Below are 576716 nucleotides of genomic sequence, written 5' to 3' on the forward strand. Positions count from 1 at the left end.
CTATGAACTTGAGAACCTATTCCTTTCACTTGATAAAAGGACCAGTTAAGAAAAAGGGCTTACAGATTGAACTTCAGTTAAAAATTATTTGTGCTTTCTTCTTTATCTTAACAATAAAAGGCAGGATTTCCTACATTTTATATACTGTTATTCACATATCTGGAACACTTATAAATTTTGTTAGATTTCAAGTCCGTTTGGGATCTAGTCCTTTCTATCATCTTGTTTTAATCTTTGAAGGATGATTCATTTTGGTTGCTGCATTTTTTTATTTTATAGAACTTTTAATCATGCCACAATGTTTTTAGAGAAGATCCATGGATTTGCACTGCCTGAGACACAGAGTCCTGGTCTTCACATTAAAGGCCTTCTTAATCTCACTCCAGCCTGCCTCTCAGCCTCATATCTTTGTTGTCTAGAAGACCCAGATTACCTATTAGCTACCAAGTACAGGCTGTGTGTTCTTCTTACTTAAAGACTGTTGGGTCTACTCTCCAAGGGTGCCGTCCTCACAGAGCTTGCCCAAGGCAGGAGCTCTGGGCTAGAGGTACCCATTTCTCCTGCTCCTGGAATCCTCTCAGAATCCTCAGCTACTAGGATGTCTGCCCTCAGAGTCCCTTGGCTGCTAGAACCTGTGTCTCGCAGAATCGCCTGCTCCTAGCACACTCTGCAACAATAATCTTCTACTCCCAGCATCCTCTGCTGTTAATATTGGCCTATCTCGGATTCCCTTGTGAGATGTGTATATGACTCTTGTAGGCAGTGAGAGGGATGAAGATGAAGACTGCCTTATTCCATTTTATACCTCTGGCTTTGAACATAGAAGCCTGGCACACTGTAGAGAGTCAACAAATCTTGGTAGAAAAAAATTAATTAATGGATTCTCTGTTGCATCTAAGAAATGAGGAGGCTAAGCTGTCCTCTAGATTGTGGGTATTTCTTTGTTCTGTTTTAAATTTATAAGCTTACTTAACCGGTTGTAAAATAAAGAGTACTATAAATCTTTTAAGAGTAAATCTTTTTAGTTTAGCATGCTTGGTAAGCACATGTTTTTAATCCCCTTCCCTTTCCAAAGGTCCATAGAACTGCCGTTCTCTCACACACAAAAAACGAGCAGAAAATCTGCATTAGCTTTGCAAAGGAGGGAAGAGCACTGTTCTGGTGACAACAACCTGGAGGAATTCCTGCTAAACAGGCTGCAGATGCCAGGGCCTAAATGGAACTCTCTCAGCTACAGACAGGCCTGGCCACACCCACCTGAGCAGTGCAGGGTGTGTGTGGGAGGGGATGGGATGCCATCCTCAGAGAACAGGTGAACTGTCTATGCAAATAGTATTGGCAGGATAGAAGAAGAGTTGAGACAAGAGAGAGAGAGAGAGAGACAGAGAAAGAGAGGGAGAGAGAGAGAGAGGAGAGAGAGAGAGACTTTAAAAGGAGTATCGTGTATATATATATATATAAATACATATATGTATATATATACATATACATACATAATATGTATATATATACATATATATATTAAAAGCTGTCTGAAAAAAATTAAAAGTCAATCTGAAAAACACAGGCTGGATACTGAGGGATTTAAAAATACTTACCACTAAGAATCTTCTACTTTAAAAAGATAGGCAACAATGGTGTGTTGATTAGCTTTCCAGTGCTGTGACAAAATGCCTGCAGAATCAGCAGCTTAAAATGAAGAAAGTTGGTTTATGGTCATAGTTCCAAAAGTTCCATCCTGTTGCCTTTTGGCCCATATAAAGCACCGCCCATCCTGGGAGATGGAGAGCAGATGAAGCAGGTTCTTTGTTGTCTTCGTGGTCAGGAAGCAGAGGGAAAAGGGATATCTTAATGTGCCTTCAATGACAAGTTGCTTCCATCAGACCCTACTAGAGGTCCAAAGGTTCTGTTGCATCTACTAACACCACCAACCAGAGTCCATGTCTGTAGCACTAGTTCTTTAAGACATTTAAGACCATGTTTCTTCAAGGTAGCCTTGGAGAAAGCATTCTGATTTTTCAGAGGCATTACTGAAACACAATGAATCTCTACTTATTGTGGATTCTCTTTATAAACTTCCCTAATCACTATATTTATTTATGGCAGTTAAAGCAAGACATCCACTGTGTTCTTGGTCGTGAGTGAACACACACAGAGCAGCAAAAACCACAAAATCACTCAGTGTGCAGGTTCCCAGCTGGTGTTGAAGAAGGACACACTTAGGGACAGTGAATGAGCATCCTTTACCACCATTTACTTAGTGTCATTATGACATCTGCATTTGCATGCTTTTAAGGACACCCCACTCCCTGTGTGTGAATATGTGCTCTTGTGTATACATGTAATTGTGCAGGTAGTCACAGATGTGATATGCTTGTGGATGTCAGAGAACAATTTCAAGTATGGATCCTCTCATTTGAAGCAGCTACTATTTGATGTCTGCTGCTGTGAACGACTCCCTGCCCCCCCACACACACACCCGGAACCCAGTCGTGACCAGAAGGAGCCTCCAGGGCAGCAATTCAGAACCCTTGGAGGTTGCATATCAGATATTCTGCATATCAGATATTTACACCATGATTCATAGCCCCATAGCGGCTCATGGGAACGTCACCATAAGACAGATGATTGCATATTTACTGATCAATTATCCGTAGAAAATGTTAAAGATCACAACTTCTGAAGCACAAGTAAATTACAAGATTGGAATGTACTATAAAATAACTTAGCAGGTCTGGAGCTAGGGATGAAAATAACACAGACTGGTTACAGTGGCTCTGATGAGGGTCTGGCTGTTCATCATACTGTTCCCTCAACCTTTTATATGCTTGAGAGTCCCCATAGCAGAAAGGCTTTATGGTAAAAGGGGAAATCACAGAGAGGGGAGAAAGGGGAGAGGGGGGACAGAGGGGATAATATAGCAGAAACTCAAGCTTGGGTTTTCTACAGGCATTAAAAAAACATTCAGTGCGTTATATAAAGGAATATAATTATTTAGAAGTTGGATGAATTAAATTTCATGCTAAGTATAAATTATCCAGTGCCATGAAAAGCCAGTATATACAAATCCACAAAAGCAGAAGACAGGGAGTGAGTGTGGGCTTTATAAATTGTAAGGTAATATAGAAACTTAGATGTTGTTTTTAGAAAGTGGAAGGAGAAAGGCAAGAGCTATCTAAATAAAAGGCTACGCTCTGCCATTCAACTGAAACAGAATTCAACTTCTAACCTTCATGCTTGTTTAAACTCCTGGTAAAGCTGCCTCAGACCCTGGGACAGCCTCACTTTGAGAGTGTGTAGCAGGTCAGATTCAAGGGCAAATGCCCTCCTTTAACCAGACTAGTCTCTCCTACAGTGCCTCGACTAGTCCTCTAGCTGTCTGCCACTCCTGATAGTTTTGCCAATCTGGAGCCTCTCTTAGATACCACATTTCAAGCACTTCCAAGGACCAGGACACTCTACAGGTTCCCCAGTGTGATGGACATGCCTGGGAGGAGGGAGGATAATAATTCTAAAGGCTTCTGCCTCTGTCTCTGGTCATACAGACTGTAGAAACAAAGTCTCCCTTCCTGCAAGGTTCCCCCAGGAACCTCATGCTTGGAGAAGGAACAGGCTGATGCCTGGTGTGGGCCAGAGGGAGAAGTTACCACACTATCACCCTCTTGTCAGGCGTCCTTGGCGGGAAGGCCAGTGCCAAGGCAGGGATGGGCTAATAGTGGGCAAGATACCTGGATCAGGACTATTGAATTAAGCACATGACTCGCCTTATGTTTCAATTAACCAATTAATTAATTAGTTTTTATGCGCGTCATGGTGAGCATGTGGAGATCAGAGGGCGATATTCAGGAGCCAGTTCTCACCTTCCACCTGGTGAAAGCACGATCTCTTACATTTCTGCTTCTACATAGCTTACTCCAGAGAATTGGCCACAAGTTTCTGGCCAATTCTCCTGACTCTTCCTTCTGTCTTCCGGGAAGAATTCCGGGGTTTCTGGAATAATAAAATACCAAAAATCTGGCATTTTACATGGGTTCCTGGTATGTAACTCAGGTCCTCCACTTACATGGGAAGCACTTTTACTCACCAACCATATCCCCAGATCATGCCTTGTATTTAAATAACTCTGTTCCTATGTCAAGACCCAAAGTCAGATAGGGAAAGTAGATGGTACCTCTCAATATCCCTGCTACTATGGTAGGTGTGATGAATGCATCTCTCTCTCTCTCTCTCTCTCTCTCTCTCTCTCTCTCTCTCTCTCTCTCTCTCTCTTTCTCTCTCTATCGATTTTTACTATTAATTTTGCTCTCTCGATTGCCTTATGGAAGGTGGATGCTAAGACTGGCTTGTTAGGGCTTCTGAGGTACAGACTCCAACACTAACTGTAATAAAATCAAGATCATAGGCAGAAGATTGGCTTCAAGGTACAGAGTTAGAAGGAGGGATGGCTTCAGGGTCCAGAGCTGAGGGACAGCAGGCTTCGGGGTCCAGCACTGCAGCTGCTGCACATCGCAGCTTCAGTCTTGTGTTTCATATCCGGGGTTTTGCAAAAGATTTCACAAGAGGAAAAAAATGTTCTTCCTACGGGGAACACAGAACAAGCTGAGCTTCTGAGACACATTTTATGATGTGGGCATGGAAGAGCCCAATGTATATATCTCCCTGCAGCTTCTGGTGGGTCCTGCCTGACTTCTAGCTCATTCCAGGTGAGTCATTCACTCTTAGCTACTGCTGTCCTCTCTTCTAAGGGAAAGAATGACAGTAACCAAAACAAACACTCATGTGGCGCCCAAATCAATATGACTACTGGTTCCTTTGAAAAAGAGTGTGATTGCTTGTTAACTTGGCTGGAACTTGCATATTACTAGGGTCTGGGAGTGATTCCCCCCAAAGTTCCTCTGTCAGAAACTCAACTACTCAAGGAAGCAGTGTTGAGAGGTGAGCCTTGCAAAAAGTTCTTTGTCACAGTAGTAGTGCCATGAGTAGATCCACCCGCCTCTCTCTCCCTCCCTTCCTCCATCCTTTTGAGTTTTCAAACAAGGCAATCTCAAGTTTTGCATGTTCTACACGGTTTCATTTCCATTGTTGTATGTTTGCTTATTTCACTGAGCCAAGTCTCACTCCGTAGTTCAGGCTGTCCCCCTGGCTATTGCAGGGTCACAAACGCGCGCCACCATAATAACCTGCCAATTCCCTTTACTTTCTACCATGACTTGGAGCAGCCTACAGCCTTTCTCATAAGTAACCACCAGATACTAGCCCTCCCAATCCACATAATGTGGTAATAAAACCCTTTGTATTTTTTAGATTGTGGGTCTTGGGTATTATATGATAGCAACAGAAAAGAGTAAGGCTCTTACTGCAGTAATCCCAGCGGTTATATGCATATTTGTATGTGTAAAACAATCAAAACATTCAAAAGGAATGAGCTTTAGACACGATGGTATGGGGTGGGTTTTTATAGGTCTTGAGGCTCTGTACACATACCCAGAAAGTGTCAACTTGTGGCTTGTCATGTAGCACTAGGGATACTGAGCGAAGACCAGCCAAGACTGGCTTTCTCTGGTCAGCCTTCCAGTGGCTAATGTTTGTAGATCTTGTTCTCACTTCTTAGTTATTCCAAACATTTTTTTCCAACTAATAAACACCTAGAAATAAAACAAATGAGAGCCTGTCTTTTCACACAGCACATGAGCAAGAATGAATACACAGCTTCACTTGGCTCTGAGTGGCACAGAGGAGGCCACTGCCATTTACTAAGGGAAAATCACTCTGAGTGACAACCCACCAAGTGCTTTCACTATGCGTCTATGACCTTAATTTGGAAAAGAGGCATCGGGGGATGGTTCCTGAGGGTCATCTCCTTGACCTCAGATATCTGGACATGAAGCAAAAGGTTCAAACAAAAGGCTATGGAAGAAAAACATGCCTTAATTCATCTTTTACACCTCTGTCTAGTTCTGATCAATACGTGCTCATTGTTTCAAACAAAAACCTTATATTTTCTCCACTGGGGATTCCAAAAGGGTGCTTTTTCAAATCAATGTTCCAAGAACTTCTTTTGAAAGCATCACTCCCTATTTACCCTCTCAATACTGAACTATATATATTTTTTCAAGTACTCTCCTTTCTAGGTGAATTCAAAAAGAAAATCCTTTTACTTCATGTCCAGACCAAAGACTTGACCCTCAAGACTCATCTCTTGTGGAGGAATGCCTATTTTTCAATACTTTTAAAAATCAGTTTCCAGAAGGAAATCCAACATTGTTAAGAAAATAGTATGTCAGGGGCTGGAGAGATGACTCAGCACTGGCTGTACTTCCAGAGGCCTGGGGTTGGAGTCCCAGCACCCACTTGGTAGCTTGTAACTAACTATCTGTAACTAATCTGAGACTAATCTCAGAGGACCTGACTTCCTCTGGCACACATGGCCCACATATACATGCACACATAACACTCATAAAAAGAAGTAAATACATTTCTAATAAAATAATAAAACAAGATAAAATAGCACTTGTGAGGCCAGGGCTGGATAATCAGAAGTTTCAGAAAAGTTCCAGCAAGACTATCATTAAGCAGGAGGAAGAGGAAGAAGAAAAGAGAAAAGATGATAGAAGACCCTAGCAGACATCTGGAGATGAAAGCAAATACAGCCTATTTACTATACGTAATATATGACTTACTGAAAGACATAGTTCAGTATTGGGTAAATATAGAAAATAATGGTTTAAAAGAAGTTTTTAATTCTTAGTTGTATTAAGAGAAAGGGTAAAATAATTTATTTAAAAGATTTACACAAACTTATCCAAAAATGTGATGATGTCCTCATAAATATGATAAGCATAAATATTAAGGAGAATGTTTACAGGTTTTTTCTCTCATACTGAGTCTTAAAAATCCTTGAGATTGGGATGGTATACTGGCTGGTTTTGTGTGTCAACTTGTCACAAGCTGGAGTTATCACAAAGAAAGAAGCCTCCCTTGGGGAAATGCCTCCATGAGATCCAGCTGTAAGGCATTTTCTCAATTAGTGATCAAGCGGGGAGGGTGTAGCCATTGTGGGTAGCGCAAGCCCTGGGCTGGTCTTGAGTTCTATAATAAAACAAACGGAGCAAGCCAGAGGAAGCAAGCCAGTAAGCAGCAATTCTCCATAGCTTCTATATCCATTCCTTCCTCCAAGTTCCTGCCCTGTATGAGTTCCTATCCTGACTTCCTTTGGTGATGAACAGCAATGTGGAAGTGTAAGCTGAATAAACCCTTTCCTCCCCAACTTGCTTCTTGGTCATGATGTTTTGTGCAGGAATAGAAACCTTGACTAAAACAAACTGGTATCAGCATAGTAGGGTATTCCAGTGACAACCTGACCATGTTTTGAACAAGACTATGAAAGAACTTTGGAACTTTGGGCTAAAAGAGTCATTGGGTGTTAAGAACTCTGTAGGATATTTTGAAATGTTGAGAACAGTACAAGTGATGGAGGCCTGGCTTGTGAAATTTCAGAGGGAAGATTAAAGATCCTTACAGGGCCATTGTTGTTTTGATTGTGAAGATCCTGTGGTTTTGATTAGCTGAGGCTGAAGAATCAGCTGTGATTAACAAGATATCAGAACTACTAAAGCAAAACCTTTGCATTACTGGGACTATTGATGCTGGTTAGCTGGAACTAAGAAATTAGTGGTGATTAAAGAGACCAGAATCATTGAGGCGAAATCTTCTAAAAAGTATTTTCTGAGAGCACAAAGAGGTTGTGTTCTGTGTTCCAGAGATAGCCAAGGTTGTATCTTGTGCTACAATGGACTTGGTACTGTGTAAGAGTCACCCAGATGGTACTGGTTTTGAAGGCATGATGGAGTCATGAAGAGCAGCTAAGGCTCAGCATTGTGAGAAGCCATGGAAGGCCACTGGTGAAGGTGCAGCCTCAGTTGCAATTGATGGCCCAGGACTGAAGGGGTCATGCAAAGGAGTTGAGGCTTGGCACCATGAAGAGAGCCTATGAGAGGCTATTGATGAAACCTAGTTACAATGGAAGACAGAAGATATTGGAGATACCAGTGCCATGAGATGACCACCAAGAACAGCAGCAGCAGTGGAATACAGGCAACTAGAGATCTGTAGCTTGTGTAGAACACAAGGTGTGTTCTACAAGGGACAGAGTTGGAGAAGTGACCCAAGCCCTTGGAGGAGCCCAGAAGATCATGAGTAGATCCCAAACACTAGACAGTAAGAATTTGATTTTGATTTTGATTTTGACTGTGACTGTGCTCTGATAATTTTCCCTCTTGAAGTAAGAAAGTATTTTAGTGAAGCCCACAGTTAATAGTCTTTGAATTGTAAAAAGACTTTGAACTTCAAAAAATAATGGATATTTTAGAGGGATTATAATTTTAATATGTAAGAATTTGTAAAGACTGTGGGACTTTCAAAGTTATTTAGATCTTGAGGATGAATAAGAAAGTAAGGATGAAGACATAATAGTAATGTGTTTGTGTGTCAAGTTGACAAGGAGTCAGTTATACTGGTTGGTTTTGTGTGTCAACTTGACACAAGCTGGAATTATCACAAAGAAAGGAAACTCCCTTGAGAAAATACCTTCTTGAGATCTAGCTGTAAGGCATTTTCTCAATTGGTGATCAACGGTGGAGGGCCTAGCCATTGTGAGTGGTGCTACCCCTGGGCTGGTAGTCTTGAGTTCTATAATAAAGCAAGCTGAGCAAGCCAGAGGAAGCAAGCCAGTAAGCAGCAATCCTTCATGGCTTCTGTACTCACTCCTGCTTCCAAGTCCCTGCCCTGTGTGAGATCTTGTCCTGACTTCCTTTGGTGATGAACAGCAATGTGGAAGTGTAAGCTGAATAAACCCTTTCCTCCCCAACTTGCTTCTTGGTCATGATGTTTTGTGCAGGAATAGAAACCCTGACTAAGACAGATGGTAAGATAGCTCAGTCAGTAAAGTGTCATTGTATAATCATGAGGTGCCTGACTTGACTCCTGCACCACATAAAAATCTGGGTGTGGTGATGTGAGGGTGTTCTTATCAAGCTAATCATTAAGAAGGCAGAGATGGGAGGATACCTGGGGCTTGCTCAAACACACATGGAAACACACACATACACACACTTTAAAATTTTTTAAGTAAATTTTTAATTTCAACATATCTGAGTTTGGGTGTTAAATAGTCAAAGACCTATGAAATAATCAAGCAAATCATTGGGCATGGCAATGCTTCGGGTATTGACATTTGTATGGACTGCAGGTCAAAACGTTTTGTATTTCCCACCCTTGTTTGCACGGCACTGGCCATTCTCAGTGTTCGGCAGCACACAGGTGCAGTAGGTACCACACTGGACGGCAGGAATTTGTGAGGGTTGTAGGGTTGGGCAGCAATGAATAAAAGTGTCAGGAAGATCCTGGTGAGTGGATTGGAGACAGAGCCTGCCAAGATATGGAGGAAGAACTTCCAAGAAAAAGAAAAAAGTCTAAAAGTGCCAACAGTCCTGAAAGTGAAACAGAGACGTACGTATGACCTTCAAAGGAGTGACCTTGGGGAGGAGTCCTTACTCAAGGAATGTATGTGGGACCCAAAGTTCCTGAAATATGTGTTGTTGCCCCTTTCTTGTGCTCATTAGCACAAAACAAGATCCATCTCCTTTATGAAAAAGAAGGGGCAGGAGCCAAGCTCTCCAAGTGTGTGCTCAGAATGTGGGTCCTTCTGGCTTCGCAATGGCAACACTCAAGACAAAGTGCAGAACAGGGTGAATTTCTGTCTGCTGTGTGACAGCAGAGGGTGCTGCATCCTCTCCCCAACCCCTTCTACCAGGGTTCACGGTGGCCCTGTGCATTTAGCCTATCTCGATGTTATTTTCTGCTCACAGTTTTCTGGACAGCTGACACCCTTGACAGTGATAGGAGAAGAGGGTTCCCAAATGGTGCCATGCAGTCCACCCAGAGCCAAGCAAATGCACGAGAGCCTGCCTTATCTCTCCTGTTTCTCAGGGGAAGTGAGACGGGCGTGAGAGCCACTGAACAATGTCAACTGGGGACAGAGAGTCTGACAGGACCAGATGGCAGCTAGTTAGATGGCATCTTAAGTGGGTCCTATGCTCCGTGGCTTAAGAAGGACCTGAAATGCATGAAAGGAGATTGGGGGACAAATGGCCTGAACTTAATACATATGGAAGACCCCTTGTATCCACACTGCGCATGGTGTAGAAACTGCCTACTGTGCGTGAGTATTGCTGAAATGAATGGATAAATAGATGGGTAGAGAGAGAAAACAAAAACAGACTTGTTGGCTGGGATGATTAACTGAGATTATTTTTATGTCTTGGATCAAATAGCCCTTAATCAATTTGCTTTAATTAGAAGTTGTGAGACAGAGGGCAGGCACTGGCTGTCATGACTGATGAGTTGAGTCTAATCCTCAAGACCCACAGAGTGCAAGGAGAGAACCAGCTCCTGAGGGTTGTCCTCTAATGGGCACCAGTATGTCATAGTACATGTGCATGGCTACACACAAATAAATAAGAGCTGTGAAACAGTTTATACTGTTTAAAGTTTCACCCTATCTAGACCTTAAGCTCACATATTGTCTGGGTTTTCCCAAACAGGGACAGATTGAATCTAGATATGATATGCTTGGGGCCCTGAGTCACCCAGTCCTCTGAGCTAAACCTCTGTAAGAACACTGCTCAGCCTTTAAAGAGAAAGAAATCCTTTCATTTACAGCCATGGGATGAACCTGGGGACACCAGTTGAGTGAAGTCATCCTGGCATGGTAAAATAAATCGTGCATGCGCTCATGGCTACGTGGGATCTAAACATGGCAGACTCATTGAAACAGAGTGAATGGTGGAAGCAGGACTACGAGATTTGGGGAGATGTCTCTGAGAGGAGAGAGAAGACTGAGCTCAAGAGATTCATTGCACACAATATAGACAATGGTGCATCGTACCTAAGATTACTGAGTGTGGGCCCACAGTACTCTCTCCACAGAAACCAACACAGGCTGTGAGAGGAAATAAGCCATTGTACATGTGCAAGTGTTTCAGAATATCATGGATATAAAATGTGTCAATTAAAACATTCTATGAGAATGAGAGGGTGCCTTCTTCACCGGCTGCCCCAGAAATGCACCTCAGAACATACTCTCAAAAAAGCATGCACTGAATAAAGATCCCAGGACAGCTTAAACTGCAAGGCAGGAAAATCCTTGCAGAGAAGAGACGCTGCCTGCTTCAGGTTTAAAAGGGAGACCTTGAAGATCGTTCCAGACTCACCTAGAAACTGTAGGCAGAGAAAGAAGCTACTTTACCATCAGATGGTTCTAGGTTTTTCTATTTAGGTGTGTGTGTGTGTGTGTGTGTGTGTGTGTGTGTGTGTGTGTGTGTGTGTTCAAAACTGCCTATCCTCAGAGATTTAGATGATCCACCTACTTGGTCTTTTGTTTGTCTGGTTTTTGTTTTTAATGTTTTTCAAGACAAAGTTTATCTGTGTAGCCCTATAGCTGTCCTGGAACTTATTCTATAGATTAGGCTGGCCTTGAACTTAAAAAAAAACAAAAACAAAAAAAACAACAAAACAAAAAGCAAAAAAACAAAACCTACCTGCCTCTGCCTCTGCCTCTGCCTCTGCCTCTGCCTCTGCCTCTGCCTCTGCCTCTGCCTCTGCCTCTGCCTCTGCCTCTGCCTCTGCCTCTGCCTCTGCCTCTCCTCTGCCTCTGCCTCTGCCTCTGCCTCTGCCTCCTGAGGACTAAGGGTTAAGGTATGTGCTGCCACTCCCATACCTTATATCTGCCTTGGGATTTGTCAGTTCAGTCCTGTCCTTCCTGTAACACTAATATTGAGTACTAGGGTCGCCCAAACTCACAGCTGATGGCTATAGAGAGAGAGCTGAGGTTGAGCTCATCTCTGTCCTAAAGATGGGTCTCTTGACATTCTTTAGTCACACCGTATCCTCTGGCCATCCATATTCCACATCTATAATGTCCTCAGAGAGAAAGCAGAACCAGTTGCATCTTTTCCTTCAGGTAGAAAGTTTTTGGTGTGTCCAGTGATGATTTCTCTACCCATCAGCCCTGACTGACGAATGGAGCTGCTTCCAGAAGCCATTGTTCTGCCCCAGCTTGAGGGAGCACAGCTGGTAGGATAAAGTGAACATCTCCATTTGGGAGGACCTTGAACCCCATCTCCACCTCTGTAACAGCAGTGCATCTCTGTGAATGGAACTAACACCTGTAGTCAGTGCTTGCTGACTGGTCCCACTCTGTCATTTGGACCACAAAACCAGATGTTGCTTGCATATAGGATGGCCTTAACAACTTATATGCAAATTTGATCACCTTTGCCAGGGAAAAGAAGGAGCCATACAATAGTATGCCAAAGTCAAACCTCACCAGACCACCAGGATTTAATGCCATTTGGAATCTTTGAAGGATAAGGCGCCTTCATTAAAGGCTAGAGAGTAGTTATGTCTTCAGTGATATGTTAATACGCATGCTCAGGAGATGGCCCCTGCAAGCAGTATTAGAATCCTCCAATCCGATCCCTCATTCTCTTCTGCTGGTGTTTGTTTTTGTTTTGTTTTATTTTTTTTCCTCTGTCTGGGGCTCAGAATGACACCGGAAGAACTTGTAGCTTCCTGTCTTTTCTGATTGGGTCCCTTACCACTGTCTTTGCAAATGGCATTTCCATTAACATTTCTATTTCTGGCCATTAGGGGCACCTAAAGATTTCCCACCAAGATTGACAGCCACTATTTTAAGAAAGCGCTTTTAAAAAGCCAGTGCTTTTGCTAAGTTTAAATCTGACTTTCTCAAGGGATGCTTAAAAGAAATACACAGTTTAAAAAAAAAAAAAAAAAGAACCTTTGCAAGTTCAAAATAACATTCCAGAAGTAGTCACTAGGAAAACATTCAAGGGAAGAGAAAAAAAAATGTTTCATTTGTAGCAGACCTGGCTTCATCCAAATGTTCTATTTGTTTTTTACTGCAGAAAAGTCAAATAGCCATAAGAGTCGGTGATAATCGAAAGAAAAATGTGTGAATGCTTCTCATAGCTAGAATATTTATGGCAGAGGGAGGAGCCACGGCTGTCTGGAACCATTACTCAATAAGCCAGGTAGAGACAGGTTGAGAGCTGGTGGACCAAGCACAGAGCTTTGAGGGTCTCCTGAACCTTGCGGAAGGAGCATTGGTCTCACTCTTAAACTATGTCAACTGGAACTTTCCATCAAGTTGATGACACAGCTGTAAGTCACAGATGGCATATCCTTCCTTCCTGGAATGCCTGATACAGGAAGACAAACCCTGGTGACAGTTTCAATACAGCCTTGGAGTCAAAGTGCCCTGCTTAATCAAGGCAAGAGCCAGGACCTATGCAGGTGTGACAAGAAAACAGTATATTTGTTAGAATCAGGGTCTTATTGTTGTTCAACTAAAACACACTGAGAATAGTTAAATAATGATAAACAGAGCCCAGAGGGCAGCAGCGGGGTGCCAATGTGGTGAAACCATGGTTGCTTTAGGGATCCCAGCTCTTAGCTTTCTCATTTCCAATATGTGGTTCCTATTTGCAAGATCATCTCACCATCCCAGACAGTTACTATTAGTTAGCTTTTCAGTCTGAGTTCCCTGATCTCTCAGCATCTGTGGGATTAGAGCCAGGAACTCCCACAGATGACTCCAAAATCCACAGATGCTCCTGTCCATCAAATAAAATGGCACAGGCATTTATAGAGTCTATGTGCATCCTCCCATATACTTTACATGATCTCCATATTACTGCTAATACCTAAAAAAATACATAAACGCCACACAAATCATTATACTTTATTGCTTATAGGACAATAAGGGGCAAGATCTAGACATACTCAGTACAGAGGCAAATCTTTTTAGGTTTGCCTTTGTTTTAGTTTGTTTTGATTCTTTGCTTATCTGTCTGTTAGTGTCTCACTTTTTAACCTTAGATAACCTAGGAATTCCTCTGTCTATCAGGCTGGCCTCTAACTTAAAACAGTTGCTGTGCTCCCATTCTCTGAGTACCAAGACGCCACCATGCTCAACCACAAGCAATATCTTTTTCCAAATGTTATTGCTGCATGGTTGCTTGAATTTCTGCATGCAGAACCCACAGGCATGAAGTATCCAACATAGGGGAATAAGATGGTTCCCTGCTTTTTAGGAAGGATTCACAGAAGTCAACACAACCCATCAAGTATGTATTACTGTACAGAGCTAGGGAACAGAGCAATTCTTAGTTAAGCAAAAGGCGTGGGGTGTCTATTTTAAGAAAATGCCAACAGCCTGTCATGCTGATAGTGACAAGAGGGAACCTTGTTGCATCTTCCAAAGCTGCCAGTTTCCCAGAATTCCCTATCTTAGATATAAGAGCCTTTATGAAAGTTTGCTTACCAATAGACATATGAAAGAACCTACATTTAGAAAAGAATGTGTTTTCCATAAACAAAAATAAACTACAAGTTTTTATCCTTACAGTGATAGGTAAGCTTGTTTTCCTCAGCCGGGAGGAAGAAATGAAAGTTTAAGCTGTATGTCAAATAATGGTACAATGGTACCATATAATGTTTAATGTACAGTGATACAATAATGGTGGAGTGTCTTAAATTCATCTTTGAAGGGAAATGAGTGTCTTATAGAGTAAAATCTCACCTGCCCCCAACCCCATGCTTTTAGCTCTCACACTCAGACATCCCAAAGGTCTCTGTAATTGTGTACAGGATAGAATTTAAGGCACACATCCCTACCTGGAAGGGTGGGTGCTAAGGGGAATATGGAAGTGGTAAAATTTGTTTATAGCTGCATCTCCATGACAAAGCATGGACCCATGATGCCCTCAATTTTGGGACGAGTTCCATTGTGGTGATACCCACCCCAGCACAGACAACCATGCAAGGCAGCTCTGCCCAAGGGACCTTTGCCATGTGTCTATGTAGTAAGCACTCCCACATAAAAAGCAAGTGCTAATATCAGAACCAAGCTGTGTTCAGAATGGGAGAGGAAAGACTCACTGTCTCTCAGCCTTGAGCTTGCCTGTCTCCTTTGACATTTAGATGAGCCTCATTATTTGTGGAAATGGTGTGTTCCTCGGGCAAAAATAACTTTTTTATAAAAAGAACTTCTCCCTGCTCTCCTGAAGAACGAACATAAGATTTCTCAGAAAGTGGAAACCTTTACTACAGCCTGAGTGGCTCTCTCTGTATGTAGCCACGCCATAGTTAAGTCTAATCGAGGTAACTTTAGGTCCCAGCACATGCTGACGGAGACTTAATGATGAGGTAATGAGAACAGAAGTCAAGCGGAGGAACCAGGTTTTCTATTTGAAGCTTCAAGCCATGGGAAAATCTCACTGGAGGGTCATAAACAAGCAAAGAGAAACAATTGAAGGAGAATATAGAACACTCCCCCCTCCCCATTTTAAATTAAACACAAAGGATGCTGTGCTTTAAATAATACATTGAGACATGTCTGTGGACTTTATTATTTAACTTCAGCTTTGAGTGAGCATCCACTGAAGAAACAAGAAGGAGAACAAAGAAAGAAAGGGAAAGACGGGAATAGGAGGAGGGCCCAGGGGGACAAGGGAAGCATCTGGAAGAAATAAGCACCTTTTTGTGAGTACTGCTCGAAACATCTCACATGGTAACTCTTTCAGTCTGAGGACCTGTGTAGACTGTGTTATTGCCTTCTCTGAAGAAGTGAATGACAGAGGGGTTAAAATCCATCCACACTCAATAGCCTAACACCAAGATGAGAGGAGACTCCAACCAAAGCAGGCTCAGAAGCCTGTACCTATGGTGACAAATGTGATTAAGGGGTTGTAAAGGTGGGCAGAACCACCTCAATCACATCAATGCCCACTGGCCACATCCCTGCTCTATACTGTCTGCCTACTCCTTGGGTCTATGGACACATGATAGGCCATCTACAATGCCCAGCATATGAGTCCCTATAACCTAGATCTCAAAACTGTGAGTTCTGGGATCTTAGATCCTGCCTCTCTTCAGTGTGATGCCTTCATTGGTGGGGTCTCCAAGAACCCAGCCCTAGTCTTCACTCTGTTCCTGACACACTAGAAGGGCACTGGAGCCTACTTCTTCCTTCTGGTTTTTATTCCAGCTTGGAAGTTTCAAGAGAAATGTCTCTGAGTTTTCAAGTTAGCATAAAATGTTTCTACAGTCCCATGAGACAACATGGAAAAAAATCTAATGTGTAGGGTTTGCTACTGGGGGGATCTGCATGGTGAAGTTGGACGCTGATGCTGATGGATTCAGAGACTTTTTGTTTTGTTCTGTTTTACCTTATTGGTTTTAGATAAGTGGAGATGTCATGATGTAGCCCGAACTTCCCTTGAACACTTGATTCTTCCTACTCAGCATTCTAAATGTTGGGGTTAGAGGTTTGCACCACCATGGCCAGCTGAATTCAGACACTTTATTCTCATTCCTATTGAAAACCAGATGTTTCAGCTAAGCCAGGAGAATTTAGCCTTATCAGTGGTGCCTTTTTCAAAGAGGAAAAGCTGCATATGGAAGCATCTTATATTAGTGCACAGTAATGCTATGATTTATGCATCATCCTTGGCAGGACCATGTGATGAAGGAAATGTGTGTGTTATGGACACTGTATCTCATGTTGGTTTCCATCTACCGGTGTTCTCATCCATAGTTCAGAGGAGGCTATAGCCCAGAAACTCCTGGACTCCAGGTCATCCTGTTGGAGCGTGTGGTGGATATAGCATTGTGACTCTCAAAGCGTCCAGCTGCTGTGAGTCCTGGGAGTCCCATTGCACTAGGTTATACTCAACCCAGAATTGACATCCTCTCCCCAGAAGCATGGATCTCCAACTGCTTGTCTTAGAGAAGAGAGAATAAGGGAGTCCGGCCTCATTGCTTAGAACAAAGTGACTCCAAAAGATCTTCTCTGCTCTGTGTCTCCTGGGACTCAGGTCCAGGACTAGAATGAGGTCAGTGATATATTCTTCAAATGTAAAATGTAAGGGAGCACCTAAAAATCTCAGGAAACACGATGGTTAATATTTTAATGGAATATTTGAAACTTTTCATGCAAAAAACGTATGATAAATGATAAAATATTAAGATATTGTATAAAGAGATAAGAATGAGGTCAGGATTAGCAAGAAGTGAATAAGTTGAATAAATAGTATACTGAATTTTTTCTTTACATTATTTAAATTTTAATTTTTTTCTAACATGGATTCTTTTTGCATTAGCTTACACACCCTTATGTCAAATTAAAATATGTATCTTGATAGCTGAGTGTTTTGGAAACTCACAAAAGTTGTCCCAAGGCAAACTGATAGAACCCAATAAAGCTATTGGGGGTTCCTCAACTCAGGCTCCTGACTTAGTCACTCCTGAGGGAATTGTTCCTCAGCCATTCCCAGTAAGCCTTTCACACCTCAACCCAAGGTTATCTTTATCAGGGACAGCAGCCAAAAATAGGGAGACAGCGTGGCAGTTTAAAAGACTTACATGATAAACAAGCTGAGTTTGAAGCTCGGTCCCGCAATTTACTAAAAGTGTGAGTCTGGGCAACATTCCTAGCTTCAGGATCTTGGTTTGCCTTTTCTGTGAGATTACAGCAGGGTCTCCTCTCTCTGGGCTACTGTGAGGGGTAAAACAGCCTAGTGGACAGCAAATAGCAGGCGTTCAGGTATTAGTCTCAGTCCCACTCCTGTTTCAGACTCCCTGTTGTTGACACCTGCCAGCAGTCTGATAGAGAAACAATTTTCTTGGCCAGACTTGAAGCCTCATGGAGTAGAGAGAAGCTGTTCTTCCTGTTTCCTTCAGTCTTTTGCCCGAGCAGTGTGGTCATCACCTTTCAGATATATCAACGCTCTTTACCATTTGACTGATGCGGAGCCCACTTGCCACTTCTTGGTAATACCAGAATGTGTGAGGTCTTCTCTGTTAGCTGTTTCTAAACATCCATGATTAGGCACAATCAGGGAGTGGGAGCCTGCTTTGCTTCTCCTTTCAGCCGAGAAGGAAGTCCTGAGGGGCAGTTATCAGGAGCCAGGCGTCACCTGTCAGCCTAGGACTTAGGAATCCACAGCTCATTCAGACACAGTATCTCAATATCAGCATTGTGAGCCTCATCTCTGCCACCCAAGGGACTCCAACTGTTTGTGTCTCGTTGACAGAGGGATCATCATCAGGATCTGGCATCTCATTTTCTCAGAGTCCAGAGATTCAAAAATAGTAGGAAACTAAGATCAGTATTATAGAATGTGGGGAAACCAGGAAGAAGAACAGAGGTATAAACCCTCCATGCTGCTTCCGATAGGACAGAGAGTAAATGCATACATGAGGGTTAACCGAGCTATAGTCCTAGTAATCATGGGATGTACCCATCTTCCCTCTTAGCACCTGTCAAAGCCATTTAGAGATACTAGGATGTCAACAACAACAACCTTCTTCCTCCTCCCCCAGTCTCCCCCTCCCCTAGTCTCTGTCTGTCATATCCAGAAGCAATTTCCTTGCTATGTCCTTTCAAGATGGATGCTTGCATCTGAGTTATATTTTCCATTCATTCTCTTCTATGGTATTTTCTGGCCAGCAGGTGCTTTAACAATTGGTCTGGATGACTAGTTGTAACAAAAAAAAAATCCAGGTACTATGACAAAAGATCGAAAACCAAACCAAAACAAAACAAACCTATTTCCCAAGCAGCAGATTTTTTAAGGCAGAAACAGACACGCCCAGAGCAGAGTCACACACTGGCATCTCCATGCAGCCCAGCTCCACATTCACCGGACTGGTGTCCTGCAAGGTTTAAATAGAGGTGCTTGGATATCCTACCATTTACACTGAGACCACGATGTGTTTCCTCATTCTCTGGCTGTTCTCTACAGCAATGATAGACAAACAGAAGCTTACTACCACAGCTACTTCTCCCTCTGAGTTAGCTATCCCTGGATAAGACATGCTAAAGATTGAGGTAAATCTGTCCATATTTTCCTCATTTCTCTAGCTACCTCCTTAAACATGGATTAAGTTTTTCTTCAGGCCAAAACATACATGGAAAGGGTGGAGACATGGTGGTTATTCTATTTATTCCAGACAAACAACTCAAAAGGAGTTGTTTCTTCTCCCCATTTTTCACATATTCAAACTGAAGCTCAAGGTACAGAACTACAAAGAGGGAGAGGCTGCGAGCTAGAGCCTAAGCCTGGATCTGCATGTATACTGCATGTGTGGAGTTGCTAGATTTTAAGAGTGGCTGCTCAGAGCCTCCATGAGCACAGCTAGAGCTGTGGAGTAAGGTGTGACCTGTGTGCTTGCAACCAATTTCCATACATGTAATTGTGATTTTTCTGCAGCAAGGCAGGCGAGTTGTGTGCAGATAATCCAAAAATAGTTCCTAATTTTTCTTGGGATAAATATAAAATCTTGGCAACAGGCACCCCTTTCAAAGTGTGTTTGGATTAACAGCTGCGCAAAAAGGCATTTCTGTTCTGAAGATTTGCCAGCTAATGGGCAGAGGGGAACTACGAATTGGTGCCAGCCCCTTCCTCTCCAGGGGACGATGTCAATCCACAGAGCTGCCATTGAGAAGACACAAAGTACAATGACACGCCAGGACTGCCTTGCATCTTCATCACCCCTGAGCGTGAAACCCATTCAACCATGCCCGCACCTCCCCCAGGAGGAAACAAAGATGGAGTTAAAATGGTCTAGCCAAAGCACACAGAAAACTAGTAGAGAACAAGGTAGAAATCTAAGCCTTTCAATCTCATCTCTTTCCAACATCCACCTTCTCTCCGAGGGCAGACCTGAGCCTGGGTAAAGAGATGCTGACATGCAGTTCAAAGTCTGGCAGGTACCAAAAGTATTCTCACCCCAGCAGCTCAGCTCCTGTAGTTCCTTCCCTTCTGCAAACTAAGCAGGAGCCGAGAGACAGTGGTGAGAGACGTGGATAGAGGAAACAGACCCTGTGACTTTGAACAGGTCATTACACACCTGTTGCCTTGTTCTCAACTGTAACTTGAGAACTCAGGGTGCTTCTCACAGAAGGATCTGGCACACATGAGAGCTTCTGATAGTGCCAACAGATGATCTCATGAATGGGTCTTGCCTGCTCCAACCTCTTAGGTCAATCTAACACTCTTAAGGAAATCATTAAATGTATCTATTTGGTGACTTCCTGAGTGGATCTTCATATTAACCAGCTCGTTTGCAAAGATAGGTTTAATTTTAACTCATCCATACTTAGAAGTTTTAGCCCATGATCAACTAGGCCCTGGTTGACTATTGCTTTGGACCTTTGGTGAGGCCACTGGTCACAGCAGGTTAACTATTCGCCACTTGACCAGGAAGTGAAAGAGCAGGAAAGGAAGTTGTCTGGATCCATTATTCCCCTTTGAAGGCATTCTTCTCTGTGATCTAAGGAGTCCTCTATAAGACTCTATCTTTTCAAAAGTTCTTCCATTTCCTAAAGTCACCACCCTAGGGTTCTTGAACATGTTGACCTTTGGGAGACACTAAACAGTCTCATCATAGTGGTCTCTAAAATGTTTGTTCCAAACGTGCAGTGGGTGGGATTAATATATTAATACAGACAGATGAACAGGGTCCACCCTCCTTGTTCCTATGACTCAGTCATATTCTTCTTTCTCATAATCACAGTGGAATACAGAAGCCATGACATCACTGAGCAGAAATGTAGAGAAGGAGAGAAACAGGGAGTGACACTTTCCTAGAGCACAGACTTGAGTAGAAAGTAGACCAAAGATGCCCAAGAACAAAGAGGAAAGCCCTCCTGGCTGTAAGAGCCTAACCAGGGAGTAGCCATGTTTTTATGTTAACAAAGACCTGGGACTTCCTGTTACCATGGTTTTGAACTTCCCTTTTAGGATCTTAGGTGAAATTTGAAAATAGTCAGGGAGGGTTTAGTAATCTTATTTTGTAGGCAAGGAGAATGGGGCTCAAGGAAGGAAAGGAACTTTTCCAAGCTCAAACCATTTGCTTAAGAGCAGAGATTCTGCTTCATTACCTTTTGACTTCTCAGTGCCCAAGTGACATATGCCTCTGTAAGCATCTCTTGAGGGAAGGATTCCCTCTGTATGCTGCTGCCCATGTGCTTGTATTGGAATAAGCCAGTGTTGCTAATCACCTTATCACACACAGCATGGCCTCAGAAAACCTCTGTGATCACAAACTGAGCCAAGAGTAGGTCTGAGACACAAATATTTATGTAGCCATCCTAAAGGCAGTGTTTTGCTACAAATGTTCTCACATAACTCCAACTCATCAATTACTTTAAAGGTCAATTGTTTGCCCAATTTTAAACATAATCAAGAGGCCTGCCTGAATTATAATTCTTTTGAGAAAACTGAAGCAGTACCACCCAGTGGCCCTTTTGATTTAGTGAGATAATTTTTATGTAATTAGGAAGGAACAGAATGAACAATCAAATCAACTGTGGCTGTGTCCCGAGGAATTAAAGATGCTAGTTTTGTGGTTCTACTTGTGAAGAGACCAAGGTTCATACTTTTATAGCTCGCTAAGATGGTGTAACTGGGACACAGGCAATACTTTTGGGGAGCAGGGTGCTTTGTTCCTTATGTAATGAGCTCCATGGGCTTGTCTTCTCTGAAAGCTTGGCCCCCAGTCTCTCATCTGCACTGGATTCTTCTCTCTGCTCCATTCTCTTGTTCATTCTCTGTACAGAAAGAAACTCAAGGGGGGGGGAATTCTAAAGATATGTCCATGGGGGTTCCATCCTTTTGCACCATGGAACTGAACTTACTAGCCCTGGAGCACAGAACCTTTCATACCAACCAACCATAAAAGTTGGCACATAAGAAGTAATTTCAGTCCCAGACTCCACACTGTTCTATGAAGACTTAGAAAAGTTCCTGATTGGCATTCTTGCCCATGATTCTGCCATCTGCCATGAGTTCCTCACCAGAGCAGCTGACATGGCTCTTGGGTCTCTAGAACTCTGAGCTATATAAGCCATCCTTATATAATGCCAAGCCGCCTGGGAATTTTTCATTATAGTAATGAAAAACAGACCATTGCAGAACACACCTCATCTCTCAATACTGGACAAGTATTTATCTATAAGAATGATCATGGGAGAGGCAGCAGCAAGGCCAAAATACTCGACAATCTTCAAAAGGAACCTGATCTATTAGTGGAAGGGAATGGCCCATTATTGGCCCAATAGCAGTTATTGGAACAATTGTGGGCAACCTGATCTCTCTGAAACATACTCAAGACAATTAAGGAAGACTCCACATTTATAAGATATGTCCAATAAAGGCAGGAATGGCTTCAGAAAATGTTTACTAGCAATTTTAAAATGGCAGTTACCTTTTAAAATGAAATGAATGTTGTACAGAGCAAATGGATTTCAAATAAAATGGAATAATTTAATTATGGTACAAGACGTCTTCCCATAACTGGGAGTATAAGAGACAAACATGATAAAGTATTAAGAAGATGAGAAATACAGAAAGAACGACCCAGATGTCGGTGTTGTATGTAACAAGAATTCCTGAGAGGTCAGAGTATTAAAAAAAAAAAAAAAAACAATAGCCAAGTGGCCAAAAGACTGAAAAAAAGTTATCATGAACTGGAAAAAGGTAGGAGACTTTAGTTTGAAACTGTTCACTAAGTATTATATAGTATAAGCTGAAACATACCAATATCTCTCTCTCTCTCTCTCTCTCTCTCTCTCTCTCTCTCTCTCATACCCCACACACATATGCATATACATACATATATATATACATATATACATACATACATATATATACATACATATATACATACATATATATATACATATATATATATATGTCAACTTTTAGGGGAAAGTTTCCCATGAGCATGAAGCTATTTTAAAGATTTAACAAAAAGATTCCAAGTCTACACCTGTCTAAGTTACTGTCCTATTGCTGTGAACAGACACCATGACCAAGGCAACTCTTATCAAAGAAAACTTTCTTACAGTTTTGGAGGGTTAGTTACTTATCATCATGGGTTGTTGGGGTGGGGGCAGAGCATGGCAGCACTCAAGCAGGCATGGCACTGCTGCAGCAGCTCGGTGTTTTACATCCTGGTCTGCAAGCAGCAGACAACAAGAATAATGCTGGATGTGGCATGGGCTTTTATTTTTTTTTTTTTAATGTATCTTTTCTTTTTTTTCTCTTTTTTTTTATTCGATATATTTTTTATTTACATTTCAAATGATTTCCCCTTTTCTAGCCCCCCACTCCCTGAAAGTCCCGCAAGCCCCCTTCTCTCCCCCTGTCCTCCCACCCACCCCTTCCCACTTCCCCGTTCTGGTTTTGCCAAATACTGCTTCACTGAGTCTTTCCAGAACAAGGGGCCACTCTTCCTTTCTTCTTGTACCTCATTTAATGTGTGGATTATGTTTTGGGTATTCCAGTTTTCTAGGTTAATATCCACTTATTAGTGAGTGCATACCATGATTCACCTTTTGAGTCAGGGTTAACTCACTTAGTATGATGTTCTCTAGCTCCATCCATTTGCCTAAGAATTTCATGAATTCATTGTTTCTAATGGCTGAATAGTACTCCATTGTGTATATATACCACATTTTTTGCATCCACTCTTCTGTTGAGGAATACCTGGGTTCTTTCCAGCATCTGGCAATTATAAATAGGGCTGCTATGAACATAGTAGAGCATATATCCTTATTACATGGTGGGGAATCCTCTGGGTATATGCCCAGGAGTGGTATAGCAGGATCTTCTGGAAGTGAGGTGCCCAGTTTTCTGAGGAACCACCAGACTGATTGCCAGAGTGGTTGTACCAATTTGCAACCCCACCAGCAGTGGAGGAGTGTTCCTCTTTCTCCACACCCTCTCCAACACCTGCTGTCTCCTGAATTTTTGACCTTGGCCATTCTGACTGGTATAAGGTGAAATCTCAGGGTTGTTTTGATTTGCATTTCCCTAACGACTAATGAAGTTGAGCATTTTTTAAGATGCTTCTCCGCCATCCGAAGTTCTTCAGGTGAGAATTCTTTGTTTAACTCTGTACCCCATTTTTTAATAGGGTTGTTCGGTTTTCTGGAGTCTAACTTCTTGAGTTCTTTATATATATTGGATATTAGCCCTCTATCTGATGTAGGATTGGTGAAGATCTTTTCCCAATTTGTTGGTTGCCGATTTGTCCTCTTGATGGTGTCCTTTGCCTTACAGAAACTTTGTAACTTTATGAGGTCCCATTTGTCAATTCTTGATCTTAGAGCATACTCTATTGGTGTTCTGTTCAGAAACTTTCTCCCTGTACCGATGTCCTCAAGGGTCTTCCCCAGTTTCTTTTCTATTAGCTTCAGAGTGTCTGGCTTTATGTGGAGGTCCTTGATCCATTTGGATTTGAGCTTAGTACAAGGAGACAAGGATGGATCAATTCGCATTCTTCTGCATGCTGACCTCCAGTTGAACCAGCACCATTTGTTGAAAAGGCTATCTTTTTTCCATTGGATGTTTTCAGCCTCTTTGTCGAGGATCAAGTGGCCATAGGTGTGTGGGTTCATTTCTGGATCTTCAATCCTGTTCCATTGATCCTCCTGCCTGTCACTGTACCAATACCATGCAGTTTTTAACACTATTGCTCTGTAGTATTGCTTGAGGTCAGGGATACTGATTCCCCCAAAATTTCTTTTGTTGCTGAGAATAGTTTTAGCTATCCTGGGTTTTTTGTTATTCCAGATGAATTTGATAATTGCCCTTTCTAATTCTGTGAAGAATTGTGTTGGGATTTTTTTTTAAATCAATCTTACATTTTTCTTTTTTTCTTTTTTTTTATTCGATATAATTTATTTACATTTCAAATGATTTCCCTTTTCTAGCCCCCCCACTCCTCGAAAGTCCCGTAAGCCCCCTTCTCTTCCCCTGTCCTCCCACCCACCCCTTCCCACTTCCCGGTTCTGGTTTTGCCAAATACTGTTTCACTGAGTCTTTCCAGAACCAGGGGCCACTCCTCCTTTCTTCTTGTACCTCATTTAATGTGTGGATTATGTTTTGGGTATTCCAGTTTTCTAGGTTAATATCCACTTATTAGTGAGTGCATACCATGATTCACCTTTTGAGTCTGGGTTACCTCACTTAGTATGATATTCTCTAGCTCCATCCATTTGCCTAAGAATTTCATGAATTCATTGTTTCTAATGGCTGAATAGTACTCCATTGTGTAGATATACCACATTTTTTGCATCCACTCTTCTGTTGAGGGATACCTGGGTTCTTTCCAGCATCTGGCAATTATAAATAGGGCTGCTATGAACATAGTAGAACATGTATCCTTATTACATGGTGAGGAGTCTTCTGGGTATATGCCCAGGAGTGGTATAGCAGGATCTTCTGGAAGTGAGGTGCCCAGTTTTCGGAGGAACCGCCAGACTGATTTCCAGAGTGGTTGTACCAATTTGCAACCCCACCAGCAGTGGAGGAGTGTTCCTCTTTCTCCACACCCTCTCTAACACCTGCTGTCTCCTGAATTTTTAATCTTAGCCATTCTGACTGGTGTAAGATGAAATCTTAGGGTTGTTTTGATTTGCATTTCCCTAATGACTAATGAAGTTGAGCATTTTTTAAGAATTGTGTTGGGATTTTGATGGGTATTGTTTTGAATCTATATATTGCTTTTGGCAAAATGGCCATTTTAACTATATTGATTCTACCGATCCATGAGCATGGGAGGTTTTCCCATTTTTTGAGGTCTTCTTCCATTTCCTTCTTCAGAGTCTTGAAGTTCTTGTCATACAGATCTTTCACATGTTTGGTAAGATTCGCCCCAAGATACTTTATACTGTTTGTGGCTATTGTGAAGGGGGTCATTTCCCTAATTTCTTTCTCAGCCTGCTTATCCTTTGAGTATAGGAAGGCCACTGATTTGCTTGAGTTGATTTTATAACCTGGCATGGGCTTTTAAAACCTCAAAGTCCACCCCAGTGGCACACTCCCTCAAATAAGGCCATACCTCCTAATCTGTCTAATCCTTTTTAAATAGTTCACTGTCTGGGACTAAGCATGCAAATATAAGGACATGTAGGGAGCATTCTCATTTAAACTGCCCCAACATCTAACTTCTCTGCAACACTGAAAATCCAAGAATCAAATCTGCAATTCTTGGATGAACATGGCACAATGACACAGGGCCACATTGCATGCTTGAGGAGATTAAGTTCTCTTCCTGTTCACCTGCAAAGCAGACCATGGAGAGAGAGAAAAACAAGACACATAAATCTAGATGGGTCAATCTAGAAACAGAGTACAAGAATGAAGAAGGCCCATGCTATTCTGCAGTGATGAGGAATATAAGCAATATTCAGGCATATCTTGAAAGCCTGAATCATTGGAAGCCTGGATTGGTGACTCAGTAGGTAAGAAATGATTTGCCTAAAAACAATATTCTTGACTCTTCTAACAAAAACTTTGACCAAACTATAGAGATGGTTCAACAGTTAAGAGCATACACTGCTCCTACAGAAGTCTGAAGATCAATTCTCAGAATCCATGTCAGATAGCTTATAACTATCGGTAACTCCAGCTCCTGGGAATCCAATGACTCTGACCTCAGAGGACACGCATACATGCATGCATACATACATACATACATACATGTAATCAAAATGTTAAATATAATCGTAAACTTAAAAGATATCATGAGCCCCTAAAGTCCCCCTGCTTCCTACACCTAACACCCAGATGCAGCCCTTCTCTCTGTTTCTGCTGGATGATAGAGAAATGCACAACTGTAAGCTCTATTTCCAGTCAGACACCTTAAACTCCACACACACAGGCTAATTTTGATGATCCCACCTTCTATGACAGGCATCCACCGTTCTGCTTCACACAGCCACATGACATGTTCTCTGTTACAATAAAATTTACATGGTCAAAGTCTCTGAAATATGTGTCACTTCTGCATTTGTGCTTTTCTCAGCTAAAACCTGAACACACCTGCCATCCATTTCTACCTGAGTTTCTTCCCACAAGCCCCAAGTTCCAGCAAGCCATTCCTTTCTCCTTTAAAGTTGTCTAGCCTAGTCTACAAGAATTTTTTCTTTTTTAAAAAGATTTTACACACTTTGTTCATTTTCAATTATGTGTATATTTGTGCATCTGTTTGCAGATGTGTGTTATTACAGGTGTATGTAGTGGTCAGACAAAAAAAAAATGTCAGAACTTCCAAAGCTGTAGTGTCAGGTGGTTGTGAGCTACTCAACCTCAGTGCTGGGTACCAAACTCAACTCCTCTACCAAAGCAGTACATGCACTTATCCACTGAGCCATCTCTGAAGTTCCAGAAACCTCTAAATGCCCAGGTAATGTCTACTGTGCACTGTTATTTGATAAACACGTCTTAGCTCCAATGATTTACCTCATATCGCTGTTGATTGTAATATTGACCATCATTTAACATCCTACCAAAAAAAAAAAAAAAAAACTCTCTGCCAGTTCCATGGTGATATTCCACCAAGTTGAAAAGGTGTTACGTTTCCAGTAACAGTAGAAAAACTGAAAAAATGTTCATATTAGGCTTCATAAAATATGGCATATACTTCACCTATTCGTATCAATATGTCCAAAACCATCTCCATATGGAAACATTTCCTTATTGGCTTCATAGGCTTGGCACTGCATGGACTGTACCTGCTGATGAGGCTTACAAGCCCTCTGTACTCAAGTGTTCTCCAGTGCAATTTCCCATTAGGCTGTGTCTTTTGTAGTGCATCAGTTTTCTCCATTTTTCATGTATGAGGCACTGAATGTTTAATGTGTAAGGCAATGAGTGGAAATGTGCTTGTGATGGAGCCTTACTCAGCTCTAAATTTGGGTACACGGGAATACAAGGAATAAGAAAATTAATTAGATCAGAGACATCTGGATTCCATGACTCTTTTACACTGGTTTATAACACAGAAAGGAAAAAGGAAAGATTTTCAAAGTGGCAGATAAGCAGGGCTGTTCTGACACTGTGACTATGTGTGCGCTGCTGGTCATCTCTGAGGGAAACAGATGAAGGACCAGAGAGCACTGTTCACACCAATCGCCCAAACTACTTTCTTCTCCATTAATTGACTGACTCAGCAGGTCCTTATCATGGGTTGATTTAATTTAATTTTATTTTACTGTTTCTAAATCTGAAGTACAAAATGTCTAAATCTACTATGTGCCTTTCTTCATGGAAATTCTATCATCAGAGATGAGATGCCAAGCTGGGAGCAAAATAGGCTTTTACCCAATGGTAGTGTGCTGGCTGGTTTGTGTGTCAACTTGACACAGGCTGGAGTTATCAGAGAGAAAAGAGTTTCAGATGGGGAAGTGCCTCCATGAGATCCAACTGTGAGGCATTTTCTCAATTAGTGATCAAGGGGGAGGGCCCCTTGTGGATGGTACCATCTCTGGGATGGTAGTCTTGGGGTCTATAAGAGAGCAGGCTGAACAAGCCAGGGGAAGCAAGCCAATAAGGAACATCTCTCCATGGCCTCGGCATCAGCTCCTGCTTCCTAACCTGCTTGAGTTCTAGCCCTGACTTCCTTTTGTGATGAAAAGCAATGTGGAAGTGTAAGCTCAATAAACCCTTTCCTCCCCTACTTGCTTCTTGGTCATGATGTTTATGCAGGAATAGAAACCCTGACTAAGACAGGTAGCTTCAGTGGTCTCTTTTCAGCAGGATTCAGGAATTCTTAGAGTCTCAAAACAGCAGGAGCAAGGCTTTGAAAACTCTAAGGATACCCATGATCACACAGCCTTCACATAAAGATGAAAATTAAGCAACACACACACACACACTGTTGTGAACAGGTCAAGTCTCCTCACTAAGGAAGTCCATCCCCCTTTGACTGAACACTTGGCTTAGAACACTGAATGATAGGAAATTCTCTGAGGCTGCCTCAGAGGCTCACCCTTTCTTTCTTTCAATCAACAAACTTCAAAAGAAACTTGCAATGTGCCCTGAATCAGGCTGGTTAGATAATAGGTCACCTGCAAAGCGTCATAAACCCATGGGTACTCTCCCTGACACTGAGACTTAAGTGCTTTGCATTGTTCCCCCTGGTTTCAGACTTTGATTCTCACAGTCACTCGGGGTAATAGCAAGAATATATCTTGTGTCTTTTTATTTTTAAAGCTGGCAAGAATCCACACATCACTTCCACAATATTTACTATTAAGGGATGTGGCAATTAGTGTTGCTAATCGGACAGTATCTAAAGCACGGTGAGATCAGGTGCAGGGCATGCTTGGGCATGGAGGCGGGGACAGTGTGGATGCTGTTAATTGAGGTAGAAAGACTTGGACACTGTTACTGGTGAATTACACAGCTAAAAGCTTGCTCTGTGAGAGCTGGACACCAGACTGTCTTCATTCATTGTCCTTTTCTTCTGAACAGATATGTGACCATTCGAACTCCTACTGCCTTTACTTCCCATGATACATTGCAACTCTCAATGAAAGCTGGAATTAACCCATTCTCCTAAGTCACTTTGGTCTGAGAGTTTCATCACAGTGACACAAAAAGAAAAAAAAAAAACAATGGAGTTTAGATTCGTGCAATAAAGTAACATTGTACTTGTCTCAGATCTTCCCATTACTTCAAAAGAGCAGACCAGTGTGACTGTCTGTTGGCCAGCCTTCCTCTTCCACTCTTCTTGTGGAAGCTGAAGTGTATTTCTGGTGGTACTGCGATCAAGACTCATCCAAGGCTCAGCAGAACCATCTGCAGCACAGGCAAGGTCTGAAAACCATCCATCCTTCTGAGGGGCCCTGCAGACAGACACACAGGTTGCTGTGCATGGGCAGAGCAACCTGTCCAGTCAACACACTTCCCAGTGTCTTCATCCTCAGTCCTCAGAGAACTCAAAACTGAAGGCTGGAAGGCAAGCTACCACTGGATCTGGTGTCTGCTCAGGGTTGGTGTCCTCATAGACTGCACCCATCTGTCACCACCACCTAGAAGAAGGGTGAGGCTCATTAGGTTGTGTTTATCCTTCGTTACAGGGGACTAGATCAAGACTGAGAGATTAGGAAAGGGCTAAGAATATGGGTGACCTGAGCAGACTCCAGGTCAATGATGGACCTTCTCAAAAGGAGTGGAGAAATGATTGACATTAAAAAAAAGCATCCCATAATCAACCTTTGGCCTCCACAACTACCTACAGAGGTGGGCACATCTGCACACACACACACACACACACACACACACACACACACACACACACAGCAGAAATGTAAAAGGTCTCCCAAATTCAGGCCATTTGACTTTAAAATAAACCCTCATCACACGATTAAGTGTATAGAGAGACAAGGAGAAAATGAGTTGGGTAGAATTTTAAAGTAAATCCTCCATGGTGATTCAGCATCACCATCTAACCCTTCACTCTAAACACAAAAGTCCATGAGCCATGTCAGAGTGCCAGCCAAACTGAACATTCAATGGTTTAACAGTAGTTGATAGTGCAAAGGGTTGGTTGGGGATATCTATGGTGCCAGCACTCAGGAGATGGAGGCAGGAGAATCACGAGTCTGAGACTTATCTCAAAAAGCCAAGGACTGGGTTTATAACTCAGAATGCTTGATTAGCATACCAAGGCTTTAGGTTGAAAAAAGAGAAAAATTGGTTCAAAATCAAATTTTGTGTACACAAGGGCCCGATTTAACCCTCTGATTTTGTCTGTGGCTAGATCCTGGCCAAAGAGCTCCAGATGGAACAGATGGAGCATGGGGGATCAGCCACTGGGTATGCTGTGATGGGAATTTGGCCTCCTGCCAGGCTAGCCTTTCCTCTGTCGTCCTTAGTGACCCAAGCCCACTTGGGCTAGATAAGTTATTTAAATGTTGTACATTATGAGTTAACAGACACAACATATTGAAAGTTTTACAATCAAATATTTATGCTGCTAGAAAACATTGTACATTATCTTTAAACAGCCACGTCATTTATTTATTTTCTTTCTCTGATCTTTCTGTTTTGTATCAGAATTGGAGAATTTCTATTTACCCAGAAGTAAATATTATGATGAAAACATTGAGCTGCTCAAAAGTAGACCTAGGAAAATGCAGATGTAGTTTTTGTTAGTATCAATTGTACAACAGACTCTGCATACTAATAAATTAAGAGATTTTTTTTAAATACTTAGAGTATGGAGATGAAGTTCTTCACAGCTACTCTCCTGCCTGGTTGAGCAGTCCAGCCCTTCCTTCTATTTATCTTCTGTAATCAAGAGAAACTCTTCTGGGCAAAAATATGTCATCTGAAGATGGTACCAGTCAAAAGAGCACACTAAACATCAAACCTTGGTCTGCAAGTAAGAGGTCACTGTCAATGGCCTGAATACTCTGTTTGGTAGCCAATGGTCACCAAGCCCTTGGAGTCAGACTCTGTGCCAGACATTCCTGCCTACCATAAACTTCTCCTCAACTCTGTCCCACGTGTCACTGCTTTATTGCCTCTCCAGATTGAATCACCACACTTCAGGATAACTTCAAAAGAACCAAGTCACTGAGTTAGGAATCTCCTTGGCTATCAAGTATACTTCTCAAAACTATTTCCAATGACCTTTGAAAATATGGAGAAGGATTCAGAAGGCTCCATCTTTACTGTGAGCCTCTGTTCCCAATCTCTGACTTAAGGTACTGCTATGGCTTGGATGTTATTGGATCATGTACTGTAATGTGCTAGAAGCTTTGTCCTAAGTAGGGTCATAGCAGAGCTCCTGGGACACTTTGGAATGGGAGTCTAATGGGAGGGGCTGAGATAACTGGGAATGCTTCTCTCCAATCTTACTTTACATCATGATTGGTGATGACCATTTGTTCCCACACATGTTCCTGTCATTGCCACCTGCATGAGATCTTCCCCAAGGTTGGGCCAGTCTGGCCATCAGTCTCTGAATGCTCAGAGTCATGAACTAAGTAAACGTCTTTGTTATATATAGTTAACCAAGCATGGATACTCTTTTGAAGCAATGAAAAGTAGACAAATATAGGATATAAGAACAACTTTCTGCTTCTTAGTTTAAATTGATTATTTTCTGCCCTCTGACTTAGACTCCCTTCTTCTACCCACATCTTATTGTACAGGCACCAGTAGTACTGCTCAAAAGACTCTATGTTCAGTCTCTCCCCTTAGACTTTGTTTCAACTAGATCTCCTGCCTTCACTTAGCAGAAGCTTCAATAAATCTGGGGAGGAAGGTAGTAGTCAAGTTTAGGGTGACACCCATGTCAACATCTACTCTACATTCTTAATAGCCCAAGCAACCTCCTAGCCTCCATTAATGTCAACTCTTTCTCTATAATAATATAATATCTAGACCATAGGATTAGTATGAAGAATATACAGGTAACTTATATTACTATTGTTATGATCAACGCTCTGTCTTCCTTGAGCTTCTTCCTGCTTTGATTTCTTCTTTCTAATGGTAAAAATTAGCTCATAATTGGTTTCTCATGGCTACAATGAGACTTGAAGACAGGAGGAAGAAGATGTAGAGGTGAAGGGGGAAAGAATAATAGATTAGGGCAATATGAATTAGAAAATCCATATCATGGATTAAATTATTCTCTGTGATAAAATGCATGCTCAGTAAAGGAGATAGAACTTGTCCTACAGAAAGGACAAAACACAAATTAATGGAAAGATTGGGAAGTACTGATGGGTCTAGATACCCAGGTCCATCCCTCTGTAAGTTCCTAGGAAATTCAGTCTATCCTCACAGCTCTCTATTTCCTCACCTGTAAATGAGGTGATCCAAACTAGATTCAATCAATCAATACCTTGCAAATGTTTCTAGGCAGTTGCCATGTGCAAGACCCAATTCTGGGCACACAAGTTACGAAGGCACAGGCCAGACACATAAGTATCCTGCTCACATTCTAGAAACAGGACTAGAAAAACAAAGACCTAAGAAGATAGCTGAAAAAGACAGATCCAGCTAGTCCTGGGGCTTGAAGGAAGTCAGAGACAGGGTCTGGCAGGAGGAAGCAGCCTTCCTAAGATAGGGATGTCAGAGAAGACTCAGGGGAATGAAGTTCAGGCAGGTGAAGAGTTGGGGGATTAATGAGACTGTGTCCTGCATGCTACTAGGGTATGCATGTGACTGCAAGAGAGCAGGCAAGCTGAGAGCAAGGCTGGTAGTATAGGCAGGTGCCACATAGCAGAGACTTTAAGGCCAGAAAGGAGCAAAAGACACCTGCAAAACTGGAGGCAATTTATATAAAAGGGATAATTGCAAAGATGCAGGTGGGATGAGGACCCCACAGTGCCATGTTGAATATTCCCAGGGTCTAGATTGGCAGGACATCCTGACCATGCTGAGAACAGCAAGAAGAGGAGGGACTAGCTCTCAGGAAAGGGCTGCGGTTGGACTGGGAACCTCACTCTGTACCTCCCTCCAATTCCTGCCAGAGCATCCCATTAATTGGGCACATCCAGAAAGCAAAGGGCAAATGAGCCTGCTAATGAGGTCATCATATTTGGCCACTCTTCCCCAGTAGCTGCTAAGGAGAAGAGCTGAATGGAAGAAGAAACAGGAAGAACCAGAAGCTACAAGAAAAGCTGCCAGAAGGTGGTCTGATGAGCCATAGCAGGAGCTAGGTTTGATCCTAGGGGCATTGTGGGAGAGTATTAAGCAAGCTCTGAGCCAACACTGAAGAGGTCACTGGTGGCTGCATGGAGAATGGACTTTAGAGAGATAAGGGGAGACACCAGGAGATTATGTAGGCTGGGATTATTAGCATCCAGATGAGAAGAACATGCCAAGATCCACTTTCTAATATGGTGGCCAAAGGGAAAGAGAAATAAATAGATTAGGATATGCATCGTAAAACATTTTTTTCTGCCATTGCCCTGAGCAAAAAAGAAAAAATGAAAGAAAGAAGGAAAGAAAGAAAGAGAGAGAAAGAAAGAAAGAAAGAAAGAAAGAAAGAAAGAAAGAAAGAAAGAAAGAAAGAAAGGGAAAAGTAAGAACATATGCATGCCATCCACACACTTGGGCGGAAAGCCTCTATGCCAAGGCCAACTCATGTTGATTTTACAGTACAGAACGCATTAAGATAAATTTATCAGCTCTATGCTGTTTTTATTTATAAGACAGAGACAGAAAATAAAAGAATTTTCCAAGCTTGGCATGTAGAAAAATGATTTGTCCGGTTGACCCAATAAATAACAAAGAGTAAAGTCTTCTAGTTTTATGACTGCTCTATCATAAAGAACACGCCGTGCTTATTATCTGCCTAAAGGGGGTTCGCTCCGTGTGATGTTCGAATGAGTTATCATCTTAATAAACAAACAGCATTGTTCGTTTCTTAATTCCATAGTCATGAATATCTCTCTCTCTCTCTCTCTCTCTCTCTCTCTCTCTCTCTCTCTCTCTCTCTCTCTCTCCCACCACTACTGCTCTGTCAGACATAAGAATGTCCCCAGATGTGGTGTCATTTCCAGCTTGAGAGCTATGGAGCTATTTTTGAATGCCATTAGCGCCAAGATCTACACCTTCATGGCTCGTGTCCGCAAATTAACCCAAATCGTTCATCTACTTCTGAGAAGTTCCAGTGGCCCAAGAGCAAACCTTCACAGACCATTACATTCATATTCTTACATAAGGTGAACCAGATGCAGACTATAGTCAAAAGCAAAGAAAGTTCTAGAATGCTTATTTGATCCCTTACACATAAAAGACTTGAAATTTGAGGGTTGAAGAAGTTGCCTGTTTTCAAGAACCAGTCAGCAGTATCTTTAAAGATAAAGGAAAACTGTCATTCAAATGTACCTGAGCCCAGAATCCAGCACCATCACTTAGCACCAGATGACATTCCTCCTACTCTGTAATTTCCCTAAACAGGGTTATCCCTTGAAATTCTGAGGGCTTTGGATGAATAGTTTTTTTATAGGACTCATAGCTATATAAAGCTTTGAGTCACTGAAACAGCATGTTAAATGTAGGGAATTATGGAGTTGCCCCGGTCTGGTTGCCTTGAGAGGCATGTGTCATAGGTTTTTCAGGTTAGAGTCTGTGGCTCCTGGAGCATTGAGTACCTTTCGATTCCTGAGAAACCAAGACACTCTCTCAGGCAGTGAAGCTTCAAGCTGATTTGTGTTCCTTTGCATTCCCCAGAAGTCAAGGAAGCATATAGAAATGCATCGGGACAATTGGTTTTAAACACTAATCTTGTGTACTTTGTATAGTTTTGCAAATGTCATTGCATCCTGACAAGTACCATTGTATGATCCTGGCAATAGCCATTATATTCTGTTTCTGATAAGGGTATTAAAAAGTCCAATTACTTGCAATAAACTTGTCTCAGCTTCAGTCTTTCAGAGACCTGCAGAACCTAGCCTGCTGTACATTTCTCACTGACCATGATAAGTGCCTGCACACACAGTTGGTGCGATTATTTGAGCCCACCAAATAAACAACGCCCCAGCACCAGGAAGCCCTCTGCGACCATGGAGGCCAGACAGCCAAGACTCTAGTCTTGTCTACATATCTGGCAAACCCACTCCAGGAGCAGCAGTTCATGGAGAGCAGGCCATCCAAAGAAACAGAGCAGAGAGCAGGGCCTATCCTACCCACCTAGCCTCACAGACCACCTCGAGTCTCCTCAGATGCCAGATTGCACATAGAAAGCCTAAAAGATGCCTGCCCTCCAAGCTCCTGAGATGACCTTGAGATTTAGTATTAGTATACACAGCTTAATGGTCTTATTTTAAGGTCATTTTTTTCCTCTAAGCCTCAGCTTCCCCATCCATAAGAGAATAAAAATATTGCCTACTTCCCAAATTGTGAATATTAAGTGAGATACTTCAACCATTCAAATATCTAGCACAGAGGATCATTCAGTGTCAGTTAATGGTTAGATACTTGTGAATGCATGAGCACATGTTCATAAATGCATGGACTTGGGTCCCATTCAAGAACTGGGTTTTGGCAGCACTGGGATGAAACCAAGGGCACTGCATGCTAGGCAATCATTCTACCGTTGAGATACACTCCAAACCTCAGAAAACTGATGACACACTAGCTTTTAATCCCTGTCTCTGTCTCCCTGGAAGTATTGCTTCATGTCTGTCTTCAAGCCTGCTCATCAACAAGACCAAATTCTGGAGAGAGAGAGAGAGAGAGAGAGAGAGAGAGAGAGAGAGAGAGAGAGAGAGAGAGAGAGAGAGAGAGAGAGGACTCCCCTCAGAGTTTTAAATTTTAGATTTATAGACTTTTAACCTAGAAAAATATCTCAGAGGTATTTTTCTTTCCAAATAGGACAAAACTCAACCCTTCCTGAGGGGTCAGTTCCTCGAATGTGACTGTAGCTGCTCCAGATATTGCAATTAAAATAAGGGCATTTGATTAAAATTAAAGGAGGAGGAGGAAGCTGCTGCTGCTTCTGCTGCTGCTGCTTCTCCTGCTGCTGCTGCTTCTGCTGCTGCTGCTGCTTCTTCTGCTGCTGCTGCTTCTCCTGCTGCTTCTGCTCCTGTTGTTGCTGCTGCCGTTACTGCTGCTGCTGCTTCTGCTCCTGCTGCTGCTTCTGCTGCTGCTGCTGCTGCTGCTACTGCTGCTGCTGCTTCTGCTTCTGCTGCTTCTGCTTCTGCTGCTGCTGCTGCTTCTGCTGCTGCTTCTGCTGCTGCTTCTGCTGCTGCTGCTGCTGCTGCTGCTGCTGCTGCTGCTGCTGCTGCTGCTGCTTTGGGCAGCTTCCCTGGCCATACCCCATCCCATACACCTGCAGGAAGATAGTCACATACACATACACAGCAGTCACAGATAGAGTTCTTTGCAAGAATTTGTATCTGTGTTAATAGAACACTTTAAAATGCAGCAAGTGCTTTGGTGCACCAGAGCAGCCTGCAGATGAGTGAGTTGGTTCTAGCAGTAGGGACTCACTGAAACCATCATCTATACTCTCATCAGCACCCTGGCTTCCGTTTGCCATATGCTAGTCACTGTCCAGGGTGCTTTTTGTGTATGTATCTTTACAATTCCCTCCAGTACAGAGGAAATGGAGATACACTGAACAGAGAAGTTAAGTAATTTATCCCACCATCACACAGGCAATAGACGATACAGTCAAAGAACTATGTGTGCGCCTTTGATTCCAAAACCCACATTTGTTCTGACTACCCTCCACGATAGTATAGATGAGGGATCATAATACCACCAGAGTGGCTGGGTGTCTCAACCATCCTTCCAAACCCAGCCCATCTTCCATTGTGTAAATTGTACTGCATCTCCTCTGACCATTTTAAACAATGTTCTTGTCAAACACATCAGGATTTCCTAGACTCCTGTCTTGAAAGTCTCATATATATACACTTACTGTTCTTCAGTTTTACATGATAATGTAACAAAATCTCTCTATTTTTTCCATTGAATGGGTCAGTACCAAGGTCAGTTCATAATAAAGAGCTTTCCAGAAGCCCCCCCTTCCCCAGCCAACAGGAATTGGCAATGAACTTTAAGAAAAGGCTACACGAGCCAGGAAACAACTTAGAGCTGTTTAATTTTCCTGACATGAACGCTGGCCACCCAGGGGGATAAAGGAAACACCTGTCCCCCGTGGGCAGCAGTTCTGCAGAGCTCGTGGACCTCCAGAACGCTGCTGAGATGTTTCTTTCACCAGCCACGTTAGAGACAGACCAACCTGGGGAAAGGTTTCACAGAAGACCACGGACCCCAGCCTGGGTCTCAGCTCTGCCCTGACCAGGAAGGTGCCACTAGAGTCAGCAACCCTGCCCCCAACATAAGCTCTTCCTCAGTATTCTCTCACAGGTTTTTATCAAGAACCATAAAGGAAGCAACAACACTTGGGAGCATTTGAAAGTGGAAAAAAAAATAACAACAGCAAAAACACATAAAAATGACTTTGGGGGAAAATATAAAACCAGCAATTACAAGACAGGAGAACCCTTGGAAAGTGAGGCATGGTGGAGCAGCCTGAACACCAAGGTTCAGGGTCAGGGTCAGGGGCCCGTGAATTCCCGTAACGCAGGACACTGTCCAAGCCAGCTTCATAAAAAGTCATGCCGTTGATTTTAGGCTCAATGGGAACATCTCTTGGCTGTTTGCTGAATTTAGTCACTTTAAAATTTTCCTTTGACTGGACATGGGGTTCCTGAGACCAGCTTCCTGAGGGTATCTTGGTAAACAAGCCTCCCACCACGAATTTCCTTGTTATTGTAACTGGTTTTAACTGCACTCGGGTTTAGTTTGGTTTTTGTTGTTTGGGGGGGAGGGTTTCCCCCTTCAGACAGTTCACTTAAAATGTACTAAGTTTTTAATGATCAGATATAGGTCTGAGAGAATGTGTTTGAACTCCCTTGAGGTGGGATTTTCCCCATACAATTGCATTAGGGCAGCAGGAGGCCTGTGACTGGACATGGGAAAGGGAGGCGGAGCTAAGAGTCGCAGAGACAGAGAGTGTCTCAAGGAGAAAGGAGAAAGGAAGATGGAGGCAGACATGAACCAGCGTGGCTTTAACCAACCACAGTTAGTTATGATATCATAAGGTTAGAATAATCAGAATAAAGCTTTTTATCATTTTCAATTGGTTTTGAAATTATTGTATTGACTTCTTGTAAATTGGGAATGTATTGATACATAAGTCTTATTGGTTAATTATAAGCTTCTAGAATTTTGTTTCTACCGGGTAAGTGGGAGCTGTGGTGGCTGACCTTGGGGTGGATGGCTGTTTCATGGACGCGAGAGGAACTTGGCAGTTCCTGCCCTGCTGGAGAGTTGGCAGGTAGAGACAGAGCTGGTGGGACCGAAGCGGGGCTGACAGTTGTCAGCACATGTATGTGTGGGATTGTGCCAGTCCATGTTTTAATATTTCCCGCAACAGGTGGCATCATGTTGGTCCTGAGGCAGATCCCCTTCCCAGACAGTGTCAACTCAGACAGAAAGCACACATCCTTGGAGCAGAGTCCTGATATGAGGAAGTGGGCTGGCAGCCCTTGGCTAACTGCTACATCGGTGCCTTGACCTGAGAGCCTCCAACCCCAGCTTGTGCAGGGCCTGTGTGGGGTACTTAGCCATGCCTTAGCCATAGTAAGCATCCTGGGTTAATGAGGTAATGCTCATATGATGTGTAAGGTCACCGGATGCAGGGAAGACTCGTGGTCCTCCATTTTGTTATTCGGGGAGTGGGGGAGATGGCAGGCTAGTGAAACTCAAGAATCAGAAAACATGATGTCACCAGTTACATGAAGAAGAAGAAGAGGAGGAAGAGGAAAAGGAGGAGGAGGAAGAGGAGGAGGAGGAGGAGGAAGAAGAAGAGAAGAGAAGAGAAGAGAAGAGAAGAGAAGAGAAGAGAAGAGAAAAGAAAAGAAAAGAAAAGAAAAGAAAAGAAAAGAAAAGAAAAGAAGGAAATAAAAAGAAAAGTTTTAGCAGAATCCCAGGTCTTTATGAACTAGAAATGGTTTCATCTTAAAGAAGTGCAAATTGCTGTTGCAGGCCCCAGATATTTCAGACCAACAAAACCATCTGTCTTCTGCATCTACAAACCATTTTACTTCCTGCCTTTGGTGTAGGCCATCAGGTCTTTAATTAATCAATCAGAAGGTTAGAGAGGGAGTGTTTACAAAATATGATGTGGCCATATGAATAGCAACACCTTAGTCCGGTCTACACTCAATTCTGCTGGCACAGAAACCAGTATTTGAATAATATGAAGACATTTACACAGAGCATAATAATATTATCCCAACACATCAAGTGGTGGGTGGGTGGGGTGAGGTGAGGGCTTTGTGATGGAATAATGACAGAAGGAGGTTCAGGTGTGGGCAGTAAGCTAGTTTCTGACAGTGAAAGGGCAGGAAACACAGGGAAGGACAGAAGGAGCTCACAGGGAATGATGGACAGAGTAAGGTAAGGTTGGCTTTAAACTTGGGTTTTCAAAGAGCTTTGAGGCAATCCAAGTAGAGAAACACTTGAATATGTTGGCCTAATGCAAGACTTTTTGAGATTCTTCTACTCCATTTTATTCTGGAAATCTTTACATGACATCAATTATATCAGAAAATAAAATAGGGCTATAAATCAACATTTACTAAAAATAAATTTTATAAGGACATTTTAAAAACCTTTGATATATATATATATATATATATATATATATATATATATATATATATATATATATAATTTAACATTAAGGGTGAAAGTAAATTTTATACTGCTGAAATAAAATGTTTGTTTATTTTTACATACAGAATTAAACTTTATCTGAATATTTCAATATTTGATACTGCAGGACATTAGTCTTCAGTGTTTTTCAAAATGTATCAATTTTGTTTTTATAGTTATTAATAAAGTGCCACATAGTTTAAAAAAAGTTTATAGCAATTTCAGAAGACTTTTGAAATACAGTCAGAATTCACTGAATTTCTTTTAATGGCACTCAAGTGAGCAGCCCAAACATAATTTTAAAATCAAACAACCCTAATGAATTTAGTCTAAAGATCTACTAATTTAATACATGCTGAGGGATGATGGTAGAGAATTACATTAAGTCTTTGTCTTCTGTATCCAAACTATAAGAGCAGAAACCTGCATAGTAAAAATTACTGCAGTTCAAACACATAGAAATCTGAGTGTGAGCAGAGACATCTCAGACAATATTCTCTGGAGCCCTGTGATAGGGACACATGTGTAGTACAACGGTCACATGCATATTCAGTACCAAGGCTGTGAAGAAGTGGTGTGACTTAACATGGGCACCCTCTGCCTGAAACACCCCCGATTGATGACCAGTTTTGTTTGAGTAAATTTTCAGTTGTTAAATGCCCAGGTCTTAGTTACTGTTCTATTGCTGTGAAGAGACATCAGGAACAAAGCAAGTCTTATAAACAACCAGACCACCCAGAGCTTCCAGGGACTAAGTCACCAACCAAGGCGTATAATGGCTCCAGCTGCAAATGTAGCAGAGGATGGTCTTGCAAGACATCAATGGGAGGAGAGGTCCTTAGTCCTATAAAGGTTTGATAGATGCCCCAGTGTAGGGGAATTGAGGGAGAGGAGGTGTGAGTGGGTGGGTAGGTGGAAGAACACCCTCATTGAAGCAGAGGAAATGGGGATGGGATAGGGGGTTTCTGGGAGAAGGGAAAACTGGGTAAGGATATAGCACTTGAAATATAAATAAATTAAAATAAATAAATAAATACATAAATAAATATGGCAATAAAAAGAAAACATTTAATGGAAGGCTTGCTACAGGTTTAGGGGTATCCATGATAATCATGGCAGGAAGCAAACAATCAGAGAGCTTTGCATCCTTATCCAAAGGCAGGAGCCAGAGAAAGCCTGGTATGGGCTTTTGAAACCTCAAAGCCCACCTCCAGTGACACCCTTCCTCCAATAAGGCCTCACCTATTCTATTAAGACCACACCTCCTAATCCTTCACAAACAATTCCACCAACCTCAGATCAAGCTTTTAAATATATGAGCCTACAGGGGCCATTTTCATTTAAACTACCACAGTCTATATGACTTTTATTGTTGCCAAGTGTTTTAGAACTCCACATTCAATGACACCATCCCATGAGGAGTTATAACATAGTTCAATAAGTTGTGGTCCAGAGTGAAAGAGAAAAACTTCAGGTGTAAATGGAGACATGGAATGGGTTTTACAAGGAAGAGAAAAATTATCAATGTCCTAATGATATGCCTAAGAGAATCTAGAAAGGCAAACTCCCAAGCTGTCCTTGGATAACTAACCATGTTCAGCCACTGTACTGGGTATTTTCCTCTGTCACCTTGACTGAATTAGGAGGAATATGCACACATGGGTATATCTTGGATAGTATCTCTAGAAAAGGTAAAGAAAAGCCACTGTAAATGTGGGTGGCATCATCCCATGAGCTGGGGACCTGAAAGAAGAAAGCAAGTTAAATATCTGCATTCATCTCCCTCTGCTTCCCAACTGAGAGTGTGCCATGACTGTTCTCCTCACACTCACTCAAGCTACCCATCATGGCTTCCATGCCATGGTGGCCTGAATCCATTCAAACTGTGAGACAAAATAAACCTGTCCTCATAGGTCACTCTGTCACACTCTAAAAAAGAGCTAATCTTGGTTTTGACCAAGCTCCCCTACCACCACCACCAAAGTCACACGAGAGTAATAGAGGTGTAATCACTGTTCTGGGCGCCTCCGTCTTCCATATGCTGTGAGACAAAGGATGCTTGGCAGTAGGGGCGTCATCCTAGACATACCTTGGCCCCAAAGGACATTCTCACTGTAGCGCTTCAGTACGGAGTAGCTTAAACAAAACCTCCAAGCTCTGTAACCTAAACACAGAGGGGGCTGGAACCATGGGGTAAGATTGATTCAAAAGCTGCCAGAAGACTCTCTGCTGGTGTGTGGTCTCAACTTCTTAAAGTACTAGAAAGGACACAGAAAGACAAAGTGGAGGGGGTTGGGTCAGGGCCCAAGGCCTTTCAAGCCTAGGTAACATCCCACCCAATGGCTTCAACTTGGCCTCAAGTTGTATGTCCTTCATGGAGGGAGGCAGGGTGAGGAGTGTGTCTGGCAGGCAGGGAAAGAAAGGTTTGTGACAGATTCTCTCAACTGAAACCTTTTATTTTAACATTTGTTTAAATCGAAGTCTCTGTTTAAATTAGACAAAGGTCCTTTTATATTCAATTTCACGAAAGAGGGCAGGTTCTATTAGCTGTGCCTGTCATGACTTCCACCTGAGACATCAAGACATTAACTAGCGCTGTGGAGTAATGACCCCAATCAGGTTTGTTAGGAGCCTATGAGAGACCAATTGTAGTCTGAGCTCATCGAGAGCCCAGCCCCTATCGGCTCCATCTTTATATTCCCTCTGCTGCTGGAACACATTTGGTGCCGAATAAATATTTCTGGAATTGAAATAAGCTAGTGACTGAGATTGCATTCCTTCAGGAAGTGACATATTTCCCCTGCCTGACCAGAGTTTGAGTGGTTTTTTTAGAGGTGAGAAGTTAACTTACAGCCCGAGGCAGCTAACAGTGCCATGAAATTCCTGCTCAGCCAGAAGTCAGCCCGAAGATGAGCAACGGGCTCAAAATGAGCAGTGAACACGTCTTCATGTCCTCTTGCCTGGAACTGAATGTAACAGAGAGACTGGAGCCCACCTCCTCCTCCCACTCCCACCCCCCACACCCGCACCCCTACACACACACCCACACACACCCCACACCCCCACGCCCCCCCCACAGGCCCCAGGGGTGCTGAGAGGAGCAAATGGCTGAGAAGGTCCTAGTTTGGGAAGAGGAGACAGTTAGCAGGCAGTCGTAGTTGGCCACTTCTGCTCCACTGTCGGAAGACGTCAGTGAAGGGACCGTGTCTTCCATGCAGCAGTTGGTGGGGATCATAGTAGGGGCATCATTCTGCTGAGGCAGGTGCTCTTTTGCTAAACATCATTTACTTTTTAAACAATCTAACTTCCCACAGCCCAACCAATCACATATTAGGACACACTTCATAGCTATTTACTGCTAACTGTTCTCAAAACCCAGTGTGCCTTCCACCCTGGATTTCCGATTCTCTGAGCCATTGTAGAGCAGGGCATGTGGACCTGTATTTCCTCCCAAGTGACCACAGAGCCTAGGGCTGGAAAAGCAACCAGGTTTTCCCCATCTGTTTGTATGCTACCCCTTACCTCTAAGTTCTTGTTTGTTTGCTTGTTTGTTTGTTTGTTTGTTTCTTACTGTCCTCCCACTGAAGTCACTTGAGTTTGAAAATCTGCCAGGTGCTTGCCTTGGTGACACAGGCAGATCCTGGAATGCATTCTCAGAGTGTGTGAAAGAAGAGGAAATGGTCAGATCTGTGGAACAAAGAAGAGAGATTGTAGGAGGCAGGAGACATCCAAACCAAGGTCTCTTCAAGATCTCTGTGAAGACTGAGTCAGCCGGGTTTCCAGCTACCATGCTAAGAAGGAGCCACTTGTCTATAACCCAATATCTGACCTCATGTTGCACCGAGGGAAGGAGGTCTTTCAGGGATCGGAATTCAAGCTCACTTCCCTGAGCCATGCTCTGGGCTCCAGCCTAGGAACACAACCATTCCCACGTTACCTTTGTGCTGAGGAGCACAGCTATGGAGGACAGAGGTCTAAGGTGAGCTGGCAATGATCCAAGTCCCCTTATACAATAATACCTTCCCTTAACCGCGTGCTGGCCTAGTGAGAATGCCAAACGGCACTAGTATGAATAGGGTAGGGGTTTTGGTAACAATGGAGTTTATTTTGTTTGTTTTGGTAAACAGGAATGATGGTCTTTACCTGTAGCACCACAGACCATGAATGCATTGCCCAGAAGCCTCTGGGGCAAGGAAGCATCAATAAAGGACAGAAAGAATTTTTGTTGTTGTTGCTCTTGTTGTTGTTGTTGTTGTTGCTGCTGCTGCTGTTGCTGCTGCTGCTTAGGATTTTTCTTTCTTTGTTTTTTTCATTTTTAGGCAGGAAAATGCCTTTGTCTGGAACTCCCTCTCTAGCTGAGGATGACAGAGAATTCCTGATCTTCCTACCTTAATCTCCCCTGTGCTGGGGTTATAGGCAATCACCCTCACTCTCAGTTTAGCAATAGAGATTGTTAGCTCTACCTTGTAGTAATATGATGTATTCTTCTCACCCCTATATAAGAACTTACAATTTTCTGAGAGCATCCTTGTATGGGGGCTCCATTAGTCCATGGTAGATTGAGCCATCTTTACATGCCAGATTACTATAATTTGTGACACAGTTTTTTTTTTTAAAAAAAATTGACTAGCGGCAAAGTAAAATAAATTGAAACAAAATGCCATAGCAAAAGGAAGGATACTGGAGACTCACTGTGGAGGAGTCAGACTGTAGAAAGAGCCATTGCTACATTGCTAAGCTACACTCCGACAGCAGCTGTCTGAGATTCCATTCTCCTGGGGGAACAGCCTGTCCAAATTCCACCAAAAAAAGTCATAAAAATATTTGAGCACAGAGGGCAAAGGATGAGCTTCTATAATGCACATATTTATATCCATAGATATCCCAAAGCCATAAGGGCTAGAAATCCCGGAGGGCAAAAGTCAGCTGCTCTACACTCCGATGGGAAAAATTGAGGAGAGCTGTGGTTGTCAGGATTTCCCAACTTATCCATGGGGCTGCTGGGAGTGGGGCAAGACCAAGACACAGAGAGATGGGAGAAAGAGGAAGGAAAAAAGCAAGGAAAAGAAAACAAGAAAAGGGGGTGTGGTGCTCTACACTTTTAATCCCAGGCACTCCAGAGGCTGAAGCAAGACTGTGGTCAACCTAAACAGGCCCTACTCCCAAGAATAGTTAAACAGCACAAGTCTAAGACAGTGGGTTTAAATAATGCAAATATTTAAATAAAGAGGAAGAAGGGTGAGGAGGAGGAGGAAGAAGAGAGTGAGGAGAAAGAGGAGAAAGAAGAGAAGAAGGAGGAGGAGGAGGAAAAAGAGGAGAGAACGAGGACAACTCAGAGGTGGATGGGTATGGGGGGCAAGGAAAGTGGAGAGAGGAGATCTGAATTGGGCTAGGGGAGGGAGCATGAATATGATCCAAATTGATTATATGAACTTCTTGAAGAATTAGTTAAAATATTATTTAAAGGATTAATGGATAAACTCCTTTTGAAATGAAAACTAAAAGAATCCCAGGGCAGGGAGACCTCATCTCCCTAAACAACAATAAAAAAAGGCAAGCCAAAGAGGGACTATGGTCCTGTCCACGGGCACACCCTCCAACACCCTCCCTCCCTCTGGGTCAGGAAGACCCTTGGTTGGCTCCTGCAGCTGATTTTATCACAACTCCCACTGAACAAAGAACTCGCCCACTAAGTTGCAGTGGGCGTCTTCTCAGCCTTGCTGTCCACAGTGTAAAAAGCCCTTTGGGTCTTTCCTTCCATTCTTTCTCTTTCATGTTGCATGGGATAGTTTTCTCCTTGAGATAAATTTGGTGATATCCCTTACCCTATCACCTCTTCTCTGGAGCAACCCCTGCCGCGTGCATCTCAAACCTGCTTACAGCTCTTCTAGACACTCGGGCCTGTCCCCTCCCAGACCTTCCTGGTTTGTTTCTTTTCATTGACGAATTGAATTGTGGGATTTAACTATTAGAAAGAGAAGCTGGGAAGGAAGACCGTCTCTATATAACACATAATACAAAACATTCTAAGTTCAGACCTCTGCGATTATGTTACATTACATAGCAAATGAGAATTAAGATTCACAATCAGCTAGCCTGACAAGAGTTTTTCCTTAAAGTAAGGTTAACTCAAAGATGCAGAAGGTAGGGAGGGAGGTGCTAGACTGATAAGATGTAATAAGAACTTGACCCACAATTTCTGTTTTGGAAGATGGAAGAGCAGGCTGGAAGCCAAGGAGCATGGGTGGCCTCTAGTAGCTGGAAAGGGAAAGGAAATGGATTCTCTTCATGAGCTTCCAGAAGGGAACACAGTTCTGCCAACACCTTGATTTTTTTTTTAACCCAGCGAGACCAGTTTCTGACTCCCAGCCTTCAAACCTGCACGGTACTGAATCTGGACGGATGTGAGCCATTAGAGCAGTTGAGATCTGTTCCCGCAGGAACAGCCCAGTTCAGCACTGCTGGTGGAATGTCCAAGCACTGCCAGGCTACCCCAGGAGGCAGCCTGTCACAGGCCTGTGCTGCCCAACCCTATTCACAAGAGGAAGTTGAGCTCCACCTCCTCCCTGGGGAAAAGGAAGGCCTGGGCACCCTAGAATGTCTTCCTGCAACAGGTGACAGAGGCAGAAGACCCCCATCAGGACAGAGATTAGCCCCAACAGATTTTATTACTTTAGCCTCCACCGGTCATTGGCTGATCCCTTTAAGAATTCACAGCTTTGAGACAAAAGCAGAGATGTAAAGAATTGTACTTGGAAGCTCGCGTACATATAAAGTTGCAAATAGTGGCAAATTGTGTGTTGTAGGTATGCAGTTCAATTTTTAAAAAATATCTAAATCTTCATCTTAGATGGAATATTTGTTGTACTTAATGAGGAATGTGGGATCCTGTCACCCCAGGCGCCCCAGAGATGTGCATCATCAGCGCCGTTTCCCACTATGAAAGGGACAAGAAAATCCTCTATACCTTTCCAGTCTGGCTTGCCCAAAGCCGCGGAGTCCTACCCTGTTGAGTGCTCAATAGTATACTCGACTTTTGGACCATACCCCCTCCGGGCTCAGTCCCCAGACACAGATTTTTGTGTCCCCCAAAGAGAGCATCCAACCACAGCAAAAGACTTTCTGCCACTTCCTCAGACACTCCTGGCCGCGATAGTTGCTCCAGGCATCGGTCTTCTGAAGCACCGCTGCTCAGATACAGAGGGAAAGTCGGTGCTCCCGGGAGTTGCAAGCCGAATCGGCTTCTTGGCCCAGGCTCCAGTGCGTTCTGAGGATGTGCCTTCCGAGCCCTGCAGTAGGCTGGGGACACCAAGAACGTGCACACCTAGGACCAGCGGATATGCTCCTACCGTCGCTGGGCGCCACCTGCAGCCTTCGGGCATCCGATTGAGGGATGTCAGTGCAGAGACTCCCGCCCGCCTGGGCAAACAGCCTTGGCTTAGTATTCTGCAAAGAGTTAAGAGCCGGCTGTTAAGGCTCCTGGGGCCGCGCCTGGTCCCCAGGCCCCGCTCGCCGCTTCTGATTGGCTGATCTCCTGTCAGTAGTAAAGAGGATCAGATAGCAAACTTGGGACCTTCATAAAGGCGTGGTGGCGATACTCCGCGACCGCTGGCAGCCTATGACATCAGTCAGGAACGCCTAGGATGCGGCTGTTCCTGGCCACCCTCAGAGGAGGAGGGTCCTGCCTGCTGGGAGTTAATTAGCCTCGCGAGCGACGAGGGGGGGAGGCGCCAGTTTTCTGGGGACACTGGCGGCCACTGTGCGTCCTCCTGCCCAAGGGAGCTCCCCAAGAGTTGGATGAATTCTGGGTTGTTAGCTGCTGTCCTCTGGGCTCCCGGGAGCCTGTTTCTGGTGGAAAGCGGGGCGTCTGGCCAGCGACCAGCGGCTTGCTGAGACTCACCATGACACTCCTGGGGTCTGAGCACTCTTTGCTGATTAGAAGGAAGTTCCGATCAGGTAGAGTAAGGCGTTCAGTACTCCTTAAACTTTTCATCTCTACCACTCAACTGCTTTACAATGAATGCCTCGGGCCTGAGGTGGCGGCCTTCGCTCTGTTGCCCCAAAATGAACACTGTGTTTGACTGAATGCCTTCAAATGTCTTCCCTTTGACCTGTGTTAAGTTTGGGTTTTGTTTACGAATAATCCGATGTCTTTATTTTACTATATTCTCCTCTATCTGTTGGTAAATAAGAATTTGTGAGGGGACTATCCAAAAGGAACTGTGTTGAAATGGGCAAATCCAGGACCTGAAGCTAAAGACTGCGGGCGCGTTATCAATTACAACTGCTGAGACGATGCGCCTAGTACTGTGAGAAGTCTAGGGGTCACTTACATGTAGCTAAGCCAAACAAATGTATTTCCCAAAAAAGTCACTTGGAGGAAGTAAAAATAGCGAATTTGGAGCACACCAAGAATTTTTAAATGACATCACCATGGGGTAAAAAAAACAGTGCCACAAATATTTTTTCCCAAACCATCTGATATTTATAAATGGACAATTTTCCCTAAAATTGTTGTGTTAGTGGCATACAGAGAAACGTCTGGAGGGACACTCAGGAGAGGTGAGTATAGGGAGGGGGGCCTACAAATGCAGGAGTGTGTGCTCCTCATGGCTGACCTGGCAGAGTTACCTAGCTTTGCACTTTCTTGCTTTTGTAATGGTAACAGACCATTCAATGGTGGCAGGACACCTTCTAAGAAGGAATGTTTTGGTGGGAGCTCTAGTGTGAGCCTGTATAACAGGTGCTGGCTGGATGCTGGCACCACTCGATCGCCATCACTTCTCTTGGCCCTTCTGAAGGAGTTGCACCATTGTTTGTTCTGAAATGAGTGGCTCACAAATTGTACACAGTGGGTGAAGGGGCCAGCAGGAGCCTCTGTAACCGCCTTAGTCGTTCCTGATCCTTAGGTGCGGCTAGGACACTCTGGGGATTTTTCAAAGGATTGTTTAGTGAGGAAAGTTGAAAACTTAAGACCTTAAGTGGCCAGGAGCCACAGTGCCTCTGGAGGTCTGGGGTGGATCTCCCAGCCACCAGCCACTAGGGTCAGCCATGCACACTTGTCCTTTCCATGTTGAGGTGAGTGGTTAGTTTGTTCATCAGAGACCTCACATGCTTGGTAATTCGCTCAAAACCACAAGGCAATACTGCCACCTTTCTGAGGGAGCAAGGATGTCATTTTTGTTTTCTTGTGAAGCTGAGTTTATTTCAACTGCTCCCCCTGAAGTTTGATGGCATAGAGAGGGGGATAGAGAGAGGCTGCTGGATTGTTTCTAAAAGGATTTGGTGATGTTCTCGGTAGTGGGCTTGCAAAACAGACTTATCATTGAGGAATTCCTCAGCTGAAGTATAGTGGGGAAGGAAGACTGTTTGCACCATTATGAACTGCTAACTCAATGGATTGTGTAGGCCTGAGGTCTCCACCTGAACCCTGCAAATCTTTATCCTGGAGCTTTGAAGAGATCTTTTTTTCCAGGCATTTGTGTCATGAAGAAGATAGTTTGTGGACGTGTGATCCAGAAGCAGGAAGTTTAATTTAATCTTTGATTTAAAACGTGGCTGGGGGTGAGGGGACTGGAATCTCTGACGGACAAAGCCAGTTGAGCATCTCAGGTGCTGTAGTTGATGATCTCACACAAGAGAAAGAAAAAGATAATTGTAAAATTATAAATCAATTGATGGTTACTGGTTACTCTTCCTGGACGGAGTGACCACGGTGGACATGTGGCCCCAAGGCCTGCCTGGCCTTGTATTAACTGCCTCTGTCTGGGGGGTTTGCTTCACTTTGTGTCTAACAGTGAATGAGGAGGGTTTCTTGTTCACCTTGATATCTCTCTCTCTCTCTCTCTCTCTCTCTCTCTCTCTCTCTCCTTTCCTCCCTCCCTCTGGCCCTCTCAGTCACCCCCTCTTCTTTCTTGAGGGATTCCAGCTGCCCACACTAAAACTTTCTATATGGCAGTGAATATTGACTTCAATAGTAGATCCTGGTTTTATAATTTTTAAAATTAATGTTTCAAAACTAACTGTTTTAAGATTATAGCAATGGGCTTGCTGAGACAGGGCATGTCTACAGTTCGCAGACAGACCCTCTCATTCTGAAACTGGCCTGGAGAGCATCCATGTTTTACCAACTCCCCACTAACTCTGTCCGAGTAGCCTTGTGATTGACTGACCTGCCTTGGAAGTTTGGGACTCTGAATGTTTACATCTGGGAACATGTTTGGTGATGCAAATTAATCTTACCTGGCAGAAGCAGAATGTGAGAGTCTCTGTCAGGCTAAGTGAGTTTTCAGCCGTCACCTCTTCAGTTTTGGCTCTATAACCTTTAACCTAGGCCAGGATCACAATTCTCTGCATCTTAAGTGCCTCACACCTGAAGAATGCTGGTGACTTTACGGTGCTTATAAGAGATAAATCTGATAACACAGGCAGCTCAGTTAGGACATGGATAATGCTGGGGAGCCCTGGCCCAACAGTGCTCAGGACGAGCGCTCTTTGGCAACGGCATCCTCGGTCGGCTCTTGCTTCCTTCTGGACTTTGGTTTCTTGGCTTGAAGATGTCCAGGTGGAACGGTGTGGTTTCTTAGGCCACCCTGGTACTGTCCATGGCTCCTGGAAGGTGTACATGGGAACAAGTGAAATGACCAGGCTGTGTGGCCGTGGTTGGCAAGTAAATGACAGCTTGCTTAGACACGATACAGTTGTTATTTTTAAATTGACCATGTATTCATTTTCTCATTGTTAATTCTATTCTTGCCATCTTTGTTACTTTATGACGTTTTTTTTTTATTAATATCAATCTCTGTGTCAACAAGACACAAGGGCTCACACAGGAACACAAGCAGATAAAAAAAATGGAGAGTTTCCTTTGTGGGTTTTGTTTCAAAAGAAACAACGCCTTTCCTTATTTGTTGTTGTTGCTGTTGTTTCTCCCTTGTCTCCCTGTTACCCATCTCAATCAGCCCAAACCAAAGCTAACTCTGGTACCTGGCATTGCCTGCCCTTGCCCTCCCCCACAAATATAGAATTGTCAGATTTAGCAAACAGGAATACACCCTGTTCAGTTTTAATTTTGAACAAACAATGATAAGCTTTCAGTATTTATCAATATTTAGGACGGAGTTTTCTCTGAAACATACACTTTGCTATGCCTATCGTATTTTCCTTGGCAATCACCTACAGTCCCAGGACTGTTTTTCCAACACTCCGCTGTCCTGTCCAATATCCCATGAGCCTCTTGAGATTTTGGGTCTCCCAAAATACAGAATACATATCTTAGCTAAGTCTCAACACTAAGTAGGGACAGCATGAGAAGGAACCCTGGTGCCCACGAGCAGGCCCAGGATACCCAGGATTCAGAGGGAAGGGAGCCGGCAGGTTTACCTCTGCCTTCCTGGCAATGAGGAGATGCTGATATGGCACAGCTATAGCTAAAAGAAGCCAGGAACAATGCAAGCAGGCAGTGATGCCCAGGGTCCGGCTTCCCATGCCTGTGAGTAGTTTCTTGTCCTCCAGTGGGAAGCCCAGGTCCTCTTTGAGGGATTTTGGACCCTTCCTGATCCTCTTTCCTGCAGACAATGTAGCTGGTTTACTAAGTCCCTAATTAATCTAGACCTTTAACCAGACTGGATTGTCTATCTTACAAGCTGAGGCCTTTAGATGGGGGTGGGGGGGGGTCCCTGATTTACCATCATAGACACTATCGGAGGAAATGTCCACTATAAGAAAAGAAATATCCTGGTGCTGCCTGAGCCACTAGATAGTCTTAAAGCTTGGGACAACAAATTCATCATAAAACAAGGCCTTTTCTATGATATATAGCTTCCATAGATATCAATTTAATTTGGCTTCTTCAGATCTTGTTTTTGTCCTGTGCAAAACGGAAGATTTTAACTGATTCATCTCTGAAGTTATTTTTAGCCTGAAGACTTTACCTTTTTCCATAACTGAATGGCTTTAACTATTTTTGTGAAATTTTAAACACTACAAGTGCTAAAATTTAAGCACTAAAGCATTGTCATAAGAGACTGTAATTAATTGGACTTTAAACAATTAATATATTCAACTTTTAAATAGGTATCTTAATTCATCTTTTAATTAATTAATTAGTTAATTTTGAGATCAGGTCACTCTTAGGCCAGGCTAGCCTATAACCTACTATGTAGCACAGGATGGATCATCTGCCTGCCTCAGCCTCCTGGTGCTGTGATTAGAGACATGAGCCTCCACGTCCAGTATATTTTAAATCGTTTGTAAAGGGCAAAGATACTTTCAGGGTCAGACTAAGGTCATGTCCCCCAAGTCTGATAGCAGTGGATTTATTCATAGTACATGGGCTTCTCTCTCCTTATCTGAATTAGATACAAAAGCCCAGCCCTTCTGCCTTTCCTGTTTTTATCCCCTATCCACTCCAAACCTTTGCACAGACTAAACATTTTACTTTTTATTTACTCATATGTTATTATTCTATGTGTACAAGAAAAATTCTTATCTGCTTTTGGCTTACTGCTTTTTACTCTCTACCAACTAGGTCAGAGCTTGGCATAGAAAGGGAACCCACCAAATGTGTGTTAAAAGCTGGGTGTCACTCAGAATACAGTATGTGCTCGGCAGACTCGGTTTGATCCTTGGGACTTCAGAAATAAATACGTGTCCTATTCCCCAGCTAAGATTATTCAAAAATCAATGAAAGTAAAGGGTATCTGTTGTTTTTTGTGTTTTGTTTTTGGGTTTTTTTTTTTTAGATATGTGGGTATGTGTTGAAATTAACTTAAAAGGGGATGTAGAGAGGGGTGAGTACAACATTGAGAACTTCGGCTAGCTCTTAACCTTCACACTCAAGCAATAACTATGTCCCAAAGGAAGAGTAGTGTGTAGGAATTCAAAGTGCAAAGGGGTACGAAGTGTGTGAGGCTAGGACGGACATGCTCTAACGTCAGAAAGCAGGGTCTGCTCTGGAGCTTAGAGGTGGCTACGTGCATGCTTGCTATCGTCAGACTGATTAAGTGAAATCACTTATGGGCAGATTATAGAGGTGTGGCTGTATACTACACAACAGGGATAGTGGTTGTGATTGAGTTGTAATCTCTGATCCTCTAAAACAAAAAGGTGGGGGATGACTGGAGCTGGTGCCTGTGTAAGAGTGCTTGCCTAGCATGCAGAGGGAGGACTCCAAGTTCAGTCCCCAGCACTCTGAGGGGTGTGTAAGGGAGTGGAAGTGGGCATGTTTTTCTAAGGCCAGAGCAAATGGTGTTCATTTTTTCTGCTACATTAGATGACAGAAAAGAAGATTTTATATCACACTGTATTGAGTGTACTCATTTTATCTGCTACATTATATCACAGAAAAGACTTTATATCACATTGTATTGAGTGTGTTTCAGTGGTCTCGAATACAAAGTAGATTAATTTGAAGAAAACATAAATACAGGGCAGAAGCCAAGTGTTATGTCCCAGGGTTAAAAATGACATGTTTAGAGAGTTTAACCTGAGTTGGAGCAGGTACAATTTCCCCACAACAAGCTCCCAAACAGATGGTGAGCAGGCGCCTGGCATCTCTGTCCAGGTGCAGATGGAGCAGCAGCAGGTGCCTTCTGCAGGCATCTGCAGAATTCCTCCTCCCTCTGTCCTGGAGGCAGAGCCACGTGGGTGCTACTATATCTTCTCTGACAGCGTGACCTTGGGAAAGCCAGCTTTGCTCTCTGGGCCTCCATTTGCATGTTGGCAAAATGACTCATGGTCTTTGCAGCTGCAGGGCTCCGTGGGGGAAGGATCTCTGACAGTTCCTAAGAACTCACTTTACGGGGAGAAATCTTACTCTCCCATGTGGGAATGGCTTGCTTGGCATGTGAGTTCCACAAGAGAGAAACCCGAAGTAGTTAAAAGATTCTGATGGACATAAATAGGATTAGCAACAATAACAACAGGCATTAGCCAAATGGCTTTGCAACCTTATACTCTAAGCTCTTAGATTTTTCTACTTTATTAAGCAGGTAGTGGTTATCTTTTTTCCAGAATTGCTAATAAATCAAGTTTTACTTAACCAGATGTGGATCACTATTCTTAGACAAAACAGAGAGTTTGCCAAATTTTGTTCAAACAAGACGTATCCTTTATCCCAGAAATCTGCAATAAATAAGGTTCGTTGCTGTCCTGCCTGTAATTTTTTTTTCCAGAATGCCCCTGAATGCTTTCTGGAGTCTTTGAAGGGAGAACATTATCTTTCTTTTCTCCTGTAGATGAGAGAGGATACATTCTTTCACTCTCCTCCTGGAGGACTCGAGAGCAGTAGTTTCACTCTGATTTACATTAAGCCATGTTACCTCCCTACAATAGGTCGTAGATTCAAAGTAAATGAAAACCTCATTATATCTTAAAACATATTTACTGGGTGATCTTCCATATAGGAACTTGGTGATGCTTAGTGTGTGGAGCAAGGGTAAATGGATCCGCAGCTCTCCAATGCTCTATCTTAACCAGCACTGTCTGGATGAACACGGGGATAAGGCTTCCAGCCTCAGTCTACAGCTCCCTCCAGGGACCCCTGTCTATTGGCACAAAGACATCCACTGTTTCTTCAAGAATGGACTTCCTGGCCCATCTCCATTGCACAGATGATCTGACAGGATGAAAGTAGGCTGAAAACTCTTCTGTTCACTGTTTCTAGAAACACACTTCCTTTAGGGAGCCAGTAAGCCTTGGCATCTACATGGCTTTGGGCAAGGTTTTAGGTACAAGGTAATGTTCCAAAAGTTTCAGTGAAGCTCAGAAAAACAAAAGCAAAAGCAAAACAAAGCCAAACAAGACAAAAACAGTTAAACACAGAAAGTGCTATTCATCATGAACTGGACAGCAACCTCCTTGAAAGGCCTTCCAGAGATTTGTCAAGGTTATACTCTGAGCATCAGTTTAAGCCTTTCTGTTGTTCAGCGTGCTTTTGTAGATATTTCTGGCTATCCCACAGAACAGTAATTCTGCTTTAAGTCTCCATAGTCCAGAAGGTAGGTATGTGGCAATTTACTAATCACTGGTCTTGGAAAACTCAGTTTTGGTTTTATGTATGCATAACTCTACTCTAAAAATCATTGTACATAACCATATGAAACCCTTGAAGAACAAAACTGGTTCTTTTCCTTACCTTGGTTAGCTGAATAAGTCATTTGGTAAATAGCTGAGTGTGGAAATAATGGACTTGAAGTTTTTCATTCATGATGGTGGCTGGCATTTTCATGACTAGATCAACCCTGGCCTGCATCCATGGGTGATAAATAGCTTACCTGCATGAGAAGGGAATTGTTGTGCATTCTTTTCCAAGAGCACCTGATAGTCACTTAGACTTTTGTATCTTTTTCAGTAAAGAAAGAATAGGAAAATGAAGAAGAGCTTATTTGGAAAGTCCTGCATTGTCTACTATTTAGGAAGCACTTAATAACAAACATAACTGATAATTTATCAAAGAGGGCTAGGAGTTTCAGAACCTATTATCTATTAGCTTATCTATGACGTCATCGGAGATATAGAAAAGCTTCATGGGGCGGAGTTATAGATGAAGAGGGTAAGACTCAAGATATCAAATGACTTGGAAGCCAGCTATAAATTCATGTGTCCCACTGAATTGAGGTCATGTTGTCTTCCTCTTTTGATTCTCATCTGTACACAAACATACATATACACACAGAGACACACCTGAACCAGGAGACTTTCTGATTACAACTCGAAATATGGTCCCAGTTACTGTTATCACCAGCAAATAGTTACCAATAAGGCTACTTGTCATAGTATTAAGTTATTCATGTTATACCTATCAGGATATTCATACAATTTGATCAGAAAATATGATACTGTCTCAGAAGAAATATCAAGAAAACTTTGAAAGCTAATAAATAATGAGAAGAGTCCTAGTCTAAGACATTACATTTAGACATGTAAAAGCCATGAGTAAAAGAGAAAAAAATTATCAGGATCTTTACTATCTTTTAATATCAGGATATTATACTATCTTACACACACCTGCATACACATATGCACTTCATATATACATATACATATATATATTTATATATATATACATATATATATTTATATAGATAGATATAGATATAGATGTACTCATGTGTTAATAATTCTTCATAGTCACAGAAAAATACGTAATGAAAGTTTGTTGGGAAAATTAATATCCATGAACTTTAAAATAAATTCCAATAAATGAAGTCTGTAAGATATTATAGAGGAGACAGCAGAGAGCAACTTTATAATTTTGGCCTGGGACAGCTTTCCCATGTTTGCTTCTCCAGCCAAAGTAGGAATAAAAATGGACACATTAGCCGCTTAAAAATGAAAAACTTTAGGATGGGCAGTGGTGACGCACACCCTTAATCCCAGCACTTGGGAGGCAGAGGCATGCAGATTTCTGAGTTCTCGGCCAGCCTGGTCTACAGAGTGAGTTCCAGGACAGCCAGGGCTACGCAGAGAAACCCTGTCTCAGGGAGGGGTGGGGACAAAAAAAAATAACTACTTAAAAAAAAATTCACCCAAAGAAACTTAAGTTAAATAGTAATTTGGAAAAAAAAAATAGTTCTGGAGAACATTCTCAAGACAAATTATTACAAATATTTCTATTAAAAATAAGATTTAAAGCAAATAACACAGAGAAAGAATTGAGGGAAAATAGTCAACAAATACTTGAAAGACACCAACATTGTACCCACTCTGTGGCCCAGGGGCATGTGGCCTGGGAAAGCTAAGGATGTGGTCTCAGGTAAAACCACAAACAGACTCAAAAGAGTATAAAGGATTTGTTTTTTGGAAGTTGGTTTTAGCCTTGGGTTTTTGGGTTTTTTGTTTTTTGTTTTTTTTTTTTCTTAACTGTAAGTCAATTGCACAGAGCTTTGGGGGAAACTAAAGTGTGAATGGCAACATCAAGGCCAAAAGATTGTCTACTCCCCAACCCCCAGTGCAAGCTTAAAGCCAGGATGCTACATTTCTCATAGATAAAATGAGTTAAAATTTTAAAACTTGGGAACATTAAGTGCTATATAAATGCGAAAATATGGGTATGTATAAACTACTGGTTACTATTTACAGCCATAAAAACCTATGTATAGCTCTAAAAATAATTGGCATAATTTTGTGTGAGTCTCACAAGACAGACTTTTGTATCAACCTCACAAGCAGCCATTAAACTTCAGGGTGTCTAATATAAATCATATGCATATGTACAGGTACTTGGGATTTTTTTGTTGTTATTTTGGATAGAGTATTTTGTATAACCCAGGTTGACCCATGTCTTGAAATCCTCCTGCCTTAGTCTCCTAAGAGGTGGCACACCTATTTAGATATTTCATTGCATCATAGTTTGTAAGTCAGATATGGAAATTTGTATTTATAATCCCAGCACTCAGGAAGATCAATACTTCAATTCTAGCCTGGGCTATGTAGGGAGACCCTGTCTTAAACAAACAAACAAACAACAGGGTTTCTATTGTTCAGCTTTAGAAAGATGCTATCTACATAATCATTCACCTACAGAGACATGTTTAATTAAATTATGTTAAATTCATACTACAATCCAAAACAGAAATTATTTTTTTAAAAAACACTTGAACTGATGCAGAAAGATACCCAAGATTCACACTTTTTTGGAAAAATATTTAGATTTAATTATTTTATTTTATATGTGTGAGTGTTTTGTCTGCTCCTGTGTATATCCAGCAGGTACTTGCCTGGTGCCCGTGGAGGTCAGAATAGGGCACCAGACCCTCTGCAGGTGGAGTTGTAGATGCTTGGGAGGCACTATGTGGTTCTGAGAATCAAACCAGGTCCTCTGCAAGAACACAAAGTGCTCCTAGCCTCTGGGCCATCTCTATAGCCCAAGAGTCTGAATTTTTAAAATAGATTATGGCAGGATCAGGCAGCACACTTTTATTTACATTTTTAAATTATGAATTAAAAAGACATAAAGGGGAAGTGATGTGTGTCACATGATTTAGAAGGACACCTGGACTTGTCCTAGATCCAGTTTGTGCAGCTTTAGAGCATTCTAGGCCTGGTGTGGGTTCTGACAATTTCACTCCTGGCTCATGGTATTCACAAAGGCTCCTTCTCAGGCACTGCTAAGAGCCCGAGCCTCTTACTCTATAACTGAAAATACTCTTATGGCTAAAAATAGAGCCAGAGAGAAGACCTCTCTCCAGAAGAAATCATGTTTTAGGCTTGGGCAGCTAACACCTTCTCTTTCTATGAAGCATTAGCCTGCTATTCCTCTACCAATACTAAGACTTGTCAATCGAGACATTTGTTATCTTCTTACCAACTCTGTGAACCCAAGGCTGGCTCTGCAGTTAAGGAGAGCAGTGTTCAGTAGTGTGAAGGCGAGTCTAAGGCCATGCAGTAGAAAGAAAGAAAGCTGTCTCCCAGCTTCCCACAAGGCTGGCTGAGAAGCAGCACACAGGAGAAGCAGAGGCAGAGGCAGGTGGTCCCTGGCATCCAACCTGGCCTCAGCTTAAAGCCTTCCACCATGTACCAACCATCTGCGCTGGGTTCATGGCTAAGGAGCATTAGAAGCTGAGGTGGAGATCCAAAGAATGTAACTGAGCAATGGCTGAGGAAGAACAAGAATGGGCTGATGTGATAGTGGCAGAGGGGTGCTTGGCTGAGTAGGAGAGCCCGTCTTTGCCAATGGTTCTGCTGATCTGTGCGCATTAGAACCTATCACTACAGAATATTCTAATTAGAAATGATCTGAAGTCATTTGTTTTCTTCAAAGCCTGGTGTTTAAACAGTCACCTTTTCTTCTCTTAAGATATCATTAAATATAATAATATCTATTAAGTTGTAATATTTTTCTATATTAGAATTTGAATATTCCTATATATGTACACACATATATATGTATATAGCATACACATCATATATGTGTAAGATATAACAAAATAATCTTTAACATGAGAGGATTAAAGATTTATATCTATATGTCCTGCAAAAAAAATTGTGGGAAAATTTTGAGCAGTCCAACAAAAGAGAATTACCCAAATAGACTGAAAATTATATATAGTGTCCAGCAACTTGTACTTTAAACACATGTTTTCAAAGAATAATGACTTATAAAAACTCTTATAGTACAAGTAGAAGATTTCAAAATTGCACACAGAACACAACCCTGATTCTGGTTGGGTGCCCACTTCACTCTCCACCTTCCTTTTAAAAAGGGGTCTCTTGTGGAAACTGGGCTTGCTTGGCCTTTTACATGGTTCTAGAGATCGGAGTTCAGATCTTCATGTGTGTGCTTTGCCGTCCAAGTCATCTCCTTAGCCTTGAGAATCTGGGGTTTTAGGAAAACTAAAATCTGTGTCAAGGGACCACAGCCAGGTGGAAACGAGGGCTCTCCTCTTCCTTTAAGGAGAATGTCTTTGCCCTTACAAACCACACCTCGTTCCAGTTTCTAATTCCCTCTTATTCCCAATTTGCTCTTGAGTGTTATCTATGTTAGTCTCGCTCCTGTTTGTTTATCCCATTTGTCTATTTATTTATCAGGATTAAAAAGATCCAATTGCCCTATTACCTGTACCATCAGTATGATGATTTCGTCTCCCTAGGGATGGAAAATGAAAGTCAGAAAGGTGTCTGTGATCTGGCCAAATTCACACAAGCAAATCATGGTGGGGCTGCTCTTGAACTCTTATCTCCTGGTACCAAATCATGCGACTTCTCTATGAACGAAAAGATATGAGACATAAATCAGAGTCCCTTTGCTAGAGGACCTCCCTCAGCAATAGCTTTCAAGGAAAGCGGGTCAACCGGGAGGCCCCCCGCTACCCCACCCTTCCTGCTGTCCTCTCTGGAGCGTGTGCATGCTGTCTGCTGAATTCACTCATGGCTCAGCGCCACAGCATACATAAACAAGTGGGGAAAGCCTCTGCGGAGGAATCTTGGTGCCCAAATGGAGCAATTTGTCTTCTGAAATTATTGTTTGAAATTGTTTATGTCACTTGCCGAGTTTCTGGTCTGTACTTCAGAACCTGTTGGCAATGGACAAAAAAAAAAAAAAAAAAAAAAAAAAAAAAAAAAAAACTGCTCCGCAGCTGAGCAGATCTCCTGGGCAGAGATTCCTAGAGCCTACACAGCCCCCATGAAATTCACAGAAGCCCAATGGAGCACCCTGAGGATTATGGGGTCCTCAATGTTTGCTGGATCCTGCTGCAAACCTTTAACCTTATTAATCCTCATACCATCCTATAAGGAGGAACTGACGGTATTCTCCCTGATTCTTAGGTGAAACCGAAGCACCTAGGGCTTGTAAATAGAAAAGCTTGGGTTTGCGCATGCGTGTCCTTGGCTTCAGAACTCAGTCTTCTCACTTCCCAGCGACGCTTCCCATAGGTGTGGGTGTGGCTCCCCATACCAGCCAGAGTGGGCAGGAACCAGAATCCCAACCACTGGACTTTCTTCTCTGTACTGAAGGCCCACGCTGCAAATCTCGCCACCTCCACGACAGACGTGCATGCCTCTGAGTCTCTGTCGAGGCTCTCCTCCTCCCTCTAATGCCTTGACATATTTTAACATGAAAGCCGTAAGCTCACAGACCTGGCAGCTTTGTGAGTGAGAGAGAATTCCTTTTGAGGCATGAATTAGTCTTCTTCAAATGTTTTGACAAACCGAGAGTGTGGTGCTTAGGGGGAAAGAACAGCTTCACAGTGTTTGTGTGAACAGACATCTCTTTGAAACAGCTTGAGCCTTTGCGTGAGGCAAGGTCATTGAACTAACGGCTTGAGGATCGAAGGCCACACTCTGTTGGTATTCTGTTTGTGTCCATCCTCCAAATGCCTGAGCTAGAAGCGGGCCTAAGTCATGTTTCCTAATCTCCCGAAAAGAGGCAGAGAGTCAGGGCACCCCTGAGGCTCGGGAAAGGACAGAGTGCGCCTGGCCTTACCCTTTCTATGAACACGTGCCTGCCCATGCCAGCCACTAAGCCCAGCCCCACCCCCTGGGTTCCCGTGTGCAACAAGCAGGCAACCCAAAGTCTTGGAGGAACTGTAACTGGAGTCTAGTGCCGGAGGCAACAAGCAGCCTGGGCTCAGGCTAAACACAAAGACAAACCCTTTCTCTCAGGCTTGTGGTAGCCATGTCTGGGATTGAAACGGCTAATCTATAACCTATCCATTCCAGTTTCCTGGCTTTGTATAGGCAACCCTGCTTTCACTGCTCTGAGCAGTAGATCTTTATGTCTCAAATAGGAACATGGGAGACTCTCGGGTGACACAAGGGCTTTTTGTTAGTGTTAGATAAACACCAGATAGAGGGTGGATTTTGATGGGGGATCCTCCCATAAGATGAGCAATGGGGAGTGTTAGGTATGACATGTGTCTGTGTCACTCTAAAAGCACCAGCACTACTCTCCATCTACTCAGGGATTCAACCAACCAGCAGCCATCAGCCTTCCAAACGTGCCCTGGAAGGCAGCAGCAATGCCAAAGGCAGGAGAATGGGAGGGTGCATCTAGCCCACCCCATAGCTCACCCCAGGTCAACAGCACAAAGGAGACGGCCAAGGACTCTGTTAGACATGGTTATGACTGTCCTTGAGAGGATAGTGTCTTCAGTTGGCTGCCTCTTTGTCATTTTTCTGTCATGTCAAAGGTTTGTGACTTTCCAGTGTACCATATAGAGTGTGGCATTGTCAGTTGTAACTTGAGCATCTTTTTGTGTCTTGCTTCACCCAGGCTCCTAAGCATGCCAATGCCCAGGGACTCAGGTCGGTTATGCAGTTTGGCTACCTTTTAAAATGCTGGATCCACATACTGAAGAGTCTTTGAAAAAAATAGGATGAAATTTAGAAATTGATGAGAGCCTTGCATGATACTGCATGTCCCTATCCCAGAACTCAGGATAGTCTGAGGCAGAGGGAATCACAAGTTTAAGTCCTGCATGGGTCACAGAGTTAGACACCATCTCAAAAGAGACAGATTAGATCAAATAAAAGTATCTCTCAAAGTAGCCCTTGGTGATATGAATGGCTTCTGCCACTGGTGTCTCTCTTTATTACTAACACTAGGGATCTTAGTGAGGGATCTTAGTGAAAAAAATAAATAAAATCAAACAATAGAAATTTTTGAAAAGCCGTTTAGCAGCAGACTACTAGCCAGTCTGTGCTGGGGTGTCCTGTTGAAACTCCAGGAGGGTGCCAGGACTTGAGCAAAGATACGCTGGAACTGGAGGCTGGACACTGCCACTAGAAGTGCTTGTCCACTCTGAGCCCTTTCCCACCCAGTGCTGACCAACTCCAGCATCGCTCAGTTCACGTGTCAGAAGCCGCCATCAGTTCACACAGTCAGAAGCAGCCATCAGACTTCTGGGTACATTTCCAAACTTCCCAGGTAAACCCAGTCTGGCTGGGTGGCTAGCCAGCCTTGCCACAAACTATGACCAAGAAGAAAGGTCACCAAGGGTATCCATCAGAACTACACAGGAAATGCTTCCTGCCCCTACTGCCCCTAGCATACCCCACTACACACACACACACACACACACACACACACACACACAAGTCTTACATACGTAGAGCTTTAATCACAGTTGAATACTTCAGTTTGAATATATTTGGGCAAGCAGCAGGTAATTAGCAAACACTGAATGAATGAATGAATGAATGAATGAATGAACAAGGATTGGAGAGATAAGACAGCAATTAAGAGCATTTACTACATTTCCCAGCAAGTGTGTTTGGGCAACTCACAACCACCTCTAACTCCAGTTTCTGGACAACCTGTCAGCTCTAGCCTCTGAGGACACTGCATTCATTTGTACATACCCCCACACAAAGACACACTTAAAAACAGAACAGTAAATCTTTTAAAAGTCTCTCAGAGAGGACATGTTAGTTTGATTTCTTTTTGTCTGTCTGTCTGTCTGTCTCTGTCTCTCTTTCTGCTTCACACCTGTCCTCTCCATCCTTCTTTCCCTAATTTGCCAGTAAGTCAAAATAAGTGCTTTTTTCTCTTTTTACTGCATACCCACTCTCTTTTTCCATTCCCAAATGGATTTCCATGATTTATCTATGGATCGTGACAGTCTCCAAATGAGCCTTGAGTCTCGATCATGTCTGCATCGTATTAGTCATCCAAAAAATACCAGAGTTACCCTATTACTCTGCAGGAATAGTTGTAAGTGTTTGAGAAGAACATCTCAGGTCCTCGCCAGTCTCACGTCTCGCCACTGCCCATGGGGACCCTTTCCCTAAGCGATGCCAACTAAGAGATAAGATTTATTTTTGTGAGTCTCAGTGGAAAATGATAGTACCAGGCCTTTGTTCAAAAACAATTAAGAATTTTTAGATGATGATGGTGTGGCAATAAACTAAGTCAGGGGCCTTCTAAAAATGGAACCCCATGACAGCATAGATCACATGCTCAGGAAGCTAGCCCTGGCCAGGATGCACCATGCTAATCCGAAATTCAGATTTTATACACGTTATTCTATTGGTCAAGAATTCTCTGTTTGGGGCCACTGGCATGATTATTCAGTGGCCAAGAGCACTTGCTGCTATTCCAGAGTACCAGTGTTCAGACTCTGTTCCCATGTTGTATAGCTTACCACCACCTGTGACTCCAGTTCCAGGGGACCTGGCACCATCTTGTGGTCTCCTTAGCCACTATACACATGTCACACACTTAAATAGACACATAAGTAAAAACGTAAAAGTAAATAATTTCCTCTGCCACACAACATTTTTACTCTCAAAGTATTTAAGGACTTTCTGTCCTTGGTAGAGACCCATCTTTAATCACTCTGGACCTAGCACTGTCCTCACCTAACTGTGTGTTTCCTCATCCTCAGTATCTGGAGGGAACAGCAAGGAACACAGAAGTTTTAAAGATTCTTTGAGGTTGAGGGAGCTGAGATCAGGAATGAGGGATCCCTAGTTTGGCCTGTTCTCTGCAGGGTCCCTGAGACCTGGCCTTCATGATTGGCCCTTTAGAAGCCACAGGAGAGCCCTGCAATCAGATCACACAGGCTTGACTTGGCTTTTGCCTGTAACACTAAGAACAGTTATAAGAAATAAGATAATCTCGAGGTGGAAAATGCTGGAGATTAAGGAAAATCTCAGCGCTCCAGATTTAGAGGCTTATAAAGATAGCCGCTCATCAAAAGCCAAGCCAAGTGCCATGAAGCTCACAAGCTCTCCTCTCTCCTTCCACAGGGAAAACCCTCACTGGGGAGATGAAGCATCCTAGCTGAGGTCATGTGATGGATATACCGTGGGAGGGAGGGATGGTGACCACTGATATGTTGAAGCAAACAGAACTTGTGGACTTCTAACCACTGCTATTATATATTTTGCTTATTTTCATAGAAGAAATTAAATGCATATGTACCTTACTTTTGGCAATATTTTTGTTGATTCTTTGAGAGTTCTATGCAATGTGTTTTGATCATGTTCACCCCCTCCACCCCTCCCACCCCTCCACTCCACCCACCCCACTTTATCATTTCTTCCCATGCAATCTTGAGATTTATTATTATTATTATTATTTCTTTTCCCATAAAGTTCCTTCTGTTTCTTCTTCCTCTTCCTCTTCCCCTCCTCCTCTCCTTCTCTGTGTATTCTTATTTGCAATCATATTAATATTATTACTATTACTGTTATTATTCTTTTTTCTCACCAAGTTTCCTGTGTATTTATCAAGCTAGTCCGGGGAGCAAGGCCTGCTCTGGTGTGTAGTCAGCTTATAAGAGGGCTCACATAATGAAAGAAAGTGGTGCGACTCGTTTTTAAATCTACAGCCTTGAAAACATACAACCCCCTGATTCTTCCATTATCATAACCTGCTCTTTTCCTATTCATGTAAGATTTCAATTAAAAATCGCAAATGTTTACAATTAGATATAGTAACACATGCTTACATAATCCCAGACTGAAGAGGAAAGATGTGTTTGAAGATAGCCTGGACTACATTTCAGGCTCCAGGCTAGACTGGGTTAGATAGTAAGATTATGTCTAAAAAGGAGAGAAAACAAGAAATCAAAAGGCTTGGTGACTACAAGGTCATAGGTAGGGAGGCTGGATCCCAGAGAGGCTTATTTCTTTTATTAATATTGTGAAGGGTTACTGGTTATTTGTGGGAGACTGAAAAGTAAGAATGGGAAGTGGCTTTGTGGGTATGGAATTCCTACACAACCTCTACTGGTCAGTCACCCAATGTTTCATGATTTTTATTTTCCTTCGTTCATGAGATAATATATCACATGAGAGAGAATTGTAAATTATATCATAACCTTGGTGAACTTTCAACATAAGTTAATCTGTAAGTCATAAAACGTGGGCATTTTGTCAGACCAAGTATTTGGATGTTTCCCTGGAGATGATGAGCATTTTCAGAGGCCATGGAGGCTGTAATAGGTAAAGTTGTGTGTGCCTTCCAATCAAAGATAAGGAGAATTCATAATGCACACATGGAGGGCAATCATATGGGGGGGATGAAAATAACATGTACACATGACATGTTGTTTTACTATGTAAACGGTGCTATAACACCAGTTTACTATGACAAGGGTGCTGAGGAAGTAACGTATCCATGGCAACATGGGAAGGGTTGGGCAAAAGTGATGCTCTTAGCAATTGTAATTTGGGGAAAAGAAACAGATTCTAGGATTCTTAGTGATAATTGCAATGATGAAACTTTGTAGGGTCATGAAGCACAGTAGAAAAATGGACAATAAGTATTAGGGAACACAGAGGCACCTGGTGTCATAGTGGAAACAGAGATATCTTGTTTCCTTGTCTGGGGACAAGCGTAAAGGTGACTATTTGCTCTTCCATACTACATGGAGAAAGGCAACTGCCTCCATCTTGAATGACAGCAGACAGGTTTCCTGGCTTCTGTTAGACCTCCCAGCTCTGTCCTCACAGCCAAAATTGAGCCACGGGTTGCTAATAACCCCATGCTTATATAAGTTATTCTCGCAATGCTTGCCGCTTCCAATTTTATCTAAACAGTTGAACAAACAGCCAGTCATTCTGAAAAGCTCACAGCGGAGTCTTGCTGTAAAAACAAAAAGTCCATTCTCCTTTCTTCCTTTTGTCAAAATCAAGCAAAATTATGGAGACGAATCTCCAATAAAGGAGTTCTGTGAATAAACAGATCAGAGTTGCAGCTCAGACACACAGAGAGAGTAAAGTTGCCTCTCCTCTTTCAGAACAAAGAGAAATCTAAGGGTGGACTATTAGGACAGAAATCTGGGTGGGTCATTTTGGATGAAAGTTCATTGGCACATCTGTGCCCGGGGGATCTGGCAAGCATCAACTGGCCACCAAGGTGGCAGCTGTCAAGTCTTATTGTGGTAGCTGATGCGCGGCTACATCATAGCCAAGCAACAGTCACCTGAGTGACTTCAACACTTCCTATCTTTCCAAAGGTCCCTCAGCTCCATTTCAGTGGTCTGGGACAGAAATGACCAATTCTGTATAATGCAATTTGCAAGCCCTGCCCCAATCCTTCCCAGGCCCTCCCTCCCTCTCTCCCCTTTTCCCTCCTTCCCTCCCTCCTTCCTCCCTTTCTCCCTTCCTCTTCTCTCTTTCCTTATTTAAAAACCTAAGCATGATGGTAAAACACCTATTTTCTTGGCTACTCTAAAGGCTGAGGCAGGACTGATCGAACCTTATACATTAGGACCAGTTAGGCCATGGATGACTCCAATCTTTCTTTAAGAATGCTATCTAATCCCTGTTGGGATGGTCCTGATGGGAGTGAAAGTGTGACCTCACAAGCCACTCTAACAATAGCCTTGGTCTGTCTCACAATTCCCCACCTGGGGTAGGACTTGGTGTGCTCTTCATTTGATACATTTTATTTTCTTTTAAGGACGCACAAACCTATAACCATCACTGTAACACACACACACACACCACATTCTTGCAATTAAAAAGTTAAAACTTTTCTTTAGCCCATGTTTCCTCCCCCCCTTCTGTCTACCTTCCCTGTTCTTCCTTTCCCTTTGCTCCCTCTTCCCTAAAGGCTTGGGATGTCCACAGCTGGTTTGGTCATATTCAGATTAGAGCACACCGAAGTTCGTCTACCTATGGCATGTAAATAGTTGAGGCTTCCTTCTGTCGATTCAGTTACAGGAATGAGAAAAGCTACTCGCTATTGTTTAATCTTCTGAGATCTAGCTCCTGCAAGAAACAGTCACCAAAGGACTTTGGACTTCTAACGTACAGCCATGTAATTGCAATGGGAAATGAAGGTTCCGTCTATAGAAGGAGATACACTCTTGCACATAGTATACATTTAAATCAGATATAAATTCAGTTTGCATCAAACAAAACTAAACATTAAAGTGAGAATATGAAGAAAGAAAAAACATTGAGGTTATAGGCATTTGAATACGATATACTTGATATATAAAATGAAATTAATGTTTAAAAATAGAGCCTTTTTATAACACTATACTAAAATTCCAGACTCATTGAAAGTCAAATAAAGAGAACAAAACCATGAAAGTGTAAGGTTAAGGAGATGGCTAAGTCAGTAATGTGGTTGGCACACTTTGGAGTTTGCATCCTCAGCGGCCAGGCACACGCCCCCATCCTCAGTGTTGTGCCCTTGCCATCCTAGAGTTGGGGAGGCTGAGACTGGTGGATCACTGGAGCTCAGCAGCCAGCCAGTCCAAATGAACTGGTGATCTCAGGGTCAGTGAGAGATCTCATCTCAAAAAAATAAATCAGGGAGTAACAGAGGAACATAACCAAACTTGACATTTGCCCATGTGCATACAAACAAACATGCACACATATACTACCCACATATATACATGTGTATACAGTCACTATACACACAATGTCCATACACACAAAGATAAATATGAACGTGAACACATAAGTATTGTATAGCCACCAGAAATGGACATCTGAGTCTATATCAAATGTAGAAATCATGAAGAATTTCTTCATTTTAAAGTTTTATTGTATTTCTTATTTATGTATTTCTTAAGTATTTCTTATTTATGTATAAATTCCTTGCATGGGTGGTGCCCACAGAGGCTAGAAGGCAGCTTTGGATCCCCTGCAGCTTGAGTTACAGGAAGTTGTGATTCACCCCACGAGGATGCTATGCACTGAACTCAGGTCCTCTACAAGAGCAGCTGCTGCTTTGAGTTGCCAGGCCATCTCTCCAGTCCTTCATCAAAGAGTTCCTAAAGGACTGCATATATAAGTGTTAAGTGCCCTAGATCATCACAAATAAAATTGAAAGACAAACTGGAAACCAAGGAAAATTTACAACATAGCTGACTATGCTTAGACTGCTTTAAATATAAATAGCTTCCCAAATCTATACCAAAAGATATCCCCCAAAGAATATTTTGCAAAGAATGTTACTGGGCCATTTGCCAAACATGGAAAAATTATTAATGATTAAGAGACATATGAAAATATATTTAACTCATTATAGGCACTGCAGTAAAATACCATTACTGTGTATCAAGTTAGCAAAGCCCTATTTTTCTTTAACAGTGTCCTCTGTGGCTACAGAATGATTTATCTTTGCTTATTGGAGAAAGAAAGTAGATCTATAATAAAAGAGGCAAGAGTTGGAGTCCAGGGACATTAAAGGTCCTTTAGAGGTCACTAAAGACATATGCATCGGCACAAGAAGTGGCACCTTTGTAGGTTAAAAAACAAGACCCTAAATACTTTGAAAACACATCTTAGGTGGAGCTGTAGCTCAGGGATAGATCACTTGCCACAAAAGCTGGAAGCCCTTTGTCCCATCTTCAGGACCATCCAAATCTCGCAGTTTCATTTTTGTACGCAATATTTGCTCTTATTTATATATTTATACACTTATGTATGCATATATTCATAGGGTCAGGCAAGCACCCTACCACTGAGCTACACCCCTGCAAGTGTTTCTATTTCTATATCTGCTTGTTCCTCAAAGCGTATTCTCATTTAACCCCAGGTTTACTAAGGAATATTCTACAGGAAGGGCTCAAGGGACACTTCCCAGTTTTGTCGGGGTCACAGGTAAGCTGGGGAAATACTGGTGGGTTCTCACCTCCCCTCGTCCTTCAGTAGAATTGCAACTGGAGTCCAATGCGGCACGGAGCTGTTTGAGGTCATAGCAAGAACAGCTTCCAGAGATGCCCTTGCCGGACTCCAGAACGAACCATCACCCTCAAGAGCATCACGTTTATTGAGACATAGCTTCCTCTTCCTGTCAGCCAGGTACCAGACTCAAGCCTATTGTTTGGCTTTTGGTAACAATCTTTCTTTGTTGATAGCAAGTGGAAAGTTTTCCGTTCCTTCCCTGTTCCCTAGCAATGTGACATTTTCAAACAGTAGCACAAAACTCTTTAAATAGCCAGGATCCATTTCCACTCTACCGTGACTCAGTAACAGCTACAGGATTCTTCTCAAAGTTTCCTAAAAATGTCATCTTTGGGCTAGACTCAAGAAGAACATTTCAGCCATGGAAGCACATTTTCCACTCTGTCAGGAATGAGGGAGAGCATGGGCCTGGAACATAAAGTGTTTTTCAGTCCTCAGAAAAGCAACACTTCTCACCAAAGCCATAGCAACCACTCTGTGCAATGCTGCGCAGCCTGATCACTCAGGAGCCTTGCGTTCTTATCAGCAACTGGCGGTGGGCGGGGCATCACCTGTGTTCCTCAAAACAGCTATCTGGCTGTCTGTAGGCTCCACAGAGAATGACATCCTCTATGATTGTTGCCATGGGGACACTGTAGGCAGTGATTCTGAGCCAAGTGTTCTCTTGCTGAGTTGCCAACCAGGCAGGTAGCATGAAACTTGCCAAATGTTCTATGGGCGCCTGATTCTATATTTAAAACGAGTTATTCCCCACCCCACCCCCGACATGAGGCGCGGGGCTGGAGAGATCGTTGCTCTTACAGAAAACAGGAGGGCAGCGGTGGAGTTCAGCTCCCAGCATCCATGTGGTGGTTCATAACTGTTTTAACTCCAGGGGCTCTGATGCCCTCTATGGCCTCTGAGGGTGGGGTATACATACAAACATGCAGGCTCTCAAGCATAAACATAGAATAAAGTGAATCTTAAACACACACACATACAAAGGATTGTGTGGTCAAGGTTCATGTTTTCACATCCAAATAGTTCTGCTTGAGACTTCTACCCATAAGGCCAAATTTAAATGTCCGAAGGCTCACTGGGGAATTGGATCTTTCTGAACTTTCACAGCCGCAGCTGAGCCGCTGATAACCTCCGGGGCTCAGGAGCTGTGATGTGGGGTGAGAACGATCATTCCCACGTGGTGATTGATTGAGAAGGTAATTTATATCCAACTTCTTTCTCCGAAACGGAGGTTTCCCTATTCTTGGCGATAACTAGTCCCTTTAACTTCCTTCCTAGAAATCGTCATCGTCAGAAAGACAGGGAGAAAGAGATATGGATGAGAACAGTGAGGCTCTGAGCTCCTTCTGTCTCTTCACTCACCTTCTGCCTCCCCAGCCTGATATGTGAGCTGAGTTACCCGTACCTTGTGCCTTTCATTTCTGCTTCTTAGAATGGTGTGCCCCATCCTGGGCACAACCACCTCTGGCCAGAGCCCCGTCTAAGAAGCAGGCTTCTTTTGAAAGACCCCTGGCTACTATCCCCATTGTGACCCAAAGTTTCTGTTCCTAACTAGAAACAATCAGGGAGGTTTTTTTCTTCTGTAGCCACTTTTTGAGACAAGATCTCACTATATCGACCAGGCTGGCCTCAAAATCTTGATTCTCCTGCCTCAGACCTGTGTGTGCCAGTTTATAAAAATGTGCAACCATACATATCAGTGAAGCCATGTTATTAACATAAGGTATTTGATAACTTGGTAGAGTTTCAGGAAAAGGTTAACAGATTGGTCCCACTACTGCTTCTTTTAATCACACCACTCTAAAGATGAGAATGTTAAAACCCAAAGACGCAGTTACTCTGCCTCAGCTAGCTGAGTTCAGGTAGACGTGATGATCTTCCAGCCCACCAGAGCAGCCAGCCCAGCAGCGTTTGGCACATAGAAGAGGGGCGTGATCGGAAAAATGTCACAATGTCCATTGCTCTCCATAGTCCTCTCTGACTAAAACCCTCAAGAGGCTGCACAATGGCACCTGGCACTTCTTCCTCCTGGGAAGAGGCAAGTGTCATCTGTCAGGTCATTTCAGGCATGTTGACTCTGGTCTCTCATTCCTGCCCCAGCTATATGCGAGAGTCCAGTCCTACTCTCCTGATGTATCGGACCTGCATGTGTGTGTACATCACTTCACTGTCATTCAGCAGGAAGCTGCTCCTCTGACCCAACAGGATGTACACCTCTTCTCTGATGAAAAACCATTAAGGAAAAATGGCTCCCCTGCTTTGGGGACATGGGAGCTTGCAGTGCTAGGACTTGCCATTCTGTCCTGAAGATAATTTGGAAACATTCTGACAAAACACTTCTCACCAAAAAATAAATAAATAAATAAATAAGTTTAAGGAAATAATATAAAATCATTCCTACCAGACATAAAATATATGCCAGCAGTCTGGATAATCTATTAATAACTATTATAACAATAAAACAAGGTTGACAGCGAGATGTAGAGAGCCCCTGGATTCTGAATAAAAAACCAATTCAAGCCCTACATGTGACTCCCAAGCCTAATGATGGTGCAGAAGTAGATGACACTTTGCTTTGGTTCTAGAAGCTGGGAAAGACTGGCTCCCACGTAGAAGAACCACAGCTCTTGCCTAGCAAATACCAGATCTTGGATCAAACTCCAGCAAGCAACCAAGCAAGTGTATACAGTACACACTTGTGCCTATGTGCATGCATGCATGCATGCATGCATGAGCACACACACACACACACCACCACCACCACTACCACCACTACCACCACCACCCCCACAACCACCATCATCATCAATCATCAATCACCACCAGATAAAGCTCTCAGATAAAGCGCCAGGATGACATGGGCAAAAGGCCAAGAATTCCCCTCTTCCCTTAGCTACTTAAAACCAGTACAGCTGAGCTGATAGTTCTACAAACACCTGCTGTTTTCAGAAGTGGAGGAAAGGATGAGCCTCTGCTGAGGGTATTTTTAGCTACAGTGGATCATGCAGGGCTTGCCAGGATCTTGAGGGTCACCAGTGGCCACAGCAAGCTGAAGGGAAAACTCAGAGAACAAAAGGTCTCCCAGGAATAGGGCTAAGCAATTTCTGTGCCCAGAGGGACAGGCAATGTCACCAGCCAGCACAGGCTTGGGTGGCACAGTTTCTGCTTGAAGCCTCAGAATTCTGCAAAGTGACACAGGCCACGTGACACAGACACTGGACGAGATGTAATCTTGCTGATGTGTGACCTCTAGACTCCCAGTTTTGCTAAACCTGGAGTAGAAGTCACACAGGGGCAGATAGATTGCCCTGGCAAGGTCATCCAGGGTATGGCCCTGGACTGGAGACAAGAGGCAGTGAGTTGCCAACTCTTCACCCTTAGAGGCTGCAAGGACCACAGAGACTCAATAAGGAGAGAGAAGAGGGAGGGGGGAGAGAAAGAGAGGGAGAGAGAGAGAGAGAGAGAGAGAGAGAGAGAGAGAGAGAGAGAAGAAGAAGAAGAAGAAGAAGAAGAAGAAGAAGAAGAAGAAGAAGAAGAAGAGGAAGAAGGGAAGGAAGGAAGGAAGGAAGGAAGGAAGGAAGGAAGGAAGGAAGGAAGGAAGGAAGGAATTTAAAAAGTAGGAGGAAGGAAGGAAGGAAGGAAGGAAGGAAGGAAGGAAGGAAGGAAGGAAGGAAAGGGGAGAGAGAGAGAGAGAGAGAGAGAGAGAGAAGGAGAAAGACCAACAAGGACCAGGCACACTGTAGGAGAAAGAAAATCAGAACCACCTTTAGAGAGATCTAATCACCTGAAAGATTTCGAATTTTGCATTTTCCATGACCAAATCACCCTAGAAATACCAAAGTATTTCTAACTTCATCCATAGAAATACTTTAAAGTGCTAGAAAAACACAGTCAGTACATAAGGCCCTAGCTTTTACCCCCTCAGCCAGCACCACCAAAAAACAATGGAAAAGGTTGCAGGCAGAAGCATAACCCCAAAGAGGGCTTGCTCTCACATAAACAGTGGGAGTTTTCTTTTTTTTTGTTTTGTTTTTGGTTTTTTGGTTTTTTTCCGAGACAGGATTTCTCTGTATATAGCCACTACTGCCTGGCATTGTGTGAGTTTTCTTTAGAAAATTCATTCAGAAATCTAGAAACACAGATAGTGCATAAAAGCTCAACAACTGAAATTCTTCTTCCTTTGCTAATATTATTGTGTAAATTATTAATTTTATTTCTGATGTTTTTTTTAATCCAACCAAACTTTTTCATACCTTTGTAAAAACGAAAGGCCTGGATAAAAACCACTACTTTGTGTGCTAACCTAAAAATCAATTTAACAAAACAGGAGAAACAATAACAAAATATCAAAGCTTGGGAATGAACTAAATATCCTGCAATGGCTAGTCAACAACTTATATGATAGCCAGAAAGCAAAAGAAGTAAGAAAAACATGTCGTCACTATTGTAGTAGTGTACTTTAAAAGGTTTAAAACAATATGGAGAATATTGTGATATCTTACAAGTAAAAAGCAGAAAATGGCCGGGCGGTGGTGGCGCACGCCTATAATCCCAGCACTTGGGAGGCAGAGGAAGGCAGATTTCTGAGTTCAAGGCCAGCCTGGTCTACCGAGTGAGTTCCAGGACAGCCAGGGCTACACAGAGAAACCCTGTCTTGGAAAAAAAAAAAAAAGCAGAAAATGCAGGAGAACTCATGATGCTCCCTACACTGATCACATATAAGCTTAAAGCCTCACAAGCCAGGTATTAACACCACATCTCTAAGCTGACAGTGATGTCTCAGTCTTTGGGACTGCTATAATAAAGCACCACGAATGTTAAACAAACCATAGAAAAAAGTTTGTTCCCACATTCCTGGAGTCTAAAGGGTCCAGGATCTGGAACATCTCTTTTTGTTTGTTTTCATAATTTATTAACTTTACATGCTCACTGCCCCACCCCACCCCCATCATCCTCTCCCAGAATCCTTATCCTCTGATTCTGGATATCCCACACACATACACATACGCTGGCACTTCAAGTCTCTTCGAGACCAGGCGCTTCCTCTCCCACTGAGGCCAGACAAGGCAGTCTAGCTAGAAAAACATCCCACAAGCAGGCCACAGCTTTTAGGATAGCTGCTGCTGCTCCAGTTGTTCAGGACCCACATGAAGACCAAGCTGCGCATCTGTCACATATATGCAGGGAAGCCTGGGTCCAGCCTGTGTATAGAACATGGGTTTTTTTTTTTTTTTTTTAGTATTTTTGGGTTTTTTTTTGTTTTTTGTTTTTTTCTGTTTTTTTTTTTTTTTTTTTTTTTTTTTGGTTTTTTGAGACAGGGTTTCTCTGTGTAGCCCTGGCTGTCCTGGAACTCACTTTGTAGACCAGGCTGGCCTCAAACTTAGAAATCCGCCTGCCTCTGCCTCCCAAGTGCGCATCTCATTCTCAGGATCTGGCAGCTACAGGGAGTTATGCAAACAGAGTGAGTTCTGGGAGCTCAACTCTGGTCCTCTGGAAAAGCAGCAGGTGCTCTTGGACATCTTGGAAGAGCAATCTCTCCAGCCCAAGTTAATTTTTATGACTAAACCTTGCTTTGAGCTTTATTCAAATCTCTGAATCTCATATATTTTAATTGTAATAACATAAAATGTATCACCTTTATCATTTGCAATGAACGACAGAGTAGCATTAAGTACAGTCACAGTGCTGTGTAGCCACCACCACCACCTGCCTCTTTACAAACTAAATCTGTGAGTTTGTTAAAAAATAATTCCGCAGGTCCTGACTCCAGTCTGTATACGTCAACCATTCACAAAGTGGAATCATAAACTGTTTGACCTGCAGGCATGGGCTCATTTCAGTTAGGATAATGTCCTGATGGTTTATCTATGTGTCAGAATTCCCTTGCTTTGTAGGTATTGACATACCATGCGATTAGCGTATCCACAGAGATATGCAGTAGACATGTTGCCTCCACTCTCTGGATATTGTGACTAGTTCTGCTATGTACACGGATGTAAAAGAATCTGCTTAAATCCTTGCTTTGAATTCTTTGAGTAAATGACCCAAATTAGCCTTTCTGAACCATATGTTCACTCTGTATTTGAGGCTTTGATGTTTTCTGCAGCAGCTGCCTGATTTCACAGTCACACTATCAGTGTCTGAGAGTCCCGCCTTCCCCTTGCCACCACTTGCTCTGTTTTATCGACAATAGCCACTCTGGTGGTTGTGAGGCAAGTGACCTATCATTTTTCTGTCCTCTTGATGAGAGTCCTCTTGTCTGGCTCTGGAAAAGTACTCTTCCATCTGTTCTTCCATATGATTCTTTCCTTTGGTAAACGCTGTGCCTTCCATTTGTGTTAGACTGTCATGGGCACAGGCAAGCCTAGCATACAGAGAAAAGACACAGTCAGTGGGACTCATTAGGATGCCTGGAGGATTATAAGGGGTGACCGGAAGAGCCACTAGAGAGGTGCACACAGGCAATGAAAGATTCATGACACTGTAGGGTGTTGACAATAATCTAGGGCCCAGCTGTGACTCCCAAGATACCCAACGTGATCCTCACAATTGTAAGAATGGTTCCAGCCCCTATGCCCAACCCCTTATCTGATGCACACAGGAGCTTAGCCCATAGTAGAGGGTTATGACCTCTACTGACCTTCTCTAGTACCTCAACCAACTTCCCTGTTAGCTCTGGACAGACCCATCTTTACAGTGGAGGATCCTGAGCCCAAGACTTTCTTTTGTTCCTTTGTTCTTCCTCCTCCTCCTCCTCCTCCTCCTCCTCCTCCTCCTCCTCCTCCTCGTTTGTATGCCATAGGTTAGTTCCTATGAGTTAAGATTCCTTTGTTTTTCCAATGTCGACACAGATTTTTCTCTCAATTCTGTTATTTACAGGAATAAGTATTAGGTACGTGCTTAGCTCACCACCTGAAAACGGAAATTATTTAGTGCTGTTGCCATTTAGAAGGAAGATGTGGTACAAGACATAAATCATCTCACACTAGAGTTTAACTCCTGGACGCTGCTCGTGGCCGGTATTAAAGCTTTCACTAATGAGGAAGGCACTACAAATCAGTGAACATGGAAAAGTGTTCAGTACGCACCAGTTGAATGGTTTGCTCACCACACAATTAAATGTTTTGTGATAAATTAGAGTTACAGCCTCAGTGAGCCTTCCCAGCTCCACGTGGTAGATCACCATAAGGCAAGGTAAGGCTGTATCTGTGGCTTTAGGGTTTCAGAGGAGACAGACTGGTGGACATAGTATCAGTGTAGAGACTGTGAGTGGGTGAGTGGAGAAACCATCAGACACAGGGAGGAGCCCTATAGCACACTGAACAAAACAATCCTATGTAAATTGAGCCTTATGATAACTCTATAATATTGTGTGGACACTACCAGTAGACAGCAAGACAGCAGGCTAGTCATCACAGGAGAAGGGGTGAGTTAGGTCTCTCTCTCTCTCTCTCTCTCTCTCTCTCTCTCACACACACACACACACACACACACACACACACACACACAGAGAGAGAGAGAGAGAGAGAGAGAGAGAACTCTGTAGTTTCAGAGCACTTGCAGAACTTTCAAAATCAGACTCTTAGAGGAAGAATATTTCAAAATAAGGACAATACTAAGAGAAAGCAAAAGAAAAGGGTTGGGGATAAAAACAATCTTCTATTCAGGGAAATTGAGTTTATCTCTCCAACTAGTGTGTCCAAGTCACGAGACTAACAACCACCTGTCTTATTCACTGTGCGCTATCAGTAACCAATACCTGCTATGCCGTAGGCAAATACTGTGGTAATTGGTCAGTGCTTTCAGTCTTCATGAATGGTTAAAGAAAAAAACAAAACAAAACAAAACAAACAAAAACAAAACAAAAAAAACCTGCAAATTATTTTGCAAGTGGAAATGAATTATGTCAACTGTTACAATGTCAACTTTTACTCTGGGCCTTCTTTGAAAGCATCTTTTCTTTGTTTACAATACACTTTTATCACTATTTTCTTTTATTCTCTCTTTCCTTGGATAATCTATCCCAATTACTTTAGGAATTCAACTAAAAGGTTTGTGTTGCAGCCTATTCCAAGATGATAACCAAAGTCAGTGTCCTAACCTTCACCTCTGAACTTTCTCAAGCCCTGTAAATGGCAATAAGGTACCTTGTTTATGATTTATGGGGACCTCCAAAACTCAGATTGTTAAAATTAAGCCCATCACATTTTTCAAATTACTTTGTCAACTCTATGATAACTCTAATGCACATTCTCAGAATTCTTAATTTTTCAGATTTCTGCATTAGTGCTCTTCTGATTCTAGTCGGTTATCTTCAATGAACTCAATCCCAGTCAGAACAGCTTAATGTTTAGGGAACTGAAACAGCCTTCAAACAAGCTCTTAAACAAAGAGCACTTGATGCTCTTTTTTGTTAGGTTAAAGCCCATGACATTAAAAGACAAAACAATTGAACCCGGAACCCTACAAGAGCAGGAAGTGCTCTTATTTCCAGTTGCTGGAATGAAAAGAATGTGGAGGTTAATTTGGAAAATAATCTATTCATTAAAAATGCATTTACTGTTAGACTTAATTGTGGTGTGTGTGTGTGTGTGTGTGTGTGTGTGTGTGTGTGTGTGGTGTGTACCATATGCTTGTAGAAGTCAGAGGAGGGCATCATATCTCTAGGAACTGAAGTTAGAGATGGTTGTAGGCCACCATATTGTTCTGGGAGCCAAACCCAGGGACCCTGCAAGAACAGTGAGTGCTCATAACTACAAAGTTCTTACAGAAACATTTTTTAAAAAAAAAGTCACCATTAAAATTCTGTAGGCCTAGAGGTGCTTATCAGTATGCAGAATGGGTAAAGTTTTGATAATCAATGTGATTTATTTTAAAACTGTTATTCAGAATTTTTGTTTATATCACTTTTTAAGCTGTAGTTTTCAGGAAATTTGTCCACTATTTTGAATTGCTAAAATTCTTAGCACAAATCTTTAATGATAGTCTCTTATTATCTTTCTAATGTTTATGATGTATAGTTATATTCTATTTTTTATTCCTAACAATATCATTTTACCCTACTCCCCTTTCCTTCACCAGTCTAGACAGAAGTTGGCTGATTTCATTAGCCCATTCTTGGGATCTGCTTTTAGCTTTGCTAGGTTTCCCTACGATGCATCAGTTTTCTCTTTGTTCCATTGCTGGGAAGAGAGGCCATGTCCAAGGAAACTCTTCTGTAAGAAGAGCCCTTAATTACTCCAGAGGAATGATTAGACCATTGTCACCCTGGCAGGGAGACAGACAGGGTGCTGAAGAGCAGATGGGAACTGTACTCCCTCATCCACAGGGCACATGCAGGTGACACTGGGGTAGGATGAGAGGGAGAGAGACGGAGACAGAGAGACCAGGTGTGGTGTGGACTTTTGAAAACCTCAGAACCCACTCTCAGTGACTCACCTCCTCTAACAAAGCAACGCCTCCTAGTCCTTCCCAAACAAATATCTGAGCCTGTGGGGCCATGTTCATTCAAACCATCGCACCCCTTTACTCTCTAATATTACTGTATTATTTGGGGCAGCCTTCTTGTTCTACCTTCTTAAGGTAGAACCGTGGGTCACTGACCTCCAGCCCTCTTCTCTTCCCACATGGGCATAGCAAGCTGAGTTTGCCCCTGACCATAATGCTTGTTGTTTTTCTTTTTTGTTTGTTTATTTTTGTTTTTGTTTTTTTATTCGATATGTTTTTATTTACATTTCAAATGATTTCCCCTTTTCTGGCCCCCCACTCCCCAAAAGTTCCATAAGCCCCCTTCCCTCCCCCTGTTCTCCCACCCACCCCTTCCCACTTCCCTGTTCTGGTTTTGCCCTATACACTGAGTCTTTCCAGAACCAGGGGCCACTCCTCCGTTCTTCTTGTACCTCATTTGATGTGTGGATTATGTTTTGGGTATTTCAGTTTTCTAGGTTAATATCCATGCCATGATTGATCTTTTGAGACTGGGTTACCTCACTTAGTATAATGTTCTCCAGCTCCATCCATTTGCCTAAGAATTTCATGAATTCATTGTTTCTAATGGCTGAATAGTACCCCATTGTGTATATATACCACATTTTTTTTTTTGCATCAATTCTTCTGTTGAGGCATACCTGGGTTCTTTCCAGCTTCTGGCAATTATAAATAGGACTGCTATGAACATAGTGGCGCATGTATCTTTATTACATGCTGGGGAAATCCTCTGGGTATATGCCCAGGAGTGGTATAGCAGGATCTTCTGGAAGTGAGGTGCCCAGTTTTCTGAGGAACCGCCAGACTGATTTCCAGAGTGGTTGTACCAATTTGCAACCCCACCAGCAGTGGAGGAGTGTTCCTCTTTCTCCACATCCTCACCAATACCTGCTGTCTCCTGAATTTTTAATCTTAGCAATTCTGACTGGTGTAAGGTGAAATCTCAGGGTTGTTTTGATTTGCATTTCCCTAATGACTAATGAACTGATTGTCATTCAGATCAAAATACTTTTAATTTGACCCTGTTGTTTTGAGCCTTGGAGAGTTAGCATAGCATGAGAATGTGGCAGCGGGGGAAGCACATCTCAGGTTCAATATTTCATCCAAGGTCACACCCCCAGGCCCTAGCTTCCTTACTAGGCTCTACTTTCTAACAGACCTGACCTTGGCCCTGAGGACCTTTGTGGGAAACTCAAGACCCAAAGGAGAGTAGAGGTATTATGCTACAACTGCTCTGCATAGCATTCATGTGCTTTGGAAACCCCACCAGGCAGAGCTCTCTCTCTCTCACTCTCTCTCTCTCTCTCTCTCTCTCTCTCTCTCTCTCTCTCTTTCTCATTTTTTAAATGAATAAGAAAGGGGTAAATCTGAAATGTTGATCTAGATCACCAGCACTTCTAATATTCTTACTCCTGAATATCTAGGTTTCTTTCCAGCATTAATTTACATAATCAATTCTTGAAGTGGCACCAGCTAGCAGCTGATGACATCATCTTCCTTTCTGAAATCGCTTGTTCCGCCTCCCCTCCTGCAGGATGCTTTTTGCTCAGGCTGAGAGCTTCTGGGCTTTGTTTTGAACTTCCACTGTCCTGGGGTTCTAATGAGAAGCCTGTGGCTATTCAAGTTGACATAGGCTCCCTAGATGAGCTGCCTCCCCTTTCTTCTGCTGCTCTTCCTTCAGCACTCCTAATTCCTCAGACTCATGTGTTAGGACTCGCCCCTGAGACTCCCCTCTCTTAATCCCAGCTCTTTCCCTCCTTCACTTGGTGTGCCTCCACAGAGTTTCCTGAGCCCTTGTGTCTTTGCTCATCTTTCTTTTCATGTGGTAGATTGCTGTTCACCTCAGACATGCTTTCATTCATCTCAACCATCGCTTCTTTACCTTTACTGAACATCGTTGAAAATCACCCCTTTAAAAGCCGTGTCTGGAATCCCAACACTAGGATCATCCCCAGATCACCATCTGGGTTTATTTTATTTTGCCTTCTCCACTTAGCATTGGTTAAAATGACTTGTTTCTTTGTGTATAAAGTAATCTTAAATGGTTCCCCAGACAGTAGACAAGCCATAGACTATATAAACCCAAAGTCTGTCACAATCCTCTGGAAATGCAGATTTTTCTGCATTTATTGTAGCAGACAAGAATCCACAGAGAGGCAAGAAGCTTACTCTTGCCCATGTGTGGAAAGTCTGTTCCATTAAAGCCATAGGAATCAGTGGGAAACTGGGGGGATAGGAGAATGCTCATGAGCTAGGGCCCCCACCCCCACCCTCACATTTACTGTTCTCTTGCTTGATTTCCCCTTCTCACCTTGGCCATCAACAGCACTTGAACTGAAGTCAAGTTATTTCTCCAAGTTCCGGACCCCTGTGCAATATGCTTAATTTTTGCTGTTTTCTGTGTGTGTGTGTGTGTGTGTGTGTGTGTGTGTGTGTATGTGTGTATGTGTGTGCATGTGTGCACATGTGTGTACATGTCTGTGTGACATAATTATACATGCATTATGATGTATTTGTATGCACAAGTGTATGTGTTTGGTATGAGTATACAAGCATGCATGATGTATGTGTGTGTATGTATATGTGTGTGCAGCATGTGTGTACATGTGTGTGTGGTATGTGTGTGCATGCATGTGTGACGATGTGTGTATATGGTGTGTGGGATGTGGGTGAGGTATGTATGTGCATGCATGTATGATGATGTGTATATATATTGTGTGTGTGTGTGTGTGTATAGTATGTGTGTGCATGCATGTGTGGTATATTGGTGTGTGTATTGTGCTTTTCTTAATTATCGAGTAATTTTTAATTACCGTTTTAATTGTTTGCAAGTTTTCTATTATTGCCTTAATGTCTGAATGTTCGAGCCCCCCCCCAAAAAAAACCCCTTCCTCTCTGCAGGGTGTATATCAGGTATTTGTCACAGTGATGAAAACTTATTCCTAACAGCTTAAGCCAAGGACCATAATGGAAAACCAGAATCTTCCTGAGAAAATAGAATATTCATGAGGGGAACTCTGAATTTCCAAAGAATATGTTTGGGGAACAGAGTGGAGAAAATTGTAAATATTCTACTCACAATTTAACAGTCCCATACTATTCAGTTTTAACAGTTACAAGTTTATGTTTTATGCATAATCTTTGTGTTATGAATATCTAATGCATGTACATAATATAATGTTTGGATAAGTCGTGGTGTTTTTTTTTTCCGTAAGAGAAGCATAATTACAATAACCTTTAAATTTCCATAAGAATTCCAGATTCTCCTAGTATTAGCATCTAATGGTGGCGTTGCTGGCAGGCACTCTGCTAAGCTGTATGCATACATTCATTTTATCAGGGTTTATAGCAACTCAGACAGGTAGGTGTGACTCCTATAAAAAAGCGGAATCTGAAGAGCCAGGAGATTAAGCATTGTGCCCAAGTGCACATCCATTAAGGGGTAGAGGTATAAGGTCTGAGTCCTAAGGGGTCTTCACAGCTGATGTTTTCTTTGCTTTGTCTCCCTGTTTACATCATGGGCTTCCACCCAAATAGCATAGAGAACATGAAGTGCAGTAGTGAGAGGGAAATATGGTCCTGGTGAAATAACAAAGGAGCCCTGGCATTCTAGCTTCTGTAACTTTGCAGCTCCAACAGCATCCTGCTCCTCTCATGCCTCTCTTTGACTGCCACAGATATGAAAGTGTTCTTCACAATAACCTTCAAAGTTGTTTTGGACATTAAACCAGAAGGACTAGGAAGATATGATGAAAGCACGTGATCATATTCCTTCTAGCCCAACTCACAAGCTTGTGCTTCCTTTTCCAAGTCTTACAGTTACGGCTTCAACAGAGAAGGACCCAGGAGCAGCTGGCTAACCAAGGCTTAATACCACGTGAGTACTCGAAGCTCTTCCTCATTTTGGTCAGCACTGTGATAAACAGGAGATAGTAAATGCCTAGAGACCAATTAGTCCAAGCCCGGTGTATCTCTCACCCAAGATCCCTTAGAATCTGTATTTGCAGAACTCTATACAGTGAATGTTTTGTCCAAATATCTTTATCTAGACAGGTTATTCGTAAGATTCCATTATGGTAGAATTACTCTCAGGATAAAGTCAGCTTCTGGTGGGCATCCTTGGCTCTTCTACTTTTGAAACTGGTTCTTCTAGAAGCACCAAATGTGTTCTCTCTCTCATCTCTCTCTCTCTCTCTCTGTCTCTCTCTCTCATCTCTCTCTCTGTCTCTATCTCTCTCTCCATCTTTCTCTCCCTGACTCTCTCTATGTCTCTCTCTGTCTCTCTGTCTCTCTCTCCATCTCTCTCTGTGTGTCTCTCTCTGTCTCTCTCTCCATTTTTCTCTGTGTCTCTCTCTGTTTCTCTCTCCGTCTCTCTCTGTCTCTCTCTCCATCTATCTCTGTCTCTCTCTGTGTGTCTCTCTCTGTCTCTCTCTCCATCTCTCTCTGTGTCTCTCTGTCTCTCTCTCCATCTCTATCTGTGTCTCTCTCTCTCCGTCTCTCTCTCTCCTCTCTCTCTGTCTCTCTCCATCTCTCTCTGTCTCTCTGTGTGTGTATGTGTGTGTGTTCATCTTTTTGACTTGGGTTCAGCTATTTAAGTCCACAGTTAATTGAATATTGTCAACTATTTCCTTTCTAGAAGATTCAGTTGTAATACTGTTCTAGCATAAGCAGTATATTAAACTACTTCCCAAAAAAGTGAGTCAAAAAGGGATTATCGTTGTTTTAGGAGACAATTTGAAATTTCTAAAAACTAATACTAAACCTTGGTTATCTAGGAAAATATAGAAAATTGTATCCTGGACCATTAAATCAAAATTCAAAGTCTTCTAGGTCCTGTTAATTCTACAAATAAAATTAAAAATCAATATTCATAATGATACCTGCAGAAATTTGGATTGTTGCACAATACTGTTCCACCATGCTTCAGGATTGTCATTCAGATTTTATTGTTGACAGACAGTGATTACCACAGATAAATACTAAAGCCTGGAACTGAGAATCTTTAAGCCTTTTGCATCTGCAATTGAAAAGTAGCCTTCTTAAAAGCTAAGCCTGCAAATGGTAAACAGCAGGGATCTTTGAAGCAAAGCTTTTTAGGGTTTTTCCTGAGCACAGAAGGGACAGATGGCCCTGTAATCTCAATACCCTTTCTGCAACACTGTTCTGGTGGTGAAGAAGTCAGCAAATTTAAGCCTGGTATTTTAGCCTGGTTGGCCCCGCTGAAGTGAGAAAGATAGAAGGATCTGAGACTGGTCATGTGAGAGAAGTCCAAACCCTCAAAGATCGCAGCCTGCATCCTCAACCCTGTCCTCATCCCCCTAATTTGCAAAGACAGATGAAGCACACACACACCTGAACATTTTAGTGCATCTGAGGTCACCACTGACTTAAAAGAAAACTCACTGCACATGCCTGAATGCAAAGCCTGGACTGCACAGCTGGCATTTGGATAAAAATACTTTGGGGGTGTGTGGAATTAAATCATGGAATAAGTGAACAATTATTACAGGCAAAGACAGAGATGGCCCCTGGGATAAGGTTTAAGCCACACCTCTCGTGTCAGGTGTATAAGTCGAACATCTCTTCATGAGGAGGAACAGAAGGGAGAGGTGATGTTTTCTTCTCAGAAGTTTTGGGCTGAAATATTGTAGATATCAACAGAATGCTTTTAAAATGTTTATGGGGAATTTAATATGTTTACTAGTCCATTGTGGCATCGAGACAATTTCAGGGTGGTGGGGAAGTCCTGCAAAGAATGAAATACTTCCTCTGAAACTCAGTCAAAGGATAAAGGGTTGATAGTTTGTAGCCACCTCCTCCCAACCAGGGTTTCTAAGGACAGAGCTCCTGATGTAGGAAAGTGTGCAGGTGTCTCACACACACTGAAGACCCCCTGTGGATGAACCTGTTCTTCTTAGCTGTTCTCAGAAAGCTAGAGAAAGGCCAGATCTCTTCCCCTGCTGGAGGGCTCAGACTCCGAATTGTACTCTAAGCTGCCATGCAGTGCACCAAGGGCCCACACCTAAAGGCAAATGACAGCAGGAAGAGAAGAGCCAAGAGGGCTGGAGTCTCCAAAACTCGGTCTCATCAACACATTTTGTTATTAACTGTGTACAGAGTCCAGAGCCAGGCACACAATAGTGAGCAAGATGGTCCTTTGGAGAGACACAGGATGCTAAGGCAAAGGTGGCAGGAACTGATTCAGTGGGGTCCCGCCATCTGCCACAAGTAGAATTTATTCAGCTGTTTTAGTTTTTTTGTTTGTTTGCTTGTTTTTAAGAAAGAAAAAGGGAAGGGGGAGAAGATAGAAAGGCAATAGTCCCCAAAGCAGCTAATAGTCCCCAAAGATCTGCTAATACTGTGATTTTTTTCCCTAAGGTTTTCAATTTTAAGAAAACCATATACATATGTACTGACCAAGACAGTGTGCATGGTCTGCACCCCACTCTCTGGGCCTCTCCTCATCTCTCTCAGAAGCCTCTAGAACTCTTCACTAGAACAGTTTTGTTCAGCAGAGGTTTGAAGCACTCACAGTGGTCAAATTCTTATTTCTAGTTAACATTCATAAAGATGGAGCTGAAGGCCTAAAAGAGATGCCCCAGGGCAGAACCAGTGTGTCCCAGGCCCCTCTTATTTTAACTCGCAAGAATTTAAGTGTATATAAAATGAGAATATTTGTAAAACCTCACCTTTCCCATGATGCAAAATAACTATAATTCTCTCTGAAAGCTTTACACCTTACTATAAATTGTCTACACACAAAACCAATGGCCAAGTTAGTGGGTTGTTCTAAAATGTCACACACATGGCTAAGGGGAGCACCTGCCACAGTATGGCAGAACGTATTCTGGGATTTTGTTTTTGTTTGTTTGGTTGGTTGGTTGTTTGGTTGGGATCTTTGTTGTTGTTTGATTTTTTTGTTGTTGATGTTGTTTTGATTTTTTGTTTGTTTGGTTTGGTTTTGGTTTTCACATTTGGTTGTCTCCAGAGTCCGACCACTATAGAAATGCCCAACCCTTTCTTAATATGGCAGAGTAGAGGTCAGAACCTGTGATGTCCAGTGCCCACACATACCAGACCTCTTTCTACCTGTGGTATTCAGGTCCCCCACGAACCCTTTTCCTCACGTTTATAAGAGAAATCACTTTACATTTGTAAGAACTTAAATCATTGTGGCCAAAAATATTCAAGTAGAAAGCTGAGGTATAGCTCATGATGGAGCAGCCATGTCTCATGCAAAAAAGACCATGACCTCCAGCCCACGTACTATGAAGACCCTCTGGGAAAGGGAAAGATGATTGGTGGTCCCCGTGAGCTGTGTTACTATGACCAACTAGGAATGACAAACTCTGCTACCTAGCCACTTTTTCCTCAAAGTGATGATTAAATTCTAAGCTTTCTCCTCTCTGACCCCAATGAGCTGAGATGTTCCTTCCAATTGGCTAGCCCACCTAGTTCCCCTCTTCCTTTTTCATGGTCATGCATTGGGCAACAGGCTTTGAGGTCACTGCTAAGTAACAAACAGTCCACACCAGTAGCAACAACATGGTTTTGGTTTTTCCAATCCCTCTAGCATCCACTTTGTCCCTGTTTGTATGAGTTAAGGTTTCTCGCTCTTCTGGTGCCTTGAATGTAATTAAACACACCAACCTTTGAATAAAAGTGAAAATAGATGTCTTCTTAAGCCGCTTAGAACCTTAGAACAACTTAGATAATGAGAAAGGTGTTCTTTGGCTCCAAGTGGGAGGCTGAGCCACACCCTAAGTTAGCTTCCACAGGGAGCTGTGAAGCTAATACTTCCAAACAGCCACGAACTCTAAAGCTTTGTTATATAGACTTATCTCTGAGACCCACATATGATTCTCATAATGGAACTGCCTGATTCTCCACGGAAGCTTGGGTTTGGAAGGATGTCTTCACTGGCCTGCAGGCTCAAGAGCAGGGTCTCTGTTTCCTTGGAAGCATCATAGGAGAGTGGTACTCATCGTTTTCACATCCATTTCCTCCCTATACTTCTCACCCTGAGCATCACTCGCCAATGGCAGATGCTCTTTTATTTTTAAACATTTTATCATTCCTTTGATAGTTTTGTTTGTAATCACTTTTCCTCCTCCAACTCTTCCCAGAAACACCCCAGCTTCCCTACCCAACCAACTTCCTGTTGTTTCATTTAAACCCATAAAGTCCAATCTGTGATGCTCAAACACTCTTGGGTGGGCAGTCTTCCAATGAAGCATTGTCAACTGACCAGGGGGCTACAATCTTAGAGAAAACTGTCTCTCCCTCCCCCAGCAGCTGACAGTTGTCAATCACTCCAGTGCTGGAGTTGGAATTTCATGCCCTGTTCCCATCTCTATGCTAGGATTTGGAGCTTTGTTTGCTCCAGTCTTTGATTCAATGGCTTCAACGCTCCATCTCATTCTGACCCCTTCCAAAGTCCTCAGATAAAAGATTCTCAGCCTCCAGAGTTAGATACATTAAAATGTCCATAGATCTAAGAGCATCTATTAGCAGTAAGGCTGTGTGTAAGGTATAGACATGGGAATGAGACACAGTTTCTGTGTCGATGAAAATAGTCCTCATTTAACTGTTTCTATGAATATTTTGGGGAAAGTGTAGAGCTCAGGATATATGTGAGTACCTGGGGATTTGAAGGAGGAACCTGAATGTTCCCTCCTTCTCTGTTACTAAGGAGCATCTACTGGGGACACACTCCGTGAGTACAGAACACAGCTGTCTTCCTGGGATGGAAGAGAAGAGGAAAGGAACTGGCACAGGTTATAGAGGACCTGGGGACCAGAGAGGTCATTCTGTGTCCACAGTTTCAGATAAAGCCACCTCTGCCTTGAGTGGGGTTTCTGGGCAGCTTGAGTCCAATGATCTGATCAATGTAAATGAATTTCAAGATACAAGGAGCTGTCTATGAATGGTGCTGCCTTTATTTGTTTTGCAGACTAATCCAAGCTACATCAGCCACATACTTACTGCAAAGCCTTGGTAAACCCCTGAACTCTGTGGCACTCCTGAGTAGGCAGAAGAATGACGGCCATCCCCGCACCCACTCCCATGCAGCCTCACCATAGTTCTGAGACATTCACTGGATAGAGTCTCTCTGCCTTTTCTCAGTGCATCAGCTGACTTGGCTTCTCCCCCACACCACCTACCACACACTATTGGCTGCCTGAGCAGAACACGGCACAGGGGAATTAATCTGTCTGCCTCTTCCTTTCTCCCTAACATCTCTCTGCCCCCCACCCCAGAACTAGGGAAAGGTACCCTGAACTCTCATGCCAAGTGGGATCAATTCTGACTTCTCTTTTGTCTTTTATCTCTCCTTCAATTTTCCAGTTGCCTGTTTTTTAAAAAGTAGAAAACCAGTCTACTTGGAGACTGGCTTTGAATTTAGCTTTATATCCAGTAGCGGAGAAATTCCAAAGTATTGCATGTTGAGTCAGGCTCTATACATGTCTACGCTAGATCTTAAATGTCCCCAGCTATACTGAGCAAATGCATTGTTTTCAAACACTTAAGACTAAAATTTGGGAACAGAATGAGCAATTTATTATCAAGTGTCCCTCAAGAGAGATATAGAGATGACAGATAGTTGATAAAAAATAATTTCCAAGTTATTATCATCTACATGTAGCCTGTATCCTGGTTGCTCAGAGGAACATACTCAAAGTCTGCTCTGCCTTTCAAAGCAAAGCAGAGTGAGTAAACACTGTGAAGTCCATTTTATAAATGGGAAGCCAAAGGTGCAGAAAACCTACCGGATTAGTCCAAGGTTATACCAACAAGGAGAAGTCTCAATTAAACGGTTTCTAAATTCTCTCAGGTGCCCAGGATACCTTTAATTACACAGTATTGTGAGTCTCATGTCTGAAATCACTCTGAATCCTCCCCACAGAGAACTCTGCCGTAGAGGGCTGGAGATTGGCTCAGCAGCTAAGAGGTATTGGGCACAACCATCTGGAACTCCAGTTCCAGGGGATCTAATACCCTTTTCTGGCCTCTACAAGCACCAGGCATACACATGGTACACAGGCATTCATGTAGGCCAAACATCCATACACATAAAATTTAAAAACCCTAGTAAATATTATTAATTCGTATCTCTAATTTCAAGTAATAAATGAGCAAATGCGTTTCCACAGGAGCTAGCATTTTTTAAACTACATTGCTTTGACTCCAGGCAGCAATGACCAGAGAGGTGGTGTTATTCACCTGAGCACCCATTCTACAGGCAGACTCTGCCTGTTTATTTATTTATTTATTTATTACAGTACTGAAAATCAGCCCCTGACAATCTCTTTAGAGCTCGCTGTTTCCATGAGACCTTCCATAGGAGGTTGAACTGGCCTTACAAGCCCCACTGATGTTCTTAAACCTGGGTGTCAACATCACCTGGAGGTTTATTCAAAGCCATATTTCTCTACTTCACCCCCAAAATTTTAGAGGCAGTGGTTCAAGGGTAGAAGGGCTGGAACATCTCCCAAGTGATACACCGAATTGCCAGTCTTGGGGCCTGCATGTAGAACTGAGGTGCAACCCAAATGTAGCCCTTGGCACCTGCCTGATTTTTGGTTAGTGGAGTTAATATAAAGTACTGGGAGTTCTCCTTGGGCCTGGGCCTGACAGATTCCTTAGAGGAGAGTCAGCACCATGCCTGCTGGGTTGTCAATCAACACCAGAGTCCCGCCCTGTGCAAAACAGCCCTCCTCGGCCTTAAATGAGTTCTCAGAATCCCTGGCCTCTTTTCTTCACTGCATCTCTTTGGAGGCTTGAAGTCCGAGTGGAACAGAAAGACTGCAGGAGGCCTGTTCTTATCTAGGCGAATGTTTATCCACACAGCTGACCCAAATTAGCTGGAGCTGTAGGGACAGAAATAGGAATAGCCTGCGACTGAATGCTGAGGCGAGAACGTGAATTCCCCTGCGAGGAGCGATTAATCTTCCTCCAGGGGGAACAAGTCAGATGTGTGGCTGACTGGATTTATAGTCAAATTCTAATTTGAAATCACATGGACTTATTTTTTTAATTTAGAAATACAAATTCCTTTTCCATCTTAAATGTCAGTGTCCTTTAAATACGAAATTTTGCCATTCGATACTCCCTGGGCTGGCAGCAGAAGTGGTCCTTTGTGTATTTAAAAAAAAAAAAAATCAACTGAGGGAGGCATTATGATTTTTGGAGGCCTGCAGGGGAAATGGCTAGAGCCCACATTCTCTGGAGTCACAAAGAAGACAAACCTCAACCCCAGGGCCGCTGCAGGGGAGCTTTCCTTAGTGTGACCTCAAGCTAGCGCCCCATAACACACCCAACCCCCATGGCAAACTCAGAGGAGAGCATTTATTGATGGGGGCAGCATGTAGACCTCTTTGTATTCTTCCCAAGACCTCAAACATAGCTTTCTGTCCTATGGTAGAAGGCTCAGGAAAAGTTCCCTGTTCCAAACATCAGAGAACCCGACCAGGTCAATCACTCCACAGGAGAGGTAGCAACACTGTCATGAATTGCAGCTTTATAAAACCAGCCCAGAAAATGGCAGTGTTTCTCGAAATGGCAAGCTCTACAAGTGAGACCTGATGAATCTCAAGGATGCAGAGTCAGGAAATTTGTCTCAGGTCTCACACCCAATGAGAACCAACTGAGCAGACAAGCAAGAACGCACAGTGACTACAGGCACTTTCTTCACAAGTCTGACAACATGAGTCTAATGCCCAGAACTCGCACAATGGTGAATGGTTGCCTTCTGGCTTCCACACTTGCACCTCAGGATGCATGCATCCACGGTCATGGCACACATACATAGGCACACACAATCGTAACAACATGAATTTTAAAAAACAAATACATTTTGTTTAGAATGTGGACGATATCTGACGGCTGCCATGCTGTGCCCTTTAGGGAACCCATCCAGGAAAATCACGTTATTCTTCCTCACCATTCAGTAAAGATAATTTCAGAATCAGTTCCTTTACTGCTGATTAAAGTAATTTAGCCATACCTAACGTGATGCTTAATTGCATCAACATTAGGTGAGAGGACAGAGGTAAAGACCTATGGAGGCAGAACTCACACATTACAGGGGCCTAAGTAGACCCCGTGACATAGTAACCTGGAAAGGGGGAGCCTCTCAAGATATACCCCGCATACATTTTTCAGGGATCAAATGTGAGGAAAGGAAAGCCTCCTTCACAAGAGTACCCAGGTTCCTGACGAGGAAAATACATGGACCATAATAGTGATACACATTTGTTTCTCAGAACCACTTGGCTGGGAACAGGTGAGGAAAGGGGAGGATACCTCCAGTAAAGCATGGCTGCCAAGCCCACTTTACAACTGAAACTGACAGTCAACGTCCAGGTCAGGGTGAAATGTGATGGTCAAGCTAAATATCCATTCCTTTTCCTCTGAGTAAAAGCCTCTGGCTCCAGCCAAAATGAGAAGAAATAATGTCATTGACATTGGATAGAAAGCAGTCACCTGGGACAATTTGGGCCTGGCTTTGTGCCAGCATTGTTAATGTTGGAGTGAGGCAGGGAAATTGATAGAGCATGCCTCGTTAACATCCCAAACAGCATCCTACATAGAACATACTGTAATCAGGCACCACCACCATGGTACCTACCAGGTCATGGCAGCTTGACCTCTACCAGCTTACAGGGAAGCTATGCTTCGTTTCATGCAGTCTTTGGGGCTGAACGTGCAATTATGTGTACAGACACACATACACACTTGCATGTATGCACACACACACACACACACACACACACACACACTTGACCAGGCCAGAAAACTAATTCAAGATTTTGAAGACAGCTTCCTTGCCTGTGGTGTAAGAGTGGACACCTGCTAGAGTATTTGTAGAATATTTATGTTTTATAAACATATCCAGACTTAAAATTAATGTCAAAAGAAAAGAAACAATGCAATTCTGTTCTGCCTCTTTACTTGCAATGAAACTTGATTGTCTATGGCTTCCAACTGAGATAGTTCCCAGGAAGCCAGCATAAAATGCAGACCTATGTGGAAGAATGTTCTGCACTTTTGCTACACTGGCTTTATGGGGACATGCTCCAAGGAGAGATGGGAGAACACAGAGGGAAGAGAGGACATGCTACATGGAACAGGCTATAAGCTCTTTGCTGCTCTATGCTGCTGGACATGGCTGCCTGGGAGGCCCATGTCCACAGACAGAGAATAGTTGGGACACCACTCCTGGAAAAAGATTAGGGAATCAGAGGACATAGGATCCAACTATGTGCCCCTGGGTAACTCAATCCATTCTTGTGCATCTCAGTTTCTGTGCTTCATTTAGATTAGAGTTCACGGTCTCCATGGAACCTTCCAGTCCTCAGATCTGAATCTCTGCTTCTCACTCAACACCTTCCTTTGACTAGCTAACTGGTCAACTACATCCTATATCCAAAGTACAGTCTCTTCCTCCAGAATGTCCCCACACACCGCAGGCTACAACCACCCACCAAGCTTTTAGAACTAAGGGCACAGCAAAGTCAATGAGGATGTGAGCTGTCTCACTTACTGTCTCCTGTAAACTTGTGGTAGAGAATCCCCCACCTGGGTTCCTCAGAACTTGGCATGGCCTGTCTACACCACTTCTCCTCCTGTTGCAATGCCTGCCTCCACTGCTCCTCCTGGATTAGGCTTGAGTTCCACTTTCCTATGTCTCTTGTGGCTTCTGGGCAGCTGGCGACCCCAGTCCTTTCTTCTTTGTTGCTTGTGGCCGGATGGAGGCCATCACTCCCAGACTGTGCATAGCTCAGCAAGCACACGGCAACCCTGCGATAGCGACCATGCCTCCGGCCAGCCCCTGCTCACCTCTTTATCTTTCTGTTGCAGCACTGAAAAGTCCAACTGAATTCCATGACCCGAGAAAAAAATTGGATAGTGCCAAGGTAAATTTTGCAAACGGCCTTTTCTGAATGTGTGTGATAGGTTGTTGATATGAACGCCAAAACTTAGGCTTAAGTGTGTACAGCAAGCTCCAAATGGCCACATCCCTGTCCTCACACCAATACAAACTCTCACGCGCATGAACCAAAGATACCTGTGAAAATGACATCTAACACATAAGCTTTAGGACTGATAGTTGTCAGCTTTAAAAAAAAAAAAAAAAAACAAAAACAACAACAACAAAAAAAAACTTTTTAACCATTTGATGTTGGAGAACAATCACCAAAGATTTACTGTTGACGTTAGTTTTCCAGTTCTGTCTTCCAGCTCCATGCTGTCAGAAATAAGACTCGGACTCAAATATATTTACAAATATACCTTGGCCATATAGCTAGACTCTTCTCTGACTAGAACTATAGATGACCCATTTATTTTAACCTACATTCTGTCAGATGGCTGGTGACCTGAGCTCAGGTACCAGGTGTCTACCTCCTTACATCTTCCTGTTACATCTTCCTGGGGAAATCTCCCTGTGTCTGGCTCCACCCCAGAATACTTTCTCTCCAGGAATATCCTACCATCTATTTCCTGCCTAAGCCATAGGCCACAGGCTTTTTAATTGACAGGTGATGCACCCATACAATACACAAGATATTCTCTCAACAATATACTAGAGGTCAAGACATCCTTAAGAAGAGAAGGAAAGGCAGTCTTCTCACTGATTTATCTTTCAGTATAGTCGTTCTTATATGTGTGCTCAGTAGGAAGCTGAGGCTGGGGATGGAGTTTATTTGAAGCAACACAAAGAATGATGTTCATTGGTTTTTCTCATTTAGGCCACAGGTTGTTTTATTTATTTATTTATTTTTACTTAAAGGGAAGGTTGGCACACTCATTAGGCACCTTTATAAAAGATAGGTTTCTATATCTGATATTCTCAGTGATATAAATATGACGTAGCAGCCGTCTGCACCTCCAGAGATGTGGGATAGACACACTGGTGTCTTTTCTTGCCTGTTGGTTGCAGCCATGTAGCCCAGCTGTGGAGAGATGGGAAGAGAGGGATTTTGCAGTTCTTCCGAGTTGCTTGTGAGTGGCTGTGGGGCCTAGCACTGCAGAATAATGAAAAACAGACGGACTGGTCAGCACGGGGAGACCGTGAATAGGGAGAGAGAAGGACCTGGGCATGGTAACCCGAGGTCTCTCATGCCTTATACAGCTCCTCCGTGACAATGCATTGTGGCAAACCATCCCTCCCCAAGTGCCTTCCAAAGCCTGAATTTACGGGTTTCACACTTTGCCACATCAGAGGCAACAGGCAAGAGATGTGTGGAGTCAGATTGAAGAGCATGTTTATAATATTTCATCTCTGACCTTGGTTGCTTTGAAGACTATTCTAAAAGGCAATAAGATCAATTACAGTAAAACATCTCCAACCTAGAGCACCTTTGTATTCACAGCCATTGTCCTGGGCTCTGGCTTTTTAACCCTCTATAGTTCTTTCAGATACTAAGAGTCTGTGTTTCTTTGCAAAAACCATAGGAGAAAGGGTACTTTCCATTTGTCATTCAAGGAGTCCAGTTTTCTTTTTGAGAGAAATTGAGAATTTTTGAAAGTTAAAATTAGGTGATTCTCTGTGTATTTGTTCTACAGACTGAAGATTCCCTGAGGCGCAAGGGCAGAAACAGGTCCGACCGTGCCAGCCTGGTTAATATGCACATTCTCCAAGGTAAGGCTGCACAAATCATAAACGAGGAGATACCTGCCTAGTAGAAGGTCATTTCTGTAGTTTCATCTCAGTATTTGCTCAGGCTCTTAAAAACACCTCTCTCAAGGGCTGGAGAGGTGGCTCAGTGGTTAAGAGCACTGACTGCTCTTCCAAAGGTTCTCAGTTCAATTCCCAGCAACCACATGGTGGCTCACATCCATCTGTAATGGGAACTGATGTCTTCTGGTGTGTCTGAAGAGAGCAATGGTGTACTCATATACATAAAATAAATACATAAATAAATCTTAAAAAAACAACAACTCTCCCAAGCTGGGCAGTGGAGGCAGACACCTTTAATTCTAGCACTTGTGACATGGAGTCAGATGGATCTCTGATTTTTGAGCCACCCTAGTCTACAGAGTGAGTTCCAGGATAGCCTGGGCTACACAGAGAAATCCTGTCCCAGAAACACAAAAAGCAGAACAAATAAAAACCACCACCACCAACAACAAAAAAAGCCCCTCCAAAAATTAATTAATGAAATAAAATAAAAATCTATCAAAAATACACACACCGCACACTGCACAGCTCACACAAGCACACATTTGTGCACGCATACACCCCAGCTTTTCATTAGGCCATTTTGAGCAGTCAGTCAATCAGTCATCCTGTCATTCTCAAGCACACTGAAAACTTAGAAAGACACACATTTGTTTCAGATTTGGGCTCCAGACACATCTGTGCCATTCCTACCAGACAGGAATGCCATTCTTACCCACAAGGCAACGGTTCTCAACCTCCCTAAGGCGGTGTGACCTTTTTACACAGTTCCTCATGTTGTGGTGACCCCAACCATACATTATTTTTGTTGCTACTTTATAACTGTAATTTTGCTACTGTTATGAATCGTGATGTAAATATTGATTACATGCAGGCTATCTGACACCCCACAGATTGAGAACTACTGCTCTGAGGTCAGGTGATTCTATAATTTTATTTATCACATACAGATTGTCCTTTGTAGACATCTCATTGTTCCTGTAGTCATTAAATAGCAATTTGATTCCGCCCTGTGAATGGCTTCATGTTCTAGTGTGCAGCAAATAAGGTTCACAGAAAAACCAATGCTGCGCCATGCAGTTCTACCCTTGGTGCTTTACCATGTTTGGGAAGGGGAAACAAAGCAAATGCCTAGTTGTCACCATCGTCTGACACCTGAGGGAAAGAGATGCCATTCCTGCAGTAGGTATCCTCAGATCACTGGGGCCCAGCTTCAGAGACATTCAGCTCTACTCTGACATTTTCTGTGAAATATTTGCTCAGTGACAAAGTGCTGTGCTGGTGGTGTCTGACTGACTTTGGGAATGCAGAGATGAATAAGACATGGGTTTCTCTCCTTAGAGAACTCCCCAGGGTAACAGAAGAGGTGGGCACAAAAGTCAGCATTGAGAGAACCCAGCAGGAGAGAGAAAATGCTTGGTATTGGGAAAGTGCAGGGGAGGCCAGAGAAGGGAGGCATCTGACTCAGAATATCCTGGGGAAGGGGGAGCGAGGACCTTGAATAGGACGTGTGGTCAAAGTTCAAGAAGAAGGAAGAGCATTTTTTTTCTTTTTCTTTTTTTTTAAGATAATTATAGCAGTTTATTTTTTTTATTCGATATATTTTTTATTTACATTTCAAATGATTTCCCCTTTTCTAGCCCCCCACTCCCCGAAAGTCCCATAAGCCCCCTTTTCTCCCTCTGTCCTCCCACCCACCCCTTCCCACTTCCCCGTTCTGGTTTTGCCCTATACTTCTTCACTGAGTCTTTCTAGAACAAGGGGCCACTCCTCCTTTCTTCTTGTACCTCATTTGATGTATGGATTATGTTTGGGGTATTCCAGTTTTCTAGGTTAATATCCACTAAGGTGGAGGTGAAGCACACACCCAGCAACAGAATGCTCTCCCCAGAATGCAGATTTCCTTTCAAGACTGCGTTCCAGCTTTACAAGGTAGAAAAGGTCCTGAAATGGGGTAGAAGTTGTGAGTCTTTCCCCATCGGTCAGCATCATCTCTGACTCTATTGGCTTACTGACCTTTTTCCAACCATGGGAGTAAGTGAAATGCTATGAGACAAAACTCAGATGGCACAGAACCCAGAAGAAAGGCTGTGAAGAATTCTAAGGGCTATCAGGCACACGGGACAAAATTCTTACCTTCTTCACAATGACATCTGTGAAGACCCTGGGAACCGGTACTGTGTCAGCACAAAATGACAGCTATACAAATAGCCCAAGAAATGCCATTTCAAATGAGATACAGACCTCTCAATGGTCAAGTTAGCAAATAAAAATTAAATTTTACAGGCGACCAGAATGCATGAGATGCAGGCATTTGCACTCTGCTGCTGGTGGGGTGCTGCTGCTACAGGCTACAGGGCAGTTTGGCAGAGTGTATCAAACTCCTTGACTATATATATATATATATATATATATATATATATATATATATATATATATATATCTTGAGCTTGAAAAGGTTGGTATACAGTGGTGTTTAACAGAGAGTTATTTGGAGGGTATACTTCAAAGCTGGTAAAATGTTCAGCAATAGGTGGTCCCCCCAAAGGAAATTGGGGATCCTCTGCTGAGTGTAACATCACATAGCAACCAGAGCAAGGGCTTGGAGGAATAATGACTTTAATAAGAAAAAGCTTAGAGGATGTTTAGTCAAAACAGCAGGAAAGAAAACAGTATTTATAGACAAATTCTGGGAAGTCAAACTAAACATGTAAATATGTGCATTTGTGGTCCAGTTCTGGGAAGAAAAAGTATAGATCTAATAATAAAAACAAATAACTCAGAAAGACTGACGCCTGGCGGGGAGTTTCCAGCTCATTTTGTTTTCTCATGCCTGTCCTTGGCACTTATGATTCTGGGGTGCACAGAGGTACTGTAGTCAAGGAGGCCGAGGAGGGTGGGGTGCAGCTCAGCAGTGCACTGTTTGCCTGACTTTAAAGGACTGTAAAGGAGTTGTTTCTCTCATCAATCACTAGCACTTCCTTCTGTAGCTTGTCTCCTCCATGGAGCCTTCTAGTCTCCCAAACAGAAATTAGAAATTAGTTTCCAGGAGTCCCAGAGTTAACAAAGACCCACTAAGATGCAAATGACCTCTTTCTCTGTTTCTCTGTGTCTCTGTCTGACTCTGTCTCTGTCTTTCCTCCCTCCCTCCCACTCCACCCCCCCCCCAAGTTTTGCATTCACGTGGGAACAGGAAATTAGAAACTTATTGCAAAGGTGGGCACAGTATGCGCCAAGGGCAGAAGGGATCAGGGGTTGATTCTTGGGATTAGAAAGAAGAAAAGTCCAGAAACAAAGTAGATCTAACTTCAACTTCAAAGGCTTTTTTTTTCTTTTACAACAGATCTAAACATTTGCCTCTTAGTATCATGATATTGTCACATCTAAAACTCCTAGGTTAGACTTCCACACACTAACTATTACCAGGAGATCTTATTTACTGCTAGCCCACTCTGTGCCAGTCCCTCTCAAAAGCCAGGAACCCAAGGTCAAGCAAGCCACAGAGACCCATGTACTGCTTGCTTACAAAATTGCCAAATTGTTGTGTGTGTGTGTTTTTTTAAACAAATCCTCTCAAGGCAAGTTTCTCCAGTTTTCCTGTGCGTCTTCATTTGCCTTTATTTGGAAGTGTCTGCTCTCTGGTGCTAATCCCTGTGAAGTGATGATGCTCGTCTTGAAAAATTATCAAAATGGTAGAGCATGGTGTGACATAGTGTTTTGTAACCAGCAGCCAAAAAACCAAACCAAACAAAATGACATCGAGTTCTAAAACGGACCCTGTCTGTGTCAACCTTGCAGCTTCCACGGCAGAAAGCTCCACCCCAACTGCTCAGATGAAGCTGAAAAGAGCCCGCCTCGCAGATGATCTCAACGAGAAGATTGCTCTCCGCCCAGGGCCCTTGGAACTGGTGGAGAAGAACATTCTGCCTATGGATTCTTCAGTGAAAGAGGCTATAAAAGGTAGTTTGGGTCGGGGGAGGGGAGGCATGCCGTCCCACACTTGTGAACCCCAGAGCAGCCACAGCTCTGGCAATCTGGGAACCTTGTTCTGAGCACCCCACTGGAAGACTCATGACATGGGTTGCTCCCCAAGCATATACCCTGCACCCAGAGGTCTGCTGTCTTTAGCTTCCTATGTTAAATAGGCAGGGGTGGGGGGATGAGAGGAAACGAGTCAGCAATGATGGCTCACACCCATACTCCCTTGAGAGGCAGAGACAGGAGGATTACTATGATTTCAAGGCCATCCTGGGATCCATAGGCCAATCTGGGCTTCAAGTAAGATCTACAAACCAAATTAATTAATGAATGAACAGTGTAAAGACCTGGTTCAAAAGAAATAGCTGTTTGGCTGGCTGCTGTGTGCTGTGGTAGAGATGGAGATGACAATGTCCAGGCTTTCTCAAGCAAAGCTCACATTAAGATCCCTATGAAACCAATAGTAGTTAGGTGTTGTCCAAGGCCAAACGCTCATAGACAAGATGATACACTGACGGATTAGTTCCCTCAAAAACTACCTTAGTACATTCCTTAGATGGTTTGGCCATTTGACCTCAGGTGAGGTTGCCAGTGACCTCAGTCACTGGCAAAGAGAAGAGCAGCCTGCAAGCATGTAAGAAATACTCTTACATGAAGTTGGGCCTGGGTAAGCAGAGGAGAGTAGAGAGAAGAGATAGATGGACATTCCCAAATCAATTAGACCCACAGCCAGCTCCTGGGGACACTTAAAAGATATTATTTACCAATAGATATTTAAGTGTTTCAATATGTCTTCAGAAGCATGTACCAGGACATGTTATGCTAACTATATTTATTGTGACCCTTGAGCGGGCCTACAGTTTGGTCTTGCCCATCCATCCAGAGACAGTGTGGATGCTGCCTTGGGGATGTGTAACTATGGAAATATGAGCTCCGGGAGAGTCACTGGCAACTCTTCCAATGCCCACTTATATATCTTCCAGTGGCTGACTGTCCTCTTCACACTCTGCCTCCACACTGAATGTTTCTGAACGTGACCTACAGTTCTCAGGAGTGCATGTTCTCCATCACTGCTCCGATACTTCATCAGACAGGAAAGGGGTGGGAGAATGCCACTCAGCATCTCTCATCCTTTCTAGAACATTCTATTCAGTGACTATAAAACTGCCACTTATTTCTCTATTAGAGGCCAAAGATTTTTAGTCTGCACTCTTGCCTCGTACTGACGTTGCACCTTCCCCTGCGATTATGAGTTGCCACCTGGTAGCCTTCTCTCTGTTCTTCCTGGTGCCTGTGTCTGTCTGTGATGTCTTCGTACTTATACAGAAGGGAGGGGGTGGGGGGTTCGGAGGAGAACTGGGGAAGGAGGATAACATTAAAAGTGTGGATGGAGAGAATTATCTAAGAAAAAGAAAAAGAAAACAAACAAACAAAAACAACCCCATATCTATCAGTGTGGCAGACATTTTACCAGTCCATTGCCCTGAGCATCCTGATGTTACACTTGGTGCTTTCAAGTTTCTCTGTCATCTTTTTATCTTTTTTTTTCTTCATAGTTTCTAAACTTGTTTCCATTGAAAACATTTCCCAGATCAAGAATATAGACTTTTTACATCATCGACTACACATATCAAGTCCCTCGTTTTCATATTTAAAATCTAAATACCTCTGCAAAGATCCCAGGGCTGGAAGAGGCGCTTGTCATTTAGCTTTGTCCAGAATTTTGTGATGTATTTTACAAATTGCTCTGGCATTCAGCTTCTCAGAATTCTTTACATTGTCTGCTTTGTCTATTGTATCCTGGATTCTTACAGAAGTGTGCTAGAGATAAAACTTAAGGACAGTTTTTTATATGCTTACTTTTACTCCTGTCGAAATTTGCTTGGGAATGCAACACCTTTCTAGGTTACTTAACAGTGAATTCATATGTTTATGAATATGTCGGCATATGGATTCTGCCGACTCAAAAAGACAAAGTTCCTTTCCATTTATCCAAACCTTCTATTTCCCATAACAAAGAGAAAAGTCAGGTCCTTTAGATCACTATGATATTGGAACATATATTTTGCATATTTCTTTCTTAGCATCTTTGAAGATTTTCTTAATAGTTCCAATACGTTTCTCAGTTCACCTTGTTTAAGTAGAAATGTCTATGTCTATAAATGAAGCATGTTTCCTGCTCCATTTTTGTGCACTGACTGGTAGTTGAAAAACCTATGTATTATACAATCAATGGCATCTTAAAAGTATCCATATGAACTACCATTTCAATAGTTCTTGTACTTCATATAACAATACCAATATATATTCAGATTTGTAGATTATATCAATTTGATAAAAAATTTTACAGATGATAAACAAAAATAAATAAAATAAAATTTTACTACATATATATATATCTAGCAGGGTGGTTCTTTTGTACATGGGCCAGAGAAACGCATATCTTGTGTACAAAATTATGTATATGGCATATAAAAACCTATAAAATTCATATATGCACCACAAATAATGACATTTGAGACAAATGAATAATCATGTGTCTCTTGCTTAGCAGAATCCTGTTATTACAGAGAGGTTGACAGGCCTTCGTGGAGCCAGAGGTAGTGAACATGAGGCCAGATCGGGCTGTACAAGACCCTGTTTGATAAATGTCACAACACATCATGCCATCTGCAGTACGTTTATGTGCATTACCTCGGCTTGATGCACACAAGTTTTCATTCTGTTTCTCTGTTAGCTGTAAGTTTCTAGTCACCCACCTTTCTATATGGCAGACACTTTGGGTATAGGTAAGGGCATGTTCTTCCCTAAGGGTGGTTTGAAGAGGATACAGAGTAAATTGCTTGCAAAGGGTGGGAAGTGACAGTGCCCAGTGACATACCCAGACAGTTTCTGCCTGTGACAAAGTCACTTGGTATTGCTTTCTTTCTGAATCACCCGAACACTCCCGGAAGCCACCTCTGGTGATTCTGTTTTTAGGAATTACTGGGGTCTTATGCATTTGCACCAATATTGATATGACTTGGTATGCCATGGCATGTGTTTACTGTTCTAACAGTCTAGGAAGAGGATTCCTTTTGGAATCATGGCAGGCTCCTTACTCTCCTGGCCCTAGCTTCCTCCACCATCCCCCACCATCCTCCAAGCAGGATGGCTCCTTTTCTTAAAGGGCCAACAGTAAACTATAGACCCAGTCTGTCACAACTGCTCCACTCACCCTTGTAGTGGGGGGTGTAACCATGGCAACAAGTAAACAATCGGGCATGGCTGCATTCCAATAAAACGTTCTTTAGAAGTGTAGTGTAGCAGTGCTTTGTCACCCTCTGGATCTAGCAAGTGAAATCTAAAAATGAAACCTCCCTTACACTATGCTCACTGTGAAACCAGTATGCGGGCTGAGAAAGGTCCCCTGGCTCAGCTACACCTGTTTCCCAGCAGAAACTCCACACTATGGAAAGGGGAACATAGCCTTTGAAAAATAACTATCCTGTTGCAGCTTTCGTGAATAGTGTTGCTCTCTACTGTTTTTGTTCCAACACACTGGCCAGATTTAAACAACTTCAGAACCGCGAAGATGTTCCTTGAGGTACAGTGAGGTCATGTGCAAATAGACTGACTGGTCCTAAACTGAAAATATGTTCACTACACCTGCAGACCCCTGCCTAGTGAATCCCACCCTCACAACACTGGGACAGTGTGACTGGCTACAGTTGCCACCAGCAGACCAAGAGAACTGAAGAGGGTACAGCTGGCCCAGGAAAAGACGAAAATTCAAACTTCTTGATCACGTTCCTACTGAAAGCCTGCAACTTTTGCATTATCGTGAAGTCAAATTGTCATCAGTCATGGGTGATTTATCCATACTTATGTCACAAAATAGTTGATAATTAGCTTTGAAATTTTCTGAGTGATGGAAAGTGTCAAGTGTGGTCCCAGGGTCAGCTTCATGAGCTCCCTCTTCCTGTCTTCAAAGCCTGGTCTCTGTCTTGAGAGTTGTTCTTTGGTGACTTTCTATGGTGATGCTCAGAGTTATGCGTGTATTCAAATCTATATCTTTTATTGGTTGTGTGATTTACACCATGCTGGAAATTCTCCTCCTGCACTTCAAAGTTCACAGGTCTCCAGCAGTATGTGGTGTTGGCTGCTGTGGTTCTGTCTCTGAACCTGGACTCTGTTTTTTCAAGTTAATTAACTGTTAATTACTATATTTAGGGTATTGTCTCTTCCTCTCTTCTTTACATTTGCTAGAAGTCAGTCTGGTTCTTTTCTTATAAAGGGTTTATATGACTCTACTCTTCAGATCTGTTGGTTCCATATCTTTACTTGAATTCAATTTGCCTCGAGTCCAGCTTGCTGAGAAGCTGTGAGGAGAGCTGGAGACATGCTTCACTCTTTGCTTTCTAGAGTTCTTGTTTGGTTCTTTTCCTCTTTTTCTTTCTTTCTTTCTTCCTTTCTTTCTTCCTTTCTTTCTTTTCTTTTCTTCCTTTCTTTCTTTTCTTTCTTTCTTTCTTTCTTTCTTTCTTTCTTTCTTTCTTTCTTTCTTTCTTCTTTCTTTCTTTCTTTCTTTCTTTCTTTCTTTCTTTCTTTCTTTCTTTCTTTCTTTCTTTCTTTCTTTCTTTGTGTCTGCCTGCCTTCCCTCCCTCCCTCCCTCCCTCCACCCCCCCTTTCTTCCTTCCTTTCTTTCTTTTTCTGCTGGAGGTCGAATCCAGGGCCTCACAAATGCTAAGACAAGTGCTCTGATCCTAAGATGCACCTGTGGTGGCCACAAACCAGAGCTCTGGGATGTGTCAGCTTGGCTTTGAGCCTGAGCTCTGTGACCCTGGGCCACGCAACTGTAGATGCTGTCCCTTTGTCTCACAGAGACTCAACTGCCTAATCTGTAAATCTTTCCGTTGCCATAATCACTGTGTCTTAAAGTTATTTATTGCAGGTAGACACAAACAAATGTAAAGAATGAGGTAGGGGCTAGGGTGATGGCTCTGTTGGGAAAATTCCTGGCTGCACAAACATGAAAACCAGCGCCCATGTAGAAAGCCAGGTACAGAGGCGCTTGCCTGTAGTCCTAGCGCTGGAGAAGGGGAGACGAGAGAATCCCTAAGGCTCACTAGCCAGTGGGTCCAGCCAAACTAGCAAGCTCCAGTTTCAGTGACCAACCCTAACTCAAACTATAAGGTGCAGGGAAATTGACAAAGAATCGCTACTGATTGCTCCTCTGAAATCCTCACATACTCCATACATGTACACAACAGTCACACACACACACACACACACACACACACTACAAAAAAAAACTAGCTAGATGCTGAAGACTCACTAGCCAGTCATCAGGAGTCCCAGCTGAGCCCTGAAGGAAGGGAGGCAGGGACAGTAATGGAAGAAAAATTGGTTAAATTCTAGAAGCAGCTTACAGTGTATCTTCCAACTAAAGGATACTCTCAAACCTCAGTTCTTCCCAATCAAGGATACTGATAGAAGCATTTTTTAAATTCCCTAGCTAGATAAAACATAATTTTTTGTTTATTTTTGTTTATCTATTTACTATAGATTATCTATCTATCTATCTATCTATCTATCATCTATCTATCTTAGTTTTTTTTTTTCAAGACAGGGTTTCTCTGTGTAGCCATAAATAACCCTGTGTAGCTCTCCTAGAACTTGCTCTATAGATCAGGCTGGCCTTGAACTCAGAGATCCAACTGCCTCTGTCTCCCAAGTGCTGGGATTAAAGGGGTGCATGTCCCACCACTGTCCAGGTGAGAAAACATAATTTTTGAGAGATAAGAAAAATAAGGTGGTTTGGGTTCTGGCCAAAACTGAATGTGTGTGTGTGTGTGTGTATTCAGGATTAGGTTGTGTTTGCACACTGGACCATATCTTTGGTGTGAAGTGTGCTTGTGAGACACAGAAGGTCAGAACTCCATTGGAGGACTGACAGGCTTGTTTGATAAGAGCTGCTGAGCTGGAAATAAGTCCTGCAGTTGAGTGTACAAAAAGAGAGTCTGATACGAGCGGCACTGCATACTAATTGATTACCCTGCAACACATGGGTTTCTCTCGTGGGCAAAGTGAATGATGTCCCTGCTCGTCAGGGCAGGAATACGAGTGGAGGAGTGAGGGGGAAAATGACAAATTCTTCTTTTAACTGCTAAGTGCGAGGGGCCCATCAATAATGCAAAAGCAGACACTCAGTGTCACCATCCTGTAGCTCTTAGTTTAGAAGAAAGCACGAACTCACAAATCTTCAACACATACATAAGATTGTCTTTCCACACAGACATTTCTTCCTAATAGCTCTTGACTCTCTTCTAGTGTGCCAGATCCCACTCAAAACTCTCCATCCGTGATCAGAACTTGCAAGTGTGTTTCGTATCATAGTCAAAGCCGCTAAGTGCGGTAGCAGTTCAGGGCGTGGCAAGGATGCATAGAAAGAGAGAGAAAGTCAGGACTGTTGCATGGTAGGGAATCTGTGCAGAATAAACAAGGAATAGCTGAAGAAGGCGGCTACAAACACATTTGTTTTAGTCTAAGAAAATCCCAGAAGTGAATATTACCGAACAATAGAGCACTTGTCCCCCCATCCCTGTGCCCCCTTCTGGGCTTATGGCTCTCGCAAGCAAATGGCCATACACTAGGAAACTTTACAAGACTGCCTGGAGTCCAGCTGTAGAAACAGCAGCTGGGGCCCTCTCAGCAGCAGAGATGACCCAGCCCCTTCTCTGGGCTATTACTCCTGGGGACTACATCCCCTCCCTGATGAGGCGGGGATGAGCTTTGTGTGGTGTTTTCTATCAACCCCAAAGCCTCTGTGTATTTCCTCTTCTTCATGCACGCGCCTTTCCAGATGTGTTTATACATTGTGGTTCTCTCTCCAGCTGTGTTTCTATGTCCCTGCCAGACTTGAGAGGCCTACTGTGTCATTGTCTCCCTCCCTCGAGGCTTAACCAAAACCTAAGATGGAAGGATCTTTTTAACACAAGGAAGGGCATTTTGACAGTGAGCCTTCCCATCTGGGCTTCTCTCATCATTCCCAGGTCACCCTCTAATAGCTGAACCACCTACCTACCACACCAACCCTTTTCCTACCACGGACTTTTCTTTCTTATAGGATGCCAACTACCAATCCCACCTCTGACTTGTGAGTTTCTTCTCTGAATATAGTTTTAGAGACTCTAGCTGGTCTCATTCTCATCTCTCTGGAATGGTATACTGTGCAGGAAGACAGAGCTCAGGCTCTTGAGACTGCCACCCAGAGAGCATCTGATTGCCTATCATCCTTTTGTGCAAAACCAGGTCTGGACATGGGTTATAACCACCATGATGTTCATGGGAATGATAACTTCTCTGCAGAATGCAGATTGGCCTTGTTAGGTTTGTGAGTGGTTCATTAGTACTCAGATGACCCTCAGTACTGAGAGCCCTGGGTTCTTCTCACTTGTTAGTAGTTTCTACTTACATGATCATTAAATAGTTTCTTCATAGGGTGCCAGCATCCCTTGGCTCCAGAGGAAGCGGGGTTTGTTCATATATTTCTCTCCCAGCTTGAGTCCGACCAGTCCCAGCTACAGCTCTCAAAGAGTAGGAGGTCCCTAAACTCCAGCTACAACTGAAAGGTTTCTAACATTGTCTTTGGACTGGACCAGGTTTTCCATCTAAGTCAGCACTTCAGTTTCCATTCAACCAGTGTTTTAGAATATGTAGCTTTGTTGTCAAAGATAAATTCATTTTATCACTCTAACCTTTAAATATAGAAACCAATCTGTGACCCGCCAGGGCCATCCATTCCCAGCTGTCATGTTTCTGAAGGGCCTCTTTATTCAACATATCTTGGTCTGTGACCCTCAGGCTTAATTCAAAATCAACCTCTCTAGCTCCCTCGGAACCCAGTCCATGTTCAGAGACCAAGGAGTTTTGACACTGATCATGCATTTTAAAGCCAGATATACAATAACAATGGCCCTCTGCCAGATGGTAGGGCTGTTTGCCTTGGCATGCCTTACTTTCTCACGGACAAAATTCTACCATTCCACAATGAGAAATCACTTCCAAAGTACAAATGATCCTTAGGGGAAAGAAATACACCATGGCATGTATGTCAAATGCTTTTCAGAGGAAAAACTCTGGGAAAAGTAGGGTAGGATTTTAAAATTGGGGAGCTGGCAGATTGGGGGAGAAAGAGTGGGTGCTGAGGGAAGAAAGTAGCCCTTTGACTCTGCAGGGCTTCCTGCTGACTAGAACACCATCAGGGCCGCAGAATCCATCTTGGCACTGCTGAGAGGTGGGCGGTTGGAGTTGAGGATATCTTGCAAGATCCCTGTGGGGTAACAGGAGGTATTGACAAGTGACACAGGGACAGTGAGTGCTGCCCCATAAAGGAAGGAGACAAGAGAAGCATGTCATGTTCACACTGGGTAATATTCTTTGTCTCTAGTATTTGACCTCTAAAAGTGATGTATAATACATGTACATAGAAGTTAGCCCTTCTCCTCATTTATGAAGATCCAGTCATGAGACACAAGGGGAGTTTCTGAGGTATAGATCTGAGGAAAGGTACCAGCTCACATCCATTTTATAACGAAGAGCGCTGATGTCCTTTGAGAAAAGTTGAGTTCTCACTTTGGCTAAAGGATCCACCAGGCCATAGACGATGGTGTGTTGTTGGGTCTCATCAAGTCTCCTTGACAATGGGCAGGATTAAACCACCTCTGCATCTATGTGAATGACCTGTGGCACTCTCCCTTGGGAAACATTTTTTGCTTTATTCTCATTGTGGAGGATGTTAGGGATGGTCAGTCTGTCCTTAAATAAAAACAGCTCCCCTGCCCTTCAGGATGCTAACTCACAGGTAGAAAAACCAGGAGGTGCCCTCTCCCATTGTGCCCCACCCTTCCTTCACAGCCCTGGGTGCAGGTTCTAGGGAGAGAGTAACCAGGACTCCAATTATCTCATTTAATCTTGAAATGTTAAACGTGCGTACACAGGAAAGTACAGCTGACTCATTCATCTAATCGCTTCCAGGGAATGGGGGAGTCGAGGTCCCAAGGGGCCGGTGCCAAGAGCCAGTCCTGTGGGCATAGCCGGAGGATGATGTCAGGGCTTCTCAGAGCAGGTCCTTGTCATCACACTGCCTGATGTGTCTGGAGGGACAATAGCCAGCACTCGGCTCTCCAGCAGCTCCCAGCCAGCCTCTTGTCGTGGGAGATTGGAGCAGAGGCCCAGGGTCACAATGCAGTGTAATCGATGTGAATGTTCCACAGGGACACAGATAAGGTGACCAGAAGGTGACCTGTGTCCCTCTCTGCAGCAGCCTGGCTTGAACCAGCAAAGAGGGTGGCCTGTTCAGAACAGTTTCTTCTTGCCCTAGGAAAGCTGATTCCTTATTTTCCCAGAGCCTTTCTCCACAGATGAGTTCCCCTCATCATGGAGTTGCACTGATCTTTAAGAGGCTGACCACAGAATAAACTGCTTCCTGGGTGGCCGTTTTGTTTGATAATGGTAAACTTGAGAATGGCAGATGCTCCTAACAAAAACAGTATCAGCCACCATAACAGCTAGGCATGACTGAACAGTTCACATCAGGTCGTGACTCAGTGCTCTGGGGATATTATTTCCTGAAACCAAGAGAGGTAGGACCATTCATTATTACCATTTTATAGATGGGGAAATCAAAGCTCTCTGACATGATAGAACCAAGAAAAGGAAGTGTTTCCAGCTCTAGAACCCATGAGGGCCTTGAACATCTTGTGAAAGTAAGGTGGTGGCGGCAGCAGTGACTCTGAGGGATTCTTCTATAAGCCTGAACTGAACAGCTGTGTTGCTGTGTGGTGGCTCCCTGTCCCTTCCCTCCTCTTCTGCCCAGAGAGTGGCAAATCCAAACCACTTGCAATCCTGAAGGTGACTGAACTGGAGTGGCCCATATGATGGCACAGTCCTTAGTAGTCCTCAGATGTACCCGTTGGCAGAATCTGATCTGGCCATATTGTGTTTTCTGGGTACCAGACACCCATCACATTTGGGGCTGTGGCACTCGCCCCGCTTCTCTGTGTGGGTGTGAACAACTTCCGTGTGCTCTGCTGCATATACTTGTGGCTTCCTCATTTCACTGGCTTAAGCAGGGAAACTCTTAACTGATTTGGTAGAAGGTTTGATGGTGTAGTCTCCTAGGCTATGATTCTGTAAGATGTGATGCCTAGAATAACTCTCTCCCCTGGCTAGTAGAGTTTCTTCTTTCCCTCCCTACACCAATTCTGTTTATCAGTCCCTCTCGCGTCTCTTCCTCTCTCTACCACTCTCCAAGCCCCTGCACCCTCCTGCTGTCCTGCCCATAGCTGACAGTCATTTCAGGTTCCACCCAAGCCCTCCTCCACTCCGAGAGTTCTTAGACAATTTCGTATCACCAGATTCTCTGTCTAACCGCGGTGGACACTCTCCAGGCCACATCTCCTTGACAGATTCTCTGGTTATCCCAGGGAGATACAGAGACAACCTCTCTCCTAGCTTTCAGCCTCTTTACCATATCTTATCTCATCACCTCTACCCCTCTTGAAGTGTGAAGGATGCAAGTGGATGAACAGATGAGGACCCTGCTCCTTTCAGACTTTGGGGGGAAAATAGAACCGATTACAGAAGTTGTTCCTCCATATCCACAGAGGCTTAAAGCCAGGACCCCACACAGACGACACGCTCAGGGTACTCCAGTCCCTCCTGTGAAACGTGGGACTGCACATAATGCATGCTCCTTCTCCCTTCATGGCAATCACCTATCTACTAACTGCCATGCCCAATTCCACGCAAACACTATGTAACACAGTGGTACGTACTGCAAGGGGGTAGTAGCACAAACAAAGTGCTGTAGATGCTCAGACTAGATACAGCTTGTCAGTCCTAATCAATGCCGAGAATGTGGAACCCATAGAGAGCAAGCTGATGCCGCCTTATTCTAGTGACTCGGCTTGAGGTCACCACTTGCCTGTAGGCAGTGCGTCAGCTCAATGGTGGCATCCTCAGAGCATGTGTACAGAGGCAGAACCTTTGCTGCTCTAGTGCTCTCTCCACCCTCCAACTGAGGCAGGCTGATGATTCGATGATTCTCCTTTAAACAATGGGTGGCTCCACCCAAGGGCTTTATGGCTAACAGGGAGGATTGGTGTAGCCACCTGCTTCTATAAAGTGACTCAGGGAGTCTAAAGCCTGGGAATCCACTCCCGACTCAGTCACTAAACAGTTGCAGAAAACAGAACTTTCTAAATCATCACCAGACAAACAGATTTGAGAAAATACTTGGCTCCCCATGCCTGTTTGAGGGCTCACAAATCTGCTTTATTCTAGTTGGCTCTATTAGAGAAATCTGTGCTCCCTCTCCCTCTGTCTCTCTCCCTCCCTCCCTCTCTCCCTCTCCCTCTCTCTCTCCTTTTCCCTCTCCCTCTTCCTTTGTCCTCCTCTTCCTTCTCCTTCTCTTCTCCCTCCTCCTCTTCTATTCCATCATTGTGAGATAAAAAAAAAAAAAACCATTTCCATCCACATGTTACAATGTGGGACAATTTCACAATTCAGCCCATTTTTTCTCTATGTACATTTGGGATGTCATTCTGGTTGTGTTATGGACACATCATTGTCACATGATACATTAGACCACATAAAGAAGACCCAATCCCCTCCTGGTGAAAGGAACGGGAAGAGGCATGAGACGATGAACATCTCCGGGTGTTCTGGTGGGCAGAGAAGACGGTGCTCCTCAGGGGCTGGTAAGATCACATGCGGGTCTGCAGCACTGGCTCAGGGTGTGAGCCAGCAGATCTCAATGGCGTGCTATGCTCTCCCAGATGGGCAGCAGCAGACACCCATCTCCTCTTGCTTATCTGGTCCTCAGGGGCACATGCCAAAATTTTAACAGGAATAAAAACTAAATATATGCGTAACTTGTGACCAAAACTCCAATGATGTTTTTAAATGGGCAGAGTTGACAATATATTCATAAGTTCTCAGAAGCAACTAGGAGTAACTTCTTTAGGAGGTTTCAGGTATTGATTCCCCTGAGAAAGGAAAGTGTATAGAGTCAGTCTTGATGTAGGAACATGACACACAGAGACTGCAGAGCTTAGATTGTTCTGGAAACGGTGTATGAACTAACTCCAGATTCTTGAAGGAGGGAGGGACGTGTTTGGGAGAAGAGTCTAAGGGAGAGAAGAGAAACTATGGGTTTCAGTGAAGAGATTAGTACATAGTCTTTCTAACTGGAGGAAAACAATTTTCTGACACAAGGATGAAAAATACCTAATGTTTACTTATTTGGGCTTTTAGGTCAATAAATGATTCTCTGCACCTTCTTAATCTTCCCTATTTTTATTTTATTTTTGAGACGATTTAATTACATTTCTCTCTTCCTTTCCCTTCTTCCAAATCCTTCCCCAGTCTCCTTCAAATCCATGACCTCTTTTTTCACCAATTGTGTTCAAATGTGTATATACACTTAGAACCTGTTCAGTCTGTGTTAGTCTGTATATGTGTTTCTAGGGACAATCATTTGGCACTGGACATTTCTGTTTTGTGCTCAAATTGAGTAAGAATAGGTTGTTGTTATTGTTCAGTGGTAGAACAATTTCCTAGCATGCACAAAGGCCCTGCCTAGGTTTAATCTCTACTTACACATGTGTATACACACACACACACAAACACACACACACACACACACACAACTATTCCTTAAAAAATAATTTTGTGGTCGGGCGGTGGTGGCACATGCCTGTAATCCCAGCACTCTGGGAGGCAGAGGCAGAGGCAGGCGGATTTCTGAGTTCGAGGCTAGCCTGGCCTACAGAGTGAGTTCCAGGACAGCCAGGGCTATACAGAGAAACCCTGTCTTGAAAAAAACAAAATCAAAAAAATATAATAATTCTCTCTCTCTCTGTGTGTGTGTGTGTGTGTGTGTAATATCATTTTCAGTGTTGGGAATTGAATCCATGACTTTGTACATACTAGGCAAGCACACTATCACTGAGCTATACCCCAACTCTTGACTAGTAGTTTTATGCAGTCCAATCTATTTAAAGCTTCTCTTTTTGCACTTTTCTTTCTGTATCCATAGAATTAAATCTAAGAGAGACCACTGACTTTTATTGTGAGATAGAATGTGTGCATTAGGAATTTTTATTATACATGGATTTTTACCATGAACTTCCTCTTTGATAGTTGTAACAGCAATAGTGACTTCTACACATGACCCGTAGAGCAGATGTCCTGGCATCTAAGCCAGTTAGTAGGCTTCCCATTGGGCTAATCACTGGAGTTTCCACTTGCTGTGTCCTTGCCTGGCCTCTTTCCTGATTTGACACTCGGATGTCCACATGAGAGTCTGTGACACATGCCAGCAGTGGTGGCGATGACAAGTCCCAAACCACAATTGTTCCATTTCTCCCAGCTCCTCACAACCTTTGCCATCGCAACGGTGAGAGCTCCTGTCTCTTATCTGTACCGAGTAAGAGTCAAAAGTTCTTGTGAGTGTGATTGCAGAACGGGGGCTGGAAAGGCTCCCGATAATACTGAAATTCCTTTGAAAGGGCTGTGCTTAGAATGGGGTCAGGAGAGCTCTGTGGCTTTGGCACATTGTGTACTGTCTAGGACAATAAACTGGACAGGGAATGGGTGATGTTAAATGTGAGGTCGGGATAATAATGCTATAGCCCCATCTGGTCTGAGGGCCTCTATTTGCAGCACAATGTCTCTGTTGCCCTAAAAGACCCTCCAGGAGAAGGAGGAATCATCTGAGGGATGGTGGGAGCTTGCAAAGACACAAGATATTAGACATGAAAATATAATCCATGTATAAGAGTCATATAAGAGTCAGGTTGAAGTTTCTGGGATACTTTTGGCTTTTCTGAGATACAATTTTTGGCTTTTCTAATTAGCGACGCTTTGGTAGAGTGGCCACTTGGATTTGAACTCCAATGACATTAGCTAAATCCGACATCTAGGGATTTAAACTTAGTAGCTGGCCTCCCTTCTCTTTATTAGCAAAGTCTGCTAAACATTTTGTGCCATGTGCCTTGATTTGTCTTTGAAGATGAAGCAACTGGCAAGCTGTCATTTTGATTCTCTCTCGTGCTGAAAACCCTGAAGGAGAGGGGCAGTCATTCTGCATTGTCTTCCCGTGGCCTCGCAGCACGTCCATTCCTTTTGCTTTTCCTTATTTTCAAAAGGACATAGATTCCATAGAAAGTGCTGAGAAATGACTCAGCCTGGAAACAAAGTTTAGCGCATGGTGATAAGCTTGGAAGTTCTTGTGTAGAAAAATCTAACCGTTTAGAATATATTCTCCCTCTTCCCTGAACTTGTGCTGCACTGGGAGAGCAAAATGTGTGCTCCAGCATAGGGTGATACTTCACAGTGTTTCTGTGATGCTTCAAGTCACCAATTCCATCTTGGTTCTTTCTCGCTCAGGTACTGAGGTGAGCTACTCCAAAGCAGCAGATGCATTTGCCTTTGAGGATGACAGCAGCAGGGATGGGCTTTCCCCAGATCAGGCTCGGAACGAGGACCCCCAGGGCTCTGCAGGATCGACCCCAGACATCAAATCTACTGAGGCCCCTCTGGCTGGTCCTCTGGACACAATCCAGGTAAAACAGACCGGCTTGCCTCACACTCTTAGACTTCATATCGTCATTGCTGTAGCTGGTGAGGCTTACAGCCTCCTCACTCTGTCTGCTGCTGGTTTTATCATGAGACAGAGCCTCACTATCTAGGATAGCCTGGTCTCAAGCTCAGGACACCCCTGGGTTAAGCTGAGCAATAGCATTATAGTGTCTGCCACTACAAACAGCTTACCTGATGTTAGGATTATAGTGTCTGCCACCACAAACAGCTTACCTGATGGTGGATTTTCTTGGCGTCTCTTCTCAACCTATCCAATGCAGGCACTTGTATCTTAGGAACACTGAAAACCCTCACAATGTTAGCTTTCGAGTTACCTTGTGAGCAAGTACATATGCCTCTGTTTCAGGCACAAGGTAAATTGACTCAGTGAGATCCCACAACTAGCCAACACTCCTCTCCTGGCAGGACTGATCTCCAACTCATCAGAGGGCCTGGGGTTGGGGTGGGGGTGGGAGAAGGAGGTGCTCTCAGTAAAGCAGGAGGCAACAGTTGCTTCCACCCTTAGCAGGTGTCTACCATGTCAGCCTGAAGCTAGCACACAGCCACAACTCCAACTAAGTCCTCACTCCTTCTAAACAAACCCACAAGTATGTGAAAGCGAGGAATTGATACTAAAACTATGAAACAAACTTATAAAAAATAATGATGAGTTTAATAAACCACAACTCCTATCCTGACGCTCATGCGCTGTTCTGGTGCTCACACTCTCCTGGTGCTCACTGCCCTGATGCTCATACACTGTTCTGGTGCTCACACTGTCCTGGTCCTCACACTGTCCTGGTGCTCACACTGTCCTGATGCTCACACTGTCCTGATGCTCATACACTGTTCTGGTGCTCACACTGTCCTGGTCCTCACACTGTCCTGGTGCTCACACTGTCCTGATGCTCACACTGTCCTGATGCTCATACACTGTTCTGGTGCTCACACTGTCCTGGTCCTCACACTGTCCTGGTGCTCACACTGTCCTGATGCTCACACTGTCCTGATGCTCATACACTGTTCTGGTGCTCACACTGTCCTGGTCCTCACACTGTCCTGGTGCTCACACTGTCCTGATGCTCATACACTGTTCTAGTGCTCACACTGTCCTGGTCCTCACACTGTCCTGGTGCTCACACTGTCCTGATGCTCACACTGTCCTGATGCTCATACACTGTCCTGGTGCACACACTGTCCTGGTGCTCACACTGTCCTGGTGCTCACACTGTCCTGGTACTCACACTGTCCTGATGCTCACACTGTCCTGGTGCTCACACTGTCCTGATGCTCACACTCTCCTGGAGCTCACACTCTCCTGGTGCTCACACTCTCCTGGTGCTCACACTGTCCTGGTGCTCACACTGTCATGGTACTCACACTGAGCTGATGTTCACACTGAGCTAATGCTTACACTGTCCTGATGCTCACACTTTCCTGATGCTCATACTGTCTTGGTGCTCACACTGTCCTGGTGCACAAACTGTTCTGATGCTCACAATGTCCCAATGCTCACACTGTCCTGATGCTCATACACTGTTCTGGTGCACACACTGTCCCAATGCTCACACTGTCCTGATGCTCATATACTGTCCTGGTGCTCACACTGTCCTAGTGCTCACTCTGTCCTGGTGCTCACACTATCCTAGTGCTCACACGGTCCTGATGCTCATACTGTCCTGATGCTCATACTGCCCTGATGCTCACACTGTCCTGGGGCTCACACTGTCCTGATGTTCACACTGTCCTGGTGCTCACACTGTCCTGGGGCTCACACTGTCCTGGAGCTCACACTCTCCTGGTGCTCACACTCTCCTGGTGCTCACACTGTCCTGGTGCTCACACTGTCATGGTACTCACACTGAGCTGATGTTCACACTGAGCTAATGCTTACACTGTCCTGATGCTCACACTTTCCTGATGCTCATACTGTCTTGGTGCTCACACTGTCCTGGTGCACAAACTGTTCTGATGCTCACAATGTCCCAATGCTCACACTGTCCTGATGCTCATACACTGTTCTGGTGCACACACTGTCCCAATGCTCACACTGTCCTGATGCTCATACACTGTCCTGGTGCTCACACTGTCCTAGTGCTCACTCTGTCCTGGTGCTCACACTATCCTAGTGCTCACAGGGTCCTGATGCTCATACTGTCCTGATGCTCATACTGCCCTGATGCTCACACTGTCCTGGGGCTCACACTGTCCTGATGTTCACACTGTCCTGGTGCTCACACTGTCCTGGGGCTCACACTGTCCTGATGCTCACACTGTCCTGGTGCTCACACTGCCCTGGGGCTCACACTGTCCTGGTGCTCACACTGTCCTTGTGCTCACACTGTCCTGGTGCTCACACTGTCCTTGTGCTCACACTGTCCTGATGCTCACACTGTCCTGGTACTCACACTGTCCTGGTACTCACACTGTCCTGGTACTCACAGTGTCCTGGTACTCACACTGTCCTGGTACTCACACTATCCTGGTGCTCACACTGTCCTGGTACTCACACTATCCTGGTGTTCACACTGTCCTGGTGCTCACCCTGTCCCGGTACTGACACTGTCCTGGTACTCACACTGTCCTGGTACTCACACTGTCCTGGTGCTCACCCTGTCCTGGTGCTCACCCTGTCCTGGTGCTCACACTGTCCTGATGCTCACACTGTTCTGATGCTCACATTTGGCCCCTGCCTACATTATATACTTCACATTTTCTCCCCTGAGATTCCTGGGCCTGCTGAGTAAGTACCACTGAAGCTGAGGACCACGAAATGAGTCCATTTAAACTCCATGAGTCTAAATGACTGGGTGAATTCCAGGATAAGAGGGAATGTCACTCTCTCCCAAATCCACGTGATGGCAACATAGGACCCCTAAGAGATGTCGGTAGGAGGGGAGAACGCAGAGTTGGGAAGGAGGAATCGTGACCCAGAAGTGCTTTCCACCCTGGTTTTACAACACTCTTCTCTAGAAAGAAGCTCTAGGCCACTCCCTTCTCTTTCAGAGACTTCAGTCTTCCTGTCCACCAGAAGACTGTTCCACAGACCCTGGAATAAAATAACTACTTTGGCTATCCTTTATCCAAACTGTTGGGGACCAGAAGTGTTTAGATTTAGAATATATTCTCATCTATTCATGATAATATGTCCTGAGGATAGGATCCACATCAAAACACAGAATTCACTTGTGTCTTATATATGCATACACACCCATAGCCTAAATATAATTTTATATAGTGATATATATATATATATATATATATATATATATATATATATATATATATATATATATATATATATTTGTCCATGAAGCTAAGTTCTGTGCTATGGCCTTTATGGCCTTTTCTTCTCATGGCTTCTTGTCAGCCTCAATAGGTTTCAATTTTTAAAGCAATTCAGATGTTGGAATATTGGATTATGAATGTTCAATTTGTATTTGAAATTATTTTCCTACTGGAAATTCCATCCAGATGAGGGGAAGTTGCAGTGATGTTTATTCGGGGCTGAGTTTCCTGAAACCATGATGGTTACTGGTCACTGTCATCCCTATCTCTACCCCATCACAGCACACTTAAGACTGCCAAGAAGGAGATGTGAAGTGGGAGGAGGAGGGAGGGTGAGAGCAGGCGTTCCTCCATGCTCTCCTCCTGCAGGAGTCCCTCATCAAAGCATCTCCCTTCCCCTGTACGCCCTGTGCTGAGCTTTGCACTCAGACATCTTTGATAACATCAAAAGGGCTATCAGACCACTTGCACATATTCTTCTGACAGCAAACTCCTTGGCTTCTGATTTAAGAATGGTTCTGAGGAAAAGACAAGTTCTTTTCTGCTTAACTGTAGAAGAGGGGGAAGAAGGGGCCAACTGCTGAAAATGCAGGGGCTGCTTTATGTCTTTTCTCTCAGCAACTGTGTCCGAAAGGCTAGAACACTGAGGCTCTGAGAGACAAGCAGCCCACAGGTTTGTGACAGATGCTGGGGTTCAGGGGAGAACCGAGAAGCTCAGTTCTGGCCCCTCAGGAGGGGTGTTAGCACCCCTGCTGTTTTGTTGAGTTAGAGTACAGGAATGTAAGAAAGGAAAAGAAGAGAATTATTCTTTTCATGGATCCCTAAGCAGACAGAAGCATACCTCTCATAAAGCCGTATGTGACCCTACACATGCAAATACATGGATCTAATACACATGTGTAAAACACACATATACATATCTTATTTCATTCCTGTATTCTGGCAGTTCTTATGCTTTTATATCTACTTTCTATATGTGTACATTGACATAAAGATGCATATTAACATGTATACACCGGGACACATGTACATAAGATGTACTCATACACACATAGATGTTTATATATCTATATCCTAATATGCATATATACCAGTGTGAACATGCATAAACACATATAGCCAACACATACATACACACATACATGTACATGTGTGAATATGCATGTATACACATATAATCAGCATATATGTACACATACATGTGTGCACATGCCTAGGAAGGTACTCATACTTATTACTGCAAATAAGTATGATCTACAAATATTTGTAGATCACTATGTATATTTATAGATCACTATATTCACAAAGACATGTACATGCATATATTCACAAACATGTGTGCATATGCATGCACAAATATATGGCCAACAAAGAGGCATGAATGTTTACAAATACACATGTATACACTCACACATATTACTACACTCTGACACTCATATTCATAATTCTATCCATATACACACATGCACACATTTAGACACTCCTACTCCAATGAGAAACATGTAGTTCTCCTTTTACACATACATTTGCACACCTCCATAGGCATTATTCCTGCTTATGCAGACATGCCCTTCCCCCATTTTGCTTGTTCTCCTATTTTCTCAGAACTTCTGCAACCACTCTCCTTTCTTTCTCAATCTCATTATTATGTAGAGCTCCCCTTTAGGGTGACCAGATGTCCCAATTTGCCCAGATCAAACCAGGAGTACATTCCATCTTCTAGAATTGGTATTGACATTTTCCCTTTATCTCTCAGAGGTATCCTTGAAGTGGGGGACATACTAGGATGTCCTCCTATAGGGAGCACCTGATATTCCCAGGACAGGAAGCTGGGGCAAACGCAGAAGGGCATCAGCTGAGTGATGCAGCAGCCCTGTTCTTGTGCCTTGGTAACACTACAATTTGGATTTCAGGATCTCGTTCCTGGCTCAGAAAGTGACAAGAATGATGCAGCCTCCCAGCCAAACAACCAGTCAGACTCTGGGAAGCAGGTTCTCGGCCCTCTCAGCACCCCGATTCCTGTGCATACTGCTGTAAAGGTATGGACTAGTCTAGCTCCCAACCTCTACCGAGGGCAGGCTCCCTAAAGCCTAGCTTTGCAAGGCAGTTCTGTGGACATGGGGAGACTTATATGGAACCAGATGCAGGTTCAGACAACTAGAAAAGTCACAAAGTGGCATATGCCATTGATGCATGTACGCACAGTCCTGGGGGAGCCTGTCTGTACTGGGAATAGAGCTCAGTCAGTATCTCAGTGGCTTGGAGTTTATGAGCCAGACAAGGTGGTATATTCTTGCGATCCTAGTACTCAGAAGGGAAAATCTCAGTGAGTTCATGGTTAGCCTGGGCTACTCAATAGAAAATAAAACATGAAGATTTCTTAGGTTCACCCTGAAGAAAGATACAGCTGACTGCAATGCACATGAGATTTGTAAGGATTGTAAAACACATCCAGAGCAGTAAGAACATCACCTCATCTTCTATAGTCTAGCTGGACTTTCAGACCATTGTGAACCATCACAGTGTCTTGTGCAAGTATGAAAGATGTGCAGAGGTTTGGACAGATATCCCTCTAGAACTATTGGAGTTTTCAAGAAGCACACGAAAATAGTCTTAATGTGGGTAGTCCTTAGGGAGGTGCAAAGTTAAAACCCAATGAGATAACCTTTCCTGTGCACCAGACTAGCATCCATCAAAACCAGGGCAACAACAAATGTCTACAAAGATGTAAGAAAGCTGGAATCCCCACCCACGGCAGGCCTGAATGTGCTGCTGTGGAAAGGTTTGTTATTTCCTCAGTGACTTAAGTATAGATTTACCACATGGTCCAGCCACTGCTATACACCTAGAAGAACTAAAAATTCTTCATGGAATCTTCACAGAAACACTATTTGCCATATTTGCAAGGTTGAACCAACCCAAATGCACACCAACTGATGGGTGAATGAAGTGATGGTGGAGCCAGGCCACTGAATATTATTCAGTCATGAAAAAGGGATGCCATATTGACACCTGCCATAAAAATGATGCTATATTGACATTGCCCCAAGATGAACTAACCTTGAAAACATCATGTCAAGCACGAGAGGACAGACACAGAATGTGCTCAATGTGGTTTCATGTATATAGATGTCCAAAACACATTCAACGGGGTTTCGTGGATACAAATGTCCAAGATAAATGTCCTAATTTAACAAGATTGGGAGTTGTAAAGAGGGGAGAGTGTGGAGCGATTGCTTAGTGGCAAGGCATGCATTTGGGAGCAGTGGGGTTTTATGGGACTGGACAGAAGATGATGTTCACACAAAAGTGTGAGTGTATAAAAATGTTCCTCGCAATTTACATCAAAAATAAAAGGGGCTCCCCTGCCTAGCAAGGGAATGAAGGTTAGGTTCTAATGTCCCTCCCTCCCTCAATAGTGATGCGACCACTGTCCTGTACCCCCAACATTCAAACTTCCCCAGATGGAACCAGCTTTGAAAGTAAGGCTGTTGTAGGTGGCAGCAAGCTGAAGGGAAAGGAGGCAGGAGGTTGCATAGGTGGTTAGGAGACCTGGATGCTGTGATGGAGAGCTATCTCCTGCAGTTTAGTAAAGGTGTGTGTGTGTGTGTGTGTGTGTGTGTGTGTGTGTGAGCAGATTTGAATCAGTGCTGCATTCAGAAGTCTTGGAGTTTCTAGCCATACGGTACTACTCCCCCTTCCTCTTTCCGGTTGATGAGTCCTGCAGCCTGGGATTTGAACGCCACAGTGGATCTATCCCTGGTCCGCCCTTAGGAAAATGCATGTGTGCATCTTCTGTGTCCTGTGAGTGTAAAGAGAAAAAATTGCAAATAGGGAACAAGCATCTCCTATGCTCACAGAAAGAGTGAGACGGCACAGGTGTGTTATGTCAATAACATTAGTTACACACTATCTTCTGGAATGTTCCCAGTGCCTGTGCTAAGACAATATAGAGGAACAAAAGCATCTTCAGCACCGTTGAGCCAGCAGCAGGCTTTACCCATCAAAGCAAGCCTTGACTGGATGAGGCCTGAGCAGCAGCTAAGTTGGGAGGTCACCAGACCCTGCAGAGACTCGCCCAAAAGTATGATTAATTAACCAGAAAGCCAATTGATTAACAGTACAGTGAAATAAAGCCACCACACTCACAGAAATATCCCCAATCATTATTCATTAGTCTCAGAGAGGAAGACTCAGAAAACAAAGGTGCCCGCAGCTTACAAGGTGCCTGAGTCAGGAAAGAAGGAATGTTGCAGACTCCCTGGAGGTCACACTCAAATGTGCTTCTTGTAATTGACTTCTGGAGGCTGCTCCAGAGACTGTGCCTGCCAGCTATTCAGGAGCTCCCTCTTCTGTACAATGATGGTACTACACTTTCCTTACAACTTGCGGCCCATGCTCTTCCTTTGAACCACCTTCCATAAAATCTGTTTTGACTACTCCATGACAATAGACTTATTGCTTCTTAATACATGAGGGTCCTTTGATTCCCAGAGAAGGTTATGCATAGAATTATCCCTCAAAAAGACCCTTTTTACTAGAAAACACTCCCTGTGTGTGTGTGTGTGTGTGTGTGTGTGTGTAAGTATACCACAACACATGCATGTATGCCACAGCATATGTGTGGGGCTGGAAGACAACTAGTGGAACTCAAATCTTTACTCAAGGCTTGGCAGCTAGTGCTTTTATTTCTTAAGCCTGCTCCTACGATGACCTTTTTATGTTCTTTATAATGAACATTAAGATACAAACTAATATTTTCTTCATCTTATATGTGATGAAGCTTATATATAGTAAACTTATATTAATATTCAAACATTTCTCGTAAGTCCCAAGGTTGTACCCTTACTCCCTCTGCACCATACTGTGTGCAGTTGATAGTGTCTGGTGTGTGACTCCTGGAAAAGGTGTGGTGGGTGGGTAGCCCTCCTCATAGTAAAGGATTAGTATTTCAGAAGGTGTGGCTTCCTGCCAGATATGGGTGTTGAAAGTGAAGGAAGGCAAGTCTACAGGTGTATTTCAGCTTGAGAACCACATTCTGGGTCTGCAGACATGATGTTAATTTCATCTAAGCTCACATCATTAGCAAGTCAACTTTCCATGTGTTTAACTTGAAGTGCTTCCATACACTCTCAGGAGTGACCCCTGCACACACCAGAATGCTAAGCTATCTATAGCTTTACATAGGCTATTGAAATGTACATTTTCACTGAACTCCTACTCCATGAATGCTCCAAGAGCCCTGTAAGGTGTAAGGTGCCCATGTGGCATGAGCATGGTGATTTGTCAAATCTGTTCACCTGATACATGAACACTATTGAGAACTATGCACCATGCCTTACTGCATTCCCAGAATTTGAGGAAAAACCTTCTTTAAAAAAAAAAAAGATTTATTTATTATATATGTAAATACACACCAGAAGAGGGCATCAGATCTCACTATGAATGGTTGTGAGCCACCATGTGGTTGCTGGGATTTGAACTCAGGACCTTTGGAAGAGCAGTCAGTGCTCTTAACCGCTAAGCCACCTCTCTAGCCCCCGAGAAAAAACCTTCTAACCATCACTTACAACATAGGCCATGTTTCTGTTCTCTTTGCAGTCCAAGTCTTTGGGTGATAGTAAGAACCGTCACAAAAAACCCAAAGACCCCAAACCAAAGGTGAAGAAGCTCAAATACCATCAGTACATCCCCCCAGACCAGAAGGCAGAGAAGTCCCCCCCACCCATGGACTCTGCCTACGCCCGGCTGCTCCAGCAACAGCAGCTATTCCTGCAGCTACAGATTCTCAGCCAGCAGCAGCAACAGCAGCAGCAGCAACAACAACAGCAGCAGCAGCAGCAGCAGCAGCGGTTCAGCTACCCTGGGATGCACCAAACACACGTGAAGTGAGTACCTCCAGCTGAGGTAGGGGCTTCCGGACAGAGGTAGAGGATGCCGTCTCTGTCTAAGGCCTGTGGTATCAGATGCTTGGGACCAGTACATCCTGTATTACATCATGTCCTTCTCTGACATGTTTGGCCTATGACTCCTTTTCAAAAGCATGCATACATTGTCAGGACCATAGGGCTAGGAGGAAGCAAATAAATCAAGGTTCTTTAGTGGAAAGGGAAACTCTTAGTGCTTCCAAATTAAACTGTGGAATGTCCAAGAATGCAGAATTGATTTTTCTGGCAGTTTGAGGTCACTACTAAAGAGCTATGTTACTTTTGAGACTGGCCCCTGAGCCCAGGCTGTGCGCCTGTATTGCCAGGTCCTATTCATATTCTTCATGGTCAACATCCTCACCCACATAGTTAACCCAAGGATTGTTTCACCTGACTTCGCCCCACCCCCCAATTATATCTAAAGCTGAGCATGGTTGAGATCCATACACCATGCTCAGACCTCTCGGGAACATTGCCTCAGCTAGGTCATGTGTGGACCTGCATGCTTCCCTGTGCCCTAGACTCCAGCATGCCTGTCAGTGTCCTGGGAATGAAGCTGGGAATTTTCTGCATGTGCTGTCTACATGATCGGTTCCCCTCTCCCAGCCTCTTCTACTGATTTGTTACCTCACTCACTGACCACAGAGGTGATTCCTTTGTGACTTGTCCCAAGCTCCACCCACACAGGTCTGACTGTCTTATACTGTAAGCTCCTTTTGTTTTTCAGAGAACCAAATGAACAGATGACCAGAAATACGAATTCTTCCTCAACACCATTGAGCAATACTCCTCTATCCCCTGTCAAAAATAGCATTTCTGGACAAACTGGTGTCTCCTCTCTCAAGCCAGGCCCGCTTCCACCAAACCTGGATGATCTCAAGGTATACAATTTGACCTGATTTTTTTCTTGAGTAAAATGTAGAAGTGGGAGACGGCATGGGAAAGACCAATGGGTGTTAGAGAATTTGTGGTGCAATAACTAAACTCAAACCTTCCGGTCCTGCCTCAGCCTCCCCAGGCTGTTAGAGCGATCTGCTCTTTTCTGCTGCACCTGAGATTTCTCATTAGCAGAAATGAGTTACAAAGAAGAAACAGTCAGAATAGAGCTTAGCACAGAGGAGAGGTGTGCAACTTATAAAGCTTCCAGAATGTTCTAAAGGAATGGTCAATTTTAAGATGAATCTTTGGCTATCTCTGGTGAAACGGGGAAACAGAGCCCCCGCAGGGATTGCTCTTCATGTTGTTCAGAACAGTTGCTATTGCTGACATGGCTACAGTTCTTCCTAACGTTTTTACATTTTAAAATCACCTTTCCATTAGGAAGTGCAGAGTATGCTGGTGGAAGCTGAGTGGTTTGAGTTCTTTTATCCAATTGTATCTTGCTCCTCACTGAATAAGAAACCATGGTAGCCACCCTCTGTCCACAATACAATTTAAAACAATTTCCTCTTACATTCCCAAATCTGAGGACTTCTGCCCTGATAGCACAGCTTATTAGATGGAACACGCATGCTAGAGATTGACTACAGATCACAGAGCACATGGACCTATAGTTCCTCAAATGACACTAGGTTTCTAGTTGAACCTGGTATGTTCCAAAGCACTCCTCAAGATCGACATGTTCCCCTTCTGTCCGGTATCCATATGGAGACAGAGCAGGAGAGACACAGTCTCTGCAGCATATGAACCTTATCCACACGCTCATCAGATTGCCAGGGATGACACTTGTTTGTCTGGTTCCCACACTACCTACTGCTCTCCTAAGTCATATTGTAATCCTGCATCCGCAATAATCTTCATAGATCTCACTGAGCCAGTCCTTGCCATTTCTCCATCACCAGTCTTCATTATTACCCTCACTTCCACCCCCAGTCCTTAATTTTATTTTTGTGGGCTAGAGAATAGTAGTGATTCCAAATGGAGACTATCCCAATGGCCGCCAAGAGCCAATAAGACAATTCTGATATCAAAGGTTCCTCTATTTCTTTTACAGTTCCCGCTAGGCTTGTGTTTTTTTCTGACACCTACACACCTATGTGAAGATGCTAGATTTATAAAAAATACCCTTTGGAGCCATGAGGTCAGCCCCTCTGTCCCCCAAGTCATAAATCCACAGAGCTAAAAGATGTCATCTTATCTTGAAAGCATTACACTAAATGAGCCAGCAGCAATGGCTCAGATAACTGATGAATTTGTCTTAACTCCCTTGAATAGGCACAGAGCCAGAATGCAAGTTATCAGGACCCAGAAGGACCATAGGAAGGACTACTTCCATGGCTGGAAAGCCCCAGAGAAAACACAATCTAGAACTTCTAGTGCCATTAAGCAGAGGAGAGTTCCCAAAAGTGGTTCCCTCTGTGTGCCCAAGACCAGAATCATTGATTGGTGGCAATCACATAATTAGGACAGGTCAAGAACATGGTGGTCTTAGTGACAGTAGCTAGAAGTTTTGTTTTTTTTTTTAATACTTCTTGTATTTAAATGTATATTTAAATACAATGTATATTCCTATCTGGTTAGGTCAATCTTATCATCCAAGTTTTTAAAAATTAAAAATTAAAAGCCAGAGTCTTGAAGAGATTCAATGGCAAGCAAGTTAGTCAATTTATAAATGATGAATGGGCTTTAGTTGAAGTGACTGATAGCAAAGGCTTTGCCATTGCTGTGAAAGATTAGAAGGGAAAAATGAAGGCTGAAGGGAGGAAACTTGACCGGATGAGACCACTCACTTGGTGTGTGAGAAGACATGTCCCTGAGTCCTGGGAAAGTTATACCAAGGGCAGAATCGCAGGGTTGAAGAAGGATCAGAGACGGGCTCATGCAGGATGGGAATGCTGACTACCAACCAAGACCAAACCTAGCCCATTTCTAGGAGAGGAAACACATTAACCTCACTCAGGTCAGCTGTGTGCTGCAGGGCATGGGGTCAGGAACCAGAATCCCTGGCAAAGCGAGCAAAGCTGACACTAGCAAAGTGAATGAGATCGTGGGAGAGAAACACCAATGAGTGGGAAGAAGTGGGAGGAGGCAGGACAGGGACTAAAGGTACACTGGCCTCTGTGGAAGGATGGAATGGGGATTTAGGAAGGTGGGAAGGTGATACAGTATAGCTGGTGGTTCTCCGGTAAATGTTTCACAGTGTAAAAGTCAAGAGCACCGAGAGGAGTTGGGTTTCTCCTTACAGAGTTACCAGGACTGGGGAGATAGCCCTGTGGAGAAAGTGCTTGCCACAGAACCATGGGGACCAGAGTTTGATCCCCAGGACCACCAGCACCCCAGCAGTGAGGCAGACACAGGGATCTCTGGTGCCCTCTGGCCAGCAAGTCTAACTCAGTTGTGTGATCTCCAGGAAAATGACAGACCCTGTCTTAGAAAGGGGGAAGACAGACAGACACACAAGAAAAAAAACCCTGAGGTTGCTTCTGGCGTGGCGCGCGCGCGCGCGCGCACGCGCGCACACACACACACACACACACAGAGAGAGAGAGAGAGACGGACAGACAGACAGACAGACCGACAGAGAGAAGTTTTTCATAAAGAACATTGATTTTAAAATCTAATTTCTAAATAAATTGAATGTGAGGGAGAGTGGGGGAAAGAACCAAGAATTTCAAAAACTTGGAAAAGTATTTGATGAAAATTAAGAAACTGTCCATTCTAAGGTGAGGTAGATAGTGCTATTGTTAATGTGTTTAAGAGCTCCTTTATTTTGAAGGCAGATACAAAGCTGTTTACTAATTAAATCATATAATTGGCCTCAAAACAATTTAAGAGAAGTAGAAAAGGAAGAAAGATCAGCATCAGTTGACAATTACTGAGGTTGTTTGATGATATATGAGTTCCTTGTGCTTTTCTATCTCCTTTTGAGTATGTTAGAATTCTTCCATAATAATTGATCTTAAAGCTACCAATAATTAGACCACCATTGAGTGCAGAGGAGACAGATGCACAAGCCTTCATCTCAAGCAAGCCCACATGGCCAAATGATCTGACATTTTAAGGGAACTGAACTCAACAAGTATTCATTTTATTTTAGACTGTGATCTGCATTATTTAATAATGTAGCCTAAATTATTCGGTGCAAGAACAGATTCTAAAAATAAGTGTAGAACTCATTAATTTTAAGTAACTCAAAATTAAAACAATAATGAGTTGCTATCTTGCACTTTTTCAAACCAGGAAATTTGAAAGGAAAAAAAAAATTGTCCAGCAAGACTCTGAGGAGAAGCAGCACACTGGCCGCCAGTGAGAGTGGCTGCGGAGCTTTCTCAGAGCTCCTCGTGGTTGGAAAGTGACATTTTAAAGTTGAAATGCGATCACATATAGCAATGTAAATGGCATTTTAATAGACAAGAGGCAGAGAAAACATGACGTTATGTTTCTCCCAGCCTGAAATGCATGTGAACACATCTTGCTTGACAACAACTACTTTTAAAAAATTATGCTGCCCATAAATGTCTGACATGCTTTCCTTAGCACACCATGAATATTTTCCATAACTTTTAATATTCAATGAAAGTTATATTCTTAATAACAGCAAATCACCCTATCGCCTAGCTAGCATTCCACTCCTGGACATGGAACTTGCTGCCAAATGTTTTGCTATTCAGAATAGGATATCAGTGGACTGTACGTACATCTACTATCTTCTCTGATCATTTCTCTCAGATAACTATGCACCCATTAAATTTCTGGTTTAAAATACACTAATTTTTTTAAGCCAGGTGTGGTGGTGCTTACCTTTAGTCCTAGCACACAGGAGGCAGAAGCAGGAAGATCTAAATGAGTTGAAAGTAAGCCTGGTCTAAATTGAGTACCAGGGCAGCCAGAGCTACACAGAGAAACACTGTCTCAAATAAAACAAACACCCCCCCCCAAAAAAAACACCAAAAATCCTTACCACATTAATATTCTTTAATGATCTTGAAGGATATGGCCAGATTTCTCTCTCCTGAACAATCTGCTGTAGAGTCATATGTTAAAGCGGCTCCACTGCAAAGTGAACTTGCCCACAGGTGTCCCAGTGCACATTAAGAGGCAGCCCCCAGCTCGGTGATGCAGGAGAAGAGAGAGTACACATCTCATCAGCTTGCAGACATTGTTGGGCTGCTGTTTGCAGAGACCTTAAACAGGAGGACAGTTAAGTCCCCCAGTTCACTTATTGTAAGTTTATCTCACTGACGCTTTGCTCGCACTCAAACCCTCCAACTCATTTACCTGTTATTGGGTGAATCAAAACATACCTTTTATTTTAATTGCATTACTCCTTACAATACTAATGGCCATGCACATGTATTATGAGACTTTTAAAAACTGTGTTTTGTTAATAAAGAGCTGGGTCAGATGCAGTGCCTATTTTTTCTCAGCTTTTTGTTGTTGTTAAGTGTTGCTTGCTTTCATTTGTTTTATATGTATGAGTGTTTCACCCTCGTGTGTACATGTGTTCCATGTGGTGGTTTTGGACTGCCATGTGGGTGCTGGGAATCAAATCTGGGTCCTCTGCAAAAGCAACGTGTGCTCTAACATGTAGAGCCACTCTTCCATCCCCCTCCCCTTATAACGATAGGCACACTTGATGTGTTCTCATTTTGGCAACTTATTCTTTCTCCTGCCGTGGATCTCCTTCCAGGGGTTGCTATTAGAATTTGCGTTTTTGTTTGCTTTTTGATTTTGGTTTAAATTTTGGTTATGGATATTTTTATGATTAATTCATTTGCTTTTTATGTTCAAAAGCTCTGTCCCAACAGAAAGTTTTCCCTATGTATTCTTCTGTTTTATAGAATCATTGGATCTTAGGCATTTAATATGCTTCCTGCCTTAATCTAGGAGTGATATGTCTACATGGACAATTTAGTAAATTCAATAAAGAATACACTAGCAAGCATTCTAGCATATGTTCACTTGATAATTTTATAAGCAAACATAAGTTTAAATGTATTCACACATTATTTAATTTATTTAAAATAGTATCTTAAATGTTCTTTCAGTTAACAATAAACTATACACAATTATTCTTCACACAAGGTCAAAAAACTTTCATAGCTTTAATTTTAGTGGAACTTTGGTACCTCATCATTTGTAATAATTTTTATTTAACCAGTTCTCATGCTTGTATATATTTCATAGTTTACAACTTGTGGACATTATAAAAATGTGGCACTTAATTAACTACATGTGTATCAATATAATAATAATGGCCTTATATTGCAAACCATTTTTCAGGCACTATGCCCTTGCAAAAATGTATAAGTCAGGGACAATAACCCACTTCAAAGAGAGCCTGGAGGAGAAAGAAGCTAAGACCAGGAATGGTCTGGTTTTACCAACAAGTATTTTCTTCAATATGCCATTTCTACCCACCCTGTCATGAAAATTAATGGACCAAACATATACCTACCATACCATGGTAGGTATGTCTTTAATCCCAACACTGAGGAGGTGGGACCAGAGGACTGAGAGTCAGAGGCCAGCCAGACAAAATGAAAACAAAACTCAAACCCCAGAGGCTGAGGAATTGGAGGGTAACTCAAGAGTAGACAAGTAGTCTACCATGTGCAAGCCCTGGGTTCCATCTCCTGAACAGATACATATTTGCATATACATGTGCATAATCTTCCCCATGTCTCTCTTCCTCATATAAAGTCTTATTCTCAAAGTCTGGTATCAGATCAGTGGCATACATGTCTCTCTCTGGGACTGGTATAAATGGAAGATCCTGGTCCCCATCCCAGACCTACTGAACTCCAGAAAGGTCCGCAATCTGTGTTTTCTATCAAGCCCTTCAGTGAGCAGGTATATGTTTAGATCTGGGGATGAGCCCGAGGTAGAAGAAGCCAGAACGCCTGGTAATTGTTTTGGATTACTGTTAGACTTGTGTATCTAAACCGAGGAAGACACCATTCTCCCGCAGACATCAAGCAGGCTGAGATGGGTTTGGAGAGCTGTGGGTTAGGTGACTTGACCATTAGGTTAAGAAAAGCATTCCCTTGACTATGGCCATGGAAAAAGACGTGGGTGGTCTTCACTACAGTGGCTCCAAGTGTGTTTATTTTTTATATACAGAGTTGTGAAATGATGTGTGTTGCCTACACATCATATGTGAACTGATTTTTGATTCCTGGACTAGTGATAGCAGTTGGTTTTTCTGTTGGGCAGCAGGGATGGCCTCTGGGAATGGCTGACGCTCTGTGCAGTCCTCGAAGCTCAGCTGGCTTGTTCCACAAGTTAGGTGTTTTCCAACTCATAATATTTTCACATTGTGATGGACTTATAAGGTGAAAACATTTCTTTTTAAGAGTTGTTAAAATTGTATAAAATTGGTTTAAATCAGAGGCAGGAGAGTAATTACAAAGAAATATTAAAAGAGAAGTAGATGTTATATGTTCCATGTGTGTGTCTCAAAGTTCCCTTAATAACAAATATGAATACACTGTCACAGGACACTGCACTGACAGACCCCATGTTCCTTTAGGTGTCAGAGTTAAGACAACAGCTTCGAATCCGGGGCTTGCCAGTGTCAGGCACCAAGACGGCACTGGTGGACAGGCTTCGACCCTTCCAGGATTGTGCTGGCAACCCTGTGCCCAACTTTGGGGACATCACAACTGTCACCTTTCCTGTCACGCCCAACACCTTGCCCAGTTATCAGTCCTCCCCGTCAGGCTTCTACCACTTTGGCAGCACAAGTTCCAGCCCACCCATCTCCCCCGCCTCATCTGACTTGTCCGCTGCAGGGTCCCTGCCAGACACCTTCACAGATGCGTCACCCGGCTTCGGCCTGCATGCATCTCCAGTGCCTGCCTGCACGGATGAGAGTCTACTGAGCAGCCTGAATGGCGGCTCGGGCCCCTCCGAGCCTGACGGGCTAGACTCTGAGAAGGACAAGATGCTGGTGGAGAAGCAGAAGGTGATCAACCAGCTCACCTGGAAGCTGCGACAAGAGCAGCGGCAGGTGGAAGAGCTGAGGCTGCAACTGCAGAAGCAGAAGAGCGGCTGCAGCGACCAGAAGCCACTGCCCTTCTCGGCCACCGTCATCAAGCAGGAAGATGTCTCTAGCTGTCCCTTCGCAGCCCAGCAGGCATCTGGGAAGGGACAGGGCCACAGCTCTGACAGTCCCCCTCCGGTCTGTGAGACTGCTCAGCTGCTGCCTCACTGTGTGGAGTCCTCAGGTCAAACCCATGTACTCTCGTCCACGTTTCTCAGCCCCCAGTGCTCCCCTCAGCACTCGCCCCTAGGGGCCCTGAAGAGCCCGCAACACATCAGCCTGCCTCCATCACCCAACAACCATTACTTTCTGGCTTCCTCCTCTGGGGCTCAGAGAGAGAACCATGGGCTCTCGTCACCCAGCAACAGCCAAGGGTGCACACAGGTAAGTTCCTATGGCCTCACCCAGCAGTGTCTCTTTCAGGAGTCGGAGTTAATTCCCACCACTAAAGAGCTGGGTAGGGTTTCTGAGAAGCTAGGTAGCACCTCACTGACTCTACTGACCCTGAGCCTTCACTAACGGCCTTTGCATCACAGGTTGGCAAACTTACTCTAAAAAAGGCTTGGAAGGCAAATATCTGGAAATCATAGCTTCTGTGCCAAACTCCTCAGCTTTACCCTTGTAGAATAGACAGCAAGCAATGCATAACTTTCCAATATAATCCCTATCAGGCCCCCAAGCAATGTTCTGCTATTGTTTGGCCAACTAATTGATATCAACTCTTGTCATATAGGTCAAATCATTCTATCAAGAGAGCCAAAAGGAAGTTAGACATGGTAGTACAGGCCTGGAATTTCAGCATTCTGGAAGCTGAGGCAGGGGATTGCTATGAGTTCTAGGCTACTTAAGCTGTATCCTAACATCACATTTAGGGTGGGGGTGGGGAGACAGACTGTGTGTGGGAAAGTGCTTATCATTCTCTCACAGTCTTCTCAAATGTTTATTATACCTATTTGTGCCATACTCTAGCCACTCTATACTCTTGGGGGAGCACAGGTGACAGGTGTCGAGGAAATAGATGGTCTGTCTTGTGGTGACAGTAGAGAGGAGCTGGATTGTGTGAGAGAGCTGAAAGTTTACAGTCTCCACTAAAGGGCTTAGGAATGTTGAAGTGAAACCTTGAGAGAGGTAAAGGGGGAAGCACTGTTAGTGTTTGGGATGGAGGCATGCGGGATGCATCAGTGAAAGGTCCCAGGGTCAGAACATGTAGAGTACAGAAGGAGCTGAGTGAAAGGCCGTGAGTAGCTGGGACAGAGTAAGAGAAGAGCTTCAGAAGATGGGTGAGAATAACAGGTCCGAGACTACACCCAACCCCAACGTGACCAGCAAGGACTCCCCTTTTTTTCACAAAACCAATGGGTTATAGAAAGTGTATAGACGACTATTTGAAGAAGAAAGCCACATTGTCAAAGGCTTTAAAATACAACCAACACTGAAGACATGCCAAGTACCAAGTATTAAGAGTCATGAATGGGAACTATCTTGTACATAGTCACAGAAACCCTATGGCTCCAGTTTAATGTTCTTATTTGCCATGGAGAAAAATGAGACCCAGAAGACTGAACACACTGCCTGGAACCCCAGGATTAGTTGACTTTAGAGTTCCTAATAAAATGTTTCTACCCTAGGGGGTGTGTGAAGCCTGACTAGAGGTAATGAGAACACACTTTCACAAACCTACCTGAACAACACATTCACACCAGTGGTACCCACTCCTGTGAGGACATACTAGGAGGAATGGGGGACTAAAATAGCCATCAATGTCATTCATAAACATGTTCTGCATTCATAGTGTCCTAGGCAACAAAGTAAAAATAGCTCTGGGGACATGGCTTGGGCCATGATTTTACATTTTAAGGTTATCAGTGCTGTTTGGGAGGAAGAAGATGATGCAATAATTTGTTATTTACAAAGACTATAGGACAGTAGCCATTTCATAAAGAACAAATAACATGGCTGATAGACATCATGAAATCATGAAGTGCAGAATACATGGGTAGGAGAGAGACTGGTGGGACAGAGCTTACAGAGTCCTAGAAGGCTTTGTGAACAGCTCACACTTCACAAGTAGTATGAAAAAGGAGAAGGCTATGTCAAGACTTTGATAGACTTGTCTTTTGTTCATGAAGCTGAGGAGTCTTGGGAATCTAAATAAAAAACAGACATTCTAGGTGAGCAAAGATAAGTAGGCAGACTATAGAAGGCATGGTTACAGGAGGAGAATTTGGGTTCTTAGAGCAAGCTAATGCCTGCAGTCATTCTTAGAATGAGCTAATGCCTGCAGTCATAGAAGCCCTTGAGCACTTACACAGGTGAGATGCAGAGTCTATGCTGTGGATATGTGAGAGCTAGTGGACGTTTGTAAGCCATAGGTGATATGTGCAAAGCAACATTTTAGGTACGGCCATTGGCTAATTCACGAAGAATTCAGGAAGCTTTGTAAATATCAGAAACCTGGGGGACAAAAACAGAGACTACACGTGTCAGCTAAAGCCACATTCAAGTATGCTGCTGGCTGTTTAATTTGTCATGTGTTCCTTTCTACAGAACTCAGGGGCACACGAAGGCCATCCTCCTAGCTTTTCTCCCCCATCTTCCAACCTCCACCAGTCTTTCTCTGGCACCCAAGCAGACAGCAGTCACAGTGCTGGGCTCAACCCTTGTCCCAAAAGCCCAGTTATTCATCCAAAGGTCAGTACCGGAGAAGTTGACAATAAACCAGTTTCTGTGAGGGTATAGATCAAAAAGGGGGCTGGGGAGAGAATAGTGTTGGAGACAGAGGTGCGTACATGGTAGATTCATGTAAAGAAACGAGAATCTGGGGTCCAGAGCTAAAGCTCCATAGAGAATATAAGAAATGGTGCTCATAAACTGGTGAAAGGATTAGAGTCAGGATGTGGGAAGTTCCTAAAGCAAAGAGAGTGAGAAGCAAAATGTAGACAAGGTGAAACTGAGTCACATGCCTGAAGTCAGCAAAGGGATAGAAGCTCTCATAGGCTAGGCACCCAAGAGACCACCCTCACAGTAACTGTTGGGAAATGAGCTAGTTTGGAATGAATTAGCCCAAGGAATGAACTAATCTGAAAATGCCTACATTGAAGAACTTCTTTGTATGGGATTGAGCTCTTGCCCCTTCTTCATCATCTAGTAGGAAAGGATTCATCTGCTAGGAGTGGAGGCACATGCCTTCAATCCCAGCACCCAGAAGGCAGAGGCTGGTAGGTCTCTGGGAGGCTTTAAGGCCAGTCTGGTCTACATAGTGAGTTAAGGATAGCTAGGGTTACACAGCGAGACACTATTTCAAATAAAATAAAACAAAATAAAATAAAATAAAAGTTAGAGAGAGAGAGAGAGAGAGAGAGAGAGAGAGAGAGAGAACAGAAGAGGATGCACCTTAGAAAAGAAAATACATCTGTGAGTTCCATGCTAAGATTCCACGAACAATAAATCCACAGTGGCATGAATGGGCGTTAACCTATTAGTGTTGTTTGTTATCTTCTCTTCTTGGGGTCACATTATTAGTCCTTGGCATTTGTCTTAAAGTAGCATGTGGTTTCTAGAACACAAGCGTTGTCCCTTAGGGCCCATGGATTGAATGTTGTTCTCTGAATTGTATCACTTGCAGGTGACTGGTTTACAATCTTCTGACAAGGTGGGGCCAACGTTTTCAATTCCATCCCCAACTTTTTCTAAGTCAAATTCAACAGTTTCAGAGATAACCCAGCCCCCATCCTATGAAGATGCAGTGAAGCAGGTAACCACATGGCTTGTTCTATTTAGATCAATAAATGGACTCAGTGCAAAGAACTCCATAGTGTTGAACACTGTATGCTTTGTAGATTCTGATATTGAATGGGCTGGGTGCCTTCTGAATAGAGTTAACTAAGTGGATCCACATAAGTGTTGCATGCACGTACAAATAATTCCACGTTAGGATGGCTCTGGTAATGACTCTTCTACTTTATGGTATTCATTATAAAATGGTGTACATTCAGTACAATTTGCTTTTTTAACTCAGGCTTTATTGTAAGCTCACAGAGATGGGACAGTGTTGTGGGTGTTGGCCAGGCACAGTGCGCCACAACTCCTAATTGATGGACCAATCACAAGAGAAGCAGGTGTTCCACAGTACGTGGTGTTGCTGAGCTAGGATGGGCTGTAGGCTATGTGTGCATCTGGCCGTAACTCCATGGAAAGCCGAGGAACTCTTGGAGCAGCTGAGCAATATGGAGAGAACAGGCAAAGCAGACATTCACAAGGCCTGGCCTTAATGCCAACATTGTCACCTGCCACTGTCAGTAAGGTTGACTATACACTCAACTTCTCTTCAAGAAAATAAAGATATTTACTCTGTAAGGATTTTGGATAGTCTAGGACTTACCTCATTGTTTAGTCACAAGAGGTGCTCAACTATGAGAATAGTTCTCAATACTATATGTTTTCAACTCCTTAGCTTTAAAACTCAATGATCTTGGCACAATGTTGATGGCTGTTCAATCTGAGTAATAGGTTCAAGGAGGTTCATTGACTCCAACACTTACATTTGTGCTTGAAAAACTTCAGATTTAAAAAGTAAGAAACAGAAAAACATGAGTGCTTTTATATAGTCAGTCCTCTGTGTCTGCATCCTACCAGCTATGGCTTGCACACATTAGAGAAGTAAGTCCTGAAAGTTCCCACAAGTAAGCCTTCAACTTGATGCATGACCAAAGTGTTGTGGAACCCATCCAGATAAAAGGACCCTCTGTCTTGTCTTGAATCTGCTTCTGATCATTTCACAGATTATCTGTCTTTCCAGCCTGTATATTAAAGCATCAAGAGTCAAATCTCACATACTATGTTAGGCATGTGACTGTTCCATCTGTATTGAGCATACATCCCTTCTTCTTGTCTCTGGTCCCCAAGCCATACAAGACAGTAACTATTTCCATAGAATTTACATTGTAGTAGGTAGCAAGCTCCAGAGATGACGTGCAAGGCTTGGAGACAGATATAGGTTTTATGTGATTACTAAATCATTTTATAGAATAGTCAAGTACCTGAAGATTTTGGAACCCAAGGGTGAGGACTCCTGGACATAAGCCCCTAGGAACACTGAAAGATGAGTAGCTCAAGCAGTTTGAGCTTATATATGACATCAAAGAACTTTAGCTATGTGCCCAACTCAGAAAAGAGCATATGCCAAGTGCTGCCTCCTATGTGGTCTCCTGAAATCAAAACCAAGGCAGTAAGGTCTCCTTTTCTATAAAAAGATATCATGCCAAGTAGTCTTTCTCATTTCTGAAAAGCACAGGAGATGTATGACTATGCTTGACAGTTGAGATGAGTAGAGGCGAGGGCAGACTCACAGATTTTGCAAGAGGAACCAAGAATATTGAAACCCACTTCCTGGGCCACATCCATAGCAACCAAACAGAGGTAGACGCAAATTGCTTCTAAAGTGAGAAAGGATTCTATGGTGTCTATTAAGATGCCTGGTCCTGGGATGGACACTTCCCAGACAACTGACCTGAATCATGAGCCAAGGATCACTGTTCTGTCTTTCTCATTCTCTTTGATGTGTTGGATTATCTAGCTCAGAGGATTAGCTGTGTACAATTTAATCAAGCACAGTTTGGGTCAACACAGACCAAATTCCTTTAGCCAGTTTAACTAATACCATAGCAATGTTATCCACTTCAGCTGGAAGTAGAAACATCCCAAGTGTCCAACAAGTAAATGAAAATCCAAATGTGGTAGATTCACACACTTGAACACCATTTGGTTCAAAACCAAGAAGAGTCGAATTCATAGAGACAGGAAGGAGAATAGTGTTGGCAAAAGGGCATTGAAGGGTATTGTTTAATGGGTGTAGAGTTTGAGTTTCTGGTATTAAAAGAGCTCAGCGGACACATAGTGTTGATGACTGTGTTAACAAGTGAAGGTATACTTTAAAAGAGTAAACTTACAAGGTTGTATGTTATACTCAATTTTGCTCTGTTGTGTTGAATCTGTAAGCAAGCCTAATTCTGTTTCTAGGGCTTTAAGCAAAAGTGTTTTGACTCTTTAAGCAAGCAGTGTTGTTTCTAGTGTCTCCACACAGACCGAACCATTACCTTCTAACCTCTCTTCTCTCTTTTTGGCTAATTTGCAATAGCAAATGACTCGGAGTCAGCAGATGGATGAACTCCTGGATGTCCTCATTGAGAGTGGAGGTAAGAGACTTCCTGGCCCATTGTCTGTCAGGTCCCTCCACACCTGTGCATGCTCTAAGACAAGGCCTTTTATGACCAAGGTTAGGGGCACAGAGTCAGGTAAACCAGGTGGTCTGCTAGTAGTGTCACTCCCACTGGGCTTCAGGTGTTTTGTGTTAGCAGAAAATAAAAGCACAGTGGATGCTTCCTCCTCACCTTCATCCTGAGGATGCTTTGCACCTTTCAACCCATCCCTGTCTCCACCAGTGTGTTCTGTTGCTATATCATTTTTCTGCTGTTCTAATCCCACAAAAAGACAAGGAAACATACAAGAAGATAGTGAAAGTATTGTGCCACTACTCAATCTCAATCAGCCATCTCCTGCTGGAGATGTTTAAATGGTCCTCCACTTAGCAATAAGAGCAACCAGTGTGTTCTTTAACCCAACCATTTATTCATTTAAGAAAGACTATGGAATGTGTGCCTAGTAACGTGAATCAGAGAGAGCATGTGTGAAGGTCAAGTGAGAACCCCGAGGCTGAACCCTTGATTAACCACATTTGAAGTTTAACAGGTGGCAGGAAAGGACTCATAGATGGAATGCCAGACATCATTTCTCAGTTAAGATCAGTTCTCCACAAGATAATTCCTCATTTCTCTGAAATGTAGTCTGTTCATCAAGACAGACAGTGACCAAGAGAACTGGTGTTTCTCACTTTAACATGAAGGAGGATGAAAGGGATTTGGGTGCAGATGCAGGTTTGTATTTAAATTTTGTGATGGAAGATGACTGTTCATACCTGATGCTCCTCCTCTTTGCTGAGGAATGTAGCAAGAATGCAGAATAGTGAGGGCACAGAAGGGACTGTGGGGGAGTTTAGGAAAGAATAACCACGAGTTAGTCATGAATGAGTTGAGTTTTCTAGAGAAGCTCAAGTTTGTAAGGTAGAATTAAATGCAATTAGAACAATTACATGCAATTGGGGCAGGCTAAAATAAAGTAGATGGGAGCTTATCAGGGTAGAGAGTGTTGCTAATCTAGAAGGGAAGGGGAAAAGGTAGAAATAACTGCGACAGCAGATCAGAGAATATGATCCAGAGACAGAAAGAAGCGATGTGGGAGGTACTGCGATGCAACGGCCAACCAACAGCCAGTGGGTGAGATGCCTAAGAATACCTTAGAAATAATTGCCCTGGAAATACTCCATACATGAGCTAGAGAGGGGAAAGGGGAAGGACAGAGAGTGGGGCATCCTGCTTAAAATAGAGAGCTCTTGGAAGGATGTGCTATGCAAAGACAGGGCTCACAGTATACCACAGTGTGGGGATGCTGCCATCACTGAAGGAGAAGGAAAGGACAGGGAATTGAGAAGCCAGCATGAGGAGTGTGTGACTCCTAAGGATGTTATGGTCTTCAAGATGTAAGAAACACTGACCTGGCCAAATGGCTATGAGCTGGGGGATTGTTTCGAGCAGTAGCAGAAGTGTGATCAGCAGGCCTAGAGTAGGGGGACAGGCTGTCCTAAAAACCAACAAGGAGTGGTGAGAAGGGAGAATCAATAGGAAAATAGTTGTGGGATGATGTTCATCCTTCATTGGCTGCTCAGCAGAGAGTATGCCAGAGATACGGGGTCCTCCAATGACAGCTAGAGGTAGGGCAGAGAGCAAAGAAGACAGCTGAGAAGAGTTTGAAAATAACAAGGTAGATGTTCCAAGGCCTGGTGTGTTTTGGGAAACCTTAGGAAAGAGGAGAGACAGAGCAGGTCGGGGCAAGCCTTCGGTTAAGTGCTGGGCAGGGAAGCATGACCATCTCTGCTTTCCTTAGAGCAGCTCATCTATTCCAAAGACTCATCATATTCATGTTCGGTCAGTTTGAGGTGACTTCACAATTCACACTGTGCTTTGCCAACAGAAATGCCAGCTGATGCCAGGGAAGATCATGCGTGTCTTCAAAAAATTCCAAAGATACCTGGGTCCTCCTGCAGCCCGACCGCCATCCTCCCCAAGCCCTCGGCTTCCTTCGAGCAGGCGTCTTCAGGAGGCCAGATCGCCTTTGATCACTACGCCACTGACAGTGATGAACACCTGGAAGTCTTATTGAATTCTCACAGCCCCATAGGAAAGGTGAGCGATGTTACCCTCCTCAAAATCGGAAGTGAGGAGCCTCCTTTTGACGGGATCATGGATGGTTTCCCAGGGAAGGCTGCAGAAGATCTCTTCAGTGCTCAGGAGCTCTTGCCTGGGCCCCTCTCCCCGATGCATGCGCAGTTGTCACCTCCTTCCGTGGACAGCAGTGGTCTGCAGCTGAGCTTCACAGAATCTCCTTGGGAAACAATGGAGTGGCTGGACCTGACGCCGCCTAGTTCCACGCCAGGTTTCAGCAACCTCACCTCCAGTGGGCCCAGCATTTTCAACATCGATTTTCTGGATGTCACGGATCTCAATTTGAATTCCCCCATGGATCTCCACTTACAGCAGTGGTAAACACCCTACATACAAGTGCCATGAGAGCTCAGTAGGGGTTCCGTGGGGAAAAGCACGCGACCAGAAATGTGTGATCTGAAGATGAATGGGGGAAAATTGGGGAGAAGAAATACCAAATGGCAATGGAGGTTTACTGTGACAACCAACCAGAACCAGCAGGAGCCAGCAATTAAAATATGCCTAATGTAATATCTACCAGCATTCAGTAACTGTTAATAACTTCAGTGATGCATTCGAAAATGTGCTTTGTCAGGATAAGAATGCCAAAAATGTTTTTTGCTGCCTTAGCTCATACCAGTATATGTCCCCCCCCCCCCACCATGGTTTGTCTCATGCATTACTGGGATATAAGTTCACACTACAGTCGGTCTCAGGAATTTTTGGGACATAGACATCATTTTCTTTTGCTATGAATTTACTAAACCTTCTGTGGAAGGAGAACAGAGCCTCCGCAGGGAGTGCAAGGAAGTCCGTCTCCCAAATGTTCCGGAAGCCATCCTGTGCTTGAGGCAGCCTCCCGTGTGTCTGTCTTCTGTCTTTCAGAAGATCAGGGCCTGTTTCAGCCAATAGAGTCCTTAAGACAGAATAATCAGAATGGTCAGAGGGACAGACCAATCAATTCCCAGGAAAACAAGAGCAACCCAGTGTCCCTCAACCCCCAAATGGTCCCATTGGACTGGTGGTCACTGGCAACAACTAACTAGCTTTGTCCAGAGAATCTACCCAGAACATGGTGCTTTTTAGCCAGTAGCCCAGTTTTCTCTGCCACCTCTGTGTGCATCAGCGATGCAGAGCGTGTGAGAACTTGAGTCACAGAAACTTCATGCCATGGGTTTTGAGAACCTCCTGAGGCTCTAGTTCCAAAGACTAGAGATAGATGATCAGAAAGGCAACTGGATGCCCAGGGACCCATACTGGGACAAGTTAGAATTAGAAAACAGTGCCATTTAACATTCCGGGAAAGAAATAACCATGGATTGCTGTCACAGGAATACCACACAGGGCCAACTTCTTTTTCTTCTTCATTTTTCTTTTCTCATTGTGGACAGAGGGAAGTCACCTCAGTTTATCTTCCTCTCAGAACTTTTCTTTCAAGATACCAATCCTTTATGACTCCCCCCGCCCCCACCCCTCTCTCTCTCTTGGAAAGAAGAGGTTTCAGTTCTAACAAGCTACCATACTCCTCTTAAAGCCATTTTTTAAGAACATTAAAAGTCCAAACTTGCTTGCTAAACTTATTCTTCACATGCACATTGGCTACAAATAGAATTTACAAGAATTTCCTTTGGAAGAAACTGGGGACGTGGCCCATTGGTCACAAAGTTGTTTTTTTTTTTTTTTTTTATTTTTTTAATTTTGGGGTTTTTTGTTTTGGGGGTTTTTTTGTTTTATTAATTCTTCTTTGATTTATGGACAATCTTTGGGTTGTGTTGCTCTGGAGAAATTGGAAATCATTACTGAATGAAGCTAAATCAGGGCGCCATGTATAGTAGAGAATGTTTCAGTCAGTTTTCCAAATGAGAGCACAATTGCACATTGTAAACAACAGGAGAGTGAAGGACCATGGTCATGAGGTGTTCTCCTCCTTGCCCTGTGTTTGGTCAGGGCACTGGAGACTGAGGAAGACAACACAGATTGCCCGAGTCTCTCAAAGGCTCACTGTGGCGCCAATTCAAGTATTACAATGTTGCATGCTGTAGAAAGTAGCTGTTGCTGTTGTTTTGTTTTGTTTTGTTTTAATTTAAGTCACCAAGGCACTGTTTTATTCTTTTGTAAAAAAAAAAAAGTTCACTGTGCACTTATAGTGAAAATAATCAACAATGTTGTGAATTTTTGAGAAGTTGTCTTTTTTGATAAACCAAAGATTTAGAAATCATTCCATTGTCAACTTATATATAAAAAAAATGTTTGAACACTGAGTGTTTGGTGACTGCTACTCTGGAAGCCACCAGCAGATCTTATTGTAGAGAAGGAAACACAGATGTGCACACACATGTAGTTCTATACATGTGTGCATGGAGCATGTGTATACGCACATACACATATGTATACAAATGCGTGTGTGCGCGCGCACATATCTGAAAGGTGGCATTCAGAGGGCCTCCGACGCTCAGTCCGCTGTGAATGCTGCGTGGCCTTTCTCACCGAGTTGCTGACTGATCAGTCAGACTACACGTTGCCTCTCTGTATACGACTAAGGACTCCAACCCAATGCTCACAGCCACCTGCTGCAAGTGAACAAACTCCCCGTGGCAATGAATATGGATTTGAGAGGACAGAGCCTGGCAGTGAATGTGACAGGACAGAGTGGCTTCACCATCAGTGGCTGCCCAGTCTAATGCCTTCTCTTACAGAAGAGTCTAAAGGGAGCGTGAACTTTGTTCTGACATTCCTTGATCTGCATTGTGCTTGAAAGGGTCTGCGAGATAAACTTCTCGTTGTGTTTGTATGCAATCAGAACCACAGACCCAGAAGTAAAGCTTAGCATGAAGCTGATGTTGGGGGAGGAACCTTATGGCCACATTCCAAACATTGGTTTGACAGCCCCCTCTCAATGCTGATGTTTGATTTGAGTCTGGATGAAGCTTCCTGCTCTGTACATTGTTTTAGGCTTCAGCTGAACCATGTATGTTACCCCTTTCTTGCTTCTTTGGAAAACAAATCCACACAGTGTCCTGCCTCTGAGACCCTCATCTGAGCGCTAATAATTTTCCCTTTGGGAATCCCTGTCCATGAGACTGGTTAGACAGCTCTGTTTTGTTAGCTAGACTGTAGGGGACTTTTTAAGATAGTATTTAAACTGATATACACACACTTCACACTAGACGAAAGGGAAGATGGCTCTGGTTTGCTAGAGCAAGCCAATACAGCTAGAATGGGTCCCTGGATACTTGGCCTCAGCCTGCTCCTACAATCTCCCCAGGCCATGTGTATGCACCCTTGTCTTCACAGCACAGGTAGCAGATTGGAGATAGCTGTGAGAAGATTGATGAAGACAGATCGATACATTCCTTCAACTGTCTACTATTGCAGTTTTTGAGTTCTTTTAGTCAGTCATGTCCTCTCACGGTGACAATGTGAGCTAAGAGGTGTGCAGAAAAGGCCATGCTTGGGTTTAGCAGTGTTCCTAGAGCCTCAAGTGGCTACATAGTGAAGAGGTCTGTAATATCCCAGTGGTAAGGTCAGTCTTGGCAGCCATGCCTACTGTAGCTACAGGATAACAGGTCCTTCTTGATCTAAAGGAATCCAAATTTTCCCAATGAAAGTTCTTCCAGGAAACTAGGGTTCAGTAATTATGCCTGTGTACTAACAGTCTTATCAAGACAATGGGGTTAGGGAGGAAAGTGAAGGAGAAAGGAGAAGAATGAGGAAAAGGAGGGGAGGTAAGAGAGGGAATAAGATGATGGGAGGGGGAGAAGGAGGGGACAGAGGAAGGAAAGAAGGAAGGAATGGATGGAGGAAAAGAGGGAGGGAAGAAAGGGGTGAGAGAAGGAGAAAGGGCAAGGAGGCAGGGAAGCAAAGGAAGAAGAAAAGAAAACTGTGGCCCAACTTCTTGACCCATGAACCTCTTGGTTCAGCTATGACGTCATAGCATAAAAAGTGAAACACAAGTGTGGAAGACAGCAGCCATTTTGAGCAATGGAGTGATTCCCTCTGTAAACAGGAACATCAGCACATCCTCTGTCTGGAGAGTCCGACTATATAGACCTGAAGCCCTGTGCCTTTCACAAACATTAACTGGGGACAAAGAAAATGAATAAACTCTACCCCCAAGCTTTAAAAACTTTTCTCAAAAGTTATTTTATGTTCAACCCTCTTTCCTAGAGCTAGTAAGGCTGAAAGCTCCCACGTGACCTGTACTATCCAGGGGGTAGCCAGTTGGAGCACACAGACCTTTAGGGGTTGATTCAGCATGGATGCTGACCTTTGAGGGATCATGGCTCCTCTAAGCCAAGAATGCTGAGACCCTGAGACTCTAACACTCTCCTGCCCTTTGCACTCAGATCCTCTTAGCAGTGGTGAAGGGCTCTTGGCTTTTTTTGAGAAGCCGGGGTTTTCGGTTTTTCTTTTTGTTTCTTTTTGTGAAAAGCTATCAGCACACAAGCTTGTCTCTTCTCCCAGGGTCACGGGACAGATCTACCTTTCATTCATTATTTAACATCTTTGGGGCTGTTTTACCAGATAGAGAAGCCCTTTGGAAATAAAGTTGTAAAGGAAACTTTTTTCATGATCCCACATCACCACAGTAAGGGTGAAAGGGACAGAAGTGAAGTGGGGGGGGGGTGAATATCCATGGTGAGCGTCCCTTCCTCAAGAGAAAAGTTTCAAAGAGACTAAAGGCTACTTATCCTTGACACTTCTCCCGTGCTCCTTGCTACATTTCCCACAGGAAGAAACTGCTGGGGCACAATTTGCTGTCAGATATAAAGAAACTTAGAGTCCAAAATAGTCTAATGCAAACCTGCAGGGAGGTTCAAAGGCAGATACTTCTGAGACTTCCCTAGACAGAGACATCAACAGACAGAAAAGTCAGGGTCCTAGAACAAGATGGTCCCATAGTGCTGAGAGCATGGTCAGGTGTGTCCAGAGGTACTTGCTAGGAGGGACAATCTGTAAGGAAATGGTTTCAAGACAGGAAAAAATTTGGGGAGACCTTGGTGGCTGCCTGCCAGGAAGATTGTTCTAGGATCCACTAGATCCAATGATTTCCCTTCTCATCATAAGGAACCAATGTTACTTCCACAAGCAACCCCTTGCACAGCTCTGGTGCTCATAGAATGGGTCCCATGATGGGCGTCAGGAGGCCATGCCTCCTCTGGATGGTTTAGATAGCCTCATGTGCAAAGGAACATAGCAGGGGCTCTGGAAACACTCTTTAAATGTTTTCCAAAGGAGCAAGACCCACACTGTTCCCAGGGCTCTGTTCCAATGACCTTGTCAAAAGGACCAAGGGTAAAGGGTTTCTGGGAGACCAACTCTCACTGGAACACAAAGCAGTGTCCTGAAAAGAACAGGGAAGCAAGCGTGGTTCTTTCAGCCTCTGTGTGGTAGTGTTTTCCATATTGATCTCCTTTGCTCGGTATAATTTGAGAGAAATGTGGCTCACTGGGAGAGCAAAGAAGCAATGGCTAAAACACCAAATGGTTTGGCATGTGTCCTTTTTTAAAAGAAGAAATGCATATATTTTTAAATAAAATGTTTATTTTAACGACATGTAAACATTTTTTTTCTTTGACCAGATAATATGCCTGGGTGTGATGTTCTTTAGGTGTGATATTCTTTATGCATGTTACTTCCTAGTCTCCTCTCAGCAGCTGGTGGGTACCACAGTGATTCCCATCTCACAGGTGTGCAGATGCCTGTGCACACCGCTGGTCACACTAAAACGATGAACACTTTGCAATGTACACACACAAACTGTATTAATATCCCTATTGAAATACACACATGCACATACAGGTGTGCATCCTCTCTAAGCTTCTGTATTCATCAGTTTCGGCAACAGTGCCAACTAAAGAACGCATGGAGTAAGTTGGGTATCAGGACAGCCTATTAGATGTAGACAGCATCCCTAAGATGTAGATTTTTATATCTGCTTTTCTCATGGATATTTCCATCTGTCATTTTTTATTGGAGAATGTGTGATCTCATGGAAGCACTATGATGATAATGGGTGGCCTTTAGACCAGACAGAGGTTCCCAGACCTTGTTCAGATGAGAACTACCTTTTCTCTGTGTGGTAGATTTGCCTTTCATGTTGTTCTTCCCCTACATTGGGGCTATTATACAACTCATGTATAATTACAAGGTCATGGTTAACATCAGCAAAATGTAACAATTCCAGCACAAGTGAACTCACTCCTAAGAGTCTCAGCAGAAATTTCACTGTTGGTCATCAGTGTCTGAGCTTCTCATGAGTCTCTTAACTAGTCTTGAGAAGCAGATACAGGTTCATTCTCATGTCCTAGATCCCCAAAGCTAAAAAGTTGGGTCATTTGAATCTCATGGATTAAGGGGGGAGGGAGGAATTTTAAAAAACTTTTTATTGATTCTTTGTGAATTTCACATTCATATACCTCAATCCCATTCATCGCTCTGACCCTCTACATCCACCCCTGCCACTGCATCTTCCCCCACCCCAAACAAAGCAAAAACACCTCAATGTAGAGGCTGAGATGTGTCTAAACAGAGCCTTTTGTCTAAACAGCTTTACTTGCAAATATTCATTACAATGATTCGTTGGTCTGGTTCAAGGCCTCTGGCTTCTGCTACTCTATCAACACTTAATTCTCACTGGCATTCCTTTTAGATAACTTATTGTTGCCCTGTGTCATGGAGATCCTGAAGCTTTGGTTCTGTGGGACCAGCCCCTTCCTGTGCTCCAGCAGTTCACAGATTGGGTAGATGTTGGGGTGGGTCAACTCAAAGCCCTGGATCTTGGCCTGGGTAGTAGTTGGATTGTTTAATCTACTAGCTCCCCTACACCTGCATCACCAGGGACAGCTTGTCTTCTAATGTATTGCATCTACAGGGTCGAATCCATGATTTCCACTTCTTTGGGGTTCTTTAGCTCAGAAGCCATGTGTTGTATATCCAAGACTCTGCTCCTGCTCAATGTGGCGCTTTCTCACAGCAACCCACTCCTGTTAAGTTAAACCACTCTTCTTTCTGTCCCTATCAAACGTACACATGGGAATAAAAAAGATATACTCTTTTCCCACACAGATTTCAAGGACATTATCTCCCCTAGATCTCACTGTTCCTATTTGATGAAGTGAAGAGTCTATAAGAAAAGCATAGGTATTTATATATGCATATATGATAAGTGACTCTTTTTGTATGTGCATAGATATATGTACAAGTCTGGGCATTCATATACAAATGAAGATTTATTTTTAAATGTTAGATTAATGTAAACAAGTACATAAAAGCACACAATTGTACATATTCATCGGGTAGTAAATGATGTTCAAAGTATGCAGACACCATGCAGAACTATGGGCATTTGGAACAGAGAAGAGAAACTTTGTATCCACTGTATGATACTTGAATGGCTAGACACCAACCCCCTCTGCATGCTGGATTATGAGACAGATATGGCACAGCCCTTATTCTTTAACGATTTAAGGATTTAGACAGGAGTTCCTCTAAGGATTAAGACCTTGTTCTTGGGTGCATAGTTTCTTACAACCATCAGATCCATCAGAAGCAACCTGCACCACGATTGGGCAAGTCCATGAGAGGAGCCATTCTCGAATTTCCACAAAGGATGCAAAATTGCCCTACTAAGAAACTTATGTCAAGTTCCTACTAGGCAAGATTGTCAAAATGACTAACTTCAATTAATATTTTCATACCAAGGATGTTTGTGTGTTTGTGTGTGTGTGTGTGTGTGTGTGTGTGTGTGTGTGTGTGTGTGTGAGAGAGAGAGAGAGAGAGAGAGAGAGAGAGAGAGAGAGAGAGAGAGAAAGAGAAGAGAGGAGAGAGGAACGTTGATTATCATTAATGTGAATGCACACTTATATGCATAAACTGTTAGATCTCAATTACTAACATTTTGTTAATAGTTATTATTCTGTTTTTGTGAGTGATAATGGTTTATGACTTGGGTGTCTTCCCCAAATGTTGGACCAGAGTGTGGTCAAGGTCAGCAGCAGGCATGCTGTGCCCTACTAACAGGATGGTTTTCATTTTAGTTCAGTGTCTGGAAACTCTTTAAATAGCAGAGAGATCTGTTCCTTAACATTTTGAGAGGGCAGGATTGAAAGTATCTGAAGCTTCTCTAGATCAGTGTTCCTCAGAAACCATCTTGAGGCTCCCTGCTTCAAGGAGCATTGTTCTTTGACAGTCTGCCTGTTTCTTTGGGTTCCTTGCTCTCTTCATGCGCCCTATTTTTAAAACACCTGTAACCAGCCATATTCCTAGTGAATAGCAAGCTTATTTTAAAACCATGAAATATGACAATGCACTCTTATAATTTTCAAATTATTTTGTATCTGTGATTAAATCATCCCTTTTCTCCTTTCTAAAACTGACTCAATTTTCTCTCTCTCTCTCTCTCTCTCTCTCTCTCTCTCTCTCTCTCTCTCTCTCTTTCAGATGTATTCACTTTCTCCCATCTATAGAAAAGAGAAGTAACGATCCCCGAAATCAGTTAAATAATTAATGCTGTGATCTGTATCAAATTTCCCCTGTGATCTGTATTAGACCAGTTTTATGGGTGCCCATGCCGGACAAAAAGGTGAGAAACCGCTGCTGGGGCTGTGCCTCATCATCTTCTGCATTACTGCTGCTGCCATACCCAGAATTCTACATCATCTGGAGTTTCCTGGTTCAATAGCAATAGCACAGTTGGCTGCACACATGTCCACACTGTCCTGGGGGAGTCGGGTGACATTCTCTTTGACTCATGGGATCTTACCTATGTCTCTCCAAAGCTTGGAAGAACTGCAAAACTGGCACTGGAGTTTTCTCAGAGGAATGAAAAGCTGTTTGTTCTTCCGATAGAAAGTGTTGAGGGCCATCTTGCCTGGAGAAAAGATATCAGAGCTTATAATGGTAGTGACCCCACAGAAAAGGTACCTTCTTCCATTATTAATGAGAAAAACAGGAACCTTGTCATTCTGTTTGGGTATGTTAGATCCAACAAAAAAGGGATGAAAAGGGCATCCTGTAATGGCCTGCTTGATTCATGTGTGGCCATGATAAAAATTCTCTATCCTCTGTCTTCCACCATCGTTCAGATCTTTGGTGAGATTCTCAGAATGATTCCTTCTCTTCAGCTGACAGTGGAAGACAAGCTTGCCATCCCAGATGACTGGAAAGATGGCTAAAGTGTCATGATCCTTCCAACCATCCCTGAAGAGAAAGCCAAACAGCTTTTCCTAAAGTTGTCATTACCAAAGTACTCCTGATTAGCAAAACTATCTCTGGTATCCTTTGTTGGGGCTGCAGGTGCTTTCTCAGCCCTGGACCCAAAGACGCCAACTGTAAATCATGTTACCTTGTAGCAATTCAATATACACACAGAGAGAGATGAGGTGATATAAGCTCTGATATCCTTTCTCCAGGCATAGTGGCCCTCAACACTGTCTATCGAAAGAACAAACAGCTTTTCATTCCTTGGTCAGCAATCTCCTAGCTCATTAAACGGAAATGACACCAAAACTTTCTCGTGAGTCTTCAGTCTGTGCCTTCAGCGGCATTTTATACCTTCAAATCTCTCAGCAGTCTGCTGGCTTGCTCTCTCTGATATATATTATGTGTTTGAGATTCAGACCTTGTTGGGTCCCTGCATGCCTATAATCAACAAGATAGCAAATAAAGAAGTTTGCTTCACTCAACTGTAGAATGACCCTCACTTTTGTAGTTGTCCTAACTGATCTACTTTTCTGTTACCTGTCTTGGCGAGCAATGAGACTTGAAATTGAACTCTCTCTGAAGCATCTAAGTATATAACCCAGGAACCTAGAGGATTGCATATATTCTCTAATAATCTGTTGTCTTTTTTTAAAAAGCATTTAAAAATATGATATATGAAGTGTGGACAAAAAAAGGAGTTATTTAAGTGTTTTATTACAAAATAATGTGACAACTTTCTATTGAATGGGAACATCAAGGAGGTTTCCTTTGCCAAGGAAAGAGATGGACCCAACAGTGTGAACAAGACAGCACAGGCACCTCACCACATTCACACCTCAATCTTCTAAGGATGTGTGCCCATGAGCACGGCACATGAAGAAAGGAGAGGCGAGAGAGAATGTTTTGTTACTGAGCTGCCTCACAGTGGTTACCATTTTCTGAGGTTTCGTGGGAGATCAACAAATAAAACTCTTTGTTGAAACTTGACAAGAGAGACACAGCTTCTTGTGTGTTCTTAGGGCAATGGTAGACTTGAACAAACACAAGTAGGGAAAAAAATGTATGTAGTCTCTGTATGTTTAACGGGAAGCCATATAGGACATTTCCACCCATTTCCCTAAAGCCACATCAGTCTCCTAGGAACCCTGCCCATAATTAGGCTGTGGCAAAGCTACAGATCCAAGGATGGTGGAAAACCTGGAGTTGAGAAGCTGGCCATGGTACCACATACCTTTAGTTCTGGTATATAGAAGGTAGAGGCAGGCAGGTTACTGGGAGTTCAAGGCCAGCACTGTCTACATAGCAAGTTCCAGACCAGCCTACATTACATTGTGAGATCCTGACATACACACACAAAAACTAAACAACAAAAAGAAAAATGAGTTGGTAATGCAACTTGCCACACCCTGGGGTGGGAGGGCATATGCCAAATTATTCCAAAGCTACCTTGAAGGGACCAGGGAGATGGCCCAGTAGGTCAGAGTACCCGTTGTTTTTGCAGAGTATCCAGGTTTGATTCCTAGCACTAATATATGGAAGTGCATGCAAATATGGTTTTTGTACTGTGGTGAAAATAATCAGCAGAGTTAACAGACAGGCCACAGAAAAGGAGAAAAATCATTACAAGCTACACTTCAAACGAGAGACTAATATCCAGACTTACAAAGAGTTGAAGAAATGAAATACCAAGAAAATAAAACCTCCAATCAATGTTTAAGAAATAACCATTTTAAAAAGCATTCACTATCCCTATCCATCATGGAAATGTAAATTAAAACTCCTCTGAGATACTTACTTCACCTCAGTCAGAGTGGCTATTGTGAAAAAATCTGACGAAAAATGTTGAGGGTTTGGAGAGACAAGAACTTGTATTCACTTTGTTAGGAATGAAAATTAATACCACCATTGTGGAAATCAGTGTGAAGATTTCTCAAAAAAATTAAAAATAGAACTACAATATGATCCAGATATTTTACTCCTATGGTATGCACGGAGAACTCCATACCATACTACATGTTTATGCCAGCTTTATTAACTATAGAAAAAGAACTGGAACCAAACTTATTTCCCATCAAGAGATGAATGGAAAATGAAAAGCTATATATACTTATATGAATATGATGTGAATATATGAAGTTAAAACTTGCAGGAAAATGGGTGGACTTAGATGTATATATGTGAATATGTAAACAAATATTCACACGAATAACACTATGAACAAAGGGAAGAAGAAAGGCTAAGTTAGTATAAGGTGTTGAGGAAGGACTAAAGAAAAGTGGTAGACATAAGTTATGAAAGAGGGTATAAAGCGAGTTGTTTTCCGAGATCTAACTCTGCCATGGAGATTTTTGGTTTTGGTAGTGGGTGAATGCAAAGAGCATATTTATTACTAAAAATTTACTAGGAAGCCCTGTAGCTTCTGTTCTGAATGTCTAGTCTCATTGTACAGAAGTGTTGTATACACTTTGGGGCTGCTTAACTTTGGTGTGTGATGCTTTTGTTTATTTGCAACTTCATTATTTTGATAATAAACTTTGTTATTTTGATAATAAATTGTATTATGTTGATAATAAAGTTTATGAAATTAAAACGAAATCAACCTCCAAATACTTTGGGATCTAAGATCTTTCTTTAGTGGTTTGATATTTATGCCCATAGTTATAAAGGTGATTAGACTCTCAGGAAACTACATAAATTCTTCCATTGTACATTGCATAGGAGATCCAAGTCGCTTGCTGAACTGGTGGTTAAGAATGTATGTTGTTGAGCTTTGGAACTACAAATTTCCATCTGAAGAGTGATGGAGGGTATGGAAGAGAGTCCTAGTAAGATGACTGGCAGTAATCGGAGCTTGTGACCTCTTCTTCGGTCTGACTTTCTAGACAAGGATTACTAAGTGGTGGTTTCTGTAGTGATGGACATGTTTCATTTTGCACTGCCTAATACTGTGGCTATAAGCTACGTGTGGAATATTACAGTCCCTTTCCAGTGATTGTTGTGATAAAATACCATGAGCAAGGGCAACTTAGAGTAGAAAGGGGTTTACTTTGCATTACAGTTCTAGTGGAATTGCATCCACCATAGTGGGCAAGACGTGAGAATCACAGCAGGCAGAGCAGGAAGCTGCTGAACATGCTACACACTCATCCTGTCGCAGGAAATACACAAACACACACTCAGACACAACACACACAGAGGCAGAGGCAGGGACACACAGAGAGAAACATAGACACAGAGAGAGACAGAGACAGACAGAAAGTGGGAGAGGAAGGGGGAGGGGAAGAGAGAGGGGAGGGGGAAGGGATGAGGGAGGAAGAACAAGAGAGAAGACATGGCTATGAATGTTCCAAGTCCACGTCGTTCAGCAAGATTCCACTTCCTAAACTCACCACCTTCCCGAACAGCTTCACTAACCAGGGAATCAAAATGTCCAAATACAAAAGCCTATGAGATACATATGTCATTAGAAACTGTATGTTGTTCTTGGAAATTTGAAATATAGTATACAGCAGCTGAGGGGCTATTCTTAAATTTTATTTAATTTGATACCAAAGCCATTCTAACTTAATGATTGGCTATGAACTTGCTTATTATATCCCTAGGGAAATTTATTTCACATAAATACAATTTTGAAGAAAGTTAAGATGCATGTGATTTTGTTGGCCAGAGCAATCCTGTGGCCAAGCCAAAGGTTGACAGGTACAGGGAGGTGCTGTCCTCCCCTAGATCAAAGTCAAGAACACAAGGAACAGAGTATTCCTTTCCCTGTCCCTTTTTGTTTTCCTTCCTCTTTTCTCCTGCAAATGAACATTTAAGCATATTTCTTCTAGATGCAAAAATTACATTTCAGGGCATTCCATGCCTTGGCTGTGGTGCTTTCTGCTTGTTGGTAATCCCAGCAGCTTCGTATTCAGCCCTTTAGGAACTGGGGAGATGGAACATTTGCGGCCCCTCATGGGATTGGCCTCCCACCACTGCACAGGACTTATGTTCAGGGCCTTTGTGGCTGCCAGATAGTGTGATGGAGGTACTTCCTGCCCTGCTGGCAGCCAGCTTCAGTATTCCTGCTGTCAAGCATGGACCTAAAAGAAACAAGGCACAGGCTACTTTCCCAGACATATCCTCCAGAGACTCAGTGGTGAGGCAATACTAACCCCAAGCTTCGGATGTAACACAACCAAGGCGTTCCTCTTACCCCAGCTAGATGGCTGTCACTCTGCTTCAAACACGCACGACTAATTCATGGTGATATGGGGCAGAGGAGGAGGGAGGATATTCTGTGTATATTTCCTTTCCACAGAAAATCACCTGACTAATCATGACCTCAATAAATCACAATCTCTCCTGGAAGGATAGGTAGCATTTGATTTGTTTATTTTGTGGTAGTGATAGAATCTCTATGAATACCATCTACTTCCCTATTCTCTTTCTTGGTTTCATCTCCGGCATCACCATCTTCAACATCCTAGCAGCATGTGGGTTCTTTAGACAGCAAGATGCCACACTCTTCATGAGCCACATGAAAGCACAAATCTTGTCTTCTTAAATTCCAAACTCTCTTCTTTAAAAACTCCATTTTGTTACATGTGATTCTGACGTCTGCTTTGAAGGATCAATTACATGCACAGACTTGACATTATTTTCTCTCTCTCTTTTTTTCCTGTGTCATTATCCTTTCTCTAGGACAGAATGCAGAAGAAGCCACACACATTCACGGACCACTGTACTGAATAACACAATTGTGAATATGATAAAGTAAAATGTCGTTTAAAGTTATATAGTGTCCTGAATGGCTCACTGTGACTGACTTACACAAAGCCATGCTTATTAGGGTATTATTGGTGGCTTTTCATGTTGCTGTGAAGAAATACTCTGACCAAATTAAGATAATAGAGTTAATTTGAGCTCACGGTTTGTAGGAGCAGTCCACCATGGCAGGGCAGTCATAGCAGTAGAACCTAAAGGCAGCTGGTCACACTGCATCTGCTATCAAGGAGGAAGAGAGAGATGAACAATAATCCTCAGCCCACTCTCTCTTATAGACAGCCCAGAGAACGGTGCTGCTCACATTTAAGGTGGCTCTTCCTACCTCTGTCAACCTAAACACTCCCTTACAAATATGCCCATAGGCTTTCTTCTCCGGTGAATCCAGATCCTGTCAAATTGATAATCGCTATTAACCACATGGTCATTTTTTTTTTTTTACTGCAGGCAAATGGATGGAACTAGGAAATATCATCCTGAGTGAGGTAAATCAGACCCAAAAGGATATGCATGGTATGTACTCACTAATAAGTGGATATTGGCAAAAAAAAAAAAAAAAAAGAGTACAGACTACCCAAGATATAGTCCACAGAACTCACAAAGGTCAACAAGATGAAGTGCCCAAGTGAGGATGCCTCAGACCCACTAGGGAGGGAGAAGAAAGCAACCACAAGGTGGGAGAGAGGGAGGGAACTTGGAGGAAAGGGGGTTTGGGAGGAGAGGGGAACATTATCTGGTATTGGATCGGGGGAAAGGACTGAAGCCCGGAGGGCCAGCAGAAAGAATGGAAACAGGCAACCTCAGGAGGCTGGAGATTGGAGGGACCCTCCAGAATACCAGAGACCTGGGAAGTGAGAGACTCTCAGGACTCAAAGGGAGCGACCTTAGGTGAAATGCCCTATATTGGGAAGAGGGAACTTGTAGAGCTAACATCTAGGAGAAAGACAGGGCATCAAGTGAGGGATGGAGTTGCCATCCCACAGTCAAAACTCTGTTCCTGTATGAAAGAACTATTGGGGTGGAAATGAAGAGGAGCCTGAGGAAAAGAAGCTCCAGTGACAGACCCAAAGTGGAATCCAGCTCAAGTAGATGTCCCAAGACCTGACACTATTACTGAGGCTATGGAGCACTCACAAAAAGGGACCTAACATGACTGATCTCTGAAAGACCCAACAAGCAGCTGAAAGAGTCAGATGCAGATATTTGCACCCAACCAATGGACAGAAGCTGCTGACACCTGTGGTTGAACTAGGAGAAAGCTGGAAGAAACTGAAGAGGCAGGCAACCCTGTAGGAGGACCAGCAGTCTCAATTGACCTGGACCCCCAGGATCTCTCAGACACTGGACCACCAACCAGGCAGCATACATCAGCTGACATGAGGCCCCAACACATATACATCAGAAGACTGCTGGGTCTGGGTTCAGTCAGAGAAGATGCACCTAACCCTTAGGAGACTGGAGGCCCCAGGGAGTTTAGAGGTCTGGTGGGGTGAGGGGATGGGGGCGGGGGTGGGTGGGTGGAGGGTGGGGACATCCTCCTGGAGACAGGGGGTAGGGAGGAGGTATGGGATGTGGGACAGTTGGAGGGTGGACCAGGAGGGGAATAAAATCTGCAGTTTAAAATAAATAAATTAATAAATAAATAAAGATTAAAAATTTCAAAATAGAAGTACTTTATTTATATTAACTTGACATTGACATTATAGGCATATACAGTCAGTTACAAGCACAGGATACCTTCACTGCTAATTGGCCAGAACTCTTGACCTAATATGCAGAGGCTGATTTCACAATTAATTAAAGATTTCATGTTCATTCAGCCAAAACATGCCTCAAACCATCATTTGTTCCGCTGGCCAGTGAGATACTTAGATCCATATTTAGGACATCTTTCTGCTGTAATCAACATACTGCAGAGTATCTTGGGTCATAGATGCTCTTTCTTTTTTTTTTAATTTTCATAACAGGAATGATGCTGGATTTTCTCATTATGCTAACTTCCATTGTATCTGTCACCGTGGACTACATGGTAGTCTGTATGTAGTTGGATTTGGAAAACAGCACTTTTTCATTTCCATCTTCCAAAGAGCGGTGCTTTCTATTCGAGATGGGGAGACAGGAGATGAGAGAGGCCCAAATTTTAGGAACAATTTTCCTAAAATTGTTTATTAGGTATGTTGAATTCTAATGGGAAGACTCACGTTTGTTTGATCCAAAATCTCTACTGCCCAACAACCCTGACTTGATATATAATGATGACAGATAATTGAGATCACATGTGATTTTCTTTCTTTTTATTTATTACATTATTTATTCTTTGTGTGTGTGTGTGTGTGTGTGTGTGTGTGTGTGTGTGTAAGACAACATGACAACATGCAGGAGTTAATCTTCTCCTACCATGCATGTTCTAGACAGTGAACACAGGTCATCAAGCTTCTTTACCTGTTGAGCTGTTTGCTGTCTCTCTCCCTGCCACCTTCTAAGTCTAATGAGCCACGATTCCTTTCAACCAACTGGTAGATTCCAGTGAGCTGCCAAGCTGATACCCATTCAGGTCCGGTGGCGGAGAGGAGATGAACATAGTTATGGGAATAGAATCTAAGTCATACAAGAAAGCTGTCTCAGGTTGTGCTAGTAGATAAGATGTTGCTGATTCAATCCTATGTAAGCTTTTGGTTACCTACTGGATTTGAAAAAGATTAAGGATGGCATTTTGGGATGCATGCTATGCCTAGTTTGAAACCCTTTTGCCCCAAGCTTAACCCTGTGATTGAACACCAATAAGGTGACCTTATACAATTTAATGAACACATCCTCTAGCATGTCTTCCTATGAATTCGACAACTGAAACATCTCACATTCACTTTAGATACCATAGGAGCCAGACGTTTACTCTGATTGTTGTTGTGTCGTTGGTTTCGTCATTCAAGAACGGAAATATTTCTTTTACTAGAAGGCTAAAGCCTAAACGCCTTGGCCATACAGTCTTCTCCCACCTCTGCACAAAAACTGTCCTTACAAACTTTGGACAGAGGAAAGGTGGGAGCGACAAACTACAAGTCCCAGCATGCACGGCGCATTCCGCACAGGCGCACGGGGACCACCCAGCCAGCTGGCTAGCCAGCCTGCGGAGACTCCCCGGTTTGCTCACCGGGCTGGGGCTAGGGGCTGCAACTGGGGCTGATAGCCTGGAGCCTAGGGCGGCCCCGGGCGTGGCACAGAGAAGGATGTGGCGGGCGGACTAGGCGGAGGTGCTCTCAGGAGGCTGGGCGCGGGCCAGGCGGCTCCCCAGGCTCCGCAGTGCCGCCGCCGTCGCCCGGGAGGCTGGGCGCGGGAGCCATGTAACCCTGCGGCGGGCTCCGGGCAGCTCCGTCCTTCCCCAGCTCCCGGGCTAGCGCGGCAGCGGGGCCACGATGAAGAAGCAGTTTAACCGCATGCGCCAGTTGGCCAACCAGACGGTGGGCAGGTAGGTCACCCGCTGGCCGCTCCGGGCCGGCACGCCCGCGGGGCTGCATCTGCCAGGCTCAGGTGATGGAGCTGCCCGGCCTGGAGCTTGTGCGTCCCTCCTGGGTCCTCGCGAGCCTGCTGGCACGACCTTTCCTCTCCCGATCCCTGCTCGCTTCCCGCCTGTCAGTCTAGGCTTGGGTTTCCCAGCCCAGAGAGTGACGCATCCTTCACCTGCGTCCCCAGCTGCCCCTTCACCTCGCCCTCTCTGCCTTTCCACGGGACTCCCTTTCCTTCTGGTAGCGATTCTTCCTGGAAACAGGTGTTTGCTCTGCTGGAGCTGCTGGCTGCTGAGTCGCTGGCAGCCTCTGGAGATCCCTTCCTCCCTGCGCCCAGTTCAGAGCTGCTTAGGGTCTTGAGGTAGTGTTGGGCCTGGTCAACACCTTCCTTCCCCACTCGTGTTTGTTTTCAGGGGCTGTGACTGTATGAGACGCTGGATCACTTTCCTGGCTGTTTTTTTTTTTTTTTTTTTTTTTTTTTTTTCCTCAGCGTTTGGGGGTGAGGAAAGAATGGTGAGGAGAGGGAAGGTGCTGGCGGCTGGCGCTGCGCTGCTGGTAGGCTTGGTCCCAAGACTGATTTCAATGGAGGGAGGGAGGCTGCGAAAGTGAGGTTCAACTCCCTTAGAAGATGAGAGGAGGATCTGAGAGAGGAGGATCAGAGGCTCTCAGCCAGGTAGGGGATGGAGACAGGCTCTCCTCCCTCCCAGTCCAGAACAGCTTGGCCCCAGGAATCTCCAGGACCCAGACTGCTCTCATCTTGGTGAACATGGACTAGATCTGGGCCAGTGTCTCCAGGAGCAGATCTGTGGGATGCCAAGATCTATTAAGGTTATGTAAGGATTCTTAGTGGGTCCCGTCCAAAGCTAGACATTCTTGAAACACAGGCTTGTTAGATAGAAGGGATTTTTTTCCCCATGGAATCTGTGTGCCTGGGGCAGGATTTCTGTGTGGTTGTCAAGGGAATTCAGGTGTGCAGTTTAAAGGAATCAGAAAACGAAGAGCCTAGCCTTGGGTGCAGTTCAAGTGCAAGCACCACGCGTAGAGTGCTCTCTGCCAGGTTTGTTGAGAAACCAAATACCTTTCTTGGGTGGGAAGTGGAGCTTGAACTGGCACCGGGTAGCGTGGGGGTGGGGACTTCCCTGGAGAATAGAGGACATGACGACAGAAGAAGCATACTGCCCTAGTTACAGTGGGCATTCGAGGGCAGGGGATGTGGTGGCTTCTCATGCTTTCAGGAACTCCAGATGGTTTCCAAGTAACCTAAGCGTTTCCAAGCGTCTAAACTAGACTTGGATTCCTTTTCCCGTCCTAAACACATGTGCTTTAGCATGGGGGGGGGGGATTTATGAATAGCAGAGTCAGATTAGCCCAGATTTTTGGCACGGTATTACCACAAATATAGCCTCACGTGGACTGTCTTTGGTATGTTGGATGCTGAGATAGTGTTTTCCTGGGACTGGGGGTGTAGCTGTTGGTTGTCAAGCTGACCATTCTTCACTGTTTTGGCTTCTGGATCACTCACTCTCTGGGATCTGTCATACATGAAGGCGTCAGACATCCCAGGGGTCAGTAGGCCCCTCACTCTGACCACAGGTTGCTGTTTCTCATGGGTGTTCTCAGTCCACTTTGTATCCCAGTGTTCTCTTGGAGTGTTAGGTTGGTGATAGGATCTAAAGATCTCAGGGAAGGCCTTCCTCTCACTTCATGACCCTCTGACTCCTATCTTCCTTCAGGACTTGTTTTTAAGTTGTGAGATTTTTGAGGCATGGACATAGGAACTATATTTTTTACCTTTTTTTTTTTTTGGTAAAATGTAGTCTTACGTATTCAAAGAACATTCTTAGAAGTACAAATACGGGGGCTGCGCTCTGCTTATATGCTGGCGCTGCTGAACTCTTAGGTGGATGGCCAACCTGTACAAAGTGAGGCCTGACTTGTGTCTGTTTTGATGAAGTTCAGAGTGAACTCTTAAAGCACATATTAGTTCACGATACTCTACTGCTTCAACACTCCCAATGCCATGCTTCTGCTTAGTATTCCCAGCATTCCAGTGATCTGCACGGCCACATCCCCTGGACGTCCCCTTTGTCTCAACATGCTCATTCTCCCTGTCCCTGAGATCCTTGTGCTTCAGACACATCAAGCCCTGCTCCACTTCAGGGCTTTGTTCTTGCTGACCACCAGTTTTTTACTTCCTGGTTGAGGATGTGGTCTTCCCAAACTGCTTTCTCATCAATCAGGACTTGGCTCATGGGCTCAGGTAAGCCCCCCCACCTCCCCTCACTCTTACCCATCATCCTTTTTGTTTTTATCCACTACTCACCACTGTTTGAAAGCTTGTACCTTTTTAATTTTTGTCCATCTGTCTCCAATAGAATGTATTGATCGCCCTTGCATGCCAAGGGCGTACAGCAGTGCCTTGTGTTTGGTTGGTGCTCCGTCAATGTTTATTGCCAAGATTGAAATGGTTTACTTCTGGCCAGTGATGGGAATGAAAGGAGGTGACTTGGGGTTCCTACTGAGAATGTTGACTCAGCCCCGTGTATCGGGAAAGGGGCCATGATTTGCTTCTTAGTATCTTCATTCACTAGCAGCTCATAGTGTTGGAAGTCTGGATGGTAGGTGTGATATCATAAATGCTTTGTAGAGTGGCCTTAGCAGGCCCTCAGGTCTTAGCCCTATGGTTTTGGAAGTAGTGAGCGAGCTCCCTCTTTGTGGTAGAGGGGAGAGATTGAGAGCTACTCTTCTCCATGGCTCCCCACCTCAGCTCACTTTCTGTAACTCACAGATTTGGGGATTATTCAAAACTTCTGGGGATTGGCTTAGTTTCCTTGAACAGTGCAAGGATTGTCCTCCTTGCCTTGAGTTGGGCATATCTAAATAGAGCTCAGCAACTTAGCATAGCAACTACAGGGAGAGCTGATTAAATGCTCTGTTGGTGAGGTGTTAGTCTAGCATGTATGAAGCTCTGGGTTCAATCCTCAGCACCACATGGTGATATATACCTGTTATCCACCTGGAGGTAGAAGCAGGAAGACAACATAGTGAGTTCAAAGCCAACCCAGGCTACACTAGGTCCTGCTTTGGTCATCTTCTCCAGACAGAGCACATGTTTCTATCTTGATTTTCCCATATCTGTTCCTTCAATTCTGACCCTACTGTTGAAAGCCCCCCCTGGCCAGCCTGTGCCTACTGGTTAGGAACACTAATTATCAAGTGGGACACCTTTGCATAGGTGCTTAATGATCTTGAGATTAGCTCTCTGCACATTTTTATTTTTTATTTTTATTTTATTGGCAAAACGAGAATAATGAAGGTTTCCCTGTGGAGATATTGAAATTGTAATGATGGTGGAGTTACCCCAGAAAAATAGCGAACAGTAGCTTTAGGGTCTTTGGGCCTGCATTCTAACTCGTTTTGGATGTCATGCTGTGCTCAGTCATTCAGTAAGATGATTGGCTGTCTGCTCTGGGCCACGCACTACTCCGCTCTGGGAATATTACAGTGCCAGGCAAACTGAAGTTCTGTTCACTGGAGCCTGAATTCTAAGAGCGTGCTGTGCTTTTTAATGGTTCATTTGGAGTGTGATCTTTAACTTGTCGATCATCTTCCTAGCTTGATTTTAAGCTCCTTTGGAAGCAGAGACAGTGTGGCAGGCAGAGGAGAGGGTTCCTCAGCAACTGGATCAAAGGTTGCATTGATGTATGCACTGTAAGTAGAGGACTCAAGGGGACTAGTTCAGAGATTGAGGGAGAGCATCTGATGCTGCTTTTTTGATTTTTGTAATGGCAGTGGGACCTAGAGGAGCGAGGGGCAGTTGCTGCTGGGCTGTGAACTCAAGGAGGGCTTAGCTTATGCCTCATGCACAGCACCATTTGCTTTTTGTTGTTAAATCTTCAACAGGGTCTAGTGTCTTCTGGGGTGCTCCCCATCCTGAGAGACTGTTCTTCTCGGAAGTGATACCTGGTTTGTCTTGGGTGAAACACAAGAAACCTGTGGGTCTCTTGGGGAAACTTTAGCACCCCAGAGACCCACAGGGCGAAAGAGAAGATGTAAGAAGCGAGGTCAGCCCCTGTTGAGGACTTGTTTTTTCAGTCTGTTGGTGGGGAGCACAGCCAGCTCCCACCTTAGAGGGCTGGGGTGAGGTTGAAGGGAGCCTTGCCTGGTGAAGGGCTCACCAGCTGGACCATGAGGTTCTGATCATTTTTCATTAAAGTTCACCCAGTCTTTGGAGAACATTAGTCTCCAAATGGTTCCAATGGTAACTGCCCAACAGCTCTGCTTGGGGTCTGCCCTTGTAGGAAGGTGGGTGAAGTTCAAGAGGAGACAAGTAGCAGTGGGCTTGCAGGTAGGAACAAGGCTGTTTGGGTTGCACTGGATTGCGTGGGCTTAGAGGTGCTAAGTTGGGAGATTGGAAGAACACATTTTGTCTCCAGAGCTCTGTTTTCCATTCCTCGACTGCTAGCGTGCAAGATAGAGCTGAGAGGGCTTGGTTTCTCCTGCAGCCTTGCCAAGCCTCACTGCCGCAGCGCAGCCTGCACAGTTGAACTGCAGGCAATCCAGGCATTGGCCGGTGGTCCCCAGCTGGGTGTGAGGCTGCACAGGCTCCAGGAGCTCTGGCATGGCCAGCATTTCTGCTCTGGATGAAGCCACTGAGGACCCTTTGCCTGATGCCACTGCTTGTCCTTCAGCAGGTCTCTGAAGGCCATCAGCCAATCAATAGGACCAGAGGGGAAAGTCAGAACAAGTCTAGATTAGTCATCCCTGCTTTTGCGGAAGCTGGCTGTGATTTGGACTTCTCTGACCAGTGCAGGCTTCTGCAGCCTCTTTCTATGAGTGTGGCAGGGCGGGCTCTCCACACCAGCGACTCCTCTCAGGTTCTTCAATAGAGCAAGCCCTGGGAGCCCAGGCAGGACCTCCTGCTGAGTTGTGGCTTTGGGCTAGCAGACCACACCGGTTCACTCATGACAGACAACTGGCAGAGGGAGAGAGAAGGGCCTTTGCCTTTGGTTCTCCATGCTCCTTACCCTACAGGCCTGACCCCTCTACCCTCAGATGGCCTGGTCTCTGAAGGCTGCCCGAGTTTCTTGGAGAATTCTCTCAGCCCAGACCTGCAAGTCATTGTGAGGGAGCCTTTTTTGTTTCCTTGAGTAGTAATTAATCATCTCCCCTCCTATTTTTTCTTCACCAGAGGAATTCATCAACGCTGATTGGTAATTTTTTAATAATGGGTGATAAGAAGCATTGTTTTTGTGTGTGGCTGTTTTAAAAAGTAAATTAGTAGCCATGTGACTAAAACAGTAATTTGTCATTATTTGTTTTAGAGGGATCTGTAATCATCCTTTTTATTAGTAGTCAAGAGCAGATTATTTCAAATGCTATTTCCGCAGTGATGGTAAATAATGAGGTTATGCTTTGGTTCACTGCTGAGGCTCTATGAGCTCAGAGAGCAGGTTCAAGGGAGACAGAGATGATCTGTCACCCCTTGATTCAGGGACCTCTGACCCTGCTGAGTTGGGGAGGCTGTGGTGTCTAGCAAATTGTAACTCTCCTTTCTGTCCAGGAAGCAGATGTAACTTTCATTTTTCTAACTTTAGAGATAATTTTTAGAGTAAATGTTTATTTTCCCACAGAATTCAATTTATTTTTAACCATTATTTTTAATTGCATAAGTAATATCTATCAGAGAAATGATAACCTTATGGATGATCAGAAAAAGGGAAATGTTTAGTGATTTTCTACCGAGAGCCACAGTTAATACTTAGATGCAGTCAGTTAGCAGGGATGTTCCAGTCTCTTACTGAGGTAATGAAGGTTTTGGTTGTATGAGCTTCCTAGAGTGTCGTGGAACAAGCTAAGACTACTCTGCAGCCATCAGTGACACCATTGTATTTGCAGTCCATCGCTGACCTAGACATTTTCATGGGCATGTGAGAATAGTGACTGTATTATGTGTACTCCTGTAACCTTCTTAATTGCCTCCATCTTATATCTTGATAATGAATATGCATACCAGTAAATATACATGTGCACACAATCAATAACATAATGCCTAGAGTATGTAATGGTCCACTGGAGCTGTTTTCCTTGTACCTTTGGTTTTTAGCTAGTTTGAAACTCTTTTTTTTTTTTTCCTGGACATTTATTGCTCTTTCTAAATTGCCTGCATTTGTGTTTTTCCTTCATTTTTGAGATCCATGTTTATAACTTTGCTTGATTATTTTTTAGGTAATTTCTAATATCTAAATATATCCATGCTTAGTTACTCATTTCACTATGGGTTCCTCATTTCTTTTTGGTTTAGTTGTTGTTGTTATTGTTTTGCCGTGAGGAAATCTGGTATGTGTGGTTCAGGATTTGTTAACTTACAGTTTATGCATATGTTCAGAACCATTCCTCAGACCTGGATTATAGAAACATTCAAACTCCTTTAGCAGTATCTGGGATGCCTTGATCATATCAGCCAGTCTGGAATCCATCAGCCAGCCATGATGTATGTTAGAAGCTGTGTTTCATTTTTCTGATCCCTTTTGTTTTTAAGTTATTTACCCTGTTAATTGACAGCGTTATCCATACGTACTCTATTTGGAGTACCATAATCAGGTACTAAAAGTTTCCTTATGTGCCTGAGGATTTCTTCTTGCTTCCTTGGCCTGCCTTATTAGTTCCAGTAGGAAGCTGAGGTGGGTTTGGCTGTGAGCAATGACAGCTTAATTCTCATCCTAATGCCACAGTGTTGTGGGGACAGTGAAGCCAGGCTGGACCCCGCACCCCAGGTTCTGTTAGGGCTCTTCAATGGCCCAGACACCAGAACTCTGAGCCTTTGCCTGGGGTACCTTCCTGTCCAACCTAGATGTCTGCCTTGTGGAAGAGAGGTGTTGATTGCCTTTCAGCATTTTCTGACCTATAGGTATCAGGATAGAGACTGTGCTGGCTTTGTAGCCATGGGTGTCATGAGAATACTTCTCCATAGAGCAGCATCTGCTTATTTAAGCCTAGCTGTAATCCTTTCCTGCAGTCAGTTACTGTTTAGGTCCTCCTTGATCACAATTTCCTTGTTACATGTTTTGGACTTGTTGCTATAGCGTGGGGGATTAGAATAATTTGTTTGACTTTTCTTACTCTTATTTGGCCACTGCTTATCAGTGACTTAAAATGTGGGTTACAGGATTCTCCAGCAGATCATTGTATCTTTTACAAATAATAATTTTGTATCTTTTTCTATCCTGATGTGTACATTACATTGTCAGGCACTCAAAGAAAAGCGCTATATTATGGTAATACATAGGTGCCTATGATATTGACTTTAATATAAATGCATGATGGTTGGTGTGAGAAGTTTTTATAAACATACATTTATTTGTGTATGTGTGCACATGTGCATGTAGAAGTCAGAACACGACTTGTGGGAATCAGTTCTCCCCTCTAGCATGTAGTATGTGGATTCTAGCATCAAACTCTGGTGGTCAGGCTTGGTGGCAAGGGCTATAACCAACTGAGCCATCTCACCAGCCCTTGGGAAAGTTAAAAAATAAACTCATATTACATTACTTTACTTTAATTTTTCTCTTTGTGATTTTCTCTTATATTGAAGTTAAATTTAACTTGTTATTATCAAATCAGTAAGAGACTCCCATCCTTTGTGTATGTGTGTACATTTGCGTGTGTGTGTGTGTGTGTGTGTGTGTGTGTGTGTGTGCACAGATCTTAAGCAGAGTCTCCGATATTGAACCCTCCTTTCCTACATTTCCTACATTCCTGACTGCGGGCTGTTGAGTATTTCTATATAGTTAGATTGAATTTATTGTTTGTATGATTTAACAACCTTGCTAAATCTCTCCCATTTTTACATTGTAAAAATGAAGCGTCCAGCCTCTCTTTGTAAGGAGCAGTAAAACCAGGACTTGGTCATTCTTTGAAGCTTCTGAGCAGTTTTCCAAGGACAGTCTTCCGATACGGTAATTATTTGACAGATTTCCTCTTTTTTTAGTGGCCATGGCCCTGGTCATGTTTTCCGATCACTTTGAACAACATATTTTTTAAAAGATTCATTTTATTATGATTTTGATGGTCAAAACAAGCTTAATAGACTCCAAATATGAATTGGACTTCCAATGGCATCTCATGTGAATTGCGCTCTTTCCCCTTAACAAGCTTTGCCCTAATGTGAATTCTCCTGCGATTTCCTTGGGGTTGTTTTGTCCTGCTCTGAGCATGCAAGCTTTCATGTTGTATGTGAGGATAGGTCAGACTCTGCTACAGGAACTCTCAAATGACATAATGTCACGGTCCTTCATTATGGGCTCATGACAAATGAGCTGGTATGGAGAGGCGAGCTATCAAGGCCAGTGCTTCTCTGTGCAGGGTCTGGGGATCTCCTGTGACCCCCTCCTCCATTCTATCTCCAGTACTGCTGAAGGTGAAGAGAGAAGAGCAAAATGGCATTGATTGGCATTCTGGCTCTTGGATCTTTTTCACTTAGAATTCACAAAGGTTGCTCTGCTAACACGTCACTGGCTGGAATTAGTCACAGAGTTGCCCTGGATGTGGCTGGACCAGGCGCCCTCCTCTCAGCTGAATCATCAGGGACTTCATACCTTCTGCACATATCTCTCCCTGTCTTGCCCTGTCTCCTTGGTACATATTTGAGAAGGCTGCAGAATATCACACACATGCCTTTCTTTTAGAGTCTTCTTGCCCTCCAGCCAAGCTGGTCAGCCCAACCCCAGGGGCCAATGTCAGGAAAACAATCTTTCTCTTGCCTCATGTGTAGTTACAGACATTTACGACCATGCCCATCTTCAAAATTAGCTTTAACAAATATATTTTTAAATTCCCTTCCTACAATGGGAGGCTAAAGATGAAGGGAACAGAAAGTCTCTTCCTGCCACAGTGACATGACCCGCTATGGGATTATTGCTAGGGTTAAATAAGATAGTAAATATAATATCCTCAGGCTAATTCCTGATTATGATAAGTACTTCATAAATCGTAGTTATTACAAGATCCTTTGCTGTGCTGAGAGTCTCTCTGACACAGACAATGATACATGTCTTTTTTACCTGTGTTCCTTGAGAACTTGAAACTTACAACTTGAAATTGATGGGCATTTGTCTTGCTCTGGCTCTAATCAAGTCCCGTGTCTCTGTGTTTAGCCAAGAACATGATTTGTGGTATCAGTAAGGACAGTTATCTCCCATTTCATACCTGTGCTAATAGTCAAACTGTGTCAGATCTCAGCAGCTCCCAGCACCGGCCTGGAGTGAAGACAGCCCTTTCCACCCCACGCCATACTGGATTATTCCATTCCACACTTGTCTCTGAGGTGGAAAAACAGGGCACAAAACTGTGGTGAGTCACACTCTGGTTTCCAGTGTTTCTTTTGGAAGTGACATGAGCCATTTTTGCCATTTCATTGCCAAAGCAAGTCACTTGGCTACACCTCATTCCATGTACAGCCTTGAAAGCCAGTCTTGCTGCAGGCCTGGAAGGAGAGGCAAGCCTGCAGCCTGCAGGAGCTGCTGCAGGAGCTTGGCTGAGATGCTTTGTGAGGACTGTTTTCATTGTGGCTTCCATATGAATCAAGGCCTGTGTATAGACCCACTTTGCAGATGGGGAAATGGAGGTGAGAAAGAGGGGGGGCAGACTTGACACCTCCTTAATAGAACAAACCTGGACTGAGGCTTCTTGCTCTCTCCCTGGCACCATTTCTTTGTAGCCACAATGTCCCAAGTCCCTATAGGAGGTGGTTTTAGAATTGCTAATTAACTACTCCTGACTTAAATAAAAATAAAGCTGTCTCATTCCCTTTAAGATAATGGAGTATCTTGCATGTAGCCTTAACCACAAAGAGCATAAATGAAATTTTTGTCAATAGAATATTCTTCCCTGCGTTCTTTCTGCAGCTTCAGCAGAAAGAAAAAAAAAATTGCCCTTTGAAGGTTCTTTGCCTTCTTTGGGAAGGCAGTCTTTGCAATAGCCTTGCGGCTGCTTCTTCCTCAACTCAGGAACCAAGCAGCAATATAACAACTGTACAAAAGGACCGAGTCAAGTAGGCCAGCCTCTGGCCTCACAGAGGTCCTCGCTGTCCCCTCTAACCCCAGTCATCAGTGTGTGTGTGCCCACTGTTGATGTAAGCGCCATCTGTTAAGAGTACCCCAGATTTGCACATTTACTTGACAGACCTCCATTCTGCGATTGCCCCACTTTCTACACCAGGGCTGGGCAGTGCAGCCTAATGGCTGCTGCTTACGGCGGTGCAGCCTGTGAGGGAAGACGGGGGACACCCAGGCTCCCCAGCTGTGCTTTAGTGACTACAGTAGGGAAACAGAATGTCTGACATTAACGGAGTCAGGAAGTTAGTTCTGCGTTGACATAGTTGCAGCTCCTTTTCTATTTTCCTAAAGTTGGGAAGATGTGAGGATGCAGGGGAGCCTGCAGGATAAGGACACAGGATCTAGAAGTGCATGCAAGGTGACGGGCCAACAATAAAACTAATTATATAGGAACAACTGGAAGGGAGTCAGTCCTGAGAGGCAGAAGCCTGCAGGATGAGGGGTGATTTCTGCTGCTTGTACATTTACATCAGGGTTCTTTCAAATAAACACCCATTTCATTAAAAAAAAACAAACAGGACTCCACAGGAGCAACTGTAGTCATTGTTGCTTATAATAATATTGTATTTTGGGGGGCATTTTGGATCTGAATACATGTTTGCAGTTCTTTTGAGCCCTGGTTTCAAGCATGGGAGACTGTTCATCTTTAGTGCTCTGAATGGAATGGCAGACCTCATTTTGTAGACTCTTTCGACCTGGACTTTTAGATAATTAATCATGGTTTTAGGGTTTGTTGATAAATTTTATTTTTTTTTCTTTTCTCTTTTTAAAAAAAATCTATCTAAAGAACTTGTCATATTTATGTACAATATTAGGGGCTGTGCATGTACCTAGCACATGTGTGGAGGTCAGGCTAACTTGTAAATGCCCCTTCTCTCTATCATGTGGGTCCTAGGGATGGAGCACAGGTATTCAGGTGTGGCAGCTAGTGCCTTTACCTCCCTGAGCCATCTTGTTGACCTGTTTCTCTTTATAAAAAAAAAAGCGCCACATAATTATGCATGTTTATGAGAGTCACTCATACAGAGAATATAATGTTTAAATCAGGACAGTTAGCATTTTCACAAGTACCCATACCTTTTAATCTGATAGAAAAGTGATACATAATTTCAGGTTTGATACATGTTATAGTTTGATACATGTGGTCTGGATAAGGAGACCAACCTCGCCCAAGGTTGATCATGATCATGACTTTATGTTGAGGCACCTCAGAACTCTGTTGCTTTGTTGGAGAAGTACACATCCCTTTATTATCTGTCTGTAACATTGTGGAAAATGTCAGAGGAATTAGCTGTTGTGCACCATTACTGCCAGGACTTTTAGTTTTTAATTGTGTGTGCAAGTGTGTGTGTGCGTGTGCGTCTGCGCACGCATGTGTGTGTGCGTCTGCGCACGCATGTGTGTGTGTGTGTGTGTGTGTGTGTGCACGCGCACGCGCGTGCATATGTGCACATTTTGAAGCCTCTTCTACACCCAGGACCAGGGCCTCCCCTTGGGTAGCCAGGCTTCTCTGGTTGCAGCAGCAGACTGTTTGGGGATGGGTAGGAGGACTGCTCTCCAAATCAAAGGAAAAGTTGAACACTGCTTCATGCAAATAGCTGCTGAGAGGGACAGTAGAGCCTGAGGGGCTTTCCATTGCGTGCTGGCTGTCACTGGGCCACTCAGAAACTGCACAGATCAGAGTCTAGTTGGTTAAGCTTGGGTCACCTCATTGGAAGGAATGATGCCATACAACAAGGCCGGATGACTACTGAGTTCTACAGTCGGTGGCATTGGACCCCACCCTCCCTGACCAGCTTGCCAGGATTTCTTGGCTCTTGAGGAAGTTATTTTTCACTTTTATATTTCTGGCTAATTTCTGTGAATATACCCCTGAGGTAAGTTTTCTTCCATTTGAGGTAAGATCTTTTGTGTAGCCCAGGCTAGACTTGAATCGCAGATGTTCTTGCTTCTGCCTGTGGGGTGCTGGGAATGCACAGGTATGCCAGCTCACCTAGCTGCTTTGCACCTTTTCATTTTTGTGTCTTGATTATAGTCCATGTCTATACCCTGGATAATGGCAGCGACCCCTGATCTAAACTTACATTGAGGTGATTCTTCCTGACTTTACACTGTACTCTTGAATACAGATATGGAGGAATATAACTTTTCTTCTGTATTAAGTTTCCTTGGGAGTTTTCCTAGGACTGTAGAAAATTCTGTGTACCACTCATTTATCTTAGAAATTGTCCTGGTTAGTTTTGTTCTTTCTTTCCGTGATACGAGCTAGGGTCATTTGGAAAGTGAGCACTTCGAATGAGCAACTTCTCCCCATCAGATTGTCCTATAGGCAAATCTCAGGGATGCTTTTCTGACTCAAGATTGATGTGGGAGGGCTCAGCCCACTGTGAGCAGGGCCCTCTGGGCTCCTGTGGGAAAGCAGGCTGAGCAAGCTATAGAGAGTTAGCCAGCAAGCAGCATCCCCCCAGGACCTCTGCTTCAAGTCTCGATGGAGGGTGACCTGAGAGCTGTCAGCTGAAATGAATTCTTTCCTCTTCAGTTTGCTTTTGGCCCTGATGTTTTATCACAGCAATAAAAAGCAAACCAAGATAGAGGCAGACAACCTATACTTTGACTTAAGATTCCAGTAGGTTTTACAGTCCTGAAGGCCTGGGTGTGTGGATCTCTGGGAATGAACACTTTTGTTTATAGTAACAAACAAAAAAACAAAGACTTTACTTTCTTCTGCAGAAATTTATTTTAATTGATTGAAAACCACATTATTCATTGGGAACCCTGTGAAGTCTCAGCCCACTACATACTTGTATAATGTATAAAGGAATGCTGTTTCGGATGACAGGACAGCCAGAGGTGGGCCACGTGTTCAGGTGCATCATGATCAGGGGCTTAGGTTGCCTTCCTGTTTTGTTTGTCTTCATTGGGCGTGTGAGCATATTCCATGGTAAAGACCCAGTTGTGTGCTGTGAAGAAGAGCGTCCTGAAGTTTGCAGTGAAGGGGATGACACTGGAAGTCAGCCTTCCTGTTCATGAGCCCTGAGCACTGTGCTTCCTCCAGGGACCAGAAGCTGTGCATGCTTGTGCAGATTTGGGCTTGGGTCATGATAATGTCACTCATCATGTTTTGCCAGACTCAGAAACACAAACATCCTGCTTTCTCTCATATGAAGAATCTGTGTTTACATAGCTATATGATATATACATATATATCTGAGCCACAGAAGTAAATACATAGGGTATTGGAGAGGGGAGGAAGATGTCACGATGAATGGGGGAGGGGATGCCAAGAGAGGGTAGTAGAATAAACATGACCTGAAGTCACTGGAGAGACTTGGATGGGGGATGGGAGGGAGAGCACTGGGTAAATATAAACAAAAGATGATAATATAAATGTAGGAAAAGGCCTTAACGTTTGCTCAGTAAACTTTAATGAAAACTAAGGTTGCTTGAAAAACAAAGGTGATTTACTTCCATATTCATGATTCACAGAGACTGAAAGGAACATTCCAGAAGGTCTTGCTCAAGAGATAAGAGTCCTTTCATCTAGTCTAAGCCATTTTACATATTTACGCTTGACCTTTAACTTGTGCAAGAGGGTGGGAACATGAGAGACTGATGAGGCTCAAGTCGAGTCCCTGATCTACTTCTAACAGCCAGAGACCTTCTGACTGTCAGGGACTGTCAGATCCATCAGGACCTTTTCGGAATCTGGAGAGAAGTGGTGTCCTCTGAGTCAAGAGACTGTGAGAGTGGAGTCACAGCTCAGTAGAAAGGAAGAGAAGGAGCAGAGGTGGTGTCTCAGTCAGTTAAGCGCCTGCTCTGTGAGCATAGGACCTGAGTTTGGCTACTGGAAACCCATTTAAAAACAACAACCAAGCAAGCAAGCAACCAACCAGAACAAGCAAAACACAAGGTGATAGTGTGCTCTTGTATGGAAGCACTGAATGGGGTGGGATGGAGCCAGTCTGGCTGACAGGATGAGCTCCAGGCTCAGCGAGAGACTCCATCTCTAAACACAACTGTGGAGAAGTCAAGAAACTGACTTTGAGTATCCATAGGCACATACACAATGTGTGCCTGCACTCCCACACTAGCAAGTATATGCCACTCACGTATACATATCACACACACACACACACACACACACACACACACACACACACACACACACACAAAGCAAAGAGAAACCATTGAAGTTGATGGCACATGCTTGTTATCCCAGCAGCCGGGCAGTGGTGGCGTACCCCTTTAATCCTAGCTCTTGGAAGGCAGAGGCAGGCGGATTTCTGAGTTCAAGGCCATCCTGATCTAAAGAGTGAGTTCCAGGACAGCCAGGGCTACACAGAGAAACCCTGTTTCAAAAACTAAAAAAAAAAAAAAAAGGTAGAGGCAGGAGGATGACAGTGAGCTTTAGGATAGTCTGGATCATACATAGTGAGCTCTAGGTTAGCAAGCACGGAGCAATGAGCCCAATCTTAAAAAGCAAAGAGACAACCAAAACAAATAACAGCAAAGAAATGGAAAAGGAGGAGAGATTGTCCTGGTGCAGAGCCAATACTTTGGCTTGGTTTAACCCAGTGATTTTTGGGCTGTATCCTCGAGAAAATGAGCTAAGTATTCTTATGGTAGATCCAACTGTGACCAAGCATTGCCTCTTTTACTCAAAGCAGTTCCATCTGTTTCAGAATACTGGTCCCCACAGATGGCTCTGCATCAGTCCATGTCTTCTGTGAATCGTTGTGCCCACAGCACAGTGTCCACAGTATAGAATTGGGAAGGACAGTGGGTCGCATTTATCCTCAGAGTTCAGCCCTCCCTGTCTCCCCATGGCTGCTCTTTATGCATCACAGAACTCTGTTCACTCTCCCATGTGACCTGCCTCAACCCATTTTGATTTCTAGTTGGTGTGACTTCCTCACTAGGCTGGAAACCGTGAGTGCTTGCATAGATAGGGTCTTGGCGTCATCCACAATGCTCTGGGAGTCCCTTTCAGGAATGAGGTGATGAAAAGCCTCAAAGGTAGATAATTTTTTGTTTTTTTAGATTTATTTATTTTACTTTGTGTCTATGGGTGTTTTGAGTATATGTATGAAAGTTAGCTGTGTTCATGCCTTTTGGATCCTCTGGAATTGAGGTTACAGATGATTGTGAGCTACCATTTAGGTGCTAGGGATGCTGCTGGGTCCTCTGCAAGAGCAATGAGTGCTGTTACCCTCTGAACCTTCTCTACAGTTCCTCAAAGGATGACTCTGTGTGTGTGTGTGTGTATGTGTGTATATATATATATACATACATACATATACATATGCGCGCGCGCGCGCGTGTGTGTGTGTGTGTGTGTGTGTGTGTGTGTGTGTGTGTAAAATGATTGTCGGGGCAGAGTCTTACTCTATAGACTTGTCAGGCTGGATGATTTGGGGCTTGTTTACTGACTAGCCTGGCTTTACCTCATGGAAATCCTTCTGCTTCTGCCTGACTAGGGGATAAAAACAAACCAGAGAATGCATTTCTTAATTGAAGTTTCCCATGCTAAATATGTAGCTAACCATGCCTTCATGGGAACCTGTACTGAGAATTCTGGAATTTTGGTTTCTTAAAAACACACACACACACACACAGAAATATTATAAGATAAATAAATCTTTTTTAAAAAAGAAATATTATAAGAATATGCTTTTGTTTTAACCCCAGATGTGGGATATGGGGCTGCTTCAGGTTGTCCACAGTAGCTGACCATGATTTGCCTCATGCTCTAGCAGGGGTGAGGTTTTGCTAGTTGCAGATAGTTTCTGACTTGTGTGACATGGAATTCTGGGGACTTTTCAGAGGATATATAAATGCAAGGGCCCCAGAGGCAGGTGGGGGATATTGTTGGTTTGCTGTTGGTTGGTTAGTTGGTGTTGTTGGTTGATGTTGGTTGCGGTTTGTTAAGTAGTCATGTTCAAAGAAGAAGCAACAACAATAAAAAAAAAATTAGATCTCCTGCTGGCAAAGATCAAACTTACCCCAAAGAACTTGATATACCTTGTCAGTAGGAAGTGGTCTAATGATAACATTGCCCCTTTCTCTATTCAGGGATCTTGTTCCCTTCCTCCCTATCCTTTTTCTCTTCTATCTAGTGTTAGGGATTGAAAGGGTGGGAAAAGGATGGGGAAAGGTGGAAGAGAAAGGAACCCACAAAGCAGCGAAAGGCAGCTACTTGAGCCAAAATGTTCTATGCTGGAGGACAGTCCGACATGACTCCAGAACTGTTCGAGATAATTTGACTTTAAATCGTGGTTCTCAAGCATTGATTAATCCTATGCAATGATGTAGCCCAATCACAGGGACCCAGGGACAGAGGAAGGCATACCTGTTCATGGAGTAAAGATGCCATTAACAGTGTTATCTGTAACCTACTGCCACGGCTTGTGTTCCTGGAAAGAAGACATGCAGAAGACATGAGAATAACATGCAGAATGCTCGTTAAGAAACACTCTTAGCATCTCTCTGCATGCATGGAAGGGCACTAAAGGACTAGGTATGCTCGTGCATTTTGTATGATGACCTCATCTGGTCCCATGAACTTCCAGAACAGGAATAAGTTCAAAGCCATCCTGTGTGGATGAGAGAGATCATGGCGAGCCTTTGCAGCTTGGCACCGATCAGCTTTGCCTTGAGTAGGGCACACTAACAGGTAATATATGCTCTGCCTGTTTCATGTAGGTCTGGTGATGGGTCCCGAGGATACCCGAGACAGGTAAAAACGGGTCTTGTCCTCAGGGAGCTTGTGTTTAGAGCCACAAACACACTGCAGATATTTGAGGTTGATTTTTATGTTTCGAGTATGCCTCATGATAGCCTGAACTATTAGATTGTTTGGGTGAATTAAACAATCACTCCTTCTTTTTATGGAAACAGGAGGCCATTGAAGGGGGGTCTTTGAAGAGAGCATGGCATCTTGACAGGTAAAGATGAGGAAGTATAAATGAAAATGTAGTTGGGGTATGGTAACAGTGCACACACATACACACACACACACACACACACACACACACACCCCTATGATATATAGCTGGATGTGTGTGGAATTTATTCCTTAACTTGTTAGGTAAATGGAGACATCTGTAGGTGTCATGTTATCAGAACCAGATCTAAATGCACTAATAGCCAGTTATCTCAGAAAGGCTGACAGACTGGAGAGCAAGATGCAGGGCATTGTATGTTGTGTCTGACCTGATTTCTATAAAAAGCACATTGGAGCAAATGGCTTTCTAAACATGAGCGATTAGCATGTTTATAAATGCATGGTTCATCTCTGGGAGAATAGGAAGACTGATCACAGAGTCTTAGGATTACTGGAAACAGGAAAGGGAGTCTTCATTTTTGACTGCATGCATGGGCTATTTTGACTCTTTTAGAAAAAGAAAACAAACAAGCAAACGAACAACAACCACAGAAATGGTAGTATTCTGTATGGCCTTTTGCCGTTTTGAAATACCTTGTTTTTCTTAACTAAAGCAGTGGTTCTAGAAAGGTCCTTTCTTACCCAGAGTGCTGTGCTTTTTCAGTACATTCATCAGACAGTGGAAGGTTGTGTGCAGGCAGATCAAGACCTTGGTGACCAGGTCTCTGGTTTCCTGCACTTCTTACCTGGCTGCAATAGGCAGGTCTCCTGGGAGCCACCCTGTACTATTCCGTCCATGCTGTGGCGCTTGTGATATTGCTGTGTATGCCCCGGGGCTGTGTGTACCATTGCTCTTGGTTCAGCACACACAAATGTGAGGGCATCTGAAAACTCAGCTCCTATTACCAAGACTCATGGGTGAGCATTCTAGTTCACTTGCTATTGCTATGATAAAAAAAAAACCTGCCCGAAACTGACTTGAGGAGGAAAGGACTTATTTAGCTTACAAGTTACAGTCTATCATTGAGGGAAGTCAAGACAGGAGCTCAAGTAGGAACTTGGGAGGCAGGAATTGAAGCAGGCACCATGGAAAAACACTGCTTACTGGCTCACTCAGCTGCCTGTCTCATTTTGGCCAATCTCATCTGCTCTGCCCATAGTGGGCTGGACTGTCCCATCAGTCAGCAGTTAGGAAAATGCTCCACAGACATGCCTAGTGGCCAATCTGATGGAGGTAGTTCCTCAACTGACATCTCTTCTTCCCTTCCAGGTGTGAATAGGGTTGTGTCGGGTTGACAAAAATCACGAATGTAGCCTCAGAGTGACACAGGAAGGCCCACTGAGCTGCAGCTCCCTCCTTGAGGCTCACTGTATGTTGACCTCACGCATCAATACTTGTAAGAGATGCTGCTTTCTTCTCTTTCCTGGTATCATAATCTGAATATGAGCCTCTTCCATGGAGAACCTGTTGCCAGCTGAGGAGCTTTGGAGAAGGGGTTGGATTTTGAGGGCCATGACTTCCTCATTAGATTTTGATGTATGTCTAACATGGTGGTATTGTGGGGACATAGCGAGTTCCTAACACAAAGGTACACTTGAGAAAGTGGTGGGGAGGCTAGAGGAAGGGGGTCATTGGGAGCGGTGGCCTTGGGGCGTTGTCCTGCCCTGCGATTCTATTGCTGCTTCCTGGTGACTGTGGCTTGAACAGCTCTATTGTGCCGTATCCTCCCCCCCATGACCGACAGAAGTCTGAAATGTGATGTGAACCTTGCGTTCTATGTATCCTCTGTTTAATGACAACCATGGGGAAAGTTACCACCAGGGTCCTGGTGCTGTAAAGTCGTCATCCCCTTTACATTTGGCAGGGTTTCTTCATCATTTGCCTTCTTGACGAGGCTGAAGTGCATGTGTCCCTCTAGATGGGGTCTTGTAGGGTCCCCTAACCCTTCCTTGGTCAGAGGGCAGCATGCCAAAGCACCTCTTCCCTTTTGTCTTTGCACACACCTGGCAATCCTCCCCTGAGGATCTGTCTCAGTTTTCTTTCTTCCTTTTAAACTCTAGTTCTGTCTTTTCTTTGGTTTGTTCTCTCTCCCCCTTTTCTTTTTAATTTCAAAATACTTGCTCTACATTTTAATCTGGAAGATTTTCTAAAATCATTAACTGTTAGGGTCAGGTTGCTATGAGGAAACCACCTGGATTTTCCACACCTGTCCTATTACTTTAGAAGCCCTATGTCAATATCCAGAGAAGCTCTTGGCTTTCTAGAGAAGCAAGCGCAGAAAGTCTGATGTTGGCTATTCTTCTGACCTTTAAAATATCCCTGTCTTACCTTTCCTGATTCTTTCTGACTCCCAAGATTCTGCAGACTATAATAGAGGAGGGGTGTGGAGGAGGTTCCCATAGTGTCATTCTGTGAGTGGTTATGGTGTACAGAGCTATACATAGGTGCCTTTTGCATTTCTTTGCAAACACACTTTCTTTATATTCATTCACTAAGGGAAATACACAGCCCCCACCCACACCCCCAGCTCCCAGGCAGTGAATGCTTATTGTGTTGAGTACCGGCAGAGAGAAATACAGAAATAGTTTAAGTGGTGGGGAGACTAGAGGAACTCGGAATAGTGGACAAGACATTGTGGTGTACAAAGAGGTAATGACTAAAGGGTCCGGAGGGTTTGAGGCAGAGCCTGCAGTGATCATTGGGACCCCGTGGTAGGTATGCAGTCACATGCTGCAGAGTGACCTTCCTGTAAGTAATAGACTTGGATGTATGATAATCCCCCATTTTAACCCAATGGTATCATAGCCTTTCAGCCACCTGGGTTTTTGTAAGCACATCCTATGGGTTTGTACAAGCACAAAAAAATTACTTAAGGATGATTTTTCCAGAGTGTGTTCCCATCTCTAAGTGTCACAGGACTGGGTGAACTGTAATGCAAGTAGAGCCCCTGTAGTTCCAGTGTAGGGGAGGTGGGGCAGTCAAGGAACGGTTTGAAACAATGGCTCCAAATCAAAGCACATGAATGACAGACTAGTACCCAGTTAGATCCAGATCCTGCCCAGGTCCTAAACTGGCCATTGCTAAATGAAGCTAATATTACAGAAAACTTCTGCTGTTGCTTCTGCTTCTCCTCTTCCTCTTCTCTCTTATTGGGAGACTTCATGGAAGACAATTAATGTAAAAGTGAACCCTTAAGACCAGCCCAGTTAGATAAGGAGCCGAGCAGGAAGTCCGTAGGAAGGGAACAACAGTGAGAGAGGTGGAATGGAGTTTTGTGGGGCAGAGGGAATATGTGGAGGAGGTGGGTACTGGAAGCTGATAGACAGCCCCACACTGGAGAGGCTAGTCATGGGCTGACATGGGGCCTCTTAGGCTGTGCGAGAAACTGAGGGCAGTTGAAAAGGGCACGGGATTATAGACGTGATTGGTTTAGAATGTAGTGTAGCTGAGACGGGAGGCCTGGGAGGAAGGAAGGCAACTTGGGACATTGTTGAGTAGAAGGCTGATGTCACTGAGTCTCTGAATTCGTAGCATATTTGGGCTCCAGGAATAGTTTTCTTTATTCCTTCTTTGTCCCTCTTTTAGTCCTCGTAAATCTGTGCGCTTTAACAGTGAAGATGGTTTTTCTCAATTAGGAATATCTGCAAGTAGCCACATGGTTCTCTGATAATAAGGCTTTAGGTTTTTCTTAGGCTGCAGCTGATTTGAATAGGGCGTGGCGAGGGATTGTATAAGGATGAGAATCCCGCATGTCCATCTCAGCCATCCTGAGAGTACACAATGAACAGTCTTTGGACATGATAAAGAGATATAAAAAGTAGGAAAAAAACCTCTGGACTATCCTTATTTTCAGACACAATTGTTTACATTGAAAGTCCAGTTGTGTGTGCTACAAACAATTAGAATTAACTAAGTGTTCATCATGTTTGCACAGTTGACAGAGTGGCTATAATCGTATGAAACATACTAGATAAAACCAGTGACCAATATAGGGATAATGGGAGGCATTACAGAATGGCGGGTTCCATTCGCAAGACTGGCATGCTAGTCTCATCGTCTGAGAACACATCGTCTGAGAACAGAGTTTTGAGATACAGGCTTGGATGGAGCTGGAGGAGAAGCCAAGGGATCACAGAATGTAGTCTTTGACGCTCCCTTCAGTTTCCCAAGAGTTCGGACCACAGAGAGATGGAACTGAAAGTACTGTAAGTGGCCTGGGTCCAGGTGACATTTAGAAAGTCTCCAACAATAAGTGGAGTTGGTCGGCATGTGCCGTGAAACAAAATTTTGTGAGATGTAGCAAAAACTTGGAACTTTGTAGCACTACTTGTGTTTATATAAAATGGCTAATCTTTGTTTTCATCTTAGGAAATACAAAAATTACAGAGTAAGTTGAAATCAAGAAGAAGAAAACAAATCCTAGATAGGAGCGGAAATCTGTGGGATAGAACCCAGAAAAAAGTGGGAAGGGAAAACCAGAACGAGGAGCCGATGTTCTGAGAAGGTCAAGGCATGCGATCTGGCCAGACCAACTACAGGACGAGAGAAGACACAAACTACCATATCAGTCAAAGAGGGCTGTCACTGCACTCAGCAAAACACTCAAGGATCTTTAAAGTTACCATAAACCATTCTGTACATAAACTAGTCATTGCTAGGTAAAATATCAGAGTTTGTGGAAACTCACAAATTACCAGAAGTCACCGTAGAGGCTAGGAAACCGGGAATGGTCTTGTTTCCATGAAGAAATGGAGAGAGAAAGAACCCTAGATCAAGATAGATTCCCTGGTAAAGTCGGCCAAGCATTTAAAGAAATAGCACCCATTCTACTAGACTTTCAGGAAGCTGGACGTTTCCCATGCCTTGGCGAGGCCTGCATTGACTCTGCTGATAAGGCAAGACAAAGGCAGTATAAGAAAAGTGTAGGAGGCAGCAGTAAGGGTGTGGACACAGCCATTCCTAAAAACAACCAGTCATGTAAGGCAATATATCAAAGAATAATACCATAACCAAGGAAAGTTTACTCCAGGAATGTGGGCCTGGTCTGAAATTCACAAGAGAATCAATGTAATTTTCGGTTCTCCTTAAAAGGGGGAACAGAATACCCATGGGAGGAGATACAGAGACAAAGTGTGGAGCAGAGACTGAAGGAAAGGCCACCCAGAGGCTGCCCCACCTGGGGATCCATCCCATATATAGTTACCAAACCCAGACACTATTGTAGATGCCAACAAGTGCTTGCTGACAGGAGCCTGATATGGCTGTCTCCTGAGAGACTCTGCCTGTACCTGACAAATACAGAAGTGGATGATTGCAGACAACCATTGGACTGAGCACAGGGTCCCCAATGGAAGAACTGGAGAAAGGACCCAAGGAGCTGAAGGGGTTTGCAGCCCCATAGGAGGAACAACAGTATGAACCAACCAGTACCCCCAGAGCTCCCAGGGATTAAACCACCAACCAAAGAGTACACATGGAGGGACCCATGGCTCCAGCTGCAGAGACAGAAGAGCATGGCCTTGTTGGCCTTCCTTGAGAGGAGAAGTCCTTGGTCCTGGGAACGCTTGATGCCCAAGTGTAGGGGAATGCCAGGACAGGAAAGCAGTGGGTGGGTTGGTGAGCAGGGGCTTGGGGGGATGGGATAGGGTGTTTTCGGAGGGGAAACCAGGAAAGGGGATAACCTGTGAAGTGTAAATAAAGAAAATATCTAATTAAAAAAAACAACAAACAAAAAACTAGTGCTGGGGTGCTCAGTACCAAGACTTCTGTGAAGATCTATGGATGGGTAGGATTGGATCATACTATTTAATAAACCATAGCTCTTAATTATATGGAGAAAGAAACCCACATAGAATGTAAGCCATTTGCAAAACTCAGGGTGGAGCCATTTAATAGACGTAGGCTTGGGTAGTGAAGGCTGAAGTTAGGCAGTTATGTGCACAGCAGAGTGCAGGAGAGGACCCATTGCCCAGTGCAGTGATGGTTGCCCTGAGGTGGTTTATCTACTGTCCTCCATTTCTCTGGGCAAGTATCTGACGCCACATACAAAGGTAATGTTTACTCTTGCTTCCTAGAGTTTTGAAAGCCTATTTTGTATTCATAGCATACTTTCTCTGGTCATTCATCTGTTGTCACGGGTAGCGCTGAGGAAAGCATAGAGGTGCCCGTATCTCTGTGTTCTGCTGACTTAGATTCTTTTGAGTATATACCCAGAAGCTGTAGAGCTGGACCATATGGCAATTCTATTTCTAGTTGTTTTAACCTTTATGCTGATTTTCACAGTGGCTGCCTACTTAACATTCCCCTCAGCAGTGTGTAAGGTATGCCCCACCTCCACCCCTCCCCGAATTCTTTATCATCCAGCTCAAATGGGCCCTGATTGCTGCCTCTATATATTCCTTTTTTCAATAGAATGCACTTTCAGTCTCCTAAACAAGAGTTTTTTTTTTCTTTTCTACATTCTAAAGACTTCTTTGTCATCAACCTTTCTGCTATAGACACCTTGTACTGCCCGAGGAAACTGAAGCTTTGATGGATGTGATGCTTAATTTGAGATGTCAACTTGACTGGACCAGGAAATACCCAGGTAGCTTGTAAGCATCATGTTTCTGCATCCCTGAGGATGTTTCTGGAAGGGATTAGCATTTGAGTTTGTGAACTAAGTAAGGAAGACATGCCTTGATTTAGTGTGGTTGGATATCATGCAGTTTTCTGAGGACCTGGATGGAGAAGGCACAGGAAGTGTATGTAAATTCTCTTTTCTTGAATGGGGCCCATCTTTTTCCTCCTACCTTCAGACCCCAGACCCCAGCTTTTTCTTCCCTTTGTACCCCATGACTTTCATTAGTGACTTGCTGCCCTAGAGTCCCCAGAACTTCATAAGTGAAAGTCACACACTAGGTTTTTGGTTGTAAGGATTGTAGACTTGGGCTTGCCTGGTGTCATTGGCTCTCCATTGGCCCTTGGGGAAACTTAGCCCCTGTCTTAATTTCTTTTCTGTTGATGTGATAAAATAATCTGGCAAAACCAACATAAAGTAAGGAAGATTTACTTTAGCTTACATTCCAATGTTGTATCCATCATAGTGGGGCAGTCAAGACAGCAGGAACATTACATCTACAGTCAGAGGAAGAGAGCAGTGGCTGCAAACATGCTAGAATTCAGTCCAATTTCTTCACCCTCATAAGGTCCAGAATCTCCTTCCTGGGGAATAGTACCACCCATGGTGGGCGGTTCTTCCCACTTGAATTCAAACCATCAGGACAGACTCCCCTGGACATGCTTAGAGGCTTGTCTCCCAGGTGATTTTAGATTTTTGTAAAGTTGACACTTAACACTATCACAGCCTCCTAAGTTCTATGCGATGATACAATAAGTCCCCTCCTACCACCCTTCCCTCACTATTGATGCTGTCCTTCCACATACCCTAGCACTCATGAGTTGCTTGCCTTTCAGGCGTGCAGCCACCCTTCCACTGTTCTGACGAGAGGAGGCCTCTTCGTCCTCTCTCTGTCCTCCCGTCTGCTCTTCTTGAGCCTTATACAAGTATCCCCCTCTCTCGCCTTCACATCTAGCTTGTCTTTCAAATAATTTGACCCACCAACCTTTGAAACTGTTTGGTCTTCCGTAGGGTACCAGTATGAGCTCTCAATCTGCTGCAGCTTGCATCTCATTTCCTCCCTTTTGTCGCCACACTTTGGAAGACTTACCTGGGTCCGCTGTTTCCATGTCTTCGCTCCGCAGTCACTGTCTACCTTGTCCTGTCTGGCTCCTGTCCCTATAGCTGTGTCTGTACCACTTTCCCCAAGTTCAGTGAAGTAGAAAAGGTACCAGATGGCAAACTGTTGAGTGCTGCACCTACCTTCACATCATTCCTTGTTCACCATCCCACAGCACCGGGCGTGGTGGATCGGGTGATACTATAGTCTTCTCGGCGTCTTCCTGTCTACCCCATAGCTCTGCTGCTCACAGGAAAGGATGGGCCTCCTGGGTTATTCTGTAATTCTGCAGTCTCTCCCTGTGCACCTCCCTTCATGACCTTGACGTTAGTGATGGCTCTTTGCAGGTGACTCACACACTTGCTACCTATCAGCCCCTTCAGAGCTGCAGATGGGCTGTGCAAACCAGAGAGAAGAGTGTGAATTTCCAGCCAAGGAGCAAATCTGGTTTTGCTGGCATTTTCTGCTGTGTGATGAACTAACAGCAGAAAGGGAAGGGAGGATGCAGGGAGCCTGTAAGGATGCTACCGGGCTTTAAGAAGCCACTGGAGCTTAGCCAGTGCCCGTCTCAGGCACATGTTCAAAGGCATCTCACACTTACCACAACCAGGATGTGGTTCACAGTCTTCTGCCCAGATGTCTTCATCCTAGTGTTTGCCATCACCAGACATCTGATTGGATGACTCACAGTCCTTGATGCCATTTCCCCCCCATACATTTGACCATGATGCAGACTGGCTCTGTTCCTTTCTGATTCTAGCACAATAGCCAGCCCATGTTGTCTTCAAAATGTAAACCTGAGGGCATGCCCAATGAATTCCAATTGTTTCTATTGCCAATTCCTCTTCCTCCTCCTCTTCGTCCTCCTCCCCGCTCCACCTCTTCTCAAAATAGCCCAGGGTGGCCTCAAACTAGCTATGTAACTTAGAGCTTTTGCCCCGTCTATTTCTACCTTCCTAGTGCTAAGGTTATAGACACTCAGCACTGTAACCATTTTCTGCAGTACTGCAGATGGAGCCCAGAGTTTCCAACATGATAGGCAGGTACTCTACCAAGTGATCTACATCGCCAACTCCAAAATATCTTAATAAGGAGTCCCTTGTTGTATGTGAGGGTGCATTCCAAGATACCAGTGCCTGCCTTATGCCACTAATTGTGCTGAACCCCACATATGTTTTATGTATACATATATACTATGATAATGCTTAATTTACAAATTAATGGATTAGCAACAATAGCTAGTTGTTATTGTTAAATAGAACAATTATAGTGGTTTAAGGTAATAAACCTGTGATTGTGATCACAAATGATCTCACTGTATTTTCACCGTTTGCTAACAACAGCACTTTACAGCTTACCCTATGTGCACCCAAATCAGCAGCCTTTCTGTTGTTGTAACTTTGGATTCCTATTAAGCAAGAGAAGGGTTGCTTTTTGGGTTACAGAGATTCCAAATGTATACTCAGCTACAGATAAATCATTTGTACTTGTGTGCATGCATATGGAGATGTATATATGTGTTTATAGGATTGTGTATACATGGTCATGCACACACATACACATTAAATGTGTGCATGTGAGCATGGAGGACAGAAGTGCGACATCAGATAGATTGTCGGTCACTGGATGTAGACTTTAACTTCTTGGCTTAGGCTGGCTCCTGCTTGGTGCAGTGGAGGGGTCTGGCAATTGCAGAGTAGGCGCAGGGTTGCAGACTGGGCTGTTGTTGCAGTATTGGGGCTGAAGGGTCACTTTCAAGGGCCTCAGACTTTTGAGATCATTGTTGATTGGATGAGGCCTGGCCACATTCTGAATGGTAACCTGCTTTACCCAAATCTACTGATTTATATATTTATCACTTCTAAGCACCCCTCATCCCCCCAAAAACTGCAAAGCAGCATTTAGACTAGCAGTAACCCCGAAGTGGATTCTGGAACTTGTCAAAGTGACATACCAGATGACCCATCACAGCTGCCATGCTTCCTGTAGCTCAGCACCCATCTGGCACATGGCACATGGAAGGTACTCGGAATATACTGGAAGTGGGATTAAGAGAATCATCTCTGGTTTCTTGCTAGAGTTAGCAATCTGGGTAATGATTTTCAGTGTTCTTTGGAGTGGTTGTTTGTGTTTATCCCAAAAAGTCCTGTAAATAGATAACTTTCATGATTCAAGAAACATCTTTAATATTCAATATCTTATGCTTTTTATGCACTTATGGTCTAGGGAGACAGACTCACAGTTTGCACCGTACAAAAGCCCCTTCACCTCCTGGCTTGACTGATTTGCCCTTCTCTGGTCATCCTCTCTAACTTTTTCTTTTGTTGGCATTTTCTGTGGTGTAGCACTAGAGCCAACGTTATTCTCAGTGCGACTGGAACCGTGGCTTTTCATAAGGAGATAATTGAATTTTCATTCCCCGGTGCTCTTGAGTTTCCCTGGCCATTTTGGCTACAGCATCTCACTGTGTTAATTTTCTACTTCTGAAATCAAACTTTTCATCCTGGCCCTGTCTCCAGAGTGTTCTATTTCTGTCCTCGGTGCCAGACATCAAGGCAAGAATGCTGGGAGCCCGCCTTGGCTTTTCCACCTCCGCTCTTCCCTTCCCCTCGTGATTTCGGGGTGCTCCTGGGCCTTGCTTCAGGCCTTCAGATAATCGCTCTCGTCCTTTCATTCCTTCCAACACACAGTCCAGAGCTCACACCACCATACTGGACTAATGATCGGTACTCCTGGCGTGTCCATCCCAATTGTGGCCAAGAGTCCCGGATGGTTCTGCGTGTGTCCTCGCCAGCTCTTTCTTCTCTTTGGCTTCCGCACATTGGATCTCAGGCAGGGCCTTTGTGAATACCAGGTTCACATCCAGAGTGACTTTCCTTCTTACTTTAGCTTCGGTACAGAGGGGTAACTTTCCTTTATAAGGAGCACAATTACTTTGTATCTTTTTAACACAACTGTTTTCTTATTTAACTTCTTCTTCCTTTTTCCTAATAGAAAGTGGGGATCTGTTTGCTTTTGTCTTTTACCTGTGGGTGACTTTTACATATTCCAGTGTTTTCCACAGCTTCTCTATCCATAATGAAATGTTAGCACGGAGTCCAGGCCTTCTAGTCACCGCTTCTCTGTTAATTCCGAGTCATCTGAGTTTATCATAGTTATATGTTCTTATGGTTCTATTGCTTTCATAGATGCAATGTAACTGTGCTGTTATTTATAGTTCTGTGTTGCTGCTATCATGGAATTTTAAAAAATATATATTATCAGTAACCTTGGGGAAATTTCTTATCAGTTCTCATAGTTATATCTCTGTTAAATTTTAAAAATAATATGTGGATCCATATGGCACCATTGATATTTGGCCATTTTTATTGCTACAAAACTTCCAATTTGAGATAGTTCTACCTAATAGATGTCAGCAAATACATTGATACTTTTTCCTCTTCCCTTAAACCGTTTATTTTTCCATACTCTGGATTTGCTAGAATGTCCAGATCACGTTAAAAAGCCCTGGCAGTAAGCACCCTGTGTTTTAGTGTTAGTTGTACTATTCATGTTAGGGTTTTGGTTCTTGTAGGAATAATTTATAAAGCTTAAGAAATTCACCTAAATTCACAATGAATTTTTTTTCATATTTAGACTAGATATTTAATCGTATCAATGGCTTCTCTGTGTCATGTAGATTTCTTCTCTTTTTATATTTTAATATAAATGAGTTGAAATGAGTAGATTGTTCTCATGTTGAATCATCAAGTCATCATGAGTATAAATGCAGTTGACCCGTATTTATTTAAAGTTTTACAGTTGGATTTGTTTATTTTGAGCTTCCATTTATTTTTTATTTCACATTTACATCTGGAATGCGACTTCATTTCCTTATATGCATAATGAGATAGCCTTTTACTACAGCTTTAGATTCTTACCATCATTTTGCAGCTTAGGAATCAACTTTACAAAATTTAGTTTCATTAACTAAATTAGGGCAGCTTTCATTTCTATTTTTATGGAGAGGGGAGACAAGTTATCTATAGTCATTATTATCTCTTCTGTATCAATGCAGGACTTGGCTGGAGCCTGCTGGGCTGTTTAGGTCAGATCCCCGTCCATCCAGCTCTCCTGTGTTCCTGTCTGGCTGTACTGATACCTCAACAAGCTCCCATCTTTCTATTCCCGTTCCAGCGTGCTTCCTCTTGATCTTCATCCATTCCTCTGCATTTCTAAGCACACATTCCTCTACTTTCCTGAGCTTGTTCCTCACAGTCCATGGTGTGACTAGAACAGGCCTGCCAACCTATTCCGGTTTTTGGTTTCCGGTGCCATCTTTTGTCAGCTGTACTTCTTAGACCCCTAGCCCAGCTTACGTTGCATGGTTATTACTTCCTCACAGCTATGAGTGCATGCTCCTTCCCGACCTGAGATTGAGGACGCGTCTGTAGAGCCGAGCTCCGCTGACACATACTAGCTGACCCCAGCTCAGACCATAATGAACCACACATATCTCCACCTCATGGCGTCTACACTGCTTCTTTACTTACCCCAGAATGTTCTTCTGCATCATACCTCCTGTTTCCTATTTCTTATTTTTACTTCCTTTACTGTGCTAGCCCTGTGGTCTCCTACTTTCCCCATGTAGCTCCCTTTGACTAGCAGGTGTGTCCTTGTCTCACTGTACACAGGACCCAGCCCCATGCTCTGCTTAGTCGGATGCCACGTGTTACCCCTTAGCTGTACACAAATACTAAGTTTATTTACTTTTTTACTTCACTGTAGCGTGACATTTTCAGAGGCAGAGATTTTGGCTCTCTTTGCTCACTGATGGTTTTGGGTGCCAAATTTGAGTGCATTGCCAGAACTCAATAAATATTAGTATAAATCAATAAAATCAAACATGCAGGACTTCCACTAAGAACCTGTCTTGTTATAAAAATCGTATACTTTCCCATGTAATAGTAATGAACTTGCCAATTAGGAAACCAGGAAAACAACAACAGTCGCTACCACTCAACAAAACCCTCCCATGTACTGTAACTTTAAGAAATAAAAGAAACAAAAACTAGGCATGAGTGTAATGAAGGAGAGAAGGACCTCTGTGACGAAGACTTTTAGATACTGAGGAATGTAATGGAAGAGGTAGAAAGACCTCATGATCATTGGCTGGCAGAATTAATGTGAGAATGGCTGTTGCCAAAGTGATTTACAGATTTCATAAAATGTTATCAAGCCTATTATGACATCCTCACAGAAACAGAATATGTAAATATATATGGACAGAGCAATCCTGCTCATAGAGAGTGCAGTGTTGGCACTATTACCATACCCATTTAAACTGGTATTACAGAGCCATAGTACCCAAAACAGCATGGTACGGGCTCAGCAGTAACAGAACATAGGAGGCTCAAGAAGTAACGCATACGGTACAGCCACCTAGTTTTTGACAAAGTTGTCAGCTATTCACTGGAGAAAATAGTACTGAGAGATCAAATCTGCATATCCACATGTCAAACATTGATTCTAGTGACCTGCAAAGGGACAACAGCCAAAAGCAAAGCTACAGGCGCAGCAGGGATTTTCTAATCAGGAGTCCAGTAGCTTGGGAAGTAGTAGGAAGGATTTGCATGAAGTTTGAAAGCTTTTACACTACCAAGGAAATATTGAACAGATTGAAGAGATAACTTAAAATGTCAGACACCCGAAGACTGACTAATCCATCGGGTAAATGGACAAATGAGCTGGATAGACACTTTTCAGAAAAAAAAAATGTGTAACAACTGACCGATATATGAAAAGTACAATCAAGATTCTCGGCTGTGAAGAAAATATCAATCAAAAATGTTAAGATTCTGTCTCCATCAGAATGTCTTTAAGAAAACAATTGACAATAATGCTTGTATGGAGGTGGGGAGACAGGAGCGTTTATTGCTGGTGTGGATGTGTACTGCTTTGCTGCCCTGAAAATCAGAATGGAGATTTCTGAAGAAACTAAAAGAACTACCATGTAATTCAAGCATTGCTCCTGGGTATATAGCTGAAGGATTCTAAGTCAGTATAGTAAGTAAGTAAGTAAGAGATACTTGAACATACATATTTATCAAGTTACAGACAGATGGATAGATTAAAGAGAATGTAGCATGTGTATACAATGGAGTTTTATTCAGCTATGAAGAAGAAGGAAATTAGGCCATTTGCAGGAAAATAAATGTGGAAGAAGCCAGTTTCAGAAAAACAAATAATCACATTTTCTTTCATATACAGAATCTAGATTTAAGTACACGTGCATATATGCATATATTGTATAAATACAGAAATGGGACTATGAGGAGGGAGGAAGAAGAGACCTCATATTACAACAGGGACAGGGACAAGAGAGAAAAAATGGGGTGGGAAGCCATTTTCATTATATACATGTGTGTGTGTCTCTCTCTATATATATCTATATATATATATATATATATATATAGAGAGAGAGAGAGAGAGAGAAAGAGAGAGAGAGAGAGAAAGAGAACAAAAAGGAATTTTTAATGGAAGAAGAGGCCAGCAAGAGGTGGGGAGAGGGTAGTGCTCATGAATATGAGCAAGGCACAGTGACACGTGCTTTAAATTGTCATAATAAAATCTAGGACATTTTACAGAAATGAAAATGAAAGTATTTTGGGAAGACCAGTTGGGAGAGGATGATGGGTAAATATTGGAATATATTGTATACATGTCTGGAAATTTAACAATGGAAGCCATTATTTTGTGCAATTATTTATTTTTATTTTTTTTAATTTTTTTATTTGATATAATTTATTTACATTTCAAATGATTTCCCCTTTTCTAGCCCCCCCCCTCCCCAAAAGTCCTGTAAGCCCCCTTCTCTCCCCCTGTCCTCCCACCCACTCCTTCCCACTTCCCCGTTCTGGTTTTGCCGAATACTGTTTCACTGAGTCTTTCCAGAACCAGGGGCCGCTCCTCCTTTCTTCTTGTACCTCATTTGATGTGTGGATTATGTTTTGGGTATTCCAGTTTTCTAGGTTAATAACCACTTATTAGTGAGTGGATACCATGATTCACCTTTTGAGTCTGGGTTACCTCACTTAGTATGATGTTCTCTAGCTCCATCCATTTGCCTAAGAATTTCATGAATTCATTGTTTCTAATGGCTGAATAGTACTCCATTGTGTAGATATACCACATTTTTTGCATCCACTCTTCTGTTGAGGGATACCTGGGTTCTTTCCAGCATCTGGCAATTATAAATAGGGCTGCTATGAACATAGTAGAGCATGTATCCTTATTACATGGTGGGGAATCCTCTGGGTATATGCCCAGGAGTGGTATAGCAGGATCTTCTGGAAGTGAGGTGCCCAGTTTTCGGAGGAACCGCCAAACTGATTTCCAGAGTGGTTGTACCAATTTGCAACCCCACCAGCAGTGGAGGAGTGTTCCTCTTTCTCCACACCCTCTCCAACACCTGCTGTCTCCTGAATTTTTAATCTTAGCCATTCTGACTGGTGTAAGATGAAATCTTAGGGTTGTTTTGATTTGCATTTCCCTAATGACTAATGAAGTTGAGCATTTTTTAAGATGCTTCTCCACCATCCGAAGTTCTTCAGGTGAGAATTCTTTGTTTAACTCTGTACCCCATTTTTTAATAGGGTTGTTCGGTTTTCTGGAGTCTAACTTCTTGAGTTCTTTATATATATTGGATATTAGCCCTCTATCTGATGTAGGATTGGTGAAGATCTTTTCCCAATTTGTTGGTTGCCGATCTGTCCTCTGTCCCTGACCTCAAGCAATACTACAGAGCAATAGTGTTAAAAACTGCATGGTATTGGTACAGTGACAGGCAGGAGGATCAATGGAACAGGACTGAAGATCCAGAAATGAACCCACACACCTATGGCCACTTGATCCTCGACAAAGAGGCTGAAAACATCCAATGGAAAAAAGATAGCCTTTTCAACAAATGGTGCTGGTTCAACTGGAGGTCAGCATGCAGAAGAATGTGAATTGATCCATCCTTGTCTCCTTGGACTAAGCTCAAATCCAAATGGATCAAGGACCTCCACATAAAGCCAGACACTCTGAAGCTAATAGAAAAGAAACTGGGGAAGACCCTTGAGGACATCGGTACAGGGAGAAAGTTTCTGAACAGAACACCAATAGCGTATGCTCTAAGAGCAAGAATTGACAAATGGGACCTCATAAGGTTACAGAGTTTCTGTGCAATTATTTTAATTAAAAAAACAACAACAACAACAACAACAACAAAAACTAGTGCACACTTACTTGTCTTGCAATTTAGGCTCCTCACCACTATGTGGCAGTGTGGCGTTCCAGCTCTTTGTGTGGTGGAGGGCTGGGCTCCTTCTTTCCAACCTTGTTCATCCAATCCTTTCCTGCTAGAAAGAAGTGTGCATCTCTTCCTCTGATTGCTAAATTCCCTCAGGCCAGGGAATCTGTTTTCTCTCTTTTAGTGTTCTATGGAGAAAACTATTAATGGTGGCCTTTGGGGGCCAAGTCGAGAGGGTTACATGCCAGTGTTCCTTGTTTCTCCCATAGCTCTTGAGATTCTCTCTCCAGCAACATTTCTTACTTTAAGAGGGTAGATGTATCAGATTTCCACATCCCTACTTTCCACGTAGATTTAAATCCTGACTCAGGACTCAGGTTTTGGGTCATCACTGGGTGTGTCTCCAGGGCCACGTTATACTTTCCTTTACACCGTTCATGTGATGACTCAGGAAGGGCTGGTGGGATTAGCCTCTAGCCTTCGCGGCAAGGGACCTTGGGTGAGTCATTTTATCCTTGGAAGCTTAAGTCCCCTACTTTACAAGGAGAGGGTGAGGTCAGGAGCCACCCAAGACTCTTTTCTCTAGCACTGAAGACAAAATTCTGTGAAATATGTTATTATTGTTTTTCTTTTGATAGGGATCTATTCCAGACAGCTCTCATCTGGTGTTTTGCTTAATTTACACACAATGATTAATTTACACACAAGCTTAGCCTGTATCCCTTGGCAACACTTAGCAACTGCCTGCTAGAAAGTAGTCAGTTGAATGGTTTAAAGAGACATTATCCTAAATTGGGTGTGGCGATGCATGCCTGTTATTCTAACACTCTGGAGGTAAATAATGAAGATCAGGAATTCAAGGTTAGCCTCAGCTTGGGTTTGAGGCTAGCCTGGGCTATATGAGACTCTATTACAAAACAAAAACAAAAGATAACAAAAAAAGCAGAGAAAGAGAAAGAGAGACGCAGACAGACAGACAGACAGACACTTGCAGAAACACAGACACAAACACAAACACATATAAGGAAGCGGAGCTGTACAGATGACAGCTTCGTATGGAGTATATATCTCCTTCTGAATTCTTATTTTTCTGTATAAATATATTTCATATTTAGAGAAAAAGGTCAGCTGTTGAGTTGTGGCTTCTAACAGAAAAAGTGAAATATGTGTTGTTGTTGTTTTTTAAACTTGGAACCAGCCATTCGTGACTCTGACTGTGGACAACTGGACAGCTCTCCACATTCCCAACGCGCTTCAGTTTTAAATACGTAGAGGTTACATACAGTACTCCTTCCTTGCCCAGCCCTTGGATTTTCCAGGGCTGCACGATTTTTTTTAATGAGATATAATAAATGACTGGAAGGTTAGCTTCTTGAGGAAGTGTGTATTGAGTACTCAGTGCATTCCAGAACATGGTCTAACTTCATGCCTTTCCTATAGTCACGTGGTGCTACTTGCCTGTGATCTCAGTAGTTAGGATACTGGTCAGAAGGACTGTGTGTTTAAGGTCTGCTTTGTGTGTTCTGGGGCACATACTGAGACTCCAGCTCACAAATGAATCAAAGAAAACTCACATACATGGAACCTGAATTCATGTGTGTGCTTAACATGAGGTTAGCAGCGGTGCCTAAGGTGGTGCTTCTTTTTCAGAAAATGTCTTGCAGCCACACTGATGGTCAGTAGCCACAGTCTTTAGACCCTGGGCAGCATGAACTTGTTTCAACTTCATTTCACTTGTTTGCTGTCAAAGAGAGATGGTGAAGGCTCCTGGAATTGGCTCAGTGTAGCTCATGTGATCAGTGTGGGAAACGCTCTAAGTTTAACCCCAAAGTCACCAAAATAAATGTCAGCAAAGATAAACAAAACATGGTTGGTGCCAGCTAAAAGGAAAGGAGAGGATCTAATTCCATCGGGGAGAGAACAGGATCCACTGGAATGGGAACCTGCTTAATCTTGTGGGAGGCAGCTGGTCCTTTCCAAGGGAGATAAGGAGTCTGCGGTGGGTAGGCAGGGATTTAGGAAAGTGGAAACTCAGGGAGGGCTGATTGGTGATGAGGTCAGGAGCCTCTGCAGCTGGCAGTGGGAGAAGTTAGGTGCCTCCAACCTGGACAGGCAGAGCCTGCGTCCTGAGAGTGATTTCTCACGATGCTCCTGAGTTATAGGGGATGCACAGCCATCAGAGGGACAGAGAGGCTTCATAGCTACAAGCCTATTTTAGTGGCCCGGGTCCATGTCAGTTGGGCCTAGAGAGACAGTTCACTCTTTAGTAGCCTTAACCTTTCTCAGGTAGCACTGTTGGGGGCGGCGGGGGGGGGTGAGACAGTCACCTCCCCAGGCTAAATTGTGTTGCATCCAGTGAATAACTAGGAGGAGATTTGGCTTTGGTTCCTAGACTCCAAGAGATTGAGGTGATCCAGAGATCTCAGAGGAGTGTAACTAGAGCCCTGTCAAGGACAGAAGCTCTGCCACTCCTGTGCGAAGTCCAAGTATTAGAAGTCTCAATTGCCCATAGCTGGCATCTTGAATAAACAGACTCTAAGGCATGAAAGTCACAGGTTTTCCTTGCTCAGCTCTAAGCCAGGCAGTGTGAGGCAGTGTGAGGCTGTGTGAGGCTGTGTGAGGCAGTGTGAGGCAGTGTGAGGCAGTGTGAGGCTGTGTGAGGCTGTGTGAGGCAGTGTGAGGCAGTGTGAGGCAGTGTGAGGCAGTGTGAGGCTGTGTGAGGCTGTGTGAGGCTGTGTGAGGCGGTGTGAGGCAGTGTGAGGCTGTGTGAGGCAGTGTGAGGCAGTGTGAGGCTGTGTGAGGCTGTGTGAGGCGGTGTGAGGCGGTGTGAGGCGGTGTGAGGCGGTGTGAGGCGGTGTGAGGCTGTGTGAGGCGGTGTGAGGCTGTGTGAGGCTGTGTGAGGCTGTGTGAGGCAGTGTGAGGCTGTGTGAGGCAGTGTGAGGCTGTGTGAGGCGGTGTGAGGCGGTGTGAGGCGGTGTGAGGCGGTGTGAGGCAGTGTGAGGCTGTGTGAGGCTGTGTGAGGCAGTGTGAGGCAGTGTGAGGCGGTGTGAGGCGGTGTGAGGCAGTGTGAGGCTGTGTGAGGCAGTGTGAGGCTGTGTGAGGCGGTGTGAGGCTGTGTGAGGCAGTGTGAGGCTGTGTGAGGCTGTGTGAGGCAGTGTGAGGCTGTGTGAGGCAGTGTGAGGCTGTGTGAGGCTGTGTGAGGCAGTGTGAGGCAGTGTGAGGCAGTGTGAGGCTGTGTGAGGCTGTGTGAGGCAGTGTGAGGCTGTGTGAGGCAGTGTGAGGCTGGCCCTCCCCCACGACATGCAGTTTCTTTCTTCCTCAGCACCCTGCCTCCCTGGCTTGAGCTCAGCGTCACACGAAGCTGTGTGGTTTCGTGTTGCAGGCCCAGGCTATAGCCCAGCCGTGACAAGCTTCCCTCCCAGACACAGCAGCTGCAAGGGACACAGGCTAGGGAAGCAAGCAATGCAGAAAAGATGGGGGTGTGTGTGTGCCCTGGAGCGTGCTCCCAGCTGTGCAGGGCCTCCATCCTGTGAGCTGCTTTCTCAGCTAGGACTGTTTGCTGTGGCACTATTTATCCATTATTATCCTGGAACCAGCACCTGCCAGTCTAAACTCTTATTAGGCTTCCCACCTTGGCCTGGCTGTGCCCTTTATGATTGGTTTTGTGTTTTCTACATTAGGAATGTTTCCCTAGACCAGCGCTGTCAATCCAGGTGCCTTGAACTATTTCTGTGACACCTGTTGGTTCCCTTGGGTCACTTGGTCCTGCTTGTCCTCTGAATCAGCATATCTATCAGCCCCCCCCCCCAGCTATCAGGAGCTACTCCTCTGCCCCTGACCACCCCCCCTCTTCCTGCTCCTCTTGCTTCTACCACTCACCTTGATCTCTTCCCGAAGCTCTTCCATGTGCCCAACTCAGTGACTTCTTACTTCACATTTACCCTGAACCAAGTGAGGGAGAAGGGTATCTTTTCCAAATATCAATATCAGTGAAACCTTTTTTTATTTTTACTTAGAAATTACATAGTAAGCTAACAACTAATAATGGAAATAATGGAATGGCTTTAATATCCTGTGACAAGTTAATGTGGATACTATGCGGTCTTCCTTAAAATGCTGTATGGCACTTGTTTGTGGTGCTGTAAACTGAAAGCTATGGTGCCCATGAGATGAGATAGAGCGAGGGGATGGTGCAGGGACTCACTGACATGGGTGAAGGGCATCTGCTTCATCATGGGGCATGGGACAGGTGTGAAGAACTGCTCATCTATTTTGAAAAGACACTATTAGCATTCATGATAAAGTCTTTCCGTTTCTATGATAAGCTCTGCTTCTGATCTTTCCTTTCCCGTGAACTTAGCAAAACTTGGACGCACAGCAACCTGGCTGCCTCATTAGCAGCTTCTGGGCCTTTCCCTTGTTGGTCTGGCTGCCTTGAGCAAAAGGACTATTGCTCTGACAGCCCTAATGGACTGACCTTGGATAAGCAAGCACCTGCTTTCTTGAACACTCTTAAAGATGCCCTGGGACATCTATGCTGAGGTCATTGTTGATCACCTCGGCCCTGATGGCACAGCCACTCCAAGGACCAGTTTGCCTGGGTGAACAGTGGATGCCTGCAAGGGTTCCTAACCAGCTTGTTCAGAGGGGGAACATTTCCCTGGGGACCGACCAGAGAGACTGCTGGGAGCAGAGCTTAGAGACAGGGCTGTGATTGGCTCAACTACATTGCTGTGATTGGTCTAGAATAAGCAGCTGTGATTGGCTCGTACACCCCCCTTCAGTTTGTTGGAGGCTGCTCAGGCTCACACAGTCAGCTGGGAGACCCCCCCCCCCCCCCACTACTGCTCCTGCTGGTATTATAGCATTGGGTTCAATACAAGGTTTCCCTCCAGTGCTCCTTTCCTGCCCACTGTCAGTAGAGCAGGCTGAGCTGGTAACATGAAGAATGGAGAAGCAGAGACCGCACAGAGTAACAGCAGCAGTGACCAGAGGCAGCAGAAAATAGCCACGTGGCTGGGCAGGCTGGCAAGGCCACAGTGATAACGAGGCAGCCTTGGCAGCTGGAGCAGTGGTGGTGAGCTCAGCAGCAAATCTGGCGGTGGAGGACATCGCTGGCCTGCGTGCTTCTGGCTGCAGCAGCAGGTGCCGGATGCCTGGCTCTTGGGCCTCGAGGGGGACTCTAAACATTTTTGATGGAGGTTGAGGTGGGTACCCCAAGTAGTTGTGGATAGTAGCCATGTTGTAGGAAGGGATAGGCTGCCAGGTTTATGACAGCTGCACTGTTAAAAGAGTGACCAAAGCAGAGAGAAGAGGGGAGTGGCTGACAGAGAATGAGGGACAGACAGACCGACTGGAGGAGGATATAGGGCTAAAAGGCAGCAGACAAGGTCACTGTAAGAGTTCACCTTCTGGACCAAGAGCTGCAACACTGGGTAATGCCAAAGTCTTAGTAAGGGTCCCTCTGCCTGGAGTCCATGAGAACTGTAACACAAGAATGGGTCTGCCACCTGCCCGCTGCTGCCACCTGCTGCTGTCAAGCCCTGAGAGAACTGGAAGCTGCCAGAGACCAGTGTGTGGAGAGTCTCTCCTTGCCAATGAAAATCTTTCTGTGGTTAAAGAACCCAGCCTTCGGATGGGTGACAGGACCATGACAGAAGGATTACTTGAAGCAAAGCAATGCCATATTGTAACAGTCAATTTTGTGATCAAGATAGCTGCAAGGTAGCTAATGGGTGGGCACTGTATACAGTGTGGACACACTGGAGAAAGGGTGAATAATGTTCTTTCTGTAGAGACATTTCATCACACTACCCGGAATGACCCAGAGTTTCAAATTTATGAACTGTTTATTTTCCACTTATTTATTTATTGAATTATTTATTTATTTTGGATGGTAGTTGATTGCAGGTAACTGAAACTTTGAAAGTGAATTCACAGATTGGGGTTTGTGACTGTTACATACCTGAACATACCTGTTACAAGGGCTGTTTAACATTAGGGAACCAGCCAAATGAAACTGTACTCCACATTAGGGGGCAGATCCACTGATGTAGTCAGGGAGTAGGTGTTCACTGTGTCTTCTTCACTAGGCTGCCCTGGGCACTGGAGATGGTTTCTTTCTTCCTCTGTGTAGTTTATTTTTTAATAAAAGTGATTTTTCTCAAAAGAGTTACTGTGTTTGGATATTAGAGAATAATGCAAAGAAATCAATGGAAAACATTAATTAATGTAGGGAAGCTGCAAACAGATATTTTTAAGTTTTCTTTTACAATGTATCTTTTCATTTGTAATCATATAAATATATGAGACTTTTAATTTATAGTTGTATTTAGCCCACTAAGTAAAGTTTATTTTAATCGTTTGAAGCTTAATTGACTTTAATTATTTCAAAGTTGTGGTTGCTAAGGAGACTAAGAGGCAAGCTAGTTAAGAGGATGAAATGGTCTGAAAAGCAAAAACATTTTTTTTCTTCATTCCAGAGCATCTTATATAAGGGAGGGAGGGAGAGAGAGAGAGAGAGAGAGAGAGAGAGAGAGAGAGAGAGAGAGAACACATTCCTAGAAAAACTTGGCTTCAGGATTTCATCTTCTAACAAAGCTTAATTTAGAAAGGGCACATCTAACCTGGAGAAAAAGCTTTGCAGCTACTATATAAACATCAAGATGGTGTCAGTATGAGTTTTAATTAGAAACCTAAAATTCAGTGGGGTAGAGGCTTGCCAGCAATGGCGAGACCAAGAAAAGTGTGTGCATGTGTGCATGTGTGCATGCATGTACATGCGATTGTGTATAGGATATTTTTGGTCATCATGTTAGTCAGCTTTCCATGTCCACAACAGAACACCCAAGATAATCATCTTGTAAAGATGAAGGGCCTATCTTGATGTGTTGTCTTGGAGACCGCCCTCAAGCCTGATTGGCAGCGCTGCTTTGGGGCTGTAACAGTGAGTGTGTCATTACAGGGCACGTGTGGCAGGACAAACTGTGCACCTCGCGGCTGAGGATGAGGGCCAAAGAAGTCCTGACTTCACAGTTCTCTTGAAGCCATGCCTCTGACGACCTCCCCCGGAACCTCTTAGAGCTTCTGGCTTCTCTCAGTTCTGCCAAACTGGAACCAGTACCCTGAAACTGCTTCTGTAGTCCAGAGATCCCATTGTCCTAAGCTCTTGGCGGCCTCACAGCCTGTGTCCCACAAAGTCCAGCCACTGGTCCTCAGAAGGCCAATTAAAGGAGGTGAGTGAAGAGAGAGAAGTAGAGAAAGGAGCTTAATCCAGTATGGTCATGTTGGGAGGAGGGACAAAGAGATAGGTGAGTCTCTTCACCAGTCCATCTTCAGGGTCCTGACACAAGGGTAAGGATGAAATGGGAGGCAAAAGATACACCAGTCTATGAAGCCCAGCTGAGCTGTGTGGTCCTACCACCTTCTGAGATCCTATAGTGTAGTCTGAGCAGTTATAGATCTCTTCTGGAACAGGGTACTTCCTCTAGCGGGTGCCTTTGCCTTCTGGTATTAGATCATGGGGAAATTCCCATTTCTTTGGCATCCATTATTTGAATGATGTGATAGTCAGATTTGAGGATATATGTGTCCCTTTAGAAAAAAAAAATTTCATTTCCGTCAGGCCATGCCTAGCTATTATTTTTTAATTTTTTTGTCTAAAATATATAAAAGCATGCTTGGCATTTCTGGGGACTTCACACTTCTAAAGCATCTACTTAATGTCAATTTAATGCAACTTGTTCTTTTCTCTTGTTAATCAGCTTTTGGCTTAATTGGCTTCTGAGATTCAGCCAAAGATTCAAGGTGAAGGGGGTATCCCTCCCTTCTGCAGTGCTCTGAGGAGATGCCCTAGTTTCTAATCTATCTGCAGGTGACTAAAGGGCTTCACTGGGAACCCAGAACCTTCCTTCATTCACAGGAAGGATGGGCCCTTACCCGTGTCCCTTCTGCGTAACTTTAATTTTTTTTCAAGACCTATTTTTTTTTATTTATTCGATATATTTTTTTTTTACAATTCAAATGATTTCCCCTTTTCTGGTTCCCCACTCCCCGAAAGTCCCATAAGCCCTCTTCCCTCCCCCTGTTCCCCCATCCACCCCTTCCCACTTCCCTGTTCTGGTATTCCCCTATACTGCTGCACTGAGTCTTTCCAGAACCAGGGGCCACTCCTCCATTCTTCTTAGACATCATTTAATATGTGGATTATGTCTTGGGTATTCCAAGTTTCTAGGCTAATATCCACTTATCAGTGAGTGCATACCATGATTGATCTTTTGAGACTGGGTTGCCTCACTTAGTATGATGTTCTCCAGCTCCATCCATTTGTCTAAGAATTTCATGAATTCGTTGTTTCTAATGGCTGAATAGTACTCCATTGTGTAAATATACCACATTTTTTTGTATCCATTCCTCCGTTGAGGGACACCTGGGTTCTTTCCAGCTTCTGGCTATTAGAAATAGGGCTGCTATGAACATAGTGGAGCATGTGTCCTTATTGCATGCTGGGGAATCCTCTGGGTATATGCCCAGGAGTGGTATAGCAAGGTCCTCCAGAAGTGTCATGCCCAGATTTCTGAGGAGCCGCCAGACTGATTTCTAAAACGCAATCCCCATCAAAATCCCAACTCAGTTCTTCATAGAATTAGAAAGAGCAATTCTCAAATTCATCTGGAATAACAAAAAACCCAAGATAGCTAAAACTATTCTCAACAGTAAAAGAACTTCTGGGGGAATCAGTACCCCAGACCTCAAACATTACTACAGAGCAATAGTGATAAAAACTGCATGATACTGGTACAATGTCAGGCAAGCGGATCAATGGAATAGGATTGAAGACCCAGAAATGAACCCACAAGCCTATGGTCCCTTTATCTTCGACAAAGGAGCTGAAAACATCCAGTGGAAAAAAGATAGCCTTTTCAACAAATGGTGCTGGTTCAATTGGAGGTCAGCGTGCAGAAGAATGCGAATTGATCCATTCTTATCTCCTTGTACTAAGCTCAACTCCAAGTGGATCAAGGACCTCCACATAAAACCTGAAACACTGAAACTAATAGAAAAGAAACTGGGGAAGACCCTTGAGGACATGGGCACAGGGGAAAAGTTCCTGAACAGAACACCAATAGCTTATGCTGTAAGATCAAGAATTGACAAATGGGACCTCATAAAACTACAAAGTTTCTGTAAGGCAAAGGACACTGTCAAAAGGACAAAACGTCAACCAACAGATTGGGAAAGGATCTTCACCAACCCTAAATCCGACAGAGCACTAATATCTAATATATACAAAGAACTCAAGAAGGTAGACCCCAGAGAACCAAATAACCCTATTAAAAAGTGGGGTACGGAGCTATACAAAGAATTTTCACATGAAGAACTTCAGATGGCTGAGAAGCACCTTAAGAAATGTTCAACATCATTAATCATTAGGGAAATGCAAATCAAAACAACTCTGAGCTTTTACCTCACACCAGTCAGAATGGCTAAGGTTAAAAACTCAGGAGACAGCAGGTATTGGCGGGGATGTGGAGAAAGAGGAACACTCCTCCACTGCTGGTGGGATTGCAAGATGGTACAAACCTATTTTTAATGATGGTTCTTAAATGCTTTAATCTCCCTTTTAGCCCACCACCCACCAGAGGTAGGGAAAGAAAGGATACAGGGGAAGTGGACCCGTTTAGAAAGGATTTTTGGAGCAACTCCTGTATGTGTTGTCTGGAAATCGGCAGTTCAGTTCACAGGTCAGCAGCTGCAGCTCGATCCACTTGCAAACACTTCACGGACACACCAGCAATCTATCAGTAGAGTCAGGATAGCAAACAGGAATCAGCAGTGGTGGCACTACCTAGCAGAGACAACCAGGCCTCAGCCTCCACTCGAGTCAGCAGGAGGGACCAGGAGGAACGCCAGAAGTTCTTGGCTGTGCCTCTCTTAGGGAAGTGAAGATCAGCAAAGACCCGAGACCCACAGTGTTGCACAGCTAGATCTGTAAGCAAGCCAAGCTCAGCCACTGTCGCCATCCATCAAGTCCTATTTATACCTTCCAAATGCAAGAAACTGCAGCACACCACCAGCAGTTTTTTTTTTTTTTTTTTTTTTTTTTTTTTTTTTTTTTGGTGTGTTTCTCTTGATGGAGTCCTGACAAATGCAGCTCAACTACACAATGTAAGGCAGACAAATACAAGTATGCTGTTAGCAAAGAATCCTTCATCACGTGTCCTTTCACGTGCTTGCTTTAGCAGAACATCATCTCTCCTGTGTCTGCTTCAGCTAAACATTCCTTCAGGAGTCTGCCTTAGTCTATCACCTGTGTCCACTTCAGGAAAACACTCCTTCATGTGTTTGCCCCACACCATCCAAACAACTTTCCAAAGAACCTTTACCTTTCCATGTCACCTTTGGATCACCTGTCCTCTTTTTCTAGTAAAATTAGAGAGGGGATCCTCTTTAGGATTGAAATTACCAAATGCAATGGGATTTGTTGAGGTCCATTACAAAAAAGCTACTTCGTCCTGGAAAGGAAAGATGTAAGAAAGAAAAGAGAAGAAAAAAAGGAGGAGGGAGAGGAGGAGGAGGAAGAGGAGGAGGAAATCTAATTTCTATCTCTGATTATGGTTAGAGGCAGTATTCTAAGCTACTGTAGTGTCCTCCTTAGAGTTAATCCAGCTGGGCCTGTCAATCATGCTACCAGGAGTCCATCCCAAAGACTCAGTTCACTTGAAGGGAGGACTAATTATCCCCTTTTGGACACAATGTCCCTATCCTTCCAAAAGCTTCTCCCATGGGGCTGCTCTTGCTCTTCTACAAGTCAGACCACAGACGGAATTCGTCCTTTTAGATCAGAGAAGCTTAAGTTTTCTTTTTCCCGTCTCTTTTTCAGACACTTGCAGAAAGTTCGGGCGTGCTCTGCCTGGCCCTCTGCTTTCTTACTCAGTCTCTGGAACCCTGCTCCCCTTCTTCCCACCACTGCAGAAGCCGTGGCTTCCCCTCCTCCTTGTCTTCATCTGGGCAGCTGCTAAGATGTACAGCCTGCTTGCTCTAGTGTTTTCTCTCAGTCTCTAATAACATCGCCCATGAGCTATCTTCTGAATTTGTTTTTAATTTCTTTTATCAGTGATTAGGAGCCCAAAAGAGAAACCTGAGTTTCCCCAGGAAGCATGGTGGGTGAATGAGTAGGTTATGTTATTGTATGTATTCAGCACAGCTATTTAACTAGCCGCTTACAAAACTCAGTTTGATCCTCTCATGCATAGTATTTAAGTATAATAGCTAAAATGTTCACCATTATTAAAAGTCGTGTGTTTATAGAATTTCCTGGGGAATGCTACATGGTATAAAGGTGGAATATATATTAGTGTCTCTGGATAGATGCTTATAGCTATCCTAAACCCACTTTATAAGATGTCTCAAAGAAAACACATCTGCTTTATCTTCTATCTCTGACTGCCTTGGGGATCCCTCCCCATAGCCTTGGGGGAGACACGGGCTTAATTTCATCCTACAACTCTCAGGACACCTTCTGTCATTGACGGAAGCCAGGGCAGGAACTGGAGATGGGAACAGAATGAGAAGCCTTGGAACACTGCTACCTAATTGTCTTGCTCCTCTTGGCTTGCTCAGCCTGCTTCCCGATACACCCCAGCCTCACCTACCTGGTGATCGAGGGGCGGCACCACTCACAATGACCCGCCCACATCAATTATAAGCAACAACATGCCTCGGGATAGTTTATGGAGGCATTTTCTCAGCTGAGGTTTCTTCTTTCTAGATATGTCTAGGTTCAAGTCAAGTTGACAAAAACCAACCAGCGCGGCTTGGACTGACCCCCTCATTTTGTTCATCTGTTTGTCTCTGAGTAGTCTGACCATATTTACAATCATTCTTCCAATTTCTTTGTCTGGGAGTTCTTCCAGATCATTTTCAATAGTGGCTATTACTGTGGGATTTGTAATTTTTGGAGGCAGCATGTTATTTTGGTTTTTCCTATTGTTTTTATTTCTGTATTGGGATTTGTGCATCTGGAGTTTGTTAGTTGGTTGAGTTTTTCTTTTCTTTTTGTTTAAATTACCTGCTTTCAGCTGGAGTGGGCTAATTGTTTGCAGGGTTAATTACAAGAGGGCATAATTATTTACAGGATTAGGATGTCGATGCCTCTGTCTGGCATGTGAGGGTACAGCCCCTATTCAAGGTCTTCTGTTTATCATCTACACACTGGCTCCTACAGTGGCTTGGTTAAGGAACAAATATCCTCTGGCAATATAGATTGGTCCTGGGTCTCAAGGTCAGAAAGAACTGGAGCATCCAGGGCCAGTTTATACTGCCAGAGGAAATTTGTCACGTGTTTCTCAGAGCTCTTCTGAGTGAGTCCTGAATGGAGGAAGTAGTAGGTTTCCCAACCGCATGCAGTAGCTGATCAGTCCCTTATGGGGAGACTGGGAATTGGTGAGTCCCCAGCAAGGGGCTGGGAGGAAGCTGTTGTCCCTGACCAGTAGCTAGCGGGGATTGGGGTAACCCCACCTGAGGGTGCCGGGAAGGGAGTGTGGGTAGCCTTTCTGGGCCTCACTACTATGTGAAATGAGCTTGAGGGACATCAGGCTGGGATCTGATGAGTTTCTAGAGGGAGCAAGGCCAGGAAGTGATCCCTGGCAAGCTGCTGTTGGGTTTCCTCCGAGGTTGCGGGATCCTTGATGAGGAGCGGGTAGAGCGTGTAAGAGCCAGAGGCAGTGATGAGCGCTAGGAAGCGGACAGCTGCACATGTGAGCTTGTGACATTTGCAGAAGGCCTGTGCAAGTTCAAGCCAGACAAAACCCCAGCATGGAGAGGGGAGGTGGGCCTTCCCTCTCTAGCTTAGGATATATTGACAGTGGAGACCTGCTAGGGGAAGGAGAGTTAGCCTCCGTGAAGAGCTTAGCCCCAGTTAGTCAACACTCCAGCAGAGAGCCACATAGCCAACAATGTATGGACAGCACCAATTGGATTCAATGGGGGAGGGGATAAAAAAGACGCAAAGTCAGTGTGTAGAGAAAAGGGGGGTAGATTCTGGAGGAGTAGTGGGAGGGATGAATATTACCAAGTCACATTGCATAAAATTCTCAGAGAACAATTAAAATGACAATAAAAAGAAAATACATCTAAAAATTAAGAAAAACTTTTAAATATGTCACCTCCCCACCCCCCACAGTGTTCAACTTTAAAGCTACGCTTGCTTCTACAACTTACTATTGGGGTTTAAATGTATACTGCATCAGAGTTCAGGTTGGAAATGCAATCCACAAAGTCGCATACTACTGCTATTTGGTGATGGAGTTCATCAGGATCTGAGGAGCGGATTGGGGTGGGGACCCCCAGGACAGAACTTGTAGCTATATAAGACCCAAGTGACGAAACTTGCATTCTCACCGTTGATAAGATAGGAAGCCACCGAAGCTAGCAGGTCCTGGCTAGCTTCTGTGTTCTTGTCCTGTGTTCTTGGACTTCACAGGACTTAAGCTGTGAATAAAAACAGCAACAGCAACAAGAACAAAACCCTTGCTTCTAATTTATCTAGTGTGTAGTGTTCTAGTACAGCTGCAGGAAATAGCCTAAGATGGTTTCCTTACTCTATGCTCCTAAACCCTGCTGGACTACGCTCACTGAGAATTTTACTCCGTGGAGTGACAACAGAAAGTAGAGCCTGTTGGATGGTTCCTTCTAGCCTGGCATTTCTCAACCTGTAGGTTGTAACCCCTTTGGGGTTTGACCACCCCTTTCATAGAGGTCTCCTAAGACCATTGGCAAACACAGATATTTGCATTATGACTTATAACAGTAGCAAAATTACAGTTATGAAGTAGCAATGAAAATTATTTTATGGCTGAGGGTCACCACAACATGAGGAATTATAACGGTCACAGCATTAGGAAGGTTGAGAACCACTGTTCTAGACTGATTGTATAATCTTGGGGTACATTCTTTCTCCCGGGGGCTTACCTTTATAAAGGCATGCCCTTTCTATCTCAAATCTAAGAGCTTGCAGGCTTTTTGCCAGGTGTGTCACCAGTGTCTGCTGCTCTTGCAAGCGGAACACCCTTGAGCTGCATTGCTTTCCTTTGGTGACCCCTGGGGTGCTCTTACACTCCTGTGAGCCTCATTAGCAAAAGGAAACACGGGCTGTTTACTGTGCCCCCCCCCTTCAGTCACTACAAATAAGGCATTGCTCCCAAAGTAAAATGCGGTTATTTCTCCACAGGTTTTTATTTGCCTGGGTGAGGCCTGGGCTTAAATAACATGCATGATTTCCACATCTGAATTTGCTGGCAGTCATCTTCACATTTTTCTTCAGAGTCTTCCAATATGGATGAGTAGGAACCTGCAAAATATTAGTAGGGGATTTTTGCCATTGGCTAACCCTATATTTTGAGTGGTTTTATTGTTTTATATTTTCAGTTGTGTGTTTTTTTTTTCCAAGTTCCTCTTGGTCCCTCTCCTTTTTCAAAATAATTCTTCTTTAAGCAGGTTGTATTGATTTCCAGTATGGTGAAGAGAATAAACCAGAAACAGAACAGACATGGCCCCAGTTTGCTGATGTCAGTTGTTTTAGGATACAGAGACCACAATGAAAATGGTGAACAGATTAAAAATAAAACAAAACAGAAAACCAGCTACTATTCGTGTGCAGATCTTTAATTTTTCATTATGAAATCCTTGACACATCAGTTCTCCCTATATTCCCCAGACATGACTGCCTGTCCATTAGTGAAACTCCGTTGTGTTCTCTTGCCTCTTGTAGATTAATGGTTCTTAACCTGTGGACCCCTTTTGGGGGATGGGGAACATGTGTTAGATAATCCCTTCACAGGAGTCATCTACGACCCTGGGAGAACACAGATATTTATGTTATGATTCTTAAGAGTAGCAAAATTACAGTTGTGAAATAGCAATGAAAATGATTTTATGGTTAGAGATCACCACAACATAAAGAGTCGCGAGGGTGAAGGGTCGCAGCATTAGGAAAGTTGAGATCCAGTGCTGTAGATGGATTCATAGAACCTAGTTTCTCAATCATGTATGACTTAGCTGTTTCTTACGGAAGACTCTTGTCATCTGGTTCAGTGGTAAGCATATGTTGTTTGTGTGATCCTACTGTTCTAGTTGGATCTGTTTTGAGGACCAGTCTTTTCATGCAGAGTTGTTCAGACACCACTCACTGCCTCAGCCTTGGGGAACACATCTGGTTAACCTAAGCTGACAGCTTATTATGGCCAGAGGGTCTCGGGCTCTGTTTTTAGCGTTGTAATAATGTCTCGGCCATGTCTTGGCTTCATTCTGACCTCAGGTTTTGTTTTGCTTTTAACATTAACTGTGTGTGTATGGGGGAGGGGTGATGCTGGTGGTGCACATGAGTCCAGTGTTCACGGAGGCCAGAAGAGCAGAAGAGGGTCTCCGATTGCAGTTCCAGGCAGTTATAAGCTGCTTAATGTGGCTGACGTGGATGCTGAGAGCCAAACTTAGGTCCTCTGCAAGAGCAGCAAGTTCCCTTTTGTGGGGAGGAAAACAAAAGAGCAAACAAAGTCTCAGGAAAGGTGTAGAGAATTCATCGTCCCCAGAGTTGGATACGGGAACTGGTATATGTTAAAATGTGATGGTATAGCACATCATCACAGTCCTTCCAAGTAGAACATGTCATTCCTCAAGCCACAGGCTTCTGATTATATTGGTCAGTATAAACAGAAGATAGATACATTCTCCCAACCCCAAATATCTGGTATTTGTGTGAAACAGTCTCACTGTGTAGCCCAGGCTAGCCCAGAATTCACCATATAGACCAAGCTATCCTCAAACTTGTAGACATCCTTTTGCCTCCACCTCTCCTGAGAGCTCGGGATATAGGTATGTACCCACCATGCTACATGGCATCAGTTCTCCCACTGTGCTTAGGAGTAGAGAGCGTTCACTCCATCCTTACAGTCCTCATATTTCAGCAACTGTTTGTTAAATTAGCTGTGCATCATCAGTGGACACCGCGGCTGGGATGGGGCATCTGATTACCCACTTCCTTCTGCCATTGCTGTGGTTTAAAGGCAGTTCCGTCCAAGCTTTCCTTGCCTTTCAGTCTCCCAGCCTCATCCCACCTCCAGTGCTTTCTCCTGTCTCCTGTGGTCTGCTTGGATTCACCTCTCAGGTAACCATTTGGATTTTAGCACATTGAACCGTCTCCTCAAGCTTCACCACTAGTCTGGCCAGACGTATGGCAGCTCCCACAGCCCTGGTTGTCTGCTGATTTTGCTCTTTTCATTACAGGAACCTTTTTCTATGTCTTTGAACCTGGCTACAATGACTTCTTGCCATGATGAACTTGAGTTGTCAACTTGACACATTGTAGAGCCCTCTAGGAGGAACACTTTGATTGAGGAATTACCCAAACTGTTCTGGCTTGTAGGCATGTCTGGGAGATTGCCTTGACTATTAGTTGATGTAAGAGGACCGAGTCCACTGTGGTAGGCACCCTCCTTAGGCAGCAGGTCCTAGACTGTATAAGAAAGCCATTCAAATGTGAACGGGGGAGCAAGCCAGCAAGTAGCAGTCCTCTAAGTTTTCTGCCTTGAGTTTCTATGACTTGCAAGTATAAACCAGATTAAAACCTTTCCTCCCAAAGTTGCTTCTGGTCAGAATGTTTAATTGAAGCAACAGAAAGTAGGAACTAGAGCTCTCACTTAAGATCCTCATTTGGTAAATATATATATATACTTCCATAGAGTTCTGGTTGGTTTATTAGTCTTGACTGAACTCAAATTCAAAATTCTGTCTCCCCTCACTGGATAGGAGCTGACTTTTCAATGTAGATGAGCTGTTTGGAGCCTGGTTGTACCTGAGTAATTCAGGAGTCAGTCAGAAACTTGGACAGAGTTTATATGTAGGTCTGAGGGCACTGTGTTGTATGTAGCTTGCACTTTCATTCTTCGTTCTTACCTGTCAACTGTTAGGGTGTATGATGGTTTGTATATTCTTGGTCCAGGGCGTGTTATCATTAGGAGGTGTGGCCTTGTTGGAGTAGGTGTGTCACTGTGCGTGTGGGCCTTAAGACCCTCATCCTAGCTGCCTGGGAGGCAGTCTTCTCCTAGAGGCCTTCAGATGAAGATGTAGAACTCTCAGCTCCTCCTGAACCATGCCTGCTTGCTTGGAAGCCGGATCCTTGATGAATGATATTTTCCTTTATAAGAGTTGCTTTGGTCATAGTGTCTGTTCACGGCAGTAAAGCCATAACTAACACAGGGTGACCTGGGCCCTGTTTTCTATTTTTGTATGGTATGGACTCAGCATCTGTGAAGTCCTAGCTTCCCTTTCCTGATGTGGAGTGTGCCTGTTTTTGGACACAAAGCTAGAAAACAAGTGATACATTTTTGCTGCCTCTCTGTGTTGTGTGTGCCTGGGTTCTTATCTGCTTTGGCTTGTCATTCATTGCAGGCAGTGTCATGTTGTGTGCTTATGTGTACAGTATTGTGTGTGCATGTGTATCTAGACCTCATAGTTATCTGTGGATGACACCAGGCCACTGTCAGAAGGAGAGCTGTTTGCCTTTATCAAGAACCATACAAAGCTGCACTGATGGCCACCTCTTGTGAATGGGGCTCAGGTTCCATACTGTCTTTGTAGTCTGGGTCCACGCTGCCCAGTGCTGAGAGTCTCTGTGTGGTTTTGAGTCTTAGGAGCTTTGCAGAAAACTTAGGGTTGGGTGGTTCCTGCCTTGAGCTGGGATGTCCTACTCTTAAGGGCATAATCAACTTGGGACATCTAGTGTCTTCTATCATCTGTCTCTGCTAGAGCTGGGGCTCATGATGATCAGAACTTTGTCTTAAATTCATTACCTTCAGACCTCTAAGACCTTTGCTCACATTAGGCTCTTAGTAGTAGCTAGATTGGTTATTACTTTCTGTAATGAATGAGCTGTAGGATATTATCAGTACACAGCAAACCTATGGTTAAGTATCCTCTATTTCTGACACATATATATATTATTCAAATTATGTATCTTTATGTCTATGTGAGTGTAGATGTCCGTAAAGGCCAGAAGAAGGTGGTGGTACCCTGGAGCTGGTGTTACAGGTAATTGTGAACCATTCAGTGTGGTTTCAAGAGACTGAATTCCAACCCTCTGCAAGAGGAATACATACAGTGAACCACTAACTCTAGCACCTACTTCTGATATTTTTATTTCTAGTATAATTTTATTAATAGCTGCCATTATCATGTAGTTAGATCCCCCCTTACATCCCAGAAAACACACACACACACACACACATGTGCACGCACACATACATCATATGTTTGTACACATATTGATGTGACTGAATTAGAAGTTCAGCAGGTTCCTCTGTGCAGGCTTTGAAATTTACCTTTCATACTAAGTTCAGAGGTGTTGAGGGAGGCTGGTAATGAGTTTGAGATAGGGCAACCCAAGGTTTTAAATGTAGGCTTAAGAAAACATACCTAAAAGCAGGCTGGTGCAAACCTTTGTCCTTGCTTTTAAATTCTGCTTTTCATTTTTTCATAATTGTGGCACATTGAAGGGTTGTTCTTTGGGATCCAGTCAGCTGGTAAACGAATGGGTGAGTTTGTGGACACTTGGCCTTACGTCGTAGGTTGCACACTTAGATCTATCTGGATGGGGGTCAGAACCCGGTGAAAGATTATACCTCTTTCTTTGATTGGGTGTTTTAGAATGAGAGACATTCACGTAATCGTATTTTGAAGAGAAGCACATAAAATGTGTTATTTTTTCCAAACTCTAATCTTCCAGGCTTTCTCTTGAAGAGGCAGTTACAGTGGTCACTCAGCTGTGTACAGACCCACGCTCACGCTCACCCACCCACCCACCCTCTTTTTGAAAACCGTGAAAATGTGCTGTGCGTACTTACACTTCTGCCCATAGACACATATATTTATTAGCACAAGTAGATGTATTATTTTTATGACTGAATGTCGCTTCATCATATTACAGTGGGTTTAGCTGGCCCCCTAAGAGCACTTAATGGTGGAAATGTAATATTTCATAGCGTAAACCTCTGTCAAGGAATTACTAATGAAAGCTGGCCTCACGGCGTTGCTAGTTATCTTGAGTTTTTGAAACATTCTCGAAGGCGCTGGGGCCTGTCTCAGAGCTGTTCACAGAGGCGAGTGTGTTAGAGGTGAGGACAGGGTGACTGCAAAGGGTGTCACCTGGGAGCTTATTGGCTATGTGCTCAGTGCCCCTGTGTAGCCAATCGACTTTCATTTCAAATTCATTATAAAGCAGGTGTCCCACTGTACAGCAAGCTTGGACGAAGTCTCTGCACAGAGAAACTTTGATGGTACTGGAGTGGAGCTGAGAGGTCTCAGCAAGGCATTTAACCCTGGAAGTGGCTGGCACACCACCTTACCGCCTCTGACCCTTGTCAGTTTTGTGCTTCTTACCTGTTCTCAGCCCAGCATAATCTAACTTGGTTGGTGAACTTCTTAGAATAGTAACTGAGGAGATCGTCTCAGGCTGATGGGACAGGCTGTGTTTGCATGGCCAGTTCTGTCCCCAGGGAATAGAGCTCTGCGGTCTGGAGGGGCAGGCTGCCCCACAAGCCACTGCTGTGTCTTGGTAGTGCTTGGGAAGCCTGAGAAGGATGCAGTCCTCCCTGTTGTTCTGCATTGTGCTCTTTTCTGCCCTGTCCCTCCCTGCACTTTCCATGAAGTTACTATTGACTTAAAACAAAACAAAACAAAAAAACAGAGCAAACAGCTTTAACAGTAAAGTCTAGTTTATTTGTATTTTTCTAACAATTTCAGCTTAATCCGGAGCTTTGTGACGGGGCCGGCATTACTCCTAAGGTCTTTATTGTCTCTGCAAATGAGCAGAGCAGGCTTGTGGCATTCAGCTCATCTTTCATAAGAGCAGTGGTCCTTTTAGTGTGCACTCAGATAGTGTATAGGTTTTCAGGAAAGTGTATACATCACTGTGTCAGAAACGTTTAAATTCTGCGGCTGCAAATAACACCAGAGTGACGGAGGAAGCAGAAGAATGTAGGTTAGAACGTGCTCACGACCAAAGACAAGCGCCAGCCTGCTTCTGTACCTCGCTGGTTTCAGTGCACATGAAAGGGAGCCTGCGCTGTGATGGAGCACACCAGAGGGGACTATGTGTTATTACGGTATTGGTGCTGAGGTCACAGGAGAGAGTGGACGCGCCGCCTTTCACATCTCCATCCTGGTGGGCTCCTTTCCTGCCTCTGTGAGGGTAGATTTCCAGTTTTAAGGTGGCTCATTATTCCTGCACGGAAATGCTGCTTCGACCACATTGTCAGTGTCCATGCATGCATTTCTCACTGTTTGTCAAATTTGTTTGCCTGGTATGGAGCAGGGCTAGCTTTCAATCAATCCCTGGGAATCTATTTGTCCTATAAATCTTGCTGGCATCTGTGACTTTGTTAATGTCTGAGGATGCTTCTGGAAGTTGGTTGTCAGTTTGATGGTTGTGCAGAACCGGGCACTAGTTAGCTGTCATATTTTCTTACTGGGCAGTAATACATTTTTACCAAAACAAGTATTGGCTAGCTTCCAGCTTTTAGGTTCTTGACCTTAAAAGCATTCAGATCTAAGTGCAGATACCCATCACCACATCTCTGTTCTGTAGCCATTGCATCCCAACTAGAGTTTATTTATATGTCAGAGATCTTCTCTGCTTGTGGATAGACTTTTGCTAGTATGTTTGAGACCTTTCTAACCTCTGTTTAAAAGCAGCTAACCCAGTACGGTGGTGTGTACTGTGTTATCCCAGCGTATGAAGGCTGAAAAAGGATGGTTTGTGAGTTGAAGGCCAGCTGGGGCTACATAGCCAGTCTTTTTTTTTTTTTTTCTGTTTTTTTTTTACATTAATATTTTTTTATTTATTTATATTTATTTACATTGCAAATGATTTCCCCTTTTCTGGGTCCCCACTCCCCGCAAGTCCCATAAGCCCTCTTCCGTCCCCCTACATAGCCAGTCTTAAGAACACAGACACAGGGCAGTGAGATGGCTCAGCTGCTGAAGTGCTTGCTGTTGAAGGCCGACAACCTGCTTTCACTTCCTGGAGCTCACATGCAGGTGGAAAGAAAGAGTCACTTTGCAAAGCTGTCCTCTGGCCTCTCTCTGTGCATGCAGTGGCTGAGCACATACATGCTCCACACATGCAGTCCACACAACGATAATGCTTACGATTTTAATCAAGCAAACAAATCCCAAACAGAAGCCTCCAGGTGAGGCTGCCCTTTAGCCTGTTGTGCCATTACCTCTGTGTTGCTCATTGTCTGCCCTTGGCCAATGGGCACCAGCCTGCACGTCTGCCCCGATGCTTTCAGTGACTTTACAAATGCCGGCGACCTTGGCTGGTCTTGTTCACTGGAGCCTGATTTTCTGTTTCACTGGAACTGGATCTTCTTGCTGCTGTTATTCAAGTGACCACGCCTTTTCTTCTCTCTGGCCTTTTGGATATTCGGCTGCAGTGTTTCCATCACGGATGTGTCTGACCCCAATGCATCCTGCTTGAATGGCAGAGACACAGTCTGACAGACACTGATAATGAAATGAGGCTTTGCAGGGTTCGTGAATTACTGACTCTGAAATAAAGATTCCTTTTGGATGTGCCTTGTGGCGACATGACTTGTAAAGAGATGAAACATCTGTTTCTTACAGTCTTTCACTGACTATGATGACTTAGAAAAGGGATGTTACCTAAGATCTCAACTACATTTCTATTGGTGTAATGAAACATTGTAACCCCCCCCCCCCAATAAAAAAAGCAAGATGGGGAAGAAAGGGCTTATTTGACTTACTCTTTATCACTGTTCATTACTGAACGAAGTCAGGACAAGAACCTAGAGGCAGGAGCTGATGCAGAGGCCACGAAGGAATGCTGTTTACTGGCTTGATATCCATGGCTTGCTCAGCCTGCTTTCTTCTAGAACCCAGGGCCACCAGCCCAAGGACAGCCCCACCCACAGTGATCTGGGCCCTCTCACATCAATCACTAATTAAGAAAATGTCCTACAGCCCAGTGTATACCATTCAGAATTCTTTCAAGCATTTTTCCCATGTCCTAGCATTGTGTTAGCATCAAAAGGCTCTCAACATGTGAGACTCCTGGCCAAGGCTTACGAGGGAGAGGGCAAGGAAAAACATGGACACTTGCAGGAGAAGACTGAACCTGCTGCAGGGCTGGAACCCTGATACCTTGGAGGTGCCAGCTGTGAATGAGACAGAGGTAGACTGGAGCTAACAGGGCAGGAGAAGGTGTCATGTCAGGCAGTCCTTCTGTCAATGACCTTCATCCTATCTGTGGTCAGAGGTTCTCCATTACCCAGATCCACTGTGGATACACACCCTGAGAGTGGGTAGCCAGGCTCCTTGCTAGCAGAATGGCCTTTGTGGCCAACTGCAAACCTCCCTTGCACACCTGTTTACCATGCTCACTCCCTGCCACCTCTGTGATTCCTGCCTCTGCTACCTGAGCATCCTACAGCCTGCTGTTCTTTTAACCACTCCATCTTCTTACCGTGTTTGCCTTCTAACCTGCCTCCTGCTCCCATGTTCTGTTTTTCTGGGCTCTGGCCAGCTTATCCCATCCCACTAACTGATATCTTCAGAGCAGCCTGCTTGGTCTCACTGCACCTCCTAGCAACCTGTAATGACAGGTGTTGGGGGAGAGGAGGAAGAGGGAAAAGAATGGGAGGAGTGATTTGGGACTTGGTACCTGAGGGCCCCTGTGATGGTGAGCAGTCTAGTAAAAGCCTTTCCCTAGTGGTTGCAGTACAGAAAGGAGGACTGTGGACAGGAGAGTTCACAGGCATGGTGTACCTGGAGGAGCAGCAGTGTTGGCCACTTAGGAGCAGACCCTGGAAGAAAGCAAGCCTGTGTGTACAGTGTTGGGTATTGAAGGGGCAAATTGTCATGCGGAGTAGAGCTCTGGAGGCCTGTGTGTCATGCTTGGCAGGAGGGAGACTGAGTTGGTGGAACCTTCTGTTGGATGCTGCAGGAGGATGCTTGCTGAGCGCGTCTTCTCGGAACTCAGACGTCCTAGTCTTCTTAAATAAGTGGAGGCCCACAGGAAGCAGCAGGCCCAGCTTCCCAGCTCCCTCCGTGTCATGACACTCCAGCACAATGCCTTTTAAAAGGTGCCCACAAGCCATATTACCCCTGTCACCAGTGTCCTTCATAAAGTGTCCACAAGCCACATTACCCCTGTCACCATCCACATGCTAAAATCGTTTCTCATCATACAGCAAACCCTGTGCTTTATGCAGTGGTTAGGCACCATTGCATATATGCAGACGCATGGCAGCTGCTGCTGGCCCAGTCTGCAAGCAAAGCCTAAGAGAGACTGAGTGGGATAGACAATGGCAGAGGAGTGGGGTACTATCCTGGGAGTTTCCCAGCTGGAGGTCAAGGGTCAGTGTTAGAAGGCAACAATGATTAAACAAATGTGCCAACATAAAAGGTGAATGGCTGCCAATGTACTGCCATTGTCCACTTCACTGTGCCCAAATGATGGTGTCGAAGGCCACTTCAATCTTTTGTTGGGGACAGTGTATCACACTGTCTAGGTTGGCTTAGAACTCATGGCAGGCAGTCTTCCTGTGTCATGTTCTAAGGGCTGGGATTATGGGCATGTGCCCATGACACTATATCATTAGCCTGGTGAGGACTGCTTCCTGCCGATCTCATTTGCCCTGGGGATCAGGGAAGGCTGCTTCTTCTGAGATGGATTTCAAGATGCTTATAACTCCAGGTACTGCTGGCTTTATAACAGACTCTCTGCTTCTGTTCTGGTCCTGTGTCCTTCAGCCTTGTGGCCACAGTGCTTCATCCTCGGGCTCTAGCTTGATGAGAGAGAGCAACCCAACCTCCCTCTGCTTTGACTAGCTGTGCTGACAGAAGCATGACTACTGGGTGGCCAATCAGAGAGGTTTAAGTCTTAACTTTTATTGTGCATAAGGAGACTGTAGAAGCCTGGCTGTGTACAAGTAGCGCCTACTTTCAGTAGTTTCATCCCCTGAGAACCCCACTTAGATGCCAGCAACTGAAGATGGAGAAGTGTCAGAGCCATCAAGTTTCTGACACAGTCTGAATAATGCCACCATTTTGGAAGCACTTGGGGTGACATGAATGTTTTAGGGTAACCCATGATTTTGTTAGAGCCATGCTTCTTTAAGTATGCCCAATGGCCTCTGATTTACTAAGATGGACTCCTACAGAATCAATCCTTGGTAGGCCACTGGGTCCCTACTGGGCTGAAGAATTAGTTTGCATCTTCCTAGTGAAGAGGTCTATAACGCTAACCTTCAGAATTCAAACCATTCTACAATCCATGTCTTTCCCTGAGGATTAATTATCCTATTCATTGTAGAAACACTGGGAAAACCTTGATGAATCAAAAGCAAACATACCACTCTGTCCAGAATGTTCTTAAGGTTTCTTTTCCCTGTGCATATGTGTGCATGTGTATTTAATTACTTTTTAAAAAACCAAGTTTGAGTAGTTTCTATGGGAAGGCTTTGTAACTTTTTCATTTGGCAATATTGACACAGACTCAGCAAGATAAATACGTAGAATGTCAGTGGCCATATGACTTATAATGATGCTGAACTATGGGAAGTACTTAGCTGTCTGCTGTGGCTGGGCTAAGTGGTCCCCGAAGGATCCTGGTTCAGGTTTGGTTACCAGCCTCAGGCTCTGCTGGTGTGGTGGAGTAGCAAGAGATGTTTGGTCATTGCAACAGGACAGTGCTGTTGGGACTACAGTGGTCCCTTCGTCTCTATCTTCTTCTTAGCAACCATGTTCCTCTACCACTTGATGGTACCATGATGTTCTTGTGTGACAAGTGCCTTGTCACATGCCTAAAAGCCATAGATAGGGCTGACTTAACAAGAACTTGGATTTCTAAACTCAACCCAAAGGAGTCATGTTTTTCTTTTTGAGTCACTTTATCTGAGATGTTCTAACAGTGGAAAGCTGCATGCTGAGATACAGTAGACTCTGCTAATCTGGCTGGGAAAGCAAGGTAGATATACATGGAACACATTATGGAGAGAAGGCCAGGTTGCAGACTGAACCTGAGTACAGAGAAGAAATGCACTTGCATGGCCTGCATGCTTATGTGTGTATATATAGATGTGCACACAGCCCCAACAGGATGGAGAGACCACGAGGGTTATTCCAGGGGACAGTTTGCTGCCAGCTCAGCACTGCCTGCCACATTCCTCCTGCATCAGTGAGCCCCCCAGAAACTTTGCAAAGATCAAGTGCCTTCTCCAAGTCTGCCATTTGTCCATGATCACTTTGTCTTTTCTTCCTCCACTGTGGCAGTTTAAGAACTTTGTCCCAGAACTTTCTCTTTCTTCCTTGTGACTTTTGAATGGGGAGTCCTGCCTGGGAAGGCCTTCCTCACCATTTCTGTACACACTAGCTGTGTTTTTCTAGCCTTTTTTCTTCCTGTGATGTCTTACTATCTTGCAACTAATTACTAAACCCATTTTGATGTTTGTTTTTCTGTGTGGTCTCAGTGATGGAAGGCATCTAAGTAGATACTACCTACTTTCTTCAGCACCATCTATGCAGCAACCAGCAGGTCGAGGTTTAAGCATTCTAAAGCCACACACAGAAGATTGGCCTAGCTTTGGGAGGGGGTGTCTGTCTGTTTATAGTAGACACAGGAAGTGATCTATTGAAAAACATTTGAGAAACACTTGTGTGATGAAGTATCTGGAGGTAACCTGGCACCAATTGAAAGCCACTATTGTCCCACAGAAGCAAAAACAACAAAATGTGGACATATGCCTTGGCCAGGGTGTGTGCCTTAAAAATGCCCTATTTGTTGTAGAGCTCAGGGAAGGTTTTAGACTGAACAGATAAAACAAGGCACAAACCCCAAGATATCTTAAGAAAGGTGAGCTCCTTTCAGAGACTGGACTAGGCACTAGGCATGCTTGACAACAGCCAATAGTCCCTGCAAGGTAGAAGCCTCATGGGACCAAGGCTGAGGTGTCATATGACTTATCTACCTGGTTTTTGGTGTCCTTGTCACCTTTTCTGGCAGATTCCTCTGCACTTGGCTCATGGGAACCACTGGTCTCACAGGCCCACCTTCCAGCAACTGTCTTCTCTTATTTAAAATCCCAAGCCAACTGCCCAGGGTTTGGAGTTACCCCACTGTGTGCTGGTGGCTGTACCTGGAGGTGGAGGCAGATGGAACTAAGTCAGCTTAGCAGGTAAACACCCTTTCCTCTGCTTCCGTACAGTAAGTCCTGGAGTGAATTTCTTTTTTAAGCAGCAGGATGACTCTAAATGTGTACTGAAAGCTGGACCTGGGCCATTGTGAAGTAGATGAGTTTATTTTTGCGTACTCCTCCTTCACTATGTTCTATGCTAGAAGGTTCCTCTTAGAAGGCACTTTAGAGAGTCAATAGCATGCCTAACTTTTTCAAAGTCATTGCCATAAGCAAGGATACTTGAACCCTTTAACTTAACCCCTTTGCACCTGAGAATTATTTACTCAACACTGGATTCATGGCTGCCTAACTTATGTAAACAAATGAAGCACTTACTGTTAATAAATCACAAATAAACTTATCTTCAATCAGTTCTTCAGTACATTTATAATTCTCCCATTTACCAAAGAACTCAAACCTGCGTATAATGAGATGGATGTGCATGTTTGTCTAAAGCAGTGCTATTCAGCAATATACCAATCTGATATCTCCGTGCAGAGGAATGTTGGTCAGAAGATAACAAAATTTCTGTAATGAATCTATTATGATCTATAACTGAAGAAACATTGTATATACAGTAAATTCATAATGTACATTGGGCTCCAATCAGAGTCAAGGGATTTCAGGGTGTGTTCCTTAGTGTGTCATGCTGTGATTCACAGATTTGCACAGTGTGAAATGTTCATGCTCTGTGTTCAGAACCAAGGATGTAATGAAGCCATGTGCTATGACCCTGGCAAATGCTGCCAGAAATCCAGTTTGGATCCATTGGATGTTTGATTTTTGAATTGATTTTTGATTACTCATTGCACACTCAAAAACCTTTCTTTAGAGGAACTTCAATGCTATGTTACCCACATATAGGGCTCTGACAGCCAGTTGAAGAAGCTTAGATATAGAAGTCATGGATGTAGCCAGTCAGGCCAGGAGGCTAGTAATGACTTCTCCAGCCTTGGTCAAGTGCAGTGAGCTTGCTAAAGCCCCGTTTCCCTCTCAGTTGTCTTCCAGGTTTAATAGCCTCAGCCTTAGGAGTGTTTGTTACTGGGAAACATATGGCCCACAATAATGTTTCCTGGGAACTTCCTAGTCCTGTTCTTACCCTGTTCTGAGATTAACTTTCTGGAGTTTTCATTCCCCAAGCAATGCATTCTTTCCCCATACCCCAAACAAAGTCTCCCCTGCCTTTCTTGCTACATTTTATTAAAACAAATTTGTCTTGCTTCTTTGAACTCCAGTGCCATATATTTTGAATCCCGTATTCTAAAGCAGAGCTTGCTTCTCCAGTTCCCATCCTGGGTGTCCCCAGGCAAGCTTGGTCATCTGAGTATCTGATCAGGTCTGGCTGTGTGATAAACTTCTGAATGATAGAGTCTTAGGTGGCTGAAGATAAGAGTGTTGAATTGTGGTATTTTGGGGCACCAAGAAACAGACACCTCTCACTAGGATGCAGGAGCTTAATCACACATGAGGAAAGGAAGATGTCATCTTTGCTGTCTTCGGCATCAGTTAGATCCTACATAGACTCCTTGGGCCCATTAACTTCATTGGAAAGATTTGATATCTTACAAATCAAGCTGAATCAGAATACTCATGGATACAATTGGCCTTCCTTATTCATAGCCTCAGCATTCATATATCCAACTCATCACGGATCAGAATATTTGGTCAGAACAAGATATCAGCCCTGAGCATGTGCAGACTTTATCTTCTCCTTTTCCTGATTCCCACCACTCCATTAAAACTGAGGTCTTGTGCATGCTAGGCAATCATCCTACCACTGAACCTCATTATCAACCCAGACTTTTCTTTGTGGGCATTATTCCATGGACCGTGCAGTGTAGTGACATCCACCTAGTGTTTAGATTGTATTAGACAGTGCATGCAGTCTAGACAAGATGGAGTCTACTGGATCATGTACATGGCTCACTTAGAAATTTATCTTCGGGGTTCTCACATCCTGGAATTGGTATCTATGGAGGTCCTGAAGCTCATCCCATATGGGTATTTATTAGGGGTGATTATATTTCAATTAGAAAAGAATGATGTCATTCTTTGTTATTCTTTGAAAAAGCCAGTTATAGGCCATGAATCGGATGCCGCAGCCTGTGATGTTCCTACCAGCCAGCGTTATATCTCAACTGGTGTGCACAATGCCTGATCCATAGGCATGTGTGAGTCCTGAGGTCCAGGTACCAGCAGCACTGGCGATGGCTCAAAGAGGATCTAGTGAGTTCTCACTATAGCACCTATACATAGTCTCTGTAGTCATGGGCGTCTGCTGTTCAGTATATCCTCTCTGAGTGGTTTTGTTTGTTGGTTTTCTTCTTCTAGATTCATATTCTTAGAGATAAAAAAAAGAGACTTTTTAGCACAGCCTTTTGGGTAAGAACATTGTGTGATGACTGGAAGCTAGCAGGCGCTTTAAGGAAATGACTCGTGACCATGTTTCCTACAGCAGGATGCCCTGTCTGTCAGCACACGGGTTGTTTTAGCTGCTTGCGTTATTTGTTCCTTTGTATCTTGCCCTCATCTAGGGCAGTCTTGCAGATTTATCCTGAAGATAAATCTTCAGCTGTTACTAGAGATTATGTCCAATCTGAGGCAGATCTACTTTTAATGGGCTCTGATTACTAATGAGCAAGGTTCGTGCAGATGCTCTCCGTGCCCTGGCTGTCACTGATGCTGCTTGCTCCTTCCACTGACATTGCTTATGTGAGGACTGACTGGGCCAGTTCTCCCTTAGGTACATTTTGAGATGCCAGAATTTACTCAAGCTTGGAAGAAAATGAGCCTTATGCCAAGTTGTAGTAAGCCTTTGGCTATGAAATAGCCCACAGTGTGTGGGCACAGAAATCCTAGGATTGAGTAGTACCAACTGAGTTTGTGCTTCTAGAAACATACAGGTCAGCCATTTGTGAGAATCTCTTGCACACTGTCTGCATACCCTTCCTTTCCTTCACCTGTTCTGCCCTCTGTAAATTGTGGTCAGACTCTGGAATCCCCCTGACACAGCTCCCTCATTTCCATGAGCTTACATCTCCCCAGGTCCACAGGAGGAAAGACTAGGAAAGTCTTTCAGGTTCTGGCTGTGGTTTTGGCTTTGGTGGCCACCCTGTGGTGTGGTTCTTCTTGATCCACAGTCATCCAGCCCTTTTCCTATGGCTTAATTCCATGGCTTTTCTGGGGTACTTTTTTTTTACTTGTTTGTTTTAACTTTGTAAATCACAAGAAGAGTATGTCAGTGGGTCATTGAAAGAGAACAAGGAAGACAGGGAGCCACCTTGAGTTGAGTGAAGTCTCCTCAACTATTGCAGCCTAACTCCCAGGACATGCACATTTGATCTGATTTTGAAGTAGGATCTTTGCTACTTTGCTATAGAAGATAGGGTTCTGATGAAGTCATTAGCCTTAACCACACATGACTATATGCTTAGCCACACATGACTATATGCATTCTTAGAGAAAAGGATACTTGGACACAGACCCATACAAAGTGACTTAAAGGATACAATAAGATCAACCACAAATCAAGAAGACCCTGGACTATCACAGTCTAGAGCGAAGATCTGGACAACTTCTGCCTTGGAGGCCTGATAGAAACTAGACTTGATCTCAGAACAGGAGGTAAAAAGCTTCCTAGTCTATGACCTTTTGTGCACAATACAAGAGATTTTCATTAGTCTTCTTTCTAGTGTGAGATCATCCCCAAATTGCTTTCCTGTCACCACTCGATATCATGGAGTTGCTGTAAGGTCCATGCTTTGGGCTGACACACAGGGTAACTGCTGCCATCTCTTGTATGTGCTTTTCCCTGAGTGCTTCCTGAGATGGCCTATCATTACTCTTTTTCATGCTGAGTCATACCTGCTATCTTCTCCTACTCTGTAAATGCATCTGCGATTTGTTCTGAGAGGACACCGTGCACAGTTGAGAAGATGATTGCCACTAAGGAAGAAGGTGTTCTGTCAAGTTCAGATTCACTGGAAACAATACGCTGCAGTCACAGCACGTCACACAGCAGGCCCTCATGGAAAGGGATGAGCTGGCAGAGAGAGGGTGGGGCTGAGAGTGTGGCTGTATTGAAGTGCATGAGGGAAAGAGTGAGAGGGGCCAGGAAGACTTATAGTTTCAAGTTGGGCAGCTTCATCAGAGTTTGAGTGGAAGGGATGTGTCTTAGTTAGGGTTTTACTGCTGTCAACAGACACCATGATGAAGGCAACTCTTAAAAAGAACAACATTTCTTTGGGGCTGGCTTACAGGTTCAGAGGTTCAGTCAGTTATCATCAAGGTAGGAGCATGACTTTATTCAGGCAGGCCTGGTGCAGGAGGAGCTGAGAGTTCTACATCTTCATTTGGAGACTGCTAGGAGGAGACTCCCTTCCAGGCAGCGAGGACTAGGATGAAAAACCCACACCCACAGTGACATACTTACTCCAACAAGGCCACACCTCCTAATAGTGCCACTCCCTGGCCCAAACATGTACAAAACATCACAGGATGGTCCCCAGAGGTCTGGCTCCTGGGTAGAGGAGGCTAGAGGGAGTAGGGTGGAGGGTGTAGATATGAATTAGTTTGTTTGCTAATCAAAGCCTTGCTGGAAGGTGGCTGATTATTTTTATTTTTATTTTTATTACCTCCGAGAATTAGCTAGCTCTGGGAAAAGCCTTTCCAAGTCTGGAAGTCCTAGAATACAGAGTATCAAGAATTCAGAAAATAATAAAGGAGTTATATGTCATCCTGTTATATATATTGAAGTGTCTGTCTCCACCTCTCCTCCCCTACTTTACACCTTGTAGAATTCCCAACCATGCCTACCAACGGGTTCTTTAGCTAGCCATTCCCCACAGCTCCTTTCAGAAGATTGTCTGGAGAATTCAGCCTTGTAGTTTGATACATTGTATCCCTGCATACCTTTTTGCAGGTCTCTTTCAGAGCTGACCTTAGGAAAGTAGTACTGTGGTGCGGTCTACAGGTCTATACCTTTATTTCCTCCTAGCTTCTGCTATTCTACAGATATAATCAGAGTTTCTTTGGGGCGTTTCATTTGTCCTCAAAAGGCATGGACATTTTGTTTGTCTGATTTCCATTTTTTAGCCCACCTGACAGGTGTAACAGTCTCCTGCCTTTCTTCAGTAAGCTACTGTGTCTCACTCTTGGTCAGTCTAGTGGGAGACCTGCTCCATCTTGGCTCCAGGGATGGCTGTTTCTGCAGTTTGACCACTGAATTTCTTTCAGTGGCTCCTGGTTTGGACAAGTCTAAGGCTTGGTCCTTAGACTGTTGCTGTGGGAGGTGGAACCTGGAGGAAGTGGGGTGTAGTGGACCACCCTGTGGTCACTGCGACTACGGAGGCAGTAGGGACCTGGCTTCATCTTTTTCTCTCTGCTTCCTGGTCATGAGGTAGGCAGTTTGGCTCCTCCATGCATTTCCATCCTGGTGCCCCACCACAGGCCAAAGCCACGTCATGTGAAACTCTTCTCTTGCTATGACCACATTACCTCAGCTGTTTTGATAAAGTCACAGAAAACACCCACATGGACAGGATTTTGATTTTCTTGTATCCCTTGTTATACCAGAGCAAAGGAACCAACTTGTGCTAGCCTCGGAGTTATGTTTGCTGCTGCTGTAACAAATTGCCACAAGCTTAATAACAGCTAATGCAATGCAGGTGTGTTATTTTAGGATTCTGGTGGCCAGGAAATTGCCATCAACCTCATGAACAGATGTCAAGGTGTTGGTAGGGTGGCATTCCTTTCTAGGTTCTCTGGAGAGAAGTCCATTCTCTTACATTTTCCTCCCCAGAGTTTCTGTCCTTGCCTCAAGGTCCCTCCCTCACCTTCAGAGCCAGCTCTGTCAGGAGGCTCCTCATGTCACTCACTCAGGCCGCTATGTGGTCATAGCTCCTGGAGACCTCTCATACCCCTAAGGGCCTACTGTATGACACTGGACTCATCTGATTAATCTAGGAATTCAATTCGACTTCATCTCAAGTTCTTTAGCGTACTTATGACATGTGTTTGCTGTGGGGGGTATCATAGCCCCAGGTCCTGGGGACCAAGATAGGAAAATGTTTGGAAGGCCATTGCCCCCCTCCCCCCATGGCTGGTGGCATCCAGCTCTGGGGCCATAGATGCTGCTGTTTGAAAGAAAACCCCCTTCTGCTGGGATCATTGAGCATATGTGCTTCTGCATGAAGCTGTAGTCTCCAGAAGAATGTAGAGCCTCCTGAGAGATGAGGGGAGCAGGGCTGTGGCTCGTCTGGTGGAGTCCTTGACTCTGAGCCCAGTTCTACCCTCAGACTGTTCAGTAACAGAGTTAGCCAGCTCACAGCTGCTGTCCTCACCATGTCTTCCTTCCAAGGTTGGTGATGTCAGGGAAGTGGGGGATGGGACTCTAATGCCTCCCTCTCCTTGCTCTTTGGAGCTCAGGGAACATCTGGGTTTGGCAAACAGCTGCCTGGGAAGTGGTTTATGGCGGTACCGTTTTCCAGGACTGGAAATTCGGCTTCTTCCCCTGGGACCTGACCACTCCCTGTCTGCTGGCCTTTCAAGCTCTCATGAGGTTTCTCCTCTGTAAAGGCTGGGTTTGGTGCACAGTACCTGCTTGGTTTCCACACATGAATATTCATTTAGCTTGAAGGATTCTTTTAAATGTCATCATGTCCAGGTTCCTTACTCAGCGTACATAGAAACTGGGTCTCCGAGCCTCTAAGCCGCTTCCCCTTGGAATCAGCCCAGGAGAAGCAAGGACTCCTGACTGCTAATCCCACAGCACAGCACTGCATTTCTGAAATTTCTTGACCTACTTCACTCAATTCACATACCAGTGTTCCCCTAAGTCTGCAAAAATCTAGTGTCATTTCTTGAGGTAGTTCAAGATATTTTGAGTTTCTACACGAGACGTGACATAACGTTTAGCCTGCCTTCTTCCGCTAAAGTGTATTTTGTGACAGAAAATTATTGTATCATGTCAGTCTCTTCCTGATTCTTACCTCTTAATAGTCATTTTAACGTGGGAGAAGAAGTTGGTGCCAGGATCTTCTCAGAGATACCACGAAGACATGAGGACAGATCTGGAGTTAACGCTGATCCTTGAGAAACAGGGAAATTGTGCATCGAAGTGTAAATCAAACCCTGGAAGATTTTGGGGGAAACTTGGTCTCAGTGAATGCTCTGGGACCCTTCTCTGGAACACACTGAGATTTTACATGGCAACATTTCATCATAACAGTGTCATGTGTTTCCTTCCCTAGACTATTTGGCCAACACTCGGAACAGCATCCCCTTATCGCACCCACCCACGGCTGTTAACAGTTTACATGCTAAGAGTGTCATGTGAATAAAGGCTTGTCCATACCTCCACCTACCCATCACTATTGGCTTTCCATGGAGGGCTTAGGTGGAGGTGTTAGTCAAACACCCTCACGTCACCACGCTCTTTGGGATTGACTTTGTCACAAGGAGACTGAGATCCTAGGCTGATGCTCTTTGATTGATGAGTCTGAGTCCTTCCAAGACTCAGGGGGATAAAAGTCCAGTTCTAAGGAGACAAAAGTTCTACTGTGGCAATTGAGTCTGAGACCAGGATTTTATTCAGCACATCTGGAAATGAGGCCAGGGCTCCATTTTTCTACTGGGCTTGGGATCTTTTTGTCAGCTCCTGTGGTGAGAATGGTACCCTCCTGAATTCTCAAGGGAAGTACTGTGTGTTGTCAAGGACAGCTTGTTCCTGCTGGTCACAGATTCAGAGGCCTAAGGCGGATTCTGGATTTGCCTTTGTCGGGTAGGGAAGGATAAGCGTTTGGATACGGAACCCTCTCGATACCTCACACGGCTACTTGAGCCCTATTTTCTCAGATTCTTTCCCTTTGGTGCCACTGGTGAGGCCTGGGCAGAGGCTGAGGTCACCTAGCTGTGAGAGAGAGGAGTCCGGGGCTCACTGAGGGGCTTTCCACTGCCAAGGAAAGAATGCAACCTGTCCTAGGATATTTCAAAGAAATACGAGAAACTTGGAGGGCAGCATCACACCTCAGCATGAACCAGATGCAGGGACTCTCTAAGCAGCTGGTGTAGCAGAATTGGAACACTCCAGGTTCGGGAGAGACCATGTTTCAAAAAATATGAAACATGTCTAGAGGGGCTGAAGACGTGGTTCACTGGGTTGGGCTGACTGTACAAGCAAGAGGACCTGAGTTTTAATCCCCAACAACCATATACAAATCTGGGCATGGTGATGTGTAAAACCCATGACCCAGCATTGCGGAACAGATACAGGCGGAGGACAGGCACTCTCTGGCCAGTCAGGCTAGCCCAGAAAGTGAGTAGCAGGTTCAGAGAGAAACCCTGTCACCAGGCTATAGAAGAGAATAGAATATAATACCCAGAATCCTATTGGTCTCTACATGTACCTTCACATTCACATGCATGCATTACATACGTATAATATATACACATACACATATACACACAGAGAAAGAGAGAGAGAGAGAGAGAGAGAGAGAGAGAGAGAGAGAGAGAGAGAGAGAGAGAGAAAGGGAAGAAGAGGAAGCTTTCTATTGATTTAAAAATAAGGCAGAGAGTGATAGAAGGGATATCTGTTGTCAAACTTCGTCCTCTCTATGCATATTCACACATGTGCATCTGCTAAACACACACACACACACACACACACACACACACACACATACACACACACACACACCACATACACAGAGAAAGAGTTGAAGATGTGAGAGCAACATTAGGAAGATAAATATGATCAAATGTTTCTTCTCCCAGCTCAGCCAGTGATAAGATAATAATATGTTAGCTTCAGTATGGATTTCAGGGTGGAAATTCCGTGGGGAGTGGGGAGTCTGCCCAGCATAGATAAGGCAGATCATCAATGCGGGCTCTGGGGCTGCATCTCATCTTCTGCCATGATGCCAAGCTAGGGCTTGGCAGGTTACTCTTGGGGCAGCTTGCTCCCTCAGCCCTAATCTCAGAAGCATCATCATAGCCGTTGTACCCTGCCATAGCTCTAGCCTCAGCCATGGCTTCTGGTCCAAGAAGACTTCAGAACCCAATAAGCCTTTTTCTTTTATCTTCTTAGTTCCCCCCACTGGGGCACTGGACATCAGACTGCAAGAGAAAAGTAGAATTTATAACCATGTGCAATGAGCATGTGTAGCCCAGGTTGGCCTCAAATGCATGGCATCTCTCCTGCCTCAGTCTCTCAAGTACTTGGATTTACAGGTGTGAGCCCCTCTGGCTACCTTTTATAAAGAAACTCAACAAAGAATAGTCAAGAAATGAAGCAATGGGAAGTGGATGGTGTGGTTGTGTACGCCTTTAATCTCAATACTCAGGGAGGCAGAGGCAGGGAGATCACAGTTCATAGCCAGCCTGGTCTACTTAGAAAGTTCTGAGATAGCCAGGGCTGTACAGAGAGATAGCCCCATCCCAGCATTCCTCATCCCTGCCAAAACAATAAAACAAAGGGAAATGAGTTTGGGGGGTCCTATATCGGGGAGTTGTGAGAATATCTCTGTGTAGGAGATCAGAAGGAAGACGGGGGCTATGTCAGCAAGGTCAGTCTGTGTGGGTCCCTTTCGGCACCTCCATCCCTGCAGACAGTTTTCAGAAGTCTCTGCTCTTGGTCAGACACGGGAGGCTTGGAGAAGGATGACTCCTTTTTCGGCTGCTGCTTCTTTGCTTTGTTTATGGCAATCCATGTGCCACGCTGCTGGGCTTGGGGTGAAATGTTCCCACCCTTCCATCAGTATGCATTGATTCACACTTGAGAAGGAAGCGAGATGGGTAGGAAGGCAGGAAGGGGTGGGATCACCAGTGTTCATCTCTCATCCATAGGGCAACGTAGCAGGGCACAGTAAGACAGCCTGCCCTCTGAGGGGGTCTCGGGTACTAAGGAACTGCATTCTCCTAGAAAATGGCAACCTATCCATCCTGCCATCCTCTACCTCTGCAGATTCAACCAGTGCTGATGAGAAACTTGAAAAAAAAATCCATCTCTTCTGAATGTGTGTAGTGTGGTGCTTGTTTTCTTTTTGGTAATCATTTCCTAAACAGTAGCACAACAGTGGTCTGGCAGATCTTAAGTTCTAGAAACGATGAAACACAGCCAAAACCATGTGTAGGTTCTGTGAAGGTACTACGGTACTACATTGTTTTCCATGGGAGCCGTGTGTGTGTGTGTGTGTGTGTGTGTGTGTGTGTGTGTGTGTACTTGTGCATGGTGTGGAGAGCCTTTCTGAATTCAGCTCCCATGGGTCTTGCCTGAGGAATTACTAATGAATTGGTCTCTGGCCAAAATGTCAAGGGCATGGGGAGGGAAGATCAAATCTGGGCTGTGGCATTATACTCACTGGACAAAAGTATTCCCACATTTCTGTTTGCCCGATCCCAGGGCAGGCTTTCCCAGGGAAAATGTGCAAGTCACGAAAATACACACTGGGTATTTGTCATTGCCTGTGTCACAGAGTTGCGTCCTGAGGACCTATATTTACAAGTCTCTTTCCATTGCTGTATAACCATAAGTTTATTTTTACAGCTGTGCCCAGAGCCATGGGCCAGAAAAAGACCTTGGCGGGTCATTGAGTCCATTCTCACACATGAAAGAGATGCCTCAGCCCCACCCAGAGGACCATTCTCTAAGAACCATGGGCAGTGCTGATCTTGCCTCTCACTCATTAGATGGGATGACACTGTGGTTCTCACAAGAAACAGACTTTGAGCAGAGGGACACTGTGGCCGGGGATAGAACACTTTGAGGTCTATTCTATGGCTCTGTGGTGGTAATAGTCCACATTCAGTCCACATAGCCGTGAACCTGTCAGAACGCAGGGGCAACAGATTTAAGAAAGAACACAAAGATGCCTCTGTGTGGGCTGCCCCAGTTGGTCTCTGGTCCTTCCATGAGTCAGCTGCTCCACAGTCAAGCTGAGGACCATCATGATTTTCTCTCACTTCCATGGTTGGAAACCCAAGACAATCAGCTGGGCTGTTTCCTCCTATGGCCTATCTCCCAACTTGTGGGTGGAGTCTTCTTAGACTCCACGCAGTCTTTCTCTGGGCCTATCTGTCCCTGTCTCCTCTTCTGCAACTCCAGTTGCAGTGGATCAAGCTGCACCTTAACCCTGCTTTAATCACACTATTACAGATCTTGCCTCCTAATATAGCCCTATTCTGAGATATAGTCAAGACTTCAACATACGGGTTGCAGGATATGGTATAACCTTTAAACAGCAATAATAGTCATCTAACACCAGCACTATATCCACAGCAGTTGGAGAGAGAGAAAGCTCTTTCTTTTCAACCCTGCTCCAACTGTGGTAAACTGAAAGAGCATAAACAGTCTGAGAGACATTAGACCACACGAGGGCTGGGAGAAGGCTGAGGTGGTAAAGTGTTAGCCATAGCGACATGAGGACCTGAGTTGGCCTTCTCAACACTCATGTGGCAAAAGGAAAAGCTGCAAGCTGCAGCACACACCTGTAATCCCAGTTCTAGGCAGGCAGAGACCGGAGGATTGCCAGGACTCGCTGGCCATCTGGTGTGGTAGAATTGTGAATCAGATTCAGTGAAAGACATCGTCTCAAAAATTAAAGGGAGATCAATAGAGGAGGACATGTTGACCTTTGGCTTCTACATGCATGTACTTACACACACACACACACACACACACACTGCAGACACATGCACAAACCTATACTATGTACATGCCTATACTACACACAAAATATATACACTCATGAGAAAAACATATAAGGGCTGGTGACGACATTTAGCAGTAGTGTATGCTTGGTGTGTATAAATAAGGCCTCGGCTTCATATTTTTTTTTAAAAAGGAATATAATTGTTTGGAGGATGGAAGAAATATGTACCTAACAATTTAGTATAGTAAATGTCAGGGTATTTGAGGTTTAACGTCTTCCCACTGACAAGGAGATATTAACCCAGGACTGGAAACCACCCCAAGAAAGATTCCTGCTGTCCAAAGCTCTCAGAGAACAATGAGGAGCCGTTGGATTTAGATTAGGGATTTAAGGTAGTGTTCAGATATTTTAGAAGCTGCATGGAAATTCTCATTTTAGAACTAGGTTTGGGGGAAAATGCAGTACTTCAGAGTTTCATTTTAGAAATTCAGTCCTTGGTTATGACAGTGATATGAAGGTGTGTTTTGTAGGTTGGTTTGTTTATTAACCTATTACACCTTTTGTATTATTTTGTATTAACTGTGACCCGCCCCCCCCCCAGCTTAGCAGTCACCGTCCTGGCTGCCCCTCGTGTGAATGGGTAGTGTTGGGTACATTCTTTAGCTTGTACTACTGTTTCTTCACCTGCCAGGCCACTATTTGCTTTACCTTGGGATTGACACGCTGTACCTGTGGGACCTGTCTGTGTTCCTGGTTCCTGGTGGCCTGGGCCATTCATGACACAATACATACACTGTTCATTGTAGAGGCACTGACAGTTGTCCAGCAGCAGGGGCTGTTACAATGACACATACTTCAATAGGCCTTTTCTGAGTATGTGTGCCTCTTTTAAAAGAGATTTATTCATTTTTATTCTCTGTGTTTGGATGTTTTGCCTGCTCATATGTGTATGGACTGCAAATGTGACTGGCACCCACAAAGACCAGAAGAAGGCATCAGTTCCCTTAGAACTGAAGTTACAGACGTAGTGAGCCACCATGTGGGTACTGAGAACCTATCTTAGTTGGGGTTATCATTGCTGTGATTACCAAAGCAACTTGGGGAGAAAGGGGCTTGTTTGGTTTATACTTCCATATCACAGTTCATCATCCAAGGAAGCCAGGAACTCAAGCAAGGCAGGAACCTGGAGGGAGGAGCTGATACACCTTGGAAGGGTGCTGCTCACCAGCTTCTTCCTCCAGGCTTCCTCAGTGTGCTGTCTTACAGAACCCCGGACCACTGCACAGGGTTGTGGTGCCACCCACAATGGGCTGGGCCCTTCCATGCCAATCACTAATTAAGAAAACGCCTTACAGGGTTGCCTGCAGTCTGATCTAATAGAGGCATTTTCTTAACTGAGGTGCCCTCCTCTCAGATGACTCTAACTTATGTCAAGTTAACATGATGTTACCCAGCAGAGAACAGAACCCTGGTCTTCTGAGAGAGCAGCAAGTGCTCATAACTACTGAGCCATCTCTCTGGTGTACAGCCTTTCATATTAAAATCTTTTCCACACCTTTACATGTGAGATAAATAACATTAAATTTTACCACCTAACTAGAAGTTCATGCATTTAAGCTGTCCACTTTAGGCTCTTTAAGTAAATGGCCTTAAATTGTTTATTAACCTATTACACCTTTTATATTATTTTGTATTAACTGTGACCCCCAGCTTAGCAGTCACCGTCCTGGCTGCCTCTCGTGCGTGTGGGTAACATTGGGTACATTCTTTACAAGCTAAAGAATTTTGTCCTCAGTCCTTCCCATTGGACTTAGTTGTTCTCCATACCTCAAAAAGGCATTCTTATCCTCTAGTTTACAGTACCCACCACACATACATGCACACACACCTAAACAGACACAAGTGCACACACATGAACATGAGCACACATGCATGTGCTTACATGTTCACAACCACACAAACTTGCCGCGCGCCCACACACACACACACACACACACACACACACACACACACAGATGTACTTTAATATTGTTTGCTTTCTACCAGCGATTCTTTTATATGTCGTCTTTTTACTCCTGTTTAAACCTGTCCAGGTTAATTCAGTTTCTTGTGACAGGCTCTAGCGAGCCCCGATGATCATAGCCCTCACTGCCTTTCTTTGTTCAACTGTTTCTTTCCTACCTGCCCTCTCTCATCTCTTCCCCTTCCCTTCTTCCTCTCCTTTTTTTTTTAAAATTACTTTTTATACATTGTAAAACACAGATGGTTTCTATTCATCCTACCCTGGAGTAATGGTTATGTCTTCTTTATGTCATCCATAGTGTGTTAGTCAGGGTTCTCTAGAGTCACAGAATGTATGGGTAGACTCTATATAGTAAGGGAATTTGTTGATGGCTTACAGTCTTTAGTCCAACTCCCACTGTGGATAGAAGTCCAAGGATCTAGCAATTGCTCCATCCCACAAGGCAAGCAGACAAAGAAGAGAAAGTAAATCTTCCTTCTTCCAATGTCCTTATGTAGGTCTCCAGCAGAGGGTGTGGCCCAGATTAAAGGCATGTGCCACCATGCCTTTAATCCCAGAAGATCTTGAACTCAGAGATCTCCCTATCTTAATCTTCTGGAATTCATAGCCACTGTGCCTCAAGATCTCCATGCCAAGATCCAGGTCAGAAACTTGTGCCTCTCAGCCTCCAGATTAGGATCACAGGTGAGCCTTCCAATTCTGGATTGTAGTTCAGTCCAGATATAATCAAGTTGGCAAGGGATCAATTGTACTGGCTGTTTGTGTGTGTGTGTGTGTGTGTGTGTCAACTTGACACAGGCTGGCATTATCACATAGAAAGGAGCTTCAGTTGGGGAGGTACCTCCCATGAGATCCTGCTGTGGGGAATTTTCTCAATTAGTGATCAAGGTGGGAGGGCCCCTTGTGGGTGGTACCATCTCTGGGCTGGTAGTCTCAGGTTCTATAAGAAAGCAAGCTGAGCAAGCCAGGGGAAGCAGGCTAGTAAGAAACATCCCTCCATGGCTTCTGCATTAGCTCCTGCTTCCTGACCGTTTTGAGTTCTAGTCCTGATTTCCTTTAGTAATTAACAACAGTGTGGAAGTGTAAGCTGAATAAACCCTTTCTTCCCTAACTTGTTTCTTGGTCATGTCTGTGCAGGAATAGAAACTCCAACTAAGATACATAGGTTGATTCTTAACGCCTTCAGCCAGTTAGAACTGTACGAGGTGGAGAGTGCCTGTGATCACAGTTCTCGGAAGGCTGAGGTTGGAGGATCAAGGTCAGCTTGGCTGCATGGCAAGGTGCTGTGCCAAAGGAGAACAGCCAGTGAAGCGCTGTACATGTTACCCACCATCTACATGTATACAGGGTTCCATATCATTCTGTATGTCAGCATAGCTAAGATTAAACCATGGTTTAATGGTTTACACTGCAGGATGTTTTGGTATCTTTGCTGTTTCAATATGACTCTCTTAATGAGGCGCTTCATAGCCAGTTTTTCCCTAAATCATTTTTCTGCAGAATCTTTTTCATCTACAGTACCTTAGGAAGCTCTTCTTTAATGGAAACATTTTGGGTAACCATTGTGACCAACCACCACCAAATATATATGACACTGTGACAGTCAAGGTTTCCGTGGGCGGTGTCAGTTGTTCCTCTTGGCTTATAAATAGAACAGAGCACCAGTTTTGGATTAGCTTGCCTGCTCCTGGTTTTGATTTTAGTCTGTTGAGTGTGAAATTGAAAGAAAATCAAAAAGTCATGACTTGTACCCAGTGTCACCTCCACAGTGCCTGTCACCACAGTGACTCATCCCTTGAACATGGTGGAGAGGGCTTGGTCTGGCTAGCAAGTGATTTTTGTCTTTCATGTAGGAAGCTGATGCTGAGACACAGCTTCTTTGCAGTCTGGTGCTGGACCTCTCCTGCTGGGCACTGCAGCTTGGGGTATAGCAGAACGCCCCCATTGGCTACCTGGCCTCTTCTGTTTCTTCCAGTTCCCCCTGAGCAGTTCCTCCAACCCCCTCGGCAATCAGGTGTGTGCCCCAATTTTTAAAACTCCATTTGACCTTCAAATTAGTTTCCGAACCCCAGCTTCTAGGAACAGACTTGAGTAGGCTAACCCTAATAGAGGGGGTACTGAGTGGACTCTCATGACCTCACAGCTCCACGCTCTGTCTGACGCTCGAGTCATGGCTATAGGTAGCTGTCACTGCTGCCAGCCCACTGGCCTTGTTGATCTGTCCTGGCAGACACTGTGGGTTGGCAAGGTGGGGCTTTGCCAGCATGGGTCCTAGGTAACTCCTGAGACCCTCTGCTTCTGACTGCAGTGCCCCTTTAGTGCTCAATGTGCTGACTGCAGAGGCCAGAGCTCCGGGTCTCAGGTAGACACAGAAGCTTGGCATTTTCTCACCATGGCTGGAACTCTAGCTCGTGACCTTTGAGACTGAGCTGCTTTCCAGAAGCCCCGAGCTGTGTCTCCTTGATATAGCTGCTGTTTGTGTCCATGTTGATCATTGTTGAGGGTTACTGATGTCATCTCCATTCTCTGAACCCCCATCCCAACTCAAAAGTGCGTAAGAAATGTATCTTAATGTACTCTGTGGTTGGTTCTAATGCTGCAGCACAGAGCGGGCGGGAGAGCAGCAGCTTGCATATAGCTCTTGGAAAAGGATGTCTGCTTATCAAAATACCAGTTCCTGCTGTGTTCAGGTCAGAAACACAACAGGCCCTCTGCTGGTGATGAGGAGGACTGCTACTGCTCTGGAAATGGACATGATTCAAGAATCATCTAGACATATCAGACTTAGGATGGGAAAATAAAAAAAAGCTGCTTTGAAGCCTGGGGCTGTAATGAGGCCTTTAGGAGCCTGAACCTTGATCTAGCAGCAAGCAGCTTTGATAGAAAGCCTCCTGGGGCATGCTGGGAGTGTGCAGAGGAGGCGTGCTGCCGTGAGGGCAGTCTGACTGACTTGCCTGATAGTGTTGAGGCAGCAGTAAGTCAGACGGTATTTACTAAGTGACTCCTCTCCTCCCCTTCCCTCCTTGCTGATCTTGGTGAGAGTGCCTCTGGCATCCACCAGTCAGAGTGGGTCCCTTCCTGGATAGTATCTTGTGGTCCAGTGGTCAATGTCCACAACAGTCTGATTAATCAGTACCTCTGATGATTGTGGAGGCAAAAAATTCTCAAAAGAAAATACTTGCAAACTAAATTCAAGAACACAGGAAAAACTGTCCACCGTCATCAGGTTGCCTTGCATCCCAGAGATGCAGGGATGGTTTACCATACTTAAATTGTTGTCTTTCAGTAGTTATTTAGTCTCCGTGAGTTTCTGTTCTTTCTGTTGGTTACTCATCTGTGGTCTCATCCAATGCAGGATGGGATTTCACCGTTCTTGTATTTGTTGAGACTTGCTTCACTTCTTCATATGTGGCCCACTTTGGAGAAATTTCCATCAGCTGCTTCTCCAGTGTTTGGGTTCAGTGTTCTGTAGATGTCTGTGAGGTCCATTTGAGTTACGAGGTCACTTAAGCTGAGAGTTTCTCTGTTTATTTATTCCAGATGACCCTGGCTCTCACAGTCTCTGTGGAAAGATCAGCTGTTATTCTGATAGGCCTGCATTTTTATGTGACTGGGTCTTTTTCTCTAGCAGCTGCGAGTATCCTTTCTTTCTTCTGCACATTTAGTGTTTTGGTTATTGCATGACTTGGGAAGTTTCTTTTCTGGTTCTATTTGGTGTGCTATGTACGTCTTGAACCATAATAGACTCTTTCCTTAGATTATGTTATGTTGACCCAAAGTTTCTCTTTTTCTCTATCTATTATTTACAGTTTTGGCCCTTTTATGTTATCCTAGAGTTCCCATATATATTTGTGTGTGTGTGTGTGTGTGTGTGTGTGTGTGTGTGTGAGAATGTATCTGTCTGTCTGTCTGCCTGCCTGCCTGCCTTTCTGTTTGCATTTAACATTTTCTTTGATGAAGTGAATGAACTCTTTGCTCTACCTTGTTATCAAGACCTGATATTCCTCTTGGTCCAGTCTCTTGCTGAGACCATCCTTGCTGAGTTTTTCCCTGGGGTTTTCATGTCATGTTTTATTTCATTTGGGATTTCTTCAGAAATTCTATCTTTTTGCTAAATTCTGTTTTCATATACCGCGTTGTTATTATTGTTTCATTGTGTTTTATGGTCTTAACCTCAGCATTTATTCATATCCTTCTTGAGTTCCTTGAACATAATATCACTGCTACTTTAAAATCATTGTCCAAGTTGCTTTACTCAGGGAGTAAAATCATCTTTAATAGAAATCTATTCTTTTGATCATTCAAGCTGTTTTGTGTTTTTGTTTTCTGGTTATTTCTACTTCTCGTGTTGTAGATCAGGTTTATGGGGACTTAGGGCTCAATCTTGGGACAGTTTGATACTGGTGTTTGAGTGTGTTTCAGAAGTAGGGCTAGGTGACATTTCTAATCTAAGGAGCAGAGATTCTGTAGAGTTGCAAATCCCACAGCCAATGCCCAGAACTCTGGGGAAGGGTACCCCTGATTTTTCTGTAGACAACAGGTGTGGGTGGAATGGCAGCTAGAGTCTGGGGGTGGGAATGAGGCCCTGCCAGTGGGCATCTCAGGCGACAGGCTGAAGGTATGGATGGAACGTTTTAATTACATTTGCTGGGATCTGAACTCAGGTCCTCGGGCTTGTGTACTAAGTGTTCTTTCCCACAGAGCCATCTCCATGGGCCTCTCATTAAGAGGTTTTGCTTCTTTTCTTTCTTTCTTTCTTTTTTTTTTTTTACAACTTTGTTATTATTATTTTTTTAATCTATTTACATTCCAGCCATTGCCCCCTCTTGGTTTCCTTGACTGTGTTTATTTTCAAAATAAAAAATATTCTTTGACAGTTTCTATGTACATGCTGTATTTTGGTGGTGTTAATCCTCTATTTACCGGTCTCTTCCTCCGGCTTTCTCTGGAATACCCCGAGCCCCAATCTGTCCTTCCCCCCGGCACACTGCATTTGGTTGAGATTGATTCCATGGGCATGATTGTGCTGCAATTTACTGGATTCTAGGCAACTTACCAATGGCTATGACTAAAGAAAAGGAAATGGTTCCTTTTACGAGCAACCATTACCTGCCACCAACCCCTTCACTAGGTTTTGGTGGTTTTATGGGCCTTCCAGTCCCTTGGGACTGTTGACATGCATTCTTCTGTAAATAACCACATTTGCCGTGAGCTCGTGAGTGTAATGGCCATGCCATGTCCCAAAGGCAGCATAAGTGGCTGGGGAGTATAGATAGCATGACCAAGAAAGTTTCTTACAAGAGTACCCAGTAGCCTGTGTGTCACTTAATTCCTGATCCAGTCACGTTGACAACCAAGTTTAGCCATCACCCCTCCACTAACTTTTTTGCCACTATTAATTGTCCCAGTGGGTATATCATGTCTGGAAGGTCATAACTGTAGCATGCAAGGTTTAGCACTGAGTGAGATTGTCGATGACATTTATCCTGTAGTAGCCTACATAGGATATTTTGACCATGAATGCTAGGTAGCAGGGAGAAAATTTCCAGGTCAGTTCCAGTTTAACTTGTCTGGGTCCTGCAACCAAGGAGTATGGTGTCTGTAAAAATAAGGTCTTAACCATCTCTTTATGCCAGTGTCTTAGTTAGGGTTTCTATTGCTGTGAAGAGACACCATGACCACAGCAATTCTTATAAAGGAGGAAGATATAAGATAAGCCTCTTAATTGAGACTGGCTGACATTTTCAGAGGTTTAGTCCATTATCTTGGCAAGAGCCTCGAGGCATGCAGACAGACATGCTGCTGGAGGAGCTGAGAGTTCTACATCTTGATTTGCAGGTAGCAGAAAGAGACTGTACACATTGGGCATAGCTTAAGCATATGAGACCCCAAGCCCCGCCCCTACAGTGACACATCCAAAGCCACACCTACTCTAACAAGGCCATTCTTCCTAATGGTGCCACTCCCTATAGGCCAAGCATTCCAGCATGTGAGTGTATGAGAGCCATTCCTGTTCAGACCACCATAGTCAGTCATCCAAGAGAAACACAATAGCCTGTATGTTTAGGCGGCCTCTGGAGCCTTTGTCTTAGTCACTGTTCTGTTGCAGTGAAGTAACACCTTGATCAAAAGCAACTCTTATAAAAGATTTGACTGGGGCCTTGCTTCACATTTTCAGGTGTTAATATAAGATTATAACAGCAGGAATTAGACACAGTGCTAGAGCAGTAGCTAAGAGTTTTACATCCGGATCTCCAGGCAACAGGCATAGAGATCAAGACTGGGCCTCATGGCCATTTGAAACCAGAAATATGACCTCGTGTGGCATACCTTCGCCAACAAGGCCATGCCACATTTTCTAATTCTTCCTAAACATTTCTACTCTCTGGGGAAGCAAGTATTTTAACATATGAGTCTATGGAGCCTTTCCCATCCAAACCACCACAGCCTCCTAGAACAAGAACTTTTAGGGTTTGGTAATAGAATTTTTATTTAGTAAATCATGGCTTTGGGGGACAGTGTGATCCGCCCATGCTTAGATATTTTAGTTAGCTTACAAAGTAGTATTTTTTCTTTTATGTACCTTTTTACAACTCTGTCATTTTTGTTGCCTATCCTGTTCCCTGCCTCATTCCCTTTAACCTTCCGGTTCCCTCCTACTTCTCTCTCCCATCTCCTCCACACCATCCCCGGTAAACCTTTCCGCCCCCAATGATCACACATCTTCTACTATCATCTTCCCCCTCATTAAGATTTTTGAGTGAACCACGCATTTACAGGATGAACCCGTGAATACTGTCTACTTAAACCTCTTTTGATATCTTCGCCTCATCTCAAATGTTTTTCCATGAACATATTGACGATCTTTCAGGTTTAATTTTTTCTCCATTAAATGAATTTTAAAATTGAGTCTTTTGAGCATTTCCTGGTTACATTAATTTCATTGTATTGATTTTATATCTAACTTACCTTTTCCAGATAGATTCTATAGCAATTTCTTTATGGTGTTTTGAATTTACTTTAAGATCAAGTTAACATATATATATATATATATATATATATATATATATATATTTCCCTTACAAGTCTATTTTAAAAGTAAGCATGCCTATATTCCTAGTAAAAGTAAAATAGGAACATCAGAACTCAAAGCTATTTTCAGCTATATTGAGAGGTGTGATTCAAAGACAATTAAATAAATAAACATATAAACCTTCTGTTTCCATTGTGCACTATAGGATAGAAGGATCTGACCTCAGTTACGTGAGAATACTTTTAACATAGTCCCATAAGGAATAAGGTAAGCATAGGAACTTTTTATAAAGCAAGGATTTTTCTTTTTATATTTTTTCACAAATGTGCATTGCATTGTGTTAAGTATTTCTCATTTATGAGACAGTCTTGGTTTTGACATGTAATTAAGCAGCATGATTAACTATGCTGAGAGATTTCTAAGATTAGACCACACATACATTCTAGCTGCTAATCTAACTTGTTCATAATGTGCCACTTTATGCTATGGTGTCATTGCTGAGATAACTTTTTTTCTTGTATTGCCCTTTGCCAGTTTGGGAACTGTAATTTAAAAGTGACATCTCCCATCAGCTCATATATTGGAACAGTTGTTCCTAGTGTGGTGGTGCTGTCTTGGAAGGTGGAAGCTTTGGGAGGAGGGACTGACTGAAAGAGATGGCTCACTAGGGGCAGGCCTTCCGGCTTTTCAGGAGGCTTCCCCTCCTGACTGCACATTGTTTCCTGACAGCAGACACTGTGAGCTGCTGCCTCTTTCTCTGGACGCCTTGTCTTCCTTGCCATGCAGTTGGGATATGATAGTGGTGACTAATACAGGTACCAGCTGATATTTGTTTTAATTATTATTCTACTATTATTAAAGTAGTTTGTCAACATTTGGGGCTAGTATTTTCTTTTGTTTTGTTTGATTGTTTGAAAATATACCTGTAAGACCTCTTGGCTTTCTGTTTTCTTACAGGAAAGATATTTTATTGCTATCTGAATGTCTTCCAGGTAGATAGGACTACAGTTGCTTTCTAGTTGCTGTTGAGTCAGTTTTAGCCTGCTTTTTCTAAGCCTTTGGTCCAGTTTGTCTTGTCATTCCAGAGCCTCGCTGATGCTTTAGACTCTGCAACACCTGTTTGAGTTCTACGTCGCTCTGTTTCCCAAGTGAATCTTGGAAATCTACTTTTTTGTTAGTCTCTCTTCAAAGAGTTTTTCCAATTTAATTTGTTGTCTTTATTTTTTTCTTCTTTATCTTGTGTATTCTGTTTATACTTTTCAAATATTGTTGCAACTCTTATAAAATAAGTAACAGAGAGTATATGCTTTACTTTGCTGATAAGACTGATATATTTTGTTTCTTTTTTTTCTCTTTTTTTAATTGATTAATTATTTTTATACACTCCATATTTTATTCCCCACCCTGCCAACCCCTGTCTACCCTCCGACTGTTCCATTCCATATCTCCTCCCCTCCCCCGTCTCCACGTAGATATCCCTTACACCCCCCCCACAACCACCACCATCTGACCTCTAAACTCCCTGGGACCTCCAGTCTCTTGAGGGTTAGGTGCATCGTCTTTGAATGTGCTAGGGGCCTCATTTTGGCTGGTGTGTGCTGCCTGTTTGGTGGTCCAATGTTTGAGAGATCCCAGGGGTCCAGATTCATTGAGACTGCTGGTCCTCCTACAGGGTCGCCCTCAGCTTCACCCAGCCTTCCCTAATTCAACAGCAGGGGTTAGCAGCTTCTGCCCATTGGTTGGGTGTAAATATCTGCACCTGACTCTTTCAGCTGCTTGTTGGGTCTTCCGGAGAGCTGTCATGCTAGGTCCCTTTTTGTGAGCACTCCATAGCCTTTTCTTAATTATAAATGTTGAAAAGTTTTAAACACAAATTGTTTTAAATCTATGTGCTATCTAGAAGTGTTTCCAAATTTGCAGGGTAAATCTTCAATTTATAATTTTCCTGCTTCCACTCCCTCAATGCTGGGATTGCAGATGTGCACCACTAACTCCCAGTACCTAGGAGTGAACCCAGGGCTTTGTGCAGCTCAGAAGGCATCTGCTTGTCTAACATAGCTGGAGCTCACCTTCCATGAGAAACAGCAAACGAGGGCTTGCTTGCCATTCACCTCCAAAGCCTGGTATTTCAGAAGCAGCTTTGTGTGAGTGTTCTCTCTCTCTCCCTCCCCCTTCCCTTTCTCCCTTCCCTCCCCTCCCCCTCCCCCTTTCTCTCCCTCTCCTTCCCCTTCAACTTTCTTCCTCCTGATAAATGGAGCTTTATAAATTATCAGTGATCCATCCAGGCCATACATCTTTGAGCTAGATTTCTCTTTTTTAAAAATCTTTGGCTTTTTAACTGGGATTTATTATTTGAGTTTGTTTTCTGATAGATTGAGTGTTACGTGTGATATCTACCTCATGGGATTTTCTTCTCTATTTTGCTTCACTGACCACTGTTGTTTACCTTCATTTCATTGGTTAAGCTTTTCTGTTGCCTTTTGTATGTAGGGTGTGTGAGCTCATTTCTCTTAAGCAGCACTTCTTGGTCATATAGAAAGTGTTCAAGTTTATAAGGAACTGCCAGTGATTCTTCACTGCCTCGTACTGCCTGTCATGCTCAGATTCAGCAACTCATGAGCTTTCCAATGCTGGATTCTTTGGCGCTTGATGTGGAGTATGTATGTGTATGTGTTCATGTCACACGAACACACATGTGCTATCTGTCTGTCTACCTTGGTGATATTCTACTCATCACTTGTCTCTTTTTTCAGTACTAGGCATTGAAGCCAGGACTGTATGCCAGGCAAACGCTGTACCACTGAACTCTAGCCCCAGCCTTTTGTCCTTATTTTAGTAGATTTTTTTTTTATTACTGACTTTGACCATCCTGTATATAATTTCCATATTCTTTTCTCATGTGATGTGCACCATTTCTAGGATTTTCCTTTATCTTTTAAGAGGTCTTTTCATAGAGCAAAGGCTTTTCATTTTGCTAGGAGTCCGATGTCTCAATTCCATTCCTTTTATTCAGAGTGCTTTTGATGTTTTCACTTAGAACCCACGGCTCTAATGAATGTCATAGATATTTCTTCCTGTATTTAAAAATTGTACCTTTTTATGTTCTCTTGAAGCCTATGGTCTAGTTGTGATTAATTTGTACAGATGTACAGGGCCAGGATTCACACCTTTGCATGGTGTCTTCCATGACAACTTGCTAATTTTTTTCTTCTGCCTCTTATAATCTTTGTTCCTTTTTTCAAGATTCCTTGGTCATGAGTCTGGATCTATTTCTGGCTGGCACACCCTGTCCTTTTGTCAAAGCCATCCTCCTGGTTATTTCATTTTAAAATTGGGGTCATGTGAATGTTATAACTTAATTTTTCTTTCTGGAGATGTGTTGCCTACTCTCTCTCTTCTGCGTGTTTCTGTCCATGTTGGCATTGGTTTGTTTGATCTCTGTGGTAGCTCTGGGCTTGCATTCCATCTGTGGGCAGTTGAGGGAAGAGAGGGTACCTTCACTCTGTTGGATTTTCTACTTCATAGACATCCTATGTCTCCCCACTTAACTTGGATATTCTATGAGTTCTTCCATAAACACTCTGTAGTTTCCCAGTGTTGTCAGTACATTTCTATCATTGCAGTAAAGCACATGACCAAGACAACTTAGAGAAAATATCATTTGTGCTTATGGTCCCAGAGGGTTAGAGTCCGTGATGGTGGGGTGGAGACAGAGTAGCAGGAGAAGGAAGCCAAGGGCTCATAGTTTGAACTGCAAGCGTGTGAAGCATAGAGAACAAAGTGTCATGAATCTTCAAACTCTCAAAGCCCACCTCTTGGGACACACTTTCTCTTGCAAAGGCACACCTCCTAAACCTACCCAAACATTGCCACCAATGGAGACCAAGTGTGGCAACATCTGAGCTTAAGGGGGACAATCTCCTTCAAAGCACCACGCCTAGCTTGCAAGCTATGTATATAGACTGATATCTAAAAACTTAATTATTTGAAACCCTTGTTAAGAGTATTTCCAAGTGTCTGTTACTAGGATTTGGAGATAGTTTACATATATACAAACTATGTGTCTTAGTTCATTCAGTCTGGATGAGGATTGTTCTTGTTTATTTTTGCTTTTTTGGTTTTTTTTTTGTTTTGCTTTGTTTTGTTTTGTTTTGTTTTGTTTTTGACAGGGCCTCATTATGTAGCCTCAGCTGGCCTAGAACTCTTTGTATATATCCGACTGGCCTCAAACTCAGAGATCTACTTGCCTCTGCCTCCTAAGAGCTAGGATTAAAGGCAAGTGCCACTCTGCCTGACTTGGTGATTTTTTTCTTTTTTGAGGGAGAAGTTTCTCATTTTCTTGCAATTTTCTTCATTGATTATGCCATCTGCAATTAGTGACCTAACGGTTGATGGCCAAGCCGTGGCAAGCATCTCTGCGTCCATGGCTGGGTTCCACACTGGCTTCATGGATGCTCTTCGTTTATTGCCCCTTTCATCTGACTACCTTTGTCTGTTCTCACAGGGCAAGCCTGAGTGCGTGGGTGTGGCTGTCTTCTTCAGAGAATATAAAGGTCTTTTTGTTGTCCTTGATGCAGGTCCCATTTTGTGACAGGACACTTAAATGTACCTTGCAAATTATGTTTTGCTGGTATTGTAGGTAATTAGTGTTTCTGGAAGATTCTAGAATTGTCTTTAACTTCTTAAGAGTTTCTTTTTGGGGGGAGGGGTGGCGGGGGGGGGTGGTGTTCCGAGACAGGATTTCTCTGTATAGCCCTGACTCTCCTGGAACTCACTCTGTAGACCAGGCTGGCCTTGAACTCAGAAATCCACCTGCCTCTGCCTCCCAAGTGCTGGGATCAAAGGGCGTGCAACACCACTGCTGGGCTTCTTAAGAGTTTCTACAACTCATAGTGGTTTCTATGGAGTTGCTGTGAAAGGAGAGTGGGACTTGTCATTAGACTTACCTAAGTATGTACATATGTATGTTTGTATGTATGTATGTGTGTGTGTGTGTGTTATAACCATATGCATTTGTATATGTGCCTGTGTATATTAATATATGTATATATGTATTATAAACATGTGTTTATGTATATATGTCTATATATATATATACATGTATGCGTGTATATGTATACGTTATAAATACGTATATAACACATTCCTATATATAGTAACATGCATACATGTATGTATGTATATGTATATATTATAAATGTATATATATGAACACATTCCTATATATAGTAACATGCATATATGTATATATGTATGTATTATACATGTATGCATATGTGTATGTGTTTATATGTATTAACATATGTATATATATATGTATATATATATATGTATGTGTGTGTGTATGTTTACATGTATGCATGTATTTGCTGACCGTTTTCTCCACTTTCCCTTTAGGGCAGAAAAGACTGAAGTTCTGAGTGAAGACCTTCTCCAGGTGGGTTGTCTTAACCTTGCTTGCTAGACCTCACAGATTGTTTCTTCTGAAATGGAGCCATTCTCTGTTTAGTTTCCAAGCCTCTGCTGCTCCCACACAGACTATGAGGGGGTGGGACTCTTGTTTCTGGCAGTGCTTTTCATTTTTGGCCCCCCAGACATGTAAGCCCATGTCCATGGTTTCACCCAACCACATATTCAGAATATTGGTGTGAAATGCTTCTGAACTGAGCATGTGCAGACTTTTCTCCCTGCCATTCCCCCAAAATGGCAATGTTTTAGCTATTGTCACAAGATTTACATTGTATGACGCACAATGAGTAATCCAGAGACAATTTTAGGTACACCTATGTGTATTATACATGTATGCATATGTGTGGATCTATATGGGTCACATGTAAGTACGTGTATTTAAGCACATGCAGGGCTTGGCATTTGAGGGTATCCAGGAGCTAATCTCCTTAAGATACAGACATAGGTAAGATTCTTGGAGGAAATATTTGAGGAGTACCAGGGGAGCTCTGGGGGCTGTGGTCACCCTTCCAGCTGTTCAACACTGGGCATTTTCTTCCCAGAAATCCTTGCCTCTATGGTAACAGGCCAGCACTGTCACCTCCTGACCTCTGTCTCTCCATGCCCCCCCCCCCTTTCTGTACAGGTAGAGAAGCGCCTAGAGCTGGTGAAACAGGTGTCCCACAGCACACACAAGAAGCTCACCGCGTGTCTGCAGGGTCAGCAGGGAGCAGAGGCCGACAAGCGCTCAGTAAGTACCCTCTGCAGAGAATAGGCAGCTTGGAATCTGTGCCCTGGCACACAGGGTCCTACCCCCAGGCAGTTACTTGCTGAGGCCACTCATGCGTCTGCACGTCAACCGAGTAAGCCGTGGTGCTTATTTCTGCTGTGATGGACTCTTCGGTCTTTAGCCCTTGCCTGAAGCATCACCCTCCATCTGCTCCCCAGCCAAGGCGAGGCCCCTTCCTGGGACAGACAGCCCTCAGGGTGTCAGGAGCATGCTTCAAGATCCTACTTCTGAGGGATGCTACTCTTCATGAACCCCTTTTCTTGATTCAGTTTTATTTGTAGATTATCTTTACCTTAGTATTGACAGTCCACAGCAAACTCCACACCATAAGTTCTGAGGTTCCCAGGGACCTAGAAAGACCCTTCGGGAGTTGTTTCCACTGTAATGAGGTATCAGAGAATGCCTGCCAGATAAAGGTACTCTGATGCCTTCTTTTTAACTGATAATGCCGGGCATTGTGAATGTGCTTGTACTCTGCAAGGATTGGTATAGCAGCCTTTGTAGCCTTTCCTTTTTATCTCTACCTCCTTCCATGCTACCAAAGAGCAAAAGGTACTTCTAGAAGTGTCTGTGTGTGTGTGTGTGTAAGACTTTATGCATATATACGCATGCATGCCTCGAGGAGGGCTTCACATGGAGGGTAGTGTACCTTAGGTATTGTTCCTTAGAAATACACCCACACAGTCTCTCTCTCTCTCTCTCTCTCTCTCTCTCTCTCTCTGTCTCTCTCTCTCTCTCTCTCTCTCTCTCTCTCTCTCTCTCTTTGAAATAAGGGTCTTTCACTGGTCTGGAGCTTACCAAGCAGTCTAGGCTTACTGACCATCAAGCCCTGGGGGATTTGCCTGTCTCTGCCTCCCTAGCGCTGGGATTATACACATGCACCACCACACCTGGATTTTATCTGAAAAAGAAAAAAAAAAGTTCTGGGAATTGAACGCAGGACCTTGTGTTTTGCAAGGCAAGGACTTAACCGACTGTGCTTGTGTTAGTTTTATTATGAATAGTTTGCAATCTAGGATGGTATTAATTAGTATTAATTGTCAATTTAACAACATCTAGAATGATCTGGGAGATGGATTTAGGCATGCTTTGTGGGCATTATCTTAATTACACTGAGGTAGGAAAAACCTGTCCACCATGGGTGGCACCATTCCCTAGGTGAGATCATGGGCTATGAGTATAGCAGCAACATTTATGGCTGTTTCTGACTGTGGATGCCATGTAACCAGTTACTTCAAGAATCTGATGTTGATTTTCCCACGGTGATGGACTATATGCTTTAACTGAGAGCCAAAAGAAGCCCCTTCTCCCAAGCTGCATTTGTCAGAGAACTTCATCACAGCAGTTGGAGTAGCAATTAAGGAAAATGGCCTTCCTGCCATTCCTCTTTCCTTGAGTTTGCATCTGTGGTTGGTGTCTGTTCCACTTGGAGTTGTGCAGGCTTCTGTTTGCGGTGGTCTTCCTGAGCCCCAGCGGTTAGCCTTGGCTGTTGAGAGTCACAGAATGAGTGACACCAGCCTGAGCATAGCAGCCCTCACCTTCTCTCTCTACTATCCAAAATACTTAGAAGTGTTTTGGATTTCAAATATTTGGGATTATGGAATATCGGTGAACATATCATGAGATATCCTGGAGCTGAGGCATGTGTAAACATGAAACTCATTTGTCTTGTGTCATGTGTAGCACCCACTCTGAAGATGAAGTTATTTGATATTTTGATGTGTCTCTGTTTCCACTGCAAGCTGTCACACGTGGCCAGGTATGGAATCTTTACTGGCGGCTTCCAGCCAGTGCTCAGGATGTTTCAGATCTCGGAGCCTTTGAGGTTTGGGGAGATTTCAGATTGGGTATGCTCAAACTCTGTTTTCAGTAGGAATCCCTCATGTCTCATATAAATAAAACTCCCTTGGCTCTGGAAAATATCTAGAGAGAATCATGCATGGGTCAGGGATTTTAGGAGAGGCTGACCCTGTGCAGTCCTGAAGAGGAGCTTGGACAGCACCCGTGGGCCTGAGCTCCCCTTACCCACACTCTCTAACGTGGCTCTCAGGTTGCTGTTCCAGGTGGGGACCTGGAGCTTGGGTTACCTTTGACCCACAACCTTTCTTCCGCTGCAAAATAAATGATTCTAAGTGTAGTATATTTTCCACGAGTCTCATTTGAGAGCCAAACATGGTCACACACACACCTGTAACTCCCACACTCTGGAGGTAGAAAAAGGAGACTGAGCTTCAGGGGAGCCTTGGCTACATAGTAAGTTCGAGGTCTGGCTGGGCTGCAGGAGACCCTGTTGGCAAACAAAACAAAAAGAGTCCAATTTCACTATTAACTGCTGGAGGCTTGAAGCCAGACTCTAAAGTTGTCAGTGAACTGACCCTTACATATTTCCTAGACTAAGACAGAATTACCTAACGTGTGAAGTTTTAGCTGGTTTGGCAGTTCTGCAGATTCCTTCCATTTAGCAGATGTTGGTTTATTTCTAGAGCATTTGAGGTATGTTGTAGTCAACAGGTCCGAAGGTAAGAGCGCAGGGAGAATGGGTCATAACTCAGTCCTCAGGAGAAGGGCCCATGCCAGGCTTCCTGGGGACACAGAGGACAGCACCCCACCTGGGGTGGTCAGGAAGTGGGAGTGAGGTGTAAACAAAAACCTTTATCATGGTTTCTGAGGGAGAAAGGATCAGGCAGGTGGAAGGCTTCTGGTTGGGTGGGGTCCTTTCTGCAGGCTGTGAGGCACTGGGCTCTGACTCCTTGATTGGCACCACCTCCTAGTGGCATGACTAGATACTTGAATTATGATCAGGAGAGGGCCTGGGAAAGCAGATGGTAGAGCAGGGCCTTGGGATTGGTTGTTTGCATGTGGAAAGCATGTTCTGGCTGCTTTCCATGTTATCAGCTCACGGGTGCTTGCCTTATGTGGGTTCCCAGCACAGGATGGGGAGGGGCAAGGACGTGTATCTCATTTCCATTTTGCATCCTCTGATGCTTAGTTGGTAGGGGTCTGAGCTCTGCATATCCTATGAGAAGCTCATGTACAATAAAATAAATGGTTTGTCTCCCTTGTTTAACAAATATTAAAGAGTCCCATGTCTGTCACATACGGTAGTTTATGTGCCAAGAAGCATGTTCGATAGACCTCTGTCCTGGAAGGCCCAGGTTAGAGACCAGCAGGTTCTATGATGGGCATCAATTACATGGATTGTGTCCTAGTGCTACTGAGCAGACCACTAGGAATCCCATGGTAGGGAGTGGGCTTGTGATAGACATATACTAGATGGTCAGATCCAAAGGATGCAGGGTCAGGAAGGAGCCAGACATTCTTCAGAAACAAAGCTGTGTGGAGAACAAGTGGACCTTGGAGAGAGAGGAGGGAGATGGCGTAAGGATTACAGGGATTAGTTACACCTGATAGGTCAGGGCTAGGGCGTAGACCTTAGCCTTACAGGTGGCATGGCATCCTGTTTGCTTACCGCTGTGGGCATGGTAGGAGGGAGGACCACTTAGACATATGTGGGCATGACCTAGGTAAGGCCACAAGAAACAGGGGGTTGGAAAGGCTGGCATACCAGACAGATACCTCTGGTAGAGTATTCTGAATCTGCTTTAAATGGATAAGGAGTACCAGAGGGGGGGACCTGAGTGGCCACTGACTCTGTGGCGCTGAGATCACCCAGAGGGAGCTGAGAAGACTAATGGTCTTTGAATCAGGAGCCCAGGACCTGTAGCATCGGAAGCTCTCTTAGGAGGATCTAGCAAAGGTCTACCCACTGTCTCCAACCTCCGTCCCAAATAGTGTATGTTACTCGTGCCTTTCCAGAACCCCCAGCCACGTTTGCTACCCTCTCCCCTGTGAACCCTCAGCTAAGCTTGCCAGAAGCTCTGCTACTGCTTCTTCTGTGAATTTCCATTTTGCTTTGGCGTGCATCCCTGCCCCCTGGCTCCTATGGTTGTCATTTGATGGTGGCTTTCATCAGGCTCCATATTTCGTCCTCTGCTACCTCCCAAGCAGGTATTTAAGACGGGCACCAGATGAGGCCGATGTCCCTGCTGAGTCCTGCCAAAGGACTCCCATCCTTTGTGGAGCAGAGGAGTCTAGACTCCTTCCATCTGTGTTTTTGAGCTCAGCTTTTGTTCCCATCTTTCTGTTATTCCTTCTTGAGCTGCACTGTTTCAGAGTGCAGCATTCCCTCAGAGCCTTTGCTCTGACCTCTGTGTGCAGTTCTTTCAGAGCATTTCAGGCCTGTGACTTTTATTCATTGCTTCTCTCGGACTCCATCTTATCATCAAAGATGCACGCAGGGCACCATCTCCTTCCTCTCCAGTAGCCCATCACCCCGCCTTGTTTTCTTCACGGTGCCTGAAGCGCCGTGATCTCTGGTCTCTGTCACTTGTAACCAAGCTGCATGGGAACAGGGGTCTGCTCTTCACCAGCTGTGTTCCCTGTGCCTAAAACAGGGCCCGCCACATGGTAGGCTGTGATAAAAATAGACCAATGTCAGGAACAGACAGTCCATGACTATTTGAGGCACAGGATCTGCCAAACACACTGGCCCACCAATTTAAAATAATAGACAATTTAGTGAGAGGGCTCTGAGGTCCAGCCTGGGGTCTCCAGTGAAGTGAAGCTGCTGCCTATGTTGCCTGCAGAACCTTGAGGAAGTGAATGACTTCATAAGCCTGAGCTGGTTCGTTTGGAAAGTGATGTTAGCAGTGATTTCTTACCCTGTGGTGGCATTTGTGAGTTTAATGAGGTAGTACTTGTAAATTATTGTTCTGTCCTTAATTTGCATAAGTACTAAGGAGTTTCAACCTGTGGCTGTTAGCAGGGCCCTGGGCTAGCCTCAGGTGCCCGTGGAAAACTGGTATGGTCTGAGTAAGAAGCCTTGGTCTTTAGGGGATTAAATCACACATGCTCATTCTAGGACTGAAAGAGAATTAGAGGAAAGTAGGAAGTAATTTTCAGAGTCACACAAGAGAACATAAATACAGATAAGTGTGGGGAGCAGAGTGTAGGAGATTTTATGCCTGAGTCATCTTACAACCCATGCCTCTTAAGCCCAGGATAATTTTAGAAAGAACAGCCATTTCAGATATGACAGACGGATGCATCTAAACCTGGGGGACACTCTGTCTTTTCTTGTCTTATTCTTAAGTTTTTACCTGAACACTAGAAGTGGGGACAGGCTAATTTTAAGAGCTTATCTTCAATTCCCCCAAACCACGGGCTAGCTTGAAGCCTGCTACAGAATTCATTCATTCAACAAGGATCAGGATCGACATGCACCCTTGGCAACAGAAGAAAATGTGTTTAGCAGCCAAGCGTCCTTTTATATGAAGTGGAGTTTGGCAGAGGGCGGGAGAAAGCAGATAAGACCTGGATGATGGACACTTACTTAGTAGGGATGAGGTGGCTACGGAACCTGTTGATGTGAGCCCTTACCCTGGCCTCAGGGAGTTCCTTTAGAAGTAGAAGTGAGTTGTAGCCTGTTTGGCATATAGCCTGTTGGCATCCATCCCATCTGCTGCCTTTGAAGATGGGCTACCCATCTCCCTTAAAATGAAGGTACCTACTCATTTACTTCTTTCTTTGTTCCTGATGTCTCCCTTCTGATTTCTTGATTCCTAAAGCATCTACATAAATAAAAACATCACTTTTCTTTTTGTTATCCACCGAACCCCCTTCCTGACCTTGGAATCCAAGCTCTCAGATTCACTTCTGTGTCTCTCCATCTCTCTTCATGTTCAAAACAAAGGGGAGTCAGCTCTAGATGTAATAATAAGAAATGATGCCTGGCGGTGGTGGCGCAAGCCTTTAATCCCGGCACTTAGGAGGCAGAGGCAGGCGGATTTCTGAGTTCGAGGACAGCCAGGGTGACACAGAGAAAACCCTGTCTCAAAAAAAAAAAAGAAAGAAAGAAAGAAAAAAAAAAGAAAGGAAGGAAGGAAGAAAGAAAGAAAGAAAGAAAGAAAAGAAAAGAAAAGAAAAGAAAAGAAAAGAAAAGAAAAATGATAAGAAAGATACCTCTATATACACAGAATGACAAGACCCAGAGATAGGAGTGCCCTGTTGCTTACAGAAGCTACCTAAGGGGGGAGGATTATTGTGGCTCATGGTTTCAGAAGGTATTGGTCCATCCTGTGGGGGAACATTTTACATTCAACCAAATTGTATACTGACTTTTGTGAGGAAAATAGAGAGTAAAAGTGAACATGCACGAATGAGATGAAATATGGTTAGACTTTTAATAGCAGGGCGCACAAGAATCCAGGTACGATCATGGTGTCTGGTGAAGGCCGGGGGTGGGGGTGAGGCTTTTCACAGAGATAAACAGCATTCTTTTAGCTTGTGGACACTTGAATTGTTTTCACCTTCTTCTAGCCACACTGGTCATCATGTGTTGGTTCTGATACTTGTTTGTTTGCACCTCTTAGGGGCATGTGGGCATCCCAGGAGTGGGACAGCAGCTTCTGTTAGTCTTTAAGCTGCTACTGAGCTTTGCCACAGTGAAGGACTGTTTTAAATTCCAATGAGAATGCTCTTCTAGGGCTGGAGAGATGGCTCAGCCATTAAAGGCTAGGCTCACAACCAAAAAATATGAGAATGCCCTTCCACACATGCTAAACTAATGTTCATCTTCTATTTAAGTAGATGTTAAATGGAGCTGCGCAGGTGGACGTGGGTAAGGGAAGGCTCCTTGTTTGGATGACTGACTGGGTTTTTGAGTCACTAATGAGCTGGAGTGCGTGAGCTTACTGGCCTTTGCTGTGCACTGCAACCCTATGTGAACAGTTTTCCTGTGAGGAGTGTGTGCGGTCGTGCTTATAAAATGGGGTGGGTGGTCTTATCAAGGAAACAGCTGCATATTGGGGAAAATGAATGCATTGCACACACCTTCACTGACTTGGTTTTGGGATAGTCTGTTTCTCTTTTTTGTCACACCATGTCACCTTTAAAATGTGGCGGGTGGGCTCCCTCTCCAGAGCAGCACACCGTTCACTGTGTTTCCAGTTGTTATCTCTTAAGTCCGACCATTTTGAGCACTTCAGGATTAAACATGTTTTGAAGTTAGCTTGTTCCACAGCTGTATTAGTGAAATATCTTTTCAAGTGTTTGACTTTGTCACTTCAGCGGACACGGATGGAAGGTTTTCAGTGTGACTTTTTTTTTTTCCTCTCCAGAAAAAGTTGCCTTTGACGACACTGGCCCAGTGCTTGGTGGAGGGGTCTGCAATCCTGGGAGATGACACGCTGCTCGGGTAAGGTGATGTCCTGTGTGTGCTTGTACTAAGGCCAGGTAAGTGCCCCTCAGTGATGAGGATCTAAGACTCCTCATGGAGCCCCAGGTGAAGAGACTCTAGTCAGCTCACAAACACACCTCTGGCAGGCCTCACCCTATTCCTCACTGTCTGCTTTGCTAAAGTCCATTGGATTGCATCATTAAGCTAGTCATGAAGACCTATTCCCTTCTTGGTCCACTCCCCTTCTGTGGTTGGCCACCAAGGTCTAGCTATCAAAGTATTGAAATCTGGCAATCAAAAGTCCCTTTTGACTAATTAACCTAATTAATCTAATTAACCCACCCCATTAGAATTAGACATCTCATGCTAAAATGGGTTTTCCCCCCTTTACCTTTATAAGCCACTATTTTCCTGATGGGCCACATCTGTCTCTTCTGTATCTAGAGCCAATCCTTTGTCCCCTGGGACAATATCCCTATGACCTGTCCATTCTTCCCTTCCCCTTCCCATCATCCTCTATCTCCTGCCTCTGTCTCTTATTCCCTGCCCTTTGTCCCTCTTGAGCAACTTAATCTCTTTTGTGCTGGGAACTTGGTCTTGGGGCTGCTGAGCTGATATGGATCCTTTCACCAGAGTAATCTCGTTCTGGGTGAGGAAGGAGCTGTTACCAGGAAAAATCAAACCCCCTAGCCAAAGTGCTGTTGCTTGTGCTGTGAGGTAAGTCACCATGACAAAGGGAAGTCTGGAGAAGGACATTGAGATCCTCAGGCTCATGTGGAGCCGACAGATGACCGCCATCAGGTGTCTGAACGTATGTCGTTCCCAGCAAGACAAGACAAGCTCACTGGAGTTGAAATCATGAGAGTGTCCTCCACTCAGCAGTCAGTTCGGCACCATAAGAAGCAAGGATAACAGAACGACACATAAGAAAGTGCAAAATAATAAACTAGAGTTATACTGTAATGAATCAAAACCAAAGTCCTTGACAAAGGCAATTGAATCACATGGGCAGAGTTGAATAAACAAAAGCAAAAAGAAGAACTCCTTAAAACAGAAAGCAAACTGCTGCTAAAACTTCAGTGAGCTAGAGTAGAGGTTATCCACCAAAGGAGAGCTGGTGAATATGGAAACAACACAATGAGGTAGAAGCCAAGGAAGCCATGAGCCATTACTGGGAGGCACGGGGCACTGCGCAGCCGCGCCATCTACCTAAACAGAATACGGAGGAAGAAAGCGGAGAAGGGGAAGTTTGGAGCTGAAGATTTTCAGCTGTGGGTAGAAAGACAAACATGTCTCTTAAAGAAGCATAAAAAAGTTCTGTGATCTATAGGAAAATACTCATGATTTAAAGTCAGCCAACGGATCAAGATGATTGCCTCCAACTGGGCGTTAAGCTGATAACAGACCATTCATAAGCTAAATAAATGCCTGGGAGTGGTGGAGGATGTGTTCTGGTACAGAGTTAGGATTCAGGAAAGCTGGCGTTTATGCTAAATGAAGTCATTATCTAAGAAGAAAGGGGAAATACAGGATTTTCAGGCCTAGAGTTAGTCCTTGCCGAGTGAATTTGCAGGTATGGTTTGCATATCAAGCAGACTGAACTTTCACAGAATGGACTGTGTCATCGAGAGGAAAGCTGTAAAGTGAGCAGAACACCGAAGAACTTGAAGTCACTGTGCTATACAGGAGGAAGACGTTTATTTTCCCTCTTGCCTTCCTAGGTGCCCGAGCCAGGGCCCTGAAGATAAGATTAACAGCTGACAGCTCTCCTGGGGAGAGCAGACTCCTTGCGCATGGCATGGGGTAGTTGGGCGATGAGTAACCAGGGCGGTGGGGTGAGGCCGGGTGGGGTGGGGTGGGGGAACGTGGGCTTGTGCTGCATTTCACAAAAGAGTAGCAGTGAGAAGACAAAGCTAGAGGAGTTTCTTAAGTGGCAGATTGTGGGAAGGGAAAGCTGTGGGGAGGTGACAGAAGGCAGGACGAGTTGGCAAAAATCACAACGTGGGTTCCTGTGGCTCTGTCTTGGGATCTGGAGGTATCTGGTGATTAATATCTGTTCTTCAAGGTAGAAGGGAGGAGGGACACGCTTATAAATATATTTCTTGCATTTAGGTGAGGTGGGAGAAAGAGCACAATTTTGATTTTTTTTCCCTGTTTGCCTTTACCTCAAAATAATCCTTATGCCAAAGGGGCATGATTTGGGTTACTTACTCTACTGTCCTTCAGTGTAAATAAAATAAAGGCCTTAAATTAAAAAAAAATCCAACAGTGTAAGAATGATAAATTTGGTGGGTAATAAACATAAAACATTAGACAGTATCAACAAGAGACACCGAGGAGAAAGCAGGGCTTTTATATCTTAAAGTATTCAAAAGTAAGGTAGGGTATATTACCTTTCAATTTACTCTCCTTCTCCCCCTCCCTCTCTCCCTTCCTCTTCCCTCTCCCCTCTCTTAAGCAAAAAGAATAGGAAACCAGGCTTGGTAGCTCACACATGTAATCTCAGCACTCAACAGGCTGAGGCAGGAGGATTGATACAAGTTAGAGGACAGTCTGAGCCACCTAGTGAATTTTAAGACCATAAGATATCTGTGATGTCTTCAAAAGGACAACCTTGAAAAGAAGTACCAGTGTACACATGACAGGGACTACCAGTGCATGCATGGACAAGGATAGAATGGTCATGTGTATCTTCCAAACTAGTAGAAAGAGAAAAAGAGGGACCAATAGAAGATGCAAGAAACAAGGGACTGAAAGCAAAACCTGGCCACAGAGGAGACAGGGTAGATAAGAAATAGCAGTGAAGGCACTGTGGTTTGGATGGGAGATGTCCCACGCAGGCTTGTGTGTTTGAACATTTGGTCCCCAGCTGGTGGCTGCTGGTTTGTGAACCTTTGGGCAACAGTGCCGAGCTAAAGGAAGAGGCGCTTTCCTGGATGGGCCTTGAGGACAATAGCCAGCCCCATTCTTGTCTGGTCGCTGTCTCCTGATTGTGCTGAGACATGATCAAGCAGTTCCCTGTGCTGTTTCTGCTGGAGAGCTGTCAGCCGCCTACCATCCCCACCACAGTGGACAGCACGCTTTGCAACCCTAAGCCGGAAGAAATGGTCCTCCATTAAGTTGCTTCTTATCAGGTATTCCATCAAAGCAAAGTAACTAGCAGAGACCATGATGGCATCTGCTGCTGGTGTCCCCATCATCACAGATGCTAATGGAATAGACTGTTTAAAATATAGAGCATCATAGGCATGTACATATGAATTCTGTACACATGGACAGAAACACAGTGTCACCACAGGGTTTATAGAAAGACAGGCTGGCTACCTGTTGATCTTGGTGCTTTCTAGAACCTACTAAAGCTAGAATACAGACATTTTTGTTTTCCTTAGCCATATAAACCCACTATGGTGGCAAGAGAAAAGAAAACGACACCCGTGTCATGACCTTTCAGCCATAGGGATAACCAAGAACAGACTGGATGTGGCTCAGTGTGGCACCCTCACCTACCATACATGAAGTGTCTGGTTTGATCCTCAGCATTATAAAGACAACAGTATCAAATGAAGAATTTATTGGGCATATCTGAGTACCGTACCCCCACTTCCACACACACACAGTGTGCCAAGGTCTGATATTTCATACTGCAAGGAAGTCTCTCATGCTGAGAATGATTGCTTCAAGGTCTCTGCCATCGTGGGTCTTTGAGGTGGAACAGGTTATTAAACTAATGAATGTAGATTTCAAGCTTTCAGGTATCCATGGAAATCCGAAGCTTGCACTGCTCATATCCACACATTTCCCCTCCTCATCCACCCCCAGGAGAGCTCTCCATGGGGCATGAACAGAAACACATTTGAAATATTGAACTCTGGGCACAGCACGGTACAGCAGTACCAGCCACTAAAGATGAAGATCTGAGGTTCCAGGGCATAACGGATGTGACACTCCTCAAACTCATGGCTCCAGGCTCTTCTCCTCCTGGAAAGAGAGTAGAAGTGTCTTTCCTGGACAACCCGTGAGGTTCCACAGAAGGACCTGAGGCTGTGAGGTCGTTAGGGAGAGGAAGTGCCCGTGGCTCACTTGTCCATTCAGCTGATGTTTCTCACTGCTGCCTCATCCCCCTCTCAGGTGCCAAGCTCACCACCCCCCACCCTTAAGCAGAAGCAAGTCCATCATTTCCTCAAGCCTCTGAAGAGAGTCTAACCTCAGTCAATCCAGGAGAGAAATACGATTTGAAAGAACTGGAGCTGGGGTGGAGAGGGAAGGTTTTAGGTGAGCTGTTGGGTTTGTCTTCAAATGGTAGGACAGGCAGTGCAGCCATGAAATCAAAAGGAGATTGGTATGAGATGTTTACGAGGCAGGAATGTTCAGAAATCAAAAGCAAATTGGAAGAAATGAAAACAAATGACTGCAGATGCGAAATTCTCCATCGAAGATGATTTGGGGGAAATCATCCAGAAAACGAAGCTTGAAGACAAAGACATGGCACATAGACAAACTTGGAGAATTAGTCACGCTTAAATAGCAGGGGTTTGAAGAAAGAGAGGAAGACATTATAATGATAATAAAAAGAATAATCTGAAAACATTTTCCAGATGGAAGGACTTGAGTTTCTAACTGAAAGGGCAGGCTGAGCTCCTACAACAGTGGAAAAAACATTCATCAGAGCTCAAGATTTGGAATCCTGAACAGTAGTGGCCGAACACTGCACAACCTTCTGGAAATAAACATTGTGCTGTCACAGAGACCCAGAATTGCAATGCCTCCCAGTCCACCAAAAGCAACAAAAGGAGTTAGCAAGAGGAAGATCTAGGGTTCCTGGGCATAACAGATGTGACACAAGTTAAAAGAAGTTAAAACAGCCTTCAAAACAGAAGAGACACTGCTCAGCGCTGTACCCAAGGGCACAGAGAGCGGGATTTGAGGACTGTGGTCCTAAAAGGTGACTTCACTTCCTAAGGAGAGTGAACAAAAGAGGTAGATGCTAGGAGAACAGCACAGGGCGGAGCCATGGCAAAGCCTAGAAATGCATGTGTTTAGGGGAGGGTGTGGTCAAGAAGGCATGGCTCAGTGTTTACTGCCCTGAGTGTCTCTTAAATGCTTGAGACCAAACAGTTTGTACAGTTTGGGATTTGGGGTTTTCATAGTTTGAGAATAGTTACATAGCTTTCCTCGGGTAAGTGTCGTATCTCATATATATCTATAACTATGTCTATGTCTATATCTATATCTATATAGAGATATATAGATATAGATATATATAGAGAGATATATATAGAGAGAGATAGATCGATAGATAGATAGATAGATAGATAGATAGATAGATAGATATAGATATATCTTAAATCTAAAATGCTTCAAAGACTCCAACTCTTAAAAGCTTGGATTTGGGGAGATTGTAGAGCACTTGCTATTCTCCCAGAGGATCCAAACTTAAATTCCTAGCGTCTCCAAAGCCAAAGTCACTGTCTTTAACTCTAGTTCCAGGGAATCTGATGCCCTCTTAGGACCTCCACAAGTACCACAATATGTTATGAACAGAAGAAAGGAAACACCCATAGACATAAAATAATAATTTAAATAACAAAATTATAATTAAAAAATATAAAGTTTGGGGTTTTGGATGGGAATGGACAGCCAGTAATGTAGAATAAAAATATAAATAATCTGAATAAACAATAATGAAGAAATGTGAACACAAATTAAATTATCAGCTTATATAGTTAGGGAGTCAACAACTAGTGCATAACATTTTATAAACTAAGAAATGGCATGAGGGATATTAAGGAAAGTGCCAGAAAGTTTGGTTGAAAGCACAGTTATAAAGGTGCAAAACTAAAACCACAAGCTGGGAGTTGACATTTACAGTAAATGACAGGCAGAGAATTAGAGCTCATTTTCCATTTCCCTCTAGATGCATGAGTATATAAAGAATTGCAAGTAAATTCAAATAACTAGATACCAGTTCAGAAGTAGCCAAGGATGTGAGGAATATTTCATGGAGCATGGGTTTTGGAGAGCCTGAGAGAGATGACATACAGACTCACCAATTTGATAGGCACCAAGATTTCTATGCTCAGAGTCATCACGGGAACAGAGCAGTGGAAACCCTCAAACATAAAAAAGAAGCTGGGTATGTATGTGTATGTATGTGGGTGTGATATATGGTAACCGGTATATGCATACATACATACATACATACATACCACAGCAGTGTGTATGTGGTCACTAAAATCTTTTGATCGTGGAAAAGCTTAACATGGAGGTAGACATGTTCATAAAAAGGAACTCTGCATAACAAAGTGATGAATTTCTCATAAGCAAATATGAATAAGTCTTAAAAATCAATGCATTGGAAAAGCAAGTAGAGCCAAGGAAGCTCAATCAGTAGTAGCGTTCTTGCTGGGTGTGTGTGAGCCCCTGGGTTCAGTCCCTGCACTGGGGGGAAGAGTCAGGTATGTAAGATAAGTTGAATCTAGAACCAATGCTGGAAGCATCTTTAGCCAAGTGGTAGAGCATGTTATGTGCAGGCATATTAGAATAGAGAAGGCATTCTGTCACCTGAGAGTAAATTGTCTGCTTATTCTTTTGTTGACATTTAAAACATATGAGTTTCAATGAACATTGTACTGTGTAAGGAAGACAGCCATTTTGGGAAAACTAATATCTTTGAAAGTCTCCTTTCTCAGAAAATGGACTAAATTTCTCTTTATTATGTTGTCTGCCATTTGGTCAGTATTGAGCAATTTGTAGGGTGACTTTCTGTTTTTTTTTTCCATATACACACTAAATATTCATCACATACTAAATAAGTTTTCATGGCTTAGGAGTATTTTCTCCGAGTGAGGTCCTATCAGAATCAAGTCTTAGGTATTTGCTTGAAGGTCTGGTGGGTTAGAAGACCATCTTATCTACTCTCTCAGGCAATTCCAGAGCAAGAATCCCAATGCTGGCGGATTGAGCTTGGGAGATCCTATTCCTCCCCCCACCCCACCCCTGCACCCATTTCTCATAGTTTCCATGTACCCCCATTGTCCCTGACACTCAGCAGTGTTTGGAATAGGTGATTACTTCAGGCATGGAGATGATGGAACAGCTTGGTCACTGGGAGCCATAGAAACCAGCCAGCTTACTGATGCTGACTTGGAGTGTGACTCTGCCTAATGTAGTGGTCCAGGATATTCAGGATGCCTTTCCCGCTTGCTTGCAGGAAGATGCTGAAGCTCTGTGGAGAGACGGAGGACAAGCTGGCTCAGGAGCTGATCCACTTTGAGCTGCAAGTGGAGAGGGATGTGATCGAGCCCCTGTTCCTGCTAGCTGAGGTAAGACACTGCGTGAGGCTGAGCCTGGGACAGTGACCTTCTTTCCTTGTCTAGCCTTCTGCTGTTTCCTTCCTTCTCCACAGACACTGACCTTGTAATCCATCAGAATTTATCATGACGATACCATGAGCAAGGACGGTGGAGCTTTCAGCTTCTTTCCCTCCCCCACCATCTTCTCTGTTCACCTGTGGATGGATAAACATACAAAGCCAGGCAGACTCACATCCAGTCTCTAACCCGAGCCAGCAGCCCATCACCCCAGCCCCTCCCAACACCCCGCTCCCTGCCCATCTCCAGTCTTCAGCAACTAGTAGCATGAATGGCAGCTCCCTCCATAGGAGTCTGGGGAGCTGGTGCAAGAGCATCTTAAGGCCTCTTTGCTTGATGTCCTTTTTTTCCTGGATTTTATAGGGTACTAAATTATGCTATTTTATTAAAAAGCTATCGTAATGTCTCTGTGGCAGTTTCCCTAATTGCCACCTTACACAGTTTTATTCGGTGAGACAAGGGGTAGCTCAGATATTCATGGGCCTCTCAGTTTGGATCTCAGTTGTATTTCACTGACCATATAAAACCTAACAGTTGCTCCGTGTGGGAGATAGAGCTGTCTGTCCCTGTGCTGTGGACTAACCCCTAGCCTTCTTCAGCCGTGACACTCACGAAATGTGGTTATTAGTGCAACTGGGAGAGTCAGATTTAATTCCAGTTATCTTCTGCCCATTTAAATTTAAAATTACATCATCTCACAGGACTAGGTGTTGTTGAAGCTTCCCAATATTGCCCAGTTCACTTCTGGTTTCATCTCTGGTTCACCTTCGGTGTGTCCTTGTATCTCCATATTCTGAGACAGAGGTATACATAAAATTACTTATGCACCTAAAGAAAATCGAAGAATAAATTGACATGGTGCTTTGACCGCTCAGCATAGAGCAGCTGTAAGCCCTTGGATCACACACAGTGGATGGAATCAATTAACCATTGACCTTATTCCCATCTGCCCCTGGCGGGGACGCTCATGAGAGGCACCTGCTCCTCATAATGCTCTGGCCAAAGCCTGAAACAACCCCAAAAGTGTGTGTGTTGGGGTTGGGTCAGGGAGGACACAAGACTCAGCAGGGAATCCAGGCCCCTTGCTGAAACTAAAAGAACGCTCTGATACCCCCTCCCCACCGCCAGCACTATCTATAATGCTTCTCACTGTTGAGCTGAGTGGGGGGGGGGGGAAGTCCCTCACAGAGCACTAGGGTTTTCTCATGTTTTTCCCCTTGTGTAAAAGAGCCTCAGCCCCAAGATGATTTCCGTTCAACTCATAGCCAATTTTCCTTTTTAATTCTCTCATCCTGCCCTACTTTTGCTGGGCCTGGAACCAAAACCTTGCACTGGAGTCTTCAAGGAAGTCATTTTTAGAAAGAAAAATATAAAAAGAGCATCCACACACAACCAATATGGAAGAAGCCCTTGCGGAGAACTCCACGGAGGCCGAGTTATTCACTGCTGACTGTGGGAAATCTTGCTTTATTTCTATAAATATGCTAACATGGCTCCTTTGTTTCCATAAATATACACCGTGTGTCCTCATGGCATCCCTTAGCAGACTTGGGTCTGCTAAGGCCATGGTGAGCTCAGCTGTTCATTCGGGTTAGGTCTGCTAGCTCCTAAATGGTAGTGCGCCCTACCCTTCTCCTGCTTTTGGCCATTATGGAAGTAGACACAGAAGCCATTGGCTCTGTTGTTGTTGTCGGCTAAGAGCAGGAGTATGTGTACGATAAGTTCTAGAAATGCAATGTTCTAGAAATGCAGTGAGCAGCTTGGGGTGAGTACACTATACTGTGTCCTTGAAATGTGGGAGACAACTTTGAGGTGGATTTTCACATGATAAATCTACAAGCTTGACATTAGGTTGTAAACAGTGAAACATAATTCCTGTTTGTGGACAATTAAACTCAAGACAATGACAAAGGGGAAAAGGTTTTGTCCTGAAAACAAGGACCAGGAGACTTGTAGCAAACCTTCAGGTGACTGACAGTAATTCTTCAAGTCTTCTCTGAGAGCCTAGCTCTTCAGATATTAACCTTGACCTTGGGTTTGACTGTGTGTCTCTTCTGGAACTACAGGTGGAAATTCCAAATATTCAAAAGCAAAGGAAACACTTAGCAAAGCTGGTGCTCGACATGGATTCTTCCCGGACCAGGTAGAGTTTATTCCCTCCCTTCTCAGCCTCTGTGACAGGACCACGGAGTTTGGGGGTGGGAGAAGGTTCATGTATGTGTGTGTGTGGGGGGGGGGATACCTTCTGTGTACCAGGCACTGAAGGTAACAGCAGAGACCAGAAACAGGGGTTCCCTGCCATCTGGAGGCTACAGTTGAGTTTGGGGGTAGACCTTGGGCAAGAGGACAGTCTTACATTGAAGAAAAAAACAAATCACAATGGCTATTTTTGGAAAGGAAAGGTGGTTCCCCAGCATCAGATGGGGAAGCAGAAGAGTGCTTTTTTGAGTAGGTGTTTCTTGGTCGGAGTCGACAGTGCAAAGATGTGGGGGGAACTGTCTAAGCAGAGGGGATGGTGCACAGGGCCTGAGGTGCTATATTTGGGTACAGGAAGAAGATGCCTGTCCTAGGGGAGAGTGGGCAGGACAGAGATATTCTATGTGTGCATCAAGGAGATGTGTGCACTGCACACTCTGGACTTATGTCAGCTGCTGAAGTGGATGCTATAGACTGAAGATCCCTGGGATAGCCTTTCTGTAAGGCTCCTCCAAGGCCATCCTGTACCTGATACTCAGAGACTACAAACTAACTGTACTTTCAGAGTATCAATGCCAGAGGCCCTGATGTTGACTGTGGCTATCACATGTGGACTTGGTATATACTTGCCTTCTCTGTCTCTCTCTCTGTCTCTGTCTCTATCTTTCTATCTCTCCTTTTGTGCATGTGTGCATGTGCACACACAAATCTAAGTTAAAAGAATTAAACTTCACACACTGGTCTAGAAGGAACTGTTTGTTTCTACCCTAAGACCTTTGTAATTCAGTCTGAATCACACCATCTTATTTTACTTTTTTGAAATAAGTAAAACCAGAAAGCTCTTGGGCGGGGAGATGTAGGACTAAGAGCCTGCAGTAGGGTTCAGAAGTCAGGAAACAAGATCCAGGCATGTTCCTTTGTGGACCCATGGCTTTGGATGAGTCACTTCTTAGAGTGTATTTCCTCACCTCCACACAAAACATCCGTGGAGGTATTAAGAGCATCAAGGAAAGTAATGTGTGCTCCCTGACCAGAAACAGCATGGGTTAAATCAGCAGAGAAGTTTCTTCTGTTGATATTTACCAAGCCTCAGTCCCCCTGAAAGACTTTTTCAAAATACATTTTAAAAGAAATTTCACAGCCTGATTCTAAGTTGGAAGCGAATGCCCTTTGCTACAAATAAACAGGTGAACCCAGAAACAAATGGCTGGAATATATATGCTTTCTTCCATAAGTCACTTATGATAATGTTTTATCAAGCGACCAAAGTAATTAATACAAAGGGGGGGTGACCTAATCCATGCCGTGCGCTCAGCCTGGGAGTGGGATGTAGGAGGAGTTGGGGTTGCTGTTATCACTGTGCCTCTATGCTCCAGAAAGTGCCATCCCATGGCACAGGTGTCGAGGGGTCAGATGAGAGCCATGTAAGTTGATTGGAGTAGTGTTGACTGCTCTCTGCTGTGATGAGTTAGACACCATGCTCCTCCCTGGGGTTGAGGGTTTTGATTTCTTCTTTAAAAACCTGGGGATTCACCCCAGGTCTTCTTTGCTTCTACAGGAAGAAAGAACGTAGACATCTTGTGTATGGTTGCATGGTAGTGTGGAAGCCTGGTGCTGCCTTCTCACATGTTTTTGTTTAATCTTTTTATGAGGAAGGGAGTGACCACCAAGTCTTAGTTATGGCTGGTCTTGTTCAGTGAATTTAAGCAACGCATACATTCTGAAAGCCCGAGGAAGTATCGGTAAGGCCTCTCATCCAGGATCAGCACTCAGCTCATCTGTTACGTATTTGAATCTGTTAAGGGAACTCGTAGCTCCCCTTTTCAATGTCTGTGCTTGCAGATTTCAGCTTGGACCCTGTATGAGTCATTTTCTCTTCCACTGTCAGTGGACACTTGACAGAAAGCTCTTAAGTGGGAGGGTACTTTAGTTCACAGCTCAGGTAATACAGTCCATCATGGTGGGGACGGTGTGGTGGCTGCAACCGCTGGCCACTGAGGAGGCTCGGCACGTCACCCACTAGTCAGGAAGCAAAGCTTGGCTAGAGGGAAGGCCAGGCTATACATTGCTATATCTATGCCAGGTTGGCCCCATGGCCAGAGGGTTCCACAACCTTCTGAAATAGTGCCACCAGCTGGTGACCAGTGTCAAAGCACTTGAGCCTGCGGAGGACATTTTACCTTCAAACCACAGCAAGCAAAAGCTTTGGCACCTTTGTATTTTGGACAAAAACAAAGCAAGAGGAAACAAACCCCAAATCATTATTCTCTTTTAAATGCAATTCATCTCCTTATCACATTGGTAGACTTCTGTTTTCCACTTTGTGCTGTGAGTTAGGTCTCTTGGCAGACACTGTAGATAGTTCAGGCCCCTCATGACCTCGCCTGACTTTTCTTCATGACTCTGCTCTAGTAACTGATGAGAGGATCGAACCAAACCTCCGAGATACTGGCCCTCCAGTCCATTCTGGTGAGGGTCTTTAGGTTGAAAGGGGCATCCTCAGTAAAGGTTCTTGCTCTCCTCCCTTGACTGAGCGGCTGCCTGCAGCCTGGACTTATCCGTCTTGTAGGACTTTGCTGGCAGCTAAGCAGCCAGCCAACTGCTGCTTCCTGCCATCTCCCTTCAAGCTGCACACTAAATCAGCGAGGAACAGCTGTCAGGATACGGCCATGAATTCCCACTGACTTCCAGAGTGATGTTGAATAGCAGGGATTGCAAGCTGGGGCTCCTGAAGCAGCTGGCTCTCGGCATCCCCACCACCCGCACACTCTTTCTCCATCCAGCCACATTTGTTAGGTCCTAACACTGGTGATGAGCTGCGCCTGCTGCCCGTGAACTGTACTGTGTACCCCAGTGCTTCCGCACGGGGCCCCCTCCAAGTCATTTTTATCTGTCCTCACTCAGCACATCTTGCTCAATACTTCCATGACTGGATCTTCAAATTTTAGCACAACTCTAGTGGATCCGTCAGATCCATCTTATTTGTTTAGCGTTTCATGAGGGTTGAATGGAACACAGGCATTTGTCGGTGTTTAAGTACTTCTGTCCTATCTGCTTCAGATCAATGAAATAGATTTAAATATACTGAGAGAAAATTGATGTGAGCATTGAGATCTGAACTACAGCCCTCAGCTAGAGTAGCAAGTCCTCTTAACTGCTGAGACATCTCTCAAGGTGCCCCCTCCTCCCCCCACACACATTTTAAAGCATCTGTTAGCTAGTTCTTCTTAGGTAGCCTGGTCAGACGGTGGATCTAGCTTGATCCTATATCCAGCATGAAGGTGTATTTGCTGTCTCATATAACTTACAGTTGTGATGCCCCATGCTTTGTTATGACCACTTTAATGCCTTTATTTACACAGCTGACTCCAGATAGTTGCAGTCAATGCGCAAATGGGTTGTTCTTGTAGAGTGCATCTCTATAGGAAAAGTTGTTTGGGATTCCTGATAGCTTCTCTTGCTTTTTCAGCTTAGAGAAATCCCTTTTCAATTTTCACTAAATGATTATCTTGGAATTGGCGTTGTTTCTCAGAGCTTGTGTCTTCCCAGTAGCCTGTAACCAGCCCAGGGTCTGAGATCCTCTGTACAGTGGTCTCCCATGTTGCATTCTGAAAGGTTGAGATACCTTCACTTTGTGGCTTTCTGCTGTTAATGCCCCCCTTGAATCCTACACCCCCACATTCTTATGTTTGTCCTACAGATAAGAGAAAGAACAACTCAGCAGAACTACCAGTTAGCAAGCTGCTCATTAGATTTGTGACTTAAGACTGGGGCAGGGGAGGATGTTGTCCTTGTATTTGGACCCCTCAATTGCCAGGCTGCCTGTGATCTAGGCGTTGGGGGAGGTCTTTGTTTGGTCTGTACTTATATTGTATTTTAAAGAAAACCTCCAATCTTGGTTGCATTTCATCAGGGCACTTCCCAGGAAGATTCCTCAGTTCTCTTGTCAATTGAAACACCTGGCAACATGAGCACATGCCTGTGTGAGCTCCACCAGTCCATGTGAGGCAAGGCACCTTCCTGCCCATTTCCCCAACCCTTCATCTTCCTGATTTCCCAGACTGAAGTCAGGCTTAGCTGCCATTTGTCATCCTGACTGTCCCACTGTGCTTCTCACGGGCCAGAAATAGCTCTGTCTCTCCTGGTGAAGATAAAAGACCCAGTGGGCAAGTTAAAGCTAATGGACTGTCCTGTCCTTTCTCCTACTGCTGGTCCCTGTGAGTGGGTGAGATCTCAGCCTCACCAGAAGAGGAACCCTGCCGAGCCCATTCTTCTTGAGGGGCCATCCTGTTCTTTCTGTCTTTCTGTGATGCAGACTCCAGCAGCTAGACAGAGTGTTAACATTTATCTCTCCCATGTTTCCTGGGCGTTTTTCTCAGGAGGCCAGGGTTCTCCCTGCAAAGATGAGTTTTTACAGAATTACTATGTCGACCTGATGCTATTGCAGATTTCCCAGTGCAGAGTTTTACCTTTGGATTGGCTTTTCGGTCTGTCGGTGTTTCCTTTAATCCTATCAGTCTCTTTTCCTTTTTGCCTCACATCCCTTATTGGCTTCAGCCACTCAGGTGCATCCAAACCCAGGAGCCTGTGAGGAGCTTAAATGAAGGACAGCGATCGCACTGAACTGCAGTGCTGGTCATTTTGAAATATGGGCTACATTGCTGTTCACTATGGCCAGCCTGATTAAGTTTCAAATATCTCGTAGCAAAGTCTGAGTGAGGTGCTGGGTATGTTAGTTAGTTTGATTTAATCATGCTGCATCGTGTCCTTATATCAGGAGGTCACGCTTTGCTCCATAAATGTCAGTAGTTGTCATTTGTCAGTGAAAGAGGACAACAATGGAGACTGCAATTTGGCTTTAGTGTGTAGAAGGTCATAGAGCACTTAGTGGCAAACTGTAGGATGTTGGTCCTGTGGGTAGGGTCGCCTGATCCTCAGCTTCACTCATTTCCCCTGTGGAAAGGTGTGCCTCTCTCCTAGTGCGGTACTGATATTTCCTGGCCAATCCTCCTGCCTAACAACTGGAGGCCAGGTATTTCTTCAGCACTCGGCCATATCCCCAGGGTTCCGCTGGGGCCCCACCTGGATCCCACCTGGGCCCCACCTGGGCCCCACCTGGGCCCCACCTGTCTCATGTGCATCTTTTTTCTCTCTTGTTTTCCATCAGGTGGCAGCAGACTTCCAAGTCTTCAGGGCTTTCCAGCAGCCTTCAGCCTGCGGGTGCCAAAGCCGATGCCCTCAGGGAAGAGATGGAGGAGGCTGCCAACAGAGTGGAGATTTGCCGGGTACCTGTTCCCCTTGCCCTTCTCTCCTGGGAGAGACTAAGGAGTCCTTAGAGATTGTCTATGCTTGTCAGTGTAGTTTCCTTAAAACTCGACTGGTAGCCAGGTGGTGGTGGCACACGCCTGTGATCCCAGCACTCTGGGAGGCAGAGGCAGGTGAATTTCTGAGTTTGAGGCCAACCTGGTCTACAGAGTGAGTTCTAGGACAGCCTGGGCTATACAGAGAAGCCCTGTCTAGAAAAAACCAAATCCCCCCCCCACACACACACACAAAAAAAAACAAAAAACAAAAACAGCAACAACAACAAAAAAAACCAACAAAACTCGGCTGGTGATGCTCCAGTCAATCGAAGTGTCCCATTGCCCACTCATATCTCCAAAGAGTACATGATGAGCTCAGACTGGGACTGTGAGGGTGACCAGAACTAGGAGGCACAGACTGTCATTGGAGATCTGACACTATAAGCAAGGAGGGCATGGCCTTCATTTTTGTGGGGAGCTTTAAGGCAACTGAGTCCCAAAGAATACATAGTAGGTGCCAGGGTCAAGTGAGAATTAAGACTGAGCCTCAAGTCCTGTGATACTAAAATGTTTCTTCTCTTGTTTGCTTTTTAATACTACCCAAGTCACTGCATCTACTGTATACCTTTTGGGAGATGTTAGCTGTGGAGATCAACAAAGAAAACAGATTTTCTTTTTAAAAGAGAAAGAGAGAGAGAGAGAGAGAGAAAGAGAGAGAGAGAGAGAGAGAGACTAATTCTCAGAACTGGGATCCTGTACTTGTGGGATTATGTTATTCATTGCACACATTACTGTTCCATCTACTATACCGCCCATACCCACACACCGTGTAGAACATAATGAGTCATAGACCATTCATAGCGCTGGATGTATGTCTCTTTACATGTCTTTGTGTTAGGTTGGGCTCCTAAGAAAGTTAAACCTGTGGAAACTAGGCTTAGACCCAAATTTTAGAAAACTCACTTCTGCAAATACATTGCATTCCTATTATGTGTTAGCTCTGTACGTGTGTGTGTGTGTGTGTGTGTGTGTGTGTGTGTGTGTGTGTAATGCGGGACTTTGCGGTGGTAGGCAAGCAGTCTGCCACAGAACTGCATCCCCATCCTTCCCAGGCAGTTTTAAAGAAAGTGGTGCTTCGTTGCAGACGGCTGTGGCTTTCTTGCCAGGTCCATTGACTTTTGCAGCCACACTGCGCAGGTAGCTCTGACCTCGCATTCACACGACATTAGGTATTTCTCTGGGATTAGAAACATTGAAGGACCCGGGTGGTGGTGGCGCACACCTTTAATCCCAGTACTTGGGAGGCAGAGGCAGGTGGATTTCTGAGTTCAAGGCCAGCCTGGTCTACAGAGTGAGTTCCAGGACAGCCAAGGCTACACAGAGAAACCCTGTCTCGGGGGGGGGGGGGGGGGGGGGGGAACCAAACAAACAAAAACAAAAAACAAAACAAAAGAAATGTTGAAGGACATTTAAAAAAAAAATCCTTGGTCTCCCAGGCTGCCATCCTGTGAAAACCAAGCAGAGGAATGCAAATGTTCTAGATCTCAGATTCATTGTGATTGAGGCCGACTGGCAGCTTGTGCTTCTGGGTCAATGGCAAATCCAAGCTAGTGTGCTATTTCTGAGAGTAGTTCTCTCCCCTGCTGATTAGGGAATGATGTATATCCTGTTATTCAGTTCAAAACCCTTTTTTTCCCTCTTAGGGAAGGAGGGTTATTTAACAAACGTTATTTATTGCTTTTACCAAATGCTATAAAGATAGATTAAAAAATTTGAAAATCTTTCCCACAAGTCAGGTCATATACATAATTAATCTAATTTTAATGTATATTAGTTACATATTATTTTAAAATTCATAATATGAGTTCTTTTTTATGATATTTTTTGAGACTGTAGTTATAACCTTTCCTTCCTCCCCTCCCTCCCTCCAGTCCTCATGTATTCTTCCTTGCTAGCTTTCAAATTCATGGCCACTTTTTAATTTGATTGTTGCTACATGCAAATATGCATCTTTATATACATATGTAGTCTCCAACACATAAATATACCCTGCTTAGTGTGACTCATATGCATGTTTTCAGGGCTGACTGTATGGTCCTGGATAACTAATTGGGGTGCTCTTTCCCTGAGAAGAATATTGCTACGGGTCTCACCATGCCCTGGTTGCCTGCGGTTCTTTGTGTAGGGCTGAGGCCTTGTGGGCATTCCTTGTCCATTTTGGCACATCTGTTGGTGCCATCCTTGTTCAGCTCACATTTGGGTGGCCATGTCCATGAGACTTTCTGGGAGCAGCTTCTGATGTTACCAGGAGACACAACCACACAGCAAACTCCCTTATCCTGATAGGTAAAAGGAGAGGTAATGAACAGGGAGATTGCTCAGTTGGTAACACACCTGCTATACACAAGGACCAGAACGTCGAGCTCCAGAATCCATAAGGAAGGTTAGTCCTAACGGTGTATGCTTACCACCGTGCGTGCGGAGTGGAACACAGACAGGTGATCTCCCCGAAGCTGGCCAGCCAGCCAACCTAAGCAGACCTTGCGTGTTTACATGCCATGTGCTGTGTATGTTGCATATGCGTGCACATAAATATGGAGGCTTGCAGTTATGGTCGTGACTGCTGTCTCTCTTTAGAGATGGCGTTTCTTACAGACATGGTCGGTATACTGGCTGGTTTTGTGTGACAACTTGACACAGGCTGGAGTTATCACAGAGAAAGGAGTTTCAGTTGGGGAAATGACTCCATGAGATCCGACAGTGGGGCATTTTCTCAATTAGTGATCAAGTGGGGAGGGCCCCTTGTGGGTGGTGCCATCTCTGGGCTGGTATTCTTGGATTCTATAAGAGATCAGGCTGAGCAAGCCAGGAGAAGCAAGCCAGTAAGAAACATCCCTCCACAGCCTCTGCATCAGCTCCTGCTTCCTGACCTGCTTGAGTTCCAGTCCTGACTTCCTTTGGTGATGAACAGCAATGTGGAAGAGTAAGCTAAATAAACCCTTTCCTCCCCAACTTCTTGGTCATGATGTTTGTACAGGAATAGAAACCCTGACTCAGACAAATTGGTACCAGCATAGTGGGGTATTCCTGTGACAACCTGACCATGTTTTGGGGAGGACTGAGGAAGGACTTTGGAACTTTGGGCTAGATGATCCATTTGGTGTTAAGAGCTCTGTGGGATGTTGTGTAGGAGCTTGGAAGATAATGTTGGGTACAGTGTAGAAGATGGAGGCCTGGCTTGTGAAATTTCAGAGGGAAGATTACAGACTCTTTTATCAGGGCCATGTTTTGATTGTGAAGACTCTGTAGTTTTGGTTTGCTGGGGCTGAAGAATCAGCTGTGATTAACAAGATACCAGAACCACTAAAGCAAACCTTTGTGTTACTGGGACTACTAATGCTGGTTAGCTGGATCTAAGAAATTAGCAGTGATTAAGAAGAGACCGAGAAAAAAAAAAAGAAGAAGAAGAAGAAGAGACCAGCATCACTGAGGTGAAATCTTCTGGGAAGTGTTTTCTGAGAGCACAGAGGCTGTGTTCCAGAGATAGCCACGGTTGTATTTTATGCTGTGGCTGGACTTGGTACTGTGTAAGAGTCACCCAGGTGGAACTGGTTTTGAAGGTATGAAGGGGTTATGAAAAGCAACTGAGGCTCTGCATTTTGAGAGGCCACAGAAGGCCATCAGTGAAAGTGCAACCTCAGTTGTAATTGATGGCCCAGGACTGAAGGGGTCATGCATAGGAGTTGAGGCTTGGCACCATGAAGAGAGCCTATGAGAGGCTATTGGTGAAGCCTAGTTACAGCAGAAGGCAGCAGTGTTTTGGAGATGCCAGTGCCATGAGATGACCACCAAGAACAGCAGTGGTAGTGGAGTTCAGGCATCTGGAGCCTAGAAGACAAGGTGTGTGCTACAAAGGGCAGGGCTGAAGAAGTGACCCAAGCACTTGGAGGAACCTGGAAGATCGTGAGTGGGATCCCAGACATTGAACCATTGGAGTTTGAGATTTTTTTTTTTATTGTAACTGTGCCCTGATTTGTTTCCCTCTTGAAGTAAGGAAGTATTTTAGTGGAGCCTACAGTGAAGAGACTGAATTTTTAAAAGGCTTTGAATTTTAAAAGACATTGGACATTTTAAAGTGATTGAACTTTTAATATGTAAAGACTGTGGGACTTTTAAAGTTATTTAGATCTTGGGGATGATTAAGAAAGTAAGGGTTGAGGCTTAATAGTGATGTGTTTGTGTGTCAAGTTGACAAGGGGTCAATGTACTGGCTGGTTTTATGTGTTAACTTGACACAGGTTGGAGTTACCACAGAGAAAGGAGTTTCAGTTGGGGAAGTGCCTCCATGAGATCCAGCTGTGGGTCATTTTCTCAATTAGTGATCAAGTAGGGTTCTATAAGAGAGCAGGCTGAGCAAGCCAGGGGGAGCAAGCCAGTAAGGAACATCCCTCCACAGCCTCTGCATCAACTCCCGCGTCCTGACCTGCTTAAGTTTCAGTCCTGACTTCCGTTGGTGAGGAACAGCAGTGTGGAAGTGTAAGCTCAATAAACCCTTTCCTCCCCAACTTGCTTCTTGGTCATAAAGTTTGTACAGGAATAGAAACTCTGACTAGGACATTCGGTTAGAATGCAGGGCAAGGCTGCGGAGTGAAGGAACAGCTCCAGTGCAGGGTTGTTCTGAGTCAAGACCAGGATCTACCCGGCAGGAAACTGAGTCTGTGACTCAAAGGGATACCTGGGAATTTCTTACAGCCTCGTGCACATTGCGGAAGCTTCTGAAAAGCAAGTCAGGGATGCTTAGAAAGATAAAACTGGCCCACATCAAATATTCCCCTCTCTCAAATCTTTTGAAAAATAACAATTTTTGCCTTTTTTCTAAACCTTTAAAATAAGTTTTAAAGTAGTAAAACACTTTAATTCTGTTTTGAAAGGACCTTTAACGTCACAGCAAGAAGTATAGCATAAAGATAGTTCCCATGCCCCTGTTTATAACAGCGGTGAGGCTCACTCACTGGGCCTGCACCAGCGCTCATTTCTGGGTTGTACTTTGAATGGAAGTGGACAAATGTGTGTCTAACATTAAAGTAGTATAAGGGTCACTCCGAGTCCTGTTAGCTCCTCATCTTCCTGCCATCTCTGTCAGTTTACAGATTTCAGAACTATAGCGGCCATCATGAAGCAGACAGCCCCTTCCACATCGCCAACTTTCCCTTCATACTGGGCGTTTGGGTTTCCCTCAAGCTGCCTCATGGTTTAAAAGCTTATATTTAAAATTGTGAACAGTATGCATTTTCTTGATGTGATACAGATCATCTGTCCATCCAGCTCCCGAGAGGCGTCTTGGTTGCTGCCGAATCTTGGCAGTTACAAACACAGATGCTATTGTGTGTGAACGTGTTTTCATTTCCTTCTTGTGTTCCAAACCGCAGCAAGGAGCATTCCTGTTGCTCCACGTCCGTCTAGTCATCCAGTGTTGTCAGTATCTGAGATTGTTGGCCCTTCTAAAGGGGATGTGTCAGAACACTGTTTATAACTTTTCTTCTAGTTGAAAAGTCCTTAGTAACGGTGTTAGAATTGTGTCTTATGCTTGTTTGCCTTGGGTCCATTTTCTTAAGGATGACTCTATTCAGATCTTTTGTCCATTTTAGGTTCTTAAATAAAAACAACTAAAAGGAAACAAATAATCTGGTTTTTAAGTAATTTTTCTATAGATAATGATAGTTTCTCCTACACACAATAGCTGTATACAAATAGTTATAATGTTATCCTTGTTTTTATAATGATAAATCGGAAACATTAGAATCTTGCGATTGACCACGGGCTTTTATGTTGCTCTTTTGTTGAAATAGTTTGGGTAAAATAACGTTGGGAATAGGCTGTGAGCCAAAGAAAGCACGTGTTTTCATAGAACTGGTATTTCCCCATCTGCCTTCATTTGATATTAATCAAAACATACTGTTGGCCATTTGGGTTTTGGAAGGCAGATACGATTCTCCAGTCAGCACTCCCTTCATGTGCAGTAAAGAGCAAAGGGAGAGGAATCTCCTCTACAGAGCCCAGAGCGTGCTGGGGCATCAGAGCTTTGGAACTGAGAATGTGTCCCTGCCCTGTGGGAAACAGGCTCTAAGCTCAGGTAACAGGATGTTTCTCGTAGGCATGCCAGCTCCGGCTGGAGGGAGACAGTGGCATCTCCACCCTCTGTTTCCACATTGTGTGGGTGTCTGGTCCATCAGTTGGCTGCCTGACAAATTGGGATCTGGCCTGCTTCACTGATAAGTCCTGTGCCACACAGAGGATTTTGTACTTGTGTAACAATTGCAGTCACCCAGCTTTACAAGACTTGTAAAACCTACAATCAGCACATATCGGGCACAAAAGACTCCAGCATTTGATTGGGTTACTAGTTATCAATGTATCCTTCAGTCCCTTGGGTGCTTGGGACAGTGTTCTGCCTGATACCAGTTTCTCATTTAATTCCAATGTGGCCAGGCATGGTGGTGCACGCCTGTAATCCCAGCATTTGGGAGGCAGAGACAGGTGGATTTCTGAGTTTGAGGCCAGCCTGGTCTACGGAGTGAGTTCCAGGACAGCCAGGGGCTACACAGAGAAACCCTGTCTCAAAAAACCAAATTAATTAATTAATTAATTAATTAATATTTCCACCGTGGTCCTAAGGAAGACACTGCAAGGCATTTGTTTATTCTGTTCCATTTGCCAAGCACGTGTGATTGCCCAGACATAGTTTCTCTTGGTCTAGACTTCATGCGTTTGTGAATGGTGTGCATTTGCTGGGGTTAAGGGTGGGCCTACCTGTGCCATTGGTGATGCTGCTGCGCTCACCTGTGTCTGTGCTGACTTCTGGCCTGCTGCTACAGTTTCTACTGTGATGCTGTTTCCCTTTGGAGTTCTATAAGTTATTAATGAACATACCTTAATGTTCTGTATATACATTGAAGATTATTACGTCTTCTGGAGTACTGACTCCTCTCTAATGGGGTTCCTTCCTACACCTCCCACCCCAATAACTTTCCTTACTCTAATGTCTGCTTTCTCTGAAATAGCAATCTATCAACCCCACTTTCTTTTTGATTAGTCTTGGCTGAGTGTGTCTTCTTACAACCTTTTTTTCTTTGGGGGTGAATAATAAATAAGACAATATTTCATCCTTTATTCCATAGTAGCATCAGAGTCTTCATCCCCTTTCTCAGCCTCCAGAGTGTCAGGATTATAAGCAAGTGTCCTATGCCTGGCTCTTCTCTTTATATTCAATCTATATGTGCATTTTTATTTAAAGTGGGTTTCTTCTGGGTTTAAGACCTGGTAGGCTTGGTGGTTAAGAGTATCACTCTTGCAAATGACCCAGGTTTGGCTCCTAGCACCACATTGGCTTCTCACAACTATCTGTAACTCTAGTTCCACAGGATCAAATGCCCTCTTCTCACTTCCTGGGGTACTGCGCATGCCTGTGCATGCCTGGCCACTAAAATGCTCACACACATGATATAAAAATTAATAAATTTATACAAAAAAATTAAAGCCATAGCCAACATATAGTTGACTGGGCTTTGTTTTATGAAGCTGTCCTGAGAGTCTTTGTCTTTCAGCTGATAGACTTAGCGCTGCTCAGCGTGATTCTCGATAGTGCAGGTTGATATCTACCTAGCATGTGTTTCTGATTCATGTATGTGGCTCTTGCTCCTGTGCTTCTCTTCCGCAGTTCTTTCATTTGTAGTTTGAATTGAATTGAACTTTTCATCTGATTTTGATTTTCTCCTTTAAAATGAAAATGAAAACAACCCTGAGATTTCACCTCATACCAGTCAGAATGGCTAAGGTCAAAAACTCAGGAGACAGCAGGTGTTGGCGAGGATGTGGAGAAAGAGGAACACTCCTCCACTGCTGGTGGGATTGTAAGATGGTGCAACCACTCTGGAAATCAGTCTGGAGGTTCCTCAGAAAACTGGACATGACACTTCCGGAGGACCCTGTTATATCACTCCTGGGCATATACCCAGATGATTCCCCAGCATGCAATAAGGACACATGCTCCACTATGTTCATAGCAGCCCTTTTTGTAGTAGCCAGAAGCTGGAAAGAACCCAGGTGTCCCTCAATGGAGGAATGGATACAAAAAATGTGGTATATTTACACAATGGAGTACTATTCAGCCATTAGAAACAATGAATTCATGAAATTCTTAGACAAATGGGTGGAGCTGGAGAACATCATACTAAGTGGGGTAACCCAGTCTCAAAAGATCAATCATGGTATGCACTCAATAAGTGGATATTAACTTAGAAACTTGGAATACCCAAGAAATAATCCACATATTAAATGATGTCCAAAAAGAACAGAGGAGTGGCCCCTGGTTCTGGAAAGACTCAGTGCAACAGTATAGGAGAATACCAGAACAGGGAAGTGGGAAGGAGTAGATGGAGGAACAGGGGGAGGGGAGAGGGCTTATGGGACTTGCGGGGAGTGGGGACCCAGAAAAGGGGAAATCATTTGAAATGTAAATAAAGAATACATCGAATAAAAAAAAATACCTTCCCATTTTTTCCTTTTTAGTGGCTTCTCTAGAACTTACAATTTACAAGCTAGTTCAAGTCTACTCTCAAATAACATAGTGCTCTTTCATAACTACAAAAATGTCCTCTTATTTGTTTGTTTTTCTTCCTTGTGTGTAAGTTCTCATGTGCAGGCACACCAAGACACTCAGGAGGTCAGAGGACAGATCTGGAGAATAGGGTCTCTCCTACCACGTGGGTTCCAGGGATGGAACACAGATCGTCACGTTTGGCTCTCTCTATCCAAAGTGCCTTATAACCATGTTCTCCCAATTGTGAATACACTGTTGCTAATATTAGCATTTGGGAACTGTCACTCCTGAGAACACTTAATACAAAAGCTTTCGTTTTACCTTCACTGTCAGTTAATTTTCTCATTGCTGTGATGAAATGCAGGACAGAGGCAGCTTATGGAAAGAAGAATTGACTTTGGCTAATAGTTGGAAGGTGTATTAGGGTTTCCATTGCTGTGAAGAGACACCATAACCAAGGCAACTCTTATAGAGGGCAACATATAATTACGGTTTACTTATAGGTTCAGAAGTTCAGTCCATTATCATTGTGGCAGGAAGCATGGCAGTGTCCAGGCAGGCATGGGGCTGGAGTTGAGAGTTCTTCATTTTATTTGGAAGGCAAACATGAAAAAACTGACTCTTGGGCAGCTAGGAAGAGGGTCTCAAAATCCACCCCCACAGCGACACACTTCTTCCAACAAGGCCACACCTCCTAAAAGTGCCTCTCCCTTGACCGAGCATATTCAAACCACCACAGAGGGTGCAGTGATTCATGGTTAGTAAGGCATGGCAGGGCTATAAGGTCACATAGGAAGAAGAGAGAGTTAACAGTGCTCTCTCTCTCTCTCTCTCTCTCTCTCTCTCTCTCTCTCTCTCTCTCTCTCTCTCTCTTTCCTTCCCTCCCTCCCTCCCTCCCATTTTGTTCAGTCAGTCAAGAGCTCTAGCCCATAGATTGGTGATACCCACCACATTCAGAGTATATCTGGCTCCCCAGTTAATCTTCTCTGGAAATGCCCTTGAAGACACGTCTCCTAAGTGTTCTAAATCCCATGAGGCTGTGAGACGAGACCAACAATCAAAATCATCCATCACACCCTCATTCACTGTTCTGCAGTGTGCTGGCTCTCTGGGGCACCGGGTGTCTCTTCGTGTTGTACTCTTTCTCTGTGGAATCATCTTTAACATGCTAGACATGTCGTTTCTAGGGCAACACAGCTCTTCAGACTTTCTTTGCCTGGCCAAGTCTTTATTTCTCCTTCACTTTTGAAGGATAATTTTTTGGAGTATGGGATTCTAAGTTAGTGCTTTAATGTTTTCCTTTTAATATTTTAACCATCCCATCTTGTGTACTAGCTTGCATGCTTTCTGAGTTAAACTCTAATTCCTTTCCCCAAGATTTTGTCTTTGTTTGGTCTGCTGAAATTTAAACATCGTATATCTCTGTGTAATTTTTCATTTTATTTGTTAAAATCTATTTATTTATTCACTTTACCTCCTAAAGTCACCCACTTCTCTTGATATCCTCTCACACAAGTCCTTTCTCCATTCCACCTTCTCTTTTGTGAAGCAGAAGCCCTCTCTTGAGTGTCATCCTTCCATTAACACTCCCCCTCCCCCATACACACACACATCGCTGAGGACTAGCCACATCCTCTCCCACTGAGGGCAGACACGGGTGTCCATTTAGGGGCATGGGATTCGCAGGCAGGCAGGCAACGGGGCTCAGGGACAGCCCCTGCTCCAGTTGTTGGTGGACCCACATGAAGACCAAGCTGCTCATTTGCTGCATGTTTCAGGGGGCCTAATTCCAGCCTGTGCTCACTCTTTGGCTGGTTATTCAGTCTTTGGGAGTCTCCAAGGGTCCAGGTTACTTGACCCTGTTGGTCTTCCTGTGGAGTCCTTGTCCGCTTCAGGTTTCTCAGTCTGTCTACCAACTCTTCCAGAAGACTGCCCAGGCTCCATCTAGGGTTTGGGTGTGAGTCTCTGCATCTCTTTCCATTAGCTGCTGGGTGGAACCTCTCAGAGGACAGCTCTCCTTGGTTCCTTCCTGCAAGCATAACAGAGTATCATTGATAGTGTCGGGCTGAGAAGCACCTAAAGAAAAGAAATGTTCGATGTCCTTAGTCATCAGGGAAATGCAAACCAAAATGTGTCTGAGATTCAACCTTATACCCATCATTTTATAGCTAAGATCAGAAACATAAAACAGCACATGCTGGTAAGTTTGTGGAGCAAGGGAACACTCCTCCATTGCTGGTGGGAGTACAAATTTGTCCAACCACTCTGGAAATCAATGTGGCATTTTCTCAGAAAATTGGGAATAGTTTCTACCTCAAGGCCCAGCTATATCACTCCTGGGCATATACCCAAAAGATGCCCTATCATCCCACAGGGACATTTGCTACACTATGTTTCTAGCAGCCTTATTCATAATAGCCAGAAGCTGGAAACAAACTAGAAATCCTTCAACTAAATAATGGATGAAGAAAATATGGTTCATTTACACAATAGAATACTACTCAGCCATTAAATATGAGGAATATCACAGGCAAGTGGATAGAACTAGAAAATATCCTGAGTGAGGTAACCCAGGCCCAAAATGACATGCATGGTATATGCTCATTTATAAGTAGACATTAGCCATAAAGCACAGGATAATCAACAGACCCAAAGAAGACAAGGACCTAAGGGAGGATGGTTAAATATTTCTCAGAAGGGGACACAACGTAGATATTGAAGATCAATGGAAGGAGGGAACTGGGGGAAGAAGGGATGGGGAGGGATGTGGCTTGGAGGGGAGATCATATGTAGGGAGAGCCTGGAGAGAGAAGGGAGATTGGCAGTGGGGGGACAGTCTCTAGAATGTCTAGATGGAAGAGGCCTCAGAGGGTCTATGGGGGTGACTTTAGCTGAGACTCCCAGCAGTGAGACTCTGGAAGTGGCCACTTTCTCTAGCCAGGCAGGACTCTCTGTGGATGGATAACAACCCACCCACAAACCCTTCGACCCGAAATGTGTCCTGTCTACAGGAAGTGCAGGGACAAAGATAGAGCAGAGACTGAGGGAATGGCCAACCAATGGCTGCCACAAATTGAGATCCATCCCATGGGCAAGAACCAGTCCCTGACTATTAATGATAGTATGTGTAATTTATGTGTATTTATTGAACATGGTGTTTGCTGCCTTTCCTGGATCTATCAGTTCTTAAAAACTTGGGGACATTTTTAGTAATTGCTGTTTAAAATCTTACTTTTGTACTGTTCCTTCATCTTCTCTTAGAATTTATTGAATATTCTGCATAAAAAAAAGCATTAGACTCAAATGTTTTTAATATTGGATTTTTTCCAGATTGTGATATATCTCTGTATATACAAGTCTAACATTTACTTATGTTTCATATTTACCTTATACAAAGAACCTGAAGGGAATTAATTTTTTAAAATTTATTTTTTGACAATTTTATACATGTATGTAATGCATTGTATCCTTCTCATTAACCCACTCTTGCTGAACTGTAGAGGAAAATTTTCAAAATAATCTGTTTATTCTCAAGTATGTATAGAGTATTGTGGGTGTGTGTATATATACACATACTGTGTACATATTTGTGTATGCATGTGTGTGGAGGCCAGAGGCTGATCATTCTCACCTCATATATTGAAGCAACGTGTATGACTTGTGCCCAGAGCTCAAAACTTATCTCGCCTAGCTGGCCAGCTTATCTCCTCTCCTTGTTTAAGGGGACCCAGTCCATCGTGACAGAGAATGCACTGCCTCTGTGGCAGTGGGCATGTGGCTGGAGCTCTGCTTCACACATCATGAGCGTCTAAGGTCTAACACGGCCAGCTCTTCCTGAAGCGCAGGGCCGCCTGCTTCTGTTTGTTCAGGATCTGTATTGGCTTTGTGTGTTATTGCTCTGCCTGTCTGATTCCAGTGGGCAAATTCTTCTCAGGGAGTGCTTCTTCTAGGGATCGTGGCCTATGGATACCACATGGCTTCCACACAAAAGGACAGAGTGATATCCCCAAGATGCTTCTAGCACCAGTGTATGCTGCTCAAAGAACACTTACTGTGCCTGCTATGGCTCTCTCGCTGGAACTGAAACCTTTTCTTCTCAGAATGAAATGTTCCAGATTCCAGGGCAGCATTAGGCCATGGCCACCCAAGTGGATGGAAAGCCTAGTGGTGAAGAACTTTTAACTCTGTTACATTTGTGTGCAATATAGGAGCCAGTCAGAATTTGCCAAGTTTTCAATCAGCCCTTCCCCGCTGTGGACCCTGTATATCCTGGTTTTCTGCAAAGCACTGCATTTCTGTTGCTTTCCCGTGTGCTCACCGTCATCCAGTCAGTTTGAGGGTGAAGGCTAGCAGAGAGGTGAAGTAACCCAAGCCAAGAAGTGGCAGAGAGAGGCAAGCCACTGTGTGCTTGGAGTTGCTTCAGGTGGCAGGTGGCAGGGTAAGCTACAGAGGTGTAGAGAGCTCATTTGTACATCACTGTGGCACATGAGCTAGGATTTGCTAGCCCATAAGTTAAAGCTCTGGGAAAACTACTAGTGTGGTAGACTTTCACAGTCACTCATTTCTGGAACCAAGGCTGGGAGACAGGAAGTCCCCTGGGAAGAATATTCAACACTTCACATACTACTGAAAATAAGGTGCAGAAGAGTTTTAACCCTTTCTTCCAAGGCTGTCTGGGACAGGTGTTAGCCACCCTCCCCCCAGTATTCTCTTTTTAACCTTGCTTATATATTTTATCTTACACAGGACCAGCTTTCTGCTGACATGTACAGTTTTGTGGCCAAAGAAATTGACTATGCAAACTACTTTCAAACGGTAAGAGTCCACCAAGGTAAGGCTGCAGAGAGTCTTTACAAACTGTTATTATGTGGACAACAAAGGAAGGTGGGCATAAAAAAGGGAACCTTCTGATTGCATGAAAGCATCAGTGGAGGGGTGGGGGGCGGGGTGGGCAGTGCTTTGCTGGTTCAGTCTGTAGGTGAATTCTGTCCTCCATGTATAGATTTGTCTCCAAACCTAAGCTTAAAGCAGAACCCCATCCCTGAGGGTTATCACAGCTTAGTTAACCAGTAGCAGGAATTCTCATCCAAGAGTGGTGCTTCCCCCTTTCCTCGAGGACTTTGGGAGTTAACAGATGCCTCTGGTTGTCCCAGCTCAGGAAGGCTGTGGCACTGTGTCACAGGAAAGCGCCAAGGCTCTTCAGATGTGCAGGCAGCTCCATACAGCACAGTTGCCCAACCCAGAAAGTCTGAGGACCCATGCTGAGAAACCTAGATTTATGACAGAAAAGGGTTTGAGAAGAATAGGAAGATATTCAGCTTCCCATAGAGACAGATTTGTTTCTCTTGAAGATCTTTGCCGACTTCAAAAGGCAATGAGTGATTTGGCCTGGTGACTGCCTCTCCTCAGTGAAAGCAGATTTAGAGTCCAGGATCTGAGTCACCTGAACTTCAGTCAGCCAGTCCTGATAATTTGGACCCTGGCTCCTCAACATAAAGATCAGTAAGGAAATGATAGAAAAGCTTCGACAGAAATCATACATGGAGAACAGTTGAGTGTACCTGTTCGCTAAAACCTGCCAGCTTTTATTTCATGACCAAAGAAATGGTGGGCGAAGAAATGGTGGGAGAAGAAAAGCTGTGACTCAGAGAGAGCAGCAGGCAGACAGATCTGAAAAATGCAAAGTGCTCGGTGATGTAAACCTGGTGAGCAACTCCGGGCTCTGGCAGGTTCCTGCATTAATAGTGTTATGTTCATAAAAAGAGAAAGAGGTTTAGAGAAAATGGCATATGGTGGTGTGGGGGAAGGGGGTGCCCCATTAGGCATCCTTTCCCCTGAGGGACCAGACACACACAGACATGGTATAGAATAGAATTTATTCAGGGCGGAGGATGGGAGTTAATGGGGTAGTGGAGGCAGAGAGAGGGAGAGAGTAGGCCATGACCAGGTGGAGAGATGGGGGAGGGGAGGAGAGGCCAAGAGGGCAGAGAGGAGAGAGGTGAAGAGAGGCAAGAAGAATAAGAGATAAGAGAGAGAGGAGGGGCCTAGCACTCTCTTTTATAGGCCAGGCCTACCTGGCTGTTGCCAGGCAACTATGGGGAGGGGCATACCTGGCTGTTGCCAGGTGATTGTGGGGTGGAGCTTAGACAGAACCCTAACAAATAGGGCTACAGACTTTCGCAGTTCCCCCTTACACATGCACACGCACACACGCACACACACACATGCACACACATACACCCCTACACACATCTACAAAAGAGATGCTAAGTATCACTTCCGATATGGAATGTCTGCTTCAAAGTAGTTGCATTGATTAATTTTCTGTTGCCGTTGTCATATGCCATGCCCCAAAAGCAACTCTTCCAAGGAAGGGTTTATTTGGGACTTATGGTACCAGAGGGATAAGGGGCCATCGTGGCGGGGAAGCTTGGCAGCAGCCAGGCATGAAGGTCCAGGAAAGAAGCTGAGAGCTTACATCCTCAAATACAATCGGGAAGCAGAGCCAGCAAACCGGAAGTAGAAAGGCATTTTCCTTTCCAAGCCTGCCCCTAGTGACATATTTCCTCCAGCAAGGCCCATCATCTGAACCCCACCTCCAAATAGCACCACCATCTGGGGACCAAGTGGTCAAATGCGGGAGACTGTGGGGACATTACTCACTTAAGCCACTACAGTAGTATATTTTCAAATCATTCCATGGATTTGCCTTATGAAACTCTGAAGCCAACAGAATCACCAGTGCCCAGGCTTTGTCAGGCTGCTTCTCTGGCTTACATGCTGTTTTCTCGGGCCTCAGTTCCTTTTGTCCCACACTAATGCTGTCATTGCTGATGGTCCGTGCCAGGCTTTTGTTTAGTTTGGGGGAGATGGACAGCCAGAAAATAAATGAAGTCACTCTTGCTCATGAGTTTTCCTTGGCCCTAAGCAACACTGCAGTTGTTTCTTTAATGGACTGGGTGGTGAGGAGAACACCTTGAAGGAGTTTGTTCCCAGGACCACATGACTATAAGCAAAGCCATTGTGCCTCCCAGTGTATATGAAGTCGAACCACATGCTTTCCGAGCCACTTATATGTCCAAGTGACTCACAGAAATCAGTGTGCACAGAGGCTGCCCTCACTTGTGTGTAACTTACAGGCAAACAGACCTGGGCATGATTTTCTGTTTATAGTCACCAATTCTTGCACCTTCATTGCTACCTTCAGCTTAGAGGATGGGGGTCCAGGTGAGGTCAGGTGATCCAAAGCAAGTTCTGTAAGCCAGGCTCAAGCACAGGCAGAGTCCTCTATTCCTTCTTGCTTCTCCTACTTCCTCCATTTCCACACACTGGAGAAGGCTGAGTATTATCCTGTCAGCTTCCTCCTTGAGCAAGAGCCTTTGTGAAGAATAGAGGCCACTGTGGAAGGCTGCTTCCCTTTGGCAAAGGGTAATGTTTTTGTTCTTGTGTTTTCTCAGCTAATAGAAGTGCAAGCTGAGTACCACAGGAAGTCTCTGACACTGCTGCAGGCTGTGTTGCCTCAGATCAAAGCACAGCAGGGTAAGTGCCAGCCTCCCTCAGAACTGGGAGGGTTGGGAGCCTGTGCCCTCCTGGATGAGAACAGCTCCCCACCTGTGCTCTCCTGGGAATGCTCACATTTATTTAGAAGAGCTGGTAGACCTCCCTGAGCTGCTGTTCACCAGTGACCCAAAGCTGAGCTCGTCCCTCCGCCCTTCAAGGCGGGTGAGCTGGGTGTGTGTAGTGTGGCTGTCACGTTAACCCCAGTGGTGCCAGGTTCAGTTCTCTCCATGCCTTTCTATTTTTCACTGAGAGTGCATGCTCATCTGGACCCTCTGTTTCTTTGTTACTCTGTGCAGAATCTGGATAAGGGGAGAAAGAATCTGACATAAGTGTCCTTGGGAAGCTACTAACTCACCCCTTTCTTGCTTACCCCTCCCCAGAGGCCTGGGTGGAGAAGCCTTCCTTTGGGAAGCCCCTGGAGGAGCACCTGATGATCAGTGGCCGTGAGATCGCCTTCCCTATCGAGGCGTGTGTGACGATGCTGCTGGAGTGTGGGATGCAGGAGGAGGTAGGCACAAAGCATCCACACCCCTCCTCCATCTGATTTGCTCTTCCATGAGGTAGGGTCCTCAGGGGCTTCTCCCCTGTAGCATCCCCACCCTGGATCCCTAAATGTGCTAATTGGGGCAATAGTGTCTCTTCTGCAGATACTAATAGGCACTGCATTCTGTTGAGAAGTTTTACTTTTACAGAGAAACTAGAGGACTATGGGAAATTGACAGGTGCCCATGAAGTCTATGTGATGATATTTTAGACATCAGTTCTTCATATTAAATGTGATTTGATGATTTGAAGAATCTGCGGCTGCTTTTACCTCTGTTGCTCTTTCCTCCTTCCACTCTTCAACCTCCTTCTTTTCCATGTCTTCCTTTCCCTTTCTTCCTCCCCCTCTTCCCCTTCTTCCTCCTTGTCTCCTTCTAATTATCCTCTTCCTTTGCTTCCTTCCCCTTCCCTTCCTTTCCCCTCTCCTTCTTTCTCCTCCCCCTCTGCCTGCCCCGTCTCCTTTGCTTTCCCTAGGTCCTCCTCCTCTTCCTCCCCCTCCTCCTTTGGGTTAGAAAGTTTCTGATCTTTAGGGTAGCACCCTTACCCATATGTTTCATACAGAACTTCAAAATTTCACTGATCAGGACATTGGAATGTTCTTTTCAGAGCGCCCTGTTAGGAGGAGCTTTGAAGAACTGGTGGGGAACTCTTTGTCCTGCCTCATCAGTCATTTGTTTGGGTTTTACCTCCAGGCTCTTTCAGCATCTTCCCTCCATCTTCCTTTAGCCTGATCAGCCCCTCACTCTGTATTGGTGTAGAGCATGCTATATATTCATATTTGTTACTAAACAAAATATAAACACGGAATGAAAGTCATAAACTTATCAGAGGAGATGAGTCATTTGATACTGAGAAAAATATAAAAATGGGATGAGGGCTTATAAACTTACCTGAAGAGAGGAGTCTGGCATTCATCCAATAAGCATGATTAGTCAAGGCAGGCTGTATTCTTTGAGTGCAAGCCTAGAAAGGACAAACTAAGGGATGAGGAAGAGAGGAAAGGTAACATAATGCACAACTTTGTTGGCTGATGTTTTCTTTGTGTACCAGGCCTGTTATACATAGTAGATATTGAAAAATAAAATTTAAAGGACACATGACCTGAAGAGCTGGCTGCTTGTGAAGTCATTGGTATACCAGAAGCTGGAAAAAACGGTACTGAAGCACAAAAATGTGGGTGATTTAGTTCCAGGAGGGCAGATTTTGTCTGATGGCTATGATAAAGAATATGATTGTCTCATTTTAGACAAAGATAAAGCCACTGATGTGGTAGAGAGTCAGGTGAGACAAGGCAGCATTATTGTTGATTACCATGGCTATGAGTCCTTTCCTGAACACTGACTGGATCAAGTAACATATAAAGGTAGACCTATCAGAATTACACCGGACTTCTTACCAGAGACTCTGAAAGCCAGAAGAGCCTGGGCAGATGTTATACAGACATAAATGGAACACAAATGCCAACCCAGACTGCTATATCCAGCAAATCTCTCAATTACCATAGATGGAGAAACCAAGGTATTTCATGACAAAAAACAAATTTGCACAGTATCTTTCCACAAATCCAGTCCTTCAAAGGATAATGAATGGGAAACACCAACAAAAGGAGGGAAACTACACACTAGAAAAAGCAAGAAATTAATCTTCTTTCAACAAACCCAAAAGAAGATAAGCACACAAACATAAAAATTACATCAAAAATAGCAGGAAGCAACAATCACTTTTCCTTAATATCTCTTAACATCAATGGACTTGATTCCCCAATAAAAAGACATAGACTAATGGACTGGACACATAAATAGGACTCAACATTTTGCTGCATACAGGAAATGCATCTCAGTGTCAAAGACAAACACTATCTCAAAATAAAAAGCTGGAAACAATTTTCCAAGCAAATGGTCCCAGAAAAAAAGGTGGCATAGCCATTCTAATAGCCAATAAAATAGACTTTCAACCAAAAGTCATAAAAAAAAAAAAAAACCAAACAAACAAAAAGAGAAGGACACTTTATACTCATCAAAGGAAAAATCTACCAGGAAGAACTCTCAGTTTTGAACATCTATGCTCCAAATACAAGGGCACCCTCATTTGTAAAAGAAACTTTACTAAAGCTTAAGGCACACATAGCACCCAACACAATAATTGTGGGCGACTTCAACACCCCATTCACCTCAATGGACAGATCAGGGAAACACAAACTAAACAGAGACAAAGTGAAACTAAAAGAAGTTTTGGACCAAATGGATTTAATAGATATCTATTGAATATTTCATCCTAAATCAAAAGAATGTACCTTCTTCTTAGCACCTCATGGTACCTTCTCCAAAATTGACTATATAATTGGTCACAAAACACACCTCAACAGATATAAGAAGATCAAACTAATCCCATGCCTCCTATCAGATCACTATAGAGTAAGGGTGGTTTTCAGTAGCAACAAAAACAACAGAAAGCCCACATATACATGGAAGCTGAACAATGCTCTACTCAATGATACCTTGGTCAAGGAAGAAATAAGGAAAGAAATCAAAGACTTTTTAGAATTTAATGAAAATGAAGGTACAACATACCTAAATTTATGGGACACAATGAAAGCAGTGCTAAGAGGAAAACTCAAAGCTCTGAGTGCCTCTAAAAATAAGCTGGAGACAGCATACACTAGCAGCTTAACAGCACACCTGAAAGCTTTAGAACAGAAAGAAGCTAATGCACCCTAGAGGAGTAGAAGGCAGGAAATCATCAAACTCAGAGCTGAAATCAACCGAGTAGAAACAAAAAGAACTATACAAAGAATCAACAAAACCAGGAGCTGGTTCTTTGAAAAAATCAACAAGATAGATAAACCTTTAGCCAGACTAACCAAAGAGCACAAGGACAGTATCCAAATTAACAAAATCAAAAATAAAAAGGGAGAAATAACATCAGTGTACTGGCTAGTTTTGTGTGTCAACTTGACACAGGCTGGAGTTATCACAGAGAAAGGAGCTTTAGTTGGGGAAGTGCCTCCATGAGATCTAGCTGTGGGGCATTTTCTCAATTAGTGATCAAGGTGGGAGGGCCCCTTATGGGTGTTACCACCTTTGGGCTGGTGCTCTTGGGTTCTATAAGAGATCAGGCTGAGCAAGCCAGGGGAAGCAAGCCAGTAAGAAACATCCCTCCATGGCCTCTGCATCAGCTCCTGCTTCCTGACCTGCTTGAGTTCCAGTCCTGACTTCCTTTAGTGATGAATTGCAACGTGGAAGTGTAAGCTCAATAAATCCTTTCCTCCCCAACTTGCTTCTTGGTCATGATGTTTGTGCAGGAATAGAAACGCTGACTAAGACAATCAGAAACTGAGGAAATTAAAATTATCAGATCCTACTACAAAAGCCTATACTTAACACAAATGGAAAATCTGGATGAAATGGACAATTTCCTAGACAGATACCAAATACCAAAATCTAATCAGGATCAGATAGACCATCTAAATGGTCCCATACTCCTAAAGAAATAGAAGTGGTCATTGGCAGTCCCTCAATCAAAAATATATATATTCTTATATTTTTAATTTTTTTATTTTTTATTTTTTTTTTTTATTTTTATTTTTAGAAACCTAAGCTCTAAAACTGTCACTACAGCAGAGAGCTAACTGGAAATAGAATGAAGCTTTTGAAACCTCAAAGTCCTTCTCAAGGACACACCTCTTCCAACAACGCCATACCTCCTAATCCTTCCCAAATAGTTCTACTAACTGGGAACTAAGTCTTCAAACATATGACCCCATGGAGGCCGTCCTCATTCAAACAACCACAGACTCCATTATCTTAGAGCTCAAATCACCCTCACTGACCTTCCAAGCCACGTCCAGTAACCAGACCCAGCTCCGTTTGTCTCTTCCTGTTTCAGCTACTGTGGCAGTCGCACATCATGGCCCCTGGGGCCTCAGCCACCCTGGTAAACATAGGCCTCTGCCCTCCTCTCTGTCAGGCTGTTTTCTATTATAGTCATCTCCTCCTCAATCTGTACCTTAGGCTCCCTGAGGATTCCTCCCATGCTTTCTGCTCTCCCTGAATTGTGCCCCAGCCTGAATATGGATGTCTCCTATGTGCAGGGTCCACTCTGCCTTTGTTGGCATTTTTCTAGTGTGCCTTAAAAACTAACTAGCTAACTAGTACTGAGACTAACTAGCTCTATTTATAATCCTCCTTTAATAAAACAGCCTTTAGTGTTATGTAGCCAGCTTTACCTGCTTAAACTATCTCTTCCCCACTTTATCCATAGGGCACACAGTGAATGCCCAATGCACAAAAAACACCAAGTCATGTATGCTTTGTTCCTTCCTATGTCTGTACAATCTTATTAGAAAGTTATATTTATAAATTAGGCACAGTAAGAGACCATGTTAATTACTCTTGGGTTGGATGATAACAGACTATAACCAAAGGCAGGAAAGGAGAGGGTTGAGAGTTCCTCTTGGTAGACAGGCAGAGCACAAGGAGGCGGCATGGTGGATGGGCAGGACACTGAGAGCTTACATCTTTAACAGAAAACATTAGGCAGAGATAGCAAACTGAAGTGTCACGAAGCTTTAAACCCTCAAAGCCCACCTCCAGTGATATACTTCCCCCAGCGAAGCCACACCTCCTAACCCTCCCCCAAACAATGCGACTGACCAGGGACCAAGTATTCAAATCTTTAAGCTTATGGGAACATTTATCATTCAAATAACCATAAAGACTAACAGTAATTAATAATAAAACAGAAGGGCTCTAATAACATGTCATAATAAAAGAATCTAGTTTATGAGTGACTCCTTTCCAGGATTTTTTATTTAATGTTTCCAAACTGCAAATGACTGTGGATGACTGAGACCATGGGACATGAAAACTACAGCTAGAGCCAGGACCACTGCGTTTAACAGCTTGGACCCTCCTCTTCCATGTTACCCTTCCCAAACACTCCTGGCTCTTCCTGCATTGTGTGGCATTGTGTGGCATAGCCATTGTGTGGCTCTAAGTCCTAAGTCAGTCTGTGTATGCTCCATAGCTTGCTATCCTTGTCACAGCAGCCTGACGACACATCTGTCTGCACTGGTTAGTGTGACCTCCTCACACACACACACGCCAGTGAGCGCTAGGCATCCACTTGTCTCGCCTCCTCCACTGAGAAGGCGTCTTGCCCTCCCGTCAGCTCAGAAGCCACCTCGTAGACTGGGAACGTTTTCTTTGGAAGGAACTTGGAAGTCTGAGTGGCCATAAAGCCAAAGAGGAATGAGGGCCAGCCAGCCAGCTTGCTTTTCAGTCTGGGGGGGTACCTATTCCACACTTCACCCCGCTGTGACAGGGGCTTCCTTCCCACTCTGACCTGCATGCGTCTTCTCCTTCAAACACCCCCATTTACCCAGCTTCACTCTATAATCTGAGGCTGCTCATCTGGACCTAAGTGGAGTAGCACCGAAGTAATGTTAGGAATGGAACCTGGGGCTTTGCAGGCCACGGCCACGGCCACGGCCACGTCCCATTCTTCTCCAGACACAGGTGCTACTGAGTTCATTTTGTGCCTCCCAGTGTATACTCAAGTACACACATGCACGTGTGTGTGGACCAGTGGTCCTCAACCTGTGGCTCATGATGCCTTTGAGGAAGTCAGATGACCCTTTCACAGGGGTCACCTAAGACCACTGGAATCCACAGACTGATATTACTGTTCATAACGGTAGCAAAATTACAGTAGCAAAATTATAGTTATGAAGGAGCAACGACAAAAGTTTCATGGCTGGGGTCACCACAACACGAACTAAATTAAAGGGTTTGAAGGTTGAGAACTATTACCACAGACATTTGTTTATTCAGGTTATGAGACCTTCATGTTTGACAGCTCTCAGGCAGACTGTCCAAGATTTACTTTAAGTATGAAAAGAACCAGGCACCTGAGAGTCGGAGGTTCAGATCCCCAATACACTTAGTCAGTTCAGTGAGCCACCAGGCCCGAGCCGCCACACTGCGAATAGCTCGAGTCTGAAGGAGATGCCTAAGAAAGCAGGCGGCTGCAACATCAGAACAAGGCATTAGGTGACATGCTGGAGTACTGTGCATCAGAGGGAAGGGCAGGAAGACTTTCTATCTCTGTTTTTCTCTTGTTCCTCTGAGTTGCTGGCCACCCTCTCACCCCTCCATCCTGTTGGTAGGGCCTCTTCCGGGTAGCCCCCTCAGCCTCCAAGCTGAAGAAGCTGAAAGCTGCTCTGGACTGCTGTGTGGTGGATGTCCAGGAGTACTCGGCAGACCCGCATGCCATAGCAGGTAGGTGCCCTCCGCCTCTGAGCCAGGGCTCACGGGGAAGGGACAGCAAGGGCAGCGTGTGGCTCTGTGTCTGGAACAGTGGCTTCAGATGTCTACCTAGGGCCTCATTCAGGCCTGATTGTTCTGATCATTGAAGGAAGACTACCTTGGCTGTACAGCTAGCTGAGGACAAGGTGATAGGAAAAACAAGGACACGGCTATGTAATGTTCAGCCCAGGTACTCTCGAAGCCTAGCAACTGTTCACACGGGGAAGCCACTATTTAATCGTGTGTTGCCCAAGGAATCATGTCCAAATGGAGCAGTGCAGGCTGATGCAGTTTGTCCTGCTAGGTTGTAACAGCTTACTGTATTTATGCCCAGGGGCTTTGAAGTCTTATCTCCGAGAGTTGCCCGAGCCTCTTATGACCTTTGAACTCTATGACGAATGGATCCAGGCTTCTAAGTGAGTACCCCGTGTTGGCCTGTGCTGTGGGATTATGGGGATGATAATCATCCGTGTGTGTGTCTGTGGACCATTGGATGCTTCGGTTCCTTATACAAAGCAGCCAGCATAGTGTTTGCATAGAACCTCATGTGCACTTTAAGCCATCCATAGATTACTTAGAATGCTCAATGCCGTGTAAATAGTTGATAAACTCCATTGCGTGTAGGTTCATTGAACTGGGAAAGTCCGTGAGCTGGGATCTAGCAAGTGGCCTTGTACTGGCTGGTTTTGTGTGTCAACTTGACACAGGTTGGAGTTATCACAGAGAAAGGAGCTTCAGTTGAGGAAGTGCCTCCATGAGATCCAGCTGTGGGGCATTTTCTCAATTAGTGATCAAGTGGGGAGGGCCCCTTGTGGGTGGTACCACCTTTGGGCTGGTGGTCTTGGATTCTATAAGAGAGCAGGCTGAGCAAGCCAGGGGAAGCAAGCCAGTAAGAAACATCCCTCCATGGCTTCTGTATCAGCTCCTGCTTCCTGACCTGCTTGAGTTCCAGTTCTGACTTCCTTTAGTGATGAACTGAAATGTGGAAGTGTAAGCTCAATAAACCCTTTCCTCCCCAACTTGCTTCTTGGTCATGATGTTTGTGCAGGAATAGAAACCCTGACTAAGACAAATTGGTACCAGCATAGTGGGGTATTCCTGTGACAACCTGACCATGTTTTGGGGAGAGCTGTGGAAGGACTTTGGAACTTTGAGCTAGAAAAGCCATTAGAATATTAAGAGCTCGGTGGAAAGTTCTGTAGGAGCTTGGAAGACAATGTTAGGAACAGTGCAGAAGATGGAGGCTTGGCTTGTGAAATTTCAGAGGGAAGATTAAAGACTCTTACAGTGGCCATGTTTTGATTGTGAAGATTCTGTGGTTTTGGTTAGCTGGGGCTGAAGAATCAGCTGTGAGTAACAAGTTACCAGAACCACTAAAGCAAACCTTTGTGTTACTGGGACTATTGATGCTGGTTACCTGTAGCTAAGAAATTAGCGGTAATTAAGAAGAGACCAGCATCACTGAGATGAAATCTTCTTGGAAATGTTTTCTGAGAGCACAGAGTGTGTGTTCCAAAGATAGCCACAGTTGTATTTTGTGCTGTGGCTGGACTTGGTACTGTGTCAGAGTCACCCAGATGGTACTGGTTTTGAAGGCATGAAGGGGTCATGAAGAGCAGCTGAGGCTCTTGGCACTGTGAGAGGCTACAGAAGGCCTTTAGTGAAGGTGCAGCCTCAGTTGCAGTTGATGGCCCAGGACTTGAAGGGGTCATGCATAGGAGCAGAGGCTTGTCACCATGAAGAGAGCCTATGAGAGGCTATTGGTGAAGTAGAAGTCAGCAGTGTTTTGGAGATGCCAGTGCCATGAGATGACCACCAAGAACAGCAGCAGCAGTGGAGTACAGGCAGCTGGAGCCTAGAAGACAAGCTGTGTGCAATAAAGGGCAGAGCTGGAGAAGTGACTCATGCCCTTGGAGGAGCCCAGAAGATTGTGAGTTGGATCCCAGACATTGCACCATTGGAGTTTGAGTTTTGCTTTTGGTTGTGACTGTGCCCTGATGTTTCCCTCTTGAAGGAAGAAAGTATTTTAGTGGAGCCCACAGTTAAAAGACTGAATTTTTAAAATACTTTGAATTTTGAAGATATTGGATATTTTAAGGTGACTGAACTTTTAATATGTAAAGACTGTGGGACTTTTAAAGTAATTTAGATCTTGGGGATGAATAAGAAAGTAAGGGTTGAGGCTTAATAGTGATGTGTTTGTGTGTCAAGTTGACAAGGGGTCAATTGTACTGGCTAGTTTTGTGTGTCAACTTGACACAGGTTGGAGTTATCACAGAGAAAGGAGCTTCATTTAGGGAAGTGCCTCCATGAGATCCAGCTGTAGGGCATTTTCTTAATTAGTGATCAAGTGGGGAGGGCCCCTTGTGGGTGGTACCACCTTTGGGCTGGTGCTCTTGGATTCTATAAGAGAACAGACTGAGCAAGCCAGGGGAAGCAATCCAGTAAGAAACATCCCTCCATGGCCTCTGTATCAGCTCCTGCTTCCTGACCTGCTTGAGTTCCAGTCCTGAATTCCTTTAGTGATGAACAGCAGCATGGAAGTGTAAGCTCAATAAACCCTTTCCTCCCCAACTTGCTTCTTGGTCATGATGTTTGTGCAGGAATAGAAACCTTGACTAAGACAGGCCTCCTTCTTTCCATGGTGAAGGACTGTTGGCACATGTTCCCCAAAAAGCATGTGCAGGAACGCTGCCAGCTGCTCTATTTGGGAAGCTACTAATGGCTCTTGAAGGGACAGAGGCATTGCCTCAGAACACGAGGCAAGTAAGAAGTTGATAGAGCCACTCTGACAACCGAGAAGGGCACATGAGGTTTATATATATATATATATATATATATTGAAAATTATAATGTAATTACATCATTTTCCCCTTCATTTTCCTTCCCCCAGGTATATTAAAGAAAACTAAACACCTAACACTCAATAAGATAGAATTTTAGGAGTGAACCTATCTGTATACACTAAATAAGGTTCTAGAAAGGCCCAACTAGGTAAGGACAGTGATTTCTTTTGGTAGAAAGGGTCTTTTTCCATATCTGTCACGGGGATATTTTAGCAGCAATGAATTAATAACACTAATGCGGAATATGTAGGCAGTGGATGTGATCCCTGCCCCCCAAGGATTAGGAAGAGGGGGCAGAATTAGGAGGCCAGCAGCCAGTGAGTCCCAAAGGCAAGGCAAGGCAAGGCACAGACTGGGGCTCCTCAGTGAGGCTTGCCCAGTGACTCCTCCCTCTCTTCCCTCTTTGGTGTAGGCTTCATCAAGGTGCATGTTCTCTTTGTCCATAGGCTAAGAAAATACAAAAGACCATAGTGAGGAAGCAGACAACACACGGCAGGAGAATTGTTACCAGAGCCGGGATGGTGGAGACCAGAGTAGAGACCATGCAGGTAGAAGAGAAGAGGTCGACGATACTTTTCTGAGGACAGGTTGGGAGCCAAGGGGTCATGGGATCTGTCCACCCAAGGCATCCCGCCTAGCTTCTCATCTCTGTCAAGAGAATCGTCATTCCTGTCAGCTGACCTATCATCTACTAGGTCTTAGGTGTGATGTGTCAAAGTGTGGGAATATTGCACAGTGATCAAACCAGGTTTATCGTTACCACACTCATCCCCTCTAATGGGCCTTGCTCATTACTCTTTCATTGTTTGAACTACTGGGAGCTCAAAGAGATCCAGCTCACCTCAAAATGGGGGCATGCCTAAATGTGTCAAGGTAGAGAAGGCTGTCTCATGTCAAATGGCCTGGTGTTGTTTGTTTTCCAAAGTAGAATAGAGTCATACTTTGGTGAACATAATAGTCTGTGTGTTTTACTATCAAAGGAGGGTCTTGGGTTCCACAGTGCTTTTAATAAATGGTACCTTCTGTTGATGCTTATTAGAGGCTTGCCACTGTTCTAAGCTGATAAACATCTTTAAACAATCTTAATTTTCATAACTCTCTGAAGTGGACTAGACTGTTTCCCTCACTGTTCAAATGAGGACACTGAGGTGGAGAAGAGCTGGGACAGCAAGAGCCTTGCCAGCTCACACCCGGGCATGAGAGATTGAATCCAGTGAGTCCAATCCTAGACTCATGCATGCAGCCCCTGCACTTTAGGCCGTCATGGAACAAGACAGAGATTCTAGTGAGAAATGAGCACATATCCCTTGACAGAAGCTGCCTTGTGCTTTTACTGGGTAGATGAGAGCTCTTGATAAGAAACTAGAGAGAGAGAGAGAGAAGAGCTAAGGGTGGCACTGAGTGTGCTGAGGGCCACTCTGGTCCTAGTTCATTTGAAAAGGTAGGTAGGTGTCCGCCAGAAGAAAGGAGTGGTCCCGATGACTCCCAGACACTGAAGTGTGGAAACACAAGGACTTGTTTCTGTCCCTGGATGATAAGCATTTCTTTCTTTTGGTTTTTTCGAGACAGGGTTTCTTTGTGTAGCCCTGGCTGTCCTGGAACTCACTTTGTAGACCAGGCTGGCCTTGAACTCAGAAATCCGCCTGCCTCTGCCTCCCAAGTGCTGGGATTACAGGCCTGCGCCACCACCGCCCAGCTGATGATAACCATTTCTAATGCTGAAGATTCATGGGGAATGATGGGACCTGCCTTGCAGGGTCTCATCCCGAAGGGAAAGAACTTTCCACAGCGGAGATGTTCCCCACCATCTGTAAGCATCAGAGTCTCTTACTTACTTACACTTTCAGAAGATACCAGGATCTGAGCCTGCTTCTCAGAGATCTGGATAGAACTGTTTTGGATTCTGTGTCTCCATAATCCCAAAACGGCTGAGAGGATAACCTCGGTCCTGTGAAGAGGCTAGGTTTCACACAGGATGGCTTTCAACTGGATTCAGTTATGCTCCGGGATGGCACAGCAGGGTGTAGACAAATCTGAGGGGTCTTAAAGACACAGGATACAGGTGGGACAAGAAAAAGAAGAGGAAATCCCAGATCAGAACTAGTGTCAGAGAAGCTTCTCTTTGCAGTGTGCATCTGTTAACGCAAAGACTCAGAGCTGGTCACTGGGTATCAAAACCGCTCCACAAAGCTCAGGGAACATTAGAGAAGAAGAAAAAGGGAGGTAAGAGCTGGAAGATAGGGAGAGGTCACTGAAACAGTGGCTTCTGGGTAGGACATGGCCCTTGGACTCTAAATTCACTGCAGACCTCATAAGATTGAGCCAGCAAGATAGCCAGCATTCCAGAGAGCTGAACTGATGGAACTCAGCGCGTTACAAACCAATAAAAAAGATAAGCTGTGACAACAGGAAGGGTTCCAGAGGAATGGGGTGAGGTCGTAGAGACAGGTGTGACTACCGTGTATTATATATGTGTACGAAAGAATGAAAGTATAAATCGAATGAACTCTCTAAAATGAGAGCTTATCAGGACAGTGCAGACTGACTGCGAGGGAGGAGGCATTTTGGGGAGACTGGTAAGCTATGTGCCTCTGTGGTAGAGCTCACCGAGACGGAGGATGCTGGAAGTGGGAACAGGGGTCATCCCCAGGACAGGAGCACTGGCTGATTCCTCCGATGGGCTGTTCTCCGAGACCTGTGCCCCGTGGATACCTTCTGTCTCACCTTAAATCTCAGCTCCTCAGAGAAGCCTTCCCGGCAGCCTTCCTCCCTCTTCCCTGTTGCTTCTGCACTGGGGAGAATATGGATATCCAGACTTGTTGGTATAGCTGATAGGTTAAGAACTCGTCTGAGGGCTTCATCCCAGCACACAGGGCAGTTCCGGGCACAGAGGAACTTTTATTTAATATACGAAGCAGGTGTTACTCCTAGAGGACAAAGTTACCATTAATATGAGTCTGTTGACTTACACTCCTTGAAAGGTCAAGTATCATCTACCCTTTGTCAAAGACAAATTCAGCTTAAAAATCCAATGGCTTTCATTTCCCACTTTATAACTGAGCAGCACTTGATTCTATAAAGTGGAATGAGTCCTTCCAGTGGATTAAGTAGGTGGGGTTAGCTAGCTAGCTCTACAGGCAGAGAAGCCCGAAGAGACAGAAACTACAAAAAGTAATGGCTTAAAAAAAAGAAAGAAAGAAAGAAAGAAAGAAAGAAAGAAAGAAAGAAAGAAAGAAAGAAAGAAAGAAAGAAAGAAAGAAAGAAAGAAAGAAAGAAATGGCTTTAAAGTAACACCGGCTTCCTAGGAGTGGTTCCTGGGAGACAACTGTTTTAGGAAACTAGTCCCAGTTTGCATAGTTCACTTTGCTTCCTAGGCTTTTTAGCACATTGGCCCCCTTATAGCTCAGCTTGTTCTGCCAGGCACAGTGCTAGATGTTAGCAGAAAAAAAAGTAGCTTCCCACAGACTGTTCCTTGAGAAAAGCTGGAGATCGGAAGAGTTCGCGGGGCTGGCTTGTTGCCACAGAAGGTGCCTCGCACAGGACAGAACCTTGCACACACCAGCAGCAGGGCCAGGCACGCGGGTCCTGTTCTGGTTCAGTGTGTTCACACCAGCGCTGTGAAGCAGGTGTTACTCCTGGAGGACAAAGTTACCAGCAGACCTGGGAGTGGAGACTTCAGGCTCTCCGCAGTGCTTCATGGCTTCCCAGTCAAGACTACTTTAACCATTCAGTACATGAATATGCATGTTCTGTTCCTTTGCACCCATACAGTAGTTTTTGTCTGAAGGTTAAGATCAGTAGGAGGACCCTAGGGACACCCAGTAATGACAATGACATGTAAAGGGGATGGTCACACCTTAGGTGTGGGCCTCTCCCTGTTTGTTTACTCTTTGGATCTTCTGAAGAAAGGATTCTCTGGCATCAGAATTTTCTTACCATGTAGACCTGAATATAGATTTCTATAAAACTTGGTCCCATAAAGAATGATTTAGTTCTGAGAGACTAATTAGTAAACCCGCAGAGGAAATCATTATATGTCATGGAAAGCCTTTCAGCTAATGGACACTGTCCACTCACTGACTTAACACGTTTTGAAAAATTGGATTTATTTACATGTTTGCAGCCTACTTATTCAAGTTATCTGTTGACCATTTAATTTATGCCGGATATGTAGGGATTTAACATGCAATGACTAATGTCTGTTGAGCTGATCTGTAGGTTGCAGCATGCAACTGGGTCGGTCTCCCCCGGCGTATGTCCTATGTTCCCCCAACACCCCAGAGCTCCACAACTGACTAGCCTCTTGACCTCACTGTTAGCCTGTTCAGTTTGTTCACCTGAGACCTGTGATCCATGCAGATGAAGTTCTGTTAAAGTAGTGTGGGGCAGGACTGAAGGAGAGCAGAAGGAGAAATGATAATAGCTTCATGTATTTAAGTATAATAACTTGCAGTGATTGCCTCCAGGGTCCATGATAAAGACTGGTTAGGATTGGTGACCAGTGTTATGTCAATTCCTGTTCAGCCAATGGCTTTTCCTGTCAATTTCCCAGTATCCAGGAGCAAGACAAGAGACTTCAAGCTCTCTGGAATGCTTGTGAGAAGTTGCCCAAGGCCAACCACAACAACATCCGGTAAGTAGGGAAAGGAGAAAGTGGGTGGGGCTTACATGAGCCCAGCTATCCTTGGATAAAGGTCATGGAAAGTAGCACGCATGGGCACCCAGTGGGACCCATGGTACTGATAGCATGCGTGGTCCATTTTAAGCTTCAAACAGCCTATGAGATAAGATAGGCAGGGGGCTCATTGATAGGTTTTGCTGCTAAAGGACAGAAGCCAATATTACCAGGGGCTACCCAATGGCCATTGGCTAAGTCTCTGATGGTTTCTCAGTTTGTGAAAGAACAAGGGGTAATGCAAACAGGCCATCTACAGTATTTGAGATCTGTGGACTCCTAGGAGTGGCTGACCTGCTCTGGAGCTGAAGGAGGCAAATGCTAGTCACAGGCAGGGCAGTGAGGGAGAGGACCCCATGCATATAGCTGTCTTTTCTGGAAGCCACTTAACTTCTTGATGCCTCTTTGCCTCAGACCCTTCCCCACCCTTGGCTTCTATTCCTCGCCCTGCCCTGTTTCTCTGTTGTTCGCTTCCTTTCCTCCCTGTTCCTTAGGATGTAGGCTTTCTGCCTCAACTTCTGCCTCTTTCTATCTGATAAGTTTTGTTCCTGTTAAAAATCCCTAGAGCGGTGGTACTGCTGTTCCTTAAGCACTAAGCCCTGAACTACCATATGATGTGGCAGCTCCACTTCAGAGCATATGCCCAAAAGAACTGAAAGCAGACTGGATATGTATGCACCTACATTCACAGCAGCGAGATTCACGGTAGCCAGAGTGAAAATAACCTAAGTGCCTCCAGGCACATGGATAAATCCAATGTGTTCTGCACGTACAGTGGAACTGTGGTTCTTACGGTGACATGGACAGAAAGGGTTGGTCTCACCTATATGAGATGCTGAGAGTAACTGGAGTCGTAGGTATTGAAGATGCTTGGTTGTCTGGCCTAGGCAATGGGCAATGCAGGGGTTATTGTTTAGTGTGCACAGTCTCAGTTTGAGAAGGTCAAGTGGTCCTGGGGATAGGTAGATGGTGGTGATGGTTGCCTAACAATGTGGATGTACCTCTTCGTCCATCAGTATACACCTACAAATGGACAAAGTTAACTATAGGTCTATTTTGTTAAAATCTTCACTTAAACATATCCAGCTACGAGTCAAATGTGTACAACTCACTACATGTTTGGTGGTCCCAACCCTCAGCCACTGGCAGGGACCCAGGTCGACTGCTCTCAGAGCTGCTACATCCTGTTCTAGTTCTAGAGTGTGTCGGGAGAGGCTGTGGGTAGTCCTATGGCTGCTGCTCAGCTGGACTCCACCCCAAGGCTGCTGCACTCCTGCTGGGCCGAAGGAAGAGGAATCAAGATCCTCCTCCTAGGAACTTTCTTTGTTGTGACCTGAGGGAGGATGGCAGCCTTTTGTAGCTAGGAGTCCAGAGGCCCTGGGGCCTCTAGGGAGGACATGCATAGTCTCAGTGTGGTATGCCCAAGCTGGTCTTGGATGTTTACCTTGTGCACAGCTCCTTCATTCTCATTTTTAAAAGCTGATGTTATTGAGACATAATTCACGCACCATTGTGTCTTTTTAAAGGTGACATTTGGGATTAAGTCTACATTCGCAAAGCTGTACACCTGTTAATAATGTCTGGTTTGGGGGTGTCTTTAATCACTGCACAAAGAAACCCAGTTCCCACTGCAGCCTTTCCTCACCACTCCCAGCTCAGTTTCAGCAGCTGCTAATCTAGCCTCTTGCATAGTGTACTTTCCTGTTCTGGATATTTTATGTAATGGAGTAGTACTGCACTGTGTAGCCTTTTCTTTTCAAGATTTATTTATTTATTATATCTAAGTACAGCGTAGTTGTCTTCCAAAACCAGAAGAGGGCATCAGATCTCTTTACAGATAGTTGTGAGCCAACATGTGGGTGCTGGGATTTGAACTCAGGACCTTCGGAAGAGCAGTCAGTGCTCTTACCTGCTGAGCCGTCTCTCCAGCCCTCCTGTGTAGCCTTTTCTGTCTCCATTTGATTGCCATATTTCCAGTGATCCCCCACGAGACAGAAAGTGTCAAGTCTCCATTCTTTTTTATGCTTAGTAACATTCTACACACACTCATTCATTCCTTCAAGAGCATTTGAGTGGCCTTAGCTGTGGGAATACCACAAATAATGCCTCTCCAGATGCCTTTTTAGCACCTTGTGCATGGGAGTATTTCTCTTAGGTTTACCAGTGGAATTGCTGGGTCTTTACTGGATCTTTCCAAGAATCCTGAGTGAGGGTTAATAAGACCCCTGTCTATGGCTATCCACAGACGCTTTGGTTATACAGTGAGGATGAGAGGTAACAGGGTATGATGAGAGACAGACCTTGAACATCCTACGCCTAAGGCACAAAGACAGATGTTTTTTTACTGGTTGTTCACTGGAGTAGATGTGAGCATCTAAGTGGGTGAGTTCTGGGTCTGTCTGCTTTGGGGAAGAGAATCCAGAATTCCCATTTGATGATATGGGGTATTTCTTCATATATTGCTGGATCTGTGAGTCTCCTTGTCAAGAACACGCTACAGGAGAGAACTGTCTATTTTGTCCTGCAAGACAGTGGCTGGTGTTGAGCCCCAGCTAAACGTGAGTCTTCTCATTGCCTTTCAGATACTTGATCAAATTTTTATCGAAACTGTCTGAATATCAGGATGTAAACAAGATGACTCCCAGTAACATGGCAATCGTCCTGGGACCCAACCTCCTTTGGCCGCAGTCAGAGGGGTGAGTACAGGAAGGAGAGGCCCCTTAGGATGCCAGGCATGGGCTGTAGGGCAGGAGGCCTGGGCCCTGGGTCATCTCTGTGGCAGCAAGTTTGGGCTACACTACTTTGATTCCCACTGGGTTACACACTCCCACTTGCCTAGGAGCTATCTGGACTTCGAATGGAACACACACACACACACACACACACACACACACACACCAGTTAATTTTAAAATGCCCTGACAACCTCAAGGCTGGGCACTCCTAAACCTCCCCTGGTTACCCCAGGCCCAATCAGAGAAGTGGCCAGTGGCCACCCACCCAAATTCTCACATGGCTGGTTGGCTTTCTCTCCTGTAGCTCCTGTGTCCCATCCTTCTCCCCCAAGTCATGGGAATTCTCTGTCTCCTATTAACCAGTTCCTGGCCCGTGTAAATATAAACATCGTGCCCCATTTCCCTTTGTCCAGCCATTGGCCACTGACATCTTTATTGACCAAAAACCAATTGGGGACAAGGACCTTCAGTGTTTGGATATGTAGATTCCTGATTAAGTCAGAACATAGCCTGTTCTTTTCTCTTGGGACCAGAAGGAGGAACATAAGTCTATAGATCTTCCTCACTGACAGACTCAGAGCTATGGGTCTGAATGTGGTCTTCTGTGACTAACTTAAATCACCATGGGGCATGACAGAGGAGTGCAAGGGACAGTAGTGCACTTTGAAATAAGCCCAGGCGTCTAGACTTGGAAGAGTAGAGCCTGCATGCAAGAGGAAGCAGAGTTGCAGAGCAGACAAACTACCCTGTGCTACAAAAGCACTTACGGGTATTGTGTGGTCACCAGGAGGGATGCTGTTCACAGAGCTTCCGGAAAGCAGCTGAAGACCTGGACCTGCAGAATTCCAGTGCCCAGAGGACTGTGAACCTGCCCTCCTGCCTCAGCTGCTAACCCCATGGCTCTGCTCTGTTTGCAGGAACATCACCGAGATGATGACCACAGTTTCCCTGCAGATAGTTGGCATCATCGAGCCCATTATCCAGCACGCAGATTGGTTCTTCCCTGGGGGTATGTGTCAGCTCCCATGTCTCGGGGACAGAGGGGCAGAAAGTGCGCTGTGAGCTTGAAGCCTGGGAAGGCAGGGGTGTGCACCCAGGTTTTGGATGGCCTTGTTTACACTCCTCCTGCACACACCTGCCTACGAATGCAGCAGGCACTGGAGCAGAGCCCCAGCTGCTCCCTTCTCCATCCCCACCCAGGAGACATTTCTGTTATCTAGGTGTCTGTGCCTTGTACTAAGTAGGTCCATAGATTCTCCTGACCTAACAGCTACACTGCGGTTTATTCACACCTACAAAATGTGGAAGCTGGCCTAAAATAGAGTGTTCCTTGGCTCTAAACTCCCCACTTTCCAAATGCAGAGGGTGGCTGAACCTGATGGTGCCATGGAAGGAGGGGAAGGGGGTGGGGAGCACCCCAGCTCCAGGTGCAAGCTACCTTTCTACTGCCTTTTACATGGTGTTCTTTGAACTTCCCCTCAGCACATAAAAGCAGGGCTCCAAAGCAGTGACTTGCTCTTTTGTGCCTGGTTCAAAATTAGACACTTGAGGCAGCATCCTACAAGGGAATCTACAAGATGCCATGAGCCACCGAAGCATCACTGCATGAGTGTTTCTCTGTGGTGATCGTTTTATGGAGACCAGAGTTGGAGTCACATTTGTTAAAAACAACACGTTGTTCCTGTCTGTCACGTGTAGTAAGTGTTGAGGGTGAGCTTTGAGCTGCCAATCACCAGTAACTCATGTGAGGACAAAATGTGACTAAGGCCAGGATGCCAGCAGTCAAGGCCGCCCTGGTTATCTCCCTCTCTTAAAGGCCAGTCTGCCTATCACATAAGTCTCATTGTCGGCTGGTCAATATGGTGAGTTACTATTGATACAGCTGGTGTAGACTGTGAGGTGACTTTTTCTAGAGGCAGTTTGTGAGCATGTCTCTTGTCCCAGAAGGGTGTGCCCTCACAAGAGATCACATACACTGATTCTCTCTCCCTGCAGAGATAGAGTTCAACATCACAGGCAGTTATGGGAGTCCAGTCCACGTGAACCACAATGCCAACTACAGCTCAATGCCTTCCCCAGACATGGACCCTGCTGACCGGCGCCAACCAGAGCAGGCCCGCCGGCCCCTCAGTGTTGCCACAGACAACATGATGCTGGAGTTTTACAAGAAGGATGGGTATGATCTAGTACCCCTGCTTCCACATTGGGAAAATTGGTTGGGGAGAGAGTGTATTTAGGAAAACCAGAATCGACAAGAAGGCAGTACTTACTATGACACTTGAGGCAGCTTCAATTGGAACCTCATTCTGGATGCTTCCGTCTGTGTGTATTGGGACAGGTTTCTTTGGCCTGCTTCCCTTTGGGGCCAGAGATAAGTACAGCCTTCTTATCTGACCTGATTGCCATCAGTATGACTAGTTCTCAGTTAATAAAGAAATGTTGGTCAATGAAGAGAATTTTTTTTTAAAAAATCATAATAAGCCTTATTTATTGTTTTATTTTTTTTTGGAGACATAGTCTTAAATTAGCCCAGCCTAACCATGCACTGTCTATATAAGCAGGGATGACATTAAACTTATAATCGTCCCATCTCCCAAATACAGGTATTTTAGGTGTATATACATATATTTGGTTTTAGCCAGTGCTGGGGATTGAACTCAGGGCTTTGGGCATCCTGGATAAACACTCTGGCAGTGGAGCCACACTCCTAGCCCATAAGCTCTTTATTTTGACTTAGAATTCACCCATTTACAGCTAGGAGTGTGGCCCAGTGACACAAAACAAGCATTGCATATGTGAACACAAATATCTGTACCGTAGAATTTCCAAAAGCCCAACATGTATAAATGTGTGGCCATTCCCGCCTCTTCATTGGCTTTGCTTTAATTGTAGACATGTTCATCTGCCATCTTAAGCTCTCATATGCTGCACTGTTGATGAATATCTTTCTCTATGAGGCTGGAAAGAAACCCTGAACCTAGGGTACAGGGTTTTCTAGGTTTTTTTTTCCCCAGGGTCTGCCTACTTGAATGCAATTCAAATACACCCAGCTCAGTGTCTGAGTGTGGAGAGGAACAGCCTCTCCACACTCCCATTAAATCAGTTTACATAATGTTTAATTACACAACATGACTGCCTCAGTAAGCAACAGAGGCATAAGCAGGTTACATAACTCACTCCAGTGAGTCATGGAAAGCAGCTACTCAGTGGCCTCAGAATCTGTTGTCTGACAAGAGTCCAGCTCCCTGAGGGCCTTCGTAACCTGCTGCAGGATTGGATTACCATGGTTTGTCAAACCAGTCAAATAAGTAAACTGTGATTAGGATTAAATACTTACCATCACATTGTACAACTGCTCCTTCAGGGTGGGAACAGGGAGCCCTGAGTCAGGGCATCAGGAATCTGGATGATAGGAACTAGAGCAGCCTGAGCCTCCCCTCCCCCAGGAACCACCAGGATGTGTTGCAAAGGCAAATGCCAGAAGGGTTTGGACGAAGTCTGCAGAGGAGGCCTAAGCCTGTGTCCTGTGCTGTGTGAGTGTGTGGGAGGAGGGGCAGCTGGCTTCAGTAGGTTGCTGTCCCTGCTGGTGACCTTACTCCACAGAGATCACGTGTGGTCTGCATGGGGTTATTTATGTATGTGGGGTGTGTGTGTGTGGTTCACTGTCTAGCAGGGAGTGGGGAAAATAGAAACTTTTAGGTATTCAGATATGGAAGAGAAAAAGTATAATATTATCAAAAAAAAAAAAGTAGCAAAACTAGAATGTGCAAGAGACAGAAAACTGACGAGCAATCCCAGGTCTCACGTGGCAGAAGGAGAGAACTTAACTCGGACAGGTCATCCTCTGACCTCCACCTGCGTGCTATGGTGCATTTGTGCGACCGTACACTCTACCCCCCACCCTCAAATCTAAGTTTATAAAATCAAAATTTTATTTCTACCATCTACCCTATGAGTCTATGTATTACAGAAACACATAAAATAAAATGCATTGTGTATGTTTCAAAATTTGTATTCCATAGAAAATGTATAAGTATAAGCCAACCCTCAAAGGTCTGTCTGACAGGGCGTAGTGTCACACCACTAACCACATGATGGTATTTAGGCAGTGGAAGCTCACATACATAACTGTCCTGTGAGATTATATCATCTAATGGTGCCGCCAGAATAGTTTACCCTGTGATATTCAGGCAAAAAATGCAATTGCCCAGTAACAGATTTCTCAGTACTGAACTGAACTGGTCAGTTCTGAATTCTGAAAGAAAGAGGGGCCTGCAGGTGCTGTTTGAGAGGAAGGAGGACATGGTACCTCCACTGGGCACCGCCAGTGTTCCCTAATTCTTGACATCTGTCCCCATCTCTGAGCTTTTAAAATATCTTGAGAAAAATGTTAAAGTCTTTAAGTTGCCCATTGAAGTGTGGACACATTCAGTTGATGTCGTTGGAGGTTTTTGCTCAAGATAAAAAGTGTGAACTATATACCAATAGAACTGTTATTTTTAAAAAAAAAAATCATAAAGAAAAGTTGGGACAGATAAGCTGGATAAAATCAGGCAGAAGTGGGAAGTTTTTCATCAGTGTCAAGAGCTTCTAAATTCTAGATGTCACATAAGGCAGCTTGCTCTTTATGGGTCGGGTCCTGAAGCCATTTGTGATTCATAACACAAGTGGACTGTCTAAAGTGAGTCACAAGTTCACACCTGGGGTTTTCATCATAACATGCAGGGTGACAGCCACCAACTGATACAGCGCCCAAATATGCCATCTCCATATATTACTTTGTTCTTGAAGAAAATCTTTGCAGCAGTGACGAAAGTAAGGACTTTGAAGTAGGAAGTTGTACTGGCTTCTCAGTGGTCCCTAGAGGACATCATTTACAGGATGGAGGTGGGGAATGTCACTGCACTGAGCTGTGAAGATGGAGCTGATGACACCAGAAGGTGGAACAGAAGTAGAACACATCTCCTAGAGTCCCCAAAGGGACTACAGCCCTGCTGTTGCTAAATGCATTATAGTTGAGTCTAGAATCAGTTTCCAGAACTGGGTGCACATATCTACCATTTGCCTATTTTGTGGTGCCTGTCACAGCAGCTACAGGAGCCTAATACAACTATTTGCTGTAGCTACCAAGAAGTAGCATTGTAGGAAGGATGGCAGCAGACACCTTAGTTGTCCTGGCACAGTGTTGGTGTCTCAGTAGCCATCAGTGGCATTTGGCTGAGAGGCAGAACATATGCCTGTTCTGGAACTTGTAAGCCTAGCCCTGAAGGCTCCTCCTGTATCTCTGGGAACATTCAGCGTTGGAATGTAGCTGGTGCAATCCAAGCATTCCTAGAGAGAAACTGAGGTCCCAATGGGATCTTTACCAAGAGAACACTAAGCTCGCAGACATCTCAGTTTACCAACCTGTCAGGGAGTCTTAAAACTGATAAACCATACTTTAAATGATACCCCCAACACATGTATTCATCTTTTAGATATCAGAGCATTGCACTGGGTCTAGAGGGTTAATGTGTCAGCAGTTAAGAGTACTTGCTACATTTCCAAAGGACATGAGTTCAGTTTCCAGCATGGTTGGCTGGATCACAACCACCTGTATCTCCTGTTACAGATGATTCAGTGCCCTTTTCCGGCCTCCATAGGCACCCTCATGTGTCACACACAGAAAGATGCACATACATGTAAAAAGTAAGTCTTTAAAATAGTGGTATGCAGGGACCCACTTTTCTGCCATGCATGTTCTTTGCTTCTTAAGTACTTGATATTTTTGTCTGTCTATACTATGCCAAAGTCTTTGAGTAACTCTACGGGCATAAAATATACTAAAGTAGAACTGGCGAAAGGCACATGAAGATCATAAGAGGCTCTCTATAACTCACAAACCATTCTGTAGACTGGAAGGTCGTGTCCCTTCATAGCAGGGTCCTCTCTCCTCTGTCAGTTTGTTCTCCAGCGATCCTTTCTTTGAAGATGACAGTCCTCATCCCTGCTTCCTCTGCCTGCCTGCTGTCCAGGGCTGACCACTGAAACACACAGATGAGGTAGTCAAATCTCTGCTAATGTAACTGAATACTGGAGTCAGTCAACTAAGGCTGAGGGAAGTGTATTGTAGATAATGATTTTAGTATCAAAAGTGTTGCTTTGCCCCATTGCCTTTGGGTCTCAGTGGATAAAATTCACAGCAAAGGAAGAGGAAGGGTCCTAGCTCCTTAGAAATGTCTTGTAAGGCATGCAGCTGGTAACTTAGCATCCTTCTCTGGCACCAGCTCCTAATGGTTCTACCATCTTCCCAGAGGGCAGCAGACCAAAGATCAGGCTTTCAGCAGGTAGACCTTGGGAAGACACATCCCAACCATGTTGGGGGGGGAGTGTATGGACCCCCTCCTTATTTTCAGCCCCTCTTCTATTAGGCTGCTAGTATCCCTTCCACTGAAAACCATCTCGATGGCTCTCCCAGGGCAGAGCCCCACAGGACAAAGCAACACAAAGAAGGGGACTCTGAGTTACTCCTCTGTGCTTTATTGCTAGGTGTCTTAGTTAGGACTTTAACGCTATGAACAGACATCATGACCAAGGCAACTCTTAAAAGGACAACATTTAAATGGGGCTAGCTTACAGGTTCAGAGGTTTCGTCAAGGTAGAAACATGGCAGCATCCAGGCAGGCATGGTACAGGAGGAGCTGAGAGTTCGACATCATCTTCTGAAGGCTGCTAGCAGAATACTCACTTCCAGGCAGCTAGGAATAGGGTCTTAAAGGCCACACCCACAATGACACACCTACTCCAACAGGGCCACACCTTCTAATAGTGCCACTCCCTGGGCCCAGCATATACAAACCATAACACTAGGGAAGAAAGAACTCTGATGTCAGATGTTAAACCCAGCAGGAGGCTTCTCAGTGTCTGCATCTCCTGCTGTTCCCACTTCACCAACACAATATCCTTTTCTGCCTTATTGCAGAAAAAGTCTCATCATGTAGCTTTGGTTGACTTGGTACTAAGTAGACTAGGCTTGTATTCAGAGATCTGACTGCCTCTGCCTCCTGAGTGCTGGCATTAAAGGTGTGTGCCACCATACCTACTTAGGTATTTTTAAAGTCAAATTTGCTTGGCATCTGGAGTGACAGCCATTACAACTATTGATTCTTCCTCAGAATTGTATGTTCCTTTTGTAAATAGTTTAGGACTAGACATTTCATTTTTTGGTATATATACTTGAACACTTGAAACATCTTTGGGGTGCAACCCAAGAATAAAATATTATATATATATATATATATATATATATATATATATATATATATATATATATGTGTGTGTGTGTGTGTGTGTGTGTGTGTGTGTGTGTGTGTGTGTGTTTCACATATATATCCTGAAGGTCATTTTACATAGCATTTTGCCTGCAAGTCACCACTTGAGGTCAAGTATAGAATTTCTGACAGTCTCAGCAGCTCACACGGCTTTGGAATTTGAAGCAGTCTCCACACCAGATTTTTCAGATGAAGGGTGCTTAGCCTGTTCTTGGTCTCCAAGGGCTTAGGGTCTTATGTTTATGTTCATTATTCTATAAAACACCCCCAAGGGAGAGAGAATGTGCCGCTCCTACTTTACAATGTGTACTCAGAGGTCACTTGTGGAAATTAGGTCCCAGTTCTTCTTTCCAGCCCCATTATTCCAGAAATAAGACTCAGACTCAAAATATATTTGCAAGTACCTTGACCATGTAGCTGGGCTTTTCTCTTATTTGATCATAACTTAAATTATCCCATTTAGTCTAATCCACCTTCTGCCATGTGACTGACTACCTGTGCTCACATCTTCAGGGGTTGGGGGTAGGATTTCCTGTCCTGGCTCTATCCCTGTATTCTTTCTACCCGCTGGATGTCCCACCTTCTAGTCTACCCTTTCTATAGGCTGTACGTTTTTTAACTGACTTGTGGTGCATCCATACTATACACAAGATATTCTCTTCACACTCATCCATCTGTATCTGTATTCTATAGCTAATAATGGGCAAGTCTGTGTTCATGCCAGAATTTACTGTCTCCAAATCCACTCTGCTGCTCTGAACAGAGGAGGATACGTCATCACCACGAGTCTCCACCATATCACCTCATAAAATACAATTCTTTTATAATCAGGCACACCACTTCTTAGACATACTTTGTGTTTATATTAGTTTGCTTTCATTTCTATAACTAAATGCTGGAAGGTGGGTTATATATAAAGAAAAGAGGTGTCATGGGAAATATTACAGAATTTATTTTGATACATCATCAAGGTTTAATTGGATACATTTCTTATATTGATACAAAAATTTTAAAAGTGCAAGGCTTGGACCCAGTTCTTCTATAACTGTTACTATAAAGTGACCTGAGATGTTTAAACCTGTGAGTTAAGGGCCGAATAGCAAATTCATGTCTCTGGATTTATGTTTAGGGTGTTTTTAGATACTTTAATTAGAAATAGCTGTAGTTAAGGGACAACAGTCCAGATTACTTTACATAGATAGTTGGTTTTCAAAAATGTCAGAAATCCACAGTATGTTACATTTAATGTTATTTATTCACTGTTGTTGAGATAAATCTGCTCTTAACAGCTTCCCATTCGTGGGTTCAAAGAAGCAGCTGAGCATCTATACCTCCAGGTGAGGTGGTACATTATGGCTAGTGGCCACTGGACAAAAACTGCCTGTCTCTCCTGCAGACCTGTACCATCCTTGAGAGACAGAATAAGCTAGTCCTTAGTAATTACTGTTTTTCAAGATCTGTCAGATTACCTTGGGCCAGAAGGCTGAAGACTGATGCTCCAATTTCCTGACTTACTGGGGCTATATAGGTAGGCAGCTGTCTCTACAACTTGTCTCAGTTCTGGAAGCTGTGTTAGGCTTCCTATATTTTCAGAAATGTTGGTCATTCTTGGATTTCTGACGGAGTTGAAAGATTACTATAGTCTCATGGCCAACCCAGGCTATTTACATTGAGAGAACAGATTTGAGAGGATGGTTTTCAGATGGCATGCAATCAAAAGCCAGGACATAAGTCAGGTGTAGGATTTTAAGTCTTTTAAGCTAGAATAGATGATAGAGTGTTCTATTTTATTGACAAAAATGATGGACTGGATGTTAGGTCTATCTTGTACTTTACAAATTATAAAATGATAATAGTTCTACTCAGTTTAAATTGAAAGAACAGAATTATTTATCAATAAATAATTCTTCACATAATTCCCACACAATAATTTCAGAGCCAATTGATAATGATACAAGCTGCCCACCTAGATTAGACAAGTTATCCCAATCATTCTATCCTTTTATGATATCCATAGCTACCTGTGGTTGTTTAAAGCCACGCAGAATCTGGATCGTCTTCCCCTCTCTCCATTTTTCTTCCTTTTTTTTTTTTCTTCCTGTCCCTGTCCCTGAAACTACCCTGCCTCCCTTTTTCCTGTCCAATCACAGGCTTCTTCTTGTATTAATATTTAAATTAATTGGACAGGGGAAATTCTGCTACAAAGAGGTTTGCATAACTCATAGCTTTGGAGCTTCTGAGACACGGTAACCAGCCTCTGTTTGGCAATAATGAAGGTCCCCTTGGCTGCATCCCATGACAGTAGGAGCGCATGTGAAAGCAAGGGATGACATGGCAAGACAGAAGCCAGAGAGAGGTTCGGGCATTATACTTGCCTGTATAACATCTCTCCTGTGACAGGCCAGGTCCCATCAGAACTTCCCCAGTTCCTTCTGAGGAGAGTGTTACTTGTGACTGCATCACCTCATGTGAGGTCCCAGATCTTAAGGTTCCACCAACTCCTGCCATCTTTCACCATATTCTCAGAGGATGCTCCATAGATAGGCTCCCCCAAACCACAAAGCTGTCTCTCTCACATGCACAACCCATCCTTTCAGTACTCGGCCTCTGCTGCCCAGCAGTGCTTTCAAGGTGTACCAGGTCTGTCATCCATCCTGTACTGCTAAGTTAGCCCATGGATGCTGGAGGCAGGAGGGAGGTGGTTGTCCCATACTGTCTCTGAGGAAAGAGTTAGAACAAGTCAGTAATTGATCTACCTGGGACTAGAGGTGTGGATCATCTCCGAACCTACTCCTTGTTAAAAATCTCACTTAAAAATCCAAAGTGTGATCTAGAGCAAATCTCCTGCAAACAGCACTTCGCTGTGCATGGGGCCGCACACTTATAATGCCAGTATTTGGGAGGTTTTTTGGGTTTTTTTTGTTGTTGTTGTTGTTTTGTTTTGTTTTTTGTTTTTTGTTTTTTGTTTTTTTTTTGGATTTTTTTGTTTTGTTTTTTGGTCAAAAAAGCCTATAAATAACAAAGAAATAAATGGAAGGTTCTGGTAGGCAGAGAAGAATGAAGACTCTGCTTCCTGTTCATAGATTCCCCATGTTTGACTTTGGCCAGGGACAGAAGATTAAGGCACATATTTTACACATCAAGACAGACCTGGACCCCAGGTTCTCCCAGCATCCCTCAGTTCCTACCTGGCATACCCCACCCCCAATACTGAACTTCCCTGCCCAGGCTGCCCTTCCCCTCAGAGGTTCCTTCCTATATAGTCCAGACATTTTGGTCTTGCTTTGTCCTTGTCTCTCTGAGGGAGCACCGTTTCTCTCTCTCTTCTCCACTCCTACCTCCTCTCCCTAGTGAGCTCGCCCATCCGAGAGCAGCTTCCCAATAAGCCTGCCTTTAATATATCCTAATCTGGCTTGAATTGGCTCATTTCACGGGCAGTGGAGAAATAACCTTCATCCAATCTTGGCTTCTCAGGGTCTCCTAGCCTAGTATTTGCTTCCTTCCTCTAAGTTCTCGGTTCTCAGTCATGGGTTGCTGGAGCCTCCCCGTTGGCTTTGAATGTCCATCCAGGGCACCCGCTGGAGTCTGCTTCCGTCATGCCCACTTCCATTTTTATCACCCTTAAACACAACCAGCACCTTGAGGCTGTTCTGATCTCTCTTTTGAGACAGCAATGAGCAGAGACTTGTCAACTGTTGATACAGACATCTGGTTGGATGCTCCTTGTTTGTGTGCTGCCCCCACTGGGCAGAGAACTGAGTTGCTCTGTCATTGCTGCCTTTGGGATGAGTCTGTCTGGACATCCAGACATACATAGTCAGCCGCATGCTCCTTTGAGTGTAAATGAGTGTTAAGGTACCCGAGAATGGGGCTGCCACCTTTGCTATTGAGTCACCCCAAGATTTATGTAACTACCCACAATGCCCTACCCATCCGTCTCTTCGACAGGCAGAAGGGCGACTGCCCAGCAACCCCTGGTGAAGATGGCAGTGTGCACTCAGATTGTGGTTCTTAACTGCTGGCATTTGCCAGAGCTTGTTTAATACCTAACTGATGCCCAAGCCTGCTCCTTCCCTGAGTGATTCAGTTCAGTGGATACTCTGGAGTCTGAGGTTAGATGCCGTTCTTGGAAAGAGAAAGCACCCCCTCCCCCACAGCCCTGTTTCTAAGTACTTAGATTCCTCTCCCTGATGAGGGAAGGGCCTTCTAAGCAGAAGAGACTGTGGTGAGGAGTAGAGGGCTGGACTTCAAGACTTGTGCCTGACCGCCTCCCTCCCATGTTCCTGACCCCTGCAGCTAAGTGTTATTAGCCTCCACCCCTTGAGCAAGAGTAAGCTTTCTCCTCCTTTTTCCTGTTAAAATCCTGAAACCCAGAAAGCAGCTTGCCAATCTTTGGCCTGCTGTGACTACCACTGACACCTGGCCCAGAGGTGTTCTGCCCAGTGAAGGCTTCTGTTCAAGATGACTTGAAAGCCACTAAATCCTGGGAAGAGATACTCCCGTTCTATTTCAATATGCCTTCTTGAGCCACAGGGGATCTGAGGAATGTCAGCCCAACAGATAGAAGGTGTGAAAGTTTCAGGAAACTGAGGCAGCCTAGGGTTGCCTGCTAATACCATACCAATCCCCTCAGAGAAGACCCTGCTTAGGCATTATTCCTTAAAGGAGCCATCCCACCTGTAACAGCTCATCACTGTATTTGAGTTGGTCCTTTATCTCTTTGCACCTCTGCAAGGTAGATGTGACCACTCTAGGCATGCAGGGCTCCACGGTGGAATGGCTCAGTGCATCCAACCATTGAGGGAGAGGAACAGAGAAGAGGCACATGGGTGTCCTTTCTCTTAGTTTCACCCTGCTGTGCACTAGAGATGGGTGTGTCCTGGACTATGGCTTGTCCTTGTACAGAAGTTCCTGTCTCCCTCCGGCAAAGCTGTTGCCTAAGCGCACAGGACCAGGTCCACTGGACCAGGTGACAGGCATTAACTGCCTTCTGTGTCCATGCAACTTAAAAAACGAGCAGATGTCTGGTTTTCGGATGAGCCTGTCATCCTATTGCCCTGTCGAGACAGCTCCTCTCTATTCACCTGTGTGGTTTTGGCTTGTGCAGCCACTGCAGAGGCTTGGAGACCAACTAACCAGTCGTCATCACACAATATGAGCACTACATCAGGACTCAGACAGGAACCCCCCTGCAGACACTCCACCTCTGTGTCCAAAGGAAGGTGTAGACTTGTTGGCACTAATATCTGTATGTTTCTGTCCTTGCAGCCTTAGGAAAATCCAAAGGTACAGTATCCTCTGGTAGCTCTGAGGTCACTTTCAATCTCTTAAAGTAAGCAAGCTGTGTGGTAGCGAGCTCGGCGAGAAGGCGAATGTGCCGTGTTTGGTTGCTTGGCCTATTTACTTGGAGCTGTGTGTCCATCATCAAACTAGACCGTGAGCCTGGAGGGACATAGGCATGAGCAGCCCCTTCCATGCTATCTAGATAAGCAGCTGTGGCCTACAGAGGTCATGCCTTGACAGACTCCCCAGCAGGAGCAAAGCTGGGACTAGACCTCCACACTGCACAAAGGATGCGTTTAGAAGCCTCCTGCTGATTGATTCATGTCCAGGACTGGTGCTGTCTGCCCCTGTTCCGCCCCCCCTTCATCTCACATGGGAGGAACGTTCCCCTTGCCCCGCAGGTAGGCCACATTCTGCTGAGGACAGCTTGAGTTCCACACCAAGGATGCTTTGGGGGCCATTATCCCAGGGCCTGCTGCCTTTGGCCGAGGGTGAAAGCACAGCTTGTGGACTTCCAAGCTGCTGGCTGTGCCCTGTTGCGCTTTTCCACTGAGGGAGGGCAGCTCATGCCAGGCCTGGGCTGTGGGACTGCATGTCAGCAGGTCCCCAGCAGTCCAGGCACTGGAGTGTTGCTAGCCTTACCTCTCCACCGTGGGCATTTGCTTCCCAGGACCCAGGAGGGTGCTAAGCCTGCTGCTCTCCAAACACAGATTGCTTGAATGTCTCCGCTTCATGGGGGAGGGACCATGTCGCCTGTCACATGTGGGTAAGCAGATGTCTTTGTGTCCCTCGCCAGCATGGGTGTGAGGGTCATGGACACATCTTGGGTGGCACGAAGAGGCTCCTCTGCTGGTCGGAAAGCATCCTGCGCCCCGCCTTCCATGCAGCCTCCTGCCCCACCCTCCGAGCTGGCTGCACCCCTGCCTTCACCCCTGCCGGAGCAGGTCCCAGACAGCCCTGCCACTCCAGCTCCTGCGCTCTCTCCATCAGGTGCCAGCCTGCAGCCCACCCCTGAGCGCCCCAGGTAAGCCCAGCCCCGCCATGGCAGGCTGGCATGTGTGCTGGGGTGACTGGGCTTTGGCTCTTCCTCCAGGCCTCCTGGATCTGCTCACCCTGCTCCCACATCTAAGCATTCATGTTTGGCTTTCTGCATCCGCCAGTCATCTGCATCACCTACCCTGGAGTACCATGTGAAGTCCAAGCTTTCCAAGAATAGCATCCTCAAGCAGACATAGAAGGTGGCACTTTTCCAGAACTTCCCAGAGCCTGCTGGGGACTTCCCATGGTCCATGTCTCTCATCCCATTCCCTGGTTCGAATTTTAAGATATCTCCCTTCTGCCTTTAAGTCTGTAGGGGCCATTTTTAATACTAAAATTAGCGCAACCAAGGTGTAAAGGGTGTGGTAACTCACGGTGTGCTATGTAGTGGGGCTGCCTTTCGGAGAAGAGCATCCATTCCATCACCAGTTCAGTGAACATTACCAGAACTACCTCTGCCCAAAGCTGGTAACATGATCTCCACTATACACCTCATGCCCCAGTGATGAGAGACAATAGCACTGAGTTCAGCACTGCCCAGGCTGTAAGGAAAGGACCTCATACCTGGTGAGGGCCAGGCAGAGGACAAGACTTGGAAGCATCATGGAGGTGGTTTGTTTCTCACGCAGCAGCCAAAGAAGTAGAGAGAGTGCCTGTGTAGCTGTTGCTGTGCTAGGGACACACACACTTCCATGGCCACTAGCTGGGAGGGGGGCGCTGAGGGAGCGCGGCCTTTAACTTAGACTGTTCCTAAATGAGAGTGTAGGTTTGTTTTTGTTTTTTTTTTTTTTAAATCATTTGCTTCCTTTAAAGAGTAGAGAACACAATTCCATTTCAAACTATAAACCCGATGAAGGGAAAACTAAATTCTGGAGGGGCTCGCAACGCTTTGTATGCTGGAGAGGTTGCTGATGACTGTGCCTCAGATAAGGCCTGACCCTGCTGTGCACCTGCAGAGCTCTGATTCCATGGGAGCTGCAGACAGGGCAGTGGGCACTTGGAGATGTCCAGGCTGGCAACAGTGGACGAGAGACACACGAGCAGATTGAGGAGGTCCAGATTGACTGAGGTGGTCCCCTCCTGCAGTACTCCTCTTCATCACTTGCATTTCCCATCTTAACAAAGATACTGTGTGGTATATCCCTGTCATACAAATACTCTGAGGATGGGTCCCCTGGGCTCGGCAAGCATCCCAAGGTTATTAGACACTGATGCCTCTCAAGGGCACTTCTGTGGAGGGCATTACTCATTGGTGCAGGTGACTGCAGAAGTCACACAAACTGAAGAAAGCCCCTTTTGCCTGGAGAGCCATAGCCAGAAGTGTGGCCACAGAAGTAGTGTCAGAAACCCTTGCTGGGAACACAGAGCCCTCTTGGCTGTGGAGATTTGGGTGTTTGCTTTCCGAGTGCCTTAGACTTCCCTGGTTGAGGACAGCACACAGGGTTGCCACGTGTATGTCCCACATTGCTCATTGATTGCCCGAGTACAGAGGAAGCTGACTGCGGATACCAAGATGAGAGTGGAACCCAGGATCAGTGCTCTGGGAAAGGACAGTTGCCTCACCTATTGGGACCATCCAAGGCTTTGAGAAGGGACTGAGAAGAAGCAGTGTGGTGATAGTTAAGCAGGGCCCAGCCACTCAGCACTCCAATGGGCAAGGTAGGAACGGAAGTTGTCTGCACTCAGGAGTTCCCTTGTCCCGTGTGCTTGTGTTCCAGTGTGTCTAAAAGCAAGGAACTGTCGCCAGGGTCTGGGCAGAAAGGAAGTCCAGGTTCTATCCAGGGGACAGCCTGCCCAGGGACGCAGCTGGGGCCACAGCCGGCTGCCAGCCCCAGCCAGCTTCCTGCAGACCAGAGTCCTCATACCCTTCGGAAAGGTAGGTTCCCTTCTTCTGACCATTCTTAGGCCAGAGATGGATGTTCTCCCCATTAGCAAAGGTTCCCAGAGGCCCTTGCTTAGTGAATCATTTCTAGGCTTGCCACCAGAGCTCTGAGAAATTACCCATCCCACCAGGGAATGCACTACATATGCAATAGGTCAGGGTGAGATGGGTGGGGAACAGAACTTTCGTAATATATCATGATGCTATGGTGTTTTACCACAAAATCCCACTGAATTCGCACACTGCTATGGAGAAACCATTGTTCTTCATATTATATATAAAAAAAAAGAGGCCTATTTATTTTTTAGAAGAAGCTAAAATAATTACCCCCAAGGCGTGTAGTAACAGAAGATAGAAACCTGACCCCAAGTGGCCAGAGCCTGCCTTTCCTCCACACTGCAGGGTCAAATAGCTCAGGAAATGAGATATCCTCAGACTGGCATTTCTTTCATGGGGTGGGTATGGGGAGGGGCAGAGGAGGGGAGGCACCTGTGGCCTCTCTGGGGACTTACACAGCGGTCCGTCAGTCTAGCACTAGTCATGTATAGACAGTCGCTCCTCAGTTATAGAGACCCACGTTCATCTTCTCAGGACCTTTGCCTAACAGTGGGAAGTCTTTAAAAATGTAGCCAAGGTGGATGTAGCTCAGTGCTTGACCACTTTCCTACTCCCCGGCATTGCAAAAGAGAAATTACAGTTGGCTCGTCCATAATTGTTCCCAGGGAGTACAATGCTTGATAGAAAATTGGTAAAAGAAAACGACCCCGAGCCACAGGCTATAAAGGGGAGGGTGCAGCTACCAAGCAACGATTGTGAGGGGTGGAGTTCTAATGTTCCATCGCACAGTTGGGTGACTATAGTCCACAAAAAGCAATTAATTAGACATCTCCAAAGAACCAGGGAAGTCTTGGCAAATTCCCAGCACACTGAAGTGATCACATTTGGGGACATGGAAATGGTCATGACTATAATTTGGTTTTTATGCATTGTGTTCCATTGATACACAAAAGCTATTATATTTGTTAACTCAAAGATTAAAAGCACTAGCTTGAGGTGGGGATCTGAGGGTATGTGGGCTGGGGTGTCTAGCTAGAGGATTTACCACTGTGGGGGACAAAGACCATTTGCTCCCTGGGAAGCACCCCATCAATGACACCTTGAATTAGAATCTTCCCAGTAGGACCAGCCTTCCTGACTCACGCTTAGAATCCAGTGAGGAGAGAGAGATATGAGAGCAGCAAGTGGCCAGCTAAGGAACCTCGGAGTCCTCTATTCACTTTCAAAAGCTTATGGACTGTCCTTGGCCTGACAGGCAGTCGCACCCATGAAGGGACACACTAATGGGCATCTTAGTGGGCCTCCCTCAAAGCCGTATGTCCTATGTTGTGTTGTTCTCTTACAGTTTCAAAGAAGTTGGCACCAATTCCTCCCAAGGTCCCCTTCGTGCAGCCAGGGACTGTTTCTGATCAGCCTGCTGGCCAGCCTTCCCCAGTCAGCCTGTCTCCTACTCCACCAAGCACCCCATCACCCTATGGACTGAGCTACCCTCCGGGGTACTCCATGGCCTCTGGCCAGCTTTCTCCTGCCTCGGCTCCTCCCCTAGCCTCCCCCTCTGTCTTTACAAGCACTTTAGCCAAATCTCGGCCCACGCCTAAGCCCCGACAGAGGCCCACCCTGCCACCTCCTCAGCCTCCCAGTGTCAGCCTGTCGGCTTCAAGTCCACAGTCCACAGAGCACCCCATGTTAGACGGCATGTCGCCGGGGGAAAGCATGTCTACAGGTAAGTGGGTCGTGGGCTGTCCGTAGGGCTCCTGTGAAACTTAGCGGAGTGTGCCAGAGGCAGGACCAGCAGCATCCCCACGGGCCATGAGCTGCTCTCCTTAAGCCCCCAGGGGGAAACTGTCCTGGAGAACAGCTGTTGTGCAGGAGAGCTCATGAGACTCCTCCAATAGGGAACTGAGTCCATGGCGTTTGTGAGATTGCATCCTTTGGAGTTAGCCCTCCAGAGAGGCTGGCATCAAAGCACAGAAGTGGTGTCACCTTCCTCCAGACGAGTTCAGCAGCTGAGCCGTACAGATACTTATCTGGAAGAGAAAGGCTAAGAACTAGAGGGTTTTCCTGAGGAGAAAAATAAGCCTTGCTAGGAAAATATATTTGCAGATGCATATTACATGCTCGAGGAAATTAGTCAATCCCATAATTGCTTAGCTGAGTTTTAGTCTAAATTCAAAACAGAGATGGGGTTGTCTTCCCAAGGACAATATTCTACTTACTAAACACCGTTGACTGGGGGGAAAAATGGAGCATTTTAACAATGTCTCCCAGTCACTTGCCTTATACAATTAAAGTCAGGGGCAGATCTCTGGTGGCTGCTAATGTCACATAGGATTTTCCTTATTTAGGGAGATATGCATAGTGCTGGGCTGTGTCCTTGTACAGGTTCATTTTATAGGGCAGACAATCTGAGCTCTGCTGTAGAGCACAATCGCATAGAGCAGGTGTGGCTGCTCGAGAACACTGCATACCCACAAATACTGTCACATCATGCAGGGCCACACAGGCACAGCACATGCACACTGACAATTCATATACTCTGTACACTGATCACATATATACACAAAACCCCAATGTGTGCACAGCACACACGAACATACACAATATGTACATATACACATATGGACACAGCATACATATATGCATATTATACGTGTCCATTGCATGTTAACACCACATACTCAGATGTGCACATATGATACACATATACATACCACATATACACTGTCTTAGGATTACTAGTGCAGTAATAAAAAGAGTAAGACCAAAAGTAACTTGGAAGGAGAGGGTTTCTTTCACCTCATCTAGGGAAGTCAGGAAAGTAACTTGAGGCAGGAACTGATGCAGAAGCCATGGAGGGATGCTGCTCACTGGCTGGCTTCTCATTTGCTTCTATAGCACCCAGTACCACCATCCCAGACATGCCCTCACTTCAGTCAGTTAGGAAAATGCACCACAGGCACCAGAGGCCAATCTTGTGGAGCCATTTTGTCAATTGAGGTTTCTTCTTCCCAGATGACTCTGGCCTATGTCAAGTTGACACAGAACTAGGCAGTGCACCACACTACACACACCACAGCCCCATATGCACACACATACATTTGTATACCACAGACATAGATGCACCATACCTGCATGTTTACTTAGCATATAAATATATAATCACATAAACTACACATCCACATGCAGCACACACAAATATTTATACCACACTTAGACCACATGTATACATATTACACATAAACCAAACCTACATACATATATACCACACATACATACACACCTACAGATTGCATGAACACATCACACATGACACTTATACATGCACATACTGCATACCCATACATGTAAGCCACATACCCACATAAGAATCATGCTGGAGCATAATTCAGTGGCAGACCTTTTGCTCCACCTAAGTTTATCCTCAGCACACATATTAAGAAACCCACATACTCCCATTCATTGCATGCCACATACATACAAAGACTCTTAACGTACCTGGATACAGTGGGCCCTTGCATTAGATATTGCTTTCTTTCACCACATTGCCACAGAAGTTGACATGCCACATGAGATGGCAGCCAGAGTTTGTGGGGTCTAGCTCATGGGTGCCAGTGAAAATACTAGTCAAGTAGCAAATGCTTTTGATGGGTCAGGAGTTGCAGTATTATGGGGAAAAACCACTTGGCAATCAGGCTTCTGTATTTTTGAAAGGGATGTTGACTCTATAGCTGCTTTTACCCATTGTGTACCATAGTCCATTCCTGTGAGTGCTGCAGGGGTCTGTTACCCAGGGGAGCCCTTGTGGGGAGGCAGCACCTGCTCCGAGTGGGTGGCAGTCAGGGGCAGCTTGAGGGGGCTGTGCCACCAGCGCTGCAGCTCTGCCAGGTTTCCCAACCATTTCCAGACAGGAATACAAAGTAGCCCATTCTACAAGGCATAGGATGTCACACAGGAAGCAGAAAAGAGCAGAGTGACCCAAGTGGGTATCAAGAGGCAAGGAGGAGCAGTGCCTTGCAGCCTGCTGAGGCTGGTCGTGAAAGGTTACTTTGCATAGCCCAGGCTCAATATCTGTGACCTTTAGATTCAAATGACGTACTGCCCATTTTCCCTGTTGTTTTAATGTTCTTTGGGCAGCCGACCATCATGTGTCCTGTATGTGTAGGTCTCTGACAGTGTAGAACTGTAGTCGGTGTGGCCTATCTGGGACTGTGCCATGGGCAGTGTTTTTTGTTACGTGTTTCATCCTGTTTGTTCCTCTCTCCGAATCCTATCATTATGTTCTTGCAGCTGTGTGACATGAGTGGCGCAGTGTTGGATACGTGTGAGGGGGATTTTCAGGGTAAGCTGGCCCCAGCTCACCTCGCTTTACTCCCTTAGTCAGCCCAGCCAGCTGCCTGGCCACCACCCATCCCACCAGCCCCTCCTCTCACTGCATGTGACTCAGACCCACCAAAGCATGCCTACTTCACTTACCGGCTTTCCCAGTCTCAGGGAGGGCCTCCTGGCTTAGGAGCCTGTTTTTCCTCTCTTCTCATTAGGAGCTGAGAGACACACTAAGAGGGGCCTGGCCCTTTCTTTCTACCCATGTCACCATCTTAGCAGCAGATCCCCTTTCCTCAAAATACCAATTTACCCTGATAATAGACCTGCTCAACTAAGCATATCTGCTGGAAGCTTGTGCTCTGCTCAGTTACTGTTCCCTGCACCCCTTTGCTGAGGGATATGTCTTCAAGAACACTCACCAGATGATGTCTGACACAGGGCCACTACCTTGGTTGGTGGCCATAGATTTGTACCAGCTGATCTAAATACCATTGTCAATACTAAGGCAAAGCTTGGCAGTCCATAGGGCAGCACCTGAGGGTCTGACACTCAAGTGTTTCTCAACACATCTGGTCAGTGGTAATAGCTACTGACAGATACTCTGTCCAACCCTGGGAAGTTCATGGAAATTTTTATCAGTATCTCCTTAGGTTTCCTCTCAAGAATAGATACTCAAAAATCAGGCAACAGCATGTGAAGCCCAGAGCACTGAGAGGATTCTGTCCTGCTGACTAGCAGCTAGGTATCTGGTGCTCAAGTCTCCTGAGGAAAAACTTTCGAGGCTTCTCCCACCAGTCCTATTGTGCTCACCGGGCACCATTGGAACCATCGGGTTCATTCTCAGTGGTTACCCTGATATGACTGTAGGGGAGCTTAAGCTTGTCCAAAGCCAAGCCTGCTGTGACAGACCTGCAGGTCTGTATCCAGAGAGCCTGGGCAGTCTCCTGGTAGACCCCCACTCCCACCCTACCCTCACCTCCAGCAGCCCAGCACCCACATGCAGAAGAAAGTCAGCCTTTAAGCCTTCCGCGGGATCCATAGCACACACTACACAGGGAACGCTTAGTACTGGCTGGGCCAAGTGTCAGACCACCCAGATCTGTCTCGCCACTGCAACCAAACAGGCAGTTGGGTAGAGTAGGGATGTCCCAGTGCTCGTGTGTCTGTAAAATGTCTGAGGGTAGTAGTGTCCAAGTGTAATGCCTGTACCCTTGATTTGGTGCTCCTTATTGGGAACATGTTTTATTACATTTTTAAAGCCAACAAAAAGCGAAGTTACCTTGTGAGTGGCCTAGGGCTGAGTCCTAGGCAGGCTGGGGTACTGTCTGTTGGGATGCTGCTGCCAACTAAGGTCGACACAGCTCACAGAAGTCTGGAGCTGAGTGAAATGGGCAGAGGGAAGGATACAACCAAGAGGGAAGGGTCCAGAAGCATCCGTCATCCCAACTCACCTCCGAGAGCCCAGGGTCTCACAGGCTGGGATCTCAGGACCACACCCAGTGGCACCTAAAAGGCTAAGTTCCCAGCTGATGGCCCTATGGAGTTGTTTTATTTTTGCTGATTCCCAGATGTCAAGACCCCAAACCTTGTATCTTCTGGCACTTTCATTCTCCTGCCCATCAGGATGAACTTTGAGTGTTTTTTTTTTTTTTTTTTTTTTTTTTTGTCAACATAAATCAAAATGGGGGGCTGGGGTGTATCTAGCATCCTAAAAAAGATTCTGCCCTGCCTCCCTGAGTGCTGACACAGAATAATTTCTGAATGCGTAGTGACTGTCTCTGTAGACTTGATTCTTAGATGTTACCGAGGACTGCCTGGTACTACCCTGCTGATCAGACTTGGGATTGGAACAGGGCCTCGTCCCCTAGCCAGGCTCCCAGGCAGAAGCAGATCAGACACAGCCACACCCTGATCCTACAGTGCCCAACTTCTAATGAGCCAGCCTGAGCACACCCAGGCCAGCCTGCTTCCTATGCTGCCAGTTTGCAACTGGTCCCCTTTCACCTCTTCCTCTCTGCAGATCTCGTCCACTTTGATGTCCCCTCCATCCACATAGAGCTGGGGTCAACGCTCCGCCTGAGCCCCCTGGAACATGCTCGGCGGCACTCGGTGGCTGACAAGAGGGACTCAGAAGAGGAGTCTGAGAGTACAGCCCTTTGATGTGGCCCACCCCGACATGTGTACATATATCTCCGGGCCCCGAGACACCACCCAGGGCAGCTCCTAGCCTGCCAAGGATTTTCCATCAGCCCTTTGCTGTCATGTCCAACACCAGGGTGGAGTTAGGCGGAGGAAGAGCTCTCCTGTCCATGTGGCCTGTGTTGGTGGTGCAGATTCAGTTTGGGTGATGATCCAGCCTTTTTCTTTCTTTCTTTCTTTTTTTTTTTTTTTTTTTTTTTGACCTTTGCCTTTTGACTTTGTGCCTATTTTGATCCATCTTTGGCCTCTATGGCAAGCAGCATCCACTTCTCCACTCAAGGGCTTGTCAGAATGGCCTTTGTAGGATGAGGGTGCAAGAGAGTCCCCTTACTGCCTTGACTGGGACATCAGGTCCTGCAGCATCACCATAAGGGCCAGAGGGGAAGCAAGACGGGGACCCTTTCACTAGGGCAAGAGAAGGTCCTGGGCATTGTCTGTCCTCTGTCTGCTGCCAGGGTCCCCGCCAACCAGAAAGACCTTCCAGGCTACTCTTAATCACAGCTCCAAAGTAAACAGCTTAAGACATCTACTTCTGACAGCTTTACTTCCCCCCCCCCCCCCCCACTCCCCGGGTGATGGAGGCTTCCTTGACTCCAAGCTGACAATCTGAATTGAGGATTTGAACATAGATGGCCCTATGCAGGCTCCATGTTCCCCAAACACATTAGGTACCTTAGAGCACTTTCACATTCAGGCACCCAGCTTAGTAGGTATGTGGGGCCTGGCACTCCTCTTCTGGAGGTTACAGCTGACTAGCAATAATTCTGTTTCCCAAAGCAGGTAGAGAGGGTGGTACTGGGCGTGTAGCCCAGGGCGTGGCCTGCGGTGCTCACCAGCAGACCCTGCACATCCTCCTCACCATGTCCCATGCTGCCCTGGGCAAGGGCGCAGGAAGCCTGTTCACACTTTGGGATTAAGGAAATAAAACAGATCTGGGCCATGCATGCACAGTCAAAGTTTAAAGTTTGTTCCTCTGAAAATAGATATACCTATACATGATATATTTGTATATATGAAATCTATATTTGTTTAATTTGAGCCATTCAATTTAAACCTATGTACAGGTGTACAATGAAAAATTCTAAATGCTCAGTTATTTTTCCCAGCAATGTAAACTCACCCTTCTCCTCTCCGAGAGTGGGATCTGCAGACTAGACGTTACAGCTTTGCTCACTTCCTGGCGAGGGCAGTCCAGTCCCCAAATTTGTAACGGAGCCTGGGGGTTGAAGGTTATCTTTACATACATGTACAAACTGTTGTCAAGAGTAATGTTATTAAAATAGATTTATTGACCCTGAGCTTGGCACATGGTCTTGTTTCAGTGAAGGCTGCGGGGCAGTAACAACATCCTGTGCTGCCTCATGAGGAAGTCTGAAGATCGCCACCAGGAAAGGCTTGCTGTCTCACGTTCGAGTTTCTAAAGTGCTTCCCACACTCTCCTGGGTAGGGAGAATATATGAATGTTAGAGTCGACTTTGAACATCCTTCGATGTTTCAGTCACTAACCTGTTTTCAAATCCAACAGGCATCTAGCCCAAGGTGACATTTCTTCATACTTTCATAGTGATTTTCATTCTCCTCATGGACCAGAGCACAACAGGCTCCACACTCCTTGCAGCCATGAGAGCATGCAGGCCTCACCGGTAACCCAGCCCACAGAAGACCCCACACTGAAGCAGGATTCCAAACTCGAGCTTTATTGAGTCTGAGTCCTTGTAAATACTATCCTTAGAGCCTGGGACATAAATTCCCAGTGTCACTTGTAACATGGCTTGACTCTGGCATGCAGAGAAAACCCCTGTGCTAGGGAGTAAGGAGCAGACACCTCAATCTCCATGACTTCTTTTAAAGACTGGCTTCTGTCTTCAACTGAGTAGTTTCCCATTCTGCCACTGTGTTCTCCAGGTGTCAGGAGGCACCTGACAGATGGGCGCTCCCCCAGCCATGGCTGTGGAGGACTGCATACTCTGATTCCATGCTGCCTCCTGGCTAGTGTGCGGTGGCTCCCACCAAGATGACAGATGTGGCTTCCATACAGGGCAGAAAACACAGCCTTCAGTCCAGAGTGGTTTAGACCTTCACTGGGCTCTGACCTTCTTGCTCTGCGGGCTGTGTGGTTCTTCTGTGTGGGCCCGCTTCTGCTGGGGTTCTCTGTCCCCTGGGCTGTCCGCCTGCTGGGTCAGGAGGGCTGCTCGCACCAGCCTTAGCTCCCTCTTCTCCCTGCGTTCCACCATCTCTTCAATGTCATCTGCAAACAGGGCTTTCAGTGGGGGAATCAACTTGGGCACTGTTGGGAAGTCTCCAAAGCAGACCTGGAAGGACAGAAAACACTGAGAGTGTGGAGCTGGGGTGTGGGGTGTGAGCACTCATCTTTACTTGGATGCCCTCAGGCCGATGAACTGCTATTTAAAGGGGAATACACATGGTAATAAAGAAGGGCCAATTGTCCACACCCAGAATAAAGGGCGGGGACCAAAGGAAAAGAAAAAGTCCAGACCTTTCTGTCAAGCTCCTAACAACCAGAGCTGGCTCAAGCCCTACTCCTTCATTTGGGAAGGTGAAAGGGACAAGACCCACCTCTGCTACTCTGGGGGACTAGCCCCTGCCCCACAGATTTGTGCTATTGCTGCAATGGGAATGGCCCAGGCATGAGCCATTCTGGAATCTCCAGGGACCCTGAGAGAAGGACAGCCCTTCAGGGGCAGACTTTGTCAGTCTGCTTTTGGTTAAACCTGGCTAGTGATAGAGAAAGTTTCTTCCTTTGGTGGCCCTACACCATAAAAGAAGCATCAAATGAGGGTCACTTTCTTATCTGGCCCTGCCCTTCAGAGCCCTCACAGCCCAGTGACATACAGACCTTCATGTGGTCAAAGGCGATGCCAACTTTCTCATTGAAGTCAGGGCTGAAAAGGGGGATCTTGGCATAGCGCTGACTGAAGTGGTTCAGCATGATGAACTCAGCATTCATCTGCATCCCCACGTTAATAGCCTGGGAGGTGGTGCTGTAGCAAAGAAGAAAGAGACAGCCTTGGGGCGGGAGTCTACAAGCCTGTCCCTCCCCTGCTGACAACACCAAGGAAGGCTGCTAGGAGTCTTCAGAAGGCTATTGTGCCAGCAGGGATGCTCCTAAGGGCCAGTGCCTGCTCACACTTCCCAAGGAAGGCCTTGCAGTAAGGGCTGGCTGTCATCTTGTCAGGATGAACACCTGAGACAACCCCTGGGAAGGTCTCTCTTCTTAAAACACCCTGTAATCATTCATGACCCCACCTTTCCCTTAAGTGACAGTTTATTCCAATTGGTTTGTTCTTTTAAAAAGCCCATGCCTCACCAGAGAAACCTGCCTGAGGAATATGCAAGACAAGAGGCAGAGTGCCCAGGAGAGCTAATATGGGTTCAGGAAATTACACAAGCCTGGAAAAAAGTCAGCCAGTCCTCCATGGATGTGGGCACCCCTGCAGGGCTGAGAGGGCTGTTTAACTTTCACCTAACAAGGAAAGGACGAAGCAGCGTTTCTACCTGTGTGTCTTCTCGACTGCTTCCTCTTCCAAGCCATCCTCCAGAGTGGCTTCATGTATCAGGAGGGTGGCATCTTTCCCTGGACAGGAACATGGACATCAAGGAAAAGTCTAAATGAGCAGAATATATGCCTGGGATCTACAGCCATGTTCTGACCCAAATACTCAGCTCTCTTGGTTCTGTGATGTGTCCTCAAGGCAACAGCCAGGGGACCGAGGAGGTAAGAACCAGTGACTATGTGATGGCATCACCTACACACCCATCTGCACACCCTTTGCACATGCCACTTGTCCTATGCATTTCTTGAGGCCCAGTTCCCTCACTTACCCATCTGGACCAGAGCCTCACAGGGCATAGTATCCCCCGAGTAGACAACTTTCCAACCAGATGAATGTACCAGCGCACAGCCAAAGGCATGCTTGCAGTGCCGTACCAGGCAGGTCTGAAACTGCGGGAGCAGAGGTGGAGGGCTCAGGCCTCTACACCCCACCCTACCTGCCCTGTGGGTTCTGTACCTGGGCCACTTACTTCTTCTAAGTCACATGTTTCCAACAGCAAGCTGATCAGCCTTTCCACTGGGGGATTGGAGACCTCTGCTCCTTTCTGAAGGAATTTGGCAGGAATCATACTAAGAGAAGACAAAAGCATTTGAAAAATGATAATGAGCATGTATTTTAAAAAAATCATTTAACACCTGCAATCAACACTTCTGTTCTCTGGATGAAAACCCTTCAGTGGTTCTGAGAATCATGATTTTAGTCCAGTAATGAAGACAGGAAAACTGACCTATGCCACACATTAAACTTACCCAGGTCACTTCAAGAAACTTAACAAACACTGCAGGAGACAGGCAGCATCTGTCAGAAGGGCTCTTTTTCATCCTTCCCTGGAGGGTAGGCTGGGCTGTCCCTGCCCTATACCACCTGGTTTGCATGTCTGAGCTAGCACCTGCCTCTGAGCTTGACCCTGGAACTGCCAGCTGCAGAGACAGAGGCCACAGTCATGGTGGCACACAGCTACAGTGGAAACTGGGATACTTATGCTCCAAGGGTAGAGCTGCCGCCTTCCACTGCCACCCAGTCAGCTGGGTTGGGAAGGAGGAAGGAGAAGGCAACAGCCTGGAGCCTGGTGCACATGATGCTCACCTGATGTGGTGCAGAATCTCCTGGCACTGGTTGTGATACTGCTGCAGCCAGGCTCTGAGCTGGGTAGGGGCTACCACTAGCAAGGGCTGGAAAGGTTTCCCCAGAGATGCCTGAAAAAAGATCCCCGTACAGTTGAATAAGGGGACGTCCCAATAAAAATGATTTGAAATGAGTGGTAGGTACAGCCTATGATGAAGCATGCAATCACCAAGGTCAGTCAGGTGCCTCACTTACCAACGCACGCTCTCGCTGCAGCAAGATATTCAGTAAGCCCTGGGGAGGGGAGCACAGGTGATGAGCCAGGTCCAGTTATCATCCCCACAGCTTAGGGCTCAAGTCCCTCCCTACACGTGGCTCCTATCTCACCGACCCCACGTCACAGGTGGGTGGCACGTACTGACTAGGAACTAAACTGTTACAGGCATAAAAACATAGCTGTGTTAGAAGGAGGGCAATGGGGTAACACCTAGGAAACCTAAAAGATCCAGATCTGGACGGTCCTGCTGGGCAGGCTGTGTGTGAAGCAAGTTTTATTCAGCAGGAAATACTGAGTAAACTCAAAAGCTTGGTACTAGAGGGGAAAAAGCCCAAGGGGACAGCACCGCCCCTGCTGACTTGTGGGATCCCATCGCTCACCGTGTGGTGGTCCGCGTGCAGGTGCGACACAAACACAGCAGTGAGGTTGCATAAGACTCTGTCTATTTGCTGTCCATAATGGCGGCACAACTGCCCAAAAGTGCCTTCTCCACAATCCAGCAGCACAGACTTGTCAGGGCTGCAGAAGACAGTCACCAACAGGCTTTAATCTAGATTTTCCAGAACGGCATTGTTGCAGAAGAGACAGAGCAGGCTGCAGCTTTGGACACCACCCCATTGTCCACAGCTACACCCACCTGTCCTTTGGGGAGCACATATGAAAGTCAACTAATTAAACCACATGGGTCATTTTAGACCAGTCTATCTTCTCTATGTAAGAGAAAGATCCAAAGAACCCTGAAGCCTTTAAGGATATGTGTCAACACAATGCCGGCTATCAAACACAGAAAACAGAAAAGCAGACCATAGACTAGGAGCCTGCCCCCGCAGCACACCTCTGCTTCCCCTAAATGTGCTACACTCAGCTAAGAGTGCCAAAGACAGCGATCTATCATAGAAGATAGCTCTCAGTTCCCAAGTGTCCCTGGTCCTCAAACTGTCTTGGGACAGGATGGGCTTCATGAACCTTCTCTGGGGAGGTGGCTACTGTGACACTCACAGCTGTCTGCTGGGCAAGTCTCAAGTCTAAGTTCAGCATTCCAGTGCAGAGGCTCTACTCTCAGATAGACAGACAGAGGTATCCCTCTGGCTTCCTTTCTCTCTAAAGGAAGCTACAAAGATTAGAAGGGCCATGTCCATCTAAAGACAGTGACTTCTAGGGGAAAGCCTACATGAGGAGAAAAAAAAAAAAAACAAACAGACTTTGTTCACTTCAATAAGGGTACCAGGTTCAGTTTAGGGATCAAAAACCAGAAGTCCTAACTAGAGGCCAGCCAATGATAACCACCTTTGTACATTTCTCACTCACAAAGAAGCCATGCTTAGATTTGAAAGCATTTGAGCTTGAATGAGCCTAGACTGCAGTGCACCTAGTCGACCTTAAGTGCGCATGGGCAATACAACTGGGAGAAATACAGGTATCGGTTAAGATACCAGGGCCTGACCTGAAGCTTAGGCTACAGAAGTGAAGGGACCTCTTTAAGTATGTGCTTACCAGTGACACAAGCTGTAGTCACCTGTCCTTCACAGACTTAAAGTACAAGTTCATTGGGATACCCCTCAGCAATGTGCACAGCAGAAAGAGGTTTCAACTCTTTTTCTGTGATGAGGGATGAGACTGCATGTTTCCCAGAAGTAAGCAAGTAGATGCGATAAGCCCAACACTTGGGAGGCAGAAGTTTCAGGCTAGCCAGCACTATACAGCAAGACTCTAGCTCAGTAATATAGTCTAAATGAAATCAAGCACAGCAAAGCACTACTTCTGCTCCAGGACAATCAGCCTAGTGAGTGGAGGACTGTTTAGCAGCAAGCTCTGATGGACAGCAGCTTCTGGGGCAAACATGGTGTGACGGTTTGAATATGCTTGGCCAAGGGAGTGGCATTATAAGAAGGTGTGGCCTTGTTGGAGTAGGTGTGGCCTTGTTGGAGGAAGTGTGTTATTGTGGCCGTGGACTTTAAGACCACCATCCTAGCTCCTTGGAAGCCAGTCTTCTCCTAGCTGCCTACGGAACAAGAGGTGGAACTCTCAGTTCCTCCAGCCCCGTGCTGCCATACTCCCATCTTGAAATTGGACTGAACCTCTGAACCTATAAGCTGGCCCCAATTATGTGTTGTCCTCTACAAGAGTTGCCCTGGTCATGGTGTCTCTTCACAGCCACAGAACCCTAACTAAGACACATGGTACCTTAGGTTGACAAGTGTGGAACTGACATTTCGGATCTTCATTGGGATGGCAGACCCCGTACCCAGGAAGACAATTTCAGGATACTGACTTCTTTTCTCTGTTGAAATACAAGTGAATTTACAAGTCAACATTCTGTCATGAGGTACACAAGCAATCCAGTCTAATCCACTTTCCCAGAGGGGCCCTGGTGAGGCCTACAGGCTGTTGAAGATACTGGAAGAGAGTATTTCCTCAGGCCTTTCTTCTAAAAATCAGAACAAAACAAACAACCCCACTAAACAGCATAGGTTTCCTTAGCTCTGACTTAGAACTTCCTTTATGGGGACGAAAAAGCAAGGGTAAGGAAGGGCCATCTGGCTAGATTAAAACCTACTCTCTTCTATTTCAGTATTCCCTTTATCAATAATTGGAAACTCAGAAAACCCCCAAAGTGTAGAAGTCACAAAAGTCTCCAATTGATAGAGCAATGAAACTGGCTGGATGACAGCCATCTTCCACAGGCCATCTCAGCAGAGCAGGAGAGAGCAACCAGAGCAACCATGGCAAGGGAGGGTCTCCATGGTCTCACAGGGGTTCTCCAAACCATTCTCCTACAGATGTGCCCTCAAGAAAGCCCACTGTCACTACAGGCAGAGTTTACAGAGTTTACAGAGTGGGGAGCACAGGTGCCTAGATCCTCAGCACCTCCCTCAGCCTTCTGTTACAATACAGAGAAGTCGAGTTAAATCATCAGGATGCAATCTGTCCCACCCCCTGCTCCAGTCTGTGAGGCTGCAGGCAGGCAATGCTTAGGAGAGGCTGCCCAGGACTTTGGCTCACCTGCTGGGGCTGGGTTTTCCTGCATGTTCTTCCTATACTCCTCCACAGTCTCCTGAAAATTGGGGAGCTCCAAGGCCTCAGCTATGAATTCATCAGTATTGCAGTTGAGTGTGGTATCCCTGCAGAGGAAAATAACTTGGGTAACCTGAGGAGTCTGCCCAGCCTCTCAGTAAATGCTAGTTTGGATGTTTAGAATAAATCTATGTCTACTCTTGATGGTCTGGTTGAAAAACTACCATCCCTACCCCCGACCCCCCTTTGGGGAGGTTGTGGGGAACTGCAGCTTTGCTGGAGGAAGAGCATCATCTGGGTCAAATGTTAGGAGTGTATGCTTTGCCGCTCCCGACTCACTCTCTGCGGTGTGTGTGGCTGAGGCTATGGTCTCTCAGATCCTGCCTTACCTGGCTTGCCACGCCTCACCCTACCATGCTTACCTCTCTGGAATCGTCAATTAAGATAAACATTTCCATACATTATTTTGGTGATAGTGTTATTTCATAGAAATAGAAAAGTAATCAATACAGGCATAGAACACTCCTACAGATAATGCCCCAGGCAGTTCTAGTCTCTGGAACTTTCCTCAACTAAATAAGGTGAATGAGTCCTGGACAACCCTAGCTCCTTGTAACCTCCCCAGGCTCAAGCCCACAATCAGGGCTTCCTGGTGCTTGGGCAAGATGAGTCTTTCTTTACAGTGGAGTTGTTCCCTGTAGCATTGCATCCCCCAACCAAGGCTGTGGTAATTAGATGTGTCCACACATGAGGCACTGTCCCTGAGGAGGACAAGGGCCCTAACTAAGAAGAAGCAGGTTTCCAGAACACCACCTCGGACCATTTTCAGAAAACCCTCCTAAGCCCTGCCCTGGAAGTTTCAGTATGTTCGGAATTGCACACACCTCTGCCACTCTCTCTTGGGGCGGAGCTGATACTTGAGGAGGCATTCACCCCGAACTACTGGCATACTGAAGGCTGAACCTTCCTCCTGGAAGATAAGAACACACTTCTCAGTGAGAAAGCAAAGATCAGGAATCCACTGGCAGGGAAGGATGTGGGCAATGCTACCTTACTATAGAAGCTGGTGAGCTGGGGGAAGATGTCAGGATGGATGAGGCTGAGCTGGGTCTGAATCTTGTGGCTGCGCAGGTTGTGGACTGAGGGGCAATTCTCATTCAGAATCAGGTGCTGAGTGTCAGGCCCAAACCTAGGAAGAAACAGCCCATCATCTCAATGTCTGTCAGGGAATCACCACATCTCAGGAAAAGGACAGCAGATAATAAGCCTTATGGAGATGGATAGACTCAGTTATGTCCCATCAAGTTATATAGGAAAGGATATTAATTTAATTCATATAAAAAAGCGATATTTTAATATATTTATTTTTATTATTTAATATATTTAATATATATTTTATTATTTAATATATATAAAAAAAATATATATATATATCCATAGAGATATTAATCTCCAAAGGGAAGATTAATGATAATTTATTTGTTTTTAATATTAGAGGAGAAATAATGGTAATTGCTTTAAAGGAAAATTGTGAAGTCTATGCTTTGCAAGCAATGTGTTCTTTGAACATGAGCTCCACCGTAATTCTGGGATTGTTTAGCCTAGCATATGACACTGGTAGCCTGGGAACAGGCTTATACAGTAAACGAAGAAAATAAATTAAAGTCAAATAGGAAAGGATTGGAAGAAAAATAAGAAAGGATATTAATTTCATTGACAGGAGAATTTTAGTATATATGGATAAATAAATTGAGGGTTTTGATATTAAAAGGTAGGTCAAGATCAGGGGATAGGGAAAATAACCTTATCTCAGACAGATAGTAAAAACTTAGGCAGGAGATAGTGAAGGAGCACTGTCTCAATGGGTAATAATAATTACTTAGACTGTTTTATTTTAACTCTTATAAAGAGAAAGGGGATATATATACCCACAGAGGTATTAATCTCCATAGAAGAGAGAATTTGAATATATATAGATGAATAAATATTTAGGCCTTGATCTCATTATTAAAAATTATTCATGTAAGAAAAAGACAGGGAATAATTGAGGAGCACTGTCTCAACAGGTAATGGTAATTGTTTAGATTGCTTTGTTTTGAGTTGTTTCAATTATTAAAATACATGTGGTTCTAAGTTTAGTGGTTATATTAAAAATCCTCTGGGAGAGAGGTCAAAATAGGACAGGCCCGAAGAGAAAAGAAGCTGCTAATTTGAACCAATCTATACCTTTGATGATTTCGGGTGACTATACAAAGGACATGCTATTATGGGACGGAGGCTCCGTGTATTGTATTACTAGGAAAGAAGGATCAGATATGACAGGGGAAGACCTCCTGAAGATCTTGGCTACAGAAAAGAAAAAGTCAAGAAAATCAAACTGGACAGGTAGGTATCTTGATTTGCTGATTCCTCCACATGGGAATCATTTATGTCATTTAGTCTTGTAATAAAAATGTCTCTAGCTAAAACTTCAGCTAAAATTAGATAATAAATCTTGCTGGTTATGAAATCCTTAAGATTCATAGTGCCATCCTTCATATGGCAAATTAAGTCATAAAAGGACAGTTGTCTTTCACTTGCTCAAACAAGGAGCAAACATTCATCCTTACCTCATCTGTGCACCTTGTACAATCCATACAAATATTTTAATTGTACTAAAATTTTAGTTGTGCGATTCATATATTGCAGAATGTACAGCTTTGACAAGATTCATCCACAGAGACCCTGAAATGACCTGCTGTCCCACCCCCTACCTCCTGATACTTCTAGAGACTTGCTTCCTGAACAACTTCATGAATGGCTGCTGATTCCCCATGGGCTCTGTCCATCCAGCCTTTCAGACAGAACCAGTCAATCCCTGAGCCTTCTAAGCATACAGAGGCTAGATAACAGATGCTAAGTCTGGCTTTAAGTCTAACCAATTTTCTAATTTTCTTACCTCTCCCGACCCCTTTAAACACAGTTATGTAAACAGTTATGTAAACTATAAGGCATGGGAGCAGCTAGCAAGGAGCATGCACAGAGGAGATCAGAGTGGATTAATCATCTACAGCAACACCCACAAGAGTTGCCCTTGGTGCCTTGGACTGGTCTCCGTACCTCTCCATCCACTGCTGGTAGCGGCTGTCAATGAGTACAGATTCTGGGGCTATGTGGACTACCAGTGCCACAGGTGCATCAGCCTCTCCCTGGTACCTGGGCAGAAGGAAGAATGAGTTTGTATCTAGAAAGAGATACAAACTCAATACATTCAAGGAAGGGGATTGTGCAGCAATTTGTTGGAATACTCATTGCTACCACGCACACCACCTCCCACCCAGGCATGGTCTGCTAACCTGGTGACACTTATTTCTAGTTCAGTGGCTGTCTCCATCTCCACCCACCCTTGCCCCAACACACACCATCTCTCTCTAGTTCCTCTGGCTGCAATAGGCTCTGTTGCTCAAAGCAGTGATTAGGATAGTTTGTGGTCAGGGCACTGACTCCACAAAGGACAAAGTAGCTAGGCAGAGTCCTTATCCTGCTATAGAAAAGCACAAGAGCGCAAGGGATGTGTGGTGGGCATAGAATAAAGCAGCTCATGAAGAAACAAGTAAGGAAACAAAGCACTACCAATGGGTTTGTTTAAAACAAACATGAGGCTTTTTTCCCCCTAGGGTGGTGGTGTGCACTAGGAAGGCTGCACCAGGACTCCGTGACCAGGGCCAGGTGAGCCTACATGGTGATATCTTGTCTAAAAGGGCAAGGGCTGGAGATGAAGCCCAGTGGCAGAGCATTTGTCAAGGGTTTTCAAGGCTGACCCTAAGCACCAGAAAGACATGGTGGAGGGAAGCCTACCCAGGACTAAAGCTGCAAAACTGCCTGTTTTCCAGTAGACACAACACTTGGGCCAGAGCGATGTTTCAATGCTCAGACTGTCCCTAGCACAGTGTGGGTCACAGGGCCTTTGACACTCTGCCCTACCTTATTAGTCTCAATGTAGGTGAGGGAAGACAACTCATATAGGGTAGAAATAAGTAAAATAATTTATCTGCCTGGGCACTTATTCTGAAATTTGTTCTAGACTCAGATGCCTCGCTCTCGCTCTTGCTTGTATCTTCTCTTGTTCTCTCTCTCCCTACCTCCCTCCCCACCACCTCTCTCTCAGTTGATTTGTCTAGTCTTCAATGGCTTGTGGTTCTCAGTTGTTTATTTCAAAGCCCACTAACTACAATACTTGCCAAATCTTGCCAGTATGATCAAGACACACCTTGAACCCCAAATCCAGGCCTTCCCAGAGACACTATATGTCAAAGACATGAATTATCTTTGGCACATGAATGTCTTTGCTGAACAGTGATGGTGCTCACCTTTTCCAGCAAAAATCACTAACCATTACCTTTTAAAGGTGTCATTCTCACAGATGGGCAGGATGAATCCTTCATCGGGACATTCTACCACAATGAATACGAGACCAGGATCTGGGGGTGTACAAAGCTCTTCAGCAGCAATCTAGAAGGTTAGATAGGCCACTGATTGGAGTAGACTGCTCTCAGAGCAATCTCAGCTCAGAAGCTGCTACCATCACACAACCTGTATTTAATACACAAAGCCTAAGCCTGGCACCCACCTTTTCCTGCTCTGTGCACACTTCAGCAGACAGGCACTATTTTATGAAGACATTTCAAATCTGAATGGCTAGTGGGAGGGTTAGCATGTAAGGAACTTTCAACACCAGAAACACCTTCTTAGACAAAGTGCATAACTTTTTTTTGAGACTTGCTAGCGAAGCCCATCCTTGAAGGCAGGCACTTTGAGGGAAAGCATCTACACACAAAAAGAACCACCAGGTATGAGCAGACAAGATACAGGGATGCCTCACCTCCCTTCCTTCATAAGTGATACTCTTCCCGTCCTTGACAGCAGCAATGATGGGTGCAATGGCAGCCGTCCCACTGAAAGACAGGCAAGCTCTGTGAGAACGCTTCGTTTTACTGAAGCCTACTATGGAGTTCCCAAAGACCCGACACTCACACAGGAAGGCCCAGCTCCTTTGCTTTAAGCACCAAGAAGTTTCCTTTCTTCAAGTGAAGCTGTGACAAAGGGAAAACAAACAGTTTCAGGCGCTGAAGCTCATCTTAACACAGTATGTGTACTTCTTGTCACTTCCTCAGTCATTAAAATGCAGTCAGTACATATTCTAAAGACATGCTCACTTGAAAGCCTGACAAACTAAGCCGCAGTGTGTACTCCCACTCTGCCATGACAGTTAACAAACAGCAGGGATGTTAGCTGCCCCCAGGGGAACTGCAGGGTACTTGGGTTGTTTCAAGATCTAATCTCATAACAGGGTGCCACCAAAGCAATGTCTTCCAGGGCCAGTCAGTGTTGCACACTACCACCTAAGCAGTGACAATGGTAGGAAGATAACAGAATGGGTGGTGGTTTTCTATGTCCTTCAAATCAGATTTTATTGGACAGAGACTCTGGGTCCCATACTGGTGACAATCTTCCAGGATGAAGGATGTCATCATCATCAGATGACACAGCAACCCTACAGCCAATCCATCCTGCTCTGTAAGCTTCTGTTCGACCCACAGAGTTCACACATGATGATGCAGAAGGTCACAGTCAGGTCTCTGCAGAGTCACATTTGAACTTTTTCTTCCTAAATCTTGATAAACTACTGAGTTTACTTTTAAAAGTTACTCTTAGGACCAAGACTTATCTGGATCCCAGAGTCTCATTCTCTAGAGTCTAGACCTTCCCATTTACACACTAGGTTGCTGGTGGGAGGACTATGCATTTACTGTGTGCTTGCAGACCACAGAGACCCTGAGGTCCAGATGGCACCTTCAAGTGTGAACAAATGCCACAATGAACAAGTCTCTCTCACCTCACATCAAGTAAGTCTAAGTACAAGAAGGACATTTCACAGCAATATCTCTGATGATTCAACCCCATTCCTGCTCAACAGGGAGAAGCACAATAGGCCAAGGAGGGCCCAGAGACAGCACAGCTGCCCCAAGCCAACAGCGTCTGTCCTATATGATGTGCTGCCGCAGGTCTTGTGTTTCCTCTGGACCTATGACTGGAGTTGGCTCACTGCTTTCCTGATCCTCAGTTGCTAAGCACCATATTAACAAGAGGGAAAGCAGGATGAGGGTGACCAAGATCAGTGGGGACAGCTTAGCAAGACCCTGCCTCGAAATAAAAAATTGAAAGGGAGTGGGGATGTAGCTCAGGGGTAGAGAGCTTGCTAAGATATACAAAGCCTCAGTCTCCTTCTCTAGCACTGCCAGCAAACCAAAGTGGCCACAGAAAAGGAAGAGGAAAGCCAGGATACCAGTCTGTATCTAGAGCAAGAGGGCCTGCAGGTCCTGAACAGCTGCCCTATCTTACAGTTCAAACATCTAATTGACAGGAAACAAGCAACAGCTGCCCTGAATGACTTCTGAATTCTGAGAGGAACAGATACACACAACATCACACACAATGGACGGACAGGGAACCCTACAGGATGAGAATTTGAAATACCATGAAAGCACAGGTGGAATTTGAGAAGGAAACTCTGTTCTTTGTCAACATAGGCAACCCAAGAGCTACCTACAAATGACTGCACAGGTGCTAACAGAAGGTCTCAGAACACACCTCCTGGCGGCCACGAGCCACATGCCCCTCACTGCCCACCTTTGCCAAGTCTTACCTTGCAGACAAAAGCTACTACTAAGGAGGGATCCCTGCCCCATGCTTTCCCGTTGACACCTGAGAAAAAGCACATGTAACAAGGTGAAAGTGAAGGCTGTACATGCTTCTCAAATTACTATGCCTTAATCTTCCTCAGTATGTTTTTTTTTAAAGATTTGTTTTTATTTACATGAGTACACTGGAGTTCTCTTCAGATCCACACCAGAGGAGAGCTTCAGATCCCATTACAGATGGTTGTGAGCTACCATGTAGTTACTGGAAATTGAACTCTGGGCCTCTGAACCACTGAGCCATCTCTCTAGCCCCTTGCTTCAGTATGTTAAAAGGACATTGCTGACCCCATCTTGAAGTGGAAAGAGACCCTGTCATTAATCACATACCACATTATCCTTCTTATGTCAACAATAACTGAATAGAATATTGAAACTACAGCCAGGCCTGGACTGCAGGCTGTAATCCTAGTGACTTGAGAGACTGAGACAGAGGTATCAAAAGTTCAAAGCCAGCTCAGACTACTATCTCAAAATAAAGAAATAAAAAGAAAATTAACACAGTGAGAGAATGCTTGCCCATTAGGCCCAGGGCCCTGGACTCACCTCCAGTTCTATGGAGAGAGAAGGAAAAGGTGGGGAAGGAAACTCCAACCAGAAATCTAGCATAATAGCAACTAAAACTTTCTATGTCCCACTTGGCTTAACACTTGGGAGCAGGATAAAATAAGTTGTAATGTTTAATTTATTTTTTACATCTATTTATGGAGGTGGGGTAGGTGGAACTGTGCTTATGTGGATGTCAGAGGACAACTTTGTCTATTCAAAGTTTGTTCTCTCCTTCTCCCATGTGGGCTTTAGGAATCAATCCCAGGTCTCAGGGTTGGCAGCAAGTGTCTACCATGGAGCCATCCTGCCAGTCCTCATTGTAATATGTTTTAAAAACAAGTACCTAAATGTTAAGAAATGAGACAACAGTTAAATGCCTGAAGGAAATATGTGGGCTTTAATCCTCTCAGTTTGTGAAGTCAGGAGCTGAACAATCTGTGCCCAACACTGAAGAGCAAAATGAGTATCCAGTTCCTCAGATGGAGCAGATTTTGACAGCTGTCTCAGGTGGGCAGGCCACAGGCCACGCTGTACTGTGACCACAGAAAGACAAGTGCTGTTCATTTCAAAATTGCTCACATAGAGTTGGAGAGGTGGCTCAGTAAAGCATGCATGAGGCACTGGGTGAGGCAGTGTGAGAGACGGGTCAGCATAACAGACGGCACGATGAGATGACAGGAACATTAATTAGTTTGACTTTCTAGATAGATCAATATCACTGTACTCCCAAAGGGTACACAATCATTGTCAATTAGTGTGTGTGTGTGTGTGTGTGTGTGTGTGTGTGTGTGTGTGTGTTCTATTTGCATGCCAGAAGAGGTCATTGCATCCCCATTACAGATAGTTGTGAGTCACCATGTGGTTGATGGGAACTGAACTCGGGACTGCTAGAAGAGCAGTCAGTGCTCTTAACCACTGAGCCATCTCTCCAGCCCCTAGAGATAATCTATTAAAAGGACCAAGCATTGAAACTCCAAGGCCTGCTCCCCACAGCTTACCTGCACTGTTGCCCTCGGGAGGACACTGCCCATTCTCAGCCGAGCCAGAGTCCAACGATGACTGTTTGGGACTGAGTCTGTTGGGAGATCTTCTGGGGCTCTGGGATGACTGTGGCTTTCCACACTTCCGTTCACCTGGGCAGCACAGGAAGTCATCACATCACAGTTTCCCTATCTGCAGCCCAGGTGCTCACTCATGCGGATTCCCTAATGTCTTCAAAACAGCACTCCTTTCCCTGCAGCAGTAAATAAGCAGCTTCCAGGCCTGCTGGCCTCTCCCTGGCTCCATGGTCTTGCCCACAGAAGGGATTCAATACCGTTTGACTGAAAAGCATCCACCAGGCTATAGACTAGTTCAGTAATCGCCATTGTCTGATCTACAAAGGCCCACAGGATACCCATCACCAAAAGGAGCAAAATTCTGCAGCTTTTAAGTATCAAAATCAAGAGGGGGAAGAAAGTGCTGTTATGAGAAGCTGACACACAGCTGATGGTCTCAACGGAAACTGCATCTGCTCCTCAGGCACATCACACCATCAGGATGTGCTGGACTCCAAGGAAAGACACTGGCCCCAGGACTGGGCAAGTGTCTGCCACAGGAAAACACACGGCAGTAAACTAGGGTGTGCTCTACAAAGAACGGAGTGCAGGAAAGAAAGAAGAAAGGGGAAGTGAGCGACGAGACCTTGGGCCATCCCCTTGCTGGCCTTAAGCACGGGGGTCACTGCTCAAGAACACACCCATGGCCAGCATAAACCTCAGCTCCTTCCCCCATTCTGGTTCTCTCAGCTCCTCCACAGCCCCTCAGCAGCTGGCAAGATCCTGACAGTTACCAACAGGTCCTCTCTTTGAATGAAGGTAAACCCAGCACAGGCTGTTTAACCACAACACAGGTTATGTGGCATGTAGAGCATCTGTTGCCAACCCAAAGCCACGTCTTTTGGTCCTGGTACCATGAAGCATGGTTGGAGCTTCTCAGCTCTCAATGATTCTCCTCTAGGTTGCAGTTATTAAAATTTCTCTAAGAAAGATAACTTAACTTATATCTGCACCAAACAAACCCTGGGGAATGAACTTGCCAGCCTGAATATACACTGTCTTGTCCACAAGAGGCTGAGGTCTCAAACAGGCACTCACACCAAGTTCTCACAGACTCTCCTCACCCACATTCCCCATGATTAAGTACCACAGCAATGTGTTCCAGAGAAATCTGGCTCCCAGACTCACTGTGGATAGGGACCTGGTAAACAGTCATGGTCTCATCCTTGTATTCTGGTGCAGAGTGAGGCCTCACAGCTGCAGGAAAAACATAGGTCAGGAAATAGAGTGTATTAGTAAAGGCATGGGAAAATAAACCTCCAGGGTTCCCACTGACCACCACTGACTTGCCTTAGAGTGCTAATGGGAATATACCAGCAAAACCAGGTTCTCTATGTAGCTTTAACATAGCTATATTTTCATCAACCATTTTATATGGAGCAGAGCTGAGGGAAGTCATGCTGAGCACTGCACAGGATCCAGTAGAAAAGAAAACCAACACTGTGCTTAAATGCAAAAGCTCTGGGTTAACAAGGGGTGACTGCTGGCTCCAGGATCCTGCTGCATCTTCATTCAGACCTCTTCCCATCAAGGTTATGGGCCTCCCAGCAGAGCTAGAGATGAAGGTCAACTACAAAGATGGCCAAAGACTTCTCATAGCACTTCCTCCTACAAGGAGTACAAGGCCTAAGAAACACCTCTTGGAGGGGGGAGGAGTCTGAGGACAGAGTGGAGATTGAGAGATGCCGATGTGAATGCAGGCATGTACCAGGTTAAAGCCCTTCCTGCCTGCCCAGTCAGTGCGCTTGAGGCATGAGAGGAGCAAGCGGGGCTGGAGAAGGTTAAGAGCACTAGCCACTCTCCAGAGGACCTCAGTTCACTTCTCAGCGCGCACACAGCAGCTCAGAACTATCTGTAACTTCAGTTCCAGGGTAGCTCACACCTCATACAGACACACATGCAGACACAACACCAAGGAACATGCAATATAAATAAATCATTAAAAAGAAAAGTAAGAGAAGAAACCAACAAAGAACAGAAACTGTTGCATGCTGAAGGAAGCATGTGATTCTAAGACTTGCTTTAAGGCAGTTCTTGATGGATTCTAATTTGAAAAGCAGGACTCATGTAAGAAGAAATATGAGACAACAGGTCACAGTCAACAACCTACCCAGGTCTATTCCTTTCAATGGACCAGAAAATATTTTGATTGCTTCTAGATATTTCTCCTAAAAAAATAAGCAAGAAAGAAGTCATGTTTTAAATATACGGCACAGTAATGTATTCAGGTAAATTCTAGATGTACTCTATGTGAACACAAAACTTAGCTAGTGCTTTGAATTTCATCTAGATAGTTATTTGTTGTGCCCAGTATCATTAGATGCCACCATTTAGCAACATTAAGAGACATGAAGTTCTTGCTCTCGTTAGAAGAAAGGTGGAGAGGAAGCAAATGATAACAACTCAGTAACAATCAGGTGCTCTGAAAGAAATGAAAGGCACGGGGTGGACACCAATTTGTGTGGCATCACTCCAGAGGAAATGACATTTGAAAGCAAGACAAAGGGTCAGGGCTGGCACCCGTGGCTCCAGCTTGATGGCACAGGTAGAAGTATGAACAGCAGCCTGGGCCTACAGGAATTAAAGGCCACCCCGTGGATCACATACACATATCACACAAGAAAAGCTTAGGGTGGGAAACAGTGCACTGCATGCACACTGTGCTCTGGCTGCCATACAGGAGGACTGCGAAGGAGTAAGAACTAACAAGCAAGGCTAAGTGGATATGCAGTGATTGACAGCTCTAGGAGATAGAGAAACGCATATTTAGACTGTTAGAGACAGTCTAATTTTGCTAGAGACAGAGCCAAATGTATGAAGTTTAATAAGAAAGAACAAAAGCTGTAATTCATTAAGTCCTCCTTTGGTACTACCTAAAGTGATTTAGTCCCTCCCACATACCACTTCATTCAATCTTTATGCATCATTCTGGACACTGTATAAATTAAGAAATAGGGGCTGAGAGGCAAAGCAGCTCACCCAGGACCACACAGTCAGTTTATATACTATGAAAGGAGACGTGTTTACTCCACTACCTGTTATCCTTTAGGGCAGGGGGATAAGTTACAAAAATGAAGATTGTTATCATTTTAAAAGGAGGTGGTTTTAACAGGTGACCAGGAGATACTCACCAGTTGTGGCGGTCCAGACAGAACACATTTGGGAAGCCCAGTTTCCTTTAAAGTTAAAATCATCCCTTAGAATGTAAAGAAAATAAACAAAAAAATCAGCTCTCTCAACTTAGCATGCAGGCCCTGCCCGTGTGTGTGTGTGGGGGGGGGGTGGTGTGCTTCTGGCTATACTAGTTATTTACCTACATGTCCCTGTTCTGGGGTATAAGCAACTATACAATACATAAAGAGAAAATAGCGTTAGCATTGATCTAACCATGCATCATAGCAGGATCAGTATGAAAAGCGGGGCAGTCCACTGTCTCACTCTCTCCTCTGTCCATACCACTACGCTTTCAAATTTTGGCTGGACAGAGTCTGGATGACAGGAGGTGTCTGAATCCAGCTGCAGTGTCTGATCAGCATCTCCGCACTCTGCAGTTAAATCTGTGGTCCAGGTGGAGGTCGGAACCACATCAAGACCTGCTTTTCCTAGTCTAGGTTTTCACACTCCCTACTCAAGCTAGCTAAGTTAGTACACACGGAATGCTAGCTCCCCTGGGCTAGGAAGATGAACAAAGGAGTTGCAAACAACATCAAGTGCCCAGAACTTCCCACCAGCCTCTGACCTCCAAACACATACTCACCACACAATCCCCCAACATTCGACCAATGCATCCGAGTCAGAAATATGTTGTCCAGGCGAGCGACTTTCAGTCTAAGAAAAAACATACATTTCAGCAAGATGAAACAAAGATGACCAAAGATCGTTTCTGCTGAGAAGTCTCATCTGCCTCTCACCTCAGCTTTCAAGCCCATAATCCTCTCCACCCCAGAAGCCAGGGGTTGACTCACTTGTGTTCCTGCATAAGTCGTTGGACACCTTCTCCGCAGTTAAAAAGGTACCTACGAGAGGAATATTACTGTACTTACAAGTATACTCTGTAAAATGTAGATAACAGCGTCATAACTACAAGCAAAATGACAGGGTTCTGATTTTGGCTAGTAGGTCCTGAGCCCTCTTTAATTAGTGATAGAAGGGTGTAGTTCGGTATAGATCAATGAGGAGAGATCCCTTTCCTCATCAACATATGAAACCAGTTTAGCCTGCACACTCACAGTAAGGCCCCCGCTTTGGGACGGTGACGGTGAGACTCGGGGCATGCCGAAACTCACCGCCGGCACCGGCAATTGCACAGGTGCCAGAAAGCCATGCGGACTACGGGAGGAGGTAAGGGACGCACGGGGTTGGGCAGGAGAAGGCCTCCCGAGCACGTGGCACTGGGGCCAGACCCCCGGGGCTGTCGGCCCGCTCTGACCTGTTGTATTCTGAGAAGACGTAGAGAGCAGCGCCCGCATCCCGGCCGCCCGCCGCCGCCACCTGCAGGTACACGGTGTTCGGGCCCCCCGGCCCCCAGCCCGGGCCGCGCTTCTCCCGCGTGCGCAGGTGTCGCAGTGGGTCTTTGGGCGGCCGCGGCCGACGAGCCGAACTCTGCGACATGGTGCGCAGGCCTAGGGGACGCAGCAGGGAGCGGAGCGCCCACATGCACCCGTTCCACACCAGGCTGACAAGGCAGCCGGACCCCTCACGCCGCCACAAGCACCGCCCCTCTGCCGCATGGCGGAACTGACCAATCAGCACGCCGCCGTACTAGCGGCCCGCCCATCCAAGGCACTGCATCCAATCATAAGGAGCCTTGGAGCTCGGAGCTTGTCAATCAAGGCGGACATAGAGTAAGTGAAAGCTAGAGCGTCGGCGGAGGCCCCGCCCTCTCACCTGTTCCGGCTTTCCCAGTGCTGACATTTTCCGGTTACTGTCATTTTTTGGCGGAGGCGGGATTTCTGGGAGTACAAGTACTCGAAAGGCATTACTGGGAAAGGAGTGAGTCTTTTTTTCAGGTTTATCTTCTGCTGTTAGGAGCTGTGCCCTTCTACACAAGTACTCCAAGCTTTGCATTGTTCTTGCTTATGATGGTGAAGATCTCATGGGAGCTAGATCTGGCTAATTTGATTTCTACCATTAGAACACATTTCTGATGATAGTCTTTGTTTTGGGGTAAGAATAGAGATTAAAAGACTGAGTACGCTTCGTAGTGTTGGGTTTTGTTGGCGTTATGAGCCGGTCCTCTCTTGCCTGACATTCCTTACTTCGAGACGGAAATAGTTAACAGTGTTTATCTTCGGGAGATATTTAGGATAACTTGGCTGTAGGGACCTCGAAAGTCGACTTTAGGACACCCCAAGGCCAAGTTCTCAGCACAAGGGAGGTTTATTTTTCCCCAGAGGGACAAAGGACAGATAATGAGAAACAAAGGAGATAACTAGGGAGAAGAGAAAAGGGTCAAAAGAAGCCTATTTGCTTCTGAGGCACAAAGGACTGCCTCTGGATAGGGAGACCGGCCCATAGGCAAATGACAGTTTATAAAGGAAAAAAAAAAAAAAAACCTCCTATTAGGATGACTTGGTTTATTTTGATTCTGTATGTTTATTAGGTGAGCCAAAGGGGGCTTTTCAAAGGGCTGGACTTAAATGCTTTGATAGCTGGACGTTGGTGGTCAGCCTCAGGAGGAGAAAATGGTCAAATAAGAGAATAGACCTTGGTGTCTAGCTTTAGAGATGTAATCTAATGATTTTTAGCAAGACCGAGGGTATGGGGGAGAAGGCAAGGCCTGCCAAAGCCATGTTTGCCATGTTTGCCATGCTTGGGTTGGCTAAAGACCCTTTCCATGGCAGGTGATTTGAGTGGCTCTAAAGAGATGTGCAGAATAAATAGAAATTTATACAGAAGAAAATGTTGCCACCTGAAGGAAATGTATTTAAACAAATATGCAGAGAGTGGTGTCAGGTGGCTCTTAGGCTGGAGCTGGACAATCAAGATAGTGAGTTGGAGATGAACCTGGATCTACATGAGGCCCTTTCCCAACATGGGCATGTGGGGAAGAAGACACACACATACTTACTTTTTTTTAATGCTGGGACCAAATAGATGGCTCATAGTTGAAGAACACTGGCTACTCTTCAGAGGTCTTAGCTTCTGTGGCCAGCACCCACATGGTAACACATGACAAATTATCTTCTAAGACTTCAGTCCTACAGAACCTCACATCTTCTGACCTTAACAGGTATCAACTAGGCACTTGGAATACAAACATGCATTCATGAAAAATATCCAGTTTAAACAATAACATAAAGTTAAAACAATAACATCCAGGCATGATGGCTCCCATGAGGTGAAGCCCAGCCTGGGGTTCTTAGTAGATCTAGGCTAGCAGAGAAAGGGGGAGGGCAGGCTGAGAGGCTGACCATATGTAAGTCACTGTAACATTCAGTGTCCCAGTGTGGATCGTTTGAGAAAAAGACCTATTACCTATTTAGAGGCTCTTGAGGATTTCTCCGCAACAGAGATCTCCTTTGAAGCTGCTAGAAATTCAGAAAGCACCTTTGAAGAATGTGGGGTGGTATTTACTTGGAAGCCTCACTGAATACGAAACTGGCTCTGTGACAATTACCTTACTTGAAGTAATAATACCAGTGCAGAGCAGGGAAGCTGCAGATAACTGAACACCTTTTGAGGGCTTATATGCAGGAAAGGTTGTAACATACTATTACCCAGCCAAGAACAAAAAGAATTACATTTACTTGGGGCTAATTAGGATTGATATTAGGGAAATCGAACATCTGGAGCTTTACAAGATAGTGGCTGCCTTTTTAGTTTAAGCCCCTAATGGCTTTAACACACACACACACACACACACACACACACACACACAAGTGTTTTATGAAAGAGTGTCTCTCTGTGTATCTCTGGCTGTCGTGCAACTCACTCTGTAGACCAGGCTGACCTCAAACTCAGAGATCCACCTGCCTCTGTCTCCCAAGTGCTGGGATTAAAGCCATGTACCACCATGTGTCTTTTATCTTTTAATCAATAACTGTGGTTGATAAGGGCAAATTAAGCCATTTCTTTAAAAGGCGGGATTGGGTGCTGTCTTGGTCTCTTGAGTGTTTTGGGGGACAGGGCCTGTTGTAGGGGTCAGGAGAAGTTAACAATCTTTGAATAATCACCTGGATCTGAGGAATGGCCTATCTGCAACCCACTTCAGAATTTCAGCCATGGCGTCTGAGAACTTTGACTTCATTTGAAAGCACCCAAACCAATGCTACATGCCTTTTTTTCCTTGACACTACTACTCCTACAAATATTAAAAATAAACAATCACAAATTATTTTTATTTTATTATTTTGAGACAAGATCTCTATATGTAGCCCTGGCTGTCTTAGAACTCTCTACGTAGACCAGGCTGGCCTTGAAATCACAGAGATCCACTTGCCTCTGCCTCCTGAGTGGTCGAATTAAAGGTGTACACCAACACATCTGGCACATTTAAAATATATATTAAAAATTACAGTTAAAAAAAAAAATCCATGCAGGAAGTAGGAAGTGGTAGCACATGCCTTTAATCTCAGCACTGGGAAATCAGAGGCAGGTGAATCTCTCAGTTTGAGAGAAAACTTGTCTGAAAAAAATCAAAACAACAAACAAAAAATCCATTTAAGATAACCTTTTCATACTAAATCTCACACACAAACACACACACACACACACACACACACACACACACACACACAAGCAGAGCCCTGTTATTGTTGCCCTAGGCATACATCTGTCATATATTCCCAAACTGAACATACTTTAAACTATAGAAAGTATTTTCACAAGTAGCAAGAGATGCATCTCACAGCACAAGCTGTAATAGTCTTGAATTCAGAGACCACTATTCAGATAAAGCCGGGACCCTGAATACTTGGTTGAGAACTCTATCAGCTGCTTCAAAGGGGGGTTCCCTAGTTGATTTCTGCTCAATATTTTGAGTATCCAATTTGTATTTTTGTGTTTTCTCTCTCTCTCTCTCTCTCTCTCTCTCTCTCTCTCTCTCTCTCTCTCTCTCTCAATTTTTATTTATTCTTTTTCTTTGGCTTGTTGTGCTTAATAAAGTCATACCTTCAAAACTAAACATGACTATCATAGCTCATACCATATATAACATTCCTGCTATTGCGTATGACTTTACATGGACTCTATGGATTTAAACTCAGGTCCTCATTTTTCCCTACACCTAGTATTTTATTCAGATAGCAGTCCTGTTACACATGGTCTATGAGCATTCAAATAAGAACTTTAATCGGAAGTTAAAGATTGGTCTTCAAACATCATAGCCAGCAATGCCATGTTTGCCTATGATCTCTCCGATATAAAACTACATCCACAACTCATTGGCCACCAAACCATTCAGCACAGCTTCCTTAACTGCAAGGTGTTTGAAGCTACCAGTTTTAGCACTTTGAATTTTTTTCACACTCTGAATAGTTGTAGGGATTTCACCAGGGGTTGGAGAAACCAGCTCAACTTTGGCATAATGCCAAATGAGGCTTCGAGTAATTCACAGAATGGTGCCTTCTCCTCGAAGTTATAGACGAACTTGGCCATGGTTTAAGGTGGAAGGTACAAGGTCTTCATATTTAAGTGGCAAGTGCTTTGCTTTCTGAGCCATTTACCTAGCCTGAGACACAGATTTTGAGCTAAACATAGCTCATCTGGTCAATATTGCCAATTCAATGGTATGAAGAATCACTCAGTCAAACTGGCATCTATGAAAGGACACATGATGGGATAAGCTTGTCACCTGACTTGCTGAAGGGGAGAAAGCCTGGCTGTCAGGAATGTCCGGGAAGTGGAAATGGAGGTCATGGACTTTCAGTAGGAAGTGCAAGCAGCAGCTTCCAAGACTAAGAATTGACAGAGACAGCTGACAGTCCCCAATAGCCTCTAAAATATTGGAGTATCATTGTAGTAGCTATTCCTGGTTCTCAACTTGACTATATCTTGGATGAACTACAGTCCAGAATTGGAAGGCTCACCTATGATCCTAATCTGGAGATTGAGAGATACAAGTTTCTGACCTGATTCTTGGCATGGAGATCTTGAAGCATAGTGTCTATGAATTCCAGAAGATTAAGGCAGGAAAATATGTGAGTTCAAGGTCATCTGGGATTAAAGGTGTGGTGGCATACCCTCTGCTGGAGACCTACATAAGGACATTGGAAGAAGGAACACTCACTCTTTTTTGTCTGCTTGCCTCATGAGACTGAGCAACTGTTCCATCCACAACTACCGCTGACCATTGTTGGGGAGTTGGATTGAAGACTATAAATCATCAATCCATTCCCTAGCTATATAGAAACTATCCATACATTCTGTGACTCTAGAGAACTCTGACTAATACAATCATTTTCAGCTTTCTGGTCCAGAATATCTGATAGATCTTAGGTGAAGCAGGAATTATGAAGGACTTGTTTACTCTGTATTGGGAGAGCTTAGCAGTCAATTTCCCTGTGTCCATTTGTCATTTTGTATAGTATTCTGACTATAGATGAAGTTAGGATATTTTCTTTGCCTGGTGGTTAGCTTGCCACAATTGAAGCAACTCCAGATGGAGGTTTCTGATGTTCATAATCTTCCAAATCTAATGGGGTACTGCCAGGAGCCGACATGCCTGGATGAAAAAAAAAGCCCTAAAAGTAAAACACCTTTAAATGCCACATTATGTGAGTCTCTGAGGTTTGTGAAGACCATCTGGTCTATTTATAGCATACCTGAACAAGCAAACATTGCCTGTATCCAGCTTACCTATTACTGTTCAACCCAGGATGTATATTTCTGTGACTTGTATTGAACAAAACCATGAGTTTGATTGACTGTTAACTTGTATTACTTAATTAGGATTAACTTGAATTATCTTAAACGGTTTGCAATGACAGCTATTAAAAGGACTGGGACTAAACTTTTTATTTTTAAATGAATTGCATAGGCACAATACCTATACAAGAGTTGAAACATACACACATTATGTTGTAGCAAAATCAATCTTAAATTTTGTATCAATATGCAAAGACCAATGAAAACCTTAAACTTGTATGGATAATCTATAATCTATAACGATGTAAACAAAAAATAAACTTATTTGAGAATAGTAATAGCTCTAAGTTGGGTAGATCCAATAATCTATCATTTTACTATGTTATTTCTCTTTCTTAGGTTGGTATTATAACATTTATTAAAATAATGGTATGGGTTAATAGAAACAGCAAGGAACTAAAGAACTAAAATGCAAGCTATGTAAAAACCTAGCTAAACCCCAGAAGTGTCTAATACATTCATTCTACATTCCCCCTTTTCTTCTCAACTCCCTTCACTTTATCTAAGAAAAAAGGATACAGAAGAGGAAAGGAAAGATAGAAATCCCTGAGTCTAAGCTCCCTATTTCATTTCCTCCCTGTCCAAGGCCTTGATTATTTGCAGTCATCCCCTAAAATGACAACATATTGATAACTCATTAAAATGACCAAAACCATCCACCCCAACTTAAGGAGCTAAGATGACAGTCTTCTGATAATTGCTTCCTGATGACCTGGAGCAAAGAATTCCTTTTTACTATAACACACCCACCAAAGTACATAATCCCCACACCACTAGCACATACTACCCCCACACCACTAACACATACTACCCCCACACCACTAGCACATACTACCCCCACACCACTAGCACATACTACCCCCACACCACTAGCACATACTACCCCCACACCACTAGCACATACTACCCCCACACCACTAACACATACTACCCCCACACCACTAGTACATACTACCCCCACACCACTAGCACATACTACCCCCACACCACTAGCACATACTACCCCCACACCACTAGCACATACTACCCGTCCTCACTCACCCATTGTCTGTCATTCTCCCTCCCCCTCCCCCCACCAAAAAAACCCAAACAACTCTGCAATCTCCCGGAATGTGAGATGTGTGGTTTGGAGATAAAGGTCATCTCTGAGGTCGTTTGAATGAGTTTTCCCCCATAGTTGGCCATTTGAGTAATTTGGTTCCAAGTTGGTAGTTGTTTAGGCAGTTTAGGAGGTCAGGGTTTCTGGAGGAAGTATGTCACTTGGGGTCAAGCTGAGAGGTTTCAAAAGCCACATGTCATTCCCATGTGTCTTGGTCTCCTGCTTGCTGCACGAGATGTTCCTGATTCCAGTTGTCATAATTCCATGCTTTTTTGTTTCGGATGGGCCTCGAACCATGAGCCCAAATAAACCTTCCTTCTATAGCTGCCTTCATCATGGTATTATCACAGAAACAGAAGAACAACTGAATCATACTTTATCTAAGCACATTCACAGAAACAGCTGAAATCAATGGTAAAAGAACTATCTGGAGCTATAACCCAGCCAAGTTTATGCAGCTTAATTTCATGTGTTGATTGGCACCGATTGACTTTAGAAGACACCATGCTTCGGCATGAGAAGGGATAGAAAGAAGGAACAAGTGTGTTCTGGGCTGGCTACCCTTTGCTGGGCATTTACCCATCAGAGGAACTGGACCATAGTCAAAGCCTTTGACGATCCAGTCATCTGATAATACAGAAAGAATAGCCAGTTATTCAGTACTTTTGTACCAGGAGTTTTTCTCAGTGCTTCCCAGGGCTTGTCTCCTATAGGATCGCTGGGTTCTCCCAGGCCAGACCCAGCAGCAGCCCTGCCTGGCCCAGGTCTGTTCCCTTACCAGGAAATGATTTTTTCAATATTTCTTTTATTTGTTTCTTTTTGTGAGTGTGATTGTCCATGTGTGTGTATGTGTGTGTGTGTGTGTGAATAAGACACTAGCTGGCTCTTTCTAGAAAAGAAACCTTAACTGGGGAATTGCCTCCATCATATTGGCCTATAGGCAAGTCTGTGGGGCATATATTGATTAGTGGTTGATGTAGGAGGATCCAACCCCTTGTGGTAGTGTCACCCCTGGGCAGCTGGTCCTGGGTGGTAGAAGAAAGCAGGCTGGGCAAGCTAGGAGGAGCAAGCTAGTTAGCAGCATTCCTCCGTGATCTTGCCTCTAGGCTCTTTCCTTGAATTCCTGCCATGATTTCCCTTTGTCATAGACTGTGAACTCTAAGCTAAAATAAACCCTTTGGTCCATTCCTGCGAGCTGCTTTTGGTCATGCTGTTTTATCATAGCAATAGAAATCTATCTAAAAACAATTTGTGTGTGTGTGTGTGTGTGTGTGTGTGTATGCCTACAGAGCCTACTAAAGGACATCTAATCCCTAAAAATGGAGTTACAGGCAGCTGCAAGTTGCCTCCTGTAAGTGCAGTGAGCTAAACTCTGGTACTCTACATGAAAGTTAAGAGCTGAGAACTGCTATGCCATCTCTCCAACAACCCTTCTCCAGGATTCTAAGCAGGGAAGTTAGACACAGAACCCAACCAATTTCTGCCCTCTGCTCTAAAGATTGGTGTGTGTTTCTAGAGTGATGCAGGAGGGCAAAAATGTCTCTGGTCCTTCATGAGTTTGAGCCCTCATGAAGGTAGGGTACCTTGCCAGCCTCGTTCCCCTGGAAGCTTGACTTTCAGAAAGCAAAACCCAGAAGACTTCTTCTCTGTCTGTTCTGTAGTCTATCTCACTCCTGCAGTGAGTGGGTCTCACTGACCAGGCAAGGCAGAGGAAATGACAGTGTGTTTGTTTGTTTGTTTTGCTTGTTTGAAACAGAGTCCTGATTTGTCTCATGGGCTGGACTTGAACTTCCTATGTAGCGCAGGCAGACCTCAGTCTTGTAGTGACCCTCCTACCTCAGCATTCAAGGTGCTAGGGCTTGCAGGCATGATCATGCCTGGATCAAGTCTGTATCTCTGTGCTCATGTGTGAATGTATTTGTGCATATTTGTGTAAGTGTGCAGGTGCATGAGGCAGCCAGAGACTGATGTTGGGCATGTTTTCTTTAAACACATTTTCTACTTAATTACTTTTATTTTTGCAATAGGATATGCCTCTGTACCTGGAACTTAGATTGGCTGGCTGGTGGGCCCCTGAGACCTGGCTGTCTTTGCCCCTACCCTCTTGGTTTGTAGTGCCAGAGTTAGAGAAATGTGTTCTGTTGTGCTAAGTTCTTACGTGGGTACTGGAGACCTGAATGCAGGCCCTCATGTATTATCCTGTAATATGGCTGCACTTTAGCCACTTAACCTTTCCCCAGGCCCTAAGGCAGTGCCTTTAAAATATGAGCTCCCCTCATCTGCAACACTCAACCACTATGTCACATCAATGCCTTCTCTTAGTTGTGTATTCAGTCTCTTCTCCATCATTATTTTCTTCTCCTCCATAAAATCATAAACACGTCTAAAACACTGAAAATCCTGATCATTACTGACTTAAAAGAACACAAGGCTCCTGCTTTATAAGGAAAAATTGCCCAGATTTCCGTGCATGCTGCCATACACTGGTGCTCTGCCCCACTCTGTCCCCTCCTCCCTCTGTAACCGAAGAGAGTGGGTAACAGGCACTCTGCTCTGCCGCTCGCTCAGCTGGCAGAATGTCTGGAGAGCAGCCAGTGGCCTGGGTTCAATCTCCTGATAAGTCATCAATTTCTTTCTCACCCAAAACATCTGGTTTAGGCTCCTGAGTTATGATCTAATATTAAATGTAAAAGCTTACAGCGTCACATATATAACACTGTTGATTAGAAACATCAAGAAAAGTAATTGACTGGAGGGGACTCGTGTGACCAGCTGGTTAAACATCTGGATAGGATCCCAGGGATCTGAGCTGAATTCCCAAGCCGGTCATTCTTTCTTGGCCAGTAGTACATGGTAGCATCTTTAAAGTTTTGAGTATCCTTTTTCTGCACTGAGTTTCCCACAGTACTTTATATACAATAATATGAATGTGTGTTTTGGTTAGCTGAGAAAAGCTAAATAAAATAATTCCAGTTGTTATCTTCCCACGCATCCATTCCTTGGACAGCGTGGTTGTCCACTTTTCTTTATCCTTGCCCTGTTACCAACCCTAACCACTGGGTGGCAATGTGCACCCATGTTTGCCAAAGCCTAAGGTTTGTGAGGGAGGTGACCATTGGCTAAGCCCATCTGGTTTGCAGCTGAGCAGCCCAAGGAAGAGTTCCTGCCAGCCTGAGGCTTTGTTTTCAGGAGCTACTCTGGTGACAGCTCCACAAATCTCCTAAGTCAACTGCATCCCAGTGACCCAAGCCGGTAACCTGTGACCAGTACCCTGGAGCTAAGTGCAGCTTAGCTCCCAAGCCACTGAGTCCTGTGGGCCAGCAGCGGCCTCTCTCACTCTCTTCTGCCAGCATTGACCTCTGCCAGAAAGCCAAGGATGGCTCCATCTTCCCTGGACCATTAGGGCTCGAATTTAAGGAGGACTGCTGTAGGGTATTTGTTTTGTAGTGTTCTGTTGGGAAGGGCTTTGTGACCTCATGGTCCAGGCTCAGAGAGCAGGATACTGTATTTTATTAGCCATCTTCCTAGCCCGTCTTCCTGCCTGCGTGTCTTCCGTATGCTCGTTGGATCCTTGTGGACTCGGAGTAGGCTTCCTTGTTTTCAAGTACAAAGTAAAAACAGAGGGAGAGGAAAAAAAGCAATGTGTTATAATGACTCCAATTTTGTCCTTTGCTTTGTCAGTAATAGCCTCAAGATTCTGGATGACAGATGTACATTTTGGGCGCTTAACAATAGCTCGATGCTTTGAAGCCACAAAACAATAAGCTGGCTGGTGGAGGATGATAAAGTCAGAAGAAGCAGAGTCACTGGGGCTATACACAGTGCTCTCTCACTTTCCTTTCCCACTCCCTGTGACTAGAAAACCTCAGCAGGGGCTGATGCTAAGTGGCAAGACCACCGCCCCTCTCTGTGCCTTTTATGATGCACTAAGGTTTGGCTATTTCAGTTGCAGACATGTCTGAAATCTGACAAAGATGCACCGAGACCTTTGAATGTGTCACCAGAGGGGTCTTTGTCACCTCCTGTTCTGGTCTCCAGATGTGAATCTGAAGCTCTTTGCTGAACAAGACACCTTGACACCATGGAACACCACCAACCCAAAGAAAGTAAACCCAAACTGTCAGCCTCAGGACAGTATCTTGCTGCAGGCTTAATGTCGATAACCAAAGCATTCCATCCACCCAGGAACCAAGAAGAGTCCCGTCTCCTTAACCATTTCCTCCATGGAGCTTGGAAAGACACAGACTTAGACTTGGATAATGAGGCCCCACCTTTACCCTCATGAGTGGATTAATACTGTCATTCTAAGTGGGTTCTTATGAAAGGATAAACTGAATTCTCTTACACTGAATCTCACTTGCTCTTGACAGCGAGCGTTCCACTTTCTTGGGATGATGCAAGAATTCCTTTGCCCTCTCAGAGGGGTCACTGATCTCAGAATTGTCCATCCCCCTGTACTATGAATTATAATGATCTTATTTTTGCTATAAGAAGGGTGTTACTGTTAACTTTCTGTATAGTCCAGGAGGGCCCCAAACTTATGACAGTCTTCTTGCTTCAGCCTCTGAGGGGCTGGTATCACAGCGGTGAGATGCCAGGTCTGCCTGGTCTCAGTCCTTGGTCTCTGTCTCTCTGTCTCTGTCGCTGTCTCTGTCGCTGTCTCTGTCTCTGTCTCTCTCTCTCTCTCTCACTCTCTCTCTCTCTCTCTCTCTCTGTGTATGTGTGTGTGTGTGTGTGTGTCTGTCTGTCTGTCTGTCTGTCTAGTCACAGGTATTGAGTTAGAGCAGCACAAAAGAGAATAAGTGACTCCTCCTCATCTCTGGATCCTTTATTAAACCACATCTGTCTGCCGCATGGAACACATAAGGAGGCCAATTCATAGACCCTGGGAATTGGGTCATGGTCGTCTTGTGCAGGGCCCACCACACTCCCTCCATAGCACAAGAAGGACTTCCCTGCCCCTAGCTGAGCTTTCCCCAAGCAGAGCCTTGTCAGAGGACCTGTTTCAGCCACATCTGTTTCTCTCTTACCTCATCCCTCACAAGCCACAGAGGCTCTTTCCCTTTTCAAATAAAAATAATACTAGCTGATATGGATTCCACACTTTTGCAAGCTCTTGACAGGCCCGAAGCTTGCTTATTCCTCACACCACTTGTATAGTGGATATCATTTTCATTCTTGTTTTACAACCCAGAAAACAGAGACTCAGAAGTGTAAGGAAGTTTCTGGGATGGCAAAGATGATATGACAGAGAAAGGACTTATCCCAAGGAGGCAAGGGGCATGAGGGGGCATCCCTTCTGCAATCACTGCCCATATCACACTGACTAGAGAGACACTCTTCCGCATTTTCTTAGTCCTGCCAATTGGGGCAAGACAGTCCCATCGATTTTGAAGGAATCAGCAGATGTCAACCCCAAGTCTGCCTGTAAGTGGGACATCTTTATGGTTTTGACCCGAGGGTACCTGAGAAGCTGCTGGAGCCTCCCTCTTTCTCCTTTGGCCCCAAAGGCAGGGTACATATTTTCCATGAGAAATGTCCTTCTTGTATCACAAAGAGGAAAAAGTTGGTGGAGATGGGGAGACTATGCCAAGATGAATCTATACAAATGACTTGATGTTCCCAGCTGCAATTTGGTCCTGGATGGCCCTTAAGGGCCTGTGTGGTAAAGGCTTAGTCCCCAGCTTGTACATGGGCAGTGGAGGAAATGTATAGAGGTAGACATGAGGGATGTCAATGGCATGCCCTTGAAGAGGACTGTGGGCCTCTTCCATGTCCTCCTCTTCACTTCCCTAAGGTGCCATGCCCTTTGGAGGCTCAAATCCTAGTCAATGGATATCTGGATGAAATGGGAATGCAAAGACCCAGGCCTCTTCCCTCAACTGGGGACAGAGTATCAACCTCAACTTCAGAGTTTCCTGTTGGCTCACCGAAGGCCTCAGCTGTAGTGACATTGTGGCTGAACCTTTCCTTCTCCCCACCCTGCCCTCCTTCCTCTCTTATAAGTATCTCATATGTGGTAGCTTTGGCTTAGGATTCCCCAACTCAGAGTCTTTTTCAGGCAACCCAACAAGACCTGGTCATCTTCCTTTCACATCAGTGTGATTGTTGCCCTCAAAGACTGATACTTTTCAAATGCCTTGAGAGTAGTGAATGTTGTCCTGGTCTCATCCCAGCATCCAGCTTGCCTTGAGCCCCTGGGGATCAGGGTGTCTATGTGGGACAATTTAGCCTGAAACAATCTAGCAATGTAATTTTGTTTTGGAGACCTGAAGAGAAAAACCCCTAAAGAGGCCTGGTTAAGTTGAATGGAGTCAGTACTAGCTGCCAGTGGGGCTGTCGAAGCAGAGTAGCAGGAAGCAACCCCAACCTCTAGCTGGTCTGAGACTTTTGAGGGTAAAATAAGCAATTGTGATATATACAGAAAGCAAGTATTTGTTTACAGAAGCAGAGAGATAACAGTTCATGGTCAGGCAGTTAACCTTTAGCTCAGGGTCACAGTGTAGAGGAAATTAGAGGCTAGTTTACTGTAGGAATTTAGGGCTGGTCTAGAGACCAGTTTTACCTAAGATATTTTTAGCATGCAAAGTATTCTTAGGAATACTTTGATGAGATGGGATCATTATAGTTCAGTAGCCTGCTACAAGTTCACGCTGAAATTGTCTGCTCATTCCATTAGTTGGGTTAGCTGAGCTTCCCGGTGATAAATGAGCATCTTAGAGGTGTGAGAGCCCAATGTCAGGACCACATTCGTGTCTTTCTACCATTAGGATTTATGGAATAACAAAAACTTTACAAGACGTGCTGGTTTCAATGACAGCAGTTTGCCAGCTATTCGTGCTCTCCCCCCAACCCTGGCTAAGGTGAACACAGGTTCTTTTATTCCCATCTTAACTACTACTAACTCTCAGATCACACATCACCCAGCACCCTATAAATCTCTCTAGATCTCTGTGTATATGAAGGCTAGAGGCCACAGCAGAATTCAAAAGGGTTCAGAAGAAGGGCTGATAGAAATGCAAATAGTCGATAAAGAATATATCAAATAAAAAAATAAAAAAGAACACACCAAACTAAAAAAAAAAAAAAAGAAAGAAATGTCAAATGTCTGTCGATAAGATAACAAACCCAAACCAATTCTAGGAAGACATTTCTGCTGTAGTCAGGGTTCTATGATCCACAGACACGAGAGATGTAGAGTTGAGTCCAGCTGCAAAGGTGAAAGGGCAGGGCCAGGTGGATAGGCAGGAGAATGGGCAGATGGCCAGTGAGTAACAGCATCAACAGCACCTGGGGGAAGAATCTGGGTGGAAGCCCTAGGGAGAGTCAGAAGTCTGTCTGTCTGTCCTTCTTGAGGCACACACTAGGTGTTCAGATGATGGGCTGGTGGGGGGCTATCCCTGTTGCAATACTGTGTGCCCATCTCTTTGTGACATCCAGGTGAGGGAGTCACACACCCTCATCTGATGTATCTGCTAAGTTTCTAGGCCTGGCTTCTCTGATATGATTTTAATATACTCATGTAACCAGCTGGTTTGTATATGCTCGCCCCAGGGAGTGGCACTATTAAAAGGTGTGTTACTGTGGAGTTGGGCTTAGAGATCTTGCTCCTAGATGCCTAAGGAAGCCCACTCTGTTCCTGGCTTCCTTTGGATAAAGATGTAGAACCCTTAGCTCTTCCTGCACCATGCCTGCCTGGATGCTGCCATGCTTCTGCCTTGATGACAAAGGATTGAACCTCTGAACCTGTAAGCCAACCCCAGGTAAAAGTTGTCTTTTATAAAACTTGCATTGGTCATGGTGTCATTCACAGCAGTAAAACCCTAACTAAAATACCGGCCCATCTGGTAGGAATGAATATGTTTTAAAGAAACATTGTGTCTCTCTCCTTGGTTATCAGATGATTGAAACCATGAACCCAGAGACATAAGAATTTCCCCAGGAATGTTATCCTGGAAGAAGAAATGGCTGAAGCTCCAGGGGCAACCAGAGACAGAGCTCTCTGCCAGAGGAGGAACTTATGTCCTGGAGGATTTATAAGTTGTGAGACAACCACATACACAGATTTGGAACTGAGGCAATGCTGGACAGGGTAATGGTGAGAGGGTTGGCTGGATGTATGTGAGACCACACTTTGGCTGAATGCTCAACCATGAATATCTCTTGTGTTTAATTTAACCCATACCTTCATGTTAGGTCCCAAAGACCATTGTTCTTTTTGTCCCTCTTTCTGATATGGCACATTAAATAAATCTCTTTTAATAACATCTCCTTTTTGCATTTCACTATGAATTGGGATTTTTTTTAATACCTTATGAAGGCTTCGTGGCTGTCCTGGCTTGTTGAGCACAGGTTGTGGCAGCTCTAAGTCTGGTTATACCTCTATAGTCTCATTTCCCCTGACATATTTATATGGTGGCTCCCTTCTAGCCCAGGAACAAGTCACTTATCAGTTAGTTTGTGCTGCATGAATGACACTGAGCAGATGATGTTCTTCATATATATGCCCCAGTGCAGTCCCCAAAATGGAGTCTTTCAGGCCAAGGTACATATGAAAAACCACTGCTTTTACATAATCTGGGGGTAATTTTGGGGTAAGGCACAACCTGATCTCAATATTTAGTCTGTTTTGTGTAGCTATAACAAAACACCTCAGCTTGTAAATCTGGAGTTTCAAGAACACAGGCCAGCATCTTCTTAGCTTTACAATGATGAGGCATGTGCAAGGAGAAAAGGTGTGTGATAAGACAGGAAACGAGAGGTTAAGAGGGGACACTTTATAAGTTTTGGACCAAGAAGCTCTTGTAGAGGCTGATCCATTCCCACTAGACCTGACCCAGTTCCCATAGATGATATTCATTTATCCTTGAAGATGGAGTACCTGTGACCTAATGGCCTTCTACTTCTCTCAGAGACTTCAAGGTTCACTGCCTCAATGCTACACACCAAGGGCTGAGCTTTCAGGGTGCCCACAGCTATATGGGAGACAACTCATACTCACACCATGGTAAGTTCATACCCAGGACTGAGCTCTAGAGGAAAAGCAGAGAGGATCTGTACAGACCGAGTTCTTGTGCTCAGTGTTCCTTCCCCAAAGAAGCTTTCCCTGCTCGTTAAAGTCATCTCCTCTCTGGCCTTGCTGTGTCCTTCGTTCATGTTGTGCCAAAACCGTTAGACACCGACAGAAATCATTATTTGTGTAATGCTTTGTCAGGAAGGTGTTTCTCAAGCTTACAAGATTTTGGAACAGAGAACTCCTTACTGGAATCAGACCCTGCACAGTGCAGTAAGAGCTGGGGAAAACAAAGATCCTGATCTCAGAGTTGGATCAGAGAAATGGCAACCTTCAGCCCCCCTGGCACAGCAAATAAATCAGAGTTTACAGCTAAGTCTGGGAGGCAGGCATGTCTGGCTGGGCTTTCCAACTGTTTCCACCACAATCCATAGCAAGAAATACCTTTCCTATGGTGATCTGGTAAGAAGACAAACACACATATGTGAACAATTGAGGGAAAAACTTCCACAAAATAACTCTAATCTTTACTCTGTGCAACTGAGGTACAATAAAAAAGGTCTTGATTCTTTGTTCCTGATACCTGGCACTGAACCCCTAAAACCCATGGAATTTCCTGCCTCTTGTCTCTTGTATGCTAATGAGGTGGCTCATGGCAGGCAGGCAGTGGATATCCTCAGGATGAGGACCAGTTGCCAGAAAAGTGAACCACAGTGATTAGAATTGGAACTTCCAACCCCACTCCCCAGCCTCCAGCCACTGGAGAGAGACTGACCTCAGCCACTTCAGTTCCTGATTCAATCCATCACACGTGCACAATGAAACTGCTGTCAGAAAATGTGGAAGAACGACCTCTGGGGACCCACCAGGTTTCTGAAACAGGATGTGATGGTTTTCTTGAGTTTGACACCAACCTAGACATCTCTGGGAAGAGAAAATCCTAATAGAGAAAATGCATCCATTGGATTGGCCTTTGGCTTTTCTGTAGGCATATTCTTGAGGCTCTGGAGCACCACATTGATATGGGAGTGCCCAACCTCCTAGAGACAGGGTCACCACTGGTCAGGTGCTAAGTTGTGTAAGAAAACAGGCTGAGCAAGCTGTGAGGGACAAACCAGTAAGTAGTGTTCCTTCATGGTCTCTGCTTAATTTGGTGTCAAATTAATGGTGTTAAATCTCCTGCACTGATTTTCTTCAATGGTGGATTGTGCTAAGAATTGTAAACCAAAGAGACTCTTCCCTTCCCTAAGGTGCTTTTGGTCATGGTGTTTATCACAGAAATAGAAAGCAACCCAGGACACACACCATTACCTAAAAGGATGAATGACCCCCAACCCTATAGGCTGAGGCTCTGGAGCACCAAGACCCTTGCAGACTTGACCTGGGCATTTCACCCGGATGCTCATCTCTATTCTTATAATAAACTGGGATGGTAACTAAGCTTTTCTATGTCCTATACAACTTTCTAGTAGATGAATAGACCTTAGCATTAATCATGGGACCCCTGAGATTGCAATCTGCTGGGTAGAGGTATGTGTGGTTTACAGACCACATTTCCTATTCACACCTGAAGTATAGGTGCCCTGTGTGGCTGAGCTCTTAGCCTTGGGTCTGTTCAGATAATATCAGAATTAAATTGCATTGATGGATGAAGGGGCTTAAAAAGAGAGAATTGGGGGTTAAGGGAGTGTGGCACGGTGGTGTGGGGAAGGGGGTGCTCAGGCAGGCCCTTGTCCAGGCACCTCTTCCCCCTGAGGGACCACACACACACTGGCATGGTATAGAATAGAGTTTATTCAGGGTAGAGGTTGGAAGTTAGTGGTATAGTGGAAGTAGAGAAAGGGGGGGGGGAGAGAGAGAGAGAGAGAGAGAGAGAGAGAGAGAGAGAGAGAGAGAGAGAGAGAGAGAAGTGGAGGCTGGCCATGACTACGGGGAGAGAGGGGGGAGGAGCAGAGTCCAAGGGGCAGAGAGGTAAGAGTGGGATGGAAGAGAGGGAAGAGAGGGGGAGGGGCAAGTAGCCCCTTTTATAGTGGGCCAGATCTATGGGGCAGGGCATACCTGGCTATTGCCAGGTAGGTGTGGGGTGGAGCTTAGACAGAATACCAACAATGGACATCTGTTTTGACCTGAGATTTGAATAACTGGTGTTTGGTGGTATAAAACCAAAACAGTAGATGACTGCAATTACAGTTTTCTTCTATTTTTGTCCTATTTGAAAATACTGCTTGTGACCCATGAAACTGATTTCAAAACTACAATTATAAGAGATTTTAGGACTGAGCCCTGGCAGTCCTAACCAGTCAGGTTTAACCATCTGTTGCCAAGAAAGACCTGTCTGAGAAACAGTTGTGGTTTGAATAAAAAATGGCCCCATAGGTCCACATGGAGTGGCTCTATTAGGAGACTGGATTTGTTAGAGAAGGTGTGGCTTTGTTGAAGAAGGTGTGGCCTTGCTGGAGGAAGTATATTTCAGACTATTCCTGCTGTCTGAGGATCTAGATGTACAACTCTCAGCTCCCTCTCCAACACCATGTCTGTCTATGTGCCACCAGGTCTTCTGCCATGATGATAATGGATTGAACCTTTGAACCTCTAAGCCAGGTCCAATTAATTCCTTTACAAGAGTTTCCATGGCCATGGTGTCTCTTCACAGCAATAAAACCCTAACCAAGAGGTGATTGTGAAAAACAAACATTTATTCAATATGGTCACATTGGAAAGAGCGAGGAAGTGCTGGGTGAACCTCAGTCTGTCTGTCTGTGGGATTCTAACATGACATTTCATCTAAAATAGAAAGCAAGAGTCAGGGGCTAGAGAGGTGGTTCGGTGGATGAGAACACTTACTGCTCTTGTAGAGAAACTGAGTTCAGTTCTCAGTGCCTACCTGGAGGTTCACAATCATCTATTACCCCAGGCCTAGGAGATCAGATGCCCTCTTTGGTATCCATGGCCACTGGGCACATAGTTGCTGCACATATGTGCATATAGGCAAAAACACTAACACACATAAAATAAAAATAAGTAAATGTTTTTTTAAGAAGGCATGAGTGAGCATGAGTATGCAGTCAAGGTGTGGTCCACTCTCCATTGGTGCATCATTGGCTTGGCCCTCAGCGTCCCTTCATGGTGGTCCTGGTCCTGGAAGCTGTCAGAATTGCATGAAATCTCTGGCTAGCAACAGGACCTCAGCTTTTCCCCTCACCCAGCATGGGATTCCCGGGGAAATGTTAACTCTTTGGGGCCCATTGTTTCAATAATCTGATAATGTGTCCCTTCAGAATATTTTCTCCCTTTCTAGGAGAGTTACACTGCTTGATCACAACTCACAGCTCAAAAAACAAACAAACAAACAAACAAATCCCACTCCTTAAGGTACTAGAAACATTAAGAGCAGCTACATTGCCAAGTACTGCACTTCTGCTACAATATCCAGTATAGAAGACAATAAGCTGATGTATTGTGAATGAATGAACGAACGAACAAACGAATGAATAAATGAATGAATATCTTTTAGTATGGTCCACACTGGCTCAGCACTCACTTTCACTCAATATCGAGAAAATTCGAATCCAAACACAGATATTCACTTTGTGATGAAACTGCAGCCAGTTAATCCCATCACAGCTACCTAGCATCATAGCCCAGCACCCCTCACCCCTAACTTTAAGGTGTTCGGAGTATTTACATCACTTAAGGCTGGGCAAATTCATCTAACAGAAAGTCTATTTTCCAGTAAAATGCTGATCGTCTTCGGGAACCGTTTGAACGTTCTGTTGACAGGTGAAAATCAAACTGATTGTAGGGATGCCAGTGTAAAGAAAGACTGCTAAGCTGAAGCACCACCTAAGTCAGACTTTGTAGCCTTTTCAGTGTGGCACCCACAGGGCCATTAAACTGTTCGATTCACTAAGGGAACCACTTTAGGCAGGGTAAGTGTTGTTAGACAAGTAGGGAAAGTTTTTGAGACCTTGATTGATCAAAGGTTATCAGATGCTTTTTGATGTGGGGTGATTTCGAGGTGGGGTGATTAACTAGACGATACGACTCAATCTCCCTCCCTCTCTCTCTCTCTCTCTCTCTCTCTCTCTCTCTCTCTGTGTGTGTGTGTGTGTGTGTGTGTGTGTTAGAAAGGCATCTGCAGGGGCAGTCCAACCCCAAGATTTTTTCAACAATAGATGCCTTCTATTTTTTAGATTTTCCTCTATGTGGCCCAATAGGTGGAGATTCAGGAAACACCCAGGTCTCATCTGCAACACATTCCGCAGAGCAGATTAGTCCTGCACGTAGCTCGTGGATCCCGGCTAAATCCATGTTAGTCCCCATTAGCTTCAGTCGGAGAAGGTAACATTCTCTGACCTTGTCCTAAAATTCCAAGACTGAACCCTCTCTGAAGCCCCTTGACCCTTCTGCACTAAATACACACAATAAATTGGTGCTGAATGATTAAACTGATATCATCAACCACAGTTTTGATTTGTAGCTGACCCCAGCTAACCTGAAACATCCTGGCCTCAAAGGTTGCTAGGATTGTTTGACAAGGTCAATATTATCCAAGACTTCTGGAGGACTGTTGCCCCACTGGGGGTGTCTGAGTCTCGACACTCCAATCTAGTATCTCACTCTATGACTCCTGGGGTTCCCAAAGCGTACAATGCATGCATGAAATACTCATGTACTGTCTTCCAAATGGGGCATATAAAGATATATTTCTTCCCTCCTGCAAAAGTTGGCTCCATTCTCCCATCTGATTTAGTTGATGTGACTGCTCTCTGCCCCGGAAAGGGTTAATGATCATGGGGAAAGGGAGTTCTATTTACAGGGTGTCGCTCTGTAGGAATCCAATTTCTCACAGAAGTTGAGCCCAATCAAAAGCAATACAAAGGGCCAGGGAGGAAATGCTGCTGGGCCCTTCAGACTTTGCTGTGCTCTGGGCTTCCTTCAGCAGTGAGAGCAGAGCAGGGACGAGTGCCAAGCCTACTGCCGGCCTCGCAACAACAACCGCCTTGAAACATAATGAAAATCACATTCCGCTAATCAGAGAACTCGGGGGCCTGGGTTCATCCCATCAGTTGTCTAAACGTGATGGCCAGGAAGCTGGGACCCTTAGCAAACACTTAGCCAGGATGATTAGATGCATAGTGACATAATTTCTCTGGGCTTGCATCTCATTCAGCTGGGCTTCATTCACTGATGGCACATTCCAAAATATGAACCCCACGAGCTCTCCTCTCTGATCTTCTTGAGGGTATTTGACAATGCACCATCTTTTCCCTAAGCAAAGAAGACCCCGAGGATTTGCGGGTGGAGCCACTGACAATAATCATTCCCTGAAGGGCTGGGACTCACAGAAGCAGAGTGAAGGTTTCTCTGGAGATGGTCCAGCTGGGAAGAATGCTGAGCGTGAGGCGTGCTGACTGGTGTAAGGTTCCCTGATACCATAAGGGAATAAATGGGTAGCAATCCCATTATTAACCCTGCAAATGCTGTTTTCCTCACCCTGGGTCTTCTCTGGCTGTACAAGCGTCAGGATTAGGACACAGGGCTATTTCTTAAAATGCAAGACAGGACAAAGTGGAGTCACATGTGATGGTGAAAATAAACATCTTTTTCTCTTTTCTTTTTTTTTTAAAAATAAGACAGTTATTTTGTGCTCCTTATGCACTGGTAATTTATGGAGTTCAGTGGGGGAAAGTGCATTGGAACTTCTCACATATATCTGGTCCCACCTTTGAAGTAGTCATGTTAGCACGGCAGTCATCCTAAGCTCTTTGTAACTTTGGGATGTTTTAACTGCCCATTTGATAAACAGAGCAGGGAATGGGAACACCAGGGCATTATACTCTTTCTTTTCATTCTAAGGCTAATGCAAGTTCTTACCTGGCCATACTACCTGTGAGTTCACATAATTCTGTTCATCTAACAGCATAATCATGAAATACAGGAAATGGCCTTCTTAGCCTTAAATAACACAGTGAGTGGAAACAGCTCAACTCAAAACCATTTGTGGCAATCCTAGCTAAGACACCATGGCATTTGACAGTTCCTACATGTCTTGCCATGGATAATGAAGCTCTGTGAGCACCTCTGACGTGGTTTCAGTGACTTTCCTGAGAGATCAAAAATCAACAGTATTATCATCACTGTGAGTGACACAATACAGGGAAGCCCTGGTCTCAGCTCAGACATCAGCTCTGATCCTGTGCACTCGTCAGAACCCCAAGAGCTATACGCATATGCGCATATGCTGAGGCTCTTCCTATAGCAAGTTTGTGTCTCAGAGGGAAGGAAGGGCAGAACACACACGCACGCACACACACACACACACACACACACACATGAGGTTGGAGGAGAGTGTTCTGGAGAAGTTCGGCTAGAGACTGAACAGGAGAGTTTGGAACCAAGAAAGACTTGGATACAGTTGTTTGGAGACATCTGCTTTGTGGTCTCCAAGAAACAGAGGCAATATTGATTTTTGAAATGGGAGAGGATTTTGTGCAATATTATTTGAGAAACCCTGGTGTGCTTCTGAAAGGGAACCAAACCAGGCTAACCATCCCTGCACGGTGATGTGCCAAGTGCGCCGTGGGATTGGAAAAACACAAGATTCCTTATGTCTTCTATTTAGGCCTGCACTCCTTGCCCTTCTGGGTGTCTACAATCCAGTCTGGGTGTGAGACTTACAGCTTCCAGGGTCCAGAATCAGCTCCTCTCCCCGCCACTGGGCTGTGCAGGCTGTTGTCCTCTGGATACTCAGGATTTATCCCTTCTCTGGCAAGTGCAGCACCCTCACTCCGCACTCGCCCTGCTCCTCCCTGCCTGAGCCTTTTCTTGGCTGGGGCTGCCATACAACAGCCCCACATTCTGTGGCTTCAGCATCCAGTGTCAGCGAAGGAGGGAAGCACAGCCACCAAAACGTGGCGTGAACACAGCGGCTGCATTCTGTTGTGGGCAAGCACGCTGAGTGATTTGCAATGGCTCTCCTGGGAGTTGGTTGTCAAATTTTTGGTGTGTTCAGGAAATGTCTGCCACATTTTACATCAACATTTTCAAACTGCAAGTGAGTGAAGTGTTGAATGCTAACAATGAGGAATGGATGGATCTCAGCAGCCACTGGGAACCATCCAGGCTAACACAAAGTAACTTGTCTTAACACGCACACATGTGCGCCCGCGCACACGCGCATCCATAAACACACACACACACACACACACACACACAACTTTGATTCATTTTGATGTCATGTGAGGTTTTTAGAGAGAATGCAGGTGGAAAGGCTATATCTACTGTGGGTTTTGGCTACCTACTGTCACTTACATTTAGAGATTCAGAATTGTCAACATCAATCCAAGCATAGATATTTACCTATGCTCTAGAATACTTGGCTCTGTCACTCATCAGTTTCAGAGCCTTTGGATTACCATCACCTCAGGTCCTCAGGATTCTAGTCCAATTTAACATCTACCCAGAAGCACGCCTTTCCTACATCAGGGCAAGTATGGTCCAGCTGCGAGGTCCACTTGCCCTTGTGTTAACTGCATGGTGCAGATATTTTTGGTTCCTCTCCCGCTGGCTGCAGGAGAGGAACAAGAGCTGAGGAAGGATGTGAACTCAGTCCTTGGTGCTTCTGAAGCTTGTTGGGGTTCAGACTGAGGTCTCTAGAGCCACAGCACGCACGTATCCTGGGAACTCGTACAACTCAGACGCCACTTCAGAATGATGAAAACAACCACTCTGAAGAATGGACACAAGATTCTTCATGTGGACTCCATGCCTCAAACATGCTAGGCAAGTGTCCAACACCTGAGCTGTATCTGTGGTCAGTCCTCCAGGCATGATACCATTGTATGTGAGAAGCAGGCTTTCTCTTTCTCTATTAAAATCATTCTTTTAAAATTATGTGTTTCTGTATGTTTGTGTGAATGCATGGGGACGGGTGCCCAGAGAGACTAGACAGGGCACCGGGTGCTCTAGATCTAGAGGCGTAGGCAGTATGAGCCACTTGAGTCAGGTGTTGGAACCGAACCTGGTCCTTTGTGAGAGCAGCAAATGCTTTTAGCCACTGAGCCATCTCTTGAGCCCCAAAGAATCAGTCTATTAGCCTTGCTGCTGGTGTGTTCTGTGAGATCAGCCACTAGACTGGAAGCTTGGAGGACAGACCTTGTTCCTCTGATGGAGACACCGTATCAGTAGCATTGATGCTGTGGAAACAACAGTGATAGCAGGCACACACACACAGCTCTCTCAGTTTCAGTCAAGATGGCTTGATCTGTCCCCCAGGGAACACAGTCAGGCAGAAGAAAACAAAGAAAATGCCCTCATGTTGGAGAAATCAGGACTGGTGGACATCTCTTCACTGTCCTCCTCCCCTGTCCTGAGATCTTAGTGGTCACTGTACATGGAATTTTCTAGACAACCCCATTTATGTATGAATCACTCCCATTGACATAGTCATAGCTGTTCTGTGCACAGACAAAGTAACTATTAGCATGAGCCAATTGTACAGTTTGGAACACTGAGGCCCAGAGCTGGTAAATGCCACTGGTTCTGTGTAGTAGGATCCCTTTGACTAAGTGGCCTGGGTTCAGGACACTCTACTAAAGTCCAACTCATAGGCACCCAACACCCCTGTTCCTCAATTTCACCTTTGCCCAACTCTCTAAGAGCAAAGCCTCCCCTCTTCTAAGGGAGCGAAGGCCATCGGCTGCCATTTGACCCCAAAGGATGCATGTGTGGGCTGCTACTCCAGGCTTTAGAAGAGTCTTTGCTGCCTGCACCCTCACTCCTGATATGCAGATGCAGGGCTGCCTCTTGCTCTGGGGCTGTGAGAAATGACATGGTGGTTCATACCCCAATCCTGAATAGCTACAGCTCCCCCTGCGGAGGCCTGGGCTCTCCTGCAGAACAGTCTGGGTTCCTCTGCCTGGCCCATCCATCTCTCCTTAGGCACCAAACCCCTTTCCAAAATGTCTTCACCTTTCACGTGACACCAACACTCAAATCCCCCATTCCAAATAAATGAGTGAGTAACCCCCTTTCCGCCAGGTTTTGCTGGTGCCCCGGCAAACTCAAAGCCAGGATAAAATTTCCAGGCCGGCGCATGTGTATGTAATTGCTTCCTGAGAGGAAGACGCTGGAGCCTGCTCCAAATGAGGTGCTAATGATGAGCACCGTGGGGTTGGAACAGTGTGAAGGCGCATCTGGACTGACTGCATCACACTGTTTTTTACATGGATGTGGCCCTTGGTGTAGGCCATCCACCCAGTGCGCAGGAGTCCTAGCAAAAACAGAAGCCACCAGGGCGCTTTTCCTCTGCTGAGGACTAGACTCTCTGGCTCTCTATGGTGTCCTTTGTCCTGAGAGGAGCTACTTACAGAAAGAGAGTGGAGGCTTCTCAGAGGATGCTCATCTTGGGCCATATTTCTCTAGCAAGCCACGAGGAGTCAGAATACCTGGGAGTTATCCGAAAGCCTAGGTGTGTGTGAAATTTACTTTCACAATGTCCTGGAAGATGGATGAGCAGTGTGGTTTCCTGTTCTTGTTTTAGTTTTTTTTTTCCCTTTGTAAAATAGGCTTAATAATACTCTTCTAATCTCATTTCATTCACCCTGAAAGCTCTCAGAGGGGATGGTTTAAATCTGTGGAGCAGAAATTAAGGAGTCTGTACTGAGAATATATGTTCAGCTACCTTATTTTGTGAACAAGTAGAGAGCAAGCAGCTCAGAGAGGCGATACCCCCCTGAGACAGAATCTCTCTCTCTCTCTCTCTCTCTCTGTGTGTGTGTGTGTGTGTGTGTGTGTGTGTGTGTGTGTGTGTATCTTTGTGTGATATAGGGGAGAGGAAGGACCTAGGACTTCTGCTTTAAGGGAGGTGTTGTTCCTATTTTCAAATTTGGTTGTGATAAAATTTGCCTCTTCCTTTTTTTTTTTTTTTTTTTTTTTTGGTTTTTCGAGACAGGGTTTCTCTGTGTAGCCCTGGCTGTCCTGGAACTCACTCTGTAGACCAGGCTGGCCTCAAACTCAGAAATCCATCTGCCTCTGCCTCCCAAGTGCTGAGATTAAAGGTGTGCACCATCATCACCTGGATAACTTGCCTCTTCCTAATGTGTCTCTTTACAAAAGATTCTTCTAACCAAAAAGCTCTGATGTAACAGGTTCAGAGCCTTGACCTTCGCCAGTGAGGTAAGCATCTGACCCACCTGTCTCAGCTCTCAGATACCTTCAAACAAGTCATCTTGCTGTCTAGGGCCTTACCTGTTGGCATCCCAGCCAGCCATGCCAAACACTGTACTCTTTCTACGAGGAAGCTAGTGCCTGGCATTCCACATAGGGAGTACAACTGACAGCTTCAAAATATAATTCTAGTTTATTCTGACCATGCTTTATGCTGTCTCTACTTCATGAAGTCATGCTTTAGGTTGGCTCTAGCTCCAGGCAAGGTCTTACGTGAAATCTTGACACAGGATGATGGAGCCAGGAGCTAGATGGAGGCTTCATGGATGGGACTGAGGTGCTCACAAGAAGAACCTATGAGCCAGGAAATGAGCCCATCCACATGGGCCACCAAATCTGTACTTATGTTGATGCTAGTTGGGACTTCCAGTCCCAACGTCTGTGAGAAATACTGTTTAGCAGCAATCCAGCCTCTGGCATTTTGTTGTAGTATTACGAATAGACTAAAACAAACAGGACATTTAACTATATATGAAAGGCCACCATGAGAGCTTTCTGATAGTCGGACCCATTTATCTATGCACCCAGAATTAACAGAACAGCTATGGTTTGGGCATTGCAGCCAAAGGTGTAAGCATTGCTTTAGATTAGGGATTCATTTCAGCCAACTGACTTGACATACGTTCCTTTATCTTGTTGAAAGGCAGAAAGAGATATCTGGAATGTCCCCTTTATCTTGTTAAAAGGCAAAAAGAGACTTCTGGAATGTTTGCAGCATGAAGTTAATGGTAGATGTTAATGTTTTCTAAATGCTCTCAAGAAAGACACTATGCACACTGCCATTCATCTGTATTCTAAGGAGGGATTTGGCTGTGGAGCGCCATGCTGAACACAAGAAGATATGTTTCATTAAGACTGTAGCTCCATCTTTTAATTAACTTCTTGTTCCTGTCTTTGGTGAAATATTAATTATTTTTTAATCATCACCAGGATGTGCTTTAAGGAGAAGCAGCTGGACTCATCTACCCGTAGCTTCATTATACAGATAGGTGTTATAATAATTAACTTAATTAGCTTGTCACTGCTTGCATAAAATACGGCTGTATTTGGAGAACAGATATTTCTTTGCTGATCCAAGGTTAATTAAAAAATAGAATGTACAAGAGGCCAGGTTAAGCTGTGTTGGTGGTGACCTGGTATTTGGCTGGCCTGATAAAGAAGGTCTTTTCATTGAGCCAGAACTGAGAACCAGCATGGAAGAGTTCAAAATGACCTGAACTGTGCATATCAGGAGGAACTCGAGGGCCACCAGCACCAAATACAGTGGGCAGGATTTCACCTATGGTGACTGCAGCTCTTTCCACATCAAGGTTTCTTATTCTGGACCCCTGGGCAGAGCCCCAGCTCTATCCACAGAATGGGAAGAGAGTGATAAATGAACCTCTTTTCTCAGGTGGTTCTTTGTTATAGTGTGAGGTCTGGACATGTCCAGAAGAAAAGCTGATAAAGCAGGGGAAGCATGTAGCTAGCAAGAGCTGAGTGCTTTCTATGCACCTGGGATGGAGCTAGGAAATTCGCACATAATAACTCATAAAGATCCCTAAAGTTCTGTATAGCAAATAGGTCTATCCTCATATTAGCAGTCTGAAGCTGAGACATAGAGAGACTCAATAATCTGGCCAAGGTTAGATGGCTAGTCAGTGGTAGAACCAAGATTTGGTGCATATAGTTTGGCTGCAGAAGATAATTCTTGACTTCTGATCTTCCTTAATATAGTGTTCAAGTGGAATATTACTATAACATGCTGCTTGATGATTATAGCCAGGAAATAGTGTTATTCCTGGGAGAGAAACCTTTAAAAGTTTCTGCAGGAAGAAACCACCCTCCCTCTAACCGACAAACTGATACAGAACCAGATTTATTCTTAATAACAAGACTAAGGAGCCAGGTTGGGTCTGGAAGAATTGTTTTGCATATTCCTTGTCAATGCATGGGTATGTTTAACATTTATAGCTGCTTTTGTTTGGGTTTGTAATTACGCAGTGGGCCATTAAGGGTTGATTTGATTCCATAATCACTCACGTCTTCTACCAACTCATTTGGAAGAATAACTATGCTACACACGGCTTCGGGCACTTTGAGATAAGAGCATACTGTAGCCTCTGCAACTGTCTCATTGAATGAGGGTTGAGATGGTTGCAAAAACAGTGAAAATATAAACCTGAGGTGCTTAAGAGGTAGGCCAGGATGCTGTGTATCCGCTCCCAAATGCTGACTGTGCAGTTTGGTGATTGGCAGGAAGTGTCATGTCAGACTTATGCTTCCTTCATGGATTGAGATGTGTTAGGTTTGACCCAGAAGATTTGTCCACACTTCTGAGAAAAATGGCCCCAAATATTTGCTCTGATTCCTCCTGGCCTCCTAGGCCTGAGCCCCATGATGGTTTGCTGACTCTGGATTGGGATGGCTGAAATTTGTTTTAAGTTTAACTATTTTCTCAATGCTGCTATTGTATTTCTCTGAGCTGTTATTAATTTGCCTGAGAGTGATGTGTGGTTTGGAGTGGTTGTTACTGATGTGGTTTGTCAGACAGGATGCTGAATGCAGGGCACGAGCTTGGGAAGGAGGAAAATGAGACCTGTTAAAACATGTCAGTTAACATGACTGTGGCTGTGAATCACAGGCAACATGTTGCTACTATTTGGATAAATATTGTCATTTTGTTAAGATTATGAGAATCAAAAGGTGGGAAATTACATATAAGTATGGGAAGCCATTATGGAATTTAAAATCCAGGAATGAAAAGGATAAAATCCAAGAGTGCACAGTAGTTCTCTTCTCCCTCAAGGATACTTTCCAGCCCTCATGGATTCAAGAAACTGTGGTTAGTATTCAGTCCTACACTCTACGGGCACTCTCATACAGGGAAACATTTAACTTATAAATCTGGCATAGTAAGAGACTAATAATCACAATTAAGAATAACATATCAATGACAATCCACCAATATACTCTGAGGAAAGGTCTGTGAATGTGCCTGTTCTTCCTCCAGCTATCACACTGTACTGTGTTGTGCTGTCACACACAAATGGAATGGTGGACACAGGGCTGGGCAGGCGGGATTGGCATCCACAGTATACTGCTCCTCAATGACTGTGGTGAATGATGTTAAGGAATGAAGTGTAGCTGTCTTAGTTAGGGTCTTACTGCTAGGAACAGACACCATGACCAAGGTAGGTCTTATAAAGGACAACATTTAATTGGGGCTGGCTTACAGGTTCAGAGGTTCAGTCCATCATCATCAAGGCAGGAGCAGGGTAGCATCCAGGCAGACATGGCACAGGAGGAGCTGAGAGTACTACATCTTCATCTGAAGGCTGATTGTAGAAGACTGGCTTCCCAACAGCTAGATGAGGGTCTTAAAGTCCACACCCACAGTGACACACCTATTCCAACAAGGCCACACCTACTCCAACAGGGTCACACCTTCTAATAGTGCCATCATATATATAAACCATATATATATATATATATATATATATGTATATATATATATGCATATATAAACCATAACAATAGCCTATGCTAGGGTGAGGAAAGTCAGGACCAGGAACAGCAAACAGCAAACTTGTTCTGGCCTTAGCTCTTGCTTTCCTGAGGTGATAGAGATGGGATATGGTAGAAAGCATCTTCATTTTGGCAGCAGAGGTAGCCTGGAGGGATGACACTGGGAAGATGGAAGTTTAGCAAAGTGTGGCACATCCCATTCACCAGTAGAAGGGAGGGTTTGGTGTGTGTGTGTGTGTGTGTGTGTGTGTGTGTGTGTGTGTGTGGGGCAGCAGACCTTGCCACCAGATAGAAGAACTGGTAATGTAGTCTCAACTTCAGAACTCAGTTAAATCTCATAACTGAGAAGGGGCATGAGTTCAAACTAGCTCCCAACCAGGTTCTTGTCCTGGAGCACGTGACCATGATACCCCACTAAGAGAACCATGACAACCGGAACTGGTCACTTAGCATAGAACCTAGAGTTCTCCATGCTAATGAGGTATCTAGATAGGGTCCAAGTGTTTAGCCAATGAGCTTTCTTTCCTGGGCATCCCTTCCTGTAAAAGGCATTTAATCTTTCACCCCAAGTAAGACATTTGCATCCTCATCTGCCATGAATAAAGCAGTTTGGACAAGCAAGGACTGTTTCCTTCATCAAGGACTACCATGGGGGGAGGCCTTCTTCATACAGAACACCTAACTCTCCCAAAGAAGCCCCTTCATACCCCTGGCACTCCCTTGGAGCTAAGCCAGATTGCACCCCATCCTGGGCTCATAGCAGGAACCATGGGTCCAGTTCTCAAACTCTTTGAAGTCCCCAGAGGCATTTGGGTGCACAGGAGTTTGAGAACCACAGCCTACATTCCAGCTCTTGCTGTTTCTTACCCGGAGAAACACAGGCTGGGCCCCCTATCCTCGACTGTGTTTCACCTTCCCTGAGCAGTGTGTCCCTGCAGCTGGCACCCTAGTGGCACAGAAAGAAATGCAGCTGAACAACTCTGTGTTTTGCCTCCTCTGAGGCCAGGCAGAAACCCAGACTCACATTTGTTTGTTTTGGTTTTTGTTGTTGTTGTTGATGGAGATGACCGTGATGTTGAAAGGTATTGTGTTAAGAAACAAATCTTAAAAGTGATGTGCTATATAGAATCTATTTTCTGTGATATCTGAGAGGCAAAGCTATTGTATGACAATAGAGAGTAGATCAGTGGCTCCCAGTGGTAAGGTTAAGAGGACAAGGGACAGAGAGGACAGGATGAGGGAGATGATGTGATCATCCTGTGTCACCTACAAGTATTGTTCATGCTTATGTGGAAAACAAATATTGAGAGCCTTTGCTGTTACTTTACTAAATAATTTCCTTCTTCCTATTCTGACACTAGTTTAAAGCAATATCCCAAAGGCCTACCGTGCTTCTGTTCCATTAAATTGTTCTTGTATTACTTTGTGCCTGAATGTTCTTCAGGTTGACATCAGCAGTGAATCCAGAACAGCTAAAGGGTGTGCTTACCACTCAAGAGAAGGCAAATCTCTGCTTATAGAGTTCCAGGATGGCTATAAAGAGGGACCAGTGTTAGGAAAGCACTCCTGTAGAGTCAGCCTTGCCTTAAAGCATGCTTCCATTCCAGAACACAGACTGGGGGTGGAGTGCATTTGTATGATGGGTGTCCTTTTGCTACCTTAAGGGATGGAAGCTTATTCAAGTGCACACTGGCATGTAAGCCAGGAGCAAACATGCATGGAAATCTCAAGAAGCCAGAAGGCTGGGGTGATGCTGAACCACAGGATGGGATGCACAGTGAACAACTACTCAGATAAACTGGGTATGTCCTAACTGTGCTCCAGCACCAGGCAGGAGTGAGCTGATGCTTGTATGCATGCTTCTTCCTGGTTCAAGATGGTTAGAAGACCACCCTATGTGTTGGTCCTTACAATCCTCCTTGTCTGAGTCAGGATCTCTGTTGGTTTTCCATTGTATATGTTAGACTGGTTGTCCTGTGAGGTTCTGGGAATTCTCCTATCTCTGCCTTCAAGCTCCCTGTAAGTGCACTGGGCTTACTGATGCTAATGTTACACATCCAAATTTTATATGGGTTCTGGGGATTTGAACTCAGAACAGCAGGGTTGCTTGGCAAGAGTTTTTAACCACTGAACCATTTCCCCAGTTCTCACATTTTTTCTTTCTACCTTCCTTCCTTCCTTTTTTCCTTCCTTCCTTTCTTCTTTCTTCTTCCTTCTTTTCTTGTTTCTTCTTCCTTTCTTCCTTTCCTCATTCTTCCTTCCTTTCTTTTCCCTTCCTCTCCCTCCCCGTCTCCATTCCTCCCTCTCTTCATCCTTCCCTCCCTCCCTCCCTTTTCCTTCCTTCCTTTTCACTTCCTCTCTCCTTTCTTCCCTCCTTGTCTTCTTGCCTTTCCCCATTACTTTCTTTCATTTCCTTTTTATTTATTTATTTTGCAAAACGTGGTACATGCTAGGTGGGTACTATGCCACTGAACTATATCTCTTAACCTTTCATTTATTTTTTGAGTTTCATGATGTAGCCCATACTGGACTTAAAACTCAAAATCTGACTGCAACTGCCTTTCAGGGTAGGTGCCCCTTGCTCAGTTCCCCTGCTGCCTCTTTGTGGCTTTGTCTAATAGCTTCAGGCAGATCAGCACAGACATCAGTGCTAACTACTTGCTTTCTCAGGCACAGTATCTGTGCAGTGGTGTTTCTGGGTTCACTCATAGTTGGGGGAGATGGCATGTCCTCCCTCTAAGTTGCTTACTGCAAGTACAGCATTTAAAAATAGAGCCAGCAAAGAAGCATTGGAACCTTGGATGTAGAGATACTCTAGGTCTATAGTAGGGATAGACTGCCATCCCAACAATAAGGTCTTTGGATTGAAATTAGAGTATAAACAAGTCCCACTTTCTATCAATTCTAACTAAAAACTGTGCTACGTTTATAAAGTTAAAGATATCTCTCACCAGTCCACTCAAAAATGAGCTGGTTAGTTTTAAGTCTGCAGTTGCTACCCATGACCAGAGGATGGCGTATTGTCAAAAGCCAACTTGTTTGGGGGAAGCCTTCCCGCGCCCAGCAGAATGCAGAAGCTAAGAGATAAGGATAAGGTGATCTGTAATTCCATCACAGCTAATGTGATGGCTCCTTTGTGGGAAATCCTTACTCAGTAAACACACCTCTGAGCACTATTTTACTACTGGGGTCCCAACTTTGATCTCCTCAAAGCACAAGGCAATCTACACCCCCCTCCCACCACCACTGCAAGGGACCTGAAAAATGATTTCAGGGCAGGAAGCCACTTCCACCTTTTCTATATGCCTTTTATAGAATTTCTGCATGACTTGGAGTATAGAAATCTACCACCATATGCTGAAAGACAGTTTACCTTTGCAGGGATGGTTTTCAAGGACACACATGAATCTGTACTGGTGGCAACAGCTTACCATAATATGTGTTTATTCTGTACCAGGTGGTGTGGTAATATTAATTCATTTCGACAGCTCTGTGAAGGAGGTAAATTTTATTATCCATATTATATATTTGGGAGAACTGACATTTACAGAGGCTAAACAATTTGTCAACGTTATGTAACTAGAAAGTAGTGAGACAAGTTTGGGACTTGGGCCAGACCAAGCAAGCCCTTCACCACTCTCCTTATGCAATTGTATGGGCTTGAATGTAAATGGCTCCCATAGGTTCATAGGGAGCGGCATTATTAGAAGGTGTAGCCTTGTTGGAGAATGTATGTTATTAATTAAGGGAGGACTTTGAGGTTTCAAATGCTCAACCCAGGCCCAGTGTCACTCTCTCTTCCTCTTGCCTGAGGATCCAGATGTAGAACTCTAAGCTACCTCTCCAGTGCCATGTCTGCCTGCATACCATCATGCTTCTTGCCATGATGACAACAGACTAAACCTCTGAATTATAAACCAGACCCAAGTAGAAGCTTTCCTTTATAAGAGTTGCCATGGTTATGGTGCCTTTACACAGCAATAGAACCCTATCCAAGACTGGCAATGTTGGACCTAGAATGTACCAGATAGCCTTAGGCTTTCCTGGTTTCAGTGTAACGTTATATTGGGGAAGAACCTTGTGTTGGGAGGGTCATGTGATGGAGAAGTAAGCTCCTTAATTACAGAGTCCCCACCCAAAGTGAAGAACTGCCTCCCTGACTGCTGACAAACTAACGTCGTCTCTGCCTATTTTACAGAGCCATCAAGACGGTCACAGGTTGTGAAAGTGCTCTGACACCTATAACTTATTGTTATTGCTCTCAACTGTTCAAAAACACTGATCTTGGCTTCACTAGGGACTCGTTCCTCAAAACAACAGACCTTAACTTCCAAGGGTCAGATAGCATGAGCTATGGCTTGAAGACACTTTGGCTCCAAAACTCACTCTGAGTTTAACTGGGGTGGTGTTGTGTAGTAAGACCTTGTAGAAAATAGTTGGATAATAAGGATGGATCCTATGCAAACAAACTAATCCCTCTCTTTTAGGAGTAAGTTTTGGGTCTTATAGAAACTATTGTGAAGGAGCATGGATATGAAACATGGCTTCCCACTGAGTTTTGCTTCGTCTACAGGCACTCTTGTGCACACGCCTGCACTGAGAGGCAGACAGTCTTTTACTAGATGCCAAGCAGATGCTTATGCCACATCTGGGATGTCCCAGTATCCAGAAACAAGAACCTAAAGTAGCCTCCTTCAGAAACTATGTGGTCTCAGGTGTCCCATTACAGCAACAGACCATGCCTCCGGACTATGTCAGTTCAGATCATTGCCCATCCTGTGATGAAATGCATGGTAAGGACCCACTGGGCAGGCAAGAGTCTGCTTCCACATAGTGTTTAGGGAAAGGGGGAGGCACTGAGATCAGGCCTGATCTATCCTGTGTTGTTCATGACTTAAAGCAGAGACAAATGAAGACAAAGGAGTATGGTATGATAGGCTTAAGATGTGGTGGAGGTACCCGCAGACATGGCCTGCCAGAAGAACTTCTGTTGAGGGAATTCCTGCAATCAAATGGGTTCTAAAACACCTCGAAGCAACCACAGTGGGAGCATTAATCCCCGCCAGCAGCTTGGAGGCTTGCCTAACCCTGGCTCCTGGGATGGAGAACTGGGCTGGGAGCCATACAAGGAAGCAAATCTCCTGGCCTGGGACACAGCATGCGATGAAAAGCTTTGACCAAGGATGAGAGAAGGAGTTCTGGATGGGAGCATGTGTGGCTGAACCCAAACTCATAACTCACAGCATCTTCTATTGAAAGCAGGCTCCCATGCCCTTCATTCACACAAGTTCTTACTCCCGGCCCATCAGCTAAGAAAACTGTTATGAAAATAACAGTGAGCAAAGCCAGAGGCTGTGGCTCTGAAGAAGTCATCCCTCTTGTGCTGAGATGTGGGACTATGACATCTGGTATGGTCCTGGGGAAGAATTTGGGGCTCCAGTTAAACTCAACTTGATATGGGTGGCCAGGTAAAGCCACAAGGAACACATGTGACAGGCCCAGAATTCTCAGAACACTCTGTACAAAACATGTACAAAATGAATTTGTAGTACATTATGATTCCATTAAAAAACATTCTTTAAATAAAGTTTTAAAATTAAGTAGCCATAGACTCATTGGATAGAAATACCAAATGGTAAAATTCATTGTATGTTTTCCAGTATTATTCGTATGCATTTATGTGGAGACAACAATTGGCTCTGATGCTAAATCTGCACAGTTTATGAGAGATGCTCTGGTTAGTCCCATGTCAACGCAGCACAAGCTAAGTCATCTGAGAGGAGGGAATTTCAACTAAGAAAATGTCTTCATATGATGGGGCTGCAGGCAAGTCTGTATAGGGGCATTTTCTTGATTAATGACTGATGGAGGAGGGCCCAGTGCCCTGTGGGCAGTGCCAACCCTGGACAGGTGGTTGTGGTTGACTAATAAAACAGAGTAAGCAACCTGGGGGGAGCAGTCCAGTAAACACCCCTCCATGTCTTCTGCATCCTCCAGGTTCCTGCCCTGCTTGAATTTCTGTCTTAACTTCCTCTGATGATGACATGGACACACAAGCCAAACTCTTTCTTCCCTAACTTGCTTTCAGTCATGGTGTGTCACCATAGCAATAATAAACCTGAGTAACAAATTGCCATTTAAAATAAAGTTAACGAAAATAAGTTAAAAGACCTAGCCTCTACGTTGCAAAAGATTTTTTCAGATGCTCAGAATTGGATGTGTCTCTTGGAAAGTAAGGCAGTCCTGACAAATAGCACACACTATGGCTTGAATGTGAGCAGTGCCCCCCAGATATCCATCTGTGAGAACCTGGCCTCTCAAGAAGTGCTGCTGGGAAGTGTAGTATACCTTTAAGAGGTGGTGCTTCATGGGAAGTTTGTAAGTGATTGGAAATGTGGCCTCAGAAAGGATTAGAGATTCTCCTCCCTTTCTCCTTGCCTTCTCCTGGCTCAGAATGTGAAAGCATAGCCTAATGTGCTCACACTATGATGTAATCCGAAACAGAGGCCCAGGATGAAGCTGCCAAACTTAGATCAGTAAGCCTCATTAACTCTTTCTTATCTCAGGGGTAACCTGTCTCAGACAGCCTGATATACTGACACAAATCAGTCCAATATACTACAGTGGATATAATCCTACTTTAAAATTTGGGCTATGAACCACCTTCTGTGTCATAAAGTATATCCACAGAGTAGTAATCACATAGAGTTCAGCTGTGGGTGTCTAAGGTCACTTCTCCAAGCCTTGTTTCTAAAGCTGGGTATTCTAACAGCTATCTGGTTAGCCACCATTCCTAGAGCAGGCTGAAGTTTCTTCAAGTTGTTTTTATACCTGGTACCAAGTGATCTGTGGCCACTTTGATAGTTGAGGGAGTGTTACCTCAAAGGTATATGCTTTGCAATCCACCCCTGTTTTGGTTTTGTCTTTGTTTGAGACAGGAGATCCTTTTGTGGCCCAAGCTACCCTCGACCTCATGATCCTTCTGCCTTGGCCTCTCAGGATCACACACTGGCACAGCTGCTGGTGTTCTTAGATTTTTCCTGGGCTTTCTAACCATTGTGTATTCCTTTCATGAGCTGCTTTTGCTGAAGTTTTGACAGAGATAACTATTCCTTTCTAAGTGATTCATACAAAGTCTGTATATGTGGATGAATTAACATTTTACCACATAACTCAAGAAAGATATTTCTCATTGTCTAGGTACTCAGCCTTGATTTCTCTTTGATAAGATATTTTGGTTCAACCATGATAAGGTTCATACATGCCTATTGACCATTCAATGATTTACTTTGTTTAAATTCCTGAAACGGTACATCTGGAATTTATTTCAGGGGTAGTGTGAGCCTGGTATTTACAATTGCTTTCTAAATGCTTGCCCAATTTCCCTCAAACCATTTGTTGAGTTATTAATTCCTTTTCTACCGATTTAAAGCTTCGCCCTATCTAATGCTCTGTATTTATGGACAATCATATTTGGGTCTGTTTTTATACTTCTGATTCCATTTTACTGCTGTCTTTCTAAACTTGGTACATGTAACATATTGCTTTAATCACTTGTGCTATGTCTTACATGCTAATATTTGTGTGGTAAGGCTTTCTTAAAATTCTTCATTTCCAAAACACTTTTGACTTTTCCCTCATGTGTATTCTCTCACATGAATGTAAAAATCATTTTTGAAGGTCAGAAAACAGCCCCATCAGAGGTTTTGTTGCCATGGTTAAACGTAAAATTAAATTTGCAAATTTGATTTTTATCCATATTAAGTTGTCCCATTTAGAAATGTGCTATAACCTTTTTGCTGTGGTTGTTTAATCTTGGACCTTCACATCTCTGTATCTCTTCCATTGTTTCTTTGCTGGGGCCCTGGCTACCACTTCCTCAGCACTTATCTTTGCTGGGTTCAGCTTTGTCAGCTACAGTTGGCCCTGTATGCCAAAACGTGGGGATTGGTTGCAAACAGAAAGTGCAGCCCCTGGATGCAGGCATACAATAGCTTCCTGTAAACTTTGTCGTGCAACAGTTTGAGACGTGGTCTTACTACACAGCTCAAGCTGGCTCCAGATTCACCATCATGGCTGGTTCTGAATATGTCATTGGGAATGCAACAGGCAAGGCATACATTTGAATTTTTATTTCATAATGACTTCAATAGTGTTATATAAAATTTTAATTTATATGTGCATGCACACACGCGCGCGTGCGCTCTCTCCCGCCCTCCCCCCCCCCTCTCACACACACACACACACACACACACACACACACACACACACACACACACACGGTGCAACACATGTGGTTATCAGAAGATAACCAAAGGAGTCAATTGTCTTCTTTCCCATTTATATTCGATCCAGGGATATCTCCAGCCTTTGATTTTAAAAAGTATTTGTCTTTTTTTTTTTTATAGGCCAATATAATGCAACACTGAAGGAGCAGAGTTTTTTTGAGACAGAACCAACTGGAGGAAATTTGAGCAGTGCCTCCTACTAACTGGAGCTTTGTGCAATTTGCCCAGTGTCTGAAACCCAGTTCCCTCAAAGACAAATAATGAAACCTACTTTACAGGGATCGTGTGGGGATTAAAGAAACAGGCCTTGTAAAACACACAGCTGATACCTGGCACATGCAGTCCCTATTATTGTCTGTCTGAGTGCATTGTCTGGAGTTCCCAGGATGTTAAATAATAATGATACTCATGAACATCTAAACTTTAATGGTATAAGATTCATTTCCAAATGGAAATACCAGACCCCATGATGACGATGATGATGAATAACATTTATTAAGCATTTGTTCCCAATTCAGGACATAATTCACAGAGACAATTCTAAGAAATTACCCTGGTATCCTACAAATTCACTTTCAATGACACGGCTTTTATGCTCTCAGTCTGTTATTTGATTAATCCAGGGAACAGGCGTGTCTGGAACAGCCCACCCAGTATGCCTCAGTTCTTACTGTGGTCACTCAGGATGTGATGTTACTCACCTGGTAAAGATGGAAAAAACAGACTGCGGAGGGATAATGCATCCAGAGTTCACGGGTAAAACACTGCTAGAACCACATACCTGCACATGCTATGGCACTGCGTACATGACATGGCATGGTCTCCATGTTCATCATGTGGACTGCCCAACCACACTAAGAGCAAAGAATGGGACTGAGGGCTTATAAAGCCGTGGGCTTTCTCAGATGCAAGATCAGTCATGTAGCCATCATCTATTGATGTTATGGATTGGATATGAAATGTCCCCTGTATTAAATGCTGTATCTTCAGCTGTCATCACTGCTTTGGAAGGATCTAGAAGCTTTTAGAGGTGAGGCGTAAGTGGAGGAAGTGATGAAGTTCCTGAGAATACCTTGCCTCTGGCCCTTTCCTGTCTCACCCTCTGCTTTCTGTCCGACAGCAGATGAACGGCTGCTGTCTCCTGTTAGGTTCTTTTCCCCACCACCATGATGGTCTGTCTGCCCAAATGCATGAGTTCAAAACTCAAGCGCAGACTGACTCTATGAAAACCATGACTCAAAATAACTTTTGTCCTTTTAAGTTGTCTTCTTAACTCTTTTACTCACAGCAGCACCTAAGTATCTAATAGAAGTGGTATTAGTAATTAAAACCTGGGCTGTGAGCATCTCTTCCTTGAGTCATTCATGGATAGGAAACACCATGGTGAAAGAACATTTTATCAGGAGTATTCACAGACATCATGAGATCATAAAGAGAGAAATTCTGGGACAGGCGAGCAAGGGCTGGAGGCTTGAGGTGAAGTGGCAGGAGTGAGCTACAGAGAGGATAGGGCTGCGACTGGCCTCTCAGCCTAATGCCAGGCAGGAATGTTTTAGGTGGGCAAGAAAGGCATGCTGGTGGTGGGTGTGGCTGTTGCAAACCTATAGGTATCATGGAGCCAAAGGTTTAACCTGCCAGAAACTAGTCTGCACCTTGGTGGAGCTGAAGTGAAAACAGGTGACTTTGTAACTAGATTCAGCTTGGCGGGAAGGAATGCTTGTCTCTGATTGATTGACAAGGCCAGCAGAGGAGGGATGGGAAGCAACTGTACACTGTTTGTTTGCAGTCTTGATATTTATGGAGGCAAAACAAAAGCAAAGTAAATAGAGCTCTCACTGGGAAAGAACAAGGGACCAGGTGAGTATGTGAGATAACTCTTCCCTAAGGTACAACCAGAACCAGTGTCCTCCAGGTTCATCCCATGCCTCTACTTTGCCTTTCTATCCATAAGAGATTGTTCAAGTCTCTCCCCAAACTCACATGCCTATCATATTATATGCAGGAAGGGTGTGCCCTGTGGCCCCAGAGATGTGCTGATGGATCCAAAATTGGGCAACTGATTAATTTTTCTTCCCCAGTCAGCTTCTCCTTTCTCTCCGCACCCTGTTTCCTTCCAGGTATTTGGGCTTGGCAGGCTATTAATGGGTGGAACCCACAGACACAAGGAAGTGATTTTTATGGGCTTTCTTCTGGGCTCATGTACAATTTTCAGAAATTCCTTTTGATCCTCTAAGATCCCAGCAGCCAACTCTGGTTAACATCACCAAGAAGGCAGCCGCACCCAGCATGGGTCTAGGACTACCCTTCTCATGTGCCAAGCTGCAGGCAATTCTATCCACTTGCCTGGAACTCAGGGCATCTTGAGAAAATTCAAGGCAAGGGAAGTGGAGGGAGGGTTTGAATAATTACCATGTGAGTGTGATTAATGTTTCCATCTGAGCAAAGCATTTTATACCAAATAAATCTCTCAAAGATTCCATTGTTGCCATCTTGCCTTCTAGATGGACTAGTTTAATCTTCATTTTATAGACAGAAATTCTTGACCAATGGGCCTCGCCGAAGTGTAGGGCTGACCCTGGTTTTGGTCATCTGAAACTTTAGCCTGCTTTCCTTGGATTCTTGGAGATTTTTGGAATAGAATCAGAAAGGCACAATGAGAGTTGCTAAGGCTGGAGCCAGTTCTGGAATCGGAGGCTCACCTTTGGGCTTTAGTCAGGTATCCTCAGCAGTGCCTTTGATGGCTTTGCAGACACTTCCAAAGTGGTCATGTCTTAGTTATGACTGTAAATTTTTTCCTTGAGGCAAAGCCCTACTATATTGGTCAGGCTAGCCTTGAACTCCTGGGCTCAAGCAGACCTACTGCCTCAGCCTCCCAAGAAGCCAGGACTATAGGAATACACACACACACACACACACACACACACACACACACACACAACTATGCCCCAGTTTGGATTCATTCATTTAAAAATGATGCTGATACATTGATTCTATGGAGGAAGTCCTGGGAGGCAGTACACTTTATCGCTGTCTTTCTTAACTCATTCTCTGTATTTGATTAAGGCTTTTGAACTTTGTATAAAGTCACTCCACACAGATCAGATAGAACATTGGCCATTTAATGACAGTACAAGGGAGAAAAAGCCCATTGACCACTTGGTGCAAAGGATTGACAGAAAAGATTCAGTCTAGACTACAGGCTCTAATGTGGATCGCCAGGGGCACTGTGTCACATGACACTCGCTTATGTCATATTTGAAAGTTAAAGTTGGGTTTGTTGCCTTTGAAGTTACCACACTGCAAACATTGAATCATTCTGCTGAGCTCATCAAGTGGGTTCAAACCACAGGTAACTGGCTCAGGCTGCCAGCCAGGGAATGTGATTAAAAAAATATATATGTTGTAATTGCAAACTCGACACAGAACTAGGAGAGATTAAATAAAATAAAGTGGAGGGAGAGAGGTAATATCAGTCTATGTAGGAGGCTCAGGATCCTACATCTCTTAAATTTGTTAATGGGGCAGAAGTCGCATCCCTCTCCCTGCCTTTACATACTGGGCCATCTTTGAGGACAACATCTCTACTTTCCCCAACACAAACACATGCATTGAGTGGATCAAACAGAGACTACAGAAATGAACACATGCTTAGCATACTCTTCTACTATTTTATGCAATGCTAGAGATGGGACCCAGGACCTCATGCATGCTAGGCACGCACTCTGCAATTGAGTCTTGTCCCAGCTTCTCGGGGTGTTCTTTTAATTAGACAGCCAGGCCCTGGATATAAAAACGCCTTCTAACATGTGCGTCTATGGAAGCCAACACATCAAAAACACCACCAGAGCTAAAAATAAAGGGATATAAAATGCATTCATGCCACAGGTCCAGCAGAGGCACTTTAGTTGGGCTACCGCATGTGCCAAAGGAGTTGTTTGGTGACAGAAACTCAAATGCATAAGCCCAGAGGGATTTGGCGATATCTTGCTGTCATGTTTTCACTTGGACACGGAAGGCATGGAACAAAGGGCTCAGCTGATCAGCCCAGGAATGCCCAGTTACTTGCTGCTTGGATTGGCTCATGTCCCATCTAGTTATCTCTTCCGTCATGTTGTTCTGATTCTAATAACGCTAATGATAGCAATTACTTACATTTGAATAGTTCCTTGCAATTAGAAGCCACTGCCGTGTCTAAACAATGTAAGGCAAGAATTATTAGCTACATATTATATATGCAGTAACTGGGACACAAACAGTCTAGGTAACTGGCAAAACGCCACATTGCTAGCAAGTAACAGAAAAGGACTCAACTGTGTTTTTGAAACCTTCTGGTCTAGAGCTTTTGCTAAGCAATACAGGAGTTCTTGGCTGTAATTGAGTCTTTCAGATATAGTGAACCCCTAGAAGGATACACATTAAGTTTCTATACCTCTTTTCTTCTGATTATTGTACAGGGAGAGATTGTATTATTGAACAAGTACTTGCCAGGGTCTTTGATATAGAGTAGTTTCTTTCTTTCTTTCTTTATTCTATAAATCAAATCCCAGGGCTGTAAAAGTATTCCTACTTAACCCAGAAGCCTTCTGCTCTGAAACATATAAGTATAAAGTATAAAGGTCTCAGGGCTTCCCCTCCAGAGAATAAGTGCAATCCCAGATTATGTAAATAAGAAATGACACTAAAAAGCAAGGCCGTGCCTCTGTGTGGGTCCTGCCTTTCTGTGAGGCCCACTGTGGTATCCCACAGGCCATTTCAGCACAGGGACCAGGAATAACGAAACCTATACATGACTCCCTACCAGACACACACAAAGTTTCAAAGAAGCTTTCATATTGGAGTAAAAGGGTGTACTTTGATTCCCAGACCTGTTAACTCAAAGTAAGCTTAGGATATGTATTTCATCTCTTTAACCTCTCTCTTCCTGAGATGATGGTGCTAAGATCTCCGGACTCATGAAGCTACTGAGGTCAATAGGCCATGCTCTCTGATTTCCTATGAAACCCATTGCCCACAGTGCTCCTGATAACAGATGTGTAGGGTGGTGGGGTTTTCTCTACCTCTACAACCACTCTGTGCTTCTCTAGGTATCAACTGGAAATTCATGTTAATTTTAACCTTAGCTGTTGATTTAGAATAGTCTCTTCAGATGATATCCAAGTGCCACAAGGCTTCTCTCTACATCAGAGTAACGCAGAGTCTCAACTCTCTGCCTGTACTCCTAGCACAAAAGTAAACCATTCAATGTGCCCTTTTCCATGTGCCACAATTGCTAGATAGCTTGTCAAAATCCAGGAAGTTCTGCCCAGGCACACCTTTTTTATTTTTCCAACATGATCCAGAAGCACAGGCAAGAAAGAGCACATTTAACCAAGTCTTCTGTATAGCAAAGAAAACCCTCATCGGAATACAAAGAAAGTCAACAGAATTTGTAAAATAATAGCAAACCATTTACCTAATAAGGAATGAATATTCAGATCCCAAAGAAACAACTCACTGAAGGTTCATACTCTAGTCTATAAATGAGTAAAAGACCCAGAAGATATCCAATGGCAAGAAGCCTAGGAACATGATCACATTGCAATCTACTGTAGACATTACACCCACAACTGTATTGAAGTAACACTTCACCCAGCTAGAATGACTCTTTCCAAGACAAAAACAGCAAGCACAGGTAAGGATGAGGAGAAGGGGGATGCTCAGATATGGCTGGTAAGAATATAAGTTAGCATAGCCACGTCAGAAGCAGTATGAAGTGCCTTTTAAAAAAAAAATAAACCTTAAAATAGTCTTGCCAAATGACCAGTGATCATACTTCTGATACACAGCCAGAGGAAATATAATCTGTATGTCTGGGGGAATTCACATTCACTGCATCACTGTCCATAATAGCTATGACAGAGCCAACTTAGGTGTCCATCAATGGATGAATGGATAAATGGATAATAAAATGTGTCATAAATACAGTAGAATACTCCCCATAAAGGAATGAAAGTTTGTCATTTGCATCAGTGTAATTAGAACTGAAGGACATTATGCTATGTGAAATAAATCATGTGCAGAATGAAAAATACATTTTCTCACAAGTAAAATGCACCTGGATAGCTAGCAGGACCATGGACACTCTATGGGATAATGGTATGAGTCTGACAACTGTCAACTTAAAACCACAACTCTTGCCTCAAAGGGGATGACAAATAGTTTATTCTGGAGCCAGATATGAGTGACTGTGCCACCAGGAACATGGATTCTGCCTAAATTCCATGTTGCGATGTAGTGACAGTTCAAGGAAGGTTTTCTGTTGAACAGAACAAAGGAAATCACAAACTGAAGCACTTTTAGCATACATTGGTGGGTATGTTTCTATCTTAGTTTCTTTTCAACACCATTCCCAAAAGTAACCTTGGGAAGTGTGGGTTTATTTCAGCTTACAGTTTTATGCAAGAGTCTATCACTGAGGGAAGGTGGGGCAGGAACTCAAAGCAGGAATCTGGAGGTAGGAACTCTTGCCAAGGTTCTGGAGGAATACTGCTGACTGGACTTTTCAGCCTGCTCTTTTCTTATGCCAATGAGGACTACAGTCCCAGGGATGGCATCTCCGCCCTGTCTGGGCCCTTCCTCAATCAGTTATTAATCTGGACAATACTTCCACAACTTGCTTACAGACCAACCTTAGCGAGGCATATTCTCAGTTTAGATTCCCTCCTCTGGGATGCAGCTAGGTTTGTGTCAAGTCAAGCAAAACCAAGGAGCACAATTATGCGGGTGGTTAAAACCAAGTGGGTGGTCTGGGCAGTGACCTCAGCTATAAGCCTCAGATGCTGTCTGGTGATATTCTAAGTTGTTGGTTAGTGGAAATGTGGCTTCTGTCCCGACATTCCAAAGGATTTACCTAATGGCCACATACAGAAGAGGCTATAAACAGCTACCTGGGGCTAAAGATGACCCAAGATAATTTGTTCTGAACTTGCAACATGCCAACCTCTCTACAATCATTGAAATTCTAATAATTTAATCAGCTTTACGAAAGGTTCAGTGGATGATGTGTTTTTTTCCCACAATTTTTTATTCACATAATAACTAATTAAATATTTTCAATATTTATTATTATTATTATTTCAAATGACAGGTAGGGAAGGTTTTGAAAGTCCCTGATATAAATAATGATAAATATTTAAGTGATAGAAACACAAACTTCTATGATCTGATCATTACATGCTGTATAGAATAATGAAATTTCACATTATTCCCTATAAATATGTATAGTTGTTATGTTAATTAAAAAGTAAAAAAATGATAAATGCTGCTGGCTACCTGCATATTTGTCTAGTATAAGGTTTAGGAGAGTATTTTTCATCCAAAGCCAGTTTAATTAAACAAAAAACAAAAGTTAAAGAACACTGCGAGAACTTTGGGATATACAAGGATGTCTTTGTATCAGAGTCTCATTGTCGTCAGTGGCAGATTGTCCCTGGCACCTTTGTATTGCTTTCCTAGTAGTGTTCCACGGAGATGAAGCTCAATTAAAAGTTGCGCATTGCTGGCTGAAGGAATCCAGTTACTCCCTATAAGTGAGTCCTCTCCACTGGGAGCCTCCTTTTTGTGACAGCAGACAGCAGTCCATTATATCACTGATCATTAAACTGCATTCCCCCATCCAGAGAGCTGGCAGCCTTAGCAGCCGCCTCCACCCTCATGTGGGTATTATCTGGGACATTCTGGTTGTTTATAGGAATTCCAGTATTAATGACTGGGTTCTTCTGGAAAGAAGCATAATTCTGTTCCAGTTCCCATCCCTTGCCTCAAGCAGTTTCCTCCCTCCTGTCCCTCCGTTTTGTATTTTAGATTCAACGGGATCATTCACATATATAACAAGCACTTGCTTTGAACTTAAAAATAAACATTATGAAAGAAAAAAAAGTCTCATCCAATCTGACTTGAAATGCCCCAACGCGATTAGTAATAGGCTGTGGAGCGCCTCTTCCTTATCTCTGGAAGCAGCTGCTAGCAGCATTTTGAGGGATCAGTCTGGTTGTTGTGGGGTGATTTTTCTGAGCAAAACATAAGCCCCAATTGATTCTTATATAGACTCTCTCCATGAAGTTCCCTTTGTCAAAGACTCAATCTTTCTAATTTTTATTCTCTCTTTGGCTTGATCCCAATCATCCCTGCCAGCCCCAGCCCCAGTCTGGCCAATTTTCTCTTTCTTCTTTCTATATCTTTGCCTTTCTTCTTTCTAAACTCTCCTGGTTACATCCAAGTGCTTTCAATTGAGGAAACATTATTTGGGTCACACAGACAGCCGCTGCTATTTATGAGCCCCCCAAATGCTGTTTGGCATTTGGAAAACTGGCTTATGAATGCATGTGGGGCCTTGCATGTCAACAACTGCAAACTGCGGATAACAGATTTGCATCTTACAGCATTTCAAGGTCTCATTCAGTGGGGTTTAGTGAGTGAAAGGAAAAAAGAAGGCCAAGTGATAGCGGATTTTTTTCTTTTTCTCAATGCTCTTTTTGAACTAGCTGCCTACTTTATCCTCTAAAAAAGACAGAAGAAAAGAATATATATTTAATTCTCTTAATTCACCAAAACACTTAGTTTAAAAACATTAAAATACTTTAAATACATTGACTATTATGTGTATGACCGTTGGTTCGGTTATAGAAAGAATAGAAGATTGCTGAGAGGTTTGCATCAATCTCCAGTTAAACTCTGCTCAGAGAAATGAATTTAGAATTCAGCCAAAGAAGAAGCCAGCATGAAATCCTTTCAGAGCCGTTTACTCTCCAAAGATGCCCCAGAAATGCTTAAAGTGAAAAATAACACCCTTCCACCCATCCTCAGACTGTGCACCCTAATTTTGGGAGATGAGACAGCAACGACCATATGCCTACATTGAAAATGTCCTTAGTGATCACCTCCCAAGAGATGCATCAGATGCAAAAGCATCAGAAGACCATTGTGTGGCACCACAGACAACAGGTATCAAGCCCCTGCAAGGGGTGGGGGCGTGAGTGGGGGTGGGGGTGTGAGTGGGGTTAGGGGTGTGAGTGGGGGTGGGGGTGTGAGTGGCGATGGGGGTGTGAGTGGGGGTGGGGGTGTGAGTGTGAGTGGGGGTGGAGGCATGAGTGGGGATGGGGGCATGAGTGGGAGTGGGGGTGGAAGTGGGGGTGGGAGTGTGAGTGGGGGTGGGGTGTGAGTTGGGGTGGGGCTAGGGCATTAAGGTATGATTGCAGGAGTTCGTGTGTTTAGGAGAATGTCAAGCAAGGGATGGACTTTAAATATAACTGGGATGTGGCAGGTAGGAGAAAAAATCTCAGAGGAGAGGCGTTAGATGAAGACTTGAAGAAGTTATGTTTTACAGTCGATCCGGGCCAACTAATTCAGCCTCTTGGCTAGCAGAAGAATCCATGCAGAGATGTAACTCAACAGAGCATCAAAGTCATTAGACATCAGGAAATTCCGCCCAAGGAAAGATATTCAACACTGTTCACAGAAAACTACAGAATAAACAGATGGATATGCATCTCCACTTTTTTTTTTCTTGGTGGTGAGGGCTAGAAAAATGCGTACAAAGTTTACTTATTTATTTCTAGAATTTATGTAGAAATGGAAAGAGCTAAGAATAAGATAACTAAATCTTAAGGTGTTTCTTGAAACTGCAGCCAATCAGATTGCATGCTACTAATATAAAGGCAGATAAACCAATGAAGTAATATTAATTAGAAGTTGACCCCAAGTTGTTTCCTTCATGCATGACTAAGTTGCTGGCTACATCATGGATGACAACGTGAACTTGTGCATCCACTTTGGAAAACGTCAATATTCTGTAAGGCAGTGGCTCCAGATTTTACTATACCAAACAAAATGTGTACACATGTACTAAAAACATGTCCAAATATGCATGCAAAAAAGGCTTATTGTAGCCTCTGCTTGCTTTCTCTTTTTTATTTCCTTCTTTCTTTTTTCTTTTAATTAGATATTTTAAATTTACATTTCAAATATTATCCCCTTTCCCAGTTTCCCCCCCCTCCCGGAGACACCCTATCCCATGCCCCATGCCCCTGCTTCCATGAGGTGTTCCTCCACCCACTCACCCACTCCCACCTCCCTGCCCTCGCTTCCCCTATACTGGGGCGTCTATAGAGCCTTCATAGGACCAAGGACCTCTCCTCCCAGTGAGGCCTGACAAGGCCATCCTCTACTCCATATGCAGCTCAGCCCACTTTCTGTTGCTTTACCACACACTCCATAATTGATAAAGTGCATTTTGCTCAGTCTGTGGCTAGGGGGGGTCTAAGTGCATTGGGTTGGCCTCTGGTGAAAGCCTTTTCCCTGCACTGTAATGTGGTAGTGGAACTTATACAGTGAGCTGGAGCTAGCTCAGGTCTCTATCAAGGTTCTCATTGTGAAGGCCACACCCATTTGTCACCTCATCTTACTGTAATTACTTCCTAAAAGTCACCTCCACGTGCTTTCAGCATAAATTTCAGTCATATCTCCCATTTGTTTGCTACTGTATCAATAGCAACCAAATTTCAACACATGGTTTTCTTAATGAATAATGTCTTTTATTTTGAATTGCCTGTGTGTCTGTGTGTCTGTGTGTAGGTATGCACACATGTGTGAATGTCCCCACAAAGGCCAAAAGCATTTTATTTTTCTGTAGTTGGAGGTACTGGTGAGTGGACCAGTGTGGGTACTGGGAACTGAGCTCAGGTTCTCTGCAAGACCACTATATACTCTTAGTCACTGAGTCATTCGTCCAACCCCTCAACCCATGAATTTAAAGGCACACATTCAAATCCTAGCTTTCCTTTAGACATAGCCTGAATGACAGTCAACAATTGAATGAATGATAGCTTATAGTTAATTCATAGAACAGAACACTAGAAATCAGGGTTTGACAAAGTTTTTTTTTTTCCCATAAAAGGCTGGCCACTAAACATTATTTTGAAGGACTTTGGGCTGATACAACCCTTACCATCATGAGCCATCTCTGTCGCTGAATTCATACAGCCAGGGACAGTACATAAGCTAAGAAGCATGATCATATCCCTGAAATTCTATTTATGGATAGTAAAATTTGGTTCTATATAATTGCCATATCACAAAATATTATTCTGCTTTTGATTTATTTCAACCATCGAAAAATATAAAAACCACTCTTAATGGTAAGCCATTTATAAAATCCTGGTGCATGGGACAGAATACAGTGTTTAGAAGTCATGAAGATGGGGCTATAGATCCATTTCTGCTTTTGCTTATTTTCAGCCTTTTTTCCCCCCATGAAAGGACCTAAGATAATAGAGGCAGAAACAGAAACAGATAAAGATACTACAAAATAAAGTTCTGTACTTTATTTAAAAGACGCTACAGATAAAGTTTCCTCCAGAATCAGATAAAGGAGCCGAGAATGATGGCTTCCACGCCTAGCAGGTGGGCGGCTAAATGGGAAGAAAACCCAGGCAAGAAGTGCTGTGTGGTTTGTGATTCCATTCATAGAAAGTTATGAAACACACAGAAGCGAACTGATAAACTAACAATAAACACCAACATAGTTCTCTTTGGACAGCGGGTGGCCAGGAAGGCCACCCCCTGGGACAGATATTCTATTAGGCAGAAGCTAGCTAGGGTAATCACTTGGCGAAATTCCATCAAGCTGTGTTGTAGGCCTGTAACACAGACAGTTCCCAGCTTCCAGTGTTTCAGCTTTATGATGAACGCTCAAAGCAGTAAACGAACTTGAAACTTACAGTCTGTTTGCCTTGCAGCAGGGAATCTGGACACAAGCCCCAAATCAAAGAGCCCCTGGATTTCAACAGAGCATGCTTCTTGCTTCCTTCTTCGTTTTAAGTAATTGAGGGTTACTTTAGGAGAGAGAATTTTGTGATGCACAAGAATCCAGATTTTCTAGATGGACAACTGGGTCCTGGTGCTGGCTGGGTCACCATTGTTAAGTCTCTGCCCTTCTCTGTTCTCTAGTTTTTCTCAACAAGAGGAAAGGGAAGAACAAGGGAACCTACACCATAATCTTAAAAGAACTCCAAACCAGTGCTATGGGCTCTGTGTGTGCTGGTGATTACAGTCTTACCCAATGGCACTTTGCTTTGGGTTGTACAGTCCGGCTTGTTAAGGTGCTCATAAACTCTCAATTATTGCATGTATGGTGTTTAGTTTTACCGAGAGCCTTAGCCAGGAGCAGGACTCCCTTGTAATTTGCATGTGGCTCAGCGCCAGGAAATCCCACTGGAGAGGAGCCTCATGGGAAAGGTTCGGAGTCACTTAAGCACCACATCTTGTTTAGAAAGGCCGTATTTCCCTGGAAAAGGTGTGGTGCTACTGGTACTGAGAACTTGGAGATCCGGGAGCCCACAGAAATAAATACTTGTTTCCATTGTGAACTAGTTGTTTTCTACAAAGCAGAGAGGTGGTGGGGGTTGGACAGGGGCCACTCTTGCGCTGTCTGCCTGCACTCTAAACAGAGGCTTCAGGATAGCCCCAGAGTACATCTCCTGACCACCAGGAACATTCTAAGCTACAACTCAGCTCCAAAGTCTTAATGATTTTTCCTGGAAAAAAAAAGTTGAAAACAAAGAAAACCAGCAATGAATATATAACCTTATTTGATAACCTTATTTAATATTCTTTGAAGACCCTGTTAGGTATTGTGCACCATGACTTTAAAAACTAAACCAGAAACCAGGCCTGGTGGTTCAGCAGTCCCTAGGAGGCTGGCATGAGAAGATCACAAGTTCAAAACCTGCCTGGGCTACAGAAAGAGTTCACTGTCTGCCTCGACAACTTAGTGAGACCCAATTTCAAAATCTAAAAATTAAATAAGAAGAGAATTGAAGATACAGATCAGTGGTTGAGATTCTTCTTAGCATTTGAGAAAAACCTAGATTTAATCTCCACTGCTGCCAACAAGATACACAAGAAGTTATTTTTCTTAAAACCAGGCTAGAAATATTCATTCACTTTTCCATTCTGTAACAAATTTTACTCATTGATTTTTATGCTGCATAAAAAGCCAGTGGAATCTATAGTAAAATATTTCATTTTTTCTTTGTTGGAAGCAGAATTCCTTTAATATTTTGAGTATGAATTTCCCCAACCTTTTAAACCATACCCCAGTGATACCCATTTATATCATTGAACCCATTTGTGGGACCCTGGGGTGAGGGATCATTTATTGCTGAACACCAAGTTCTTCTGCTCTTTGCTGCCCTAAGGGACACTTGATGAATGTTCTCCACTTTGTCCGCTGGGCGGAGAGGCTGGATTACTCCTTTAGGATACAGTTGTAGGTGTAGACTCAAAGGACCTATTTCTTTAATATGCAAAAGGACTTTATGTCAATTTTATAAATCTTAGGTACTAATAAACCATAAAGTACCAGAGTTGGAACAAATCTTAGGGTTAGCAACTGAAGCCTACATGTCACAGTAGGCAGAGCAGCACCAAGGGACAGGGGACATCCAGTATACTCTGTCAACTTTTCTTCAGTCCCATGTCCAGAGGAGACAGGAATATGGGAGCGAAGTAAAAAACCTATTCCTGGTATTGGCAGCCATGCCTTCCTCTCAGACTTCTCCCCTGGCCCTCCTCCAGGGCTGTCTGCCTCAAGCCAGTGCTCTATAATGAGATATCAGGGAATAGAGCATCCACTTCTGTAGACATACTTCCCATCACAAGTCAGTCCTGGGGCCAGCAGGTTCACAGAAGGTCAGGGTATCTAGGCACAGCGCCATGTTGCATTCGTGGGGAAGGCCTGGGAGAAGGTGAAGGAGCAGGGCTCGTATCTTCATTGTGTGTGGCTTAAATGGTGTTAAGGGGACAGGAAACCCTGTGCATTTCCTCGTCCCTGCTCCTGATTTCAGAAGACTCTATTGCCATGCATGAGAACATTAGTGAGCAGCAGCAGGCAGCTCTGGTCACTGCCTTGAGCAGGGACTTAAAGCAGTGGGCAGGCCAGAGAGACCCTGGGGTCAATTAGGCTCAGAGTCAGGGCCAGATCTAACTGGCCACTAGGCATGGACAGGCGTACCCTTCTCGGTAGATCCTTGGTATCTCTCTTGGGTATGTTTTAATTTGAGTAGAGTCTACATTTGTTCAAAATGAGAGGGGGGAAGGGGAAGAAGAGGGGGAGAGGGAAAGAGAGATAAAGGAGAGAGAGAGAGTGAGAGAGAGATAGAGAGATAGGAGAGAGAGAAAGAGAGAGGGGGGAGGGAAGGAGAGAGATTTTTTGAATCTTCTCTAACTTGGATTTAAAGGGAAAACATTTTCCTCGTTTTATGTGGGTCACTATACCACATTAGAGTAAAGGCCCCAGGGCTCTGCCATCCTTTCTGGCTTAGGAACATTCCTGAAGCTTGGTAAAAAGCCTTCCCACATCTTCCCACACCCACTGCACTCTTGGGCCCACCTGAACCATCTGCGGCCTCTTCACTCAGGCCATGCTAGCAGGGTGGGGAACGATTTGTTAAAGAAAGCCTCAGTAGCTGGCTTGTGGGATTCTGGGCAGCATCCGGGTAGCCATCACTCTAGGGTAGATGATACTGACTCAACTTTGTCCAGAATATAGAAGCAGGCTTTGGTTCACTGTAGGGTTCAGGGCAGGGATAATACAAGCATCTCATTCTTTCCATGCTGGGTGTCGATGTATGAGGTGTAGCCCATCTATCTAGGAATGAGCTGAACACAGACCACAGAAGGGCTTCTCTGGTTAGATAAGTGCCAACATCCCTCGGGGATGTGTGAAACATGTTTGCATCATCTACAAGGAGTCATTTCCATTACCTCGGGCAGAAGGGATGTGCTTCTGAGGAACCTATCAGCATATGGGAGTCCATGCTGAACCCAGGCTCCTCAGTTTCACAAGGACCTGTTATGTATTTCAAAGTTTGTGCCAGCTCCAGCCCTTCCCTCCCTGACAGCTACTTCTTCTCCTTATAATGCCCTTAATGCTCACCGTCTACTCTCTACCTCGGGTTATCCCCCTCCCCTATTTCTTACTATGTCTACTAACTTCTACTCTTCCTCTTCTCTAGCCCTGGCTATGTCGAGTCTGCTTTCTTTTCTCTCTGCTCTGAACTCCCCAGATGCTTCTGATTTTTTTCCTTACTTATTCACAATAACACCCCTCCCATAAGAGTGGTCACGTTGGCAGTTTCTGTACAGTACCCCCTTGCATACATCTAGGAGACCTGGTAAATATTTGTTGATCGAATAACTGACTGACCAAGACTTGGCCCGTTGGTGTGCACACACACACACAGGAATGTGCTGGTGTGCACACACAGGAATGTTCGCAGCTTAGCTTTTAGCCACATGGAACATTGGAGAATTTCACAGTGAAGCAGCATGGGTATGGAATTCCCATTCCATGGCTAGAGAAAGCTTTACTTTATTGGATGCCCTGCCAATTATTACATGCAGTGAGGTCTAGGCTTATTAAATACAACAGATAAAAGCCTGACCTAGTTTCAGAGGGGGGTTAGTTGAAGCCAGAGAGTTACAGGAAGGCTTGTTGGGAAACAGAAAGAGGATGACAGGTAAGGGCAGGTAAGCAGGTGTAGTGAGCTTGGCCTTAGGATGCCCCCATGTGGCTGTGAGGTTGGGAGTCTGTGTGTTACTGTGGAGGGTGAGTTAGGGTTGACAGTGAGCCACATGGGCTGCAAGTGTAGACCAAGTGATAGAGCATCCTGTCATATTCCTGAGTCCCAGGCTCCATCTCCAGGAATGCTCGTATGGACACATCCAGTGCAGGGAAAGGAAACCAGCTGCGCCTGTGTGCTAGGCAGATGTTCTCCCACTGAGCAAGTCCCCAGCCCTTGTCTACCCAATTCTTGACACACCAGTGAAGTGGAAACTTCTAGTTTCTTTGGAAAATGATGTCAAATGATGTTTTGTTGGGGCATACAGTTGAAAGGATATCTTGCTAAAGCAGGTACATGAAGCAGACATAGGTGAGAGGATGTCTTGATATAGCAAACACGTGAAAGGATCCATGGTGAGAGTATAAAATGACCCCACAGACAGTGGGACACAAGCATTGGATATTGGTTTGGTCTTCTCCACCTCGCTATTCTTCGCTAACAATACACATTTCTTGGTTCACCTTACATATGCTTTGAGCTCAACTTGTGGTCACATCATCACAGAAAGAAAGTCATCTAAGAACTGCTCGTGAGGTTCCTGTGACAGCTTGCTGCTTCCACAGCCTCACCTCAGGCCAATTGGTGAGCCTTGTGGTTCCTTCTCGAATGACCTACAACTGCTGGTTCATGCCTGGTGTCCACCTGCCTGGAGGACTGGACTGAAACCGCTGAGTCATATTTGGTTTTTGCTACAGGACTGAACTGCTGGCAAAGAAGATTGAGCTCACCCCCAAAGAACTGTTGCTGAGCAGGTCCACTTCCCTCATATCCTAATAATGTTTCGTCTCCACTACCTCTGCTGTGTAGTGGGTTAGAGGAGATGTTGAACCTTTATTAAAAGTAGGTTGCAAAAGTTTGTCTCTCCACACCAGACATTATGGCAAAGGTTCACTGGACGAAAGAACATCTTCATCAGAGTTACAGGACCATGACTATACACCAAGCCAGGCATCTTCCAGGGTTGAGGTAGGTTAGGATGTGGTATGTCTCTTTCCAATTCGTACAGTGCTCATATAGAATAGGATGACATGTGAACTCAGTTCCATATGGATCTTTTTGTCTTCCAGTATCCACTTCATAAACATCTTGAATGTTTGAACAGTGAGTATGTGCTCTTGAGTGTTCATCACACTCATGTTTGTTTTCATGCGTTTATGCATTTATGTTTACGTATGTATGTACATATATGTTCATAAGTATGTATCATGTATGTATTCATGCATGTGTATGTTTGTACACATGTGTTCATGCATGTCCATATATATATATTTGGGCATATGCTAATGTACATGCATGTGTATCCATTTATATGTGTTTCTGAATATGTTTGTGCATGTTTGTTTATGAATATTCATCTACATTCTGTGAGTACTTTACATATGTGTATGTTCATGTGTGTGTGAGAGAGTGTGCTTTCAGTGTAGTCTTGAGGGCTGAACTGAGATATTAAAACCATTGCTCCTTTTCGCTCTTGGTACCTGTGTGGTGAGACAAGCTCTGGGTCTCAGGTTCTCCCTTCTCTCCTGGCCTGGTGTGGTAGACATGGAACCACTGCCTGTCTGGGCATATTGTCCTCATCTCTGACAGCTGCTTCCCCTTACAAGGAAGGAAGGAGGCCCAGCAGCAAGGTCTGTATACTCATGTTAAGGTCTGGACTAAGGAACTGCTTGGCAGAGGCTAGAGATGCCCCAGGTGGTATCGCCTCCCCATTCAAATTGGCTCCAGCACTTCCCATGATCCCCCCACCTTTCAGTTCCCCAGCTGTTGGGAAGTATTTTTATTGCTTATAAACTGACTAATAAGGCTCTGAAGCTTGTAACTTCTATATTTAGCCCATAAATCTAAATCCATAGAGACGCCCACTGGTAGTTCCCATAATCATCTCTAAGCCTCAGTTTTCCTCCCTTTAAAGTGGACCTGCCCATTGATATCCCTCAGGGTCAAGCAATGGGCCTGGAGAATTCCTCATCTGGTCTGGGTTCTTGGGCTTTTCTGTATTTAGGAACACAGGCCCTATGCCAGCTGTGATGTTTGAAGTCCTCCTGGTTCAGTTCTTATTTTATAAGCTGGAAACCATCAAAGACTCAGTCCTTGTTCCTCTCAGCCATCAGGACTCACCCCCAGTGCCCCATCCAGGTCCCCCTTTCCTTTAACTCCTTCTTAATTTATAGGCTTTCACATAAAAAGACCGATAATCAATTTTCTGAATGATGTCATATTCCTTAAAGTAAGCTTTGGGCTCACAGCACTTTTCTTTCCAGCCAGAGGAGGCACACTACAGAGGTGATACTGCTGCTGCTGGTTGGGCCAGTCCTTCTTCCACGGGGTCGATGAGTGACTTAAAAGCAATATCAGGTTCTTTTGGGGTTTGGCTCGATCATCTGTTGGACCAAGTAGTTCAACACATCTAGCATATACATAAGGTGTTGTGGACACTTTAACAAACTGAATTATAAGATCCAAAGCAAAGAGCCACTGGGTAAAACCATAATTTCTAGCATAAACAGAGTCCAACACATGATAGACTGCTGCACCAGCAGCAGTTACTTATGAAATAATAGGATGGGTGATACAGAAATAGTTCGATAAGACTAAAATATGAGAGAGAGAGAGAGAGAGAGAGAGAGAGAGAGAGAGAGAGAGAGAATGAGTGCATGAAAAAGCTTTTTCCTTCCTCATACCAGTGGTATCTGGGTAAAAATAAATTGAGATCTCAAAGCTCCACACATAAAAAGTACATTATCATTTTAAACATTTCTATTATTTTGGTTTGTGTCTGTGGTGTATACATGTGTATACCTTTGTAAGGTGAGCATGTTTGTGTAGGTATTCATGCAGATATGTGCATGTGGAGGCCAGAAGTCCATGAGTGTTTTCTTCTTCTAATTGATTCTCACCTCAAATTTTCATAGTTTTAAAACATTCTTTGAGAACCTTACATATGAAATATGACATTATCCATCCTCTACTTCTTCCCCAGCATTATCCATATTCTCCCAAGGCCTCCTTCTTACTTTTGTAGCTTCTCCTTTCTTTTCTTTTCTTTTTCTTTCCTTTCCTTTCTTTTCTTTTCTTTTCTTTTTTCTTTTCTTTACTTTTTTCTCTCTTTCTTCTTGTTCTTCTTGTTCTTGTTCTTCTTGTTCTTCTTGTTCTTGTTCTTCTTGTTCTTCCTTCTTCTTCTTCTTCTTCTTCTTCTTCTTCTTCTTCTTCTTCTTCTTCTTCTTCTTCTTCTTCTTCTTCTTCTTCTTCCTCCTCCTCCTCCGTCTTCGTCTTCGTCTTCGTCTTCTTCTTCTTCTTCCTTCTTCCTCCTCCTCCTCCTTCTCTTCTTCTTCTTCTTCTTCTTCTTCTTCTTCTTCTTCTTCTTCTTCTTCTTCTTCTTCTTCTTCTTCTTCTTCTTCTGTAATTCACTAAATCTAATTAATGGTGTAGGAGCATCCATAGAAGATGGGAAGTCTGCCAGTAGCTACCACACCCTTAAAGAATAATTAGACTGTCTTCCCTGGAGGCTATCAACTGTTGGGAGCTCATTAGGAAGGGGTGGGGCCTGAAGCATCTATGTATGCTGAAAGTTTGTCTGGCTTTATTCCTGCAGGTAACTTCCTCTATGAGCTCATGAATGGGACAGCAGGCTGTGTCCAGAGGACATATTGTAGTCCTCCTCATTCTCTCTCTCTCTCTCTCTCTCTCTCTCTCTCTATATATATATATATATATATATATATATATATCCTTAAAGTTCTCTAACTGAGCATATACAGCCTTTTGTTCTCTGAATTTGACCAGTTTTGAATCTCTGTCCATTGCAAAAAGATGTTTGTCTGACCGAGGCTAAGGGCAGCCCATGTCTATGCATATAAACACAAATATTTAGATGGCAATTTGACAGCATAACTACTGAGCAGAATAACAGTTATGGGTTATATTCTAGAGCCTATGACCTCCACAACTATGGGCTTTTGACCAGAATTACAGTAGAAGACTTGAAATTCCAACCTGTGAAAATCCACCTAGAAAGCAGTGACTTAGCCCAGAACAGTGAGCCCAGCATCACACCAGTGAGTCCATCTTGCCTGGTGAGCTGGAATTAAATAGCACACAAGTTAGTGTTGGGTAAGGCCACTGATGTCTTTTCTCTCCCACTAGCCTGCAAAGCACCTTCCAGTACTATGAAAGCTGGCCAGTAGGGAAGGGTTTTCCAGTTGGTTGAGATTGATATCTCTATGTCCTACAACTAAAATGTGTGGTGTCTTACCATATAGTTATAGTTGTGTCAGCATATCCTCACTAGTTGGTCAGTAAGGCAGGTTGGCTTATGAGATCTGCGGATACATCTATTTCAGTCTGACCCCCCACCACCCCAGCACACCATTATACCAGAATTTTTAAGCAAGTTCTGGGAACCCAAACTCCGGATCCTCATTGTGGTTTGAATTGGAAGGACCTCCCAGAGACTCGTGTGGCTGAATACTTGGGCCATAGGGAAAGGTACTATTAGAAAGTATGGCCTTGTTGGGGTAGGTGTGGCTTTGTTGAAGGAAACATGTCACTGTGGGAGGTGGGCTTAGAGGTCTCATATGCTCAAGCTATGCCCACTGGGGCTCATAGTCTTCTTATGCTGTCTATGGATCAAGATGTAGAACTGTCAGCTACTTCTCCAACATCATGTCTGCTGGCATATCACCATCCTTCTTGCTATGATGGTAATGAACTAAACCTCCAGCCCTGATTAAATATCTTTTTATATAAGAGTTTCCATCACTATGATGTCTCTTCACAGAAAAAAAAACTAAGACACCTGTGTTTGTATAGAAAACACTAACCATGGAGCCACATCCCCAACCTTGAGAATCACGTTGGGACCAAAATGTCAAAAAAAAAAAAAAAAAAAAAAGATGAGTTTCAGGAAAATAAACTCTATGATTTGAATGATTTGAATGTGTAATTTTTCTACAGGCTCTTGAACAACTAGCTCCCAGCAATGGTGCTCCTTTAGAAGGCTGTGGAACCTTTGAGCCTGTCCTCCTTAGTACAAGTGGCTCACTGATGTTGAGCCTTGGAGTTTATATCTAACTCTGCTCTTGCCTGAGCTCTGTTTGCTGTCCACCAAATGCTGAGACAGAGGGACTGCTCCAGTCCAAGCTACCCTTTCTTTTTCTTCTCTGCAGCAATGGACCATATTCCCAGAGACTGAGAGCCAGAGATAAAGCCTTCTTCATATAAGTTGCTTTCTGTCAAGTGTTTTGTGTCAATAATGAGGAGACTAACAATACTGTACATAAGTATAATATGCCTTGTAAACTAAGGAAAGAAGCAAACTATACACAAGCTAGTTTTATATTATAGCAAAGAAATGAGGAGTGTTACCGTGACTGGAATCTTGCATGCCCCTCAGAGAAGCATGTGAGAGGCTCATCTCTAGTTGGGCACTGTTGCAAGGTAGTAGAGATATAAAGGTGAAGCCTGGTAGGAAGTGCTTTATGCCATGGGAAATGTGCCTTTGAAGGGGATTGTGTGACACTTCCTTCTTCTCATTTCTTCTTGGCTTAGTCTTGACAGAAGCAGTTTTTGCATCGTGTGTTCCCCACCATGGTGTGCCCCTAAACAAAGGGCTAACCACGGTGGTCTCACATCTCAAACTGTGATCCAAATTATACCTTTCCCACTTGATGAGTTGATTATCTTAGGTATGTCTTATGCTAAGAGAAAGTTGAGGACTACAGAATGAGGAAAGATAATGGGAGGAAAGTTCTAGAAGGATGAGGGTAATAGAAGTAGTAGAGAGACAGTGGTATGCAGAGGAAGTAATGAAGAGACAATGACAGGAAAATAGACAGAGGATACTCAGAGACCCAGTTACTTGTTCTCCAGCCTTTTACAGATTCAATGCTGTGGATTAGGCCATCAAACCCAAGGCTTTGAATTTGCTAGGTCAATGCTCTACCGCTGAGCAACAGCCCCAGACCTTCATTGTATTTCAGCCAGGGGTCTTGCTACATAACCCTGATCCTCTTGCCTCCGCTTTCCAAGTGCTGAGGTTACAGGAGTATGCTACCATCCTTGACTACCCAAGCTTCACATTGTCACAGAGTCTTCCTATGTATTATCTGTGGGTTTTTTCCTCTCTAAAGCCATTGGAGCTGGATGAATAAACTCAACCTCAAGTGGAAAAAATAGACATCTGAGGCTCACAGTGGCTGTTAAGAAAAGCACATTAAATGCACCTACCTCTTCAGGAAGTATACCAATAACCTATCTTATAAAATGTGTTCTGGGACAGTCAAGAGGATGTGACATCTCTGGATAGCATCCTTGCATACTTGAGTCCCATAGAATGTACCTCTAGACAAGCATCATCTCCACTACTGGGTTAAAGGGCCAGCAATTTCAGAGTGGGGGCTGAGGTTGGGGAGACCTGGTCTACCAGTTGAGAAAGTCAATATTTTATCAGGATTGCCTAGAGAGTTTGCCATAGGTGCACCTACCCACCATGAACCCCACCCTATAGTCACATTTGATAACCCTTTGTAGGACCTGGGTAAGTGGTTTTAATAGGAACCCTCTGGGTAATTCTGGTACAGCAAGTCCTGAGTTGAACATGAAAGAAGGTCATTCATGGGGCATCTCAAAAGTCATCTTTCAGTTCCTGGTTCCACTCCAGAATGAAGTGATGTCGGTGACTCATTCAGGCACCAGGACCCACGACCCAGGCACTCAGGCTCCACTCTTCTTCAACCCTCATCTCATGATGTTTTCCTTGCTGTTTAATTGTCTTTATAAAATGATTGACTCTTTTTATTAAACAAATTTATGAAGTCCCTGTTTTCACCTACATATAGATGGAGGGGGTGTCTCTTCTGCCTCTTGCTTTACTATTGTTAGGATGGTGAATGGGAGGAGACCAGAGGTGCCTTTCTATAGTCTTTCTATAGTCAAGCCCCAGTCCTCAGTGCTGCTTCCACTCATGGGGCCTGTGGTGCTTCTGTCTTCTAAACCTCCAGGTGTTGGGAACTTTGCTCTCTGGCCAGCACAGAAGAAACATCGTCTGGAAGTCCAGCTCTGCCCCATCAGTTTCCAAGGAGCGTTTATGGCCCCATTGTGATACAGCTGGGAACCATAAGCCATGAATGAATGCACATCCATATTTTGGAGCTGACTTTTGTCAGGAGTGTACTAAACACTTCGTAAATTAAGGTTTTGGCTGTCAAGCCACCCCTGATATCAGATTAGTCATCACAAGCCATTCCCTGCACAAAGCCTGAGGGACAAGTGCTCTGCATAGTGCCAAGGATTTTTTATTCTTTTTTTTTAATGGAAAAATGTGTGCAGAGGAATGAATGACTGCCAGAGTTAGGGTTTCTATTGCTAGGAGAAAACACTATGATCAAAGTAACTTGAGGAGGAAAGGCTTTGTCATTGGAGGAAGTCAGGACAGGAACTTAAGCAAGGAAGGAACCAACTTGGAGGCAGGAGTTGTTCCATTAAGGAATGACACCTAATGGCTTGCTCATCATGATTTTCTCACCCTGGTTCCTATAACAGCCAGGACCACCAGGCCAAGATGGGCGCCACTCACAGTTGACCAGGCCCTCCTATAACAATTTTTAAGAAAATTACCCTACAGGCTTGTCAGCAGCTCGGTCATATGGAGGCATTTGCTCAACGGAGGCTCCCTTCTCTCTGATGATGCTAACTTCTGGTCAGTTGACATAAAACTAGCCAGCACAATCATCATTCCACACTGCACAGTGCAGGTGGGTGATGGGCATCCCTTCTGATGTCCCTAGCCTTACAGATGCTGTGCCCCTTTCAGCATATTTTATGTGCAGAGTGGAGCTTGCTGTAGGATTTGGTTTCTTCCAAGGTTCCACAAATGTCAGGTATTATTGTTCATGCTGTGTGTATGTGGAGGAATTCAACTCTTATGCATCTTACCTCATGAGATGAGTACTATAGTTGTCACCAGGTGGTGATTGATGAAATTCAGGCATCTGAGGCTTGAGTCTCCTATCCAAGGCCACTTGTCTAGTTTAAGGCAGAGCTGGGCTTCACGAAGCCAGCCAGTGCCAGTAATCACCCATGCAGTGCACCAGATCTAGTTGATTGGATTATACTCAGACTGTGGGACAGGAGACTTGAGGGAAAAGAAAGCATACCCTCAGTCTTTGTGTGTGGTTTTCATTCATTCATGTGGGATCTGCTGATCTCAAGTTTTTCAACAGAAGTTTTTTTCCCAGTATACTTTAATATATAATGCTTAATATATTAAAAGTACCTTTGTCTCATCTATTAATAAATCCCTCAAAAAACAGTAAAGCACACATATGCTTATGTTACATTGGAGATGAATAACAGTCATAGAGGACCAGTGGACAGAGAGAGTGATGTAGGAATAATCTGGGGCCTTTTCAAAGCCTGCTGGCCCAGGTTCTTCCAGAGGTCAGCATGTTCTTTGCCTTTGGGTATAAGGAGGACACCCTGGGAATGAGGGTCTTTTTATATGTCCTTCAGAGGGACAGGGTGGGAGAATATGAGAGGGACCTCCTGCTGTTTACCCAAAAGGCCCTGCTCTCTGCAGTAACAGGAACTGAACCGCATCAGAGGCAATATATCTACTGGTTTACATATGGTTTTGTGATATAAAATTGAACATCACTAATGAAAAATTCTAAAGTCTGGATAAGATAAAATATAATGAAGTCTAATCCTAGAGTTTGAAACTGTTTCAGCACTAACATTAAAACATTTATGATTTTACATCTTAGATTTTTTAAAATCATTTTTGAGCTAGGCTGTCTCAGTGTTACCCAAGCTGATCTTGAACTATGTTCATCCTACTTCCTGACATGATGACAGGTAGACACCAGGATGCTATGATAGATTTTAGGTATTTAGATCAGTGATGCTCATTCTGTAAAGTTCAATCAAATTGCCACAGGCCTGTGAGATTTCAGGGATTTCTGGAAAGATAAATTTAACCCATAGTTAAGTACTCTAAAATACCAAGTGTTTTGATACAAATTCAAGGTTATATATACACATATATATGTGTGTGTTTTATATAAAGTATTAATAAATTATATATATATATGTTTTTATATATGCATATACTTCACAGCAGAGCTTCTTCGTTGATTAGTAAGTGAGATGTAGATTATCAGCACATATAGTTTCTAAGGCATTTCTCAGATGAAGCCATTTTGGAGCTGGATAGGCTAGAACACCAGAAATGCCAAGACATGAGGACTAACCTTGTCTCAAAGAAGAAACAAAACAAAATCACTGTGCCTTTGACACCTTTGACACCTTCGGATTGCCGCTTCCCATTTGCAAGTTTTGGAGGTGCTGGTGTTGTAAGGAAAGAAGGACCTTTAAGAGCAAGTGCTAATTGCGTTTCCTTTATTTTCTAGAACCTCTTAGCCCTGATTATCAGTCTACATGACTAGACTATCTCTGTGGATGACAGTTCAGTTATAAGACAGGTGAAAACCAGCTGTATTGCACTTTGCACCATGGGATGAACCTGTGTCTCACATGAACCATGTGCAGAATAAGAACAGTCAAAGCAACAAAGGCTGGTGCCTCTGGTGCTCACATTCTTGTCAAGGAATTTGCTAAGAAACGGTTATATGTTTGCTTGCATTATTGACAGCTCTTCTTAAAACTAATAGCACTGAGATCCTCTACTGAAATGAGAGGACTATCAACTTTGCTTAGTGCCAAAAGGAATGATTTTTGTGGTCAGGAGGTAGCAACTGGAGTGTTCTGCACATAGCAGAGACCAGAGGCTCCAATGGCTGCCTTTTTCTCTCTGCAGATGTATCCTGAGCTGGAGGGCCTGTGTTGGGTATTTGTTCTATTGCTATGATAAAATGCCTGACGAAAATCAATGTAAGGAAGGAAGGACTTATTTGGTTCACAGTTCAGGGTGCAGTCCATTACAGTGTGAAAGGCTTGGTAGGTGAGGGAGTTAGTGACATTGCATCACAGTCAGAAAGAAGAGAAATGAATGTGGCCACTCAGCTTGTCTTCCGTTTTTGACCAATCTACTGCAGCCCATGGTGCCACTCACATTTAGGGTGAGACTTGTTAATCTAAGACATGAGATAGTCCCTCAGTTCCTAAGTCAAGGTAAGTACCATTGTGGGTGGTGTCACCCCTGAACCACCTGGACTGGTGGTCTTTGGTTTCATAAGAAAGTAGGCTGAGTGAGACAGAGGAAGCAAGTTAGCAAGAAGTATCCCTCCATTACCTCTGTATCATCTCCTGTCCCCAGGTTCCTGCCCTGCTTAAGTTCTTGTCTGGACTTCTTTTGATGATGAACTATGATATGGAAGTGTAAATCAAATAACCAATTTCTCCTTAACTTGCTTTTAGTCATGGTGTTTCATCTCATCAATAGTAACTCTGTATAAGACACTGCAATGATGATTGGTGCTGGGTTTGCTCCTAGGATCAGTGCATTGTGCTGGTAGGGATATGGGTAGTCTAATAATGGTCTTCAGAAATGTGTTTGTAAAAAGGTTAGTAGAAAGCCAGAAGCCTTCTGGACAGCCCTGTGGCACTGTTGGGATGCTGACACCAGACTCTACTAGTGAGTAGGTCCAGACACTGGTAGATTTGTGACATTCAGAGACCCATCATATTCCTTTCTGTGCCTCTAAGGTTGGTTGAAACTGATGATTTTCTTCCTTGTTGTGTGTGTGTGTGTGTGTGTGTGTGTGTATACTTGCTTTTTTGCATATATACAGACACATTTTCATGTGTACATGCAAATGTGTAGGTGCTTTGTTATGTGTGCCAGAAACTGACATTGGAATCTTCTTTTTCTATCTGTTAATTTGATTTAGAGTCTTTCGTTGAACCTGAAACTATGTAACTGCATAAGTTTAGTTGATCACCAAGTTCCCCAGAGATCCTCTAGTCTCTGCTTCCCCTGTGCTGGGGTTACATATGTGTAGAGAAATTGTAATCCAACAACATGTCTGCTCTGGCAAGGGATCAAATCCAAAGACCTAGGTCTGTGTGATAGGCCTGGAATGCAGAGGTGTCACACATACTTTTAATCCATCTGGCTAGAATATAGACATGCCCTTAGTACACACCTTTAAGGTACAATTCATTTGTAAAATGAAGTAGCTTTGTTTAAAAGTGATGTCTACTTGAAGGATAGACAAAGTGACAACTCAGAGAAAGATTTAAAAGTATCAGTTAGAGATAGCATATGCCCAACTCTCACAAGAACAGCATAGGCAGCAGTACAAGGAAAGATGCACACACACACACACACACACACACACAGAGAGAGAGAGAGAGAGAGAGAGAGAGAGAGAGAGAGAGAGAGAGAGAGAGAGGAGGCAGTGCAGTGCAGTGGAGTTAAGTTCGTTTATGAGTTCATGCAGTTCAGTGCAGGTCAGCAGAGGCAGTTGAAGCTGCAATTTAGAACTAGTTACCAGAGTTAGCCGGAGGCCAAGCCAAGCAAGTGAGAAGCTGAGAGAAGCCAGATTGAATCAGTCAGCTTGGAGAGGAGTATGTGCCTGAATAGCTAAGTTGAATCAACCAGTCAGAATTCAGAATAAGCTAGAAATGGAGAGTTTATTCATCAGTCAATCTTGGAGGCTAATTCTAGGCCTAGGTTAGCAGACAGAAGCGAGAATCTGAAGCCTTCAAGGTCTGGATTTGCAGAAGATTAGATTGTATGGAGGCTAGAAGCTTCTATGCCTAGGCCTCGTCATAGACAAACAGAAACACTCTGGGCTCAGTCCAAGACATATGCTTGTTAAATGTGAGTCTGACTTTCATTTCATCAGTTCATCTCAGGAAAGAAAAGGAACTTTTACATTTACACAGGTGTGTACCATCATGCTCTACTTTTCATTGAGTCCTGGGGATACAAACTCAGGTGCAGCAAGGACTCTATGCACTGGTAAGGAACTAGCTTCTCAGTCCCTTCCTGTTTGTTTTCTTTTAATTCTAAACTTTATTAAAATGTTGCAAATACAAGAGATTGCTTCTTTTTTTCTTTAGGTTGCTTAAGGCATGATGCTTTCTCAACATTTCAGTTATCATGTGGAAGAAACGTACAGCGGCCCTGCAGCTTCTGGGCTGGAGTCAGCGTTTTACAAGTTGTAAAGAGGAGTGGAAGGGCAATACCCTACATGATGATGCACTCACAGAATCCAACAATGTGGAGTAGGAGGGGCTTTGACAATGGTGCCCATTGGGGGAAAGGAGGACTCCTCTCCTTTCCCAGTAAGTCTGGCTGAAATGAACCTGCAAAAATAGACTCATCCAAATCACGTAAGTTTGCTTCTATGCATAGGGTATCCTAAGACTGCCTCTCAGAGCCCGGTATAGCTGGGGTGCACATATGCCCTTCTCTACAGGCAGGAAGAAAATGGGAATATAGGCAGTTTGAAGGGTCATGAATGCATTTTAAGAAAATTGAATGGGTCTAAAGCATCCATAAATGACAGTTTATAAATGATTATCTTTAGAAGTTGAGAGCCTGCAGAGGGAGTGGCTGGTGACACTCCTGTCCAGCTATACTAATGTTCTTCAGTCTTCCTCCCTGCAATGTGAGTGTATAAAATGTCAGGGAGAGCAGCAAAGGTGACCTGTGGGTTCAGGTTTCAATAAATCAGTGTAACAGAGTGACCAGGGCAACATTTCCTGACCTGTGTCAGTACCTGGCCTGGACAAAGCTCACACTCATGGACAGTGATTACTGTGGCTGATCCAATGAGAATAAGCCAGACAAAGAGCCTGAACCTGGTAGATAAAGGGCATCAGCAAGTATTGTGGTAGACTCAAAGGCAGGCCCAAGGACTGAGGGAAAGATGGAGACCTCAGCATGGACTGGATCAGAGGCAGGTGGCACAGAGAAGGTATGGACAGTCTACTGGATACAAGGTTTCTATGTAGTTGCCTAGGTGTTCATGTGGGGGGGGGGCAAAAAGTATGCACTCCTTTGATCATGTTACCTTCCTCTCCCAATATATGTATCTTTATCATATCGGTCATTTTGATGCCAGGATTATTTTGAGATGCACACGCATGTTCAAGTGCATGCATGAGGAAATGCATGTGTGTGGATGTGTGCGGAGGCCAGAAGTTGCTGTCCAGTGTCTTCCTCAATCACACTTCATCTTCTCCATCTTCACTTTTGAGGCAGGGTCTTAGGGCTCGGTTAGACCGACAGGCCAGTGAACTGGACAGAGTGTGGCTGTTCTCTGTAAAGCCCTGTCCCTGCCATTGGAATGATAAATGTATCACTATACTTGACTTTTATGTGGGCTGGGGGAGGGTCCAAATGCTGGTCCTCAGTGCTAGCATAATAAGTACTTTATTGACTGAGCCATCTCTATACCCCCTCCCTTATTTTCCTTTTATAATGGCAATTTCAATAGGGGAAAATAAAAGATGTTGCTTGCCCCTTACCACAATTAGACCTCTTAAAACTCTGATCTATGTATGTGTGGGTAATCCCAAGTTTAAGTCTGCGTGGAAAATCTTAAATAACTGTAGGCTTAAATTTTTAAAATTTATTTTTATTAAGGGTTTTTAAAAATGTTTTAATGTCTTTTTAAAATCATGTTATCCACTAGAGGTGTGGGAAGGAAGGGTTGATAGAGCAAAGGAGGATGTGGACCTGGTTAGAAATAGTTCTTTGGAGTAAATATAATTTGTGTTGTCAAGATATCAGCAGTTTAGTTTATATGAATTAATAACAGCAGGACTTATAGATATCATTTATGAACTAGCATGGCAGGTTAATTTAGAAGAAATTTTAAGGCTCCATCATTTGGCTCAAGTCTGGGGAAGCAGCAAGAAGTCACTGGAACACCAACACAAGATTTTTGGTGTATTTTTTTCTATGAAGTCATGATAAATGATGACCCACAAAGAATCATGAGGTGAATCAGTATCACCCAGCCTCTGTCAGAGAAGATCAGCATCAGCAAAGCCCAATAATGACCATCAAATAATGCCAAGGTGTAGCAATATCATTTAGTTTTATCTACTGTCTGTTGGGTGATATATATATATATATGTTTTCTAAGCATCTGCTCTAGCAAAACATCACATGTCTTTTTTCTAGGCTGCCTCTAGAAAAACAACATGTGTCCATTCTTAGCAAATTTCCTTTCATAAGATGGTCTCTAAAAAAATATCATATGATACAACTGAGTCTCCAAAGAAACCAGAAATTTCCACTTCGTATTACCTTTATTATATTTTTCCTGTTCACATAAGATGGGTGCTCAGGACATAATACTCTCAATTATGGCACTTTGGCATTGGCCTTTTGGTTGGCATGGGCTTTTAATCTGAAGAGACTTAGGAGAGAATCTTTTCATGAAGGGGTTTTCTAACCATCTCCCAAGACAGGTCATAAGACCTTCTATGAAAGGCTCCACATACCAGGAGTCAACATCCTTGTCTCCCAAGCACACAGAGAAGAATGTGAGGCTCCAGGCTTTGATTATCAACCTCCCCCCCCACCCCCGGCTGTGATAACATTTAGGGCATATCATGTCTTTGCCGTTTTGTCTTTCTCCACGAGCCTCTATCACATCTGCTGTCAAACACCAGCTCTTATATTTTCTTTAGGTCTTCATCTCCTTATGAAGGCTCTGGTGTCATGAAAAGCAGATGAAATAGGTGAGTGCACCTTTTCCTTGATAATGCCTTTGTTCCTTGAGCCCCAGCCAATATGTTCAAGATGGTTAGTTGGAAAAGCTATGTCTCCCGCTTCACACACTCTCTGCCCCAAAGCCCCAATCTTCCTTCTTAAGTCTTACATGTGATGATATAGAAACACCAAGGGGAGGTTTAGATTTATTGTCTTCCCAAATTCATGCTTTTATTTCACAGATCAGGCTAAGAATAAGAAAAAGAACACACAAATTGTGTGAGATAGCTAGGGCACAGGAGTGTTAGACTGAAAGAGAAGTAAGGAGCTATTGTTGGAATGGGAAGGCTAGGAAGGTGCAGAGCACAGATGGTTCCAGACAGGAAGTGTGCAGGGAGCAGGGATTGACATGTGATGTCACCTTTTTCAGTGAGCATGGGGGTGGATTGTCACTCTGGCCACCTGTGCTTGCACAGAGCCATCCCATAGCTGCATGCTTTCTAATATACAACACAAATATTCCAGGGAAATGCATTTGGCTGGGGGTGTTTCCCTCTCAGCAAGCCCCAATTCTAATGTTCCTTGGGGATACACAAATCTGGATGCTCACACACATCATTCATTTTTATCTTTTATCCTTTTTTTTAAAAAAAATTAAAAAATGTAGCCACATACAGGATGTGTACAATAGTACATCCTAATTGGCCACTTAGGGTAATCTAAATTGAAATGTACCTAGAAGATTTACAAAAGTCAACTCTGACTATATTTGTGAGGATGCTTCCAGAGAGAATTGAATAAGGGCAAAAGAGTGTAGGGCACATGGCACTGTGCTACCAGACAGGCATAAGAACTGGCAAGGTTGTATGAGCTCAAACTCCTGGAATCTTAGAGATTTGAGAACAGCAGGAGCGGAGCCACATCCTAAGGTTACCTGTCTCTGTGCCTGCTCTGGAGCACAGACCCATGACTCCCCACTGAGAAGACCATATGCACTCAGTCATGTATAGCCTTGAGCCGTTAGCCAATGACCTTTCCTTCCTGGTATATAATCCCCAAAGAGGTATATAATCCATAGCTAACCCAGAATAAAGTGTATTTGTTCACATCCTCCACCAAATAAATAGGAACAAGTGAAGATCTTCTCAGAGAACTGCTTCATTAATAATTGCCATAGATGGAGAAGCATCTTAAAAAATGCTCAACTTCATTAGTCATTAGGGAAATGCAAATCAAAACAACCCTGAGATTTCATCTTACACCAGTCAGAATGGTTAAGATTAAAAATTCAGGAGACAGCAGGTGTTGGCGAGGATGTGGAGAAAGAGGAACACTCCTCCACTGCTGGTGGGGTTGCAAATTGGTACAACCACTCTGGAAATCAGTCTGGAGGTTCCGCAGAAAACTGGGCACGTCACTTCTGGAAGATCCTGCTATAAATGTGGTATATATACACAATGGAGTACTATTCAGCCATTAGAAACAATGAATTCATGAAATTCTTAGGCAAATGGATGGAGCTGGAGAAGAACATCATACTAAGTGAGGTAACCCAGTCACAAAAGATCAATCATGGTATGCATTCACTAGTAAGTGGATATTAGCCTAGAAAACTGGAATACCCAAAACATAATCCACACATCAAATGAGGTACAAGAAGAACAGAGGAGTGGCCTCTTGTTCTGGAAAGACTGAGTGTAGCAGTATAGGGCAAAACCAGAACAGAGAAGTGGGAAGGGGTGGGTGGGAGAACAGGGGGAGAGAAGGGGGCTTACGGGACTTTCGGGGAGTGGGGGGCCAGAAAAGGGGAAATCATTTGAAATGTAAATAAAAAATATATCGAATAAAAAAAAATTGCCATGGGAAGGTCTTTGCCTAAAAGAGCCGTGACTAAGACTCTCAAGGAAGGGTTTCTTTCCTCCAGCCCCTCCGGCACTTGTCACTCTCTCCCAGTCAGGCTGGATACTGCTCATTCTGGGCCCTGCCTCCCCTATCAACCTGACATGCAGACACCCCAAGGGAAAAGGTGCACCTCAGACCCCCATTTTTCATTTCCTCTCCCAGCAATATTCCATTCATGGATAAATCTGACAAGACCAAAGTGGACTGATCTAATGATAATAGTTGCCCCAATGGGCAGGGCCTATGTGTTGACAAGTATCCTGTATATCTTATACAGGTGTCCTTTCTTCTGGGTGGGGAGGGTAAAACACACAGTGTTTAGATCTACCTCAGGAGAAAGTCCAAATGGGTTTCGTGTTTCTGCTCTCTCCTTAATCCCCTCAGTTTGTAATAGTCAATGGCCCACACATTATGTTCTGAATCTGGACACCTGGGAACTGCTAAGGAATGCCTGTTCTTGACATTTCACAAACATGGTCAGAAAAGCCCTGACGCATGATCCTGGCCTCAGGAGTCACCACACATGTGCACTGAGCTCTCTGGTTCTGAGCACTGTCCAGTTTCCAACCAATCTATTCATCAAATCATCTCTGCTCAGTAGATTTGCCTGAAAGGTTTCTTTGAATGCTTTCATCCAAAGGTCTGAGGATACATTGAAAAGTAACACCAGATAATTCCAAACCAGTGCAAACCAAGTGAATCCAAACCAGATTTACACCAAGGATTTGAGAGCACGGTGGCTTATGGACTCTGCTTTAGAACTCGAAGCAATGGCTCCAAAGCAGAGTCATGGGGTGCCATTTCTTAGTCCCAGGATATGTGACAGAGTGCAGGAAGGCAGCTGAGGCTGATAGGAAGTCCTGTAGGCCGCACCTGCCATGTTCAAGAGTGATTCAAGTAAGGCGGCCTCAGCAGGTACTGGGCAGCGCTCACATCCTCTCACTTCCCGGTGAAGTTCTACCATTGCTGCTACCTATAGAACCCAAGGAAATGAGCCTCATAACGCTAATCCAACCTATGCTGAATCTGCTGGTTTAGGGTCTAATGTGGTTGAATGAGGCTGTCTGGGGAGCCCAAAAGATGTAGTAGATTCAGTGAGAAAGGCTACTAGCCAAATAGATGCTGTGTTGTAATGAAGCTTCAACTCCTCAGCTCCTACTTCTTTTACTTTCAAATCAGTGTTGCTGGGGCCAGCGGACTAAAGGTACGTGCAGGATGCAACAGGGAAGCATTTCAGCAAGGGAGACCAGGACAGCAGGATGTACTGTAGATGCTTCAGGATTTAATGGTATGCATGGAGGTCTAGGAGCTAATGAGTGCTGTACTGTGAACATGCATAGGAAGCCTGAAAGGAGGGGCCAAAAGAGGGGAGTGGATCCAGCAGTGGGCAGTGCACGGGGTTCTGGACATGAGGACCAGGCAAGGAGTCTTTTGATTTCTTCTGTGTCTCTTGAAAGTGTGACAAGCAAGCTAGTGGTGGCAGAGGATATAGTTGTAGCATGGGTTGAGGGATGGGAAAGTAGCTCAGAGGTAAAGCGTTTGCTCAGCAGGCACCAGAGGCCCCGGCACTGCAAGTAAACACACGGTGTGACTTGGTGTGCATCCGTCTTAATGCACATTGTGAAAAGCAGTATGATTCACACTTGAAGTGTGTGGTCTCTGTTGATGCTTTTGACATTAGTTTGACCTAGGTCCACCTTGGCATTCCAATTTGTGCAACCATAGGAATTTTGGGCTTGCTACACAGACACGTCCATTGATGCTTTAAGTGTCCTGCAATATAACTTCCCGCTGCAATATTTTGAAAGTGTTCACCAAATAAATGACCTTTGGTCTGCCTCCCTCTGGGTTTTCTTCTACCTTGAACTTCGCTGCAGGAATGGTGGGAAGAGAAGCTGAGAGAGACCAGATGACTCCCCCAGAGAGACCACGGAGGATGGGTACTGGGATGAAGGACGACTGTTGTCAGTCGATGGACTACATTAAGGGCTCTGGCCCCAACCACAGTGCCTTAATGAACTGAAGAAATATCAGGCCTGTGATATGGCCATCAGACTGAGCCTCCAAGAAACAGGGATCAATACTGCTACATTTTGGGTGTCTTTCCTTATTTGGGGAGGGGAGGCTAGAGAGTGAACCCTGGGTGTCACACATGTTAAATGTGTGTCCAGCCACTAAGCCACATTCAGGTCAAGGGTTCTCAGTTCAAGTGTGATTATTGGAAATACTTGTGAATTTCATTTTTAAATTCAGGTACGTCTTCTCCTATACAATTTATAAATACTTATCATTTTGGGCCAAAGTCTAGTTTTCAAATGGCAAAATCAATGTGAAGTTTCCTTTAAAGTTATTTGGTAACAGGATTTGGGGACAGGCATGTTGGAATAGAACTTCAGGCTGAACACATGCTCCCCAAGAACTGTGCCACCAAGCTATAGTCTCAGGTCTTAAGTCCTTAACTTTGTTTTTGTTTTTGAAACAGGGTCTCATTATGTAGATGAGGCTGGCTTCACACGCACAGAGAGCCAACTGTCTCTGAGTCTAGAGTGCTGGCTTTAAAGGCATGGCTCCTCCATGCTCTGCCATGAAAAAAATTTTTGTTTTAAATTAAGTTACTGTAGTGGCTATTCCTGGTTGTCAACTTGACTATATCTGGAATGAACTACAGTCTAGAATTGGAAGGCTCACCTATGATCCTAATTTGGAGGCTCAGAGATATAAGTTTCTGACTTGGATCTTGGCAAAGAGACCATGAAGCATAGTGGCTAAGACAAGGAGATCTCCGAGTTCAAGATCATTTGGGATTAAAGGCATGGAAGCGCACACCTTTAGTCCGGGCCACACCCTCTGCTAGAGACCCACACGCCAATAATCTGGGCCACACCCTCTGTTGGAGACCTACAGCCTTTAATCTGGGCTATACCCTCTGCTGGAGATATATAAAGACATTGGAAGAAGGAAGACTCGCTCTCACTCTTCCTCGAAGCCTGTTTACTTCGTGGGACTGAGAAACTGCTAGATCCTTGGACTGCCATCCACAGCTGCTGCTGATCATTGTTGGGGAGTTGGACTATAGACTGTAAGCCACTGATAAATTCCCTAACTATATAAAGACTATCCATACGTTCTGTGACTCTAGAGAACCCAAACTAATACAGTTACTATGATTTCAGAAGAATATTGTGTAGTAATTGCCTAGGGTTCATGTGGAAATATGGCACTGGGTGTGTCCAAATATAGATATGTTATAGCAGAGATCTAGAAGGAGGCACAGAGAGCTAAGGCAGACACTGATCTGGTGTAATTCACCCTCTCTATTTACCTCCCTCTATTTCAGGCGACTCTGAAGGCTGCTCAAGGTCAAGATTGACTTTCCCTTTCTTTTAAATTTCAGAACGTGTGTTCTTCTCTTTGAACCTTCCTGGGCAGGATTATCTGTCCTGTGTGTGTCCTTGGGCCCTGATAGCTGTCATACTTGCTGTATGGCCAGTTACGGGCCCACATCCTTTCTCCCCAAGTTTAAAAATGTGGATGGCGTGATAATGTGGCTTGATTTGTTCCCAAAGAATGACATGCTGGAATCTCGCTTGGTTCCAGTTCAGTGGCAGTGGAGCAGTGGAAACTCAGAGAGGCAGGGCGGGGCTGAGTGAAAGGTTGTTCATTCCTTAGGGCCCCAGCCTTACATGTGCATTAATTCTGCTTCTCTGGAATGAGGTCAGTCACACGGCACTAGATAGGTTCTCCCAAGAGTATGTTACTATATGCAGACCTGATGTCTCCCCCACAGTCCCTCTTCACAGCTCACAACTCTTTGTTTGTCTCTGCCATCGTGGAGTCATCACTAGGTCCTTATCCGCTGAGGACAGACGTTGGTGTGATGCTCTTAAACTTCTAGAACCGTGAGCTGGACAAACCTCTTTGCTTTCTATAGTATCTAGCCCAAGATACTTTGTCATGGTAACAATAAATGGAATGAAACAGTTTAGATCATGCACATCAATGTGGCCCCTGGAAGAGGGAAAAACAATGCCCTTCTGTAATAACTAACTGTAGTTTTAAACTTGATTGCACGCGGGACTACCTAGGAGAGTAGCAAGCCTCAGCTTTGGGTGTGTCTGTGAAGCCATTTCCAAAAAGGATTAACTAGAGAGACCTCCCCTGAATATGGGCAGCACCCACCATTGGCTGGAATTGAATAAACTGGGGTGGTGGTGGTGGAAGGATCTACCAGCTGCTCTCACTCTCCTGTCCATCACCATGTGAACTTCTCCCTCATCCTCCCAGCCATGGAAGGCTGACCTGCCCACCTTCCCAAACCAATACAGAGCATATGGCTGAAGTTCCTGTAGCATAAGGCAGACTAACAAGAGAAAAACACATACATTATTTCCATATAAGTTTTATATGACAAAGGCCTTTAGATAAGAAGATCCCAAAGAAATGGTTTCAGTGTGTACCATTCTAATTAAGAGGCATGTAATAAATTACGGGGAGTTTAAGCTGACGTTTGATTCGTAACATTCTCTTCTGGGTGTCTTCCAAGATAAGGATGCTCCTTTGTTTAGCCACAGGGAGGGCAGGGAATCTTATGATGCCCTGCAAGGAAGCAGGGCCAGGAGGTGAGTGTCCAGCCGTCCTATTTCTGCTATTTTCTAAGGCACTGCGTTGTGGTATCTTGAGGACACATCTCTTGCAACCCACTGCCCAGTGTTGGCCTTCTCAGCCCAAAATGTCTGCACCATGTCACCACAGTGGTACATCCCTCATTTGCTGCTTTCCAGTGTTCTCATCCTCCAGTAGTAAGACTTTTAGGCTGGTAGGTAACAACCCTATTGGCCTCACTGCATTCCTGGGATCGCTGTCTGTGGGAAACAATGAACAGCACCCAACACAACCAGGGTTTCCAGCACCCTGTTCATGTGGAGCCTTAGCTTTTAATCTTGAATAAACCTGGTAGAGAAAACAAAAGTTTGTAAAGGGCCAGTTTGTGAAGGAGACAGGAACTGGTTGTACTCTGGGGGCACAGGGTCCCCCGAGTTTGGGCAGGAACTGACCTTGTAACTCATACAGGGCTTGTTTACAGTGGTTTAGCTGTGCAATGCAGCTTAGGAGGCTGGTGAGCTTCTAGGCACTGAGAGGACCATTGTCAGCCCAAGAAGCAGTGGCAGCAGGCACCCCTGCCCTCCGACAGAATGTGTCCTTTCTCTGTTAAAATGTCAAGCTTGTTTTAAAAGGGGCTTACGTTATTGTTATTTTCTTTAACAGGAGGCTTTGAGGTGTGAACTGAAGGGTGTTATTCCTCCACCGAACTTGACTGCTGGGTTACCCAGGGTGCCCGTGCCCTGCGATGAATGGGCATATTATGCCTGCCATTAAAAGTTGTGGCTCTTAATTAAAAACGTGATCTTGGGTCTTTACGGAGACATTGTTTAGGTTTTTCTCTAGCTGTTAACACGTAATAAATCATTTTAAAAGGACCTTTTCCCCCTATCGCTGAATGGGGAGTCCGTTTTTTAAAAAGCAATTGGAAAATAAAACCGGGATTAAATTTCGTGTTTGACAAGGTGCTAAGGGGCTCAGCACCTCAGCTGGGGTAAGACACGAGAGCTTTGCTTAATCAGCTACTGACCTTGTCTCGCTGAATCTGGCCTGGCCTGGTGGGATCAGGCCGGCAGGGTGACGCTGGTGTCAAAAGTTTAGCTTGGAGATATCAGGACAGTTTACAGACATCCCACCCTCATCCCCATTCCCTTTATTATATTGTAAGTGTAAAACCTGTGGTGGAGAAAGAAAGCCCCCTATCAGCATGAGCTTGCCAGGAAAGCTATAAAATGAGGGAGCACATTGTGTGTGTGTGTGTGTGTGTGTAGGGGGGTAGTGGAGGGGATATCCCATAATCATCTCCCACACTAAAGATCTTGTTCTCTTTCCATCTTACTGATATAGCTTTCTAGAGGGCAGAGTTAATGGCTTCCAGTCCCCAAAGAGATCCCAGCCTTCCCTAGATGGACCTAACAGCCTGATATTGACCGGTGGTCTGCACCTTCTGAGGTATTGGAATAATCTTACAGCCTTTGGCCTGGCACAGTGGAGAGGAATCTGGGGCACCCTGTCTGTATCCCTGTGGACTGCATTCTTCTGCAGGGGAGGAAGACAATGCTTCCAGAACTCTTAGCAGATAACAACTTGAAAGGGTTGCTCCTAACTCTGCAACGTGACCTCGAACAGTAACAGAAGTAATTCCTGTGCAAAATTTGAACTGGCTCTGAAGATCTGTGCCCCAGGGGGAGTTCCGGGAGGGCAGAAGCATTTCCAGGCTTCTTGCTGGTGGAGAAGCTTGCTTGCTGTCTGGGTGACATCTCTCGAGGCAGGAGCCTCGGTGTTGTAACTCTCTAGCTTGCCAGCAGAGGGCAGATGGTGTATCGGCTTTACCGCACCTGGAATACCTGGTTTCTAGACTAGCTTTTCCTCCGCTGTCCTGGCTATGACCTTCATTCCTGTGTTCTGTGGGGACCGCACATAGTGGGCAGTGGTATTTCCAACGTGTTTACTGAAGGGAATTTCAAGAAAATCCTGTAGAAATTATAAAACATCGGATTTCTCATTCTAGGTTACACTTCATTCCAAAATTGACTCTTGACCCGCAGCCTCAGTTTCTATTCTGCTGAGACCCTTTTACTTGGGAGTACAACCCCGTGTCCCTGTTGGTCACCTTTGCTCCTGTGTCTCTGTCAGCCACCTTTGCTCCACACTTCAGTCCTCTCCCTTGCTTCTCTGTGCCATCTCTACCTCAGAATTCGCCATGACTCAGGCAGCGGCTCTGTGCTCTCGGACAACAAGGATGGGCTCTTTCTCTTGAGATTCCATGATAGTTGCTTGTGCCCAGGCTATGCTGGTCCACACTTCAGCTCATGCCCGGAAGTCAAGGCCAGTGCACCTGTCTCCACATCTCATCCTTCTGCAAATCTAAAAAGGTCTGTGCTTGTCAGCCAGCTGCCGCTCTTTGGTACCAACAGAGGAACCGGATAAGGACTGAGAAGGACTATAATGCCATCAGATTCCTAGTGTTACACATCACCATGTTGTCATCAGATAAATCCTCCTTGTAGAAAAGTGTAAGAGTATGGAGAAGCCTTCTTCTCTAGCCCTGTTCCTGAGGGAGCAAGGCAGAATTTGTGTGAATCTTTCTAGGTACTTCCCTTGCATGCATTTGCCAGAGGACATTTACATATGTGTAATTCCTTTTCGCAAGTGGGTCTTCAAATGGATACAGTCACATCTTAACATTTCTTCCACACAATAAAAATGTGACCGTTGCAATGTCTCTGCCTCAGAAAATAGAAGTATGCCTCACTCCAAATTGATTTTATTATCACCAATTATTAAATCACATGTATGTGTTATATATATATATGCATCACATATGCATTATGTTATATATTTTACATAGGTATATGAATCACATATGCACTATGTTATATATTTTACATTGGTAAATGCATACTGTATTTGTAAAACTTTGGCATAGCATACTGACTGTGGTTACACATATATTAGCAGTTAAGAATAGCTCCCTGCCCTAAATTGAACGTATCTTTCAGTTCTTCTTGCATTGATCTCAGGGAACACTGTGGAATAGGAGGCAGGAAGAATTCGGGAGCTGGGGGTTGGGAGGAGAGCTGTGGAATGCTGTCTTCTGGGCAAGGCATGGACTTCATGGGCACATAGCAGCTGTGGTCACCAGTATAAGACGTGAACCAGATCGAACTAGGTAAACCGCCAGCCTAGGTGAGGGAGGTACCCTCAGGCTTCGTCCTTTACTAATGAATATTGGCTGGGTTTACAGGAGGGGGAAAAAGCAATATTTCAAGTGGATTGGAGCCTGTCTTGGAAGAAATATATGGAGGAAACTGGAAGAGGAAATAGAGATTAGATGTGATCATATTTCATTGTATATATGCAAAGATTTTCAAGCTTAAAGAAAGTCATTTGTGAAACGCAGATATGGCATACATACTATGCATGGAGCCTGTGGACACAGTGAGCACTGCCTCTGTCCCTTGGGAGCACCCACCCTGGATTCCTTTCATTTCCTCCTTATCCTCTTCCTCCCCAGCAGCAGTGTTCCCTTTTTGTCATTTCCTGTCTTTTCCCCCTAATTTAACACCATGCTTTCTAAAAAATGTATTGTTTTTAAATTTATGTTTTTTCAGCATCCTGTTATTGAGATCTGCATTTTTTTTAAAACCTGGTAAGCTTCTGATACTTGTGTTAAAGTATCTTGTTACATTTCATCTCTACTATTAACAGCACTTCTTCATAGAACCAAAGAGCAAGTCGCCCATCAATCAATGTTGGATCCTCTCCTGCTTTCTCATATAAAGGTTAGATGCTTCTTCTGTTGCATGTGTTTAAAAATGTCAATAGCTGAATGGATGGCCATAATAACCATGTTCATTATTAACAAGGTACGAGAGAGAGAGAGAGAGAGAGAGAGAGAGAGAGAGCTATGGTTTGGGTGCATGTCCTCCAAAGGACCGTATATAGAAGGGCTGGTCTCTGGTGATGCTTTTTGGAAGTGGTGTCATCTTTAAAAAGTAGGACTATAAGCTATGTCATTGGTCCTTACCCTTGAAAGGAATAGAGGGACCCTTTCCATAGACCGAAGCCTTAGAATTAAGAACTTTTCTACTTATAAATGAATTATAACATGTATTTTATAACAATTACGAAAACTAATATTGTATGTGCATGATTTCTAAAATACAATCATTAACATTATGCATGTTGTCAGGTATACAAGTATGATTGCTTAACATTAGAGATGCATTCTGTGAAATGTGCCCTTGGCAATTTTGTCTTTGTTCAAGCACGAAAGGGTGCATTTGCACTGCTGTGGATGTCACAGGTCAACAATTCTCTGTGGTTGTTATGGAGGAATCGAGTTGTGCTAGGCATGAAACACAGAAGGTGCTTGACAGCATGATAAAACACACTGCTGTAGGGTGAACTGTGTAAATAGGAGAAATACACTCTAGCTAACATGAAAGGTGTAGTTTGCAACCACCAATGAGCATCTGATTGTACTTTTAAGTCTCTGTGCGGTCTGTGTGGGATGCGCTATGGTTTCATTATGGGGTGTTGGCCACTGTGTATAATCACACATGCTGTGTTTTCACAGGCCTGGCAGCACAACAGCTTTGTTTATGCAGCACCAGCACAGACACTTGAGTGGCACACTGCCACCCACCAGCAGACGAGAGGAGTCTGTCGCTTCTGTGTGCACATGTGTGCCATCTTTGGAGATAGGGTACTAAGGGTATTCTGTCTGTAATGTTTTATTTCTATACTTTAAAAAGTTTAATGTTTGTTTTATTTTTATTTTGTGTATGCATGTGCATGTATGTGTGTAGTGGGGGTGGAGGAACTGTGCAGATGTGGAAGTCAGAGGACATAGTGCAGGAGGAGTTGGTTCTCTTCTACCATGCGGTTCCTGGAAAGCTGGTGTTGTCAGACTTGGGGGCAAGTTCCTTTACACACCGAGCCACCTTGCTGGCTAGAGAAACAATCTTGAAGCTATCGTGACTAAAAGTTAATTTTTAACTTTCAGTACTGCTTATGTTATCTCTCCTGTACCGTGTGTGTGTGTGTGTGTGTGTGTGTGTGTGTATGTGTGTATGTGTGTGTCGCTAGCCTTTGCTTTGGGACTTCAGTGACTGCATTGACCATTAGCTTGGGCTTGATCAATTGCCATTCTATTAAGCTTCAATGGAGGAGCATGCCTTTAAGCCCAGAACTTGAGAAGCAGATGCAGATGGCTTTCTGTGAGTTTGAGTTCAGCCTGTTCAACAGAGTGAGTTCCAGGACAAACAGGTCTATGTAGAAAGACGCTGTCTGAAAAAAATCAGTGAACACTCCCCTTTGTTACTGCCATTCATCCCTGCTAGGCCTTAGCTGCTCTAAGGAGTCCAGAGGAGAAACCGAGTCTGTTTATGCCTCAAACCGCAGAGTATCTATAGTACACTCTGAAATTCTGCACTGAGAACAGTCATTTGAGGCTATCCAACTGTGTTGGAGTCACTTATTTTGTTGGCAAAATAGAGTGTCTTTGTATTTTGTTTGTTGATTTGTTTTTGTTTTTAATTCTGTAGCGCACACGTAAGGGATGGCTACCAGGCTGGGTTAGCATTGTCCATAAGAAACATGGAATACAAATCTCTCTCTCTCTCTCTCTCTCTCTCTCTCTCTCTCTCTCTCTCTCTCTCTCTCTCTCTTCCCTCAATTTTTAGAAGGTTGAGATTTGGGACTCTGTCCTCTGAAAAGTAATGTGACTACAGAAAAGCTCCTTTTTTTTTTTTTTTTTTTTTTTTTTTTTTTAATCAGCATGATGGATACCTTGTTCTTGTAAAATGCAGTTGAACCTGGGGTAAAACAGGGTGGAGCCTCCAAGTTTCTGTAGGAAGTCTGCCCTGCAGATAGCCAGGAATGGCAGGTTGGGTCTTTGTCACTAGGTTGCCAAACCTCAAAAGCTATAGGAAAATGAAGGGAACCGTCATTCTCCACCTGCAGTTATTAGCAAGGACAATTGCCCACTAAATAAGAAATTCCCTAAAAATCTACCTCTTAAAATACAATTACAAACATTTTTGGTAAAGGAGAAATGGGGAGCCATCTCTAAAAATCAATGTGGCTAGACTTTCTGATTAATCCACAATCTGAAAGAAAGTGTACAAGGAATTGGAGAAGGGCTGTGGGGGTGAGGAGGAGAGGAACATGCTGAGGCTAGGAGAAGCAAAAGCCCCAGGGTGCTTCTGAAGATGTGCCTGGGTCTGGGAGTTAGCTCAGCAGTTACAGCCTTTGCCTAGTGCGAGTGAGCTTGTGGGCTCCATGCCCGACCTCAAAAAGCAGGAAGCCAGAAGACATAGCCAGAGCAAGAATTGCAAGGAATGGACACAAAGGGAAGAAAAAAAGTCTCTAAAGTGTTTTGTTTTCTATAATTATCTTCAGAAAAGAAACCAGGGCAGGGCTTGTATGCAGAAGTTTTCCAAGACAAAGACAAAGTGGACTCCATGGTGTGTGTGTGTGTGTGTGTGTGTGTGTGTGTGTGTGTGTGTGTGCTTGTGAGCTTTTTGTCACTGTTTGTTGTGGTTTGGTGCCTTTTGTCCTTTTAGGGTTTTGTTTTGTTTTTTTATTGATTTTTGGTTTTGAGAGAAAGAAATAACATGGAATTGGTTGGGTAGGAAAGTGTGTAACATCTTGGAGGAACTGGAAGTGAAGAGAGAACATGATCAAAATATATTGTAGGGAAATTTTTTTAAATGCCATTAAAATAATTTTTGATGTAAAAGAAATTGTTCCAAAATCCTGAAAGTGTCTACTGAAACTATGAAAAGTAATTCATAGCTGAGCATGTGACACGCCGGCATGCCACCCTCTTGGACTTTGACGCTTAGGTGAGGTCTGTTGAATTTCTCCAAAACAAGTTTGTTGTCTTTTGCATTGTCTTCTGCTAAGGAAACACCTTTAAACTATTCAAATACTTCTTTCTCAAGCCTCCAGGCAGCCTTGTGATCTGTCAGTAAATCTTGTCTACAGTAGTGACATACATATTTTCTTCTTGTCTCATTTCCTTTACATTTATTAACTGAAACCCTTCGGTAGGGAATGGCTGTTTCTTCTTCATTTACCTATGTTTATTCAGTTGTGTGTGTGTCTGTGTGTCTGTGTGTATGTGTCTGTCTGTCTGTCTGTCTGTCTGCTTGTCTGTATGGATACTATCATATCCTCATGGATAGTTATTTCATGCCACTTTGTAATCCAATAATACTGTTTTTCTTGCTGTTCTAATTATTTGAGTGTTGGTTCTTGGGACCTTTCTCTGGTCCCCTTTGATATTCCCCACGTTTTCTTTTCTCTCCACCCTCAGTGCTTTCTTATTTTGGAGGGCAATGTGTGGTTGTATTAGTGTGGGTTCTCTAGAGTCACAGAATGTATGGGCAGTCTCTATATAGTTAGGGAATTTGTCGATGACTTACAGTCTATAGACCAATTCCCCAAAAATGGGCAGCAGCAGCAGCCATGGATGGAAGTCCAAGGATCTAGCAGTTGCTCAGTCCCACGAGGCAAGCAGGCAACGAAGAGTGAGTAAATCTTTCTTCTTCCAAGGTCCTTATATATCTCCAGCAGAGGGTGTAGTCCAGATTAAAGGCTGTAGGTCTCCAACAGAGGGTGTGGCCCAGATTACTGGCGTGTGGGTCTCCAGCAGAGGGTGTGGCCCAGATTAAAGGCATGTGCCTCTATGCCTTTAATCCCAGATGATATTGAACTTGGAGATCTCCTTGTCTTAATCTTCTGAAATTCATAGCCACTATGCTTCAAGATCTCCATGCCAAGATCCAGGTCAGAAACTTATATCTCTGAGCCTCCAGATTAGGATCACAGGTGAGCCTTCCAATTCTAGATTGTAGTTCATTCCAGATATAGTCAAGTTGACAACCAGGAATAGCCACTACAGTGGTTAAATGTTTATATTGTGTTCTCCTTGCCACAACATGCCATTAGTTCCATCTTCCACAAGAGCTTCAGGTATTGGCTTGGAACTTAAGATTTGCTTGCTGTCCATGGATGAAGGAGGCCAGGTGTATGGAAATTATTAGAGTAGTTAGTATAAACTCAAAAACTTTTTATTAAAAAATACCATTTAGGAATATCTATTTAGGTTCTGGGTGTGACCATTGATGCTGAGATTTTATGATGATTTTTATATCCTTTCATGGAAAGAACTTGATGGTGCACAAATGCCTGCCAACACACAGAGGCATAGCATCTGTTCATGTATTCATATCTGTGTAACTATTGTAAAATTCCCCATGATACCAGCACCCATAACTCCAATATAACCATCTCTGCTTAGCTGATGGAGGCACCACATTATAGTACCTCTTCCAGAGGTCTGAATCTGTACAGGCCAGATCCTGTATATGATGTGTGTATTTGTGTGTGTGTGTGTGTGTGTGTGTGTGTGTGTGTGTGTGCATGTGCATAGTGGTATATGTTGAAAAGGTTTGATTTGTACATTAACCGTACAATCAAATATTAATAACAAAACTACTAATAGAATGGACTCCACAGCACAGCATGCTGCAATACGTTACTTAAATTTTACAAACCATTTATTTCTATACTTTTTGACTTAATACTTCTCAACTATGTCCGACGTAAATAACAGGAATACCAGGAAAGAAAACTGCAGAAAGAGAGATAACTGTGGGTGTCACTCATTGTGTCTCCATTTATCTTTGTCACCTCTGTCTCATGGGATTTCTTATTTAACACTAGAATATTCAGAAGGTTGTCAGGGGTTATTAACCCATACATGTGAGAAAAGCTTCACTCTCTCGAGTACAGATTCAATGCCTGTGCTCTTAAAAAGACTTGTTTTGTTTTATTTTATTTTATGTGTATGAGTGTTTTACCTCCATATATGTATATGTACCACATACATGCAGTGTTCATGGAAGCCAGCAGAGGGAATTGTGACAATTGTGAGCCACCATATAGGTGCTGGCAACTGAACCCAGGTCTTCTGGAAGAAAATCAAGTGTTCTTAACCACTGAGCAATCTCTCTATCCCAGATTGCCTAACTCTTTGCTCTTAATTTCCTGTTCCATTCTTCTTTCTCAAACTAGTTAAGGTGATTTTCTTCTTGATTTCCTTCATGGTAATGGCTTTCATTGGCAAAATACTGTATTTTGTGCAAAAAACCTTTCTGTCTTGAGTTTGTTTCTGAACTGAGTTTTTAAAAATTTCACATGCACCAAGATAAATTCATATTCACACATACGCAGAGACATCTTCCATTACAGTGAGGACCAGACAGGTTTCCTCAAGGCAAAAGTCCCTCAGTGCTCCTTTCTATCAACCCTTCCCCCATATCTTCTGGGCACTGAGTCTGAGCTTTATAATCAGTGGTTGTACTTTTCCCAGATTGACCATTAATGTACCGACCATTGTATATGTAGCCTTTGTCTCTAACTTCTGTCTATAGCAGTGTCTCTCAACCTGTGGGTTGCTACTCCCTTTGGGCGTCAAATGACTCATTCATGAGGGTCACCTAAGACCGTTGGGAAACACAGATATTTACATTACAATTCATGACACTAGCAAAATTACTATCCAGTACAAAATTATGGACTAGCAATGAAATAATTTTATGGTTGGGGTCACCACAATATGAGGAACTGTATTAAAGGGGTGCAGCATTAGGAAGGTTAAGAACCACTGCTTCATAGAGAAATGCATTCAAGCCAGGTGGTGGTGGTACATGCCTTTAATCCCAGCACTTGGGAGGCAGAGGCAGGCCGATTTCTGAGTTCAAGGCCAGCCTGGTTTACAGAGTAAGTTCCAGGACAGCCAGGGCTACACAGAGAAACCCTGTCTCGAAAACAAACAAACAAACAAAAACAAAAAACAACAAAAAAGGAAGAAATGCATTCAAAAGGCACTTGTATATAGCAGCACTTACTGCTTTTCACTGTGTAGTGGTGTTTGATACCGAGGTTTGATTATCAGCTTCTCAGTAAAGGCTATGGGGTTGACTTAACTACTGGTTGGTTTAAGGCTTATTTGCTCATAAGGAAGATAATCTAGAGAAATCCCCACTCTGATGGACTTTTAGACTGTGTTTATTTTCCTCCTCCATAGCAGAATCTTGCCATCTCTGATCCCTGATCTTCCCAGCTTCCTCCCATCTGCAACCTTTTCCCTCATTTACCATCAATCAAAGCTAGGTCTCAGGCCACACAGTCTGTTTTTACTTCCAGCACCCTGGCTGTCACTCAGAGGGGAAAGGACCCCAAAGTATGCATTAGCAATATTCAAACAGCCTTTCTGGGGGAGTGTTTCATTAGACTGTCCATTCACCTGGTTGGCCCAAGAGAACTGACACCCCAGCATCGCTAAATGGCTCTATGCCCTCTTCAGAAGTAATGACTCTCTGAGATGAGAAAGGAAAGCTAGATTGCGCAAGCCCTAACTTTCAGGTTTCTTACCAGGTTGTACACAAAAAGCTAGAACATCCGTGCTGGAGGACTGTGACCACTGACTGCAAGACTCTGCCTTTGCAGGGAGCCAACACACTTTCTTCCACTCCAAAGGATGGTAGCAGGCTGAGATCCTGTGACCTAAGAAGGCCAGAGCTGGTGGAAACTTAGTGCCTGTTTCTTCAGGAGCACTATCTGATCACTTTACGGTCTTTCTCAGATGCAGGGTTTGGAGCTAGGCAAACCAGGCCGTCAAACTGTATGCCAGTTCTTTTTGTTAGAACCTTTTCTTCTTTGTAATAACAAAATGTCACCAGGGATTTTCTGTCTATAATGTTTTAGGCTAGATTTGGGTTCCCATGACATTTTCCCTAAGTATTATTCCTGGTAGTGTGCTGCATTGTGCAACAACACGGATTTTGGAATGCAATTTGGGTGCTAATGGGCTGACTTTGAGATCTACAGATTATTTGATCCCAAACTCCACATGTATACACACACACACACACACACACACACACACACACAAGGTTTAGACTGTTGGTGTTAGAGGGGTCTCATCTGCATGGTATTGGTACAGTGACAGGCAGGTGGATCAACAGAACAGGATTGAAGATCCAGAAATGAACCCACACACCTATCCTCGACACTTGATCCTCGACAAAGGGGCTGAAAACATCCAATGGAAAAAAGATAGCCTTTTCAACAAATGGTGCTGGTTCAATTGGAGGTCAGCATGCAGAAGAATGCGAATTGATCCATCCTTGTCTCCTTGTACTAAGCTCAACTCCAAATGGATCAAGGACCTACACATAAAGCCAGACACTCTGAAGCTAATAGAAAAGAAACTGGGGGAAGACCCTTGAGGACTTCGGTACAGGGGGAAAGTTTCTGAACAGATCACCAATAGCGTATGCTCTAAGATCAAGAATTGACAAATGGGACCTCATAAAATTATAACGTTTTTGTAAGGCAAAGGATACCATCAAAAGGACAAATCTGCAACCAACATATTGGGAAAAGATCTTCACCAACCCTACATCAGATAGAGGGCTAATATCCGATATATACAAAGAACTCAAGAAGTTAGACCCCAGAAAACCAAATAACCCTATTAAAAATGGGGTACAGAGTTAAGCAAAGAATTTTCACATGAAGAACTTTAGATGGCGGAGAAGCATCTTAAAAAATGCTCAACTTCATTAGTCATTAGGGAAATGCAAATCAAAACAACCCTGAGATTTCATCTTACATCAGTCAGAATGGCTAAGATTAAAAATTCAGGAGACAGCAGGTGTTGGTGAGGATGTGGAGAAAGAGGAACACTCCTCCACTGTTGGTGGGGTTGCAAATTGGTACAACCACTCTGGAAATCAGTCTGGCGGTTCCTCCAAAAACTGGGCACCTCACTTCTGGAAGATCCTGCTATACTACTCCTGGGCATATACCCAGAGGATTCCCCAACATGTAATAAGGATACATGTGTACCACTATGTTCTTAGCAGCCCTATTTATAATAGCCAAAAGCTACCCAGGTATCCCTCAACAGAAGAATGGATACAAAAAATGTGGTATATCTACACAATGGAGTACTATTCAGCCATTAGAAACAATGAATTCATGAAATTCTTAGGCAAATGGATGGAGCTGGAGAACATCATACTAAGTGAGGTAACCCAGTCTCAAAAGATCAATCATGGTATGCACTCACTAATAAGTGGATATTAACCTAGAAAACTGGAATACCCAAAACATAATCCACACATCAAATGAGGTACAAGAAGAATGGAGGAGTGGCTCCTTGTTCTGGAAAGACTCAGTGTAGCAGTATAGGGCAAAACCAGAACAGGGAAGTGGGATGGGGTAGATGGGAGAACAGGGGGGGGAGGGAAGGGGGCTTATGGGACTTTTGGGGTGTGGGGGACCAGAAAAGGGTAAATCATTTGAAATGTAAATAAAAATATATTGAATAAAAGTAAATAAATAAATAAAACAAGAGCTTTTTCTCTATCTGATGACACAGTGGAACGCTGGGAGTTCAAGGCTGGGAAGGGTGGTGATGGCACTGCTTGTTGGCTTGAGGATGAAGATCAGGCTCTACAGAACCTGGGAGTTCCATCCTACAAGTGCTAGGATTGAAGTGCTCACAGAATTTCCAGAGTTTGGACACTAATGCCATACCTTTAAGAGCCAGGGCAGAAGACACTATGGTTCAAGCTGTATCTGCTTGACATATGATGTCCCTGATACTTCAGCTGCACCCAGAGCCATCAGCGACTCTCAGCTCTCCCTAGCTTTCACATCCAAATGCTGGTTTGTGACCTCATCAGTCTCCTTCAAGATTCTCATGGCACCAACCCCTCTTGTCTTCACTGTATGTCACTTGTATCTAGCCACCTATGGCCTTCTGTTCTACTTCTTGACTACCTGGTTAATGGCCATTATGACATATGGGTGACCAGTCACCTAGTTTGCACAGGACTAAGGGTTCCTCAGGACAATGAAATTTTGTTTGAAAAGATTGGACCAACTAAGAAAATTTAGTTATTTATAAAGTTTGATAATGACAAGTATTTGTCTCTCTAGCCTTCTTTACAGTCTCAGCTTAGGCATATGATATGATGCTGGTAGCAAGGGAATTAAAAAAGAAAGGCCCGGGCTCGCCATAGTGGCGTGTGTCTTTCATTCCAGTGGTCAGGATGCACAGCAAATGAATCTCTGAGTTCAAGGCTAGCCTAGCCTATGTAAAGAGTTGCAGATACCTAGGACTACATAGTGAGATGTTATCTATAAACAAAAAGAAACAGGCTGACGAGATGGTTCGATGCATTTGAGTTCTATTGAGTTTATTTGTCTAGGTGTCTCACAAATCATCTCTAGCTCCAGGGGCAACTGATAACTCTAGCCTCTGTGGCACTCACATGAACAGATCCTTCCCCACACATACAATTTACAAATATAGATAAGATAAATCAATAAACTCATGGAAATTATCACAAACACAAAGGATTCTTCTTTCTGTCTTTGGAGGTATGAAGGAAGATGGGATGCCTGGAGATTCATCAGCCAACTTGTGATCAAGTACAGTTAAGCCCAAGGGTCTTGTCAAGACATGGGTAAAGGAAAAAATATAGAAGTGTGGATCTTGAAGATACGTCTAGCTAGCATAATCAGTCTACAGCTACCAACTTCTCAATATCTTGGTATGAGAAAGAATATTGCTAGGTTGCTTCTGGTTAGATAGTTCAATTTTTATAAATAAAAAGCTCCTTGCATAAAAGACACAGATGTCTCTTCTTACACTCCCGAGCACTACACAATGCAGCCTCCAGGCCCTGCCATCCTCTCCGGCACTCCTTGTCACTGAGAGTCTCACTTTCTGCTCGTGTGAAATTATAGGGTATAACAATTAATTTTCTGTCAAACACTAGGGCCAGGGGTAAGAAAGCAGACAGCCGAGTGACAAAGAGACTGTAAGTAGAGCTCAGGAGAGAGAGAGAGAGAGAGAGAGAGGTAATTTATCAAGCCAACTTCAGAGCTATTATCTCATGTCTTTGAAGAGCAAAGGTCCAGGAGGAGTTGCAGGTGTGTGTTTTGATGTGCTTTTATCCAGGGAAGTCTTTGGGGATGTAACCCTGTAAGCTTGAGTGGTGGGGAGGAACTTCTAGCACACTTGGCCTATCTAGCTTTCCACTCTGGGTTTTGGAAGCAGTCAGAGTCAAGGGGACAAGGAAGCTATGGCTCCCAGCAGGGCAACTGGACATACTAAAGGAAGGTATACTAGCCTGTGAGCTAGAGGCAAAGCAGGAGTACTGGAGCTTAGACGCCTCTTCTGACCTCAATCACGGAAATTCACAGGGTCTCACTCCTGTCCAGGGCTATGCTTTAGTCCCCAGAAGACTGTACCCCTGTACAATCCCAGATCTGTAGCAGGATGAGGCTGTTCTGGAGTACCCATCTCCAGTACCCTATCCCAACTCCCACTCTCTACTATTTCCCCATATGCCCTCTGATGCAGCACAGGAGTGGCCACTGTGGGCTTCTTTCTTACTCTGTGCATGTGTGGCTACTGTCCCCTCTATACTGTGCTTCTTAATGCTTTCCTGGTAAAGTCCTGCATGCCATTTAGAACCAATTGAAAGTTGGCACCTCTCTTGATTCCTCTTCTCATAAAACCCATCAAAGTACTGTATACACAGCTGAATTCCTGGCATATGCAAAGTGCTCAGTGAGAGTCAGTCGGGCTGAGCTGAGCGGAACTGAGCGGAGCTGATGCAAGGCCAAGGCTGCCTCTTTGCAGCCTCATATTGGCTTGTGAATCTGTCGTCTTCTCTGTGTAACCATTAGGTGCCAGTGGGCAGTCATCAGGCATCCCTTCAGCTTGTGCTTTTCCCAGCCTTTCCTTGCTGACCACTGCCTGTGCAAGTCATAGATTATCAGTCTTTCTTAGGGTACACGCCCTCTCATACACTTAGCCCATAGCCTGCTTCATGAAGGATGCGCATAGGAAATTGGCATAATCTCCATATGGGAGATGAGTTTACATTGGGGTTAGATGGATGGGTGACTTGGACACGAAGTTGCCAAGGGTGGTGTCTGCAGCCCTGACTCATATGCTCATGGTTTATTTTCTTGTTTTGAGACAAGATCCCACCATGTAGTTCAGGCTGTGCTAAACCTTACCGTTTGCCAGTCTCGTCTTCCTGAGTGCTAAGATTACAGGTGTGGGCTACTGTGTTCTTCCATGTTTTATATTGCATTAGCTCTAGTTTAAGTGCTTTTCATAAAAGCTTCTTCAGGTCAGAAGGAACTATTTCTCTTGATGTGGCTCTCTAATTTGTCATTGGTGGAGGCTAAGGGAATTAATAAACCAAATTGGGACTGGCCCCTGTGGAACTGAGAAGGGCTAGAGAATGGTGTGTGTGTGTGTGTGTGTGTGTGTGTGTGTGTGTGTGTGTGTACTATAGTATTTGCTCAGGGGTACTGGCTGGCCAGGCCTCTAGCACACAGTTCATTCCCTGCAGTCACTCTAGGTCTCTAACTGGAAGCTGCTGCTGTGGCCATGGCTAGGGTAGACTTGGACAACCCAAAGGGTTGTCCTAAAAGTGTGATTCAGACCATGCAACCCAGTGACCTTCCTAGGTGTGAGAATCACTTTATTTATCCAATGGAATGCTCAAGCTTAAGTCTAGTCTAACTCTTAATTATTCTCAGTCTCTCCACTGTGAAATGCCACTTTTTTTAATGTGCCAGTCAGTAGGAATGGGATTTTTTGTTTGTTTCCTTGTGTTGGTTTCTGTGAATATGTGCTTTGGTATGTGACTTTCTCTTATGCATGCCTGCTTGGGAAGGTGCTTTGAAATGTTTGTGTTTTGTTGTTCATGTGGAGCATGTCCATGGCCTGGAGTACTGTGTTTGGTGTGTGGTACAGTATGCTCTGTGTGTTTGTAAAGTGTAGTATATTTTATATAGGTACTAAGGTGTGACAAGCATTAGAGATGTTATGTGTGCTATCTTGTGTGTGTGGAGTAAGTATGTTGAGCTGTGCTTTGTGTTTTGGCTGTTTGTGTTATATGCTTGTCTGTTGTATCTGTTTCGGGCATGTGTTATGTCAGGCATGTATCTTGTTGTGTAGGTGGGTATTAATTTGTCCTATGAGTTTTTAGTGTGTGTTATGTATTTGGAATGTGCATTGAAAATTTACTGTTTTGTTGTATTGAGTGTTTGTGTTATACATCTATGTTGTATCTGTGTTTAGGGTGTTTCATAGTATGTTGTGTTTGTGTAAAGATATTATATGTGTTGGCAGCTGAGGTGAATTTGTGGTATGTGTATGTGTGTACCTCTCTCTGTGAGTGTGTGTGTGTGTGTGTGTGTGTGTGTGTGTGTGTTGGCAACAGAGGTGAATGGGTGGGAGGGGAAGAATGTGTCTTCTTACTAGGAACACTAAGGGCATTGAGAATCTCTAAATCCCTAATCTCTTCACCCAAGATTAAGCAAATAAAATTGTTGGTATGAAGAAGTAGATTCTTGATGACTCCAAAGAGACATCTGTGTGAGCCAAGGAGCTTAGCTTCCTATCAGCTGGGTGATAAAGGGGTTGGGCTCTGAATGGCAGTTGGAGCAATATGCTCTAATCGGATTACCAAGAGACTCACTGTCACTCCATATTAATGGCAGATTTTTTTAAAATGGTTTTAAAGAGTTAGTGTTCATCATCCAAGACTTCAGTAATTGCTTAAAAAGAAAATAATGCTTATCTAAGACCCCAGGCTAAGGGACAGGAGGTGGTACAGCTGGGGCAAGGGAAAGGAGGCTCATATCCCATAAGAGTCCCTGGTTCCCCAGGGCTTCATCTGAGTTGTCAGCTTCTCCCCACTCAGAAGGCAGGCTGGGGAGACTGTAGGCCACAGTGCTGTGGCTGAGTGATGGGCCAAATCTAATACCCAGCAAATAATGTTCAGATTTCTTTAGGTGTGCTTTAACTCCCATGGGGGGGGTGTCAATTCTCCACTGTAAAGCTATGGGATTCAGCATCTTTAATGTTTAACTGAGTTTGTAGGAAAAGTTGGTGACATGGTGGGAAAGAATAGAGAAGCCTTATAATCACTGGGGATGCCCATGGAGACACCAGTGTGAGGCAGGACATAAGGATACAATTTTCAGGTAAGAAGCACTCTTGAGGCCTGGATTACAAGCACTTGGCTGTTTCCAATCCAAACCAAGTCCTTAAGGCCCGAGGCTCATTTTCTCAGCAGCCAGGTCAATGATGTGTGCATTCCTTTAATGGAAGATTTAGTCTTGGAGTATCCAGAAATGTAATGGGTTGGATTGTGCTTTGAATATAATTTCACATGGAAAGTGATTGGCAAATCATGTCACTGTAAATACCCTTAGCTTGGGTTTGTATTGGGGCACGCTTAGTGAATTTGGGACACTGTTAGGATGCAGTCTTTGAAGAAAGGGCACCCAATATTTGTGAATGAATTGAGTTTGCTTACAAGTCTGTGAAAAGCCAGCTACCTTACTGAGTAGCAATAAGTCACTTGCAGTTCTGGTTAGAAATCAAGACTACATAAAATCTATTTATCTGGAGATAGAAATGTGAGATGCTCTTTTGTTCCTATTTTTCTCTCTCATTTTAGCAACTTGGAGACAGTGGGAAGTCTTAGCTAAGTTAGTTAACCAATTTCTTTAGGAAGTCTCAATTATTGGTCAGTCCTACGGGGAATCAATAATCTCTGAATTGAGTAGGCCACTCACATCCTTTTGGGCTTATCAACTGGCTATGTAGATTCCTAGACCCACTCTAGAGTCAATCAGAATTTCGTGATCATAGCTCCCCATTGAAAACTGGTCATCTGCCAGGTCTGTGAACTATTGAAACTGGGCATCTCAGGGAAGATTTTGGCCCATGAAATCACACCTGAAAAATGTTGGGTTTCCTTTTATCAAAAAAATCTCATTTGGGGATGCATAGAATTAGAAGTGTAGAGTATAGACTTTATTCAGTTATTAAAAACAAATGAATTCATGAAATTCTTAGGCAAATGGATAGAACTGGAAAATATCATCCTGAGTGAGGTAACCCAATCACAAAAGAACATGGTATGCACTCACTGATAAGAGGATATTACCCCAGAAGCTTGGAATACCCAAGACACATTTCACTTATCAAATGATGCCCAAGAAGGAGGAAGAACAAAGTATAGATACTCTGATTCTTCTTAGAAGGGGGAGCAAAATACCCACAAAATACTCACCTAGATTTTCCATTTTGAAACACTCTCTCCTCTTTCTTTTATATATATGCCTAAAATTTTCATATAGGAAGATACAGAGACACAGTATGGAGCAGAGTCTGAGGGAAAGACCATCCAGAGACTATACTACCCAGGGATCCATCACATATACAGTTACAAAACCCAGACACTATTATCGATGCCAACAAGGGCTTGCTGACTGGAGCCGGATATAGAGGTCACCTGGGAGGCTTTGTTAGTGCCTGACAAATACAGAGGGGGCCACTCTCATCCAGCCATTAAACTGAGCACAGGGTCCCCAATGGGGGAGCTAGAGAAAGGAACCAAGGAGCTGAAGGGGTTTGCAGCGCCATAGGAGGAACAACAATATGAGCCACCCAGTACCCCCAGAGCTCCGAGGGACAAAACCTTCAAAGAGTAGACATGGAGTTACCCATGGCTCCAGAGTCAGAGGCAGCAGAGGATGACCTTGTTAGGCATCAAAGGGAGGAGAGGCCCTTGGTCCTAGAAAGGTTCAATGGGGCATTATAGAGGAATAACAGGACAGGGAAGCAGGAGAGGGTTGAATGGGGAACAAGGGGAGGGGGGATGGCTTATGGGATTTTCAGTGTGTGTGGGGGGGACCAGGAAAGGGACAACATTTGAAATGTATATAAAGAATATATCTAATTAAAAAAAAAGAGTATAGACTTGCCTGAGTCAATCCTTCTTTATGATTTACAGCTGAGGAATAGAAGGCTTTGATAAAGGGAACATCTTGCCTGCACTCTCTAATTCATTGAGGGGCAGAACCAATGTTCAACTCATTGTTGAAGCCCCAAACCCTACGGTCCTCAAGAAAGGGGGAAATGTCTGGGTTCTTTTTTTTTTTTTATTTGATATAATTTATTTACATTTCAAATGATTTCCCCTTTTCTAGCCCCCCCCCACTCCCCGAAAGTCCCGTAAGCCCCCTTCTCTTCCCCTGTCCTCCCTCCCACCCCTTCCCAGTTCCCCGTTCTGGTTTTGCCAAATACTGTTTCACTGAGTCTTTCCAGAACCAGGGACCACTCCTGCTTTCTTCTTGTATCTCATTTGATGTGTGGATTATGTTTTGGGTATTCCAGTTTTCTAGGTTAATAACCACTTATTAGTGAGTGCATACCATGATTCACCTTTTGAGTCTGGGTTACCTCACTTAGTATGATGTTCTCTAGCTCCATCCATTTGCCTAAGAATTTCATGAATTCATTGTTTCTAATGGCTGAATAGTACTCCATTGTGTAGATATACCACATTTTTTGTATCCACTCTTCTGTTGAGGGATACCTGGGTTCTTTCCAGCATCTGGCAATTATAAATAGGGCTGCTATGAACATAGTAGAGCATGTATCCTTATTACATGGTGGGGAATCCTCTGGGTATATGCCCAGGAGTGGTATAGCAGGATCTTCTGGAAGTGAGGTGCCCAGTTTTCGGAGGAACCGCCAGACTGCTTTCCAGAGTGGTTGTACCAATTTGCAACCCCACCAGCAGTGGAGGAGTGTTCCTCTTTCTCCGCACCCTCTCCAACACCTGCTGTCTCCTGAATTTTTAATCTTAGCCATTCTGACTGGTGTAAGATCGTTTTGATTTGCATTTCCCTAATGACTAATGAAGTGGAGCATTTTTTAAGATGCTTCTCCGCCATCCGAAGTTCTTCAGGTGAGAATTCTTTGTTTAACTCTGTACCCCATTTTTAATAGGGTTGTTCGGTTTTCTGGAGTCTAACTTCTTGAGTTCTTTATATATATTGGATATTAGCCCTCTATCTGATGTAGGATTGGTGAAGATCTTTTCCCAATTTGTTGGTTGCCGATCTGTCCTCTTGATGGTGTCCTTTGCCTTACAGAAACTCTGTAACCTTATGAGGTCCCATTTGTCAATTCTTGCTCTTAGAGCATACGCTATTGGTGTTCTGTTCAGAAACTTTCTCCCTGTACCGATGTCCTCAAGGGTCTTCCCCAGTTTCTTTTCTATTAGCTTCAGAGTGTCTGGCTTTATGTGGAGGTCCTTGATCCATTTGGATTTGAGCTTAGTACAAGGAGACAAGGATGGATCAATTCGCATTCTTCTGCATGCTGACCTCCAGTTGAACCAGCACCATTTGTTGAAAAGGCTATCTTTTTTCCATTGGATGTTTTCAGCCTCTTTGTCGAGGATCAAGTGGCCATAGGTGTGTGGGTTCATTTCTGGATCTTCAATCCTGTTCCATTGATCCTCCTGCCTGTCACTGTACCAATACCATGCAGTTTTTAACACTATTGCTCTATAGTATTGCTTGAGGTCAGGGATACTGATTCCCCCAGATTTTCTTTTGTTGCTGAGAATAGTTTTAACTATCCTGGGTTTTTTGTTGTTCCAGATGAATTTGATAATTGCTCTTTCTAACTCTGTGAAGAATTGAGTTGGGATTTTGATGGGTATTGCATTGAATCTGTATAGTGCTTTAGGCAAAATGGCCATTTTAACTATATTGATTCTACCGATCCATGAGCATGGGAGGTTTTCCCATTTTTTGAGGTCTTCTTCCATTTCCTTCTTCAGAGTCTTGAAGTTCTTGCCATACAGATCTTTCGCATGTTTGGTAAGAGTCACCCCAAGATACTTTATACTGTTTGTGGCTATTGTGAAGGGGGTCATTTCCCTAATTTCTTTCTCAGCCTGCTTATCCTTTGAGTATAGGAAGGCCACTGATTTGCTTGAGTTGATTTTGTAACCTGCCACTTTGCTGAAGTTGTTTATCAGCTGTAGGAGCTCTCTAGTGGAGTTCTTTGGGTCACTTAGGTAGACGATCATGTCGTCTGCAAATAATGATAGTTTGACTTCCTCCTTTCCAATTTGTATCCCGTTGACCTCCTTATGTTGTCGAATTGCCCGAGCTAGTACCTCAAGTACAATATTGAAAAGATAAGGAGAAAGGGGGCAGCCTTGTCTGGTCCCTGATTTCAGTGGGATTGCTTCAAGTTTCTCTCCGTTTAGTTTGATGCTGGCTACCGGTTTGCTGTATATTGCTTTTACTATGTTTAGGTATGGGCCTTGAATTCCTGTTCTCTCCAAGACTTTAAGCATGAAAGGATGCTGAATTTTGTCAAATGCTTTTTCAGCATCCAATGAAATGACCATGTGGTTTTGTTCTTTGAGTTTGTTTATGTAGTGGATTGTATTGATGGATTTCCGTATATTGAACCAACCCTGCATTCCCGGGATAAAGCCTACTTGATCATGGTGGATGATCGTTTTGATGTGTTCTTGGATTCGGTTGGCAAGAATTTTGTTGAGTATTTTTGCATCGATGTTCATAAGGGAAATTGGTCTGAAGTTCTCTTTCTTTGTTGGATCTTTGTGTGGCTTTGGTATCAGCGTAATTGTGGCTTCGTAGAAGGAATTGGGTAGTGTTCCTTCTGTTTCTATTTTGTGGAATAGTTTGAAGAGTATTGGTGTTAACTCTTCTTTGAAGGTCTGGTAGAATTCTGCACTGAAACCATCTGGTCCTGTGCTTTTTTTGGTTGGAAGACTTTCTATGACTCCTTCTATTTCTTTAGGCTTTATGGGACTGTTCAGATGGTCTAGTTGGTCCTGATTTAATTTTGGTATTTGGTATCTGTCAAGGAAATTGTCCATTTCCTCCAGATTCTCCAGTTGTGTTGAGTACAGGCTCTTGTAGTAGGATCTGATGATTTTTTGGATTTCCTCAGTTTCCGTTGTTATGTCTCCCTTTTCATTTCTAAGTTTGTTAATTTGGATACTTTCTCTGTGCCCTTTTGTCAGTCTGGCTAAGGGTTTATCTATCTTGTTGATTTTCTCAAAGAACCAGCTCCTAGTTTTGTTGATTTTTTGTATGGTTCTCTTTGTTTCTACTTGATTGATTTCGGCCCTGAGTTTGATGATTTCCTGCCTTCTACTCCTCCTGGGTGAAATAGCTTCTTTTTGTTCTAGGGCTTTCAGGTGTGTCATTAAGTTGGTAATGTATGCTCTCTCCATTTTCTTTTTGGAGGCACTCAGGGCTATGAGTTTTCCTCTTAGCACTGCTTTCATTGTGTCCCATAGATTTGGGTATGTTGTGTTTTCATTTTCATTGTGTTCTAAAAAGTCTTTAATTTCTTTCTTTATTTCTTCCTTGACCAAGGTGTCATTGAGTAGAGTATTGTTCAATTTCCACGTGTATGTGGGTTTTCTGTTGTTTCTGTTGCTATTGAAGACCACTTTTATTCCATAGTGATCAGATAGGAGGCATGGGATTAGTTCTATCTTTTTATATTTGTTGAGGTCTGTCTTGTGACCAATTATATGGTCGATTTTGGAGAAGGTACCATGAGGTGCTGAAAAAAAGGTATATTCTTTTGTTTTAGGATAGAATGTTCTATATATATCAGTTAAATCTAATTGGTCCAAAGCTTCAATTAGTTTCATTGTGTCCTTGTTTAGTTTCTGTTTTCCTGATCGGTCCATTGAGGAAAGTGCAGTGTTGAAGTCACCCACAATTATTGTGTTAGGTGCAATGTGTGCTTTGAGTTTTAATAAAGTTTCTTTTATGAAAGAGGGTGCCCTTGCATTTGGAGCATAGATGTTCAGGATTGAGAGTTCTTCTTGTTGTATTTTTCCTTTGACCAGCAAGAAGTGTCCCTCAGAGTCTCTTTTGATGACTTTGGGTTGAAAGTCAATTTTATCTGATATTAAAATGGCTACTCCAGCTTGTTTCCTGAGACCATTTGCTTGTAAAATTGTCTTCCAGCCTTTTACTCTAAGGTAGTGTTTGTCTTTGACCCTGAGGTGTGTTTCCTGTAAGCAGCAAAATGTAGGGTCCTGTTTACGTATCCAGTCAGTTAGTCTGTGTCTTTTTATTGGGGCATTGAGTCCATTGATGTTAAGAGATATTAAGGAATAGTGATTGTTACTTCCTATCATTTTTGACGTTATTTTTTAAATTTGATTGCTTAACTTCTTTTGGGTTTGATGAAAGGTTACTATCTTACTTTTTTCAGGGTGGAGTTTCCCTCCTTGTATTGGTGTTGTCCTCCTATTATCCTTTTTAGGGCTGGGTTTGTGGATAGATATTGGGTGAACTTGGTTTTGTCGTGAAATATCTTCTCCATCTATGGTGATTGAGAGTTTTGCTGGATATAGTAGTTTTGGTTGGCATTTGTGTTCTCTTAGAGTCTGCATGAGATCTGCCCAGGACCTTCTAGCCTTCATAGTCTCAGGTGAAAAGTCTGCTGTGATTCTGATAGGTCTTCCTTTATATGTTACTTGGCCTTTTTCTCTTACTGCCTTTAGTATTCTTTCTTTGTTTAGAACATTTGGTGTTTTGATTATTATGTGACGGGAAGTATTTCTGTTCTGGTCCAGTCTGTTTGGAGTTCTGTAGGCTTCTTGTATATTCATGGGCATCTCTCTCTTTAGGTTAGGGAAGTTTTCTTCCATAATTTTATTGAAGATATTTGCTGGCCCTTTAAGTTGTAAATCTTCAGTCTCATCTATGCCTATAATCCTTAGGTTTGGTCTTCTCATTGTGTCCTGGATTTCCTGGATATTTTGGGTTACAAGCTTTTTGCACTTTGCATTTTCTTTAACTGTTGAGTCCATGGTTTCTATGGAATCTTCAGCGTCTGAGATTCTTTCTTCTATCTCTTGTATTCTGTTGTTGATATTTGCATCTCTGTCCCCTGATTTCTTCCCAAGGCTTTCTATCTCCAAAGTTGTCTCCCTTTGAGTTTTCTTAGTTGTTTCTACTTCTGATTTTAGATCCTGGATGGTTTTGCTTAGCTCCTTCCCTTGCATGTTTGTGTTTTCCTGTAATTCTTTAAGAGATTTTTGTGTTTCCTCTTTCATGAGCTCAGCCTGTTGACCAAAGTTCTCCTGTATTTCTTTAAGAGATTTTTGTGTTTCGTCTTTCATGACCTCAGCCTGTTGAGCAAAGTTCTCCTGTATTTCTTTAAGTGTTTTTTGCATTTCCTCCTTGTTGGCTTTTGTATTCTCCTGGATTTCTTTCAATGATTTTTGTGTTTCCCTTGCAAGGGCTTCTAACTTTTGATCCATTTTCTCCTGAATGTCCTTCATGTGTTCCTGTACCAGCATCATGACCAGTGATTTTAAATCCAAATCTTGTTTTACTGGTGTGATGGGGTATCCAGGACTTGCTGGTAGAGGAGAATTTGGTTCAGATGTTGCCATATTGCCTTGATTTCTGTTAGTGACGTTTCTGCGTTTGCCTTTTGCCATCTAGCTCTCACTGGTGTTACTTGGTCTTGTCAGTGCTGGACTCACCAGTGCAAGCTGCCCCTTCCCCGTTGGCCTCTGGTGCACAGCTTACACTCTGCACTGCCTATAGACAGGGTGCTGATGTCCAGGCTGTTCAGATCCCGAAGCAGGCACCTGAAGGCTCCCGCTGGGGCCCGCAGGATTTATTGGAGCACACTGACTTCTCCCAGCTGGCCGCCCGGAAGCCCCCACTAGCCTCTTGAGGGACCTGGAGATGTGGCGGCCACCCAGGCTGATCTGAAGCGGAGAGAGTTGAGCTGGGGGCTTCTGCCTGAGGCCTTGCCCCAGATTGTGTCTGTGGACCAGGTGGAACCCGTGTGCACCCCCAGGGAGCTCCGAAGGTGAATGTTGCTGTGACCTCCCCTGTGCTCCGCTCACTCCGCTGGGCAGCCGATTTCCCCAACCGGGCTGGCGCACACTAGGTTAGCCTTGTCGCCTGGGCCCTGAGTCCAGGCAAACGCCTGGGAGGCCAAGGTCCGAGCAAAGTTCCCCTAGGGCTATGTCTGTTATTTGGGTCCGCCAGGTGACCCGGATGGCGGGCGTGCGCGTCCGCGCTCCCCGAAAGCACCGGGAGAGTCTGTTGTGCTAATAACCTCCTGGGCGGGTTGACACACAGATGGCCCACCAAGCCGCCCAGTTCTTGGGGTCAGTCCTGTGCCTTTTGGGGCCTAGACCCCCGTTTTGTTAGCCTCAGGCTACGCTTGTTAGCAGTCTCTGCCCTCCCGAGCACTCTGGCTCCTGTAGGCAAAATGGCGGCGCGTGCACCGGCCGGGGCAAAAAAAAAAAAAAAAAACTCCTGGCTGGGTTGGCACCCCAATGGCCACTCGAACAGCCCAGGGCCTGGGTGCAGGCCAACGCCCGTCTGGCTCAGACCCCTGCGGTGTTGGGCCTAGGATTATGTTTGTGTACCTCAGTCTGACCGATCTCTGGAGCCCGGGATCAAGATGGCGGTGAGTCTCTCCTGACTGGCGGGCAGCCGAGTTCTGAAGTGGCTTCCGTGCAGCGAAAGGCTCCGCAGAACCGCAGTTGCTTGCCGCCCGGCTGGTCAGCGAAGGTCAGTGGTCGTGGGCGCAGGGCCTAACTGGACCCTGTGTCGCCTTGGTTCCACCGCTGATGGCCCTTCAGCTGGAGCAGCCACTGCTACCGCCCAATGTCTGGGTTCTTATCTCCTTGTACTAAGCTCAACTCCAAGTGGATCAAGGATGTCCACATAAAACCAGTCACACTGAAACTAATAGAAAAGAAACTGGAAAATCCTTGAGGACATAGGCACAAGGGAGAAGTTCCTGAACAGAACACCAATAGCTTATGCTCTAAGATCAAGAATTGACAAATGGGATCTCATAAAATTACAAAGTTTCTGTAAGGCAAAGGACACCATCAAAAGGACAAAATGGCAACCAACAAATTGGGAAAAGATCTTCACCAAACCTACATCCAATAGTGGGCTAATATCCAATATATACAAAGAACTCAAGAAGTTAGACCCCAGGGAACCAAATAACTCTATTAAAAATGGGGTACAGACCTAAACAAAGAATTTCACCTGAAGAAATTCGGATGGCCGAGAAGCACCTTAAGAAATGCTCAACATCATTAGCCATTAGGGAAATGCAAATCAAAACAACCCTGAGATTTCACCTCACACTAATCAGAATGGCTAAGGTTAAAAACTCAGGAGACAGCAGGTGTTGGCGAGGATGTGGAGAAAGCCGAACACTCCTTCACTGCGGGTAGGATTGTAAAATGGTACAACCACTATGGAAATCAGTCTGGTGGTTCCTAAGAAAACTGGACATGACACTTCTGGAGGACCCTGCTATACCTCTCCTGGGCATATACCCAGAGGATTCCCCAGCATGCAATAAGAACACATGCTCCACTATGTTCATAGCAGCCTTATTTATAATAGCCAGAAGCTGGAAAAAATCCAGATAGCCCTCAGTGGAGGAATGGATACAGAAAATGTGGTATATATATATATATATATACAATGGAGTACTATTCAGCAATTAAAAACAATGAATTCATGATTTTTTTTAGGCAAATGGATGGAACTGGAAAATATCATCCTAAGCGATGTAACACAATCACAAAAGAATACACATGGAATGCAATCATTGATAAGTGGATATTAATTAGCCCTGAAGCTCTGAATACTGAAGATACAATTAGCATATCAAATGATTCCCGTGAAGAAGGAAGAAGAGGGCCCTAATCCTGGAAAGGCTTCATCCAGCATTGTAGGGGAGTACCAGGACAGAGAAAAGGGAGGGGGGAAGATAGGAGAATGGATGGAGAGAAGAGGACTTATAGGACATATGGGGAGGGGGGAACTGGGAAAGAGGCTTTTGGATTGTAAACAAAGAATAGAGAAAATGAAAATATATATTAAAAAATGTTTGCTTAAGGAAACAAAATTACATCACAGGTTTCCACCTGCTTCTTCATGTATATGTTACTGTTTTTTAACTGCAGTGACAGACTCAGAAGTGTAGCTTAGAGCATTGTACGTATTATGCAAATACAATGCCACTGAACTGTACACTAAGTAAATTTAATTTTTTAAATTAAAAAAAAAAAAAAGAAATACTCTTTCTCTACTGTAGAGCACCCTGAAAATTTTAGGCATATATATATATATATATATATATAAAAGAAAGAGGAGAGAGTGTTTCAAAATGGAAAATCTAGGTGAGCGATCTCTTCCCCATTTGAATGGCTCTTAAGTTACAAGCTATAGCAGTTGTTGAGGGTAGCGGGGAATCTTGTCAAATGTCTCCAGTTATGTTGCAGACATACTGGGTGTCATTCACCCTGGACAACAGTAGATAAAATCTGCTATGCTGGTGGTGATATGTGGCAAACCTGTAGTTTAATCATATAAGCCTACTTAGTTGCATCTGAAACAAAACAGGAGGTATTTTGAAAGGCAAATCAACTCCTTCTCCTCTGATTCTGGCAGTCATCAAAGTCCCACATTTATAGAGAGCAGGCAATCACCACTGCCTTTTATATAACCAAGTACAAAAAAATCTCTTTTAAATGATGAGGATTGAGGCAATGGATGGGTAAAGAAAAGCGAAGGGCGCAGCTGAGTATCAACCCGTAGATGTCAGTAGAATCAACAGGAAGTAGCTTGCAGAAGGCCGATCCCACAGTGCTCCCGAGCCAGCCCAGGGCTGCCAGGGCATCTGCTTCTGCTCTTTGTCAGCAGAGGCTGTGGAAACCTTTCAACAGGCATCTCGCCCTTCAGACTTTCATGTCAAAGGCCAGCTGCAGTTCTCTGCTTGCCTTGGTGGCAGTTTGACAGTCAATATGTCACCTCAAATCAATGCCCTCTGCCAGTCACGGCCACGGTGGTGACCTCTGAGAAATGTATTCTTTTCAAGTTATTCAGGCTGCTGTAGAAGGCATTGCAGGGAAAAAGAAATCCAACCCGGTGTGTTGGCTGTCGCCACAGTGAGGTGAGAGCAAACTAACTCCTCCTCTAGTCTCCTGGCATCTGCACTGAGTAGGGTTTAGAAACAGAACCCAAGAAAGCAATTTTAATTGGACGGTGCCTGATAGCTCTCAGACTCACAGAGACTCAAATAGAAACTATTCTCTGATGTAGTTTTCCTTCTTCCTTTCTTCCTTCCACATGTCTCTTCCTTCTCTTCCCTCGTTGTCTCCTCTCTCCTCTTCTCCCCCTCTTCTCTCTCCATGAATGAGTCAAGAACTTAGAGTCACAATACATCATATAACTGTTTCTAGAATGTTCCAGTAGAGAAGATTCTCTTAGTCTCCATGTTAGTTACTTCCTTCATTACTGTGACCAAATACCTGACCGGAAGCCATGTAAGGGAAGAGGGACTTACCTGGGCTCACAGTCTGAGGTGATCCAAGTTCCTCACGGCCAGGATGAAATGGTGATGTGGCCCGAGTGCTGCCGTGATACTAGAAGCTTCTCATGTCTGGGAGAATCGGGCACAAAACCGTGCCACCAGAGGGGAGCCAAGTGTTAAACAGACAAGCCCACAGGGACCAAGCAAGAAGCCAAGTGGATAGACTCAGTTACTTGGAATCACAGCTCCTCACAAACACCCTCGGATAGTATTTGGAGGCTCAGATTCACACAAAGTCGTAATTTTAAAGCATTAGGCTATGAGAATTGCCTAATATTTCAAATCTTTATTCAGAAAGCAAACTTGTATCCTAGGCAAATGAAGTCTTCAGCTGACAAGCATTGACCGGCCTGATCCTTCACTTCCCTCAGTAAGATTAAGAGCTGCTCAGTTGCTTTAGTTTGCACCAATCCTTGGCTGACTCTGTGGATGCAGAATGCCTATGGAAAGTCAACTGTATTTGCATACTGTCATTAACCTTAATGGTTCTGGGTCACTGTTTTACCTTCTTCTTGGTGACTCCTCTTGTCTTTGAATATTCATTCTCAATTTGGTGTCCTGATAGTGACTTCTCTTCAGCCTCAAGTTGAGTTTCCATGATCTTAGTGTTGCTGAGGCGTTCCTGCCCTGTTAGGGTTTCCCACAGAAAGCTAACCCTACAGAGAGTCCTGTGTTCCTACATCAACTCTCTTTGGCTGTCTTCCCACCTGCTCTTCACTCCAAATGGCGTATCTTTTATCACCTTCTTTCCAGGTTAATGGCTCCAAGGTTTTGCCGCCGCGGGGTGGAGATGGGGGCACCTTTGGGACTTTTTGACTTTTTTTTTAATTCTAATTTTTGAAAACTAATTACTGATATTTTCATAACTATCTTGAGGACCCTTGTGTTTCCAAAGATTAATGTCTAATGCTAGCTGAATAATAAAATTTATATTTAAAAACAAAGAACTCGATTACACAAGTCACTGTGTCTTTAAATGTAGTTCATTGGAATGGACTATAATTCTGCCCTGTCCCCAGCTCAAAGTAACAAGAGAGGAAAATGAATAAGAGGATGAAATTACAAAGCAGTAATAAGACATTCCCAAAGCACAGGAAGATGGAAGGTTGGTGAGAGGCGCCTGCTGAGAGAGACCTAGAGAACTTGGAGAGGAGCTCACATCCAGGGAGGGAGTCACCTGCTGACAAGTGCACTAAGACAGAGTCCCCAGGGCTGAGGCTGCGCTTCACTGACTACTAGTGTTTATCAGTCAGGCCTTATAACATTGGAACTCTGTGTTTGGTGACTGTGGAGCCTACCATTCCTTCTAGCTCTTTCAAATCTCTACCTTGGAAACAGCTAAGGGCCACATAGAAAGTAGTTCTTTGAGTTCTGTTTCAGCTCTTGATTAAACATTTTTTGTTTTGTTTTTGTTTTTGTTTTTGTTTTTGTTTTTTTGAATTTTGGAGACATGGTCTCAATCTATAGTCCAAGGTAGCCTTGAACTCACTATATAGAAAGAGCTGGCTTTGAACTTGTGACAATCCTCTCCCATCTGCCTGGGGCTATACGCATGAATCACAAAGCTTTGTGAATTTCCCTAGAGTTCAGTATTCATATTTAAGTAGTACACAGTTATTTCCTAATAACTGTGATTTGAAATTTAATTTCCCTTTTATACCAATAGTTAAAATGGCAGTACTCTTACAAATAGGTTAAATTTTCATTTAACTTTCTTAATAGGTTTCCTACCTGTTCCCCCACCCCACCCCACCCCACCCCACCCCACTCCCGGCCAAAGAAGGTGTTTTCCCCCTTTATTGCTAAAGACTACAGTATGGATCTTTTGACTTCATTGAGGAATTGATTTTATTTCTTTTCATTTCTTTTCTCTTCTCTTCCTTTCTTTTTTATGGTGTTTGGGATAATTGACTTTACATTTTCTTAGATATTTATTTATTTTATTTTATATGTGTGAGTGCTTGACCTGCATCTGTGTCTGTGCACCCCATGTATGCAGTGCCCATGGAGGCCAGAAGGCCTTGGGTCGCCTGGCACTCGCCGTACAGATGGTTGTAAGCTTCCATGTGAGTGCAGGGAATGGAACTCTGGGCTTCTGCATGAGGAGCCAGTGCCCTTCACTTCTGAGCCATCTCTCCAGCCCTGTCAACTTCTGTCTTAGCTAGGGTTTACATTGCTGCAAAGAGACAACATGACCAAGGCCACGCTTATGAAGGACAACATTTAATTTGGGTTGGCTTACAGGTTCTGAGGTTCAGTCCATTATCATCATGGGTGGAATCATGGCAGAGTCCAGGCAGGCATGGTGCTGGCAGGCATGGCATGGAGGAGCTGAGAGTTCTACATCTTATTCTGAAGGCAAACAGGAGAAGACTGGCTTCTAGGCAGCTAGGAGGAGGGTCTCCAAGGCCACCCCCAAAGTGACACTCTTCCTCCAACAAGGCCATACATTTTAAACAATGCTATTCCCTGGGCCAAGCATATTTAAACCACCACAATTTCCTTTCTAAAAGCATTCTTTAGTTGCCTATACTTCGTCTAGTATAAAAGGCTTAAGATATTTCCCCCTTCCAAGTTATCATGTCTGTTGGTGCCATCCTTCTTTGGATCATAGGTAGCTGCATTGATGGGACTTCATGTGTGTAGCTTCTACTATGTGGTAATTTCTGAAATCATATACATACAAGTAGTATTTATGGACTGTGCAGGTTTTTTATTTACTTAGAAACACACACACATTAATTAAAGAAATAGAGGCCATCAATTTGAGCAAGAGAGATGAGGGTACATGGGTAAGGTTGGAGGAGGAAATGGAAGAAAGAATGATGGAATTATATTTTAGTTAAGTATTAACATAGAGTTTAAAAATAAAAGCATTTATTTCTTGAGAGCTGCATCCATGTGTATAGCATGTTTTGATTGTACCACCCGCCTGCTCTCCTCCTGCTCAGCCTCTTCATGCCCTCCCTTAGCTCCCTCAACACATCCCCCTCATGACTTAACATCCTCTTGTATATGTTATAACCAACCCACTGAATCCATATGCAAATAGATGTGGGTCTTTTCCCTGGAGCATGGGCAACCTACCAGCAGCCACACTCTGAACACAAAATCTTAATTCCTGCTCCTAGCAGCCATGAACTTTCAACAGCTCCTCACTGAAGGGCTGGCCCTGTTAGTCCCCATCTATGCTTGAATATTGGCTGGATTTATCTTCTATCGGTCTCATGTAGGGAACCGAGGCTGCTGTGAACTCATGAGTACAACGGACATATCATGACCAGAAAACCACCTTTCTGAACGCTCTGAACCCTCTGCTTCTTTCTTTCTTTCTTTCTTTCTTTCTTTCTTTCTTTCTTTCTTTCTTTCTTTCTTTCTTTCTTTCTTTCTTTCTTTCTTTCTTTCTTTCTTTCTTTCTTTCTATTCCTTCATCCACAATGTTCCCCAAGCCTTGGAACTAGTGTTAACATAGATGTGACGTTTAGGTGTGAGCCCTCAACAGTTACTCATTTCTAGCATTTTGACCAGTTATGAGTCTATTAATTGCTAGTCACTGCAAAGAAAGGTTTTAGTATCTGGTATGTGCTCCCTTCTGTCATGGAGGGAACCCTCCATGTGTCATGTCTAATCTGAGAACAACTGGTTCCCCCACAATAGTTATACCACTGTGGTGCCAATGGGCACACCCTACCTAACAGGTTGGCAGCATAGTTCATGGAGTTCATAGCTGGGTAAGACTCTGGTACTACCCCTTCCCATATCCTGCAGGGCAGCTCCTAGCACAGTGAAACTTAGTCATTAGGGAGCAAATTTCCTAGTCAGTTACAAATAGATTTTTCCCTGTGTGCAACCAAGGAATGTGGTGTCTTCAACAATAGGTTCTTGCCATCTGCTTATCCAAGAGCAATAGCTGTAGTATTGTTTGGGTGCCTTTATATTTCTCGTTTATAGCCATACATGAAATTCCATACGTAAAGACTAAATCATTTATAAGTCGTCTGGCAACTTAAACGATGTGAATAAAAAAAGAGTCCCCATCGTCCATTCCATATATTTTCCTTTAAAATTGCATCCTACTCTGCTTGAAGTTAACCCTGGGACTCTCCTGCTCAGAGTCCTATTCAAGCTTGCCTTACATCAGTTTCCTTTTTGAGGTTCTCTGTCTTGTGGGATACGAAAGTCCATACAGGATTCAGCAGCAAGCAGTCATAGGTAATCGTGAATAAAAGGACTAGAAGTGAAATGCTCATGTGCCGGCCAGACTTGGAGACCCAAGGAGCCATGTGCGCAGTCACTGCAGGTAAGTCCTCACAAGGACATCTGTTAAGAGAACATGAAGCAAGACTGAGATAGCAGGAGACAGATGTTCATGGAACTATTACAAGTTAATAAAAAGAGAAAAAAAAAAGAAAAGAAAGAAAGAAATTCAGGGATTGCGGGAGGGAGAAAAATGGAGCAAACTCAAACGGGGATGGGAAAAAGCCAATGACGTCATCAGTAGAAAAGGTGATAATTGATGGGATCAAATCTCTGCAGAGTCTTGGACTAAGATCCAGGGTTTAAGACGGGGGTTAGATTTACACAGCGGAGAACAGTCTCCCACGGTTCCATTAGGAAGCTGAATGTGACCTCTGGGAACACTGATAAGTTTGCAGGTGGAGGCAGGAAAGGGGTTTTCATCTCCTCGCTTCTATTTTATTGTGAAGCAGACCAGCTCTCTGCTGATAAGGAGAAGGAATGCACTAATACAGAGATTTCCAACGGTATATGTTCAAAATGCCCACAATGAAAAACAGAAGGTAAATCTGACGAGAAACACAAATGTTGTCCCAGAGTGCCCAGACTCAGGAGACAGAAGGCATCACAGACGGGAGGCAGAACTTCTTTATGGGCCTGTGCAATGGCCTTCTTTCTTACTCAGCAGCCTGAAAGTCGATGGAGGGAAGGTGAAAAAGCTACGTTGGGCAAGGTGTGCATTGTGCAGGGCTGACGTAAGTGAGTCACATACATCAGTACAGGGGAGTGAAGATGACACGGACCGTGGCTGGGAGGCGGAGAGTACAGAAGGAGCAACCGAGAATGAGAAGCCAGTATTAACTGAGCTGGTGACTGTGATTTATACTATTTTAATTTTGGTGCTGGGGATGAAAATCAAGGCCTTACACGCTGTGCTAAGCAGATCTTACCACCTCCTCGGCAATCAGGAATTTATTTCATTTTCCATTGAGACCATGTCTCTATACAGCACAGGTTGGTTTTGAAAGCCTGATCATCATGCTTCTGCCTCCTGAGTGGTGTATGAAAGTTCAACAGGGAGGGGTAGGCCCCCTTTCCTCATCCATGATTGACTGCTGACAGATCCAACCTTGTATGGGCCCCACACAGGAAATCACAGCTGCTCTGGAATCATTTTTGCAATGGCTGAGTTATACCCCATGATAGCATTCCAAAGCCTTTCTCCATCGCCTTTCTCCCCATCTCCCAGCTCCTACATTCTTTCCATTCTCTCCTCTTCACTGTTCCCTAAGCCTTCAAGGGTTGAATTAATGCCCTATTTAAGAATGAGTATTCAACCATTTTTATTCTCACAACCTTGAGCATCCTCAAGTCTCTGTATTCATTGCTGCTCACCACAAAGAAAGGCTTTACTGTGGCAGTGCAGAATTCATCTTTGGCTATAAACACACAATTTAGAAAGTGGTTTGGCACCATGTCAACTTAGCTAAACAATAATAGTAAGTTCCCCCTTCTGATGATTATGACTAGTTTTTGATTGAGTTTATTATACCAAGTATGCATTCCCTCCCGTGGTGTGGGCCTCAAAACCAGCCTGCAGGCAGTCCACTCCCTATAACAGTTATGCCACTATTACATAATGAGCACACCTTTCCTGGCTTATTGACTTTGAAATTGATATGGCTCACACATGGATAAGACCATTGTTGCCCCTTTTCTCTAGAAGCCTCCATTGCACTTCCCAGGACTATGATACTAGCCACCAAGGAGAAAGCCATTTACAGCTTGATTTCTCTCTCTCCTGCCACCAAGCTCTGTGGTGTCTTCAGCAATGAGGTCTTAGCCTCTAATTATGGTGAGCAACCAAAGGGAATGGCAACAACCACTGGGGCCAACATAGCCTCTAACTGATAGATGTATAATTCAGATCTTAATGAGGTTAGATAATTTTTTCTGTGAAGTAACATAAAAATCTAGAAAGTATAAGAAAGGCATTTCCGGCCACCCAGGGTGGTACTAGCAGAGGCAAGAGGATTCCAAGTTCAAGGCTGATCTGGGCAGTTTAATAAGAGTTTAATCTTAAACTAAAAGTGAAAAGAGTTTTGGGAACATATTAGTAGCAGGGTACTTACAAAGCAAATATACAAAGCCTTGAGTTCAATTGGTAGTCTGCAGGCACAAATTTTTGCAACTTACTTTTAATAAGGATTCAACCTCTCTGCTAGCCCACCACTGAGCAAGAGCAGTGGAAGAGAACAGTTATTAGGGTATGGGGGAAGTGGACCTGTTAGCAAGAGTTCTTTGGGGGTGAGCTCGATCGTCTTTGTCAGCAGTTCAGTCCCATAGCAAACACCAAATACAACTCAGCAGCTGCAGACCAATCCTCTAGACAGTCAGACACCACACATGGACTGGCAGTTTTAGTCTAGTCCTCTAGGATGTGGAAACCAGGCATGAACCAACAGCTGTAGTTCAATCCTGAAGAAACTACAAGGCTTGCTAACTAGCCTGAGACAAAGCCACAGAAGCAGCAAACTGCAGTAAGAACCTCAGGAGCAGTTCTTGGGTGGTAGTGGTATCACAAGTTTAACTCAACAATGCTATGTAAGGTAAACCAAAGACATGCATGTCATTAGCAAAGAATAGAGAGGCAGAGCAAATCAAACCAATGCTCAGTGCTGGTCTTCCACTGTATGTGGGGCCATATTTATACTCCTTCATTACAGGTCCTTTCATGTATTTGCTATATTAAAACATCTCTTTACCTGTTTCTACTTCAGGAAAAATGTCTTTTACCTGTGTGTCCCAGCAAACCATCATTTGACATAACTAACTTTTCAAAGAAACTAGAAGTTTCCACTTCAGTAGTCTCTATCTCTTAATACATACTTTAAATCAAATAAATCTTTGAGAAAATGATAATATGAGGCAGAGTTTTTCAGAAAAAGCAACCAGAGTGAGTTTTGTCTTTGCTTATAGGTAGTTACATCTTTGGATCATGATAGTAGTAACTTGTCTACAGAGATTACAAAACAGTTGTTCTTGGCTATCTTATATTTTTGTTCTATGTGATATGAGGCCTGAGTCAAAGTCTTTGAAATGCTCAGATTATCAGAGTTTATCTGAGAAGACATAGAAAATTCTGAAATTACCCAGACAGTGACATTTAATGGGAAGAAGGTTCCCAAATAGAAAATTTCATTCACAGAAGTCTTGTCTTAGAAATAATATAAGCCTTAAAGGAAGAAATAATAATCATACATACTATGTCAGACGGTGAGATGCCTGGAAACAAGTGCCAAAATAATATAACAAAATGCACATTTAGACCTATCATTCTTTTGAGAACAGATGAAGGAGCAGAGAGAATTAACAGCTATGAGCCTATGGGGGCCATTCTATTCATCACCACACTGGTCGATAGCTGCTGCTGCTACTGTTTCTCCTCCTCCTCCTCCTCCTCCTCCTCCTCCTCCTCCTCCTCCTCCTCCTCCTCCTCCTCCTTTTCCTCCTCTTCCTCCTCCTCCTTCTCCTCCTTTTAATATTTTTGCCTGGTCTCAGTTTCAGGGTATTATTGTCTTATATAACAGATTAGAAACTACTATATACTTCAAGCTATACTTAGAAACTACTATATACATCAAGAAACTATACATTTAGATTATATATCCTAGAGACTGAAAAGATTTTGTATATATTCTTTAAATCTTTATCAACATTTTTAAGTCAATGAACTTAAGTCAAGTTTAAGCCTTGAACTTTCTGTTTTAGAATATTATTTATTACATATTACTTAATTTTAAAAGACTTACTTTTGTGTTTAAAGGTATATGTATGTGTTTGTGTAGGTGAATGTGAATGCAGATACCTGTGGAGGCCAAGAGACAGTGTTAGATACCCTGGAGATGAATTGCTGGTGACTATGAACTACCTGATGTAGGTGCTAAGAACTGAACTTGGGTCTTCTGCAAGATGTGACAAGTACTCTTACTTCTGAGCCTTCTCTCCAGTTCCAAAGATTACTTATTATAAAAATATTTCTTCAATCCACACAGACCTTCTCAGATAACCTGCTATTTCTTCTGTAATTTTTGACAGATATTGTCTTTCAAGAAAATGCCTATTTCATGTAGGTTATCATATTTGTGTGCCAGAGCTATACATTGTATTTGCTGCCTCTCCTTTTAACATCCATTGATTCTGTAGCAATCTTTAAAGTCTTTTGTTATTAATTTCCATATATTTTGTTTTTTTAGTTAGTTTGGATAAATGTTTATTTCATTGAATCGATGAAGAGTTAACTTTTTGTTGCAGAGTTTATCTATTATTCTAAATTTTGATGATTTATGCTTCCTTTTTTTCTCTCCTATTTACTTTGTAATTAATTTATTCTGCATTACCACAACAGAAGTTTGGACCCCAGCAGGGGCATCTTTTTACTTGTCACATGCATCTGCACTTTAAGTTTCTCTGCAAATGCTTTTTGGTACACCCTGATGATCTGATTTCATTTTCAGTATTTTCATCTTCGTTAATTTACTTCTTTTACCCATGTGCTACTTAGCAACATGTTTCTTTTTAAAAATAATTTACTTATTCCTTTTTATGTGCATTGGTGTTTTACCTGCATGTGTGTCTGTGTGACGGGCCAATTCCCTAGAACTGGAGTTACAGTTGTGAGCCCCCCATGTGGGTACTAGGAAGTGAACCTGAGAACAACCATTGCTCTTAACCACTGGGCCATTTCTCCAATCCTAGCAGCATGCATCTTAATCCACATAAACTTTTGCAGTTTACCAGCTCTCTTTCTGGTACTAATTTCAAATTTGAGTTCATTGTGTTCTGGGAGCAAATCTTGTATGATTTTCTTCTTCTAAAGATCCATTTTAGGGCCCAGGATGTGGTGTACCTTAGCTGATCCATGTGAGCCTACAAAGAATTCATGCTCTGCCCTTGTTACCCCTAGTCTATAGATACCAGTCATCAGTTGATTGGTGGTGATTCTGAGTTCAGCTGGAATTTCTTAGTTATCCACACACCTGCTCATTTTATGCTGTGTGGTAGGTGGCAGAAGTGGGGTGGAGGGGGGAGATAAGAGAATAGAAACCTATAGCTGTATTAGCAAATCCATCTTTTTTTACCTTGAGGCATTTATTTTTTCCTTGTGTTTTTGGTGCTTTGGTGTCAGGTATGAATGTACCAAGGACTGTTCATTTCTCAGCGCTGATCCTCTATCATTATGCCATATCCTGTTTCCTTTCAAGTCTGTCCTATCTGAAATTACTATAGCAACATTAGCTTTCTTTTGATTGGTATTAAAATATTTTAATTTTCCCTATCCCTTCAAGCTATGTGTATCTTCATATTTGAAAGGATTTTCTTGTAGATTGCATATAGTTGGGTCTTAGTTTTAATGCATGCTAATAATGTATGTAATTTAAGGGGTGTATTTAGAGCATTGATGTTTAACTTGATTTTTGAGCTAAGAATGGTGATATAAACATTTAATCCTAGCACTTGGAGATGAGGCAGGAGGATTGCTGTTAGTTGGTGGCCATATTGACCTACGTCGTTACATGCAGTTAAACCTGGATGGTATAGCAAGACTCCGTATCAAAAGCCAAAAAAAGTATCACTGATCTTAGTTTGTGATATACACCTGGAATTACAGCACTTGGTTTTAAGGGTGAGACAGAAAGAGTGCCATGAGTTCCAGCTTAGCCTAGACTACATAGTAAGTATCACATCATCCTGGTCTACAGAGTAAGAATGCGTTTCAGTATTAAACACACACACACACACACACACACACACACACACACACACACACAGAGAGAGAGAGAGAGAGAGAGAGAGACAGAGAGACAGAGAGACAGAGAGACAGAGACAGAGAGAGACAGAGAGACAGAGAAACAGAGACAGAGACAGACAGAGACTGGGAAACAGAGAGACAGAGAAGCAGACACCAGAGATACCAGAGATATTAGTGTCTTATTAGTCTTATTTATCACTTGGGAGTCTTGGGCAGGAATTTACTGTAAGTTCCAGGTAGTCTTGGCTACAGAGAGATTCTGTGTCAACAAAACAAAACAAAACAATAACAGGACATCAGAGTATAGTGTTACACACCCACAATCCTGACACTAGAAGAGCAAGAAAAAAGATTGCTGTCAATTGCAGGCCACCCTGCAATGTGTGTGTGTGTGGGGTGGGTGGGAATCACAGAGAACTACCCTATACACAAATGCTATGATACCACCACGAAAACAAAAAACCCAACAAACAAAACAAAACTACCTCAAAAAAGGAAATCTTAATATCCCTGGGTAAATATCTACTATATCTGTGAAGATCTTCGCATCCTTACCCTTGCCATATGCTCCTTCCTGGTTTTTGTCTTACATTCTTTGATTCTAGTGTTTTGTGGTGGTTTACTTTCATTTTTGTTATTGTTGTTGTTTTTTTTGTTTCTGTTTTTGTTATTTTTTTCACATCAATCAGACCCTGGATTTGCTTTCTGGTAGTTTCTCTATATCTTGCAATATACATTTACTATTAACCAAAGACAACACTCAGATAACACCGTTATACTTCATAGATATAATTCAATGACAAATATTTACATGTTTTAAATTTGTGCTAGCTAATTTTCTTGTGTCAGTGTGTCTGGGCTAAGAGATACCCATATAGCTTGTAAATGTTATTTTGAGTGTGTCAGGTTTTGTTTTTTTTTTTTTTTTTCTGGATGAGATTGGCTCTTTAATGAGCAGACTACAGATAACCTGCCCTTGCCAGTGCAGATAACTAGATAAGTGACATACTATCTACATAAGGGTTGAACAGAGACTGAGGAAGGGAATGTATTCTCCATGATATAGAACATATACTTTCTCCCACCCTACGATACCAGGGTTTCTTGACTGGGGCCTTCAATTCTGGTACTTGCACCAGAAATACCCTCTATACCTCTAGGTTCTCAGTCCTTTGGCCTCACATGGGAAGATGAGCCACCAGCTCAGCTGGTTCCAAGGCCTTCAGACTCACACTGAATCACACTTCTGGTTGTCATTGTTCTCTGTCACGTAGACGGCATATCACAGGACTTCTTGGTCTCCATGATGTGGGGAGGCCATTCTACAATAAAACCTGTCTTAGTTTTGTTCCCTCTTGCTGTGATTATCTGACTATGTGTCTTTAAGGATATTCAAACTGTTTTATGGGAGGACGAGTTTGGAACCCGGAGCTGGAACAGCCATTGGATGCTGTGGGTATTGTTCAATGGGCCTTTTTGTTTGTTTGGTTTTTTTTTTGTTTTTTGAGCTCAGAAAGTAAGAATGCTGAGAGAAATGTGAGCAGCAGAGGCTTGGATCATGAGGATTCAGGAAGGTAGCAAGAGTGCTGTGGGGGCCAGGCTAAGGATTATTGGTGTGATGTTTTGTCTAAGAATGTGGCTTCTTTTTGCCTGTGTCCTGAGGACCAGAGTGAGACTGATTGAAAGATGATGGTTGGGTTTGATTGGCAGAGGATGTTCTAGAAAGGCAAAGCAGGCTGCTTCATGACTTGTTAGTAGCTGAGCAGGTTGGAGAAAGCTCTAAGCAACCGGGCCAGTCAAATCCCCCTCTCCGGTAGTTTTTTCCTGCTTCTAAATCCCTGAAGGGCATCTTCATGTGTCTTTCCAATTTCAGCTTTCTGGGACATGTAAAGTTCATTTCTTGAGTCTCTTGATCTCCCTGTCTTGGTAGCTTGTTTCATTTCAGAGGAGACTGCTTTGTATCACCTACTGTCGACATTTTCATTTGCTTCAATTTAAATAATTTTATGCTATGATTTTAGCCCAGAAATGGCATATACAGAGGGTAACTTTGCACAGATTAGTATAAGTTCTAACAGTGGTCACGTTTCCTTGGTTCTAGGAAAATGTTGCTTATGAATGTTTATTTAAAGTTTTGTCCTCTGTGTTTGTAGACATGCATATAAATTATCCATATAAATATTTTAACGAGGCATTAGAGAGTGAACCATTGGAGTACCAGGACCTTTGAGGTGACATGGGCCATACAGACCAGTGAAAGAGGCCTCATTTACTATTTGAGCTTGGGGAGGATTCAGAAACGTTTACCTTATAAATATCACACTCAAATCCCCTATCCCATCCTCCCATCCCCTGCTTCTACGAGTGTCCCCCCTTCACCTACCCACCCACACCCACCTCGCTGCCCTGGTATTCCCCTACATTGGGGTATCAAGACTTCAGAGGACCAAGGACCTCTCCTCCCATTGATGACAGATAAGGCTATCCTCTGCTACATAAGTGGCTGGAGCCATGGGTCCCTCCATGTGTACTCTTTGGTTGGTAGTTTAGTTCCTGGGAGCTCTTGGGGGTTGGTTGATATTGTTGTTCTTCCTATGGGGTTGCAAACCCCTTTACCTCCTTCAGTCCTTTCCCAAACTCCTCCATTGGGGTGACCGAGCTCAGTCCAGTGGTTTTCGGCGAGCATCTGCCTCTGTATTTGTCAGGCTCTGGCAGAGCCTCTCAGGAGACAGCCTTATCAGGCTCCTTATACAGCAACAATAGTGACAAAATGAAAGCATTATTTGGGCAAGAAAGGCCTCTTGCTAGCTATATAGACCTACTACATACCACACAAAGCCCAGCAATGGTATATCCAGCTCACAGACCCATGACCATTCAATGATCCATTCGAGTCAATCAGAGCCTGTGTTTTAAAGGACTTCCAGATGTCCTCAAAGACAGACCTCTGTTCTGTAATCTGGGTCTCATCACCATGTGGTGCTGATTTGATTCTTGTGATGGAGCAGGGGAGGATGAAGCCTAGCTCCAAAGAGTTGGAAAATTGTTTGAGGCACCATCATTCATCAAGCTGAAGTCCCTGTGGCAAGCAGTCCCTGATTTCAGTAGGAAAGGAGATGCATAGGCACACTCTAGTGACAGATGGTTAGTGAGGGATCAAAAACTATGATTTCAATGCCCTGAGATAACCCAGTTCTCACCCCAGAGCCAGAATCTTAGAGCTAACTCGATGCCCTTAGTAGCAGGCCAATGATCAGAACTATCAGAGTTCATTCATCTTTAGGGTTTTATTTCATTACCAAGAGTGTTCCCTCTTCTTGTGTGGATAGCCAGCGGACTCTCTGTTCTGCAGCCCCAGCAACACCCAAAGAATCAGAGTCAGAATAGGATGGAGGCCCTGAGGAGAATATCCACTTAGTGTTATTTTGTGAATACAAAAAGAGACACAGGAGGGGAAATGGTCCACCTTTGCTTACAGCCAGAGTTGATGCCTGCCAATGGCTGGCACAGTTCTAGATGTGGCCTCTCTGCAAGTAGTGCCTTTTAAAGCAAGGCCTCATTTGGGAGGTCCAGGAGACCACTTCAGGAAACCACTGTGATTCTGGGCTGCAGGTATGCTACGTTGGATATGAGGACTAGGAGGGAAACAAGAGCCACTTTGTAGTCCATTTGGGCTGTTCCAACAGAAGGCCACAGACTAGCTTCAGATAGAGAACAGAAATTAATTTGTCAGTTTGGAGGTTGGAAGTTCAAGATCAAGGCGGGGTCATTGGTAGTCTGATGAGGAGGAGACCCTCATCCTGCTGAAGGTGTAGAATGCCTTCTGAATGCCACCAGCAAGTCCCGACTGCATTAAAAGAAGGGGCCCTCCTTGTTTAGTTACCCCTTAATGCAGCCTTGCTGGCAACAATTGAATTCTGGAGGAAGGGTGTTTAAAATCATAGCATACTGTAACTAGAACCTTGTTTGCCCTACTGACTTTCCTGTTACAGCGTTGGTTGTTTTTGACTGTTTCTTAGGCAAGAAAAGTGAGAACATATACAAAAGTATTAAAGACAACAGAGCACACAAACAGTGAGATGCTTAAAAGGATACAAGGCTGAATAAAGGTGACTTTCTCAGACTCCTTTTTGCACAACTGAGCCCATTTGGAATTAACCTGCGGCACATGCTAAGTTTACATTCCTTTAAACAGATGCAAAACGGACCCCAACTCATCTGCATAAATGATGCAGAAACAAATTGGTAGCTTGGTATCATGAAGCTGAGAGGCTCTGGCAAAAAAAAAAAAATGAGTGTGCCCTATGAATTCATCTCTAATGTCTGTTTGCCTAGTTGCTAACCATCAAATCATGAACTAATTTGATATTTTGACTTATCTGCCTGCCCCAAGCCACTGACTCCTACAGCCTCTGTTCCACATTCCTACCAAACTTAATGTCCTCCACCCATCACTCTGCTCCTTCAAAAGCCATTAGTGACATCTGGTTGCTTGCTTAATAATAACCAAACAACTGTCGCATGGCATTCAGAGCCTAGCACGAGCATTCAGTACACACATACGGAAAGGTATGTAGGTTTTAATTAACCCACCAGCTCTGATGGATTTTGTCCTCTCTGCCCGGAGCACTGTGTTGACAAGAAAGCTAAAGCTACATCTGAATCCAATGAGCAGGATTGCTGTGATTGATTGGAGATGCCTGGCATGACTTTGGTATCTGAGGATGAAAGCCCAAGGCCACATAGTTTCTCAGCCTGCCTGACATGAGCCAGTGTAATTGATCATTGCATCCCCATGTCTTCTTGCATTTTGCCCAGTTCTTTGTTGCAGTAACAACAAATTACTATATGTTCAAGTCTTGTGGAGGCAAAAAATGTACACTAGTTTCTTCATTTTTCATTAATTTATGAGGTGGCTGAGAATAGCCACTCTAATCAGTGCCCTTAAAATGTTTGTACAGCTCTCCTTTCATTATCTCTACTGCCTCTCAGTTTATGACTTTGCTGTCTTCTGGCCTAGCTGAGCATCCTTTTGATACATATTAAAGCTGCCAGGGGCCCCCATTTTAGTTTCTTTCCCTTGACTTAGAAGATCCCCATTCTTTAGTTAACAGTAACCTTTCCAACATAATCTTTGCCACACCTTCAAATGCAGCCTACCATTAAAGTAAACTTTAGCTGCAAGTTCCTTAAAGGGAGGATCGATGTCTTCTTCAGCTTTGAATATCACATGGGCTGTTACCATTGCACCATAATCTAGATGGTGGTGGAAAATGTTCTGATGGATAGGAAGACAATTGAATTAGTCAATGTACTCTTGATCCTATCTTGCAGCAAGGAAATAAGAAATAACGACCTGAAAGTCTTCTAGCTCTGGAGTGTGGGAAAAGGCAGGGTCTGGGATACCATAGTGAGGAAGAGAAGAATGAGCACAGGTAATCTGAGCAGAGCTAAGAGCTACCCCAGAGGTGCATCACAGAATTCCAGGGATGGAAGGTCACATTGGGACGGACTTGATGCCAACCATGATGATGACAGAGCTTTAAAGTGGACAAGGGTATTTTATGTGTGGTGATAATGTTTACTTTAAATCAGGAACCAGAGACTCATGAGCCATCCACCACCACTCTGAAGGCGAGTGAAAGAAGAAAACAGAGGAGGCAGAAGGCTCTGGGAAGGAGGGTTATTGCATAGCATGGCTTACCCTGTCATGAGCCATCCATCCTACTCAGCCTTACTCGACCCTGCCAAGCAGATACCATTAACTTTGTTTTACAAGGTTGCAAGAGCACAAAGGAATTTCCCAAAATTTGCATGAGTCATAGTGGCTTCCAGACCCAGGAACGTCCTGTATCCAGTGGCCACTATAGCTTACTATACTATAACTTGTGACTCCGTTTTCAAGCTAAGTTTACTATATTGTGGGTTTCCTGCCTTTTCTTCTATGTGTGTTAGATAATTCTGTAAGTGACACATTTTCAAGAAATACCAATGATTTTCATGTTTTTTTTAAAAAACAATTCCTTTCAGTAAGGAATATAGACAATGACCAGGATATTCTGGGGATAACCTTACATCTTTGAAGAAAATAAATAAGTTTTGGATTTCTAGCCTCAAGAAAAGCTAGTATAAAAATCTAGGGTATAAATGTACTGAGATGTGATTGGGCATTGTATTTATTCTGATCTTGTTGGGTCACCATAGTTCATACAAAGTTAAAATGTCAGAATCTGGGGACATGCACTTTGGTACCATTAAAATCTATTAACAAAGGCGTGGTGTGAAGGGAAATTTATTGGAATTTGGAACTCAGCCTGGTAAAGATGCTGCCGTGGGTCGATACATGGGAAATTAGCTGGACAGAATCCAGTTTGGGAAATTAATGAAGAAATCTACTTTTTTTTGATGAAGTGTACTCTGGCTTTAGAACAAATGTCAGGGTTAGTTTTAAAGTAAAAATGTAAGAAGGTGGCTGAGGAGATGCCTCAGTTAGCAAAGTGCTTGCTGCTCAATCTGGAGGGTCTACACTGAGCCTCTAGCACCCATTTAAGAAGGCAGGCCTGGTCCTGTGCCTTAAACCCCATGCTGAGAAGGCTGAGACAGGAAGAGCCTTATGCCCTGCTGACCATTCAGCCTATGTTACTAAGTAAGCTCTCGGTCCCAGTGAGAGACTTTATCTTAAAAACAAACCAGAGTGGATGACCCCTGAGGAAAGACACTAAGGTTGATCTCTGATCTCTGACCTCCACATACATGAATATCCATACATGTAAATGTGATAGCAGACTTGCTTTGATTTTTTAAATGTAAATGAAGATAGTCATTATATGGGATTTTGTTGGTCAAAATTGAAATCGATAATTTGATGAGTTTTATGGGACTGCCATAAGAAATTCTCTCATAAAGAGTATGGCTTCTGATGATAGGAAGATAGGAATTTATTCTCCTCACGTTCTGGAGGCCAGAAGCCCAGTATCAAAGCTGCCTGCAGGGCTGTGCTCCTCTGGCCTCTCTAGGACAGAGTATGTCATAGCTCCTGGATTCTGTTGGTGCCACACATCAACTGGCTTGTGGATATTTCAATCCAGTCTTTGAGACCATTTTCACAGGGCATTTTGTTTGAATCTGTCTTCTCTTCTGCTTGTCTTTTATAAGGGCATCTGTAATCAGACTTGTACGCTCAAAGGTTATGTGTGGGTGCGGTTGCCCCTGAGTGGGACACGATAGACAACGTGGAAGGTTTCCACACAGCCCTAACAGTAGGCGTGCCCTTGTCTGCTGGCATATCACTGACACAAGATAGAGGATCCTAGCAAATTAGTGAGCCTCAGAACCGGCCTGGGACAGGTTGGTGGCTGCTTCACCTGTCTTTATGAAAGTCCCCTTGGGTGCTGGCAGCCTGGCACATCTCCATAGTGACAGTGGGATAATTTGCTACTCCAGAGCTCTTTTCAATTCCACGTCAGTTTAAAGGTTGGATAAAAACACTTGCTGCTGTGCAATACAGTAGATCTGTACCTCGATGCTGGTGTATTTCCTGGGATGGTAACTCCGCTTCCCTCACTGGCTCCTGGATCCCGGTTCCCACAATTATAGTTCAATGTTCTTTAGGTTATTATTTCAGTAAAGACCCTCTATCCAGTCAGGCATGGCTGGAAAAGATCTATTGAAGCCTTTTAAAAACCAAATAGTTAGAAAGCAAGGGAACACGTTCTCTTCCCTGTTTCTCGAGTGAGCTAGGTTTTAGTAGTTTCTTTATCTCTCACTGAGTGGCTATGCTATTAGCCATTCCTTTTCCAACTCACTGTGCATTTTCACTCCAATGATGAGGTCCATCCTAGGCCTGCCAAAAGCAGCTCTCATTAGCCTAAGAAAGATTTTGTTATATGCTCTCCAAGAGAGACTTTAAGTGCAGACAGCTCATATACCTAGGAGCTATACTATAGACTTTTGGAATAATAATCATTCATCTCTTGTTGCTTATGAACATTTTGTTGGCTAATGTGAAAGAAACATATTTTATGTGGCCTTTAACAATCCAAATAGTTCTTGGGACTGGAAAGATGGCGCAGTGATTAAGAGCACTGACTACTCTTCCTGTGGACCCATGTTTGAGCTCTAGAACCTACATGGAGGGTGACAAGTGTCTGTAATTCCATTCTCGGGGATCTGACACCCACTTATGACTTCTGCAAGCACAAAACATGCCACAGTACACAGACTTCATGTAGCAAATAATAAAAATAAGAAAAATTAAATAAAAAATCAAGTAATTCTGAAGTAAGTCAACTTTCTTCCCTCTTTGACTACTTGAAGAGAAGTAAGTTTTAGTACTTAGGAGATTAGGGCAGGCTAATAGGGTTTTAAGATCATTCTTGTTAGTTTAAGATCATTCTTGTTAGCACATCCATAAAGGACCATTTTATAAATAAAATCACAGTCACTGATTCTAAGAATGAGGGAAAATACATGTGTTTTGAAGGAGCCACCTTTTAAATCACAGTCTTAGTGTGTAATCATATTTTACCATGTAGAAGATTTTAAAATATAAGCCAATCAGAATGGATAAAAGTATAAGACAGACTTGTATAGAAAAGACATTTTTATTTTTGGTTCTGAATGTCACAAGTGGGCATCATGGGCAATCAAATGGCCATAGACATCTCAGTGCATAGTTCAGCCAAGGACAGGATGCTGGGGCATCTTCTGTAGTTCTGCTTGGAACTCTCACTTTCTAGGGAATCCATGATTGAATGCACTGGTTATTCAGAGTGTCCTGCATGACTCCAGGCTTGTGACCTGACTGGGGCTTTGAGAGAATGAAGGAACAACAGCAACACAGGTATAGAAAGATAGGAATTGAGTAAGCTTGACTCTCTTGCCTCTTGGAGAAAGGCATCGCTTTCCAGAGCTCAGTGTGTTCATTATATACAGCTGAACAGGGAGACAGGTGCTGAACCTGGAAGCGAACATTACAGAGCTAAACAAGGAGATGGCACTTTATGGTATAGAGATGAAGTAGCAGCTGGTGTTAGCTAATCGTCATATGAACTATCTCTGTAGGGGAGTAGTCTTCACACTGTAAACCTCCTGAGGGAGAAATCTACAGTGGACAATTTCTATACACAGTATCAACATTCACATAGAGACCCAGGGAAGGCTTTGCTCTTCCTTTAAGCCTTACTTGGGTCAAGTTTTGTGGGTAAAGCATTGGACTCTTTGACATGGTCGAGCTCAAGTTAAGCCATATACGTTCATCATGGCCTTCACTTGCTCCCCTATTCACACTACTACAGTGGACAGTGTTGGATACAAGCCTTGCACTACTGTTCTTAGCCTTGTAACAATCCATATAGAAGAGTTACTTTTTCATTCATTGTACTGGCTGGTTTTGTATGTCAACTAGGCACAAGCTAGAGTCATCAGAGAGGAAGGAGACTCAGTTGAGGAAAGGCCTCTATAAGATTCTGCTGTAAGAGATTTTTTTTCAATTAGTGATCAATGGGGAGGGCCTGGCCCAACTCTGGGAGGTGACATCCCTGGGTTGGTAGTTCTGAGTTCTATAAGAAAGAATGCTAAGCAAGCCATGCCAAACAAGCCAGTAAGTAGCACCTCTAAGCAGCCTCCATCGGCTCCTACCTCCAGATCCCAGCCCTGTTTAAGTTTCTGTCCTAACTTTCTTCAGTAATGATCATCAGTGTGGAAGTACAAGCTGAGTAAACCCTGTCTTCCCCTACTTGGTTTTTGGTCATGGTGTTTTGTCACCATGTAACCCTAAGGCACTCATCTTGATGGTGGGAGGTGCTTCTGACTCAGCAGTGTCTCTTGAAGCATTGCTTTATTAAGGGCAATACTTGTTAGGTATTGTAGATTTGTAATTAAAAGCACAGGGATGCTTTGCTAGAATAGTACTGTCTTTTTTTTTTTACATTTTTATTATATATTTTCTTTATTTACATTTCAAATGATAGTCCCTTTCCTCTTCATTTCTCCCCCCCCCAAACCCCCTATCCCAACCCCCTCCCACCCTAATCCTAACCCACCAACTCCCGTTTCCCTGACCTGGCATTCCCCTACCCTGGGGCAACGAGCCTTCACTGGTCCAAGGGCCTCTCCTCATATTGATGTCCTATCAGGCCATCCTCTGCCACCCACTTGGCTGGAACCATGGGTCCCTCCATGTGTACTCTTTGGTTGGTGGTTAAGTGCCTGGGAGCTCTGAGGTTACTGGTTGGTTCATATTGTTGTTCCTCCTATAAACCCCTTGAGCTACCTGAGCTCTTTCTCTAGCTTCTCCATTGGGGACTCTGTGCTTAGTTCAATGTTTGGCTGAGAGCATCCCCCTCTGTATTTGTCAGGCACCGGCAGGGCCTCTCTGGAAATTCTGTCTTTTTTTTTTAACTAAGGTTTTTAATTACTTCAGAGCTCTAAGCAAAATGGGCAAGAGGTCAAAGAATGGAAGGTTTTCTGAGAGAATGACATGGTGTCTGTCAGGTAGACATGCTAACTCTAGTAACTCTCTTGATAACCAAAGTGCTGGTCAGTTCTTCATGATGAACTCATAGGCTCAAGGTAGTTGATTTGAAATTAACAGTGCCATTAACAGAAATTAACAGTGGCCCAGCCTTTCTGAACCTTTGCTGCAGAGTCTACTTATGGACTCTGCTCTACTATCCACCTAACACTTTAGGTAACCAGAAAGGGAAATAATGGAACAGGAAGGGTTAAATGTGATGAGGGATGAGAAAAACAAGGTGGAGGAGGAGTATAGGAAGCAGTGACTAACATTACAGAGCTTTGACATGCCATTTGGGAACTCATTGTGGCAGAAGTCTTCTGTAATATTTACATGGAGATGTACACAAGGTGTTATCTTATGATAAGTGGCCAATGCCTTCCTTACATGCCACAGACTTCCTGGGGGAATAAAAAGCTCAGTGCTAGGACTGTGCTGCCTCTTTTTGTGTTGCTGGTCGGTGGCATCTCATAGATGCTCTGAAACATTATAGGCTGTTGCTATTTCTCTCATTTCCCCTCCAGAGCTTGGAGGTATGAGCTGATTGTTGAAGACACTATATGTGTGTGCAATAGGACATAGAGACAGGTGATGACCTGGAAATTTTGTCCCTACTGGCTAGCTTTCACAGAGCTGGAAGGTTTTATTTACACTTCTGTGAGAGAAAACTAGCAGTAACCTTACTCAGCTATGAACCCTGTGCGTGACAATAACAACTGGCAAGATAGATAATGTGCCACAATGGAGACACAATATTATGGGCGGAATCACGTGTGTGTGTGTGTGTGTGTGCGCGCGCGCGCACATGTATGTTTGTATATCAGTTTTTTCCTCTAAATATTTCATTTTTGTGTTCTCACATGTGAGTTTATACTTAGAAATAATTACATGAATAAATACTGCCTGAATACCTTTCTCATGGTTAATAAGCCACAATGGTTCAGATAAGAGCGCTGCTAACTATGCCCACAATCCCAACAACCAGAAATAATGACATATTTTTCTAGGTTTATATTTACAAATTTGTAAAATATACATCTAGGAAATTTGTTAACTATTTTTGGTTATTTGCGTCTATGCAGTTCATGTAAATGAGGTTATACTATTTTTGAGGTTTTGCTTTTTTAGAAAATGAATATGAATCTCACCAATGTGACTACATAAGCGGTACTGAATAAGCAACTATAGACATACTAACACGGACAGGTGGGGGTATGAGGGGAAGCCCCAGAAACCTCAGCCTTATACCAAGAGCCACAGACAATAAGGAATGCAGACAGTGGGAGAAATAAGCTTCCCCAGAAAAATACACCGTTTGTTAATCCAACGCTAAATGATCAGCCTTGAAAACATGTATACAAGTAACATTATACAATCCATGCAGGTTGTATTTAGAAGTATATATGTATGTATATATACATATATGTGTGTAACAACAATCAATAAAAAATAAATGTTGGGGGCGGCGGCGGTGGCAGCAGTAGCTGGTCCAGCTGAAGGGCCATCAGCGGTGGAACCAAGGCGATACAGGGTCCAGTTAGGCCCTGCGCCCACGACCACTGACCTTCGCTGACCAGCCGGGCGTCAAGCAGCTGCGGTTCCGCGGAGCCTTTCGCTGCACGGAAGCCACTTCAGAACTCGGCTTCCCGCCAGTCAGGAGAGACTCACCTCCATCTTGATTCCGGGCTCCAGAGATCGGACAGACTGAGGTACACAAACATAATCCTAGGCCCAACACCGCAGGGGTCTGAGCCTGACGGGCGTTGGCCTGCACCCAGGCCCTGGGCTGTTCGAGTGGCCATCGGGGCGCCAACCCAGCCAGGAATTTTTTTTGCCCTGGCCGGCGCACGCGCCGCCATTTTGCCTACAGGACCCAGAGTGCTCGGGAGGGCAGAGACGGATAACAAGCGTAGCCTGAGGCTAACAAAACGGGGGTCTAGGCCCCAAAAGGCACAGGACTGACCCCAAGAACTGGGCGGCTTGGTGGGCCATCTGTGTGTCAACCCACCCAGGAGGTTATTAGCACAACAGACTCTCCCGGTGCTTTTGGGGAGCGCGGACGCGCACGCCCGCCATACGGGTCACCTGGCAGACCCAAATAACAGACATAGCCCTAGGGGAACTTTGCTTGGACCTTGGCCTCCAAGGCTTTTGCCTGGACTCAGGGCCTGGGCGACAAGGCTAACCTAGTGTGCGCCAGCATGGTTGGGGAAATCGGCTGCCCAGCGGAGTGAGCGGAACACAGGGGAGGTCACAGCAGCATACACCTTCGGAGCTCCCTGGGGGTGCACACGGGTTCCATCTGGTCCACAGACACAATCTGGGGCAAGGCCTCAGGCAGAAGCCCTCAGGTCAACTCTCTCCGCTTCAGATCAGCCTGGGTGGCCGCACCACATCTCCAGGTCCCTCAAGAGGCTAGTGGGGGCTTCCGGGCGGCCAGCTGGGAGAAGTCGGTGTGCTCCAATAAATCCTGCGGGCCCCAGCGGGAGCCTTCAGGTGCCTGCTTCGGGATCTGAACAGCCTGGACAACAGCACCCTGTCTACAGGCAGTGCAGGGTGTAAGCTGTGCACCAGAGGCCAACGGGGAAGGGGCAGCTTGCACTGGTGAGTCCAGCACTGACAAGACCAAGTAACACCAGTGAGAGCTAGATGGCAAAAAGCAAACGCAGGACCGTCACTAACAGAAATCAAGGCAATATGGCAACATCTGAACCCAATTCTCCTCTACCAGCAAGTCCTGGATACCCCATCACACCAGTAAAACAAGATTTGGATTTAAAATCACTGGTCATGATGCTGGTACAGGAACACATGAAGGACATTCAAGAGAAAATGGATCAAAAGTTAGAAGCCCTTGCAAGGGAAACACAAAAATCATTGAAAGAAATCCAGGAGAATACAAAAGCCAACAAGGAGGAAATGCAAAAAACACTTAAAGAAATACAGGAGAACTTGGGTCAACAGGCTGAGGTCATGAAAGACGAAACACAAAAATCTCTTAAAGAAATACAGGAGAACTTTGGTCAACAGGCTGAGGTCATGAAAGACGAAACACAAAAATCTCTTAAAGAATTACAGGAAAGCACAAACAAGCAAGTGAAGGAGCTAAGCAAAACCATCCAGGATCTAAAATCAGAAGTAGAAACAACTAAGAAAACTCAAAAGGAGACAACTTTGGAGATAGAAAGCCTTGGGAAGAAATCAGGGGACAGAGATGCAAATATCAACAACAGAATACAAGAAATAGAAGAAAGAATCTCAGATGCTGAAGATTCCATAGAAACCATGGACTCAACAGTTAAAGAAAATGCAAAATGCAAAAAGCTTGTAACCCAAAATATCCAGGAAATCCAGGACACAATGAGAAGACCAAACCTAAGGATTATAGGCATAGATGAGAGTGAAGATTTACAACTTAAAGGGCCAGCAAATATCTTCAATAAAATTATGGAAGAAAACTTCCCTAACCTAAAGAGAGAGATGCCCATGAATATACAAGAAGCCTACAGAACTCCAAACAGACTGGACCAGAACAGAAATACTTCCCGTCACATAATAATCAAAACACCAAATGTTCTAAACAAAGAAAGAATATTAAAGGCAGTAAGAGAAAAAGGCCAAGTAACATATAAAGGAAGACCTATCAGAATCACAGCAGACTTTTCACTTGAGACTATGAAGGCTAGAAGGTCCTGGGCAGATCTCATGCAGACTCTAAGAGAACACAAATGCCAACCAAAACTACTATATCCAGCAAAACTCTCAATCACCATAGATGGAGAAACTAAGATATTTCACGACAAAACCAAGTTTACCCAATATCTATCCACAAACCCAGCCCTAAAAAGGATAATAGGAGGACAACACCAATACAAGGAGGGAAACTTCACCCTGAAAAAAGCAAGATAGTAACCTTTCATCAAACCCAAAAGAAGTTAAGCAATCAAATTTCAAAAATAACGTCAAAAATGATAGGAAGTAACAATCACTATTCCTTAATATCTCTTAACATCAATGGACTCAATGCCCCAATAAAAAGACACAGACTAACTGACTGGATACGTAAACAGGACCCTACATTTTGCTGCTTACAGGAAACACACCTCAGGGTCAAAGACAAACACTACCTTAGAGTAAAAGGCTGGAAGACAATTTTACAAGCAAATGGTCTCAGGAAACAAGCTGGAGTAGCCATTTTAATATCAGATAAAATTGACTTTCAACCCAAAGTCATCAAAAGAGACTCTGAGGGACACTTCTTGCTGGTCAAAGGAAAAATACAACAAGAAGAACTCTCAATCCTGAACATCTATGCTCCAAATGCAAGGGCACCCTCGTTCATAAAAGAAACTTTATTAAAACTCAAAGCACACATTGCACCTAACACAATAATTGTGGGTGACTTCAACACTGCACTTTCCTCAATGGACCGATCAGGAAAACAGAAACTAAACAAGGACACAATGAAACTAATTGAAGCTTTGGACCAATTAGATTTAACTGATATATATAGAACATTCTATCCTAAAACAAAAGAATATACCTTTTTTTCAGCACCTCATGGTACCTTCTCCAAAATCGACCATATAATTGGTCACAAGACAGACCTCAACAAATATAAGAAGATAGAACTAATCCCATGCCTCCTATCTGATCACTATGGAATAAAAGTGGTCTTCAATAGCAACAGAAACAACAGAAAACCCACATACACGTGGAAATTGAACAATACTCTACTCAATGATACCTTGGTCAAGGAAGAAATAAAGAAAGAAATTAAAGACTTTTTAGAACACAATGAAAATGAAAACACAACATACCCAAATCTATGGGACACAATGAAAGCAGTGCTAAGAGGAAAACTCATAGCCCTGAGTGCCTCCAAAAAGAAAATGGAGAGAGCATACATTACCAACTTAATGACACACCTGAAAGCCCTAGAACAAAAAGAAGCTATTTCACCCAGGAGGAGTAGAAGGCAGGAAATCATCAAACTCAGGGCCGAAATCAATCAAGTAGAAACAAAGAGAACCATACAAAAAATCAACAAATCCAGGAGCTGGTTCTTTGAGAAAATCAACAAGATAGATAAACCCTTAGCCAGACTGACCAAAGGGCACAGAGAAAGTATCCAAATTAACAAACTTAGAAATGAAAAGGGAGACATAACAACGGAAACTGAGGAAATCCAAAAAATCATCAGATCCTACTACAAGAGCCTGTACTCAACACAACTGGAGAATCTGGAGGAAATGGACAATTTCCTTGACAGATACCAAATACCAAAATTAAATCAGGACCAACTAGACCATCTGAACAGTCCCATAAAGCCTAAAGAAATAGAAGGAGTCATAGAAAGTCTTCCAACCAAAAAAAGCACAGGACCAGATGGTTTCAGTGCAGAATTCTACCAGACCTTCAAAGAAGAGTTAACACCAATACTCTTCAAACTATTCCACAAAATAGAAACAGAAGGAACACTACCCAATTCCTTCTACGAAGCCACAATTACGCTGATACCAAAGCCACACAAAGATCCAACAAAGAAAGAGAACTTCAGACCAATTTCCCTAATGAACATCGATGCAAAAATACTCAATAAAATTCTTGCCAACCGAATCCAAGAACACATCAAAACGATCATCCACCATGATCAAGTAGGCTTTATCCCGGGAATGCAGGGTTGGTTCAATATACGGAAATCCATCAATACAATCCACTACATAAACAAACTCAAAGAACAAAACCACATGGTCATTTCATTGGATGCTGAAAAAGCATTTGACAAAATTCAGCATCCTTTCATGCTTAAAGTCTTGGAGAGAACAGGAATTCAAGGCCCATACCTAAACATAGTAAAAGCAATATACAGCAAACCGGTAGCCAGCATCAAACTAAACGGAGAGAAACTTGAAGCAATCCCACTGAAATCAGGGACCAGACAAGGCTGCCCCCTTTCTCCTTATCTTTTCAATATTGTACTTGAGGTACTAGCTCGGGCAATTCGACAACATAAGGAGGTCAAAGGGATACAAATTGGAAAGGAGGAAGTCAAACTATCATTATTTGCAGACGACATGATAGTCTACCTAAGTGACCCAAAAAACTCCACTAGAGAGCTCCTACAGATGATAAACAACTTCAGCAAAGTGGCAGGTTATAAAATCAACTCAAGCAAATCAGTTGCCTTCCTATACTCAAAGGATAAGCAGGCTGAGAAAGAAATTAGGGAAATGACCCCCTTCACAATAGCCACAAACAGTATAAAGTATCTTGGGGTGACTCTTACCAAACATGCGAAAGATCTGTATGACAAGAACTTCAAGACTCTGAAGAAGGAAATGGAAGAAGACCTCAAAAAATGGGAAAACCTCCCATGCTCATGGATCGGTAGAATCAATATAGTTAAAATGGCCATTTTGCCTAAAGCACTATACAGATTCAATGCAATACCCATCAAAATCCCAACTCAATTCTTCACAGAGTTAGAAAGAGCAATTATCAAATTCATCTGGAACAACAAAAAACCCAGGATAGCTAAAACTATTCTCAGCAACAAAAGAAAATCTGGGGGAATCAGTATCCCTGACCTCAAGCAATACTACAGAGCAATAGTGTTAAAAACTGCATGGTATTGGTACAGTGACAGGCAGGAGGATCAATGGAACAGGATTGAAGATCCAGAAATGAACCCACACACCTATGGCCACTTGATCCTCGACAAAGAGGCTGAAAACATCCAATGGAAAAAAGATAGCCTTTTCAACAAATGGTGCTGGTTCAACTGGAGGTCAGCATGCAGAAGAATGGGAATTGATCCATCCTTGTCTCCTTGTACTAAGCTCAAATCCAAATGGATCAAGGACCTCCACATAAAGCCAGACACTCTGAAGCTAATAGAAAAGAAACTGGGGAAGACCCTTGAGGACATCGGTACAGGGAGAAAGTTTCTGAACAGAACACCAATAGCGTATGCTCTAAGAGCAAGAATTGACAAATGGGACCTCATAAGGTTACAGAGTTTCTGTAAAGCAAAGGACACCATCAAGAGGACAGATCGGCAACCAACAAATTGGGAAAAGATCTTCACCAATCCTACATCAGATAGAGGGCTAATATCCAATATATATAAAGAACTCAAGAAGTTAGACTCCAGAAAACTGAACAACCCTATTAAAAAATGGGGTACAGAGTTAAACAGAGAATTCTCACCTGAAGAACTTCGGATGGCGGAGAAGCATCTTAAAAAATGCTCAACTTCATTAGTCATTAGGGAAATGCAAATCAAAACAACCCTAAGATTTCATCTTACACCAGTCAGAATGGCTAAGATTAAAAATTCAGGAGACAGCAGGTGTTGGAGAGGGTGCTGAGAAAGAGGAACACTCCTCCACTGCTGGTGGGGTTGCAAATTGGTACAACCACTCTGGAAATCAGTCTGGCGGTTCCTCCGAAAACTGGGCACCTCACTTCCAGAAGATCCTGCTATACCACTCCTGGGCATATACCCAGAGGATTCCCCACCATGTAATAAGGATACATGCTCTACTATGTTCATAGCAGCCCTATTTATAATTGCCAGATGCTGGAAAGAACCCAGGTATCCCTCAACAGAAGAGTGGATGCAAAAAATGTGGTATATCTACACAATGGAGTACTATTCAGCCATTAGAAACAATGAATTCATGAAATTCTTAGGCAAATGGATGGAGCTAGAGAACATCATACTAAGTGAGGTATCCCAGACTCAAAAGGTGAATCATGGTATGCACTCACTAATAAGTGGTTATTAACCTAGAAAACTGGAATACCCAAAACATAATCCACACATCAAATGAGATACAAGAAGAAAGCAGGAGTGGTCCCTGGTTCTGGAAAGACTCAGTGAAACAGTATTTGGCAAAACCAGAATGGGGAACTGGGAAGGGGTGGGAGGGAGGACAGGGGAAGGGAAGGGCGCTTATGGGACTTTCGGGGAGTGGGGGGGGGCTAGAAAAGGGGAAATCATTTGAAATGTAAATAAATTATATTGAATAAAAAAAATAACAATAAAAAAATAAATGTTATAAATTTGAATGAGAGCAAAGAGGGGTACAAAGGAAGGTGTGGAGGGGGAAAGGAAAAGGGGAATAATTAATTATATTGGAATCTGTAACATAAAAGAAAAAATTTTTAAATTAGCTTTACTAAGAAAAACTTAATGATTCATTACATGGAGTGTGGAAAAATAATAATATCACAAACCAGATGAGATTTAAAAAAAAAAAACAACTATTGATTGGAACTATAGAATGAACTAGTTCACATAACATTTTAATAGGACTTTAGCCATCAAATGACATAGGCATATAGTTTAGAAAACAGCCTTTAAAATAGTACCTATGTGTTATATTTATTAAATATGTGAGAATAGTTATATTATAGTTAATTTCTGCCATTATTAATATATTTATGCAATAGAAGATATGCAGAAATTACTTAAAAATTAAAATATGGTTATTTACATAATAATACAAATTCCTGCTGATTATAGAATTTGTTTATCTCATGAATAATGTCTCATGGAGTGTTAATCTAGAAATTGGATGTTTATATCAAGCTTTTCTCTGACAAGGCACAAACTCACAGAAGAGGGAACATAAAAATAGAGAGTTGGAAGACAGGAGGGAGTGCAGTGAAATATCTTTTGGACATCATATGGCCATTGCACACATGAACTTGCAGAACCTTTACCTTGTACTTGGTCAAGTCAGCCAATCTCCATCGCAGATGGCAGAGTGACTCATGAGGGCCTGTATTAGTTAGAGTTTCCATGTTGTGAAGAGACACCATGTTGTGAAGAGACACCATGACCAAGACAACTCTTGTAGAGGCAAACATTTAATCAGGGCTGGCTCATAGTTCCAGAGGTTCAATCCATTATCATCATGGCAGGAAGAACGACAGTGTACAGGCATGGAAAGGAGAGTTCTATATCTTGATCCATAGCCAGAAAGAAAGGACTGAATTCTACACTGGGCAGAGCTTGAGCATAGGCAACCTCAAAGCCCACCCCCATAGTAACACACTTCCTCCAACAAGGCCACACCTACTCCAACAAGACCACTCCTCCTAATAGTGCCACTCCCCATGGACCAAGCACTCAAACACATGAATCTATGGGGGGGTTGCATTTCTATTCAATCCACCACAGGCTCTATCCCTAGCTAAAGAGCTATTAGTAATTGATTGCTTCTAGGGAAGGCAGAGCTATCTTTTTGATATGGTTGCTGGTAGGTTGTCTACGCTCTACTAAGTAGCCTCACACCTGTACAGAAGCAGATATCACCAACTAGACTCAGTAGATTATTGCGAGGGTAGGGAGAGGAGACGTTATGAAGGTGGGAGTGGAGTACTGGGAGAGTAAGGAAAGTGAAAATGGAGATTTGGGGTGGCGATTAGCAATATATACTGTATACATGTATGAAGAGTAAACACAAATATTCTTAAAAACCCAGGCAAATCCAACTGGGTGTGTTTCCAATATTCTCCGCTGTGGTTTGAATGAATAATGCCCTCACAGGCTTGTGTATTTGAACACTTGGTCTCAGGTTGATGGTGCTGTTTGGGAGAATTATAAACTTTTAGGAGCTAGACCTTTTTTAGAGGAAGTGCATCACTAAGGTGGGTCTAGAGGTGCTATAGCCTAGTTCTACTTCCTGCTTTCTCTCTTTCCTTCCTGTGTGCCAACAAAATGTGATCACTAGGCTTCCTCAAGGGACAGCCGTATGTTCCTATGCCATGCTATCCTCACCATGAGGACTGAATCCCTCTGGAACTTCTGGTCAATACAGGCCTCTTTTCCTTAATTGCATTCTGTCAGGCTACTATATTGCAGCAACAGAAAAGTACCTGATACACCCTCTTAGATGGACTTAGCATATTTTGTCTGTCAAATTATCCTTGGGTAAGAGACAGTTGGCTCTTCTGTAAATGTCTGAGAAAATTTCTTTGTATCTGTTTATTTTAGTGATCTTGAATTAAAACCTATATAATGTGGATAAATTCATGATCACATGATAATTCTACGACTAGTGATTTGCCGACCTGTGAGATTATTTTCTAAATTAACCAGACCATTTTATATTTCAACAGGAGTTTCATATTTTTTCTATGTTTTATCTGATTTTTGTAATAGAATTGGTCTTACTGGCTATGGAGTAGGCTCTGTCTGTGATTTTGATTGTGTTTTCCCCATGACTGATGGTGTAGGGCATCTTCTGTGTGCTTGCTGAACATGTGTGACTAATATTTTTGAAAAAACATCTACTTGGATCCTTTGTACATTTTAAGAATTCCACCGTAGAAATTTAAAAGCACACCCCCCCCCCCCAAAATATGGAGGTTGTTGTGGGAAGGCTGAATGGGGGTTCAGGTTTCTGGAAAAGAGACATTAGACTTTAGATTGACTAGTCTGCTCTTCCTAAAAGGCGCTCCCATCTTTCTTTTTCCAAGGTTATCTCATTTCTGCATGAGCCAGCACCCTCGTGCTAATTCAGAAGACTTCCCCTCCTGCTACTGCGCCCTCAGGACACCTCTCATGTACACTAGGTATGCTGTGTCTTGTAGTTTTTTCTTTATTTCTTTAAGATTTATTTATTCTTTAATGTGAGTACACTGTAGTCTTCAGACACACCAGAAGACGGCATCAGATATCATTACAGATGGATGGTTGTGAGCCACCATGTGGTTGCTGAGAATTGAACTCAGGACCTCTGGAAGAGCAATCAGTGCTCTTAGCCACTGAGCCATCTTTCCAACCACTCTTTATTTCTTTTTAATGAAGCCCATTGCTTTCTTTCTGTATGGCTCTTCCCAAGAGACTCATAGTCAATTTCTCAGTGTAATACTTCAAACCACACCTAATGGTTCTCAGTTACATGCCCAGATATCAATATGTCTTATTCATAAGCATTAATATATTGAACTTAATTGTCTATATTTCACATCCTTTTATGTTTCTTCCTTTTTGAGGTTTGCCATTGTCTTAGTTAAAATTTCATTGCTGTGAAGAGACACTATGTCTAGACAAACTCTTATAAAAGAAAACATTTAATTGGGGCTGGTTTATAGTTTCAGAGGTTTAGTCCATTATCATCATAGTGGGAAGCATGGCAGTGTGTAGGCAGACATGGTGTAGGAGGAACTGAGAGTACTACCTCTTGATTAGTAGGCATCATGGAGAGACTGTGTTCCACATTGGGCAAAGCTTGAGCATAGAAGACTTCAAATCCTGCCCCCACAGTGACACACTTATTCCAATAAGACCATACCTCCTACTAGTGCCACTCCCAATGGGCAAAGTATTCAATCACATGAGTCTATGGGGGCCAAAACTACTCAAACCACCACAGCCTTCATCTATGTTTCTTATATTTTCTCTTTTTAAAGATACTCCTTGCACAAGTGGAATGAAAACCCTGAAAGGGATTCTGAAGAACTGTTGAGATTTACAGAGGAACTTTAGTGCCTTGTGTACAGCCAATCCCCAACTAAGGTGTTTCGAATGAATAGCAGGTGAAGGAGTGACTATGGGTGAAACATTCTGGAAGACTACACAAAAGCTCACAGCTCAGCCACTTGTGAGAGGCAGGGCCATCTTTAGGAGGGGCTTTTTCTTGTACATCACTTGAAGCTGGTGCAGAATCTGATTACCTTACCAATTAAAACACACACATATAAATTAACTCGAGGTTAACAAATGTTCCTTTAATTGGCCATCACTATTATTCAAGCAGCCTAATAACTAGCTTACAGAATTGTTTGCAATCCAATTCTGAATAAAGCATTTTGGTTCCAGCACTAATAAGGTGGGGAATTAGAAATACTTGAGTACATTTCAGAAGCGTATGGACTTTTTGTGGATTGTGCGTGCATAATTAGGCAATTTGTTCATTATGTTTTATTTTTTTCCTTATGAATGTGAAAATTTTAAGGTTATCTGACTAATAATAGTTGTCAAAAAGCCTTTGGTATGTTATTTACCTTTGCCTGTGGTTCTCTGTCATATAAATTAAACATTTATATGCAGCTCAAGTTATCATTTTTTCTTCCTGGAAGTAGTTTTATGGTTTTGCTTTCCTCATACATTTTAAGAAAAAGTGCAGTTATCTGTCCTTCCCAGGTATGGGCACCTTCCCCATGACGCTAACTCTGGGTATTTTACTTGCTGTAAACCATGTCAACTTCTATAATGACCAGTGCATTTAGACATTATCCTTCCATTGCTAATCTTCATCAGTCGTGTTTTCTTTAAAATATTTTAAATACTTGAATTTTCCAGGAGTAGAACAAAGTGGCTTCATGTCTTTTTCTGTGTCTTTCTGGTTATAGTTCCAGATTTTGTTAAGTGGATTTTTATTTCCTAAGGAAGAAGATTTTAATTTTCAGAAAATCCATTTTGAGGTTATTAAGATGGCTCAGTGAGTGAAGGGAATGGTAGCTACAGCTGATGACCTGAGACTGACCCCTGGAACCCATATGGCGTACGGAGAGAACCAACTCCCAGAAGATGTCTTCTGCCCTCCACATGGGCACTGTGGAATGCACTCTCCTGAACTCACAATCAATCAACCAATTAACCAGATAATCAATCAATAAATGTAATCAATCAGCCAATCAATCAATATTTGTGAGCAACAAGCCAATCAATCAATAAATGCGATCAATCAGCCAATCAATCAATAAATACAATAAGAAATTTAGATATTAAAATTATGTATAAATTTTCTATTTTGTTAATTTCTAACAGCACTAAAACAAATCATAATCTATGTTAGATATGGAAGTGCACACCTTTAATCCCAGTACTCAGGAGGCAGGGGCAGAGGGATCTCTATGAGATCAAGGCCAGCCTGGTCTGCAGAACAGTCAGGGCCACATAGAGAAATCCTGTCCTCAAAAATATATTAATTTATTCTTCTAGATTTTCTCAGTTTCCTATGATTATCTTTTTAACTTCATAGGTAAATGTCTACTTTATCATCATTTTAATTAAAATGTACTGAGTAGTATGAAATATTCTTTTCATTGCTTTAACTACATTTCAAGTATATTATATATAGTGTTTCTATCACTGTGATCTTTCCAAGTCCTACAAATCTAATCATCTTGTCTAAAAATAAGATGAGGGTTTTCCAATTTTTAAGCAGTAGAACATTTTGCTTTATAGTTTAGTATTCATTTCTGCGTATATTCTGCTTGAAAGGTGTTGATATTTCTCATGTCTTGATAAAAGGCTAATTTTGAAAAATACTGCTTTCAGGTGAAACAAGTTCTGGTGTTTGCTTTTGGAATGACAATGTCTTGTGAAGTCTGACATTTTACATCAAGTTTCTCCCTTCTTGTTGACTTTCTCTATTTTGTTTTTCCCTCTACAGATTGAAACAGGTGACATAAGACCTCCTCTTCACAGTGCTGTGCTAGTTTATATTTCTAGTCATTTCTGTCTTATAAACATTGAAGTGGCATTGGGGAGATGCCCAGGAGTCTTTCATTTAATCACTAATTAGGAAATACTTTTTTTTATCTTCTAATGCTAATGCAAGTACCTCACTTTTGAAAAAAATTCTTTTATTTTTGGGGTTCTAGTTATATCATTTCCTCTCTTCTCTTTTTACCCTTTAAACCCTTCCAAATATACCTCTTTGCTCTTTTTAAAAAGTCATGGCTTCTTTTTTCATTGTTATTATATATATGTATGTATATGAACACACACACACACACACACACACACATATATATACAAACACACACACACATATGTATAAATATATTCCTATGCACAACTGTTCTGTCCAGTCCTTATGATATTACTTATATGTCTCTTTTCCGGCCTGACCATTTGGTATTGGATAGCCAGGTGGTGTTCTCTTTCGTCAGCTAGCAGCATCCCGTAGTTGCCTATACTCCTTTGTTTTAGAGTTGAGGCCTTGTGGGCTTTCCCCCATCCAGTTTGACATGCATATTTGCTGATGTCCTTGTTCAAATCATGTTTAAATGGTTATGAGTTGTTCATTTTTTAAGAGACTATATTTCTTTTTTTCATTTCATTGAAATTGGCCAGTTCATGATAATCAGCATTTCTGGATCATGGTTTTCTTACATCTATGACTGACCTATTTTCTGATTTAAGCCAAATGTTTTATATTGAATCAATGGGTCAATTTAGGCCATATTTATTTAATGATAAAACTGGTTTGGAGCCAGCAAGATGGCTCAGCAGGTCCACATGCTTGCCTGATGACCTGAGTTTGATTCCTGGTACCCAAGTGACAGAAGTAGAGGGTTGACTCCCACCAGTCCTCTAAATTCTACATGCATGCTGTGTCATAGAGGCGATCCTCACACTAAATAAATAAGTAAATAAGATGGAATGAAAAAATAAACCACAGGTTTGATCTCATGGTGGTTTAAATGAGAAGAGCTCCTCACAGGAGCACTCAGTTCCTTTTTCCCTCCTTCCCTGTCTCACCTATCCTCCCTTTCTCTTCAGAAAGGGGAGGCCTTCCATGGATATCAACCAGCCTTGGCATTGTCACACTGCAGTGTGATTAGGCCCTTTTCTATTTAGGCTACCAGAGACTCAGTAGGGTGAGATGGTCCCAAAGGCCGGCAGCAATGTCAGAGACTGCCTGTTTAGACAGTCCTGTTCCTGCTGTCTAGGCATGCCATATGAAGACCAAGCTGCACAACTGTTACATATGTGCAGAGGACCCAGGTCAGTCTTACGCATACTCCCTGTTGACAGTTCACTCTCTGTGGACCCCTTTGGGGTCAGGTTAGTTGAAGCTGTAGGTTTTCTTACAGTGTCCTTGACCCCTGTGACTCCTACTTGGGTCCACACGTGGTTTCTTGGCACAGTTCTGTGGCTGCCCACTGGAGTATCTCAGCCTCTGGAGATTGTCAATTGGTACTGCTGATGGGTGTCACCTCATCAAGCAACTCACACAGCTGCACATCGATGCTTCCTGGTCCTCTGGATGCTAACACCGTAAGAAGATGCCATCCAACTGGTGTCTCTGCCTGAAGAGCTGATCTGCCTCCTAGGCAGGGGACAGAATGACGCATCAAAAACTCATTGTCACACACTGCTCACAATGAAGTGCTAAGGAATAATAATGGAGCCCTTATCCTGCATACGTGTTTTCTTTTCCATTAAATCTCAGATATGTTGTTTGCTTTCGTATCCTTAGTTCGGGCTGCTTTGAAATCCATAGGGGGAAAGAAACCCCTCATTACGTTCAGCAGCACAGCCCGCAATGCAGCAGCGCTCCTATTTGGTTTTCCTTCTGTAAATATTTGTGCTCTCTCAGGCTAAGGAGTGGCTTGTGCTAGAGACTAAAATATCCCCATTTATATCCTCCAGGTGCGGCAGGAAATGGCTGACCCCTCACCCTGCCCCTCCAGTGACCTCAACCCTGCTCCTGAAGACCACCCTCCCCGCTGCCTAAGGCAGAGCCATGATCACCTCTCCAGGTTGGCCTCCAGACAGCAGAGGATGAAGCGCTGATGGAGAGGTTACCGCAACCCAGTTCTTTCATTCAGAATGTGAAGGTCACTTAAGCTTTCATTGTTGCCTTCAAGTCTGTTCCTGAGAGGATGGATAAACAATATTGACAGCCAGAAGTCCAATCTGCCCAGAACTAGAGCTTCGTCTAGCACAGACCAAAGATAAAAGAAAAAGATGTGTAGTATATCCAACAATATACAGAAAATTTCCAAGGTCTTATAGAAATAGAACTTGTGTTTCTACTTGGTCCATTTGTGTGGGTTTTCCTGGCTTTCCAAAAGAGACTCAAGCTCTGAATGCAGATTTACAATAAACAAGCTGAACAGTCTCTGCTCCACTCCTCTCTCTGCTCACCAGCTGTCAGGGCAGAGCCTGAAGAGTCCCTTCAATAAATACTTATGGAACTGCACACGAGCCCAGGAATTTGGCTTGTCCTTTACTTTTTAATGTTTCAGTTTTACATCTTGATAGATCCACACCATCCTTCATCTTTCTCAGCTCTCACCCTACTGTTCATGGCTGAACTGTGATGTCCCAGGATGCCTGCATTACCACCTATGCAATGGCCCTGTCTAGCATCTAGGCTCACAGCAAGGAGAAACAAAGGCATCTTGAGAAGCACACACACACACACACACACACACACACACAAATATTTTTTGAACACATTACAAATGTAACATGTCTTTGACTTTTCCTAGAAGAGAAAAGCATCAGAGAAGTTAAATTAACACAGTAGGTATAATAATATGCTTATGAAAATTGAAACAAAAATACAAAAAATAGGGAAATTAATGTCAGACAGGAATGTTTTCAAGTAGAGCATTGCTTAATTTGAATGGGGTAAAATCCACAGGTATTACATGAAAGCCACAGCTGCAAAGAGAACCCTGAAAGTTCTTATCCTGTTCTAAACCACAAAAGTACTGAGAAAAATATTATGGGCTAATTTTTTTTTGTATCCTTTTGTAGTAAACTTAGAAAACAACTGCAAAAGGGACACTCTGAAATCCACAAAGGCAGAAAAGAGAAGATATTTTCTGAAGTAGCTTGAGGAGAAGAAAGTGCTTGTTTTATCTCTGGGCACCACACTCAGCCACCCTTATCTTCTTCCCCTGCACCCTAGATCACCCCGAAGCAGTGGAGGCCATTTCATTTTCATATGCAAACCAAGATCACCTTATGCCGATAACTCCATAATTGCAAAGGATGATTATAGGTGTGACACTTTACTGACTGAGCTATCTTACCATCTGTCTTAGTCAGGGTTTCTATTCCTGCACAAAACATCATGACCAAGAAGCCAGTTGGGGAGGAGAGGGTTTATTCAGTTTACACTTCCAAATTGCTGTTCATCACCAATGGAAGTCAGGAATGGAACTCAATCAGGTCAGGATACAAGAATGTATGCAGAGGCAATGAAGGGACATTTCTTACTGATTTGCTACCCCTGGCTTGCTCAGCTTGCCTTCTTATAGAACCCAAGACTACCAGCCCAGGGATGACACTACCCACAATGGGCCCTTCCCCCTTGATCACTAATTGAGGAAATGCCTTACAGCTAGATCTCATGGAGGCCTTGTCTCAACCGAAGCTTCTTTCTCTGTGATAATTCCAGCTTTGTGTCAAGTTGACACAAAACCAACCAGTACAAGTGCCAAGATGTCTCCCTTGACATAGCTAAGATCCTCTGGGAAGAGGAAACAGTAATTGAGAAAATGGCTCCATGAGATTCTTGTAGGCAAGTTTGTGAAGCATTTTCTTGACTGATGATTGACGTGCAAAGGCCCAGGTCACTATGGGCAGTGCCACCTCTGGGCAGATGGTACTAGATTATATAAGAAAGATAGCTAGCTGACTATGAGCCTGTAATACGTGAGTAAGCATGTTCCTCTAGGACTCTGCTTCCAATCTTGTCCTCCAGGTTCCTGCCTCAGCTTGTCTTCATAATGGACTCTATCCTGCAAGATGTGGTGAATGCTGTTCTCCCAAGGTGCTTTTAGTCATGTTTTTTATCAGAGCAAATGGAAGCAAACTTGAACAGAAACTAGTATATGAGGATGGGTGATCGGTGTGATCTGGGCATGTTTTGGGGGAAGGATTGTGGAAGTGTTTGCTTTGGAAAAGTTATTGAGTGTTCAAAGATTAATGGGCTGTTCTATACAAGACTGAAAAATAAGAATGTTGAGAGAAATGCAAACAATCAAAACCTTGCTTGTGAAGTTTCAGAGGAAAGCAAAAATTCTATCAGGGCCCTTTATGTGATATGTATTTGAATTAAAAATCTAGTCAGCTGGGCTGAAGAATCTCCTGGGACAAATAAGAGACAAGAACCATTGAAATCAGATCTTTGCTTTACCAGGATACTTGGTGCTTATTAGGTGGTCCTGAAGAACCAGCTGGATTAATAAGAGACCAGCATCACTGAGGTGAAATCTTCTGGGAAGTATTTCTCAGGATCACCACAGAGTTGTGACCCAGAGGTGGCCATGGCTCCATTTCAAGCTGGCAACCAACCTTTCTAAGAGTTTCCCATGTGGTTCTGTATTGTCAATATGGAATCGTAGGGTTAAACGGGTCATGATGCTCATCATGGTCACAAGGACATAATGACCTTGTAAGAGGACAGGAAATGTCATTAGTTAAGGTGCAGACTTGGAAACTCCAAAATTTAAGGGCTCATGGTGAGAGGCTAAAATGGTTGGAATTTGTTGAAAGAGACCTCAGAAATAGAGAACCCAGCATATAGATTAGAGTATCAGGTACACAATAGAGGTGTTGTTATCCTAGGACACAAATTGTGTGTGCTAAGGATGGCAGAGGCAGAGAAGTGAAGTTGCCCAAGCTCTTTTGAGTCCAGAATATTCATTAGTGAATCACAGATGCAGACCACTGAGCTATAGGATTTAATTTATGTTCCTGAATGCCTGTTTTGCTTTGATCTAATTGTAAGTGTGTTCTACTTCTTTCCTTTTTGGAATATGAAATATATATATATATATATATATATATATATATATATATATATATATATGTTTGTTTGTTTAATTTTACAGGGGCCTACATTTGAGAGATCTGGGGGATTTTAAAGAGACTGAACTAAATTGCTTGCAATTTTATAGAATGTGAGACTTTCGAATGCTAGAATGAGTTTTGTGTTGATATTGATATTAGCATGAGATCTTGGGGGGATAAATCAGAAAGGAAAGGCTATTGATTTAATAGTGATATTGTTGTGTGTCAAGTCCATAAAGAGTCAATTATGCTGTCTAGATTTCTATTATTTTATTTTGTTTTTCCAATTTGATACAGGCTGTGGTCATCTAGGAAGAGGAAACCTAACTTGAAAAATGCCTCCATCAGATTCTCCTGTAGCCAAGTCTGTGAGACCTTTTCTTGCTTCATGACTGATGTGGAAGAGCACAGCTCACTGTGGGTGGTACTATCTCTGGGCAGATGGTCCATACGAGATACATAAAAGATAACGAACAGAATGTGAGTCTGGAGAACAAGTGGAGTATGCAGCACAATTGTTTCCGTGTGATATTATGGTGTTCAAAACTTCCAAATGTTATAGTGTTTTTAGTTTGAATTCTCACATTAGGCATGTTCAACCTGTAATTTTAGTCATATTGGCGTAAACAAAATATTAATCTCACTAGTTTTCTTTTCTTTAGTGGAAATGGAGAAAGTTCGAAATTCTCCCCTCTCTCCCCCTCCCTCCCTCCCCACCTCTCTGTGTAGATGTATGTGTGTTCTTCATATTTGTGATGGTGACTTGTGTCTCAGCCAGACAGATCTGCTGCTGTGGCTGTGGTCCCTGGAGTGGCCCCCCAAATGCCCATTCCTATCACTACAGTAGCCTTTAGACAATGAGGCCCGCAGAGTAATTCACATCTTCCTCTCTTCTGGTGTTGGTACTGGGAAGGGTACAGACCCCTCCCCCCCTTTTTGTTTCTGATGATCCTTTTCTTTACATTTTTAAAAGACAGCTTTTCTCTGTATAGCCCTGGCTGTCCTGGAACTCACTCTGTAGACCAGGCTGCCCTTGACCTCAGAAATCCACCTGCCTCTGCCTCCCAAGTGCTGGGATTTAAAGGTGTGCACCACCACTGCCCCCTTTTCTTTAAATTTTAAGATATAGGGAGCACAGACAAAAAGAAGGAAATGTTTGTTTCTAGTTGCCATCCCTCCAGATAGTTTTGAAACAGCATCTTTCCAAACACAAACAAGGGTTTCACACCATGATTATAATCTTAGTTCACCAACGTAAACATGTCATTTAGTGTTTATTTAAGGTGGAAAATTAAAAAATGCAGATATTTAAAATACCTTTTATGTTTTCTAAAAACTGTTCCGGGACTGTGTAGAGCCTGCGTATGCCAAGATTCCGTGAAAGGGGCCTTTGATTTCAATGTTACTTGGTGCCGACTGTTTGGTTTTAATAAAGGGTCCGAATAACCATCTACGAAATGACAGGAATGTGCTATTTCAGTTGTAGCTCTTTACCTGTGTTCCAGGGCCTTGCTAATGAGGATCTCCCCAACAGCAGATGAAAAGGACCAAGGCTTGAAAGATTCATCTAGTGATGCCACTGATGACTTAGTACTCAGTAAGCAGTTAAGTACCTGGGAGCTGGCCCTGGCTCTATCCGAAACTCACTGCCGGGCTGAGATTTTTAAGCAGCTGGAATACAGACATTTTCTCTAAGATCCCATAGACACAGGGTTCTTCTCTTGCTCTCTGTCTCCTACAGAGGCACACGCGCCATTTATTACCCAGTAGCCGGAAGATGTTCTTCTAGGCAAGGGCTGGCCCCAGATTGCCCATGCTTGTGCAGACTCTGCCTGCATTTCTGGTGGTTATCTGCTGTTAGAAGTCCTGCCCTTCCTGATGCGGCTACCTTAATTATATCTCCCTTTAAAACCAGCTTAGTCATTCAAAATACATTTTTAAAGGCTTCCAGTGAAAAGCATAAAAAAAAAAAAAACCCAAACTTTTAACCATAATTTAGTAATTCTCCAGCCTTGATTTTTGGCTTTCCTTGCTGCCTAAGTGGCCATATATTTTATAAGCCCTGCTAATTTGCTGTTAAATTTGCTATTTATATGATCCTAGATGATTTGTTGGACTTCACTGAACAGAAAGGATTTTTATTAGCAGTCAGTGCTTTCAAAGAGGTGGATTTTTTCACACCATCAAGGCCACTTTCTCAACGTATTGACAGCTTTATGAGGCAAGCTGGATAAAGAACAGTTTCCTGCATCCAAAAGCGTTTTGCATTCCACGGGGCAAAACTCGGACCTTTAATTAGGATATAAGAGCCTTCCTTTCTCTCCCAACATCCCCCTGGGGGCCCAGAGTGGCAACACTTGCACACAGATAGTTAATGGTGTTTCCAGACTTCAGCCTGCTAAAATTAGGCAGGACCGAAGGTCAAACACTTACCTGGCTGTGGGCCAGCTCAGGACAGATTTTTTTTTTTTGTTCCTTCAGCACATCTGCATTTTGTATACAATACACATGCCGTTTTGCCCTATCTCATTGATGATGTTTTGCCTACTGCAAAAAGCTGTCAGATGAATCCTGTTTTGAATCTAATTTGAACCTACATTTGGTGTTTTTCACAAATGTGCTTAGGCTATCTCCCATGTGACACCCCTCTCTGTGTGGAACACCAGGGGATTCTCCTCATTCCTTCATTTTCCCCCCTGACCTCACCACCCATCCTGTTTACTGGGCTTTTTAAGTCTTTACTGTTTTTGTTACATTTTCCTTTACTGTTTTAATCCTACCCAGTAAATTCCTTATGTTTTTAGCTCGGTCCTAGGGCTTTGATTGTGCAAACAATGGGCCATCGAACAGTGAGCTAGCCTTTGAGAGCGCAGGGTGAGGGGCCTGGTAGGTGTAATTAGTCCTGATCTGTGAGCCTCAGAGAATATGCCAGGCAGTACTGCTTTGTTTGTGTAGAAAGTCCCTGTCAGTAGTCACATTAAGCAGGCTTCTAGCTGCAGCGTGGGGAAGGCTGATCTGAAGTGTCTCCCTTGTGAGGCATTCAGCTCATGGTAAGATGGGAGGATCCCCTGAGGTCTCAGGCAGTCCTGAGAGCAACAGGCTGAACTTCGTCACAAGGAAGCTCATGGGAAATGCTTATGCTTTCTTGAACTTGCCAGCTTTCCTTTTCTGCTTCTTTGGCAAAGGAACCTGGGGAAAGGTCTAGCTTTTGACCCAAAAAATGAACAAATACAGAAGAATAGCTGTGAGGAAGATCAAACTTGGATCTCTGTGCATGAGTTATAAAATCGAAAGCTGCCGTAAATGTCAGCCCAATCTCCCATGGTCAGAATTCAAGAATGAAAGCCTTGGACACCGAGGCCAAGTTGAAGGTTTGCCTGCATGGGACCAGCGGCAGAGGCAGAGATTTTACCTCCATCTTGATCTCCTTTTGTCTTTTTCTCACTTTTTGGTAATCTCATCTCAAAGAACTAACTTCCTGGTGCTCACTTATTTGCAACCCCTCAGGCAGTTTAGAAGAAGCAACAAAACCAGAGGTAATCTGAGTGGGCCATTGGCCCATCTTGTTGCTTAGAACTTGCTAAGGGAACCAACCAGCTGGGAGCCGACTCTGCATCCTGAGCTCATTGTATCAGGGGACTTAGCTGAGGAAGTCTCTCCCACAAAGCTAAAGCTGCTTCAGTCTCTTTGTGCTTGTAACACAGCTGAGTTCTAATCTGAGTGATAGAGTCTTTCCTATAAACAGTCTATGAACCCCAGAGTGTCTGCTCTCATAGTTGTCCTTCAAAATCAACAGGATATTGGAAATGAGCTTATATCTTCCCTTAGATTTCCATAGTTACAATCACTTCCCCCTTCTTAGTCTAGTCAGAAACTTTCCTTCTATTAGTTGCTCGCCTCTTGTGTTTCCTTTCTGTTTCAAGTTCTCCTTCTCACAAGCCAGTGACCTTGCTTGACACTTGATGAAGAGGATCCCCTTGTTAACTATGCCTGTTGGTAGCTGTTTTGCCTCATCTTTACCTTGGAGTCTCTACTGGTCCAGTGAATTGAATGTCACTAACTGTCTTACCAGGTATTTCCCAATAGTTCCATTTACTGTTCCCTAAAGCCAGCTTCAAAACATTCAGAGTTTCTGTACAGAAAGAGGACCCACAGGATGACAGATCTATTCAGTATTTCACTTTGTACTTTTTAAACCACACTCCCTGTATTAATTCCCTGCTTGCTGAGATAAAATACCCGATAGAGGCGACTGAAGAAAGGAAGGGACTAGTTCCACTCTCAGCTCCATCATGTTGGGGCGCTACAGCAGCAGAGGCTTTAGGCCGTTGGCTTTGCTGCATCCAGCACAGAGAAGGAATGCTTCTGTGCCTCACGTTTCCTCCATTATATATGGCTGAGGGCACAGGGCCATTCTGCTTTAGGGTATAGCTCTCCATCTCAGTTAACCTAATCCACGATAATCTGTCATAGACACCTTGCAGGGCAGATGCGCCCAGAGGTATGCTGACTGAATACTTCTAGAACCTGTCAAGCGGACACGCAATACTGAGCATCTTCATGCTCTGGGAGGTTGTTATACCATTTCATACATTCAATGTTCAGAATAGCTAGGAAAATGCTTCCAAAGATGACTTTGGCTCTTTCATTTTCTGTCCTTAGTAATAAGCAGAAAGTCCTTCTACCCTCTCTTCCTTTGCCTACCCTTCCTTCATTTCTGGAAGTGAATTTTTAGCCAACATGCCTCCTCTTGTTCCATAGTAAGATGTTCCTGTACGTGTTGCTGACCTTTACATGTCTAGCCACATGGACATACTCTCAGGGATATGTAGGCAGGAGAATGATGGCTTCTCCTATAAGCTATGTGGATATAGCTAGTGATGTTTACATGCACATGGAGAGGAAGGGATATAATAATAGCCTTTTGTTTCTTCATCATATTCTCATTTTGTGCTATAGAGTTTACTGTTGCTACATCAAAAAGGGCAGTTCTCTCTAGGTATTTCTGTCAATTTTCTATTGCCATATATCTAATACCCCCAAGATTTAGAGGTGTCACATACGAATAGACTTTCAATCTCACACATTTTTTGGTCAGTGAGCAGAATGTGTTCCAGTCAGGTGTCTCTGCCTGAGATTACCTACAATGCTCTGGTAGATGGGAAAGAGAGAGAATCCACTTCAAATCCCACATTCTGTCTTCTCAGGTATTTGTCCCTCACAATATGGGTGAGAGATTACTGTTTCTTGTGGTACTCAGTCAAACTGAGGTAAGTGTTTTAACTGGGCCTCACGTTCTTAGCTCTACCTCCTGCTTTCCTCTTTGAGTCATCCGTTATGTCACGGAGGTTGTGCAGGCTTGTCCTTGAGCCAGATGACAGCCAGGAGAATCCTGAGACCTACACCTGTGTGTCTCTCTTCCATTCTTCCCACATCTCCGTTCCCTTCAGTGGCTCACTACCTGCCCCTCCCCCATTAGCTAGTTCTAAATAAAGAGTTGTGATACAGAGGAAACATGGAACAAAAATAGGAGCTCAAGAGCAACTGCTAAGTCTATGAATGTTACAGATATTATAACAGGTGAGGGAAATGGGGTTTGAGAAGAAGGTGCTGCATATAAAGTATAAAGCATCTTTTCAGAAAGGATAAGAGAAAGCCCTTCTGAGGTTGAATGTACAACAGGCTAATAAAATAGGTGCCAAGGGCTTGGTGCATTTTGTAACTCTGAGCACCTAGGTATCTAATTGAGAGAGTGCCAGTACTAAACCTAGAATGACTGGAGGATAGAGTGTGACCCTGAAACTGTTGCATACTATCCTGAAGGTAAGAGGTGAAGCTTCTGCTTGGAAACAGTCACTCTGATAAAAGCAGTGGTAGGCCCAAGCTGGACAGGGACAGATGCACACACAATGTGGGGCCTTCTTTAAGACAAGAGTGGTACATTTTCTTAAAATGCATGAGAAAAGAAAGCACAACAAATTACATATTTCTAAAACACAGAGGAACATCACAGCTGACCATCCAGCATGTTGAATGAGCACTGTGCCTGGGGAGTAGTTCTGTAGAATATTCTCCAGTGTGTTTATAAACTCGAAACTGTTTCATTCATATCTTTCCAAGGCAACAATTTTCTTAAATTATTTCCAGTTAATAGAATAAAAAAAAGATAACTTAGTTTTTCTCCAGCACAGGTAATAGAAATTGTATTGATTCTTATAGAATCATTTCTTTCTTCTTTATGCTTTCTTGGGTTTTGTTATGTAAAGCTATAGCTTGCTGTTCATCAGGTTTCTGAATAATGGTCCCCAGTTATTTTGTACATTGTGAGTCATAAAGTTTTAACACAGAGGATCAAATTTTCTTTCACAGATACAAACAAAAATATGTTTTCAACCAATGGATCTAATTACCTAAATTGTCTTTTGGGTCTCTGTGTGGAGATGCCAGGATGGTATGCATGGTGAACTGCAGGAGCATTCCCGTGAGTCTCATTCCTGGATGGAAGAAATGAGGGACAGCTGTAGTTTTGTGCTGTGAAACAACATTTCAGTCAACCACAAGCCGCAAGTTTCTCGGTGGTCCTGTGAGATGATACCAGAGCTGGAAGTTTTCCATCACCTGGTGACTCTGTAGCCAGTAGAATATCATTGGGTATAACAGAGCACACATGTGTGTGGTGTTTCTGGTGTAAACAAACCTACTGGGCTGGCAGCCATATGAAAATACACAGACAATTGGGTGCAGCACATAGTCTCTGATAATGGTGAAATGTGATTTTGTTACTAGCGTGTATACTACACCATACTTCTAACTTTTACACTGCACTTCCACTCATAAAAATGTTTACTGTAAAACAGTCTGTCTATAGCACGAACATTCCCATCTCATGCTTATTGTTGTGTCTTGACTACATCCTTTTCCTTATATTTAATTTAATCTCACAACATTCATCATGGCCCTGGGAGCATTAGGCTAAATTATAAGATATCCATAGAGCTGAAGTATGTAATTGGCCATGCTATCTGAGTAAGCTTAGGTCTGATCTACATTAACTTCAATGTGAATCTAACAGAGCCTAACAATGGATCTCTTGGAACAGGTTCCTATCTTTGTGTATATGACACACAGATACAAAGGTGAGGGTGATTCTGAACCGTGCACGTGTATATTCACAAACCCCAACAACTGCATCCTCAGTTCTCTACTATCTTGATCCCAGGAGAGGCATGGCAGGAAGAACTGGAGTGGAGAATGGTCTCCACCAGATATAGCTAACGTTTCTTATCTTTATAAATTCTGCAAAAGATATATATGTAGGGGCATATGGGGAAAATTCTTCCTGGGCCTGCCACATGGCTGGAATACGTAAGGGACCATGAAAATTTTACTGTGATCAGGTTTAATCTGCATCTGTTGCTTGGTAGCCGAGGTAGACATGGTCCAACAGATTTTGCACAGAGACACAGAGGGACATAGGCTACGTGGAGTCATGTTTGATATCACTGGGGATGAAGAGGAAAGGAATATTGGCTAATCCCTGTCTCTCTGTCTCTGTGTCTCTTTCTATCTGTTACACAAGTAACAATAACCAGAAAAATATGATTTAAAACACACAAAGGGCCAGCTAGAAAGCACGCAAGTGGAGGGTATCAGTCTGCTTTGTTACCCAACCGTGAGTTCAGAGACTAGCCCCACCAATGGTCCCATACAGTAAACCTGGGTCTAGGACTTTTCTGCTGTCACACATGGCCACAGGAAAACATGGACTGATGAAGCAAAGCTACCATGAGACAGATAAGGTCAGAAGCCAGGTTTTCCATAGTCATAGCGTCCCTTTGTTGAAGGCAAAGCATCTAATGCCTGATCCCAGCTCCCACCACACACTGAGAAACATCACTCAGTAACTTTCAATGCCCTCCTCTCCACCAGCACTTACGTGTCTCCAGGCCACCTCTTTGCTAAGGAGTTTTATTTAGTTGACTCTGCAGCCCCCCCCCACCCCCAGTAAAGTTCCAAGCTTCACCATCTGCCCTACTCTCCCGTCTCAGAGGATGACAGGAGATCACCCTTGTGCTGATCAGAATCATGCACAATAGGGCATCCAAAATGAAAAGGCAAGCAGATTCCTATTCCTAGATTTCCACACGTAGGAGCGATGAACTCAAAGGATGCCAATCACAGATCATCCTAGAGATCCCATCTCAAAAATTGAGAGACAGACAGATACACAGACACAGACACAGACACAACAGACACACACACACACACACACACACACAGAGAGAGAGAGAGAGAGAGAGAGAGAGAGAGAGAGAGAGAGAGAGAGAGAGATTGAGATTGGATCCCCTTTGGAGCTAGAGTTACTGGAGGTACTGAGATGCTTCCTGTGTTCCTGTTGGGAAAGGAACTTGGGTCCTCTGCATACCTAGTACATACTCTTAACCTCTGAGTCATCTTTTCAGACCCATAATGTTAGATTCTATCTTATTCTTAGAATCATTCAAGGTGACTGTATTTATGTTCTCATTAAAAACCAACAACCCTTGATCTTTGCCATGCATTTCTGTTCTTCTGTTCGTTCTTTGTTTCCTTGACTTTTCTCCTAGTGTTTCTACGTTTTCCTTGTATCCACTGTTTGCTTTGTAGGTGAGGTCAACCTTGTTTTTGCTTGTTCTGCAGTCAATTGGAACTCATCTGCTGGGAGATGGGAATTCCTGGAGCTCTGCAGCCAGGGCAGCTTCTCTGGAAATGACTGCATGGGATCTTGCTCAGAGTCAGTGAGCATGCTACTTTGGATGAATACCTTAGTTTTGTGTATCATTTACTCTGACAGAAGGACACAGAGTACATTCACAGAATACATTCAGACCTCAACTGCATGTAAACAAACAGACAGACAGACAGACAGACAGACAAAAACTAAAGGCCCATAGCTTCAGTTTTGAAAAGGGATCTTCTTCTTTTCACCCAAAGACAGGGTAGTGATGGGAAATTGCCTTTGCTGCCTCCTATTGTGAAGTAAAAGTATCACTCACCTTCTGATTCCAGCCCATCCCCTGCCCTCCCCAGCTCCACCCTGTCTTTCTGTTTTACTTAGGATTTTTAGAGCCTTGGAAGGTTTTGTATCCAGCTCTCTCTTGGGTGTGAAGGACGTTTCGTTGGGAAGAGACACATTCCTAGACACCATCTGTGCTTCCCTGGGAAGCCGCTACAAGTGAGGATATGGGTCACAGAAGTACAGAGACCCTTAGGCTAGTTAGCAGTCTTGGAGTTTCCTCAGCTCGAGTCTTGGATTAGCCTCCTGAGAGAGTCCCTTATTTTACAGCCAGTTCAGCTGCACATGTAAAATGATCGGTTTTGATATTTTGTTACTGGGAGGTTAGTCAAAGCTAAGTCAACAATGCTTTTCTTATCCAGCGTTTCCAGCCCTGTACAGTAAGTTGTATTCTAAATGGCCTTTTTCCTTTTTTGTTTTGTTTTAGTTTGCTGTTTTTGAGATAAAATTTCTCAGTGTAGCTCTGGCAGTCTTGAAACTCACTCTGTAGACCAGGCTGGCCTCAAACTCAGAGATCTACATGTTTCTGCCTCCCAAGTGCTGGGATTAAAGGCATGTGTCATCACCACCAACACCTGGCATCTGAAGGGCCTTTCATTTTTCTTGTTGACAAGAGAATGCTATGGCCTGTCTTTACTGTATTCTCAAATTGCCCATTCTTTCCAAATGGAACCTACTTCCCACACAAACATTCCTTCAAATCCTTGAATCTTCTATTCTACTGTGGAACCAGTACCTGTCACCTGTCACCCTGAGACTTCCCTTCCTTACCCAGGAGGTAAACCTACCATGTTAGCCACACATACTGTTTACTATTTTGTTCATTTCTGTATCGTATTTCTCATTTCATTAATTTGAAATTATTGAATATTTCTAAGTCCATTCACAACTGGAAATGTCTTCATTTCACCCTCCAGTTTGATTAATGGTTACCAAGGTTATTAAACATGGAATGAGAAGGAATCACCTGAATTTATGGTTATGGCTCCAGCATCTGGGGAGTTGGGTGCTCAGCCCTCTGGCCTAAAAGAAAAGCTGCACACGGGAATGCCCATGACTTTTCTCAGGTCAATTAGAGAAGGGAGATTTCAGTTTAAGTTCCTAGCCCAAATCTGGAGTTCCTGGGAAACCCAGGAGTGACAACCAAGGCCTTCTTGCCTGGGCTGGGTGCAGTTAGAGTCTGAAACTGACAGGAACTCATGAGTGATAATTTGCCTGAACCCCTGGGGGTTGCCTGTGCACTAGCAGAAAGTGAACATTTCCAGATAGTGGATTTAGTCTCAGATTTTACTTTTAGGCAGTCAACCAGGTTCTCAGTGAAGAAGCAGGAGGAGTCTGCTGGCGGAGTTCTGCTAGAGGAAAGTCAAATGTCAACTTTTCCAAATGTCCAGAGAGCTCTCCTCATGAAGAGCTCTTCTCTACTAGCAATGAAAGCCTCAATATCATATTATCAAGGAAAAGGGTCTCACCCTGTTGGCTCCCTCTCCTTGATGCTTGCTCCCATGGAAGAGAGAAAGGACTCTTGTACAACAATGTGACAATTACTACTTGGGAACTTTGACCTGAAAAAGAGACTGGATTTATTAGTAAGATTATAGGAAGCTTCCAATGGGGCATCAGAGCACAGCACAGGCAGGGATCTACACAAACAAAACTAGCTGAGCTCCAGGCACAGACTCTGATTAAGTAGGTTTTAGGGTCAAAGACAACAGCAAAGACAGAAACAAGAACCTAGAATGTTGTGAAGCCTTGGGCACCCACACTTATAATAATATTAAACAGTTTAACCCTTTGCACTAAACCACTAAATCTTACACTAAGGCTTTTTTTTTAGTTTATATTACTTGATGCATTTTGCTAAACTTTTGTTTAAAAAATAATGAGGAACACTCAGGTACACTCTAATAAATAATCTCTCATGCATATGCAAGAAATCCTAATTAAAGTTAGGAAGTTTCTCACACACACAAGAGACTTGGAGGTAGGAAGGGAACTTTAGGGAAAAAATGGGTTTAAGTGGGACAAAGAGGAAGTTAAGTTAGCATAACTGTAAGCCATTGTACATAAGCATACAACTGTTTAATAGTAATAAATAGATTAATGAGGCATACTAAAAATCAGACAAAAAATAACAGAACAGAGAAGACAAACTGAAAACAGATACTGAAGACAAAAACATGCATTAGGAGACATGTGTCATCTGAGCAGATAAACTTTGTTACATAACCATGTTAGATACTCAACCAAAATGGCTGCTGGTGTGCAAGAACCCAGGAAGAAACAGAGACAATGACTGTGAGAGTCCAGATTCAGTGCTAGATATCAAAACAGAGTGGCAGGAATAACAGCTGCAGGGTGGCATCTTCTGCAGACTAGACTCAGGTAAAGGGAGAATCCATGACCTTCAACTCAAGTCAGGGTCGTTTTAATATGCATTTCCCTAATGAGTAAGGATGTTCAACATTTCTTTAGGTGCTTCTCAGCAATTCAAGTTTCCTCAGTTGAGAATTCTTTTTAGCTCTGTTCCCCATTTTTTAATAGGGTCATTTGGTTCTCTGGAGTCTGTATTGTATATATTGGATGCTAGCCCTCTACCAGACATAGGATTGGTAAAGATCTTTTCCCAATCTGTTGGTTGCCATTTTGTCCTATTGACAGTGTCCTTTGCCTTACAGAAGCTTTGCAATTTTATAAGGTCCCATTTGTTGATTCTTGATCTTAGAGTATAAGTCATTGGTGTTCTGTTCAGGAAATTTTCTCCTGTGCCCATGTGTTCAAGGCTTTTCCCCACTTTCTCTTCTATTAGATTCAGTGTACCAACAACATAGCTATGTCCCAGGCCCGTAGGAGATGACTCAAAGGGACTCCTGTGACCAAAGTAATATTGCACTGATTATAAAGTATAAACATTCATCAAGAGAAGTCTATTGCACAGAAGGAACACAAATAATTTATACAGATCCTCTACTGCCATGAAGGGGAAACACTTCACCCTTGAAACAGGGGCAGAAAGAACAATTCTACAGTGTAAATATGACAAATATCATTTAGGCAGGTGGTCAAGGGTCAACACCAATAGCAATAGATCACACTAACAGGACTAACCCTAGGTGGGATGTTATGAGGATGGGGGTTCTTTGTCATTTCTTCCCCAGGCCCACAGCCTTATCCCAAACATGAGAAAACTAGACATATTAATATAGGGTTACTCTAGAAGACATCTGAACAGCTCTCCTCAAAACTATCAAGTGCACTGCAAACAAGGGCCTAAGGGGACATGGACTAGTCAGTGTAATGTCACACCATGGGAGGTTGGGCAAACAGAAGAGTGACTTGTGGCATAAACTAAGAAAATCTGAATATATATATATATATACATATATATATAATATCATAATATATCATTATATATATATATGTATATATATATATATATATATATATATGTATATATATATATATATATATCATAAGAGAAACTGAATGTTGAGTCTCTGGTGGCTATCTGTACTGTCTTTTTTTTTTTCATTCTGTAAATCTACCAAAGTTCTAAAATATACAAAGTACACATTTAAATTCTACCTTCAGAGCCAGAAGGCAATGTCATCCAATAACCAGTGGTCTTCATGGGAAATTAGACTGTTGTTCCTTTGTAGGTGATGTGGCCTTTTTCTCCTTCTCTTTTGGAAGCTTTCCGATTCTGTTTGTTTTATTTAAAACCCTGCTGATATTCAGTTTCGGGACACTGTTTTTAAGATGTGGTCTCCTTTTATTTTTCTTAATCATCAATCATCATATGATAGCTCTTTTATTCTGAAGGACTTGGCGTTTTTCCATCTCAGTTTCTTTCATTATATATTTGACAGTTTGCCCCTTCTGATGGCCTCCTTGGTGCTTCTCTCAGTAGACGGCTCATCCCTGTATTCCTCACTCTGGAACCTTTCTTTCTGATCCCTAGCTTTGTCTTCTAGATATCCTATGGCATCTTATTTTGGTAATCTTACTTTTATTTCCAAGACTTTGATATCCTGAGCTTTCACTTGTCAGCATCCAATTTTTAATCAATACACTTTCTCTCAAAATGTATTGGGGATAAGGCATATATTGATCTTAACTGCTCTATTGCTAACTCAATTCTTTGGACATCATTTCTGTTTATATGTGACTTCTTTTCTAGCTACCAGTTTTCATTGTATAGTTTTTGATTGCCATGCCTGTGAGGATGCACTTGCTGATGACTATGTGGGATGGATGCTAGATTCCTGTGCACAAGATCTGCCTGGCCTTTCGACATCTGAGACGGGTAGCCTGGTTTCCCATCAGAGAGTGGAAGGGGGCAAACTTCTGTAACAGGAAGATCATCTAAGCATAGAATCAGAGGTCCACAATATAAACTCTTTCTGGGGAATTTTTTTACTTAGGAAAGAGGCTGAATACACTCGGTTTCCTAGTCTCCAGTGAAAGTGGGCAAGAGGAGCTGCCATTCATGGCTTAAGTCTTCAAGTGCACTCCCACTGCACTGTCTGGCCTCGTTCCAGACTGTGATATTTGCTACCTGCACCCCAAGAGCCCCACAGGATTCCTCTAGAAGGCTGACTTTCATTACCCTGGACTTCTTCCTGTTGAAACACTCAGCCTCCTCCTTATCATATTCATATCTACTTCTGAAGTCCAAACGAGTGCTGGTTGACTGTCCTCAATGGCCACCATTTTCTTTCTCTGTGTATCTGTGAGTTCATATCCTTGTACAATTGGACTGACATCCAATACTAGAAGAGAAGAGGAAGAGAAGGAGGAGGAGGAAGTGGAAGAGGAAGAGGAGGAGGAGGAGGAGGAAGAAGAAGAAGAAGAAGAAGAAGAAGAAGAACAACAACAACAACAACAACAACAACAACAACAACAAGACAACAGTTGCCTTGAACTCAGATTTGAGTCATCTAAAAAATATCTTTGTAAATTGGAAATATGAAACTACAAAATATAACTCACATTGTTTTTATTCTCTAATTTATGAATAGATGTGGCCCCATTTTATATTCTAAGTATTTTGATATTTTAAAGACCTGAAGGGATCCCTCTAAATAATTTTGTTAGTACATGAGAGGAGTCCAGACCTGGGCATTTCTTGAAGTTGGAAGCTAGCTCTTGGGTTTTCAGAAAAAGTCAATGCAGTTTAGATCCTGGCTTTCAGATTGATTGTGAAGTAAAGGTTTTTTTCTAAGCATCAATGCTCACATTTTAAATCAACCTTCTGGGGTTGATGAGATAGTTCCTTGGGTAGAAATGCTTACCACTAACTCTGTCAACTTAAGCTTAATCCCTGGGAACCACATGGTGGAAGTAAATAATGAACTCTAGGAAGTTGTCCTCTGATCCCCAGATGTCTGTCTGTTTCTCTCTCTCTCTCTCTCTCTCTCTCTCTCTCTCTCTCTCTCTCTCTCACACACACACACACACACACACATACACACACAATTAAGATCATAAAATGCAAGTGAAATTGTTAGATTTTTTTTTACTACTTCAAAAAAAATCTGAAATAATCATTAAATAAGTTATTAAGATGTGGGATTATTTTGCCTATTTTGCTCAGGATTTTAGCACTTTCTCTTACAGGTTGGCCCTATTTCTCTTGGGTCTGTGGGAGGTGGTCCATTATAGAAGACAAGTGTGAAAAATCCCTCTTAACTCATGACTGGAACACAGAAAACAGAGAAAGGAAGAGGCTGGGTTCCAATAGCTCAGGAGCTTCCCTGTAATGACTAAGACTTCCCTCCAACTTCCACCTCCTGAAGGTCTTTCTATTTTTCCAAAGCACAGGAGAAGAATTCAGAACAACTGGACAGTCCAAAGGACAGTAGGTACAACAAGGGCAGATGCTTCCCAGAGTGGAGCCAGAGAGGCCAGAGTGGTATTACATACAGGTGCAGTCCACAACACAGATGTGCATAGATGTGCATTATGGCACATCACCAGTGTTAGCATAACCTTGATGATGTGCCAAATGACACCTATGTACAATAAGTGTTGGATTCTCTAGTAGATGGTCATCTAATTTGGTCTCCATTTCCTTTTTGACAGGACAAGTAACAGGTTGTCTGGTTTTGTTATGAAGACTAAGGGCCAGTCTCTGTTGCAATGAGACAAGTTGAGAGGGAGAAAGTAGAGGCGCACTCATCTGAGTTCCCACCTTCCCGGTGCGTTCTCCTTGCTCATTTCATTAGAGGAAGCGTGTTCCCTTTCTGTTGTAAGTCTAATTTCAGAAGAACAAACAAACAAATCATTTGGCTCTAGCACAGTGATTTTCAGCCTGTGGGTGGAGACCTCTTTGGGGGTTGCATTTAGATGTTTACATTACCATTCTTATCAGTAGCAAAGTTACAGTTTTCAAGTAGGAATGAAATGATTTTATGGTTGGAGGGATTACTACTACATGAGGAACTGCATCATAGGGTCACAGCATTAGGAAGGTTGAGAACCAGTGTTCTAGCAAGACTTAGATTTGGGCTTAGATGGTGCTGTATAAAACAGACACACAGGACTTCAGGGCAGGATAGGAGGAAGAAACTCGCAGGAGGCATTTAACTTTCCAATGCTGGGACTCCATTACAGTGGGACTATTCGAACAGCCTTCTCAGCTCAGAAAACAAAACAAAAGTTCTACATGGGAAATACAAAGGAGCTTCAGGGCAGGCTTAAACCAAATCACCCCACTGGAGGAAAGAGAAGATGCTAGTGGAGCTAGGCCAGAGATCTCCATCTTGGGAGTAGACACAGTTAACCTCAACACCGAACCCAGCGATTAAAGATTCAGGGGTGGCAGGAGTGGTCGTGAGGGAAGGACCCCAGATTCCCCATGTTTGGGCTTTTATTAATTTTATGTGCTTTGTCTGTTGAATGTGTGCTTTTTCCATTTGTTTGACCAGCTCAGGCGGGAAATGAGTATGCTCCTTCTGGCATACATTTTCCCATTTACCAGGGTCAGTGTTTACATTAATAACACAGCACCCTATATGAGGTGCTCGGTCTGTTAACCTCACACAGCTGCTAATTAGCGGGTCACTTGCGGGTTAGAGGTGCTCTGGTGTTGCGCTTCTCAGCTGGCCGCTGTGTTATTATAACAACTGTAAATGCCGTATGCAGCAGCCATACGGTTGTGCTCAGAAGCCTGCTTGTACAATTACCAGCATTAGCCAGAGATGGAGCCTGCCAGCTGACATTCAAGGGGCAATAATAACTTAATTTTCCCTACAGCAAATTGGCTCCCAAACAGGGAATATCATTCTGTACTGGACTTAGTGACTTGAGAATTCCCACAAGCAGAATTCAGATCCTCAGAGCACACACAGCCAAGCCTCTTCCTGCCCTGCCTTTTCTACAAGAGGTAGCCTGACTTCATACTGTACCATGAGTCTTTATTCCCAAAGGGAAAAGAGTGTGCACATATATGCAGAGACACGTGGGTAATGTGATATTATGTACATTCCAAAGAATACATATTGATTGCAAAAGCGCTTAAATATACATATGTATATATTTATATATAAATGCATATAGATGTACATATATATGTTTCAATTTGTTTCAAATGCAGAATTAGTCATAATTAGTGATTTTCTAAATATTTTTTGAGTTTATGAAATAGCATGCTGCTATATAGCCCTGTCTGGGTTACTACTTACCATATGAGCCAGGCTGACCTTAAACTCACAGTGAGCCTTCTGCCTCAGGCTCCTGAGTACTGGCGTTACAGCTATGCACTATCACACCTGTGCTAGTACTTTCTTTTATGAACCAAGAACAGTCACTGCCCACCTAGAACTCTGCCTTGTGCCAGTGTTTCAGAGCCATCAAGTAGAGGCTCCTGACAGACTCTCCTCACTGGGATACTGAGCATGCTTTGGTTTTGCTCAAGTCTTTTCTTATGGCCAACATCTCCCTTCTTCCATTTCCATTTCTTCACAAGTCCACCTTTGGACATCAGATAAGATGATTCTTTATTGCTGTGCCTCCTTAGACTCAGAATAATTGTGATAGTGTTTATGTCTCTTATATTATACAGGATGGTTTATTTCTTGGAGTTGACTTGGGGGATGTATCCATCTTGGTAACATCTATGGTGTCTTTCACCAGTATGGACTAAAAGAAGTTTTTAAAGTGAGATAGGTACAGACAATGGAAGAGGCAAACAATTATAGTCATTCTACTTTGTAAATTTGTCTAGAAGTTAATTTACAACACCAAAACAAAAGCTATAAAAATTTATGTTTTGTTTAATACGTGAAAGTCTGCTTTTAATGTGCAATGTTCAGATTTCACTATCTGTGCAGATGTTAGATAATAGCTGATATATAGTTTACATCTATATGTTTGTGTACACATTTATGCAAATGCACATCTCTAACTGTACTTTTGCTCTTATTTTTGTCTATCCTTATGGCAAATATTTAACGACCTTGGAAGAGGTTGCATCCTTTAAAATGTTCAATGAAAGACATAAAACAGTATGAACACCATAAACACTGCTTTGTACTAAGATTAACTAGTGGGAGTGGGAAAGAAGGCTCAGTAGATTAAAGAGTGTTTTCTGTCCAGAAGATTCAAGCCCCATCTGGTAGCTTGGAATTGCTTACAACTCTAGCTTCAGGGAATCCAAAGTCCTTTCGGGCCACTGAGAGTAGCTGTATACACTTGGCATACACTCGCACTGACGACGCATGAGTACAAGTAAAAATAAATCATCTTGTGATAATATTTATGAGCATAAGGTCTAGAAAGATAGTCATAAGCAATGATGTAATGAGTATGCAATAGGATCTTTTTCTCTTTTGAGAATCTTGACCTTGTGAAATGCTTGCTGGATATTGCTGCTTCATATTCAAGAAGAAATATCAGTATACACTTTCATCCATATGCTCTCAATCTTTAGTAAGAAGAAATATTACTAAATTCTCTTTTGCTGTTCAGGTTGTAGTCGTTGTAGGGAAATTGTGGTTTGTTTGTAGGTTTAATGTGTGTGGTGGCTTGACTGGGGTGCTGCTCATAATCTTGGGCATTTGACTATGTAGTCCCCAGTTGGTAGTGCTGTTTGAGGAGGCTTAGGAGAAGTAGATTTGTTGGAAGTAGTATAACACAGGCAGTAACCTTTGAGGTTTCAAAAGCCATACACCATTGTTAGCTCAGACTCTCTCTGCTTTCTGCTTATGTGCGGTTTAAGATGTTAGTTCTCAGTATTTCCTGTTATGATGCAGGTCTTTTAAAACACGACTTCATTCATTTTGCAAATGATGAAAATTGGGCTGAAATTTACCAGTTGCCTGTACTGCAGTGGTTCTATAGCCCTGGTTGGGATTGTCATCCAAATGGTAATCACTGGTGACTATGTGTCTGCCTGTGTTCTGCCCAGACCATTCTTCACAGTTTGCTCTTGGACTTCATTTTACATATAACACCAGGAGCAAAGCCTGTACTTTGTGTAGTGTATGTAATTAGTATTCCAGTCACTTCTCCTTGAGCTCAGTTGGCTTTCCATCTTTAGCCTTTGGGGCAGGTGCTACTCATGGTTCCTATTGGCTCCTTCTCCGGGGATGACTCCTAAAGTTAGAGACTGTAGGAGACTCCAGCCTTTCTCCTTACCACTGTCTCAGGGACACTGATGTGGGAACATGAAGGACCACTCTTTTGCCTGCAGTGGGACCCAATCTGTGGCATCCATGACTTGGGCTTTGGGCTGTCTGTGTGCTCTTTCTTCTCTTCTTATGACTGTTTCCAAAAAGGCGTCTTCAGTGGATCACCCAGGGCTTCATCCACGCCAGGCAAGGGTTCTGCCCTATGGCTAGAAATCCAGGCCTTGTTACCTTTTATTTTCAAGCAGGATGGTCTTATATTCACTGAGTAGCTCAGACTTGCCTTGAATTTGTGATCCTCCTGCCTCTGTTTCTTGAGTAGCTAGGATTACAATGCTGCACCAGGCCTGACTCTGGATCATTTTTGTGAGACTCTTCCCTGCTCTCTCTGCTCAAAGGGATCCTTCTTGGAATTATTCAGATACTGAAGTAGACAAATGGAAATAATTTATACTTTAAATTTCACTTCAAGGAGTAAAATCAAACATCGTTCCTTATGCTTAAAAGTCTTTGTATTTGCTGTACTATGAGTAATCTGTGAGTATGGCTAGTGTATAATACAGTCCTGAATACTGAAGCTTAGGGTAGTTTCAGTCTGCTGGGGTCACTTCCCCTCTTCTGTTCTCCATTCATAGTTTATAGTACAGCTCTTGCATCCTTCATTCCCAGAATTCTTCTTGCTACTCTTACCTGTCTGGTTCTGCATACCCTAACTTTAGAATCAGATGATCAAATTCTATCTAAGAGATTACTGATGCTTTTATAAGAACTGTGGATGTATAGGTTAACTGGATAGAAGAACTTCATTTTGAGTCTTTCTAGCTAAACATGAAATGACCTCATTTGCTACAGACTTCTTTTATCTCCTGTGGATTGTACTAAGGTTTTTAAACACAGAGATTACATTTTAAAGCCTATTTGCATCTTTTATTTATATATTCTAAGTGGAGAAATTTTTCATTGTGTGTTGTAACTGGTTGCTGTTTTCATATAGTGTATGTGGTTTATAGGTACATGGGTTTTTTTCTTGTATAAATCCAAGTTCCAATACTGCTTTAACAGTGTTTTAAGTTGGTCTCTAGAACATGTCAAGATCACAATAGCATCACATGCTATAGGTGACAGCTTTGCCTCCTCTTACCCTATATTCATGTCTTTAGATCCTTTTTGTTTTTGCTTTTTCTTCTAGATGTAGTTATTTTTAATCAGACATGGTAATGTTAGCATATGCCTTTAATCCCAGCATTGGGAAGGCAAGATCTCTATGAGCTTAAATGTGCACGCGCGCGCGCGCGCGCGCGCGCGCACACACACACACACACACACACACACACACACACACACCGCTAATGATTTATGCGTATGGTTATTTTGTCTGTATGTGTATCTCTTCATCAGATGACTGCTTTGCAACTGCAGAGGTCATAAGAGGGCATCAGATTCCCTGGAACTGCAGTTGCAGACAGTTGTGAGCCAACAGACAGGGTCTGGGAACCAAACTCAGGCCCTCTAAATGAACAGCAGGTGTTGTTAACCACTTCATCCCTGACTTTCTGCTTCTAATTCTTCTAAATGTTGCCTAGCACTTCAATAAAAAGAATAAGCAAGTGCCCAGTTATACCATGTATTCAAGGACATTTTCCAACTGTCCTTTGACTTAGGTAGAAATTATTATCATATTTCCCATTAAGTGTAATGCTAGCTATTGAAATTGATATATTAGCATCTGTTTTATTAATTTATTAAAAATAACAATCTATTTAATCTAAGAATGAGATATTTAAAACTGATAACTAAAAGGAAAGACTCAGCCATTCTTTCTTCCTATTCACCTGAACCCTTGTGAAACTGATTATTCATATCAGTGAAAAAGAAAATGAGAGAATTAGATAGAGCATTGTCATTTAAAAATGTTTCAAAAATGAATGGACCTAGGCTTGGGACATTAGTGAATGAACATTCTGAGAAACAACCTGTTTTATTATTATTATTATTATTATTATTATTATTATAGTCTAAAATACTAGCAACATCGTGCTAAAGCATCAAACAAACGTCAAATTAAACCTCTAGATGCAGCTCCTAATATCCAGGAAATACAGATTCAGAGAGGCATGTCACTCTGTGAAATCCAGGCATTGGGACAATCCATACAGTAAGCCTCAGGTTTCATGAAGGAGAAAAGAAACATAAGGAGACAAGATAATTTAAGAAGGATTGCAGATGAAAGGAACTTAGGAAGTATATGGAATCTTTGAAAGTAGCACGCATAGCACACTGTATACACCTAAACATGCTATTCAGTGCTAATTTCAGTGCTAAGGCAACAGAAAACCCCCACAGGGCAGGCCTTACTAGAGTTAGGACTGCAGGGCTCCCAGGTGAAGGAAGCAGTTTCCATTTGGGATGGGAAATGTTAAAAAAACTCCAAGGGGTTAACAAAATGCTAAATGCTACTTCTCGACCCAAACAATGATTATAAAGCTGCACTTTAAAAATTAATCTCCATATGCTCTTCTTTTATATTTTAATTTTAACAAATGGTTTAAGTTAAAATTCAGGGCAAATATGACCTTATGGAAAAGTAGGCTTGATAAATATTCAAAGTATCTGTTTTTAATTTTTTTAACAGTTGCTTTCTTTTATTTTGATTTTAGAGAAGGGACACGCATGCTGCTGAGGCTGGTGTTAGGTCATGGCACCCTCATCCCACCTTCTAAGAGCGTTACCACACTTTTCAACCCTCAGCGCTATCAGGAAGGTAGTCACTGGAGAGCGGAGTACATGGGGCCAAGCTGTTGGTCCTGTGGTGCCCTGTTCAGCACAGCTTGGGACTTGCAAACTTGACTATAGGTCAGCAAGGAAAGAAAGGACAGACATGCAGGCACACAGGCAGAAAGGCTAGGAGTGGGGAGTCCAAGTGAAAACTGATGGAAACTCCACAGCAGTCCTGAGCCTCAGCACATTTAATATGTACAGTAAGGAGGAAAGGTGTTAGCTAGTCTCTGCAGGAGGGCCGTGTAGGTGAGCTGGCCTTCAGTCTGCAAACATCTGGGAGAAGGAGGTTGCAGTTGCTGGCTTCTGCACATACTGGCCAATCATCCATAAACACATTTGATCAGCACTGTTAAAATGTGCTGACTAGTGGAGGGTTTTGCCATCTCTGAGATTGACCTATATTGGGAAAGCTTTGCTGTTTCTATGGGTCTGAGGCACTGGGTCCTTGACGTGGTCATGCTCATGTCAACAAACATATTCGCTTGGGACCTCATCTGCTCTTTACACATTCACTTGGGGCTTTCCCCCACCCCCACTGGTATGGTGGCAAACCAGTACGCTCATCAAGGAAACTTTGATGAGCTAGGATTTCCTCATCTTTATTCAGGCAATACTCCTGTTCTGGCCGTTTCCAAAACACCCAAAGTATTGTTGCTAAATGTAGAACCAGAAGAAATATTGAATCTGCTCCCATGAGTCAGCGAGTTCTAGGAGATGACTTGGTGATTGTTACAAATCATCCATTCTTTCATCTTCTGCCATAGTTTTGGGGTATACTCATTCACAGGGCTTAGTTCGACATGCTTGCATGACCTTAGACATTGCTTTGTTTCAATGGAGGATTAATATAAGATTGGTGATCTTTTTGAGAATCCAGTCAAAGGACCCTTGAGATCCTTTTTCCTTTATATCTTTAGCGACTGACAATGTTTCCATTGAAAGAAAGTAGTAGTCTTCTGAATTCTTGCATTAATTAGCAATGTCAGAATTTTTAGGAGAAAACGTAGATGATGAGGCTGAGGTAGTCAGCACTAGTGGTTGTTGCTATAGGGAATGGCGAGAACAGTCTAGGAAACAGATGACATTGGCATGACCAAGTCGGTAGTTTCTGCCCATATGTAATATGAAAGTGGAAGATAGAAACATGAAGTAAAACTCTAGACTCACATGTGTCTGTCTATACCATGTGGATTAAGTCAGCATGTGCTTCACAAACAATTAAAATGGTCTGGATTGTTGTAGACTTAAAAGCTGATTTAAGACCATGACATAAGAGTACCCTAGCCTTCTGCTTTCCATGCTGTGGAGACTCCACTGCTTTTCCCACACTGCTGCTTTCAAGGTCACCAGAGGCTGGGTCTGATACCACCACAGTTCACAAAGTAGACTCTGTGAGAATCTGATTCCTCAGCCTCTGCTGGGTCAGAGGATTTGGGACAGAACACGCAAATGGCTATTTTCCCAAACGCGATTCCTGGAGCCCTTATACAATGAGCCCACACACTGGACCTTTGGGAAAGGAAATCACCAACTCACGCAGCAGCAACATACTCCAGAGAAGAAGACTTGGCAGAGGGGCTGAAGAATGGCAGGAATAGGAACAAGTCCTCCCATGGCTGGAAATGAGGACCAGATCATTTCCAGAATCTCCAGGACTCCCCCATCCCATTCCACCCCAACCCCTGTGCTCTTTGATGGCCCTTCTGGTCTTCTAAACTTGAAATTGGGTTCTGAGTAGCTTAAACTTCCTAATATAAGGGAAAGAATTCTAAGCCAGCTCTGCCACCACTGTGAGAGGGTCCCACTTTCATGAAGGACACGGGTCCTCTAGAAGACTTTAAACTCAAGTCTGACATGGCATGTAGACACCAGTGGAAACTGAGACCTTGATCCAGTGACCTTTAAACTAAACCTTAAAAATAGCCTACCACTGCCAAAGTGGGCATTTGGTGTATGCTAAACAGCCAGGTGTGGATTGAGAACATAACAGTAAAGAAGTTTTCTCTCCTAGTTTCTATGAGACCTAAGGTTCTTTTCATTTTTCCTCCACTGCAGGCTGCAGAGTGTGTTGTGTATTCAGACCTGTTCTTTGCACCCAGTAGAAACACTATAGGGAATCCCTTTCCCCTTTTCTGAGGTACAAACGCTCAGACAACACTCTGAGGCTGCTTCAAGAGCATGATTATTCAGGGAATTGAAGTGTTCATTTCCCTCCACTAGGTGAATGACACTCCCAAGTCAACAGTGACCCATGGAAGCAAACCTCTAGCTTTAAATCTGTAGAGATCCCTGATGAAGCATGCAGAGTGAGTGGCCAGGTGACCGTACTTGGCTCCCATCTCTATATCATCAGAAAGTCAAGGTTTGCCCAGCAGCATGGCTTTTGGGGTTAGGGAGTCCAAGTGTCAAATCTTGACCTGTCATTTGTGATCTTTGTTCAGTTATTGGGACCTTCCTTGTCATGCATGTATATGTACACTTGTGTGTATTAGAGCATACCTTCAGGAATACAGTCAAAGATACAGGTAATTGTGTCATAGAGGTCCCTTACACAGTATATAGACGTCTAGAGACATCTGGAGTCCTTGTCCTCCATAGAAATCAGCGTTGCTTTTATTTTCTCAACAATCAAACTGTGTGACTTCTACTCCACCCACTCTAGAAGGAAGACAGATTAAAAAGCTCACACCTTAGACTGAGCCCCAGGGGTTAGCCAAAAAAGTGATACTGTATTTCTTTGCTGTTTTATTTAGTGATACTGGTCATTTCCAAAATCATGTGCTTATATCATTTATATATTTAATCAATTGTTGTTTGAGTGTGCATGAACACATGTGTGTACATGTACAAGTGTGTATGTGTGTGAGCACATGTGCGTGTGTGGGCAAGTTGTGTGAACACATGTGTAGACATTTATGTGTGTATGTAAGCATGTGTGTGTGCACATGTGGGGGGATGAGTGTGTGTTGCATGGAAACTTAACTCACTATTCCCATGTGACTTACCTGTCTTTTCCCCGTTGGAAATTGAACCTTGAGCCCTGTGAGTGAACCTAGGTTGAGTGCTCTACCATCTGAGGTACATCCCCAGCCTTTCTTCAGTTTTCTAGTTTGGAATAAGGTCTAGCTAAGTTGTCTAAGGTAGACTTGAGCTCCTCCATATCCCACAGAAACCATATACTTAACCACCTTTCTAGAACAGCATTTGTGCTTTAAGGATTTTCATCAATATATTTTTCCTACTTATAAAAAGAAAGTCAGTTCTCAAAAGGCTCAAAAATATACTGAGAGATTTCTTTTTACATGTGTTTATATTGATGTTCAGGATTTAACAGCTGAATAAACCCTACTGTGTCCACTGGGGGTGAAACTAAACACGATGCTGTTAAATGGAGAACAGAATTTCTAAGTGAGTCTTCAGGAGACTGAAATTTTAACAAGCCTCTGTGGTAAGCCTTTAAACACAATCGCTCTGAGCCCTTCCTCTATCCATTCAGCTGACAACTATTTATCAAGCAACAACTTTGTCCTCAAAGTTAAAGGGATTAAGTGTCACAGAGACAGGCTGAGTTTGAGGTGGATACTGTACCCTCACCCTCATGAAACTTGCTTTATTGCTGGGGAGATAAAACCACTTCCTGGACCATGGGGCCAAGGTAGTATTCTACCCTGCAGGCCCATATGTAGTCGCTGTGCTATGAAGGTACCCAGTGTCTGTCTGGAACAATGACCATTTCAGAGTGGGCCAATGTGAAGGGGTGCCAGGTTCAGCCTCTGAGAAGAGCAGAGTCTCCAGAAAGGAGCCTGAAAAAGTGGGTAGCAGACAGTTGTAAATAACCCTTATGACTTCGACAGTGCCACTGGGGGCCTGGCACTTTGCTTTACAGATGTTATTATATTTAATGGGCATACTATATAGGTATTATTATAACCTGACATTAGTACATCAAGCGTCTCCCTTACATTCCAGCCGGGGCAAAGAAGCTTAGAAAACAGAAGCATTCCCAGCAGGCAGCCTCTCCGGGCAGCAGAAAACTGTCCAAAGCAAAATGCAGATCCCGAGGCTGAAGTGTCAATTATAGCTCCGACAATCGCATATGGACTTCATTAGGCAGCTAAACGGTACCTATTTTCGCATCCCGCCAGCTGGAGGGGTTTGCAGTAGGAAACGTGAGAAGGGAATGGGTCTAGGAATCTCAGGTTCCCCAGGGCCTTCTGGAATTCATACAGATGAAGCGAGATAAGGTCAGCGCGAACCCCCTTTTCTTCTTCCTGCACCCCTGCGCACAGTTACCTCGCAAATGAATGGGACCAGAGCACCTGTGTACGTCCAGAGGCAGAGCGAGGCTCGAGCTGCTATTTTGCAGGATTTTTTCCCTCGGAGGCTGACTTCCCTTCAGGGATGGCAGGCAGGAACAGAAAGAACTCATTCAGCGCGGGCGGGCGGGCTCTCTGTGGGAAACGTGCATCTCTTTGACATGAGGGCTCTTTATTTTATGCTTCCTGTTACATCTTTAGCGCAGCTTTGTGCTGCCTTTTCCCATAGGTTAAGTATAATGACGGGTAACCTAATCCTGAAGGTAACAGAATAATCTTAGAGGACACAAGGCTCTATTTAATTCTTGCCAAATGACAGAATATACTCAGACTTTGAACAGGCTCCTGCGGAACTTCTGTACATTTTTTTGTGTGTGTGTCTTGTGAAGCCTGGAGCCAGAATCTTCTCGTGCTATTCTTTTTCCCACTCTCAGGCAGGATCTGATTTCACACCAATTGGTCCATAAGAGGATAATGGTATCACAATTCAGGACAGGCAACCATGGAGAATTGTTTTATATGCTTCTGATACTCAAGAAGTTTCAGTGGCTAGAGCTAGGTCTCAGTTTTCAAGGAGAGTCAAATCTAGGGCAAAAGATGGCACAATACAGAAAGGGGGGACAAGAACCGTGCACAGGCTTTGGAATCCAGCTAGCAGGGGCAACGAGTAACTCCATCTCTTATCCATGAGCTTGGTCAGCGTCATAATTAGAAAAATAATGATAAAGGCACATCCATGTTGTAGAAAACTTTCAGAAGCAGAAGTATGCTTAGAAATTTATTCAGAGTTGGGTGGTGTATTCACACTTTGCTCAAGTTCAGATTATTTGAAAATGGTGTTCCCAATTAATTCTCCCCCTGCTTAATCTCCTACGTCAGTCTGTCCTCCACACAGTTAGCACAGACAGAGGAGGACAATGAATTCATTACACTTAGAGACCTGCACTTTCTACCTGGGCTCCATTGATGTGATATTTATATATTTATCAACATTTACTTATCAGAAATTAGTAACTGAGGACCAGATCTTTTTTAGTGGAATTCTCATTGTTTTATATGCTGAGGGTTATCTAAATAAAAGCCACACTCTATGCCTAAAGGGAATCGCAGACTAACAGGGAACAGGTAGTGCAAGAGATGTGACAGGTGAGTGGGTTGTCGTGGGACAACAGAGAAGATGGGAGGCACTGCTTTCTGAACTGTGGAATCCAAGAGCGTCACAAGAGGAAGAAACCCATGAGCCGAGATTTGAGTTTGATTCACTGTTCCAAAGGAAGAGAATCATTGCCAAAAAGTTTTAAGCAGAAGAACCCATTCAGATACATCACACAAACTGTTCCTCAATATCAGCGGATGGTTAAATGTCTGTGGAGGTTGGAACATAGAGCAGGAGAAAGGAAAGGCACGAACTGCCTTGGAAAGAGTCACTGGAACTGAAGGTTGTTGAGTTTGACCCCTTGACTCAAGTGTTTTTGTTTTTGTGTTTTTCTTTTGACAGGGTAGTATGGCACTTCCTTGGACTGAACTCACTATAAAGGCCAGGCTAGCCCCAAATCATTATCTATAAACAAATGGGGTGGAGTAAGGAGATGGTTCAGGGGGAAAGTGCCACATAAGCCTGGGAACCTGAGGGTGAACCCCAAAACCCAGGATGGGAGGAAAGAACTGATCTCAGAAAGTTAGACACACACACACACACACACACAGACACACACACAAACAGACACACATACACACAGAGATACACACACAGACACACACACACAGACACACACACACACAGGCACACAGACACACACACAGAGACACACGCACACAGACACACACACAGAAACACACACAGACACACATATGCACACACACACACACAATAATAGTGGAAGGAGGGAATGGAATCTCACAAGTTGCCCTGTGACCACAACACAAGTGGGTATGGCTTGTACATGTTCCTACCTCTTCTCACACATGAATACAATGTTAAGAAAGATTTGGGTAATTAGATTTGCATCTCACAAAACCACTTCAGCTGTCTCTTTTACTTGTCTTGATTGGTATGTGCAGTGTATCTCCAGTCATTGAAGCTTTTTATCTATTTTATAAAAAATTATTTTATTCTATATATATGGATGTTTTGCCTGTATATCTATATGTGAAATGTACCAGATGCCTACTTGGCACCCTTGGTTGGAAGATGCCATCACTTCCTCTAGACCTGGCGCTACAGCGGCTTGGGAACAGCCGTGAGGATGTTGGGAACTGAGGCTCGTTCCTCTATAAGAGCAAAGTGCTCTTAACTGCTGCTCTCCCTTTAAATTTCTCATCCATTATGGAAGTCTTTGTCATTATCTTGGCATTATCTTTGTCATTATCTGCCTTGAATATTTTCCCTCTGCTCTTTTCCTGTGACCTAAATAGAAAGTGATATATTTTTCAGTCTTTTCTAAATGTTGCACTTTCATTTCTTTCTGTGATGATGGGCATGAGCGAAGGTGGGAGACAATCCTGACTTAATGCAGTCACACAGACAAGATGACAAAACTGTGCTGCAAGGAATCCAGACTACATACTGAGCTGGCGGCCGATCTCCGCAGCGCCATTCACACAGGCTGCTTGTGCGCAGAGCAGTAGCGAGTGGCCACTGGATGAATCTATAGGGGCAATGCTGGAACGGACTCTGGGGTGCAGGAGATGTCAGGGTCATAGTAAAGAGGCCAAGAAGAGCTGAGACACACACACACACACACACATATGGGGTGAGGGAGGAGGGAGGGAGAGGGAGAGAGAGAGAGAGAGAGAGAGAGAGAGAGAGAGAGAGAGAGAGAGAGGTATTATATATGCTGTAGAGATACACATGTACGTGGGATGGGGCTAAATTTGGAATCCAATTCATTTGTAGTCTTGCTTTGGCCTTATTGTTCCTTGCTGTGTCCTGCTTCTTTCTGTTTGAAAACAGGATTCCTTATTCTATACTATGACTTGTTGTGAACAGGTAACTTGTTTATTATTATTATTATTATTAACTAGGATGCCATAGTTAAGAGATCATCTTGATGGCCAGATAAGACTTAATCTTTAGACTTTCAAACAGTGTCAGAACTGTCAAAGACTGACAGGAGGTGGGAAGTTAGACCTTACAAGTGATGTGGTTTCAAGTTGACAAAGGGTTGCAATGTAATAGTAAATTATGGGTATCAATTTAAAAGGATCTAAAATCATTAGTGAGATTAGGAGCTGGCTACACTTGTGTGGGAATATCTTGACTGAGTAAATTTGGTTTGGGAGACCCAAAGTAAACAGAGGCCTCATTCCTTGATCTTGGTCCCTAGACCTGCAAAGAAGGCACTGAATAAGAACTTTCAATGCTCTCTTCTTCCTGACTGCACATATAGCTTCGACCAGCTGCTTCAAGCTATTGATGCCTTTACTTTCCCACCAACATGGACTGTACTCCTGTGCTATGGACCCAAATCAGTGACATCTTTAGTCAGGACATCTTATAGACAATGGAACAAGCACTAAAATGTTGGTAGTCACTATGAAAATTAGTGTGGAGGTTTCTCAAAATAGAAAATATAGAACTTCTACATGACCCAGAGATACCATTCTTTGACATATATTAAAGGGATTCTAGCCCAGCACAGTGATACTTGTACATATACACCTGTTGTTGCTGTATTCACAATAGAAGGGAAATGGAATCAATCTAGATATTCATCAGGTGAAAGGATAGTTAAAATGTGGTATGTGTAGGAAATAGAATTTTATTCAACTTCAAAGAATAATAAAATCATGAATTTCATAGAAAAATTAAATAGAACTAGAAATTACTACATTAAGTGGGGGTAATCCAGATTAGGGGGAAAATATTGTGTGTTCTCATTCATATTTGGATTCTGATTTGTAATTTCTATATATGTATATTTTTGTGGAATACAAATAGGCATCTTTCATGATTTATGAGGTGGGAAGGTGGCTTTAAGGGAAGGGCCTGGGCAGGGTAATGGAACCTGTAAGATACAACACTGAGGAGGCAAAAGAGGCCAAGTGACGAGGTGGCGGTCGATCAAAGCAAAGCGTATCCGGCAATGTCACAATTTCACCTGCTACATAAATGAATTAAAATTATTAAGGGAGGAATCAAAGAGAAGGTGATACAGCTGTGAGCCTGCCTTTTGGTGCACTCAGCCCCAGGACATACTTTGCTTTGAGTCTTGCTATCTGACATTCAGTACCAAGGACTTAATCTTTTCTGCCTGGCTGGGAGAAACTGAGCAAGACTCCCATTGTAGCTTTTGCTTGGATGAGCATTGATGGGATGATTGCACTCTATGCACACAGAATTGCCTGGATCTGAGAATATGTTGTTTTACTGTTACTTGGGGAAAATGGGATTCACAAGGTGGAAAACAGCCAGCATCCTACAAAATCCTGCTGGGCTACGCAACTCTAGATACTTTGAGTTGGGCTTTAAGGAAAGACCTGTTAATCACTGGGACTCAGCATAGATTAATGTGGAATCCAGCTCATTTCCTCTTCAGCTAGGATTAGTGAAATAATAAATTAGATGTCTTAATGAAGAACCAGTTTATAGGAAAGAGGCCTAAAGGAAACACTTTAAGCAAAAATTAAATGATGGCAGTCTTTTCTTTTTTAAATTAATGGTAGAGAATAATTAAAATCGAACCCTTAATTTAAAACCTATGATTTCAGAGGACAATCCTCATAAAGACTTCAGGGGGCTTTGTAGAGGGGGATGGGTACACAAAATGTCTAGAAGTGAGGCAAGCACACAGTCAAGTAAGGCAGTTAAGGAACAAGGTGAAAGAGACTGGCGCCCATAAAGTTGGAGATTGCTGTCTGAACAGTAAAGAACCTTTAAGGCCCATAAATCAAGTCTACAGTTGACCCTGGGAGGGAAGTGAGGGCTGACTGTCACCTTAGGTGGTGCTACTGAGATGACTCAGTGGGTCAAGGTGCCTACTGCCAAGGCTGATGACATGAGTTCAACCCCAGCACCCATATGGTGGAAGAAGAGAACCATGCCTTTAAGTTGCCCTCTGAGCTCCATACATAAATCATGGTATTTACTGAGCATTGCCATCTTTTGTTTTTGTTTTTGTTTTTTTGAGACAGGGTTTCTCTGTGTAGCCCTGGCTGTCCTGGAACTCACTCTGTAGACCAGGCTGGCCTTGAACTCTGAAATCTGCCTGCCTCTGCCTCCCAAGTGCTGGGATTAAAGGCGTGTGCCACCAACGCCCGGCTGAGCATTGGCATCTTAACAGGCACTACAACACTGAAAACTTGTCTCTTCATACCCCATTAACCATTCATTAACTACTGTCATATTCTCAGAGATGCATCAGGCCTAACAAGACACCCCATCACCACCACCACCACCACCACTATTTAACACTTTGCTGCTCAGTAGCCTTTTAACTTCATGAGGTCTCATTTTCCATTGTCATTGAAGTGACCCGGAAGTTCTCAGGAAGTCCTTCCTCACCTATGTCTATTATCTGGAAGTGTATCCTGGATTCTTCCCTCTGGCAGCATAAGAGCTGCAAGTCTTACTATTAAGGTCCTTGTCCATTTGGAGTTGATTTTTATGCAGTGCTAATGGTCTAGTTTCATTACTCTACATATACATATCCAGTTTTCTCAGTATTATTTGTCCAAAAGGCTGTCTTCTCCCAGTGTGTATCTTTTGGCACCTCTGTCAAAAGTCAGATGTACGTTCTATCTGTATAGAAATGTTTATTTAGATGCACAGAGTTTGCGCCTGGGCAAGTGTTCATTTGAGTGGCTACCTTACTCTATGTGTGATATTTGTGTTTTCATTATAATGAAGTGCTTTTTTAAAAATTGGATGGCTATAGTCATGTGAGATTATAGACCCACTATTCTATTTAGCTGATATGTATTTCTGTCTTCAGTGCTATGACTCCGTGCTGTAACTTGAAATTACATAAGGTGATACCTCCAGCATTATTTGTTTTGCTCAGATTGCTTTGGTTATCAAGGATCTTTTATGCTTGCATAAAGATGATAAGACTTGTTTTTATATCTTTGTGAAGAATGTTGTTGGAATTATTAATGGCACTTGGACTCAATCTGCAGATTGCTTTGTGTAGGATAGTAATTTTTACGATATTAATTCTTCCACTGCACAATCATTCAGCTGCTTTCCATTTTTAGCGTATTGCTAAATTTCCTTATTTTGTAATTTAAAAGTTTAATTGTAGAAGCTTTCGAATTCTTAGTTAGGCTTATGCCAAGGTGGTTTGTTAGTTTGATATTCCTCTTTTTGATATTGTGAATGAGATTATTTTGTGGCTTGCTATCCACAACATATCTATCGTTGGTATGTAGGAAGGCTGATAGGTCTTGCATGCTAATTTTGTGTTCTGGTACAATGTCAACCGAGGTTATCCACTCTAAAAGTTTTCTGATGCAGACAGCTACAACTGGGGGTACTTCTTGTCTTATTGCTCTGCTAAGATGTCAAACACTGCAAGAGCAGAGAAAGTGAACACCCTTGTTTTGTGCCTGATTGTGGTGGGAATTCTTTGAATTTCTCCCACTTAACATGATACTGACTACTGTTTTGTCACATGTAGCATTTGTTATGTTTACATATGTTCCTTCCATCATGGGTTTTTGGAGGCTCTTCTTCTGAAGGGTTGTTGTCCATGTGCTTTTTTTTTTGTATATATTGGAAGAATCATGTAATTTATGAGTCTATGTGATGTATTATATGCATTGATTTCCATGTTTATCCCTGAATCTCTGAAATGAAGCCAAGTTGGTCCTGGCTAATGATCTTTCTGTTGTGTTCTTAAAATCAGATTGCAAGTATTTAATTGAGAATCTTAGCATTTGTCCTCATAGGGGTGATTGTTTGGTGTGTGTGTGTGTGTGTGTGTGTGTGTGTGAGAGAGAGAGAGAGAGAGAGAGAGAGAGAGAGAGAGAGAGAGAGAGAGAGAGAGTTTGTGTTATTTCCATCTGGTTTTGTGCCAGAGTGGTACTCACTTTGTAAAAGGAGATTGGAGGCAGTGCTTTATTCCACATTTTGTAGAATAATTTGAGATCATGTTAGTTTTTCTTTGAACATGTGGTAGAATTTCTACAGTGAATTCTTGAGAGTTTTAGTTGAGACATTGTTAAAATTTCTGTTGCAATCTCATTAGTTTTAATAGATAGGCCTAAATGGCTCATCTTGATTTAACTTTGGTGGTATATATATATATATATATATATATATATATATATATATATATATCAAGAAACTCCAAAGTTTTCTCCTTTTGTGATTTCTTAGTTGTTTCTACTTCTGTTTTTAGATCCTGGAAGTTTTTGTTCAGTTCCTTCACTTGCTTGTTTGTGTTTTCCTGTAATTCTTTGAGAGATTTTTGTGTTTCCTCTTTCATGACTTCTGCCTGTTGATCAAAGTTCTCCTGTATTTCTTTAAGTGATTTTTGCATTTCCTACTTATTGGCTACTAACTTCTTACCCATATTCTCCTGAATTTCTTTAAGTGATTTTTTTTTTGTTTCCCTTGTAAGGGCTTCTAGCTTTTGATCATTTTTCTCCTGAATTTCTTTAAGAGATTTTTTTTTTATGTCCTTCATGTGTTCCTCTAACAGCATCCTTACCAGTGATTTTAAATCCAACTCTTGTTTTTCTGGTGTGTTGGGGGTATCCAGGACTTACTGTTGTTGGAGAATTGGGTTCAGATGCTGCCATAATGCCTTGGTTTCTGTTAGTAAGGTTCCTACATTTGCCTTTAGCCATCTGGTTCTTACTGGTGTTAGATGGTCTTATTGTCACTGGCTGGTGCTTCAACCTCCTGTGGACCTTTAAGGCTATTTCTGCAGACACTGGATAACTGGGTTTCCTCTGGCACAGACTGCTGATATGCTGCCTTCCTCTTTTGTGCCTTTGGAGCCCTGCTCAGTCTTGCCTCAAGCAATGTTATACTTGGGTTGTCAAGGTGAACCAGCTGTTCCCAGACTGCTCTGTTATGGAGCAAAGATGGTGGTGGGGGTAGGGGTGTCACTCCCTCTGTTGATTCTCACATAGAACACAGGCCCCCATGACCGGCTGGCAGATGAACCACCAATGTTCTCAGGTCCTGGGCACAGGCAGACCCCTGGTGGTTTGCACCCCCAGAGATCTTAAGCTGGGGATAATACAGTACCTAGTGATGCTTTTCTGCCCCAGAAGGCAGTGAAGATGGACGTGGGGAGTCTCTCCCTCTGCTTCCCTCCACGCTGGACACAGGCCCACAACCGGCAGACTGGCAGACAACCGCCTATGTGCTCAGGTCCTGGACGCAGGTAGATCCCTGGCGGTTTGCACCCCCAGGAATGGATACAAAAATGTAGTATATTTACACAATGGAGTACTATTCAGCCATTAGAAACAATGAATTCATGGAATTTTTAGACAAATGGATGGAGCTGGAGAACATCATACTAAGTGAGGTAACCCAGTCTCTAAAGATCAGTCATGGTATGCACTCACTGATAATGGATATTAGCCTAGAAACTTTGAATACCCAAGACATAATCCACATATTAAATGATGTCCAAGAAGAACGGAGGAGTGGCCCCTGGTCCTGGAAAGACTCAGTGCAGCAGTATAGGGGAATACCAGAACAGGGAAGTGGGAAGGAGTAGAAGAAGAACAGGGGGAGGAAAGAGGGCTTATGGGACTTTTGGGGAGTGGGGAGCCAGAAAAGGGGAAATCATTTGAAATGTAAATAAAGAATATACTGAATTTAATTGTGAAAAAAAAGAAACTCATCAGTTTCTTTCAGGTTTTTCAATGTACTGGGATATATGTTTTTAAAGCATTTATTTATTTATTTTTGTATTTTATTGATATCTGTTATATTCCTTTTTATTTCTTTTTTTTTTGCTCTAAATTTTTTTTTATTCGATATAATTTATTTACATTTCAAATGATTTCCCCTTTTCTAGCCCCCCCCCACTCCCCGAAAGTCCTGTAAGCCCCCTTCTCTTCCCCTGTCCTCCCTCCCACCCCTTCCCAGTTCCCCGTTCTGGTTTTGCTGAATACTGTTTCACTGAGTCTTTCCAGAACCAGGGACCACTCCTGCTTTCTTCTTGTATCTCATTTGATGTGTGGATTATGTTTTGGGTATTCCAGTTTTCTAGGTTAGTAACCACTTATTAGTGAGTGCATACCATGATTCACCTTTTGAGTCTGGGTTACCTCACTTAGTATGATGTTCTCTAGCTCCATCCATTTGCCTAAGAATTTCATGAATTCATTGTTTCTAATGGCTGAATAGTACTCCATTGTGTAGATATACCACATTTTTTGCATCCACTCTTCTGTTGAGGGATACCTGGGTTCTTTCCAGCATCTGGCAATTATAAACAGGGCTGCTATGAACATAGTAGAACATGTATCCTTATTACATGGTGGGGAATCCTCTGGGTATATGCCCAGGAGTGGTATAGCAGGATCTTCTGGAAGTGAGGTGCCCAGTTTTCGGAGGAACCGCCAGACTGATTTCCAGAGTGGTTGTACCAATTTGCAACCCCACCAGCAGTGGAGGAGTGTTCCTCTTTCTCCACACCCTCTTCAACACCTGCTGTCTCCTGAATTTTTAATCTTAGCCATTCTGACTGGTGTAAGATGAAATCTTAGGGTTGTTTTGATTTGCATTTCCCTAATGACTAATGAAGTTGAGCATTTTTTAAGATGCTTCTCCGCCATCCGAAGTTCTTCCGGTGATAATTCTTTGTTTAACTCTGTACCCCATTTTTTAATAGGGTTGTTCGGTTTTCTGGAGTCTAACTTCTTGAGTTCTTTATATATATTGGATATTAGCCCTCTGTCTGATGTAGGATTGGTGAAGATCTTTTCCCAATTTGTTGGTTGCCGATCTGTCCTCTTGATGGTGTCCTTTGCCTTACAGAAACTCTGTAACCTTATGAGGTCCCATTTGTCAATTCTTGCTCTTAGAGCATACGCTATTGGTGTTCTGTTCAGAAACTTTCTCCCTGTACCGATGTCCTCAAGGGTCTTCCCCAGTTTCTTTTCTATTAGCTTCAGAGTGTCTGGCTTTATGTGGAGGTCCTTGATCCATTTGGATTTGAGCTTAGTACAAGGAGACAAGGATGGATCAATTCGCATTCTTCTGCATGCTGACCTCCAGTTGAACCAGCACCATTTGTTGAAAAGGCTATCTTTTTTCCATTGGATGTTTTCAGCCTCTTTGTCGAGGATCAAGTGGCCATAGGTGTGTGGGTTCATTTCTGGATCTTCAATCCTGTTCCATTGATCCTCCTGCCTGTCACTGTACCAATACCATGCAGTTTTTAACACTATTGCTCTGTAGTATTGCTTGAAGTCAGGGATACTGATTCCCCCAGATTTTCTTTTGTTGCTGAGAATAGTTTTAGCTATCCTGGGTTTTTTGTTGTTCCAGATGAATTTGATAATTGCTCTTTCTAACTCTGTGAAGAATTGAGTTGGGATTTTGATGGGTATTGCATTGAATCTGTATAGTGCTTTAGGCAAAATGGCCATTTTAACTATATTGATTCTACCGATCCATGAGCATGGGAGGTTTTCCCATTTTTTGAGGTCTTCTTCCATTTCCTTCTTCAGAGTCTTGAAGTTCTTGTCATACAGATCTTTCACATGTTTGGTAAGAGTCACCCCAAGATACTTTATACTGTTTGTGGCTATTGTGAAGGGGGTCATTTCCCTAATTTCTTTCTCAGCCTGCTTATCCTTTGAGTATAGGAAGGCCACTGATTTGCTTGAGTTGATTTTATAACCTGCCACTTTGCTTAAGTTGTTTATCAGCTGTAGGAGCTCTCTAGTGGAGTTTTTTGGGTCACTTAGGTAGACTATCATGTCGTCTGCAAATAATGATAGTTTGACTTCCTCCTTTCCAATTTGTATCCCTTTGACCTCCTTATGTTGTCGAATTGCCCGAGCTAGTACCTCAAGTACAATATTGAAAAGATAAGGAGAAAGGGGACAGCCTTGTCTGGTCCCTGATTTCAGTGGGATTGCTTCAAGTTTCTCTCCATTTAGTTTGATGCTGGCTACCGGTTTGCTGTAAATTGCTTTTACTATGTTTAGGTATGGGCCTTGAATTCCTGTTCTCTCCAAGACTTTAAGCATGAAAGGATGCTGAATTTTGTCAAATGCTTTTTCAGCATCCAATGAAATGACCATGTGGTTTTGTTCTTTGAGTTTGTTTATGTAGTGGATTGTATTGATGGATTTCCGTATATTGAACCAACCCTGCATTCCCGGGATAAAGCCTACTTGATCATGGTGGATGATCGTTTTGATGTGTTCTTGGATTCGGTTGGCAAGAATTTTATTGAGTATTTTTGCATCAATGTTCATAAGGGAAATTGGTCTGAAGTTCTCTTTCTTTGTTGGATCTTTGTGTGGCTTTGGTATCAGCGTAATTGTGGCTTCGTAGAAGGAATTGGGTAGTGTTCCTTCTGTTTCTATTTTGTGGAATAGTTTGAAGAGTATTGGTGTTAACTCTTCTTTGAAGGTCTGGTAGAATTCTGCACTGAAACCATCTGGTCCTGTGCTTTTTTTGGTTGGAAGACTTTCTATGACTACTTCTATTTCTTTAGGCTTTATGGGACTGTTCAGATGGTCTAGTTGGTCCTGATTTAATTTTGGTATTTGGTATCTGTCAAGGAAGTTGTCCATTTCCTCCAGATTCTCCAGCTGTGTTGAGTATAGGCTCTTGTAGTAGGATCTGATGATTTTTTGGATTTCCTCAGTTTCCGTTGTTATGTCTCCCTTTTCATTTCTAAGTTTGTTAATTTGGATACTTTCTCTGTGCCCTTTGGTCAGTCTGGCTAAGGGTTTATCTATCTTGTTGATTTTCTCAAAGAACCAGTTCCTGGTTTTGTTAATTTTTTGTATGGATCTCTTTGTTTCTACTTGATTGATTTCGGCCCTGAGTTTGATGATTTCCTGCCTTCTACTCCTCCTGGGTGAAATAGCTTCTTTTTGTTCTAGGGCTTTCAGGTGTGTCATTAAGTTGGTAATGTATGCTCTCTCCATTTTCTTTTTGGAGGCACTCAGGGCTATGAATTTTCCTCTTAGCACTGCTTTCATTGTGCCCCATAGATTTGGGTATGTTGTGTTTTCATTTTCATTGTGTTCTAAAAAGTCTTTAATTTCTTTCTTTATTTCTTCCTTGACCAAGGTATCATTGAGTAGAGTATTGTTCAATTTCCACATGTATGTGGGTTTTCTATTGTTTCTGTTGCTATTGAAGACCACTTTTACTCCATAGTGATCAGATAGGAGGCATGGGATTAGTTCGATCTTCTTATATTTGTTGAGGTCTGTCTTGTGACCAGTTATATGGTCGATTTTGGAGAAGGTACCATGAGGTGCTGAGAAAAAGGTATATTCTTTTGTTTTAGGATAGAATGTTCTATATATATCAGTTAAATCTAATTGGTCCAAAGCTTCAATTAGTTTCATTGTGTCCTTGTTTAGTTTCTGTTTTCCTGATCGGTCCATTGAGGAAAGTGCAGTGTTGAAGTCACCCACTATTATTGTGTTAGGTGCAATGTGTGCTTTGAGTTTTAATAAAGTTTCTTTTATGAAAGAGGGTGCCCTTGCATTTGGAGCATAGATGTTCAGGATTGAGAGTTCTTCTTGTTGTATTTTTCCTTTGACCAGCAAGAAGTGTCCCTCAGAGTCTCTTTTGATGACTTTGGGTTGAAAGTCAATTTTATCTGATATTAAAATGGCTACTCCAGCTTGTTTCCTGAGACCATTTGCTTGTAAAATTGTCTTCCAGCCTTTTACTCTAAGGTAGTGTTTGTCTTTGACCCTGAGGTGTGTTTCCTGTAAGCAGCAAAATGTAGGGTCCTGTTTACGTATCCAGTCAGTTAGTCTGTGTCTTTTTATTGGGGCATTGAGTCCATTGATATTAAGAGATATTAAGGAATAGTGATTGTTACTTCCTATCATTTTTGACGTTATTTTTTAAATTTGATTGCTTAACTTCTTTTGGGTTTGATGAAAGGTTACTATCTTGCTTTTTTCAGGGTGAAGTTTCCCTCCTTGTATTGGTGTTGTCCTCCTATTATCCTTTTTAGGGCTGGGTTTGTGGATAGATATTGGGTAAACTTGGTTTTGTCGTGAAATATCTTAGTTTCTCCATCTATGGTGATTGAGAGTTTTGCTGGATATAGTAGTTTTGGTTGGCATTTGTGTTCTCTTAGAGTCTGCATGAGATCTGCCCAGGACCTTCTAGCCTTCATGGTCTCAGGTGAAAAGTCTGCTGTGATTCTGATAGGTCTTCCTTTATATGTTACTTGGCCTTTTTCTCTTACTGCCTTTAATATTCTTTCTTTGTTTAGAACATTTGGTGTTTTGATTATTATGTGACGGGAAGTATTTCTGTTCTGGTCCAGTCTGTTTGGAGTTCTGTAGGCTTCTTGTATATTCATGGGCATCTCTCTCTTTAGGTTAGGGAAGTTTTCTTCCATAATTTTATTGAAGATATTTGCTGGCCCTTTAAGTTGTAAATCTTCACCCTCATCTATGCCTATAATCCTTAGGTTTGGTCTTCTCATTGTGTCCTGGATTTCCTGGATATTTTGGGTTACAAGCTTTTTGCATTTTGCATTTTCTTTAACTGTTGAGTCCATGGTTTCTATGGAATCTTCAGCATCTGAGATTCTTTCTTCTATTTCTTGTATTCTGTTGTTGATATTTGCATCTCTGTCCCCTGATTTCTTCCCAAGGCTTTCTATCTCCAAAGTTGTCTCCTTTTGAGTTTTCTTAGTTGTTTCTACTTCTGATTTTAGATCCTGGATGGTTTTGCTTAGCTCCTTCACTTGCTTGTTTGTGCTTTCCTGTAATTCTTTAAGAGATTTTTGTGTTTTTTCTTTCATGACCTCAGCCTGTTGACCAAAGTTCTCCTGTATTTCTTTAAGAGATTTTTGTGTTTCGTCTTTCATGACCTCAGCCTGTTGACCCAAGTTCTCCTGTATTTCTTTAAGTGTTTTTTGCATTTCCTCCTTGTTGGCTTTTGTATTCTCCTGGATTTCTTTCAATGATTTTTGTGTTTCCCTTGCAAGGGCTTCTAACTTTTGATCCATTTTCTCCTGAATTTCTTTATGTATGTCCTTCATGTGTTCCTGTACCAGCATCATGACCAGTGATTTTAAATCCAAATCTTGTTTTACTGGTGTGATGGGGTATCCAGGACATGCTGGTAGAGGAGAATTGGGTTCAGATGTTGCCATATTGCCTTGATTTCTGTTAGTGACATTCCTGCGTTTGCCTTTTGCCATCTAGCTCTCACTGGTGTTACTTGGTCTTGTCAGTGCTGGACTCACCAGTGCAAGCTGCCCCTTCCCCGTTGGCCTCTGGTGCACAGCTTACACCCTGCACTGCCTGTAGACAGGGTGCTGCTGTCCAGGCTGTTCAGGTCCCGAAGCAGGCACCTGAAGGCTCCCGCTGGGGCCCGCAGGATTTATTGGAGCACACCGACTTCTCCCAGCTGGCCGCCCGGAAGCCCCCACTAGCCTCTTGAGGGACCTGGAGATGTGGTGTGGCCGCCCAGGCTGATCTGAAGTGGAGAGAGTTGACCTGAGGGCTTCTGCCTGAGGCCTTGCCCCAGATTGTGTCTGTGGACCAGATGGAACCCGTGTGCACCCCCAGGGAGCTCCGAAGGTGTATGCTGCTGTGACCTCCCCTGTGTTCCGCTCACTCCGCTGGGCAGCCGATTTCCCCAACCGTGCTGGCGCACACTAGGTTAGCCTTGTCGCCCAGGCCCTGAGTCCAGGCAAAAGCCTGGGAGGCCAAGGTCCGAGCAAAGTTCCCCTAGGGCTATGACTGTTAATTGGGTCTGCCAGGTGACCCGGATGGCGGGCGTGCGCGTCCGCGCTCCCTGAAAGCACCGGGAGAGTCTGTTGTGCTAATAACCTCCTGGGCGGGTTGACACACAGATGGCCCACCAAGCCGCCCAGTTCTTGGGGTCAGTCCTGTGCCTTTTGGGGCCTAGACCCCCGTTTTGTTAGCCTCAGGCTACGCTTGTTAGCAGTCTCTGCCCTCCCGAGCACTCTGGGTCCTGTAGGCAAAATGGCGGCTTGTGCGCCGGCCAGTGCAAAAAAAGACTCCTGGCTGGGTTGGCGCCCCGATGGCCACTCGAACAGCCCAGGGCCTGGGTGCAGGCCAACGCCCGTCAGGCTCAGACCCCTGCGGTGTTGGGCCTAGGATTATGTTTGTGTACCTTAGTCTGTCCGATCTCTGGAGCCCGGAATCAAGATGGAGGTGAGTCTCTCCTGACTCCCTTTTTATTTCTAGTTTTACTAATTTGGGTCTTCATTCTGTTTCTTTAGGTCAGTTTGAGTAAGAATTTATGTTGCTTATCTTTTCTTTTTTTTATTCGATATATTTTTATTTACATTTCAAATGATTTCCCCTTTTCTGTACCCCCACTCCCCGAAAGTCCCATCAGCCCCCTTCCCTCCCTCTGTTTTCCCACCCAACCCTTCCCACTTCCCCATTCTGGTTTTGCCCTATACTGCTTCACTGAGTCTTTCCAGAACAAGGGGCCACTCCTCCGTTCTTCTTGTACCTCATTTGATGTGTGGACTATGTTTTGGGTATTCCAGTTTTCTAGGTTAACACCCACTTATTAGTGAGTGCATACCATGATTCATCTTTTGAGTGTGGGTTACCTCACTTAGTATGATGTTCTCCAGCTCCATCCATTTCCCTAAGAATTTCATGAATTCATTGTTTCTAATGGCTGAATAGTACTCCATTGTGTATATATACCACATTTTTTTGCATCCACTCTTCTGTTGAGGGATATCTGGGTTCTTTCCAGCTTCTGACAATTATAAATAGGGCTGCTATGAACATAGTGGAACATGTATCCTTATTACATGTTGGGGAATCTTCTGGGTATAGCATCTTAAAAAATGTTCAACTTCATTAGTCATTAGGGAAAAGCAAATCAAAACAACCCTGAGATTTCACCTTACACCAGTCAGAATGGATAAGATTAAAAATTCAGGAGACAGCAGATGTTGGTGAGGATGTGGAGAAAGAGAAACACTCCTTCACTGCTGGTGGGGTTGTAAATTGGCACAACCACTCTGGAAATCAGTCTGGCGGTTCCTCAGGGCACCTCACTTCCAGAAGATCTTGCTTATCTTTTCAAAGAACCACCACTTAGTTTCATTGACTCTTTGCATTGTGCTTTTTATTTTTACATTTCACTAATTTATGTCATAGTGCTAATGGTTTCATTGTATATGCACTGTTTCTGAATTTGACTCAATTTTTGTTTTTTCAAAAGCCTTAAGTTGTTTGTTTAAGATTTTGTGACTTTTAAATGCAGACATATACAGTTCTCAAGGCTGCATTCAGGATATCTCATAGATTTTGGTATGCTATGATTCATTTTCTTTTAATTCTAAGACATTATTATTTCCTTCTTGATTTTTTTTGAAAAACATTATCATTTGTTAGTTAACATTCATGAATTTGTGGGTTTTCTTTAGTTTCTCTTGCTGTGGATTTTAGGTTTTGTTTCATTATAGTCATACAATATAATGTGATGTTAGAGTTTTCCTGCATTTCTTAAGAGTTGCTCTGTGTCATAACACATGGCCTATTTTAGAGAAAGTTTAACAGATTGCTGTGACAATTGTGTATTCATCAATGTTTGGGTAAGATGATTCTATAGAGGTCCATTAAGTCCATTTTATCTAAGATGTCATTTACCTCTGACATTGTCCATTGTTTTGTAGGAATATCCTTTCTATTGGTGAAAGTAGGATATTGAAGTCATCTACTTTTACTATGTTGGGGGTTACTCTGTAACTTTGTATCTAGTTATACTTGTTTAATGGAGTTAGATGAATCCTATCTAGGTATATGTATAGAATTGCAATCTTCATTTGAAGGATGGATTGTTCCCTTAATCAATGCAAGATTATAGTTTTGAAAAGCTCTTCTAACTGGTTTTGGCTTGAAGGCTATTTTGTTGGATACTAGAATAATTATACCAGCTTATTTCCTAGTTCCATATATTTTGGAATATCTTTTTTTTAACCTTAGGATAGTATCTATCTTTGGAGCCAGGTGTGATTCTTAGAAACAGAAAATAGATGATCCTGCCTTTTAATCCAATACTATGTGTTTGTCTTTGGTTGGCTAATTGAGATAATTAATATTCAGATTTATTATAGAAAGGTATGTGTTAATTCTTATCACTTTGTCAACTTTTATAGTGTTTTGCTTTCCTAATTCTCATTTGATTAACTACTATTCTAACATATTTTGTTTTTAACTCTATAATTCCTTAAGAATATTATTCTTTTTCAGTCTAAAGAATTCCTTCTAGTATCTTGTAGAGCTTGTTTAGTTGTAAAGTGCTTTAGTGTGTGCTTGTTATGTGATATTTTTCTTTCTCTATCAGTCATGATACGTAGTTTTGCTGGGTATAATAGTCTAGCTTGGCAGCTGTAGATTTTCAGAACTTGAAGTACACTACTCTATTGCCCTCTGACTTTTGAAGCCTCTGTTGATAAATCAGCTGTTATTCTTCAGGGGTGTTATCTCCATTAACATGTGGCTTAGTGCTTTTGTTGCTGCAGCATGTAATACACCTTCCTTATTTTACATATTTATTTTTCTAATTATAATATAGCATGAGAATTTCTTTTCTATCCTTGTACATTTGATGTTATATCTCTTGTACTGGGATGGGTCTCTCTCTATATTTGAGAAATTTTCTACAATAATTATATTGAAAATATTTTTATGCTATTATCATGGAATTCTTCCTCTTATGTGCCCATAATTGATAGGTTCAGTCTTTTTATGATTTCTAAAAGACCTCTCATGTTTTAGTAACTTTATAACATTTATATAAATAAATAAAAATAAAGTGCAGTAACTTTAAAACATATGATTAATTATAATTTCAAAAATAAATGAATAAAAAAGTATAATTGTTTTTGACAAGATGCACCACCTCCTCTATCTCTCTTCAGGTCTGACATTTTGTCCTTCCCATGATTAACTTTATTTTTGAAGATTTCCACCGAGCCTTTCATCTGATATACTGAACATTTTCATTCCTAGCTTCATTTTTGTTTTGTTTTTCCTTCATGTTTCAGTATCATTATTGAATTCCATTTTAATATCCCGAACTGACTAGCTTATTTTATTCAGCTGTTTGCTCATGTTCTCTTAGAATTCATTCAGGAGTTTGTATTCTCTTTCACTTCTTTGACCACTCATTCTCTCTACTTTCTTGTCTGGAATTTTGTCTGGGGGTTGGCATTACTCTGCATTGATAGTTTGGGGAGGCAACATGTTGTCTTGATTTTTCATTCTACTCATGTTTTTGCCTTGGGTCATGTACATCAGGGGTTTGGTTAGTGGTTGAATTTATTTAGGTCACCTTTCTTATTTCAGTGGAAATACTTGCAATGTTTGGTAACTTGTAGTATAACTGAATTGTCATTTTCTCTGTTTAATTGGTATTCAGAGTAACAGGCTCCAGCCTCAGGTTTACTTTGAAAGTAGAACATTTGTCTGTCACAACAGTCACAATCCAGGGACAGACTTATCATGAAAATAGTCATCTCCTATGTACTAACCATTTTATACAATGAAGTGATGTTTATAATACCAAGTGGACAGAAAAAGAAGAAAAACATAGGAAGACCAGTTCTTAGCCCAGGAATGATAGAAAGTAAAGGAGAAAAAAACACATAGTAGGAGAACTGTATGTTCAAAAATGGGGAGTAAAAGAGTTTTGACTAGATGATAAAGAGGTAGGATATGGTATGATATAAAGCAGAACAATTCCAATTCTCAATAGGCAGAGACACAAAGAACCTACAAACTAAGCCAGACAGTCATTGGGAGGAAGGGGAGAAGACAAAAGGAATGAGTAAAGAGGAATTCACAAAGTGATACAGGGCAAAAATAGAGTAGACTGAGCTTCTCAGCTGAGATGGCATTAGTGAATTAAACACAGAAGGACTGAGTGGTGATATGTGATATAGAGATTCACTAGTCTGACTGATAGATTCTCTCTGGCCTCTCTTGTGGTTCTTTCCTTGGCCCATAGACACTTATTGGCCATTGGTATTTCTCTGGGATGGTCTGTCCATTCCCTTCTCCAAATCTTTTGATGATCACATTAGAGATGTCATTTTTATCTGTAGGCAGTGCTTTGCAGATGGAGCCTCAGATCTCTAGCAACTCTGCAATTTCCTTTAGGGTTCTGGTTTCAAACACTGGCCTACTCCTGTGCTATGGTTGCCAGTGTTGCATATTCCTTGCAGTCTGTTTGAAAGTTCAGGTGTAAACTTGGGTTCCTGACATGTTTTCAGTTCCCTGTATGCTGGGTAGATGTGATTAAGAAATTCTTTCCTATAATCTTCTAGCATTCTGCTTGTCAGGTTTCAGCTTATGGTGTCATGACACTTGGTCTGAGTTTACCGATGATATAGTTTGCAGAGGGCCCCAGGTTGCTGAGCCCTAACATTATCAGGCTTCTAGTACCAAGTGGGAGGGGTCTTTCTTTCTACAGTTAATGCTGTGTCTTCAACTTCCCAGCTGTTTAGAGTGTCCATTACTTTTCCAATGGGCTTAAAGCTTTCCACTAAGAAGTTAGGATCAAGGTAAAACAGAAAATGAGCCAAAGATTATTTCTATTATTCTATCTCTATTATTCTATCTCTAATGATAACCTAAGAGATGGTGAATTAGTCAGCATTCTCTAGAATCACAGAACTAATGGGTAGTCTCTATATAGTAGGAGAACTACTTGGTGACTTACAGTCTGTAATCCAACTCCCAACAATGGTCAACAGCAACTGTGAATGGAAATTCAAGGATCTAGCAGTTGCTCAGTCCCACAAGGCAAGCAGACAAAAGAGGAGAGAGTGAATCTTCCTTCTTCCAATGTCCTTATGTAGGTCTCCAGCAAAAGGTATATCCCAGATTAAAGGTGTGTGCGACCACCCCTGGATCTGGGGCTTAATTTGTCCCAGATGACCTTGAACTCAGAGATTTTCCTGTCTTAATCTTCTGGGATTCATAGTCTCTATGCCTCAAGATCTCCAAGCCAAGATACAGGTCAGAAACCTATATCTCTCAGCCTCCAGATAAGGATCACAGGTGAGCCTTTCAATTTTGGATTGTGGTTCATTCCAGATATAGTCAAGTTGACGACCAGGAATAGCCACTACAGATACATTCGATTTGAAAGAGCTCAGACCAAATGATCCTTCATACAGGTACTTGCTACAATGGTGGCCATTAGTGATTTTCTAGAGTGCCATCCAAATGCATCCAGATACCTCAGAAGCTAGGATTAAATCATGCTAGGAGACATCATAGTGTCTGGAGGAACCTGGAACCACTTACATTCCTTATACCAGAGTTCACACTCTCTTGTGATAAGGCAACAGCTGAGGAAAGCACCTATGCAAGGAACTCCACACACTTCCTACACAAGGAGCTTTATGGCATGTCCAGCATCTGTTCCAAGGGCATAGCTGGAGACTAGGCTCTTATAGATAAAGCATAGTATACATCAGGTATAGATAAGGACTTGAGAGAAGATCAAAGATTATTCTCTGTGGGATGTTCTATGGGTAGCACAGGCAGCCAGAAGGGAAATTTAAAGTGATCAGAGGCGCATCCTCCCAGTCTGTTAGAGCTGTGATGTCTGGAATAGTGGTAGTGCTCCCCCTGTGAAGTACTGAAAGTGGAGGAGTTTAAAGTCAGCCCCTGTCTTAGGTATTTAATTGCTTTGATGAAACCCCCTGACCATAATGCAAGTTGGGGAGGAAAGGGTTTATTTCACTTACATTTCCATATCATCATTCATCATTAAAGGAAGTCAGGACAGGAGCTCAAATGAAGCAGTAACCTGGAGGCAAGAGGTGATGAAGAGGCTATGGAGGGGTACTGTTTACTGGCTTGCTTACCATGGAGAACCCAGAACCTCCAGCTCAGGGATGGCACCATCCACAAAGGGCTGTGCACTCACCCATTGATGCTTAGTTAAGAAAATGCCTTATAGTCAGATCTTATGGAGGCATTTTCTCAATTGAAGTTCCCTCTTTTCAGTTAACTTCACCATGTATCAAACTGATATGAGACTAGCCAGGACAACTGAACCCCTTTCAGCTTGAGACACAAGCATATCACTGTTAAATCATAACCTTTCCTTTCTTGTTTATCCACAAGACTACTCATTAACATTACCATCATAAGACAAAAGATTTTACAAGCTTTAAAATACCACAGTCTTTACAAATTCAAACACTTTAAAATCCAGTCTCATAACAAGATTGAAAGTCTGGAATTGTGCCCTGTCACTAGTGGGGCTCTGTGTAATAAGACCAAAAAAGAGTTGGTGTTCTGCCACTCAAAAGAGAAGGATCTTAGGCAATGTCTAGCAGAACAAGCTGGACACTAAGAACAGAGGTGACACACCATTGTGCAGACAGAGCCTTTTATGGATGTCTAGACTTAAATCAAGTATTCTACCTGTTGTTATCGCTTACTGCTGCAAATATATAATCAGTTTGATGCATGTATGTTGGGCATAGCAAGTTGATGATGACTATCTTGGCAGAGCTGTCAAAGCCACCAAAGTGAAAGCAGATCCCAAAGAATCCCTGTCACTCAAGAGCAAGAGCAGAACCCAACCTGAGTTAGAAGGAAATGCAAAGCTGTCCAAACACAAGCATGGCTTTTTTTCTGGGCAGGTAAAGATCGGTCTCTATGGTGCACATTCTAGTGACTTACCCAGACAACAGCTGTGGAAAACACCTTTTCGGTTTGCATCAGCCAATGGTGTTCTTTCCTGGATCACAACTATTAATTTATGCAATGTGGTGATTATTCTATATACCTTATCTATTGAAGTTTTTAAAGGAAAGAAAGAACAACCATTAAAGAGTTTCTTAGCTTGTTCCTAACTATAGAAGGCAATGGAGATTGTAAAGATGATTTTTAAAAAAAGTGTGGGGTGTCATAAGAGGCAGAAGAAAATTCCTTGAAAAATTTATGGGGTTAATCCCTATCCCAAAGCTGTATGTGAGACCTTACAGATCAGCAAGGACACCAGCACCAGTGGCAGATGAGGGATCCAGTAAGGTTGAATTTTGTAGGAATAACTTCTGTTGCACAGCAGTAGCCCTTGCATGGTAGAGAGACTGACACTGTGTCTGTGAATGTAAAGGGGGTCAGGGTAGTACAGAGGACAGTGTGGAAAGAGACCTGACTGATACCATATTGGAACCCCAGGAGACAATACCTTTTGAAACCTGTTAAATAGAAACCAGAACAGGAAGCTGCAGTGCTGACCATGGTTCAGGGAGATATCCTCAGAGAGCTGACACCATTGACACAGTACAAATAAATAAACCATGCACTCTCAGAATGTAACCTTATCCTCTGTCTGAGACTCTATGTTGTAAGAGGCAATAGTAACCTCAGCATGTTTTCTGTAACTTCAACTGTTCTATGACTTAAGGCCATGTCAGGAAGAGCCTTTCTGACTCAGGCTTCATTTGAGGGTTCTAAGTGACAGAGTGTTTGGGGCACTTGGTGGCTCAAGGCTGTGGTTGACAGATTGTGAGCTGGGAGGAATCTACAGCATCACCCTCCACTCATCTTCCTAGCTCCCAAGGACATAGACAGTGTGTGTTCCTTGTCACATGGAGAGCTAAGGAGAGATGTGTGATTACATTGGCTGTTCAGAGAGGGAGGAGAGAGCGGGCTCAGTTATTCTTACTGTAGGGAGGTCTATAGACGTATATGTCTCGATGTATGGTTCACTCTTTCCCAACCACTTGGTGGTGGTGGAGAGAGAGAGAGAGAGAGAGAGAGAGAGGAGACATCGTTCTGAGTATTATTACCACATTCCTTCCACGCCACTAAGAGCATCACCTTGTTCCTATCAAGGCTGGTTGAAAAGGCCTGGTAGGCCTGGCAATGCTTTCCAAGTATCAATTTAAGTAAATAATTGTTCACTTAGTGACTATAAAATTACATCCAGTTTTCCTGTGTTTAAGAAAAAGCTATGGCTCTCAAGTAACCCAAAACTCAGCAGCCAAATAAAGGCAAAGCTAGAAACGCAAAACTGGGTGTCTACTGGGGATGATTAAATCGTAAAATACCAGGATTACCAGACCACCTCTCCCCCAAACCCAGCAAAAAGAGAACAGTAAAGGAATAACAAATGAAGTTAATTTCTTTAAGAGCAAATTAAAGTTCCATCAACTGTCTTTGTTGCGATGCTGCTAGAGAGAGGACCCATTTGCCAGATCCTTAACTGTTCAACTTTAGAGTCCACAAATATTTATTAGCGTCTGTGTTTTTCCAGGCACAGGGGACACAACATAATTTAAACTTCCGCATATTTATGAAATAAAATGTTCTTCCAGTCATTCACTAAAAGACACATAGCTGCTAAGTCATCCAGCCAGAGCTCAAAGTAAGGACTGTCCCTAGTATGCTAATGAGTCCCGTGACAAAACAGGGAAGTGAATGAGTGCTAATGAAAATTATTCTCAAGGAATTAATTAAAATATCTCTCACTAATTGAGTAGTCTCACACACCTAGAGCAAGAGAAAAATCCCAACAAGCTGATTTGTGTTGTCTGTTCTCCAGTTCCTCTGCTCAGATATGAGGCCACCTCTCTCTGGGATTCACAGAGAATGAACTCTTTTTAAAACCCAGTGGGCTAACCAATTCCCATCTAGCCTGAGGGTTGACATTAACTCTTGAGCACCTGAAACATTAGAAGATCCTAGTTGTCTAAGATGAGCAAAAGTATAAATAAACAGTAAATAATTCTGACTTCATTTTTCTGCCAACAAGCCATTTGGCAGTTCTGATATTAAAAGCAGAATGTGTGGTGCTCTGAAGACCCAAGACTAGAGCTGGATGTGACCTGCAAATCTCAGAACATGGGTTGCTAACTCAGAATTGTGCACTGAAGGGTATCCTAGGCTACATGGAAAACTTGAGGGTATCTGAGAGATTTATCTCAAAGTAAAATAGTACAGAACAAGGAGATACTCCTTTAAACTAAATCACTTGAGAAAGATAGTTAACAGCACTGCCTGCTGGGAAAACTGGCCATTATTAGCAATTCAACAGTCAGAGTTATCCCGGGTCAAGTCTCCCAGAACAATGAATCCTGAGTCTCAGACCAAGTGAGAAATGTCATTTTTTTTTTACTTGAAATCTTCAACCCTAAGATATTTTGAAATGATTTCTGTGCCCTTCATAATAGATTGCAAATGTGTTTTTAAAATTTCGCTTCACATGGCTGCTTTTCAAAAGAATAATTTGTTTTAAAGTGATTTTTAACTATTTATTGTGCCTTTTAACTTTTACTTAAACATGTATACATTTTTACCTATGTAGACATTGTACATATTCATGGCTCAGAGCAAATAATTCTTTTTTAAGGACAGAGAAAAAGGAGGGAGGTGATTGGAGAAGGGATGGAGAGAAGAAGGTTTATGGGACCTATGGGGAGGGGGGATCCGGGAAAGGGGAAAACATTTGGAATATAAACAAAGAATATAGAAAATAAAAATATTAAAAAAATAGATATATACAAAATGCTATCTATGAAATGAGTGGATATTTATTTACAGGCATAAAGATGCTTACTTTTTATTTATAATATTTAACCATATATGGCTTTTTAATGAAAATATGTAAAATATTTTGACATGGAATTGGTGTGATGGCTCACAGTGCATGGCAGCTCACAACTCCTGTAGCAAGAGTTCAAGGGTATTCAACATCTACATCTGGTCACAGGAGGCTCATGTATACATATGATATATATATATACACACACACACACACACACATACATACATACACACACACACACACATATATATATATATATATATATATATATATATATATACTCATGCAGGCACACACACATTTACACATTAATAATAATAAATGAACACATCTCAAAAACTTCTTTTGTCACCAGTAAAAAACATTTGTAGTACCATAATGTTTATGCTTCCCTTTTTCTCATCAATGATAATCTAGTCCATTATATGTTTTATTGCAACTAACTGTCTCAATAAATTCTTATCTTAGCATTAGTATATTTAAAAGTCCCACTTAATATAAATTATAATTTTCTCCAGTGCAACTTCTAGAGGAAAATTATGTAACAGAATATTTAAAGTTAAATGTATAAATTAAACCAATCTATACAGCATCATGTCTTCATTTATTTCTGTCACTGTGATAAAATAGCTGGAACAAGTAGCAAGAAGAGTTTATTTGGGTTACAATTCAAGGTTACAGTCTGTCATGGCAAGGAGATCCCAAAGGCAGGAGCTTGAAGAAGTAGTCACCTTACATCCAGTCAATATCCAGGGCTATGACTTCATGCATGTTGATGATCAGCAGGTTTCCCCTATTCTTACACAGTGTAGGAGGCCTTCCTAGGATATGGTGCCACCCACAGTGAGTGAGTCTTTCCATCTCAGTTAATATACTCAAGGCAGTTCCCCACAGATATGCTCAGAGACCCACCTCCTAAATTATTCTAGATTTTGTCAAGTTCGCAACACTCACCATCATGGTTCATATATTTAACTTAAACATTTTATTTAACAGTTGTAATATAATGAATGTAGTACATTTTAGAAAAGACAAGCAATCAAGCACAAATATCTCTAAATTTTAAAAGCAAACTAAAATGAGTTTGTGTGTGTGTTTTTTTAAATTTTTCCTTCCCTATCCTGGTCTACAGAGATATATGCTAAGACTATAAATTATATAATTTCCTACAATTTCATCTCCATTCTTATATCAACAATTACACATAGCTATTTTTTAATGAACTTTTCCTATACATGTTAATCTGCATGTCTTGACATTACTAATTATATATTCATGGCTTTAGATTAGCTGTAAAAGTAACACCTGTCCATTGCAGTGTGAAAAATTGGAATATGTAAAATGAACATAGAAATTACCAAAGGCCTAATTACTCAGAGGTACTCATATTTCATGTGTTCTTAATTATAATTTTCTAATATTGAAGTGGTTTGAAATTAACAGAATATGCAAAACCAGCACATAGAATTCCCATGAGCCTTCTCAGTGCATTCTGCACTGGTGCCTCTCACACCAACACAGCACTTTGTCAAAATCAACACATTGCCAAAGGTCCAACCCATCTCTCCACCTCAGCTGCAGTCCCTCAGTCTCCAGAGACATTTTAGCACGTGTGCGTCTGTGTGTTTCTTTGAAATTTCACCATAACTGTAACCCCACTAGGATGCAGAATTGTCCCAACAACATGGAAAAGTTGCTTTATGCTGCCTCTTTGTCACTTTCTCCATGGCCACATCCCTGCACACCCAATGGTCTGTTCTCCATCACTGTTGCTATACTGTACTGAGATTGCTCTTACTCTGTATAATATTCTTGAACTCTATTCAAGTTGCATGTGTCAATCATTTATATCTTTAATTCCTAGGAGTAGTCTATGGTATGGCTGCACCACCGATTAGCCACTTATCCATGGCAGGAATTTTAGGTTAGTTGGAGTTTTGGACTGTTAGGAATAAAGCTGCCACGGACACCAGTGTATAAACTGCAGTGACAGAACGCATTTCACTCACATAGGATTACGTCCACTAGTGTGATAGCTGGGCTTTATTTTAGATGAAGGTTTAGCTTTTTAAGAAACGACTATATTCTCTGGCATAAGCCATTTCACAGTCCCTCTGATAATATATGTTACTGCTTTCACGTAAAATTAGGGGCTTGTCACAAACTTTAATGTCACAGTCCTTGGATATTACTTGAAAACACAATGTTACACTCCCTGCTAGCAATCTTATTATGTGGATATGTTATATTTTACCAAGCAGCTTAGTACATTTTAAATATTTTTATGATCTACTCCTATGAACATTAATTCATGGTTGGGTTAGAAATGAAAACCCACTCTAGGTACTTGGGAAGGAATTTAATACAAGGAGTTTGTGATATAGTTGGTGAGAGAGCTCAGAAGATACCTTACAGGAAGTTACCCAGCATCTAGAGAAGGTAGTCAGTTCTTGTCATTCTGTTACCCCCATGGGATCTTCAAGTCCCTCTGTTCCTTTCCTCATTCCTCCCACCCACCACCATGCTATCACCAGGCAGCCCCTGAACCACTTCCTATCCCTTTTCATTAATTTATCTTTTTCTAGAACTTTGTAACAAATTAAAAGACTTAGTGCATCTTTCTGCATCTCTCTCTGCTTGCCTTTCCATTGTTGTTTGTCCTTGTCTCTGATTTCTTCGATCTAGATCTTGGAGCATCCATTCATGTTATCTTTCCTTTCTTAAACATTTGTTTTTATTGATGTGTAGTGTTTTGTTTTGTGGGTGTACCTCTCCACTATCTATTGGCTTTTGACAGGCACCCCCCAGCTTTGAGCAAGCACAAATAAAGCTTGCTATGGATAGACACATGCAAGCCTTTCTAGGAACAAGTGGGTTTATTTTTTTAATTCTTCTCTTAGATAAATAACTAGGCAAATAGCACAAATATGTACATTTTGGAGACTGCCAACCGGCTGTCCCAAAGTGTCTGTCGCATCTCACAGTCTGGGCAGGACAGGGAAGTTACAGCTGCTCCCTGGAGTCCCTGTCACTCACCAGGATAAGTTTTCCATTTTCCTTGTCAGAAGACTGTTTTCAGTGGTTCCAGGCTCTTCTCCGCTGCTTGTTTTCCAATTGTCCCACCTTGAAATGTCGACCTCTGGGCTACTGAGTTTTGAGGTTTCTTGATCTAATCAGGAAATAAATCTTTTATCAGAAAAACTGTTGTAATAATTCCCTGAATCCGTGTATATGTGTCTTGTTCTATTTTAACTGTCTTTCTGAATGTGGACACTGCAGTAGCACCCTGTATTTTTTTTTAAACTTTTTTTTTCTTTTTTAATTGAAAGAAGATTCTCTCATGCAACATATTCCCACCACACTCTGTTTCCTTCGTTCCTCCCAGATCCCTCCTGTCTCCCCCTCTTCCCCAGATCCTCTTCCCCTGTAGCCTGTGTTCTTGTCTGGGTTCTGCAGCCTTAGAAGAATCTCCCACCAGGAAGAAGTTCCTTACTCCAGTTTGAGTTATTTCACATATAAATACAATTTTAAATGAGTATATATAGTTATTTGAACATTTTTCCCTACATGTTACAAATTTTTCTCTGTATGTGTGTGTATGTGTGTGTGAGAGAGAGAGAATGTGTTATATGTGTCTTGTGTTTGTGTGGGAGAGGGAGAGGGAGAGGGAGAGGGAGAGGGAGAGGGAGAGGGAGAGGGAGAGGGAGAGGGAGAGGGAGAGGGAGAGGGAGAGGGAGAGGGAGAGGGAGAGGGAGAGGGAGAGGGAGAGGGAGAGGGGAGAGGGAGAGGGAGAGGGAGAGGGAGGAGAGGGAGAGGGAGAGGGAGAGGGAGAGGGAGAGGGAGAGGGAGAGGGAGGAGAGGGAGAGGGAGAGGGAGAGGGAGAGAGAGTATGTGTTGTATGTGTGTGTTGTGTTGTGTTTGTGTGCCTGAGGGTATGTTGCGAGAAATATTAAAAAAGCGACCGGCTCTTTCCAGCGCTTGTGCCTCTGCCTTAGTGGCACTGGCCAAGCACTGGCGGGCAATGACTGACCTGCTTTTATTTCATGGAAACTCTGTCTCAGAACTCCACAATCTCTGCACCCAGCTCCTTAGGTTCCCACTGGCGGGTTGCTACCACACCAGCCCTGTGCTTTCAAATCTCCCACATCCTCTGTGCATCACCTCAGGCAAACCCACGCTTTGCTGCTGTACCTTTCTCTCTTGAACCCAGAGAAGCCACTGCATGAAGGAAAACATAACACAAACTTAGTTCAGAAACAATGGTAACGCCATCTCTGGGCGCAATAACTAAAACCTAATCGTGTAAACCTTATTAAAATCTGATTCCTATGGTGGCGAAACCTTGTGGATCTACCACGATACTGGGAAACTCTAGCAGCTACATGATACCCGAATGCGGCCGTTCCAAGAGTCTCACTCTCTCCTGCTTCCTCAGTCCAACCCGAAGTCCCACCTACTCACCCAGTGATTGGCTCCTTTATTCATTAGGGGATTGGTTCACAGAACAGCAGGCCAATCTACAACATGGGTGTGCCTAGGGGGAGAGGAAAGCAGGCATGTCAAAGGTCCAGGCTTTTATCAGCTTCTCTCTTATTCTCTCTTACCAGGGTTTACCTTATTTTTCAAGACGGATTTTCTCACTGAGCTTGGTGATTGCCAGTTGGCTAGGGTGTGTGACTAGTGAGTCTTGGCATCCTATCTTCATGCCCTTTAATCCTGAGGTTTTGAACTTTATGTGTGTATAGCCAGCACTTTATCCACTGAGCCATCTCTACAGATGGACCAATTTCTATCGCTTTGAAAGTCTTTTTATAGTTTTTATTTGATTGTCCCATTTTCAGTGACTAAGCATTTTATCAGATTTTTTTTAGAGTAGCACCTGACCTAAATTTACCTCTATCCCAAGCAACAAAGAACTCCTCAGCTCCTACTGAGGTCCCATGAGACTGTGTTTCTTGCCTTTGTACAAAGAACAATCTCATCAATTCCATGGTTCCTGAAAATAATAGTAACTTCTGAGGGATGTATAAAAAACAAATACATTACAATGCAGTGCTTGTCTAGTTTCTTCTAAACTTTTAAATACATTTTAAGTAACTATTTATTTAGTTATTAAGCAAATACATAATCACTTATTTATTTTTTAAATAATTATCTAATAATTATTTAAATATTAAATATATAGTTATTTATTTAATAAACGTTTTAATAATAATCCTAACATTTTAGCCATGGAAAAGTCCTACAACCCTGATAGGCCTTATAGGTAGTTATCTCCACTAAATACCACTTTCCATTCAACAGTGTCCATATATAGAACATGCAGCCACGGATAGTGTTGGCTGTCAGAACCAAAGTGAGTATGTCTTCCTGGATTTGGCTGCTTTACTGATGGGCTTCATCAGTTTGCAAAGCAATTTGTAGATGCTGGCTAAAGCCCAAGGGAGGAATGACCTTCCTCTCAGAAGAAGAGCAGGTTTCTGAGAGAAGTGGAAATAGAGGTGACGTTGAAGCATCTGAGGTGAGGTAAATGGGCTGAGGCAAGTTTAGGTCTGGAGCTCAGAGGACAAACCTGCTCTGGAGTAACAAATGCAATGGATCACACACAAAGCACTACCTACGAATGCTTGAGCCTTTACAGAGGGGATACTACATGTAAAACAAAACCACTGAAGTCCTGGTTTTAATGTCAAGAAAATAAAAGTAAAGTTCAGGAGAAGTATCTGCATAGAGGAGAAATTTCCTGAAGAATGCAGCATCTTGTCTTTATGTCACCGTAACAAATCACCCAAGGCTGCTACTGTTTGAAGAGGAGAACAGAATGCTGTGTAGCACCTAACTGGAAGCTGGCAGGTTAAAGACATGGCTGTGGTATTTGGTGAGGGCCTTCTTGCTGTGTGCTAACTCAGGGAAGGGCATTGAGTGTGACATGGAAGAAGGTTGCTAGTTCAGGTCTCTTCTTTCTAGAGAGCCACTAATGCCATCTATTTCCAGACACCGTTAACATATGGATTTATGGATTAAATTTCCTTATTGAACTCTGGGGGATGCATTCAAACCACAGCCAAGGGTATCGTGAAACTTAAGTGGGGTGTGGGTGTCATAAAGGGACAGTTCTTAGGAACCAAGAATTATGGTGTCTGAGAAATAAGTCAAAATGAAAATAGTTTTTATTAAAGCAGAGAGGTTTGTTTACCAGTCTATCCTACAACTTGCTATTTCCTTCAGGTCTTCCATATGGATTTTCTGTTTTAATTTCCACAGTGTTTCCACAATAAGAATGGCTCGTATTGGGTGGTGTAAAAGTTTTAAAGTCATCTACATTTAATCTACATTAAATTTCTGAAAGTCAAAGTATAACAGATACTTCGAATTTTCTGTATTAAAAAGGGAGAATTGGGCAATCTCCTTTTTTCTGCTTTCTTTATTTTCTTTATCTTTTAAAAAAGAGTTTGATAATTTATAATTATATGCATGTGGGTATTTTTCCCTTATGAGCCCAGGTGTCTGCAGAGGCCAGAGATGGTAGATACCTTGAATTTTCAGTCACAAACAGTTATGAGTCACCTGACAAAGGTACTAGACTAGAGCTCAGACTTCTTGAAGAGCAGAAAGCTCTCTTAATCACTGAGCCATCTCTCATGTTTACCTGTTTTCAAAACAAGGTTAAGTGTGATTTACCACCCTATACACTTTCTATTTTAATAATGTATATGAATACCTTTTACGTTTTAGCTGCTTGAAAAATCCATTTGCAAGTTGGTATCCCCCGAGGGTGTGTTTTTATTTCTATGCACTTTCCAGTGCTGTTTATTGTGTTCTCTACATGCGCAGCATAAAAATTTACCCATTTCTTAGAGTATTGACTTGACTTACTTAAATTTTGAAAAAAATGTCTAATTTTGGGAATATACCATTATTTAAGAATAAAATCCATTATTAAGACTTGTATTAATCATTCTATTTCAAATGATATCCGCCTTCCCTGCTACTCCTCCACAATCCACAATCCCATCTGTCCTGTCCCTACTCCCCTTTGCCTATATGAGGGTGCTCCCCTACCCACTTACTCCAGCCCCACTGCTGCATCATCTCCCTATGCTGGGCCATCAAACCTCCACAGGAACAAGGACCTCCCCTCTCACTGATGTCAGACAAGGCTGTCCTCTACTGCTAATGTATCTGGAGCCATGCATCCTTCCCTGTATACTCCTTTGGTTGATGGTCTAGTCCCTGGGAGCACTGGCTGGTCTGGCCAGCCGACATTGAATGATTAATAAAAAATTAATAATAATAAAAATAATAAATGAAATAATAAAATAAATGAAAAATAAAAATAAAATTTATCAATAGCCTATAGAACTACAAAAAGAAAAACAAGAATAAAATTCCAATGTCATAAACACAGTAATTAAAGAAGGAAGCGTCACATTCAGTTCCCCAAGAAAGGATCTCAGTTAAAGGCCCTTGCTTTTCTTCTAGACTTTGCTCTCCTCACAACTGTGGACACATTTCATCTCAAAGTCCACATCCCCTGTAGGTGCCAGACTTATAAAACCCTACTTTGATTATTTTTTTCTCTGCATTTTGTTTTCTCCCTCCATGACAGCAATGGCCCAGTCCACCTCAGATGTCAACATCTCAGGCATGTCACATTTGGGTTCCTGACTACTTTCCTCTGGTCATCACCCTGAGACAGGCATGGGTAAGGAAATGAGATAAACACAGCTTCCCATGGCATAGCTGCCTCAAAACACACCAGTGTGGCAGAGTCAGCCTCCCCATTTCATTCTTGTATTGCTTTATAGAAAGAAAATTAGGTGTGAAGATTCTTGCCATCCACTTGTGGTTCATCCAGGACGATTCACTGAGGGAAGGTGCTGCAGCTCTGGCCACCATGTGCTTACAGAGTTCAGCAGTAACATTGCTTAGCTACCACTGCATGGTTGAAAATTTTAGTATTTTTGATACTCCGTTATTTTGATGAGCTACCTTACTGGCATTTCTTTTGTTGATTTTCTTAAGCAGTGTTTGTTGAATAGAGACTACAGAAGTGGCACATTATTAACTTCATTTCCTTAAAATGTAGAAATGAAGAGGTGGGGGAAGAGAGATGCAAGGCTCCCACATTAAGGATTAGGATACTTTCGCTGTCATGCCACTTTCTCTCTACCAGAAGGAGGAAGTTACATTCCTCTGGAGCTAACAGGTTCTTTCTAGAAGTAGTAGTGGGTATAGCTGCAAAGCCATCTCTGACACTCAGTGCCTGTTTTCTGTCACAATTGTCCTGCTGGAACCAATAAGCTGTTGATGAAAATCCTTGTTATTCAATACATGGAGTAAGCCCAAACTGTATTTTAGAAACCTAACCACTTTCATGTCACTAGCTGTAGGGATGGAGACAAAAGCTGTGGCTAATTATTAACAACTTTACCAAGCCCATATTGAATTTCTGATGCATCCCAAATGCCTTCTCCTCTGATTAGTTCCTGTGCTCTTCCAGCTCACACACTGCTTAGCTGGGAGGCTCCAGGATTTTAAGATGCTAAGGTTTCAGGGACATTTGAAGCAGTAACAGACTCTCATCATTTTGAAACAACTCTTCTCTCAAGCAGCATCTGGATGCAAGGAAGGATGATTTCCTGCTGTGGACCACCAATAGCATCTCTGTGGTCCACCTGCTCAAGATGGCTGACTCCCAGCTGCTGTATAAAGAAGAGGAAAGGGGATCAGAGCCACCTTGTAAAAGTGGCTATCCCGATGCAGATACATTTATCTCACAGAGTGAGATAAATTCTCTCCAGAGTCCTAGAATTGTATTTCCAATTGCTAAGTGGATACACATTCTCTCAAGTGTGGAGGACCACAGCTATCTGTCAAAGAGACTCTTGAAAACCAGGATCTCCGCATTAAGATTTCGAACTAGAAGGCACTCCTCCCTGTGTCTCTGGGGCATGCCCTGGGAGCAAAGGTGGCATAATTGAGGCATGCAGTTAAAGTGGCATTTATTGGTGAGAGCTCTGACTTCTGAGTGACTGACCTCGTTCGTCATGCAACCGTCCACTCAGAAAGTGCATGTTGGAATCATTACATGTTGAATGGGGTCTCCCTGGTTAAACAAGGTCTAAGGGCAAGACAAAAAGATCTTTTTCCTTGAAATCTGCCTAGCTCATTAGCCTTTTCATGGGTGATGTAACTTCTCCTTCCCTCCGTATACACATAGGTCCCCTGGCTCTCAACTGAGTGAGCCAGTTCCATTATTGTTATAAATTATGTGCCCAGTCCCAAGTGGCCCTTGTCCCAAGGTACAGATCCTTACCAAAGATGAACTGCTATATGACAGCCAGCGCAAGGAAAAATAAACGTTAGGAAGAAAAACTAACACACATTTGAAATAATATGCTGCTAATTCGTCCAGCATGTGTAACATGGATAATTTCTGTGACAGGCAATGAGTAGTTCCCTTATTTTATTCTTGAAGTTGCAAAACACACATTCATGGGGGTGGGGTGGGGGTGGGGCACATGAGTGTGCAAGCACACACACACACACACACACACACACACATACACACAGAGACAGAGACAGTGTTCGCATACCCTTTTGTTTAAACAAGACCATTCCTGCCTTCACTAATTTCAGTTATTTTTAGTAACACACCACTGTTCCCAGATTTTTTTCTCTTCTTGAGGATCTGAAATGCAACAAAGTTAGAAATTGGTGTGTTGGTTGAATAATGATGGTGGTATACTGCCATAATGTTCATGCAGAAATGTACAGAAGCCCCTCTGAAGGCAAGGCATCGCATGTATAATCTTAGACAACCGCCAAAGGAGAGTGGCTCCCTAGTAATCTCTTGAATGTCATACATCTTGGTCAACTTTGCCATTCTGCACAAGCCCTCTATTTTGAAACATCGTATTAAGTAGTTAATTTGATGTGTTTGCTCTAAAACACCAATTACTGGCTTGAAAGTACTTTATATAAATATAAGTAATTATAAATTAGATGGACATCTAAAGCTCATTTTCTTCCCAACTCACATCTGACCTAAGGTTAGTCTATCTCCTCATGCACTTTTAGGAAGAGGAGCCCACTCATAGGAGCAAAGGGGGGGGGGGTCTGCTCTCCGAGCAATACTGAATAAGTCACTTCCAAAGAAGAAAGCCACCTTAGATAGTGGAGACAGGAGCAGAGTTATCAATGGTGATGAAGCTAAACATAGGAGTGTAGAAATTCAAGCTGTCCACATTTCTGCTTTAATACCTTTGCAAATTTGAGTTCACATAACCCAGGAATTATGACACAATTGTGGACTCTGTAACATATACAGATGCAGTACATGTGGTGACAACTTCACAAAAGCTGGGAAGCTAGAAAGAATGTGATCCTTAGTCTAGCAAGGTGGTTCACACCTTTCACCCCGGGACTTTGGAGGGTAAAGCAGAAGTTGGCTGTGAGTTCAAGGTCAGCCTGGACTATATACTGCAGAGGCTCTCTTGTGTGTGTGTGGAGGGGGGTTCGAACAACACTTTCACAGGGCATGCCTAAGACTATCAGAAAACACAGAAATTTACATTATTGTTCATTATAGTACCAAAATTTCAGTTAGGAAGTAGCAATGAATATCATTTCATAGTTGAGGTCACTGCGACATGAGGCATTAAAGGTCTACAGTGGTAGGAAGGTTGAGAACCACTAATATGTTGTATTCCAGGCAAATCTGGAACACACACTGGGATCACACCTCAACAGATTAGATAAATAAATAAATAAATAATATCTAAGTGGGGGAGTGACTGGGAAAATTGGGAACTGATTCTAAGATAAACAAGATAAGAACACAATATGTAGATTCAAGGGAGTTAGAAGAAAATGCCCACAGTAAGATATATTGAAGAGTGCTACTGATAGTAAACAAAATAAGCTTCAGGACAACAAAGATAGCAGAGATGCCACTTGAATAAAGGGATCAGTTCATTAAGAAGGCATAGCTACTGTAGTGTTATGTATCCTAAGAACAGCCTCAAAATGTTTCATAAAAAGGAGAAGAGAGCCACTGTATTCAATTATAACAGACGTCCACCCCTTCCTGTGATATTTTCTGGGCCTCATATGCTCTGTGGTAGATTTGCCAAATGGGACTGCACACCCCACAGTAATTTGTTTTCTGTGTTTGACCATTGAAGTTTTTCTGTAATGATCTTCTTCTGTTACAGTGTGAGGCTTCTTTGATGTGTGGTGAAAGCTACATTTATCTGCGGGTATAAGGAAAGGTATTTCTAATGCAGTCAGGAATTAATGGCGGTTTAATAAAGTGGTAGGAGTCATTTATCCTCTAAGACCCATGACCTCACTTGCCACGGCTAGTTGATTGTGTTACAGGACTAGGTGTGATTTCCCTCCTTGAGCAGGTTAAGCTCAAATAAAGATCTGTTTTAGAAAGGAACTAAGTCAGGTTTTCATAAACTAATTAGTTGGAACAAGAAGGTTGCTTTTCATTCATCCTGTGGTTAGTTTTAGTTTAATGTGTGGGTCAGAAAGAAAACACAATGAGAGAAAATTGCAGGCTAAGATTGCTCATGTGTGGAGGACAGGAATCTGGGGCAAAGAAAGATATACATGATGAAACAGATTTACTCAATGAGCAACAATATGTTTTTTTAACATGTGAAAATCAGTTAGTGCAGAACAGCCATTTCTAGTAGAATGAGGAAGAAAACTAGGTAATTATTCAAGGAGCTTCAGAAGGGTTTTTGATAAGGTGATAAAAATTCTCAACAAACTACACAGAGAAGGCAGAGTAAAGCCTGGGCATTTCCTTCTGTACCTGGAGCAGAGTTAGGAGGGCTCCTTTGTCATTTTTCTGGAAATATTTTACATGTGAACCTTCCTAACACAGTAAGATGGGAAGAAAAGATGGAAGAATCTGTATTTTAACAAGAAAAGGAAAATCATGTGATGCATAAAACATGTACTCAAATATAGGAAATCCAGGAAATCCACCAAGGCTACTATAAATAAAGGAACTCAGCAAAGCCATGGAGTACAAGATCAACACACACACATATCAATCATATTTTGATTGGTTAGTGATGGACAATTTAAAAATAGAGGAAGGAAGATGATTCAAGTCACACTAGTGTAGAAAACTTTAAAAATTTTTCTTTAGATTTATTTTGTTCCTTTAAAAATTTAACAAATCCTGAAGAAAAATTTAACAAGTTTAAAGACCATTCCACTGAAATCTGTGAATCTCTTTGGAGGTAATAAAAGCTGTTAGGAGTGGAGGAAACAGGGGATGTGCTGGGACTGGAGGATTCTGGATCTTGGGATGGTGGTTACAGAAGTGACCCGCAGGTCTGAGACAATTCTCAGGAAAATTCTATGGGAAATAGTCCTATCAATACAAGCCTTGTATCAGAATATCAATTTTCTGTAGACCTTGACAAATAGATCCTAAAGCCCACGAGGAAATACAAAGGCGAAGAATGGTCTTGCCTATCATGTGGGACAACTTGGATTTAATCACCAGCTTCTAAGGGGAAGCATTGGAAAAAACACTGGTGATTTCTTTGGTAGTAGAGAAATGGAAGCAGAAGGATTCATAGTTTAAAGTCAGCCTGGGTCTCATAGTAAGACCCTGTCTTATAAATAAATAGACATCAAATAACCCTGTTTAGATTAGAGGACATACCACACCCCTTTAAAAGTTACTGTAAATCTAGAGACATAAGCTCTTCATTGCTAAGTACTTAGTTACAAAAGGTGAAAGCATGCATTACCAAGAAAGACTTGTCTATGAATATTCATAACACCAAATGCATCATGATAGGCAAAACCCCCAAATTCCATTTGTCAGTTGGTGAATGGATGAATGAAATGAAGTGTATCCATACAGTGATTTATAATAATCAAGGGAATTTCAAAACAATGTAGATGAGTTTCTAAGACCATAAATTAAGCAAACAAATCTATGGTTCCCTTTATATGAAGTCTGTAAAAGCAACCCCTACAGAGACTGCATACAGAAATCAGGTCCATGGTCTCCCAGGTCTAGGACAGGTAGGAGCTGGAAAAACCACAAACTAGATTTCATAAGATTTGCACAATTATTTAGTTATTTAAGACCATTGCTGACCAAATGGCCAACATATTTATGAGAAAAAACCAACAATCTCATGAACTGTCAGGGGAAAGTTAGTCAAAACCACAGTGGGCTATCAGCTACTCTGGATGGAGAGGATTGCTGGGGAGTGTGTAAGGAATGTTTTGCTTGGGGGCAAGATAAAGAGATAGAGATGTCATCTGTGTATAACACACACCCCATGCAGGGGCCTATACCCCGGAAAGAATATCAGCATTTTAGAAGTTGCAGAGACTCCAGGGAGGAGACACCAAACCTGGCCAAGTGTCCCTTGGACCCCAGTGTCTTCATTTATAGATGGAGGATGTGAGCTAATTATAACTCTCTAACCTTCCCATTGTAATGTTTAAAACTTCCTGTTTATGTTTCTAGCATGTATATAGAAACTATCATTCTATCTCCCCCTTACCTCATTAGCAGCTTGCTCTTTTCTGATTGGCTATTGACGTGCACCTGATTGGACTGAGCCCACCTCCTTGCTACTGTAATTGACTCACAATTAACACAAGGCACATGGTTAAACCATTTACGTATTGCTTCTCATTTCACTGGCCAGAAAACTGTTTCCAATGTTCTGGATGTTCCATTTTCTGACTTTTTTTTTTTTTTTTTTTTTTTTTTTTTTTTTTTTTTTTTTTTTAGCTTCAGTCACAAAGCTTTTCTTGAGTTGCTGCTGGCAGCCATTTTCCCTTGCAACTGGAAGGCAGCTGGAGGATAAAGTCAACAAGAAGAGGTGAACAGAGACACCCTGACCAACTGCACTGGCTGGTTTTGTGTGTCAACTTGACACAGGCTGGAGTTATCACAGAGAAAGGAGCTCCAGTTGGGGAAGTGCCTCCATGAGATCCAGCTGTGGGGCATTTTCTCAATTAGTGATCAAGTGGGGAGGGCCCCTTGTGGTTGATGCCATCCCTGGGCTGGTAGTCTTGGGTTCTATAAGAGAGCAATCTGAGAAAGCCAGGAGAAACAAGCCAGTAAGAAACATCCCTCCATGGCCTCTGCATAAGCTCTTGCTTCCTGACCTGCTTGAGTTCCAGTCCTGACTTCCTTTGGTGACAAACAGCAACATAGAAGTGTAAACTGAATAAACCTTTTCCTTTCCAACTTGTTTCTTGGTCATGTTTGTACAAGAATAGAAACCCTGACTAAGACAGCAACCCATCTCTGAAGCCAAACTAGGTGTTCCATTGGCATGAGTAATTGTATAGCTAATTCTGCTCAAGATCATGCCCTATGACTTGGATGCATTAGTATGGCTCACAAGTTGGAGATGCCTGACCATCAAGTCTTGTCTTGGGTCACTGTGATCTTAGCTCAGAAAGATGGAGGAGGAGAATATGCTCTTCTAAACAGTGCACTGGGTTTATCTGTCTGATATGTGACTGCAAACAAAGGAATGTGTGAATTCAATCGTGACCACACCCAAGTGTTTTGGATCTGTTTTTAGGTCGCAGCTCCCAGGAGAAAGTAGGTCATTTACAAGTTACCTTAAGAACAGAGGATATATGGATATGATGGTGTACTTAGTCCATGTCTGCCTGTGATGCTCCTGGCTTCCAGGACAAGACACAATAGATATTTATTGAATAAGTGAGTAAGTAGATGAAAGCTGAATGGGAAGTGCAAAGTATACATAGTATCATGCTGTATCGACACACAATTTTGTTGTACAGAACTGGATCAAGCCAACCCAGAAACCGTACGAAACCATTGCTACAGCTGGGCTTGTATTGGTCAATATAAAACTCGCATTAAAAATAAAAGTCAAACAACAAGCAACATGAGGTATAAGGGCTGGAAAGATATCTCAGAGGTTAAGAGTCCACATTGCCCAGGTCCCAAGTTAACTTCGCAACACTCATGTCAGGAGGCTCACAATAACCTGTCAGGCCACGCCAGGGGATCTGATGGACTCTTCTGGGCTCTCTAGGCACCTGCACTCATGGTTACACGATAAAACACAGACACAGAGAACTACATGTACTTAAAAATAACAAAACAACATTATTATTTTTTTAAATTGTGGTATAAATTTAGGAAGACATTCTAGACAATGGAACAGCTTGATGGCAAAAACGAGGAGAATGATATTTTGGTCCAGCTAGGGTCTTCTGTAGGGATTGAGTAAAGTTCTGAGTGCTGACATAGGCAAAGCCATGCCAAGGACCCCTGCCTCAGCCCAATGGGAGTGTTTGCTATTTTCTCATTTACTCATTGTCCCAGTCAGGTTCCCGAGACCCAAGCCTGATAAGGGCACAGCAGTCTTTGGTGGTACAAACTTCAAGCCATTCTTCTGGGAGCCTTACCCCGGCCTCTCATTGCATCCATGTGGAACTGCATTACCAGCCTTTTCAATTCAGCATCCCACCTTGGTTTCCATGACAAGCAATAGCATAGTTCATTCAAGAGCTCATTTGTTTATCGTCACTGCTTCTCCCCTCTCATAAACAAAAGGCCCATTTGCTTCAGAGACTTCCCATTTGGCCTTCTGGCAACGTGTGTGAGCTAAACTCACAAATGGATGTAACCAAAGAACTTAACAACAAGTATTAGCAACAAGGCCACACAGGTGCCGCTGGACATGGAGATGCACTTTGAAAGGACGTAGCGGTGACGTTTTGAAGTGTGACACCCTAAATTTAAGGTCTTGGGAGGAGATAAGGGATGGAAATAAAGTAGACTTATCAATGGAATCTGGGCTGTTTGACATAAAACAACAAAATTTTATAACCCCCAATTCCATTCTTTCTTCACCAAACCCATGTGCTGAGATATCTTGGACTCGGTTGGTTTTGTTTTTGTCATTCAAGAGAAGAAACATGATGCTCCTGGATTCATTTCAGTCAAGCATTTGAAATGGAGTGTGTTTTGAAATGTTAAAAAAAGAGTCCAATATAAACTTGGTATTAAAATAATTTGTTTCCTCAAAATAACCCCCTTTCCTCAATATGATGTCACTTGACTTTACAGTATAGCCTGTGATAGGATATCACATAATGGTGCTGTAAAGCTCAGAAGAATCATGTTTCACCTAAGAATGGAAGTCAGCAATAAACAAAGCTGGCTGCCTTTATTGGGATAGAGCAGTGCAGTAAAACGTAAATGCTCTAAACTGAGCCTGGGCCCACAGCTTGGAAATTCACATACAGACTAAGATCATGACTCTTTGGCTTTCCTTCTGGGGAGAAAGTGACGCCCCTCACTTGATGATGAATTTAGTAAATCCAGAATTAAGTCCACTGCCCTGGGATTGTCACCTACCTTAGTGTGAGTGACAAAGCTTGGCTAGCTGGTTTCTGTGCAACAAGGTCAGCATCATTCTGTGATTTTATTGTTTTTCTGCTTTAACCCTGGGTAGGGGGAGACACCAACTAGGGACAGATGTTGGCAGAGGCCACATACACGTGGGTCAAAGCTAGAGCTGATTCCTACTTCACTTCTGAGGAAGTCTGTGACGTGGTGTTGCATTAACTTTTGTGAATGAAAAGCCTTCAGTCTTCCACCAGTAGCACTTGGCCAGCTCCTGATGGATGAGCAGAAAGAATTAAAGGTGCTGGAATTGTCTGGAAGAATTCCAGGTGACAAAATTCTCTGTGGTGAGTAGAAATATACCATTGCTCACAAATCACTGCTCATATCGGGGTCTGAGTCTTGCGCAAACATCTGGGCCCCAGAGCATGATAGATATGGCTTCCTATCCACACTGCAAGTCCTTATCAAAGCTCAGTGACACACCCCCTCAGGTAACACCCATGGGGCTTATACTGTGGGAAGTCAATGGGTGAAGAAGAGCCATATTTAAACCAAGCTGAGCTTCAAGCTAGAATAGAACGTGACATGTATCAGCACTGCAAGCTCTAGGCAGAAGTGCATAAACTCTATAAGAATACAGAGCTCTCTCTATATATGGCAGAGTCTCCTTGCCAGCCATGCAAACAACCCCAGGGTTCCAGCTCTCAAGAGTTCTCACCCATGCTGGAGTGGTCTTTGGATAATGCAGCTGCCTTCAAGTTATCTAGTCTCCTAGATATAACGGCAGAGAACTCATTGTTTCTCCAAGGTGGCCCCTTCATGTAACAGTTGTTTGTCTCCATCATTCATTTTCTGTTTGCTGTGAGTAGACATTTGTTCATGTCTTGGCCATGTCTTAGAGGAAACATGCCACCCAACAGCATGCTCCAGAAACTACAGTATATTGTCCTTCTGTAGAAAGTCAGACTGAATGAGGAACAGAGGTATGCATTGCTTAGAATGAAAGTCTTTCTAGCTCTTTGACTGTGAAAGGCTCAGACATTTTTTATTTAAATGTTGAATAAATGCTTAAATAACATTGGATTGAGATAATTTAAGAGGATGAAATGGATTGACCAAAATACACTTTCATCCTTTCTAGGGAAACAATGTGAAAATGGGCAAACAAGCTCACAAATATAACAAAGAAAATAGTCATGGTAAGGACACAAAGAGGATCTAGTAAGAAAGATTCGAGACTATTCTAGAACTGGAGAATAACTCTTCCCTTACAAATAGGGACCAGGAGCCAGAGAAGAAACTATTAGAATTAATTAAAGAATCTAGACCCAAGGCAGTGGAGATGACTCAGTGGGTAAAGTACTTGTCATGTAGATAAGAGGGCCTGAGTTCAAATCCCACATCCATGTAAAAATTCAGCCATGACACATGTTTTTAATACCAGAATTAGGGATGAATCCAGATCCTGGGGATTGCTGGCCAGACAATCTAACCCAATCAAGGAGCTCCAGGCTCATGAAAGCCCCTGTCTTAAAAACCCATTTGGTTGGTTCCTGAGGAACGCACATAAGGTTGTTCTGTGGCCCCCACATTACCCTGCATACACACGGATACATGTATACGTGCACAAAGTCTGGACTAAACCAGTGCTGGAACAGGAAAAGCTCCAGTGTTCTCAATCTGGCATTCAGAACCATTTTATTAGTAGAGTCCTCTACTTTGGGCATGTTGGAGAAGATGTTATATTGTGTAGGAAAGTGTGTAGCTCCCCCTGGCATCACGGAAGGGCATGGCTGCAGCTGGGCAGCCATCCTGGTGACTCTCGAGTGGATCTGCATAGACTCAGAGGCTTGACAAACACAATTTTGAGTCATTTTTTTTCAGATGAGGGGAAAGGGTCCCAAGTGAACTGACTTAACTAAAGTTGCCAATCTGTTAAATAAATAAATAAAACATGTGGGTCCCACCTTCAAGGACCCTTTCATCTAGCAGGTAGAGAAAGCTGTGTATGGGAACATACTCTGAACTACATAATGAGCCAAGTGTAGGATACACAGCTGCTGTCCTCTGGGAAGTTACGCTGGAGGAACATTTCATTCATGTCCAGGGATACCAAAGAGATGAACTTGCACCTTACTCCTGTGTTTGTTGCTGTAACAGAATATGCAAGATTGAATTATTTATGAAGAAAGGAAGCCATTTAGGTCACAGTCCTGGAAGTCTGGAAGCTTGGTTCTAGCATGTGTTTAGTACAAGGGAAGAGAGAGTTTGCAAAGAGTATGTGTAAGGAATAACAGGGGAGACTGGGGTGCTTTGAACAACCTACTCTTTTAAACATTTTTCAGATTTATTTATTTCATTTTATGAGTATGAGTATTTGACTGTATGCATGTATGTGCACCACATGCATGTCCAGTACTTGTGGAGGGTGTTGCAATCCTTAGAACTGGAGTTATGGATGATTATGAGCTACCATGTGTACACTGGAAACAGAACCTAGGTCCTCTGGTAGAGCAACAAGTCCTCTTAACAACGGAGCCATCTCTTCAAACCCATATATAACCAACTCTTGCTCCTGCTAACTTGTTCCCATGAGACTTAATCTAGTCTTGAGAGATCTCCTCTAGTCGGTGGAGAAACATATTAACCCATTCATAGGTATGGGGCCCTAGTGACTAATTGCCTCCCACTAGGAAGTACTTAATTACCTCCTCATTTACTGTATTGATTAGTTTTTTTATTGTCATCTTGACTTCACCTACAGTCATGAGGGAAGAAGGAACCCAGTTGAGGAACTGTCCAGATCAGATTGGCAGGTGGCTATGTTTGTGAGAAATTGTTGTAATTAGTGGTTGACATAGGAGGGCCCTGTTCACTGAGGCTGTACAATCCCTGGGCAGTTGGGTGTGGGCTGTGTAAGAAAGCTAGCTGAGCCTGAACCAGTGATCCATGCCTCTAGATTCTTACTTGAGTCACTGCCTTGATTCCTTTCAAGGATGACTGTGACTTTGTTAATAAGCCAAATAGAACCTTCTATTCATCTTCTAGTTGCTTGTGGTCATGGTATTTACCACAGCAACTGAAAGTAATATAGAACACCTAGCTTCCCTCTCGATTGTTACAAGCCTCTGACACATGAACACATGGGAACAATCATTCCAAACCTTAGCACCTTTAAACAAAGCTTGACAGTATGACATATTGTTGGTACATGAAAGGCAGGTATGGAAGAACACCTCCCAAAAGTAAAATGTGAGACATCTATACAGACTATAATAGCCTATTTGAATTCACAAGCTTTTTTCTTAATTCTTGAAAATAGAGTTGTGAAGAAAATAAGTTCAGAAAACATGAACCCATAAATGTACATTTAACTAATTTGACTTGATCCTGTGTGTACATTTATGTTTTGAAAAGAGGGTGGAAAGACATCAGAGCTAAGGTTTAGAAAAATTGTTGGTGATAGACTTAGAAGGAATTAAGAATTAAGGCAGCTGTGGTGTCAATGGCCTGAGTTGTGGCTAGCCCAGTGAATCTGTAATCCAGAGAGGCTACCTGTGAGACAATCAATAAAAGTCTGGTGCTAAGCAAGGTATAAGAACAAGCAGTCCCGAGAGAAATGGTAACACATGCTGGAGACTTGTGGTTGTTAACAAGACTGGACAGTGTAACATTAAACATCTTCTCCAGGCTTCGTGTGCAATACATGGCCCAAAGGCTGCAAAGCTCATCCTCTCCTAAATTCTATCCTCAATGTGCTTGTTAGTTGTGACTCTTAACTTCACAAAGTCTAGAGTATTCCTCATGGGAGAGGATCCTAATGAAGAGTTGTCTGAATGAAGTTGTCCTATGGGCATGTCTGTAGGTGATTGTCTTGACTGGTAATTGACGTAGCAAGAGCTGTATCTTTGTGGATGGTGCCATTCTCTATGCAGAGGTTCCTGAGCAGTATAAGAGAGGTGAAAGCAGAGAGCTAGCAAGCAAGCAAATAAGAATTCACGTAATTATTCTCTCTCTAATTTTTTCTTTAGATAAACAAAAATAATAAATGAAACAGGCATACAAATAGAACAACTATGATAAACTATAAAGTAATTTATTTAAAAATGATTGATATAGATACATACATGTCATATGCATCATATACATATATGCATACATGTATATACATATACAATTTTACCATTTAAAAGGCAAAAACCAATTTGCATACTAATGACATGGAAGTGATTATCTTTTACACAAAGAATTAAATATTGGGTAAATATCACCAACCCTAAATCCGACAGAGGGCTAATATCTAATATATACAAAGAACTCAAGAAAGTAGAACCCAGAGATCCAAATAACCCCATTAAAAAGTGGGGTATGGAGCTAAACAAAGAATTTTCACATGAAGAACTTCGGAGAGCTGAGAAACACCTTAAAAAATGTTCAACATCATTAATCATTAGGGAAATGCAAATCAAAACAACCCTGAGATTTCACCTCACACCAGTCAGAATGGCTAAGGTCAAAAACTCAGGAGACAGCAGGTGTTGGCGAGGATGTGGAGAAAGAGGAACACTCCTCCACTGCTGGTGGGATTGCAAGATGGTGCAACCACTTTGGAAATCAGTCTGGCGGTTCCTCAGAAAACTGGGCATGTCACTTCCTGAGGACCCTGTTATACCACTACTGGGCATATATCCAAAGGATTCTTCAGCATGCAATAAGGACACATGCTCCACTATGTTCATAGCAGCCCTATTTGTAGTAGCCAGAAGCTGGAAAGAACCTAGATGTCCTTCAATGGAGGAATGGATACAAAAAAATGTGGTATATTTATACAATGGAGTACTATTCAGCCATTAGAAACAATGAATTCATGAAATTCTTAGACAAATGGATGGAGCTGGAGAACATCATACTAAGTGAGGTAACCCAGTCTCAAAAGATCAATCATGGTATGCACTCACTGATAAGTGGATATTAGCCTAGAAACTTTGAATACCCAGGACATAATCCACAAATTAAATGATGTCCAAAAAGAATGGAGGAGTGGGCCCTGGTTCTGGAAAGACCCAGTGCAAGAGTATAGGGGAATTCCAGAACAGGGAAGTGGGAAGGGGTAGATGGAAGAATAGGGGGACGGAAGAGGGCTTATGGGACTTGCGGGGAGTGGGGACCCAGAAAAGGGGAAATCATTTGCAATGTAAATAAAAATAAATAAAAAAAGAATTAAATATTGGGTGAATATGATCCTATTGAATGAGAACATTTGCTTTAGAGTTGATTAATATTTTTAAAAGCATTCTTAAGTGTGTGGGCATGGGTGTGTGTGTGTGTGTGTGTGTGTGTGTGTTTCTCTGTAGGTATGTGAGCATGAGTTCAGGTTCCTATGGAAGTCAAAGGCCCTGGATTCCCTGGAGATAGTGTTACAGGAGATCTTTCTGGGATGCCTGATTCAGGAATGCTAGAAACCAAACTTCAGTGCTCTGGAAGAGCAGTAAATGCTTTTGACTGTTCACTACAGATACCTTCACTGACATCTTGATTTAATGATCAACAATGCTGAGAAAGGCCCTTTGCAGAAACTGATACAAAGTACTTTCAGAAGCATGTTTAGGTCCATTCAAGAAATTATTGAAAATTCTCACTCCAAGTCAAAATTAGTGATACTTTAAAACTATAACTTTAGTCAGCAATGCAAACACCAAATTAAGAAATTATTCTAACATAATAAAATCCAAAGATATGCTAGTGACCTATGCCAATGAAGAATAACAGTAGGAGAATGTTAGAATCCTTTGTTCTGTAGAATCCAGCTAGTAGTATGCTTCTAGAACTGCAAACTCTGGCCATCTGGGAAGCTCAGTGGGTAAACATCTGCAGCTAAGCCTAATTAAGTTCAATCCCTGGAATCTATATAGTAGAAGAAGAGAATGAACAAACTTCTGAAAGTTGTCTACTGAGCTCCACATGCACACTCACACCGAGTGTGCACACGTAAATACACGCATGTGGCATACTCACACACAAACTAATAATAAAATAAAGCATTTAAATGACTCCCACACTCTGGATGCACAGTGAAAACACAGCAAAACGCTACCAACAATAACCTATAATCCAAGTGGAGGCACTAGATCCTTTGTTCCTGTGACTTGAGGCATTCGTAGTATAGCATCTGTGCTATGTTCAAGGCTACAGTGATGTCTCACAATGCACGGCTGGTGAGGAAGGTCAGAATTGCCTCCCATTCATTACACAGCTGACTTTGAGTTGATTTTTGATTCTGCACATTCTCACTCTTTTACCATTACCAAATACTCCAAGTGGCCACATTGAGTTATGTGACCCTAAGTGGGGTCATGACCCAAGGTTTCAAAAGCTAGAGTGTAAAGAATGAAGACAGGCTTCTGTGGTTGACTTCAAAGCTAGGTGCTTTTTCCAATAGTTTATTGAAAATGTGGAAGGTGGAGATATGTCTAAATGTGCTTACATAGACTGGCTAGCTGGCTCAACAGGTCCTCCAGGTAGAAGAATCGATGAGGTGGTCTACAGCCATACTTTGTGAAGTTTCCAATTCCTCTTCACTCCCACCATGCTCCACAGGGAGATCTCACCATCTCTTACAGGGGCTGTGCACTTCCTGCCAGAATATCATGACCCAGGAGTCCCTTCAGCTGTGAGCTCCTCCTCCTTGCTCTGAGCTATGTTTCCTTCAACAGCACTGCTCAGTTGTGGCATTAGCTGCACAAGACTGGGTGTTCGAAAGTTGGAGTCCAAACTGGAAATCTAAAGGACATAAAATATCTTGATAATGTTTGTATTGATTCTCTGCTTGAACAGTATTTTAGATCTATCAGAGTCAATATATTATCAAAATTAATTTCACTTTCCACTAAAATAACTCAAGATGTTAATGAAGTCATAAAATCCTACCACACAAACTTGCTTATATTTATTTCTCCTCTTTCTTTTTATTTTTTAATAGGACATCTTTTAATTATTTAATTTATTTCTTTTTAAAATTTGAAACGACCATATGTATTTATGGCATAAAATGAGGATTTTGCAGTGTTTGTGCATAGCAAAATGTCTAAGACAAGCTAATTAACATATTTCTTATTTTCTTGTATAATTTTCTGGCTTGGTTGCTTGGATGCTTGATTGCTTGCTCAGGATGTTTAAAATATACTCTTTTTAGCACTTTTCAAACATACAACACATTGTCATAAACCATAGTTTTCATGAATCACAGTTTGGTTCTTAAGTGTTCTCCAAAGCCCATATGCTACAAGATTGGCTGCCATCCTATGGTGCTGCTGGGCAGTGCTGGGCACTTTAGAAGGTGGGGTCTACTGGGAGGAAGTTAGGTCATTGGGGTGTCTCTAGAAAGTGTTACTGAGACCAAAGCTCAGTTCTTTCTTGACACCACTAAGTCAGAGACATCCTCTTCTACATGTTCTTGTTGTGACATGCAGGGTTGCTATGGGTACACAGCAAAAGGGCTGAGCATGTATGGCCTCTGAAACCATGAGACAAGACTTGTTTTTACTTTTTATAGGTTGATTATATCTCTTGAAGATCTTCTTACCATACACACGAAGGTGGCCCCATAAGATATTGTTAGTTTGAGGAGTGTATCTTAAAATATGACCTCACAATAAAACCACTGAAGACTAGGTTTCTCAGCATCTGTTCATTTATTATGGAAGACATAGTCATGTTACTTTCTTATTATGCACAGATACTGGATATGGAAGTGTTTCCTTAGTTCTACTCAAATGATTGTGAGGAGCTAAGCTCAATACAAATGCTCGATGCATGAGCATTTCCAGGGATAGAGAGGAACCTCACAACCCCATAACATATCAGTATGCTGTAGGGCCCATCAATGGGTTGCAACCACCTTGCTGGGACATGCATCATATCTGGACAGAGGATAACTAGAGGCTGCAATGGAGGAAGGGCAGGGCATGCATGAGATTTCTGGGAGCAGAAGGTGATAGCCAGAGGGGACTTCTTCTGTTAACATAGCTTGTTTGGCACTTCAATGGCAGTAATTAATGATGGAGGGATAGAAGAGGAACTGGAGCCTTGGACCAGGAAGTACAACTCAAAGATCCACACACATAGTCAGGGAAGGCTGGAGATGGAGAGAGGTGAGACCCCATGGGAATTAAGGCTCTGAGTCACCAGACTCTGTTGTCTGGTCTCACCAAACTGTATTTGCAAAACACAGTTTATCTTTAAATCAAAGATAAAATCATGAAGTTTCTGATGGTTATTACCTTTCCAAATATGAGTCTACATGAATCCATTAGTTTGAGTTTGAGCCCTCCCCCCACCCCCACCCCCCGGTCCTTCTGCTGGGAATTGAACTCTTGTCCTTTGGAAGAGTAAACACGCAGAACCACCAAGCCATGTCTCCAGCCCCAGACAGAGACTTGTGGGTTTGGGTGGGAACTATTTCCAGGAGCATTCAAGGAGGATGGCTTGTTCTTTAGTTCCTGGCCCACCTCATTTCAGGCCAAGCATAGAGTTCAGAGGACACAGATGACAGTGAGCGCTTGGGGCCAGCTGCATCTGACTTTTCCCTTTAACAGGTGACCAAGGAACCCAGGCATGCTGTGTGAATGATGAGAATTGCTCGGACAGGATGCAGGCAGGGCTGGAAGGACAGACCATCCTCCACTGTGCTGAGCTGCAGATACGGGAGGTGAAGTCACCTGATACTGGCTCTCAGCTTCCTCTCAGATTTCAGTGAGTTGGGCTCCTGCTCACAGTTAAGGGATCTGTTTCATCCATAATAGTGTGGTGGCACATGGGGACATTTTTCTTCTTGCCCATCAAAGCCGTTGTGCTCTGGCTATCTTTTTTCACTAACTTCTCCATGGTCTCTTGGGTATTTGTCCTGTGATTATTATAGACTTGCTTTATACGCATTCTTCTGGGAATATAAAGAAAGTCTTGCCTAGGGATTTACCTGTAATAATTTACATATAAATATATTTAAAAGCCACTACAGTAGTCTGCATTGTGTCTTTGCTATATGGAGCAAAGAGCTCTCTGGAAATGTCTTTTCCCATCATATTATATGGGTATTTGTTTCTAGTTGTTATTAGTGTATTTTCCTGGTATCTCATATGGAACAGCTTTTGATGATTCCTGTGAGCCCCAGCTGGAAAATTCCTTCTTTGAAGTGCCCTATCCATTCATCTGTTGTCAGTGGCAGGCTCTCTCCACACAGACATCTTATACTTTCCACAGTTAGTTCAGAATCTATTTCTTTTGACGCAGCCTCAATTCATCATCCCGAACACATCCCTGTTTCCCTTGCCTTCATTTCTTTCACTTTGGCCTTCTGTTAAGTTCATCAGGGCATTTGTTTTTCCTTTCAAGCGGCACTGAAGAACCTCAAAAGGTATCAAAACCCCACTTCTAAATGTTCAGACCTCCACTTCTCCCAAGCCCCACTGCAGGACCAGAGTGTACCAGGGAGAACTAGGAAAAGCATGAGTCTTGAATGTACGAATCCGTGTCACAATAAACTCCACTGCTCTCAATCTGAATCTAAAAGTGAGTAGTCCATTGAAAACATCAGCTTGACTCCATTCTGAATTAAGCTTCTGTGTCTGGTGTATCCAGCTGCTAAATAGTTTCCCCCAAGGCTTTCTTCATAGACCAATTCAGAACACAAGCAGGTCTTGAATGGAGCTTTCTACACACAAAAGAATAAATTAAAGAAGATACAGAAGAATGTTTTGGTTCGGATTTTATTCTAACAGAGCATTACAATTTTCGGTTGACCCCATGAGTTGAACAGGTCATTCAGTGTGCAGTACACCCACTGGTTGATGCCCAGGGATCCTCTCTGCTGGGTGTGCCAGGAGACACATACAACACAGCCAACATTCCTTACTTGCCGGCTGGCTCATGGCTGTTAGTGACAGCAATGGCATCTGAGCTTGCTTAAACCTGTGGAGACAAGCAAGGCATCACTATGGATTCAGAACTGCTCAGGGTATTCCCTTTCATTTTTCAAAACCTCATAGGAGTTGCCAGTAACAAGCTTTGGCTAATTCTGTGTTATTCAATCAGCTTTTGTGAGCTTCTGCTAATGTTTGGGAATGCATTGGATTATTTACTTACAGTATTTATAATTCCATATGTATTAAAACAACGGTCCTCTGTATATTAGCCATTTTGTTTTGTTGTTGTTACTGCCATGATAAAACACCATGCCCAAAGTAACTTAAGGAAGAGAGAGTTCATTCGGGCTTATTGCTATAAATGAATAAATACCCTTCATGTCAGCCCAGTGTGGCAGAAAATGGCAGGCATGGGGACAGAAGCAGGAAGCTGAGAGATCATATCTTCAACCACAAGCACAAAGAACAGAGCAAACTGAAAATGAGGCCAGGGATGAACTCTCAAAGCCTGACCCCAGTGATCTACTTCTTCCACCAAGGTGCTACCTCCCTATTGCCTCCTCAAAACAGTATCACCAACTGGGGATCACATGTCCAAACACTTGAGCCTATGGAAAACATTCACATTTAAATCACTATGCTTAGATTAATGTCTTTATTGTATTATTATTATTTATTTATTTACTTACTTATTTATGTATTAATTAATTAATTAATTTGGTATGAATAGTATACATGCTTGCCTACACACAGACTGCGGAAGCCAGAGGTTGACAGCAGGCGTCTTCCTTTGTTACACTCCACTTTATTTTTGAAGCACATCTCTCAGTGAACCTGATGCTGGGTGTTTCAGTAGAGTGGCTGGCCAATATACTCTAAAGATCTTCCTGGCTTTGCTGCTTCTGTACCTTGGTTTTAGGTATAGTCTACCATGCTTGTCTTTTATGTGAGTGCTTATAATCCAAGTTCAGGTCTTTATGTTTTCACAGTAAGCACCTTCCCTACTGAGTCATCTCCCTGTCTCCCCATGTGTTCATTTTTTCCTATTCATTTATTTTACTTAATTTATTGTTTGGTTGGTTTTCAAGACAGGGTCTCATATAACTGAGATGACCTTGAATTTCTGAGCCTTCTGCCTTTACCTCCCAAGTGCTGAAATTACAAGTGTATGTCACCATGACTCGCATGCCAGCTGTTCCATATCAAGTTGACACAGGCAAGAATCATTTAGGAAGAAGAGATTTCAGTTACCAAAAAAAAAAAAAAAAAAAGCCTCCATCAGACATCAGATGGGCAAGGCTGTGGTACATGTTTTTAACTTAGTGACTGATGCTGAAGGCCTATTCCATTGTGGGTGTTGCCACCTCCAGGCAGGTGGTCCTGGAATGTATAAGAAAGCAGACTGAACAAGTCGTGAGGAGCGAGTCAATAAGCAGCACTCCTCTGTAGCCTTTGCTTCAAGTCTTGCCTCTAGGCTTGAGCCTTGAGTTCCTATCCTGACATCCCTGGATGATGCACTGTAATCTGTAAGCTAAAATGAAGTCTTTCCTTCTTAAATTACTTCTGGTCATCTTTTAGCACAGCACAAAATCCCTAGGACATTTGGTTTCATTCAGTTTTACCTAACTCATAGAATACTGATTTTGTTGATTTATGTGTATTTTCTATGTATTGTGATTGTCGATATCTGAATATCTATGACTCAAATCTTTTGTAGGTATTGGAATCTGATTACCTTTGGGGTTGTTAATATAGAAACAAAAGGTATTCAGATCCCTGATCACCATAAATAGCAGGAGGCTATGGAAGCAGCAAATCAATCTACATGTACAGGTTAGGACTCTTTCAGAATCAGCAGGAAAGTACCTAGAGTCTCCTGAGAGCCAGGAAAGTTATACATATTTAGTCTGAAGATAGACCATGTAGGAGAAGTTTCAGTGTTTATAATGCAGACTAAGTCTCCCCTACCAGTACTGTATAATTATGAAATTCCAAGCTCCTATTGATAATTTGTATACATTTGGAAGCTGGGATCACCTCATCAGGACTAAAAATAGTTTTTCTCTTCAGCTCTGGCCACAAGGTTTGGGACTGGGGTGGGGTAGTTTCCTTCAACTTGGCCATATTCTAGGACAAGACCCTTGAATCACATGAGTGGCGTTTTTAACAGAGAAAGCAGCAGGTAGGCAATTCTAACCCTCATTAATGGCTCTCTCATAGACAGACACACCTTTAAAATTCCCAACGTGGTAGTTGAACAGATAGCACAGCAGGTGGGGGGGGCACTTATTGCCAAGCCTGATCAGAGTTCAGTAGCTGGGACCCACACTGTGAAAGGAGAGAACCAAACTCCTGTAAGTTGTCTTTGATCTCCATTCATGCCCATGGAATTCCTGTGAGTGCTCTATAATAATTACCTTCAAAAACTCCCTCCCAATATCTTAATCCTAATTTTAGGCCTATAACTCCCCATAAATACACTAATTGGTCTTTTCACCCAGAGCTTTTTCAAAGGTGGTGAATCTCTCAGAAGAACATCCTCGAGTAAAAAGTTAAGGCCTCCTCCGTTAAAGGGCTTTCAGCCCAAATTGGAGGGAAACAAAGCCTGGGTGATCGATCTCCTTGCTGATACAATTGGATCTGGAGACGATAAGGCTGGAATGCTAAATATCCAGGCCATCCCTTATGCTTGTCTGCCCTGCTCGAACACTTGGCTTGAAGGTCTGCACACCAAAGGGAACCTGCTCCCGGCGGGGCTTTCAGAGAAACCCCACGCTCTCCACACACAGTTTGTTACACAGAGAAGTCACTGAATACCCATCTGTTTCCTATAAACGTGTTTATTTGCACACACTCCTGGGGCAGCGCCTTGGCCAAGGAGCCCGGGTCCCATTGGGGAAGTCGTGGTTCCCATCACACTCCTTGGGGCCTGCTGAGGGGAATCGTGACGCTTGTTTCTTCACTGTATAAATCAAGACTCGCACGCCTCACTAAATGTTTGTTCAGTGACTCACGTCTGCACATTCAGTGTCTTCAATGGGCTTTTCAATCTCAAAAAATAAAAAATCCAAAGATAAAAAGTGAGTATTTCTAAGTGTGATGTGTATCTACAAATTACCAAAATTAACTGCCTTAGAAGTAAAACTTTTGCCAGATGTGTTAGGATAAACCTGTGATCCCAGCATACAGACATAGAAACAGGAGAATCTACAGGTTTAGGCTAGCCTGGGCTACAAAGCCACTTCCCTTGTCTTAATTAGAAACAATATAAAAATAAAAATATATCAATGTCTACTAAAATCCAGGACACAAAGAAATGATTCTTTCAAACCTAGGCTTTGGACAGTGTACTGGTCTTACACTATAGGGAGATAATCTAACAATATGAGTCTATTAAAAAATGAAACAAGGAGTGAAAAAACCCAGAGGCAGCTCTCTACTGATGAAAGCTAAGAGGTGAGGTGCCCAGGATGTTGAGGAGATGTGTAAGCATTTGTTCAAAGATAAAATTCAAGTGCTGATGTGGTGAGCTCAGACCAATGTGGGCATCTCATTAAAGATACAAGTCTTGCCTGAACTGAAACAAAACGTTAGTCTGTAATATAAAATCCCACTGTTCAAATGAGCAAGAAAAGACCAAGTTTTGGAGGATAAATGAGGCTTGCTCTCAAATAAAGTTTACTAAGTCATGATGGGATTTTTTTTTTTTTTTTAATGGCAAGATGCAATAGAATTAAACATGCCCATTTGGAAAATACAATTCTTTTTTTTTTTTTACAACCAATAGACTTATGTATAGTTATACTTTTCTGAAAATTATAGTGATAGAAAATAAAAGGCAGAAATACTCTAGCATGAAAATCTAAGGTTAGTACACGTCCTTAGACAGAGTTAAATAAATGAAAACATTTTGCGTGCACTTCTCAATGAGGTGACTGTATTTATTAGCCTAGAGGGACACTATTCCAGAGAATGAGTTACAGTTAAATGTAGTATGTGACTTATGGAGGAAAAGCAAATCTAAAGCTTCCTCCCAGGTTTGTGATAATTAGCAAGCATTGGTGATGATGATAGGAAGTGAGCAGAGTGAAGGAGAGGCCAGAGACAGAGGGTTAGAAGAAAATAGTCTTTCTATACATATGTCCTTTCAATGGTTGCAGTACATCAGGGAGTTTGTCTCTATGGAGTTAAAAAGTTGTCAAATGATGCGAAAATTAAATATACTAGTACCACCAGAAACAAGTGGTTATGACTTTTTTTTTTTAAAAAAGGCTAAAGCAAGATGGAAATGCTAAATCTGTTTTCTCACTGGGGTTGTCCAGCTCTAAAGCAGTATCGGTAGAATATTCCTCCATCTGGTATCTGCATCGGGACCCTTTGCCTTTTCATTTAGACTGTCTGGTATAGTTAGAGATGGAGCTGTCGACATTGTGGATCTTCCAGTCAATTCCAAGAAGGTAATTTGGAACCTATAATTCTGAAATTTTAAGGATTGCTTCTGTAATTTTCTCAGCTGTGCTAAAAAGTATTGCTGCAGGTTGGGAAACAAGGAGGCAGTCCTAGGCAGAGACCGAGTTTTACAAGATACTTAATATAGTTCCAGCATGCCTGCTCTGAACATGTGAGGATGTGTGTGACATCAGCTGTCAGTCATTTCACTTTAAAGCTTTCCACGTTCTCTCCTGTTCTCTACTTTCTATCTGCCCACAGTGAGACCTGTTGAATAAAATAAATAAATCAGTTTGCATGAGCATTAACAAATGACCTACTTCATATCATAATCACAGGCGGTGTCTGTCTGAGGTGACAGGTGCTAACCAGCCTTGGTTTTCCAGAACTCCATCTTGAACTTCACCATAGTGTCAGACAAGATCACCGGCTCTGGGACTCCAGAGTGGAGAAGCCCGTGCTGAGGCTCATCCCCATCCAGCCCTGGCCAGACACCCCCCATAGTACTGATTTATTTTGTTTGATTTCTTTTCCTCTGTGAGGCCATGGCTTCTCTACAGGGCCCCATGAAACTCAAATGTTATTGTCTGGATATTCTCCATCCATGTTTTTCCCTTGTCATCCTTTCTTTTAACATCAAAGTACAAACGGTTGGTGATGGTTTAGTTTGGGGGGTGGCCACTCAGTGGTAGAGCACTTTCCTACCATCTCGGCTAGTATTTCTCTTGCTGTGAAGAGACACCATGACTACAACTCTTACAAATGAAAAGATTTAATTGGGGCTGGCGTACAGGTTCAGAAGTAGCGTCATGGCAGGAAGTTTGGCAACATGCAAGGAGCAGAATTCTACATCTGGATTGGCAGGAAGCAGGATGATGGAATGACACTGGGACTGGTGTGAGCATCTGAAACCTCAAAGCTCATCCTGCAGTGACACACTCCCTCCAACAAGGCCACACCTACTGCAACAAGGCCACATCTCCTAATAGTGCCAGTTCCAATGAGCCTATGGGGGGGCCATCTTTATTCAAACCACCACATCTACTGTGCATAAAGCCCTGCATCCAGTGCCCAGCACTGTTGAGTAGTAAAGCTCATACAGGTAGATATTTCCTTCAAATTCTCTGGAGTTATATATGTGAGTAGATATAACTCTCTTGCTCTTCACACGGCTGGTGTGTGAGGGTGGGAGAGATTCAGGGATCTTAGAGGACAGGCAGTAAGGGTAGAATGCATGTGAAAAGAAAACAATACTCAATTTAATGGTAAATGCTATGGTTTTATAAATACATCAACTACTTCCTAAAACAGGCATTCTCTCAAACAGTATGCAAATCCCTTTTAAAACCTTTCAATGTTGTCTTAATTTTTAGGGTCCTTGGTTCTAGCTATTAACTTGAGGAGTCACCCACTAGACTTTCACACTTCCCAATGTGCACCTCTGATCCTAAACTGAGCAGGTCCGACAGGCCCAGGCTCACTCACATTTTCTGAAGAGTGACTGATTCTAATCTTCAGCCAAGTTTGGGAACCACTGCTACAAACAGCTCTTGTCTTTTTTTTTTTTTTTTTCTTGTCCTGAGGCCTTCTCTCTCAGGGTTCCTGAGGAAAACAAAGCTTCCTCTGGTCTCCTTAAGAGCAACTGGGAATTTTTCTATAGGGCCATGTGTGCACTCATGTTAACTCATCCATGCTGTGCCCGTGGGTCTTAGTTTTCTCTCTAGAAGGGGAAAGGGCAAACATGGCTGAAACAAAAGAACTATTTACCCAAAGATGAATTATGTCACTAGCAGAGAAGGCAGATGCAGCTGCAGCCAGTTTTTGTTTAAATAGCATTTCCCCCCCCCAACCCACCCCACATCCCTGCCCTTAATGGTAACCATGTAAAAAAGTTCTTTAAGCCTCTTAAAAGCACAGGGCTCTGTACGTCTTAACGCATGCGCTGTTTGTATGATGTCCAACTCAGCCTTCTGAGATCAGAGGTGGAGATCAGAATGTCCTTTTGCCTAAGTAGTGTGTTCTCCAAGAGTGCTGTTGTTACCCTCAGCACATAATACCAGACCCTCAGACAAAGGCCCAGGGCATTCCTGCCATGGTGCCTGAGGCTCGAGAAAATGAACTGTTATGTTTGTTTGATCTTTTCTTCCTAAGAGCCCATTCCTCTGCAGGTGTGGGAGGAGAGACATGCATGGAGTTGACCCACAGGTGTGAGCTGAACTCCACCAACCTCTCCTCCTGGCACACATTCCTGTGCAAGGGCCTTTTGATTGACAGTTTTATGGGAGATTGGACAGGAACAGATGCCAAGATGCATAAGCTTCCCCAGCCCATGGTCGGTCGGTCACCCACAAGTTAGCAAGAACAAATAATATTTTCACTCCTTCTGTCCAGGTGCCTAGAAAGTCTCCTAAAGATGTCAGTAAGAGTTGTGGTTGTGTTTTAGGAAACCTAATTACTAAAGCAGCTAAGAACTCTTTAAAATGCAAGCCTTTAGTCCCAGCACTCCAGAAGTAGTGGCAGGTGGATTTCAGTGAATTCCAGGATGGTCTGGTCTGTATTATGAGCTCCAGGCCAGCCAGCGCTACATAGTGACACTATATTCCTCTCCTCCCAACCCTCAAATACAAAAGGGAAGAATTCCTTCAGTTTAGTAGATGCCTTGTGCCATCTACATGGACAATGTATGGTCTTCCAAAGTCTTGGTAGAGGTGGGATTTACTGATTTATTTATTTATTTATTTATTTATTTATTTATTTATTTATTTATTTATTTTACTAGCAGCTAATTCTTAGCAATGATGGAAAGATCAGTTGTCTTACAAACTATTAGGTGTATCAGTACTGATGATGCCTTTGTGGTAGTACATGGGAATCCTGATTTTTTTTCAGACATTTGAGTAGACTCAAGATTATTTCTATTAAAAAAGAAAAAAAAGCCAAACCTCTCACCTACATTCCATTATGTGTCTTTGAACTTGACAGAAAGGCAAGAAGTCACCACGAAAGCCCAGGGGTGCTGAAGAGTGTGCCTATGGTAATGGCTCCCACATGCCATCTGACAGACACGGAGGGGAGAAAGGTGGGGAATGTCAGGATAATTGATGGGTAATGAGCATCCAGGTTCATGATGCCTTGTATAGAAATCACATGGATGATCATCAAGGAAATTACAGATTTTCTTTTATCCAGCTAACGAAAACTTCTCTACTTTCCTTTGAGATAATATGCTCCTGAGTATAGCTCAAATCCCCTGGGTGAACTTTGGTGGAATTGTGTGAAGTGTTCTTTGGGTGAGAAGAACTCTTGAAATGAAGCTGTTTCTGCACGAGTATAAGGAGGGTAAACGTTGTTTCTATCTTCCCAAAGTTGTTCTCTACCCTTCCAAATGGGTAGAGAAGAGGAAATAAGGAAGGGAGGAAGGAGAGAAGAATGGGAAGAAGAGAGAAGGGAGAGAAGGTGGAAGGGAGGGAAGAAGGGAGAGAAGAAGAAAGGGAGGAGGAAGGGAGAGTGGGAGGGAGGAAAGGACAGGGAGGGGAAATGCAGGAAATAAGGAAGACAGGAAGGAGGAGAGAAGAAAGGGGAGGAAAAGGAAGGAGGAAGGAAGCAGGGAAAGAGGAGAAGACAGAGCAGAGAAAGGAAGAGAGAAACAATGGGGGAGGGAGGAAGTACAACAGAGTACAAGGCTCTCCAGTCTTTCACCCTGATCCATCTTTATGCAGCCCGATTGAGTGTCCTGTCCATGTCTCAAAAACCTGCTCATCAGGGGTTCTTTGACTTGAATTTGGCCTAAGATGCTCCTTGTGCTTTGGAAGTTCCTTTAACAATTGTAGACTTACAGTAACAATAATGCCTGTGGATCCAGGCAGAGGGCAGTGTTGTCTTTAGGGACTGAGGACATGAGGGCATGGTGACAGTGAGAAACCAATTCCTTTAAACAAGTTTGTACACAAATGCATATGCACAGTTAGATTATGGATTAAACGTTTGTGCAAATGGCCATGCCTATGAATGAGTAGTTTCATCTCAGATAAAAAGACAGCAGAAAGCATTTAGAAGGAAGAAAGAAAGCAAGCCCTTCACAGTTACTGAGAGCTGCCTAGGCACTGGGTCTTATAATGATCATCTTTACATAATTTTTCAAAGCAACCAAAAGATGTAAGACTCATGAGCCTCATACAGCCATTTTATTGAGAAGTCTATTTTTGTGTATCTGTGTGGGTTGTGGGGGGGACAAATATGAAAGAGATATATTTTTTTCTAACTACCTTGCTGGTCATATTCTCTATTCTGGGAAGGGCATGTTTAATGGTGTCTCAGTTTGATTCTCTAACTTTTGGGTCCCGCTTGGTTTTTTGAAGTATCTCATTTGGGTTCTTGGGACCCCGTTGTGTTTGTGTAAGGCCTCAGCCTCATTCCCAATGCCTTCACTCTTCTCTCTCCTGCTTGGGTGGCCAGGCCTGTGGCTGGAGTGGCTTTGGGGGAGATGGACTGGGTGGTCTGCTCAACACAGCCTCTCTATCCCTCTCTTGCCCCTACCCTCCTTTCCCTGTCTGCCTGTGGTTGGAAGTAGGCAAAAAAAAAAGAGAGACAAATGTCTTTTTACTAAATGTTCTCAGTGAGATCATAACTGTTGTCTGGGAGGGCTACACACACTGTTTTAGCTCATTTCTTTGATTGCATATTTATGAGTCAAGGCTCCAACTTGCCTGCTGGACAAGAAAAGCTTCTCCAAGGGATTCTGTTGGATGTTTAGGGCTCTTTGTAAGATCTGTGTCTGTTTTTCTGGTGTATGCAGATTTATCTGTTCAGATGGGACTACCCCTAGTGACTGTGTACTGTCTCTTGTATTGCCCACAATTAGCTGTGGGCTTATATGTTTCTATAGCACACAACTCAGTGAACCTGAAAACAGGGAGGGGGCATGCTTGTGCTGCCCTCAAGTTCCTGCATTGGAACATGATTCCTAGTGGGATGGTATTCAGAGGTAGGGACTTGAAGAGAGTGAGATTATAGGTGTGGCTTCTCCATGCCAGGGATTAGCAACTGCATAAAAAATGTCCAAGAGGGATTTTTCTTCCCTCCACTGTGTGATAAGGCAGAGAAGAGGCACCTCCTGTGAGCAGCTTGGTCCTAGATTTCTCAGCTTCCAGAATGGTGAGACATATATTTCTGCTGTTTATTAGCCTCCCAGGCCAGAGCCTCCTGTCACAGACACCAGAACAGACCAGGATGGGGCAGTCATAAAAAACAGACATACACAGCCACACCATTTTATGGTAAGTTTATAGTGTGGAGCCTGATCACCTGACCTTCACCACTCTTTTAAGTATTTATTTTTAAAGAAAAGTTATCATTAATCTTATTCAACTGCAAACCCTGTGGGCTACAATAATGGCTGTCCTATCAAGATATACTGTTGGTGCATTAGTAACTGTGGTGGTTTGAATAGCAATGGCCCCCATAGGCTCATATATTTGGATGCTGAGTCACCAGGGAGTGGAACTGTTTGCAAAGATCAGAAGGATTAGTAGGATATGGCCCAGCTGGAGGAAGTATATCACTGGGAGTGGGATTTGAAGTTTCAAAACCTACTCCCCCCACCTCTCTCTCTGCCTACCATAGATGTAGCTTTCAGCTACTGCTCCAGTATCTGTCTGCATGTTGCCATGCTCCATGCCATGATGACAATGTACTAAACCTCTGAAATAGTAAGCATGACTACAATTAAATGCCTTCTCTCTCTTTTGTTTCCATTTATTTATTTTATATCCCAACCACAGTCTCCCCTCCTCCCAGTATTCACTCACATGGTCCCTCCATCCACCACTTCTGAGGAAGAGGAGGTCTCCCTGCACCCCAGGTACCAACCCATCCTGGTACCTCAAGTCACTGCAGGACTAGACATAATCTCTCCCATTGAGGCCAGTTAGGAGAACAGGATCCACAGGCAAATGCCTTCTTCTCTTAAAAGAGTTACCTTGGTCCTGGTCCCTCTTTAGAGCAACAGTCTACTGACTAAGACAGTGACATGAATGTCACGGCAGTAACCAACCACTTTCTGATTGGATTTAAAGCTCACTGTATAGATGGAACCCATACCAGACACAGCCAACTGGGCCAAGAGTTTAGATAGGTCACAAACCCTAAGGTAGAGCCTAATAGTATTATTTTGCTAATTGGACATAAAGATGACTCCTAATGACTTATAGCCATTCCCAGAGATCGATGCATCTCTCAATGCTATTTAGAGAAGTTTTTTCTTGCAGTACATTGCAATTAACACCTCCCAACTAGTCAACACACATAATGTTAAGAGAATACAGAGTACACAGGATCCAAAAGAACATCTCTATCATACCTCTTCCTTTATGGCACAGGAATCTTCATGGAAGAGGGTGGAAATACTGCAAGAGCCAGAGATGGTAGACAACTTCAAGAAAACAGTGTTTTAAAGACACAACAGTTTTAGTTGATCCTGTGAACTCACAGTGATTGTGACAACATCTGCAAGTCCTACACACACTCTAGCCATACAAAATCACAGTATGGTGGTGGGTGGGCACTAAGCCTCACACTTAGCTGAGGACTATTGGTATTTGGTGAGAGAGACAGAGAGAGAGAGAGAGAGAGAGAGAGAGAGAGAGAGAGAGAGAGAGAGAGAGAGAGAGAGAGAGAGAGAATATTAGTTTTCTTTAAGGATGTAAGCATTGATACAACAACCAAGCTTCAGGGAATACCTCTATACCCAAGACTATCTGGGTAACACAAACTAGATTGATGGGTTAAAAATAGGAGAGAACACAAAGGTAGATGAGGTAGGGAGGTGAGATGTATCATACCTTGTATAGAACCTTCCAACACCATGAAAGCTAGCCAGTAAGGATGAAGATTCCAATCAGTTCCTGATTTTCCCCTCCCACTCTATGACTCAAGTACTGGGTGCTTTCAGCATTATTGGGCTCTTTATTGTCAAGTTCTGAAGGGTAACCAGGAGCAATGGTAATAGTTAATAACATTGGCTACTGACCTCTCTTACCATCAGTTCCAAAAGAGGAACCCTATTCCTGGTACCCATGGTGTTAGTGAGGGAGTTAGCTTTCTATTATAAGGTAACTCCATTTAAAGTCTTTTTATATGTGCACACATATGAGTACTTAGGAAGCTTCTATAGTAGTAGGTTTCCATACAGATTTTCAAAAGGCCACCAGACTTTTGCTGCTCTTCCTTCTGATGAGATGAATGGGAAGAGCCAGAGGGTGCTGGTATATCTAACACCATATCACAGAGTCAAGTATGGAGTTAACTAGTCACGCAGCAAATAGTTACAAAATATATACCTATAATATAAGCAGTATATATAATTTTAATTTTAGTGTGGATAATTAGACAAATAAAACCTCACATGTATGTAGAGAGGTATGTTAAAGCTCTACTACTTTAATATACAAAAATAGTATTTTTCATTCTATTATTGATATAATTTTTCTCATAAGCCCCTCCCTGGTCAGTGCTAGCTAGAATCAGACAACAACCTCAAAATTTTCAAACTAACATTTTTAAGGATTTATTTATTTTTATCATTTTTAATCATGTATATGTGTGAGTAGATATGTCCCATGAGTGCAGGTGAGCATGGATGCTGGAGGCATTGGGTCTCCTGAAGATAAAGTTATAGGAGACTCTGAGGGACCCATGATGGGTGCTAGGAACCAAACTCAGGTTCTCTGCAAGAGCAGTATATACCCTTGCCCACTGAGATATCTCTTGAGTCCCAAGAACTAATATAATCATTTTATACTTATTTTATCTTTGGGAGACCATGTTCAATGAGAAGTTTAGTTTAGTGAGAGTTTAATGTCCTATTCCAGACAGGTCTATCCATATGCACAGGGAGATTGATGTCACTTCATGACAAGGAAGAAACCTCAGAATCATATTTTGGCCTCATAGCTGGTAGACCAATTAGTTGTAAACACTGACTGTGTGGGGAATGTGGTAGGTTCCTAGAACTGTAGACCATTCATAACCTTGCTTCTTCATGTCTATAACCAGTTTCCAGTATTCAATATTTTCAAATCCATAGAATGAGAATTCAAAATTTTTATTACAAGGGTGCAGAATATTCTAGAATATGTATATATGTATATACCAGCTATATATATATATATATATATATATATACACCAGCTGTAAAGTATTTTCTCAGTGAAGGGCCCCTTGTGGGTGGTGCCATCCTTGGGTTGGCCATCTTGGGTTCTATAAAAAAGCAAGCTGAGCAAGTCAAGGGAAGCAACCCAGTAAGAAACAGCCCTCCATGGCCTCAGCTCTTGATTTCTGACCTGCTTGAGTTCCAGTCATGACTTCCTTTGGTGATGAACAACAATGTGGAAGTGTAAGCTGAATAAACCCTTTCCTTGCCAACTTACTTTTTGGTCATGATGTTTTGTGCAGGAATAGAAACCCTGACTAAGGTAGATACTAAGTAGATGAATAGACCACATTGAAACCTACTAGTTAAAAACTCATGGAAACACAATTTATTTATTTATTTATTTATTTATTTATTTATTTATTTATTATTTATTTATTATTTATTTATTTACTTTATTTACTTTATTTATTTATTTATTGTTTTTTTGAGACAGGATTTCTCTGTGTAGCCCTGGCTGTCCTGGAACTCACTCTGTAGACCAGGCTGGCCTTGAACTCAGAAATCCACCTGCCTCTGCCTCCCAAGTACTGGGATTAAGGTGTGTGCCACCACCGCCTGGCAGAAATACAATTTAAATGCACTTGAATGGAAGTCCCAAGTTTGGGTGGATGACGCTGATCCCAGACACTGTGGATGAAGGACATTTCCCTAGAATTTGTTATCAAGGAAGACCATTTAGGTCTTCCAAAAAAGCACAGTTAGGGCTTCTGCTCTTGGTTACCACTAGAACTGGATGGTAAGACCCTGCTGCTGAAGACACCTCACACCTTAGAATGCAGAACACAGAGAAATCATATTGGAACAGAGATGGAAGGTTCCTCCCTGATAATGAAACACATGGCCTTCCCTAGCTTTGGACCTTACATATGAAAATAATACCTTTCTAGGAAAGATGTACTTATTCCTGTAATGGCATGACTCTTATGGAAATACATTAGTTAGTTACTTTTCTGTGGTTGCAATAAAATTCCATAATCAACACAACTTAAGGAACAAAGAGTTTATTTGGGCTTATGCTTCCAGGAGGTTAGAATACTTGATGTAGGGACAATGTAGCAGCTGGTGGCAGATGCGGCATCAGGATCAACAAGCAGAGAGCTCAGATGGTGAACCATAAGCATGAAGCAGAGAGAGAAGACGGCAAAGTAGTCAAGGGAGACAAGGCTTTTAAATTTAGTGCATCCCTGTGACTTACTTTCTCCAGAAAGGCTGCACCATCTAACCCTCCCCAAACAGTGGGACTAACGGGACCAAAGGTCCAATGCCTGAGGCAATGGGGGGAGAGTTCTCATTCAAACCACCACAGAGCATGACCAAATCACCACAGGATGACTTCGTTCAGAATCTGAGGGCAGGACCACAGGCAAGGTCATGCCTACTACCATTGAACTACCAAAAGGCCCAAGGTTAAGAGGTCATAGGCACTAGAGGTAAATCTAGATTTTTTTTTGCTCTACTAAATGAACTTATTGTCCTTTTAGTAAATCTGTGTGTGTGCACGCGCGCGCGCGTGTGTGTGTGTGTGTGTGTGTGTGTGTGTGAAATAAATAACTTTTTAAAAGATGCTACGTTAAAGTAATTTGTTCTAACACTTACAGTGCACTCATGGGAGGGCCAGTCAATACTGAAAGTAGACCCTTATTTTCTACATAGCTTTGTTTGATTGTTTCTCTGTTTTGAAACAGGGTGTCACATAGCCCAGCATGGTCACTCATTCACCATGGATAACCTTGAACTTCTGATCCTCATAATATTAGAGGCATGAACCACTATATCTAGATATTTTCTTTATCTAGCACATCTTTGCTAACGTTCACACAACAGATAGGGTGGCCAATGATATGACTCATACAACCCAGTCACTCAGAAGCATGGGCATCTTCATTAGCACAAGGAATACAGCTCTTCCTCTGTTTGAAGGGGAAGAGTACCCCAAGTCCAGGGTCTATTATGGTAGTTGACATTGGTGAAGCACCAAATATGTGACGGTAGTTTCTCAAAGAACAAATTTTAATTCAGTGCTTTCAAAAATGTTATGAAAATATTAGGGTTTACTTTTACTTGATATAATGATGAAATCTGTTTTGCAATTGGATGATTTTCATTGGCATTTCTATGGGTCAGCATTTTGCATTTTCAAGCCATTGATTTTCCAACTAGCATTCCTGTAGCCTCCTTTTGGGCACAGTTGTGTCCATGGGTATGTCTTTGGGGTTCTAAAATATCTTTACACACTGATAGAGCATGGATGACCCTAAAATATGCACATGCTGAATGAATAAAGAGTGGAGGAAGAAGAAATGTTTCCTAAACCACCAAGCAGGCTGAGAATTTGGTGAGAAAACTGCATTGCAAACCAAATCCTTTGGTGGTGAGTGAGGAAGTTGAAGGATTCATTTGTACTTAAATGTTTACATCCTAAACTCTAGCAAGCAATCAGATGTGGCTTTGAACTCTCCCTCCCTCTCTGTGCTTTCTCCCCACTATCCAGAGAGCCACAGCAGCAGTGGGGATTAGTGCCTCAGCAACAGACTACATCTTGCACCCATTATCTGTCCCAGCTGACAATGAAGCGTTAATGGCCATGCCCCCCTTGCAGGACCCTAATGGACCGCACATCACTACCTCAGAACACCTGAAAGACTGTCTGGGTGCGTCTCCCCAGCACCTGACAAGGGAGGGAAAGAGGCTCAAGAATAATTGCTATGTCACTTCCACGTGATTTATTGCAATGGGTAATTATGTCTACAGGGCACCATCTGGAGACCCAATTTGTGCTCTTTATGAACAAAAATTAAAGTCAACACATACTTTCCTCTGAACTTGGCTCTAGACTGCTCACACCTAGAGCCCTTCACGATGTTTGATCCTCCTACCACATGCCAACTGTTTCCACTTAGAGGGTTCCAGCCGGGCAGAGGGACACTCAACAGACATGGTAGGCTTTCTGTCCTTATGCTCTCTTCTCCAAGGGTTGAACATGGTCAGAGTTTGCATCATTGCGAAGCCTCGATGGGTGGCATAGTCACATTCTGCTTCTGAACTGGCACTGGCCATTGATGAAGAAAATCACCTGCATTTATTAGCATGTGCCACATGCCTCACCAAGCAATTATCAGATGGCTAAGAATTAAGAATTGCCTCCAAAATATTAGCTTCAAAAAAGGGTGCTGGGAAATGGTGGGGACTGCCTTTTTAAAAACATCACAAAGTTTTCAAGTAAGTTTCCAAGCCATTCTGGGAAACTTTTTTCCCCCTCAACCCAACTTAGCAGACTTGGCTTAAGAAATGCTTATTCCCTTCAATTAAAACCAAGAGCATTAATCAAATGTTTGACACTATAAATGTTTCCAATTAACATCTAGCTTAAAACCACATGTGTTCCAAGGGAAATTCAAAAGATCTATCGGTACAGGTGACCCCTGAGAAACCATTAACACATGGCTGGAGACAGCAAGAAACATTCTCCATTTGTGAAAAAGATAAAGAATCCATTTAGGGCTCATTACTACTTCAAACATTATGTTCAGATGGGAGACTCCTAAAGTGGAAGTTAGGGATTTATCAATGAGTCCAAAGAAAAATAACAACATATCTGTGTCTGCAACAATCACACCCTAACGGACAAGTTCTGATCTTAAGAAAAACCATAGTTTGTTCATGATCCAGAGATGTGGGCTGTTTATCTTAGGAGTTAGTCCCAAGCTGTTCTATTTTGCCTTCTTCTGCAGAGACTGCATGGTCAGACACTTGTGGGGTCCAAGGAGGTTGCAGAAATGCAGGGAATGGGATGGCCTAGTGTACCTGGGACCACATCCATTCACCTCTCTAAGGAGAGAGTCTCCATTTAACACCAGCCAACTCCTGTCTCTTGAAAATGGAAGTCTGATACTCTAAGAGAATTCATGAATTTCAAAGAGTGGTAATTAATTGAATGAAAGACAAAACAACAGACAGTGACCTTTCCCTCAGCGTGTAACCTTTGCATCTGCTTTTGGGTGGAATCGGGGCCAGGCTGACATGGTCCCAGTGTGGATGGCAGTGAACCTCTTTCAATGATATATCAGCCCAGGGGCAGCCTTGGCAGGCATTCTTTGGCTGTCTCACACTGAATCCACCCAGCTCCTGGCAGAAGAGAAAAGACTTCCCAAATCCTTTCTCAACTGCTCGGTCAAAGTGAGTTAAATTATTCCAGGTGTGCTGCGCAGGGGGTTATTATGACCATAGGGAAATGGTAACATTAGGGCAAGTCCATCGCCCAGAGAGCTGATGAATTGCCTTCTCCCTCCTGTCTCCCTGTAGCCCCTCAACAGCTGGGCTGCCAATCCCACAGTGAGGGGCTGACGACAAACACCTAGGGCTAGTCGGCTGAGTCCAGAAACACATATATTTCTTTCTCATTTTTCCCTTCAAATATCTTCTAAAAGACAAAAGACAGAAGGTGACAATCATAAGATAAAATGCCTGGACAGTCGCACAGAACAAAATATTTGACATCTAGAAATGATTTCAAGACCTAGAGAACTGCTATACTCATATTTGAGCAGAGACTTCAGATATTTTTCTTCCTTCTTTTTTTCTTTCTTCTTCCTCCTTTTTATTATTTTTATTTATTTTCTATCTTAATGTCTATGTGTTTTGGCTGGAAATTGTTAGATAGGTTTTAACACCCAGTGCCTGAGTTGTGCCTGGTTCTTTGTTCTGCACTCTAACTAGCTAAATGATTGTTGAGTGATTCACATTGTTCTTCTCAATCTCGGCTTAAAAATTGGCCAGAGATACCAAACTTTATATAAAAGTTAAGGGTTGAACAAGTACGTGCTGATGAAAGGCAGTGCAGGGAGCAAGTTACAAACACCTGCTTGGTTTGACATCCTCTGTGGCTGATATAATTTAACCCTGCCCCCATGCATATGCAAATCATAGGGAAACCAAATAAAATTATCTTAAGTCAGCAACAGGTCTTATTGCCTGTCATAACTGAGATGTCCTGGCCCAATCC

At 43.4% G+C, this 576716-nt stretch overlaps 3 protein-coding genes and 1 pseudogene across 6 annotated transcripts; 2 read left to right on the forward strand and 2 right to left on the reverse strand.

The window, feature by feature from the left end:
- Nucleotides 1-92582: 92582 nt before the first annotated feature.
- On the forward strand, nt 92583-139165 carry Myocd (myocardin). The gene is made up of 12 exons (XM_052197355.1): nt 92583-92638; nt 94290-94365; nt 98203-98364; nt 112816-112991; nt 118209-118334; nt 121897-122183; nt 122950-123103; nt 129694-130590; nt 132754-132897; nt 133832-133960; nt 136343-136400; nt 138292-139165. The coding sequence occupies exons 2-12, from the start codon at nt 94350-94352 to the stop codon at nt 138861-138863; spliced, it is 2721 nt and encodes a 906-aa protein (XP_052053315.1). The 5' UTR covers nt 92583-92638; nt 94290-94349; the 3' UTR covers nt 138864-139165.
- Nucleotides 139166-155613: 16448 nt separating this feature from the next.
- Arhgap44 (Rho GTPase activating protein 44) lies at nt 155614-319833 on the forward strand. 2 transcript variants are annotated; one of them, XM_052195063.1, is made up of 21 exons: nt 155614-155955; nt 241335-241374; nt 242032-242136; nt 249354-249430; nt 256623-256734; nt 258849-258925; nt 264146-264263; nt 277627-277695; nt 280338-280419; nt 280821-280948; nt 287150-287261; nt 287623-287704; nt 294687-294767; nt 297392-297505; nt 298461-298552; nt 299539-299719; nt 310933-311160; nt 312893-313050; nt 314459-314836; nt 317401-317452; nt 319457-319552. In XM_052195063.1, exons 1-20 carry the CDS (start codon nt 155903-155905, stop codon nt 317406-317408), a joined length of 2295 nt encoding a protein of 764 aa, XP_052051023.1. In that variant the 5' UTR covers nt 155614-155902; the 3' UTR covers nt 317409-317452; nt 319457-319552. The 2 variants fall into 2 exon arrangements, with proteins under 2 accessions (XP_052051023.1, XP_052051022.1); XM_052195062.1 differs by lacking the exon at nt 317401-317452 and having other exon boundaries at nt 319457-319833.
- A 1068-nt stretch (nt 319834-320901) lies between these two features.
- On the reverse strand, nt 320902-340665 carry Elac2 (elaC ribonuclease Z 2). 3 transcript variants are annotated; one of them, XM_052195059.1, is made up of 25 exons: nt 340380-340665; nt 339916-339966; nt 339708-339778; nt 339082-339146; nt 338061-338118; nt 337079-337147; nt 335852-335986; nt 334253-334311; nt 332581-332639; nt 332429-332501; nt 331946-332058; nt 330667-330762; nt 328618-328756; nt 328452-328537; nt 327556-327674; nt 326737-326833; nt 324933-325071; nt 324531-324569; nt 324297-324406; nt 323680-323779; nt 323479-323599; nt 323152-323230; nt 322493-322637; nt 321729-321947; nt 320902-321074 (listed from the first exon to the last, which is right to left on the reverse strand). In XM_052195059.1, exons 1-25 carry the CDS (start codon nt 340604-340606, stop codon nt 321039-321041), a joined length of 2505 nt encoding a protein of 834 aa, XP_052051019.1. In that variant the 5' UTR covers nt 340607-340665; the 3' UTR covers nt 320902-321038. The 3 variants fall into 3 exon arrangements, with proteins under 3 accessions (XP_052051019.1, XP_052051020.1, XP_052051021.1); XM_052195060.1 differs by lacking the exon at nt 340380-340665 and having other exon boundaries at nt 339862-339935; XM_052195061.1 differs by lacking the exons at nt 330667-330762; nt 331946-332058; nt 332429-332501; ... (7 more) ...; nt 339916-339966; nt 340380-340665 and having other exon boundaries at nt 320902-321947; nt 328623-328724.
- Nucleotides 340666-344264: 3599 nt separating this feature from the next.
- LOC127694687 (ATP synthase subunit g, mitochondrial-like) lies at nt 344265-344548 on the reverse strand (annotated as a pseudogene).
- Nucleotides 344549-576716: the final 232168 nt, after the last annotated feature.

The sequence above is a fragment of the Apodemus sylvaticus genome, chromosome 10 (genome assembly GCF_947179515.1).
Source record: "Apodemus sylvaticus chromosome 10, mApoSyl1.1, whole genome shotgun sequence".
Classification (NCBI taxonomy): Eukaryota; Metazoa; Chordata; class Mammalia; order Rodentia; family Muridae; genus Apodemus; species Apodemus sylvaticus.

What these genes read in the sequence shown, in the direction of transcription:
- Elac2 (XM_052195059.1), bottom strand. Translation starts at nt 340,606, where the DNA reads ATGTGGGCGCTCCGCTCCCTGCTGCGTCCCCTAGGCCTGCGCACCATG. An exon ending in GAGAATGACACCTTTAAAAG is followed by an intron (nt 330,763 to 331,945) that starts GTAATGGTTAGT and finishes CCTTCTGCCCAG; the next exon opens with GTACCAGGGAGAGGCTGATG. An exon ending in TCGCCTTTGACCACATGAAG is followed by an intron (nt 321,948 to 322,492) that starts GTCTGTATGTCA and finishes CTGTCCTTCCAG; the next exon opens with GTCTGCTTTGGAGACTTCCC.
- Arhgap44 (XM_052195062.1), top strand. Translation starts at nt 155,903, where the DNA reads ATGAAGAAGCAGTTTAACCGCATGCGCCAGTTGGCCAACCAGACGGTG. An exon ending in GGAGATGACACGCTGCTCGG is followed by an intron (nt 249,431 to 256,622) that starts GTAAGGTGATGT and finishes GCTTGCTTGCAG; the next exon opens with GAAGATGCTGAAGCTCTGTG. An exon ending in TCAGATCAAAGCACAGCAGG is followed by an intron (nt 280,420 to 280,820) that starts GTAAGTGCCAGC and finishes ACCCCTCCCCAG; the next exon opens with AGGCCTGGGTGGAGAAGCCT.
- Myocd (XM_052197355.1), top strand. An exon ending in ATGCACCAAACACACGTGAA is followed by an intron (nt 122,184 to 122,949) that starts GTGAGTACCTCC and finishes TTTGTTTTTCAG; the next exon opens with AGAACCAAATGAACAGATGA. An exon ending in ACAGCCAAGGGTGCACACAG is followed by an intron (nt 130,591 to 132,753) that starts GTAAGTTCCTAT and finishes TCCTTTCTACAG; the next exon opens with AACTCAGGGGCACACGAAGG.